This window comes from Pinus tabuliformis, chromosome X, assembly GCF_031772625.1.
Source record: "Pinus tabuliformis cultivar Carrire ecotype Pingquan chromosome X, CPIR1, whole genome shotgun sequence".
NCBI classification, from domain to species: Eukaryota; Viridiplantae; Streptophyta; class Pinopsida; order Pinales; family Pinaceae; genus Pinus; species Pinus tabuliformis.
Window position 1 is genome coordinate 429537476 of NC_142308.1, and position 576716 is coordinate 430114191.

The window sequence follows — 576716 nt, forward strand, 5'->3', positions numbered from 1 at the left end:
TGTTGTCTTGGTTCACACAGGTCTATTGGAGGAAATTTCATGCAAGGGTCTAAAATCACAGGGGTGAAGTTCACACTTATCTTGGGTTTTCTGATTCCTGGACATTGGCATAGAATTGGGCATTTTATTCCTTGGATGTTAGCACATAGTGTCCAGAAATGCCTAGATGTTGGCATAGAATGTTGATGGGAGTGTCTGAGAGGCTAGGGTTTCCGCTGCACATTTTATTCCCCGGACGCACACACAGTATGGTCCTGAGAACGTCTGGGCTTCCATAGACGCTTGCACAGAAGCCTTATGAGAGTGTCTAGGGTTTGAGGCATATATGGGTCTGTATGACCCCAGATGCCCTCATATAGTTCACTTGGGAGCGTCTAGATCTGTTCCAGATGCAGTCTTCCAGTTCTGGAGAGAGTGTCTAGGACTGCTATAGACACTTGCACAACTCCTCCTCCCTGTGTCTGAGACTCAAAGATGATATTTAAGTATCTGAAGGTTCCGTTCAGTGACAAAAATGTTCAGTAGTATCTAGTAGTTGACTATAGTTAATGACAACATATTACAACCATCAGAATGAGGGTTTTGATTATAAGCATGATTAGATATGTTTCATGGATATCATAGTTGTTTTGATGCATAGATAAAATTATAGATCATTGTACTTTCTTTTGTTGAACCATTTGATGATGATCTAAGAAGAAGAATATTTGCAAGTGTTTTCCCCATAGGGGGTTTTTCCCTAGTTTGAGACCAATCCCACTGTCTCTATGTGTGTACATGCTTTTCTAGTATTGTTCCTTTATGTTCCGTTGCATTGATGATGATAATGTTGTTCTTTCTGTATAATTCCATATGTTGATGAATAATGGTGTAGATCTAAATAATGTAATGATGATATGGGGTGAACTTAATGTATTAATGAAGAAATGAAATTATCCAAGAAAAGAAGAATATAGCCATATGAAATATTTACAATTCCAAATCTTTCCAGTTGTTTCACAACATATTTCCCTTGAGAGAGGAATATTTCACCAAGTCTCTACCACACATCTAAGCCTAGGAAGTAGTGCATCAATCCAAGGTCTTTCATCTCAAATTTAGAAGCCAACTCCCTCTTACATTCGAGAATCAGAGGCTCACCACCTATCAAGAATAAGTCATCAACATATAAAACCAAAATCATGGGCATACCTTGGACAACTTTGAAGTAGAGGTTTGGATCAACTTTGCTTCTCGTGAATCCAAGCTTCATCAGGTAGTTATCAATGCAAGCATACAAGCCCTGGGGGCTTGCTTCAATCCATATAATGCCTTCTTTATCCTACACACATGAGTCTTCCCTTCCGGTACTTGAAATCCATGTGGTTTTCACATCCATCTAGTGAATATTCCATCCCTGGCTAGTAACTAGAGCCACAATAGATCTAATGGTAGTGTAGCGGGTAACTGGTGAAAATATATCATCATAGTCCACTCCCAGTTTCTAGGATAAACCTCTAGCCATGAGCCTTTCCTTTTATTTCTTGATACTTCCATCTACTCCATGTTTGATCTTGTACAACCATTTATAAGTCACAACAAACTTCTGTTCGGGTCACTGAACCACTTCCCACACATCATTCTTCATAATAGATTCATATTCCTTGGCCATAACATCTTTCCAAACCTGCTCTTTCGCTTCTTCTTCAAAGGTGTATGGTTCAGCTTGTATGATGTTGCTCATATACACAACATAACCTTGATTAAGTCATGGATTCTTGCTTTCCTTGAAAGTTCCTCTAGCAGCTACATGTCTTTCAGCATCCTGTAAGGTGTCACAAAGCCATAATGGTCTCTTCCTGGCAGGAGGATCACTTGGAATGGGATCCAATGGATCCATGGGTTCCAAAGGATCTATAGCAAGCTCATTCTCAAGTCCAAGCACAAAAGGGCCTTCTTGTGTATCCATAACATCATCCTTCTTTTCAATATTGGAGGGGGAAGATAGTCCCTTATTTTCCCAAGGGAAACATCTTCATCAAATGTCACATCCATGTTAAACTCTATATTCCTTTGACCTGACACAGATTCTATAAGATTTAGAATTTTCATAGTAACCAACAAACATACATTTCTTTCCAGCAGCTTCTCGCTTGTTCCTCTTGTCCTTCGACACATGAAAGTACATGGGGCAACCAAATATCCTCAGATGACCAACATTGAGCTTCACACTTGTGAAAACTTATTCAGGAGTCTTGTCACTCAAATATGGATGAGGAGTCTTGATTTGAACATAGGCAATGGTATTTGCATCTTCACCCCATAGAAACTTCGGCAACTTTTGATCATGCAATATGGCTTGAGAAACTTCCATGATAGTCTGATTCTTTCTCAGCCACTCCATTTTGTTGAGGGTTGTAAGGTACAATAGTCTCTTTCTTGATCCTAGCTCTCTTTCAAAAGTCAATGAACTTGTTCAAAGTGAATTCTCCACCATTATCATACCTAAATACTTTGATTCTCTTCCTTGTTTGATTCTATATTAGCGCCTCGAAGTGCTTGAACATATCAAATGCCTCATCCTTATGTTTCAAGAAGAATATCCATGTCTTTCATGAGAAGTCATCCATAAAGATTATATAATAGAGGTGGTCACCAAGAGATTTCACTGGCATGGGTCCACATAGATTAGAATGTATGAGTTGTAGAATACCATTAATCCTACTCCTGCTAGAAGGGACGGGTCCCTTTGAATTTTTTCCACTTTCACATCTTGGTCAAACTCAGGCATTCCAGAAACCATCATTCTTACTTTAGGCAGAGCTTCATAGTGAAGATGAACAAAGCTTCGGTGCCATAGCTCACTTTGATGATTAGTACCATGTACCAATGCTCGGATTGGTCTTCCATTTACTCTATAGAGTCCTTCAATCCTTGATCCCAGTATGAATGCATCCCTCATGGGAGATTCCATATGCCAGGTAAGTACCTTCCCTCTTATGGAGTCAACTCTCATCCCTTTGTCTTCCAAGGCATATATAGATACAAGATTCTTCTTTAATCCCGATACGAACATGACATCATGTAGATGTATGATTTCATTGTCATCCAAATGAAATGAAACAAAACCAAAACCCTTCACAGGATAAGTAGAGTTGTCCCCAAGAATGAATTTCAAATTAGTCTCCCTCTCAACCAGATTTTAGAGGACTTCACGATGTCCAAAGAAGTGTCTAGAGGCCCCACTCTCTACCAACCAACTATCAAACGAATCTGGAGGAGAGGAACTAGAAAGAGTATAAATAAGAAAATATTCAAATTGCATAGCAGTTGCATTATTTCCATACCTTGAATTTATTGATCTCTTTTGAGGATGATGATCATCAGGAGCATCACTTCTTCTTCCATCATCTCTTATTCTTCTATTATTGAACTTGTTGTAATTGTAGCCATGATTGTTGTTGTAGTTGGGCCTTGGAGCATCTCTCTTTTCTAGTCAGTCTTGGGAATAGTGACCATACTTGTGACAATTATAGCATTCAACTTTCGACATGTCCTTTCTATATCTTCTATTGGAATCCATGGATTTTATATCAGGGTTTCTAGAATTAGATGGTCTTTCTCTTCCTTTCCTCTTCTTGTGTTGTGCAGGAAATGCAGAGGGCTCTCCTTCTTCATGATTTTTAATCCTTTCCCTAGATATCATCTTGGTCTCTTCTTGAGTGCACTTGCCAACGAATTCATTAAAAGTCAAGTACTAGTCATTATTACTTATAGTGGTAATAAATGTCTCCCAAATCGGAGGAATACCCCCAAGTGCAATGAGCACTCAGATATGGGTTCTCCAACAGTTATAAGTTGATCCTTGGGTTGAGATAATCTCATGATGTATGATTGCACAGACCCCCTTGTTCATTTTGATGTCCTTGAGTTGATTTTTCGAGGAGAGAATATGATTCAAATTGTTGACCTCATACATCCCAACCAACTTATCATATATTTCCTTGGACTTCTACAACATAGAAATATAAGTAAGAAAATTATATCTTAAAGAACCAATGATGATTTTCTTTGCTTTGATCTCAATTTTCTTGTATTTTTCCTTGATAGCAACATAAATGTTCTCTGGAGGGTCAGGCACCTTTCCTTCCATATATTCCAATACATTGTTTTTATCCAAGATCACTTCCAACCTGATTTTCCAAGCAACAAAATTTAATGAGTCATTCAACTTCTCTCCATCCTTGAATTATAAGGAAGACATCTTGACAAAGTCAAATCTCTCCAAAGGTGATTTCTTATCTCTTGTATACTTGGGCTTGTATTCACCTCAACTCTGATTTTGTGTTAATTTTCTAGTGTTCTATGCTTAACACAAACACTTATATCAATTCTCCTTCAATTAGCAATCAAATTATCCAACATACTTCAATCTTCCAGCAACAATAATCAATTGCAAATAGAACAGTAAACCAATGCACAATAGAAGATGACCAAGAACAAGAGAGAGATCACATTTTGTCAAATACTAGGGAAATGCCCCACAAAGGGGAAAACCCTTTTAAAAGTATTTTTCTATTAGATTGTCATCAAATGTTCAATAGAGAGATACAATGTTCAAGTTCATCAACAAAGAGTCAAAAGTCAAAGCCTTGATTAGCAAATTCAACTATCCAATATCCAACCAAAGATGAGCTCAAAAAGTTAATTCTGGTCAAAAGTCAAAGTTGAAATTATGGTCAAAGTAAACAACAACAACAACCCTAACCAATCCTGGTCAATAGTCAAATCAACCTCCAAAAATTTTGGTTAAGGAAACAATCAACTCAGCCTTCTAAGCTTGGTCAAACCTAATCAAAATAGTCTTCAAAAACTTAGTCAAAGGAGAGATAAAACCTGTGGTCAAACTTTAGTAAATCTACAGTCGACTGTGGTCAAAGTCTATGATCAACTATGGTCAAATAGTGTGACAGCCCCAACCATGGTTTTCTCATGAAATGCAATGTAAATATTGTTACACAAAAAATATTAAAAGGGACTAAGTCAAGGGACACAAATTCCAGAGCTGAGGAGGTTTCTTTCTTGGGATATTCAAGGTTTCCTTGTTGCAAGAAATCTGAATTGTTTTGACAACCATTAAGGTTAGTTGGTGTGTTTTCAATGACCTAGTCATGAATTAAATTGGGCTACAAGAGAAGTACGTAAGCCCTTGCTTCTTTGGGAAATACTTACAAGGAAAAAAGGACAAGAAATTTATGGAGCTTGGAGGCTACATAGGAAGCTGGAAGAAAAAGGAAGATAAGTTGACTTCTAAGAGGGGGAAGGAATTTCAAGCATCATTCAACATTCAGTAGCATAGCAAGAGGAACAACAAAGGAGACTTGCAAAAAGAAAAATAAAGACAGTGTGATATTATTTTGATTGACAAGATTGGTAGGAGGAAGGTGTCTCCTAGGTGAGGAACAATGGCCTCTCGATTCCCTGTATAGTTAGAGGTTGGAGATATCATTTCTCTAGATTCCCTTAATGGCTATGGTGGAGCATTGTTCCTTAGATTCCTGAAAGGAGGCTCTCTGGGGCCTTTCTTGCTGGATGGTTTTACATGTTAAATATATGCAACCATAGTCAAATTCCACTTTGGACAACTCACTTGATGGAGATAATGATTTCACTGAATTCCTCTTTTTGAGAGGACCAAAATCAACCTAACTATCACTCAAATTGGATAAGGGAAAATGTACTTATGAAGAAAATCCCACATGTGCACATTTGTCAAGGTTGGCCCTAAAGCATGGTGGACACCCTTGGAAGGCTATAAATACAAGTGGCCTCTACCTCACTTGGACACAATCATGAGACTCTCTTCTATCTTTGTTTTTGGCTCGCATAGGTCTGAGGCTCGTCTGCGGAGGATCAGGTTTGCTCTGAGGTGAAATTACAAGGTTCAAAGCTCACATCTTTGATTTAGGGTTTTGGGTCTCAGTCACATGCACAACACAGGAAGGATTCGATTGTAGTCACTTGCACAACAAGTCATCTATGTGACTGGAGCCTTCCAATCACATGGACAACTCTCCATCCATGCAACTAGAAGTTAGGGTTTCCGCAGTCTGTGTTTGAACCCAGTCACTCACATGCCAGCTTTAAGAGAGCGTCTGGGAAGCTATAGTTGCTTGGATGATACTTCCTTTGTGCAACCAAGACCTAAAAGATGAAATCTCAGTCTTTTGAATATTTCGCTCTGTGACCGCAGTATTCAACAGTTGACCACAGAAAGTGACAGTTCATTACAAGTCTCTGAATCAGGGTTTTGAGTATAAGCATTGTTGGGTTCGCTCTATGGATGTTGTAGTTGTTTTGTTGAATAGTTGCATAGATGAAGATATGGATCATTGTACTCTCTTTTGTTGAATCATTTGATGACGATATAATAAGAAGAATAATTTGAAAGAGTTTTCCCCATAGTGGGTTTTTCCCCGGTCTCCGACCAATCCTAGTGTCTCTATGTGTGAATGATTTTCTTCTGTTGTGCCTTTATGTTCTGCTAGATTGATGATGATGATATTGTTATTTCTACATAGTTGCATATGTTGTTGAATAATTATGTAAATATGAATAATGTTATGATATTATGGGGTGAACTTAATGTGTTAATGAAGAAATGAAATTATAAAAGAAAAGAACAATATATCCCTAAGAAAAATTAACATGCTATCAGAGCTGGGTTGAAGAAAAGTCATGTAGATCACTCCCATGGAGACCCCTTTGATGGAAGCAAGATAAGATGGAGGAGACCTAAAAAAATTCTAGGGTTTTAAGAAAACCTTTTGCAATTTGTGTATTAGGGCTTGATGGATATTGTGAGGGTAGGGTTTGAGAGAAAACTTGGTTTATGGCAAAGATTTGAGATATGAAACCTAGCATAGTCAATGTGAAGATGATCAAGAACTTGTGATAGATTTGATGAAGCCCTAGATGGGATAGTCCCTAGTAGGTTGATTTGGTGATAAAGTTGATTGAAATAGTGAAGGAAACATTGCCATATGGACAATAGACAGTGATGGCTCTTGAAGGTTGGTTCAAGAGGTAGAGGATCACCTCTCATTGAAGATAAGTTCTTTCCAATTTATGATGCTTCACTATATCCTTACTTTTGTTTATACTTATTGATCTAATTATTGTTTTGATCGCTACTTATACTTCATGCATGTATATTTGAGTATTTGGGTGTTTCTAACCTCCTTGATGAGATGTAATAAGAGGATCCTCCATGAGGATCATTTGAGATGCAGGAAAGAAAAGTTAGAGCTAGAAAAGGTAAAGAGGTGCCTGATGAAAAGATGATAAAGTCCTACAAGCTACCTATGTCAAATTAAAATATGCATAGGCATTTGAACACTACAAGGTATGCATGGTATATTGTTTCAATGTTATGTTTCAGCTGTAATATTGGATGGCAAGGTAAGCCCTAAGGTATGATGAGAATGTCTCCTTCTCAAATGGCTCATGCATGCATATGAAAGTGATTTGGATTCGTCATTATTATGATGAAATGATGCACTTGATGTTGAACAAATATCTTACATAATGAATTCCTTGGTTCTATGAAGCTACTTGGAAATATTGATTAATGATATATTGGTATACTTTATGTTTGGCTAACATCTATCATTTTTGATATCTTGATCCCATGAAGAAGGCTAGCACCTTGATTCTAATAGATGTTAACTTGATACTATTGATATTGAGCATGGTAGCCATGATGATAGAAGTGTAACAATGAGACTGATATTCAAGATATTTTGTTGACCATGGTTATGCTTTGATGTGCTTAGTAACTATGGCATATAGTAAAATTGAATGCCCTAACTTGATGGATTGAGTTACAGAGAAGTTGTGAAATTTTTATCTATTGCAACAACTGGAAATTATTCTTATAACTGTAAATTTAATTATGCAGTTTAAATCACAACTGCAATTTTCACCATAAAAATGTTGCGAAAAATAAAAATATTGAAAACTAAGAAATTCTAGCACACACACAAAATTTTGACACAGTGATTTTTAACAATTGCCCTGGAAAAACCCAATGTGGGAAAACATGTGCAACAGATGAGGGTTTATTATTATTCTCCAGCATCAAATCTGAGTACAATAATTTAGATGCTCAACTAACAATCTATTTTGAGGAAAATACTGGCAAAATTATTGTGATATTTTTTTCTCACCCCACAGTTAATTTTTGCCTCCAAAATTACTTCCCAAGCCTCTAAGTTGAGCCTCCTGCATCACCCTCTACGCAGAGGATACACTGACCTTGTGTGAATTTTGACTTTCCTTTATTTGCCTCTTCGGGGGACTGGAAACCTTTCTCCCGGAATGTTGCTACCCTCCTCTTCCATCTGCTACTCACCCTCGGGTCTATCTTCTCTGCTGAGTTATTGCTACTGATAAAATCAAATTGCCTAGGCAACTGAGTATCTGCACTGGTGTGTTCTCCATCACCACATCGACCTCCTCTTATAATCCACTGTTGGAGAACCAACGGACAATATTAAAACTTAATCAATGGCTAGGATCATCTATGAACTGATCCAAGTGAGTTTCTAGATGATTCTAACCTTATCTCAATTAATATTGATTAATTAACCATATTCTCTAAGTTTAGACTTAAATATTTAAAATTTTGTTAATAATCTAATTGAGACACTTCTAGGAGGCATTTCCAGAAATGATTTCTGGGTTTTGGAGATCTCATATATTCTAGCCGCTCCATCAAATTTTGTAGCTAGAACACATCCGATGATACAAAAACTAACACTCCCTCTTAGCGAGGAATGCATTCTAATGTTGCACATCATGCTACAACAGCCTATCTTTGCATCATCTCCTGTCACGCTGCTGATGTCCGGATGCTACTGCCCACCAACCACTACACAACTCTGATGTATGTTGCTGACCCTGTTGTACTGCTACCAACATTGCATCTGCACTACAACTCCCTCTCATTTGTTGCTACTGCAACTAAGAATCATCTAAGGTAATCTTCCTCTGCCACTGAAATGGGTTCTCCACCATACCCATTTGTTCTCTAAAATAGATGAACTTAGCTCTTCCTAGAGCTTTCGTGAGTATATATGCAACCTGCACTTCTATGGGAACATACTGTAGCTGGAGTCCACCACATTGTACACAATCTTTGATGAAATGACATCGAATATATATGTGTTTTGGCCTATCATGAAACATTGGATTCTCATAGAGATATATGCAACTTTGATTATCATAGTGAACACTGGTCAACTCCATCCTCTGCCTGAACAAGCTCATTAGCAGCTTCCGAATCCATATAGCTTCACAGGCAGTTGTGCTTGCTACCATATACTCTTCTTCTACAGAGCTCAGTGCTACTGGCTTCTGCTTCCTACTACACCAAGAAACCATCCATGATCCAACACTAAAGAAGTACCCAGAGGTACTTTTCATGTCCACTGAAATTCCTGCCCAATCTGCATCTGTGAATCCACACAATCTTACATCATCTCCTCGAGTATATCTCAACCTATACTCGATTTTCCACGCACATAGCTCGCAATGTGCCTCGTTACTACCCAATGTACCCTCTTCGACTCTACCATGAACTGACTAAGGGTATTGATTACGAAGAAAATATCTGGCCTCATATTGAATAGATACATGAGAGATCCAATAAGTTGTCTATACAAGGTGGGGTCGACATCCTTCTCATCTGATGCATCTATCTTCTTCTAGTTGGTGATCATGGGTGTAGACCTGGGTCTGCAATCCTAGATTTTGAACTTCTTCAGAATATCTGTAGCATATCTTCCTTTCCCAAGGAAGATCTTCCCATATTTATGCCACACTTCCAATCCTAGGAAATAGTGCATCAACCCCAAATCCTTCATGTCGAACTTTGCTGTCAGGTTCCTCTTGCAGTCCTCTATGAGCCCTAATGATCTTGTCAAAAAGAGATCATCCATATACAAAACTAGAATGAATGGCTCACCCTCTACCATAAACTAGTAAAGGTTGGGATCTGCATCACTCTTGATGAATCCCATCTACTACAAGTAGCTGTCAATCCTACCATACCATGCCCTAGGAGCCTGCTTGAGTCTGTATAGAGCTTTCTTCAGTCTACACACATGAGTGCACCTCTCATGAGTCTCGAAGCCCTCTAGTTGTTCTATGTACACTTCTTCCTCTATCACCCTGTTCAAGAAGGTTGTCTTGACATCCATTTGGTGAATCTGCCATCCCATCTGAGGTGCTAGAGATATAACTGACCGGATAGAAGTGTATCTAGCAACTGGGGCGAAGGTCTCCTTATAATCTATCCCTTCTTTATCTGCAGACCCCTTTGCCACGAACCTAGCCTTGTATTTTTCCACACTAACATCTGCATCATATTTGATTTTGTAGATCCATTTAGAACCTACAACTGATTTATCTTCCAGCCATGACACTACCTCCAAAACATCATTCGTCATGATAGAGCTATACTCTTCTACCATGGAATCTACCCATACTTGATGTTGAGTGACCTCTTGAAAGATGGAAGGTTCTGCAACCTGAGCCATTAATGCTTGGTACCTGTCAAGCTATCTACGCTATCTTTTTCTTGTCCTAGCAGTTCCAATAAATTCCTCTACATCTCTCAATGTCTAATGAACCTTTCGGCTGGCTCAACCACTAGTTGTGGGAGGTTAAGACAGCTCCTCCTCATCCTTCCTCTACTGCTCCATCTAGTGAGAACTCCCCACAGGGGCTTCAATCAATGAACCTAAGTGATATCACGTGCGTTCGTGGCATACTAAAGAATACCCCTAATTTGACTACATATTAGAAAATACATATAAAAATCATATTATTTAACCCCCCTACCAATAGGAACCCAATACACCTTCCCAATTAAAAAAACCCCTACTTTCACTAGATATTGTAGGTATCCATTTTTTCATTAACATTTTTTATACCCCTTTATATTTTTTCATTAACTTTGAGATCTATTTTTTATACTCACCAATATAAAAGCCCTATACCCCCTAGTATATGCATAATATATTATGTCATTTTTTCCTTAATATATATCCCCCAATATGAACCCACGTGGTATGGTATTTCTCCCGTAATGAAGCCCTCTTGGAACTCCCCGATTTCCTACACCAGAGGAAATACTAGTACTGATCACAGTACTTGATCCTTGTGATTGTCCTCCTACCTTTCCCATTGGTTGCCCCTGTTGTTGGACCAAAGGAGCTTCTACTGACTGATTCTGATCACCTATAGGCATCTCATGAGATCTCCTAAAAGCTCGGTCCTCCATGAAATTCGTGTCTCACCTTACTACAATCTTCCTATTGTTAGGAATGTAGATCATGTATGCCTTTGAGGTTTCATTGTATCCAACGAAGAACCCCTTCTCTGCAGTCTGATCCAGTTTGGTACATTTCTCATCTAGCATGTGGCAATAAGAAACGTTGCCAAAAATTCTGAAGTGACTAAATTCTAGCTTCTTCCCTATGAAGACTCCTTTTGGCGTTTTCTTCCCCAATGCTCTATGAGTCCTGTTCTAAATATATAATGTCGTGTTACATGCCTTTGCCCATAGAAATATGGGTAAGTCCTCGTCATATAACATAGCCTTTGCAGCTCCAACAATGGTTATGTTTTTCCGCTCCACTACACCATTCTGTTGTGGATTATATGGAGTTGTCAATTCTCTCTTGATGTCTTCTTTGGCATAGAAATTTGTGAAGTCTTTATCAATATATTCTCCACCATTATTTGAGCGAAGCACCTTGATATTCTCCCCTATCACATTCTACATGAGAGCTTTAAATTCTCTGAAATGATCGAAGACCTTATCTTTGGTTTTCAAGAATTAGATCTAGGTTTTCCTGGAATGGTCATCAATGAAGGTGATGAAATATTTGACACCACTGACAGCTCTAGTGGATATCAGGTCACAAATATTTGAATGTTTGAGTCCTAACACGCCATCATCTCTACTATCACTTCTTGGAAATGTTGCCTTAGCATACTTCCCAAAAACGCATCCTCTGCACACATCACCATGTTCTATGCCAAGTTCTAGAACCCCTATTATTGTTTCCCTGAGCATCCTAAGTGCTCCATGGTGGAGATGTCCAATTCTCCTATACCATAACTCATTCAGATCCTTCCCACTACTATTGTCACTACCTATTAGTGCCATTGAAGAACCAATATGTAATCGGTACAATTTGTTACTTCAAACTCCAATTTGTCTTACCTTTTTCCAGCTTGGGTGTTTGACATACACTTTCTTCCCTACGAAGTGAATATCATACCCCCTATCCTATAACTGGGATACTAAAATCAAGTTCATACCAAATCCTAGCACATGCAATACATTTGTAGCGTTGGTTCTTGCTCCTAACTCCTTTTGAAAATCTATGGTTCCTCTCCCTACTGGAGTACATTTCGTCTTGTTTCCCATAGTAATTTGGAAGTCCATCTGCTCCTTGTGGCCAGAGAAATACTCGCTAACCCCTATCATGTGAGTTGATGCTCCACTGTCTATATACCAAACACCCTGTGAAGTTGATCCTAACAAGAAAACAAATTTGTCCTCCAACCTGGAAGACAAACATGAAGCCTCCTGAATGTTAATAATGTCCATGGTTATGCTGAAGAATTTACAATGTGTTATTCCTCTTTTACCCGACGTTGGCTTTGCTCTAGAAACTGCTGCAAAACCCTTTGTGTCCATCTAGAGATCCGCCCAACGAAAAACTGAGTTGCTCCCTCTGCCTATGGAATCACTTGATCTGGGAAATCAAAATTTTCTTCCCTAAAAAATCAAGTTTCCTCAAGTAATTCGGCCTACTGGAAAAAGGTTGTGCTGCCTCTAGAAATTTCAACTTCTTGTTCTTCACTTGAACAACGAAATTCCTTCTTTTCGCTTTTGAGCTCTCTGGCTAATCAACTGTGCTCTAATACCATGTAAATTTTTTATCTATTGCAGCAGCTGGAAATTATTCTTCTAACTATAAATTCAATTATGTAGTTTATTTGCTACGGCAAACAATGAATATATAACAATTGCAATTTTCACCAAAAAAATGTTGCGGAAAATAAAAATACTGAAAACTGAGAAATTCTAGCACACACACAAAAATTTGACACAGTTATTTTTGGACAATGGTCCTCGGAAAAAACCAATGTGGGAACATCGGTGTAGCAAATGAGGGTTTTATTATTATTCTCAAGTTGCAAATTTGAGTACAATAATTTAGATGTTCAACTAGCAATCTAATCTAAGGAAAACACTAGAAAAATTATTATGAGAATTGTTTCTCACCCCACAACTAATTTCTGCTTTCGAAATTGCCTCCCTAGCCTCTACGTTGAGCCCCTTGCGTCACCCTCTGCGCAGTGCTTACACTAACCTTATGAGAATTTCGGCTTTCCTTCCTTTGCCTCTTCCAGGGACTGGAAACCTTCCTCTTGGAATGTTTCTACCCTCCTCTTCCAGTTGCTACTCACCCTCTAATTGTATCTTCTTTGTTGAGTTACTGCTATTGAGAAAATCAAACTACTTGGGCAACTGAGTATTTGCACTGGTGTGTTCTCTATCACCACATCGACCTCCTCTTTTAATCCACTATTGGAGCACCAATGGCCAAGATTAAAACTTAATCAATGGCTAGGATCATCTCTGGATCAATCCGTGTGAGTTTCTAGATGATTCTCACTCTCAATTAATAATGATTAATTAATCATATTCCCTAAGTGTAGACTTGGGAAATATTTTAAAAACAGTTAATAATCTAATTGAGACACTTCTAGGCGAATTTATAGAAACGATTTATGGGTTTTGGAGATCTCATCTATCCTAGCGCCCCAACCAAATTTCGTGGCTAGAACACATCCAATGCTACAAAAACTAAGAAAAGTAATTTTGTGATTATGTTTCTTGAAGCATGCTACTATTAGCTATTTGACACTAACCCTTGATCAAAGATTGATGTCATGATGTCATGGTGAAGTAGTTGATGCTAACATATATGACCATGATGAATATGTGGATATAGTCTGACTTTATGATCTAACAAATTTGTTGATGCATGACAGTATTATAGACAGGTTAATGATTGGATTGAAGATGACTGAAGTGGATTCCAATTCAAAGGGAGAATATCTACATAAGATCCTTACTCCTATTACCATTGGCATATTGAATTATGATTTATGGGAATAAACAGACAAATATCTAACATTGTTCATCTGCAGCAAAGTTCTAATCTGAGAAGAGAGAGTTTTCCCTTACTCTAAGCCTTAGTTGCACGAAAGCAAGGTTACAGGTGGAACTATAGCCTTTCAGTTGCATGGAAGTAAGGTTAGGGGTGCGACTGTAGCCTTCCAACTGCACCCAAGAGGGCCTATGTGTGCACACACAAGAAGGCCTATGTGTGCGACTATGCTTGTTGGACACAAAAATAAGGTTTTATGCATGAAATCAAATGTTCACCTGAAGGATGTTATTCCTATAGATGTGGAGTGGACAATAGAAAGATCTGTGAGTAGGAAAGTTTGAATCAATATATAGACTGAACTTGTGTTTGCAGGTGACCGGGACATGCATATAGATTATGTTTGAAGTTTGTGTTACAAGAGTTTGACATGATTTCGTTGATTGACATAGATAAGCAGTTTTTGGAGTTTTGACATGATGCTTGATAATGACTTATGAGATATGTTATGGACTATATATCTCTCTATGATAGCAAATTTGTGATTTGATGTTGATTTCACATTAGGGGAATTTTGAGGTCTAAAATGGGCCTCCAAAGGAAATTATAAAATATAGTGGAAATAATAAAATAAGATTATATTACATCATCAAATTTTAGAGGGAAAGAATAAAAAAATATTTTTTCAACTCGTATTTTCAACTTATCTCCTTATGGGTTTACTCAAATTTCGAGCAACAACACTCGTTGGATGCATTTTTTGATTCCTCATCCAAGGAATACCCATGTTGCATACTTTTGATGAACCCTGCTACATGAAAAACATGATTCCAGTCACGTTTTTTCATGTATTTTTCATTTTTCGTGTAGCAGGGTCCATTGAAAGTATGCAACATGAGTACTCCTTGGATGAGGAATCAAATATTGCATCCAACGAGTACTCTCACTCGAAATTTGAGTAAAACTTTAGAGAAAGATAAGTTGAAAATACAAGTTGGAAAAGTAGTTTTATTATTTTATTATCTTTTAAACTTTCTACTTTTTTTACTCCAAGAATGGTGAATCATCCCCCATGGTTGAAATCATCATCTTGATTCCTATTGGTTCTTATAAAGTTTATTTTGGTTGTACATTTTTCTTAGGAGGCCAATTTTAGACCTCAAAATACCCCTAATGTTTGACGATTGATGATTTTCCTTGATGAGAATAATATATGAACTTCCAATGACTAATATTGGTATTTGATAATGCCTTTGTACTCACCTCCTTGTTCTTAGCACATTTGTGATTCAATATGAATTTATCTCGATGAATGGATGGAACCTGCATGACTTATCCTTGGTAGTGACTTATATTATGATCATGAGGATGAATCGATGAAATTTGGATTGATATTGCTTATGAAAACTTGTTGGCATGACAATAGATGAAGTCATGATTTGATGAGAGCTCTACCCGTCACGTAGAATCTGATATTGGTTCTGATATGGCATCTAAACTTTGATACATTGACTTAGTTGATTTGATTGCACAATATTGATTTATGTAAGGCTAAACATATTGCTTTGGTAAAGTACATCGCCTTTTTCCAATACATGGTGAGGCAATACTTAGTGGAAACATGAAGAAGGAAATGTGATTTCTGCTAGGGTTTCTGTTCAAAAAACCCTGACTTCTTTGCAATAGATTCACGGTTGCGACGCTATCACCCACCTCCACCCACTTCAACCTAACATCTTGACAAAGGAATGAGTGCATTTGCCAGGAGGGGAGAGATCCCCTCCTACCAGAATATCAGTGTTGGCGAAACAAGTACGCAAGGCACAACGACTACGGGAACCCAAGGCGATAATGTTAAAGGTCCTCCAGTCCTCGACACCGAGTGGTAAGCTCACTTGCATGGTCAGTGCCTTCCACGGGCTGCCAAAAAACTGTGATTTGTCATACCCAACAACAAATTGGAGACTTACAAGAAGTATATGAAAGATCATACATTCATTTGCAAATTTATCGGGGTTTGGCCAACTTAGAAGGACTTGGTCAAGTGGATCTAGCGCAAATGGCAGCCACGAGGCCATATAGAGCTAAAGTTGGGGCTAAAGGTTTCTTTATAGTGATTTTCACCAGTCTAGAGGATAATGAAAGGGTTTTTGAAAATGGACCATACTTCTTTAACAATGAAGGTCTCTTTATGCGGCACTGGGAAGAATGTTATAACCCTGACCAAGAGAAATTCGTGGCAGCGCCAGTTTGGGTTAGACTATTTTCTCTACCAGTAGACTTTTGGGATCTAGACATCCTAGAAGGGATCAAAAACTCCATTGGATGCTTTGTCAAGGATGCAGATTCCACACGACAGGGAAGGTACACCTCCTATGCTAGGATCTATGTTTACATGAATATCACGAAGCCTTTACCTAAATTCATTGAGCTAGAATATCATGATGAGGTCTGACAGCATTCCCTTGACTATGAACATATTCCTTTTAGATGTTGTAGATGTCATGAGTATGGGCATCAATTTCTTGAGTGCCCATTGAACCAGTTCGAACCCCAAGAAACTCCTAACGCCAATAGCCAGGCCAAATCAAAAGAGGATATAGAGGGTTTCCAGGAAGTTCAAAGGAAGAAACAGAATCAGAGGAATCTGCAAACTTCAACCCAGCTACCACCAAGCAAAGGCTTGCGAAACAACAACAAATATGACATCCTTCAGGAGGAGGAAGAGGCTACGAAGGTCCAGAATGAAACTCCAGGCCCTGAAAATCACCCAACCCCACAGAAGGGAGGGAATAATACAAAGAGAAAGGTTGAAGAGGAACCACAAGACAAAGAAATCACTACGCAACTAGTTAATTAGGTTAACATGGAGATTGAAATCCAAAAGGAGGATTTAAGTACAGAGGAACAGGTCATGCGACGACTGTTGAACAAATGGAGGAATTTGGACAAACAATTCATACTCGAGGATCAGAAAGAACTATACAAAGAAACCTTTCAACAATACAATGCTAAGAAAGGGTTGAACGCTTCAAACCAACCTGAGCAACTGGGATCTCAAGTAAGCCAAGGTGCGGAATAGGGATCTCAAGGAAAAGTAGAAAGAAGCACGAGAGAAAGAATCTAAATGAGTTCATACAGATGATATGTGAAATGTTGGTGAACTTTGGAAGGGTGGTGCAGTTGCCAGCGGTTTTTCACCAACTTAACAAACCTCCTAAATGATTATTACATCATGGAATGTAAGAGGTATCAATAGCATAGGTAAACAAAGATATCTGAAGGATAGGCTCAAAAAGGACAAACATAGTATTATGGTGATCCAAGAAACTAATATTTCAGAAGCAAAGTTAAAGGAAATTATGCAGAATTTTAAGCCTCATTATGAAGTAGTTGCTCAGGTTGCCAAGGCTAGTGCTGGAGGCCTGGCTATCTTATGGAACCCTGCGGAAATAATCTTTGAGGACTAGGTCAGCCTCCCAATTATCCTCTCCGGAAAATTTCAACATATTGGATCTAGAGATTAGGTTATATTGACAGGAGTCTATGGGCCTCACATTCCAAGAGAAAAAGGGATTTTCCTCCAAAACCTCTCAAAACTCAGAAAAGTATATCCAAAAGATATTTGGATAGTAGGTGGAGACTTTAACATGATCTCATTGTTGGAGGAGAAGAAAGAGGAAATCTGTCGAACAGAGATTGACATGGAAGCATTTGATGATCTCATTACTAATGTGCGCCTTTTGGATCTGCCAGCGAATAATGGAGTCTATACCTGGAACAATAGGAGGGGAGGAGCTCACCAAATTGCATCACGTTTGGACCGATTCTTGACTTTGGAGCAAGTGATCAGCAGGTATATTTCTCAGAGGCTTCGACCCTCCCATGCATGGGATCAAACCATTGGCCAATCCGTCTTGAGATTGACTTAAAAATTGGTCCCAAGAACCATCCCTTTAGATTTGAATCCTTCTAGCTAAGGAATCACAATCTTATGAAGAAAATAGAAGGCTGGTGGAAAGGCAACGAAGAGCAAGGAATAAATCACATGCACATCGTTTAGCTGAAGTTAAAGGAGCTTAAGCAAAAGATCAAGAAATGGAACCAGGAAGAGTTTGGACACATCACGTTTGGACCGATTCCTGACTTTGGAGCAAGTGATTAGCAAGCATATTTTCTTAAAGGCTTTGACCCTCCCATGCATGGGATCAGACCATTGGCCAATCTGTCTTGAGATTGACTTAAAAATTGGTCCCAAGAATCATCCCTTTAGATTTGAATCCTTCTGGCTAAGGAATCCCAACCTTATGAAGATAATAGAACGGTGGTGGAAAGGCAACGAAGAGAAAGGAGGAAATCACATGCATACCTTTCAGCTGAAGTTAAAGGAGCTTAATTAAAAGATCAAGAAATGTAACTAGGAATAGTTTGGACACATCATGAAAGACCAGCACCAGCTAACCAACAAAATGCAGGAACCCCAACAAAAGATCATCCATCAAGGTAGATCCAAAGACATAGTGGAAGAGGAAGGATGACTAATCAATTAGATGGAGGAAAGAAGGAAACAAGAAGAGATATTATGGAAGCAAAAATCTCAGGTCAGATGGAGAATGAAATACACAGTTCTTCCACAAAGCCATGATCCAGCTCTATCAACACAACCAGATCTACTCACTAAAGGATGAAGCAGGAAATAGAGTGGTTCAGCATGAGGAAATGGAGGACCTGGTAGTTAACCACTTCTAATCCCTCCTCTATGAACCGGCACAAGACCGGATGGAGGCCATGCAAAGATTCCTGGAACACCCCTCATATTATCTCAAGGGACCAGAACCTTTCCCTTATGAGGGCAGTAACGCTAGAAGAAATTGGAGAGATTGTCAAAGGAATGGAGAAAAACAAAGCCCCTGGTCTAGACGATTTACGATGGAATTTTTCCAAGCTACCTGGAGCTTCATAGGGCAAGATATCCTGGAGGTGGTAGAAAAATCTCGACGCAACCAAAAGGTATGTCCGAGCCTAAATGTTACTTTCGTTGCTTTAATTCCTAAGACTTATAAATCTAAGGATCTCAAGGTTTTAGACCCATTGTGCTCTGTAATTTCATCTACAAGATCATTGCCACTGTCATCATAAAGCGCCTCAAGCCCCTGCTCCCGAACCTCATATCCCTTGAGCAAACTGGTTTCATGGAAGGTCACTAGATCCTTGATGGATTTGTCACCTCCCAATAAATAATGCACTCCCTGAAGCATCGTAAACTCCCTGGAATGATGATTAAACTAGAGTTCTCTAAAGCCTATGATCACCTAAATTGGGAGTACCTCACTAACATCCTTAAGTTTTATGGGTTCGGCCAGAGATGGATTAATTAGGTCTTCTCTATGGTTTCCTCCCCTGTGTACTCCATTCTGCTTAACGAATCCCCCACTCGAACTTTTAATCCCTCGCGTGGCCTGCAACAAGGAGATCCCATCTCTCCCTTCCTATTCATTCTCGCAGTTGAAGGTCTGGGCTGATATCTAAAGTTGGAAGCTAGGTCTTCACAGATCAGTGGTGTAAGATTGTGGGGTAATAACCTCCCTATCACTCACGAACAATTCATGGATGATATTATGCTCTTCTGTCATGTTTCATTGTGAGAAGCTCGACGCATAAAATATATCCTCAAAGCCATTATGGATGCAATTGGGACAATGATAAACAATGACAAATCCTGCATTTTTTTTTTCAACACCCTGGTGAACATTCAAACCTACTTAGCTCGGGTTCTGGGTTTTGGCATTAGTTCTCTCCCCTCCAAGTATCTAGGAACGTCTCTATCATTGAATTCCTTAAAAACCTCTTGTTGGCAATCTCTGCTTCAAACAATTCATGGATACTCAGCAAATGGGCCTTCAAATTCTTAAATCTAGTTGGCCGCACTGTCCCTCTCAAAGTTGTCCTCCAATCCATACTGATCTACCAACTCTCGGGGATGGCAGTGCCTAAAACCTCTTGTGCAATGGTGGAAACCCTTACAAAAATCTTATGGGGAGGAGCTCAACAAGTAAAGAAATGGGCACTGTTATCATGGCCCAACCTTACAAAGCCTAAGATCGAAGGAGGTCTAGGTCTCCGTGACCCCTATACATAGAATCAAGTAATGGGAGCCAAATTCTGGTGGTGTTGGATAAGAGGAGGACCTGACCTTTGGAAACAAATTTGGACCTGAAAATATGACATGCCAACTCAGACTAAAGATATCCTCAAATATCGTGACCCCCCCAAAGGATATGCAATACCAAAACAAAGACCTCATCCAACAACATGTCTTCTGGGAGATCAGAAATGGGAAAACGTCTTTGTTTTGGCAGGACTCATGGAAACAGAGAGATAAACTATTTGGGAGACGGGATCTGAGTGACCTCTTTCTATACACAACTGGCAGGAACTTCCATACGGTGGATCAATACTGGAAAGAAGATTTGACTAATGATGGATGGAGGAAATGGAAGGAGCGTCAGGATTGGTCTCATGTTGGGATAAGGTCCCTAGGGTCAGTTTTGGGGTTAGTTAACCCAAATTTTGTATAAGTTTTTATAAAAGATGTAAAGTCTCCACGAAATGTGGATGCGGAGCACACAGGTAGAGAGGAATAAAAGGGGTTTTAGCCCCTTGTTTGGATAAGTAAATAGGTCGGTTTTGAGACTCACCCATGGTCCGCAGACCATGCTATTGTATTGAAAATGCTATATAATTGAGTCATAGAAAGTCTAGAAGAGGTAACTAATAGAGAGTAACTTGAAGTCAAAATAGAGATTGTTTTAGGCGAGTGCTAAGGCAAGAATGATTTGCTTCCTATACTTAGGCGAAAGGGGAAGGCTCCTGCAGTTGAGTGCACATGAGGCCTTGGTAAGTCTGCAATTGAGTGCGCAGACCCCTACAGCTGAGTGCGCAGGGTGAAAAAGTCTGTAATATGAATGTTGAATATGAAAAAAGATTGGTTTTGAAGAATTATTTTGCAATATGTGAGCATTATTTTTGATTTTTTTTATGTTATGACTTGTCACTTTATATTATGTTTTTGTGGAATAATGAGTAAATTTTGTGCAAAACTACTGAATCTATCTTATTTGTGCATGACTTAAGTAATTATCTATTTTCGCGAAGATAAGGGTTATTTCTGTTATGATTTTTGATGAATAGGATAGATCTTCGCGAAGGCAGATCTGGGGTTATTGATTAATGCGCAAAAGGATAATTTTCCTGTTTAGGGTCCGCAAAGACTAGTCATAGACCTTTGTGAAGGTCTAGAAGCCATTTTACTTGAGTTACTGTATCAGACCATAGAATACTACTGATCTACGCGAAGGCAGATCTAAGCTATAAAAGCTTAAGACTGCTTATCACACTGCCTTTGGATGTGGAAACCTGGTTCTAGCATCCCCCAACACTGCTTCGAGTGAGACTGCAGCCTGTACTATGTAGGTTGTTGCGAAAGGGCCAGTAGTTGTGGTTTTGTTGGTTGGCATGAACAACTCTGAACCTAGGTTAGGGCCCCTTAATCCAACAAATGGTTTCGTTTCCGGGACCAGGATCTATCTAAGAGATGTGTGATAAATGGTTTCCTACGAAGAAAGAGCTTGATAAGTGGATTGATCGAAAATCGCACGCATTTGTGGCTTAGGAGAACAAGAGCCCTAAGTTATCCCAAGAACAGTGGTTGCAGAGATTTTTGTACACAGACGAGACCGACGTGTTCTTTTATTTCTTCCCTGAAGAACTATACAAGTGGTTGTCTAAATTGGCCGATAGTCAAGGGACATGGAGGCTCGAAGGCCCTATAGTGTGGACTCCTGAACTGGTGCGACATCTGGAAGCATCAGAAAGCAATATCGTGCGGCTTGTGGACCACTGGATTGTCACACATTGGAAATTTTTGTGACTTGTTTTGCGATCAATAGAAATATCAGCTATCGGAAAGCAGAATGAAGGATTTTTAAAGGACCGTGAGGTAAATATTTGAAATCATTGAAGACTTGGATTAAAATGTTGTTATGTGAAAAGAGGGTTGTGCAGTTACCTTGATGTTTGGGGCTACGCCAAGCGGGAGATTCTTTAGAAGAAACGGAGGATCCAACCTAGAATATAGTTCGTTCATTGAACCCCCTTCAAGCGACGATGAAGGGACAGTGCCGACTACGTCGCGAAGTGTAGTTCAGTTGATTATGCAGGGTATCCCGAGGATACCTCATCCATCCACTCCACCTCCACCCCCACCTCTGCCTCATACACCTATGCCTTCACCCCCTCCATCTCCATTTCCACCATTCAACATGGCGAACATGATGAAGATGTCGATTTTTAAGGGAACAAGGAGCGAAGATCCCAAATAATTTTGGTTTGTCACAGGAGTTGTTTGGACAGCACAACATATTACAGATGATAATATTAAGAAAGCATAGTTGTTTATAGCCTTACAAGACCACGCATTAACATGGTATATCAAGTATTGCACTAATAACCCCAACACGACATTGGCAGATACCCAGCTAGCTTTGAACAAGGAGTTCAATAAGCCTAAGTCAGAGGCGCAGTCAGTAATTGAATTTAAGGAAATCCAATAGAAGATAGATGAGACACCTTGGGATTTTGATCAGAGGTTGAAGTGCCTGATCAGGCAAGCTAATATGATAATCTTAGATTCCCAGCATCGCGACTGGTTTATAGCATCGCTCTTGCCACATTTAAGAATACCTTTGTCACAGCAGAAGATAGAAACGCAAGAGGAATCCTTGGAGATCGCAATGAGGCTAGATGCATCACCTATACAGGATATGAATCTTGGGGTGCAATAGATTCATTCAAAGTTGGAAAGCTTGCACTTGGAGTTGCAGAGCTTGAAGAAAGGAAAGGAAGCTCAGCCGGAGGTGCGCGCTGAGATCTGGTGTTTGAAATGTAAGAGCCATGGACATGACAATGATCATTTCCTGGTCTATAAGAACTAAATTATAGGGGGAGGGTCTGTTCCCCTGAAGCCAGAGAATAACGTTGGGACGAGTGCAGGAGTTGCACTATGGTGCGATATCTGTTAGGTTAAAGGACAACATGCTACTGATAACTTCTATTTACTACAAAATTTTGTATAAACCCCTCATCATTTGTTTTGTAAATTATGTAAGTCTGTAGAACATGATCAACGCCACTATAGGAGTTATGAGCTGATGATGGATATAACCCCTACCTACAGAATGCAAGCAAAGAACCAACCTCAGGATCAAGGCGCAGGAGCAGCACGCAGAGGATTCCAAGGTCGAGGACGAGGAAGAGGTGTTGGACTAGGTCGAGGACATGGGCAGGTAATCTACTATAACTGTGGCGAAGTAGGGAACTTCATGTGAGATTGTACAAACCCCACACATCCCTCATGTCAGTATTGTCGAAAGTTTGACCATGTCATAGAGGAATGTCCGGTCCTTATGGAAAAGATGCAAGAAAAGAAGGCATAACCCCAGCAGCCTACGCAGAACATTCAGATGATGAGGGTTGAGCCCCACGAAGAGGATCAGAGCATAAATATCATGTTGAGAAGTGGTATGAAAATTGGTGCAGATAAAGGTAAGCAACCTGAGGAAGACAGATGAGTGTGCAAGGCTGTTGAGAAGGAAGTATATTTTGATCTTAATCGCGCCAAGAAGTTCTTCATGGAAGCAAAGAAGAACTTCGTTGAGGCCTCCACCTCAGGAAGTCATGAGAAGATTATAGAGACTAGTGCAATGCAAGAAGTAGATCCTTCCATACTAGCTACTTTTCTAAAGACTTGTATGAAGTTACTGCACGATCAGAAAGCAGTAGCAAGGTTGCAAGAGTTAATATACAAATGCGCTAATAAAGAAAAGACTCCTGCTGAACAGTGCACAGTAAGAAAGATTGGTAAGCATAAAACGTGAATGGGGTGCGATATGAGGCTAACCGTGCAGATAGGCGAATATGAAATGGACCGGGTCATCTTGGATATGGGGTCTAATGTGAATGTTCTTCCTAAGCAGACATGGGAAAGGATGGGGAGACCTGCAGTGCAGTGGCCTCCTATTCAGTTGTACATGGAAAATTAGCAGAAGATTATTCCGATGGGGCGCTTATATGGCGTAATGGCACTGGCTGACTTTAAGGTCATTGAAATAGTGGGTGACAGTAGCCCTTGCCCTGCGCTACTAGGAATTGACTGGGCTATTGATATCAATGGGGTAATCAACTTCAAGAAGTGGAAGATGACATTTGAGAGGAAGTCGCTCAGGGTTGTAGTGCCACTAGACCCTGCAAAAGGTGCGCATTATACTAAACATGTTCGTGATTATGTAGAAAGTGACGATGATCTGGATCAGATATACAAGATAATAGTGCGAAATGAAGATTGGGTCAATCCCACAGCCGATGGACAAATTTCATGGGACAAGGATAGCTCCTGCACCTCAGATTCGGATGAAGAGCTTGAACACTGGCAGAACCGGTTACATGAAGTATCTATGCTCCGTTGCAATATGCTGGCCAAATCGCTGAGGTGTGTCTTGACTGAGGTAAGAAACCTTCTGCATTATGATGGTTTGACTAATGTGGAACTGTTTTTGGATGAATTTGAAAGGGAAGTACTAGAAGAGCATTGATTCCAAGCACTAGAATTGGCACTACACGCTACACCTGCCCGTTGGTGGGGTACGCATAAGAACTTTGTTGGATGGAAATAATACAGGAGAATGATGAAGTTAAGGTTTGGATATGCTAATACTAGAATGACAGAAAAATACAGCAGGAAGGATGATCCGCGCGATCATTTGGCACGATGGACTAAGGTATGGGGAACATAACCACAACCAGAATGGGTGCATATTTTCTGTCATACATTAGATACCATCCCAATGAACTGGTATCTGGAGACGAAGCTTTGCCATGGCATGACTGAATGGGACATTTTAAGGGAGAGTTTTCTATTGAATTTTAGCTTTGAGGATGGGTTTGAAAGCATTAGTGAGGTGCTGTAGGAGATAAAAGTTGCTATATTCAGAACACCAAAGGAACTAGTAGAATGGACTCAACCAGATTGGAGTACACAGTTGCACCATGTGCCGGAATGTTATAATGTCACTACTGAAGAAGAAGAGGATGATCTGTGGAATATTACCATTCCAGAAACAAAAGGACAATGCGAAGTTGAAGGATCGAAGGTGGCGAACCCTGTTATATCTGAGTCGTTGAAAACTCGACAAGTAAACGTTGGATCTGAAGAAGAACCTAAGTTCCCAAAGATAGAAAACTATTGGGACGATGATACAGTTGATAAGGTAGCTGAGCTGCTGCTTGAGTACCAGGATTTATTCCCAACAAAGTTTTCATATTTGAAAGGGATTATCGGAGATTTAGGTGTTATGAGGATCACATTGACGCTGGATGCGAAGCCTATTAAGCAACAACCTTATTGGCTGAATCCAAAATATAAGGAGAAGGTGTGCCAAGAACTAGATAAGATACTGGAGGCCATCATTATTGAGCCTGTGGAAGAAACAGATTGGGTAAGCCCAATGGTGGTCCAAGAAAAGAAACAGGAAGGCAAAATCTGCATATGCATGGACCTACGGAAGTTGAATGATGCCTGCATACATGATCCGTTTCCAACACCATTTATTGATGAAGTGTTAGAGAATGTTTGCGGATGGGAGGCATATTCGTTTACTCATGGTTTTCCGGGATATCATCAAATAAAGATAATTCCAGAAGATTGAAGCAAGACAACCTTCGCGACTGAGTGGGGTTGCTTCCAATATACAGTTATGCCATTCAGATTGAAGAACACACCTGCAATATTTTTCCGGGTAGTGATCGCGGCGTTCAAGGAGTTTATTCATAAATTCCTGGAGGTATATTTTGATGATTGGACTGTGTATGGGTTGGTGAAGCGCCATGTTGCGAGTTTGCGCCTAATGTTGAACACCTATCGAAGGTATTAGATCGCGTTGAAATTGAAGAAATGTGTATTCTGTGTTCGCTTTGGGATTTTGCTTGGCCATGTCGTATGCAAGGAGGGATTCATGGTGGACCCTGCAAAGATCATCGCAATCATGAATTTGGAATCTCCTAAGAATGTGAAACAACTACGCACGACATTGGGGCACACTGGGTATTACAGGAAGTTTATCAAGGTGTATGCCTAGATAACTGTACCGATGGAGAAATTATTAAAGAAAGATGCGATGTTTCGCTGGGATGAAGAGTGTCAGCGCAACTTGGATTCTTAAAGGAAAAGATGGTGACAACACCTATTTTGGTGTTTCCAAACTAGAAAAGGGAGTTTCATGTGCATGTCGATGCCTCTTGTATTGCGTTAGGAGCAGTATTAACACAAGCAAGAGAGGAAGAGATTGATCATCCGATAGCTTTCATGAGAAGGAAGTTATTCAAAGTTGAGAAGAATTACTCCACTACAAAGCGCGAAGGGCTAGTGATGGTCTACGCACTGCAGAAGTTTAGGCATTATTTCTTGGGTGGACACTTTAAAATATATACACATCACTTCGCGCTGAAGTACCTAGTCAATAAGCCTGTATTGGGGGGGAAGATATGCCGATGGTTACTATTGTTCCAGGAGTATGGTTTTGAAGTGATTGTGAAGCCTGGAAGATTAATGCAGACCATCTATCATAGATTGAAACAGGTGAAGAACCAAGTAGTTTGGAGGAACGATTGTCGGATGCATAGAACTTTCCGGTGCGCATTGCGGATGATCATTTTTCCGATATCATTCAGTTTTTAACAACGAGAACAACTCCAAAACGTTATTCCACTCAACAGAAGAAGGAGCTCGTAGTTTGCGTTGCGAATTTTTCAGTGATTGCGGGTCATTTATATAAGATGGGAACATATGAGATACTACAAACGTATGTTCCAGAGTTTGAATGCTCTAGTATCCTAGCTAAATTCCATGGAGGAGTGGCAGGAGGTCAATATGCAGGAAAAGCGACCGCACAGAATATTTTATGCACTGGGCTATGGTGGCCAACATTACACAAGGATTCTAAGGCATATTGCAAGGCGTGCGATGCTTGCCAAAGGACAGGGAAGCCTTCGTAAAGGGATGAATTGCCTTTACATCCTCAAGTCTCGTTGCAGGTATTTGACAAATGGACCATTGATTTTATTGGTCCAATACAACCACCAGGAAAGAAGACAAGTGCGTGGCATATCATTATAGCAACTGAGTATTTAACCAGGTGAGTGGAAGCACAGCCAGTAAAGGATTGTACAACACCCACTGCTGCAAAGTTTTTGTTTGAATATGTCTTAACAAGGTTTGGATGCCCTAAGATTTTGATGAGTGATACGGGTACACATTTTTTGAATGAAACAATTACCATGATGCTTGAAGAATTTTGGGTGTACCATCAGAAGAGCACGCCCTATCACCCACAAGCAAATGGGACGGTGGAAGATTTTAACAAGATTTTGGAGCATAAATTGACGAAGCTCTACAACGCGCAGAGGAATGACTGAGACATGCATGTACCTGCTATTTTATGGGCTTATAGGATGACCTGCAAAAAGTTGGTAGGCCAAAAACCATTTAGACTGGTCTATGGGATTGAAACAATAATGCCTATGGAATATATTGTCCAAAGTTTATGAATTGCAACATTGATAGAAATGGCGGATCGCGAGCCCTGGGAAGAACGGATCACGCAGATCATGGAGTTAGAAGAAGACCACTTCCTCGCAGGATTTCACCAACAAGTGCAAAAGGAACGCGAGAAGGCATGGCATGATCAACATATTAAGTTGTGCACGTTTAAGGTAGATGATTTAGTGTTGTTATATGACAGCAAGTTCATGAAATTTCCAGGAAAGTTTCAAATGCACTGGTTGGGGCCATATGTTATTAAGGAGATCACGGATGGTGGCGCAATTCAGCTCACGAAGTTGAATGGGGAACCATTCCCTGGAAAAGTGAATGAAAGTAGGTTGAAGTTGTACGCAGGGGATCCTACCCCTACGCAATGACTATATGGAAGCAGGACAATCTTAGTAATCCAGGTAGTTGCAAGGGATTGCGGGACTATAAACTAAGTGAAGAACATGGTAGGAAGGCTGCGCGACAGACGACGAGAGTGTGATAGGAGAAGCTGCGCTGGATGAGTTATGCCATGGAGGATGGTGCTGCGCAGATGGGTCCAAAAGTAGTCGTTGGAGTTACTATTCATGATTTGATGGCCAACAAGCAGTTAAGAGGAGGGGTTGGCGTTATTTATGGTGAATATCTTTGGAGATTTGCCATCAAAGATGAATTTATGATCAAAATTTGGGAGGAACAGTCGAATTTGAATTCAAAACCTTTTATAAATTGAGCATGTTGGTCGGTTGAAGAACACTTTGCATTCTGAGAGTTGTCTGGGCGCTTTGCTATTTGAAGCTTATGAATTTTCAATTCTGGGAGGATTTCGTGACACACTCCTCATTCGCAATTTTTTCCGCAAAAGCCCAAGAGTTGTTCACAGAACGAATGACTGCTACAAACCCCACAGAAGTCATAAGTTCTGAAGCTATCATTTCTGACACGCCGGGCTCGGAGATTTCAAGTATGGAAGCTACAACCCCTATGTCTACAATGTCAAGGTCGCCTAGGACAAAGAAATTTGTTGCCAAAGAAAAACATAAGAAGTTGATGCCGGTGAGACATTCGCTAAGGGAGAACCCAGAGGTGCGCCATAAGGAGAAGAAAGGAAAACAACAGGAGAAAGTGGTCGATTTGGAGGATGAAGAATACCAAGGTGTAGAGGAATTGTATACTGAAGAGGTCGAGCCTATCTCATGACTCCCCACGTATATCCCTCCACGGAAGGGAAAAACCAAAGTTACCAAGGACCCATATTCAGGGAAATTTATGGTTTCGGCACCCTTGTTGCCTGAACAGGTGGAATTTGAAGGCACAACACTAGCACACATTCCAGTGTTAAAAATGGAGGATTGGGACCTTGCGGACCACGAGAGGTTCCCACATTTGGCAACTAGCAAGTATATGATGAAGATATACTATGAAGATATTGGGGTTACGTGCTTGGAACCCATGAAGTGGGTCAGAGGTATTGAACAATCGAGATTGTTGATGCTCTGCGTACCACATTTCCATCGGTCGACTATCAACACGGTGTGTGTGTGCCAGCTCCGCGCGCTGGTGCACGATAGGTTCCTATGGCTTAGGGAGCCCATCCCAACTATAGACATGTTAATTCATCGAATCACAAAGCTGCCCTACAAACGGGCGGACCCTGCCAAGGAGTTTGGAGGGAAAAGTGGAGCGAAAGAGTTAGCAGACACAGAGGACAATGCGCCTAGCAGTGGAAGGCCCCACAATAGAGAAGGAAGTAGAAGAAGTGCAGCAGAGCACTGCTGAAGTTGCAGTATTACAGGTTGAGCTAGGTGGTCTCCACAACAAGATCGAGGATCTAGCTGAGTGACTCGAGGGAGAGTCACGGTACTTGTGTTGGGGGCCTGTTGGGAAAGGGTCCCTAGGGTCCATTTTCGGGTTAGTTAACCCAAATTTTGTATAAGTTTTTGTAAAATATGTGAAGTGTCTACAAAATGTGGATGCGGGGCACACAGGTAGATAGGAGTCAAAGGGGTTTTAGCCCCTTGTTTGGATAAGTAAATAGGTTGGTTTTGAGACACACCCATGGTCCGTGAACCATGGTATTTCATTGAAAATGCTATATAATTGAGTCATAGCCAGTCTAGAAGATGTAACTAATAGAGAGTAACTTGAAGTCAAGATAGAGATTGTTTTGGGTGACTGCTAAGGTAGGAAGGCTCTTATTCCTGTACTTAGGCGAAAGGGGAAGGCTCCTCCAGCTGAATGCGCAGGAGGCCTTGGTAAGTCCGCAGCTGAGTGCACAGACCCCTGCAGTTGAGTGCGCATGGTGAAAGAGTTTGTAATTTGAATGTTGAATATGAATAAACACTGATTTTGAAGAATTATCTTGCAATTTGAGCATTATTGTTGATTTTGTTTATGTTATGATCTGTCGCTTTATATTATGTTTTTATGGAATAATGAATAAATGTTTCACAAAACTACTGAATCTATCTTATTTGTGCATGACTTAAATAATTATCTATTTTCGCGAAGATAAGGGTTATTTCTGTTATGATTTCTAATGAATTGGATAGATTTGCGCAAAGGCAGATCTAGGGTTATTGATTAATGCACGAAAGAGTATAATTTTCATGTTTAGGGTTTGTAAAGACTAACCGTAGACCTTCGCGAAGGTCTAGAAGCCATTTTACTTGAGTTATTGTATCACACTATAGAAGACTATTGATCTACGTGAAGGCAAATCTGAACTATAAAAGCTTAAGACCACTTATCACACTGTTTTTGGATGCAAAAACCTAGTTCTAGTGTCCCCCAATATTGCTTCAGGTGAGACTGCAGCCTGTGTTATGCAGGGTGTTTCCAAAAGGGCTAGCTTTTAGGGTTTTGTTGGTTGGCGCGAATAACCCTGAACCTAGGTCAAGCCCCCTTAAGCCAACACCTCATCCCCCTGAATCAGAATAATGGAATCACTTGGATGGAGAGTTAGAAACCAGGAAGCTCTATGTCCTAAATGGACCAGACATCCTTCAATGGGGATATACTATAAAGGGCACTTTTACCATTAAGGAGGCATATGGCCTCAAGGCAGGATGGGACTAGGGGCAACACAATCCCATTTGGAAGAAGATCTGGAAAGGAGGATGGTGGCAGAAAGTTGCCTACTTTCTTTGGCTAGTATGTAGGGGTAGAATTCTCACCTGGGACCAACTACAAAAATGGGGTACCTATGGACCCTCATATTGTATCCTTTGTAACCATCATAATGAGGATCTGGAACATCTGTTAAATTCTTGTCCTTTTGCAGATAAAAAATGGCACCAGGTGGAAGACCTTTTTGGAAGAATGGATAGAGACCATCAGAGCATTAGAGAAACCATTCTTCTATGGAAAACAGACCTGTCCTCCAGCCTAGTCCTCAATAGAGCTTGGGGGCTTGTCCTGGGTGCAACGCTCTAGCCTATATGGAAAGAAAGGAACAATTTTTGTTTTAAGAATAACCATCTGTCTCAGGAAGTTGTTTGGGAAGGGATCATTCAGAACATCCAGGAAAAAATCTTGGCAGAGAAATGACACCCTGATGACTGGCAAGTTACACCTCACAAGGCTAGAGTCTTTCAATGCCTAAACCTCTCGCCTTCAATGAATTCCCCAAATTCCTGGAAACTCATTATAGGGGGAGTGGATTCACCACATCACTTCACTGCACCCCTGGAGGAATTCATCAAGCTGAGCTTTGACAAATCCTCGAAAGGTAACTTGGGTCCTGCAGGACTAGGAGGGCTCTTCCGAGATTCTGGGGCGAAAGCTCGTCTAATATATGCTGATCATTGTGGCTATGCGAGTAACAATGAAGCAAAATTTGTAGTTGTTCGACAAGGTCTACTCAAGGCTATTAAATTGGGGTATAGGAACATTGTGGTGGAAGGAGACTCCAGGCTTGTAATCAACACAGTTAAAAAACTGAGCCAGGGGGCTAAATGGGATAAGCTTAGCCACAACTGGAGAACTGCAAGATTAGTGCAAGAGATAGGTGAACTTCTTCAAAATTATGATTATATTATCACTCATCATGCCTGACGGGATGGAAATAGAGAAGCAAATTTCCTTGCAAATTGGGGTTGTTCTCATTGAAATGACCCACTCAAATTTATTTGGCCACCTCAATCCATGGATAGTCAGTTCAACTCCTTAGAAGCTATCCTGGAACAAGATAGAAGACACAACTCTCGGAGTCTCCAAACATCTGACCAGACCCCTGATCGGGGGTGTGAGATGGACAACACTCCCATCAAGATAATTAAATGTGAAGGATCTCAGGGTACAAACCCACCACCCTCCACATGCTCAAGGTGATTGGTACGGTGGCTCCTTGCAAGCAATAGGTTAATACACCCACAGGAGGTGGCAACGACATTGTGTCTTAGGTCTGGCATTGTGTCAAGTGCTCTGCGAGAGTTGATGGTAGGTTCTTTGTCTAGGGTAAAGAATTGTGGAAGGGTGACGCCAAGAGCAAAGGAACGACGCGGCTCCAGGTGAGGTGGTGGGCTAATATTCTTCAGGCGAGGTAAACTAGTATGTGACCTGCTTCTTCTCTCCCTCCTCCATGCATCAGCTTGTCTAGTTATGGGATTTGGGTCTGCATGGGGTCGACTTGCCTAAGGTTGGGAGCAAGCGGGGTTTCAGGAAGTTGTCGATGCTTGTATCCTTGATGTAGTATGTCATGTTGACTAGTATGGTCTCTGTGTCTATTCGGTTCGAAATTCTTCTTTCTCGGATGGGGTTATATGGGATTTGTGCCTCTATCGTCGGCCCTTGGGACCTTCTTTGTCTGGTTTGGTTTGATAATCCTAAGGTTTGGGGATGGGTCGTCATCAACTCTGTCTCTAGGCTTAGTTTTACTGTAATTCCTGGGGATGGGTGGAAGTTTTCTCCCTGCATGTCTTTTGGCCTCAGAACCGTAAGTTTTTCTCTGTCTGTCTTGCCAATTCCCGTGCCTTTTTCCTTTGTGGAAGTCTTTGTGGGGTTAGATACGAAGGTTTGTGACGATCTAAGTATGGGGACTACACTTATGTTGTAAGCCTTATCGGTCTCTTAAATTCTTCTTCTGATTACTATGATAATTGGTTCTGGCTTGTGGAAGTTGAGTCTCTGTGTGGGTCAGATGGCAAGGATGGGGTGCATGAGATAAGCCCGGAGGAAGTTCATCGAATTTTATCATGGAAATTATTGTTTTGTTCTCCCATGGCAGGTGTGCAGGGCGGTAGGGTCACCTGGAAGTGAAAATCTTCTAGGATCAGGCCACCACCTGTACAAGCAATTCGACATACCCACCTTTTCATTGCGTACTGTGAGCTGGCAATGGCGTGAGTTGCAAAGGCTAGAGGTTGCGATAAGAGAACCTAAGTGACTGTGCAGGATGAGAAACCCATCTCCTCTAAGGGCAAAACAAGGGGCTGTAAACCAGTAGCCAACATCATAAACGATGTGGCCACAACATACCGTGATGGGACCAACAAGGAAATTAGATAGTTAATCAAGGAGTGGAAGTGGATTTGAACCACCAGGTGAGATCGATGGACATTGATATGGAGGATTGGCGGGCGATGGTGTTGGATCCCGGGCATACCCAAAGGCGCATTACCCAGTTAAACAGACTTTATACCTGTACTGGACCATGAAAAGTATCCTGGGAAAGGCCTTGGAGCAGATCTCAGTGAGTATGGCAGCAACGGTGCAAGACTTCCCCAACTACAAGCAGGACTTCTAGAAACTTCAATTCCAACTACAAAAGCAAGATGGACGCCTTCGTCAAATCGAGGATCACCTTCCATGCCTTCTTTCACAGACAATACTGCTAGGTTCCAATGTTAAGGACTCGACTCTGGTAGAGTCTGCATCTGCCAAGGGAGAAGAGTAGTTTGCTAGATGTTTCCAGTTTTTTATTATTATATATGCAGTTAGCTTTTAATTTCCAAAATGTTGTTTTTTACGTTCATAGGCAAATAATATTTGGACAAGGCAAATACATACATACTTATATAGCTTGGGTAGAAATGTTGGAAATAATACTGAGAGGGGGGGGTGAATCAGTATTATCTAATTCTTTTAATGAACCTTCCTTATTTGATCTTTGAATTATATTTGCATGTCAGTACCATAAAATAATGTGCATGAACAAAGAAAACAGATAGTCACACCAAAGAACACAAGATGTAAGGTGGAAACCCAATGTGGGTGAAAACCACCCGCTGCAATATGTCTCTATCTTCTTTCAAATTAGAAACTTCTTTTACAATGGTTTTGTACTGGTGCAGTCCTTTACCAGTACGCAGGCTGCAACCTGCAGAGAGCTACAACTCTCTCTCGTTTTCCAGTCTCTCCTGGAAGGGAGCTACAACCCCCTACTTCTTTTCTTACAAGGACCACTTTTCATAAATTTTCAAACTGGATCCATAAGGATCAATTGATCATCAAGTATGAGAGAATCACCCAATCAACTGTAGTAACTAGATCAACAGTAATAGGACCAAACCCAGAACACAACAATGATAAACAAAGATTTTAAGAGAAGGAAGCACCCTGCTCCACTGCTAGCCTGCTTCCCGGACTCACCCTGCTCAACTGCTAGCCTGCGTCCCGGACGCACCCTGCTCAACTGCTAGCCTGCGTCCCTCGCTCTGAGTCTATTGAACTGCCTGCGTCCCGACGCACCTGAACCCTTCTGTGCCTGCGTCCCACCGCACCTGAACCCTTCTGCGCCTGCGTCCCGGCGCACCTGAACCCTTACTGCACCCGCGTCCCTCCGGGCATAGATGATTTCAAGACTTCAGAAGTAACCCAGACAGTCAGATCTATAGATCTGAACATGCGCCGAAGAGATCTCGGTCCATCAGTAGATTCACCTTGTTTAGATCTAGACCAGATCTGGCCCTCATAAGATATTCAACCAAAACCATGCTTAAACCAAATGATCTCCTTTGCTTTATATAGGCAAGCTCCTCCTCAAATCATGGAACAATACCACGAGCCGACACCATAATAACACAATACCGTCGGCTAGATACCAAGAGTAAAACACAAGAAACCCCCATGTGAGCTTTTCTCTGCCTTGAAATGTGTGCACTGGGTGGACGCACCTCCTGAATGGCTGGCCTGCGTCTCTGGACGCGGTCCCTGCAAGGTGTACCTGCGGGTACGCACCTTCTGAACTGATATCCTACGTCCTTCTTATTTTTCAATAAAATGAGAGCCTTGTCATGGGAGTTGCCATCAAGTACAACATCTGTAACATATAGCCATACCAGAGAACATAATGCCAACAATCTCCCCCTTTGGACTTGATGGCAACCTTACAATCTTCAGCTTCATTCTCCCCCTTTGACATCAAGGGCAAAGGGGTATGCTCCCCCTAAGATCATGCTCCTCCTGAAAATGAACCAGATCTGCAACAAAGAACCATAATCCACCATGAAAGAGATAGAGACATATTGCAGCAAGATCTCCTTCTGACCATCCTCCATAATGCCAACAATGCATTATATGCTCCCCCTGAACCTGTGAGCCAACCATGACTGAACCATTTCCTGAGTCTGTTCTGCTCCCCCTGAGCCTGAGCCAACCATGACTGAACCTGAGTCTGTTCTGCTGCCCTTTCTTCATATACGCGACTTTGCAGCCTGTAACTCGCGTATATACGCGACTTGTCTTCATTATATCAGCGTATGCAAGATGGAATACTGAATTTCATCACTTTCAGATTCCCCTGTGTCTGTTATGTCCACTGTCTGAATTATGCCACACCTTTCTGTCTCTGTCTTCTTCAATTCCTGCAACTGTGATGATGTATGGTCCTTTTGTTTTGAATTTTGAAATCTGCTCCTGCATTCCCTTGCTTTATGCCCATAGTTGTTGCATGTATAACATCTTACATTTTTCATGTTCCTTCTATCACAATCAATTGCTTTGTGTCCATATGCATTGCAGGCAAAACAATATCCTCTTAAATACCTGGGATGCGATGATCTGTCTTGAACCATTCTACTTCTACATCTGGCTGCAACATGTCCAAGATTATGACATACATAACATTCAACATTTTTTAGTGGAGGAAATAATCGTCTATCATAGTTAGGAGTAAAGGATCTTCCTTGAGGAATTTCTTTCCTTGGTTGTTCCTTGTTGAGCATTTCAGATTTCTCATTAGAGTTTCTTGCCTCACCTTGTGAACTAGATTCACCTTCAACATATTCATGAAAACCAAGACCAGTCTTGATAGCAGGAGACCTTTGACTATTAAGAATATCATCCAAGACTTTAGTACTATCTTGAAATCGTAAAAGCTTATCCTTTTCTTCTATTTTACCTTTCAAGATATTTACCTCAACTTGATGTTGTTCTTCCTTTTTCAGATATTGATTCCTTAGGTCTTCTTCAGCTTTTCTTCCTTCTTCCACTTGTCGCTTTAGTTTGATCACTTCATGTTCTTGATCTTCAAGATCTTCTTTGTTCTGTTCTCTTGATTTTTTAAGATCTTCTTTTAGAGAGAGGATCCTTGATTCAAGTTTATGAATAGTTGTACTCTGATCCTTTACTATATCCTGCAATTGCTCCCTTACCCTGATTTCTGTCTCCAATTGTTCTTTTAATTTGGCAACTTCTTCAGTTTCTGCATTCTTCTCTTCATGTGCCATGAGACTTTTAATATCTTCGCTATTATTGGATGAAGCATTCTTCTTCTTATGTGCCATGAGACTTCTAATATCTTCACTATCATTGAATGAACTTTTAATATGGGTATAATAGCTTCTACCATCTTCTTCAGATATCTTTCCTTTGTTTTGAGGACATCTAGCAGCATAGTGACCAACTCTACCACATAGAAAACATTTGAAAGGTAGCTTACCTTTGAATCGTCCAGTTCCCCGTTCAAGATTCTTGACAAAATTTACCTCATCTTCTTCCTCTGACACTTCGAATGCGGCCTCTGGTGGTACCTCTTGTCGCATTTCAAAAGCAGTTAAGATCCCATGAAGTTGTGACATGGTGATTTTCTGCACATTCTCCTTTTCTTCTATGGCAGATACTTTAGAGTCAAATTTAGCAGACAGAGATCTCAAAACTTTTTCAACTAAGACAACTTCCTCAAATTCTTCACCCAGATCCCTCATACAATTCACAATCTCATCCATACGCAGGAAATAATTAGCTATGCTTTCATTATTACGCATCTTAAGAGTTTCATACCGGATTCTGAGAGTTTGAAGCTTTGCTCTTTTTACCTGATCATCTCCTTCATAGCTTGTGACGATTTTGTCCCATATTTCCTTAGCTGATTTGAAATGCATGATCTTCATAAATTCTGATTGAGTCAAACTACTCAATAGGACAGTAACAGCTTTGGCATTGAGCTCATATTGCTTTTTCTCTGCTGGATCTGTAGGAGTTGCTGATGGGAATTTGTATCCTCCTTCTACGATTCCCCAAACTTCTGCTCCAAGTGATTGTAGATATGCAGTGGTTCTTATCTTCCAGTGAGTAAAATTGTTCCCGTCAAAGACTGGTGGCCTGATGTGTGCCTCTCTTTCTGGATTAGCCATTCTGATGGATCCTTTACTTCAAGCGATCAAGCTTCCTCAGAAGGACCTGCTCTGATACCAATTGTTGGAAATAATACTGAGAGGGGGGGGGTGAATCAGTATTATCTAATTCTTTTAATGAACCTTCCTTATTTGATCTTTGAATTATATTTGCATGTCAGTACCATAAAATAATGTGCATGAACAAAGAAAACAGATAGTCACACCAAAGAACACAAGATGTAAGGTGGAAACCCAATGTGGGTGAAAACCACCTGCTGCAATATGTCTCTATCTTCTTTCAAATTAGAAACTTCTTTTACAATGGTTTTGTACTAGTGCAGTCCTTTACCAGTACGCAGGCTGCAACCTGCAGAGAGCTACAACTCTCTCTCGTTTTCCAGTCTCTCCTGGAAGGGAGCTACAACCCCTACTTCTTTTCTTACAAGGACCACTTTTCATAAATTTTCAAACTAGATCCATAAGGATCAATTGATCATCAAGTATGAGAGAATCACCCAATCAACTGTAGTAACTAGATCAACAGTAATAGGACCAAACCCAGAACACAACAATGATAAACAAAGATTTTAAGAGAAGGAAGCACCCTGCTCCACTGCTAGCCTGCTTCCCGGACTCACCCTGCTCAACTGCTAGCCTGCGTCCCGGACGCACCCTGCTCAACTGCTAGCCTGCGTCCCTCGCTCTGAGTCTATTGAACTGCCTGCGTCCCGATGCACCTGAACCCTTCTGCGCCTGCGTCCCGCCGCACCTGAACCCTTCTGCGCCTGCGTCCCGACGCACCTGAACCCTTCTGCGCCTGCGTCCCGGCGCACCTGAACCCTTACTGCACCTGCGTCCCTCCGGGCATAGATGATTTCAAGACTTCAGAAGTAACCCAGACAATCAGATCTATAGATCTGAACATGCGCCGAAGAGATCTCGGTCCATCAGTAGATTCGCCTGGTTTAGATCTAGACCAGATCTAGCCCTCATAAGATATTCAACCAAAACCATGCTTAAACCAAATGATCTCCTTTGCTTTATATAGGCAAGCTCCTCCTCAAATCATGGAACAATACCACGAGCCGACACCATAATAACACAATACCGTCGGCTAGATACCAAGAGTAAAACACAAGAAACCCCCACGTGAGCTTTTCTCTGCCTTGAAATGTGTGCACTGGGTGGACGCACCTCCTGAATGGCTGGCCTGCGTCTCTGGACGCGGTCCCTGCAAGGTGTACCTGTGGGTACGCACCTTTTGAACTGATATCCTGCGTCCTTCTTATTTTTCAATAAAATGAGAGCCTTGTCATGGGAGTTGCCATCAAGTACAACATCTGTAACATATAGCCATACCAGAGAACATAATGCCAACAAGAAAGACTTATTATTTTTTGCTACTAGATGGCTTATCATATTGTTAGGTGGCCAACATACTTGGTTTTCCATTGGGCAAGTTGAGGCCACCTAACTATTCATATGTGGATACAACTTGCTTTATATTTAATGAAAATGGAAGGATCTACCAAGCTTACAAAAAAAAATATTGCTTTGGTAAAGTGTTATGTTTAGAGAAATTTTTGTTTAAAGCAAGCTCCCTGATCCAGAAATGTCTGCATTGACAATTATCTGGTGAAGCCAAGAAGATGTGTTGATCCAAACCTCTACTTCAAAAGGGTCCAAGGTATGACTTTGAATTTGATTTTATATGCTGATGATCTACTTTTGACAAGTAATGGGCCTCTGATGATATAAGTAAGAGGGAGAAGGCTTCGGAAGCTCGAAATACTAAATCATGGCATGATGTATTGATTTCTAAAGTTGGAAAAGAAAATCTATATTGTGAAGCTATTGAAGAATTGCTGGAAAGTGGAAATGAAAACTGTTGGACACTTTGATTGAATTTCAAGAAGTTGTAAAAAGATATTGTTGAACTTGACATGGCAACAGAAAGTTGATTAAAGTATTGATGTTATGTTTAAACACTCGTTCGTATGCATATATGTTGTACATAAAACTTGAGTCGATTCATTATTGAGCTGCTTCATACAAAAAAAATATTTCTTTGGTAAAGTGTTATGTTTAGAGAAATTTTTGTTTAAAGAAAGCTCCCTGATCCAGAAATGTCTGCATTGACAATTATCTGGTGAAGCCAAGAAGATGTGTTGATCCAAACCTCTACTTCAAAAGGGTCCAAGGTATGACTTTGAATTTGATTTTATATGCTGATGATCTACTTTTGACAAGTAATGGGCCTCTGATGATATAAGTAAGAGGGAGAAGGCTTCGGAAGCTCGAAATACTAAATCATGGCATGATGTATTGATTTCTAAAGTTGGAAAAGAAAATCTATATTGTGAAGCTATTGAAGAATTGCTGGAAAGTGGAAATGAAAACTGTTGGACACTTTGATTGAATTTCAAGAAGTTGTAAAAAGATATTGTTGAACTTGACATGGCAACAGAAAGTTGATTAAAGTATTGATGTTATGTTTAAACACTCGTTCGTATGCATATATGTTGTACATAAAACTTGAGTCGATTCATTATTGAGCTGCTTCATACACATAGAGTTGCCACCAAGCACCCTTTGAGATACTTGCATGGGATGATCAATTTTGATCTAAGATATTCATTCTACGATATGTGATTGCATGTATGTACTGATGATGTTTCGGATTACTATTGATGAGCACATTTGGATGCTGCCTTAGTATGAGATCTTCCATGATATCTTGATGAGAGGTCCGTAGCACAACCGAGGTTGAATACAATGTTGCTAGCATGTCTAGCTATGTCGTAGGATGAAGAAGCTCCTCGGAGAGTTGTCTGAAAAAGATCTGGATAGGACATAGATACATTATGATGACAAGCAGTGGGAACCAATTGGGAAAGAATCCCACATATAGTTGGGATTGAGATACCTTCATATATTGAGACGGTCATGATGCTTGTGGTTGGCACCTCCTTGAGAGGGAGGATGACTATGGTATCCTTTATGTGATATATATATTTCTTCTAATATGATATTTGATTTGATGTCATGTATGAATAGGAGACAACTGCTATTGAGACATGATGATTACTAGATATGAGCACGATGATGTATTTCTGATCTACATAGAGCGGGACTGTTTGAGGACACTAGGCCAACTCTTCCTCCCTTGTTTGAGCTCACAGGGTGTGGAATTGAGATAGAGGGCCTCTGGGGTTAAGGGAACTCTGTACAATAGGGTATCACCCCTATCTGTTACCCATAGGGTTGGAGTAGTAGCTCACCTTATCTTGGTCTTTGCAAAGTATACCCCAGTTGGCATCATACCCACAAGCAGGGCTTGTTGGGATTATCCATCCCTGTCTGGCCAATGGGTTGAGGAGGCTTGGAGGCGTGTGAACCTTACCTCTTGGTAAGTTAGGTATCTCGTCCAAGCTCAGATTATGATGCATGTGTTATACTGTTAGCTACCTATACCAATAGGTTTCATATTTCATGATTGGCAATGAAAAGGTCCAAATATGCTCTGCTTTGATGATGCAAAGATCACATATTTCCAAGAGAATGCAATCTGTGCTTATAGCTTGATGTGGACTCAATTTTTATGGATGGTCCAACAGTCTAATCTGGATCATGCCATGTTTTAAATTTTCAGTTGTAGAATAGAGAAAGAAGTCTGTCCAAACTGTTTAATCTTGGCAGACAAGTAGTTTAGGTAGAGAAGAAAGGCTCCCAACAGCTTAATCTGGGACCTTGGAAGAAATAAGGGTAGAAGTAGATAGACCATCAAAAGAAAAAAGCCAAAGAAAAGAAAAGGCAGGTAAGGTTCTGCAAGCCTAAGTGCACCCTCCAAGAAGAAATAAAAAATGCTAGGCAAGTAGATGGGTAGGCAGATGGGGTTGCAGAAGTATCATTCCTTATAATTGAAGGTATGCTAAACTATTTCACAAAAGCAGAATCAATGGATTGAAAAGTCCTTCTTCTCTATCAGGTTGCAGCAAAGTAAAGAAGCATGTCTAACTTCCCACTTATCCCCTTTCCATTCATTACTAATATCCCCTCATCAGTTGTGATTCATGGAAGAATCGATGGTTTTATGGTGGTTTTTAGTCCCTTAAAAGCCACATTTCTTGTCTAAAACTCTTTTCATTTTGCTCTACTCCCTAAGCTAAGTTATTTTCAAACAAACTTAGTGGTATCTCCCCTCATCCACTCCTTTCATCCATATTAACCCTAACTCTATTATATAATTCCCCTATATTACCCTGTCCCTAGTATTATAACACCATGGTGTATAAACCCCAAACATTGTATAAATATCCCTCCCCTTGGCATTATAGCCATATGTTCTCTGTCAGTGATCAAATGACATCTGGTCACTTTGATAAACCTAAGTCTAACCCCCCTCCTCTCTTCTGAATCCATTTGGCCCATTAAAACCTTCATTTGCTAAGAAAACCTTGGAAAAAACCCTTTACCCATAACCCGCTTTGTATTATGAAATAACACAAAAACCCACTTTTTGCCATTTATCCAAAGTCTCCGCCCGCATTATTTCATTCCGAAAAAATACATTGAAAAACATTACAAAACACCATATCCCTAAGTTTTTCCGCCGGGCGCAAACTCCAAAAAATATGTTATTTTAATCCTTCCCCCGCGTCCGTATCATCCGATCAAATCTTCAACCCGTCAACCGTCCGATCAGGCACTTTTGATCGGACGGCTATTATGAATATCGGGTTGGGCCCGAGGTCCGACGTTTAGCACCCGAGAAACTGTCAGAGGGTGACGTCAGGCCTCTGCCACGCGTCGCCCTCACAGCTTCTCGGGTCGGCCTCTGACAAAACCGTCGCCGTATTGTAAGCGGTCCGAGAAAACCATTACCGCTGTTCCGCTTACCACCTGTTTTGCCGGGCTTGCGTCATCCCCACGTCAGAGCCACGTCACTGCCACCTCGCCGTCGCATCAACTCCTTCGTCCGCCCCCGCGCTGATATGGCTGCCACCTCACTATCCCCGTGGACCAATCGTAGCCTGCCACATCACCCGGTGACGTCATGCTGACGTCATCCGACTCCGACCCCACCCGATGACGTCATGCTGACGTCATCCCAAAAACGCGCCAATATTGCCAAAAATCCATATTTAGGCCAAAATGTCATGTTTTTTCCACTTTTGGCAAAAGAAACTCTATCTATTTCTGCATGCTGCTCACGTTCAAACCAGCGCCAACCTGCTAAAGCTGATTCCAAGACCGCCGGCGCCCCCATTGCACCTGCATTTGCAACTCTTACTGGCGAAATTACCAGGTATTCCTCAAAATCATTCCATGAGCCTGGTTTTATCCGTATTTCCTCAAGCAAACTGTTAAGAGACTGTAAAACACTGTTTTCACCATCAAATACACAGTGACTTGCACCCATTTTCAACCAGTGAAGCCATAAACCTCCTGCAGAGCCGCATTTGACAAATTAAGCTGAATTCACAGCTAGTTCGCGCAGTCGTGAACTAGAAATTTCAATTGACCAGATTCACCACAGAAAATACTCCTGGTCAGTCCCGCTACTGTTTTATCAATCTTTTAGACAGTATTTCAACTGCTGTTTATTCAATTTGCCTTCTGTTTCTTACAATTCACTTCCATTGCAAGAAAACATTCCTCTCTGTTGTTCTGCTCGATTGAAACCGGTTCACCTACAGTTCAAAAGCTTCAGTAGCCATGGAGACACCAATAGCCCTGAATGTCCAGCCTCGGAATGCCCCTCATAGGGAAATAACATGGAAAGCCCTGGGAGATGTAGACTATCAGATGTTAGATTGGTTTCCCATGAGTTCTAAGTTCAATATCCATATGCTAAATGAATTGAAAGCTCAACACCTTAATGGAGCTGATATTTTAGGGATTTGGGACTCAAATTTTCCCATTTACAACCTCCCTCAAGTCAATGCCCTCCCAGAGTTGATCCACAAATGCCAGGAATGCTATGATCCTTGCCAGAGAGCTGTTCTCAGTCCTACAGGCTCAGTTTTGTTCTTTATCACCCCAGAAACCATAAATGAGATGTTGCATTTCCATACTGCAAGGCCATTAACCCCTCTTTCCATGTTGGATTTAATAAAGAAGGGAAATAATCTGTCAAGTGCCCAGATTACCAAAATTAACCAGTTATTTGTGCAGCCAAGCTCTGAAACTATAAGGACTCCTCCTATTGGATATCACTACCTGAATGACCTGGGCAGAATGCTAGTAGATTTGATCAGCTATGTCCTGGGATACAAGGGAATTGAGGATGTGGATGGCACTATAATGGCAATGTTGTCCATGTTTTCTCCTGGAAAGCCTCCAGCTGTACACTATGACTATGCCACCTATATTGCAGAAAAGATCCATGAACAGCTGATGAATCTACCAAGGGAAAGGGTGTTCAGATACACCTCATACATCTACCACCTGTTCTTGTTTTATCAGCCAGACAGTTTCTCCATTCCTCTCAAGAAACTTAATGCCCAGGGAAATCCAAGATCAGTTGTGTTTTGGACTTCAGTTTTCCATGATGTTTCTCAATCACCATACACATACTGTGAATTTATAGACCTGTTCATTCACCCAGCTATGACATTGCTGTATGGTGTCCCTCCTCCAAGGTTAACCGATGACATGCAGAGAATTCTCCATCTCTCCAAATCCTACAGCATTGGTGATTGGTACTTTTACCAACACCACACAGTGATCAGAGTATATGGCTGTGAATTGGACCCTTACAGGCTGCCAAGATATGTCCCTATGAGACTGTTTGCCCTAGAATACTTCAGGCAGTTTGGATATACTGACTACTTCCATTTCCAAAGCAAAAACAAGAAGGTACAACTGAAGGTAAGGAGCCAGCTAGGCCCTTTTTTGTACAACAAAAGAGAGGAGGGATGGAAGGAGGCAGATATGATCTTAGAGGGTTTCAAATTGCAAACCAGTTTCAAATGGTCACCTTATGACCGTAATCATTTTATTTCCCTCAGGAGGATAAAACACAAATTGGGTAACTATTCACATGTTAGGCTGCCTCATATTGAAAAGTATGCAAATTCTTTAGGCTGGAAAGAGGGCACTCTAGAAGAGCCAATCTCTAGAGAGCAGATACTAGAGAGAGAGGCTAGGAATTTGCAAAAAGAGGCTGACTTGGAAACTTGTGGACAGGTTTCCTTATCATATCAAAGGCAACTTGGAGCAGCTGCCTCTTCTTCAACAACACATCAGCAAGCTGCCATGGACACTCAACAGATAGGCAGCAAAGGCAAAGGAAAGCAGGTGGAACAAGAGCAACCACCTCCCATGACTGAAGACCAAACAGATAAAGAGATGGAGCAACAAGAAGAAGTGCAGCAACAGGGAGAGCAACAACAACAACAGGAATCACAGCAAAGAGAAGGGCAGCATGACAGAGAGCAGCCCACACAGCAAGAAGGGGCAGTTGAGGCCCCAATTCTCACTGAGCAGCAGGCTCAAAACATAGTACCTCCTAGGCAAGAGACTGTTAATGAAACCTCAGTCCTCCAAACTCCTCAAAAGGAGGATGTAAGCAGGAAAAGGGATAGAGAGACTCCCTTGACTACATCAACAAGTCATGGTGAGAAGAGGCACAGGATGAATCCCCTTTCAGAGGAAGAGATGCCTATAGGGAAATCTTTGGGTATGGGCCCGCCCAGTTTGGAGGCATCTGCAAGTTCCTTCCAACATGAACAAGAGAGAACAGTGGGAGGAGAAGTCAGCTCCTCGAGCCAGCAGAGAGGGGGTGAACTAAGCATTAAGCAGCAGTTCATTGAAATAAAGAAAAGGAATGAACCCATAAAAATACAGCTGTATAACCATCTGTTAAATATGGCTCCCACCAACCAGTAGCGTCTAATGTATGCATATGATGTCCAGGAGGGCAAGATGATCATGAGTCACTTCATGCCAACTACTTTGCAGCCAAAGTCCCCTTCAGATTACCTAAGGACCAATCTTGAGGTCCTGGCCAAGGACATCCACCCAATGGATAAAATTGAATTGCATAAACAAACAGGTGAGATGGTCTATGCTTCCTTGGCAGACAAAACATTAGATAACTACAGGCTAGAAAATAGCCTTAACAATACAGCTGCCCAACTTGAGTTGGAAAGGGCGTCATCTCAAGCAAAGGACAACAGAATAAGGTCCTTAGAAGACATAATTATTGAGATTGGGCATGATCCCAAAGATATCAAGGGCATACAAGAAATATTAAAGTTGAGGGATGCAGATATGGCAGCTTTGAGGAGAAAGATCAAACTCCCAGCCACAATTCACCCTCAAACAGATGAAGTAGCTCAACAAAGGCATGATAAAGATGCCACAACTTTGCTGGTGTCTCTCTATAAACAGCTTATCCAGGCACAAGAAAAACTGGGAGAATCAGAGGCTGCACAGGCAGCGTTACAAGCAACTCTGAAACAGAGAGAAGAAGGTCAGACCTCCCAGCCTCCTCCTCAAATCATTAACCTTGAGGAAGCTGCTCCAATTACTATTCCTCCTCCTCAACAAACAGAAAAAGCAGCACCATCTACTTCAGCACCACCAACAACAGAGCAGGCCCCTAGCTTGGATATGCAAAAGCTAAGAAATGAGATTCAGGCCCTGGAAGCTCAAATGACAGAATTGAATGAGACCAGGGAGAAATTGGCCAAAGTAAATGATAGATATGACAAATCCAAGCAGTCTGTGGCAGAAAAGGGCAGGGAGATAAAAGCCCTCAAGGACAGGATTAAAGAGCTAGAGAACGAGCTCAAATTAGATAAGGTGGTGGCTGAGCTTAAAATAGTGTTGTGGGCTAACATTGGCCAATCTATTAATGACCAGTGGCAATATATTGAAACAATCCATGAGCAGTTAGAGCTCATTCCAAAAGCACAGACTGAAATTCAGAGATCAAAGGTTGCTCTAAGCAACATGCCTGAAATAGCCACCAGGATGATTAATGTGCTTAACAATAGAACAAGTACTCAGTTGGCTCCCATGGGAATTTCAAACAGAACTGAGCACATTCAGTTAATCAAGAGGGTTCTTACACTGAGAAACTTGGTGTAGACATTAGAGAGAAGAACGCAGGACATGCAGACTGAGGTGAACAGGTTTTTGGAGAAATTTCAGGTGTTAGAAAACAGAGGGCTCCCTAGCTTACTGAACAGCGCAGGGAGATTGTTCACTCATGAGCAGTATGCCAAAAGGGTTAATGCATTTGCCACAAGTCATATCAATGAGAAGCCCAGCACCTCAGAGGAAACAGGGCCAGCCACAGGACAGACTCTCTACAACAGAGTAGAAAGTTTATTTTTTATAATGAATGAAATTAAACACCTGTTTGAAGTGCCTCCCAATTTTTATAAATATACAGAGGCAGAGGAGACTATGGATGCAATTCTCAGGCATCAACTACCTACACTAGAATGGTGGACTAAGGCCATACAGATGATTTTATAAACAGGAAGCCGTTCAATAAATTTTGTTCATGGAAAATGCAAATTGTCATACACAGGACAGTTTAAAAGAATCAACATGCATTAAAGATGAAAGCTGAGCCACCTCAGCAGAACTTATGGCCAACAAAGCAAGGCGAGAAGCTACAGCAGAACAGCTCCAAAAGCGCATTTCTCAGCATTAATGCAGATCACCGCAACCGACTCAGTGGCCTCCAAAGGCCAAAATATCTTCTGACAAAGCGTAAAGATGCATTTACTTTGTATTCAATGATGTAATAACTTTCTGATCTAAATATCTTGAAAAGTTGGTGAAGATATTCATTTCTGAGATAACTTAGCACTCAGATATTTTGTACAACCGATTGTATATATTTGCCCCTCGCACAAGCTTGCAGGGGTTGTTGTTGATTTCTCTTGAAGAAGTTCTTATGCTGTAATCCTTTCAGAGTTTAATAAAGAAAGTGATGGAATTTCTCGGAGTTCTGAAGTGTTGAATGCGTTCTGGTGTCTGTTGAAAACTGCAGGATTCCTGTGTACCTCACAATACAATAAGTTTTACTGTAACTCTCTTTGTTATGTATTTCGATCTGTTACAATTCATATATGTTTCTAATTTCTAAGCATTTAACAACCAAGAAAAAGAATAACCTTCAGGATTTATTCATGCAATACCCTGAGTTCAATCTATGTTGTTAATGAATGTTTTTCTTCAGCTATAGTCTTGATAAGTGTAATTCTTAATTGTTGCACTTTCAGAATATATCTTTCACAGTGACCTTTGTTTCAGGAATTCAAGTTTGCTCCTGAGCAACATGTTTCACTTTCACATCACCGGCTTAATGGAGAATTCTTAATTGCTTTCTGTTGGCTGACCATACATCACCACTTAAGTTTAAATTTTGTTTGTTTGAGATACTCAATAGGCCCTGCAGTCTGAACATCATCATTCCAGCCTTTCAAAACATTTCACAGCTCTAGACTCCATTGCCCAATGATATACTACTGTCTGAACACTACACCTTAAGCACTGAAAGAAGTCCTTCAACCAAAACATAAACCAAAAACCTGAGCATAATAGCTAGCCTAAAAACACTATCAAAAATAAAGACAAATTATAAAGAGAGAGCCCTCTCTGATTACAGTTTGGCTAGAAACTGTGATCCAAAGATTGGTTAGTGGTTACCCCGGCCGTATTCCCTTGGGAGTCATAGGGAACAACCTGGGTGTTAACATATACCACATGAATTTTGAGGGTCATTGCTCGGAAGATTAGTAGGCAATATGATGGGTTGAGTAGTAGCTCCCCAATATCACCTATTGCTCGATATGGGGTCGTAGTAGTAGCTCCCCCATGAGATTCTGGGTTGAGATACGCTCCCTGAGATGATTCCAGGTTGAGATATGCACCCTAATGATATGCTCTTTGAAAATGATGCGGGTCATAGATCAGAATTCCCACCGATATTCTCTAGTAGTAGCCTGCTGACAGAGATTCCGGGTAGTAGCCTGATGAATAGAAGGTGGTAGCTTAGGCTCCCCTCTAATGAAAAATTATTCTTCTTTTAGATTCGAGAATATTTAGCATATGAGCAGGGACAATTAAGAGCCAGGCAGGAATGAGCAAGAGATGAATTGATATGATGATATACTTGAGATTGGATATGATTTGATGACATTATACATGTGACATGATGCGGGTGGAATTCTCCTTAGTTGAGAGGGAGTTAAAAATATGCAATCACAGTAAAATTCCACTTTAGATAGTTCACTTTATGGAGATAATGATTGCATTGAATTCCTCTTTTCAAGAGGACCAAAATTGACCTAAATATTACTCAAATCGGATAAGGGAAAGTGTACTTATGAAGAAAAGCCCACATGTGCACATTTGTCAAGGTCGACCCTAAAGCAAAGTGGACACCCTTGGAAGGCTATAAATACAAGTGACCTCTACCTCATTTGGACACAATCATGAGACACTCTTCTATCTTGGTTTTTGGCTCGCAGAGGTCTGAGGCTCATCTGCAAAGGATCATGTTCGCTTTGAGGTGAAATTGTAGGGTCCGAAGCTCGCATCTCTGATTTAGGGTTTTGGGCCTCAGTCCAATGCACAACACAGGAAGGATTCTACTGCAGTCGCTTGCACATCTCATCCATGTGACTAGAGCCTTTCAGTCACATGGACAACTCTTCATCCATGTGACTGGGAGTTAGGGTTTCTACAGTCCATATCTGACCCTAGTCACTCGCATGCCATGCTTAAGAGAGTGACTGGGAAGTTATAGTCACTTACATGACACCTCCTCCATGCGAATGAGACCTAAAAGATGAAATCTCAGTGATCTGAAGATTTCGCTTTGTGACTGCAATATTCGATAGTTGACCGCAAAGAGTGATAGTTCATTATAGGTCTTTGAATCACAGTTTGGAGTATAAACATTGTTGGGTTTGTTCCATGGATGTTGTAGTTGTTTTGTTGAGTAGTTGCATAGATGAAGATATGGATCATTGTACTCTCTTTTTCTTAATCATTTGATGATGATCTAATAAGAAGAATTTGAAAGGGTTTTCTCCATAGTGGGTTTTGCCCTAATCTTCGACCAATCCTAGTGTCTCTATGTCTGAATTATTTTCTTCTATTGTTCCTTTACGTTTCGCTGCATTGATGATGATGATGATATTGTTCTCTTTGCATAGTTGCATATGCTACTGAATAATGATGTAAATATGAATAATGTTATGATGATATCGGTTGAAATTAATGTGTTAATGAAGAAATGCAATTATCAAAGAAATTGACAATATAGCCCTAAGAAAAATTAACATTATAGTGGATTCTGGATTCCCCAAGGTGGGTAGAACCACTATGTTTTGTTTGAAGGGTTGAGACTCGTTACTTTGGACTCCCTTGACATTCTCGGGTGGAGGTAGCAAGCCTCTAGAATCCCAGTGTGTTTTGATTGAATACCATTGGATAGTTGGAGGGTAGAGGCTATTGACCTCTAGATTCCTTGTACATTTCGTAACTGTTGAGTAGTTGGTGGGTGGGGGAACGAGGCCTCTAGAGTCCTTGTGTCAGCTAGTAGTTGGTGTTTTAAATCCTTTGTGCAGAACCCCTCAGCCTTTGGAATCTAGCTCAGGGGTGAGAGTTGTAAGTGAGCTTTGACTGCAACAATCTATGGTTGGGTGGAGAGTCGTTGTCCTAGACTCAGTTGTCTATACTTATGTCTTCAATCCAAGATAAGTCCATGTACATCTGTCCAATACCATTGGATGTATTTGTATATGTTTTGACTATAAAATTTAAGTTACATTGATTGCTTGAAATGTGCATAATTTATAGTGATAATCTAGAAAGAAAGAGACTTTGCTAAATGGTTCTTGTGACTGTGGTTTTGCTCTAAATGCTATGAATGTATATATCAATGTTGTAGGCATTAAGTGTGTATATCTATGTAGGTAGTGTGAGTAAGCACTGGTAAGGGAATTTTAACATTGTTGGTTGAGTTGATTAGAGATCTAACTGTTAAGCTGAAATAATGCAAATTTTGAGCACAGTAGGTCCATGGAGGAAACTCACATAAGACCCCAGCACTAGTTAAAATTATTATTAGCATGACCAAGGTTCTGAGGTGGTTGGATCTCATCAAAATGAATGTAAGTTACAGGGAATTCGAGTACTTTGGTTGTGTGCAGTGTAGGTCAATGCTTCTCTGGTGATAGTCATGCCCATTGCAATGTGCACTTGGGGAGTGTGCGTGTCGTGGGTATATATATATATATATATATATATATATATATATATATATATATAGTCATGCCCATTGCAATGTGCACTTGGGGAGTGTGCGTGTCGTGGGCATATATATATATATGTGTGTGTGTGTGTGTGTGTGTGTGTGTGTAGGTTTATACATAGATATATTATAGTGGTAGGGTTGGGATGACGTGTCCCAGAGGGGTGCCCTGGGAAGCCAAAGAGGTGCACGCTAGAGGAGTTTCGAGTAGATGGGACTGGGATGACATGTCCTAGAGGTCCCATCCTGAATGGGCAAAGAGGTGTAGTCAAGGAGAGCGTTGGGGTGGCAGGACTAGGATGACGTGTCCCGAAGGTCCCACCCCAGAGGTACAAAGGGGAATAAGCGTGGGAAGCGTCAAGATGATGTGGCAGTCCAGTACCGGGGAGGAGGCTAAAGGAATGGGCCCTAACTTGTCATCATGCGCTCGTTAGCAGAACTCGTAAGTGGCTTTAGAAACCCGATACTGCCTTTTCTGACACCCCTTGCAGTGGTTTCACAGAAGGTGATGGAGAGGTGTCAAAATGAATATGAGCCATTGATTTGGCGATCAACAATTTCTTCTTTCCACCCATTCTGAGGAGTGACCTCATAAACACCATGCACTTTACCCTGTGGGAGTTTCTTATGACGACTTCACTATTCAAATGCGTGGGGATCTGCCCGGAAACATGTCTTTTATGTGGTGTGGGGTCCATTACTTGCGGACCATTCATAATTAAAATGAAGTGAATAAGCTTTGAGCTGTTATGCTCAGGTGAAAAAGGTCAAGCCATAAATTTAATTAATCAATTCAAATCCTCAAAAAGGAAGAGGGGGACAGGAGACAAAAAAGAATTAATCCCATTCTTCTAACAACACAAGAGAAATTGGATTAGCAATAACCACCCCAACGGAGTAAGTGGGGTGATGTTACAAATAGCCTTGAAAAGTTCGGTCTTCTCTCTCATAAATTTGGCTTCTAAGAATAGATCCAAACCAAGTCAAAACCTCCTTAAGTCAACGTTGATCAAATGGTCCCAAATAAAAGTCAAACTCGGGCAACAAAAAACTCTCTCTCCTCTTTGCAAGTGTGAGCTCGAACCCTGCAATTTATACGATTCAACCAATTTTATGAAGATATGAATGTGTGGTGATGCCTCCAAGTGATGTGACATGAGGTGTATTTATATGTGTTGCAGGAGGACGGATTTCTTTGCCTAGGGAAACTTTTACTTTTGTGCACGTGGTTCCAACATTAAAAATAATATTTTCCTTGACCAAATTAAATTCTTCCAAGGGCTAGAAGGGTCTTCTCCAGATGAGAAAGACTTCCCAATAGAGGGAATTTCTGCGTGAGCTACCAAATTTCAACAAATACCACCATAAGCCCAAGTCATAACAAAATAAGGCAATGTATTTCACACATACAAATACTCTTATGAGCTAGAATCACATCACTTCAGATCCATTAGTGATTATTTGGGTGTTCCAGAAAATATATACGAGTGTTAGGCTATGCTAACCATAAACAACATAATAATGAATCATCCAATAATGATATACAATGACACTAAAGAGTATCTCACAATCATTAACCAAGGCATCGAGTGAAATAATAAACCCTAGGTATGACATGACAAAATGGTTGAGACATAACCACAAATCACTTAAGAAAGAGAAATGAACCTCATCCAATCCGAAGCACTTAAGTAACACAATTGAAGTATCACCTAATGAAGCAATCACATTACAAATCCTTGTAGTGTGGTTAAAATCACACATGTAATCTCTTGTAGTATTAGAGGTAACAATGTGGATACTAGCAGCCCCTAGGGGGCAGCTCAATTGGCGATTTTCGTGAAAATGAAGTGTTATTTGAGAGGAGGTTCAAAGTTCAAATCCCCTTGATTCACCTTGCGGAAGGGGTATATGTAGGAAACTACAGGTTATAGTGGTAGCAGTTGCAACTGACTCTATGTCACATGAGTACGAGATTAGTTTATTTGTCAACTCCTCTAGATACAAAAGCAAAAAAAGCATCATGTTCTTTTGGCACAATTTTCACAAATGTTTTTAGCCCTTCCTATGCATTTATTTAGGGAGTGATTCACAATGATTAGGGAACCTACCCAATGTGCTAATTTTCTTTCCAACAAGTAGAACATCAAAAGCAAATCACTGATAAAAAAAGTTGATACTGACAATGTTCTTCCTTTTTTAAACAAATCATATTCATCTTGCTCAATAAATCTAGGGTTAGGTTTCTTGCATTTTAAAGGTTTTGCTTCTTATATTTTTTTTTAACCATTATTATAAAATGTAGTTTGGGTTTCTTATAATGAGATTTTTGTGAATAAGTGCATCCATTACATCTCTTCTCAAAAATAAACTACCACCTTACTAGTAGTTTTGTACTTACATATATTGCAATGTTTTTCACCATTTTTTATTCATTAACAAAATTTAATTAACATTACAAAATTCTACTTTCATCATTGTATGGGTTGTTTCTCTACAATGTTGGATATTCTTTCATTTCATTTTCAATCCATTTAAGATCGAATTTGGCATAGAAAAGATGTAGTAAGCTAAATATAAATTTCTACTTTGTTGGGTATCCACTTCAACTATTACTCAGAGGCATCCTATTCCATATGACAACAACTTCCAGGACACTCACATCAAAGAGGTCACTGCAATCACAGACCAAAATTGTTTCTACTTTGTTGGATATCTACTTCAACTATTACTAATAAGGCATCTCAATTCATGTGACAACTCACAAAACACTCGCATCAAAGATAGGTCACTGCAACCACGGACAGAAAAAACATTACAAGAAACCGTCAAAGTTCATGTATAATACTTTTCAAATAAATCCAGGCAATTAGTTTCAGTCCAATCAGGCTTGATGTTCAATTTTGAGTAAAACAGATGTCTTCATCCCAAACGAATCAACTCAAGAAACCAAAAATCATGTACACAGGGAACTGTTTCTTACCTGATCAGGGTATTGTCGAAAGGTTATAGAATGCCTTAAAAAAACACACAAGCAGAAACACACTGGCAAAGAAAGAAGTCATCGTGGCAACTTTTTATATCCAACTCCATTAAAATGATACACAATGATATATATGCATTGTTTTCTTGTAATTTTAGGTCGATACTATTTCATATATCCTGCTACACAAATTTAAAATGATACAATGTCTTAAAGTTGAGAACTAACAAACAATGTCAACCATTGGACAGCAGTTGAAACACAAACCGCTAAATGAATTGTTTATACATAAACATTTTTGTTAAAATTGGCAACTCGGGCCAAATTCCATATGGGTCACCTTATTTATGACAACTGATATTTTTCTTAGATTCCTCTCTCCGAGAGGTGTAGGATTGATCTAAAGATTATTCAATTTCAACATGTAAAAATGAAGATATGAATTTATTTGTATTATTGACAAATTGTCAAGGTCGGCGAGCAATCAAAACATGCATTTTTACCCCTAGTTCATCCTCAATGTTGCATATAAAAGGAGGAGACCTCAAGTCATTATTCCATCATCTCATCTTCACTCATTTCTCTCTCCTCACTTGATTGAGTATGGAAATCTAGCAGCTTTCTCTCACACGTACGAAGGAAGGACTTTTCTGTTTGACTGCATTGACCAGGTTTGACCGAGCTGCAGGGACACTGTTTTGGGTTGCGTTGACCAACATTGACCTCCCTTTGACTGCACTTTGGGTGTGGTTGCTTCTCCTTGGCAGGCCGCAGATTTTGGCACAGAAACCAAGGTGATTTGACCTCTGGTTTGACCAGCGTTGACTGCCCTAGTTGCTGGTTGCAGTTTGAATTTCGTTGACCAGCATTTGACTGGACTTTTCGGGGTTGTTTTGGACTGTTTGGGTTTGTTGTTGGAGGCTGAAGTTGATTGGGTTTGACCGAGCTGCTTGAAGGAAGAATTCTGCCCTATTTGACTAGCGTTGACTTTTCTGGTTAGGGCTTTACTGTTGCTGTCATAAATTATCAGATTTGTAAATTTGTATTATCTCTCTCTATTGAACTATTGAAGAATATAAGAAGAATTGATAAAGGGTTTCCCCACATTGGGGTTTGTTCCTGGCTGGTGCCACATCTTGTGTCCTCTTGTCTTGGCTTGTCTTTTATTGTTTCTGTTTATGTTCTATCTGCATTTTACTATCATGCTGATGTGATCGCTAAACTAGATATTGATATTGGGCTAATTAAGAAATTGAAGTAAATTGCTCTTAAGCATAGAACATACCAAAAATTAACATGGTATTAGAGCCAAGGTGAAGACAAAGCTTAGGCAAGATTGAAAGAGCAATCATCGAAGAAAGTTGGACAAGGACAAAGGCTCAATGTGTTCCTCATCCCACTTTTTGGCTGAAGACAAGCTCCGCGAAAAGTCTGACTATCATGGATGGAAGATGTCTCTTGATCTAACATTGGAAGAACAAGAAGTGTTGGACTATGTGAGGGGTAAAATCCCTGAGCCTTCTACAAATGCACTGACTGCTACAAAGAACAAGTACAACAAGGCTGAAGTCAAAGCGAAGAAGATTATCAAAGATTCCATTGACAAGTGTCTGGTGGCCTACATTTCCAACCTAAGCACCTCCAAGGAGATCTATGACAGGTTGGTCAGCATGTTCAAGGTTAGTGATGCAAATCAAATTTTATTTCTCAAAAATAAGTTGAAGGATATTAAGAAGGGCAAGGACGAGGATATTCAATCCTACTTCTTAAAGATCACTGAGATCAAGAATGATCTTCTTTCGATTGGAGAAGTCATTCCTGACAGGGTACTCACTATCACTACCCTTGGAGGACTCCCACCCGAGTGGTATATATTTAGAACCATTATTCTCAACAATGATCGAATTCCAGGATTTGAAGAATTAATGTCGAGATACATTCAAAAAGAGACAAGAATGGTGGAGCAAGAAATGCCTTCTAATTGAGGCAACCCCACTGCTTTCTCTGCTCATGCCAAAAGGAGAAATAATGCAGGGTCTAAAGGTCATTTCAATGGAAAGCCTCGATCTAAGGGTGGAAGGAAGGGAAGGTGCTCTGTTTGTAATAAGTTTGGCCACTATGCAAGGGAGTGTCCAAATAGAAGGGGCACATCACATGATGATGATCACAATCACTCTAGGAGCAACTTCAACAACAACAATCAAAGGAATGGTAGGTTCAATGGTGTAATATCCCATATCAGGAATATACCCCAAACACAAGCAAACTCCAACCAGAGATGGACTGGGAGGGCATTTACCAGATATGTCGCCTCTAAAAAGAGGACGAGCTCCGGAGGCTACCTAGCCCTTTCTAGACTCTGTCTAAGAGTATAATAGAAACACACAAGTGGTATAATAGCCGAGAATGCTCACAGAGATACAAGTAACAATGATACTATATATATCAAATAAACCATAAACAGAAACACAAGAAATGCAGAGGGAATGCTAAGCCATTTTATTATACTAAGTAATAAAATGAGTACAGGAAGTGATCAAGAAGATGGCATCTCTACTTGCACAAGGCAAGTGAAGAAATACACTCAGAATAGAAAAGGAATGGCCCCTCTCTGATCTGCGTCCAAGCTGCTGGGAAAATTGCTGTACTGCTGCTGCTGCTAGAAATCAAACGAAGATTTGGGACTGCTCCCCTCAGAAAAATCTGAAACTCTGGAATCAGACTCTACTCAAGAAACCCAGAAAAGCCCAGAAAGCTTTCCTGGAATGGCCGACCCCCAAAAATCACCCCCTTGGGGTTCTGCGCAGTTCCTCACTGCTCTGCGCTGCCACTGAATATAACCCTCCAAAACTCAGCCCAGAACTCTGCCAAACTCCTCCAATATGCAAGCGCTGATCTCTTGCTCAATCTCTTGGCTCAAATCCTCCACAAACCCTTAATCCAGACTGCTCCCAAAAAGAACTGCGTCCCTCTCCCAGTGTTGCGCAGTCCTCCAGAACACTGATAAAACCACTGGTGAAATGCTGAAGATACTGCTGCTGAAATGCCAACGAAAATACCTTGCCCGAGCAGGCACTCAAAGTCCCCCAGGGCTAAGGGTGAGATCTCCGAACAGAGACACTCAATACACTAAACAGTGCTGCAAACTAGCTAAACAACCAGCGTGCTCTAAGCCAAAACGACTATCACAAATGCACATAACCAAATGATCAAAATGAGGGGGCTCCTCTTTCTTTTATAGCTTCTGCTTCTCTCAATCCCAATGCTCACCTTCTCCTGCGTGATTCCCCTTTTGCCACGTGTTCCTCCCCTCCTGCGCAGTCCCTCCATGTGTCTGCGTGGGCTCCATTTCTGCGTCCCCCTTTTGGCCCCTTGACTCTCCCTTTAAGTCACAACGTTGTGCTACTAGGGAGTGACTTTTATTCTAAAAGTGAGTTATGTCCCCCTTTCTCACTTTTTTTATTTAAAAAATAACTATAGAAGGCAAAATTTTGCAAAATTGAAAATTCCAATTAGCTGGGGCTAATTAGGAATATTACAAATGGCAAAGGAAAAAGGAATGCGGGACATCATGGAAATGGTCAACCCTCCAAGAAAGCAAGGAACTCCAGGTATGAAGAATAAAATGTTGTTAACAATAAGCAAAAGGAATATTATGTTATATCGACCCTCTCCACTAGCTCTCCTCTAGACTTTTTGGGGAATTGGCTAATTGATAGTGGTGCCTCAAGGCACTTCACTGGGTACAAGGAAGCTCTCTCTAATCTAATAGAGAAGGAGACAAACTTGGAGATTATTCTTGGAGACGATGCCACCTATCTCATAAAGGGAGTAGAGAATGTTACCCTTCAATTGAATCAAGGTAATACGATTCATTTACAAGAAGTTCTATATGTACCTAATCTCAAGAAGAACCTGGTGTCCATTTCGGCAATGGAAGAAAAAAGATATAAGGTGGCATTCATCGAAGGAAAGATACGTGTTTGGAAAAGAAATTTTAAAGTTTGTTTTACTCTTGGGTTCCGGGTTGACACTTTGTATCAAGTTGGAGGAAGTCCATTGGGAGCCATGTCTTACGACACATCTCTACAATCCGAACTATGGCACCGAAGGTTTGCCCATCTTCATTATAAGACTCTACTCGATGTGAAACAGATGGTGACAGGTATGCCCGAGTTCAAAGTAGAGCATGAGTCTGGGATGTGTCGAAGGAAAACTTACAAGGGGACCATTCCCCTCAAGTAATAGCAAAACCACCGATATATTGCAGTTGATCCACTCCGCTATCTCATATGATGCCCGTAAACTCTTTGGGAGGATACTTATATTATATCACTTTTACGGATGACTATTCTCGCAAGACTTGGATCTACTTCTTGAAAAAGAAGGATGAAGTGTTCACCTGGTTCCGTCACTTCAAAGCCATGATCGAAAATCAATCCGAGAAGAGAATCAAGATATTGAGGACTGATAATGGGACCGAGTATGAATCCAATGAATTCCATGACTATTGTAGAGAAGCTAGCATTAAAAGGGAGACGACAACACCATACATTCCCGAGCAGAATGGTGTGGCCGAAAGAAAGAATCATATTATTGTGGAAGTTGTTCATGCCATGCTTCATGATCAAGGGCTTTCAAAGTTTCTATGGGCCGAAGTTGCGAATACCGTCATGTATGTTCAAAACCAATGCCCTCATCAAGCATTGGACTCCAAGACTCCCGAAGAAACGTTCACTGGTAAGAAACTTGATGTCTCTCACTTTAGAATTTTTGAAAGTCCCATATATTTTCATGCACCAAAAGAGAAAAGAAGAAAATTGGATCCATTTGGGAAGAAAGGAATCTTTGTGGGCTATAGCTAAAATTCTAAGGGCTATATAATTTATGTGGTTGGTCAAAGGGAAGTTGAGATAAGTCATGATGTCACCTTTGACAAAGATATGGGTCTTAGCAAGATCAACAACCTTCCTAACCCAAGGAAGCACAAAGTAGCAGACACTGGAAGAAAGGGTGAAAAAGAGGACGAGACGATGCTGAATGTTGATGAACCTATGGATCCTACTGATCCTCCTCCCCAAGAGCCCTCCTCCTCCAAGAGGAGATCCTCATGGCTTAGGGAGACTCAAGAAGATGCCGAGAGACATATTGCACTGAGGGGGACTTTCCATGAGAGCAAGAAGCCGAACAGGTATCAAGGATACTTGACCGCCATTAGCACTATCATTCAAAATGAACCTTCATCATTTGAAGAAGTCGTGAAGCAACAAGTTTGGAAGGATGTTATGAATGAAGAGTACGAGTCTATTATGAAGAATGATCTCTGGGATGTGGTCCCTAGACCCCAAGACAAGTCGATTGTCACCTCTAAGTGGCTCCATAAAATCAAGCATGGAGCTGATGGAAGTGCAAAAAAGTTCAAGGCCCGCTTTGTTGCCCGAAGCTTCTCTCAAAAGGAAGGTGTAGATTATGATGAGATATTTTCACCGGTTGCTCGATACACCACCATCCACTCGATTATAGCCCTTGCTGCCTCACAAGGATGGAACCTACATCAGATGGATATCAAGACCGCTTTCTTGCATGGTTCGATCATAGAGGAAGTCGATGTGGAACAACCCGAGGGGTTTGAGGTTCATGACCGAGAATCTCATGTATGCAAGTTGAAGAAGGCTCTCTATCTCTTGAAGCAAGCACCTCGGGCTTGGTATGAGAGGATTGATAGCTATCTGATGAAGCTGAGATTCACTAGGAGTGAAGCCGATCCGAACCTTTAATTTAAGGTTGAAGATGATAAACCTCTCATACTGGTACTTTATGTGGACGACCTCTTTCTGATAAGTGCAAACCCTCTCATTCACAAATGTAAGAGAGAGTTGGCTTCCAAATTTGAGATGAAAGACCTAGGAATGATGCACTACTTCCCAGGGTTGGAGGTCTAGCAAAAGCCAAGAGAAATTTTCCTATCTCAAGGAAAATATGTTGTGAAGATACTGGAAAGATTTGGGATGGTGCACTACAAGCCTGTGACTACCCCTATGGAACTTAACTTCAAGAAGTTATGTGGTAATGCTGCCGGACCTGTATTGGGGAATGCTTCTGAGTATCGTCAACTCATAGGAGCATTGATGTTCTTGGTGAACTCCCATCCAGATATATGTTTTGTAGTTAGTACGTTGAGCCAATATATGGTTGAGCCTCATCACACACAGTGGATTGGTGCCAAAAATCTTAGGAGATATCTTCGGGGCACAATCACTCATGGAATAAGATACACTGTCGAAGATGTGAGGCTGCATGGTTATTCTGATGTTGATTGGGCTGGCAGTGTGGTGGATCATAAGAGCACTTCTATGTGTTTCTTTTCTTTAGGTTCCGCTTTGATATCTTGGATGAGTAGGAAGCAGAAATCAATTGCCTTGAGCACTACTGAGGCCGAATACATAGCTACGAGTATGGCCTCCTATGAAGCTGTCTGGTTGAGGAAGCTCTTCAGTGAGCTATTTGGACATGTGTTGGATACCACCGTAATCCTCTGCGACAACCAGAGTAGGATCTGATTATCAGAGAATCCCCTATTTCATGATCACTCCAAGCACATAGATATCAGGTACCACTTTATCTGGGATATGGTACAACGAGGAAGAATAAGGCTCCATCACATTGGGATTGATGAGCAGGTCACTAACATTCTCACAAATCCCTTGGGAAAGGTCAAATTCTTGACTTTCCAAGAAAGACTAGGAGTCATGGAGAGACCCTCTTGTGAGGGTCCTGTATGATATGGGCATTGAGCTCTGGGAGCTCTGGGGGGCTTGCGGTACTTCTTGGAGCGATGAGAAACCATTGGGTGAGTGGTTCAGCCTTCCCCTAGTGGTTTGTTGTGTACATGGTAAGTGGTTCATCCTTCCCCTGTGATACATCATGGCGACATGTAGGCAGGATGAGTGGTTCATCCTTCTCTCGCTGAGACATCCTACCCATGCAATTTGGGACTCATGGGAAGTAACTCTCATCTGACCAATGAGTAGGGAAATGAGAATAGGGACCATAGTACTACCGATGGACGTATTGTGTACTACTATACTCCCTATGCTAGGATGGTATTGATCTGGGATCAATTGGAACTGACTTTTGGTCAGTAAGAGTGGTATGACACATTCTCTTTATTGGAACTAACTTTCGGTCAGTAAGAGTGGTATTACACATTCTCTTTATTGGAACTAACTTTGAGTCAGTAAGAGTGGTATGAAGCACTCTCTTTTATTTGGGACCGACTTTAGGTCAGTAGAGAATGGTATGATACATTCTCGATTACTTCTTCTTCTTCATAGTTCAGAAGAGCAGTGCATTGATGACAGAGATAGTACCGACTGGCAGATGGAGTTCTCCCTAGTTGAGAGGGAGTCTTAAAATTGGCAACTAGGGCCAAACTCCATATGGGTCACCTTATTTATAACAGCTGATATTTTTCTTGGATTCTTCTCTCCGAGAGGTGTAGGATTGATCTAAAGATCATCCGATTCCGACATGTGAGGATATGAATTTGTTTGTATTATTGACAAATTGTCAAGGTTGGCCAGCGATCAAAATAGGTATTTTTACCCCCGACTCATCCTCAACATTGCATATAAAAGGAGGATACCTCAAGTCATTATTCCATCATCTCATCTTCACTCATCTCTCTCTCCTCACTTGATTGGGTATGCAAATCTGGCAGCTTTCTCTCACACATGCGAAGGAAGGAGGACTTTTCAGTTTGACTGTGTTGACCAGGTTTGACCGAGCTGCAGGGAGTCTGTTTTGGGCTGCGTTGACAACATTGACCTCCCTTTCACTGCACTTTTGGTGTGGCTGCTTCTCCTTGGCAGGCCGCAGATTTTGGCACGGAAACCGAGGTGATCTAACCTCTGGTTTGACCAACATTGACTTCCCTAATTGCTGGCTGCAGTTTGACTTTCATCGACCAACATTTGATAGGACTTTTCGGAGCTGTTTTGAACTATTTGGTTTTGTTGTTGGAGGCTGAAGTTGACTGTGTTTGACCGAGCTGCTGGAAGGAAGAACTCTGCCCTATTTGACCAGCGTTGACTTTTCTGGTTAGGGCTTTACTGCTATTGTCATAAATTATCGGATTTGTAAATTTTTACTATCTCTCTCTGCTGAACTATTGAAGAATATAAGAAGAATTGATCAAAGGTTTCCCTGCATTGGGGTTTGTCCCTGGCTGGTGCCACATCTTGTGTCCTCTTGTCTTGGCTTGTCTTCTACTGTTTATGTTATGTTCTATCTGCATTTTACTATCATGCTGATGTGATTGCTAAACTGGATATTGATATTGGGCTAATTAAGAAATTGAAGTAAATCACTCTTAAGCATAGAACATACCAAAAATTAACAATTTTCCAACAAAAAAATGTACTGGTGAACATTGTAATTCTCCCTAGATTGGATAAGACATTCCAGGAAAGCTAGACAATTGTCTCTGTTCAAGATAGTTTGCATTGTCCACTGATTGCACAAAACTGAAAGCTTTAGGAGACTTTACAGACTATAATGCATAAGCTTGCAAAAAAAGGTTTGCTGAAAGCACACACTAAAGAAGATCGTTCTATCTGTAAGCCACCCTTCAAGAGAACCAAGCCAGCAAAGGCTTGTGGCCGGAATTTTAATCTTCAAATAAGAAACAAATCATCCATCTATCCTCCATCAGAATAAATGCAGAAAATGGTATATTATGTACCATGTATGGAACTTGTAGTTTAGTTGCACAAAATGAAAATAAGAAAGGAATTTCTCAAAGAAACCATGTGGCATTGATCTTCCTGCTAAGACAAGAAGATCGCACTTCTGAGAGCATGTGAACAATTTTTCCCATTATAGAATCAATTTACTTTCCACATTGAAAAAAAGGACTATGAATGAACCAGATTGCATATACATGGCATACACAAAATGGAAAGATTATTAAAGATGGAATGACCTGCCAAAATAAAAGTCAAAGTGACACATGAATTTGTTGCAATGTGGACAAGGTTTTTGCAAAACAAGTCAGGTTAAACCCTACCTGTTGCCTTCACGTTAGAGGGAGAAGTTGGCCTATACACATGTAGTGCGTTATGAATAAGAGTTGTAGGAAAAAAGAGAGAGAAAATGCAATTGAAAAAGTGTAATGTTGTGGTGAACCCACGATGACCTATCCGCATCACTTCATTTTCAGGCTCCCCCATGTGCAGAAGCTGGCAGATGCCTGGCATAAAGGATGTTCATTAAGGATCACTCCTGACCAAACTAAGTGTTTAGGGAACATACCAAAACGAAGTATAACAATATAGAGTGGACTTGAGGAAAGCATAGTATAGCATGAGCTAGAATAATCACATATTTGGCAAGTTTATGTATAAGAGAATATGAACTGATTTTGATTGTTTCTTAAGATTGCATGGATTCCTGCAACTTCTCTTCTGTAGAAACGATAACTGAATATAAGAAACAATGCTTGATGACATAAGCTGATTACTTGATTAAAAGAAACTAAAGATCATCCGATTGATATCAGTAGATTCAATCAAGGGACAAAATTTATTAAGAGATACATATAAATATAGTATCAGAAAGAATAAGTACATTGCATTCATTCCATCTCAACAATTTTAAAATATAAACCATAGGATACATGGAAACAGCCTCAAGTAACTAGAGAAATTTGCAATCTTCTGTTTTCTGCTAGAAGATTCAGTGATCTCCAGGTACATTTGAAGTCGCCGTGTTCACCTTGCAATTAAATTTGTACATATCCTTTTGCCATCCATGGATGTTCCATTACTTCTTCTATGGAAATTCTCCTGCTTGGGTCTGTAATTTGGAATCATTTAACATTAATGTTAAAGTAAATTTCAGGAAAAGCAGTTGAAAAAGAAAAAGAGAAAACACACCTTTACATAAAAGGCCATTGAGTAAGTCTGCAAGGTCAGCATTTAAATTGTCTGGAATCACCAATGGATGGTTAACAATCTGTGGCAGCAGGCAATAATAAGCATTATCAAGGATCATCCCCAACAGTACAAAATGCAGCAGTATCTTGTTGTAAAATATTAGTTTATTTTCTATATATTGTAAGACAATCAAAATAAACTGTATATAAATGATTATCTTGATCAATGATGTACAATGTGTACATATTAATACATACAAGAAACAGTTGAATTAGTTTCTGGGTGTTCTTGGACTCCAATAACTACTCAAACTAACCCAAGCTTAATCCCAAGGATTAGCTGTCTAACATTCTCCCCTTAATTCGAAGGGATGTACCAAAGTCCAAGAATGAGAACTCAAAATGCAAAAATGCATCTCAGCCAAGAGTTGAATGTCTCTTAGAAATGGTTTTTAAGGATGACCACAAACCAATATGGGAGAACTCAAGGTCTCAACCAACACCAACTCTGGAACCTTCATAGCAGTTCTCAAAACAACCAAAAATGTGGTTTTAAGGTGACCACAAACTTTGGAACTATCACAGCAATTCCTCAAACAATTCCAAATATGGAAGTGCTCATTTACAAACAACTCAATCAACTCAACTCTAACTCAGGCTCGCTTGACATCTCAAACTCGAACCTGTAGCAGACCATCAACAATTCCCCCCTTGTCAGATACAGGGTGAGAAGTATTCTTCATCACTGCAAGGCTGGTCATCACTCTCGAACATATCCTTCGGTATGACCTGTAAATCTTCTTGGCTGTTTTCGTCCAATCCCAAGAAGCAATCCATCTAAAATTTAGCTTCTCTCTTGCAATAGTCTTCTTTCTAGAACATCTATTTGTATGGTGATTTCGTTTTCCACAATGCTCACATGGGTGAAGATCAAAACATTGATCTTTCACATGTCCAACTCTGTTACACTGTTGGCATCTATCAACTTGTTCTGGAACAACACCATCCAGAAATCCAGCACTTCGGAATTGTATAGGTTTAACAAAATCTGGAATGTGAAAAGATACATCTAGAATATCCTTGTTGTAACCCAAACCAGTTCTATGTTTATTGTGTAATCTCTTCCCATGGTCTTATAACAGGTTTCACATCAGAACTTCTAACCGCATCCAAATTTTCTCCTGAAATCACTTCATTTCTCTGATCATTCTCTGACTGATGATCAGGTTCAAACAAACTGTTGTTCTAAACAAGAACAGGTTCAGAATTCTTCTTTTGTAATTCATGTAGTTCATCTCACTGAAACTAGGACTCTAGCTCCAAGAATTCAATTGTGCTTTTAGCATTTTGCAAACATGATTGGATGTGAGAGAGCGTGTCCTCGCTGACTTGGACACTGTTATGAATAGTCGATGACATTAAACTTCGTAATAACTGTAACAAATCATCAATTTTGGCCATTTTCCCCAATAATCTACTTTGAAAAAGGGGTGTCGGCTACCACCGAAAATGCACCCAATACAAACAATTTTACGATGATTTAACCAAGTGTCAGTTTCAACCGATCATGCACCCATTTACAATATAGAATCAACAATGCTATAATAAAAGTTAAAATTATGTCCTCTTAATAACTTCCAAAATTATCTCCCTATTGTAAAAAAATAAATTACCAAACATTCAAAATCATGTTCTCTTCTTCTTGCCCAACCAAAATGTCACAACCTCAAAAAATGTCTCCACAAAGATTTGAACTTATGACCTTGTAATCTTCAACATACCAGATTAGATTTTCTAACCACCATGCCCTTTTCCTTTCTTGATTTTATATTTCGTAAATTTTATAATTAAAGTCAATGTTCAATAAAAATCAAAACCTATGTCAAATTCTTTGTGGACCACGATCAACTAATGGCCCCTTTTTCTTCGCTGCCTTGTTTGTACAAAATATGACCATGTTCTTTGATGTCTCCAACATATGGAAATGCGTGCGGGTGGTTTCTACTATGGGAAAACAAAGAGTAAAACCATCTCTTCCTCTTGCTAAAATAACTACTAGCTCCTTGAGAAAGGTGCCCACTTCTCAGCACAGATCACACTCAACATAACCGCAGTTATGAGGATACCAAAACAAATCGCCCATTTTCTTTGCACTTTCAAAGAAATTAATATGCATAAAATTTGGAAGGGAAAAATCAAATCTTGGTGGCTGAATTCAACTTTATATATTGAAAAAAAACATCAACAAAACTGCTTGTTCAATTCTCACTGGCTCTTAGCATTTGCCCCGTCTTGCACCACTGTTAAACACTTGTTAGAAAATGGTTAAAAATAAACTACAGATACGACCAACGAGCCACAGTCATTAAAAGTTCAAAAACTTCACACACAGAGCCGCACTTTCAATAAAGGTATCAAGAAAGAGCGAGTATGCTGATAAGTAATCATAAGTCTAACAGAACTGAGATTGAAATAGAATTGAATCAAAAAAACTGATGCTTTTGCTGCGGTGAAATTTTTTGTATTAGTTTTTACAATTAACACACCCGACTCCACCGATTCCAAATAAAATGAATCCAAATGTACATGGTCCAATATAAGAAGATGAATCCCAATTAAAAAATATCGCTACAGCTCATGAATACACCCCTCACCTTGCATACTCAGATTTAGGAAAAGGTTTCAAGTTTTCAACAGATTTCAAAAACAACTTCCATTCTATTTTTCATTGCATAGAATCAATCTTTCAGGGGGTCAAAGTAACATCACCATACCTTCTTCTCAATCTTTTCTTTGACCATAAACAGTTGCTCGTAGTTAAAAAAGAAGTAGTTGCAGCGCGCACCCTCAACTACTGACAACTGCTATTCACTGGAATGGCATTATCATAACAATTCGACCTAAACCGGTACACATCTCATCGCAAAGTTCGCTCTTGGAATTAACTTGGTCTTTTAAGATTCATCAACACAAGAATCCAAGGCAGTGCACGATAGTTGACACATCTAACTACTTGTCCTAGCAAAGAAAGAAATAAAGAAACATTGTGGAGCTTCAAGGATCCGACTGTGGTTCTAGGCCCAAAGAGAGAAGCCACAGAGATGTGTCCTAGACAACCCGGAATCTAATCGGTGGCGACCATACCTACTGGGATGCCGCGTATTCAAAACATATTGAATTCGCATGGACCGTTGAAAAGAAAACCAATCACTCACTCATCCACCAACATATGATAAAAACTCCAAGTTATTTACCGTCGACCCACTTGTCACCCGAGCTCTATAAGAAGGCCACACAATTGTGGCTTAAGTTACTCAATAGAGAATTTTAAAGCTTGTGCAAGAGGACAAAGCACACAAAAATGAAACTCATGGCAGTAACTTCAAATGGCTCAATCACGATCTTCAGTAATACGATTAGACACCTGGGCAATTGCCTTCAATACCAGAATGGCTGAGTCCAAATCTGTTGAGGCCTCTGCACTTCTGCGGTTTTGCTGCTAAATTCTTTCTCCTACCTAAAGCTCTGGATGGCCACAAAACTAGTGGCTCACATTCAACAAAGCAGATCAACCGTTCTCTGATACCGCTATAATACAATCAAACAGGAAACCAAATAAACTGTATATAAATGATTATCTCAATCAATGATGTACAATGTGTACATATTAATATATACAAGAAACAATTGAATTAGTTTCTGGGTGTCCTTGGACTCCAATAACTACTCAAACTAACCCGAGCTTAATCCCGAGGATTAGCTATCTAACATATATTTGGTCCAGTGACATTCAATGTAAATTTATATAATTTCCTCCTGTCTCATGTGGAAATAATAGGCTGCAATGATAATTTTGACATAGAAAAAAAAACAAAAATAAAAAAAAAATCATAATAAAAATGATAAAATGATGCAGATTTTTGCAATAAAGGAAAGAACCATCATTGGAAGGAGATGGGGTCCATCCTTGCAAAGCACGTGGTTTGTTATAATGTTTACAGGGGGATTCTAGGAATTTAATATCTAGATAGAGGAGCCAGACTAGTACAGAATGAATTATATCTATCAATCATAATGAAGATCTATAGAGATCTACTAGATAGGAGGAAAAGGATGTCTCTCAATGTTCCACCAAGCTAATGGAATGTGGGCATGTGGAAGTAAGGAAATATATCCGGGGATGTGTGGAAACTATTGATTTGGGGTAGCATCGAATGTGCTCTAGGCCTCAAATTTTGTAGGGAGGCTTGGGCACGTGCATTTCAAAGAACCCATAAACCATTTTGGGAAATTCCACCCAAAGATGATTATATTAAAATAATTAATATTTTTAATGGAGTTCCTAAGTTTAAACTTAGGAAAATTAAAATAATAATGGGTATTAATCTAATTGTGGGTGAAACTTCTAGGAAAAGATGGAAATCAAGTCAAAACGATCTGAACCTTTGACTAGGAGTTAATCTAGGATGTTGGTTGTCCAACAGAAAGATATAAGAAGGGGCTTGAGGGTCATTTGGAAAACACACTAAGAGATCAAGAGATCGAATTTTTGAAGTGAGAAGTTTGTAGGAGGAAATTCTGATTGAAGAGATCTTTTGCAGTAGAGGGGCAGGGACAGTGACCTGGAGGAAGATTTCTAGATCTAGAGAGGCAGTAGCAAGAGGGTGAGTTATTCCCAGTGAAGGAACTTGTGAGTGCAGGAACGCACAAGTGCAGGAACTCGCGAGTACAGGAATGCGCGAGTGCCAAAACACGAATGAAAGAACGCATGAGTGCAGGAACGCACAAGTGCAGGAATGCGCAAGTGCAGGATGAACGCATGAGCGCAGGAATGCGCGAGTGCGGGAATGCGTGAGTGCAGGAAGCACAAGTGTCAGGGTTGCTTAGGGAATATCTCTGCCAGATTTTCTTGCTATTTCGATTGCCAGTTGGGCATCCAAAGATGTACTCAGATTTTACTGCTGCATAATAAAATAAAACCCTTACTACTGCACCGGTTTTCCCAAGTTGGGTTTTTCCAGGGACATTTGTCCAAAAATAACGATGTCCTATGTGTTTGTATTTCCTTTCTCAGTTTCTATGTTTCAGAATCATATTTAATTTGGTGTAGGTTGCTTCAACAATTTACTTCAATGTTTCAAGAAAAAAATCTGAAATAAGTTTGTAATGTAATTTATGATCTAGGTGAAGTAGATTCAGTTGGTTGCAGTGGAATTCCTGAGATTGTTAGATCTAGGAATTTTCACATGGTATCAGAGCTGTTGATGTGAAATAAGAAGAGCAAATCTAGCACTGAAGCAAGGGCCAACTTGTTGCAACAAGCAGCAGTTTGAATCCCCTGAGGGATTGCGTAGTTCTAGCCAGGAGGGTTGTATTTTCGTGGGTGTCTCTCTCTGAGTGAGCTGACAGAGAGGTAAGACTGCCAGATCGAGAATTTTCCAAGGCAGAGGGAACCACACAGAGCATCAACACAGAGCTAGAGGGACACAGTTTTCTGCAAGCTGAGTGTTGGGCAGAAAAGTCGTTGGAAGAAGGAAGCAAATCGCATAGTGAGGGAATACTTCCTTAGTGATTTCTTGCTGAGGAAATCAGTGTTTCTCATTTGCTGAGCAGCAAAGGAGCAGAAGACTTACCAGCGCCATCAGAGAGTGCATAAGCCAACCTAGAAACTACGCAGTAAGGAGAAAGAGGAATTTGTTCGACAATTTTCGGAGTATATGGAAACCAGTGGCTTGAGGGATCAGTACAGGTTGGACGAAGCTTCCAACTATATGAGAATGCCCTCAAGAAGTATGTTCATAGTGTGGTAGCTGTCCCTACAGATGCAGATCCACTGAAGCAGTACAGAGCTGAAATGGCAAAGGCCAAGAGGATGATTCTGGATGGAGTCAAGGATCACGTGGTGTGCCACGTTGCTAACAGAGCAACTGTGAAGGAGATGTGGGATGCTTTGGCCACATTGTATCAGGGATCTTCTGAGCAATGGACGATGTACTCGGAAGAGAAGTTGAGATCTGCGCAGATGCAGAAGGGAGAACATGTGGATCCATTCCTCACGAAGTTGAAGGAGACCCGTGATGAGTTGTTGGCTGCGGGGCATACACCTCAGGATTCAGAGTTAGTGAGACTGGCCCTAAATTTTGTCTCAGATGAGTGGCAAGTCTTTGTCCAAAGTATCCTGGGCAGAGCAGCATTGCCTAATTGGGATGAGATGTGGGCAGCTCTAAAACAAGAAGAGTTGAGGAGAGACCTTGTCAAGGTCAAACTTGGCGGAAGCAGTAATAGCAGTGGGTCAAAACCCAAAGTAGAGGAGGAGGATAATGCAACCCTTGCATTGAAGGGGCAATAGGGGCAACAAAGACGAAGTAAGGGTGTCTCCAAGGTGAAGTGTTTCAGATGTCGCAAGATGGGCCACTATGCATGCCAGTGCCCCTTGAAGAAAAAGGACAAGGATAAGAAGCGCGATCCTAAGGTTGTAGCCACAAAGATCAAACAGGAGGAGGAGTTCTCCATGATAGTCAAGATACCTCCAGGAGGGAGGTGGGCTAATTTAGAACTGTAGTTCGATAGAGCTACAGATGGGCAAGATCCTTGAGGAGATCATCACCTTGCTATGGGAGCCCATGATCAATAGTAGCGGGATGGAGGAGTTTTCAATTGGTGCCATGGAGTGTTGGAGCGACAGATGCAGTGGTTAGTAGCACCAGAACTTGAGCAGCGCAGAGCAGAGAGGCAACAGTGCATAGAGGCACAGTGCAAAGCTTCAGTAGCACAGTGGCTTCAAAAGACAACGTGGGACTAGCAGCAGTTAGGCTTTCATCACCTAGGTGCATCCACGGGATACTTATCCAGTTTTGGGTGTTTTCAGTTGCTTCTCTCAGCAACTGAGTTGCAGTACAGATGCAATGTTAGCAGTGGCAGTGCTAGCAGTATAGCAAATGCAACATTTGAGAGGGAGTTGTAGTACAAATGTAGCATTGGCAGTGGCAGTGTCAAAGGCAGTAGTATAGTAGCAACAGAAGCACAGTAATTGGTGGACAACATCTCAGACATCAGCAGCACAGAGGACAATGCTTCAGAGTCAAGTAGTATGCAGCAGTGTATATTGCTAGAGCACATTCATTGCTAAGAGGGAGTGTTGATTCGGGGTAGCATCGGATGTGCTCTAGGCCTCAAATTTTGTGGGGAGGCTTGGGCACATGCATTCCAAATAACCCAGAAACCGTTTTGGGAAATTCCACCCAGAGATGATTATATTAAAATAATTAGTAGTTTTAATGGATTTCCTAAGTCTAAATTTAGAAAAATTAAAATATTAATGGGTATTAATCAATTTGTGGGTGAAACTTCTAGAAAAAGGCGAAGATCAAGTCAAAACGATTTGAGCCTTTGATTAGGAGTTAATCTAGGTCGTTGGTTGTCCGATAGGAAGATATAAGAAGGGGCTTGAGAGTTATTTTGAAAACACACCTAGAGATCAAGAGATCGAATTTCTGAAGTGAGAAGTTCTCAGGAGGAAATTTTGATCGAAGAGATCTTTTGCAGTAGAGGGGCAGGGATAGTGATCCAGAGGAATATTTCTAGATCTGGAGAGGCAGTAGCAAGAGGCTGAGTTATTCCCAGTGAAGGAAGCGAGTGCATGAATGCGCGAGTGTAGGAATGTGCGAGTGCAGGAACACGTGAGTGCAAGAACACGAGTGAAGGAATGTGTGAGTGCAGGAAGCACGAGTGTCGGGGTTGCTTAGGGAATATCTCTGCCAGATTTTCTTGTTGTTTAGATTTCCAGTTGGGCATCCAAAGATGTACTCAGATTTCACTACTGCATAATAAAATAAAACCCTCGCTATTGCACCAGTTTTCCCAAGTTGGGTTTTTCTGGGGAAATTTGTCCAAAAATAACAGTGTCCTATGTGTTTGTATTTCCTTGCTCAGTTTCTATGTTTCAGAATCATATTTAATTTGGTGTACACTGCTTCAGTAATTTACTTCAAAGTTTCAAGAAGAAATCTGAAATAAGTTTGTAATGTAATTTACGATCTAGGTGAAGTAGTCTTAGTTAGTTGTAGTAGGATTCCTGAGATTGTTAGATCTAGGAATTTTCACAGAAAAAACCCCTAAATTCTAGGGAATGGCATAGGGGATGTTTTGGTATCCGATGTAAGGGGACACATCTGTAATTCTAGCAAATATAAATTAAAATATATGAAAATTGAGACATAATTCATTGAAATCTCAACATAACAATGTGCCAATAGCAATTTATCATTACATGTAACCAAAGTTATCAGGATTGGAACTGGAACCAATTGGTGAATTCGTCTACACAAAAACACATAATATATCTATATATCTATATGTATATATATATAAACCATTAGATATCAAACATGAAAACTTTTCTCATGTATATCACATGTAAGTACTAAGCTAGAATATAGGATAATGAAATACATAGGCGCTAGGCTAAGTCACATGACACGGGGACATGGGACACGCAAATATGAGAGTCCGACATGGGACACGGAGAACCCCAAAACAAATTCTCATGATGATAGAAGTAACAAATTCAATCATAGCTTCATACATGTACATTGTAACACTAGCATGAAATCATCATTCATGAATGATACAAGTTTACAACTAGCACTTACTACTATTGTACTTCATCAATGACGATAAATTGACATCCGACAAACACAAAAAATTAACCATGAACTACAGTTTTCTCATTAAGTCATCAAAATCAAAATGTAATACATAGATAATGAGTCTTGGGGACTCTTGACAGGGAATGCCAATGGCAAATAGCAAATACAAAATGAGGTAGACACTAGAATCCGAAACCTTACAATTGGAAGGAAGAATCTCATAGGTTGTTGCCAGCAGGCTATAGGCCATGCCTATAGCTCATCAACATCAAAATCAACATCAATACCACCATTGCTCTCTTCTGCATCCTCCTCCTCTGTATCCAATGTAATATTTACATCTGCTGGTGTGGAGGATGACCCTCAAGAGTATCACCATCATAAAAAGTGACAGGCTCTAGCACCGGATCATTAAAATCCAAGTTGGCCAATGCTAACTCAACATTGTTGTGCAAACCTATATCATCAAGAAACACATCCCACAACTTTGTCTTTCCCTTCAACCAATCCTCCCTCTTCCTATAAATAAGACGAACGTTGGTGTGCACATACACCATTGTCTTTGCCCTGGACTGCTCAAGCCTGCTCTTCTTCAAACTATACAAATTCCCATATGTGCTCCAATTCCTCTTGTAACAAGAGGATGAAGTAACCTAAGAGAGGAGCCTCATGGCTAACTATTGTAGAGGAGGGCATGTTGTCCCATGAGTTTCCCACAAAGAATAAGGCTTCTTACCTCCCCTGTCTCTAATAACATCATAGCCTGCAAATCACCCAGTGCCAATGGAAAACTCTACAAAGGCATCCTGCACCTCATCAAGGGATGCTCTATCCCGAAATATCCGTCTCAATGCATCCTTCCTCCCCTATGAAATCTCACCATCCATGTGAGGAGGGAATTAATTGAGGAAATCGACCTATGCTCTAGAGACTTCCAGAAAGTGACTTGATGAAGTCTAAATTAATATGAGCCATCAATCACGATTAGAACTTGGTTGATGCTCCAATGAGAGATTATAAGAGCAAGTCGAAGGGCTTGGAGAAGACACACGGAGTTGACAGTTGTGGAGCAAGGGAGCAGGGTAGTGCGAATTACCCAATGTGCAGTATTCAGTGAGGGTGGAGTTCGAGCCAGGGAAGCATCAATGAGAGGGTTTCAACAAAAATTGGAGAGAAAATTTCCAGGCAAGATTTCCACAGAAATTTCTAGAGTCAAAGGGAAGGTTGAATTCTTCTACAGGAAGGTTGTACCAGTTGGTGTGAATTCACCAGAGCATAGATTTGGGTAGAAAATCGTTCACCAGTGTCGGGAATCAATTCTGGAAGGCAAAGCAACTTTGCCTAATGCGAGTGCAAGACGACAAAGGAGTGTAGGATTAGTTAGCTCGAGATCCAGTCAATAGTGCACATTTCCAATAACTACTATTTTTTTGTGCACATTACTAGAGGAGGCTGAGTTTGATTTTTCAAGGGAAACAATGAGTTTCCAAGTCGATTTGCTAGTTGGAGTAGTGGAGAAATTTTCGAGAGCTTTGCTAGTGTTTAGCAAGAAGATCATTGTACTCTCTAATTTTTGCTAAAGATAATAAAATATAAACATTTAGAGAAATTTTGAGGTAAAAAATGGGCCTCAAAACAAAAATATACAACAAAAATCAACTTTATAAAAAACAATACGATTCAATATGATGATGTCAACCATGGGGGATGATTCACCATTTTTGGAGTAAAAAGATAAAAGGATAAAAAAATAAAAAATAAATAAATAAAAAACTACTTTTTCAACTCATATTTTAAGCTTATCAACCTATGATTTTACTCAAATTTCAAGCGGGATCACTCGTTGGATGCATAATTTCGAGCGGGAGCGCTCATTGGATGCAATCACGTTTTCTCATGTATTTCACATTTTTTGTGTAGAAAGGTCCATCGAAAGTATGCAACATGGGTATTCCTTGGATGCAAAACTAAATTCCGCATCCAATGAGTGCTCCCGCTTGAAACTTGAGTAAAATCATAGGGAGATAAGTCGAAAATACTAATTGTTAAAAAAGTTTTTTCCCTCCAAACCTTGATGAGGTAATCTAATATTATTTTATTATTTCCACTATTATTTTATAATATTCCTAAGGAGGCCCATTTTAGATCTCAAAATTTCTCTAATTCTCTCATCTGTTACATTGGTTTTCCCTTTGGGATTTTCCAGGAATGTTAGTCCAAAATAACTATGTTAATATTTGTGTGCGTGCATCTATTAGTTCCTGATTTATTATTGAGCAACGTATTTTATTTTTGGTGAAGATTGCAGTAGTGACCTATTCTTTATTTGTTGTTAATTAAATAACAAAAGACAAATAAACGACATCAGTTCTAAGAATAGTTTCCAGTTTATTGCAATCGTGGGATTTTCACATGGTATCAGAGCGTAGTTGATCAGATCAAAGACTTATAGGTGAAACGAAGGAAGATAGTGTAGCTTCAGAGGGAAATATAAAGCACAGGATGCAGATCTGCGTAGGTCAAGCCAACAGTTCGATTTGCAGAAGAGCATAAAACTTCCAGATCCAGGAGCAGAAAAGTTTTATTTTTCTCTAGATTTGTAGCATCAAGCAGTGGTATTGTCGAGAAATAATTCTAGTGAGAAGATCAGTCAATTCGCAGAGTAGATCTAAGCGTAGAAAATTTGTAGCAAGGTTTGCAGTTGCAAATCTGCACAGAGAAGGAAGAGAAAAAGCACACAGTGGGAATTTCCAAATTTTTTCTCAGAGGGTTTCCAATTTTCTAGATCCAGGAAAGGAGGCCAAAATTTTGGCAACTAAAGGTTGTAGTAGACTTGTCAATCTAGCCAGTGCGAATTAATGGTCAATAGTATGTGTGCCAGATTCCGGAGAAGGAATTTTGAAATGTAGAGCGAGTTGCCCAAAGTGATAGTAGCAAGTAGTGCGAATTCCGAAGGAGGCAAGTGTAGAAGCAAATTTACGTATAACAGATAAAAGGCCGAGTCATCAGAAAGAGGTGTTTTTCAGTTGATAGTTCTCCAGTTTTATTTGAGTATCGCAAATTTTTGCAACTTTCTAGAGATGACCATACGAGATTGCCAAGCGAGGCTATGCGAGTTAGCCAGAATGCAGATTTGGGCAACATATCGACTTCTAGTTGTTGGAGAAAGGTGTCGGAGGGAGTTTGATTTGTCTAAGTGAGAGTTGCAAAGAGAAGCAGGGTTCTAGTCTGGGACAAGACTCGAAAGGAGATAAAGCAACACTAGATCCAGGAGGAGTATGAAACTCTAGTATGCCAGAGTGCGCAGGATCCAGTGTAGATGCAACAAGGAGATCAACTAGATCAATTCCAGTTGTTGCAGTGGGATCATCACCTTTGCTACAAGGGCCCAATATCATAATAGCAGGGTATCAGTGTCAACAGAGTCAGTTGCAGTTAGTATAGTGAGAGATAGTTGCAGAGCTAGTTGTTGTGACACAAGCAATGCGAATTGCCTAATTGCAGGTAGCAAGTGTAGTTCCATCCGTGGAGATTCCTAGTGTAGAACTATGCAGTCTAGTTTCCAGTACAGGAGGATAGTGCGAATCGCCAGAAAGGAGCAGAGAGATTTCCCAGAGGGAGATCGAGATTCAAAGGGAGTCTAGCTTCAGAGGGAGCAACCCTATGGAAACTTAGTGCTTTATGATCTAAGGTGATCATCACACAGTTGTAGTGATAGTGGTAGCGTAGATGCAATATAATGTAGTGGCAGCAAAACAGCAAAACAAAGGCATGAACAGTGTGAGATCAGAGATTGGTTTAGCAACAGGTCAATGGCAGATGAATTAGAGTTTGCACAGTAACCAGCAAATCTCTTTCCAAGGGAATACATACTATGCTACAGCAGGAGTAGTCCCAAAAGGAGCATGCATTGGGACACAAAATCTTTATATTGGGGATAGATTTGAAACACATGAACGTCACATGGAAAGTCCTTTTCAAATTAGATGAACTAGATGCACTCCTTTCCAAAGTGAGCCAATTAGAAGGGAAGAAATTAATTTGGGCTCTAAAACCAGCTATGCTTGCTCTCATACAACACAAGTTCTTAGAGGAACCTTATGAAGGGGTTAGACTTCCAATTGCATCTTGTCTCAGTAACATCATGACACTGACTGCACTTATACCTCCTTACAATGATGATGTTATGACGAGATTTTTCAAGCTAATACTAGAGACTTTTAAGGACTTGGACAATAATGCAGGGTCTACCCTTGGGAAGAAGCTAGAGGTTCTAGAAATCATGGCCATGGTTAGAACATATGAAATCATGTTTGATCTAGGGTGTGATGACTTGATCCATCAGATGTTCTGATGCTTCTTCAGCATTAAGAAACATCATCCTGACACGGTCAAAACAAACATGTTGTCCATTTTGTCTTCAGTTATGGGAGACCGTGATGCAATCTACAAGAAGATGCAGTTTGAGTTGTTGGCCATTTGGAGGAAGGAATAGTTGATTTCACTTGTTGCTTATGAACTAGCCGAAAGGTTGGTTGAGAAAAACATTGTGCCATTTAAAAGACAGTTGATCAGGGAGGAGCTGCTCAGGTTTGGTAGGTCATGCAACAAGAATGCGCTGAGGAGGAAGGGACTTTGCTTCATCTACAAGGGACCTTGGGGACCTGACCACTCATGCTTGAGTGAAACTAAGGAGATGATAGAGGTAGAGTAGGAGGAGATTCCTTCTGACTTTCAGGGTGAGGGTTCTCCTTTGGACGAGTCCATGGGTTCACACGAGGATGCCTCTAAGGAGCATCAGTCATGTGGAGTTGTTGACAGTAGGCCAGATTTATATTTGGGTGTGTATGGTGAGTAGTCAATGGACCCTATGGGATACATTCAGGATGATGAGTCACCAATGATGATTCAACATGAGCAACATATGGTGGAGCATGAGTTAGCTGAGGAGGAGGATGTGCATAGTATGCATGATGAGCCTTTTGGGGAGAGCCAGTTGGAGGTTCATATTGAGCCTGTGATGGAGGAGGATGAGCAGCCACCCTTGGGGTCAACCATTGATGAGGAGCAGACAGATGTACAGACAACTAGCAGGGTGGCAGTATTTGCAGACACTTGTCCTCAGGAGGTGTTGGAGGTTGACAGGGTAGTTTTGCAGGAGGCTAGTAGACGGCAGGAGCGTGGAGTTTCTAATCAGAGGAGGGAGGAGTTGTTGGAGATGGTGGTGCATCCATCTTTGGGCCGACCCACTGATGAGGTGCAGGTAGATGCACAAGAAGCTGGCAGAGCTGCAATACTTTCAGGGAGCAACCCTCTCCAGGAGTACATAGATAGGGCTTGCAACACAGTTTGGCTACTTGTACCCATTACAGGGAGAGAGGCAAGGTTTTCTCGATGGATATTGTTGACTGACTAGGCAGGGTTGTGTGAGTGGTGCACAATGCAACATAGGGAATTTATCACATATACAAGTGCCTATGCATCCGATCCTTCCCACAAGATGGATTGGTTAGAGATCATGAGTTGGTATCATTTTGATGGAGTATCATCCTTAGTCCAGGGCACAGTACAACAAGATCCCTTAGATGAGAGGGTTACTACATGTTTCAGTGGGCAGTGGGATGTGGACCAATAGTTCATCAGTGTTTCAGTAGCACTAGCCCAACGTCAACAGAGTGGGGTTGACCTTGGCCTATGCTAGAGGTTGGATTGGAGAGAGGTGATGAGTTGGTATTTGCTTGATGGAGCAGCAACTATAGTCGAAGACAGAGCACAGTCTGATCCATGGGACTTGGACGATGATTGGCCATGGTGGCATTGGGATCTAGGTGGGACTATTGGTAGCAGGTTAAGTCAACAATGGACATGGGATCCAGGTATTGAGGGATCCAGTCATGTTTGGATTGCTTGGAGGCACAACGTGGACCAGTGGTTCAAATGGCATCCTGGTATCCGTTTGCAGATTCCTCTATGGTGGACAGGTGCAGATTACTTGAGGGAAAGCAATCTTGGGGTGGGAGGATTTGTCATATCCCCATTTTTATTTTCCTCCATAGTACAACCAGGGTGGATTGGCACGGGACGGCCAGATCATGGGAGCAGGTTTATGTCATCAGGGGTTTTGAGGGAGCTTTGAGGAGTTTTTATGGGATTTGATGAAATTCGCTTGGCATATTCCATCACCCGCATAGTTTGCCTTTCATTCTGTTGCATTCCAACAACTTTCAAAAAAATTGCATTATTATGGGGCCTAACTTAATTAATTATGTTGGAGGTGGCAGTCCGGGAGGATTAATTGATGGAAGTTGGAACACCTCAGTGTAATAGCTTGTTGGAACTAGAACAAGAAGATCTACAGGATGGGATGCGGAGAAGGGGCTTTCAGTGGTCGGAGAGAGTATGGTGGCCAATTTACCATTTTCCCACATTAAAAAGAATATTTAATTGAAATAAAAGAGGGAAAAGTGCTCCTTGATTAAAATAATAATAAAATAGGAAGTTCTAGAGGAGTCCATCTGATTTATAAAAAGAGGAGGAGGTCATTAGGGGTCAACTTGGATTTGATATTTCTTCTTGTATGAGAGGTTGAGAACCCGGTTCTCTACTTCATTGGTAGCCTTAGGACAGAAAACTTTGAGTTATTTTGGTGAGAGTGGACAAAAACCCACCTCATCTCCTTGGTGGATTCAGCCAGAGTTCACAGGTGCAGTGATTGATTTTAGTTCAGTTTTGGGAGGGTCGATGCAGCATTGGAGCAGATTTCTCGAGGCTAGCTTTTCATCTCAGCTATATTGGTTGTATTTGCATGTAACCCAGTTTATCTATTATAATAAAAGTTGAGATTATTTCTGTTTATCGTGTTATTGAATTGCATGCACTCTAGTTGTTCTATTTTACATGGCAATCTTCTAATTAATTGAATAGTAATTTTATGGAGAAATTTTGGTTGAGTTAAAATCATAATTGGTAAAATATCCTGTTTGGGATATTACATTCGCTAAGGCTATGGTTAACATTTATTTTTTCAAAATACATCTAGCCATTGTCAAAATTTCATAAAAAAAATATTCTTCAAAAATCTTTCAAGCATTGTACACTTGTATATTTTGTAAATAGATTTTGTATAATAATTTTTTGTAAATAAATTTTATTTTCTAACCCTTGTTTTGCAGTTGGGGTTTTGAATTTTTTTTGTATATATTGGGGTTTTGGGCACTTGTATTTTTATTTGTGCAGGTGGTATTCAAGAAAATTTGTTGGGTTGGAGCTAGATCTAGGCCCTTGAAGATAAGATCTAGTCTCTAGAAATTTTTCAGGGCCAACAACTGAATAATTTTGCAGTGAACTTGAAGATCTAAAGAAAATTCAATTTTCTGGCGAGGGTTTCAAATTTTTTTAAGGCCTCCAAGCCCAGCGTCCTCAAACGCTAGATGTCATCTTTGTCTAGCCTTCCAAGTCTAGCCAGAGGCCTCTAAAGGCCTCGGTCTGCTGTTGTAGCCCTTATCGTGGTTGTTTTTGGCCTTTGTAGGCCTGGAAGTAAGGCCTAAGGCCCTCGGCCTCCCCTCCTAGGTCTGTCGCAGACCTAATTAGACCTTAGTATGCCCTTCATCACTCTTCTCCTCTACCACACACCTGTTTAAGCCTTCCCTTCCCCTCTGTCCTCCTTCGCTGCCTTTCTTCCCCCTCCTTATCCCTCCGCTGCCCTTTCTTCCCCCTCCTTATCCCTCCGCTGCCCTCTTTTGCCCCCCTTTCTCTCCCATTTCCTCCTCTGCTCCCTCACGACAACCCCCTTCTAGCCTCAACCTACCTTAGAGGCCTTTTCGTAGGGCCTTAACACGTCTCTCCCTAAGCCTCTAGGCTTTTTTGGCCTCCCCTTGTATATCATAGGCCTAAATAGGCCTTGTGCCCTCTCTCCTAGCCTCCCTCTTGTTGAAATTTGGATGCTCTATGCTGTTACAATCACTTAAATCCAAAACTTCTTTATGCTGCAAAATAAGTTAAGTAATTGTAGATAAAACATAAGCCATATAAACCATATGCATAATGGAAGACAACCAAGAACTCAATGAGATACAGAAGTTAGGTCAATGACCAAGGCAAAGCCCACAAGGGAAAAACCCAATCAAATTATTCTTCTATTAGAAATCAATTGTTTAGCAGAGATACAAAGTATAATGAGAGAATGAAGAAGTTCACCCAAATCTAAAGAAGATCTCTGACAGCAGTAGCTGATGCAAACACTGAATCACTTTGGCTCTCCAAGATCTGCTCTTGCTCTTCAAGACTCTTTCTCTCTCTCTCAATCTTCCTCTAGATTCTCCAAATCTCTCTTTCTCAAGTTCGAATTCTCCTCTCACAAGCAAAAGTGTGTGTGTCAAGTGAGGATGAGCAGCACAAATATATAGGAAAAACAAGGAGGTAAAATTCATGAGGGAATAACTTCTATGCCTTGAGGAGGAGTTACATATGCCAAAATAGGAGTGTAACTTATGCCATAAGGGAGAGGAGTGTAACTTATGCATTTAGGAGAGAAGTGTAATTTATGCATTAAAGAGGTGTAAGAGGAATCCTTTTATGACAAGTCATTAAATTGTGTAAGAGAGTGTAAGAGGCACATAAGAGCATTAAAGAGAGAGAGGAAAGAATCCATTAAGAGAGAGAGAGAGTAACATATGCATTAATTGAGGGGAGTTACATATGACATGATTGAGTCTCATGATTGAGAGACTTGAATTTATTTTTAATAATAATATAATAATATCATAAAGAGGATAATGGTAATAATAAGAATAATATTGATAATTAAGTTTAAAATTAAACAATTGAGATTGATTAAGGACAAGTTAAGTGATTTTCCATTGTATATATATGATTACAAATTGATGGAAAGTGATTTACTATTTTTGGAAAGTTATGGTTGCAAAGATAGACATGACTTTCTATTTTTAGAAAGTCACTTTAGAAAGGTCGGAAATGAAACTTTATTCAAGGAAATTCATCCCATAGCTGTCAATTTTCAACACTCCCTCTCAACTAGGAGGGAATTTCTTTCTGATACAAGGATCTCTGCTATATTTGCTTTGGAACAATGATGTTACAATCTAATGAAGAAGAATCATCATATGGGAGATACATCTATCACCCTATACACACTTGGGGGGATCCACTTGTCAACACACATGACAAGGGTCTTGTACATCCAAGGCTCATCATTGCTTGGGGGGGATCCACTTGTGTGACAAGGATCTCGCTCATCCAAGGCTCATCACAACTCTGGGGGATCCACTTATCACATCATGACAAGGATCTCACACATCTAAGGCTCATCATTGCTTGGGGGGATCCACTTGTCAACACATGACAAGGATCTCGCTTATCCAAGGCTCATCACTGCATGGGGGGATCCACTTGTCAACACATGACAATGATCTTGCTCATCCAAGGCTCATCACTGCTTGCGGGGATCCAATTGTCAACACATGACAAGGATCTCGCTCATCCAAGGCTTATCATCCATGACCACCCTCTCTAGGAAGGGTCACATCTGTCAGTCCAAGCTGCTATCTAAAAACCGAGAACTTTCCTTTCAGCAAAGGCTTGATAAGAATGTTAGCGATATGATCATCAATCTATATTTGATGAAGTCTTACTACTCCTCTTTGCACCATATCTTGGATACAGTGATATTTGATCTCAATGTGTTTGGACTTGTCATGGAACACAAGATTTTCAATAAGTCCAATCCCACTCTTATTGTCGCAGTAAATTATTGTAGTATCTAATACTTGCTCAAACATCTCTCCAAAGAGCTTCCTTAGCCATACTGCCTCACAGCTAGCCATGCTAGCAACAATGTATTATGCTTTAGCCGTGCTAAGGGCAACAAACTTTTGCTTTTTGCTCATCCAAGATATCATGGCAGATCCTAAGTTGAAGCAACACCTTGATGTGCTCTTTCTGTCAGTAGAGTTACAAGCCCAATCAACGTCAAATTATCCATGTAGCTTTACATCCTTGGCAGTATATCTCAATCCAAGATTGATGGTCCCATGCAGGTACCTCAACACATGCTTTGCAGAAACCCATTGTGTATGAGCAAGCTTAATCATGTATTGACTTAGAGTATTGACTGCAAAGCATATATCTGGTCTAGTGTTCACTAAGAACATCAATGCCCCAATCAATTGACGATACTCAGAAGGATTAGCCAAATCAAGGCCTCCAACTTTACCACAAAGCTTCTTGAAATTCATTTCCATTGGAGTATTCATGGACTTACATTCAATCATGCCAAACCCTTCTAGTAGTTTGAGAACATATTTTCCTTGAGAAAGGAAAATCTCACCAGATTTTTGCCATACCTCCAAGCCCAAAAAGTGGTGCATCAGATCTTTCATTTCAAATTCAAAAGCTAACTCCCTCTATAAGAGGTTCACTACTGGTCAAAAAATAATCATCAACACACAATACCAAAATCAAAGGCATACCTTGGACTGTCTTAAAGTAAAGATTTGGATCTGCATTGCTTCTGGTAAAACCAAGCTTCATCAAGAAGCTATCTATGCAAGCATACCAAGCTCTTGGAGCTTGCTTCAAACCATAGAAGGCTTTCTTCAGCCTACACACGAGTTTTTGGATCCTGTACTTCAAAGCCTTGTGGTTGTTCCACAAATACTTCTTCTTTAAGGAAGCCATGCAGAAAAGCAATCTTCACATCCATTTGGTGAAGAGACCATCCTTGGCTAGCAGCTAGAGCTACAATAGATCAAATGGTGGTGTAACAAGCAATAGGTGCAAAATTTTTGTCATAATCTATTCCCTCTTTCTGAGAGAAACCTCTAGCCACAAACCTAGCTTTATATTTTTTGATACTACCATCAGCACCATGTTTAATTTTATACAACCATTTAGAAGATACAACAGATTTACCTTGGGGTCTTGGAACCACTTCCCATACATCATTATGAATGATAGATTCATATTCTTCAGCCATTGCATCTTTCCACACTTGGGCCTTTACAACTTCTTCAAAAGTGCACGGTTCAGCTTGAATAATGTTGCTTGTGGTTACAACATATCCTTGGAACCGGCAAGGTTTCTTGCTTTCTCTTAAAGTTCCTCTGGGGGCTACATGTTTATCAACATCTTGAAGAGTGTCATGAAGCCATAAAGGTCTCCTTTTAGAAGGAGGATCCAAAGAATCCATGGGCTCCATGGGTTCATCAACAACATTAGTTTTAGCTTTAGGGTCTTCTTGTATTTCAAATACATCATCTTGACTATCAACATTAGCGGGAGGAAGAGGAGCGTCTCTTGCTTTCCCAGAGTTGCATCTTCATCAAATGTTACACCCCTTCTAAATTCTATATTTCTTTGATTGAGTACGTATATTCTATAAGCTTTAGAATTCTCACAATAACCAACAAATGTACCTTTCTTACTTGAAGCCTCCAGCTTGTTCCTTTTCTCTTTTGGGACATGAAAGTAGATAGGACAACCAAAGATCCTTAGGTGCCCAACTTTGGGCTTCTCATCAGTGAAGACTTCTTCAGGAGTCTTGTTGTTTAGGGCACGGTGAGGAGATCTATTTTGAACATAGATAGTTGTGTTCGCAGCTTCTCCCCATAGAAACTTTGGCAATTTCTGATCATGCAACATAGCTTTGACCACTTCCATGATAGTTCTATTCTTTCTCTCGGCCACACCATTTTGTTCTGGGTTATATGGTACAGTGGTCTCTTTTCTGATTCCAGCTTCTTTGCAGAAGTCAATGAAATCACTGGAAGTGAACTCTCCTCCATTGTCAGATCTGAAAATTTTGATCTGCTTTCCAGTTTGTTTTTCTACTAGAGCTTTGTAATCTTTGAACATGTTAAAAGGTTGACTTTTCTTTTTCAGAAAATAAATCCATTTTTTGTGAGAAAAATCATCCACAAAGATAATATAATACAAGTAACCACCAAAAGAAGTTATAGGCATTGGTCCACAAAAATCAGAATGTACAAGATGCAATACCTGATTGGTTCTAATTTTTATTGAAGGGAATGGTCCCTTCAGTTGCTTTCCGCTTGTGCATCCTTGGAAAACACCATCATAATCAGATTTGATTTGCGACATTCTGGAAACCATCTTTCTCACATGAGGTAATGCTTTGTAGTGCAAGTGAGCAAACCTTCGGTGTCAATGTTCACTTTGATGATTGATGTCATGGACTAGTGCATGAATAGGTCTTCCATTAATTTTGTATACACCTTCACATCTTGATCCTAGAGTGAGGGCATCTCTCATGTTGGATCTCGATGACCAAGTGAGAACTTTACCATTTATGAAAACAACTTTCATTCCTTTTATCTTCTAAAGCTTATATGGACACAAGATTCTTCTTTAAACCAGGTACATATAAAACTTCTTAAAGAGTCAAAGTTTTACCTTGATCTAGATGGAAAGAAACAGAACCAGACCCCTTTATTGGATATGTAGAGTTATCTCCAAGAATGATTTTCAAATCTGTCTCCCTCTCAACCAAATTAGAGAGTACTTGTTTGTAACCAGTAAAGTGCCTTGAAGCGCCACTATCAACCAACCAACTATCACAAGAATCTGCAAGAAATGAACTAGAAAGAGCAGAAGCAACAAAATACTCTGACTGAGTCTCAACTGCATTATTATCATACCTTTGGTTCCCTGAGGAACAATAGTTTCCTCTATGAGCAGAAGGAGCTTCTCTTCTTCTTCTGTAATCAGATTTGTTGGAGTGATTATTGAAGTTCGATTTTGATGCTCTTTTGTTTTCTGAATAGTCGCGAGCATAGTGGCCATGCATGTGAGAATTGTAGCATTGGACTTTTGATAAGTCTCTGGTCCATTGAGAAGAGTTGTTAGGCGCAGACTTTCTTGAATAGTGCATTCCTCTTCTTCTTTTCTTCTTTTTGCCTTGTACAGCAAAGGCAGTAGGTTCTCCCTCCTCAATTCTCCCTCTGGAAATCATTTTGGCTTCTTCTTGACTGCACTTTCCCAGAAGCTCATCAAATGTAGGGAATTCTCATTATTATTGATGGTAGTAATAAAATTTTCCCAAGAAGAAGGAAGACCTCCAAGAGAAATCAATACCGGTTCTTTATCGGAAACAACTTTACCAGAAGTTAACAACTGATCTTTGATTTTTTATATCCTCATGAAGTATGCTTGAATGGTTTCTCCTCTGTTCATCTTAACATCATTGAGTTGATTCTTCGAAGCAATAATTTGACTCAAGTTGTTCACTTGATAAGTTCTCTTCAACTTGTCATACATTTCTTTGGCTTTCTTCAAACTGGAACCATAAGTGATGAGGTGGTCTCCAAGAGAGTCAAGGATAATCCTTTTAGCCTTGACTTCTCCTTTCTTGTATCTGGCCTTGATAGCAGCAATGGAGTTTTCAACTAGTTTTGCCTCATTTTTCTCAAGAGTAATATCCAATCCGACTTTCCAAGGGAAGAAGTTTGAAGCATCAACCAATTTCTCTTCATTCTTAAAATAGGAGGAAGACATATTGATCTGCTCAAAATTTCAACAACAAATAGAAAGGGATAGCAAGAGATATTTCAGCTATAAATGAGATATTTCAGCAGCAAAATGGAAGAGAAATTTCAGTAGAAAATGAGTAGTGAGTAAAAGAAATATCAAGAGATATTTCAGCAAGAAGAGAGCTGCAAATGGAGCAGACAACAAACTATATTTCAGCAAAAAGAGAGCTGCAAATGGAGTAGACAACAAGTTATATTTTAGCATAAAATGAACTCCAAATGGAGAGAACAATAAGAGATATTCCAACAGAAAGAGAGATGGAAATGGAACTTGTCTTCTTGAGTTTGTCTTCACCAAAGCTCTGATACCATGTTGAAATTTTGATGCTTTATGTTGTTACAATCACTTAAATCTAGATATTCTTTATGTTGCAAAATAAGTTAAATAATTGTAGATAGAACATAAACCATATAAACCATATGCAAAATGGAAGAAAACCAAGAACTCAATGAGGTAGAGAAATTAGGTCAATGACCAGGGAAAAACCCACAAGGGGAAAATTTAATCAAATTATTCTTCTATTAGAAATCAATTGTTCAGCAGAGATACAAAATACAACGAGAGAATGAAGAAGTTCACCCAAATCTGAAGAAGATCCCTGATAGTGGTAATTGATGCAAACACTGGATCACTTGGGCTCTCCAAGATATGCTCTTTCTCTTCAAGACTCTTTCTCTCTCTTTCAATTTTCCACTAGACTCTCCAACTCTCTCTTTTTCAAGTTTGAATTCTCCTCTCACAAGCACAAGTGTGTCAAGTGAGGATGAGAGGCACAAATATATAAGAAGAGCAAGGAGGTCGAATTCATGAGGGAGTAACTCCTTTGCCTTGAGGACGAGTTACATATGCCAAAATAGGAGTGTAACTTGTGCCATAAAGGAGAGAAGTGTAACTTATGCATTAAAGAGGTGTAAGAGGAATTTTTTTATGACGAGTCATTAAATTGTGTGAGTGTAAGAGGTGAGTAAGAGCATTAAAGAGAGAGAAGAATGAATGCATTAAGAGAGAGAGAGGGAGTAACATATGCATTAATTGAGGGGAGTTACATATGACATGATTGAGTCTCATGATTGAGAGAATTGAATTTCTTTTTAATAATAATATAATAATATCATAAACAAGATAATAGTAATAATAATAATAATATTGATGATTAAGTTGAAAAATAAACAATTGAGATTGATTAAGGACAAGTTAAGCGATTTTCCATTATATATATATGATTACAAATTGACGGAAAGTGATTTACTATTTTTGGAAAGTCATCGTTGCAAAGATAGACATGATTTTCTATTTTTAGAAATCCACTTTACAAAGGTCGGAAATGAAATTTTATTCAAGGAAATTCATCCCATAGTTGTCAATTTTCAACACCTCCTTGCCTCTTTTCCTTCCGTCATTTCTTTTATTTTTTGAGCTAATTGTTGGTGGGGTTTTGAAGAGAAATTGGTAAAAATTGGTGTTTTCAGGTATCACAGTCATTAGAAAAATTTGGGCAAGTTTGGCAAGTGAAATTCAAGGCCTAGGGCCTAAGGGTTTGATCCTCTAACCCGCATTTTTTCTCACTGTTTGCTACACAAATCTAATATCTGGGAAAAAACACATATAAGGGGCATAAAAATTACATCTAAGATATCTCACATATCAATACATCATCTAACACATTGGCAATTCACTTAAGCAATTTGGGCATTAATTATTTGGCTTAAGCTTTGGTGACTGTCATTTTTGCATACTAAGGTCTAATATAATAGTGATAATTACATCATAAGAGGGCTAAAGTATCTAATATTTCATATTGGCAAGTTTGGTTTGGCATTTGGAAATTGTTTGACACATTTTGGCACAAGATAGCACATTGGTAACTCACTACTCTCATAATTTGTGTACTGTTGTTATAAAATTAATTTGTGGCTCATTGAATATCATAATATCATAAGGAACATAAAGTGCTCATACTCGTTCTTGCTTCATTGGTATATTTACATTAAAGTGAGTTTATTATTGAGCTAATTGTAAGTGCACTAACATATTTGTTGCTCTGAGTTGACTAAACTTCACATCTTGTACATAATCTAATGATCTTGGTTGCCTAAGTGAAATAATCTAAGAGTTCATTGGATGTTGAAAGATCTAAGTCACATCTCTTGTCTTTGAAGTATAATTGTTTCCATCATTCAAATTGACATAAGAACCTTGGTGAATAGTGCTCTCATATTATCTTTCTTGTTGGCATTAAAATTCTAAGTGTTCTTGCTTCTAATCTAATTGAGCATCTCTTGATTGTTGGCATTGAGTAATATTGGCATAAGATCATTGATATTCTTGTTGTGGAATCATCATTGGCATTTACCTTGTTGAAATATCTTGGAAGATTTCAAATTGTCTCAAGTAATTGTCATTGGCATCTCATATTGAATCATTAAGTGGAGAAGTGCTTACTTGTTGATTAATATCTTTGTGGAATTATTGTGAGAAGAGCTCTTGTTTATTGTTGGCACTTGTATCATTGAGCACTTGGTCTTGTTTAAGATTGTCTTTCAATATATTGTTAAGTACTCTTCTTATAAGATAATCAACATCAAGTACTTGAATTACATAAACAATCTTAACTCAAGACTCACTCATAATCCTTGCATATCATTCTAAGCTAGTCTTGCACCTAATAATTTACCTCCAAGCATAAGCTTGGTTGATAGACTTTTAGGGCCACCCTTTCTCAATTTAGCTTGAGGGACTTAGCACCTTTTTAGTGGTTAACATGGTGACCTTGCAGTTGTCAGAGCCATAGTACATGCAGTGTCTGAGGCATCGGGTGGTTAGAACACAAGGAGAGGTATCGTTAATCAAGCCTCTGCTTGCTTCCCGTTGGCTTCTACACCACAACTTACTCTAAAGACTAGTTCCAAAATAGTTAAGAAGAAGGTTACATTCAAAATAGGCATCAAATTTAAAATCAGGCAAGATTTTTCATTTCGCCCAGCTTGTAGGATTTGCACTTCATCTAGGATAGTCATGCATCCAAGCAGCGATTGTTCATCCGGTTATTTGGCATCTAATTGGTAATAAGCAAGAATTTGACTCCATAAGGAACTGTTTCACATTTAAATCTAATCTAACATATAAATCTTGCTAAATCAACCAAGTAGCTAGGCCTAATCTAGGTCCGGGTGTGCAAAAGGACCCTTCCAAGGACCAAGACCTTTTACTTTGGTGGTATGTTAAATTGCATTTTTAAAAGAACATAAATGAATACCTCTTCACGCTGTAAAGAAGAGGAACATGACAATCATCAACAACATAAAAAAACATAAGCCGTTGATAATGGAATTCATCCAGGAGGGACTATGTTTCCAGGCCCCGGTGTCAAGATGGTGTAGGCCGCTGCATTAAGTGTTGTCAATAATAATGATGTACATAAGAGGTGACGTCGCTATCATACAAGGAAAATGCCCTCACGCAGGAGTGGCTCCAAGAGATGTACCGCTACAGGAACTCTTAGTCAAAAAAGGACTCCTATCAATGTGAAATAAACTTATGCATGATGAGCATCCCGCCAACATGGCAAAAAAGGGATCTCAATGCAAACATACATGGCGACAACATGATTATCCCATCAACATGACGACAAAGGGATCTCAAATAAAACATGACAAATCATGACAACAAGTGCATCATACAGATGATTCCGCATCACATCAAGCAGGAATCATGAGACAAGTAAGAAGCAAGATCCCGCATCAAACAGGGATTGGTGCAACACAATACATAGAAAAAGAAGTACATGAACACACTGCATATACCTCACATCCAGAAAACGATGTCAAGCTGCTGAAGCTGGTCGTACCATCAATCTCGCGGCGTCGAATCTCATGGAATGACTGCTCGCATGTCGAACGTTGACACCTGCACTCCACTTAGAAAAGTGGCCGAAAAATAGAATGAGAAATTGGAAAATCTAAACGCACTATCAGATTTGTGGCGTCAAATAATGCAAAATCGACTGTCAAATTTTCTGAATTCTGTTTAAGTGGCAATCTGGGGCTTAAGGAATCTTTTAGATTCCCCCTAGATTCCTTAAATATTCCCTCCTCTGGGTCCTCTGCAAATCGGCTGCTCAGATCAGGAAACTGACTACGCCACTGGGTTCGTGTCGCTGAAAGGTGTAAGATCAACATAAAGTTTGTCCAATTCGAACACTGCAAAAATTTCACTCTTTTGGAAATTTTGCTCCTTCATGGCTCCACCTCCATTAAAAATTCTACGTCTCAGTTTCCGTGCCTACTCCTAGTTCCTCCATGCTGCCTTTGGGCGCACTGTGCAAATGAAGGTTTATATAATTTCCATGGGCGGACTTAACAAGGAAGCAGCTTGGCATGATGGTAATAAAGGCAATTTGTTGAGGAGGGGTCGGGTGGTCAAACCCCGCCCCTCCCTTTTTTTATACATTATAATTTTAAAAAAATTGCATTTGCCTTGGTTTGGGGGGGTAAGGTCCGCATTGGGCAGCCTGCCCCATACCCTCCGTAACCATATTAAATGAGGGCGCATTAAAACTTGACCGTGGCATTTGTTTGTTGTTGGGTTATGGTACATGGTACCACGATTCGTTGTACTCATGGGGCCGGCCTCTTGGGCGTCGGGTGGGTTCGACCCCCGTCGACACCCTTACCAAGTTTTTCTGGCATCGCGATTGGTGCGAGGTTCTTTGGGGATGGGGGTCGGGTCCATTGGAGGTGGCCCGTGCCCACCCCATTTAATATTATGTTTAATAGATGTATGCGGTGGAGGTTGGAGGGTTCGGCGGGGTCATGGCCACCGACCCTAATTTTACTATATAGTTTGGTTTATGGTTGTGGGAGGGTCGGCGGGGGTCGCGGCCTGTTGGCCCGATTTTAATTAATTTTTTTATGTTATGTATTTTTGGGGTGGCAGGGTTGGTGGCCCGCCACCTCATATATATTTCTTTTGTTTTATATAATAACAAACTGGCCATTTTTGAAAATTTGAAAAATAACTAGAAGAGACAAATTAATCAGGCCACAAATTCACCCAGAATCTGGCCCAGGTAGGCCGAAATCCGGTGGCTAGGTTTTGGCGAAATTGTTCCCTCCTTAAGCCTGCCCAGTCACCAAAGTCAACCTGAACTTTGATTGCACGGACTCAGTTTGACAAACCGTTCACACCACCGTGATCAGGATGATGAGATCTACACTTTGATCCTGGTTCAAAATCATTCTGATCATTTTGATTTTCGAGCTTCCATAAGCCCTCTTTGTCCTGTGTGCGTCTCTAGAGCCACCTGGATCAATCTTCCCCACTGAGGAGCTTTTGGTCCTCCAAAAGCATGAAAAATAACCTGCACTTCTCTGTACCTTCTCTGTATCACAAGCATCCTGAAAGGTCTCACTTCCATCTCCTTCACATTTGTTCTTCGAAGCCTTAAGCAATGAGCCGACACCTACAATCTTTGCAACCTATAGTACATTGTTTTGCAAATTACATGCTTGAATTTCATGACCAACTAATGACCCAAGCGTCCCACACTTGCCACGAGTTTATAACACATACTCGGTGGTCAAGTTTACATCAAGATGGACACAATACCCCAGCTATGAAAACAAGGCCAACATATCATTGTTGCTTCAAAGTGATGGAAAACTCATCATCACTGCAACACATGATTTACAACAATACGGCCAAACACTATCGTTTCTTTGACAAGTGATGGAAACACGACATCACTTTCACAGTTTATCATGCAACACAAAATAAGACCAGACATCATTGTTGTTGAACAAGTGATGGAAAACACATCATCACTTTTACATTTTAAAATGCAACAAATGATTTACAAAAGCACAACTGTGACAAGCTAACATATCTAGAAACCATTTTTCACTTATCACTGTGAATGGGTCATGCCCCTGTGGTGGTTTTGCTTGTTGAACAATCGTTTCACCTGGTTCATGCATCGACACTTTGTCTTTCAGGCGCTGCTCTGGATGGAGCCTCCAACAAGTGGCTCTTTGATGGCCACCTTTGTCGCAATGACTGCAATACATCTTCTTCCTCTAGATCTGCTTTACCTGCTGCTAAGAGGGTCTTTCATGCTTCATCCTTTTGTGTGCTTCCATTCTTTTCCAACACTTAGAAAATGTATGGTTATGTAATCCAAAAAAGGTACATGTTTTTTGATTCCATGTTTTACGCTCATCTTTAACAACATGATTATAACCGAAAGGAACATTGAAATATCGAAACTGGTTATACCTTTCCTTGCTGTAGGTATGGCGATGAGAGCTTGCCTCAGCTCTTTCCCTGCAATGGAAACTGCCATGGGATGATGGGAATGGGTTCCCATCATTCTCTTTCCTCGACGATTTTGACGACATCTCGGAAGAATCTGACACCTTTGAGAATTCTCCTTTGGTGTATCTCAAGCCTGCAAATTGAGGTCTCTGCACAACCTCCAATGGTTGAGTTATGCCTTGGTTATTAACACCAAGTTCTTTTTCCTCCTCGTGTCTCATCCTGGTAAGGAGCCTCATGTTTGTCCCTGTAATTGGGATCTCCAAATCTCCAACAGAAATCATACTATGTGAAGATGAAACCAAAAGGAATTCAACATCTTTTACCTCCTTTGTCGATTTGGAAAGAACTAATGAGGGCTTCTCATCATCTGCTATTTGTGGTTCGCTAGCTGTCTCAGCGCATTCCCCAATTCCTTTTCTGACATACCCAAGTCCTGCCTGACGGGGTAATTCTGCTACTTTGATGGGGTTTACAATGCCTTGGTCATTAACGACCAAGCCTTTTCCTTCATACCCCATTCTCTTCAACAGTTTGGAGCCAATTCCTGTGGTATGATTTTCAAAAACAGCGAAATCATCATCAGGACACATACATGAATTTAGAGAATTACTTTTTACCTCACATGGGTCATGCTACAGCTTTTCCAAGGCCTCGTCCTTTGCTTGCAACTGTCATAGCAAACTATGTTTCTCCTCTTTCTCTTCATGTAGACGCATCTTCAATTCAGTGTTATCTGTTTGAAGACTTTGGTTGTTGTGCTTCAATTCTTCCAAGGCCTCTTCCGTGGCTCGCAACTGAAGCTGTAATCACTCCTTTTCCTTTGTCTCCCTCTATAGAGTTTCATGCATTATTTCCACTCTTTTGGAAATTTTGAGCATGGTCTCGTACATTGCTTTTTCATCCTTTGTCGCTGCACATTCCATTGCTCACGCTTGCAATTCACATCCATGCAAAGACTACTATGATACCACTTGATCCAAGTCTGGGTGTGACAAAGCACCCTTCCAAGACCTTTTACTTTGGTGATGTCTTACACTGCATTTTTAAAAGAACATAAATGAATACAGTTGCATGTTGTAAAGAAGAGGAACATGACAATCATCAACAACATAAAAACACATAAGCCATTGATAACGGAGTTCGTCCAAGAGGGACTATGTCTCCGCGCCCTAGTGTCAGGATGGTGTAGGCCGCTGCATTAAGTGTTGTCAGTAGTGATGATATACATAAGAGGTGACGTCGCTATCATACAAGGAAAATGCCCTCACGTAGGAGTGGCTCCAAGAGATGTTCTGCTACAGGAACTCTTAGTCAAAAAAGGACTCCTATCAGTATGACATAAACTCATGCATGATGAGCATCCCTCCAACATGGCATAAAATGGATCTCAATGCAAACATACATGGCGACAACATGATTATCCCATCAACATGACGACAAAGGGATCTCAAATAAAACATGACGAATCATGACAACAAGTACATAACACAGATGATTCCACATCACATCAAGCAGGAATCATGAGACAGGTAAGAAGCAAGATCCCACATCAAACATCAAACAGGGATCGATGCAGCACAATACATAGCAAAAGAACTACATGAACACATTGCATATACCTCACATCCTGGGGCAATCTGAAGAAAAGGATGTCAAGCTGCTGAAGCTAGCCATACCATCAATCTCGCGGTGTCGAATCTCATGGAATGACTGTTCACACGTCGAACGCTGACACCTGCATCCCGATTAGAAAAGTGGACGAAAAATAGAATGAGCAAATAGAAAATTTGAACGCACCATCAGATTTGTGGCATTGAATAATGCAAAATCGACTGTCAAATTTTTGAAATCTAAGAAAGTGGCAATTTGAGGCTCAAGGAATCTTTTAGATTCCCCCTAGATTCCTTAAAGATTCCCTCCACGGGGTCCTCTACAAATCGGTTTCTCATATTAGGAAACTGACTACGCCATCGGGTTCGTGTCGCCGAGAGGTGTAAGATTGACATAAAGTTTGTCCAATTTGGACATTGCAAAAATTTCACCCTCCCAGAAATTTTGCTCCTTCATGGTTCCACCTACATTAAAAATTAATTAAAAATTCTGTGTCTCGGTTTCCGTGCCCGCTCCTGGTTCCTCCATGCTGCCTCTAGGTGCACTATGCAAATGAAGGTTTATATAATTTTGATGGGCGGACTTAACAAGGAAGCAGTTTGGCATGATGGTAATAAAGGCAATTTGTTGAGGAGGGGTCGGGTGGTCAAACCCCGCCCCTCCCTTTTTTTATACATTATAATTTTAAAAAAATCGCATTTGCCTTGGTTTGGGGGGGTCAGGTCCGCATTGGGCGTCCCGCTCTGTACCCTCCGTAACCACATTAAATGAGGGCACATTAAAACTTGACCGTGGCATTTGTTTGTTGTTGGGTTATAGTACATGGCACCGTGGTTCATTGTACTCATGGGATCGCCTACTTGGGGGCCGGCCACGTGGGCCAGGCGGGTTCGACCCCTGTCAGCACCCTTACCAAGTTTTTCCGACATCGTGATTGGTGCGAGGTTCTTTGGGGGAGTGGGCCGAGTCCACCGGAGGTGGCCCGTGCCCACCCATTTAATATTATGTTTAATAGATGTATGCGGTGGGGTTGGAGGGTTCGGCAAGGTGATGGCCAACGACCCTAATTTTAATATATAGTTCGGTTTATGGTTGCGGGATGGTCGACGGGGGTCGCGGCCTGTCGGCCCAAATTTAATTAATTTTTTTTATGTTATGTATTTTTGGGGTGGCAAGGGTGGTGGCCTGCCACCTCATATATATATTTTTTGTTTTATATAATAACAAACTGGCCATTTTTGAAAATTCGAAAAATCACTGAAGGAAACAAATTAATCAAGCCACAAATTCGACGGAAATCTAGCCCAAGTTGGCCGGAATCTAGTGGTCAGGTTTTGGCGAAATTGTTCCCTCCTTGAGTCTACCCAGTCACCAAAGTCAACTTGAACTTTGACTGCTCCTAACTTTCGCATACGGACTCGATTTGACGAACCGTTCACACCACCGTGATCAGGACGACGAGATCTACGCTTTGGTCCTAGTTCAAAATCATTCTGATCATTTTGATTTTTGAGCTTCCATAAGCCCTCTTTGTCCTATGTGTCTCTGGAGCCACCTGGATCAAGGCCATTCAATCATGTCTCCCAGACTCGTTGGTTGCCAACTTGTCCTTCATTTCTATCTTCCATAGGGACTATCCCCCATAGCCTGCTTTTGGGAGACAGCGAGAACGAAGTGGGCGGGGATCAGAGTGACAACCCCCGCCCTATGTCATTGTCGTACTGTGCATGTACAATCTGAGCGAAAACATTTTTTGGCATCATTATCGAGGATATTTTATTCTCGGCGCCTCAACGACAATTTCTCAATTTTTTCATCTTTCATAATTCTTCATGTTTTCATCACCTTATCTTTCTTCATCTCACTAATCCTTTCATCTTTGCTATCTGCACCTTTAGCACATGGACATTTCGGTTGGTTTCCTATTTGGGTGGAGACTCCACTTATTCATCCATCCACAAGAGCTTACTTTGGAAGAAATCCTGGTATCTTGGTTAACCCCGCTCCCGATTCTAAAAAGGCTCTAAGAGCTCGGTTAAACAAATTACATTCTAGTAAGCATTTAATCTTTCTCGGACATGAATCTCTCCCTGATATCCATTTTCTTTTCAATGTTCATTGATCCCAATCAAGAATCCATGGATTATTACAGTCCTTGCAGCTTTGCCAACATTCAAGGATATCCTCATGATCTCCCAGATGACTCTACTATGAACAAGCTTCCAACTTTCCAAGGGAATAATGCAGTCAATGTCGATGCTCATATAAAGAAGTTCAACACTTTTATTCAGAGATATGCTCATGCGACTGCATACAACCATGAAGGTGTCAAAATGAAATTATTTGTCCTCTCATTAGAAGATAATGCATTGGAATGGTTTCATGAGAAAACAAATGATGCTTTTGATTCTCTGTGAGCCCTCACTGATGCATTCAAAGATAAATTTGGGGATAAAGAGAAGGAAAATACTTGGTCAAAGAGATTAACACTATTAAGAAAAGAGAAAATGAAACAATTGAGGAATTTAATCAAAGATTTAATGGTCTTCTAAAAGATATGACTCAAGATTACAAGCTGCTTGACAAAACAGTGTTAGAACAATATCTTGAAGCCTTTAATGTTGATACCCAATATGAAATTAGATGTGCCAAGCCTGCTACTTTAGTTGTTGCTCAAAATGTTGCTAAAGAATTAGAAAAGGATAAGAAAGCTTCGAGTAAGTCAGAGATTCTTGGTTTTGAAAGAGGTCCAGTTAAGAATAAAGGAAAAGAAATTAAGGAGGTAGAGCATGATCCCATTAAAGAATTAACTCAAATGGTTAAGGAAATGAGAGTTGATTATGCTCGAGAAATGAGTGCCATGCAGTCTAGGTTGATTTAGATGGAGAGAAATCAAGCCCAGAACATGCAACCTAGAAATAATAATAACAACAGAAGAAACAACAGTCCTTGGCCAAGAAGGAATCCCCATAATGATCAAAGGCCTTCTACCCCACTTGAGTCTGCTAATGTTGTTGATCAACCTATCCCTTTTTGCAAACCTTGCGAAAGTTTCCATGAAGAAAGTGCATGTGCTTTTGCTAGAAAAATCTTAGAAGAGGGAAAAAGTCAACAGATAAATAATGTGAGTCAAGATGCTTCTAAGGAAAGTCGTTGTGCAGACATGATTTCTTCATCCTTCGCCATTAATAACTTAAATGATGAAAAGGATCCCATCATGCAGGCATACGGAGAAAAGCCATCTCAGGTTTAAAAGTTGACTCGGCCGCATAAATTAATAGTATTAAGATGTCAGTCCCAGTCTTGGAACTGTGGAAGATCCCTTCACAGAGAGCTTCATTCTTCAAAGCTTTAGGCATTTCCCAATAGGAAAAGAGCGACACTCACCCTAAAGACGAAGAAATCAAGTTAAAGGATCTATATTGCTACATGAATAATGAGGATCATCAACCTTTCTTCTTGACTTTTTATATTAATGTTGGAATTTCTAAGTCTAACAGATTAGAAACCCTTCATGCACTTTACTGATTTATTTCTACCTACTTGTTTTGTTAATTAACAAGTTATTTACCATGTCAATACTGGAAAAAAATACAAATGCATGCTCAACACATTACAGATCATCAACTAAAGGAAATAGAAACAAGCACACAAGTGACACCATTGTTTTTGGACTAATGTCCCCGGAAAAACCCAATGTGGGAAAACCGGTGCAGCTATCTGAGGGTTTTCTTATTAAGCAATATCAGAGTACAATCTGGGTGTAAAAACTCGCCTACCCAACAGAGAATTTCCTTGGCAGTAATACCTCTCAATTTCTGACAAATCTCATGGCTGAAACCCCGGATAATCCTTCTGGCAGCTACTCAGCACCAATCTGCCCCAGAAACCCCAACGTCATCCTCTCTCTGGATTGTGTCAGCCCCTCTTTGCCTCACACTGGCCCTGCGTCACCCCAGATGGGTCTGCATCAGCCCTGGGAGGCCTTGCGTCAGCCCTCTGGCCCTCTACGTTAGTCACGCTAGCCTCTCTAAGGCTCTACGCAACTCCCGTCTGCCTCTGTGTGGCCCTGCGTGAGCCCTAGCTGGCTCTGCGTCACTCTTCTTGGCTACTGCGCTGCTCTCCCGGCACTATCTCTACGTCTTTGTCTCTCTGTACTCAAATGCCCCTCAACTGCATCTCCCAATCACTAATTCTATCTCTCTTAGCAAACCCCGCTCTAGAGAATAGAATGAATGATCACTCTGATGTATTCTCCAAGTGACCCTCAAGCCTCCTCTTATACTTTTCCTGTTGACTTATCAACGGCCGAGATTAAGTCCCTAATCAACGGCTAAGATTAGATTTGGCTTGATCCATGTATTTTGGACCATTCTAACACAAATTCATATTAATGCACATTAATATTTTATTATCCCTAAGTTTAGACTTAGCGACTCCATTAAAAATATTAATTATTTTAATATCTCCTGATCTGTTTAGAATCTGCCCAAACCCTTTCTAGGTATTGGAGATTTTATGTGCCCCAACCTCTCCACCAAATTTCGTGGCTAGAGCATATCCGATGCTACCCCAAATCAACAATTAATGACCGTCTGCTTCATAATTGTATGCTGGATTCGGGTGCTTCAACAAATGGTATGACTAAGAAGGTTATGGATCAGTTGAACTTACGAATGTCTAGGCCTTATCACAACATTTGTTCTATGGATTCAAAAAGGATTGAAGTCCTTGGTGTGGTCAAAGACTTACAGGTTTCCTTAGCTAATTATTCGTACAAGATCATCACCATGGACATAGTTATCATTGATATACCAGATGTATGGGGGATGCTCCTCTAACAAAAGTTTGCTACCGATCTAGGGGGGTGTATTCAGATGGAAAATGTTGAAGAAGTTGTACCACAGGATCATCCACCACTGTATGAGACGGAATTCATTTAACCAATTTATCAATTTTCCTCATCTCCTCTGCCATCCTATCTCCCCAGCAGAAAAAGAAGAAGATTTAAGATTGGCAGAGATATGCACCACAGTTATCACATGCTTCATCAGCCAAAGAGGGTCATGTTTCAGCAAGGGACATCAGACAAGAAATCTATTGATCTACCTGTCATCGAGCAAATGTTTCAAATTGTGCCACGCTACTCCTTTTTATTTCATGTCATTAGTTAGTTTTATTTTATGTATCTTTACTTTTCAGTTTGTTAAAGTAGATTTTTTTATTTTAGCAGATATTCTATTTCAGTAGAGTTTTTCCCTCCAACCTCACCCCAAAGCTAGGGTGGAATTTATCGTCAAAGTATTAGTTGAGTCTTAGTGTTTTAGTTAAGTTTATTGTAAAAGTAATTTGGGAATAATTTAAACTAATTGGCTAAATTATTTTATTACAGACCACTTGGTCTACTATATCATATTATGTCGTAGAATTGGGTATGTTTTATGAGGGTCTATAAGGAACAAATATTCCCCCTTTGAGGGTTGAATTTGTAAAATCTTATGTAAAAATTATAGTGCATGGTCTCTCATACTTAGACACCATGGCTAAAATATTTGAAGGTGGAAAAATAATTAATCCCCTCAAGAGTCAATTAATTAATTTTTCTGGCAAAAATAAAATTAAATCCTAAGCCAAAAAATTAATTAATTTAGAGTAAAAAATTAAAATGTTAAAGAAATTAAATTCTCCAAGTGGAAAAATTCGTGGGTCTAAAAGAAATTATTTTTTGGAGGTCCCCCACCAAGGGAATATTGGAAATTTCAAGAAAATTTGGACCTTTGGACCTTGGTGGTTAAATTAAAGTCAAATTTTTTAGTAAATTAGCTCAAAATAATTATTTTTGAACAAATAAAAAATGGTTTTAATGAGAAATTCGAAAATTCTTCAAAAATTAATATTTTCGACGGCAAAGATTAAAAGTTGATCAAGGATTTATCAACGGTCGAGATTATTTTGACAGGGATCAAGCCAACTAGCCATTATTTTCCACTTGGAGGAATTTCTCTATAAATAAAAGACTTTTTGCTTCTATTTTCATCTTATGATGATCTTTGGTCTGATGTAATTTTGTAAATGTTGGTGTGAAGCCATTGTTCTATTGGGAACGTCTGAATCTCATAATAAAATACTTTGGGGTACAGTTCATGGTGTTTTTGTCTCATTGATCTATGGTATGTGATGGGTATGTTCTTTCCTATATTGTGCTTAAATATTATTTGAATCATTATTTCATTTAGAGATGATAGAAACATTCTATTGGTAAGTTTGGGCTTCTCTTAGGTGATCCAATTCATTGTATGTTCTAATGATTTTTATTAAGAAAATATATATAGTTTGCAGGTTCCCCGGCCCTTAGGCTCCAAGTTCACAGAATCTAGAATCGAAATCAACTTAAAAAAAAATAGTCGGCTAACAACATTAAAAAAGGCTCTTTGCAGAGAGAGTTCGAAGACAGTACGAATCTGTGATAGAAAATTAACTATGAAGGGTCAAAATAATTAATCCTAGCCAAGGTTTTAGCACAATACTCGGGCCAGGGATCTTATGACTAGCATACCCGTGGTAAGATTAGTGGCGGTCAAAACATTTACTTGTGCATCAAGAGAGGGAACCAAATACAACCTACAAACTTTAGCAATTTGTCATGGAGTATGATTACTAGCCGAGGGTTCAAGCTAAAAAATCTCGCTGGTCAGAGCAATTCAAAACAATATCGATTCCATATATAGACCTTATTCCAAAATCTAACAAATCATTGGAGCTTGATTTGTGGGAATTCGAGAGGCTTTGTCGTTTTTTTTTTTATAAACCTTCAAGTCCAGCAGAGCTGAAAAAAGCTCTGATACCAATTGAAAAGCCCTAAATTTAATCATTCATAGAGAACTGAAGCCCTAAATTTATGAAGCAACCATACATTCTTAATTTTAGCAAATAATTAGCAAGTACTTACCTGTGGGGGTGTTCCTGAACTTAATGAAATTGAAATTCTGTCTGATGGTGTTTCTGGCGGTTGCTTCTCCCGCTTCCATTACCAAAATGATCAAAACCTCCCAGCCAAACTGGGCACAATCTCGGTACCCAGCTCCAAAGTACTTCACAATTGAAGCACTCTGCCCCCGTGCCCAAAAACCCAAGAACAATTAAGGCTTCAGTCTCTTTCTCTATTTGTGGCTCTCTGCTGTAATTTTCCTCCTTCCTACAAGGTCCCCTCCTCCCCCTTTTTCTCAGTCGTACCCCTCTCCCTTTATATTTCTCTGAATCACCGTCTTTCTCCTCTTTTCCATCTCTGTGTCTTTGTCCTGGTTGCATGGAGCTCTGCATGCTTTTGAACCTTATTTGATTTATATATATTTGATTGAGCCTTTGAACCTTATTTAATTTGTATAAATTTGATTGAGCAAGTTCACTCTTTTTTTGTTTTAGAGGATAGGCTATGTAGGTCTTATTTGATTAGTTTACTTAAGATTAACTTTATTTAAATATTTAATTAATTTAATTTACTTTATAATTTTAATTAAATTATATTATTATTTTATTTATTTAAACAAATATAGTTTGTAACTTAAATTATATTTTCTTTTGATTAAGGATTTATCATATATGTGTATATAAGGGTGGTATACATATCAAGTACCCAACTTGATATATTCATTATATTTTGATAAGTTAGAAATTTACTTCGATAATTGATTTATTAACTTAAGCTTAGATATTTTCCAATATTAGTTGGTATGCATACTATTGCAATACATGTGAGTCATGCATATGTAGCTATCATATGGATGCCCCGTACGCATGCTAATATTCACATTTTGTTTGTAATTGTAGATGGGTCATTACACTTTTAATGATGATCCTTCATGACATTACACTTTGAATTATGAAAAATAGACCCCTCTAAACCATATCACTCATGAAACCAAAACTGATATTTAGAAAATGACCTCAAATGAATAGTAAGATAGAAATAACTAAGATGCCTATAATATAGGACCCTAACAGTGTGAGTATTTATTGTGACGGAAGAAGTGGATTAGGCAATCAAATATTTCCTAGTTGAACTGTTAATTTTAGATAACAATGGTATGTTCTATGCTTAGCAGAATTTACTTCAATGTTCCTTTAGCAGCCCAATGACAATTTCCAATTATTTCCAATAGCAATCACATTAACTTAATCACATTGATAATAAATGCACATAGAACATAAATACATATGCAAAAAACACGAAGGAAACCAGATTTGGCAGATGCAAGGGAAAAACCCCAATGGGGGGAAAACCCTTAGATCAAATCTTCTTATTATTATTCAATAGTTCAACAGAGAGAGAGAGAGTAAATAGATCAAATTTACTTGCCCAATACACAGTCAAAACAACCCTATCAAAATCAGCAGTCAAAAGCAGTGAACTTCAGCCCTAACCAGAAAGTCAACGTTGGTCAAATCAGCAACAAAACTTCTCCTTTGCAGCTCGGTCAAAGGTAGTCAACTCAGCCTCCAAGAAGGGTCAAAGTCAACCCAAAATAGTCCACCCAACCTTAGTCAAACTCGGTCAAACTTCAATCAATGTTGCGGTCAAATAGTCCTACGATCAGCATAGGTAAAACTGCCCCAAATGCCTTGATTTTTGTGCCAGCAAGTAAGGCCTCAAGAAATCGGAATTCTACCCAAGAAAACATAATCAAAACAGGTCAAACTATCATTGATAAACGCTGGTCTGAAATCTGGAATTTCAACCTGCTCTTTATCTCTGAAATTTTCGGCCACCTTGCCACACGTGTGAGAGAGAGAAGATCCCAAGCTGTACGAAATTACGAATCAATCTGATGTGGAGAGAGAGAAAGATGTGTGAGTGAGTGATGTCCAAATGAGGAGAGAGGTCGCTCCTATTTATACAATTTGTTGTGGGTGACGAGACACATCCATTGGGTTTCTTGAGCTTATATTTGACTGAGGCCGACCTTGACCATTTGTGGATGGGAGAGAATAAATTAAAAATTCCACTTCTGCTTGTATGAATGAGATGATCTTTATATCAAACTTGGACCTCTCGAAAAAAGGAATCCAATGCAATAATCATCTCCATCATACGAGTTGTCCCAAGGTGGAATTTGGCTCTAGTTGCCAATTTTAACACTCCCTCTCAACTAGGGAAAATTCCACCTACCAATCAATCTGTCATCATCTTGCCATCCTATCATCATGTACCATCTCTTTCATTCACTACTCTACTCTGTTGAACCATGAAGTAATAATGAAGAAGAAGTAATCGAGAATGAGTCACAAGACTTTACTACTCTCCACTGACAAAAGTCAATCCTTGATCCCAGATCAAGTTGTTGAACACTATGCATCCTAGTCATAGGGAGTATGACATTACACGACGTGTCCATCAGTAGTGCTATGGTCCCTAACCACTTTTCCCAACTCATTGGCTAGATGAGAGGTACTTCCCATGAGTCCCAGATTCTATGGGTAGGATGTGTGCTGGCACACCGACAGGGGAAGGTGAACCACTCATCCTACTCATATGCCATAGGAGAAGGTGAACCACTCATCCTATGCATATGTTAATCGTAGAGGAAGGTGAACCACTCACCCTACATACATGTGTCTACAATCGTAGGGGAAGGTGAACCACTCACCCTACACACATGTCAACCATCATGGGGTATCATAGGGGAAGATGAACCATTCACCCTGTACATAGCACACCACTAGGGGAAGGTGAACCACTCACCCTGTACATAGCGCACCACTAGGGGAAGGTGAACCACTCACCCTATGGTCGCTCATAGCTCCAAAAGTACCCCAAGCCCCTACTGAAGTTTCTAAGTCTAACAGTTAGAAACCCTCCATGCACTTTACTGATTTATTCCTACCTACGTGTTCTATTAATTAACAAGTTATTTACCATGTAAATACTGAAAATAAATACAAGTGCATGCTCAACACATTACAAATCATCAACTAAAGGAAACAGAAACAAGCACGCAAATGACACCATTATTTTTGGACTAATGTCCCCGGAAAAACCAAATGTGGGAAAACAGGTGCAGCTATCTGAGGGTTTTATTATTAAGCAGCTCTTTTCTGAGTACACTGGGTGCCAAACTGGCTAACCCGACAAAGATTAAAAATCTGGGAGAAATACCTCCCTTCGGAAACAGGTATTCGGAAAGCCTGCTCCACAAAATCCCTCTCCAGCACAATTTGAAGCTCAGCGTCAATCCTGCTGGCCTCTGTGTCAGCCTGAAACCCTCTGCATCAGCCTACTGAGGCTCTGCGCAGCATCTTTGGCTCTCTGCATTACTCCTGCAGCCTCTGCATGGATGACACAAGCCCTTTCTAGCTCTGCGCAGTGTCTGTTGCCTCTGCGTGTCTCCCTCTAGCTCTGCATTTGCCTCTCTCTACTTCTGAGCTCGTCTCTTGGCACTGTCCCTGGTTCTCTGCCTCGTACTCACTGCCCCTCACTGCAACTGATCACTCATTCTAACTCTCTTAGCAAACCCTGCTCTAGAGAATAGAATGACTGATCACTCTGGTGTGTTCTCCAAGTGACCCTTAAGCCTCTTCTTATACTTTTCTCGCTAACAAATCAATGGCGGAAATTAAGTCCCTAATCAATGGCTAAGATTAGATCTGGGTTGATCCATGCCTGTTGGACCATTCTAACACAGTTTTATATTCATTCACATTAATATTTTATTTTCCCTAAGTTTATACTTAGGGATTCCATTAAAAATATTAATTATTTTAATATCTCTCAAACTGTTTAGAATCTATCCAAACCTTTTCTGGTATTGGAGATCTCATGTGCCTTAGCCTCTCCACCAATTTTTGTGGCTAGAGCACATCTGATGCTACCCCAAATCAACCCTCCCTCTTAGCAAGGAATGTGCTCTAGCAATACTCCTCACTGAGTATCACCCTGATCATCCGGCATCGGTCCCTGTGTTGATGCTAGGCCTCTTGCTCAACATCCTTTGCACTGCTGCATCATGTACTGCTACCCATGGCCCTGCCACTGCCACTGTTGCATTCGTACTGCAACTTCCTCTGCATTTGTGCTGCTACCCATGGCCCTGCCACTTCCATTGCTGCGTCTACACTGCATCTCCTCTCATCATGCTGCATCATGCTGCCCATAGCACTGCCACTGCTAACAGCTGCATTGTAACTCAGTTACTGAGAAGTAACAGATCTCCCAACTCTGACCTCTTTGTCAAGCTAGAGTACCACTGATACTGAAGCTCTCTCTGCCGCTGACAAGTGCTCCCTCTCTGACCTCTACGCTGCTGCAACAACTCCCTGCATCTCGCACCGTTGCACACCTCTCTGTGCCATCCTACACTGGTGCAACACTCCCGTGCCTCTCGCACTGTTGCAGCCTGCAAGCCTCGCGTTGTCCAGGGAATTCTGCACTGTAGTTCTCCAGGCCGCTTCATCTGCATCTGTCTCTACCCACATCCACCAGTCCTGCTACTCCTTTTCGGGGCGCCCGTAGCAAGGTATAATCCAAGAGATTGGGTACCTCGAGGATCCTGCCCCTCATCGTTTGTAGTCCATCTGACTACAGCTCCATGTCTCCCCACTTCCACTCAAGTGGCGTGTGTGCACTCATGGCACAGTCATCATCTGTCTCCACTTCCTTCTCTACCCTTATTGGCGCTGCCTTGGTCTCAGAGGCCTCTCCCTTGTTCTTCTTCCTTGGACACTGGGTCTCATAATGACGCAGCTCCCCACAATGGAAGCATTTGATCTTTGGAGAGATCCTTCTTCTTCTGTTTCTTTTGCTTTCCCTCAGATGCTAGGACAACATCCTCCTCCTCCTTGACTCTAATCCCCTTGTCGTTGCTTCCCGCCTTGCTTAGCCTTCTGATCTCTTCTTGGCAAAGAGCTGCCCACATTTCCTCCCAATGTGGAAGGGTTACTCTGCCTAGTATACTCTGGACAAATACCTCCTAGTCTTCTGAGACTGCATTCAGGGTTGTTCTCACCAACAATTTCTATCCGGCATGACCCCTATGTGTTAAGTTTAGGTATGTTCTATGCTAGAGCAATTTATTTAAATTTTCACAGTTAGCAATCACATCAACATTACAATAAACTGCAGATAGAACATAAATATAAAATCGCAGAATACAAGCCAAGACAAGAGGACACAAGATATGGCGTGAGCCAGGGACAAACCCCACAATGTGTGGGGAAACCCTTGATCAATTCTTCTTTTATCTTCAAAGTTTAGCAGAGAAAGAGAGAGAGAGTACATTTACAACAGAATTCAACACTTTGACTTGTCTAGATCTGAGCATAGATCATCTTCTATAACGATGAGATCAGTTGAAGACATTCTGCTTCAACTGATCCTCCAAGGTGACTCCTTCACCTATCATCATCCTACATCAGGTTCTCAAGCTGCACCACTGCATACTGCATCATGCTGCATTAATCATGATTATCATGCTGCCCATGTCCATGATCTTATCCATCATAATGCTGTTCAAACTAAGGTGCACCATCATCACGCTACTGCCCCTGCTAATGTATCATTGTCCTGCCATGCACATGATCTCATAGTGCTGCCCATCATGTTGCTGCCTCTGCCTTCTCATTACTTCATCATGCTGCAACAATTTGCTTCTTTTGATATCAGCCTTAGCTGCTTGCTATGGTTTGCAGCCTAGCAAAGCAGCTAGGTTATAGATCCTATTCGGCAGACTTCTTAAACTGGTTCTTACTGCGTTAACAGGTCTCCTCCTATAACAATGTATAGGGTTTCTCCATGAACCAATGTATCATGTAGTTATCATGACAGCGTATAGACCCTTTATTATGAAGTTGCTGCATATTACAATTTATATGTTTCCACCTGTGAGTATATATATATCCATTCTGTCAACCACATACATTTGCTATATATAACAATTTATATTTTTCCACCTGCGAGTATATATATCCAAGAATACTGTGCGTATATATATTCATATATCATATCCCTCGTATATCTAGCTATTGATGTGATGGAGTCTTCATTGACTGCGTTGAATCCAAATTATGAACAGCGTGTAGACTGTGTTGTACTGCGGCACCTCTTCATCACTGCGGCACCAACGTGACTGCGTATATATGAATATATATAACCAGCGTATATATGAATATATTAACCAACGTATATATGAATATATATAACCAATGTATAACTGAGTATATTACCAGCGTATAACTGAGTATATTACTAGCATATATATGAATATATATAACCATGAATATGCCCAACGTGACTGATTCGTCATTATGTCCTGCGGCTAGGTCTGAGTCATCATAGACTGTGTTCTATGCCTGTGTATTTGCCCAGTGCCATGATAGCGTGTATTTACAGCGTGTATGATTCTGCGTATAAGCATCATCAGAGACCAGCATATCTAGTGCCTGTGAATTCATGATCCAACGTATGATTCTCTGTCTGCATGTTTAATAATCTTGTGCCTGGCGTGGATATGATCACCATCTGTTGCGTGGATATGCCTTCATCACAGCGTATGTATTGTCTGCTCAGCGTGTAGGGACAGCGTGGTAAGATTCTTCATTAGAACAGCGTTTCTTTTAACTATGGCTTCACCAGGTTACTGCAACTACCTTTTGTTTCATGATGGTGTTATGCATTATCTATCTGCGTTCCATATATGAGATGGTTTAGCGTGATCCTGATTGTCACCATAAATGTCATGGGTGCCCAGATTGCACGCTGCCTAGTGCATAGGTTCCCTTTTGGACTGTGTTATAAGATCTATCCTTCCAGTTGCTGCATATTTAGTGACATCTAGGGTTTCTTCCATAGCAGAGTTTAGATCTAGGTCATTATGCTACTGCGGCTAGGGCATCATAGCAAATACTCTTAGTGTTTTATCTATCTCCAAAAACCCAGACGTGGAGAGGAGATCACATGAAGAGTGAGTGTGCCAATTGACATCAAAAACTCTTCTATTTATACTAAAGCGAGGATGATGAATAGACACGTCGGTTGGGCTTCTAGAGCCTTCATAATAGCTGGTCGGGTTGATAATAATTACGTAAATAAAATAAATTCATATCTCCATGAATACTTATCGGAATCGGATGATCTTTGGATCAATCCTACACCTCTCGATGAGAGGGATCCAATAAAAATATCAGCTGCCATAAATAAGCCGACCCACATGGAGTTTGGCCCTAGTTTCCAATTTAACACTCCCTCTCAACTAGGGAGAACTCCGTTCATTGATCCATAAGTCCGACTGTACTATCTCTGCCATCAGTGCCCTGCACTGTTCTGCCCAACTCTGCTCAGCTCTGCTGGCTCTGCTCTACTCTACTGGCTCTGGTAGCTCTGCTCTGCTCAGCTCTGCTGGCTCTGGTAGCTCTGCTCTGCTCAGCTCTGCTGGCTCTGCTAGCTCTGCTCTGCTCAGCTCTGCTGGCTCTGGTAGCTCTGCTCTGCTCAGCTCTGCTGGCTCTGCTAGCTCTGCTCTGCTCAGCTTTGCTGGCTCTGCTAGCTCTGCTCTGCTGGCTCTGCTAGCTCTGCTCTGCTCAGCTCTGCTGGCTCTGCTAGCTCTGCTCTGCTCAGCTCTGCTGGCTCTGCTAGCTCTGCTCTGCTCAGCTCTGCTGAACTATGAAGAAGAAGAATTGATCGAGAATGAGTCATATCATTCTCCACTAACCCGAAGTTAGTCTCAGAGTGCGTACCACTGGTCCCAGACCAGTCTCAACCGACCCAAAGTCAGCGTCATAGTATGTACGACTCTCACTGGTCCCAGACCAGTCCTGCACTGACACGAAGTCAGTCTCGGAGTATGTACCACTGGTCCCAGACCAGTCTCAGTCGACCCGAAGTCAGCGTCATAGTATGTACAACTCCTACCACTGGTCCCAGACCAGTATCATTGATCCCAGATCAATGGAGGTCATCCTAGCGTAGGGAGTACGGTAGATACAACGATGCGTCCATCGGTACTACTATGGTCCCTAACTTCATTTCCCTACTCATTGATCAGATCAGAGGTACTTCCCATTAGTCCTAGACTGTATGGGTAGGATGCCTCGACAGGAGAACTTAATCAATCCTGTCCTCACAGGAGAACACATCAATCCTGCTACAATCGCCATGGAGAACACATCAATCCAGGCCTCACAGGAGAACACATCAATCCTGCTACAATCGCCATGGAGAACACATCAATCCAGGCCTCACAGGAGAACACATCAATCCTGCTACAATCGCCATGGAGAACACATCAATCCTGCTACAATCACCATGGAGAACACATCAATCCAGGCCTCACAGGAGAACTAATCATCCTGCTACACAAGAGAGCGTATCATCTTGTCCCACAAGAGAGCGAATCATCTTGTTCCAGTACGCACCACCAGGGGAGGGTGAGTCACCCTGTGGTCGTATGTTGCTCCAATAGAACTGCAAGCCCCCCAGAGCTCCCAGAGCTCAATGTATGCAACATGCAGGACCCTTTTACAAAGGTCTCTCGATGACTCCAAGTCGTTCGGGAAAATCACAAATTTGATCTTTCCTCAGGGCTTTGTCCTGTACATCATCTCAGTGCAATGGAGCCTCCTTGCTCATCGACTTTCCATATCCCAGATAAGGCAGTATCGGATGTCTGTCTGCTGGAGCAATTGTCGAATACAGGATTCCTCAATAATTGAATCCTACCTCTAGTTGTCACAGAGAAAAAACAGCTCACTTAAGAGCTTCCGCAACCATGCAGCTTCATACAAGGTCATACTCGTAGCCATGTATTCAGTCTTGGCGATGCTCATAGCAACCGACTTCTGCTTCCTGCATCGTAGCAGAATCCAAAGAGAACCAACAATAAAAAGTGCCCTAGTGATCCTCCATATTGCCTGCCCATTCAACATTCGAATAATAATGCAGTTTCTTCTTTCCGGTAGTGTATCTCAATCCATGAGAGATTGTGCCCTGAAGATATCTTAGAAGATTCTTGGCACCAATCTAGTGAGGCTCAACCAAATATGAGCTCACCATGCTAACTGCAACACAGATGTCCAGACAGAGGTTCTCCAAAAACATCAACACGAATGAGTTTATGAAACTCAGAGGCATTTCCCAAATCTGGTCCGACATCATTACCATATAACTTCTGAAAGTTAAGATCCTCGAGGTAGTCACAAGCTTGCAGGTTATCTTCCCACATTCAGAATCCAACTCCCTCTGTCTCCTATAAATGAGAGGGTCTGCACCTGTTAGACATAGGTGCCGGTATGAGAGGTTTATCATCCACAACCTTTGACTAATGGTTTGGATCGGTTTCACTCCTAGTGAATCTCAGCTACATTCTCATACTACACCCGAGGTGTTTTGCTTCAAGCCATAGAGGGCTTTCTTCCACCTGTGTACATGAGATTCCCTGATCATGATTCTCAAACTCCTCGGGTTGTTCCAAACCTGTGGACTTGCTGCATGAGGGGAATGGTCCCCTTATAATATCTTCCTTCGGTACATTTCAGACATGTACCTTCATGCTCCTTTTTGAATACAGGCATCCAAGTCACCATCTGACTCACAAACCTCCGGTGCTGTCTCAATGGACATGGTCCCCAATGGACTTCCTGCAACTTGATACAACCTTGAACTCAAAAAACATCTTTGAAAATTCAATTTTCAAACACGTACCTTTCCATTGATAAGTTACATCTTGTAACCTTTGACTTCCATTTCTGGATGGACATCAGGTTCTTCTTGCGATCAGGTACATAAAAGAGATTCTGTGGTTCCTTGCTTTTGTGGAAGAGTCGACCATTTCCTTGATGACCTGCATTACCAGTCATTCCTTTGATCATTGAAGATGTCCCAGAAATGATTGTTATCTTCATCAAGAGATGTGTCTTTGTCATTCAAACACTCCTTTGCATAACGACCGAACTTATTTCAACAAGGCATCCGCCTTTCCTTCCACCCTTAGATCCGAACTTCCCAATGAAGTGATCTTTAGATGGGCCCTCAGAAACTTCCGCTGCGCCATTCTGATAACACTCTCTGCTTTGACTTCACCCTAGGTGAATTATGAGGAACCCATTGATCCTTCTGTCTTGTCCCAACTGTCTTCGATGATTGCTCTTTCACTCTTGCTTGGGCATTGTCTTCACCTAAGCTTTGATACCATGTTAAGTTTAGGTATGTTCTATGCTAGAGCAATTTATTTAAATTTTCACAGTTAGCAATCACATCAACATTACAATAAACTGCAGATAGAACATAAATATAAAATCGCAGAAGACAAGCCAGGACAAGAGGACACAGGATATGGCGCGAGCCAGGGACAAACCCCACAATGTGTGGGGAAACCCTTGATCAATTCTTCTTTTATCTTCAAAGTTCAGCAAAGAAAGAGAGAGAGAGTACATTTACAACAGAAGTCAACACTTTGACTTGTCTAGATCTGAGCATAGATCATCTTCTATAACGATGAGATCAGTTGAAGACATTCTGCTTTAACTGATCCTCCAAGGTGACTCCTTCACCTATCATCATCCTACATCAGGTTCTCAAGCTGCACCACTGCATACTGCATCATGCTGCACTAATCATGATTATCATGCTACCCATGTCCATGATCTTATCCATCATAATGTTGTTCAAACTAAGGTGCATCATCATCATGCTACTGCCCCTGCTAATGTATCATTGTCCTGCCATGCACATGATCTCATAGTGCTGCCCATCATGTTGCTGCCTCTGCCTTCTCATTACTTCATCATGCTGCAACAATTTGCTTCTTTTGATATCAGCCTTAGCTGCTTGCTATGGTTTGCAGCCTAGCAAAGCAGCTAGGTTATAGATCCTATTCGGCAGACTTCTTAAACTGGTTCTTACTGCGTTAACAGGTCTCCTCCTATAACAACGTATAGGGTTTCTCCATGAACCAATGTATCATGTAGTTATCATGACAACGTATAGACCCTTTATTATGAAGTTGCTGCATATGACAATTTATATGTTTCCACCTGTGAGTATATATATATCCATTCTGTCAACCACATACATTTGCTATATATAACAATTTATATTTTTCCACCTGCGAGTATATATATCCAAGAATACTGTGCGTATATATATTCATATATCATAGCCCTCGTATATCTAGCTATTGATGTGATGGAGTCTTCATTGACTGCGTTGAATCCAAATTATGAACAGCGTGTAGACTGTGTTGTACTGCGGCACCTCTTCATCACTGCGGCACCAACGTGACTGCGTATATATGAATATATATAACCAGCATATATATGAATATATTAACCAGCATATATATGAATATATATAACCAGCGTATGACTGAGTATATTACCAGCGTATAACTGAGTATATTACCAGCGTATATATGAATATATATAACCATGAATATGCCCAGCGTGACTGATTCTTCATTGTGTCCTGCGGCTAGGTCTGAGTCATCATAGACTGTGTTCTATGCCTGTGTATTTGCCCAGTGCCATGATAGCATGTATTTACAGCGTGTATGATTCTGCGTATAAGCATCATCAGAGACCAGCATATCTAGTGCCTGTGAATTCATGATCCAACGTATGATTCTCTGTCTGCATGTTAATAATCTTGTGCCCGGCGTGGATATGATCACCATCTGTTGCGTGGATATGCCTTCATCACAGCGTATGGATTGTCTGCTCAGCGTGTAGGGACAACGTGGTAAGATTCTTCATTAGAACAACGTTTCTTTTAACTATGGCTTCACCATGTTACTGCAGCTACCTTTTGTTTCACGATGGCGTTATGCATTATCTATCTGCGTTCCATATATGAGATGGTTTAGCGTGATCCTGATTGTCACCATAAATGTCATGGCTGCCCAGATTACACGCTGCCTGGTGCGTAGGTTCCCTTTTGGACTGTGTTATAAGATCTAGCCTTCCGGTTGCTGCATATTTAGTGACATCTAGGGTTTCTTCCATAGCAGAGTTTAGATCTAGGTCATTATGCTACTGCGGCTAGGGCATCATAGCAAATACTCTTAGTGTTTTCTCTATCTCCAAAAACCCAGACGTGGAGAGGAGATCACATGAAGAGTGAGTGTGCCAATTGACATCAAAAACTCTTCTATTTATACTAAAGCGAGGATGATGAATAGACACGTCAATTGGGCTTCTAGAGCCTTCATAATAGCTGGTCGGCTTGATAATAATTACATAAACAGAATAAATTCATATCTCCATGAATACTTATCGGAATCGGATGATCTTTGGATCAATCCTACACCTCTCGACGAGAGGGATCCAATAAAGATATCAGCTGCCATAAATAAGCCGACCCACATGGAGTTTGGCCCTAGTTTCCAATTTAACACTATGGAAGTCAGCGGATCCTAGATCTCATTCAGTCGACCGAGGAAGGTGTCGATCAGTTCTCCCTTCTTCAACTGGTATGACCGCAACTGATTTTCTAGTAACATCCTTCTCTGCATAGAAGTATGCTAGTACAATTTCTTTAGGGCCTCCCACATCTCATTTGCCATTTCCTTCATGGCAATGTGTGGTACTACATGGTCCTTGACCCCGTCAAGGATGATGCTCTTGGCCCTTGCCATTGCCTCGTACTTGTCGTTATCAGCTGGGTCAACTGGGATCGCTATCGTCCTCAAGGCGAAGTGCTTGACACGATTTCTATCAAATAAGGATAAGATTCTGGCCTTCCAGACTACGAAGTTTGAGGCTCTGTCCATTCTGTCCTGGTCTCTTACTCCGTGTAGTGCCATGCTGCTCTTCTACTTCCATCCTGGAAGTTCTCGATGTGACTCCCTTTGTGCCTTGATTTCCCTCCTGGAAATCCTTCTGTCGATGTCGAGATGCCCCCTACTCTGATTGTCTATGCAACTGCACCACTGATCTAGATTTCTTGGCTACAAACCCTCGGTAGCAACTCCCTCCTCCTTGGCTTTGCTCTGTTAGGTATTGTTCTGACTATAGTACCCCACCAACTCCACTTTGCAACTTACCCACAGCCTCCTAAACCCTAGCAACCTGAAGGTGAGAGCTCCTAGGCTTTGCGCAGTCTCGGCAGCGGCAAACTAGCTCCCTCAGCCAACTGCGTCAGCCCTCCTAGCCTCTATGTGGCTCTTTGTAAGCCTGTCTTTGCCTCCTTTAGCCTCTGCGCAGCCTCTTCTTGGCTCAAACTTGATGACGCAGGCACTGCATCACCCCTTCCTTGCTACTTTGCTGCTAGGAACAACTTCTGTCACTCGGGACAACGGTTTTTTGCTGCTAATGTCCTCAATTCTCCTATGATCTGCAACCACCCTCTGATACCATGTTGAAGTTTCTAAGTTTAACAATCAGAAACCCTCCATGCACTTTACTGATTTATTCCTACCTACTTGTTCTGTTAATTAACAAGTTATTTACCATGTAAATACTGAAAATAAATACAAGTGCATGCTCAACACATTACAGATCACCAATTGAAGGAAACAGAAATAAGCACACAAATGACACCGTTATTTTTGGACTAATGTTCCCCGAAAAACCCAATGCGGGAAAACCGATGCAACTATCTGAAAGTTTTATTATTAAGCAGCTCTTTTCTGAGTACACTGGGTGCCAAACTGGCTAACCCGACAGAGATAAAAAATCTAGTAGCAATACCTCTCTTCGAAAACAAGTATTCAGAAAGCCTGCTCCACGAAATCCCTCTCCAGCACAATCTGAAGCTCAATGTCAGCCCTGCTGGCCTCTGCGTCGGCCTATTGAGGCTCTGTGTAGCCTCTCTGGCTCTCTGCATCACTCCTGCAGCCTCTGCGTGGATGACGTAGGCCTTTTCTGGCTCTGCGTAGTCTTTGCTGCCTCTACGTGGCTCCCTCTGTCTCTGCGTCTACCTCTCTCTACTTCTGAGATGGTCTTTTGGCACTGTCCCTGCGTCTCTACCTTGTACTCACTGCCCCTCACTGCAACTGATCACTGATTCTATCTCTCTTAGCAAACCCCGCTCTAGAGAATAGAATGACTGATCACTCTGGTGTGATCTCCAAGTGACCCTCAAGCCTCCTCTTATACTTTTCTCGTTGACAAATCAACGGTCGAGATTAAGTCCCTAATCAATGGCTAAGATTAGATCTGGCTTGATCCTTGCCTTTTGGACCATTCTAACACAGTTTTATATTAATTCACATTAATATTTTATTTTCCCTAAGTTTAGACTTAGAGATTCCATTAAAAATATTAATTATTTTAACATCTCCCAAATTGTTTAGAATCTGCCCAAACCCTTTTGGGTATTGGAGATCTCATGTACCTTAGCCTCTCCACCAATTTTCATGGCTAGAGCATATCTGATGCTACCCCAAATCAACAGCCCCTAGGAGTTACCAAAGCTCAATGTCCAACTCATATAGAAACCTCATAGGAGGGTCCTTCCACGACTCCAAGTCGCTCTCAAAAGGTTAAGAATTTGACCTTCTCCAAGGGCTTAGTGAAAATGTTTGCGACCTTCTCATCTATCCTAATGTGTTGGAGCCTTATTGCTCCCCATTGTACCATATCCCGGATAAAGTTGTACCTGATATCAATGTTCTTAGAGTGATCGTGGAACACTGGATTCTCTGAAAGGCAAATCCCACTCTTGTTGTCGTAGAATATCATGGTGGTATCTAGCACGTGCTCAAATAGCTCACTAAAGAGCTTCTTCAACCAAACAGCTTCAAAACAGGTCATACTCGCAACAAAGTATTCGACCTTGGTGGTGCTTAAAGCAATCAATTTCTAGTTCCTACATCCAAGATATTGAAGTAGGCCCTAATGAGAAGCAACACCCAAATGTGCTCTTACGATTCACCACACTGCTAGCCCAATCAGCATCTGTATATCCATGTAGTCTCAAGTTCCCGGCAGTGTATCTCAGACCATAGTGGATTGTGCACTGGAGATATCTCAAGAGATTATTAGCAGCAATCCAATGAATGTGATGAGGCTTGACCATAAATTGACTCAACGTGTTCACAATGAAGCATATGTCAAGGCGGGAGTTTACCAAGAACATCAGGGCCCCCACAAGTTGACGATACTCAAAAGGGTTTGCTTATCTGGGCCTAACAACACTTCCACATAGCTCCTTGAAGTTGAGTTCTATCGGAGTGTTGATCCCTGGTAGCATCAGATGTGATCTATGTCTCAAAATATGACGGAAGGCTTAGATACATGCATTCTTCAATACCCAGAAATCGTTTTGGGAAATTCCACCTAGAGATAGTTTTATTAAAATAATTAATTGTTTTTAATGGGACCCTAAGTTTAAACTTAGGAAATTAAAATAATTAATGGGTATGAATCTAAATTGTGGGTGAAACTTCTAGAATAAGACGGAAATCGAGTCCAAATGATTTGAGCCATTGATTAGAATCTAATCCGGGTCGTTGATTATCAATTGGAGGATTATAAGAAGGACATCGATGGGCACTTGGAGAACAAACAAAGGGGAGATCAAAAGTTCGATTTTCCAAAGTAGAGTAGCTGCCGAAGAGATTCTTCATAGTGTTCTTGTGCAATGAGGGGCAGCGATAGTATCTGAAGGGAAATCTTTCCCGGTCGGAGAATACACAACAGACAAGGCAGAGAGAGATCCAGCAAAGGCAACGTAGAGCCAGAGAGGCTGACGTAGAGCCATGCAGGGCCACGCAGAGGCAACGTAAAAGCCAAGAGGGAATCCAAAAATTTGCTGAAGGAATCGATTGCAGAAGTCGGAAGCTAGGGTGTGAGACCGAGAGGTGTAAATTGAAGTTCCTGGGCAACAAATCATCAGCTGAAGGGGTGACGTTGTCCCTAGAGGGTGTGTGATGCTGGGATGACGCAATAACTACGCAGAGGCAGTTCATTCAATGGCTGGATCAGCGAGGATTTCCAATGGTAGTATAAGGTAAGCTCACTTATCTCTCTGTCAGTGATATTCTCTGTAACTAGATTGCTTGGAAGGCATCCAGAGATTGTATTCAGAAATTACTACCGCTTAATAATAAGACCCTCAGTTGTTGCACCGGTTTTCCCACATTGGGTTTTTCCGGGGACATTTGCCCAAAAATAATTGTGTAGATGTCTTATATTTCTTTCTTGTTCAGTTTCTTGTTTCCGCATTTTATTCAAATGGTGAAGGCTGCAGTGTATTTGTTTCAATGTTTCCTGTAGAAAACAATAATTAATTCTATTCAGTAATTAACAAATAGGAGAAATGTAATCAGTTATTGCAGTAGGAATTTGGGCATCCAAATTTTCACATGGTATCAGAGCTGCAGGTGAAACAAGAGAACAGTGCCGGAAGAGCCTAGCATTGAAGGAGGAAGGGAGTTCAAAATTCCTGCAGACGCAGCAATTTGAATCCCTGAGGGTTTGCACAGTCAGGCTAGGAGAGCAAGATTTTCGTAGTAAATCTCTCTCTCAGTGAGTCGACAAAGAGGTAGGATTTCCATATCGAAATCTGTCAGTGGCAGAAGTAGCAATGCAGCAGTAGCTTCAGCGAAGAGGAGTTTCTGGTGGGATGTAGTTTTCTGCAGGTAGTTGCTGCGCAGAAAGACATCAAAAGGAATAAGAGAGACACTTGAGGTAATTTCTTCCTCAGAGAATTCCTAGCCAGGGAATTCGAATTCTCATTTGCTGAGCAATAGCAGGGGAGAGGAGGTCATTCGACTTTTTCGATTGGCAGAGACGACGTCCAGTGGATTGAGAGATCAGGATAGGTTGGATGGTGCATCCAACTATGTGATCTGGAAGGCAAGGATGTCGTGCCTTCTGGATGAGTATTTTCTTCAGATCTACATCGACAGTGTGATAGCTGAGCCCACGGATCCAGATTTACTCAAAAAGTACAAGGGAGAAATGGTGAAGACCAGGAGAATGATCCTCGACGGAGTGAAGGATCATAAAGTCTATCACATCGCTGGCAGAGACACTGCCAAAGAGATGTGGGATGCTTTGTCGATGCTATATCAGGGATCTTCCGAGCAGTGGAAGATGTACTTGGAGTAGAAGTTGAGATCTATGTAGATGCAGAAGAGGGAATGCATTGATATGCTTCTCACTAAGCTTCAGGAGACACGAGACGAGCTGGCAGCTGTAGGGTCAACATCTCAAGGTTCCGAGATGGTAAGACTGGCCCTAAATTCAGTATCTGAGGAGTGGCAAGTTGTTGTCCAAAGCATCCTAGGCAGGGCAACTTTGCCAAACTGGGATGGAATGTGGGCGCTCTTAAGCAAGAGGACCTGAGGAGAGACTTGGTCAACTGTAAACTTGACAGAAGCAGAGCACTAGGTGGAATCCCAAGGAGGAGGAAGAGATTGCAACCCTCACATCCAAGGGGCAGCAGGAGCAGCAGAAGAATAAGAAAGATGTTTCAAAGATCAAATGCTTCAGGTGTGGTGAATTCGGTCACTACACAACACAGTGTCCTCTCACGAAGAAAGACAAAGATGAGAAGCATGATCTGAAGGTTGCAGCCGCGAAGATCGAGGAGGAGTTTGCCATGATAGCCTAGGTGTCTCTAGGATGGAGATGGGGCAATCTAGAGTTGTAGTTCGAAAGGACTGTAGTTGGGCACGATCCTTGAGGAGCCCACCTCTCAGGTCAATTCCTTGCTACGGGAGCCCAGATCAAAAGTAGCAGGATGAACTAGTGTCAATTGGTGCAGGGGAGTGTCAGAGTGACAGTTGGAGTGGCCAGAGACTGAGCAGCGCAAAGCTAGAATTGAAAGCAGTGCAGTTGGCACAAAGCAGAGTCAGCAACAGTGTAAAGGCTTCAGAGGGTCAGCATAGAGACTAGCAGCAGTCATAACTCCAGCAACAAGATGCATCATACTGAACACCAGTTCAGTAATTTGGGATGCTTTGCTCTTGCTGATGCAGTAGCAGCAGCAGTTGGAGGAGGTTGCAGTGAAAATGTAGTATTGGCAGTGGTAGTGGCAGTAGCACCACGGATGCAGAATTGAGAGGGAGTTGCAGTGTTGTCAATGGCAGGGTCAGCAGTAGTACAAATGCAGCATTTTCGTTGCAGTTAGTGGACAAGACATCAAACATCAACAGTGCAGAGGGAGATGGTACAGAGTCAAAATAATGCTTCAGTAGGTTGCATTGGTAAAGCACATTCCTCGCTAAAAGGGAATGTTGATTTCTGGTAGCATCGGATGTGCTCTAAGTCTCAAAATTTGAAGGGAGGCTTAGACACATGCATTCTCCAATACCCAAAAATCGTTTTGGGAAATTCCACCCAGAGACAATTTTAATAAAATAATTAATTATTTTTAATGGGACCCTAAGTCTAAACTTAGGAAATTAAAATAATTAATGGGTATTAATCTAAACTATGGGTGAAACTTCTAGAATACTACGGAGATCGAGTCCAAATGATCTGAGCCATTGATTACAATCTAATCTAGGTCATTGGTTCTCAACTGGAGGATTATAAGAAGGACATCGATGGGCACTTGGAGAACACATAGAGGGGAGATTAGAAGTTCGATTTTCTAAAGCAGAGCAACTGCCAGAGAGTTTTCGATAGTGATCTTGTGTAGTGAGGGGCAAGGATAGTATCTGAAGGGAAATCTTTCCCGATCAGAGAATAATCAGTAAAGAACGTAGCACAGAGATAGAGAGGTTGAAGCAGAGCCACGTAGAGGTAGCGCAGAAGCTAAGAGGAAATCCAAAAATTTGTTGAAGAAATTGATTACAAAAGTCAGAAACTGGGGTGTGAGACTGGGAGGTGCAAATCGAAGTTCCTGGGTAGCAAATCGATTAGTTGAAGGGGTGACGCTGTCCCCAAAGGGTGTAACGCTGGGCTGACATAGAGGCAGCCAGGGGCAGTTCATACAGTCGCTGGACCAGCCAGGATTTCCAGTGATAGTGTGAGGCTAGCTCACTTATCTCTCTGTCAGTGATATTCTCTGTAACTGGATTGTCGGGAAGGCATCCAAAGATTGTATTCAGAAATTACTACTGCTTAATAATAAAACCCTCATCTGCTGCACCGGTTTTCCCACATTGGGTTTTTTTGGGCACATTTGTCCAAAAATAACTGTGTAGATGTGTTGTATTTCTTTCTTGTTCAGTTTCTTATTTCCACATTTTATTTAAATGGTGAAGGCTACAGCGTATTTGCTTCAGTGTTTACTGTAGGAAACAGTAAATAAATTTGTTCAGTAATTAACAAATAGGAGAAACGTAATCAGTTGTTGCAGTAGGAATTTGGGCATCCAAATTTTCACACGGAGTAGACACGGACTTGCAGTCCACCATCCCACATCTCTCAAGCAGCTTCACAATGTATTTTCCTTGAGAAAGGAAAATCTCACTTGGCTTTTGCCAGACCTCCAGTCCTAAGAAGTAGTGCATCAATCCTAGGTCGTTCATCTTGAATTCGGAAGCCAACTCCCTCTTGTATTGATAAATGGGAGAGTCATCACCTATCAGAAAGAGATCATCCACATAAAGGGCCAGAATGAGAGGCCTGTCCTTTTCAACCTTGAAGAATAGGTTCGAGTCAGCATCGCTCCTTGTAAATCCTAGCTTCATAAGATAGCTATCAATCCTCTCATACCAAGCCCCAGGGGCTTACTTCAACCCATAGAAGGCTTTCTTCAACCTGCATATATGTGTATTACAATCTTGAACTTCGAACCCCTCGGGTTATTCGACAGACTTCTTCTTTAAGCGAGCCATGCAAGAAAGTAGTTTTGACATCCATCTAGTGCAGGCTCCAACCTTGTGAGGTAGCAAGGGCTATGATCGAACAAATAGTGGTATATCATGGAAACGGTGCAAATATCTCATCATAGTCTACTCCTTCCTTTTGAGATAAGCCTTGAGCAACGAACCTGGCCTTGAACTTTTCATCACTCCCATTAGCTCCATGTTTAATTTTGTAAAATTATTTTGAAGTGACCACAAACTTGTCCTTGGGTCTGGTAACCACATCCCGGACATCACTTTTCATGATTGATTCATATTCCTCGTTCATCGCCTACCAAACTTGTTGTTTCACGACTTCTTCAAATGTACATGGCTCAGATGTACAATGGTACTCATGGCAACTAAGTACCCTTGGTACCTGTTCGGCTTCTTGCTTTCACGAAATGCCCCCCTTGGTGGAATATGTTTCTCAGCATCTTCAAGAGTATCTTTGAGCCCCAATGGTCTTTTTCTTGAAGTAGAGGGCTCACTAGGAGGTGGATCAATGGGATCCATCAGACCTTCAACATCGGGCATCAGGTCATCAGTCGGAGGTTCATCCTACTTTCCTACATCATCGTCATCATCCTTCCTAGGGATAGGAAGATCTCGTTCTTTCCCAAGGGAAAAATCTTCATCAAAAGTGACATCATGACTTATTTCCACTTCTCTTTGACCAAGCACATAAATTCTAGATGCCTTCGAAGTTTCATTGTAGCTTATAAACGTTCCTTTCTTCCCAGATGCATCTAGCTTGTTTCTTTTCTCTTTCGGCACATGAAACTATATGGGACAACCAAAAATTCTAAAATTTGAAACATCAAGTTTCTTACCGGTGAAAACTTCTTCGAGTGTCTTCAAGTCAAATGCTTGATGTGGGCATCTATTTTGAACATACACAGCGATGTTGGCAGCTTCTCCCCATAAGAACTTCGGTAGGCCTTAGTCATGAAGCATGGCATGGGTGGCTTCTATGATAGTTCGATTCTTCCTTTAAGCAACTTCATTTTGTTCAGGAGTATATATAATAGTGGTCTCCCTCTTAATGCCAGCTTCTCTACAATAATCATTGAATTCATTTGACTCATATTTGGTTCCATTATCGGTCCTCAATATTTTGATCTTCTTCCTTGTTTGATTCTCGACCAAGGCTTTGAAAGAGCAGAACAATTTGAACACTTCGTCCTTCTTCTTTAAGAAATAGATCCATGTTTTGTGAGAGAAGTCATCCACAAAAATTGCATAGTACAAATATCCACCCAAAGATGTTGCGGGAAACATACCTGATAGTCAGAATGGACCAATTGAAGAATATTTGTACTTTGACTTTGACTTGAGGAGAATGGTCCCCTTGTGTGTTTTCTAGCTGCACAACTTTGACATACTCCTTCATGATCTAAGTTGAATTCGGGCATACCTTTGACCATCTTCCTTACATTAGGTAAGGTTTTGTAATGAAGGTGAGAAAATCTTCGGTGCCATAATTTGGATTGAAGAGAAGTATCACAAGTCGATGCTCCCAATGGACTTCCTCCAACCTGATAGAGACCTTCAACTCTAAATCCAAGAGTGAATGCATCTTTCAGTTTCCTTTGCCCAACACGAACCTTCCCATCAACAAATGTCACCTTAAAAACTTTATCTTCCATTGTAGAAATAGAGACCAGGTTCTTTTTCACATCATGTACATACAATACTTCTTGTAGATGAAGGGTTTGACCTTGATTTAAGTGAAGAGTAACAGTCCTAATTCCTTCTCACGAGATAAGTGGCATTATCCCCAAGTATAATATCCATATTAGTCTTCTTTTCAATCAAGTTTGACAGGGCCTCCTTGTACCCAATTAAGTGCCTTGAGGCACTACTATCAATCAACCAATGATCCAATGTATCCAAAGGAGAGGCGGTGGTGAGGGCAGAAATAAGATAAAATTCCTTTTTCTTTTCTACAACATTAACTTCTTCATACCTGGAGTTTCTCGACTTCATGGGAGGAAGACCATTTCCCTTTCGAGCAGCGAGAGCATTCCTCTTTCCTTTGTTGTTGAACCTGTTGTTCCTTTGATTGCCATTTGTTGATTTGGGGTAGCATCAGATGTGCTCTAGACCTCAAATTTTGCAGGGACGCTTGGGAACAAGTATTCCAAAGAACCTAGAAAGCATTTTGGGAAACTCCACCCAAAAGTGATTTTATTGAAATAGTTAATATTTTTAATGGGGTCCTAAGTCTAAACTTAGGAAAATTAAAATATTAATGGGTATTAATCTAATCAGGGGTGAAACTTCTAGAAAAAGCCACAATCACGCCAAAAGGATCTGAACCTTTGATTAAGATGTAATCCAATAGGAAGATATAAGAAGGGGCTTGAGGGTCATTTTGAAAATACACAGAGAGATAAAATCGATTTTCTGAAGTGAGAAGTTCTTAGGTGGAAAAATTGATTGAGGAAATCTCTTGCAGCTGAGAGGCAAGGATAGTAGCGTCCAGAGAGAGAGATTCTCAGCCAGAGATACATCAGCAGAGAGAGTCAGTGAGTGATCTAGAAGCCTAGATGCAGAGGCTGACACGGGGCTAGAAGAGCCACGCAGAACCAGTGCAGAGGGAGAGAGAGGAGTCTGAAATCTGCAGAGGAATTAGATTTTCAGAAGCCAAGAGCCGGGGTGTGAGACCGGGAGGAAGAAATCAAATTTCTTAGGCAGCAAATCAACCAGCAGAGAAGTGACGCAGCACCCAGAGATCTTGACGCTAGGCTAACACAGACACTATGCAGAGGCAGCCAGAAAAGCCAGGGGTGCAGTCAATTTGGGGCTAGATCAGCCAAGATTTCTCAGTGATTGTGTGAGGTAAAACTCACAAAGCTTCTGCTAGTATTCCTCTCTATAACTGAATCATCCTGTGAGGTATTCAGTGATGTATTCAAAAATTGTTACTGCTTAATAATAATAAACCCTCAGAGCTACTGCATCGGTTTTCCCGCATAGGGTTTTTCCGAGGACTTTTGTCCACAAATAATTGTGTCCTATGTGTTTCTATTTTCCTTGCTCAGTTTCTATGTTTTAGAATCCTAATTAAATTGGTGTAGGTTGCTTCAGTAATTTACTTCAATGTTTCATGAAGAAATCTGAAATAAGCTTGTACGTAATTTACAATCTAGGTGAAGTAAAATCAGTTGGTTGCAGTAGGATTCCTGAGATTGTTAGATCTAGGAATTTTCACATGGTATCAGAGTTGTTGATGTGAAATAGGGAAGAGAAAATCTAGCATTGAAGCAAGGGCCAACTTGCTGCAGCAAGTACCAATTCGAATCCCCTGAGGGATTATGCAGTTCTAACTTCTACCCAGGAGGGCTATATTTTCGTGGGTGTCAATCGCTGGGTGAGCCGATAGAGAGGTAAGACTGCCAGAACGAAATCTTGCCAAGGCAGAGGGAGCTACACAGAGCCACGCTGAGCTAGACGGATGCAGTTTTCTACAAGATGAGTGCAGGTCAAAAAAGTCGTCAGAAGGAAAAAGCAGATTGCATAGTGAGGGAATACTTCCTCAGTGATTTCTTGCCAAGGAAATCAGTATTTCTCAATTGTTGAACAACAGAGGAGCAACAACTTACCAGCTCCATCAGGGAGTGCGTAAGGCAACCTAGGAGCTACTTAGTAGGGAGAAAGAGGGAGTTGTTCGACAATTTTCGAAGGATATGGCAACCAGTGGCCTGAGGGATCAGGAAAGGTTGGACGGGGCTTTCAACTATGCCATCTAAAAGGCTAGAATGACTTTCCTTCTAGATGAGCATGCCCTCAAGACGTATGCTGATAATATGGTAGTTGTCCCAGTGGATGTAGATCTGCTGAAGAAGTACAGAGCTGAGATGGCTAATGCGAAGAGGATGATTCTGGGTGGAGTCAAGGATCACGTGGTGTGCCACGTTGCTAGCAAAGGGACCGCTAAGGAGATGTAGGATGCGTTGGCCACATTATATCAAGGATCTTCCAAGCAGCGGAAGATGTACTTAGAGCAGAAGTTGAGATCTACTCAGATGCAGAAGGGAGAACGTGTGGATTCGTTCCTCACAAAACTGAAGGAGACCCGTGATGAGTTGTCAGCTGCGGGACATACACCTCAGTATTCAGGGTTAGTGATACTGGCTCTAAATTCCATCTCGGATGAATGGAAAATCTTTGTCTAGACTATCTTGGGCAGAGCAACATTACCAAATTGGGACGATATGTGGGCAACTCTGAAACAAGAACAGTTGAGGAGAGACCTGCTCAAGGTCAAACTTGATGGGAGCAGCAGCAACAGAGTGTCAAAGCCCAAAGTAGAGGAGGAGGATGACGCAACCCTTGCATCAAAGGGACAGTCGGGGCAACAAAGACGTAAGAAAGACATCACCAAGGTGAAGTGCTTCAGATGTGGCGTGATGGGCCACTATGCATCCCAGTGTCCTTTGAAGAAAAAGAACAAGGATGAGAAGCATGATCCCAAGGTTGCAGCTGCAAAGATTGAACAAGAGGAGGAGTTCACCATGACAGCCAAGATACCTCCAGGAGGGAGGTGGGCTGAGATAGAACTGTAGTTAGATAAAGCTACAGATGGGAAGGATCCTTGAGGAGCCCACCTCTTGGATCATCACCTAGCTACGAGAGCTCATGATTAGTAGTAGCACGATGGTGGAGTTTCAATTGGTGCCATGGAGTGTTGATTCGACAAATGCAGTGATGTGAGCAACGCAGAGAAAATAGGTAGCAATGCAAGGAGGCACATTGCAGAGCTTCAGCGATGCAGTGGCTTCAAAGGCAGCATAGGACTAGCAATAGTCAGGATTTCAACACCGAGGAGTATCCACTAGATACATGTCCAGTTTTGGGTGTTTTCAGTTGCTTCTCTCAGCAGCAAAGTTGCAGTACGAATGCAGTGTTAGCAATGGCAATGCGAGTAGCATAGCAGATGTGGGATTTGAGAGGGAACTGCAGTACAGATATAGCATTGGCAGTGGCAGTGTCAAAGGCAACAGTACTGATCCAAAATGGATCTAGTATAAACTCTAAGTCTAAAAAAATATTCCTCACAGAGGAATATGAAAGTCAAAGGATGCTCTTGGAATTAGTCCCATTGCATAGATCTCTTCAATCTGAATCTACTGCAATTTGAATGGACCAGAATGGACTCCGGACGAAGGAGTTATGGTAAAAAGAAGATTGCCCATTATCCTTAGAAAAGGAGGCAATTTCTTATAAATGGGACTTAAGGGCTCCTTCAAGAATATCGCATCACAATGTTAAAGGGCGGAGCAGCATGCCTTAAGGATCCCCAACTGTGACCTCCGATATATCACATCGGAGATAGGTTGCCATGCGATATCGGAACCTGGGCGAGCTGATAAAGCGATTGCGATAAGCGGCAAGCGGCGATCGGCGATCGATGATGTATATCGCATCGGAGCAGTGCACGAGATGTTGTACAGGCCTTGGGCCGTTGCAACTTGCGATTGCAATCAGGCCGATAAAGCGATTGTGATGGCATATCAACCGTCGGATCTAGGAGCAGATCAAAGTTCGGGAATTTATCGCTAATCGCAATCGGAGGTGTCAAATGACAGCATGTGAGGAAGCGATCGGCGATCGGCGACGGTCATCGCATCAGAACAAACCATGGGTTGTTGAATGGACCTCAGGCCAATGCGACGTGCGATTGCAATATGCGATCAAAGCACAGACTCGATGAGGTTTATGAACGCGATTGAAAGATATTTGAAATCCGATTAAATGGCTCATGATGCGTTTTTCATATGTATTTTCGTTATTTGGCTATTTCGAGAGTGAAGGCCAGAGGAAGGCAAAACGACCGGGTTGCCCGTGCCCGCCGGGTCCTTTTCATTTGTAATCGGATTCCTGTAATGAAACAGTGAGTCTTCAATGATGGAGGCGACTATAACTGATGTATTACAAAAAGCACAGGGAGCTTAATTGATAGGGCTGCTAAAGGTTGTAGAGATTCGCTTGGAGGTCGAGTGAACCACTGATAACACAACGAGGCAGAGTTATGCTCAAGGGAAGCGCAGAGAAGCCCAAGAGGCTCAGAGATGTTTGAATGTTGAGTGTAAGCCCAGAGGAGGCAGTCTGCGGAGTCAGGGTGACTCAGAAGCAGAGGGTCGCTTGGAGGTCAAGCGAAACCAGAAGCTCGTAAAAGCCGAGAAACCAAGAGAGGTTGGGGCGATGGCAAAGGGGTGATTTCCCAGAGAGTTGAGTGCAGCAGAGTTACAGACCGCAGAAGGCCAGAGAGCCGTAGATTCGAAGAGTGCCACCAGAGGTTGGGAGGACAGCGAAAGAGCCACCAAAGGTTGGAGGCTTGATAAAGAGCCATAGTCGAGAGCTAGAGCCGAGAGCCAGAGCTGAGAGCTGAAATCCAAGAGCCAAGAGCCAAGAGCCAGAGCCAGGAGCCGAGTGCCAAAGCTGAGAGCCAGGAGCCGAGAGCCGGAGCCGAGAGCCAATGCCGAGAGCCAGCGCCGAGAGCCAAAGCCGAGAGCCGAGAGCCAAAGCCGAGAGCCGAGAGCTAAGAGCCGAGAGCCAGAGCCGAAATAGCCAGGGATAATGATGGCATTCTAAGCCCATGGGTTCAGTTGTAAACCTATGGAGTTGAGTGTGGAACTTGTAAAAAGAATTTAAGCCATAATCCCAAAGAGCTTAGTTGAGTTGTCTAGAGCTCATAGAGACGTAGCCCAAGAGGTTTGGGTGAACTCCTAATTATATTGTTGTTATGTGTGTTGGCTATTATTTGCATTATTTGTTGTTATATGTTTTTATATCAGTGTAAGCAAATCAACTTAAAGCACTTAACAGTTAAAGGCAAACACAAGCATACACCTACTTCAAATTCTTTTAATTCCGCATTAGTCAATATAAGCCTAGATCTTGGGAATATATAAGCTTTGGAGTGTGAGAGGTTCTTGTAAGCATGACAAGAAGCCTTTAGTGCCCCATTTCAAATCAGGTGGTATCGAAGCATCAGGTTGATTAACCTGTTATATCAAAGCAAGTTATATCATGAAGCAGGTGGTATCATGATGCTTGATTGATCAAAGCAGGATGTTTGATTGACAGAGCAATCTATCTGCTTGTTTAACTTGAAAGGTGTTTGATTTATGTAAACTAACTATTGTTTGAGTTTGCAAAGGTTCAAGGAAAGCTATTGATAAGCTAAGTCCAGGAGAGGACAAGAAGGAAGAAGGGTTGAAGGCATTCTTCTTATCCCAAAGGACCTCAAAGCAATCCTTGAAGCACAAAAGGTTTGTTGCAAAAGGTTGCTTGAATAAGCTCTTTGTTAATCTTGTTTGAAGTTCTTTTGTTCATTCTAATAATGACAACTTCTACAAGTGAGTCCTCAAATTCTTCTTTCTTCACAAGTGTCTTTGATGAAAAGAAGAAGCAAGACTTGTTCACCATGATGGATATGGTGAGAGAAATGTATGAGGATGGAAGGAAGAGCATCATACTTAGAGAGCAGTTGAATTCCATGAATGAAGAGAAGCAGTTTCTTTCTAACAAATTGCAGGAAATGGAGAGACAACTTCATATTACAAATATGGACTTGGAAAGGATGCATGAGTTGGAGACGCAGCTCTTTGTTGCCAAAGAAGCCTTAGTCAAGTATCAGCTTGAAGAAGAGGTAAATAATTCCAGTTTGTCTTCAATTTCCTCTAAGAATGTTTATATTGGTTCTTTTGAAAAACATACCAGAGGCATAGGTTCCAAGTTAATGTCCAAGATGGGCTATGAAGGAAAAGGCTTGGGCAAACATGCACAGGGTATTGTTGAGCCAATAATGGTTGAGGAAAGGCCTAAGTATTTGGGTCTTGGCTATGGATAATCTTATGGAGAAAGTTCCAAAGCTGCCATGAAGACAATTGAAACAGTTCCAAGAAGGAGTTTCATTTCAGGTCTTCTACCTCAAGAGTGTAAAGATTGTATTCATGGGGAATGCAATAGCTTGAAACATCATTTTCAGGAAGAAGGTGTTCATAAGCATACACTTGAACCAGAGAGTTGTGGAAACTCTGAAAGCAATGAAGAGATTGACAGTGTTCCAAAGGGAGCCACTTCTTCATTCAGTTCACCTCCTCATGAAGGTAAAAGAGGTGAAAAAGGAAGGTATAAATCTATTTCTAATCATATTCCTTTTGATTACGTTAAGAATGATAAATTTCCATATAAGTATGGGAAAATAATTGCATGTTCTTTTTGTGGTTTGGATAACCATAGTGTTTCTAGATGTTGGAAGAGAATGACCGCATACAGGAAACTTTTGAAGGAAAGGAAGCAAAAAGCCAAAGGTCCACTGGGCAAGGCAAATCATGCTGTCAAGAAGATGCACATGTCTTGCACTTACTGCCATAAGCAAGGACATATTGTTGAAGGGTGTTGGACTTTGAATCCAACAATGCTTCCACGAAACTTGAAGAAGGTGGAAAGAGAAAATGGCAAGAATGGAAAGGAAGTTTCCATAAATGATGTGTTTCAAGATGATTCACATGTTGTTGTTGATGTGCAGACAAAGGAAGGACCTTTGAAATGGATTGGTAAGAAATGGTTAGAGTTATTATCTAATTAAAGTTGCATATCTTTTGATGTGAAAAGAAATGTATCACATCTATTTGCATTTCTTTGTTAATGGAATGCAAGTTGTAGGGTTTTACCAAGAAGGTGAATGGAAAAGTTGAGTAGGAGACTCACTTTATTGCTGCAACATTATGTTCATTTCAGCTTCGAAAGTACAGTGTACTTAAGCGAAAGTTGAAGGATGAAATGCATGCATGAGAATGATGTGCATGAACACAGGGATGTTGATGATTTCCTTGTATTTGAACATGTATGTGTGATTAACTTGAAGGGTTGATTACTTTGTTGTAAACATGCATGTCATGCAATAATGACTTGGGAAAAGTTGATTTGGTCTCCAGGATTGAGATAATGATGAATTGTTTCATCTTTGAAAAAGAATCCTAAAGTTCTTTTTCTACGTGCTTGACTTGAAGGGTCAGTTGTTTTAAAGGCATGTTTTGTTGGCTTGTTATCTAGTCAATCATTTGTATGCAGATGTAAGACATGGAGGTAATTCACAAGATGCAAAATCTATTTCTTTTGATGAAGCAAGAGTTTAGGCCATCCAGTTGTTTTCTGTAATCCTGTTGTTGTTAACAATTGTTGTTGACAGTATGTTAAACAGGTACAAATGAAAATTTTTGTGAAGAAGATGTAACTTCACATTTGTTTGAGCCACCTTGGATCAATGATCAAGGAAGAGAAATTCAAACTGCCTTTTGTAACCTTCTCAGCAGGAGTTCTGCATGAAGTCAAGGAGGAAAACAGTTCTTCCCAGGAGGACAAGCACATCCAGGAAGGAAAGTGTTTAAAAGCTTTGGTTCAGAGACACTAGCCATGCAGGCAAGTGTATGGATGCTAAAAGAAGAGGGTGATGTACTTTCATTTACTGTTCAGATCAGTATATTAGTCTTTTGGAGTCCAAAAGCTTTTTAGTGGGAAGGCGTGATCCAAAATGGATCTAGTATAGACTCTAAGTCTAAAAAAATATTCCTCACAAAGGAAAATGAAAGTCAAAGGATGCTCTTGGAAATAGTCCCATTGCATAGATCTCTTCAATCTGAATCTACTGCAATTTGAATGGACCAGAATGGACTCTAGACGAAGGAGTTATGGTAAAAAGAAGATTGCCTATTATCCTTAGAAAAGGAGGCAATTTCTTATAAATGGGACTTAAGGGCTCCTTAAAGAATATCGCATTGCAATGTTAAAGGGCGGAGCAGCAGGCCTTAAGGATCCCTGACTACGACTTCCGACATATCGCATCGAAGATAGGTTGCCATGCGATATCGGAACTCGGGCGAGCTGATAAAGCGATTGCGATAGGCGACAAGCGCCGATCGATGATGTATATCGCATCGGAGTAGTCCATGGGATGTTGTATAGGCCTCGGGCCGTTGCGACTTGCGATTGCTATCAGGCCGATAAAGCGATTGTGATGGCATATCGACCGTCGGATCTAGGAGTAGATCAACGGTCGGGAATTAATCGCTAATCGCAATCAGAAGTGTCAAATGACAGCATGCGAGGAAGCGATCGGCAATCGGCGACGGTCATCGCATTGGAACAAACCATGGGTTGTTGAATGGACCCCGGGCCAATGCGACATGCAATTGCGATATGCGATCAAGGCATGGACTCGATGAGGTTTATGAACTCGATTGAAAAATATTTGAAATCCGATTAAACGGCTCATGATGCGTTTTTCCTGTGTATTTCTGTTATTTGTCTATTTCGAGAGTGAAGGCCAGAGGAAGGCAAAACGACCGGGTTGCCCGTGCTTGCCGATTCCTTTTCATTTGTAAACGGATTCTTATAATGAAAAAGTTGGTCTTCAATGATGGAGGCGACTGTAACTAATGTATTACAAAAAGCACAGGGAGCTCAATTGATACTAGATAGAGCTGCTAAAGGTTGCAAAGATTCGCTTGGAGGTCGAGCGAACCACTGATAACATAAAGAAGCAAAGCTATGGTCAGGAGAAGCGCAGAGAAGCCCAAGAGGCTCAGAGATGGTTGAACGCTGAGTGTAAGCCTAGAGGAGGCAGTCTGCGGAGTCGGGGTGACTCAGAAGTAGAGGGTCGCTTGGAGGTCAAGCGAAACCAGAAGCTCGTGAAAGCCGAGAAGCCACCAAAGGTTGGGGCGATGGCAAAGGGGTGATTTCCCAGAGAGCTGAGCGCAGCAGAGTTGCAAAGCGCAGAAGGCCAGAGAGCTGTACATTCAAAGAGTGCCACCAGAGGTTGGGAGGACAGCGAAAGAGCTACCAAAGGTTGGAGGCTTGACAAAGAGCCAGAGCCGAGAGCTAGAGACGAGAGCCAGAGCCGAGATCCAAGAGCCAAGAGCCGAGAGCCAGAGCCAAAGCCGAGAGCCAGAGCCGAGAGCAGAGAGCCAGAGCCAAGAGCTAGAGCCGAGAGCCAAGAGCCAGAGCCGAGAGCCAGAGTCGACAGCCAGAGCCGAGAGCCGAGAGCCGAGAGCTAGAGCCGAGAGCCAAGAGCCGAGAGCCAAGATCCGAGAGCCGAGAGCCAGAGAGACAAATAGCCAAGGATAAAGATGGCATTCTAAGCCTATGGGTTCAATTGTAAACCTATGGAGTTGAGTGTGGAACTTGTAAGAGAATTTAAGCCATAATCCCAAAGATCCTAGTTGAGTTGACTAGAGCTCACGGAGACGTAGCCTAAGAGGTTTGGGTGAACTCCTAATTATATTTCTGTTATGTGTGTTGGCTATTATTTGCATTATTTGTTATATGTTTTTATATCAGTTTAAGCAAATCAACTTAAAACACTTAACAGTTAAAGGCAAACACAAGCATACACCTATTTCAAGTTCTTTTAATTCTGCATTAGTCAATATAAGCCTAGATCTTGGGAATATATAAGCTTTGGAGTGGGAGAGGTTCTTGTAAGCATGACAAGAAGCCTTTAGTGCCCCATTTCAGATCAAGTACATTAGCAGCAGTAGCACAGTAGTTGGTGGACATCATGTTAGACATAAACAGCACAAAGGACGATGCTTCAGAGTTAGAGCAGTATGCAGCAGCGCATATTGCTAGAGCACATTCCTCCCTAAGAGGGAGTGCTGATTTGGGGTAGCATTGAATGTGCTCTAGGCCTCAAATTTTGCAGGGAGGCTTGGGCACAGGTATTCCAAAGAACCTAGAAAGCATTTTGAGAAATTCCACCCAAAAGTGATTTTATTAAAATAATCAATATTTTTAATGGGGTCTATTGTCGCACAGATCGTTACGACAATGCTCAGAACGGGGGCTGTCACCCTGATCCGCGATCTCTCCGTTTAAGCCTGTCTCCCACGGCTAAGGAGGGTAGACCCTATGGGACAATGGATGACCAACTGTGGACCAGTTGGGTTGGGAGACACGAGGGAAAACAAGCACCTATTTGATTTTATTAAGTTAATAGACCAGTGCCTTATGGAGTTAATGATTGAACGATTGTTTATCGAAAGCTGCAGAAATATGAACTTTATAATTCCATGATTAACAATCATTTATAAGCAAAATATAAGTTATTCAACAAATGCACAACGCCTTAAACGATAATCTAGCAATTAAATTTCTAAAGAATAAATGCTTTAAACAACCATGAAACTTAAATGCTGACCAGATTTCCAATAGTTAATCTCAGATATAAACATTTTAAGCACATTTAACTTCACCACAACAGAGAAGAGACTTTAAAAAAAGAATTTCCAAGTTTTAATTAGCCTTTTTCAAAAAAAATTATTCTATTATATCTTTTAATAAAATTTTAAATCTAAAAATTAAACAAAAAATCCTAAATAAAATCGAATATAAACTAAAGTCTAATCCAAAATCCAAAATTTAATTCTAAAACTAAGTAAAAGAAAGCTAAAACAAAACAAATTCTTTATGCCCCTTTTTTATTTATGAATTTTTTGATATTTTCTTTTAAAATCAAACTTAAACTATACTAAACTATATTCAGACCATAAGCTAAAAAATTAAAACCTAAATAAAATTAAAATCAAATCTAAACTAAAAGAAATTTTTATTACTTTTATTATTATTATTTAAATAAAACACCACTAAACCTGAAGCTAACAGCTAATCCTAAAAATGAAAATCATTTTTATTTTTATTTTTATGATTTTATGTTTTTAAAATTCTAAATCTAAAACTAAATAAAACTAAAATCTAAACTAAACTAAGTCTAAAATCTAAATAAAACTAAAATCTAACTAAACTAAAAGAAACATTTTATGCCTTTTATGATTTTTTTTTTTTTAATAAAACAAAACTAACTGCTAAACTAAAAAAAATGTTTTTTTTTTTTTTTTTTTTTTTTACAACTAAAGTTAAAAATATCTACAGCTAAAACTGTAACCTAAGTTTAAAAAAAAAAATTAAAAGTAAATAATATGTAGGAAAAAGTCTAGCTCTAACATATGAAAATAAGAAGTAGACCCGCAATCATTTTTCTTTTAAATTCAAAATTTAAATAAAACAAAACCTAAAAAGAAATAGATCTAAAACTTAAAACCAAAAATATAACTCTAATTAAACGAAACTATATGAAACTGTTCCATACCTTATATATACAAAGCTACAAAATAAAAATAAAAAAATGCAGCACATGGAAAAATCGCAATCGAACTTATTTGCATAACCGATGAAAGAAATGAACTGAGCGTATAGTTTTTATGTTTGCTTGTGTGCAGGTTTTCCGATGGTGGAGAAGTCTACGGATGGATGGCGAAGGCAGCCTGACGACAGGTTTGATGGCAGCAATGGTGGATGAAACACAGGAAACCACGTTTTTCTTTTGTTTGCAGGTTTTGGAGCAGCGTTGCTAATTGCAGAGAGGTTTGAGGATTTGCAGCGTGGGAATGAGCAGGTTGAGGGCAATGGTGAGAATCGTGGAACTGATAAACGTTTTGATTTTCTTTTGGCAATTTGAAGTGGAGGAGAGGCTGCGGGGAAGAGGAGTTCGAGGGATGGAGCTCACGCAGGTTAGAGCGAGGACGGGCAGCTCGATGGGAAAGCTTGCGTCCAGGCAGCAAGGAGAATTTGAAATTTCGTGCAGGTGGATTCGTTGCGCGTGGGCAGCGTGATGAAAGGAGCTGCGGGCTGGAGAACAATGGCAACGGTGGGGAATGAGCACGCAGGTTTGGACAGAATGGCGGCCAAAAGGAGAATGTGATTGCAGTAGCGTTGAGGAAATGAGACAGCTGCGTGAGGGACAAAACCCAAGGCAAATAAGCCTGAAAATAATTCTAGGCAACAAAGAAAATCTCAGCTCAATGAAACCCCCAAAAATTCCAAATTAAATTGTCTTAGATTTATTTATGAAATCCATGCAGACTTTTCTCCAAATAAAAATTTAAAACCCTGGATTGGAAAAAACAATGCACCTGCAAAGGCTATTTTCTGGGGCCAAATCTGGCTTCACACACAATAAAAAAAAAAAAAAAAATCTTCTCAGACCTACACCCTGCAATGGGAAAACAAAAACCCAGAAAATATATATGCAAGAATTAAAACTAAAACCCTACAAACCAGCTACAAATTTACAGTATTTACAAATTTAAGACTCTTTAGCAGCCAGATTTGTCAATAATCCACAGTAATATTTTCAGAATTTAAATTAAATGTGAGATACTTCAAAAAACCCTGCATGCATTCATAAAAAATTTCAGATGATAAGCCCGGGATTAAAACTGGCTGGGCTCTTTTAGAAAACGCAATCCGGGAGTTGGTTGGTTCAGCCGAGAACTTCCCCTAACGCCCGGTAAAAACTAAGATTTCCTGCACAGCTTAAAATCAATCATTAACATAGAGGGAAAAAACAATAGTGAAATCTAGATCAAATGGAGATACCTGCCATTATATTTTAGAATCTAAACTATCATTCAAACCCTAGAGATCAGACAAGATACTTGTGCCTGAATCAATCTTCATCAAGCTATTATCGATGACTGAAAACCAAATTATGCAGAAAAAAATAAAAGATCTTACAGCATTTCCAGAAGAGTAACACCAGCAAGATTTTTAACCCCAAAGTTTTTCTTTATTGCACAAAAAATAACTACAAGAGAGCTTTCTTCAGCACAAAACTCTAAGATCCAATCTGATCTAAAATGACCCCTAGCACCCTATTTAAAGGAAAAATTCCCAACGGCTAGTTCGAGTGATCTATGTCAAAATGATCTCGACCGTTGATGAGGATCAAGATATCTCTCAATCTCATCCGTCGAATTTTAATGCATTAAAAAATTGAAATTTTGCATTTATTTACTCAAAAATTTGACCTATTATTATTTTATTATTTTTATTTTTTTAATTTTATTTTTTTAATTATTTTTTAAATTTTATTATTATTTTTATCTATTTTTTATTTTTTTTATTTCTTTAATTTTTTTTTTTTTTTTGATCCTCGAACTTAACCTTCGGAAAAATCACCTAAGACCTAGGACATAGGACTTAAGACTTATGAGGGGATTAAAACATTTTCTAACCCTCAAGACACTTTACATCATGACTTTTACAATTTTACATCTCAAGGGGGAAAACCCATTTGACATAGACCCTCATAGACCACCCAGTTCTGCGACACAACTATAATCTAGCAGATTAACACACTAGGAATCCTCTAAGATTCTAATGACAAAATTCATTCCGGCTTTGGGGTTAGGCTGAAGGAAAACTCTGCCGACACCATGACTTTTACAATTTTACATCTCAAGGGGGAAAACCCATTTGACATAGACCCTCATAGACCACCCAGTTCTGCGACACAACTTCAATCTAGCAGATTAACACACTAGGATTCCTCTAAGATTCTAATGACAAAATTCATTCCGGCTTTGGGGTTAGGCTGAAGGAAAACTCTGTCGATCATAGATCCGTGAGACAAAAAACCTTCCGGAACGTAGATTATCACTAGAAAATTAGATCCACCTAGGTAATTTACATACATGACTCAGATCTGCTAAGATTATTGACGATTTACACATGAAGACTAGGTTTACAACATAACATGATCAGGTCGACGATGACTGTCGAATGCCACGAACACGTCCATCAAGCGCTATCCCTTTTGCGAAGAAAAAGGGGGTGTACTGCTATGGGTAGTTGACACGTAGTGGTCAACAGGGTCCTAAGCCTAAACTTAAGAAAATTAAAATATTAACGAGTATTAATCTAATCAAGGGTGAAGCTTCTAGAAAAAGCCACGGATCAAGCCAAAACGATCTGAGCCTTTGATCAGGATGTAATATAGGCCGTTGGTTGTCCAACAGGAAGATATAAGAAGGGGCTTGAGGGTCATTTGGAAAATACATAGAGAGAGAGAGAAAACCGATTTTCTGAAGTGAGAAGTTTTTAGGAGGAAAAATCGAATGAGAAAATCTCTTGCAATTGAGGGGCAAGGATAGCAGTTTCCAGAGAGAGAGATTCTCAGCTAGAGATACATCAGCAGAGAGAGGCAGTGAGTGATCCAGAAGCCTTGACGCAGAGGCTGACGCAGGGCCAGAAGGGCCACGCAGAACCAACGTAGAGGGAGAGAGGAGTCTGAGATCTACAAAGGAATTCGATTTTCAGAAGCCGAGAGCCGGGGTGTGAGACGAGGAGGCAAAAGTCAAATTTCCTAGGCAGCAGATCGACCAGCCAGAGAAGTCATGCAACACCTAGAGAGCTTAACACTAGGATGACGCAGACACTACACAAAGGCAGTGCGGAGGCAGCCAGAAAAGTCGGGGGGGCAGTCAGTTTGGGGCTGGATTAGCCAAGATTTCTTAGTGATTGTGTGAGGTAAAACTCACAAATCTTCTGCCAGTATTTTTCGCTGTAACTGAATCACCCTATGAGGCATTCAGTGATGTATTCAGAATTTGTTACTGCTTAATAAAAATTGTTGACACCTAATCATGGGGATTGGATGAACACTTGTAAATAATGTAAATAGTAAATAATGGAAAATGAAGTATCATCGAGAGGTGAAACCCAAGAGTCACTACCTCATGTATATAACAAAGAGTAATCTTAATGAATAAGCACAATTGATTTGAGGAGTTACCTCCTGGCCTAACATGGTATCAGAGCCAGCTCTATTTTTGGCATCCCTTTCTGCCCTTGTAACTCCCTTCTACCATTTTTTTTGTAGTCTGTCTCTGCCCCTCTCTGCGTCCCAAATTCTTTGTTTTGAAGACTGTCTTGCATATGAGACCTAAATGTTGTACACTAAAGTCTCTGCTGGTGCGGTGAGCGTGGAATAGAGGAAGGATTAGAGCTATGAAGGATTTAACACTAATGCATTGATTGGTATGTCTACAACTAGTATTCTATGACTCGTAAATGCATTAATGTGTGTCATATTGTAACACACTGTTGGTTGCTTCTAGCCCCTCGGCCCCGTTGTGGTGACCTTTAGCCAGCGTTCAACGCATGAGAAGTCATACCTTCCATCGGCACTATATACTCCACCGTTTTTTTTAAATATATAACAATGTGGTAATACTGTGTTGCAGCATCACTTGGTGGCCCACTCGACTCTCTACTCTGGTCCATACCACCGCTTACGAACCCGTGCTCATATAACTTTGCCACAGTTATGAACCTATGCTCATCTAACTTCGTTGCATAGTAAATACTTCCCTTCCCTCGCACTATCTCAGCCCTCTGTTGCATAGTAAATACCTCAGTTCCCCTCAGTAAATATTTGCAGTCCCCTCTCCCACAGTAAATAACGTTGCCTCCCCCACTGTTATTCCATTCATTTTTTACAACTCTCTCCCACCGCTTTTTAATACTATATTTTTTTAATACTTCGACCCTCGGCTGGCCTCCATATCATGTTGTCTACATTTCATTTTTATATATATTACTGTGTGGCCTCATACCACCTCCCCCAAGTAATAACTCCCTAAAATATTACATCTGTCCTACATATTAGAGTAATTTTTTTTACAATTTTACACCAGAACTGATTTTTTTTTACCACTAGGAGTGCAAATTTTATACATTGGCAGCAGAAGTAGTTTTTTTATAGTACACAGATTTTAAAATGCACTCATTGATATCTATTGTGGGAGTGGTTCTCACCGGGAAGGAGAACTATCCTAAGTGGTCTCAGAAGATCAAACACACTCTCATTTTTAATGAGTTGTGGAAAGGAGTTTGTGTAGGAGAAGGAGATAATGAATCAGCAAAGCCTACCTCAGACAAGGAATTTGCCATTTGGGAAAACAAGAACAGCAAGGCCTATGCCTTGATTGCAACATCTGTAAATGAAGAGGTGAGTCGCCATATTTCACCATTTTCGAATGCTTTTGAAGCCTTACAAAAATTGAAGGAACTCTATGACTCACACTCCACGCTTGAAGTTGTCCAACTGATGATTAAATTGTTCAGCCTTGAATTACAAAATGATGATCCTCTTGCTCTTGCATCAGAAGTAAAATCTATTATGCATGATATCAAAGTCACTAATGTTGAACTAGACATTCCTCTGATAGCATTTGTCAAGGCACTTTATCCCAATTATTCAAATTATCTTGAGTCATTGCAAACAAATGGAAACCTCAAAGAAATTACTGTTGACTCCCTTGTAAATAAATTTGTTGAGAGAGAGAAAGATTTTGGGAAGAAGACAGCTCCTCAGTCTTCTGAAGAAGCTGTGTGTCTTGCACATAGAGAAAAGAATCATGCTCGAGATTCTTCCAGAGGAAGAGGTGGTCGAAGAGGAAGAGGAAGAAGAAATTTCAGAGGTAGGGGAGCAAAAATAGAGATGGATCACATAATGCATCCACATGCAAGTTGCCTTGGGACAGAATTGAGCCGGAAAGAAATCAACCCAAAGGTAAAACCAATGACAAAGAGAAAGGTAAAGCACCTAAATCCGCTCACTATGTTGTGGCACATTACAATATTGGAGTAAATGAAGACTTGTTTAATGCTTCACTTGCTTCTTGGAAAAATGATTGGTTGCTTGATTCAGGAGAAACATGCCACATGACTTTTAGAAAAGATTGTTTTGAAGAATTTACTGACAGTTTTGATGGAGCAGTATACTTTGCAGACAAATCAAAACTCAAGCCATTAGGGCTTGGCACAATCAGGCTCAAATTGCCTGGTCTTCCAGACTTTCTTCTGCATGATGTTTTATATCTCCCACAGCTGAGGAGAAAATTGATGTCCTTGGTCCACATCCGCCAGCAAGGACACTCCATTCATATGTTTGATGGAAAGGTTGAGGTGAGAAAAGCATCAGATCACTCACTGGTCATGATGGGGATAGAAGAAAAGAAGCTTCTTAAGCTGCAAGGTACCCTTGCTCGTACACAAAATTTCGCGTACAGTTCTCATTATGATGAAGGTACATTTCCATCAAGTCTATTATGGCATGCTAGATTTGGACACTTGAACTATGACAGCCTTTGCTTGTTGAAGAAAAATGGTGTTACTGGTTTGCCTACAATTCCTAGGAAACTTAAGCAATGTGATGCTTTCATTCTAGGAAAGCATAGAAAACAACCTTTTCATGATTCACATTCCAGAGCACATAGAAAACTTAAACTCATGCATTCAGATTTATGTGGTCCAATGCCTGTTCCTTTCGCAAATGGAAATAAATATATGATGACATTTTTTGATGACTACACCAGAATGTGTTGGGTTTATTTATTGAAGAACAAATCTTATGCTTTTCAAACATTCAAGAACTTTCATACATGGATTGAAAATGATGCACAATCTCATATTGGCTCTATTTGCACTAATAATGGAAAAGAATACACTTCAAATGAATTTGAAAACTATCTTCGCCAGCATGGGATCAAATATCAAACAACTGTGCCTTATAATCCCCAACAAAACGGAGTAGCTGAACGAATGAATAGGGCAATCTGAAATATGGTACGTTCCATGATGTTTTTCAAGAATGTAAAATTGATGTCTTGGGTTGATGCAATGCTATGTGTTGTATATGTAAAGAATAGATGTCCATCTAATGCTATTAGAAACAAGACTCCTTATGATATGTGGTGTTGACCTCTACTGGTCAACTACCCATGCAGTACACCCCCCTTTTCTTTGCAAAAAGGGGCAGCACCTGATCAGCATGTCCGTGCCATCCTGCAGTCATCAGCAGCTTAATCATTTTGATTGTAAACCCAGTTTGCATGTATGAATTGTAAATAATCTTAGCAGACATGAGTCGTGTATGTGAATTGCCTAGGTGGATCTAACTTTCTAGTGGTAATCTACGTCCTGGAAGGTTTTTCGTCTCACCGATCCATGGATCGGCAGAGTTTTCCTTCAAACCTGACCCCAAAGCCGGGATGGATTTTGTCATTAGAACTTTAGGAGAATCCTAGTGTGTTGATCTGCTAGATTATAGTTGTGTCGCAGAACTGGGTGATTTGTGAGGGTCTGTATTAAGTGGGTTTGTCCCCTTGAGATGTAAATTGTAAAAAGTCATCATGAAATGTGTCTTGAGAGTTGAAAATGTTTTAAATCCCCTCATGAGTCCTAAGTCCTAGGTCCTAGGCAGTGTGGAAAAAGTCGGGAAAAAATCGGGATTAAATCCCGATTTTTCGATTTTTTTGGCTGGCCGATTAAATCGGCCGATTTTTTGCCGATTTTTTCCCAGTCGAAAAAATCGGGATTAAATCGAAAAAGTCGGGATTAAATCGGGACTTTTTCCAAAAAATCGTGGTATTTTTTTAATGATTTTTTTTTTGTTTGAAAAAATCGGGATTTTATTGAAAAAATCGGGATTTTATTGAAAAAATCGGGATTTTATTGAAAAAGTCTGGATTTTTTTAAAAATGAATATTTTTGTATTTTTTTTAATTTTGCCGACTTTTTGCCGACTTTTTCAACTTTTGGACCCTTGCCGATTTAATCCCGACTTCGACTTTTTCCACATTGGTCCTAGGTGATGTTTCCGAAGGCTTAGTTCGATGATCCATTTTAAAATGAATTAAGAAATTAAAAAATGAATAAAAAATAATAATAAAAAATTAAAAAAATAGAGCAAAAACCCTAACTAATAAAATAATAATATTTTAAGTGAATGCATGCAAAATATTATTTTTTAATAAATCGACGGATGAGATCAAGAGATGTCTTGATCCTCATCAACGGTCGAGATCATTTCAGCATGGATCACTCGAACTAGCCGTTGGAGTCATTTCCTTTAAGTAGGGTGCTAGGGGTCAGTTCAGATCATGGGATCTGTGAGTCTAAGACTGAAGAAGCTCTCTTGTAAATCTGTTTCTGGTTAATAAAAGAAGACTTTGGGGTCCATATCTTGTTGGTGTTACTCTCTTGAAATGCTGTGAGATTGTTTAATTTTCTGCATATGTTATTTTCAACCGTTAATAATAGCTTTTTTGTAGAGTATTGTGAGTACAGGTATCTTGCTCACTTGCTAGGGTTTGAGTGTTGTTAGGGTTTCTGAAGTAATGGCAGGTATCTCCATTACTTTTTGAGATCCGGCAGCATTTTTGCCCTCTTTATTGACGGTTGTCTTGAGCTGTGCAGAAAACATTTTCTGAAGGAAATTTGTGGGCGTTCGGGGAAGTTCTCGGCTGAACCAGCCAACTCCCGCAAGCATTTTTTGCTGAGCCCAGTTGGATTTGATCCTGGGTCTATCATTCAGTTTATTTTTAATTTGCATGAGAGATTTTCTGAAGTTCTTCACAGTGAAAAACCTGAAATATTTATTTCTTTAAAACATTTCTGTGCTTATTGATGAATCTGGCTGTTAAGGGGCCGAATCTGTAAATTAATTAGCTGTTCTAGGGTTTCAAATTCAGTTTTGCTTATATCAGGTTCAATTAGGGTTCTGATTTTGGTTTTATGTACATATTATCATTTTGGGTAATCTCGTCATTTCAGGTGGCAGGCATCAGAAAAGAAAATATTTTTGCATACGCTGTCCAGTTTGCTTTTGAAGCCATTCTTTCGCACAACGTTAAGCGGTGTTGGGTAAATTTTTTGACATTTTGGGGGTCCTTGCCCAGTCCAAAAGAAGTGCTTTCCTCTGGCGGTCGTTTTACTTTCAAATCAGAACCCATCAAGCCTGCATTCAAGGCCATAGGCACCTCGTATTAGCGTCTTGCACTCACTTCCTATTGTGTCTGGTCGCTGCCCTCAAAAAATGGTTTGATTTTCTTGCCATTTTCAGTGTGGGCATCAGAAAGACGTTACGACAGAGCTTTGATGCATATCGTTGCTACCTACGCATAACGTTTACCCTTGATCACCCAAAGCTCTGCCACGCTATCATCTGCAAAGGTCTTCTCAGCCCGTGCTCAGCCATCACGCAGGTGAACGCATTGTACAGATGTATGACGTTGAAGAAAATCGAGAATTTTTTGAGGTTACACGTTAGCAGCGGGAGCTCCAGCGTGAAGGATTCTCAGAGCACTTCACTGGACGACATTTTTCTGAACTGTGAAACCCTTGGATGGCATACCTCTGTCATTTCTCCTCGCAACATCCACCAGTTCGTGCCCACTCGGAATTTTGTAGCATTGGATTAATGATGTACTGAGGCATCAACTGTTAAAGTAAGCTTTGAGGCGCACAATTGGCTGCTTGAGCTCCTGCGCACAGAACCCTGCGGCCAAGGAACCTCATCGAGCACTCTTTTGTTTCCTATAAGGCACTACGTCGGGCTGTTGCACCACGGCCAGGCTTTCCGTGGCCCTTTCTGGTAAACTCCTTCAACACAGAACTCAGTGGCTGAGCCATAGCTCACTCAAGATCCAGACGCAAGGTAAATCTGTTATCGACTCCGATCCTGTTTCTCTCGGCCCGTCAAAACGCTCTCCATTATCTACGCGCAGGTATTTTCACGCCTCTTTGTGGTTTTGCGCACAGGTAACTCGTTTTTTGATTTATATCATATGCTATGGTATTTTTTTAGGTTTTCAACGGTTAAGCATATAGGTTAGTGTAGTTTCGTTTGAGTTTTCTTTGGGTATGCGTAGTTGCGTTCTATGTTAATCGTTTTTTTTTTGTTTAAGTCATGGATAGGCTAGCGTAGATTTTAATTTGTTTTATTTTAGTTATGTATTTTAATTTTCAGATTTTAATTCTTTTATAGTTTCGTTTTATAGATTCATAAAAAATCAAAAATTAAAATGTTTATGTTTTGACTCATATTGGTTTAGATTTTAATTATTAATTTATTTTTTTTGTTTTTAGATTTAGTTAGATTTTAAATTAAGTATATTTTTTTTTAGAGCTCTAGATTTAGATTTCATTTTATATCGTTTCCCTTTTTTAGATTTAAAAATAAAAAATAAAAAATATATATATATTGTGGAAAATTGTTTTTGCCAGATTCAGTTGTTTTCATGTTATATCTTTCATCTAAAATTTTCAAGTCGAGATACGAATATGATATCTGGTTAATGGTTTATGACTCGTGGTGGTTTAAAGCATTCATCTTTTTAAATTTTCAGTTGCTGGATATCGTTTTGGTCATTCTAAGAGCATTGTGATTTAGCTGATGATAGATGATTGCTGTTCATGGTCCATATTTTTATATCATTTAACAAGTAATCGTTTTAACCACAATCTCTTAAGGCACTGGTCTGCTAAATTAATCAAATCCATCGAGTGCTTTTTATATCGTATCTCGTGTCTCCCAACCAACTGGTCGACAGTTGGTCTCATCATCTCACAGGGACTACCCCCCTTAGCCGCGGGAGACAGGCTTAAACGGAGGGATCGGGGATCAAGGTGACAGCCCCCGGTCTGAGCGTTGTCGTGCCAATCCGCGCGACAACATTTTTTGGCGCCGTTGCCGGGGATAGAGTTTTTCTGTTCCTGGAAGTTTCATCGACATTCACCTTCTCATCTTTCTCATCTCTCATTTTGAGCTGGCAAATTCAACTTTTTGGGTTATCATTTGGATCTTTTATTGCCTTATTTTTCGCCATATCAGTAGCATCTCTCGGTTTGTTTCTTGTTTGGGTGGCGACTCCACTTTCTCATTTTTCCCAGACAAGAAGCTTTCCTCATCTCTGCTTGTGGTTACTTTTTGGATCCTAGAATCAGATTCATTGTTCAAGTGGCGACTCCACTTCTTTCATCTCTTAATTTTCTTGAGCAGAAATCTCTTTCTATCATCCATTTGATCCCTTATTGTTCACCATGGATTATTCATTTAAACCATGTCATTTTACTGATAATCTCCATGATCTTCCGAAAGAGGCCATTTCTAAATTATTTAAGTTCTCGGGTGGTGATTCAGTCGCTGTTAGAAAGCATTTAAACAGGTTTACTTGTGTAATGATCATATATTGTAGACTTCCTCAATATAATCATGAAGATTTCAAGATGTGTCTATTTGTGCATTCTTTAGAGCGTGATGCCTTGAATTGGTTTAATAATTTTCCTAATGATTTTTTCACTTCTTTACAAGACATTCTCAACGCTTTTAAAGATAGATATGATAGTCCAAACAGCTTGCCTTCTACCTCTAAAATTGTGCAAACGAAAGAAAGTAATCTTATAAAAAATCCAGCTGTTGAAGAAAGTTTTCAAGATCAGAATGTGTCATCCACCGGAAATATCGCAGACCAAGTTCATGATAGTGAAAAATCAGGGACAAATGACAATGAAAAGGAAGAGCAAAAACAAATTATACAAGAACTAATGATGCTGGTAAAAAATATGGAGGCTAATCAAACTAATTATGTCAATGACGTGAGAACTTTGTGCACCCACCTTGAAAAACGTAATAGAGAGATAGAGATTATGCAAAATCAGCATGCTAAAGAAATTGAGGCCATGAAGACTAATCATGAAACAGAAATTAGATTCATGCAAAGCAAAATGTCGACCATGAAAGCTGATCATGATAGGGAAATTGATTCTATGCAAAACAAGTTATTAATTATGGATCATCAGTTGGCCACCATGCAAGCAAATCATAAAGAAGAAATAAACTCTATACAGCATTGCTTGATGAACATAAAGGAAGAAAATGTTAAAGTAATAAAAGACATGGAAGAACATCATGCCAGACAAATTAGTGCTATAAAGGTTGAACACTCTAGACAGATGGATGCCATTAGAATACAGGTTCAAAAGTTTCAGCAATTGGAAGATGAAAGAAACCAGATGACATCAATAGATCAGGAGCCTTCTCATTTGTTGCAACAAGCTCCATCTTATTATGAGGAGGTTATTAGTTCAGTTGAAAGATGGTTGATTGAAGACAGATTTAAGAATGATAAAGATCAGATGCGGGATAAAGAAAGACATATCACGCATACTTCATCTGATAGTTTTGAAACAGAAAGTACCAGATCATCAGTAATTGAACCTGCCAGAAAGAAAAAGCGCAAGAGAAAGAAAATAAGAAGAAGATTTGAAGCATCAGACAGCCGCGAGCAGCTTGATTTTCGGATAGGAAAGAGTCCTACCATATGCAAATTAGACATGGCACATCCGACAAGCAGCCAACAGATTTGCCTGAAAGCAGGCAAATGCTCAGTATGCACTATATTGAACACATCTAATGCCGTAGGGCATCCTTTGTATCGTATTTCTAACCCTACTCCTTGTTTTTTCCGCATTTTTATTTCTGCTTTAGATAGTTAATAAATGAAGAGCTTTTACCTTTCCTGTGCTTAATGTATATGATGATTTTGGATGGACGCTACTTATTTTTGTGTTGAATGGATGCAGATTTTGGATTCTCACATTCCTGCAAGCAGCAACGTGTCCCCAAGTAGAGCCAGATGTTGACCTCTACTGGTCAACTACCCATGCAGTACACCCCCCTTTTCTTTGCAAAAAGGGGCAGCACCTGATCAGAATGTCCGTGACATCCTGCAGTCATCAGCAGCTTAATCATTTTGATTGTAAACCCAGTCTGCATGTATGAATTGTAAATAATCTTAGCAGACATGAGTCGTGTATGTGAATTGCCTAGGTGGACCTAACTTTCTAGTGGTAATCTACGTCCCGGAAGGTTTTTCGTCTCACCGATCCATGGATCGGCAGAGTTTTCCTTCAAACCTGACCCCAAAGCCGGGATAGATTTTGTCATTAGAACTTTAGGAGAATCCTAGTGTGTTGATCTGCTAGATTATAGTTGTGTCGCAGAACTGGGTGATTTGTGAGGGTCTGTATTAAGTGGGTTTGTCCCCTTGAGATGTAAATTGTAAAAAGTCATCATGAAATGTGTCTTGAGGGTTGAAAATGTTTTAAATCCCCTCATGAGTCCTAAGTCCTAGGTCCTAGGTGATGTTTCCGAAGGCTTAGTTCGATGATCCATTTTAAAATGAATTAAGAAATTAAAAAATGAATAAAAAATAATAATAAAAAATTAAAAAAATAGAGCAAAAACCCTAACTAATAAAATAATAATATTTTAAGTGAATGCATGCAAAATATTATTTTTTAATAAATCGACGGATGAGATCAAGAGATGTCTTGATCCTCATCAACGGTCGAGATCATTTCAGCATGGATCACTCGAACTAGCCGTTGGAGTCATTTCCTTTAAGTAGGGTGCTAGGGGTCAGTTCAGATCATGGGATCTGTGAGTCTAAGACTGAAGAAGCTCTCTTGTAAATCTGTTTCTGGTTAATAAAAGAAGACTTTGGGGTCCATATCTTGCTGGTGTTACTCTCTTGAAATGCTGTGAGATTGTTTAATTTTCTGCATATGTTATTTTCAGCCGTTAATAATAGCTTTTTTGTAGAGTATTGTGAGTACAGGTATCTTGCTCACTTGCTAGGGTTTGAGTGTTGTTAGGGTTTCTGAAGTAATGGCAGGTATCTCCATTACTTTTTGAGATCTGGCAGCGTTTTTGCCCTCTTTATTGACGGTTGTTTTGAGCTGTGCAGAAAACATTTTCTGAAGGAAATTTGTGGGCGTTCGGGGAAGTTCTCGGCTGAACCAGCCAACTCCCGCAAGCATTTTTTGCTGAGCCCAGTTGAATTTGATCCTGGGTCTATCATTCAGTTTATTTTTAATTTGCATGAGAGATTTTCTAAAGTTCTTCACAGTGAAAAACCTGAAATATTTATTTCTTTAAAACATTTCTGTGCTTATTGATGAATCTGGCTGTTAAGGGGCCGAATCTGTAAATTAATTAGCTGTTCTAGGGTTTCAAATTCAGTTTTGCTTATATCAGGTTCAATTAGGGTTCTGATTTTGGTTTTATGTACATATTATCATTTTGGGTAATCTCGTCATTTCAGGTGGCAGGCATCAGAAAAGAAAATATTTTTGCATACGCTGTCCAGTTTGCTTTTGAAGCCATTCTTTCGCACAACGTTAAGCGGTGTTGGGTAAATTTTTTGACATTTTGGGGGTCCTTGCCCAGTCCAAAAGAAGTGCTTTCCTCTGGCAGTCGTTTTACTTTCAAATCAGAACCCATCAAGCCTGCATTCAAGGCCACAGGCACCTCGTATTAGCGTCTTGCACTCACTTCCTATTGTGTCTGGTCGCTGCCCTCAAAAAATGGTTTGATTTTCTTGCCATTTTCAGCGTGGGCATCAGAAAGACGTTACGACAGAGCTTTGATGCATATCGTTGCTACCTACGCATAACGTTTACCCTTGATCACCCAAAGCTCTGCCACGCTATCATCTGCAAAGGTCTTCTCAGCCCGTGCTCAGCCATCACGCAGGTGAACGCATTGTACAGATGTATGACGTTGAAGAAAATCGAGAATTTTTTGAGGTTACACGTTAGCAGCGGGAGCTCCAGCATGAAGGATTCTCAGAGCACTTCACTGGACGACATTTTTCTGAACTGTGAAACCCTTGGATGGCATACCTCTGTCATTTCTCCTCGCAACATCCACCAGTTCGTGCCCACTCGGAATTTTGTAGCATTGGATTAATGATGTACTGAGGCATCAACTGTTAAAGTAAGCTTTAAGGCGCACAATTGGCTGCTTGAGCTCCTGTGCACAGAACCTTGCGGCCAAGGAACCTCATCGAGCACTCTTTTGTTTCCTATAAGGCACTACGTCGGGCTGTTGCACCACGGCCAGGCTTTCCGTGGCCCTTTCTGGTAAACTCCTTCAACACAGAACTCAGTGGCTGAGCCATAGCTCACTCAAGATCCAGACGCAAGGTAAATCTGTTATCGACTCCGATCCTGTTTCTCTCGGCCCGTCAAAACGCTCTCCATTATCTACGCGCAGGTATTTTCACGCCTCTTTGTGGTTTTCCGCACAGGTAACTCGTTTTTTGATTTATATCATATGCTATGGTATTTTTTTAGGTTTTCAACGGTTAAGCATATAGGTTAGCGTAGTTTCGTTTGAGTTTTCTTTGGGTATGCGTAGTTGCGTTCTATGTTAATCGTTTTTTTTTGTTTAAGTCATGGATAGGCTAGCGTAGATTTTAATTTGTTTTATTTTAGTTATGTATTTTAATTTTCAGATTTTAATTCTTTTATAGTTTCGTTTTATAGATTCATAAAAAATCAAAAATTAAAATGTTTAGGTTTTGACTCATATTGGTTTAGATTTTAATTATTAAATTTTTTTTTGTTTTTAGATTTAGTTAGATTTTAAATTAAGTATATTTTTTTTTTAGAGCTCTAGATTTAGATTTCATTTTATATCGTTTCCCTTTTTTAGATTTAAAAAAAAAAAAAAAAATTGTGGAAAATTGTTTTTGCCAGATTCAGTTGTTTTCATGTTATATCTTTCATCTAAAATTTTCAAGTCGAGATACGAATATGATATTTGGTTAATGGTTTATGACTAGTGGTGGTTTAAAGCATTCATCTTTTTAAATTTTCAGTTGCTGGATATCGTTTTGGTCATTCTAAGAGCATTGTGATTTAGCTGATGATAGATGATTGCTGTTCATGGTCCATATTTTTATATCATTTAACAAGTAATCGTTTTAACCACAATCTCTTAAGGCACTGGTCTGCTAAATTAATCAAATCCATCGAGTGCTTTTTATATCGTATCTCGTGTCTCCCAACCAACTGGTCGACAGTTGGTCTCATCATCTCACAGGGACTACCCCCCTTAGCCGCGGGAGACAGGCTTAAACGGAGGGATCGGGGATCAAGGTGACAGCCCCCGGTCTGAGCGTTGTCGTGCCAATCCGCGCGACAACATGTGGTATGGCCACATTCCTTCGATAAATCATCTCAGGGTCTTTAGTTCCACCTGTTATGCTTTGATACCAAAGGTACATAGAAACAAACTTGGTGCAAGGATTCGTAAGTGTATCTTCTTAGGGTATTCAAATACCTCCAAAGCATACTGTCTCTATGATGAAGTTAATAAAAAATTTGTTGTATCTAGAGATGTAATCTTTCTTGAATCTTCCAAAGCTGACAATGTTGTTGAGAAGCAACTTGATCGCTTGGATAGATTCGGACATGAAAAATCATTTCAAGAATTTGATAATCAGATTCCACATCTTGCAAGGGGGATTCCTATATTGGATCAATCTGTGGAATCTTCTTCTGAAGCACTCTCTCCCCCACATGAAACTCAAACCACTAATGATACTTTGAGTGATGTGATTGACAGAATTGGGAGACAATCTTGATTCAATCCCAACTCTCAGAAAGGTCCACCAAAGTGGCTGACAAAGACACTTGAAAGTGTTCATCCTAATGAGGTTGGAAAGACAAGAACAAGAAATTCAACCAGGCAAAATGGAGCTGATGTAGATGATTTTGATTCACCTGTTGATATGGATGTTTCTTATGATTGTAAACTGAATTTGTCTACAGATTTTGAACCAACTTCCTTCAAAGAAGCCACTTCTCATGATGAATGGAAAGAAGCAATGCAAAAGGAGTATGATGCCTTGATAAAGAATGGCACATGGAAGCTAGTTGATCCTCCATTGGGAACCAAACCAATTGGCTGCAAGTGGGTCTACAAGAACAAGTATAAAGATGATGGCTCACTTGACAAGCATAAATCCAGGCTTGTGGCAAAAGGTTTTGCACAAAAGGAATGGGTCGATTATGAGGAGACTTTTGCCCCCACAGCGAAATGGCCTACCATCTGGACACTCTTTGCCTTAGCAGCTTAGAACGGTTGGAAAGTCCATCAAATGGATGTAAAAACTTCTTTCTTGAATGGAGATCTGAAAGAGAATGTTTTTATGTCCCAGCCTGAAGGATTTGTTGTGAAGGTACATGAACATAAAGTATGCAAACTTGTGAAATCCTTGTATGGCTTCAAGCAAGCACCGCAAGCCTGGTATGAAAAGTTAATCGAGCATCTTCTAAAACTCAATTTCAAACATTATGATCTTGATGATGCAACTTTGTTTGTCAAGAAAGTTGGCAAAACAGTTGTATATCTTGTGGTATATGTAGATGACCTTTTGATGACAAGGAACAATGGGAGCTACATTGCATCCATAAAGAAGGAATTGAGGAAAGGTTTTAAAATGACTGACTTGGGCCATGTTTACTACTATCTTGGTATTGAAGTAACTCAACACCCGAAGTCTATATTCCTCTCTCAAAAGAAGTACAATGGAGAGTTGTTGAACAGGTTTGGCATGGCTGAGTGCAATCCTCTGACTACTCCAATGGAACAAAACTTAAAGCTCACATCCATTGAAGGAAAAGAATTTGAGGATGCAACAAAGTATAGACAGCTTGTAGGAAGTCTCAACTACTGACTACTACCAAACCAGACATTTCGTTTGTTGTTGGAATCCTCTCCAGGTTTATGCAAAAGCCTTGTGAGGGACATTGGTCTGCTGCAAAAAGAGTTCTAAAGTACTTGAAGGGAACTCAAGACTTTGGACTCAAGTATACACAGGTGGGCAACTTCAGCTTGATTGGGTGACTTCAGCTTGATTGGATACTCTGATTCAAACTTCGATGTTGACAAAGAAACTAAGGTATCTACTTTTGCTTATGCTACGAGTCTTGGATCAGGAGCTGTCCCCTGGAGATCACGCAAACAATCAGTTCCAGCAGATTCCACAACAGAGGCAAAATATGTGGTAGGAGCTAAGGCAACAAAAGAAATTGTGTGGCTCAGGAAAATTCTGGAAGATTTGCAGGTAAAACAAGTACATTCAACTCCACTCATGGTTGACAACACCTCTGCAATAAATTTGGAAAAGAACCCAAAGTTCCATGATCGAACGAAGCAGATCCATACAAAAATACCATCTGATTCGACATCATGTTGAGGCAAAGACAATCCATCTACGCCATTGTTCCACTAATGAGCAGATTACAGACATCTTCACCAAAGCGCTTGGAAGAGAAAAGCTTGAAAGATTCAGAATGATGCTTGGACTCACCAACATCCCTTCAAATTAAGGGGGGAATGTTGACACCTAATCATGGGGATCGGGTGAACACTTCTAAATAATGTAAATACTAAATAATGGAAAATGAAGAGTCATCGGGAGGTGAAACCCAAGAGTCACTCCCTCATATATATAATGAGGATTAATCTTAATGAATAAACACAATTGATTTGAGGAGTTACCTCCTAGCCTGACAAAAATAAACCCTCAGAGTTGTTGCACCGGTTTTCCTGCATTGGGCTTTTCTAGTGACTTTTGTCCAAAAATAATTGTGTCTTATGTGTTTCTATTTTCCTTGCTTAGTTTCTATGTTTCAGAATCAAAATTAAATTGGTGTAGGTTGCTTTAGTAATTTACTTCAATGTTTCATGAAGAAAGCTGAAACAAGTTTGTAATGTAATTTACAATCTAGGTGAAGTAGATTCAATTGGTTGCAGTAAGATTCCTGAGATTCTTAGATCTAGGAATTTTCACACCAATGCCTTTGTAGTTGTTGTTATTGTTGTCATCATCTCTTGGAGTATCCTTCTTGTGAGGATACTCTCTAGCGAAGTGGCCAAACCTGGTGCAATTGAAGCATCTTCCTTTTCTTCCTTCTTTGAATCCCATCTTGAACCCTTGACCTTGTCTTATGGGACTAGCATTGTTCTTCTTTTTAGCATGAGTGGAGAAGGAGGTAGGATTGTTTCCATTTGAGGGCTTGTCTCTTTCCATCATCCTAATTTCTTCTTGAGTGCATCTAGCCAATATTTATCAAATCCCGAAATCCTATCATTGTTGAAGATTGTAGTGTTAAACACATCCCACTCTCTTGTAAGGCCCCCAAGTGCAATAAGAGTGAGCTCCCTATCACCAATGACTTCTCCAATAGATAGGAGATCATTCTTGATTTTGGTAATCCTCGTGAAGTAGGATTGAATGGGTTCTCCTCTATCCATCTTGATGTCTTTCAACTTGTTCTTGAGAAAGAGAACTTGATTTGCATTATTTACTTTGAACATCCCAACTAGCTTGTCATACATCTCCTTAGATGTTTCCATTTCAGAAATATAGGCAACTAGAGACTTATGAATAGAATCAACAATAATCTTCTTAGCTTTAACCTCACTTTTCTTGTACTTTGTTTGTGTAACTGTGAATGCATTTGAAGGAGGCTCCACTACTCTTCCTTTGACATATTTCATAGCATCATTTTCTTCCAAAGTCAAATCTAGAGACATCTTCCATGAATGATAGTCAAATTTGTCCTTAAGCTTGTCCTCGGACTTGAAGTAAGATGTAGTCGTCATTGGGACTAGTTCCAAGACCTTGTCCAACAACTTCCCTTAGTGATTGATTTTCCTCACTCTTTCTTGGGCTTTGTCTTCACCTGAACTCGGATACCATGTTAATTTTAGATAAAAATAGTATGTTCTATGCTTAGCACAATTTACTTCAATGTTCCTTTAGCAGCCCACTAACAATTTCCAATTATTTTCAATAGCAATCACATTAACTTAATCACATTGACAGTAAATGCAGATAGAACATAAAAACATATGCAGAAAACAAGCCAAGACAAGAGGACACCAGATTTGGCAGATGCCAGGGAAAAACCCCAATGTGGGGAAAACTCTTTGACCAAATCTTCTTATTATTATTCAATAGCTCAGTAGAGAGAGAGAGAGTACATAGATCAAATTTACTTGCCCAATACACAATCAAAACAGCCCTGTCAAAGTCAGCAGTCAACTTCAGACCTAACCAAAAATTCAACGCTAGTCAAATCAACAACAAAACTTATCCTTTGCAGCTCAATCAAAGGTAGGCAACTCGGTCTCCACGAAGGGTCAAAGTCAACCCAAAACAATCCACCCAACCTCAGTCAAACTCGGTCAAACTTCAGTCAATGCTGCGGTCAAATAGGCCCGCGATCAACGTAGGTCAAATTGCCCCAAATGCCTTGATTTCTGTGCCACCAAGTACGTCCTCAAGAAATCGGAATTATGCCCAAGAAAACACATTCAAAACATGTCAAACTATCATTGGTCAACGCTAGTCAACACTGGTTTACAATCTGGAATTTCAGCCTGCTCTTTATTTCTGAAATTTTCGGCCTCCTTGCCACACGTGTGTGAGAGAGAGAAGATCCCAAGTTGTATGAACCAATCTGATGTGGAGAGAGAGAAGGATGTGTGAGTGAGTGATGTCCAAATGAGGAGAGAGGTCACTCCTATTTATACAATTCGTTGTGGGTGAGGAGAGACATCCATTGGGCTTCTTGAGCCTGTTACCCACTACTTCGTGGGTGATATCCCCAGGACAAATTTTTCTCCATGATGGACCTCAGTCGACAACTAGCAGCCCCTTGCAGCCTCCTGCTAGCTCGCTGTGCCATTTCTCTGCCGCCTGATCCAGCCATGTGATCCCTCACCCACCTGTATTGATCATATGTTTGAAGGTGGGCCTCCCGAATCTAAAGGTGTGTCTTGTCATTTGGTAATTGAGTATTGGATTTACTTATCATGGATACTTTTGGGTATGGATTGATGGGGGGATTTGGCGGAAAGAGTGGGCTTAGTTTGTGCTCTTGTCCCCTTGATCTCTTTTGGATGTTACCCTTGGATCTTAGTCCCGTGGGATCTCCTTTATTGACCATTTGGTTCTAGGGTGGTACTACTTGGGAAACCCCGACTTTGGGTGCGTGGTCCCGCTCCTTTATCCGCATATGTTACTCCCTTTCCACTCATTATATCCCCATTCATCATTTCTCCCACCTAGGACCATTCCATTCTGGGTCCACATAGGGCCAACCTCCCTATCCCCTTGCCCCCACCTTGGGTCAAGCTTGGAATTATGCCGCGGAGGTTGAAACAACGAAAAGAAAAATAAAAAAGCATAATTGGCCACATTTAATTGGAAATTGTACCACAAAATGCAAAAGATGGTCCGCACAAAAATAATTAGCACGTAGGCAAAAGCCAATACATGAGCTCTACCCCAATCCATAGTCATCACCCTGGTTGCATAGGCCCTAGACGAGCCTCCTTTATCATTCAGGAACCCATGATTGTCCCAACCCCCGGAGGGCAATGAACCGCCCTACCTAAAAGTGGGTAATCAATGCTATATATTACACATCATGCTCTTGTCCTTTGAGCCCTGACTAGGTAATTAAGGAAAATTCAAAAAAGGAAAAATTCATATAAAGAAGGGTATAAAAATCAAGGTTCGGGCACCTCATGTACCACGATTTCTCCCTCCTACACATTACATACCCAGGTGTGGGCCTCCCCTTATCTAGATACCCCTATGCCCCAATATGTGGCCCAAGATTGCCCCTCTCATTCCCTACTCCATTCCACTTATTTATCACTTGCCACCCCCATGAGAGGGATGTACCTTGGACATACTATCCCTTTAAAGAGCGGAAACCACCTAATAAGGTACTTGGTTAACCCCTTTGGAACATGGAGACACTAGCACATGCCAAAGCCCACTACGGAAAGGCATGCCATTACGAAGTGCCCACTTTGTTATCCATGGTTTGTAAACGCTTTTACAAGATTATTTTAATGATTGGTTGTACTGGAAGCCTAGGGGAAACATTGGATCTTATGCAGGATTACAGGTGGTTTCCACTTGAGTTTGGTTTCCCTATACGGGTTCCTAATGCCAAGAGGTCTACATTGGCACATATAAGGTGTGCATAGAGATCCATTGGCCTCCACAACAGCAGACAACACTCCATGGATCTTTATCAATGCTCAGAGACTACTAGCGATCCACCTTTGGAATGATGGTGATATGCTTGGTACATTATGCCCAACAGGCCCCCACAAGAGCTCCACACTCTTGGCAGGTGTCCCAGGACTTGTACGATGTCATGGCAACATTCATTCCACCACTTGGACCTTTGCAGAGGATCTACAGGCATCTCCGATTCATATGGAGACCCATGGGATCATTTATGTGCCCTCAAACCCACTGGGAGCACCACAGATCTACTACTTGGAGAACAAGGGGCCACCCCCTTGTCCATCATATTCCGAGGAATTTATTCCTCAGTATGGCACTTCAAGACATTATTAGGCCTTTGGAGGGCCCCACGACATGTACATATTATTATTTGGCCCCTTGTGAAGCTTATTTTTCCACTTGTAAGCTAGTTTGGTGGGCTTGTCACCAATATGGGTTGTATTTGCACATTATTTTATCATTAGGAGCTAATGTAGGCCCATAGGTTAATTTGAGCTCCTTAAGAGGCTATATATTGATGTTAGATACACTCATTTGGATAACCACTTGACTTGGGATCTCTCTAATCATAGAGAACTTCGCATATTTTTCCTTGGAGGATATTTTTGGAGATGGATGAATTTTGAGTTATGGATTTGGGCTATTTTTATTGTCTTGCAAACGAAATGTTGGTTGGATATACTATATAATGTTGTAAGTAAATTTTAACGTTGATATTCTTATTGTTGCATACTGCTAAAAGTAGGGCTAGTTGTTGCATTATTGAAATGTGGAATCAAGCATGTTTTAGCTAATTTAATGTATGGGCCAATGTTATATGAATGAAATGTCCTAGAGATTATTTGTCTCGATAAGCTTGCATCATTTGCTTTGAAGTATAAATGTTTGAAGGTCTTTTTGCTTTTCTTTCTTTCAACACTGGATGAAGCTAACTTTCCGAGCCTCCTTGATCAAGAAACAAAAGTTCTTACTCATCGTCATCCTTGACTCCATATCCCCAAGTGAATTAGGCACTGATCCCTAAAAAGGGTGGTCATCTCCTTCACCTTTTTCATCTTTTACCACTTTTTCCCAAGTCTAGCCCTAAAAGGTCACCTAGGGCATCAATTTCCCGAGAGTTGACCCAAGGAAAAACTTCGATCTCCTACAAGCTACTATGTTGGTGGGTCCCCTCCCTCTCCTCCAAATTCAAGGCAATTCTAATGGTGGAATCTCCATGAATCCCAAGCCCTAGCTCTAGGATCGAATTTTGTCGAGGCATCCCCAAGGCTAGACCTCAACAGGATCAATTCAACCTTTTGAAGTAAATATTCTTGTTTGGTCCTTTCCCTTCATCCTGTCTAGGATAGGAACATCATTGGTTGTTGCATTCCATCCCTGAACCTAGGTTGGGTCCACTTGCCCCATGTGGTCCCACTTCTCCATAAAGATTATTTGTCAAGGACCATTTGGGAATCCAAGTTTCCCAAGGATTATAGGGATTGAGAACCTCGTCTATAAGCCTATTCCTTCTCCCTCAACCCTCCAATCCTCACCCCTTACCCCTGGACAACCAAGTCCCTTGCTTAAAGAGCAAGCAAGTTCCATTCTTCACTCCATCCTTGGGAAAGGGTTTCCAGGGTCACTTTCCACCTATCCATTGACATATACTTTACAAGCGATCCCCTCCATAAAGATTATTTGTCAAGGACCATTTGGGAATCCAAGTTTTTCCCAAGGATTATAGGGATTGAGAACCTCGTCTATAAGCCTATTCCTTCTCCCTCAACCCTCCAATCCTCACCCCTTACCCCTGGACAACCAAGTCCCTTGCTTAAAGAGCAAGCAAGTTCCATTCTTCACTCCATCCTTGGGAAAGGGTTTCCAGGGTCACTTTCCACCTATCCATTGACATATACTTTACAAGCGATCCCTGCACTACTAGGACTCCTCCCATCGGTGAAAGTTCATAAAGAGCAGGGAGACTTAGTTGTTGTGACAATGGGCTAAGCCTCCACCGTTGCCCTCTTAGGAACCTCTTTTAGGTCCTCTGCCGGTTTGAGAGGTAACATTTCTGGCGTCATTGTCGAGGACACAAAACGTGTGTTTGGTTCCCCGACATATTGACATATCATTATTGGCAACTCCATTGGAAGAACAAAGCCCTAGTTCTTCATAGAACTTTAAGGACGATGCTTGTAGGGTGAAGCAAGCATTTTTATAGGCGTCTTTAATTTCACCCTGGCGACTCCTACATATTTTACATGTATACCTCAAATAGGTTGTCATTCTTTGATAAATTTCCCGCTTTGGACATTGCTAACATCCCTTGGCATCCTAATCATATCGTGGGAAGGATGGTATGTGAGGTGCCCTTGTTTGATGGCGATCCACTCTCCACAATTGACCACGTAGAAAGATTTAATGCACATACTTCAAGAGAGAAGGTTGTCCACCAAGATGTCCTTATGTTATTGTCCATGGGATCTCTTGGTGGTCATAACTCATGGCTGCATGATCATGAACCTAGGAGCATCTCATCTATTGAAGAGTTCATTGATGGCTTTCTTACACATTTTCAAGTACACCTTGCATTAAGCATCCAAGAGGAAGCCTTCATCAAGCATCATCAAGACATTAAGAGTCTAGGTAATGAGCAAGAAGACGAGTCCTCCTTGGGTCCACTCAATGAAAATTATGATTTTGAGGACACATTTGCTGGGAAGGTTGAATTTATGGAAACTGAAATTGAGACCAACCATACCTTTCTCAAGGATATTACTCCCAACGAATCCTCTTTTGAAAACCTTGAGAGAGATGATCCCATTAGCCCCTTGAAAGATGACATTGAAGATTATTTCCACATTGAAAAGGAGAAATGGGAAATTGTTGGTCCTCAATTTGATTGTTCTCCCATTTACAACACCGACAAGGAGGATGAGGATGACATTGGTCTTCCCTTCCCCTCAGGCACTATTTATGATGACATACCCAATCATACCCTTGGGAAGGAGAACCTTCATTTTCCTTTGCATAAGAAGGGGCAGTTGGAAGTGATCAATTTTCCATTTAGGAGAGACCCAATCTTTGATACTAAGGAAATTGATATGGCTCCCACTTCTCCTGAGAATGATTCTATGTTCAAATCACTTGAGCCTTTAGATTATGACTTTGGGAAAGTGAAATCCGTTGAATACAATATTTCTTTCTCCCTTTTTCCTATTGGTCATCATCTTGAGTCTTCATCAAGTGATTCCCTTGCCCTTGGTCATGTGATCTCAAGTAACTTTGAGCCCTTTACCCCTCTCGAGTATAGTGTCAAGGAGAAGCCCTTCATTGATTATACTTTTCCTCCTTGGATGCACCCTCAGGGTTTTGATTACTCCATACTCTCCCCTCTCTAGTGTAATCATCATGTGCAACCTACTTGTGTTTCTCATCGGCCTCCCTTTCCCACTAATCATAACCCAATGAAGGCCATAAGCCATGACGTAAATAATAAGGACAATGGTGGAAGTGATATGCCAGAGGTTGCCATCCATCAAAGGTTTATGAGCTTGGTTGTTGATATCGCTATATATTGATCGCAAGAGAAGATCTCTTAGACTAGTTTACATCTTTTTCTTACCTCTTCTCATGTAATCATCCATGTGTGGACATCATATTTTCCTACCTCCTGCCCACAACATCCCCCATCTATTTGGGTTTGCATTCACTTTGGGATTTACTACATGAGTAATCATATAGGCAGACATATTTATATTGACTTGATGATATGTTGGTTGCACTAGCCTTACTACATGCATGTTAGGATAGGATGCATTGCATGCTCATTTTCTCATTAGAGCTAACGTATGATTTTTCTCATGATAGATAGATGCATATTTGCATATTTTATTTTTTGTTGATTTTATTGCCTAACATATAGCATGTGCGATCATGAGACGCTGCGAAAGCATGCAGCCCCATGTTTTTCGACTCTTTGACATGTGCAGATAACAGGTCTATGGTGACCAAGAGATTGTTGGATTTCTCGTGACCTCCCGTTCGAGCAACCTCGTCTACTTTTTCGAGAGATCACATCCCAATTGGAGCCAAATGTTACCTGTTATCACTGCAAGATACTCTCCTAGGTTGCAGCTCGGAGATGCCTGGTAACATATAATCTTCAATATTGTTCTCTGAACTATTGGAATGGATGATGGTTTGGATCAAGTCAGATAACCATTTCAGCTCTATTCTCACTCAAGACATGCATGAACACCCTCAACAATACAAGGCTTTAGACCACTAATGCTCAATAGTTTATAGATTCAATGGATAGATGGAGAATATTGACTGTACCAATAGATTGCATACATAAACACATATGAATGGCCAACTACAAGAAGTAAATGAAACTTGCAAATCTAATTTATCAATGCAGAGATAAGATGACAGTTATCTGGCATTAGACACAGTAGAAAACATGAATAACCTATTCATGTGCAAGCATAGAACAACAGAGAAAATGGAATTGAACATGTAACAGCAAAAGAGGCTTATATTGTTGGAATGAAGATGAGAAGCTGGAGGAGTAGAGTCTCCACAGTGTCCAAAAGTTGAACCCTTCATACATTTAGCTTTTAGTTTTTTATAGGCCTTTGACAATGCTCCTGAGCTCTCAAAGACTCGAAGTCTTAATCTATCCTCTCTGTCCTTTTAACTGTTTGATGCCCTGACTAGGCAAGCGTGGGCTCATAGGATTCTTCTTTTGACAGCAAAGTAACTGCCTTATGTTAGTTTGTTGCGCTGTTTGGGAGCTCTCTTGTGCCAGAGATGCCCCACAATCAATTCTGTTGTTTTGGATGAGCTGCATTGTCTGCTCCATGATCGCTTCTCAACCTTTGTCTCCCGACAGTTATTTCTCGGCCTCTGTTATGTGATAGAATGGGTCTTCGGGCCTCTGTTTTCCCTTTTAATGTTTAGAACAACTATTTTCCTATTTTTACACAGAAAAACACTGCAACTGTAATATCCCGCCCATCTCAGTTTATTTTGGACTTCAAAAGTCCTCAGATATGGCCTATTCACCTATCGAGTCTACCCTTAGGGTCGCTATCGCATGTCACAGACGGCCTGTCCCTGCATATTTTCTTTGTATTTTGAAATACGTAAAAACAATGAAAATACATGAAAAATGGCTTTCTCCGGACTTCAAATATTATATATTCCATTTATGAACCCCTTCGGGTTTGGGTTTTATCACATCGTCACTGCCTCTTTGTATTTCGTTATATAACGAAAATACACAAAATACATTAAAAATGGCCTTTCCAGTGGACCTAAAATCTTATGAAATATCGTTTAGAACATTGTCGGGTCCGGTTCGTCAAGTCGCACATATACCTATGCATAGGCCCCGCCCCATGGTGCTGCTCCGCTGCGATACAGCGATGTGATCTAATCTAATCGCATATCGCTCGTGCCCCGGGCCCATGGCTAGCACTCCTTTGTAATTCCCGATAGCGGTCTTGCGACAAGATGTGGGTCGTCGATCTGCATCGCTTGATCGACGGTCCACATTGCATCTCTAATCGCAATCGCCAGTTCCACTTGGTCTGCCCTTACTCCGCCAGCCCGCCTCCGCCAATTGCGACCCACCGATCCGATCATCGGAGATCGTTGATCAGGGATGTCTTGCACCCCCTCTTAAGTCCTCCTCTGTGTAGCATCGATTGTGATTTGTCGCTTAGATCAGGGTCATTGATCGGCCAAATCTAACGGCAGTTGTGCGTTTCAATGTTTATCCCTGCAATACTCTATTTTTTCACTGTTTTTGAGTGTTTTAGCCTCCTGATAGTGTTTTTTTGCGCTTCCAAGGGCTCTTGGCATGTGATTGTTTTGCTCTTTGAACGATCTTTAAGCAATTTTTTAAAACTTCGTGGAGTGTTTTGGATGCATTTTGGGCCACATGTCGATAAGGCTAGCACTGGCTCCTTTTGGGGATGAAACCCTCCCTGTGAGGTTTCAAAATCTCAAACCGATGCCTTTCCTATAACAACAAAATCAAATCTTCCTCCTAGTATTTCATTGGGCATGGAGTCTATTTTGCAATGACAATAAAAACTGGAAAAAAACATATTTACAATACCAAGGCTTTGAAGCCTTAAATGAAATAAAGTTTCAAGAACCGCCCATTTACTGGGCTACCAAAAACATCTCCTCCTTTCAAACTGTGCAGAATAAAAGTATTGTTCTGCTAAATTTGAGCAATGGCAAACGGACCTGTCCATAAGGAATCAACCTTACCATGATTACCTTTCTTTTCCTTAAATGCATCCCATTTAAGAACCCAGTCACCAACTTGGAAATTGTCCACTTTTGCCTTCCTATCAAAGGTTTCCTTGATTTTCTTCTGATGAGCTTTTGACTTCTCAACCAGCTGCTCTCTGATCTGCTGTAGTTCAATAAGGTTATTCATTCTTCTTACCATGTCATTCTCTTCATCTTGTTCTTCTTGTAAGAATTTAGCCACAGGGAGAATCAGCTGGATAGGGAAAACAGCATCAGCGCCATAAACCAGCTTAAATGGAGAATTCCCTATGGACTTTTTGATGGTAACTCTGTCAGCCCATAATGCAAACTTCAACTTGGAATCCCAGCTCTTTTTGTTGTCCTCTAACAGTTTTTTGATTACCCTTACCAGACTCTTGTTAGATGATTCTGCCAGGCCATTGCCTTGAGGATAATATGAGGTAGAATGCATCACTTGAATGCCCATGGATTCAGTCATGTCCACCAATTCTTTTGCCTTGAAAGTTGCTGCATTATCAGTGACTAGTTTGGTTGGGCAACCAAATCTAGTGAAAATATTCTCATTCAAGAACTTTATGACAACTTGATGATTGGCATTCTTAGTGGGTATAACCTCAATCCACTTGGTGAAATAATCAGTGGCTACCAAGATCCATTTGTGTTGGCCACTGGAATGTGGGTTGATCTCACTTATAAAGTCCAAGCCCCACTACTGGAAGGGACCATTGACATGTACTGGCTTCAAGGGCAGAGATTTTAGCTGCTGTCATCCTGCAAACCTCTGACACTTGTCACAAGCTTTCACAAAAGAAAACACATTAGAGAACAAATTAGGCCAATAACACCCAGCCCTCAGGATTTTGTGGGCTGTGGTTTTCCATTAATGATGCCCTCCACAGATGCTAGAATGGAAATGGTGTATGGCTTCCGCAGATTGTTCTTTATCTAGACATCTCAAGAGGATACTTGATGGGTCTTTCCAATAAAGCAGATTTTTATTAATGCAGAATTTGGCTGATCTGAGTTTAATGGCCTGGGCTTGACTTGAGCTAAGCCCTGGAGGGACTTCTAGCTTCTGCAAAAAATGAACTATGCTGGAATACCATTCACAGGTGGCTAGATTTTCAACCAAAGACTGATTTTGCTTTTTCTCTTCTGCTGCTTCCTCTGTCTGCTCATCATCTAAATTTGGATCCATGCAATTTATGTCTAACAAATTGTAATTTTCCTCAGCCATAAGTTTAGCCAAGCCCTGGCCTTTGACAAACTTAGTGGGATTCACCTCTATGTTAAACTCTATGAATTTTGCAATCCATTTAGCTCTCTTTCCATCAATATCTGGCTGAGTTAAGACATCTTTTACTGAGGCTGAAGGTACATATGCAACCACTTTGGAATGCAAAATATAAATTTTGAATGCCTTTAAAGATTTTATGAGAGCATAAGCTTGTTTTTCAATAAGGTCATACCTCAGTTCAGCATCCCTTAGAGTTTTGCTGAAAAAGGCCACGGGGTGCTCTATGCCTCCATCATTTTTCTGCAACAGAACTGCTGCAAGTGTATCATAAGAGGCAAAAAAGAATATACAAAACTCCTTAGTGTAACCTGGGCTGATTAGAGTGAGAGCTTCCATGAAAGCTTGTTTGATGGCTTCAAAAGAGCTTCTTGCAGCATCTGTCCATTTTATTTCTGATCCTTTCTTCAGCATGGAAGTGATGTGCTTTACTAGCTCTGCAAAGTTTGGAATGAACCTCCTTACAAAGTTAATCTTACCCAGGAAGGATTGAATGTCCCTTTTTGACATTGAGATGGACAATGTTTGAATTGCTTGAACCCTTGCTGGATCAATTTTCACACCTTCAACTGAAACAATATGTCCCAGAAGTTTGCCTTCTTCTAGAGCAAACTGTGACTTCTTTGGGTTCACCGAAATTCAAAACTGTCTGCACTTTAGAAAGACCACCTTCAAATGCTGCAAATGGTCCTTGTGACTGCTGGAGAAGACTATTATGTCATCAAGGTAAACAAGGACAAACTTGTCCTTCTCTCCCATAAAGGCTATGTCCATGTCCCTCTGAAAAGTAGCCCCAGCATTCATCAATCCAAAAGGCATCTTGGAGTACATGAAAGTGCCCCAAGGAGTAGTGAAGGCGGTCTTTTCCTAATCTTCTGGCTATACAACAATCTGATTGTAACCTAAAAATCCATCTAAGAAAGACATGACTCTAGCCCCTGAAACTCTTTGCAGCAAGTGTTCCATCTTAGGCAGGGGGTAGTTATCTTTTTTAGAGCACTTGTTCAGATTTCTGAAGTCAATACAAAGCCTGATTTCTCCATTTTTCTTTCTTACTACCACAAGGTTAGCTATCCACTTTGAATACCTTAGGGGAACTATGATTTTGGCATCCAACAGCTTCTTGATTTCTTTCTCAATCAAAGGCAATAAGAGAGGGCTGATATTAAAAGGGATGGTGTTCTTTTCCAATGGAATCTTATGCTGAATGATGTTTGTGTTATAAGTTTTAAGATCACTGTATTCCCAGGCAAAAATATCAGCGAATTGCTTCATGAGAGTGCAATACTCGGAATTCTAGGCAGAAGACAAATGAGTGGACAGATTTATGTATTTCGGATGGGTTGGGCTCCCTATATTATGTTTACAAACAACAGACTCATTTTCTTTTTTGGTAGGCTTATAAGGCACATGCTGTGATCGAACAGCTTCTCTAGAGGCACCAATTCCTTGGGTATATGGTTACTAGGCAACTGGACAATGCTTCCTCGGCCGATCTCGTCCTTTAGCTTGGATTGGTCGCATTCTTCCATGGTTTCATTTTCTTGGTCAATGTGCGTTTCAGAAAATTCCTCAACGACTTGTAGAAACCTATTGATTTCATCATCGTCTTCAAAAACTTTCCAGTATTTGACATTGTCAGGCAGAGACGGTCTATATTTCATCATAATTTCATATGTCAATTTAGGGGGCAAAGGAGGAATAAACGTGCTAGCAAACACTGCAAGGGAGTCGGCAAGCTGGTTCTTCATTCTCGGAATGTAAGAAATGTTGAAATTATTAAAAGAATCCTTGAGCCTCCATACCTCATCTCTGTATGCTTTCAGCCTTAGATGCTTTGCTTGGAAAGTTTTATTGCCCTGCTGAATGATGAGGTCTGCATCTCCAAACTCTTTTAGGCCTTTGATACCCATTTCTTTAGCAGCGCTTAAGCACAAAATCAAAGTCTCGTACTCTACTATGTTATTTGTGACCTAAAAGGTTAATTTGAAATATAAATGAATGTATTCCTAGGTGGGGGACATAAGGAATACACCTGCCCCTATAGCTTCCTCAGAGCAAGCCCCATCAAAGAACATGTCCCAAATCTGTGGGCCTTCTTCCTCAGTGATCTGACAAACTGGTTTTTTAAGCTGCGTGGAGGCCAACTAGGATTCTCCAATATGAAGAATACAGGCTCCAAAATCAATGTCAACAGCATAGATGGGATGATTAGTGGGATTCCTTTCATCGTTGATGATATAAGCCAATTGAGCTTCTCTATATAATCTCCTACTCTCACCTCCAAAAACTGGGACAGTGGCGTAGGACAGATCATTTTGTAATGATCCACCTAATCTTGATCCAACCCCTAGAAAGTAACATGCCAAACTTGGGGGGTACATCTGCTACCACAATATCCATCATCATGCTCTTCATGGGCAGCTGAGACAAAGTGATGGCTAGGTCCTTGATTAATCCCAGGCATTTCACTTTTCTAGAGTCAAAAGAAAATAGGTCATGATAAGGCTTGGTAATGTCAAGACCCAGCTCATCCATGACAGCCTTGGGCATTAGATTATGGCTGGCTCCAGTGTCCAGAAGGCAATTGTGAAGAATTTTATCATGAATAGTCAGAGAGACATAGAACGATGGGGAGCTGTTTTCACAATTTTCCATCATTGGCCTGAGAATAACAGTTGGCTTGTCATCTTGCAAATTTACATAGTCAGTGGAGGCTTGAATGGCTTTAGGCTCAAGGGCCTCGAGGATGGATCTTTTGAAGGACTCATCCTTCACTAGTTCAATCAGAGGCATAGGTATTCTTAGCTTCTGAATTTCTGATTGAAAACTAAAAGGAAAAGGATACTTGTCCAGGCCTCTTACCTCGTGAGCTAGAGCTTTGAGGATGATAGGATCAACTGTTGGTCGCTTCTAGATTTTAGCTTGTTGTACATCAGGGACAGCAGCTCTTTGAACAGGAGTTTCCTTGGCATTATTCATCTTCGACCTTAGATTATATCTGTGCTGATCTTCAATTTGCAAAATAGCTTCACCATCCCATTCTTGTTTAATCTGGTCATTGAATAATGACTTTTCATAGGCAGTTGAAGTCAAAAAAGAGGCATTGCCTTTGTCTTCCAGACAATGGATCTCATCATCTTCTTCAAACTGCTCTTCTTCCATGACTACATTCTGGAAAGGGGACTTCACCCTTTGGTCTTCATTGGCATCTTTGCTTTTTTGCAAAATCTGCAACTGCTCATTAGCTCTTCTATATGGATTTGGATTTGGATTTCTAGGAGCAAAGGTATTAGGAACTCTTCCTTTCCCAGGGTGCTGCCCAACCTTTAATTTGGAGATTTCAAAGGCTAATGACTCTATCATTTTGGTCATTTTATCTATCTTGGGATCTGAAGATGATGAAGACTCGCCCTGCTGTCTTCTTCTATCAACATTTCCCTTGAGCTTCTCTGCAACCATGATGTTTGATTCTACTTCCAAGACTGCATCTTACATATCAGCGAAAGTAGCACATCACCTCTCCCTCAACAGTAGGCAGAAGTCAAAATCAAAAGCACTGGCATAGGTGAGTTTAGCAGAGGTAGTGGTGGGTTTTACTTCAGCTAGTACCTTGTTGTACATGCGTTTAACCTCTTATTAAAATCAGACAGCAACTCACCATTTTCCCTCTTTAAGTTCCCAAACTCAGTGTGGTAGTAGAGGAGATCCTTCTTTCCCCCCAATGCTTTAAGAATGCATCATCTAAAGCCTCAATATTTGCTATAGATCTTGGGGTCAATTCTCTGAACCATTTTCTAGCTTCTCCATCTAGGTTTTGGACAAAGACTCTCATCCACACATCATCTTCACTAATGTCCAGGTTATCAACATAGCTATAGAATGATTCAAGATGTTCTTCGGATGTAACACCTTCAGTCCTAGTGAACTTAGGCCTATATTTCTGATATTCTCCAGTAGGCATGGCATTCAAAGGAGTGGGCAATACTAGAGGTCCATACCTAGCAGCTATGATTCTTTCCATTTTGGTAGGTGCTTGTGGACCTACCATAGCTGTGGTGGCTATAAGAGTACTGGCAGTCTGAATGATAAAGGGCTGAGGAGTGACTGACAAGACTAAAGGAGTATGATGGATAAGAGGTGAGGTTTCCTTTGGGCTTACAACAAAATGAGAACCTAAAGAATAAGGAGCTTTATGAATCTCTGAGAGTTTTTCTTCACTGCTAGTATTAGATGCTATAATCTCAACATGTATTTGTTCTATTGCAGGATTTTCTTGAAGAGATATAGAATATTGTTTAGGTTTACCTGAACCTGATGCTCCTTTCTGCAATACCTTTCTTTCTTTGATGATTTTTTCAGGGTCAGGTACTGGGTCAGCTTGTGACTTCTGAGGATTTCTCTGAGTATGCCTCACAAACTGAGCCAAAACTACGAAGTGGAGTCGCCAAGAGGTTCGGCCTCCAATAGAGTCGCCAGATACATAATTACAACTAAAAAAGTGCCCAGACTTTGTCTATCATCAAAGCTGGATCTGTGTCGTTTCCCAGAGAAGCTGACCTTCAATTTCCTCTCCTCGGCAACGGCGCCAATTATGTTATCACTCCAGGAAACTCTCCTAGGTTGCAACTCGAAGATGCCTAGTAACATATAATCTTCAATATTGTTCTCTGAACTATTGGAATGGATGATGGTTTGGATCAAATCAGATAACCATTTCAGCTCTATTCTCACTCAAGACATGCATGAACACCCTCAACAATACAAGGTTTTAGACCACTAATGCTCAATAGTTTATAGATTCAATGGATAGATGGAAAATACTAACTGTACCAGTAGATTGCATACATAAACACATATGAATGGCCATCTACAGGAAGTAAATGAAACTTGCAAATCTAATTTGTCAATGCAAAGATAAGATGACAGTTATCTGGCATTAGACACAGCAGAAAACATGAATAACCTATTCATGTGCAAGCATAGAATGGCATAGAAAATGGAATTGAACATGTAACAGCAAAAGAAGCTTATATTGTTGGAGTGAAGATGAGAAGCTGGAGGAGTAGAGTCTCCACAGTCTCCAAAAGTTGAACCCTTCATACATTTAGCTTTCAGACTTTTATCGGCCTTTTACAATGCTCCTAAGTTCTCAAAGGCTCGAAGTCTTAATCTATCCTCTCTGTCCCTTTCACTGTTTGATGCCCTGACTAGGCAAGCGTGGGCTCGGAGGATTCTTCTTCTGACAGCAAAGTAACTGCCTTCTGTTAGTTTGTTGTGTTGTCTGGGAGCTCCCTCGTGCCAGAGATCCCCCACAATCACTTCTGTTGTTTTGGATGAGCTGCATTGTCTGTTCCATGATCGCTTCTTGGCCTCTGTCTCCCAGCAGTTATTTCCTGGCCTCTGTTATGTGATAGAATGAGTCTTCGAGCCTCTGTTTTCCCTTTTAATGTTTAGAACGACTGTTTTCCTGTTTTTACACAGAAAAAAGCTGCAACTGTAATATCCCGCCCATCTCAGTTTATTTTGGACTTCAAAAGTCCTCAGATATGGCCTATTCACCTATCGGGTCCGCCCTTAGGGTCGCTATCGCATGTCATAGACGGCCTGTCCCTGCATATTTTCTTTGTATTTTGAAATACGTAAATACTAAAAACAATGAAAATACATGAAAAATGGCTTTCTCTGGACTTCAAATATTATATATTCCATTTCTGAACCCCTTCGGGTCCTGGTTTTATCGCATCGCTGCTGCCTCTTTGTATTTCGTTATATAACGAAAATACACAAAATACATTAAAAATGGCCTTTCCAGCGGACCTGAAATCTTATGAAATATTGTGTAGAACATTGTCGGGTCCGGTTCGTTGGGTCGCACATATACCTGTGCATAGGCCCCACCCCATGGTGCTGCTCCGTTGCGATACAGCGATGCGATCTGATCGCAATCGCATATCGCTCGTGCCCCAGGCCCATGGCTAGTGCTCCTTTATAATTCCCGATAGCGGTCTTGCGACGCAATGTGGGCCATCAATCTGCATCGCTTAATCGATGGTCCACATTGCATCGCTAATCGCAATCCCCAGTTCCACTTGGTCTGCCCTTACTCCACCGGCCCGCCTCCGCCGATTGCGACCCGCCAATCTGATCATTGGAGATTGCTAATCGGGGGTGTCTTGCACCCCCTCTTATGTCCTCCTCTGTGTAGTTCCGATTGTGATTTGCCGCTTAGATCTGGGCCGTTGATCGGCCAGATCTAACAGCAGTTGTGCGTTTCAATGTTTATGCCTACAATACTCTATTTTTTCACTGTTTTTGAGTGTTTTAGCCTCTCGATGGTGTTTTTCTACCCTTCCAAGGGCTCTTGGCATGCAATTGTTTTGCTCTTTGAGCGATCTTTAAGCAATGTTTTAAGACTTCGTGGAGTGTTTTGGATGCATTTTGGGCCACATGTCGATAAGGCTAACATTACCCACCACTTCGTGCGCGATATCCCCAGGAGAATTTTTTCTTCATGATGGACCTCAGCCAACAGCCCCTTACAGCCTCCTACTAGCTCATTGTGCCATTTCTCTGCCACCTAAGCCAGCCATGTGGTCCCTCACCCACCTGTATTGATCGTATGTTTGAAGGTGGGCCTCCCAAATCTAAAGGTATGTATTGTCATTTGGTAATTGAGTATTGGGTTTACTTATCATGGATACTTTTGGGTATGGATTGATGGGGGGATTTGGTGGAAAGGGTGGGCTTAGTTTGTGCTCTTGTCCCCTTGATCTCTTCTGGATGTTACCCTTAGATCTCAGTCCCGTGGGATCTCCTTTATTGACCATTTGGTTCTAGGGTGGTACTACTTGGGAAACCCCGACTTTGGGTGCATGGTCCCGCTCCTTTATTTGCATATATTACTCCCTTTCCATTCACTATACCCCCATTCATCATTTCTCCCACTTGGGTCCACATTTCCATTCTGGGTCCACATAGGGCCAACCTCCCCATCCCCTTGCCCCCACCTTGAGTCAAGCTTGGACTGATGCCCTGAAGGTTGAAACAGCTAAAAGTAAAAGAAAAAAATATAATTGGCCACATTCAACAAGAAATTGTATCACAAAATGCAAAATATGGTCAAGAGAAAAATAATAAGTACATGGGAAAAAGCCAATACATGAGCTCTACCCCAATCCATGGTCATCACCCTAGTTCCATAGGCCCTAGATGAGCCTCCTTTGTTGATTTTTGTAGCATCGGATGTGCTCTAGCCTCGAGATTTTGTAGAGAGGCTAAGACACATGCATTCTCCAATACCCATAAATCGTTTTGGAAAATTCCACCTAGAGATGATTTAATTAAATTAATTGACTTTTTTAAATGGTTCCCTAAGTCTAAACTTAGGAAATATGGTTAATTAAAAGGTATTAATTAAATCTGATGTGAATATTCTAGAAGGAGACGAGGATCAACTCCCAGTTAATCTTAGCCTTTTATTATGATTTAATCTTGGTCGTTGGAGCTCCAACGAGAGATTATAAGAAGGAGCTTGATGGGCACTTGGAGAACACATCAAGTGAGATTGCAGAACACATCGAGTGAGAAAGATCAAGAGATCGAATTTGTCAAGAGTAGCAGCGTTGAGTTGCTTGAGTAAGATCGAGTGATCTTCTTGCACTAAGGGGCAAGGATGGTAGACTGGAGGAGACTTTTTCTAGATCTGGAGAGTACAAGGCAGAAGAGGCATAGAGAGGTTCAGAGAGGCAGCGCAGTGCCACGCAGAGGCAGCACAGAGCTTCAAAGAGAATTCAAAATTCAGCTCAAAGAGTCGAGATCTAGTGCCAGAAACTGGAGTGTGAGACCAGAGGGCCATAGGGTTGAATTTATGAAAAGCAAGAGATCAGAGGAGGAGGTGACGCAGAGCCCAGAGATTGTGATGCAGATCTGCGTAGGTTGACGCAGAGGCTGCGCAGAGGCAACATGGGGCTAGCCTTCCAGAGCTTGATCAATGTCAGATTGCCAGTAACAGTGTGAGATTTTTCTCACTGACTCTGCCAGTTTATTCTCTGTATCAAATTGCTAGTTTGGGCATCTAATGATTTGTACTCAGAAACTACTACACAATAATAAAACCCTCAATTACTGCACCAGTTTTCCCAAGTTGGGTTTTTCCGGGGACATTTTCCAAAAACAACTATGTAAATGTGTGTATGTTTATTTCTCTCCTGTGTTGTATTTAGTTTCCGCAGTATTTATTTTGTGTAGGCTATAATGTATGTATTTCGATATTTGTTGTAGAAAACTGCAAGTAATTTGTTTAAAGGAATTTAATAAATAGGAGAAATATCATCAGTTTGTGGCAGTAGGATTGGGGGTCACCAAATTTTCACATGGTATCAGAGCATAGATCGTAAATCGAAGCAGAAAGGAAGGATGAGGTTTGAATTCCTACCTTGGCAGCAGTTCGAAATCCCAGAGCCAGCGTAGTCCTTGGTCCAAGGAGGTCGAAGTTTTGAGGAAAGATCGATTGCTCTGAGAGAGTGGACAGAGAAATTCGATTTCCAGATCAAAGATTTCTAGAGGCAAAAGGGAGCAACGTATTTTTCTTTACATAGAAGATCTTCAGCTAGGACGCAGTTATTTTGGAGCAGTAGCTGACAAAAATAGCATCAAAAGGATAGAAAAGCACACATTGAGGGAATTCCTTTCTCAAAGGACTTCTAGCCAAGAAATTCGAATTTCCTAGCAAAGCAGCAGTAGTTGTGTGCGAGATTTATCACTCTAGAAGGGAGTGCGAATAGCTAGGCAGCAGTTGCGCAGAGGAGAAGAGGGAGCAGTTCAGGAGAGATGGCATCAAGTGGGTTGAGAGATCAAGGTCGATTGGACGAAGCCTCCAACTATGTGATCTAGAAGGCTGTGATTTCTTGCCTTCTAGATGAGCATGATCTCAAAACTTATGTCGATAACGTGGTAGTTGTACCCGCCGATGCAAATCCACTCAAGAAGTACAAGAAGGAGATGTCAAGAGCTAAGAGATTCATTCTCGATGGGGTTCGAGATCATGTGGTATCTCACATAGCTGGCAAAGATATTGCCTGGCATCATTGTTTTACAAAACGGCCGAATCGACTCCGCTCGGCCGAGTCGAACCGAGTCGATGGCCTGGGCAATGAAACGGTGAGCTACCCGGTTCGGTTGACCGAGTCACATATGACTCGGCCGAGTCATCCAATGACTCGGCCGAGTCATATGTGACTCGGTCAACCCGGCCGGGTCCGTTATGACTCGGCCGAGTCAATGTAGGGACGGCTGGGCAGCGTAACAGTTAAAAAAATTTCACTTTTTTTGTAATTTTTTACAAAGTTAAATGCAGTTTATGGATTCTAAAGGGTAATAGTAATTTGTTAAATGCTTTTGGGGTCCATTTCCCCCTCCCAAACCCTATTTAAGACAGCCAAATGCTCTCATTCACTCACAGCAGTCTTATGCATTTGAGTGAGAGTCTTCTTTGAGAATTAGTGAGCAGTTCTTGAGCTTGTTTTGGAGCAGCAGTGAGGAGTCTTGGAGGAGCATTGTAGCTGGAGTGAGGAGCTTCTTGGGCAGCCATTTGGAGCAGCATTGAGGAGCTGATTCTTGGAGCAAGCTTGAGGAGGCAGTTTGTGCCTGGAGGTATTTTTTTCCACCTCTATAAATCTGTTTTTGCTTAGTAAATTTTAGGTGCATATCAAGAAAGCTTAGAGAGTGTTTTTTGTCAAATAAATGAACATTGAATCAATTTTTTTTTTTTTTTCATTTTCAGATTGTTTTCCTAGTCAAAAAATGGCACCTAGAGCAAAAGATCCTGCTTGGGCATATGTTGAAATGGTTGATAGTCAGATGCATTGTAAATTTTGCCATAGGAAAATTAAGGAAGGTCCTGGGGGCATTAATAGGCTGAAACAACACTTGGCAGGGATTAGAGGCCAAATTACCGCATGTACCTCTGATGAAATTGGGGAGATTAGAAAGAATTTGTTGGCCAGCTTTGAGAAATTTAAAGCAGATAAGGCTAGGCAAAAAGAGATACAGGTTGAAATTGGGAGGAAGAGGGAGATACAAAAAATGATGGCTACCAACCCCCACTATGATTTTGAGGGTTCTTCCTCTATCCCTCAAACTGAGGCATGCAACCATTTCCGTTATGTTCCTCCCTCTTTTGGTTCTGTTCAAGATAAGGGAAAGGGTAGAATGAATTTGACAAAGGGTGGTGTGACTATCAAAAGTTATTTCACTCCCTCCTCTCCATCAGATGCACATGGTCCTGAAGTTAGTAAAGGTCAAATTCAGCCCACTTTAGATGACCATTGGAAGAAAGAAGTGAGGGAGACTGCTTGTGACTACATAGCTAGATGGTGGTATGATGCTGATATCCCCTTTAATGCTGCTCGTTCACCATATTATGAGCCTATGTTTGATGCCATACATGCTGCTGGAAAAGGCTTCAAAGGCCCTACTATGCAAGAGCTAAGGGGGTTCGTTTGCAGAAAGAAATTCAATCCATTAATGAGTATTTGCAAGAGTTCAGGACTCATGGGCAAGAACAGGGTGTACCATCATGTCAGATGGATGGACTGATCAAAGAAACCGTACCATCATAAACTTTCTTGTCTTCTGCCCACAGGGAACCATGTTTTTAAAATCAGTTGATGCATCTGATAAGGTAAAAGATGGCCACTTGTTGTTTCAGCTATTGGATGAGGTTATTGAGGAGGTGGGGGTGGCTAATGTTGTTCAAATCATCACAGACAATGCCTCTAACTATGTTCTTGCTGGTAAACTGTTAGAGGAAAAACACAAGACCATCTTTTGGACCCCATGCGCTGCACATTGCATAGACCTCATGCTTGAGGATATTGGAAAATTAGATTGGGTCAGAAACACTGTAGATAATGCCAAAAGCATAACAAAATTTATCTACAATCATACACTCGTTTTGAGTCTCATGAGGAAACACACTGGAGGCAAGGATATTATTAGGCCTGCCATCACTAGATTTGCTACACATTTTTTGACATTGCAATCTATGCTTTCCCAACATAGAAACTTGCAAAAGATGTTTTCCAGTGATGAATGGAATCAAAGCAATTGGTCTAACAAACCAGAAGGCAAAGAATTGAAAAGGAAAGTCCATGAAGAAACTTTTTGGAGAAAGGCAGCAGAGATTGTGAAGCTTGCTGAGCCACTAGTTAAGGTGTTGCGGTTGGTGGATGGGGAAAGGTTGGCTATGGGCTTCATTTATGAGGATATGGATCAAGCAAAGGAGCAAATAAAGACAGCATACAAGGATAGAGTGGCAAAGTATGGGCCCATTTAAGCAATCATTGATGAAAGATGGAACAATCAACTCCATCGCCCTATACATGCAGCTGGGTAATTTTTGAACCCACGGTATCATTATAAAGCTAAGGAGTCAGGAGCTTTGAGGGGGGAGGTCAGAGATGGACTGGTTGATTGCATTGAACGCATGATCCCATCGAAGTCTGATCAGCTGGAGATACATCAACAGGTCACATCCTTCAGCAATGCAAAAGGTACCTTTGAGAAGAACCTAGCAAAGATTGCAAGAGAAGCAGATGAGCCAGGTAAACAAAAATTTCAATTTTCAATTTCTTAATGGTTTTACAGTTTTACTTTTTTTATTAAAGTTTGTTAAATCATTTATAATTTGAAACTTAGATATAATTTGTAATTTTGTTGAGCTTCAGCCTTCATCTAACTCATAATTCATTACACTCCTATGTTTTTTGCAGCACAATGGTGGGAGGCCTTTGGTGGCCAGTGCCCTCAATTGCAAAGGTTTGCAATTCGTATTTTGAGAAAAACTTGCAGTGCATCTGGGTGTGAGCGCAATTGGTCTGTCTTTGAGAGGATTCACACAAAGAAGAGAAACCGTTTGGATCAAAAATGGGTGAATGATCTAGTTTTTGTCCAATACAACCTTCGGCTCAGACGAAACCAATTGCTGAACAAAAGACCTGATTCAGATCCCATTGTGTTGGAAGACATTGATCCAACATCAGATTGGGTAGTGGAGAGTCGTCCACCAGAGTTTGATCCTGATGAGGATCTTGATGAACTTGAAGTTGAACATCCACTTCAGCCTGTTCAGTTGAATGCAGATCCCAATCCACCAGCCTCAGTCTCACAGCCAGCAAGGAGTAGGACTCCAGTTGTAGGTGCTTCCTCTGCTCAGCCACGACAGAAGCGCAGCCGCATATCTACTCTATCTCAGCTTGCATCTGCTGCACAGCCTGCTAGTGGTATTGGCACCACTTCTACAGTTGCAGTTGGAGACGATGATGATGAGGAGGAGCCATGGGGCCCCTTGTCTGACTCTGATGATGATGATCCAGAGATTTGTCGAGATGATCTTGGCTCCTCTGGCAGTAGCTACTAGCCAGTAGTACTAGTATTGGAGTCTGGTCACCATCACAGTTTACTTTTGTTGTAGAGGCCATTTCTAGCCTCCTTGGTTATTTGTATTTTGTTTTGAGTCTTTGATCATGTATGACAGTTGACTATGTATTGCCATTGGGTACCATTTTGATATAATGGATTGGTTAATGAGCCTACTTTGATCATATGTTGTTTTCCATCTATATTATAATGCTGTGTGTTTGGAAACATGAATGAAAATCTTTAAAATTATGTTTAAAATATTTAAAATTATGTTTTTTTATAAAAAAAATAAACATTTAATGTATTTTTTACAACGACCAAGTCATTGAAATCGAGCCGCCCGAGTCATTACCGTTTCGGAGTCGGAGTCGGAGTCGATCCTCGGCTGAGTCGGAGTCGGAGTCGGACTCTTAAAACTTTGCCTGGCATATGTGGGAGGCATTAGCTACGCTATATGAAGGATCTTCCAAGAAGCGAAAGATGTACTTGGAGGATAAGCTGAGATGCACGAGGATGAAAAAAGGGGAGCGTGTAGACCACTTCCTTGCTAGACTTCAAGATGTCCGGGATTAGCTGCCTTCAGTAGTATCAGCGCCCCAGCCTATAGAGTTTGTTCGATTAGCGCTAAACAACATTTCTGAAGATTGGCAAGTTTTCGTCCAGAGTATCCTGGGCAAAGAAAAATTGTCGGATTGGGAACATGTGTGGGCTGATCTGCAGCAACGGGAGATGAGGCATGATCTAGTGAAGGCCACCATCAGTGGCAGTAGCAACAGTGGGACAAAGCAAGTGAAGGAAGAGGAGGACATGGCCCTTGCATCAAAGGGGCAGCAAGAGCAGTGCAAAAGAAAGATGGACATTTTGAAGATCAAGTGCTTCAAGTGTGGTGAGTTGGGCCACTACAACACTCGATGTCCTCTCAGAAAGGACAAAGAGTAGAAGCAGGATCAACAAGCTGCATCCGTTGATATCGACGAGTTGTCCTCCAGATTGGAGGAAGAGTTCGCCATCATCGTCGAGCTACCTCCAGAGGGAGATGGGGTGATCTGGAGTTGCAGCCCCAGGGATCTATAGGATGGGCAAGATTCTTGAGGAGGTCCACCTCATGAATCAGTACCTTGCTACGAGAGCCCAAGACATGCAGTAGCAGGATGGACTAGTGGCAGTTGGTGCAGTCAAGTTCCAGAATGACAGATGTAGTAGCTAGTAGCAGGTCAAGGACTTAGCAGTGCAGAGCAGAGTTGGCAGCAGTGCAGTTGGCACAGTGCAGAGTCAGCAATAGCGTAGAGGCTTCAGTGACAGCGCAAAGGCTAGCAGCAGTCAGAACTCGGACGACGGATGCATCATACTGACCACAATTGGTTCAGTATTTTGGATGCTTTTCCATTGCAGTTGTTGCAGTTGCAGCAGCAACAGATGGAGAAGGTTGCAGTGTAGATGCAGTGTTGGAAGCAGTTCAGCAGGGCCAGCAGTAGCACGGATGCAGCAATCAGAGTTGCGCAATGGTTGGTGGGCAGCAACAACCAGACATCAACAGCGTAGCAAGAGATGGTGCAGAGATAGAGTAATGCTTCTGTGGGTTGAAGCACTAGAGCACATTCCTCTCTAAGAGGGAGTGTTGATTTATGTAGCATCGTATATGCTCTAGCCTCAAGATTTTGCAGAGAGGCTAAGACACATGCATTCTCCAATACCCGAAATCATTTGAGAAAATTCCACCTAGAGATGATTTAATTAAAATAATTAACTTTTTTAAATGGTTCCCTAAGTCTAAACTTAGGAAATCTAGTGTGAATCTTTTAGAAGAAGACGAGGATCAACTCCCAGTTAATCTTATCCTTTGATTATGATTTAATCTTCGTCGTTGGAGCTCCAACAAGAGATTATAAGAAGGAGCTTGATTGGCACTTGGAGAACACATCGAGTGAGAGAGATCAAGAGATGGAATTTCTCAAGAGTAGCAAAATTGAGTTACCTGAGCAAGATTGAATGATCTTCTTGCAGTGATGGGTAGAGATAATAGACCAGAGGAGAGTTTTTCCAGATTCTGGAGATTACAAGGCAGAGGATGCATAGAAAGGTTCCGAGAGGCAACACAGAGCTTTAGAGGGAATTCAAAATTCATCTAGGAGAGTCGAGATCTAGTGCCAAAAACCGGGTTGTGAGATTGTAGGGCCAGAGGGTCGAATTTCCAGACAGCAGGTGTTAAAATTGGCAACCAGGGAAAAACTTCATGTGGGTCATCTTATTCATGGCTAATAATATTTTTATTAGATTCCTCTCGTCGAGAGGTGTAGGATTGATATAAAGATCATCCAATTCCGATAAGTATTCATGGAGATATGAATTTATTTTGATTATGGAATTATTATCAAGCCGACCTGCAACTCATGTAGGCTCAGAAGCCCAACAGTCGCATCTATTCACCCACCAACGTTGTGTATAAATATAAGAGGACTTTTCCTCATTTAGACTCACTCATCTCATCACATCTCTCTCTCTCTACTGCGCAGATATGAGTCTCTTCTCTACTGCGCTGAAATGGGTCTCTCTCTCTCACACATGTGAAGCCGGAAACTGCTGAAACTGAAGCTGCAACTGCAGAAGTAAAGATTGACTTGTGTGGCCTAGAAGATCTCCTATTTGGAACTGCGCTGTAGGTTCATCTGAACCTCCTTTGAAAGCCACAACTTTTGGTGGTGGAATGAAGTCAATCCGACGAACGGTTTGCAAGATATCGACTGCCCTAGTTTGAAGCCGGAAACTGCTGAAACTGAAGCTGCAACTGCAGAAGTAAAGATTGACTTGCATGGCCTAGAAGATCTCCTCTTTGGAACTACGTTGTAGGTTCATCTGAACCTCCTTTGAAAGCCGCAACTTTTGGTGATGGAATGAAGTCAATCCGACGAACGGTTTGCAAGATATCGACTGCCCTAGTTTGAAGTCGGAAACTGCTGAAACTGAAGTTGCAACTGCAGAAATAAAGATTGACTTGCGTGGCCTAGAAGATCTCCTCTTTGGAACTGCGCTGTAGGTTTATCTGAACCTCCTTTGAAAGCCGCAACTTTTGGTGGTAGAATGAAGTCAATCCGACGAACGGTTTGCAAGATATCGACTGCCCTAGTTTGAAGCCGGAAACTGCTGAAACTGAAGCTGCAACTGCAGAAGTAAAGATTGACTTGCGTGGCCTAGAAGATCTCCTCATCTGAACTGCGTTGTAGGTTCATCTGAACCTCCTCATCTGAACTGCGTTGTAGGTTCATCTGAACCTCCTCTGGAAGCCGAAACTTTTGGTGGTGGAATGAAGTCAATCCGACTGTCGGTTTGTGAGATATGGTCTGCCCTAGTTTGATAATGAAGTCGCTAATGTTGATGCTATTGATCTAGGGTTTGCTACTGCTGATATGAATCAGATTTATTATATTATTTCTCTCTGCTGAATTATTGAAGATAAAAGAAGATTTGATCAAAGGGTTTCCCCACACATTGTGAGGTTTGTCCCTGGCTATCCGCCACATCTTGTGTCTCTTGTCTTGGCTTGTTTTCTGTCAATCGTTTAATGTTCTATCTGCACTTTACTTTATGTACATGTGATTGCTAATCGGTGGAATATAATAAGAAAAAGAAGTAAACTGTTATAAGCATAGAACATACCATAACTTAACATGGTATCAGAGCTGAGGTGAAGACAAAGCCCGAGCAAGAGCTAGAGCAATCATTGAAGAGAAGATTGGCAAGGCTATCTTAAAAGAACTATGGGGTCCTCAACACTCTTTCCTGCTGAAGACAAGCTCCGTGAGAAAGATGACTATCACGGAAGCTGAGGTGAAGACAAAGCCCGAGCAAGAGCTAGAGCAATCATTGAAGAGAAGATTGGCAAGGCTATCCTAAAAGAACTATGGGGTCCTCAACACTCTTTCCTGCCGAAGACAAGCTCCGTGAGAAAGCTGACTATCACGGATGAAAGATGTCTATCGATCTAACCCTTGAAGATCAAGGAGTGCTGGACAATGTAAGAGGCAATATTGTTGAGCCTTCATCAAATGCATATGCTGCTGCCTGAAACAAATGGAAAAATGGAGAAGTCAAAACAAAGAAGATCATCCGGGACTCTATCGACAAGCACTTGGTGGCCTACATCTCTGATCTAGACACCTCCAAGGAAATCTACGACAGACTGGTGAGTTTATTTAAAGTTAATGATGCAAATCAAGTTTTGTTTCTTAGAAATAAGCTGAGGGAAATCAAGAAGGTAAAGATGAAAGTATGCAAGCATACTTCTTAAGAATCACCGAGATCAAGAACGATCTCCTATCTATTGGGGAAACTATTACTGACAGAGAAATGACACTCACAACTCTTGAAGGATTACCATCTGAATGGTATGTGTTCAGGACTACTCTTCTGAACTATAATGTAATTCCTGGTTTCGAGGAATTAATGGCTAGATGCATTCAAGAAGAAACAAGGGAAGAAGTGTAAGAAATGCCCATGCCTAAAGGTCCTCCTGCTGCCTTTTCTTTTCATGCAAAGAAAAGAAATAATTCCGGGACTAAATCAAAAGGAAAGGCTGGACCTAAGGCTAGAAGAAAATGACGATGTTACATTTGCGATAAAGCAAGTCACTATGCAAGGGAGTGCCCTGATAGAAAGGACTCACTCTAGGACGATGATCAAAATCCCTCTGATGGCAATCAAAGGAATGACAAATTCAACAGCAAAGGTAAGAGGAGAGCTGGGAATCAAGGAAGAGAACAAGCATTCAAGAAGGTCAGAAATTCCAGGATGTATTAAATGCACCTGACCTCAAAAAGAACCTAGTGTCCATCTCGGGAACGGAAGACAAAGGCTACAAGGTAACCTTCAGCGATGGCAAGGTATGTATATGGAAAAATAATGTTAAAGATGCCTTTACTCTTGGGTTTAGTGTTGATTCATTATATCAGGTCGATGGAAGTCTGCTAGGTGTCATGTCTTATGACACATCTCTTCAGTCCGAACTTTGGCATTAGAGGTTTTCCCCCCTTCATTATAAAGTTATACTCGGTGTAAGACAAATGGTGATAGGGATGCCCGAATTCTGAATAGAGAATGAAGGTGTATGTCCAGGATGTGCTGAAGGAAAGCTCAAAAGGGGACCATTCCCCTCAAGCCAAAGCAAAACCTCTGATATATTACAATTGGTTCACTTTGGCATGGCATACCTGAGGTTGGCATTAAGAGGGAGACTACTACACCACATACTCCTGAGCAGAATGGTGTGGTGGGAAGGAAGAACCACACGATGATGGAAGCTGTCTGGGCCATGCTACATGATCAAAGACTTCTGATGTTTCTATGGGCTGAAACTACAATCACCGTCGTATATGTACAAAATTGATGCCCTCATCAAGCATTGGGTTCCAAGACTCCTAAAGAAAAGTTCACCGCAAGGTGAACAATCTTTCGACTTTGAGGAGCTCTCAAGAAGCCAACACCTGGGAACCGAAAGAAAAGGATGATGAATCAATGCCTGATGTAGAAGAACCCATGAATCTGATAGATTCTCATCCACATGAGCCTTCCTCTTCTAGGAAGAGGCCTTCATGGCTTAAGGGGATACTTGATGATGCTAAAGGACATGCTGCACCCTGAGGAACCTTCCGTCAAAGTAAGAAACTTAATAGGTATCAAGGATACCTGACCATCATGAGCATGATCATACAAAATGAGCCTTCGTCATTCTCAGATGCCGTCAAGCATCAAGTATGGAAGGATGCTATGACCGTAGAATATGAGTCTATTATGCAGAATGATGTCTGGGAAGTAGTTCCCAGACCCTGGACAAGACAATTGTTACTTCAAAATGGGTTTACAAGATAAAGCATGCAGCAGATGGAAGCTCGGAAAAGTATAAGGCTCGTTTTGTTGCTCGAGGTTTCTCCCAAAAGGAAGGTATAGACTATGATGAGATATTTGCACCTGCTGCCAGATATACGACCATCCGCTTGATCATAGCCCTTGCCGCTTCACAAGGATGGAACCTACATCAGATGGATGTCAAGACTGCGTTCTTGCATGGCTCGATCAAAGAAGAGGTCTACGTGGAGCAACCCGAAGGATTTGAGATTTATGATCGAAAATCTCATGTATGCAGGTTGAAGAAAGCTCTCTATGGGCTGAAGCAAGCACCCCGAGCATGGTATGAGAGGATCGATAGCTACTTGATGAAGCTGGGATTCACTAGGAGTGAAGCCGATCCTAACCTTTACTTTAAGGTTGAAGATGACAAGCCTCTCATACTGGTATTGTATGTGGATGACCTCTTTCTAACAGGTGCAGACCCTCTCATTCACAAATGTAAGAGGGAGCTGGCCTCTGAATTTGAAATGAAAGACCTAGGATTGATGCACTACTTCCTAGGACTTGAAGTATGGCAGAAGCCAAGGGAAATTTTCCTATCTCAAGGGAAATATGTGGTAAAGATATTGGAAAGATTTGGTATGATGGACTGCAAGCCTGTGACTACCTCGAGGATCTTAACTTTTAGAAGTTATATGGTAGTGATGTCGGACCAGATTTGGGAAATGCCTCTGAGTTTCATAAACTCATTCGCATTGATGTTCTTGGTGAACCTCCGTCCGAACATATTTTTTGCAGTTAGCATTGTGAGCTCATATTTGGTTGAGCCTCACTGGATTGATGCCAGGAATCTTCTGAGATGTCTTCAGGACACAATCTCTCATGGATTAAGATACACTGTCGGAGATGTGAGACTACATGGATATACTGATGTTGATTGGGCAGGCAGTGTGGTGGACTGTAAGAGCACTTCCGGGTGCTGTTTCACCTTGGGATCTGCTTCGATATCCTGGATGAGCAGGAAGCAGAAGTCGGTGGCTTTGAGCACCGCCGAAGCAGGATATATTGTTGCTAGCATAACCTCGTGTGAGGTAGTTTGGTTGCGAAAGCTCTTCAATGAGTTGTTTGGATTTACATTGGATACCACTGTGATTCTCTATAACAACCAGAGGTGGGATTCGATTATTGAGGAATCCCGTATTCGTCGATTGCTCCAGCAGACAGACATCATCTTGGATATGGTAAGTTGATGAGCAAGGAGGCTCCATCGCATTAAAATGATGTACAGGTTGATACACCTTGTCAAAGCCCCGAGGAAAGATCTAATCTGTGATTTTCCCAAACGACTTGGAGTCAGTAAGAAACCCTTGTACAAGGGTCATGCATGTTGCATACATTGAGCTCTGGGAGCTCTGAGGGCTTGCGGTTATTACTGGAGCAACATACAACCACAGGGTGACTCACCCTCCCCTGGTGGTGCACACTGGAACAAGATGATTCACTCTCTTGTGGGACAAGATGATTCGCTCTTGTGGAACAGGATGATTCGCTCTCCTGTGTAGCAGGATGATTAGTTCTCCTGTGAGGCCTGGATTGATGTGTTCTCCATGGCGATTGTAGCAGGATTGATGTGTTCTCCTGTGAGGCCTGGATTGATGTGTTCTCCATGGCAATTGTAGCAGGATTGATGTGTTCACCTGTGAGGACAGGATTGATTAGTTCTCCTGTCGAGGCATCCTACCCATGCAGTCTGGGACTCATGGGAAGTACCTCTCATCTGATCAATGAGCAGGGAAATGAAGTTAGGGACCATAGTAGTACCGATGGACGCATCGTTGTAACTACCGTACTTCCTACGCTAGGATGACCTCCATTGATCTGGGATCAATGATACTGGTCTGGGACCAGTGGTAGGAGTTGTACCATACTATGACGCTGACTTCGGGTCGGTTGAGACTGGTCTGGGATTAGTGGTACATACTCTGAGACTGACTTTGAGTCAGTGGAGGATGATATTGGTCTGGGACCATTGGAGTTGTACTCACTATGACGCTGACTTTGGGTTGGTTGAGACTGGTCTGGGACCAGTGGTACATACTCTAAGACTGACTTTGAGTCAGTATGATACATCCTCGATCATTTCTTCTTCTTCATAATTCGGACAAAAGCAGAGTAGAACAGAACAATGCAAGAGCAGAGCAGAACAGAATAAAACAGTACAGATAAGTATTCATGGAGATATGAATTTATTTTGATTATGGAATTATTATCAAGCCGACCTACAACTCATGTAGGCTCAGAAGCCCAACAGTCGCATCTATTCACCCACCAACGTTGTGTATAAATATAAGAGGACTTTTCCTCATTTAGACTCACTCATCTCATCACATCTCTCTCTCTCTCTACTGCGCAGATATGAGTCTCTTCTCTACTGCGCTGAAATGGGTCTCTCTCACTCACACATGTGAAGCTGGAAACTGATGAAACTGAAGCTGCAACTGCAGAAGTAAAGATTGACTTGCGTGGCCTAGAAGATCTCCTCTTTGGAACTGTGATGTAGGTTCATCTGAACCTCCTTTGAAAGCCACAACTTTTGGTGGTGGAATGAAGTCAATCCGACGAACGGTTTGCAAGATATCGACTGCCCTAGTTTGAAGCCGGAAACTGCTGAAACTGAAGCTGCAACTGCAGAAGTAAAGATTGACTTGTGTGGCCTAGACGATCTCCTCTTTGGAACTGCACTGTAGGTTCATCTGAACCTCCTTTGAAAGCCGCAACTTTTGGTGATGGAATGAAGTCAATCTGACGAACGGTTTGCAAGATATCGACTGCCCTAGTTTGAAGCCGGAAACTGCTGAAACTGAAGCTGCAACTGCAAAAGTAAAGATTGACTTGTGTGGCCTAGAAGATCTCCTCTTTGGAACTGCGTTGTAGGTTCATCTGAACCTCCTTTGAAAGCTGCAACTTTTGGTGGTAGAATGAAGTCAATCCGACGAACGGTTTGCAAGATATCAACTGCCCTAGTTTGAAGCCGGAAACTGCTGAAACTGAAGCTGCAACTGCAGAAGTAAAGATTGACTTGCGTGGCCTAGAAGATCTCCTCATCTGAACTACGCTATAGGTTCATCTGAACCTCCTCTGGAAGCCAAAACTTTTGGTGGTGGAATGAAGTCAATCCGACTGTCGGTTTGTGAGATATGGTCTGCCCTAGTTTGATAATGAAGCCGCTAATGCTGATGCTACTGATCTAGGGTTTGCTACTGCTGATATGAATCAGATTTATTGTACTATTTCTCTCTGCTGAATTATTGAAGATAAAAGAAGATTTGATCAAAGGGTTTCCCCACACATTGTGGGGTTTGTCCCTGGCTAGCCGCCACATCTTGTGTCTCTTGTCTTGGCTTGTTTTCTGTCGATCGTTTAATGTTCTATCTGCACTTTACTTTATGTACATGTGATTGCTAATCGGTGGAATATAATAAGAAAAAGAAGTAAACTGTTATAAGCATAGAACATACCATAACTTAACAGCAGGAGATCAGAGGAAGAGGTGACACAAAGCCCAAAGATTGTGACACAGATCTGCGTAGGTTGACGTAGAGGCTGTGCAAAGGCAACGTGGGGCTAGCCTTCCGGAGCCTGATTAGTGTCATATCACCAGTAACAGAGTGAGATTTTTCTCACTAATTCTTTTCGAGTTTATTCTTGGTATCAAATTTCCAGTTTGCGCATCTAACGATTTGTACTCAGAAGCTACTGCATAATAATAAAACCCTCAGCTGCTGCACCGGTTTTCAAAAGTTGGGTTTTTTCCGAGGACATTGTCCAAGAACAACTGCGTAAATGTGTGTATGTTTATTTCTCTCCTGTGCAGTATTTAGTTTCCGCAGAATTTATTTTGTGTAGGATGCAGTGTATCTATTTCTATATTTGTTGTAGAAAACTGCAAGTAATTTGTTTAAAGGAATTTAACAAATACGATAAATATCATCAATTTGCTGCAATAGGATTCCGGATCACCGAAATTTCACATCCTTTATGTTAAAATTGGCAACTAGGGCCAAACTCCATGTGGGTCACTTCATTTATGGCATCTGGTATTTTTGTTGGATTCCTCTCATTGAGAGGTGTAGGATTGATTTAACGATCATCCGATTCCGACATGTATTCATGGAGATATGAATTTATTTGTATTTCTTGACAATTTGTCAAGGTCGCCCAGCAAGTAAAACAGTGTTTCTCACCCACAGTTTACCCTCAACGTGGCATATAAAAGGAGGAGACCTTGAGGCATTATGGAACTCATCTCACCATCTCATTCCTCTCTCTCTTAGTCTATTTGGGTATGTGTAGGAGCAACAAGGCACTTATTGACCACTGGGATGACACTTGATGATTATATGAAAGACTCCATGCCCAGGGATGCTCCAGAGGACACTTGTACCATCAGATATCATCAGTCAACAGAGTTTTTTAACTCTACTTCTATCTTTTCATCATCTTTCTTGTACCCAGATTCCACACCTTGCGGGGAATTGTAATAAGTGATACTAGTAATGATGAGTTTTTGAGTCTGTAATAGGCCTAGGATGTTGGGACTCAATCAAAAAATGAGTACACCTTGGAGTGTTTTTTTTATCTGGTTAATTATCCCTTCTTTTTTAGAGGCAGATAATTTTTTGGGTTTTTTCACTCACTTTTTACCCCAAAGCTGGGGTGACGGTTTGAAGATTGAGTCCCTAACACATCTTAGTGTCTAGAGTCTATGTATTTACCATACTAGATCACACAAAAAATTTCGTGGAATTTGGCTAGGTCTAAGTAGGATTTTCCTAATAATTAAAAATTTCCAACAAAACGAGAATTTTTAATTATTTTCTATGTAATGATGTAAATAAGTGGCCTTGGGAAATGTTTGGGGTGTGTGATTACTCGAAATTCATCCTTAGAGACCCAACATTATCTTAGGATTCACTTTGGGGGTCAAAAAACGACTTATAGTCCCTCAAAGGCCGATTTTCCTAATGAATGTGCCAAAAATGAGGAAAAAAAAAATGAATAAATGGGAAAATTAGAATTTTTCAAAAGTCAAAATAAGTCAAATTTTGACATGTAAATATAAGGGAATATCAAAGGTGATGTGGCAGCCATGTGGGGCCCTCCACATGGAGGAAAGTCAAATTCAAAGTTCCAAATGCAAGTCAAAGGGAGTCAAAAGGGTCAATGTTGAGTTAAAGAGGCAACGTTGAAATATTACATATGGCTAAACTTTAAATATTTTGATTTATTTCAACATGTTGGTGCACATTAAAGTTAGTGGGGGACAAGCAATGACATGGCAGCCACATTGGAAAATCATTAAGGCCAAGTCAGCAGTCAACAAAGAGGCTCATGAATAACCAAGTCAGCAGGTCGAAACATCCTTGTATCTCTCACGGATTTACTAGCAATAAATTTGATGTTTGGTTTGAGTGGAGTTGACTGTCCCACATGGCAGGTTGACTACAAGGTTAGTGGGGAACAAATCTATCACTTGTGTCAGAGTTTGTCCCCACATATCTCCCACTAACAGCCAATAAAAAAATCTAAATATGCAGATCTGTTTGGGAGTTAACACAGCAGTCAATGCTGCCAGCCCACATGAGGATATACGCACAGCAATTAAGGTTACACGCGGGCAGCCACATGCAGTTCATTACAACACTCTACAGGCAGTTATATGTTGATGATAACACAGATTTATGCACATGCCACTAAAGAATTCCACGCAGCAAGGGAATATCCAACGCAGCAAGAGTTGTATATATGCCTAACTCACGGTTTTGTTAAAGTTTGAATGGGGACAAAACTGCCACATGGGACAGTTCTTGTCTCCCACTAACAGCCAATCACAAGAAGATATACATAGCATCAACGCTGGCAGATTTTTCAGTGTATACGCCGGCCTGATTTGGAGGATACGCAGAGGATGGTTTACTCATTATTTTGCTGGCATGTTGACTGTGAATTTACGTAAGTTATTTAAGAGACTTGTCCCCCTTTGTTTGCAGTCCTTTCTACACATGGCCAGCAAGAGGATACACTGATCCTCACAAGGAATACACACAGCAGATTGAAGATATTCGATGGACAGTCAAGCAGTCAAGGCTTCCACCTACAGCAGTCAAGCAGCCACTTGGAAATTTGTTGAAGCATTGAGATCTTCACCAGCGCTACACTTGTCATTGGAATTTTCCTTGAGATCATCTCCCATTTTCTTATTTATATGAGTCTTGAGATCTCATATTTTTTCTTTTAAAACTAGTTATTGGCTTACGGAGACTCTACTGGATTTTGTATTGATTTTCATATAATAAAAGGACTTTGGGGTACTATTGTGTTGGTGTTCTCCTTTCATTTCTTGAGGTGATGTTATTTCAATTGTTGTGCTTTACATTGTACATGCATGTTGGATTATGCTAGTTATCATTTTGCCACTTGTTTGGATTAACATATGCAAGCTATGTTGTATGGTTTTTGGGTTAGGGAAATATTCTAGGAAGAAGAGCACTAAAAGATCTTTGGTGAAATCTCTAGCCTTCTCCTCCATTGTATAATCTAATCCCTTTATGATTGCTGACATCTTTTCCAAGTGTGTAAAGATCTTTAGGTTTGGTTGAAGGATTTACTTGGGCGTGGAGTAACTCTCCAATAAACGAACTAACTCCCAAGATCAAGAATAGAAGGACCTAATCAGTTTGCCTCAAGGATCTTATCAAATGATTTTGAAAGAGGGAGTTTCCTTTCCTTTAGCCTACTAAGATGTAATATACCATATCAAGAATATACCCCAAACACAAGCAAACTCCAGCCAGAGATGGACTAGGAGGGCATTTACCAGATATGTCGCCTCCAAAAAGAGGACGATATCTGGAGGCTACCTGGCCTTTTCCAGGCTCTGTCTAAGAGTATAATAGAAACACACAAGTGGTATAATAGCCGAGACTGCTCACAGAGATACAAGTAACAATGATACTATATATATATCAAATAAACCATAAACAGATACACAAGAAATGCAGAGAGAATGCTAAGCCATTTTATTATACTGAGTAATAAAATGATTACAGGAGGTGATCAGAAAGATGGCACTTCTACTTGCACAAGGCAAGTGAATAAATACACTCAGAATAGCAAAGTAATGGTCCTTCTCTGATCTGCGTCCAAGTTGCTGGGAAAATTGTTGCACTACTGCTGCTACTAGAAATCAAACGAGGATTTGGGACTGCTCCCTTCCTCAGAAAAACCTGAAACTCTGGAATCGGACTCTACTCAAGACACCAAAAAAAACCCAGAAAGCTTTCCTGGAATGGCCAACCCCTGAAAATCACCCCCTTGGGGGTCTGCGCAGTTCCTCATTGCTCTGCGTTGCCACTGAATAGAACCCTCCGAAACTCAACCCATAACTTGGCCAAACTCCTCCAATATGCAAGAGCTGATCTCTTGCTCAATCCCTCGGCTCAAATCCTCCACAAACCCTCAATCCAAACTGCTCCCAAAAGGAACTGCGTCCCTCTCCCAGTGCTGCGCAATCCTCCGGAACATTGATAAAACCACTGTTGAAATGTTGAAGATACTGCTGCCGAAATGCCAATGAAAATACCTTGCCCGAGCAGGCACTCGAAGTCCCCCGGGGCTAAGGGTGAGATCTCCAAACGAAGACACTCAATGCACTAAATAGTGCTGCAGACTAGCTAAACAGCCAGCGTGCTCTAAGCCAAAACGACTATCACAAATGCACATAACCGAATGATCAAAATGAGGGGGCTCCTCTCTCTTTTATAGCTTCTGCCTCTCTCAATCCCAATGTTCACCTTCTCCTGTGTGATTCCCCTTTTGCCACGTGTTCCTCCTCTCCTGCGCAGTCCCTCCATGTGTCTACGTGGGCTCCATTTCTGTGTCCCCCTTTTGGCCCCCTTGGCTCTCCCTTTAAATCACAACGTTGTGCTACTAGGAAGTGACTTTTATTCTAAAAGTGAGTTATGTCCCCCTTTCTCACTTTTTTTATTTATGGTATGTTCTATGCTTATAACAGTTTACTTCTTTTTCTTATTATATTCCACCAATTAGCAATCACATGTACATAAAGTAAAGTGTAGATAGAACATTAAACGATCAACAGAAAACAAGCCAAGACAAGAGACACAAGATGTGGCGGCTAGCCAGAGACAAACCCCACAATGTGTGGGGAAACCCTTTGATCAAATCTTCTTTTATCTTCAATAATTCAGCAGAGAGAAATAGTACAATAAATCTGATTCATATTAGCAGTAGCAAACCCTAGATCAATAGCATCAGCATTAGCGACTTCATTATCAAACTAGGGCAGACGATATCTTACAAATCAACCGTCGGATTGACTTCATTCCACCACCAAAAGTTTCGGCTTCCAGAGGAGGTTCAGATGAACCTACAACGCAGTTCAGATGAGGAGATCTTCTAGGCCACGCAAGTCAATCTTTACTTCTTCAGTTGTAGCTTCAGTTTCAGCAGTTTCTGACTTCAAACAAGGGCAGTCGATATCTTGCAAATCGTTCGTCGGATTGACTTCATTCCACCACAAAAAGTTGTGGCTTTTAGAGGAGGTTCAGATGAACCTACAGCGCAGTTCAGATGAGGAGATATTCTAGTCCACGCAAGTCAATCTTTACTTCTGCAATTACAGCTTCAAATTCAACAGCTTCCGGCTTCACATGTGTGAGAGAGAGAGACCCATTTCAGCGCAGTAGAGAGAGACTCATATCTGCGCAGTAGAGAGAGAGAGAGATGTGATGAGATGAGTCTAAATGAGGAAAAGTCCTCTTATATTTATACACAACGTTGGTGGGTGAATAGATGCGACTGTTGGGCTTCTGAGCCTACATGAGTTGTAGGTCGGCTTGATAATAATTCCATAATCAAAATAAATTCATATCTCCATGAATACTTATCGGAATTGAATGATCTTTATATCAATCCTACACCTCTCGACGAGAGGAATCTAATAAAAATATTATCAGCCATGAATAAGATGACCCACATGAAGTTTTGCCCTGGTTGCCAATTTTAACACTCCCTCTCAACCATGGAGAACTTCATCTGCAATCTGTCTATCGGTCGTTAATATTCATCCATCAAATGCACTACCCTGTACAGCCTGACCCTTGCCCTGCTCTGCTCTATTCTGTCTGTTCTGCTTTGTCTTGTTCTGCCTGCACTGATCTGTATTATTTTGCTCTGTTCTGCTCTGCTCTTGCATTGTTCTGTTCTACTCTGCTTTTGTCCGAATTATGAAGAAGAAGAAATGATCGAGGATGTATCATATTGACTCAAAGTCAGTCTCAGAGTATGTACCACTGGTCCCAGACCAGTCTCAACCAACCCAAAGTCAGCGTCATAGTGAATACAACTCCAATGGTCCCAGACCAATATCATCCTCCACTGACTCAAAGTCAGTCTCAGAGTATGTACCACTTATCCCAGACCAGTCTCAACCGACCTGAAGTCAGCGTCATAGTATGGTACAACTCCTACCACTGGTCCCAGACCAGTATCATTGATCCCAGATCAATGGAGGTCATCCTAGTGTAGGGAGTACGGTAGTTACAACGATGCGTCCATCGGTACTACTATGGTCCCTAACTTCATTTCCCTGCTCATTGATCAGATGAGAGGTACTTCCCATGAGTCCCAGACTGCATGGGTAGGATGCCTCGACAGGAGAACTAATCAATCCTGTCCTCACAGGAGAACACATCAATCCTGCTACAATTGCCATGGAGAACACATCAATCCAGGCCTCACAGGAGAACACATCAATCCAGGCCTCACAGGAGAACACATCAATCCTGCTACAATCGCCGTGGAGAACACATCAATCTAGGCTTCCATGGAGAACACATCAATCCAGGCCTTACAGGAGAACTAATCATCCTGCTACACAGGAGAGCGAATCATCCTGTTCCACAAGAGAGCGAATCATCTTGTCCCACAAGAGAGCGAATCATCTTGTTCCAGTGTGCACCACCAGGGGAGGGTGAGTCACCCTGTGGTCTTATGTTGCTCCATTAATAACCGCAAGCCCTCAGAGCTCCCAGAGCTCAATGTATGCAACATGCAGGACCCTTGTACAAGGGTTTCTTACCGACTCCAAGTCGTTTTGGAAAATCACAGATTAGCTCTTTCCTCGGGGCTTTTACAAGGTGTATCAACCTGTACATCATCTTAATGTGATGGAGCTTCCTTGCTCATCAACTTACCATATCCCAGATGATGTCTATCTGCTAGAGCAATTGACGAATACGGGATTCCTCAATAATAGAATCACACCTCTGGTTGTTACAGAGAATCACAATGGTATCCAATGTAAATCCAAACAGCTCACTGAAGAGCTATCGCAACCAAACTACCTCACACGAGGTTATGCTAGCAACAATATATCCTGCTTCGACGGTGCTCAAAGCTACCGACTTCTCCTTCCTGCTCATCCAGGATATCGAAGAAGATCCCAAGGTGAAACAGTACCCGGAAGTGCTCTTACGGTCCACCATACTGCCTGCCCAATCAACATCAGTATATCCAAGTAGTCTGACATCTCCGGCAGTGTATCTTAATCCATGAGAGATTGTGTCCTGAAGACATCTTAGAAGATTCTTGGCATCAATCCAGTGAGGCTCAACCAAATATGAGCTCACAATGCTAACTACAAAACATATGTTCGGATGGAGGTTCACCAAGAACATCAATGCGAATGAGTTTTTGAAACTCAGAGGCATTTCCCAAGTCTGGTCCGACATCACTACCATATAACTTCTAAAAGTTAAGATCCTCGAGGTAGTCACAGGCTTGCAGTCCATCATACCGAATCTTTCCAATATATTTACCACATATTTTCCTTGAGATAGGAAAATTTCCCTTGGCTTCTGCCACACTTCAAGTCCTTGGTCCTTCATTTCAAATTCAAAAGCCATCTCCCTCTAACATTTTTGAATGAGAGGGTTTGCACCTGTTAGAAAGAGGTCATCCACATACAACACCAGTATGAGAGGCTTGTCATCTTCAACCTTAAAGTAAAGGTTAGGATCAGCTTCACTCCTAGTGAATCCCAGCTTCATCAAGTAGTTATCGATCCTCTCATACCATGCTCGGGGTGCTTGCTTCAGCCCATAGAGAGCCTTCTTCAACCTGCATACATGAGATTTTCAATCATAAATCTCAAATCCTTCGGGTTGCTCCACGTAGACCTCTTCTTTGATCGAGCCATGCAAGAACGTAGTCTTGACATCCATCTGATGTAGGTTCCATCCTTGTGAAGCGGCAAGGGCTATGATCGAGCGGATGGTCGTATATCTGGCAACAGGTGCAAATATCTCATCATAGTCTATACCTCCCTTTTGGGAGAAACCTCGAGCAACAAAACGAGCCTTATACTTTTCCGTGCTTCCATCTACTGCATGCTTTATCTTGTAAAGCCATTTGGAAGTAACAACAGTCTTGTCCTAGGGTCTGGGAACTACTTCCCAAACATCATTCTTTATGATAGACTCATATTCTTCGGTCATAGCATCCTTCCATACTTGATGCTTGACGGCATCTGAGAATGACAAAGGTTCATTTTGTATGATCGTGCTCATGATGGTCAGGTATCCTTGATACCTATTAGGTTTCTTACTTTCACGAAAGGTTCCTCGGGGTGCAGCATGTCCTTCAGCATCATCAAGTAACCCCTTAAGCCATGAAGGTCTCTTCCTAGAAGAGGAAGGCTCAAATGGAGGAGGATCAATCGGATCCATGGGTTCTTCTACATCAGGCATTGGTTCATCATCCTTTTCTTTCGGTTCCCTGGTGTCGGCTTCTTGAGAGCTCCTCAAAGTCGGAAGATTGATCACCTTGCTGAGAGCCATATCTTCGTCAAAGGTGACATCATGACTAATTATGACTTCCCTTTGACCGGCTACATAGATTCTATAGCCTTTAGTATTTTCACCATAGCCCACGAAAATTCCCTTCTTTCCAGATGCTCCCAATTTATTTCTTTTCTCTTTCGACACATGAAAGTATACAGGGCTTCCAAAAATTTTAAAATGAGAAACATCAGGTTTCTTACCGGTGAATTTTTCTTCAGGAGTCTAGGAACCCAATGCTTGATGAGGGCATCAATTTTGTACATATACGATGGTGATTGTAGTTTCAGCCCATAGAAATTTTGGAAGTCTTTGATCATGTAGCATGGCCCAGACAGCTTCCATCATCGTGCGGTTCTTCCTTCCCACCACACCATTCTGCTCAGGAGTATGTGGTGTAGTAGTCTCCCTCTTAATGCCAACCTCAGGTATGCCTGAGTGAACCAATTGTAATATATCAGAGGTCTTGCTTTGGCTTGAGGGGAATGGTCCCCTTTTGAGCTTTCCTTTAGCACATCCTGGACATACACCTTCATTCTCTGTTCAGAATTCGGGCATCCCTATCACCATTTGTCTTACACCGAGTATAGCTTTATAGTGAAGGGGGGAAAACCTCTAATGCCAAAGTTCGAACTGAAGAGATGTGTCATAAGACATGACACCTAGCAGACTTCCATCGACCTGATATAATGAATCACTAAACTCAAGAGTAAAGGCATCTTTAACATTATTTTTCCATATACATACCTTGCCATCGCTGAAGGTTACCTTGTAGCCTTTGTCTTCCGTTCCCGAGATGGACACTAGGTTCTTTTTGAGGTCAGGTGCATTTAATACATCCTGGAATTTCTGGCCTTATTGAATGCTTGTCTTCTTCCTTGATTCCCAGCTCTCCTCTTACCTTTGCTGTTGAATTTGTCATTCCTTTGATTGCCATCAGAGGGATTTTGATCATCGTCCTAGAGTGAGTCCTTTCTATCAGGGCACTCCCTTGCATAGTGACTTGCTTTATCGCAAATGTAACATCATCATTTTCTTCTAGCCTTAGGTCCAGCCTTTCCTTTTGATTTAGTCCCGGAATTATTTCTTTTCTTTGCATGAAAAGAAAAGGCAGCAGGAGGACCTTTAGGCATGGGCATTTCTTACACTTCTTCCCTTGTTTCTTCTTGAATGCATCTAGCCATTAATTCCTCGAAACGAGGAATTACATTATAGTTCAGAAGAGTAGTCCTGAACACATACCATTCAGATGGTAATCCAGTCTGTCGTAGATTTCCTTGGAGGTGTCTAGATCAGAGATGTAGGCCACCAAGCGCTTGTCCATAGAGTCCTGGATGATCTTCTTTGTTTTGACTTCTCCATTTTTCCATTTGTTCCAGGCAGCAGCAGATGCATTTGGGGAAGGCTCAACAATATTGCCTCTTACATGGTCCAGCACTCCTTGATCTTCAAGGGTTAGATCGATAGACATCTTTCATCCGTGATAGTCAGCTTTCTCATGGAGCTTGTCTTCGGCATGAAAGAGTGATGAGGACCACATAGTTCTTTTAGGATAGCCTTGCCAATCTTCTCTTTAATGATTGCTCTTGCTCTTGCTTGGGCTTTGTCTTCACCTCAGCTCTGATACCATGTTAAGTTATGGTATGTTCTATGCTTATAACAGTTTACTTCTTTTTCTTATTATGTTCCACCAATTAGCAATCACATGTACATAAAGTAAAGTGCAGATAGAACATTAAACGATCGACAGAAAACAAGCCAAGACAAGAGACACAAGATGTGGCGGCTAGCCAGGGACAAACCCCACAATGTGTGGGGAAACCCTTTGATCAAATCTTCTTTTATCTTCAATAATTCAGCAGAGAGAAACAGTACAATAAATCTAATTCATATCAGCAGTAGCAAACCCTAGATCAATAGCATCAGCATTAGCGGCTTCATTATCAAACTAGGGCAGACGATATCTTACAAACCAACCGTCGGATTGACTTCATTCCACACCAAAAGTTTCGGCTTCCAGAGGAGGTTCAGATGTACCTACAGCGCAGTTCAGATGAGGAGATCTTCTAGGCCACGCAAGTCAATCTTTACTTCTTCAGTTGCAGCTTCAGTTTCAACAGTTTCTGACTTCAAGCTAGGGCAGTCGATATCTTGCAAACCGTTCGTCGGATTGACTTCATTCCACCACCAAAAGTTGTGGCTTTTAGAGGAGGTTCAGATGAACCTACAGCGCAGTTCAGATGAGGAGATCTTCTAGTCCACGCAAGTCAATCTTTACTTCTGCAGTTACAGCTTCAAATTCAACAGCTTCCGGCTTCACATGTGTGAGAGAGAGAGACCCATTTCAGCGCAGTAGAGAAGAGACTCATATCTGCGCAGTAGAGAGAGAGATGTGATGAGATGAGTCTAAATGAGGAAAAGTCCTCTTATATTTATACACAACGTTGGTGGGTGAATAGATGCGACTGTTGGGCTTCTGAGCCTACATGAGTTGTAGGTCGGCTTGATAATAATTCCATAATCAAAATAAATTCATATCTCCATGAATACTTATCGGAATTGAATGATCTTTATATCAATCCTACACCTCTCGACGAGAGGAATCTAATAAAAATATTATCAGCCATGAATAAGATGACCCACATGAAGTTTTCCCCTGGTTGCCAATTTTAACACTTTTATTCTAAAAGTGAGTTATGTCCCCCTTTCTCACTTTTTTTATTTACAAAATAACTATAGAAGGCAAAATTTGGCAAAATCGAATATTCCAATTAGCTGGGACTAATTAGGAATATTACAGTCTCCCCCGGCAAAATATTGCTTGTCCTCAAGCAACTAAAGTGATGGATGTTGTAAGATCTTCTCATTCTCCCAAGTGGCATCCTCATCCGGCAAATTCTTCCACCTCACCAAGAATTCCCGGACCGTCCTGCTCCGCAGCTGCCTCTCCCTGGTATCAATGATAGCCTTCGGCTGCAATACCAAATGTCCCTCATCATCCATAGGTGGTAGCTCATCTGTCACTGTTACCTACTGCCCCAATGCCTTTTTCAGGCATGATACATGAAAAATGTTATGAATCTTGCTGCCTTGGGGCAGCTCCAACTCAAATGCAACCTGTCCAATCCTGCGTATCACCCTGTATGGCCCATAAAAGCAGGGCTTGAGCTTTTCATCCCCCTTCTGCTTTAGTGATGACTGTCGGTATGGCTATAATCGTAGGTAGACCATGCCCCCCACCTCAAACTGCCTCTCTACCCAACCCCTGTCGGCATACAGCTTCTGTTGGTTCTGCACTGTAGCCATGTTATCCTTGAGAGCTCGGAGGATATCCTGACTCTCTTGGATCCAAATCTTGGCTCTAGGAGCCCTGCTGTCACCAAACATCACATCAACAAAAGATAAAAGACGATACCCATATAAGGCATAGAATGGTGACATACCAATGGATATGTGATGTGAAGTATTGTAGCAATACTCCCCTAGATGCAGCCACTTCAGCCATGCTCGCTGTTGCCCACTAACATAGTTACGCAAGTAGCCCTCCATCCAATTGTTAACTATCTCTGTCTGCCTATCCGTCTGTGGATGATAACTAGTACTCAGAGTAAACTCCGTCCACACCAACCGGAAAAGCTCCTGCCAAAACCCGCCCATGAAACGGCTGTCCCTGTCACTGACGATGGTCTTAGGAAGACCATGTAGCCTGAAGATCTCCGTGAAGAACAGCTCGGCCACCTGTGCTGCTGTGTAGTGTGTGGATATGGCAAAGAAATGCACGTACTTTGTCAGTCAGTCAACGACGACAAAGATTCAATCCTTGCCCTGTACCGTGGGCAATCCTGTGATGAAGTCCATCGAAATGCTCTCCCATTTCCCCTCCGGAATGGGTAGCGGCTGCAATAAACCCGTAGGATGGCTCATCTCTCCCCTGTTCCGCTGGCAAACATCACACTCCTTGATATGCCGGAGTACATCCTCCTTGAGGCCCTTCCAGGAGAACCTCTCTCTAATGGCCCTGTAGGTTTTGGTAAACCCCCGATGGCCTGCCAATGGTGAATCATGTGATGCCTGGAGTATCTTCTTCTTGAGCTGAGACCCCTCAGTCAAGAAGATCCGATCCCTGTAATAGATGATCTCATCGACCACCCGAACCTGTCATATGCCTCCTGCCCATCCAAAATCTCACATGCAAACCTGTCCTTGGAGTACTCTACTAAGAGTCGAGCCCTCCAGTCTGTATCCAAGCTCATAAGAGACAACGTGGCTAGGCTACGTGAAAGGGCATCTACTACCACGTTGTTCTTACCCTTGACATACTCAATGTGAAAGTCATATGCTTGGATCTTACTGATCCACTTCTGTTGCCTCTCCTACAACTGCTTCTGCTCCAAAAAGAACTTGAGGCTGTTGTGATCAATCCTCACCCTGAACCTGTTCCCCACCAAATACTGTCGGTACTTAGCCAATGCATGCATGATGGCCAGCATCTCCTTGTCGTATATAGAATACAACCTCTCGTGTGGAAGGAGCTTCTGGTTCTCAAAGGCTATAGGGTGACCTCCCTGCATCAATACTGCGTTGATCCCCTCTCCTGACGCATCACACTCTAAAACAAATGGCCGGATACTGCGCTGATCCCATCCTCAATGTACCATCCTTCTTCTTCACCAACACCACAGAAGAAGCAAAAGGACTCATGCTCGATCGAATGTGCCCAAGAGCCAGCAACTCCTGAATGGCCCGCTCTATCTTGTCCCTATAGGCCTCTATAGGCCTTGGGATGCCTATAGGGGGTAGTAATCACTGACTGCATGCCCTGCTCAAGCTCAATAATGTGCTCAAACCATTGTTTTACAAAACGGCCGAATCGACTCCGACTCGGCCGAGTCGAACCGAGTCGATGGCCTGGGCAATGAAACGGTGAGCTACCCGGTTCGGTTGACCGAGTCACATATGACTCGGCCGAGTCATATGTGACTCGGTCAACCCGGCCGGGTCCGTTATGACTCGGCCGAGTCAATGTAGGGACGGCTGGGCAGCGTAACAGTTAAAAAAATTTCACTTTTTTTGTAATTTTTTACAAAGTTAAATGCAGTTTATGGATTCTAAAGGGTAATAGTAATTTGTTAAATGCTTTTGGGGTCCATTTCCCCCTCCCAAACCCTATTTAAGACAGCCAAATGCTCTCATTCACTCACAGCAGTCTTATGCATTTGAGTGAGAGTCTTCTTTGAGAATTAGTGAGCAGTTCTTGAGCTTGTTTTGGAGCAGCAATGAGGAGTCTTGGAGGAGCATTGTAGCTGGAGTGAGGAGCTTCTTGGGCAGCCATTTGGAGCAGCATTGAGGAGCTGATTCTTGGAGCAAGCTTGAGGAGGCAGTTTGTGCCTGGAGGTATTTTTTTCCACCTCTATAAATCTGTTTTTGCTTAGTAAATTTTAGGTGCATATCAAGAAAGCTTAGAGAGTGTTTTTTGTCAAATAAATGAACATTGAATCAAATTTTTTTATTTTTTTTTTCATTTTCAGATTGTTTTCCTAGTCAAAAAATGGCACCTAGAGCAAAAGATCCTGCTTGGGCATATGTTGAAATGGTTGATAGTCAGATGCATTGCAAATTTTGCCATAGGAAAATTAAGGAAGGTCCTGGGGGCATTAATAGGCTGAAACAACACTTGGTAGGGATTAGAGGCCAAATTACCGCATGTACCTCTGATGAAATTGGGGAGATTAGAAAGAATTTGTTGGCCAGCTTTGAGAAATTTAAAGCAGATAAGGCTAGGCAAAAAGAGATACAGGCTGAAATTGGGAGGAAGAGGGAGATACAAAAAATGATGGCTACCAACCCCCACTATGATTTTGAGGGTTCTTCCTCTATCCCTCAAACTGAGGCATCCAACCCTTTCCGTTATGTTCCTCCCTCTTTTGGTTCTGTTCAAGATAAGGGAAAGGGTAGAATGAATTTGACAAAGGGTGATGTGACTATCAAAAGTTATTTCACTCCCTCCTCTCCATCAGATGCACATGGTCATGAAGTTAGTAAAGGTCAAATTCAGCCCACTTTAGATGACCATTGGAAGAAAGAAGTGAGGGAGACTGCTTGTGACTACATAGCTAGATGGTGGTATGATGCTGACATCCCCTTTAATGCTGCTCGTTCACCATATTATGAGCCTATGTTTGATGCCATACATGCTGCTGGAAAAGGCTTCAAAGGCCCTACTATGCAAGAGCTAAGGGGGTTTCGTTTGCAGAAAGAAATTCAATCCATTAATGAGTATTTGCAAGAGTTCAGGGACTCATGGGCAAGAACAGGGTGTACCATCATGTCAGATGGATGGACTGATCAAAGAAACCGTACCATCATAAACTTTCTTGTCTTCTGCCCACAGGGAACCATGTTTTTAAAATCAGTTGATGCATCTGATAAGGTAAAAGATGGCCACTTGTTGTTTCAGCTATTGGATGAGTTTATTGAGGAGGTGGGGGTGGCTAATGTTGTTCAAATCATCACAGACAATGCCTCTAACTATGTTCTTGCTGGTAAACTGTTAGAGGAAAAACACAAGACCATCTTTTGGACCCCATGCGCTGCACATTGCATAGACCTCATGCTTGAGGATATTGGAAAATTAGATTGGGTCAGAAACACTGTAGATAATGCCAAAAGCATAACAAAATTTATCTACAATCATACACTCGTTTTGAGTCTCATGAGGAAACACACTGGAGGCAAGGATATTATTAGGCCTGCCATCACTAGATTTGCTACACATTTTTTGACATTGCAATCTATGCTTTCCCAACATAGAAACTTGCAAAAGATGTTTTCCAGTGATGAATGGAATCAAAGCAATTGGTATAACAAACCAGAAGGCAAAGAATTGAAAAGGAAAGTCCATGAAGAAACTTTTTGGAGAAAGGCAGCAGAGATTGTGAAGCTTGTTGAGCCACTAGTTAAGGTGTTGCGGTTGGTGGATGGGGAAAGGTTGGCTATGGGCTTCATTTATGAGGCTATGGATCAAGCAAAGGAGCAAATAAAGACAGCATACAAGGATAGAGTGGCAAAGTATGGGCCCATTTGGGCAATCATTGATGAAAGATGGAACAATCAACTCCATCGCCCTATACATGCAGCTGGGTATTTTTTGAACCCACGGTATCATTATAAAGCTAAGGAGTCAGGAGCTTTGAGGGGGGAGGTCAGAGATGGACTGGTTGATTGCATTGAACGCATGATCCCATCGGAGTCTGATCAGCTGGAGATACATCAACAGGTCACATCCTTCAGCAATGCAACAGGTACCTTTGGGAAGAACCTAGCAAAGATTGCAAGAGAAGCAGATGAGCCAGGTAAACAAAAATTTCAATTTTCAATTTCTTAATGGTTTTACAGTTTTACTTTTTTTATTAAAGTTTGTTAAATCATTTATAATTTGAAACTTAGATATAATTTGTAATTTTGTTGAGCTTCAGCCTTCATCTAACTCATAATTCATTACACTCCTATATTTTTTGCAGCACAATGGTGGGAGGCCTTTGGTGGCCAGTGCCCTCAATTGCAAAGGTTTGCAATTCGTATTTTGAGTCAAACTTGCAGTGCATCTGGGTGTGAGCGCAATTGGTCTGTCTTTGAGAGGATTGACACAAAGAAGAGAAACCGTTTGGATCAAAAACGGTTGAATGATCTAGTTTTTGTCCAATACAACCTTCGGCTTAGACGAAACCAATTGCTGAACAAAAGACCTGATTCAGATCCCATTGTGTTGGAAGACATTGATCCAACATCAGATTGGGTAGTGGAGAGTCGTCCACCAGAGTTTGATCCTGATGAGGATCTTGATGAACTTGAAGTTGAACATCCACTTCAGCCTGTTCAGTTGAATGCAGATCCCAATCCACCAGCCTCAGTCTCACAGCCAGCAAGGAGTAGGACTCCAGTTGTAGGTGCTTCCTCTGCTCAGCCACGACAGAAGCGCAGCCGCATATCTACTCTATCTCAGCTTGCATCTGCTGCACAGCCTGCTAGTGGTACTGGCACCACTTCTACAGTTGCAGTTGGAGACGATGATGATGAGGAGGAGCCATGGGGCCCCTTGTCTGACTCTGATGATGATGATCCAGAGATTGGTCGAGATGATCTTGGCTCCTCTGGCAGTAGCTACTAGCCAGTAGTACTAGTATTGGAGTCTGGTCACCATCACAGTTTACTTTTGTTGTAGAGGCCATTTCTAGCCTCCTTGGTTATTTGTATTTTGTTTTGAGTCTTTGATCATGTATGACAGTTGACTATGTATTGCCATTGGGTACCATTTTGATATATGGATTGGTTCATGAGCCTACTTTGATCATATGTTGTCTTCCATCTATATTATAATGCTGTCTGTTTGGAAACATGAATGAAAATCTTTAAAATTATGTTTAAAATATTTAAAATTATGTTTTCTTATAAAAAAAAAAAAATATTTAATGTATTTTTTACAACGACCGAGTCATTGAAATCGAGCCGGCTGAGTCATTACCGTTTCGGAGTCGGAGTCGGAGTCGATCCTCGGCCGAGTCGGAGTCGGAGTCGGAGTCTTAAAACATTGGCTCAAACCCCCGGTCCGGTGGTTGACCCAGCGAAATTTCCCCAAATACTATGGCATACCGGTCAAGGATAGACTGTATCTCCGGGTGCACTGTCTGCCTGTAGTCCCTACCTCCCATGCACGTAGCTCCACTACCCACTCTATGTCTCCCTTCCGAAAGACTACCTCCATCCGGTGAGCCGAAACAGTCTGAGGCGGATATGTGTGTTGTCCCCGTATCTTCTCATGCCTCCCTGTCTTCTCATCATCCCACTCCATCTCTAGGGTCTTCCAATCCGTCGTGACCTTCCCTAGAGTGATAAGCCACTGAACACCTAGTATCATGTTGGTGTCTGGAATATCAACTACGAAAAAGTGGTCAGTCAATGTGTAGGTGCCCATGGTCACTGAAAGCTCTGGAACATAACAAGCACACATCATGGTCTAATCTCCTGGGGACCAAGACTAAAAACCCATCGAAGCTCTCTGTCTGTATACCTCTCCGCTCAACCATCTGTGCATCGATGAAGTTGTGGGTTGCCCCACTGTCAACCAAAACTGATACCCGCTGGCCACGTACTGTCCCCTGTACGCGTAGCGTCAGATACTTGGGAACTCCTCGCAATGCTGCAAGGGCCCCTCCGGTGGGTGCAAAAGATGCACCACTTGCTGCTGGTGGTGGAGGTGGCAAAGGTCCCTGTATGACATGGCTATCTCCTGCCTCCACATCATCCTCATCATCCTCTTCTCCACTGCTCTCGGAGAAGACCTCAATAAAATGTGCTTTGCCAGCAGCACATCTATGTCCTAGTGCCCATGGCTCCTAACACGTGAAGCACAACCGCTTCTTCTTCAGCTCCCTCTTGACATCATCGTCAATCTGCACTTGTCCTAGATTCCCCTTTGGAGGTGGAATCCTCACATCCTTCCCCTTAGACTGGAAAGTCTGTCTCTGGGGATAAGGTGTCCGGGTCCTGGGTAAGACATCCTGTAGGTCCCGGGTCCTGCTGATAGCATCCTGAAGGGTGGTCGGTCTAGCGGATCTGACTAGACCCCGAAGTGGCTCTACTAACCCCTCAACATACATATAGATCCTCCATGTTGTGGATAGATCTGGCACCATCACTGAGACCCTCAAGAAATCTGCAACGTAGGTCTTTGGGCTCCCTGTCTGTTTGAGCCTTGTCAGCTCAACAAAACGCTGCTTTGGATCCCTCCAATCAAATCGCTCCATCAATCTCCTGGTGAACTCGGCATATGTTGTCACCATGGAGTGTCCTAGTGTCCATCCCATGAAACCACCAACCTTGGGCCTCACCATCCAAATGCAATGTCGCCACCTTAATGGCCTTTGTCTCTGACATCTGGTTAAGCTGGAAATAAATGTCCAGCTTCTCCACCCAAGACCTTGCCGAACTGTTTGATGAGCCATCAAACGTAGGTAAGTGGAATCTACTAGCTGCACAGTGGGTGTCACCATCATGATAATGTCGGTACCCTCTGTGATGGTCGCAGGGCCTACTATCCCGCTGGAGCTGAACAAAATCACGGAATGAGAGGGCTTCCCTAAACTCCTGCCCATAGGCCTGGTACTCTGCAAAATAATCACCCATGTGTCCAGGCTCTGCCTCCTGCTGGGCTACGGCCCCCGTGTCTGCTCCTAAGAAAGTGGGCATGGTAGAGCGTGTAGGGGCATGTGAGGCCACCTGCTGTGCAGTATCACGCTACTCTGGCAAATGGTGGGATGCACCCGATCCCTCACCAACCTGGAAAACCCGTGGGCTCTCACGCTGTCTGGCCTCTACTGTCGTGAATCTCTGCCCCATCACCTCAATCTGCCTCGACAGATCTTGCACTGATTTAAGGAGCATATCCACAAATCTCTTCCCGTCATCATCTGCCATTGGAGCCTTCTGCTCTGCGTCCACCACCAGCTCCCTCTGTTCTGCGTCCACCACAGGCTCCTGCTGTTCTGCGTCCACCACCGGAACATAGTCTCCCTCTCCGTACGTATTCTCCAACCTACGCCCAGCGTCTCTGTATCTCCGACCTCTGTAACAGATTAGGGATTCTCCCACGGTGTCATAGATTGCTAGCCCCACGGGCTGAGCCAGATCTATGATACCACCGTAATATCCCATATCAGGAATATACCCCAAACACAAGCAAACTCCAACCAGAGATGGACTGGGAGGGCATTTACCAGATATGTCGCCTCCAAAAAGAGGACGAGATCCGGAGGCTACCTGGCCCTTTCCAGGCTCTGTCTAAGAGTATAATAGAAACAAACAAGTGGTATAATAGCCGAGAATGCTCACAGAGATACAAGTAACAATGATACTATATATATCAAATAAACCATAAGCAGATACACAAGAAATGCAGAGAGAATGCTAAGCCATTTTATTATATTGATTAATAAAATGAGTACAGGAGGTGATCAGGAAGATGGCACCTCTACTTGCACAAGACAAGTGAAGAAATACACTCAGAATAGCAAACGAATGGCCCTTCTCTGATTTGTGTCCAAGCTGCTAGGAAAACTGTGGCTCTGCTGCTGCTAGAAATCAAACGAGGATTTGGTACTGCTCCCCTCCTCAAAAAAAGCTGAAACTCTGGAATTAGACTCTACTCAAGAAACCCAGAAAAACCCAGAAAGCTTTCCTGGAATGGCCGACCCCCGAAAATCACCCACTTGGGGTTCTGCGTAGTTCCTCGCTGCTCTACGCTACCACTTAATAGAACCCTCCGAAACTCAGCCCAGAACTCGGCCAAACTCCTCCAATATGCAAGAGCTGATCTCTTGCTCAATCCCTCAGTTCAAATCCTCCACAAACCCTCAATCCAGACTGCTCCCAAAAGGAACTGCGTCCCTCTCCCAGTGTTGTGTAGTCCTCCAGAACACTGATAAAACCACTGCTGAAATGCTGAAGATACTGTTGCTAAAATGCCAATGAAAATACCTTGCCCGAGCAGGCACTCGAAGTCCCCCGAGGCTAAGGGTGAGATCTTCGAACAGAGACACTCAATGCACTAAATAGTGCTGCAGACTAGCTAAACAGCCAACGTGCTCTAAGCCAAAACGACTATCACAAATGCAAATAACCGAATGATCAAATTGAGGGGGATCCTCTCTCTTTTATAGCTTCTGCCTCTCTCAATCCCAATACTCACTTTCTCCTGCGTGATTCCCCTGTTGCCACGTGTTCCTCCCCTCCTGCACAGTCCCTCCATGTGTCTGCGTGGGTTCCATTTCTGCGTCCCCCTTTTGGCCCCCTTGGCTCTCCCTTTAAGTCACAACGTTGTGCTACTAGGAAGTGACTTTTATTCTAAAAGTGAGTTATGTCCCCCTTTCTCACTTTTTTTATTTACAAAATAACTATAGAAGGCAAAATTTGGCAAAATCGAATATTCCAATTAGCTAGGGCTAATTAGGAATATTACATAAGATCGCATAAATTTAAATTAAATATTTTTGTTGATCAATATCTTGTGCTTTCAAGGATTTTATTCGCTACCTAGAGCATGGTTTTAACTAGACAAGTATGGAGTTCTGCTTACATGTCTTGATCTAGTTCTTGTACATTAATTGTAGATTATCATTTTGACTCTTCCATGTCATCTTTGTCTCCATTTCAGGATTACTTTGCTTTCAATTTTTGAAGCATTCTACTTTTGTTTTAAGCAAAATACAATTTCATTTCTTAAAGAGCAAATACTTGGAAGGCACTGGTCGTTTATGTATTTCATGTTTATCTTATGATGGTTATTGCTCATAGAAGTTTTTGCTTATAAATCTTAAAGGGATAACCTATTTAACTCTAACAATTCTCTTAGAAACTCACATCCTTTTTAACTTAACTCTTCATTAGGGACCACCCCCTTAGCTAACCTAGGAGATAGCTCAAACGGAGAGAGTCGAGATTAGTTTGACAACCCCTTCTCTTAGTTCCCTGCCACCAACCACACCTTGTGGGGTTGAAGGTTTTTCTCATTGACTTGTAGGTAGGTGTACGCGGCAGGGTCAACATCTTTGGCGTTGTTGCTGGGGACAAGCTTCTTGTACCTGAGAAATTGACTAACCTTTTGGTTTTAGCATTTTTGAACTTTAGATTTAGATTCTTGCTCAAGTGGCGACTCCACTGAATCCAAATTTTGCAAGAGTCTCTACTAGGAGAAATTCAAGTGGTCTAGTTAGCCCCTCTCCTAACCCTAAAAGGGTTTTTAGGGGGAGGTTGAATAGACTTTCTCATAGTAGATCTCTTGCTAGTGTTGGGCAAGAGGCAATTTCTGATATTCATTTGCTTTTTCAAGAACAAGTAGAGCCTAACATCATGAATGATCTTTTTGCTCCTTGTGACTTCACTAACATAAATGGCTATCCTCACAATATCCCTAACAAGGCTATTGAAAAGTTTCCTTTCTTTCAAGGTAACAATGCCATTAGTGCTACATCACATGTGAAAAACTTTAATGTTTGTATCTTTAAATGGTGTAACACTGTTAATTATGAGGATGTGAAGATGAGACTTTTTGTTTTATCTTTAGGAGAGGATGCTCTTGATTGGCTCACTGAGCAACCTGCTAACTCAAATAACTCTTTACAAGCCATTCTAATTGCATTTTTAGATCAGTTTGGAGAGAAGAAGGAAAATAGGCATTTGATCAATGTCATTAGCAATATGAAGAAAAATGAGAACGAAAGCATGGAGGAGTTTAACAAGACATTCAATGGATTAGTAAGAAGCATGCTTGCTACTGTTAAACCTCCTGATGAATTTCTTAAATTCTCATATCTGGATGCTTTTGGTGTTGACACTTCTTATGAGTTGAGGAGGAAGGAGCCTGTGAATTTAGGTGTAGCTCAAATTGAAGCCTTAAAAATGGAAAAGGCTAGAAAGCAATTAGGAAAGTCTGAACTTCCTGGTTTCACTAGAGAGCCATCAAAACCGAATGATTCCAAAAACAAGGCCAAAGAAGAGACTACACATGATCCTATTAAGGAGTTAACCCAACTCATCAAGAATATGGAGGCAAAGCACACTAGTCAAATGAATGCTATCCAAAATTGATTAGTGGCCAAGGAAAGAAATCAAGGTGGGAGATTCCCAAATAGAGGAAATGATAGATGGCAAAAGAAAGGACCTCCCAATGACCATAGGCCACCTAATCCACTTGAGTCTACAAACTTAGTTGATGATTCCATGCCTTATTGTAGACCTTGTGATGACATACATGATGAACTCACTTGTCCTTATGCAAGAAGGATCCTAGAAGGAGATATGGTGGGTACAAATGAGCAAATCAATGTAGTTGGGAAAGAGCATCATTTGTCCTTGGAAAATTGGATGGGAGTTATGGAGAGTAGTTAGAAGGTAAATAAAAAGTCTCCATCCTCCTATAGTATAAGTAATTTTGAAGATTTGGATAGGATGACTGAGTTATATGGAGCGAAGCCTTCATCAACTCAGATTTTAGAGATAGCCAAGGATAAAGAAAGGGGAAAGAATAAAGAAAGAAATCATAGTAAAACTTTTACTCCGCCCACATCGAAGTTGAATATTGACTTGGGAGGATGGATTAATAATGCTAAGATTTTAGTTCTTGTCACTGAAATCATGAAGATTCCCTCCCAAAGATATAAATTGTTGAAAGCCATTGATGCTCCCAATGGAAAAGAAATGTCTAATTTTTCTAAGGATAGATATGAGGATGCCCCTATCACTCTGCAAAGTAGTGATATGTGTAGAGATAACAGAGACCACCAACCCTTTTCCATCACTATGTTGGTCAATGGCATGCTTTTACACAGTTGTATGTTTGAATATGGGGCATCATCTTGTGTCATGACTAAGAAAGTCATGAATTAGTTAAATTTGAGGATTTCTAGACCCTACCACAACATTTGTGTAATGCATTCAAAGATCATTGAAGTGTGTGGTTTGATAAAGAACTTCAAGTCCACTTAGTTGTACATCCTGACATTATGATCACCATGGATATTGTGGTGATTGATGTGCCTGATGCTTGGGGGATGTTATTCTCTAGAAAGTGGGAAGCTGATATTGGGGGTAGTTTGCAAATGGATTTAAGTTGTGCTACTATCCCTAATAGTGAGGGCATCATGGTTAGATTGCATAAGGGAATTGGAGAGAAAGTTTCATATAGAAAATCCCAAGGAGCCTCATAATGAAATTGTGTATGAATTGTTGATTTGGGGTAGCATCGTATGTGCTCTATTCATGAAAATTGGTGGAGAGGCTAAAGCACATGAGATCTCCAAGACCTAGAAATGGTTTGGACAGATTGTACCCGGTTTGGGAGATATTAAAATAATTAATATTTTTAATGGAGTTCCTAAATCTAAACTTAGGAAAAATAAAATATTAATGGGTATTAATATAAACTGGGTTAGAAGATTCCAAAAGTCATGGATCAAGCCAAATCTAATCTTAGCGATTGATTAGAGTTTTAATCTCAACCATTGAAGGACCAACGAGAAAAGTATAAGAGGAAGCTTAAGGGTTAGTTGGAGAACACACCAAAGTGATCAGTCATTCATTTTGCTATAGCAGGGTTGCTAAGAAAAGTTGAATCAGTGATCAACAGCGAGGGGCAGTGAGTACGAGGTAGAGACAATATTGAGAGACCAGTGCAGAAGCAGAGGGAGCGAAAGCAACAGCTAGTCCAGTCTATGTAGAGCCCAGCATAGACAGCACAGAGGCCAGAGAGATTGCGTCATCCACGCAGAGGCTACTAGAGTGACACAGAGGATCCCAGAGGTTGTGCAGTGCCTCAGAGGGCTGACGCAAAGGGTCCTGGGGCTAACACAAGTCAGAGAGAGGCTGACGCAGAGGCCAGAAGGGCCAGCGCTGAGCTTTAGTTGTGCCGAAGAGGGTTTCGTGGGACAGGTTTTTTAAATACCTATTTCCAGATATAGAGGTACTGTTGCCGTGTATTTTTCTCTGTCGGGTGAGCCGGTTAGGCACCCAGTTGTACTCAAGGAAATACTGCATAATAATATACCCTCAAAATAACTGCACCGGATTTCCGGCATTGGGTTTTTCTAGGGACATTTGTCCAAAAATAACGATGTCACTTGTGTGTTTGTTTTCTTTCAGCTGTTGATCTGTAGATGTTGTGACTGTATTGTGTTTATTTCGGTATTTAAATGTTTTAAATAACTTGTTCGAATTTAAACAAGAAGAAGAAATAAACCAACAGAATACATATTAATTTTCTAACGGATAGACTTATAAAATTCAACATGGTATCAGAGCGTGGTTGCAGACCACCGGAGAGTTGAAGGCATCAACTAAGCAGAGCATTTGTAGCAGAATCAGCTGTCCCAAGTGACAGAAGTTGATCCTTGCAAAAAGCAACAGAGGAAGGGTTGACACAGAGGGACTGTGTCATCAGTCCGGGCCATAGAAAGGCCAGGTCATCAGTCAATCTCTACTTTCCGTCTGGAAGTTCTCTTCTGGACTCCCTCTGAGTCCCTATTTCCCTCCTGGAAATCCTTCCTCCAACCGTCATGTAGCCCCTCTCTGATCGTTTGTGCAACTGCAGCACTGATCTGAATTCCTTGGCTAGAAATCTGCTTCGGCAGCAATTCCCTCTAACTTGGTTTTGCCCTGTTAGATATTGTTCTAACCACAGTACCCCACCAGCTTCGCTCCCGCAAACTGCCCACATGTTCCTTCGCCCCAACAACTGAAGGATTGAGCCTCTTGGCTCTACGCAATCCCGACACTGGCAAAACAGCTCCCTCAACCAACTGTGTTAACCCTTCTGGCCTTTGCATGGCTCTGCATGAGCCTGTTTCTGCCCTCCTCGGCCTCTGCGCTAGCCTCTCTCAAGCCCGGACTGATGACGTAGTCCCTCTGCGTCAACCCTTCCTCTGTCGCTTCTGCAAGGATCAACTTTGTCACTCGAGACAATTGAATCTGCTGCAAATGCTTTGCTCCCCTGATGCCTTCAGCTTTCTTGTGATCTGCAACCATGCTCTTATACCATGTTGAATTTTCAAGTCTATCTGTTAGAAAATTAATCTGTATTCTGCTAGTTTATTTCTTCTACTTGTAAATTCAGAACAAGTTATTTAAAACATTTAAATACCGAAATAAACACAATACAGTCACAACATCTACAGATCATTAGCTGAAAGAAACAAACACACAAGTGACACCATTATTTTTGGACAAATGTCCCCGGAAAAACCAAATGCAGGAAAACTGGTGCAGCGATTCTGAGGGTTTATTATTATGCAGTATTTCCTTGAGTACAACTGGGTGCCTAACTGGCTCACCCGACAAAGAAAAAATACACGGCAACAATACCTCTCTATTCGGAAACAGGTATTCAGAAAACCTGTCCCACAAAACCCTCTTTGGCGACTCTGAAGCTCAGCGTTGGCCCTTCTGGCCTCTGCGTCAGCCCTAGGACCCTCTGCGTCAGCCCTCTGAGGCACTGCGCAGCCTCTGGGACCCTCTGCATCACTCCCTCTGCCTTCTGTGTGGACGACACAGCGCCTCTGGGCTCTGTGTTGTCTTTGTTGGGCTCTGCGTGGCCTACTCTGGCTGTTGCTCTCACTCTCTACTTCTGCGTTGGTCTCTTGGCATTGTCTCTGCCTCTCTACCTAGTACTCATTGCCCCTCGCTGCTGATCACTGATTCACTTTTGTTTAGCAACCCCGCTCTAGCATAATGAATGACTGATCACTCTGGTGTATTCTCCAACTAACGCTCAAGCCTCTTCTTATACTTTCTTGTTGGTCCTTCAACGGCCGAGACTAAATCTCTAATCAATGGCTAAGATAAGAATTGGCTTGATCCATGACTTTTGGAACCTTCTAACCCAGTTTTATATTAATACCCATTAATATTTTATTTTTCCTAAGTTTAGACTTAGGAACGCCATTAAAAATATTAATTATTTTAATATCTCCCAAACCGGGTACAATATATCCAAACCATTTATGGGTCTTGGAGACCTCATGTGCTTTAGCCTCTCCACCAATTTTCATGGCTAGAGCACATCCAATGCTACCCCAAATCAACAATTCTCTCATTCAATTTAACCACCTGAACCAAGAAAATTGATTTTCCCTGAGAAATTTTTTTCCTCGTCTAAGGAATTTTTTGTGGGATTTTTCTACCTTGGAAATGAGTCCTTCAAATTTAATCTTCCTTAGGAATGTCTTCTTTTTCCAAAAAATCATTTTTCCACTTGGAGAGAATTTTTATTTTCTCATTTTAATTTTTTTGACCATTTTCTAAGTAATTTTTTGTCATTTTTTGCCAAAAAATAAATTAAATGACTCTAGAGGGGATTAAACATATTTTCACCCTCAAAGTGGGTCTAAAAAAATATTTAGGCGATGATGTCTAATTATGATTAATCATCCACCTAAAATATTCCTAGACAACACTTTTTACATCAAATATTACATGGACATCCCATATAGAAGGGGAATTTTAATAATTAAAACATGACCTCTAGACACAACCAAATTCTGTGACACATGATAGATGATCTAGTATGAGAATTTACTTAGACTTGATAACACTACCACTACACCTAAGACCTTACCATGGAGCCCCACTCTAGCTTTGGGGTATGTGTGGGAGAAAAACTCGGTTAAAAAACATAAATAATTGGCAGAGGGTAAAAAACTCCCTAGAGTGAAACTCTTTGCTAAGAATCGAAGGCTTACTTGGAGGTTTTTACGTGGCTTCATAGTCATACTAGAAATATTTTTACAATGGTCACACAGGGCTGCAGAAATTGGAATTACAACTTTGACAACACTGTTGAAAGATGATGATGATATATGGATGTCTGACTACTCGAACATGATGGAATGCTTTAAAAAAAAATGTTTACTGATATGGTGTAGTTGACACAATGTTCACAGGTATGTTCATAGGTTGCAATTCTATTTTGGAGGCCCGATCGAGCATTGAAGCAGATCTCTTGGAGGTCGTCATCTCAGCCATTTCCAGATATTTGTATTAGCATGTATTATCTGATTTTGTAATAATACAATAAGGCTCAGAATTACTGCATGTTCCTCTTGTCTATTCTGAATTGCAGTTTATGTTTCTTAGTCCGCCATTAATTTCATGGTATGATTTACGTAATTTGATTATTAATTTTACAGCATAAATTCCTGAAGAAAAATCCTGAATATTTAACGAAATATCAAGTAAGGATATTACATTTCTGGATATAATATAATACTCACTTGTCTCTCTTTCATAGATTGGGTTAGGGTTTGACTTGCTTAAAATTCAAGATTAGTAGCCTATGTTAATGCCCTAAAGCAAGCAAAGTGCACGAATCACCATGATGGAACTCATGAATGTCACTTTCTAGGAGTAACAATACCATTGAAAAGACAGAAAAGGAGGCATAAGTTATAACTGCACATTGTGCAGACATTACATGGGTTCAAAAGAATAAGAATCAAGATAATGTGTTCAGTGCAAGCCTTAAAAACTGTACATGGAGGATAGAAGCTTTATTTGGACAGTGATGCATTATACAAAATATAGTGAGGCAATGGCAAAAGGAAAGATCAAATAACAAACTGGAGCATTTTATACCTTATCAAAAGTCTCTAGTAGAGTGTCTCCAATAAATGGGAATTGTCCTACGACCATGCAATAAAGAGTAACACCTAAAGCCCATATATCAGCCACTTTGCCATGGTATACTAAACCTATTGATAAGATCCAACAATATATATAGCAAGAAGTAAGCTGATTGACATTCAAAGCAATTTCCTGTAATTGTGGAAACTGGCCAAAGAGCAAATCAAAAAATGTATCACAAGAAGAAAGCTTTAAGATTCCTACCTACCTTGAATGCACTCAGGTGCTGACAGCTGTAAGTGCTGGTGTACCAACAGACCTTCGCAGCTCATCAGACTTACCCTGTAAGTTATAGCACTGGAATAAGCAGCTAGAAGCAATGTATATTAGTGAAGAAGTTCAATTCTATTCAGTCAAATCCAATAATACAAAATTCCAATGGAGAACATTTGGACTTTCTAACATAAAAAAGATTTTATACATAAAAATAATCTTCTGCATGGTTCCAAGTGGCATAGATTACTAACTCATAAAGTTCTATTTTTCACAATTTTGGAAGTGTAAGAAGATATTAGTCACCACATTCTTTTGTCAATGTTATTTAACCGAAATATTATGTCAGTTTATCATTACCAATTTGTTGAGTAGTCGTTACAGGCCAGGTAGAAAATGTTAGAATCATGATTGAAAAGGAACAATTTGCCTGTAGTCAGCGAGTACCTCTTTGCTGATTAGGCCAAAACCTAGACAAACCAAGTGTCTCTAGCCCCCACAACCATTTGAAAATCCACACAGCAACCCCCACTGCATTGATGAGATTGTTTGTGCCAACCAACACAAGTGTGTTTGTCCATTGGATCTATGGGAGCATAAATTGAACAAAGCCCCACAACATCCCTGATAGCATCATTATCATCAAGTAGGGTGATACACATGGCCTAATTGGCAAAGTGGTACTCACCAAATACAGTATTGGCTGGACTTGTTTTATGCAAATTCACAGCCCATCACTTTCTCTTCTACAAAACAAACAGTGAATGCAAGTTGAATTAACTGCAACAGATCTGATCACGACTCCCCTATCTCAACTTGGTTGTATATTGGTAGTCAATATCCATATGAGGCATGATCCTCTTTCAAGCTCAATAGTCTAAAGATCGTCGGAATGTAGTTGCCAGAGTCTGGTCTTTGGTCCCTGCGCACGTAGGAGAGAGTTTGGCTGGATCTCTTCATTGGAAGCCTGCATTCTCTGTGTTATCCTCAAAACATCTCTGTTTTTAATATTTATTTCCAGCAGTTTTAAGGACACCCTCTAGGAGTCACACCAGGATTTCAAGCAGCGAATTCTTAATATACCACCTGAAGACATTTCCAGCAGTGTCGAAAGGTGTCTAGTTGGTCCAGAAATGATCAGCTTTAGAATCTGAGATTCATGAGTAAATCTGAAGTAGATATTTATTCTGCAGATTCTCATCCCACTAGAAAGGCATGGATGGATCATTGTAATGGCAAGTAAATCATTCTGGATACTTATTTTGTAGCTGAGACAAAGTGGCTATGTAAATTTTGAAGTTGTTGAATGTGGATGTTCTAAAGAGCTTTGCATCATATTATTTCCAGAAGCATCTAGGTTTAGTTGTATTGTCAATGTTAACCAAACAACCAATCCTGGAGAAGCTAATTAAAGGGTTCAGAGTGGCAAGCAGAACATAGAGTCTACACTCAATTATCTTGTAATCTTATGGTTCCTCCAATAGATAAAAGACTGCATAAAATGACCTATCTCTGCATTCAGCACTGACAATTTTCAGATGAGAGCATATGCACATCTAGGAGGATCTTTGTTACTGTAACTTGAGTGTAGATAGGGACGTAAGCGTTGAAGCAAACTTTAGATATGCTATTACTTTTCTTGCTGCAAAACAATTTCAAGATCCTGTAATATTTCTAATGGAAAAATTTACAGTGATAACAAAAACATGCAATGTAATTCAGCATAAAAATTTCAAGTAAACACAAATAAACCAGAAATGCTCCCAAACACACCAAAATGGGCAATTTTATTATATATAACTGTTGGAGTACAATGTGAAATAGAAAGAGTGCACCTGGGCTTGCACAAGGCAAGCTACAAGCCTCAGGTGGTTGATATATCAATGCCCAACTGCTGCAGGAGTTTCTCTTCCAGAAATTTGTGCTGGCCCTAGTAATTCTGCATTGTTGGCTGTGTTGAGACCCTGGTTTGACCCCTCAAATCTGCCCAGAAAATTCTGCAAAATTAGATCTGAGATCCTTGTCAAAATCCCAGAAAAACCCAGAAAGGGTTTCCTCTAGTTTTGAAACTCCAAAATTGACCCCAAATTCCCAACACTTCTCCACTGTCAGTAAATTTCGGTCTGTAGAAGTTTGTCTTTTCTGCCCTCCAAAATAGTGGAAAATCTCCCCTAAGCTCCCTTCTAACTCCCACACAACAGCCCAGCTCCAAATACCTCTGACCAAGACCACCCACAACAACTCCTCTTCAACTACTGCGCAGGCCTGGGCAGTACTGCATAAGCTTCAACAAGGGAAGTTCGTACTGATGAGATGGCTCCTTCTGCTCTGCAAATTCTCTCCTCTCCTCCAGCAAATTTTGAAATGGATTGCCCAGCAACTATGTGGCTTCTAATTTCCGACACCAACTCCCAAAGGACAACGTAGCTCTAATTCTGCGTCCCAGCTGAGCTCAGAAATTTCGTGGTACCTGTGCTATGCCTCTCCCTGCCTCCTCAAGACAATGGTGAAACCTTCCTAGGGTGGCACTCATAGTCCACCGAAGAGAAGGGTGAATTTCCTCCTTGGGAAACTCTGGTGCTCAACAGCACTTTGTGACTCAGCTGAACAGCTTGAGCAACAATGTAGTTTGTCAAATGATCAAAAAGCCCCAAATGATGTTGCCTTCCTCTTATTTATACTTGTTGGTCCTTTGCCTCATGTGGGTCCCTCCAATAATTTTGACCTCCTCTAAGCATTTTGAACTTCTTTACCAAGTGGTGCGTATTTTGTGAGAAAGTGGTCCCCACATTCCACTAAGAAATAAAAAGACTTTGACCCACTTTTCCTAAGTGCCTCTCCAAAAATTACTTTAGGCCCCAAAATGAAAAAATTAACAAAATTGGGTTTTCCCTTTAGCAAAATATTTAGGAAAGGACATTACAGTCCTCCCCTCCCAGATGTTGCTTGTCCCCAAGCAACCGTAGAGCTGGATGTTGTAAGATTTTCTCACTCTCCCATGTGGCATCCTCTTCTGGCAAATCTTTCCATTTGACCAAATGCTCCCTGATGACCCAGTTCCTCAACCTCATCTCTCGAGTATCCAGTATGGACTCTGGTGTCAAAACCAAGTGCCCCTCATCATCCAGAGGAAGCAACTCAGTCGCTGTTGTAACCTGTTGTCCCAATGCCTTTTTCAGGCATGAGACGTGGAACACATTGTGAATCCGACTTTCCGAAGGTAGCTCCAACTCATAAGCTACCTCCTTGACCCTGTTGATCACCTTATACGGCCCATAAAGTCATGGTCGAACTTTTTCTGCCCCTTTCTGCTTTAGCAAAAACTGTCTGTAGGGTTGCAAGCGTAAGTAGACCATGTCCCCCACTTCAAATTGTCTCTCCACCTTGTGCCGATCAACATACATCTTTTGTTGTTTTTGAGCCACCTGCAAGTTGTTCTTGAGAACTCGAAGAATCTCCTAGATCTCTTGAAACCAATCCTTTGCCTCTAGGGCCCTACTATCTCCAAACATCATATCAGAAAAAGAAAGTGCATCATATCCATAGAGTGCTCGAAAAGGGGAGATACCAATCGACATGTGATAAGTGGTGTTGTAGAAAAACTCTCCTAGATAAAGCCACTTCACCCACGCTCTTTGCTGCCCCGTCAAATAGTTGCGTAGGTACCCCTTCCAACCACTTGTTCACAATCTCGGTCTGCTCATCCGTCTGTGGATGATAGCTAGTGTTGGGCGTAAGCTCTCTCCCCACCATCCGAAACAACTCCTGGCAGAAAGACCCCATGAATCTGTTGTCCCTTCCACTAACAATGGTCTTGGGAAGACCATGTAATCAAAAGACCTCCTGAAAGAACAACTCGGCCACTTGGGAGGCTGAAGATCTCCATGAGATGGCGAAGAAATGGGCAAACTTGGCCAATCTGTCAAACAACGTAAATACAATCTCGCCCCTATGCAGCCGCAAGCCCCGCGATAAAGTCCATGGACATGCTCTCCCACTTCCTCTCCGAAATGTGAAGCGGCTGTAGTAAACCTGTGGGATGTGACAGCTCCACCTTGTTCCTCTGACAGTCTACGCACTCCTGCACGTGCCTCGGTACATCTCCCTTGAGTCCCTGCCATGAGAACCTCTCTCTGATGGCACGATATGCCTTGAGGAAGCCAGGGTGCCCTGCTAGAGGGGAATCGTGGGTTGCCTTCATAATCCTCTCCTTGAGCTGAGATCCTAGAACCAAGTATATTATGCCCTTGTAGTAGATTACGTCATCCATCACCCAAAATCGGTCATCCCTGTGTGTGCCATCCAATATCTCACAAGCCTGCCTGTCTTTGGAGTACTCAACAGAAAGATGAGCGTTCCAATCATGAGTAACATCCATCAAAGATAGTACTGCGAGCCTCTGGGAAAGTGCATATGCTACTATGTTGTGCTTTCCCTTAACATAGTCAATCTCAAAGTCATGGATCTGGATTTTACTCACCCACTTTTGTTGACTCTCCTCCAATGACTACTGCTCCAAGAAAAATCGAAGATTGTTATGATCAGTCTTCACCTTGAACCGGTTTCCCAGCAGATTCTGCCTGAACTTGGCTAGCATGCATCACAACCAACATCTCTTTGTCATAGACAGAGTACAACTGCTCGTGGGGTAGCAGTTTTCTGCTCTCGAATGCAATAGGATGGCCTCCCTGTGTCAACACAACCCCAACTCCCTCACCAGAAGCATCACACTCCAGTACAAATGGCCATGTGAAATCCGGCAAAGCCAAAACAGGATAGTTTCTCATAGTTTTCTTAAGGCGCTCAAAGACCTCCTGTGCTACCTGCGTCCACTCAAAAGCCCCCTTCTTTGTCAAATCGGTGAGGGGTGCTCCAAGCTATGAGAATCCTCTCACGAACCTCCTGTAGTAAGCGCAAATGCCCAGGAACCCTCTCAACTCCGTCAAACTCCACGGTGTTGGTCAATCCAGTATGGCCCTAATCTTCGCCTGGTGTACCTTCACTCGATCCTCCCCACTCATATGTCTAAGGTACAACATCTTTGTCAGTCCAAATTCAGATTTGGACATTTTCGCATATAGTTTTTGCTCCTCTAGTATGCAAAGTACTACCTCCAAGTGCTAAATGTGCTCCTCCCACGTCTGGCTATAGATGAGTATTTCATCAAAGAAGATAAGGACAAAGTGCCGCAACTAGCCACGAAACACGTGGTTCATACAAGACCGAAATGTAGCTAGAGCGTTGGTTAGCCCAAATGGCATCACCAAAAACTCAAATTGTTCATAGTGGCAACGAAAGGTAGTCTTAGGGACGTCCTGCTCCCTCACCCGGATCTAGTGATACCCTGAGCGTTGATCTATCTTAGAGAAGTATTTCGCCCCTCTAAGCCCGTCCATCAACTCATCAATGCGCGGGATAGGGTATCGGTTCTTCAATGTCCTCTTATTAAGGGCCCTGTAGTCAATGCACATGCATAGTGTCCCATCCTTCTTCTTCACCAGCACCACGGAAGAAGCAAAGGGACTCGAGCTAGGCCTGATGTGCCCCAACCTCAGCAGCTCCTGAATGGCCCTCTCTATCTCATCCCAATAGGCTTTGGGGTGCCTATACGGAGTAGTGATGACCGCATTCACTCCCTCCTCCAACTCAATAGTGTGCTCGAACCCACGATCTGGTGGTCTCCCTGGTGGGATCTCCCCAAAAACCCCTTGGTGCCTCTCCAACAAGGCCAGTATGTCTAGATGCATAGGTCGTGTCAGAGCCCCTATCTCTGAGATCTCAACTCCACTGCCCACTCTATATCCCCATGTCGCAAGTTTGCCTCCATCCTGTGAGCGGAGACTGTCTGGGGTGGATAAGAGTGGGCAAATTGTGGATTGTGAAGCTGGTGAGGATGTTGTTGCTGTCGAAGAAGAACAGTACCTAACGAGACAGAACCAAGGTAAGGGGACAATAGGGGAAGAGGAAGAAGAAGGATATCTCCAAGATAAAGTGCTTCCATTGTGGGGACCTAGGCCATTATGAAACCCAGTGTCCCAGAAGGAAGAATAAGGGAGAGTCTTCTAACTCCAAGGCAGCACCGGCTAAGGCAGAGAAGGAAGTGGAGACTAATGACAATTGTGCCATGAGTGCTCATACATCTCTAGAGAAGAGGTGGGGTGACATCGAGCTGTAGTCAGGAGGACTACAGGAGATGAGGTACAGGATCCTTGAGGTACCCAAACTCTAGGATCATATCCAGCTACGGAAGCCTCGAGTAACAGTAGTAGGATGACGGATGTCAGTAGAAACAAGATGTGAATGGAGCAGCAGAACAGTGCTAGAGTGCAGGGATCTGTAGCAGCACAGAGAGGATCGTAGCAGTGCAAGAGGCACAGAGTTGTTGCAGCAGCGCAGAGGCAGCAGAGGGAGCACAGGATAGCAGCAGAGGGAGTTTCAGCATTAGGGGGTTTCTAGCCTGACAAGGATGTCAATAGTTGGGTAGATCAGTTACTTACTTCTCAGTCACTGAGTTGCAGTGCAGCAGTAGCATTGGTAGTGCTATGGGCAGCACGATGCAGCATGATGAGAGAGAGTTGAAGTGCAGATATAGTGTTGGGAGTGTTGTCGCACAGATTGTCACGACAACGCTCAGACCGGGGGCTGTCACCCTGATCCCCGGTCTCTCCGTTTAAGCCTGTCTCCCACAGCTAAGGGGGGTAGACCCTATGGGAAAATGATTGACCAACTATGAATCTGTTGGTTTGGGAGACACGATAGGAAACCAACACTAAATAGATTTGTTAAGTTGAAAGACCAGTGCCTTGTGGGTTTGATGTTTAAACGATTGTTTACTAGATGTTGCAGAGATGTAAACCATGTACAGCAATCATTTATCATCAAATAACTTGAACGATACAAAATATCCAGCAATTAAGAATTTCGAAAAAGATAAATGCTTTAAACAACCACGCAATTATGAACATCAACCAGATATCATATTCATGCAGCTAATCTTCATTCATGAGCAGACTCGCATAAATTGATAAATATTCATTCCACATCAAAAATTTGAGTCTCAGCTGGCAAAAATATTCCACAATTTTTTTTATGCTTTTATGATTTTTTTTTTTATTAATAAAATCTAAGAAAGTTATAGCTATCTAAACTAAACCTAAAGCTTAAAAATTAACAAAATTAAACTATCAAAGATTAAATTTCTAACCCTAAACAAAACTTTTAAAATCTAAAAAATTAAGTTATTCTAATACCAAAAGCTAACTAAAAAAAATCTCAAACCTGAAACATATATATATATATCTATATATATATATATATATATACATGAAAATATAACCTAAGTCAAAATGAAATTTTAATACAAATCAAAAATCCTAAAACTAATGCATATCGAAATTTTTATTTGAATAAAGTCAAAACAAAAAATAGAAAGGGACTTACGTTTAAAAAAAAAAACTAAATCTATGCTTACCTATTTATGTTGAAACCAGGACAGTGCAATGGCATAAATAAAAGAAAACGATTTCAACTTACGCTTTTACCATGAATCGGGATTTTACCTGGCGTCCACGGGAGAAGAACGGTTCATGTGAAATTTAACTGCGCTCATACTCTCACCTGATGCCCACACGCAGGTTTGCAGGTGTTTTCAATGGATAGAAGGCAGCAAACGCCGACAGCGTGGGAGAGAGCCACCTGAAACCCGCACCCACAGTCACGAGAACCCTCTTACAGCAGGCTCGTGGCACCCTTGACCGCTTGGATTGCTGGAGACTTGCAGGCAGAGGAGGCCTCGATGGAAGACAGCCAAAACTTGTGAAAGATTGCTGGACGGATATACGTAGCAGAGTTTAAAAAAAATTCAACGCACCAAATCACCCACGCCTGCGATTTACTGTTTTATATGCTTGTTAGCCCGACGGCGGTAGGAGAGCCCAAAAAAAAGAATGTGACTGCGCGGCGGTGTGTGAAAAACTTCTTTGATATCTCCTTTCGGGCCAGGTTTGCAGATAGGTGGAGTTCTTCAGCAGCTTGATGGTGGCTACAGTGCAGCAGCGTGGGTCTAAAAAAAAAAAAAATTTTAACCAGTGCTCAGAACTTGAAATCGTTACCCACAATGCTTGACGGCAGCAAAGGTCAACAAAGATGCGTTTTAGAGAGGAAGGAAGAGATCGGCGGTTTTGGCAGCCACTATAAAATGACACTTCGACGGTTTTGGCAGCCAGGAGTTTTAAAATTTTGAATCAACTGCTCTAGATTTTCTGATGAAACCCTGAAATATTTCTCAACAAAAAAAAAATGCACCTGTAACCTGCAATGAAAAATCCCCAAAAATGATATGTGCATAAAACAAAACTGAAAACCCTAAACCCAGCAAATTTTTTTTTTACAGTATTTACAAACTGAAAGCTCTTAAGAAGCCAGATTTATCAATAATCACAGTAATATTATCAGAATTTAATTTTAATGTAAAACACTTCAGAAAACCCTGCATGCATTCATAAAAAAAATATTTCGAATGATAAGCCCGGGATCAAGAACTGGCTGGGCTCTTTCAGAAAACACAACCAGGGAGTTGGCTGGTTCAGCCGAGAACTTCCCCTAACGCCCGGTAATTTGAAAAAAAAAAAAAAAAAAAAAAGATTTCCTGCACAGCTTAAAATCAACCATCAACATAGAAGGAGAAAACAATAGTGAAACCCCGATCAAATGGAGATACCTACCACTATATTTCAGAATCTAAACTATCATTCAAACCCCAAAGATCAAACAAGATACCTGTGCCTAGATCAATCTTCATTAAGCTATCATTAATGGTTGAAAATAAAATTATGCAGAAAAATAGAACAATGTTACAGCATTTTCAAAAGAGTAACACCAGCAAGATTTTTAACCCCAAAGTCTTCTTTATTGCACAAAAAAATTACTACAAGAGAGCTTTCTTTAGCACCAGACTCTCAGATCCCATCTCAAATGACCCCTAGCACCCTATTTAAAGGAAAAATTCCCAACAGCTAGTTCGAGTGATCCATGTCAAAATGATCTCGATCGTCGATGAGGATCAAGATATCTCTTAATCTCATCCGTCGAATTTTTAATGCATTAAAAAATTGAAATTCTGCATTTATTTACTCAAAATATTATTATTTTATTATTTTTTTAAGTTTTTACTTTATTTTATTATTTTATTATTTTTATTTTATTTATTATTTTTTATTATTATTTTTTATTTATTTATTATTATTATTATTATTATTATTTTTTAATTTATTTTTAAATGGATCCTCGAACTTAGCCTTTGGAAAAATCACCTAGGACCTAGGACTTAGGACTTATGAGGGGATTAAAAACATTTTCTAACCCTCAAGACACTTTACATCATGACTTTTACAACTTTACATCTCAAGGGGGAGAACCCATTTGACACAGACCCTCATAAACCACCCAGTTCTGCGACACAACTATAATCTAGCAGATTAACACACTAGGATTCTCCTAATATTCTAGTGACAAAATCCATTCCGGCTTTGGGGTTAGGCTGAAGGAAAACTCTGCCGATCATGGATCGGTGAGACGAAAAACCTTCCGGAACGTAGATTATCACTTAGAAAATTAGGTCCACCTAGGCAATTTACATACATGACTCATATCTGCTAAGATTATTTACAATTTATACATGCAGACTGGGTTTACAACATAAATTGATCAAGCTGTCGATGACTGTAGAATGGCACGGACATGTCGATCAAGCGCTACCCTTTCCACAAAGAAAAGGGGGTGTACTGCTATGGGTAGTTGACCGGTTGTGGTCAACATCTGGCTCCACTTGGGGACACGTTGCTGCACTGTAGGAATGTGAGAATCCAGAATCTGCACCCATGCAACACACAACAAAACATAAGTAGCGTCCATCCAAAAATCATCATATAACATTAAGCACAGGAAAGATATAAGCTCTTCATTTATTAACTAATCTAGAAAAGCAAATCTAATCCTAAAACAGAAATGAAAATGCTGAAATGACAAGGAGTAGGGTTAGAAATACAACACAAAGGATGTCCCATTGCATCAGATGTGTTCAATATAGTGTATACTGAGCATTTGCCTGCTTTCAGGCAAATCTGTCGGCTACTTGTCAGATGTGCCATGTCCAATTCTGCATATGGTAGGACTTTTTCCTATCCGAAAATCAAGCTGCTCGCGGCCGTCTAATGCATCAAATCTTCTTTTCGTTTTCTTTCTCTTGTGTCTTTTCTTTGTGGCGCGCTGTATTAATGACGACGTGGAACTTTCTATTTCATAGCTCTTAGATGAAGTATGTAAGATATGTGTGACATGTCTTTCCTCATCTTGCATCTGATCTTTATTGTTTTTTATTTTATCTGGATCACCTTCAATTAACCACCTTTCAATCGAACCAATGACCTCCTCATAGTAAGATGGAGCTTGTTGTAGCAGATGAGAAGGCTCTTGATCTATTGATTTTTCCTGGTTTCTTTCATCTTCCGACTGCTGTTGAAATTTCTGAAACTGTATTTTAATAGCGTCTATCTGACTAGAGTGTTCAACCTTTATAGCACTGATGTCCCTGGCATGGTCTTCTTCCATGGTCATCAAGCAATGCTGCATAGAGTTTATCTCTTTCTTATGATTTGCTTGCATGGTCGTCATATTTTCCTCTAAGCTTGACATCTTGCTTTGCATAAAACTAATTTCTGTGTCATGATTAATCTTCATGGCTTCAATTTCCTTACTATGTTGATTTTGCATGATCTCCATCTCCCTATTACGCTTTTCCAGGTGGGTGCATAAAATTCTTACATCATTGGCACAATTAGTTTGACTGATCTCCATATTTTTTACCAGTAGCAATAAATCTTGTATAATTTGCTTATGATCTTCCTTTTCATTGTCAACACTACTATGATCTGCAATGGTACAAGTGGATGGCACATTCTGATATGAAGAATTGTCTTGGACAGTTGGACCTTTTACAAGATTACTTTCATTTTGTTGCACAATTTTAGGGGCACAAGGCGAGCTATCTGGATCACCATATCTATCTTTAAAAGCATCGACAATGTCTTGCAAAGAAATGAAGGAATCTTCAGGACAACTATTAAACCAGTTCAAAGCATCACCCTTTAAAGAATGGACAAATAGACGCATCTTGACATCTTCATGATTATATTGAGGAAGTCTACAATATATGATCATTACACAAGTAAACCTGTTTAAATGCTGTCTAACAACGACCGAATCACCACCTGAGAACTTAAATAATTTATAAATGGCCTCTTTCGGAAAATCATGGAGATTATCAGTAAAATTACATGGTTTAAATGAATAATCCATGATGAATAATAAGGGATCAAATGGATGATAGAAAGAGATTTCTGCTCAAGAAAATTAAGAGATGAAAGAAGTGGAGTCGCCACTTGAACAATGAATCTAATTCTAGGATCCAAAAAATCAACCAACAAGCAGATACGAGGAAGGCTTCATGCCTGGGAAAAAATAAAAGAAATGGAATGGAGTTGCCACCCAAACAAGAAATGAATCGAAGAGAAGCTACTGATATGACGAAAGATAAGGTGATGAAAAGATCAAAACACACCAAAGAATGTTGGCCGTTTGACAGGCTAATGAATGGCTTAAAAGATGAGATGACACCAAAAAATGTCGAATCTGCCAACTCAAACGTGAGATGAGAAAGATGAGAGAATGATGAGAAAAGAGAAGATGAATGTCGAATAAACCAAGGACAGAAAAAACTCTGTCCCCGGCAACGGCGCCAAAAAATGTTGTTGCACAGATTGTCACGACAACGCTCAGACCGGGGGCTGTCACCTTGATCCCCGGTCTCTCCGTTTAAACCTGTCTCCCGCGGCTGGGGTAGACCCCATGGGAAAATGATTGACCAACTGTGAATCCATTGGTTTGGGAGACACGATAGGAAACCAGCACTAAATAGATTTGCTAAGTTGAAAGACCAGTGCCTTGTGGGTTTGATGTTTAAACGATTGTTTACTAGATGTTGCAGAGATGTAAACCATGTACAGCAATCATTTATCATCAAATAACTTGAACGATACAAAATATCCAGCAATTAAGAATTTCGAAAAAGATAAATGCTTTAAACAACCACGCAATTATGAACATCAACCAGATATCATATTCATGCAGCTAATCTTCATTCATGAGCAGACTCGCACAAATTGATAAATATTCATTCCACATCAAAAATTTGAGTCTCAACTGACAAAAATATTCCACAATTTTTTTTATGCTTTTATGATTTTTTGTTTTTTATTAATAAAATCTAAGAAAGTTATAGCTATCTAAACTAAACCTAAAGCTTAAAAATTAACAAAATTAAACTATCAAAGATTAAATTTCTAACCCTAAACAAAACTTTTAAAATCTAAAAAATTAAGTTATTCTAATACCAAAAGCTAACTAAAAAAAATCTCAAACCTGAAACATATATATATATATATATATATATATACATGAAAATATAACCTAAGTCAAAATGAAATTTTAATACAAATCAAAAATCCTAAAACTAATGCATATCGAAATTTTTATTTGAATAAAGTCAAAACAAAAAATAGAAAGGGACTTACGTTTTAAAAAAAAAAAAAAACTAAATCTACGCTTACCTATTTACGTTGAAACCAGGACAGTGCAATGGCATAAATAAAAGAAAACGATTTCAACTTACGCTTTTAGCATGAATCGGGATTTTACCTGGCGTCCACGGGAGAAGAACGGTTCATGTGAAATTTAACTGCGCTCATAGTCTCACCTCATGCCCACACGCAGGTTTGCAGGTGTTTTCAATGGATAGAAGACAGCAAACACCGACAGCGTGGGAGAGAGCCACCTGAAACCCGCACCCACAGTCACGAGAACCCTCTTACAGTAGGCTCGTGGCACCCTTGACCGCTTGGATTGCTGGAGACTTGCAGGCGGAGGAGGCCTCGATGGAAGACAGCCAAAACTTGTGAAAGATTGTTGGACGGATATATGTAGCAGAGTTTAAAAAAAATTCAACGCACCAAATCACCCACGCCTGCGATTTACTGTTTTATATGCTTGTTAGCCCGACGGCAGTAGGAGATCCCAAAAAAAAGAATGTGACTGTGCGGCGGTGTGTGAAAAACTTCTTTGATATCTCCTTTCGGGTCAGGTTTGCAGATAGGTGGAGTTCTTCAGCAGCTTGATGGTGGCTACAGTGCAACAGCGTGAGTCTAAAAATAAAAATAAAAATTTAACCAGTGCTCAGAACTTGAAATCGTTACCCACAATGCTTGACGGCAGCAAAGGTCAACAAAGATGCGTTTTAAAGAGGAAGGAAGAGATCGGCGGTTTTCGCAGCCACTGTAAAATGACACTTCGACGGTTTTGGCAGCCAGGAGTTTTAAAATTTTGAATCAACTGCTCCATATTTTCTGAATGAAACCCTGAAATATTTCTCAACAAAAAAAAAATGCACCTGTAACCTGCAATGAAAAATCCCCAAAAATGATATGTCCATAAAACAACACTGAAAACCCTAAACCCAGCAAAAAAAAATTTACATTATTTACAAACTGAAAACTCTTAAGAAGCCAGATTTATCAATAATCATAGTAATATTGTCACAATTTAATTTTAATGTAAAACGCTTCAGAAAACCCTGCATGCATTCATAAAAAAAAATATTTCGAATGATAAGCCCGTGATCAAGAACTGGCTGGGCTCTTTCAGAAACACAACCCGGGAGTTGGCTGGTTCAGCCGAGAACTTCCCCTAACGCCCGGTAAATTGAAAAAAAAAAAAAGATTTCCTACACAGCTTAAAATCAACCATCAACATAGAAGGAGAAAACAATAGTGAAACCCCGATCAAATGGAGATACCTGCCACTATATTTCAGAATCTAAACTATCATTCAAACCCCAAAGATCAGACAAGATACCTGTGCCTAGATCAATCTTCATTAAGCTATCATTAATGGCTGAAAATAAAATTATGCGGAAAAATAGAACAATCTTATAGCATTTTCAGAAGAGTAACACCAGCAAGATTTTTAACCCCAAAGTCTTCTTTACTGCACAAAAAAATGACTACAAGAGAGCATTCTTTAGCACCAGACTCTCAAATCCCATCTCAAATGACCCCTAGCACCCTATTTAAAGGAAAAATTCCCAACAGCTAGTTCGAGTGATCCATGTCAAAATGATCTCGACCGTCGATGAGGATCAAGATATCTCTTAATCTCATCCGTCGAATTTTTAATGTATTAAAAAATTGAAATTCTGCATTTATTTACTCAAAATATTATTATTTTATTTTTTTTAAGTTTTTACTTTATTTTATTATTTTATTATTTTATTTTATTTATTATTTTTTGTTTATTTATTTATTTATTATTATTATTATTATTTTTTTTTTAATTTATTTTTAAATGGATCCTCGAACTTAGCCTTTGGAAAAATCACCTAGGACCTAGGACTTAGGGATTATGAGGGGATTAAAAACATTTTCTAACCCTCAAGACACTTTACATCATGACTTTTACAACTTTACATCTCAAGGGGGAGAACCCATTTGACACAGACCCTCATAAACCACCCAGTTCTGCGACACAACTATAATCTAGCAGATTAACACACTAGGATTCTCCTAAGATTCTAGTGACAAAATCCATTCCGGCTTTGGGGTTAGGCTGATGGAAAACTCTGCCGATCATGGATCGATGAGACGAAAAACCTTCCGGAACGTAGATTATCACTTAGAAAATTAGGTCCACCTAGGTAATTTACATACATGACTGTTAAATGGGCAACTAGGGCAAAACTCCATGTGGGTCAGCTTATTTATGGCAGCTGATAATTTTATTGGATCCCTCTCGTCGAGAGGTGTAGGGTTGATCCAAAGATCATCCGATTCCGATAAGTATTTATGGAGATATGAATTTATTTTGTTTATGTAATTATTATCAAGCCGACCAGCTCTTATGTAGGCTCTAGAAGCCCAACCGACGTGTCTATTCATCATCCTCGTTGTGGTATAAATAGATAAGGATTTGATATCATTTACACACAACTCTTGAGTGATCTCCTCCGCTCCACGTCTTGGGTTTTGGGAGGAGTGAGACATCAAGAGAAACGCACTCCTCTCCACGTCTAGGTTTTTGGAAAAGGAAGAGACACCATGAGTGATACACTGGTGATGTCCTAGCTGCTGTACGTTACCCTAGCTGCTGAGATCTGGCCGCAATAAAGAAGACCTCATACGTAGCCAAAGGAAAGGCCCTACTATACGACACAGAGCACATATACGCAGAACACATATAAACTCTATACGCAGAGCACACACGGGAAACTCTATACACTACGTTGTTCATGGTTATATATATACGCTGGTTAGGAATTCGCTGGACAGTCATGATACGTTGGAAAGTCATGGTGATATACCACGCAGGTCATATGATATGAAACGCTAGATAGTCATGATATGCTGGACAGTCATGATATGCTGGGAAGTCTTGGTGATATACCATGCAGGTCAAGGGTATACGCTGTGTATGGAAGTCAAGAGGCAACGCAGTCAAGGCAGCAAGGTAAGGAACACAATGGAACGCAGTCATATACTGTAAATGCAGTCATATGCATAGGAACGCAGTTCTGTTCGTGTACGCTATCCACACAATAGCCGCAGTCAAGTGGAAAAGATATAGCCGCAGCCGCAGGCATTGGAACACATTCATGTATGTTGTTCACGCACAGCTACATGAAGATATGTAGACCATATACAAAGTCATAAAGACCTTTCTGTGCAGATAAAGGAACTCCACACGGATTCATGGAAACTCATGCATACAAACGCTATCATGAGAACTACGCTGTCACAATGGAAAGATTTATGTAGCTAGAACGCATCTTACGTTCTGGGCCAAAGCAATGAAATTGTCAATGTATTAATGGAAGCCTGTTGACAGTGTGATATGGACTTATATGTATGAGCAGCATGATGCATATGGGTAGTATGAGCAGCATGATGTATGAGATCATGAGCATCATGGTAAATGTAATCATGTGCATGGGCAGCACAATGATGCATGGAGCATGGGCAGCTCATGGGCAGCATGATGTATGGGCAGTATGATGTAGCACATGGGCAGCATGATGTATGAGATCATGAACAGCATGATGATGCAGGATGGAGCATGATGGTGCTACACGGTCAAGTGTTGCAAATGGATGAGATGCATCACGATGATAGGTGAAGGAGTCACCTTGGAGAATCAGTTGAAGCAGAATGTCTTCAACTGATCTCATTGTTATAGAAGATGATCTATGCTTAGATCTAGACAAGTCAAAGTGTTGACTTCTGCTGTAATTGTACTCTCTCTCTCTCTCTCTCTTTCTCTGCTGAACTTTGAAGATAAAAGAAGATTTGATCAAAGGGTTTCCCCACACATTGTGGGGTTTGTCCCTGGCTTGCGCCATATCTTGTGTCCTCTTGTCTTGGCTTGTCTTTTACATATTATATTTATGTTCTATCTGCAGTTTATTGTAATGCTGATGTGATTGCTAACTGTGAAAATTTAAATAAATTGCTCTAGCATAGAACATACCTAAACTTAACATGGTATCAGAGCAGAGGTGAAGACAATGCCCAAGCAAGAGTGAAAGAGCAATCACCGAAGACAGTTGGGACAAGACAGAAGGATCAATGGGTTCCTCATAATTCACCTAGGGTGATGTCAAAGCAGAGAATGTTATCAGAATGGTGCAGCGGAAGATTCTGATGGTCCATCTTAAGATCACTTCATTGGGAAGTTCGGATCTAAGGGTGGAAGGTGTTGTCGCACAGATTGACACGACAACGCTCAGACCGGGGGCTGTCACTCTCATCCCCAATCTCTCTGTTTAAGCCTGTCTCCCGCGGCTAAGGGGGGTAGACCCTACAGAAAAATGATGAAAACCAACTGTGAACCAGTTGGGTGGGAGACACGATATGATAAGCACTAAAAGGATTTAGAAGTTAAAAGACCAGTGCCTTAAGAGATTGATATTTAAACGATTACTTGTTAGATGATATAGAAATACAAACCGTGAACAACAATCATTTGTCATCAAATATCTTGAACGATGCTAAATATCCAGTAAAACCACAGAGTTCTTATGATGGCCAAAGCTTAATAACGATATCCAGCAATTGAAAATTTTGAAGAGATGAATGCTTTACACAACCACTCAAATCATGAATCATTAACCAGATATTACATTCGTATTCAGACTTGAAAATTTAAATCTCAGCATAAAAAATATAACATGATAATTTCCTCAGAAAATCAACTGAATCTGGCAAAAATTCCCACGATGCTTTTTATGCTTTTTTTAAATATTGGCAAAAAATTTAAAGCTTTTAAAAAATAAAATCCAGTTCTACACTTTAAAAGAAAATTTTTATGATTTTAATTTTTTTTTTTTTAATTTATATTTTTTATGGTTTTTTTTTTTAAATTTATAAAAAAAGTGAAACTATTTAAAAAAAATGAAACTAAAGCTTTAAAAATAAATGAAATTTAAATTATTTAACCTAAAAAAAAGAAAGACTATTGAAATAAATCTAAAATTTTAAATTTATAAAATCTAAATTATAACTAAATAAAGAAAAACTAACCTAAATTTAATCCTTAGCCTAAATCCCTAAAAAGAACTAATTAAAAGAGCTATCAATCATTAAACTTAAGCTAAAGTTAATAATAAAATTTAATACCAAAAATCTAAAATACGCCGGATTTCCTAAATTTTTTTTTTTATAAAGAGAAACGAAATATTAAAACAATTCTATGATGAAAACCTAAGTTAATAAAGAGAACACCGAAAATACGTGGCGAATTACTGGAATCTACCGAATGGAACGACTTCAATTGACGGCAGCTCTTCTTACCTGCGTCCGCTGAATGAAAGGACTAATTCGCGTGGAGATTCACCAACAGGGAATGAAAAAAAAAATCTTAACTCGTCAAATGAAATGCAGGTATCCTGCCCGTCACACCAAAAATGCGTATTTTCACCCAACGTATCGTTCCAGACCCTGCTCTCTGCGTGCTCATTCAAATATACCTTACGCCATTGTTTTGAAGCGTGCATCCTCCAGCGGCGATTTATAAAACGTGTCGGTATTTTTCTTTCCTCATTAGCCTGTAAATGATTCTGGCCCGTGTATGCAGCAGCGAGGGATTTTTGTAGGCTCACGAATTGTTCTGGCGGTGACAACGTGAGAGGCGTATGGTGTATTGCTGACTGGCAAGGAACGCCTCACGTCGAATGTCTGTACGTCAATCCTAAGAAAGCAATCACCAAGGTCGCTGCCCAGATCGACTATAGGTCCTGTACTTATCACGCTCTATACGCACAAACACTTATTGCATTTAGATTTAACAAATGAAGCCTGCGTCAAAATTTTGAAGGGAATGCCTGCGGGCCGATCCTGGGCGGCAGGGTGTGAAAATGAATGAAGTATGCACGATTTTGTTAAACCATCACACGCATGGAACACGAATGTATACGTTCCTTTGATCAAAACTACACCGAAAAATGCTTGCAACCGTCTCGGTGGCAGAAGGCTGGGCAGCCTTGAACTCCTTCTAAAAAAATGCTCTTGATGAAAACCCTGTAGCTGCAAACACAAGAAAACAAAACCCTAATTTTAAATCTGTGTATAGAGCAAAAATTGAAACCCCAAAACAGCTGATTAATTTACAGATTTTGGCCCCTTTTGACAGCCAGATTCAGCAATAATAACAGAAATATTTTCAGAAAAATTTCAGATTTTCACTATGAAGAACTTCAGAAAATCTCTCATGCAAATTAGGAAAAATAAACTGAATGATAGACCTAGGATCAAATCCAACTGGGCTCAGCAAGAAAAATGCTTGCAGGAGTTGGCTGGTTCAGCCGAGAACTTCCCCAAACACCCGCTAATCTTCTTCAATAAGGGTTTCCTGCACAGCTCACTTCAACCATCAGTAAAGAGAGAGAAAATAATATTAGATCTCAAAAAGCAATGGAGATACCTGCCATTACTTCAGAAACCCTAATACCATTCAAACCCTAGCAAGTGAACAAGATACCTGTGCTCATAATACTCTACAATAAGCTATTATTAATGGCTGAAAAATAAAATATGCAGAAAATAAAACATCTCACAGCACTTCCAGAGAGTAACACCAGCAAGATTTGGACCCCAAAGTCTTCTTTTATTAACCAGAAACAAATTGCAAGAGAGCTTCTTCAGTACGAGACTCCTAGATCGAATGATCTGAAATGATCCCAACGGCTAGTTCGAGTGATCCATGTCGAAATGATCTCGATCGTCGATGAGAATCAAGACATCTCTTAATTTCATCCATCGATTTATTAAAAAATGATATTTTGCATGCATTCACTCAAAGTATTATTATTTTATTATTTTAGGGTTTTTGCTTTATTTTATAATTTTTTATTATTTTATTTTATTCTTTTTTTTAGGTTTATTTTTTTATTTATTATTATTATTTTTTAATTTTTTTAATTTTTAATTCATTTTAAAATGGATCCTCGAACTTAGCCTTTGGAAAAATCTCCTAGGACCTAGGACTTAAGACTTATGAGGGGATTTAAAACATTTTTCAACCCTCAAGACACTTTACATCATGACTTTTACAATTTACATCTTAAGGGGAAAACCCCTTTATCATAGACCCTCATAAACCACCCAGTTCTGCGACACAACTATAATCTAGCAGATTAACACACTATGATTCTCCTAAAATTCTAATGACAAAATCCATCCCGACTTTGGGTTCAGGCTGAAGGAAAACTCTACCGATCATGGATCGGTGAGACGAAAAACCTTCCGGGACGTAGATTACCATTAGAAAGTTAGGTCCACCTAGGCAATTTACATACATGACTCATATCTGCTAAGATTATTTACAATTCATACATGCAGACTGGGTTTACAATTAAAATGATCAAGCTGCTGATGATTGCGGGTTGGCACGAACATGTCGATCAGGTGCTACCCCTTTTTGCAAAGAAAAAGGGGGTGCACTGCATGGGTAATTGACCGGTAGAGGTCAACATCTGGCTCTACATGGGGACACGTTGCTGCTCTGTAGGAATGTGAGAATCCAGAATCTGCGTCCATGCAACACAAAAAAATATAAGTAGCATCCGTCCAAAAATCATCATATAACATTAAGCACAGGAAAGATAAAAGCTCTTCATTTATTAACTACATAGAAAAGTAAATCTAATACTAAAACAGAAATGAAAATGCGGAAAAAACAAGGAGTAGGGTTAGAAATACAATACAAAGGATGCCCCATGGCATCAGATTTTTTCAATATAGTGTATACTGAGCATTTGCCTGCTTTCAGGCAAATCTATTGGCTGCTTGTCGGATGTGCCATGTCCAAGTTTGCATATGATAGGACTTTTTCCTATCCGAAAATCAAGCTGCTCGCGGCCGTCTGATGCATCAAATCTTCTTCTCATTTTCTTTCTCTTGCGCCTTTTCTTTGTGGCAGGTTGTATCACTGATGACATGGAACTTTCTGTTTCAAAGCTATCAGATGAAGTATGTAAGATATGCGTGACATGTCTTTCTTTATCCTGCATCTGATCTTTATCATTTTTAAGTCTATCTAGATCACCTTCAAAAAACCATCTTTCAATCGAACCAATGACCTCCTCATAATAAGATGGAGCTTGTTGCAGCAAATGAGAAGGCTCCTGATTTATTGATGTCCCCTGGTTTCTCTCATCCTTTGACCATTGTTGAAACTTTTGAACATGTATTTTAATGGCCTCTATCTGTCTAGAGTGTTCAACCTTTATAGCACTGATTTGCCTGGCATGGTCTTCTTCCATATCTTTTATTACTTTATCGTTCTTTTCCTTTATGTTCATCAAGCAATACTGCATGGAGTTTATTTCTTCTTTATGATTTGCTTGCATGGTAGCTAAGTGATTATTATGGTCGAACGTCATGATAGTCATTTCTTCATTCATAGTTAATAACTTTTTTTGCATAGAATCAATTTCCCTATCATGATCAGCTTTCATGGTCGCCATATTTTCCTCTAAGCCTAACATCTTGCTTTGCATGAATCTAATTTATGTATCATGATTAGTCTTCCTGGCCTCAATTTCTTGAGCATGCTGATTTTGCATAATCTCCATCTCCCTATTACGTTTTTCCAGGTGGGTGCATAAAGTTCTCACATCATTGACATAATTAGTTTGATTAATCTCCATACTTTTTACCAGCATCATTAGCTATTGTATAATTTGCCTTTGATCTTCCTTTTCATTGTCATTTGTCCCTGCTTTTCCACTATCATGGACTTGATCAGCAATAGTACAGGTGGATGACACATTCTGATCTTGAAATCTTTTGTCAACAGCTAGACCTTTTATAAGATTACTTTCTTTCTTTTGCATAATTTTAGGGGCACAAGGCGAGCTGTTTGGATCACCATATCTATCTTTAAAAGCATTGACAATGTCTTGTAAAGAATTGAAAGAATCCTTAGGAAAATTGTTAAACCAATTCAAAGCATCACCCTCTAAAGAAAAGACAAAAAGACGCATTTTGATATCTTCATGATTAAACTGAGGGGGTCTACAATATATGATTATTATACGAGTAAACAAGCCTAGATGCCTTCTAACAGCGATTGAATCACCACCCGAGAACACGGGTAATTTAGAAATGGCCACCTTCGGAAAATCATGGAGACGGTCAGTAAAATGACATGGTTTAAATGAATAATCCATGATGAATAATAAGGGATCAAATGGATGATAGAACGAGATCTCTGCTCAAGAAAATCAATAGATGAAAGAAGTGGAGTCGCCACTTGAACAATGAATCTGATTCTAAGATCCAGAAAGCAACCAACACGCAGATATGAGGAAGACTTCTTGTCTGGGAAAAATAAGAGAAATGGAGTCGCCACCCAAACAAGAAATGGACTAAAGAGAAGTTGTTGATATGTGATGAAAAAATCCAAATGACACCAAAAATGTTGAATCTGCCAGCTCAAATGAGAGATGAGAAAGATGAAAGAATGATGAGAAATGAGAAGATGAATGTCGATGAAACTCAGGGACAGAAAAACTCTGTCCCCGGCAACGGCGCCAAAAAATGTTGGCATTGCCGGGCCAGATGAAAAGATAAGAAATGAGAAGGATGATTGTCGTTGAAACACCGAGAATAAAGTATCCCCGGCAACGGCGCCAGAAAATGTTGACACACAGATTGACACGACAATGCTCAGACTGGGGGCTGTCACTCTGATCTCCGATCTCTCTATTTAAGCCTGTCTCCCACGGCTAAGGGGGATTGACCCTACAGAAAAATGATGAAAACCAGTTGTGAACCAGTTGGGTGGGAGACACGATATGATAAGCACTAAAAGGATTTAGAAGTTAAAATACCAGTGCCTTAAGAGATTGATATTTAAACGATTACTTGTTAGATGATATAGAAATACAAACCGTGAACAACAATCATTTGTCATCAAATATCTTGAACGATGCTAAATATCCAGTAAAACCACAGAGCTCTTATGATGGCCAAAGCTTAATAACGATATCCAGCAATTGAAAATTTTGAAGAGATGAATGCTTTACACAACCACTCAAATCATGAATCATTAACCAGATATTACATTCGTATTCAGACTTGAAAATTTAGATCTCAGCATAAAAAATATATGATAATTTCCTGAGAAAAACAACTGAATCTGGCAAAAATTCCCACGATGCTTTTTATGCTTTTCTTAAATATTGGCAAAAAATTTAAAGCTTTTAAAAAATAAAATCCAGTTCTACACTTTAAAAGAAAATTTTTATGATTTTAAATTATTTTTTTTTAATTTATATTTTTTATGGTTTTTTTTTTTAATTTATAAAAAAAGTGAAACTATTTAAAAAAAAATGAAACTAAAGCTTTAAAAATGAATGAAATTTAAATTATTTAACCTAAAAAAAAGAAAGACTATTGAAATAAATCTAAAATTTTAAATTTATAAAATCTAAATTATAACTAAATAAAGAAAAACTAACCTAAATTTAATCCTTAGCCTAAATCCCTAAAAAGAACTAATTAAAAGAGGTGTCAATCGTTAAACTTAAGCTAAAGTTAATAATAAAATTTAATACCAAAAATCTAAAATACGCCGGATTTCCTAAATTTTTTTTTTTTTTTTTATAAAGAGAAACGAAATATTAAAACAATTCTATGATGAAAACCTAAGTTAATAAAGAGAACACCGAAAATACGTTGCGAATTACTGGAATCTACCGAATGGAACGACTTCAATTGAGGGCAGCTCTTCTTACCTGCGTCCGCTGAATGAAAGGACTAATTCGCGTGGAGATTCACCAACAGGGAATGAAAAAAAAAATCTTAACTCGTCAAATGAAATGCAGGTATCCTGCCCGTCACACCAAAAATGCGTATTTTCACCCAACGTATCGTTCCAGACCCTGCTCTCTGCGTGCTCATTCAAATATACCTTACGCCATTGTTTTGAAGCGTGCATCCTCCAGCGGCGATTTATAAAACATGTCTCTATTTTTCTTTCCTCATTAGCCTGTAAATGATTCTGGCCCGTGTATGCAGCAGCGAGGGTTTTCTGTAGGCTCACGAATTGTTCTGGCGGTGACAACGTGAGAGGCGTATGGTGTATTGTTGACTGGCAAGGAACGCCTCACGTCGAATGGCGCGTCTATTTCCTACTGCTTATGCATAGTATGTCTGTACGTCAATCCTGAGAAAGCAATCACCAAGGTCGCTGCCCAGATCGACTACAGGTCCTGTACTTATCACGCTCTACACGCACAAACACTTATTGCATTTAGATTTAACAAATGAAGCCTGCTTCAAAATTTTGAAGGGAATGCCTGCGGGCCGATCCTGCGCGGCAGGGTGTGAAAATGAATGAAGTATGCACCATTTTGTTAAACCATCACACGCATGGAACACGAATGTATACGTTCCTTTGATCAAAACTACACCGAAAAATGCTTGCAGCCGTCTCGGTGGCAGAAGGCTGGGCAGCCTTGAACTCCTTCTAAAAAAATGCTCTTGATGAAAACCCTGTAGCTGCAAACACAAGAAAACAAAACCCTAATTTTAAATCTATGTATAGAGCAAAAATTGAAACCCCAAAACAGCTGATTAATTTACAGATTTTGGCCCCTTTTGACAGCCAGATTCAACAATAAGAACATAAATATTTTCAGAAAAATTTCAGATTTTCACTATGAAGAACTTCAGAAAATCTCTCATGCAAATTAGGAAAAATAAACTGAATGATAGACTCAGGATCAAATCCAACTGGGCTCAGCAAGAAAAATGCTTGCGGGAGTTGGTTGGTTCAGCCGAGAACTTCCCCAAACACCCGCTAATCTTCTTCAATAAGGGTTTCCTGCACAGCTCACTTCAACCATCAGTAAAGAGAGAGAAAATAATATTAGATCTCAAAAAGCAATGGAGATACCTACCATTACTCCAGAAACCCTAATACCATTCAAACCCTAGCAAGTGAACAAGATACCTGTGCTCACAATACTCTACAATAAGCTATTATTAATGGCTGAAAAATAAAATATGCAGAAAATAAAACATCCCACAGCACTTCCAGAGAGTAACAACAGCAAGATTTGGACCCAAAGTCTTCTTTTATTAACCAAAAACAAATTGCAAGAGAGCTTCTTCAGTACAAGACTCCCAGATCGAATGATCTGAAATGACCCCTAGCACCCTACTTAAAGGAAATGATCCCAACGGCTAGTTCGAGTGATTCATGTTGAAATGATCTCGACCGTCGATGAGAATCAAGACATCTCTTAATCTCATCTGTCGATTTATTAAAAAATGATATTTTGCATACATTCACTCAAAGTATTATTATTTTATTATTTTAGGGTTTTCGCTTTATTTTATAATTTTTTATTATTTTATTTTATTCTTTTTTTTAATTTTATTTTTTTATTTATTATTATTATTTTTTTATTTTTTTAATTTTTAATTCATTTTAAAATGGATCCTCGAACTTAGCCTTTGGAAAAATCTCCTAGGACCTAGGACTTAAGACTTATGAGGGGATTTAAAACATTTTTCAACCCTCAAGACACTTTACATCATGACTTTTACAATTTACATCTTAAGGGGGAAAACCCCTTTATCATAAACCCTCATAAACCACCCAGTTCTGCGACACAACTATAATCTAGCAGATTAACACACTAGGATTCTCCTAAAATTCTAATGACAAAATCCATCCCGGCTTTGGGGTCAGGCTGAAGGAAAATTCTGTCGATCATGGATCCGTGAGACGAAAAACCTTCCAGGACGTAGATTACCATTAGAAAGTTAGGTCCACCTAGGCAATTTACATACACAACTCATATCTGCTAAGATTATTTACAATTCATACATGCAGACTGGGTTTACAATTAAAATGATCAAGCTGCTGATGACTGCAGGATAGCACGGACACGTCGATCAGGTGCTACCCCTTTTTGCAAAGAAAAAGGGGGTGTACTACATGGGTAGTTGACCGGTAGAGGTCAACATCTGGCTCTACTTGGGGACACGTTGTTGATCTGTAGGAATGTGAAAATCCAGAATCTGTGTCCATGCAACACACAACAAAATATAAGTAGCGTCCGTCCAAAAATCATCATATAACATTAAGCACAGGAAAGATAAAAGCTCTTCATTTATTAACTATCTAGAAAAGTAAATCTAATACTAAAACAGAAATGAAAATGCGGAAAAAACAAGGAGTAGGGTTAGAAATACAATACAAAGAATGCCCCATGGCATCAGATGTGTTCAATATAGTGTATACTGAGCATTTGCCTGCTTTCAGGAAAATCTGTTGGCTGCTTGTCGGATGTGCCATGTCCAAGTTTGCATATGGTAGGACTTTTTCCTATCCGAAAATCAAGCTGCTCGCGGCCGTCTGATGCATCAAATCTTCTTCTCATTTTCTTTCTCTTGTGCCTTTTCTTTGTGGTAGGTTGTATCACTGATGACATGGAACTTTCTATTTCAAAGCTATCAGATGAAGTATGTAAGATATGCGTGACATGTCTTTCTTTATCCTACATCTGATCTTTATCATTTTTAAGTCTATCTGGATCACCTTCAATTAACCATCTTTCAATCGAACCAATGACCTCCTCATAATAAGATGGAGCTTGTTGCAGCAAATGAGAAGGCTCCTGATTTATTGATCTCCCCACGTTTCTCTCATCCTTTGACCATTGTTGAAACTTTTGAACCTGTATTTTAATGGCCTCTATCTGTCTAGAGTGTTCAACCTTTATAGCATTGATTTGCCTAGCATGATCTTCTTTCATATCTTTTATTACTTTATCATTCTTTTCCTTTATGTTCATCAAGCAATACTGCATGGAGTTTATTTCTTCTTTATGATTTGCTTGCATGGTAGCTAAGTGATTATTATGGTCGAACGTCATGATAGTCATTTCTTCATTCATAGTTAATAACTTGTTTTGCATAGAATCAATTTCCCTATCATGATCAGCTTTCATGGTCGCCATATTTTCCTCTAAGCCTGACATCTTGCTTTGCATGAATCTAATTTATGTATCATGATTAGTCTTCATGGCCTCAATTTCTTCAGCATGCTGATTTTGCATAATCTCCATCTCCCTATTACGTTTTTCCAGGTGGGTGCATAAAGTTCTCACATCATTGACATAATTAGTTTGATTAATCTCCATATTTTTTACCAGCATCATTAGCTCTTGTATAATTTGCCTTTGATCTTCCTTTTCATTGTCATTTGTCCCTGCTTTTCCACTATCATGGACTTGATCAGCAATAGTACAGGTGGATGACACATTCTGATCTTGAAATCTTTTGTCAACAGCTAGACCTTTTATAAGATTACTTTCTTTCTTTTGCATAATTTTAGGGGCACAAGGCGAGCTGTTTGGATCACCATATCTATCTTTAAAAGCATAGACAATGTCTTGTAAAGAAGTGAAAGAATCCTTAGGAAAATTGTTAAACCAATTCAAAGCATCACCCTCTAAAGAAAAGACAAAAAGACGCATTTTGATATCTTCATGATTACACTGAGGGGGTCTACAATATATGATCATTATACGAGTAAACAAACCTAGATGCCTTCTAACAGCGATTGAATCACCACCCGAGAACACAGGTAATTTAGAAATGGCCATCTCCGGAAAATCATGGAGACGGTCAGTAAAATGACATGGTTTAAATGAATAATCCGTGATGAATAATAAGGGAACAAATGGATGATAGAACGAGATCTCTGCTCAAGAAAATCAATAGATGAAAGAAGTGGAGTTGCCACTTGAACAATGAATCTGATTCTAAGATCCAAAAAGCAACCAACACGCAGATATGAGGAAGACTTCTTGTCTGGGAAAAATAAGACAAACGGAGTCGCCACCCAAATAAGAAATGAACTGAAGAGAAGTTGCTGATATGTGATGAAAAAATCCAAATGATACCAAAAATGTTGAATCTGCCAGCTCAAATGAGAGATGAGAAAGATGAAAGAATGATGAGAAATGAGAAGATGAATGTCGATGAAACTCAGGAATAGAAAAACTCTGTCCCCCGCAACGGCGCCAAAAAATGTTGGCATTGCCGGGCCAGATGAAAAGATAAGAAATGAGAAGGATGATTGTCGTTGAAACACCGAGAATAAAGTATCCCTGGCAACGGCGCCAAAAAATGTTGTCGCACAGATTGACACGACAACGCTCAGACCGGGGGCTGTCACTCTGATCCCCGATCTCTCCGTTTAAGCCTGTCTCCCGCGGCTAAGGGGGGTAGACCCTACAGAAAAATGATGAAAACCCACTGTGAACCAGTTGGGTGGGAGACACGATATGATAAGCACTAAAAGGATTTAGATGTTAAAAGACCAATGCCTTAAGAGATTGATATTTAAACGATTACTTGTTAGATGGTATAGAAATACAAACCGTGAACAGCAATCATTTGTCATCAAATATCTTGAACGATGCTAAATATCCAGTAAAACCACAGAGTTCTTATGATGGCCAAAGCTTAATAACGATATCCAGCAATTGAAAATTTTGAAGAGATGAATGCTTTACACAACCACTCAAATCATGAATCATTAACCAGATATTACATTCGTATTCAGACTTGAAAATTTAAATCTCAGCATAAAAAATATAACATGATAATTTCCTCAGAAAAACAACTGAATCTGGCAAAAATTCCCACGATGCTTTTTATGCTTTTTTTAAATATTGGCAAAAAATTTAAAGCTTTTAAAAAATAAAATCCAGTTCTACACTTTAAAAGAAAATTTTTATGATTTTAATTTTTTTTTTTTTTAATTTATATTTTTTTATGGTTTTTTTTTTAAATTTATAAAAAAAGGGAAACTATTTAAAAAAAATGAAACTAAAGCTTTAAAAATAAATGAAATTTAAATTATTTAACCTAAAAAAAAAGACTATTGAAATAAATCTACAATTTTAAATTTATAAAATCTAAATTATAACTAACTAAAGAAAAACTAACCTAAATTTAATCCTTAGACTAAATCCCTAAAAAGAACTAATTAAAAGAGCTGTCAATCGTTAAACTTAAGCTAAAGTTAATAATAAAATTTAATACCGAAAATCTAAAATACGCCGGATTTCCTAAATTTCTTTTTTTTTTATAAAGAGAAACGAAATATTAAAACAATTCTATGATGAAAACCTAAGTTAATAAAGAGAACACCGAAAATACGTTGCGAATTATTGGAATCTACCGAATGGAACGACTTCAATTGAGGGCAGCTCTTCTTACCTGTGTCCGCTGAATGAAAGGACTGATTCGCGTGGAGATTCACCAACAGGGAATGAAAAAAAAAAATCTTAACTCGTCAAATGAAATGCAGGGATCCTGCCCGTCACACCAAAAATGCGTATTTTCACCCAACATATCGTTCCAGACCCTGCTCTCTACGTGCTCATTCAAATATACCTTACGCCATTGTTTTGAAGCGTGCATCCTCCAGCGGCGATTTATAAAACGCGTCGGTATTTTTCTTTCCTCATTAGCCTGTAAATGATTCTAGCCCGTGTATGCAGCAGTGAGGGTTTTCTGTAGGCTCACGAATTGTTCTGGCGGTGACAGCGTGAGAGGCGTATGGTGCATTGCTGACTGGCAAGGAACGCCTCACGTCGAATGGCGTGTCTATTTCCTGCTGCTTATGCACAGTATGTCTGTACGTCAATCGTGAGAAAGCAATCACCAAGGTCGCTGCCCAGATCGACTACAGATCCTGTACTTGTCACGCTCTATATGCACAAACACTTATTGCATTTAGATTTAACAAATGAAGCCTGCGTCAAAATTTTGAAGGGAATGCCTGCGGGCCGATCCTGGGCGGCAAGGTGTGAAAATGAATGAAGTATGCACGATTTTGTTAAACCATCACACGCATGGAACACGAATGTATACGTTCCTTTGATCAAAACTACACCGAAAAATGCTTGCAGCCGTCTCGGTGGCAGAAGGCTGGGCAGCCTTGAACTCCTTCTAAAAAAATGCTCTTGATGAAAACCCTGTAGCTGCAAACACAAGAAAACAAAACCCTAATTTTAAATCTGTGTATAGAGAAAAAATTGAAACCCCAAAACAACTGATTAATTTACAGATTTTGGCCCCTTTTGACAGCCAGATTCAGCAATAAGAACAGAAATATTTTCAGAAAAATTTCAGATTTTCACTATGAAGAACTTCAGAAAATCTCTCATGCAAATTAGGAAAAATAAACTGAATGATAGACCCAGGATCAAATCCAACTGGGCTCAGTAAGAAAAATGCTTGCGGGAGTTGGCTGGTTCAGCCGAGAACTTCCCCAAACACCCGCTAATCTTCTTCAATAAGGGTTTCCTGCACAACTCACTTCAACCATCAGTAAAGATAGAGAAAATAATATTAGATCTCAAAAATCAATGGAGATACCTGCCATTACTCCAGAAACCCTAATACCATTCAAACCCTAGCAAGTGAACAAGATACCTATGCTCACAATACTCTACAATAAGCTATTATTAATGGCTGAAAAATAAAATATGCAGAAAATAAAACATCTCACAGCACTTCCAGAGAGTAACACCAGCAAGTTTTGGACCCCAAAGTCTTCTTTTATTAACCAGAAACAAATTGCAAGAGAGCTTCTTTTGTACAAGACTCCCAGATCGAATGATCTGAAATGACCCCTAGCACCCTACTTAAAGGAAATGATCCCAACGGCTAGTTCGAGTGATCCATGTCGAAATGATCTCGACCATCGATGAGAATCAAGACATCTCTTAATCTCATCCGTCGATTTATTAAAAAATGATATTTTGCATGCATTCACTCAAAGTATTATTATTTTATTATTTTAGGGTTTTTGCTTTATTTTATAATTTTTTATTATTTTATTTTATTCTTTTTTTTAATTTTATTTTTTTATTTATTATTATTATTTTTTAATTTTTTTAATTTTTAATTCATTTTAAAATGGATCCTCGAACTTAGCCTTTGGAAAAATCTCCTAGGACCTAGGACTTAAGACTTATGAGGGGATTTAAAACATTTTTCAACCCTCAAGACACTTTACATCATGACTTTTACAATTTACATCTTAAGGGGGAAAACCCCTTTATCATAGACCCTCATAAACCACCCAGTTCTGCGACACAACTATAATCTAGCAGATTAACGCACTAGGATTCTCCTAAAATTCTAATGACAAAATCCATCCCGACTTTGGGGTCAGGCTGAAGGAAAACTCTGCCGATCATGGATCGGTGAGACGAAAAACCTTCCGGGACGTAGATTACCATTAGAAAGTTAGGTCCACCTAGGCAATTTACATACACGACTCATATCTGCTAAGATTATTTACAATTCATACATGCAGACTGGGTTTACAATTAAAATGATCAAGCTGCTGATGACTGCAGGATGGCACGGACACGTCGATCAGGTGCTACCCCTTTTTGCAAAGAAAAAGGGGGTGTACTGCATGGGTAGTTGACTGGTAGAGGTCAACAGAAGGAAAGGCAGATGCCTTGTTGAAATAAGTTCGGCCGTTATGCGAAGGAGTGTCGGAATGGCAGAGACACATCTCTTGATGAAGATAATAATCATTCTTGGGACATCTTCAATGATCAAAAGAATGACTGGTAATGCAGGTCATCAAGGAAATGGTCGACTCTTCCACGAAAGCAAGGAACCCCAAAATCTCTTTTATGTACCTGATCGAACCTGGTGTCCATCTCGGAAATGGAAGTCAAAGGTTACAGGGTGGCACTTATCGATGGAAAGGTATGTGTTTGAAAATAGATCTTTTAAAGATGTTTTTGAGTTCAGGGTTGTATCAAGTTGCAGGAAGTCCACTAGGGACCATGTCCATTGACTCAGCTCCGGAGGTCTGTGAGTCAGATGGTGACTAGGATGCCTGAATTCAAAAAGAAGCATGAAGGTACATGTCTGAAATGTACCGAAGGAAAATATTATAAGGGGACCATTCCCCTCATGCAGCAGGTTCACAGGTTTGGAACAACCCAAGGAGTTTGAGAATCATGATCAAGGAATCGCATGTATATAGGTGGAAGAAAGCCCTCTATGGCTTGAAGAAAAACACCTAGGGCATAGTATGAGAGGATTGATAACTGTCTAATGCAGCTGAGATTCACTAGGAGTGAAACCAATCCAAACGATTTCTCGAAGGTTGTGGATGATAAACCTCTCGTACCAGCACCTATGTCTGACAGGTGCAGACCCTCTCATTTATAGAAGACAAAGGGAGTTGGAGTCTGAATGTGGGAAGATAAGCTGCAAGCTTGTGACTGCCTAGAGGATCTTAACTTTCAGAAGTTATATGGTAATGATGTCGGACCAGATTTGGGAAATGCCTTTGAGTTTCATAAACTCATTCGCATTGATGTTCTTGGAGAACCTCCGTTCGAACATATGTGTTGCAGTTAGCATGGTGAGCTCATATTTGGTTGAGCCTCACTGGATTGGTACCAAGAATCTTCTGAGATATCTTCAGGGGCACAATCTCTCATGGATTGAGATACACTGCCGAAAATATGAAACCACATGATTATTCGAATGATGAGTGGGCAGGCAGTGTGGAGGATCACTAGAGCACTTTTCAGTGTTGGTTCTCTTTGGATTCTGCTTCGATGCAGGAAGCAGAAGTCGGTCACTATAAGCACCGCCAAGACCGAATACATGGCTACGAGTATGATCTTGTATGAAGCTGCATGGTTGCGGAATTTCTTAGCTGTTTTCGATTATTGAGGAAACCTGTATTCGACAATTGCTCCAGCGGACAGACATCAGATACTGCGTTATCTGGGATATGGAAAGTCGATGAGCAAGGAGGCTCCATCGCACTGAGATGATAAACAGGTCGCTAAAGCCCCGGGGGAAAGATCAAATTTTTTATTTTCCCGAATGACTTGGAGTCATCAAGAGACCTTTGTAAAAGGGTCCTGCATCTTGCATACATTGAGCTCTGGGAGCTCTGTGGGCCTTACAAAATCTACTGGAGCAACATACGACCACAGGGTGACTCACCCTCCCCTGGTGGTGCGCACTGGAACAAGATGATTCGCTCTCTTGTGGGACAAGATGATTCGCTCTCTTGTGGAACAAGATGATTTGCTCTCTTGTGTAGCAGGATTGATGTGTTCTCCTGTGAGGCCTGGATTGATGTGTTCTCCATGGCGGCCTGGATTGATGTGTTCTCCATGGCGATTGTAGCAGGATTGATGTGTTCTCCTGTGAGAACAGGATTGATTAAGTTCTCCTGTCGAGGCATCCTACCCATGCAGTCTAGGACTCATGGGAAGTACCTCTCATCTGATCAATGAGCAGGGAAATGAAGTTAGGGACCATAGTAGTACCGATGGACGCATCGTTGTATCTACCGTACTACCTACGCTAGGATGTCCTCCATTGATCTGGGATCAATAGCACTGGTCTGGGACCAGTGGTAGGAGTTGTACATAGTATGACGCTGACTTCGGGTCGGCTGAGACTGGTCTGGGACCAGTGGTACATACTCCGAGACTGACTTCGTGTCAGTGCAGAACTGGTCTGGAACCAGTGAGAGTGGTACATACTATGACGCTGACTTTGGGTCAGTTGAGACTGGTCTGGGACCAGTGGTACGCACTCTGAGTCTGACTTCGGGTTAGTGGAGAATTGTTATGAAACCAGCTCAAGAAAAGATAGAAAAGATAGATCAACGCCTTAGAATTCAGCCTCTTCGAGGGGGCAACCTCCTTTACATTACATAAATGAACAATTCTTGGATGATACAAATGACAAAACCTCCTTTCTATATATAGGAGTCTAAGGAGTCACAATATAATCCAGCCGACCTAACAATAATAATATAAAGCCACAAAAATAACAATAGAGGGATTCTATGGGGCACAGAAATAACAATATGGGGGTAATAGGGGCACAACAATATAAATAAGGGGTATAACTACAATAGTAATGGGGTAATCACTAGTATTATAGGGACCCAACATGCCCCTCTCCTTCAAAAAAGTGTTGTCCTCAACGCTTGAGTAGTTCTGGATACTTCTGCATAAAATTCTCATCCTCCCATGTGGAATCTTCAGCGGATAAGTTCTTCCACTTGATAAGATACTCTGAAATTGATCGATTTCGTAGCTGTCGAGTTCTTGTTTCTGTGACTGCTTCCGGTTCCAATATAATTTTTCCTTCCTCGTCAAGTTCTGGCAATATTGTTTGAATTGGGAGCTTGTCACCTATAACCTTCTTTAAACATGAAACATGGAAAACTGGGTGCAATCGAGAAGCTGCAGGAAGCTCCAATTTGTATGCCATAGTACCAATCTTTTGCAACACCTTGTACGGACCATAATACTTTGGTGATAATTTATTATCCTTCTTAGCTTGCTTTAGGGACATTTGCTTATATGGTTGTAGCCGTAGGAATACCCAATCACCTACATCAAAACTTCTTTCACTGCGATGTTGATCTGCCTGTTGTTTCATTCTATTTTGTGCCAACACGAGGTTATCCTTTAAGAGTTGGAGGACTTGTTGTTGATGTTCGATGTGATGTTCCACTGCCTGAACCTTAGAATTTTCTCTTAAATATGATGTGATGGATGGTGGTTGATACCCATAAAGTGCCATAAATGGGGTCATTTTTGTTGCTGTATGGAAGGAAGTGTTATACCACCATTCAGCCAGAGGCAACCATTTGACCCATTGTGTCTGTTTATCAGATACAAAGCAACGAAGATATCCTTCCAAACATTTGTTTACTATCTCAGTTTGCCCATCAGATTGAGGATGATAAGATGAGCTATGAGCTAACTGAGTACCAAGACAAGAAAATAATTCTGTCCAAAAATTTCCAGTGAAAATGGGATCTCTGTCACTTACAATAATCTTTGGGTTTCCATGTAGCTTTTGAACTGTTTCCATAAATGCAGTAGAAACTGTACTGGCTTTAAATGGATGTGATAATGCACAAAAGTGTGCATACTTGGTAAGTCTGTCAACTACCACCATGATGACACTCTTTCCCTCAGACTTGGGTAAACCTGTGATAAAATCCATTGAAACCTCCTCCCAACGTTGGCTTGGAATGGATAAAGGTTGTAATAGACCCGGTGTCTTAATTGTTTCAACTTTATTTTGTTGGCAAACCAAACATTCCGCCACAAACTTTTGAATATCTGATTTAAGGCCATCCCAAAAAAATTCCTTCTTAACCCTGTGGTAAGTTTTTAAAAATCCTGAGTGCCCTCCTAAGGGAGAAGTGTGCAATTCCATAAGAATCTTTTGTTTTAGCTGGGAATTCTTACAGAGGTATAAGCGATCTTTGTACCATAACGAATCATTTTGCCAGCTAAATGTATCAGAAGTACTGGAATCTTGTTGTAGCTTTCGAATAAGTGCCCACACTTCTTCGTCATTCTTCCATTCCTCCCTTGCTTCGTTTATCCAATCTGGTTGGATAATAGAAATGGCACACAACAATGCTTCCACATCCTCATCCTTTCTTGAGAGTGCATCTGCCACCACATTTTGCTTCCCTTTTTTGTAGATGATTTCAAAGTCATAACCCAACATCTTTGTGACCCACTTTTGTTGCTCTTCAGAGGATAATCTTTGTTCTAAAAAGTATTTAAGGCTATCATGATCCGTTTTTACCTTGAAGTGTCTTCCCATTAGGTAGGGTCGCCATTTCTTAAGTGCATGGAGTATTGCCAACATTTCCTTCTCATAAATAGCTTTGCTTAAAAACTTTCCCTTGATTGGACGACTTTCAAAAGCAATGGGTCTTTCATCTTGCATTAGAACAACACCAATTCCATTTCCTGAAGCATCACATTCCACAATAAAGGTTTTTGTGAAGTCCGGTGTAGCTAAGACCGGTGCTTGGCACATTGCCTCTTTAAGATGTTCAAAGGCCTTTGTTGCTTCCGGAGTCCATGAAAATGAATCTTTCTTCAATAATGTTGTTAGAGGTGCTGCTATTCTCCCATAATTCTTAACAAACTTGCGATAATACCCTGTCAACCCAAGAAATCCTCGCAGATGCTTTATGGATGTGGGGATTTTCCATTCCTTAATGGCTTTAATTTTGCTAGGGTCTACCTTAACTCCTTCATGAGATACAATATGACCCAAATATTCCACCTCCTGGACTCCAAAGAAACATTTGGATCTTTTTGCATATAATTGTTTCTCCTCCAATAGTTGTAGCACCCTGTCAACATGTTCAACATGATCCTTCCAAGACTTGCTGTAGATTAGTATATCATCAAAAAATACTAACACAAATTTTCTAAGGAATGGTTTGAAAATTGAATTCATCAAACCTTGAAATGTTGAAGGTGCATTGGTAAGGCCAAAAGGCATGACCAAAAATTCATAATGACCCTCATGAGTTCTAAATGCCGTTTTTGGAATGTCTTCAATCTTCATTCTGATTTGATGATATCCCGAACGAAGATCCAACTTGGTGAAGTAAATTGATCCATGCAATTCATCCAGTAATTCATCAATAACAGGAATGGGGAACTTATCTTTAATAGTGAGCTTGTTGAGCTCCCTATAATCTGGACACATGCGCCATGATCCATCCTTCTTGTGCACCAATACTACTGGAGCTGAGAAAGAACTTTGACTCGGTTGAATTATACCAGCCTCTAGCATTTCTGCAACCATACGTTCAATTTCACTTTTTTGGACATAGGGATATCTGTACGGCCTGATGTTTGGAGGAACACTTCCTGGAATCAGATGAATAGCATGATCATGATCACGCATAGGTGGGAGACCTTGGGAGTCTCAAATACCTTGGAATGATTGTCCAAGACTTTTTGGAGATCTGGAGAAATAGATGATTCCAATGTGGAAACATCTAGCGAACATAATTGTGCAATTACACCTCTTTGCTCCTTTTTTAGAAGCTTTGTCATACCATTAGAGCTGATTATCTTTCCTGGTTTCCCTGCAATACCCCTTAATTCAACTTCCTTTCCTTCCGAAGAAAATTTGATGAAAAGTTCTTGAAAATTAAAAGCTATTGTACCCAAGGATTGTAGCCATTGGACTCCTAGTACAACATCAGCACCTCCCATTGGAATGGAAAGCATTGGGCTAGTCAATACATATTCTCCCATGGATAGCTTGATATTATGGCACTTTCCAGAGCAATTTATTGTTCCTCCATTTGCAATCATCACTTGACACTCTGGTGCTGGATATAGGAAGCAATTCAATTCTTTTGCTACCCTACAATGAATAAAATTGTGGGTGCTTCCTGAATCAATCAACACTATTACCTTTTTCTTCTTGATTTGTCCTTCTATCTTGATGGTTTGAGGAGTGGTAATTCCCGCCAATGCATTACAAGATATGGTCGGATTTATTTGTTCTTCATCTAGGCTTTGTTCCTGGAGTATATCTCTTCTTTTGACCTTTCTTGCTCCTTTTCTTCTTCCTCTTCACAATCTATGTAGAATAATTTCTTCTCAGCACACTTATGACCTTTAGTGTATTTGCTATCACAACTGTAACAAAGCCCTTTTGCTCTTTTTTCTTCCAATTGTTGTGGTGTCAACCTTATAGGTTGTGGAAGACTAGGGGCAACAACACTTCCGTCTTTATAGTTGTGAGTGGTATGCTTCCTGGTTGCCATAATTTTGCTTTCCATTTTTCTTGCTAACCTGAATGCCTTCTCTAATGAATCAGGTTCCCAAAGGCGAACATCATGTTGGATATTATCCTTTAAAGACCCTATGAACACATCAATCCTATGCTCCTCTGGAATATCTTTTACCCTTATGTTCAATTTTTGGAACTCCTCAATGTGCTCCATTATTGAACCCTTTTGTTTGAGACTTATCAATTGGCTAAAAAAAGTGTTGCTTTTTGTATCCTCATAATGTGCTATCAATTCTTCCGTAAAAATTGCCCAAGTGATAAATTGTTTACGAGAGCAAAGCCATTGATACCATACAAACTGATTTGGTTCCAAATATACAGTTGCCATACGTACCTTTTGTGTGTTTTGCACATTATTGAGATCGAAGAATTGCTCCATCTGTAATATCCATGTGGCGGGATCCTTGCCATCAAACTTCCTCATATCGATTTTTGGAATATGGTGATTCTTCGATCCAACATTAGCGTCTATGGAATCATGATTAACATTTCTTTTGTTCTCATCATGAGTTTCCTTTACTACCTTTTCACCATTAGTGACCCTTTCTTGTAGCAACTTCTTCAATTCTTCCATATCTGTCTTCAAATCTATCTTCAAATCTGCCATGTCTCTCTTCAAATCTGTCTTCGAATCATCCATCTTAGCTTCCATGCCCTTTATCTTAGATTCCACGCCACTTATCTTAGCTTCTGTTAGCTTTTGTGAGCGTGACATTTGTTGCACTTGTTCTTGTAATTTTGATATATCATGTAGCATTTCTTCCTCTTCTTCATGAGTCATGCTAGAGCTTTCAGGTTCCTTACTAGGTGTTTGCATTTTCTTTCCTCGGGGCATCAGTTACCGATAATAATGCTTTACTATGCCCTTTGAATTCCGTTAAAACCAAGCTTACACAAAAATTTAAAAAAAAACTACACACCTTTTTTCACTTTATAGAAGCCTGATATTGAATCTGATGTATCTCTGTAATTTCGGATCATCCAGTTCTGAAATTGCTACCTGTAGTAGCCTTCTGCGTCCTCTTTCCAATGCCACAAGTCTGAGCCAAATTGGATTCTCCAAGGAAGAGTTATGTGAAATCTCCCACAGTGACTTGCTTTTAGACTGGTTCAGTAGAGCGAACTTGTACGACGTGCCACGAGTCACTGTTTCAACCTTTGAATCTGAAACACACACAAGAAACTACAGTCCGTCCTCTTTCTGTACCTTTTTACGAAATTTCAATCCGATCCTCAGAGAGAAAGTTATGACGATTTTCCCCAGGTCACCTGTTTTGAATGTAATTCAGGAGTCTGCAAAAAGACCAACTTCCTCAGATCATATCTCCGAAAATATCGCGCAAAAAGCTCTGAAATTCGGACCCAAGGTTCAGCGCCAATTCTTCTCAAATGGGTTTTTTTTTGCGACTTCTGAAACGTCACAGAAAAAAAGTTATAGCGAAAATGCCACGATGACCTGTTTGGAGCAGCGAAACCCTAGAATCCAAAGCTCTGATACCAAATGTTATGAAACCAGCTCAAGAAAAGATAGAAAAGATAGATCAACGCCTTAGAATTCAGCCTCTTCGAGGGGGCAACCTCCTTTACATTACATAAATGAACAATTCTTGGATGATACAAATGACAAAACCTCCTTTCTATATATAGGAGTCTAAGGAGTCACAATATAATCCAGCCGACCTAACAATAATAATATAAAGCCACAAAAATAACAATAGAGGGATTCTATGGGGCACAGAAATAACAATATGGGGGTAATAGGGGCACAACAATATAAATAAGGGGTATAACTACAATAGTAATGGGGTAATCACTAGTATTATAGGGACCCAACAAGAATGGTATGAGACATTCTCGATCAATTCTTCTTCTTCATAGTTCAGCAGAGCCAGCAGAGTAGAGCTAGCAGAACCAGCAGCGCTGAGCAGAGCTGAGAAGAGCAGAGCTAGCGGAGCCAGCAGAGCCAGCAAAGCTGAGCAGAGCAGAGCCAGCAGAGCTGAGCAGAGCTGAGCAAAGCCAGCAGAGCTGAGCAAAGTAGAGCAGAGCTAGTAGAGCCAACAAAGCTGAGCAGAGCAGAGCTAGCAGAGCCAACAGAGCTGAGTAGAGCAGAGCTAGCAGAGCCAACAGAGCTGAGCAGAGCTAGCAGAGCTGAGTAGAGTAGAGCTGAGCTGAGCAAAGATGAGCAGAGCAGTGCAGGGCACTGATGGCAGAGATAGTACAGTCGGACATATGGATCAGCAGATGGAGTTCCCCCTAGTTGAGAGGGAGTGTTAAATTGGCAACTAGGGAAAAACTCCATGTGGGTCAGCTTATTTATGGCAACTGATAATTTTATTGGATCCCTCTCGTCGATAGGTGTAGGATTGATCCAAAGATCATCCAATTCCGTTAAGCATTTATGGAGATATGAATTTATTTTGTTTATGTAATTATTATCAAGCTGACCAGCTCTTATGTAGGCTCTAGAAGCCCAACCGACGTGTCTATTCATCATCCTCGTTGTGGTATAAATAGATGAGGATTTGATATCATTTACACACAACTCTTGAGTGATCTCCTCCTCTCCACGTCTTGGGTTTTGGGAGGAGGAGTGAGACATCAAGAGAAACACACTCCTCCTCTCCACGTCTAGGTTTTTGGAAAAGGAAGAGACACCATGAGTGATACACTGGTGATGTCCTAGCTGCTGTACGTTACCCTAGCTGCTGAGATCTGGCCGCAATAAAGAAGACCTCATACGTAGCCAAAGGAAAGGCCCTACTATACGACACAGAGCACATATACACATATAAACTCTATACGCAGAGCACACACGGGAAACTCTATACACTATGCTGTTCATGGTTATATATATACGCTGGTTAGGAATTCGCTGGATAGTCATGATACGTTGGAAAGTCATGGTGATATACCACGCAGGTCATATGATATGAAACGCTAGATAGTCATGATATGCTGGACAGTCATGATATGCTGGGAAGTCTTGGTGATATACCATGCAGGTCAAGGGTATACGCTGTGTATGGAAGTCAAGAGGCAACGCAGTCAAGGCAGCAAGGTAAGGAACACAATGGAACGCAGTCATATACTATAAACGCAGTCATATGCATAGGAACACAGTTCTGTTCGTGTACGCTATCCACACAATAGCCGCAGTCAAGTGGAAAAGATAAAGCCGCAGGCATTGGAACGCATTCATGTATGTTGTCCACACAGTCATGGAAACCTATACATGATGAGGATTCTACGCACAGCTACATGAAGATATGTAGACCATATACAAAGTCATAAAGACCTTTCTGTGCAGATAAAGGAACTCCACACGGATTCATGGAAACTCATGCATACAAACGCTATCATGAGAACTACGCTGTCACAATGGAAAGATTTATGTAGCTAGAACGCATCTTACGTTCTGGGCCAAAGCAATGAAATTGTCAATGTATTAATGGAAGCCTGTTGACAGTGTGATATGGACTTATATGTATGAGCAGCATGATGCATATGGGTAGTATGAGCAGCATGATGTATGAGATCATGAGCATCATGGTAAATGTAATCATGTGCATGGGCAGCGCAATGATGCATGGAGCATGGGCAGCTCATGGGCAGCATGATGTATGGGCAGTATGATGTAGCACATGGGCAGCATGATGTATGAGATCATGAACAACATGATGATGCAGGATGGAGCATGATGGTGCTACACGATCAAGTGTTGCAAATGGACGAGATGCAGCACGATGATAGGTGAAGGAGTCACCTTGGAGAATCAGTTGAAGCAGAATGTCTTCAACTGATCTCATTGTTATAGAAGATGATCTATGCTTAGATCTAGACAAGTCAAAGTGTTGACTTCTGTTGTAATTGTACTCTCTCTCTCTCTCTCTCTCTCTTTCTCTGCTGAACTTTGAAGATAAAAGAAGATTTGATCAAAGGGTTTCCCCACACATTGTGGGGTTTGTCCTTGGCTTGCGCCATATCTTGTGTCCTCTTGTCTTGGCTTGTCTTCTGCATATTATATTTATGTTCTATCTGCAGTTTATCGTAATGCTGATGTGATTGCTAACTGTGAAAATTTAAATAAATTTCTCTAGCATAGAACATACCTAAACTTAACAATGACTCATATCTGCTAAGATTATTTACAATTTATACATGCAGACTGGGTTTACAACATAACTTGATCAAGCTGTCGATGATTGTAGAATGGCACGGACATGTCGATCAAGCGCTACCCTTTCCACAAAGAAAAGGGGGTGTACTGCTATGGGTAGTTGACCAGTTGTGGTCAATAGGGAGGAAGGACCAGCAGCAACACGGATGTAAAGGGAGTCGCAGTATAGACATAGCAGTGGCAGTGGCAGAGCCATGGGCAGCAGTACAAGAGGCAGCAATGCAAAGGATGTTGGGCAGCAAGCCAAGCATCAACACAGGTACTGGTGTCGGATGATTAGGGTGATGTTCAGTGGTAGAGCATTACTAAAGCACATTCCTCTTTAAGAGGGAGTGTCGATTTGGGATAGCATCGAATGTAGTCTAGCCATGAAAATTCGTGGAGAGGCTAAAGCACATGAGATCTCCAACACCCAGAAATGGTTTGGGGAAATTCCACCCGGTTAAAGAGATATTAAAATAATTAATATTTTTAATAGAATTCCTAAGTCTAAACTTAGGAAAATTAAAATATTTATGGGTATTAATATAAAACTGGGTGATAATGTTCTAAATGACATGGATCAAGCCAAACCTAATCTTAGTCGTTGATTAGAGATTTAATCTCGGTCGTTGAAGACTCAACAGAAAAAGTATAAGAGAAGGCTTGAGGGTCAGTTGGAGATACACCAAATTGATCAATCAGTTCGATTTTATGGAGTGGGGTTTGCTGAGAAAATTCAAACCAGCAATCTGAGTTGCGGTGAGGGGCAGTGAGTGCATAGTAGGGAGGCAGAGATAGTGCCAAAAGGCCAGCGTAGAGACTGAGGAGGCTACAGAGAGCCAGTAGAAACCATGCAAAGGCCTAGAGAGACTGCGCAGAGGCTAGTCGGGCCTGCGTGGGTGACGCAGAAGGCCAGAGAGCCAGCATAGAGCAGCAGAAGGCTGACGCAAGGGGTTTCAGAGTGACGCAAAGCCTCAAAGAAGCGCCGGAAGGTTTTTCGTGGAAAAGACTTATTGAATATCTGCTTCCGAAGAGAGGTATTACTGCCAGATTGATTTCTTTGTTGGGTGAGCCAGTTTGGCACCCTAGTTGTACTCAAGAAAAGTTGCTTAATAATAAAACCCTCAGAATTGTTGCACCGATTTTCCTAAGTTGGGTTTTTCCGGGGATGATTGTCCAAAAATAACGGTGTCACTTGTGTGTTTGTCTACTCTTTCAGTTCATGATCTGTAGATGGTTGAGAATGCATTTGTGTTTATTTTCAGTATTTATATGGTTAAATAACTTGTTAAGAAATTAAACAAGTAGGTGAAATAAACCAGATAGTGCAGGAAGAATTTCTAATGGGTTAAACTTAGAGATTTCAACAGTCTAGCGTCTCGGTTCCCCTGTGGAATGTTGTGTGATCCTGTGCAATGTTGTGTGATTCCCTGAGTTTGTGTATTCATGAGGAGAGAAGAATTAATGACTGTTCTTACTGATATTTAAGGAATGTATGCTTGTTGATTCAACATAAATAATATGAAATTGCTCTAAAGCAGTTTTATGAGTCATTGATGTTGTTAACAAATATTTGTCTAAACCCAAGTAAAGAAAACACACTTATAGCACTATACCATTAAGAAGCTTCTCACTAAACTCAAATTGCTCATGGATAACCTATCAAGGACTTGGAATATATTAACCACAAGCCAACAAATTTGGATGAGTCGTTGAGGCAAATCACAACCCTCAACACTGACCCTCTAGCCAAGAGAAATTTTATGGGAAGAATTTTGGGAGGCTCCAGATCTGGGAAGGATGAAGAGACAAAGAAAAATTTGGCTCAAGAGTTCCTAGAAAGAGCAGAAATCAAATGGGAAGAGAGCAGATTTGCTTCACATGACAAGCAGCATGGACACTAGATCACACATGTAAAATGGACATGAAATCAAATGTGACTGCAAAAATTGAAGAAGAGCAAGAAATGGCAAAGAACTCTAGTCAATTGATTGAGGAAAGGATTGAAGGCTACATGGTTGGACCAAACCACAAAGAGGGGTATGACTCTGAAATTCCTGAATTGCATCAGGTAGATCACAAATCTACTCTCTTGATAGTAAAGGATGAGAGAAATTCTTCTACTGACAATGGATCCATTAGTGTGCATGAGAACTGTTGGAAATAATATTGAGAGGGGGGGTGAATCAGTATTATCTAAGTCTTTTAAAACAAATCTTCCTTATTTGATCTTTGAATTATTTTTGCATGTCAGTACCATAAAATAATGAGCATGAACAAAGAAAACAAATAGTCACACCAAAGAACACAAGATGTAAGGTGGAAACCCAATGTGGGTGAAAACCACCTGCTGCAATATGTCTCTATCTTCTTTCAAATTAGAAACTCCTTTTACAATGATTTTGTACTGGTGCAGTCCTTTACCAGTACGCAGGCTGCAACCTGCAGAGAGCTACAACTCTCTTTCACTCTCGTTTTCCAGTCTCTCCTGGAAGGGAGCTACAACCCCCTACTTCTTTTCATAAAGCATCAAATGATCATCAAGTACATAACAGTTACAGTCCACTATAGTTATCAGATCAGCAATAACAAAACTAACCCAGAACACCTTATCAACAGAGAAATTCAATCAACAGAACATCTTAAGACAGAGACGCAGTTTTCCCTTCTGTGGCCTGCGTCGCGACGCAGTTCACCTTCTGCTTTCCTGCGTACACCCGCAGGGATCCTTCTGCCGCACTGCGTGCCCACGCACTGTTCCTTCAACTACACTGCGTACTATTGCTTCAGGGACGCACCCAGAAGTATTATCGCGCCGCGTACTTTGCTGCAGGGACGCACCCAGAAATACTATCGCGCCGCGTCCTTTTGCTGCAGGGACGCACCCAGAAATACTATCGCGCCGCGTCCTTTTGCTACAGGGACGCCCCTGAACCTTATTCGCTCTGCGTCCCCACGCAGGTCTCCTGTTACTGCACTGCGTCCCCCACGCAGGTCTCCTGTTACTGCACTGCGTCCCCACGCAGGTCTCCAGTTACTGCACTGCGACCTTCTGATTAGGGCTGAATAGACAGTCCACTAGAGTGGCACAGATACTCAGATCTGATCATGCGCTCGAAAGATCACCCTTCACAGATTCGCCTTCAACTTCCTTTTCATATAGATCAAGCTTTTAAGATCATAACCCAATATTTCAGATCTAAAGATATTCAATTGCAAAAGATGCTTAGCCAAGTGATCTCCTTTGCTTTATATAGGCAAGCTCCTCCTCAAATCATGGAACAATACCACGAGCCGACACCATAATAACACAATACCGTCGGCTAGATACCAAGAGTAAAACACAAGAAACCCCCACGTGTGCTTTTCTCTGCCTTGAAATGTGTGCACTGGGGTGACGCACCTCCTGAACGGCTGGCCTGCGTCTCTGGACGCGGTTCCTACATGGTGTACCTGCGGGTACGCACCTTATGAACTGATTTCCTGCGTACTTCTTAATTTTCGATAAAAAGAGAGCCTTGCCACGGGAGTTGCCATCAAGTACAACATCTGTAACATATACCAGAAACATAATGCCAACAAGAACACCCTTGATGAGCATGAGCAATCAGGGGGAGTTGATGACAGTAGCCCAGATATGCATCCATGTGTGGTAGAGGAGTATGATGAGTAGTCGATTGTTCCCACGAAGGAAGGAGATCAGGGAGAAGATGAGCGACTGATGTTTCAGCATAGAGAGCACATAGAGGAGCATGAGTCAGATGATACACACAATGTGCACGATGGGCCATTTTTGGAGAGTTAGATAGTACCTCATGTCGAGCCCATGATGGAGGAGGAGCAGACACCCTTGGGGCTAGCCATTGGAGTGGAGCAGACAATTGTGCAGGCACTCTCCAGGGAGGTAGTATTTGCAGACACTTATCCTTAGGAGACGTTGGAGATCGACCGGATAGTTTGGCAGGAGGATAGTAGACAGTAGGAGTTGTTGGAGATGGTGGTGAATACATCTTTACGCCGACCCATTGATGAGGTGCGGGCAGATGCACAGGAAATTGGCAAAGCCGCAGGACATTCAAGAAGCAACCCTCTTCTGGAGTACATAGATAGGGCTTGCGACACAGTTTGGCCACTTGTACCCATTACAGGGAGAGAGGCGGTACTTTCTCGATGGATATTGCTGACTAGCCACATAGGGTAGCATGAATTGAAAATGGACTAGCATCAGCATAGTAGACTTGTTCCTTACATTGGAGTCCATGACTTATATTGGTGAGAGATCATGAGTTGGTATCCTATTGATGGAGTATCATTCTTAGTCGGGAGCAGTGTACTACAAGAGCCCTTAGAGGTGGGGGATATTACATGCTCCAGTCAGCAGCAGAATGTGGGTTGGCCACTCATCAGTATCTCAGTGCAGCATCAGTATGGTGAGACTGACCTTGGGGTATGCCAAGGATTGGATTGGAGAGGTGATGAGTTGGTACACAGTTGGTGGGGTAGCATTCACAGCAGGAGCCATGGAGCATTAACGCTCCTTCTTGGTGGCATTGGGATCCAAGTGGATCTACTCGCAGCAGGTTGAGTCAGAGATGGACATGGGATCCAGGTATTGGAGGATCCAGTCATGTTTCGATAGCTTGGAGACGTGACATGGACGAGTGGTTCGTATGGGATATGGGCATTGGGTCTCAATGGTGTTGAGTGACCAGATTGATCCACATATTTGGATTTCTTGAGGGAAAGCAATTTTGGGGTGGAAGGACTGTCATGTCCCCATTTTTATTCTTCTTCATAGTACAGCTAGGGTGGATTTCCAGGACATGGAATGGCCAAGTCAGTAGAGCAGGTTTATGTCATCAGGGGTCCTGATGGAGTTTTGAGGAATTTTTATGGGATTTGATGGCATTTACATATGACATCATCAACATAGTTTGCCTTTCGTTCCGTTGCATTCCGACAACTTTAAAAAATGCATTATTATTGGGCATAACTTAATTAATTATGCTTGAGGTGGCATTCCGGGGAGATTAATTGATGGAACACCTCAGTGTAATAGCTCGTTGGAACCGGAACGAGAAGATCTACATGATGGGACTTTTGGATGTGAGTTTCAGTAACTTGAGGATACATGGTGGCCAATTTACCCTTTTCTCGCATTAAAAAGAATATTTTAATTAAAATAAACGAGCGAAAAGTGCTCCATGATTAAAATAATAATAAAATAGAAGGTTCTAGAGGGGTACATCAGATCTATAAAAGAGGAGGAGGCCATTGGAGGACATCTTGGAGTTGATATTGTTTCTTGTCTGGGAGGTCGAGAACATAGTTCTCTTCTCCATTGGTAGCCCCAGGACGAAAACCCTTGGGTGATATAGAGAGATCGGGTGAGTAGCCATCTCCCCTTGGTGGATTCATTCAAAATCCACAGGCATAGTGATTGATTTCATATTCAGTTTGTAGGCCGGTGTAGTGTTATTGCATATCTTGGAGGGCCATTCCCCAGCTATTGTATTAGCATATATTTCTATAATAAAGCTGGATTTTGTTGTTGCATGTCTCATTGTTCCTCATGTGGTGATCTTTTAATGAGATTTTGTGTAATTTATGGATTTATGCTTTCGCTTTTACATGACAATCTTCTAGTAAATGCATGATAATCTTATTTGAAGTGTTTGTTCCAAATTTTCTTAATTTGGGACATTACAAAGGATGTGTCTCATTACAAGAGACCAAGGGAGGGCTTGTATCATCATCCTAGCCCTTACAGATGGTTTACATGCATTATCGATCCACTTGGAGACCCATGAGGATGTCATTGTGCCCCCACAACCACTTGGGAGTACCACATGTGACTTACTTGGAAAACAAGGGGCCAACCCTTTGCCCACTATGTTTGAAGCCTTTTCACTCAACATTTCACATTTGGACTCCATTAGGCTTCCCCAATGGCCCAACAACTCATCATATTCATCATTTTGCCCTCTTGGGAGGTTATTCTTTGTATTAATGAGCTATCTTGGTGGGTTTGTCACCAAGTCATGCCATTATTATGTATTATTTTACTATTAGGGGCTAAATTAGGCCAATCAAATCCCCTTTAGAGTTGTATAAATATGAGAGAGGATCATTCTAACCTCTCATCATCACTTGGATTGGATTGGTATCTCTTGAGAGATTTTTGCACTTTTTGTTGGGATACCTTTTGGAGCTTTCTTGATGCATTGTGATGTTTGGATTTTCGATATTGTCTTTGGAGCTTCCTTATAATACGAAATAGATGAATGGATATACTCTCTCTCTCTCACGTAAGTCAAAATTTTGATGCTATTCTTGTTATCTTACTTGTCAAATGCATGTATCTTGTTATCATTGTTCTTGTATGGGTTAATGTAATGTGAAATTCTTTTGGGACCTTGAACAAGTGATTAAATGCATGCATTGATCTTTGAGGGATTGGGTGAATGTTCCTAGAGGCACCTCTTAGGTTGAAGACCTCAAAACTTTGTCTCCTTCGCAAATTTGAAGTATAAATCCCTATTGATCTAGTTCCCTTGGAGAGGCTAGCAAAGATCAATTAGGGCTCCTTAGCTCACGAAAATTCTCAATCTATGTGTATCTTGACTCCATTAAGCCCAAGAAATAAGGCATTGATCCTCGTATCCCTTTGGTGGTCAAATTTACCTCTCTTTCTTCACTTTTCCAAATTCTAGGCCTAACCCTAGAGGGTCACCTAGGGCATCCAACGAATTTTATTGTAGCCATTCAAACCCCTCAATTTTTGGTCCACTATTGCGCTGGGATTTTCTCTAGAGGTCCTCCAAATTTCAAGCAAATCCGACAGTGGAATCCTAAGATATAGCAAGCCCTAGCCATAAGACCAAATTTTTCCCTAGGTTGATGTGGGTTAGTGTCCTCACTTGGATCATTGAATTCAAATCTCAAAATAAAACTTGTCCTCTGATCCTATTCTTTCCCCTAATTAGGTCAAGTCCCTCCTTGGTTGATCAACTCCATACACTTGACCTAGTCAGAGTCCACTCGGGTTCTTTGTGGTCCCATAACTCTATAACTCAAATTACACAAGGATTACACAGAATACATCTCTTCACAAGGATCCTTAAGCCTAGGAATCTCTTTGTCAAGGCATATCCTCCATTCCTAGGACTAGGCATCCTCATAGCCCTTCTTAGAGAGCTAATCATATTGCTTTCAAAGCAAACAAGCCAATCACTTGAGCCTCTCTTGTGAATAGGCTTTAGGAATCACCTTGCATCATATCATTAATACATATATCCTAGTGATTCCTCTCATACCGACACTCCTCCCATCGGTGAATGTCCGTAAAGAGCAGGGAGCTTTAGCTGAGGTGACAGTGAGTTATTGTTCCATTGTTTCCCCTTTGCCTAGTAGTTGCTCTATAGGATCCTCTCCTAGGGCCCCTAGTAGTTTGAGCAGTAATAGGGTTTAAAGAGTGGGGACTTGAGATGAGGTGATAGAGGGAACTTTTCCTACATATCCCACCTTTGCATCTTGTACAAGCCTTGACAAGACTGCTAGTTTGAGTGGTAACAGGACCTTTCTTTGAGCTATCTTGTATGGAGAATGTTGACCATCTTCATCAATCTTTGGATCATTTGGGGGAAAGACGTGACACTATGGATCAATATTGTGTCTTCTTGAAGGATTGATTCATCTTTGAGGGTTTTATTCATATTTCATTGTACATGTGGTTTTACCACTTTTATTTTAAATGGTGTTAGTTTACTTGATTTTATGAGTTAGTTATATTTAGTTTGCTTCAGCTAGATCTAAGAAATTAAATCAAATAATGATATTTTATTTGAAGGAAGTCAAATATCATTTTATAAATAGAGGCTATAAGATAAGATAATTTTATTAATGTCCAACAAATGACCATAAATGAGAAGAGCTTCCTCATTTGTACTCATGGTTAGAGCACTCCTCTCCTTAGAGCATAATGGAACTATCTTTACTGGAGTATTTTTGGAGTTAAGGCTTATCTATCATGAATGCTTATGTTGGTTGTGTGTTATATTCTTTGCACAACTATCCCCATGCATTGTACATTGTGTTGGGCGTAGCGGGGGGCAGGGGTTCACAAGGAGGGGTAGCAAACCCCCCTATTCGAGGCAGTCGCAAGGGGGTGGAAGATCCCCCTGCTCGAGGGTCCCACAAGGGGGCGAAAGCCCCCTTGCATGGGGGTTTTGCCATTTTCGGGTAATGCCCCCAAAAAAGAAAATTTGGGTGGTTTTTCTGCATCCATTTTTGGCAGTTTTCAACATGATTTTTTCCTTTAGCGGTTTTGTGGCACATGGTGGTTTAGCCCTGGATTTATAGTTTTGGTTAAGGAACTATGATAGTATGATTGTATTTTGATCCAAGTGGATTGGCAATTTATGGATGTTGTGGGATATATATATTTGATTGTAATACTATAAAGAAGAATATAATAAAAATCTTTATGGTTTTCCAGTTTTGAGTTTTTAGGGTAAAATATTTGTATTAGTGTGTGTGTTTTCCATTGCATCTTTTCAGTTTTATTAAGAATCTATTTGTAGCAATTAACTATACAAGGATAAAACCTATGTTAATTTTTGTAGCTCGGACAGGTGTTCTAGTCTCAAATGTTGTCTATGAGGCTAGGAACACAAATGGATTAATTATTTCCAATACCCAAGAAACGTTTCCAAGTGAAAAGGTCTCAATTAGATTTAACTAACCAGTTTTAATTATTTTCCTAAGTCTAACTTAGGGAAATGGGTTAATTAATCGGGATTAATTGAGACAATTTTATTTTGCTCTAGTGACTTCCGTTAGAGTATTCTGTTACTCACAAACTTATGTAAAAGTACATAGAAAGCCTCCATTATATAGCAATGGAGAAGGCCTAGTGTCGGTTAAGGATAACTACGACAACTAGGTAAATACAAGTCCCTATGTGAGCTTACAACTCACCATACTTAGCTCATAGGGAAATGAAGCATTGGAAAAGACAAACTCCAACACCCCCCCTTAAGCAAAACATAGGGAGATCAGAGAAAAAAGAAAACAAAGAATGGGTCCCGACAACAAGGCTTGATAAGGTACCCATGTACAAAATCTCATAAGTGGAGAAAGAGAGAAAAACCTGTAGGAAAAAACTCCCCCCCAAAAGAGAGAAAGATGAAAATGCTCAAATTATCATGGAGCTAAAACTGTAGATACCATAATGATCTACTGAATGGCAAAAACATAGGCCTACTCCAATGAAGTACGGAATGCTGAAGTACCAAAAATCTGAAAATGATAGCCATGAAACCTCAATGAGGTCGGTTGATTTCTGAAGTAGGATTGTTGCAAAGGCACAAGGGTGGCAAACACTGTCAACTTCTCCCAAAAAGCTTCAGAAAAAATAGGGGCTAGTAAAGAACCAGGACAAGGCTTCGAACGGAAGCAACACCATCAACCAACAAACAACCGATGAGGCATGTAAGTATGGCAAACTCAGCTCAAATGTTGTGCAACAACACTCCTGAAGTTGTTTGAGCACTATCTCCATCACACTGATCAAACACAAAAAATGACAACAATATTTGTCACAATCTAATTTCCCCCTCTAAAACACAACTGGGGGAACAATGACAATCAATAATGAACAACTGATGCAACTTGGCGATATGAAGTCTTCAAGCATTGGTTCAAATGACGCCATGACCATCCATCGATCCATCCACAATTGATCCTGATGGTTGGCACTAGTCCACAATTCATTCTTTCACGTCTCTTCTGAATCAATCTGAATGCTAGACTCCAAATTGACCAAGAATGTTGGAACCTGGATGATTTCCTCTGATGAGGATGTGAAGATGCCTCGGTTTTTGTTTTTGCAGATTCAAAGCTAGGTGTCACAACATTTTCATTTGGAATGACATTAACACCAATGTCATCAACAAAATTAAGAGGAACATTCTCTTCAAACACCTCACAAATGGATGTAGGTGATGAGGTAGCAGCAGGATCGTATCCAAGACCTGCTCTTAATGTCTGCACTACAGGGTTAATAGGATTAACAATTCCTTGTCCATTCTTCCCAAGTCCTCCTCCGGTATATCCCATTTTTCTCAACAATTGGGATCCAATACCAGTAGTATGCTTTTCAAAACTAGGTGCAACAATAGCATGTGATGATTCATGATCATCTATATCAACCATCTGACAATCAACATCATCAAGTGTGGAAGAAGGAGCGCTTGGAAGCTCAACATCAACCATCCCCATCTCAGATTTCTGAAGATGACTAACTTCCAATTCAAGTTCCTTTTTAGACTCTTGCATCTTTTGAATAGCCTCATCTTTCTCAATCAGCTGTTGTGACAAAAGTTGTTGTTGCTCCAACATTGTTTCTTTTAAGCAATCAATCTCTGTAACATGTTGATGGTTTTGTTCTTCCAGTTGCTTCTTCAAATTTGAGTCAAAAAAAGACTCAATTTCCTCCTGAAAATCATCAAGGAGGTTCATCTTCTCTTGGAATTCATCTACAAGCATCTGGAGATATTTTCCCATGGTTGATTCCAAATGTTCAACCTTGTTGACTTTTTCCAACTATAGAAGTTTGCAACCTATTCTTAAGAGTTGGATTCTCTACTTGCAAGACAGCTACCACTGATTGCAATTGAAGAACCTCTTTACGAAGTTCATCTGCTTCCTTCTTCTCACAAAGTTCCTGCAACCTTTTACCCATCTTGAAAAAACCAAATTGGCAAATGTACTAGCCACAAAATTTGCTACAAAACAATGCTCATTATGGAAACAACTTTTTAATTCTCCAAAAAATCATAAAATTGGACAAATTATTTATCTCTGCTTCTGTCCTGAATCACAGAAAGGTATTGAAAGCTCGATGAGGACAGTAATATAAATGAATTGCCTCAGGAAGTTCATATGGATCAAAAAAAATTCAAGATTGTATCGTTGGATGAATGATCAAATTTCCACAGCAAGGCCGAACACGAGCTAGGTCAAATAACGAGGAGAACACACAATTCACATCCAATAGCTCTATGGCAATGAGGTATCAAAGAAAGGAGAAATCTCAACAGCAAGGGCCATCAAGGGACTCAATCGATTCAGCAGCTCTAGGGAGACCAGAGGGGGGGCCAACATAAGCAAGGATGTGATCGTGGGATCCGAGGTGACCAATATGTATTATCGCAGCAGTGGGATCAATTTTGGATTGTAATCATCAAATAGTGAACCCAAGTTCACTAAGGATGCCTCTGAGCATGAATCAACCCTTTCCAAAAAAGAATGTAATGGCATAAAGAAGAAATCATTTGAGCTTAAACCCAATGAAAATATGGGTAGCTCATCACCGTCTGCTTCTCCTAAATACATACCTGAATTAAAGGTCTATTGTGCAACATGAAATGATCCATCTTCCTCTTCAAAAAAAAATTGCAGGTAGTGGGAATGGGCTCTTCACAGCCTCCCAGAAGTGACCGGAGTTTCAACAGAAAGCAGTGGAAAACCCTTGGATACTTGCCGAAGGTTGAGTTTTGATGCAGGAAGGATTGAAGCCCACAAAGATAGTTGAATTTGCTATTGCAGAAAGCATCGTCCTAGTGCATGAAGCGATAGAAAAGAGACCCGGCGGCATTGAATCCTCTGTCGTGTAGTAAAACTCTGAAAAATATTTATTTAAAAACAATGACGACGCCATAATTACAAGATTCAATGTGTGAAGCAAAAGTAAACCTGTGAACAATGAGGGGTTAAATTCAGCCCCTGGATTATCAATCCAATTGATGATAATGAAGTGATTAATCTATGGATCAAATAAAAATAACCATCGATCCATAAAACAGATCTCGGAGTCGCAAACGTGTTAAGTATTGATCAAACTCCGATATGATCTGGGTACTCCGATAAGGGCTTCAACAATCTCAAACTTCACCTACAGGTCTCGTCTAGGTCTACAATGAAGGATAGGGTTTTCGGCCTATCAAAACAGTTCTTTAATACCCATGCACAAGCACATAGGTCTGCCTCAAGGCATGCGGCTGCCTCCTACTCAAATTCAGACCTATAAGGAGATGAAAAATCACATGAAAGAAGCCCAGACTTTTCAACAAGACCGCGGTTGTCCTCCTGTAGCAACTCGGCCTTGTTTCAAATGCCAAACTCACCCAACCATAGACCCAAACACATTCGTCCTCCTCTAGAGGTCGGCTGCTTTAGATGTATTTTCTATGAGATGAAATGCACAAGGATGGATGAGGAATGACCTACAACGTCACTCCTATATATACAAACTCATGTGGTGTTAAAACATAGCTCGTGGCACTTTAAAATGTCAAGCCGACCTCCATTAGGTGTCACATTAACCCACAACTCCATTAAAAATTTCATATCTCATCGTAGACAACTCGAAATTCGATGATTTTCGTTGCGTTGAACTCTTCTCAACGTCCTCTATCATCTCCATCCATCACATGTCCGAAAATCATTATGGTTTCACACCCACCAACTTGGGTGCAAAGCCCACACCTTGGGTTCCAAGCACACAATGCCCTATTATGGCACTCCAACCTTCAAACCCCGAACCCTAAGGCTTGGGGTACCTCACAAGCTATCAAAAATCAACAATCCCTCTTAGCGAGGGAGGCACTTCCAAGACTAGCAAGTAGCTCATCATCATCATTATTGCTCGTAACACTCGCCCAACTCTTGGCGCTCACAACTGTAGCAATCCCCATAGCGTGAACTACGCCTCTCAGGAGTGTCGTTGTCATTGGAAGCATCCTTCTTCTTATTCTTCTCCTGAAATGTATTCCACTCTATCCATGATTCCTTCTTGGTAATTGTAGGAGCACCCTTGCCCCCCACTGACCACAAGCTCTTCCTGGGCTACAAAGTCTCCCTCTAAACCTGCAAGCTCCCTCTAGAACTCGACTCCCTCTGAGCCTTTGTAACCTGGATTTTCTTCTCTGGACCCTGTACCTGCTCCTCTGAAGCCTGCACCTAGACCAGCTTCTATGAAACCTGCATCGGGTCCTCCGTCTTCTTCTCATGATATATAGGCTTGTCCGCCATATAGACCATGCTCTATAACTCCAATCACCACATCTGTGGAGCTAGAGCCTCTGGGCCTAAGTCTTGCCTTCATATTCTGGAACAAGACCTCAAACCCCCTCTGCTCTATCGTTGAGACAGATATCACGCTATATCTGAGTCCTAGTACAAACAATACATCCTAGACTCACATAACCTGTCCTGACTCCATCCTGAATGGCACAACTCCCGGTCCTCGGATCTCCTTCTGACTCTTGTCACCCAACACCATGTGCGATTTTGAGTACCACTCAAATAGAGTCTCGAATACCCTTGTCATATGTTTTGACGCACCACTATCCACATACCATGTAGCCTCATCATTGGTACCCTGCGAGAAATGAGAGATCAAGGAAAAGTCCTCCTTCTCCAATCTCCTAGTGAGAGCATCTATCTCAACAAAAGTGGCAACGCCGGCGACTTGCTTCCCTTTCTTCTCCTCATCATCTCTTGTCTTCTTCTTCATCAAACATCTCAACAAAAAATGACCCATCTCACCATAGTTGAAACACTTGATTTTACTCAAGTCCTTCCTCTGCTTGCCCTTCATTTGTGCTGCAAGTGCCACGTCATCATCTGAAGCCTTCTTCTTGGGATGAAGATCCTCATCTCGCATCTCCTCCTAAATGAATTCATCCTACATCCTATTACATTCTGGCAATGATCCCCTTGATGAAGGGATTCCATTCCTCAGTGAACCCTTTCAAAGCAATCCTCACCATATCAGAATCTGAAATAGTCACACTAACGACAGCAAGCTCATCTTTGACCTGAGACAACCTCGTCAGATACGAAGTCACTCCTTCACCCTGCATCATCTTGGTGGAATTCAACTTATCCTCCAATGCCAATACCTGGCTCTCGTTCTTATCCTAGAACAAATTCTGAAGAGCCATCCACATCTCATGTGCAATGTTCTTCCTGGAGAAATGAGGTATTAGGGGGTCCTTCACACCATCTAGGATGATCAATGTTACCTTCATATCCAAATTCTCATACACTTCCAGCTCCTTAGGGTCAGTCGACTTCTTGATGGCTTTCTCAATGAATTACCAGATCCTGTTGACCTGCAAGACTAACTTGATTCTTTACTTCCATGGCCTATAGTTGGACAATCCTTCCAACATGTTATCATATCGGAGACCAACCTACAACTTCGACATTGTAGTGACCATTTCACCTACAATGTGACCAACTCCCTCTTAAGTTGTACTTCGTTGTGCATACCTTGATTCATTGTCTCTTAAAGTAGCTCAGACACGCTCTGATCCCATGTTGAATTTTCACAATCCTAGTGTCTACGATAGAATATTAGATCACTAGCACTACCAAAACAAGAATCTTAACAAAGCTACTTTGCACAGTGGAACAATATAATGTAGTAAATCAATCACGTGCACAATAAGAACAATAAAAACAATATATATAAACCAACATCATTATATTATCAACATATAATACAAATGTCTAGAGCTCCCGTACTAGGGATAATGGCCCTCAAATATCCAATGTTACAAAAATACAAGATACAATGACAATCTCGCTCATCTAGTGCACAATCACAACCTTTATGTTGTATCTCGTCTTGTCGGTCCTTCGCTCTCGATCTGCAACAATCACAACTCTGCCTCTATCAATGATCCAAGTCCATCTGGCCATTGAACACGACTCCACTTGCTCTCACGTTGACTGTAAGTCCATCTACACATCAACACATTGAGACTCCATTTGAGTTGTTCACAACTCTGTTTGTGAACAACTCCCTCTGCCCACTGCTGCTCCTCAACTACTCAAGGTCTTCTTCCCACTATAGCCTTCCACTACTGCTATATGAAGGCTAACATAGGGCAAGAGGGCTGCCACCTATCACTGTTGCAAGTCTCTTCTGCTACAATGAACTTTGGCTAATCCAATCTGCTCCTCTAGGTTGGCCAATCCTTGAACACCAAACTGCCTTTCTTAGTAGTCTCCTTTGTCCATCAAGGAGCTACTTAGGCCATCAACTCTTCACCCAACACACAGCTGTCAATGTCCTCTTGTCTACCTATTTTAGGGCTACTTTGGGCACTTACACGTTGCCCTCCACCAACCACAAAGTGCCCAATATCCTTGTCCAACAGGACCACCATCCAACTAGAACTCTCTCAACACAAATACATTAAATAAATTGATACCTTTGCCTGTGCTTGTTTTTGTAGCTCCTCACTGGTTAGGGCACCCAACAGTACTTGTTACAGCCCTCAAAATTTCTCCAACAATCACCTAAAGGTTGCGGCCTCTCTCCCACACAACCCTACTTCCCTTCGCTGCTCCCCATTCCTGCTTTTAAGGGCTTCAACCCTTTCAAACTTCACCTACAAGTCTCAGTGAGGTCTACAATGAAGGACAAGGTCTGCGGCCTATCAAAACAATCCTTTAACACCCACACACATGCACCCAGGTCTTCCTCGAGGCATGTGACTGCCTCCTACTCAAGCTCAAACCTATAAGGAGATGAAAAATCACATGAAACAAGCCCAGATTAGTCCCCAAGCATGCAGTTGTCCTCCTATAGCAACTCGGCCTTGTTTCAGATGCCAAATGCACCCAACCATAGACCCAAACACATTCGTCCTCCTCGTCTAGAGCTTGGCTGCTTTAGATATATTTTCTATGAGATGGAATGCACAAGGATGGACAAGGAATAACCTCCAACGTCACTCCTATATATACAAACTCATGTGGTGTTAAAACATGACTTGTGGCACTCCAAAATGTCAATCCGACCTCCATTAGGTGCCACATTAACCCACAACTCCATTAAAAAATTCACATCTCATCGTAGACAACTCAGAATTCGATGATTTTCATTGCATTGGATTCTTCTCAACATTCTCTATCATCTCCATCCATCACATGTCCAAAAATCATTGTGGTTTCACACCCACCAGCTTGGGTACAAAGCCCACACCTTGGGTTCTGTTGACCACTACATGTCAACTACCCATAGCAGTACACCCCCTTTTTCGCAAAAGGGACAGCACTGGATCGACGTGTCCGTGCCATTCGATTGTCATCATCTGTTCGATTATGTTATGTTGTAAACACAGTTTGCATGTATAAATTGTAAATAATCTTAGCAGATCTGAGTCATGTATGTAAATTGCCTAGGCAAACCTAATTTTCTAGTGATAATCTACGTTCCAGAAGTTTTTTTGTCTCATCGATCCATGATCGGCAGAGTTTTCCTTCAGCCTAACCCCAAAGCCGAAATGAATTTTGTCATTGGAATCTTAGGGGAATCCTAGTGTGTTTCGAGTCTATGTAAAAGTAATTTGGAAATAACTCTAACTATTTGGTTAGGTTATTACAAATTGCTTGATCTGCTAGATTATAGTTGTGTCGCAGAACTGGGTGGTCGATAAGGGTCTATGTCAAATGGGTTTTCCCCCTTGAGATGTAAAATTATAAAAGTCATGATGTAAAGTGTCTTGAGGGTTAGAAAATATTTTAATCCCCTCATAAATCCTAAATCCTAGGTCCTAGGTGATTTTTCCAAAGGCTAAGTTCGAGGATCCAAAAATAAAAAAATAATAAAAATAACAAAATAAAAATAATAAAAAAATTAAAAAATAAAATAATAATAAGTGAAAGTTTTGAGAAAATAAATGCAAAGTTTTAATTTTTTAATATATTAAAATGCATTTAAAATTTCGATGGATGATATTAAAAGGGATTTTGATCATCATCAACGGTCGAGATTAATTTGACATGGATCACTCCAACTAGCCGTTGGGAATTTTTCCTTTAAATAGGGTGTTAGGGGTCATTTGAGATCAGATGGGATCTGAGAGTCTGGTGCTAGAAAAAGCTCTCTTGTAGTCATTTTTTGTGCAATAAAGAAAGACTTTGGGGTGGAAATCTTGTTGGTGTTACTCTTCTGGAAGTGTTGTAAGATGTTTTATTTTTCTGCATAATTTTATTTTCAACCATTGATGATAGCTTGAGGAAGACTGATTCAGGCACAGGTATCTTGTCTGATCTCTGGGGTTTGAATGATAGTTTAGATTCTGAAATATAATGGCAGGTATCTCCATTTGATCTGGATTTCACTATTGTTTTCTCCCTCTGTGTTAATAGTTGATTTTAAGTTGTGCAGGAAATCCCTTTTTTTAGATTATCGAACGTTAGGGGAAGTTCTCGGCTGAACCAGCCAACTCCTGGATTGCGTTTTCTAAAAGCGCCCAGCCAGTTTTGATCTCGGGCTTATCATTTGAAAAAAAATTTATGAATGCATGAAGGGTTTTCTGAGGTACCTCACATTAGATTTAAAATTCTGAAAATATTTCTGTGGCATATTGACAAATCTGGCTATTTAGAGCCTTTGAGCTGTAATTACTGTAATTATTTAGCTGGTTTTCTGTTAGGGTTTTTTCCTTGTACATTTTATTTCTGGTGTTCGGTTTTTTTTTTTTTTTTGAAGGTTGTAGGTACAGATTTTGAAAATTTTTCAGGGTTTCCATCAAGCAATCTGGAGTAGGAAGGATTTAAAATTTTAATCAAATTTCTAGGCTACAAGTCTGCTACCTGTGTTTTCATTTTTCACTGTTGCCTGGGGTTTTTACTGCAGAAAAAATTTCAAAATTTTTTTGGGCAGGCTGGATTGCTGCCATACCTCCAAGGAGTTTTCTCCCACTGACAGCACACTAGCGCCATTTTTTCCTCTACGTTTTTCTTCTCAACTATCCGCAACAATCACTTCTGAAACCCTCATTTCCACTGTTGGAGTCTTCCCCTCCCTCACTACGGCTCTTCATCAAATATTTCACGCATTATTCTCGCCATCTCCCTTCTCTGTGATCCCTAAAACCCCTTTGTGTTTCCTTCCCTCTTCTTATACCTACGTGCTATCTCTTCCCCATCCAGCCTGCAAAACTATCCATGTTTTCGCTGTCCCGTCTACCCATTTCCTTGCCACAAACTCCTGCAATGCTTCAATGCTGCCCATCCACCTCAGCAACTCCCCCATCCGCAGTCCTAATCTGCGGCCTTCTCTCCACGCTTCCATCAAGCAAGTTTTCCTCATTTCCGCAACACCCTCCTTCTGCTTGCGCATTGTGATCCGTAGCTCCATTCTCAGCCACCTGCAAAAACAAAAAAATCATTCACGTTGCCCGCTCATCGAATCTTCCTCTGTATGCCGCCATCCGTTTCTCCAAATGCTGCTCATTCGCTCTTCCCCGCAAGCCTTCAACGCTTTCTCTCGCCAGTCACACCTGCAAACAGTGACGTAAACAATAAACCAGGGATTTTGATTTATCTGCGTTTTGTTTTATGGTTTAAGCGTAAGTTAGAGTAATGTATCTTAGCGTATGGTTTTTAGTTTTAGATTTTGAACTAAAATTTTTCTTGGTTATAGTTTTATACATACGTTAGTTTATTTTCAGATTTGTTAAATTCTGGTCTTAGTTTTAGATTTAGACTGCTTTAAATTTAGATTTAATTTTGTTTAAAGTTAGATTTTAATAATAAAAAATTAAAAAAAAAATCAAAAGAATAAAAAAGGGTTTTTATGGTTTTGTTTTATTCTCTGAATTAGTGTTAGTTCATTTAGAGTTAGATTTAGGTTAGATTAAATTAGATTTTGATTTTATTAATCTAAGTTTTAGTTTAGAATTAGATTTTTTTCATTTTAGTTTTGTTCTATATTAATTGTAATCTTAGAACTTTATATCATAATAAAAAAATAAAAAATATAAATATAAAAAAATTCAAAAAAAAAATTAAAAAAAAATAGTTTTAATGTTTTGGTTCATTTTTTTATTTAAATTTAAATTTTGATAAAATAAAAAATCAAAAAAAATCAAAAAAAAAAAAAACATAAAAAGTTTTAATTTTTAGAATTTAATGGGTTCATATTTTGTTTTTTTTTTTAGGATTTAATTTTAATAATTTTGAGTTTAATTTTGTTTTATATATATAAAAATTTAAAAATATTTTGAAAAAGCTTAACAAAAAATTGAAAATTTCATATTTGGTGTCTTTATGTTCCATTTCTTTAAAGTTAAACGCACTTAATGTTTATTTTGAAGTTAGCTATGTGAAAGTGGTAACTGGTTAGCATTTAAATTTTATGATCATTTAAAGATTTTAATTTTTCTTGAAGTTTAATTGTTGGATCATCATTAAAGCATTGTGAATTTACTAAATATCTTGCGTTGCTTGGGTTATTTGATAATGAATGATTGTTTTACATGGCTTATATTTCTGCAACATTTAGTAAATAATCATTTAATCATTAACTCCATAAGGCACTGGTACATTAATTCCTAAAATCAATCAAGTACTCGTATCGCCTTGTTGTGTCTCACAACCCAACTGGTCCACAGTTGGTCTTCCTTTGTCCCATAGGGTCTACCCCCCTTAACCTCCGGAGACGGCCTAAATGGAGAGATCGGGATCAAGGTGACAACCCCTGGTCTGAGCGTTGTCGTGACAATCTATGCGACAACATTTTTTGGCACCGTTGCCGGGGACATTTTATTCTCGACGTTTCAACGACATTCATCTTCTCATTTTTCATCATTCTTTCATCTTTCTCATCTCTCATTTGAGCTGACGGATTCAACATTTTTTGGCATCATTTGGATCTTTTCATCGCCTTATTTTCGTCATATCAGCAATTTATCTTCAATTCGTTTCTTGTTTGGGTGGCGACTCCATTTCTTTTTAGACAAGAAGCCTCCCTCATATCTGCTTGTTGGTTGCTAGAATTAGATTCATTGTTCAAGTGGCGACTCCACTTCTTTCATCTCTTGATTTTCTTGAGCAGGGATCTCTCTATCATCCATTTGGTCCCTCATTATTCATCATGGATTATTCGTTTAAACCATGTCATTTTACTGATGATCTCCATGATTTACCGGAAGTGGCCATTTCTAAATTACCTTTGTTCTAGGGTGGTGGTTCAGTCGCTGTTAGAAGGTAGTTATGGAGTTTTTATCGTATAACGGTCATGTATTGTAGACTTCCTCAATATGATCATGAAGATGTCAAAATGCGTCTATTTGTCCTTTCTTTAGAGGGTGATGCTTTGAATTGGTTTAATAATTGTCCTGAAGACTCTTTCACTTCTTTACAAGACATTTACAATGCTTTTAAAGATAGATATGGTCATCCAGATAGCTCGCCTTGTGCCCCTAAAATTGTGCAACAGAATGAAAGTAATCTTATAAAAGGTCCAACTGTCGATGAAAGATTTCAAGACAATTCTTCATATCAGAATGTGCCATCCACCTGTACCATTGCATATCAAATCCATGATAGTGGAAAAGCAGGGACAAATTACAAAATCAGTGTCGACAATGAAAAGGAAGACCAGAAGCAAATTATACAAGAACTAATGCGGCTAGTAAAAAATATGGAGATCAATCAAACTAATTACGCCAATGATGTGAGAACTTTATGCACCGACCTGGAAAAACGTAATAAAGAGATGGAGATCATGCAAAATCAGCATATGCTGAGGAAATTGAGGCCATGAAAACTAATCATGACACAAAAATTAGTTTTGTGCAAAGCAAGTTATCAGGCTTAGAGGAAAATATGACGACCATGAAAGCTAATCATGATAGGGAAATTAATTTTATGCAAAACAAGTTATTAACTATGGATGAAGAAATGACTATCATGACATTCGATCATAATAATTAGTTGGCTACCATGCAAGCAAATCATAAGAAAGAGATAAACTCTAAGCAGCATTGCTTGATGATCATAAAGGAAAAGAATGATAAAGTAATAAAAGATATGGAAGAAGACCATGCCAGGGAAATCAATGCAATGAAAGTTGAACACTCTAGCCAGATAGATGCCATTACAATACAAGTACATAAATTTCAACAACGGTTAGAGAATGAAAGAAACCAGGAAACATCAATAGATCAGGAGCCTCCTCATTTGCTACAACAAGCTCCATCTTATTATGAGGAGGTCATTGGTTCGATTGAAAGGTGGTTAATTGAAAGTGATCCAGATAAAATTAAAAATGATAAAAGATCAGATGCAAGATGAAGAAAGACATGTCACGCATATCTTACATACTTCATCTGAGAGCTTTGAAGCAGAAAGTTCCACGTCATCAGTAATACAGCCTGCCACGAAGAAAAAGCGCAAGAGAAAGAAAATGAAAAGAAGATTTGATGCATCAGACGACCGCGAGCAGCTTGATTTTCGGATAGGAAAAGTCCTACCATATGCACAATTGGACATGGCACATCCGAGAAGCAGCCGATAGATTTGCCTGAAAGCAGGCAAATGCTCAGTATAGACTATATTGAACACCTCTGATGCCATGAGGCATCCTCTGTATTTCTAACCCTACTCCTTTCCTTTTCAGCATTTTCATTTCTGTTTTAGGATTAGATTTACTTTTCATAGATAGTTAATAAATGAATAGCTTATATCTTTCCTGTGCTTAATGTTATATGATGATTTTTGAATGGACGCTACTTATGTTTTATTGTGTGTTGCATGGATGCAGATTCTGGATTCTCACATTCCTACAATGCAGCAGCGTGTCCCCAAGTAGAGCCAAATGTTGACCACTACGTGTCAACTACCCATAGCAGTACACCCCCTTTTTCACAAAAGGGACAACACTAGATCGACGTGTCTATGCCATTCGATTGTCATCATCTGCCCGATTATGTTATGTTGTAAACACAGTCTGCATGTGTAAATTGTAAATAATATTAGCAGATCTGAGTCGTATGTAAATTGCCTAGGCAAACCTAATTTTCTAGTGATAATCTACGTTCCGGAAGGTTTTTTGTCTCACCGATCCATGATCGGCAGAGTTTTCCTTTAGCCTAACCCCAAAGCCGGAATGAATTTTGTCATTGGAATCTTAGGGGAATCCTAATGTGCTTCGAGTCTATGTAAAAGTAATTTGGAAATAACTCTAACTATTTGGTTAGATTATTACAAATTGCTTGATTGCTAGATTATAGTTGTGTCGCAGAACTGGGTGGTCTATGAGGGTCTATGTCAAATGGGTTTTCCCCCTTGAGATGTAAAATTATAAAAGTCATGATGTAAAGTGTCTTGAGGGTTAGAAAATGTTTTAATCCCCTCATTAATCCTAAGTCCTAGGTCCTAGGTGATTTTTCCAAAGGCTAAGTTCGAGGATCCAAAAATAAAAAAATAACTAAATAAAAATAATAAAAATAATAAAAAATAAAAAAATAAAATAATAAAATAATAAGAAGTCAAAGTTTTGAGAAAATAAATGCAAAGTTTTAATTTTTTAATATATTAAAATGCATTTAAAATTTCAATGGATGAGATTAAAAGGGATTTTGATCCTCATCGACAGTCGAGATTAGTTTGACATGGATCACTCGAACTAGCCATTGGGAATTTTTCCTTTAAATAGGGTGTTAGGGGTCATTTCAGATCAGATGGGATCTGAGAGTCTGGTGCTAAAGAAAACTCTCTTGTAGTCATTTTTTGTGCAATAAAAAAAGACTTTGGGGTTGAAATCTTGCAGGTGTTACTCTTCTGGAAATGTTGTAAGATGTTTTATTTTTCTGCATAATTTTATTTTCAGCCATTGATGATAGCTTGATGAAGATTGATTCAGGCACAGGTATCTTGTCTGATTTTTGGGGTTTGAATGATAGTTTAGATTTTGAAATATAATGGCAGGTATCTCCATTTGATCTGGATTTCACTATTGTTTTCTCCCTCTATTGTTTTCTCCCTTTTTTTAGATTACCGAGCGTTAGGAAAAGTTCTCAGCTGAACCAACCAACTCCCGGATTGCATTTTCAGAAAGAGCCCAGCCAGTTTTGATCCCAGGCTTATCATTTGAATTTTTTTTTATGAATGCATGAAGGGTTTTCTGAAGTACCTCATATTAAATTTAAAATTCTGAAAATATTTATGTGGCATATTGACAAATCTGGCTATTTAGAGCCTTTGAGCTGTAATTACTGTAATTATTTAGCTAGTTTTCTGTTAGGGTTTTTTCCTTGTACATTTTATTCCTAATGTTCGTTTTTTTTTTTTTTTGCAGGTTGTAGGTACAGATTTTGAAAATTTTTCAGGGTTTCCATCAAGCAATCTGGAGCAGGAAGGATTTAAAATTTCAATCAAATTTCTGGGCTATGGGTCTGCTACCTGTGTTTTGATTTTTCACTATTACCTGGGGTTTTTGCTGCAGAAAAAATTTCGAAATTTTTTTGGGCGAGCTGGATTGCTGCCATACCTCCAAGCAGTTTTCTCCCACTGACAACACACTGGCGGCATTTTTTTCCTCTATGTTTTTCTTCTCAGCTATCCGCAGCAATCAGTTCCGAAACCCTCATTTCCACTGTTGGAGTCTTCCCCTCCCTCACTACAGCTCTTCATCAAATCTTTCCCGCATTATTCTCGCCATCTCCCTTCTGCGTGATCCCTAAAACCCCTCTGTGTTTCCTTCCCTCTTCGTATACCTGCGTGCTATCTCTTTCCCATCCGGCCTGCCAAACTGTCCATGTTTTCGTTGTCCCGTCTACCCATTTCCTTGCCACGAACTCCTACAACGCTTCAACACTACCCATCCACCTCAGCAACTCCCCCATCTGCAGTCCTAACCTGCGGCCTTCTCTCCACGCTTCCATCAAGCAAGTTTTCCTCCTTTCCGCAGCACCCTCCTTCTGCCTGCACGTTGTGATCCGTAGCTCCATTCTCAGCCACCTGCAAAAGAAAACAGAAAAAAATAAATAAATAAATAAATCATTCACGCTGCCCACTCATCGAATCTTCCTTGTATGCAGCCATCCGTTTCTCCCAACGCTGCTCATTTGCTCTTCCCAGCAAGCCTTCAATGCCTTCCCTCGCCAGTCACACCTGCAAACAGTGACGTAAACAATAAACCAGCGATTTTGATTTATCTGCGTTTTGTTTTATAGTTTAAGCGTAAGTTAGAGTAACGTATCTTAGCCCATAGTTTTTAGTTTTAGATTTTGAATTAATTTTTTTTTTAATTATAGTTTTATACATACGTTAGTTTATTTTCAGATTTATTAAATTCTTGTCTTAGTTTTAGATTTAGACTGCTTTAAATTTAGATTTAATTTTGTTTAAAGTTAGATTTTAATAATAAAAAATTAAAAAAAAAAATCAAAAGAATAAAAAAGGGTTTTTATGCTTTTGTTTTATTTTCTGAATTAGTGTTAGTTCAGTTAGAGTTAGATTTAGATTAGATTAAATTAGATTTTGATTTTATTAATCTAAGTTTTAGTTTAGAATTAGATTTTTTTATTTTAGTTTTGTTCTATATTAATTTTAATCTTAGAACTTTATATCATAATAAAAAAATATAAAATAAAAATATAAAAAAAATCATAAAAGATTTTAGTTTTAATGTTTTGGTTCATTTTTTTAATTTAAGTTTAAATTTTGATAATAAAAAAATAATCAAAAAATCAAAAAAAGTTTTAATTTTTATAATTTAATGGGTTGATATTTTGTTTTTTTTTAGGATTTAATTTTAATAATTTTGAGTTTCATTTAGTTTAGTTTAGTTTAATTTTGTTTTATTTATATAAAAATTTAAAAATTTAAAAATATTTTGAAAAAGCTTAACAAAAAATTGAAAATTTCATATTTGGTGTCTTTATGTTCTATTTCTCTATAGTTAAACGCACTTAATGTTTATTTTGAAGTTAGCTATGTGAAAGTGGTAACTGGTCAGCATTTAAATTTTATGATCATTTAAAGCATTTAATTTTTCTTGATGTTTAATTGCTGGATCATTGTTAAAGCATTGTGAATTTACTGAATATCTTGTGTTGCTTGGGTTATTTGATAATAAATGATTGTTTTACATGGTTTATATTTCTGCAACATTTAATAAATAATCATTTAATCATTAACTCCATAAGGCACTAGTACATTAATTCCTAAAATCAATCAAGTACTGGTATTGCCTTGCTGTGTCTCCCAACCCAACTGGTCCACAGTTGGTATTCCTTTGTCCCATAGGGTCTACCCCCCTTAGCCTCGGGAGACGGCTTAAATGGAGAGATCTGGGATCACGGTGACAGCCCCCGCTCTGAGCATTGTCGTGACAATCTGTGCAACAACAGGTTCCAAGCCCACAATGCCCTATTGTGGGACTCCAACCTCCAAACCCCGAACCCTAGGGCTTGGAGTACCTCCCAAGCAATCAAAAATCAACAGTTGGTCGAATGAATGAGCTGATGACGATGCCAAATGAGGCCCAACAAATGCCAATTTGTGTGACAAGAGGTGGGTTTTGACCTTGGGGTCAAAACCCTTTCAAGTGGTGGGGCTAACTAGTCCAATTGAGGCTGAGTTGGACAGCTGAAAAATAAATTATTTCTCCTTTAATTTTGACCATGAAAATACCGACTGTGGCTACTATTTTTCAACACTCCCTCTTAGCTATGGAGGTACCTTTCATTCTCTCTCAAGATCAATCTCCCCGACCAATCCATTGGTCTCTTTGCACTTTATCCCTGTACTTGATAGAGCCTTTAGGTGACCTAGTATAGGGAAGCCTCCCTAGTGGTGAAAGTCCACAAAAGAGTGGGAGGTAGTGTCTGTGTTGGCATTGGGCCACACTTCATATTGTTGTCCCTTGGTCCAGCTCTTGTCTTGTGAGCTACCCTCACAAGACCTGCTAGATTTTGAGGCAACGGTACAGACTAACATGGTTTTTCTCAATGCTTTTTACAAAATTAAAGTAAAAAATTCTCAAAGAGTGATTAAGTTTGACCATGTCTCCAATGAAATACAATGAAGTGGGTGAGTGATCTTTTTAGACTAAGTCACCCCAAAGAGACAAGGATAAAGCACAAAATAGAAAGTGCAAATACAATACATATTAAAAAAGGGTCACTAGACTAAGTCTAATAAGAAAAATAAATAGATCTCCTAGACACACCTCAAATTTCTGGCTTACACTGAAATCACATATTTTTATATGTCCATCACTGCTGAGAAGGAGGTTTTCTGTTTTAATGTCCCCATGCATAATATTCTGCACATACCACATTTTCAAAATAAAGTTAGAACTTCTAGTATGTCCCTTCACTCATATCTAAGAGATTATGATGCTGTACTACCTAATTCTCATTACATATAGTTGATATAACAAGTTCCAGACCAAATTAAGATAAAACACTGAACAGCTGTTGGGTGTGCAAGCCAAAAATGTTCCATAAACAATGCACCTGTCAAGGATACAAGTGTGCCCCTCAATAACTTTCCTAAAAGGACAAATAACCTGGATCTAAATAAAACTCACTTGATTCCCTTATTTTAATGTAAGTAATAGCATAATCTTCAAATTCAAAAAGATCTACTATTAAGCGCTATAGGATTTAATGACAGTGACAGAGCAAAGAGCCTCAAACTGGGTCAATGCATGTGTTGCCATCAAAAGGTTTTATTTCTCTGAAAGCAATGTTTAAGAGTTAATGCAAAGGCTAAAAGTTCCAAATCAGTGGAAGCAATCAAAATCTGGAGATAAGTAGCAGTTAATATATACATGCTCCTTGTCATCTAAACAATGTAAACCACCAAAAGTGATGACTAGTTCAGGCAGACATTAAAAGCAAGCTCAATCCCTTAAAAAGAAACAATAAAAAACATTTTATCTAGTTAAAAAATTAGAAGTATATCCAATCCTTTGCGAAACTTACATTATCATGAAGATACTTCAGTCCAGCAATAATGTCTCGTAAGTACTTATAAGCAATACCCTCTCCAATTCCACCAGGAGGGCCTGAGCCTTTAAAAATCCACCCTCCCTCCATGTACTCTAATACTAAGACAGCAAAAGAAAAGGGCAATAAGAAAAATAGCAAGAACATTTCAATTTGCATTCTCAAAGAATAGATGGAAACATATAGAAGAAAATTGAACATGTAGATGTATCCATGAAGCATATGCCATTAAATACAAGTGAATCACATCATCCTTAAAGGGAATGCCTAATTGCAGATCATCTAACTTTAACAACACGAGTGAAGTTTCACATAGTATATGTTTAAACTTTAAGGCCAGTAGCTGCATATGCATTTCCAGGAAGAACCAATTTACCAGATTTCGGGCTTCAGGAGTGTGTGTAGGTGAGAATGCAGAAAATTCTCAAAATTCATATGTTTTAAGGGTTCATCAAAATAGAGCTTGCAAAAATCCATAGGCACACGAGACATTAAATGAAGTGTATTCAATGTAAAGTGTCATGTCAATGACAGCCAAACCATATTCATAGCAGATACAGCGGTAAAGTTATCATGCTCTAAAACTTCATACATATATGCAGAAGTTAAGCACAGATTCCATGTCCAGTGTAAAAGAATTTAAAAGACATCACTATGACAAGGTTGAAGCAAGAATTGTTTGACAGACAATTGATTTTATCAGAGTTATGTTGATCAGATGAAGAGCCACAGTCTCATAAGGATATGAGGATAGCATCAATTCATCATGATCTAATCACTGTGTGATATCTCTGCACCAGTGTCAACGAGAAGTCTAAAATAATCTAGAGCAAACAAGCATTCAAGTAGACAAAGAGGGCTATTCTTGACACACAACTATACTCAAAAATCTTGTGCCAAAGCTCTTCATGCGGATGTCAGTTAAGAGATCAATCAAAGTTTAATGCAGTGATTCCATTGCCAAAAATTCAAAGCAATAATGCTAATGCAAAGACAACTCAAAATACATCTAGCTGTAAAACCAATCATCAATAAAGTCTAGCATTCAGAGACATATTGTAATATCCCCAATTTTGGTTTTCCACATTAGAGATAGTTTTTGGAAGAGGTGGCAATTCCAGCATTGGGACTTAGGAGGAAAAAGGGAAATTGCAACTCTAGTGGAACGTAGGGCCCACAAGAGAGAGAAATTTGGCCCAAGAAGGGAACTCACGCTCTTGGAGGAGAGAGAAAAGAGGAGGGGTGTGAATTAGGAGAGAGAAAGAGTGGGAGCCACCAAGGGAGAAAAGGTGGCCAACAATTATAAATAAGGAGAAGACGCCTTCATTTGCATCTTTTGACAATCTAACTTCTGAACACAAGATTTTTTGAGTTGTTTAGCCAAGTCAACTGGTGTTGTTTAGCACACGGGATTCCCAAGCAGGAATTCCACCTCTACCTTCAGTGAACTCCAAGTGTCACCCTAGGAGAGTGGAGAGAAGTCTATCTTGGGACTTCTAAAGGAGCTACATTGCAGATCATTTGCAACTGGTGCATATTTAACTTGGGCGCAAAAGTTGTTCGAGGGCCCCTAATTGAGATCAGTTATAGATTACTAGATGTTGATTTGGGGTAGCATCAGATGTGCTCTAGCCACGAAAATTGGTGGACAGGCTAAGGCACATGAGATCTCCAATACCCAGAAAGGGTTTGGACAGATTCTAAACAGTTTGGGAGATATTAAAATAATTAATATTTTTAATGGAGTCCCTAATCTAAACTTAGGGAAATTAAAATATTAATGTGAATTAATATAAAACTGTGTTAGAATGGTCCAAAAGGCATGGATCAAGCCAGATCTAATTTTAGCCATTGATTAGGGACTTAATCTCGGCCATTGAATTGTCAACGAGAAAAGTATAAGAGGAGGCTTGAGGGTCACTTGGAGAACACACCAAGAGATCAAGATTTCGACTTTCTAGGGCTGAGTTTGCTGAGAAAGTTGAGAGAGTGATTAGAGTTGCAGTTAAGGGGTAGTGAATACAAAAGCAGAGAGGCAGAGATAGCACCAGGAGGATCAGCATAGTAGCCGAAGAGAGGGACGCAGAAACAGCCAAGGGGTTCATGCAAAGCCAGTCAGGGCTCACACAGAAGCAGCCAGGAGCTGTGCAGTGCCTCAGAGTGGTTTCGTGGAGCAGATTGGAGTTGTGGAGCTGCCAGAGTGTTTATCCGGGGTTTCAGCCGGAATATCTGCTTCCGAGTAGAGAGGTACTACTGCCGAGAATTTTTATGATGGGTGAGCCAGATTTGGCACCCAGATTGTATTCTGAAACTGCTTAATAAATCAAACCCTAAGATAGCTGCACTGGTTTTCCCGCATTGGGTTTTTCCGAGGAGATTAGTCCAAAAACAATGGTGTCACTTGAGTGCATGTTTCTATTTCCTTCGGTTGATGATCTGTAATGTGTTGAGCATGTACTTGTATTTATTTCCAGTATTTACATGGTAAATAACTTGTTAATTAACAGAACAAGTAGGTAGGAATAAATCAGTAAAGTGCATGAAGGGTTTCTAACGTATCAGACTTAGAAATTCCAACATGGTATCAGAGGGTGGCTGCAGATCATAGGGAACTGAGGACATCAGCCAAGCAGAGCAGCAGCAGCAGAAAACAGTTGTCCCGAGTGACAGAAGCTGTTCCTAGCAGAGTAGCAGCAAGGAAGGGGTGACGCAGTGCCTGCGTAATCAAGACTGAGCCAGGAAGAGGCTGAGGGAGGCAAAGGCAGGCTCACGCAGAGGCCAGGAGGGCTGACGCAGTTGGCTGAGGAGGCTGATTTGCTGGTGCCGGGATTGCGCAGAGCCTAGGAGCTCTAACCTTCAGTTTGTTGGGGTTTAGGAGGCTATGGGTAAGTTGTAGAGTGAAGCTGGTGGAGTATTGTAGTCAGAACAGTACCTAACAAGGCAAGGCCAAGGTAGAGGGAGTTGCTGCCGAGGTAGATTTCTAGCCAAGGAATACCGATCAGTGTTGCAGTTGCACAAACAATTGGAGAGGGGCATCTTGACATTGGCAGAAGGGTTTCCAGGAGGGAAATCAAGGCTCAGAGGGAGTCATATCGAGAACTTCCAGGAGGGAAGTAGAGGACCAACAAAATGGAACTACACGGAGTAAGAGACCAAGACAGACTGGACGAAGCCTCAAACTTCGTAGTATAGAAGGCTAGAATCTTATCCATAATAGACAGGAATCGTGTCAAGCACTTCGCCTTGAGGACGATAGCTATCCTAGTTGATCCAATTGATAACGACAGGTATGAGGATGCAATGGCGAGGGCTAAGAGTATCATCCTTGATGGGGTCAAGGATCATATAGTACCACATATTGCCGAGAAGAACATGGCATAGGAGATGTGGGAGGCCTTGACCAAATTGTATCAGCATACTTCCGTGCAGAGGAAGATGCTACTAGAAAATCAACTGTGATCATACCGGATGCAGAAGGGAAAACAAATCGACCCATTCCTCGGTCGATTGAAGGAAATCCGAGATCAGCTAACTTCCATAGGGGCAACGCCAAATCCAGAATTGATGGTGAGAACAGCCCTGAACGCAGTCTTAGAAGACTGGGAGGTGTTTGTCCAGAGCATATTGGGCAGGGCAACCCTTCCAGATTGGGAGGAAATGTAGGTTTCTCTTCGCCAAGAAGAGATCAGAAAGCTGAGCAAAGTGGGAAGCAGCTACAAGGGGATCAGAATCAAGAAGGAGGAGGAGGAGGATGTTGCCCTAGCATCTGAGCAAAAGCAGGAGACACGGAAGAAGAAGGACCTCTCCAAGGTCATATGCTTCCACTGTGGGGAGCTGGGTCATTATGCGACCCAGTGTCCAAGGAAGAAGAGTAAGGGAAAGGCCTCTGAGACCAAGGCAGCGTCAACAAGGGCAGAGAAGGAAGTGGAAACAGACGATGATTATGCCATGAGTGCTCATGTTCCACTTCAGAAGAAGTGGTGAGACATCAAGCTGTAGTCAAACGGACTACAAGCGATGAGGGGCAAGATCCTCGAGGTACCCAGCCTCTTGGATTAGACCTTGCTATGAGAGCCTCGAAGAGGAGTAGTAGTACTGGCGATGTCAGTAGAGACGAATGCGGATGGAGCGACAGAGGGAGCAATAGTGCAAGATTCCCAAGACAGTGTGAGGCTAGCAGGCTGCAACAGTGCGAGAGGCACGGGAGTGTTGCACCAGTGCAGGATGGCACAGAGAGGTGTGCAACGATGCGAGATGCATGGAGTTGTTGCAGCAGTGCAGAGGTCAGAGAGGGAGCACTTGTCAGTGACAGAGGGAGCTTTAGCATCAGGGGAGTCTCTAGCTTGACAAAGATGTCAGAGTTGGGAGATCAATTACTTACTTCTCAGTAACTGGGTTGTAGTGCAGCAATTCGCAGTGGTAGTGCTATGGGCAACACAATGCAGCATGATGAGAGGGGTTGCAGTGCAGATGCAGCAGTAGCAGTGGCAGGGCCATAGGCAGCAACACGAATGCAAAGGGAGTTCCAGTACAGATGCAATAGTGGCAGTGACAGGGCCATGGGTAGCAGTACAGGATGCAGTAGTGCATAGGATGTTGGGCAGCAGGCCTAGCATCAACACAGGGACCGATGCCGAATGATCAAAGTGATGCTCAGTGAGGAGTATTACTAGAGCACAATCCTCGCTAAGAGGGAGTGTTGATTTAGGGTAGCATCAGATGTGCTCTAGCAATGAATATTGGTGGAGAGGCTAAGGCACATGAGATATCCAATACCCAGAAAGGGTATGGGCAGATTCTAAACAGTTTGGGAGATATTAAAATAATTAATATTTTTAATGGAGTCCCTAAGTCTAAACTTAGAGAAATTAAAATATTAATGTGAATTAATATAAAATTGTGTTAGAATGGTCCAAAAGGCATGGATCAAGCCAGATCTAATCTTAGTAGTTGATTAGGGACTTAATCTCGGTCGTTGAATTGTCAAAGAGAAAAGTATAAGAGGAGGCTTGAGGGTCACTTGGAGAAAACACCAAGAGATCAAGATTTCAATTTTTGGGGTTGGGTTTGCTGAGAAAGTTGAGAGTGATCAAAGTTGCAGCTGAGGGGCAGTGAATACAGAAGCAGAGAGACAGAGATAGCACCGGGAGGATTAGCACAGTAGCCGGAGAGAGGGACGCAGAAGCAATCAAGGGTTCACGCAGAGCCAGCCAGGGCTCACGCAGAGGCAGCCAGGAGCTACACAGTGCCTCAGAGGGCCAGCGTGCGTGACGCAGAGGGCCAGAGGGTTGACGCAGTGCCTACAGAGGCTAACGCAGGCCAAGCCAGAGTGATGTTGGGCTAACGTTGGGCCAAAGAGAGGCTGACGCAATCCCTAGAGGCTGACGTTGGGGTTTCGTGGGGCAAATTGGAGCTGTGGAGCTGCCAGAGTGTTTATCCGAGGTTTCAGCTGGAATATCTGCTTCTGAGTAGAGAGGTACTACTATCGAGAATTTTTCAGTTGGGTGAGTCGGATTTGGCACCCAGATTGTATTATGAAACTGCTTAATAAATCAAACCCTCAGATAATTGCACCGGTTTTCCCGCATTGGGTTTTTCCAAGGACATTAGTCCAAAAACAACGGTGTCACTTGTGTGCTTGTTTCTATTTTCCTTCAGTTGATGATCTATAATGTGTTGAGCATGTACTTGTAGTTATTTCCAGTATTTACATGGTAAATAACTTGTTAATTAAAAGAACAAGTAGGTAGGAATAAATCAGTAAAGTGCATGAAGGGTTTCTAACATATTAGAGTTAGAAATTCCAACACTAGAGTTCCGGAGGATTTGCAAGAGTTTTCCCACGCATTGCTGGAGATTTTGCAACGAATTTGTTGGGTTGTCAGGCAAGGATTTTGAGGAGTCATCTCTCTCACTGTGAACATTGTGCAGGGGTTTCTAGCTTAGCCTGCGCAAGGGAAGAAGGGAGAATAATTTGCGGAGAGATAAGGGCTGGAGATAGGAGGTATTTCTCAATGGAGTAATAGTCGGAGTTGGGAGAGATTTTCCATCGTAGATTTGGGGCATAATTTAGTAATATCAAAACTGTGGGGCGTTTTCTAACTAGATTGGGCAATTTGCACTTGTTGGGGGTCACCAGGGGCCGTGGATTTAGCCCAAACCCTTGCTAGATTTTTGTGTGTTTGGTGAGAGGAGGCTAAGATTGATTTTGCTAAATTTTCTAAGCACTTTTGAGGGCAGGATTCTTAGTTCCATTCAACAGCCAGCAACAGAAATTGTTGGACGGTGTAGTTCACCCTGGGACCATTTCCACCACTTGGGTTCATGAGATATTTCTGGGTCTTGCCGGATATCTAGTGAGGAGGCCACCATCAAAGTTTTAGCTCATTCTGAGCATTCTTCAGAGCAATTCCTCCAGTTCACTTTCAATAGCAGCTATCAGTTCCACTTGGGCATGCACAGTTTTTCTTGGGGGATCTTTCCATCATTTGAGCATTGAAATTGTTGATTTTTGGTAGCATCGGATGTGCTCTAGCCTCAAGATTTGCGGGGAGGATAGGACACATGCATTCCACAATACCCAGAAATCGTTTTGGAAATTCCACCCGGAGGAGGTTTAATTAAAATTATTAATTATTTTTAATGGATGCCTAAGTCTAAACTAAGGAAATTAAAATAATTAAAGTGTATTAATTAAACTGGGTGTGAATCTTCTAGAGAAAAATGAGGATCACGTCAAGATGATCTGAGCCATTGATTAGAATCTAATCTAGGTCGTTGATTGATCAACGAGAAGATTATAAGAAGAAGTTTGATGGGCATTTGGAAAGACACATGGAGAGAGATCAAGAGATCGATTTCTTAAGAGAGCAGCACAACAGTTGCAGGAGAAGTCATCGAGGAGATTTCTTGCAATGAGGTGCAAGGATAGTTTTTTTGTTGGAGAGTTTCCTGATCCGGGGATACATTGCAAAGGAGGCAGAGAGAAAACCAGAAGAGGCAATGTAGAGCCACGCTGAGACAGCGTAGAGCCCTTGAGGAGATTCGCAAATTTGTTGAGGAGCAGATCAGATCCAGTGCGAGGAACTGGGGTTGAGACCAGAGGGCCAGAGGATCGAGCATCTAGCGAGCAGATCAATCCATTAGAGGGAGTGACGCAATCCCTATCAGTTGTGACGCATAGAAACGCAGTGACTGCGCAGAGGCAGCTTGGGGCTAGCTATTTGGTGGCTGGATCAGTGTCGAATTGCCAGTGATAGTGTGAGGTATTTCTCACTAATTTCTCTGCTAGTCAAATTCTCCGTATCAGATAGCCAGTAAGGCATCCAAAGATTGTATCAAATAGCCTATTTGGGATCAACCTATTCGCTTCTCAGATCTAACAGACTTCAAAATGGAGGTCTTCTAGCCCTCGTACCCATAGTTCCAAGAATAATCAAGGCTCAACCTTCCTCTTTTCCTGTGGCTTCCTCAGAAATTCCTTCTCTATTTGTGAAACACTCTAAAAACTCTTCCCCCTCTTTTTTCCCAATTTTCTTCCCCTGTCTTATATAAAATCCCTTTTGTCTCCCAAACGATGGCCACCTTGCCTCCCAGTTCCATCAAAAATGGGATAAGGGATAAGGTGTAGTTGATTCCAAGCATTCATTTGCCACCTACGCTCAAGGTTGATGGTAGAGGCGTCTGCAATTTATTCGTGAGGCTAGGTTGATTTTATATTTTGAAGTTTGAAACAAATATAATACTTGTTTATAACATTATTTATTTGTATTTCTTTATTATATTTATGAATTTCTAATATTTGTTTGCAAATATAATTTAATTATATTTCTTTATTAATTTAGTTATAATTATGATTTTATAACATTTGTTTATAAATATAATTTATTTATGTTATTTTATTAATTTACTCACAAATTATATAATTTATAATTTATCAATTTTATTTTATTTCTTTATTATAATTTTTTATGAATATTTCTTTATTAATTTACTCATAAATATAAATTTTAAATTTTCTTCTGAGTTAAGTATTCAACTAGTATGCATACTAGTGCAAATGCGTTGCATGCATATGTAGTTATCATATGCATGCCTTGTATGCATGCGAATATTCCATTTTTCACGTAATTCGATATGGGTCATTACAGTATTACTTTTGTGTTATACAAACTATTTATGGTAATACATCTTTGTGTTGGCAAGCTTGATGACAAAGAGAAGAAATGACATCTCAGTAACTTATGTGGCATCCGAAAATAATGATCCTAATTCTATCCTTGTTCTAATTCCTCAGTTCAAGGTCTTGTGCATTATAAAGGAGCCCTAAATGAAGAATGGTTTGCAGTTTATACCCTTAATAAAGTTCGAAGCTGAGAAAGTTAAGAACGAGCTTCTTTTCCTGTGAACAAGTGCAAGTTCGTTTGTCATGATCCAAGTCATATAACCTGTGTGAAGTTCATTAAACCAGAAAATCTGAATTAGAATCAAATCCAAGCAATGTGAAGTTTATGGCTCTTGTAATTTGGCATCCGAAGCTCATGACTCCTATAATACGAAGCCAAAGACGTGGAGTACTTTATCAGCATGTCTGAGGCAATAAACATTGACATTCAAAGCTCTCTCTTCTATAACATTCATTCAAACTCTTCTAAAAGGGTCAAGATACATAACTAGAAGCTGACTTGATAGTTGTTTGAATATTCAAAAGATTGAAAAATGCAGTAATCTAAGATTTGTCACATAAGCCACACATGAGACCTGATGAGGACAAATGGCATTCTCAAATGATGAAGAAAGCTTGTATGCAGACCTCAACATTGATAAGTAAAATCACCTAAAGTATTTGTTGAATCTGACCAAACATGACACGACCCTTGCAAACCAAAAGTGACATATATATCTAAGGCTCTATGAAAAGTTGGATATCAACACCTTGATGCATCGTATATACTTTTGATTAGAAAGATTTACCTTGACACAAGAAGCGCAACTTCCAACAAAAGAAGGCCGAGCTCTTCTTCAAGGTAAAGTATTAAAAACTACAATCTCACAAGCCAAGGATATTGAAGTAAAAGTTGATGCCAAAGTCTCTTGAATATCGACATCTATCATGATGAAATACAAGGCTTGATGAAGTCAAGATTAACTGTCGATTAAATCAATAACGTAAGATATCTAGGGTCTTGGGATTTGGGCACTTGCAAATTAAGAGTCTAAGGTTTACAAAAACCCTAGCAAGTTGAGAAGAAGCCTTGGTAATATGACAATGTTGGTTATGATGTTGATGCTTATCAATCTGGATCATTTCTTATATGAATATTTCAACTTGAGAATATTTTGATGAGTCATTATGAATACCTCCCTAGTTAAGAGGGAGTGTAGGAGATTGTAGCTAGTTTAAGTCTTCATAAATGTCATTGTATCAATATGTATTTTATGTAAAAAAAAAGGAAGAAAATTATTATCATTTTCTAGCATGTTCTTCATACTTTATTTTGGTCAAAAGAAAAAGGTAAAAGGGCATGTTCTTCTTGACCCTGTGAAAAGAAGAAAATTTGGATTTTTATAAGTGTCAATTGTCCCTCCAAATTGCTAAGTCGGCCTTCCAAGCAACAAGCCGGCTCAGCTACATATGACACCCATTTGATTGTGGAGAAGACTATTTATAGCCCATTCGAGTCTCTCATTTGGACCAGTGTTATCAGAATTGGACCAGAACCAATGGAACCGGTCGATCAGACCGTTATGCCCAAAACCGGTCCAAACCGGGCCTCCGAACTGGAATAGGCCAGTTCGGTACCAAACTGGCTAGTTTTGTAATGAAACCAGACCAAACCGGCTGGTTCAGGACTAGTTCCATGTAGTTTGTACCAATGCAGGCCAACGTAAAAAAATGCCTTTTTTAACTTTTTCAATTGGTTGACCCACTTCTAATTATCCCCTAGGCTAGCCTAATATTCACGCCTATGGCCCTCAGCCCAATAATCAAGCCTATGGCCCTAGTATTGCTATGCGATTCATGGTAATGTTAAATTCTTAAATTTTTAAAGTAAAAGTGACATTCTCCTTTATCTTTCATTTTCATCCTATCACTTAAATTTTTAACATTACCATGAAATGACTCAAGATGTTTGAGAGTGGTTCCAACCTCATTGGATTTCATATGGAGAAAGTAGAATTTTAGATTTCACTCAACATACAACAGACTTGACAGCTTTTCATGATTTCAAGATTGGAGGGATTGCAACATTTATAGTGGATTTTGTCATGTACGAGGGTATGGAACTAGTATTTAATAAAGAGCGTCAAGCCCTCTATGTACTTTGATGTTAGTGGCATTGGTTGTTGAACTCCTCTATCATGACTCTACTAAAAATGTACTCATCGCACAAACAAAATCTTGACATGACATGCTATGTTTTTTCTATCTTATTTTAATGCCTAAATGTTTATATTGATGACGAAGACCCCAATATAGGTAATGATTTTAATGATATGTAGGCGTTTTTTGTAGCATGATTTTTTTTGGATGCTAGAGGCCATCAAGAGCCTATTTGTTGATGTATTTTTGGTTCAGAGATGGATTTCACTCGATGCAATTTTGGTTATGTGCACCCTTACATGCTATGTAAATGAGAACTTTTGCATATTTGAGGATAAATGGTTTGGATTCATATGGACGCACATGAATATATATGTTTTTCTTTAAAATATGAATATTTTATGTGTTTTTGTTTAACCGGTTTTTTTCCGACTTTTTACCAATTTTGGACCGGTTCTCGATCCACAAGGTTTTCCAATTCGATCACCAATTCAGTTCTAATAACATTGATTTGGACATGATCACACACTTACCTCTGATACAAAATGAACAAGAAGGACTATTAAAGGACAAAAACAAAAGTAGTCATTAATCACAAGAAGACCGAAGTTTTCTCTTGATATCCTCTAAAGCTTATGCAAATCTTTTGTGGCTTTGTGGAATTGTGATATGTGGATTTCCTGTGGCACTATGGTATGCGGATTTTTCTATGACACTATACTTTTACAGTATGCGAGTCTCTTGAAAAGTTGTATGGCATATTATGGACAAGCTTGTGACAGAATTCATGTGAACAATTGTTGCTTGGTGGAGGTTCGTCTTGGCACTTGAATTATAGATCTACAAGTCAATTTGTCTATGAATTGGATTTCTCTTGTTGACGAAGATCATATAAGGAAAGGATTGTTGGGTTTTCCCCTTGTGGGTTTTGCCTTGGCCTCTGGCCTAATTTCCGGTGTCCCTTATCATTTACACATTGTATTTGTATAATTGCTTGATGACCTAATGAATGAAGTAAATACTAAATGAAAAACTTATACAAACAGTCACAAGTAATTATCATGATGAAAAATTCAATCTTTCAATCAAATTTCCAACAACATCTACTATTGTGTTGTTGCAATTTGTTAATTTTAAACCCTAGTTTATGATAGTTTTGAGTAATTCCTTGCTAGGTGTGCTCAGGAAACCTATTAAAGCCTTTATAGGTCAAACATAGCCTCTATATTGAGCCACAACAACCTTGAACCCAAATCTCAAAATTACTCCATCCACCTCAAACCCTAATTGGCTATACCTATATTCGGAAAATTTTCATTGTAGGATCCTTAGGGGGCACTTAGCTTAAGGTCCATGGGTTATTTGATCCCTAAGCCATACTAGGGAAGCCTCCCTTGTGTTGGATTGTGTCCATCACTAAAACGAAGGGATTAGTTACTAAAGTGACAGTGGTGACACTCCCAAGTGTTGCACATTGTCTAGGTTACCTAGTGAGGCATTGCACAAGGTGCTAGATTTTGTTGTAGCAAGGTCTAAACTAGCATTTGAAACCAATATTGAAATATGCATATATGAATAAAGATCCATCTGTGCTCTAACCATTTTGAACTGGTATTTAAGATGCCAATGAAAACTAGTGCCCAAACAATCAAGTCAATTTTTTACATCTGGTACTAGAGATTATAAGGTATTAAACTTATCATTTTATAATATACAAAAACTACCAAATAAAACAATAGTTAATATTAGATTTTAAAAAAAATTGTAAATCCTTGAATCTCAATGCACTAAACATTCCATTCATTTAGTCTTAGTGAACTTACCCACATAAAGGCGATCACTCGTTGGATCATCAATCACTTCAATTAACTTCACAATATTCGGATTATCCAATTGCTTCATAATTGATATCTAATAAACCAAAATTTGAAAAATAAACACAACATCATGCATATGTATGTCAAGATGTTAAAAAAAGGTCTTCAAATAGGCAATAGTTTTGTCACTCACCTCTCTTAGAACATTTGTCATTGCAGTTTCTGAATGAGTTATTCTAATCTTACAGAGTCGAGACTTCCGAAATACCTGCATTAAATCAATGGGTAAACAAATTGTAATGCACAAAAGAGAAGTCAAGCCCGTCTTATGACATTGCATGTCCAGTCCTAGTAATCAATAATACAATAGCAATAACCAATAGTAGAAAGAGCACAACACATAGTGCATGTTGGCCTATAAGAATAAAAACAATGACAAACCAAATTGGCTACTTTCATCTCCATTAAGAATTCAAATCCAACAATACATTGTTTTGCAAGAAACAGTTTGTGGTCTTAAGTAGCCATGTTTAATTAACTCCCTAAATTTTTTTATCATAAAAATGCTTATTAGTCAAGCCATGAACATCTGAAAAGGAATGAATATATACAATATGCAAGAATTCCATCACAAAGGATCTAACCAAAGTTGTGCTATCACAAATATTTTACTAACCTCTACATAATTATGAATTTATATTTTTCCCATGGGAGTGTGCTCTAATGGAAAGCAAGAAGGTAACAAAGCCTATAATGTAGAGACTATCACTGATCAAACTAGCACTTGACATCCAAAGTCCAAGATCAATGTTGGCCAATGTGCAACTCAAGAGGGATACCAATGTCACCACACAAACTCTTTACTCACTTAGGGCCAGCTCTCCCCTAGCACAAGGGGCATGTCATTAGAATAGGATTACCAAGACATAGATAGTAAAGGGATCAAGGTGATGTGAAGAGTTATCTTAGTAAAACAATAGTTGTAGCATAGGAAAATAAAGTCACAAAGGACCTAGACTATTACCTATCCAAATTGAGCAAATAGAGTTAATAAAGAAATCAAGAGGGTTGAGATTAGAATAATGGGGGTTGTGAAAATTGTTGTTACAACATGCCTAATCTCACAATGAATGCTTGATTAGATTTATGGAAATTAACAAATTGCACACCCTTACAAAGATGATGTCTTATGCACATGACTGGAAAAAAAGAGTACTCTTATCCCAATTTTAAAGACACCATGAAACTTTTCACTAAAATGGTATGATAGAATGCTTCAAATTTGGAAAGAAAAAAACAAGGAATGAATATGTATGAACACATTCTATCCCTATTCCTCGTACAGTTGGCCACACATTCAACTTCTTATTACAGCAAAATTATTAGATGTTCCCAGCACATAAAATCAGCAAGATGAATGAAAATGGAAGCCACATTACATAGAAATCCTTATTATCATATCCACCTTTTAAAGATATTCAACTAGGCTCAATAAAGGAGCTATCCACAAATCCAACCATAAGAAACAAATGACAAAGCTATTATTTAAATAGAGTCTCCAACTCAACCTCTTACAATAAAATAATATTAGTGGATTATATATCCAATTTTCTCTCTAAGAAGGAAAAATAAAATGTGCAACCACTTTCTAGATCTATGTGTGAAAATTCCTGAATCTAACACATCAGAAACCCCTACTGCAATTACTGGTTTACAATCTCCTACTTGTTCTTTACATTAACAAGTTATTTAATTGCATAAACATCGAAGTAAACACTATTGCAGCCTTCACAAATATACAGATCATGCACTGAAATAAACAGAGACAATAACACAAGGGACACCGTTATTTTTGGACAATCATCCCCGGAAAAACCCAATTCAGGAAAACCGGTGCAGCATATAGAGGGTTTGTATTATTAAGCAGATTTCGTGAATACAACTAGGGTGCCAGAAATGGCTCACCCAACAGAGAATATCCTCAGCAGTGATACCTCTATCCGGAGACAGATATTCCAGCAAATCAGCAATCGGATGATCAAACCCCACAGCGACTCTGGTTGTTCCCTATGTTGGTCAGCAAAAGCTGCTTCAAACACTGATCTGGAACTGGGTCACTCCTCCAGGAGCTGCGTCACCCTCTCCCGACTCAGAATCTGTTGATCTGCTCCCAGTCTGCCACATAGAATCTCCCCAGCGCTACCTCTATAGCCCAGCGTCAGCCTCTGCATATCACTGTGTCAACCCTCTGCGTCCTCTGTGTTAGCTTTACAGCCTCTGGGTCAGCCCTTCTAGGGCCTGCGTTGTCTCTCCCAACACTGCGTTACCTCTCTACTATGTATTCTTCAGCCTCAGATGAAAATCCCTTGTTGAACTGCCCGTCACTACAACTCTAATCACTAACTCGATTTCCTCAGCAAACCTCACCCCAGAAAATCGAATTCTTTAATCACTTGGTGTGTCTCCAAATAACCCTCAAGCCTTCTCTTATACTTTTCCTGTTGAGTCTTCAACTGCCGAAATTAAGTCCCTAATCAACAACTAAGATTAGAACTGGCTTGATCCTCATCACTTAGAACTTTCTCACCCATATTTTATTAATACACATTAATATTTTTATGTTCCTAAGTTTAGACTTAAGAACCCATTAAAATAATTAATTATTTTAATAACTCCTCATTCGGGTGGAATTTCTCCAAACGATTACTAGGTTCTAGAGATATCATGTGTTCTAGCCCCTCTACCAAATTTCGGAGCTAGAATACATCCGATGCTACCCAAAATCAACACTCCCTCTTAGCAAGGAATGTGCTCTAGCAATGCTTCACCATAGAAGCATCACACTGATCCTCTGCATCGGCCCTTTGTGCTGATGCTTGGCCTGCTGCCCCACATCCACTGCACTATTGCTTCCTGTACTGCTGCCCATGACACCGCCTCTACCACCACTACATCTATATTGTATGTCCCTCTCAACATGCTGCATCATGCTGCCTATAGCACTGCCACTGCTAACTGCTGCACTGCAACTCAATTACCAAGAAGTAAGTAACTGATTTCACCCAAACACTGACATCCTGGTTAGTTTGGAAGCCTCGTGATGCTAAAGCTACCTCTGCTGCTATCATGTGCTCCCTCTGTTGCCATTGTGCTGCTGCAACCTCTTCTGTGCCTCTCGCACTGTTGCAACCTCCACTACGCTGCTACAGACTTTTGCACTCTAGCACTGCCTTGCTTCGCCATCACACCTTGCTCCACCTGACACTTGTCATCATGCTACTATCTTTAAGGGCTCCCGTAGCCGGATGTGATCCAAGAGTTTTGGCACCTCAAGGATCCTGCCCCCTTTTGTAGTCCTCTCGACTACAGCTCCAAGTCTCCCCACCTCTTCTCTAGAGGCGCATGAGCACTCATGGCACAATCGTCATCGGTCTCGACATCCTTCTCCGCCTTTGCTGGAGCAGACTTTAAGTCGGAAGCATCTCCCTTGCCTTTCTTCTTGGGGCACCGAGAGGCATAATGTCCTAGCTCCCCACAGTTGAAGCACTTGACCTTGGAGATGTCTTTCTTCTTCCTCTTCTGTAGCCCATATTGTCCCACTGATGTGAGAGTTGCATCCTCCTCCTCCTCCTTCTTGATTCGAACTCCCTTACCGCTACTCCCTGCCTTGGTCAATCTCTTAAGCTCTTCCTGTCGAAGAGCTGCCCACATCTCCTCCCAACTGGGGAGAGTTGCTCTGCCCAAAATGCTTTGGACAAACATCTCCCACTCCTTGAATACTGCATTCAGGGCAGTCCTGACCATGAACTCTGGATCTAGTGTAGACCCCATGGAAGTAAGTTGGTCGCGAATCCCTTGCAACCTAAGAAGGAAGGGATCTATCTCCTCTCCTTTCTGCATCTGATACTGTCTCAACTGATTTTCTAATAGCATCTTCTGTTGCACGGAAGAGCCTTGATACAAGGTGGTCAGGGTCTCCCACATCTCCCTTGCTGTGTTCTTCTCAGCAATGTGTGGTACTACATGATCTTTGACCCCGTCTAAGATCATGCACTTGGCCTTAGCCTAGGCCTCCTCATATTTCTTCAATTGATCAGCATCGACCGGTTCAGCAACAACCTTCAAAGCATAGTCCTTGATGCAATATTTGTCTAGGATTGCTAGGATCCTGGCCTTCCAAATGACAAAATTTGATGCTCCGTCCAATCTGTCCTGATCCCTCAACCCATTCATTTCCATCTCTGCTCCTCTTCTCTAGACTCCCTCTGAGTCCTGATTTCCTTCTCAAAAATCCTTCGGCCAACCGTCGAATCACTCCTCTCCAATCCTCCTTTGTCGTTGCAACCTGGATCTAGATTTCTTGGCTACAAATCCATCGAGGTAGTGCTTCCCTCTACCTTGGTTCAGTCTCCTTAGACACTGTTCTACATCGACAAAAACAACGTCCCACCAGCTCCAGCTCCCTTAGCCCCGACAACTCAAAGAATCTGAGCCCTTCAAGCTCCCTTAGCCCCGACAACTCAAAGAATCTGAGCCCTTCAAGCTCCCTTAGCCCCGACAACTCAAAGAATCTGAGCCCTTCAAGCTCTGCGCAATCTTTGCATGGGCTGAATCTGCTCCTCCCGGCCAACTGCATCAATCCTTCCTGGCTCAGAAAGATGACGTGGCTCTGCATGAGCCTGATCTACCCTCCTCTGTCTCTGCGTGGCCCTGATCGCTGACGCAACTACTATGTGGGCTCCTCCAAGCTACTGCGTCTTCCTCTCCCGACTCAGAATGTCGACGTAGGCACTACATGAGCCTCTGTGTCACCTCTTCTGCACTGCGTCATCCTCTTACCTCTTCAATTTTGGAACAACGCTCTCTCAGGACAACTGCTTCTCTGCTGCAAATTCTCAGATTTCTTGGTTGGTGTCTTCAGTCACCTATGATCTGCAATCGCTCTAATATCATGTGAAAATTCTTGAATCTAACACATCAGAAACCCCTATTGCAATTACTAGTTTACAATCTCCTACTTGTTCTTTACATCAACAAATTTTTTAATTGTATAAACATCGAAGTAAACACAATTGCAGCCTTCACAAATCGTTTTCAGAAATTCCACCCAGAGACAGTTTTATTAAAATAATTAATTATTTTTAATGGGTCCTTAAGTCCAAAATTAGGAAATTAAAATAATTAATGGGTATTAATCTAAACTGTGGGTGAAACTTCTAGAAAAAGACAAGAATCAAGCCAAAATGATCTGAGTCGTTGATTAGAAGTTAATCTGGGTCGTTGGATGTCCAACAGAAAGATATAAGAAGAGGCTTGAGGGGCACTTGGAGAACACATCGAGTAGACTTCAGAAGATTGAATTTCTGAAGCAGAGTAGTTGTCGATGAGAAATTCGAAGTGAGCTTTTGTAGTGAAGGGCAAGGATAGTTCCGATTAGAGATTTCTCCTGGTCCAGGAATACTCATCAGAGGAGGCAGAGAAAGATCCGGGAGAGGCAGCACAAAGTCGAAAGAGACTAACACAGGGCCACGCAGGACCGTGCAGAGGCAACACAGAGCCTTGAGTAGATCCGAAATTTGCTAGAGGGATTGATTTCTGTAACTAGAAAACGAGGTGTGAGACCGGAAGAGCAGAAGTCAGAATCTCAGAGGCAAATTGATCAGACGAAAGGAGTTATGCAGACCCCATTCTTGGCTTCAGGGTTCCTGACCCAGGTTCAGAGTTAGTTGTGCCAACCAACAAAACCCTACACTACTGGCCCTTTCAGCAACAACCCGCGTGGCGTAGGGTGCAATCTCACTCGAAGCAATATGAGGGGATGCTGGAACCAAGTTTCCGCATCCAGAGATCAGTGTGATGTCTTTTGAGTGCGCTAGATCTGCCTTCGCGCAGATCTGTGAGCCCCTAAGGCTCAATACTACAATTCTATCCCAACAGCCTTTAGACCTTCGTGAAGGTCAACGATTGCTCTTTGCAGAACCTTAACAGTCTATTCATCCACTTACGTGCACTAGAAAACAATCCTAGGTCAAAGCTCGCGCAAATCTACTTAAGTATTAATAAACAGAGCAGATAATTCATCAAAGTCTTCGCGGAATTACATAAACATGCTTGCGTATATCTTCTAACAATTATTCAATAGAGTCGCGCATCATTAGATCAATATTTCATAAACATATTATTCATCCACAACATATATCGCAATCATAAATAAACATAAGTAAACAAATAAACACAAGAATTCTCCGATAATCTTCTTTATTGATCTTCAGTTAGGATTTACAGACTCAAAACTACCCTGCGTACTCAGCTGCAAGGGTCCGTGCACTCAACTGTGGACTCTATCTAGGTCTCTGCACACTCAGCTACAGAGCCTTTCTCTCCTATCTAACCCACTTCTTTGCGCTATCTTCTATTGACCCAATACATGCTTTTTCTTGCTTAGACTCTCTAAGACACGCCTATTTATACAATCCCATGGTCCATGGACCATGGGTGGATCTCAAAGCCGACTCAACTTTACATAAGCAAGGGGATAAAACCCCTTTTACTCCTAATCACCTATGCGCTCCGTATCCACAAATCGTGGAGACTTTACATCTTTTACAAAATTACATCAAAACTTGGGTTTTTAACCCCAAAACTGACCCAAGGAACCCCATCCCAACGGGCCCCCAACACAAAGATCGTGACTCGCCCTCAAGTCACTCGACTGGAGCGGCGATCTTGCTGCGAAGACCCCCCAGCTCCACCCGAACTAATGCAACCTCAGTAGTGCTCTACGCAGCTGCCTGCTTGACTTCTTCCACTAGTTGCTCTGTAGCTAGTCCTTCTACGACCAGCCTCATCGTCTGCTGCAAGCCCTTGAGCTTATCCTGAATATTTGTCAAGATCTGATAAGCTTCTTCCAACCAAGGCTCCAGCCTGGCCTTAAGCAAGGCCTCCTTTTTCTATGTTGCTTCCACCTGCGCGAGGAGCTACTTCCCCTCCTGCAACTTGGCTAGGTGTTGTGCTAGTGCAATGGAGCGCGTTGTTGCCCTGACTTCACCATATTGCTTCTACAACTCCCTAATCTCAGTATTCAGTATCTGCAAGTTTGGATCCTCCTGCAAATTAGTGACCAACTCCATGGCCTGCTCAAATATTGTTGTGCAGTTTGCAACTGTGGCGTCCAGAGTAGCCAGGCCTTCTTTTATGGCGGCTCCGTGCGGCTCCCAGACCTCCGGCAGAGTCGATGGCTGCATCTTCAATTGTAGCTCGGTTATCTTCATGTTGAGTTCAAATTGAACTCAACTAACCTCAGCTTTTGCCTTGCACACACCAACAACTAATTTTGTAATCTTTGCTTCTCGCTGTGCGTCCTCAGGAATATGGAGTTCAGGCAAAGTTCTGCATGCCTCCGCGACCGTTGATTCCAATCGTGAACTGTGCACCTGAAACACCACCTTTTCTTCCAAAATCTGTCTTCTCGGCGAACAATTGCTGATTATTAACCTTGATCTCGCTGACAGCACTAAGTGCTCATTGTTCCCAAAGGCGAAGCTCCTCTACAACTCCCTGTAATAGCGCATGCAACAACTCCAGTTGCATCGCAACAAGATTCAGGCCCATCTTTGGTACTCTATCAAGAAGGGCGCGTTGCTCCTCTGTTTCGGCGCGCACTGAACCTGCAGGCAAGGGGAAGACTCGCACATCCATCGACGACCATAGAATTATCTCCGCGCCTGTAGTTTGTCCTTGCACTGAACTGCTGGCTGCGCCACTTACTTTTCCGACGTCTTCTTGGATCTTGGTTGCTTGGAGTTGCAACTCACGAAGATCCTTCTGCACTCCCCCCAATGTTTGTATGTACTGTTGTTCCAACTGTTGCAGTACCTCTATGGCGACATCCCTGACTTTATCACCGATCTCATCCAGATCGGTTTCTGTGAGTACCAAGGGCTTAATCTGTGTTTTCTAAGCCTTCTGCTTCTTCCTCAACCCAGCTTGTCCTTCCAGTTCTCGCCTTTTCACAATGAAGGGCGTGTGTTGCCCTTCCTCGCCTTTACCGCCTTGCCCTGTTTCTATTTCTATTGCTTTCGGAGGTGACTTGTCACCTTTTTGGGTCTCGCGTTGCTCTTGCTCTGCCTTCTCCTTGGCAGCACGTTCCTCCTCGACCCGAGCCTTTTCCGTAGCATCTTTCTTCTTCTATGCAACTTGCTTGGTTGCCTCCTTCCTGTTCTTTGCGGCTGCATTCTCTACACCTGTGCTTGGCCTAGCAACTAAATCTGAAGGGGCGCGCCACTACCTCCTACACATCAGACTCTGTAACCAAATAGGGCAAGTCATGCCACTTTTGTGCGGGGTCCTTCCGTGCCTGGATATAGACCTGGTGGAAGTCAACCTTGAACGCTACATAGGCTGACAACTGCGTGTACAAGGTTGGGGACAACCTTGGGCGCTGGTTAACTACCATACGGAGACTTGCTTCCATCAAGACCCAAAAAATCTTAGTCTCTGTGACGCACACAGGGTCCTTCGTAGCCCATAGGGAGGCGAACTGCGCAGCCTCCAGCAATCCTTTTTCCAATGGAGGAAACTGGCTGTCCTCTGGCAGCTCCCATGCAACCAACACAATGGAGAGCAACAACCAAGCGTAATGAAACAGCTTGGTGTCATCCTGGGCCTCGTGGCAATTCGTGAGGAACTCTTGGCATAGGTATCTCGACCAATTGAACAATACGCCTTTCGCGCACTGAGCCGCTAGAGACACTACAAGCGCCAAAACCTCATCCGCGCGGCACTTCCTCATCACCTTGCTAGCCAATATTTGCACGGCCAATTGAACTGCAGGGTCGTTTATTGACAAGATGGAATACCCTCGTGCCTTCTTCACAAGTTTATAATCATTTTTCATGTGCTCAGCCAGCTCCTTCTCTCCTGTCTTTCCGCCAAACTCCTTGGCTAGATTCAGCCCTTCATGCGGCAAGTGTGTAATCCTGTGAACCAACATATCTATGATGGGTATAGGCCCTCCTAGCCATAAACACCCATCATGCACCAGAGTGAGTAGCTGGCATATGCAAGTTGTGTTAATTGGGGTGCAGTGGTAATGCGGCACCCAAAGCAAGTTGAGCAACCCAGATTGCTCAACACCGCGGGCCCATTCCTCTGTTTCCAGCATTGTCACACCCGTGCCTTCATAATATACTCGTTTCATGAAGTTATCCGTCGCTAAGTGTGGGAACTTAGCATGATCCGCTAAGTCCTAGTCCTCCATCTTCAACAACGGGACTCGCACGAGTCGCAGACCTTCAAAAGGCACCTGCTCAAGTAGCAGGGGTGTGGAAATGATAAATTTCTCAAAGTCCGGGTCTTTTGTAATCTTCGCCTTTCCCTTCCTCGGAGGAAGATACCGAGGGAGGTTTGTGAGGGGCTCCGCTCCTTCAGCATCAACATCTTCTGTTCCCTGGCCTTCTTCGGCCTCCAGGTCTACAACCCTTTCTTTGCCTTTTGCTGGCAGGTTCCCTTTTTTCTGGGCTGGCGTCGTAGTATGCTTCCTGGGGGGAGCGCGGATCGTTACTGGCTTCTTCTGCTTCTCCTTTGTCATGGATTGTTTCGGCCTTGGCAACCTCAGCGTCGTGGGCACCGCAGGCGTAGCTTCAGCACTATATATTTCAAGGCCTAGGGCATCAGATACTGTTGCTTCCACACTCAAAGCCTTAGTGGGGTTGGTGGCAGTCATCTTCTCCATAAACAATTCACGAACTTCAAGAGACATGTCTGTGTGGGCGAAGAATTCCTCCCAAAACGCTCGGCTCATCGATAGACAACAAATTTCATCAAAAACGCTAAGTGTGCAAAGTGTTCTCTGTTGGAAGGACACGTGTAATTTATAGGGTTTTTTGAATTCAAATATGATCATTCCCCCCAAATTCCGACCATTAATGTTGTTTTGGCGACAAATCTTCAAAGATTTTGGCCTTAAATGCTACCAGCCTACTCCTCTTAACCGTCTTCTGGCTGTCAAATCATGAACAGTGACTCCAACGATCATTTTTCTGCTGTGTTGCGCGGTACCTCCCTCCATAGCGCAGCTTCCTTCGCACAGCTTCATAGGTTGTATCTGCATCATCTTCCGCGCAGCCCGCCTGCTGCATAGTCCTCCAACCCTGGCAATGTAGTTTATAGTCCCGCGCTCCCTTGCAACTGCCTAGAGCACTAAGACTGTCCTACCGTCATATAGTCATTGGGCAGGATCCCCTATATACAACTTCAAGTGGCTTCCATTCACTCTTCCCGGAAAAGGTTCTCCATTCAACTTCGCGAGCTGAACTGCGCCTCTATCTGTAATTTCTTTGATAATATATGACCCCCGCCAATGCATCTGAAACTTACCCAGAAATTTAGTGAACTTACTATCATATAACAATACTAGGTCGTTTACCTTGAACGTGCAAAGCTTGATGTGTCGATCATGCCATGCTTTTTCACGTTCCTTCTGTACTTGCTAATGGAATCCAGCCAAGAATCGGTCTTCTTCAAGCTCCATCAACTGCACGAGTCGTTCCTCCAAGGCTTCGCGATCTGCCATACCTGTGAGAGCTGCTATGTGTACACTAGGCACAATATACTCCATTGGAATCACAGCCTCTACACCATAGACCAATTCGAACGATGTTTGTCCTAACGTCTTCTTGCAAGTAGCCCCACACGCCCATAGTACTGCAGGTACATGCACATCCCAGTCATTTCGTTGCGCGTTGCAGATCTTCGTCAGCGCGTTCTCCAAAATCTTGTTGAATGCCTCCATAGTCCCATTGGCCTGTGGGTGATATGGTGTACTCTTCCGATGATAAACCTGGAATTCTTCTGTTAGCGCACTGATAGTCTCGTTCAGAAAGTGGGTACCTTTGTCGCTCATCAACACTTTCGGGCAGCCAAACCTAGTTAAGACATATTCAAACAAAAGCTTCATTATTGTCGCCCCTGTACAATCATTCACTGGATGTGCCTCTGCCCATCTAGTTAAATACTCCGTTGCGGTGATGATGTAGCGCGCACCAGTTTTCTTTCCTGGGGGCTAAATCGGCCCAATAAAATCAATCACCTATTTTTCAAATGGTTGTAAAGATACTTGAGGATTCAGTGGCAACTCATCCCTCCACGATGGTTTGCTGGTTCATTGACATGCATCGCATGCCCTACAATACACTTTGGAATCCTTATGCAGCGTTGGCCACCATAGACCTGCACAAAATTTTTTGCGCGGTCGCTTTTCCTGCATAGTGTCCTCCCGCAACTCCGCCATGAGCTTTCGCAAGAATGCTATTTCTCTCAAAATCTGGCATATATTATAGAAATATCTCGTCTGCACCCATCTTATACAGATGTCCCACAATCACCGAAAAGTTTGCGCACGCACTACTAGCTCCTTCTTTTGCTGACTTGTATACCCTTTCGATGTCATCCCCGTAGTCAAAAAATGGATGATATCTACAAAATGATTATCCGCTATGCGCACCACGAAGAGTTGCGCATCTGGCAACCCTTCCTCCAAATTAGTAGGTTCCTCTCCTGTTTTGATCCACGACAGATGGTTAGGTCCTGCATTCAACCTCCCTGGCTTCACAATGACCTCAAAGTCATACTCCTGGAATAGCAACAACCATCGGCAAATCTTCCCCCCCAACATAGGCTTATTGACTAGGTATTTCAGGGCAGAATGATCTGTGTACATCTTGAAATGTCCGCCCAACAAATAATGCCTGAACTTTTGAAACGCGTACACCATAGCCAATCCTACGTGCTTCATTGTTGAATAATTATTCTCAGCCTTCGATAATTTCCTACTTGCGAAGGCTGTAGGATGGTCCAGCTCTCCTTCACCGACTTATGTTAGCACTGCACCCAACGCAATGCAAGAAGCATCGACATGTACATGGAATTCCTTCTTCCAATCAAGGAAGACCAAGATCGGCGCGGTGACCATCTTCTCTTTCAACACGTCCAAACTGTGCTGACATTCTTCATCCCAACAGAATGTAGCATCCTTCTTCAACAGTTTCTCCATGGGCGTAGTAATCTGAGCATAAGCCTTGATGAACTTCCTATAATATCCAGTATGTCCTAATGTCGCGCGCAGCTGCTTAACGCTCCTTGGGGCCTCCAAATTTACTATCACTGTAATCTTTGCAGGGTCCACCATCAATCCTTGCTTGCATACCACGTGACCTAGCAAAATCCCAAAGGGGACACAGAATAAACACTTCTTCAAATTCAGCATGATTTGGTACCTGCGACACGTATCCAACATCAAGCGCAGACTTGCTACATGGTGCTTCACTAACCCAAACACTGTCCAGTCATCAAATTACACTTCCAAGAAATTATGAATAAACTCCTTAAACGCCGCGATGACTACGCGAGAAAATATCGCAGGCGCATTCTTGAGCCCAAACAGCATCACAGTGTATTGAAAACAACCCCATTCTGTCGCGAAGGTTGTTTTGTTCCTATCCTCTGGCGCGATCTTGATCTGATGGTACCTGGAAAATCCATCAGTAAACGAGTAGGCCTCCTACCCTCCAACGTTGTCTAATACTTCATCTATAAACGGCGTCGAGAATGGGTCATGGACACAAGCATCATTAAGCTTCCTCAGATCTACGCAAATCCTTATTTCATCCTTCTGTTTCTTCTCCTGAACCACCATCGGGCTTACCCAATCAGACTCCTCCACAAGTTCTATGATGCCTGCTGCCAACATCTTATCCAATTCCAAGCGAACCTTTTCCTTATACTTAGGATTCAAGCAATACAGCCTCTGCTTAACAAGCTTCACGTCCGGCTTCAGGGTGATTTTCATGATGCCCAAGTCTCCTATTATGCCTTCAAGTCCAAAAAATTAGTAGGGAACAGATCCTGATATTCACGGAGTAACTCAGCAACCTTATCCACAGTAGCGTCGTCCCAATAATCCCCAATTTTTGCAAACTTTGGTTCTGCTTCAGTCCCAATGTTCACTTGCTTGGTTTTCAACGGCGCGGTGATGTCCAGGTTCTCTATTTGTGGGCCCTCGACTTCGCGATGCCCTTCGGCCTCTGGAATATTAATATTTCTTGGATCTTCATCCTCCTCCTCAACAGTCACATTATAAAATTCCAGTGCATGGCACAGCTGGGTGCTCCAATCTGGTTGGACCCATTCCAGAGGTTCTTGCGGTATTTTGAAGATCACTGCCTTAATCTCTTGCATAGCTCCATCAATGCTCTCAAACACATCTTCAAAACTGAAGGTCATTAAGAATCCTTCTCTTAGAATGTCCCATTCCACAGTGCCATGGCAAAGCTCCGTCTCCAAATACCAATTCATGGGGATTGTGTCTAAAGTATGGCAAAACAAGTGTACCCACTCTGACTACGGCTCCGTTCCATACGCTTTAGTCCACTTCGCTAGGTGATCATGTGGATCATCCCTCCCATCATATTTCTCAGTCAATCGAAGGTTAGGTCGACCAAACCGCAACCTCATCATTCTTCTATAGTCCTACCATCCATCAAAGCTATCCTTTTGCGTACCCCACCATCGTGCGGGCCTAGCGTGCAGTGCTAGATCTAACGCTTGGAAGTGGTGATGCTCGAGGACTTCACGCTCAAATGCATCCAAAAACTTATCCACGTTAGTTAAACCATCATAATAAGGTAAATTCCTTACCTTTGACGAAATGCAGCGCAGCGATTTAGTCATCATATTGCAGCACAGTGTAGATACTTCATGCAACCGATTTTGCCAATGTTCCAACTCTTCATCTGAATCAGAGGTGCAGGAACTCTCCCGGTCCCATGCAATTCGCCCATCTGTTGTTGGATTGATCCAGTCTTGATCTCGCGCTGTGATTTTGTAGATCTGATCTAATTCATCTTCACTTTCCTCATAATCGTGGACCGGTTCAGTGTAGCACGGCCCTTCTGTAGGGTCCAACGGTACTACAACTCGAAGCGATTTCTTTTCAAACGACATTGTCTGCTTCTTCAAGTTGATCACCCCATTCATGTCAATGGCCCAGTCAATTTTGAGGAGCGCGGGGTATGGATTACTGTCATCAACGATCTCTATTACTTCAAAATCAGCCAGTGCACTCACACCTTCTATATCCACCATTACTCCATGTAGTCGTCCCATAGGGATGATCTTCTGTTGGTTTGCCATTCTAAGCTGGATCGAAGACCACTGCAACGCGGGTCTCCCCATTCTCTCCCAGGTTTGTTTTGGCAAAACGTTCGCATCCGACCCCAGATCCAAGATAACCTGGTCCATCTCATAATCTCCTATCTGCGTGGTGAGCCTCATCTCCCACCCTGTTCTTGCCTTATGTTTACCAATTTTTCTAACTACGCGGTGTCCATCAAGGGTGTTTTCTTTACCAACGCATTTGTTTATTAACTCCTGCAGGTCTTTCACAGCTTTGCTATCGCACAACAATTTCATGCAAGTCTCCAAGAACGTGGTAAGCACAGAGGGATCAACCTCTGCAGGTGCGCTGGTTTCTGGTACTTTGTTCTACCTTCCTGAGGTGGATGCCTCAGCGAAGCTTTTCTTGGCCTCCATAAATGTTTCCTTAACGGGCGCCAAATCAAAACCAGCTTCTGGGGCCTTGCGAACCCATCTGTCCTCTTCAAGTTGTTTTCCCTTATCATCGCCAGTCGTTATTCCGCTTCTCAGAGCTATGTTCACATTCTGATCTTCTTCGCGAGGCTCAACTTTTCTCCTACATCTTAGCTATCAACACAAGGCATTCTTCTATAGTAGTGGTCAAACTGGCTGTAGTATTGACATGACGGGCATGTCTGATTCTGACACTCCCGCGCGTAGTGCCCTACTGTTCCACAGTTATAGCGAATAACATGTCCATGACCTCTACCAGGTCCTCCTCCTCCTCAGGCCCGTCCTCTTCCTTGATAACCTCTATGCGCTCCTCTTGCGCCCTGATCTGGAGGCGGAGTTTTTGCTTGCATGCGGTAGGTAGGCGTTCTTTACATCATCAGTTCATAGCTGCGACAGTGGCGCTCGTCATGGCCCACAGATTTACAGAAGTCACAGAACAATTGTTGTGGTGTCTGAACAAACTTTTGAAGCAAATGGCAATTATCCGTTGTGTGTTTTCCAGCCACCTGACAAATAGTGCACCATAGCGCGGCCCCCATACTCGGTCCTGCTGGAGCTTCTGGTCTCAGGGGAATTGGTCCCCCTCCTGTGATATAGTTCGCAAATACAGGACAGTGGTCTTTATCATGCCCCTGGCTCTTACATTTCAAACACCAGACTTTCGTGCGCACCTCTAGCTTAGTCTCCTTATCTTTCTTCAAGCTCTGCAATTCTAAGCATAGGCTTTGTAACTGAGAATGGATTTGTTGTACCCCCTACAGCTGACCGAGGTATCAACTGCAAATTCTATAACAAATCCTCCTATAATTCGATCGAGCCAGTGATCAACAGCGCGCGCGATCTTGTCTTCAGAGGCTTCTAATCGTCGCACTAGCTCCGGAGTCCACACTATTGGACCGTCAAGCTTCCACCTCCCTTGGTCGTCTACCAACTTAGCTAACCACTTGTATAATTCGATCGAGAAGGTGCAGAAGAAAATTTCGTGTATTTCCATATACAAATATCTATCCAACCACTGCTCCTTTGACAGGCGCGGATTCCTATTTTCCTGCGTCGCGAAGTCGTGAATCTTTTTGTCCAACCACTTTTCAATTTCCTTCTTGGTCGGATTCCAATGATGCGACATCACACATCTCCTTAGGCAAATCCCGGTCCCAACAACAGAACCATTTGTTGGCTTAGGGGGTCCTAACTCAGGTTCAGAGTTAGTTGCGCCAACCAACAAAACCCTACACTACTGGCCCTTTCGGCAACAACTCGCGTAGCGAAGGCTACAGTCTCACTCGAAGCAGTATGGGGGGATGCTAGAACCAAGTTTCCGCATCCAGAGATCAGTGTGATTCTTTTGAGTTCCCTAGATCTGCGTTCGCGCTATGAGCCCCTAGGGCTCAGTACTGCAATTCCATCCCAATAGCCTTGAGACCTTCGCGAAGGTCAACGATTGGTCTTTGTGAACCCTTAACAGTCTATTCATCCACTTATGCGCACTAGAAAACAATCTTAGGTCAGAGCTCACGCAGATCTACTTAAGTATTAATACACAAAGCAGCTAATTCATCAAAATATTCGCGGAATTACATAAACATGCTTGCGTATATCTTCTAACAATTATTCAATAGAGTCGCGCATCATTAGATCAATATTTCATAAACATATTATTCATCCACAACATATATTGCAATCATAAATAAACAGAAGTAAACAAATAAACATAGGAATTCTCCAATAATCTTCTTTATTGATCTTCAGTTAGGATTTACATACTCAAAAATACCTTGCGCACTCAGCTGCAGGGGTACACACACTCAGCTACAGACTCTATCTAGGCCTCTACGCACTCAGCTGCAGAGCCTTTCTCACCTATCTGACCCACTTCTCTACGCTATCTTCTATTCACCCAATACATGTTTTTTCTCACTTAGACTCTCTAAGACACGCCTATTTATGCAATCCCATGGTCTATGGACCATGGGTGGATCTCAAAGCCAACTTAACTTTCTATAAGCAAGGGGCTAAAACCCCTTTTACTCCTAATCACTTACGCGCTCCACATCCACAAATCGTGGAGGCTTTACATCTTTTACAAAAATTACATCAAAACTTGCGTTTTTAACCCCAAAACTGACCCAGGGGACTCCATACCAACACCTAGGCAATGTGACACTGGGCTGACGCAATAACTGCGCAAAGGCAGCGCAGAGGTAGCCAAGGGCTAGTCATTCAATGGCTGGATCAGCCAGGATTTCCAGTGATAGTGTGAGGTAATCTCACTTATTTTTCTATTAGTGATATTGTCTGTACTAGATAGGCAAGAGGGCATCTAAAGATTGTATTCAGAAACTACTGCTTAATAATAAAACCCTCAGTTGTTGCACCGGTTTTCCCACACTGGGTTTCTCAGGGGACATTTGTCCAAAAATAATTGTGTAGATGTGTTGTGTATTTCTTTCTTGTTTAGCTTCTTATTTCTGCATTTTATTTAAATGGTGAAGGCTGCAGCGTATTAGTTTCAGTGTTTACAGTAGGAAACAGTAAATAATTTTGTTCAGTAATTAACAAATAGAAGAAACATAATCAGTTGCTACAATAGAAATTTGGGCATCCAAATTTTCACACTATTGTTACTGCCTATCAGTGCCATTCGAGAATTGATTTGTAACTGGTACAACTTGTTACTTCGAACTCCAATTTGTCTTACATTTTTCCAGCTCGAGTGTTTGACATACACTTTCTTCCCCACGAAGTGAATATCATACCCCTTATCCTGTAACTGGGATACTGAGATCAAGTTCATACCCAATCCTGGCACATGCAATACATTTGAAGCACGATTGCTTGCTCCCGAATCCCCCTGAAAATCTATGGTACCTCTCCCTACTGGAGTACATTTTGTTTTGTTTCCTATAGTAATCTAGAAATCCAACTACTCCTCTTTCTAGCTAGAGAAATATTCTCTAACTCCTGTCATGTGAGCTAATGCTCCACTGTATATACCAGACTCCCTATGAAGCTGATCCTACTAAGCAAGCAAATTCGTCTTCCAATCTGGAAGACAAATATGAAGTCTCCTGAATGTCACTTTTGTCCATGGCTATACTTGAACAAATTTAGTGAGATATTCCTCTTTTCCTCCCGACGCGGATTCTGCTCTATAGCCTGCAACAAAAACTCTACGCCCAACCAGGATTCTGCTCAGTGAAAATCTGAGCTGCAACTGCATTCTCTAACTGTTGGAATCACTAATCTGGGAAATTTGATTTTCAACTGAAAAAATCAAACTGTTGCCCTAGCAACTCACACTGCTTGTTCTGGGCTCTGTGCAGTTTCTCTGGGAATTTCAATCTGTTGCTCCCTCTGAACAGCGAAATTCCTCTCTGTTTCTGAGCTTCCTGGTTGATAAATTAAGCTCTGATACCAAGTGAAATTTTATCTATTGCAACTACTAGAAATTATTCTTCTAACTCAAAAATTAATTATGCAGTTTATTTGCTACGGCAAATAACGAAGAAAATCACAGCTGCAATTTTCACCATAACATGTTGATTTTGGGTAGCATCAGATGTGCTCTAGCCTTGAAATTTTGAGGAGAGGCTAAGGCACATGAGATCTCCAAGACCCAGAAATCATTTTGAGAAATCCCACCTGGATGAGGAGTTATTAAAATAATTAATATTTTTAATGGGTTCCTAAGTCTAACTTAGGAAAATAAAAATATTAATCGGTATTAATAAAGATAAGGGTGAGAAGCTTCTAAGAGACGAGGATCAAGTCTATTTTAATCTTAGCCGTTGATTAGAGACTTAATCTCAGTCGTTGATTGATCAACAGAAAAAGTATAAGAGAAGACTTGAGGATCATTTGGAGACAGACCACCAAATACTCGGTATCTCAAGGAAAATCAATTCTGAAGAGAAAGAGATCGATTTCAGAGGGAGAGTTGCAGGGTGGAGGAAGAGGAGGGCATCAGCAGCAGTCAACCACTGAGGAGGAGGTGACGCAGGGACATTGAGAGACAGTGCAGAAAGAGACGTAGCCCTCATGCAGAGGGACGCAGAGTCACTCAGAGCCATGCTGAGCCACGCAGAGTGACGCAGAGGTGAAGGGTCTCCAAAGTGTCAGAAAGTTTCCAAGGGAAAATCTCAGATGTTTTCTTTCAGTTTCTTTGTAAAATCATTCCTTGTAAAAGGGATTGTTGCTCAAGATTAATAAAACCCTCATCTGCTGCACCAGTTTTCCCATATTGGGTTTTTTCGAGGACAATTGTCCAAAAACAACTGTGTTGATGTGATTAGTTCTTGTGCATGTATTTTCTCTGTGTAATTATGTGATAACTGTAGTAGAATTTATTTTAATATTTGCTGAAGGGATTTCATATATAACTTATTGTGAAGAATACGTAGGTTAAATAAATCAGTTGTTGTAGTAGAATTTCATATTAGAAATTTTCACATGGTATCAGAATAGAGATCCGGCGACACGAGAGAAGAATCAACTATGGGTCAAGAGCATGATGTAGAGGTATCAACACAAAGGGACTCACGCAGATGTTTAGAAGAATGCACAAGGGACATGGATCACGATTATTCTCTGTTAGCTTCCATATTGGAAGAAGAAATCGCTTGCCTAGCAAGCTCTGCCTCCTCTAAGGTTTGGTATATAGACAATGGAGTGTCCTGGCATATGACAAGAATTTGAGAATTTTTTCAAATTATCAGGAAGAAAGGATGAATTTTCAGATCACCATGGGAAATAAGGCAAAGTGTACCCCAATAGGAAGAGGTACTACAGTCTTTCAAACTGAAGCAGGAGAGCGGCTTCGAGCAACTAATGTGCTGCATGTGCCAGGATTGGGGATGAACTTACTCTCCGTATATCAACTTCAAAACAAAGGCTATGACGTTTTCTTTATTAAGGAGAAAGTATATGTCAAACACCTGAGTTGTAAAAGGAAGGCCCATATTGGAATCAGAAGTAACATGCTATATAGATTATAGCTAGAATCACCAATGGCACTGATAGGCAGCAATCGAGACAAAGATTTGAATGAACTATGGCACAAGAGGATGGGACACTTACACCATGGGGCTCTGAGAATTCTCAAGAAAATAGTATCAGGAGTTCCAGAACTAAGTACCGAACGAGATGATGTATGCAGAGGATGCGCTCTGGGCAAGTATGCCAAAGTAGTGTTTTCTAGAAGTAACAATAAAGCTAAGAGTGTTCTAAGATTGATACACTCAGACATATGCGGACCAATGTCCACAAAAGCTCTTAGTGGTGTCGAATACTTCGTCACCTTCATCGATGACCATTCCAAGAAGACTTGGATCTACTTTCTGAAAACCAAGGATGAGGTTTTTGGTCGATTCAAAGAGTTCAAGGCTCTAGTGGAGAATCTAGCAAGAAAGAAGATAAAAGTGTTGCGCTCAGACAATGGTGGAGAGTATGTTGACAAGGACTTCACCAATTTTTGCGCTAAGGAAGGCGTCAGAAGGGAGTGGACAGCTCCTTACAATCCGGAACAAAATGGAGTAGCAAAAAGGAAAAACAGGACTATTGTGGAAGCACCTAGGGCAATGCTATATGATCAGGATATGCCCAAATTCATGTGGGAAAAAGCATGCAGCACAACAGTTTATGTCCAGGACAGGACTCCACACAGGGCATTGGGAAAAATCACTCTAAAAAGGGTCTTCACCGAGAAGACACTTGAAGTCGGTCATTTCAAGATATTTGGGAGTTTAGCGTATTGCCATGTACCCGAAGAAAAGAGAAACAAAGTAGATCAAACTGTTGAGAAAGGATATCTTGTGGGATATAGCGAGAATGCTAAGGCATATAGAGTCTATCTTCAAGGGAGTAGGAAGGTAGTAGTTCGGCAGGTTGTAAAGTTCATGGAGAACAGAGCTTTCAGGAAATCCCGAGAAATGCCTTCCGAGGAGCAGTCAAAAGACGATTCGTTGGTCCAACCACTTCAACCAGTAGAAACTAGTACCAGAAATTCTCCTAAAGACAAAGCTTCAGAACAGGAGGAATCTTAGGAAGAGGAAGAGTTAATAGATGTACCCACTACCAGTGGAAGAACCAGCCATGAACTCTGATAGATTCTACGAGATGCAGAGGAATTCATTGGTGCACCCAGGAATGATAAAAGGGAGCGAAGCCAGCCAGACAGATACCAAGCCCTAGTAGCTTAGGTTGGAGAACCTTCTAGTTTTCAGGAGGTCGTTTAGCATCAAGTATGGGTAGATGTTATGGTGGAGGAATACGGTTCTATAATGGTCAATGATGTCTGCGAAGTGGTACCTAGGCCTCACGACAGGTCAATGGTAGGTTCAAGATGGATCTACAAAGTCAAATATGCTACAGACGGCAGTGTGGAGAAATACAAAGCCAGGTTTGTGGCTAAGGGGTATGCTCAGAAGGAAGGGATAGACTACGAAGAAACCTTCACTCCAGTAGCCAAGTAAACTTCTTTCAGAACCGTGATATCTCTTGCAGCACAGATGGAGTGGGAGATTCACCAGATGGATGTCAAGATGGCATTCTTGAATGGGGTAATAGAAGAGGAAGTATACATTGAACATCTAGAGGGTTTTGAGACACATGAGAAGAAATCTCATGTATGCAGATTAAAGAAAACCTTGTATGGGCTTAAATAGACACCTAGAGCATGGTACAGTCAAACTGATGGCTACTTGCAGAAGATGGGGTTCGTCAAGAGTGACGCAGACCCTAATCTCTACTATCTTGTCCTAGAGTATGAGCCTCTAATCCTAGTGTTACATGTGGATGATCTTTTCCTGATAGGATCATCCAGGCTCATCAAAGACTGCAAGAAGAACCTAGCCACAGAATTTGACATGAAGGATTTGGGACAGATGCATTATTTCCTAGGATTGGAAGTTTGGCAGCAGAAGGGTGAGATCTTCCTTGGACAAGGGAGATATGCTACAGAAATCTTCAAGAGATTCAAAATGGAGGACTGTAGACTTATGGCTAGTCCAATGATCACCAACTGGAAGAAGATTGATGCATCAGAAGATAAAGACGTTGATCCCACCTTGTACAGGCAGCTTATAGGGTCCCTGATGTATTTGGTCAATACCAGGCCAGACATTTGTTACGCTGTCAACACCCTCAGTCAGTTCATGGTGGAACCCAAGAGGGCGCACTGGGCAGCAGCCAAACATGTTCTCAGGTATATACAAGGAACAGTCGAGCATGGACTATTGTACACCCAAGGCAATGACATCAGGCTTGGCGGGTTCACTGACGCAAATTGGGCTGGAAGTTCAGTAGACTGGAAAAGTACAGTTGGGTATTGTTTCAACATTGGATTGGGAATGACCATCTAGTGAAGTAGGAAACAGAAATCCGTGGCTCGGAGCTCAGCTAAAGCAGAATATATGGCAGCTAGCACAGCGTCATGCAAAGCCATATGGCTTAGGAAATTGCTTGTGAGTCTATTCAAGAGAAGGATGGAAGCGACCAGGATTTTGTGTGATAATCAGAGTTGCATCAAGCTCTCTGAGAATCCAGTGTTTCATGATTGGCCGAAGCACATTGATATCAGGTGTCACTTTGTCAGAGACGGTGTCCAACAAGGAGCAATATAGTTGAGGTACATTCCTACAGGAGAACGGGTGGCAGACATCCTCACCAAGGCTCTAGGAAGAACAAAGTTTGTTTATTTCAGGGAGAAGATGGAGATGGTGAAGAATCCATTTCAGTAGTAGAAATGGATAAGTGTCGGGAGTTGCAGTGCAGCAGTTAGCAGTGGCAGTGCTATGGGCAGCATGATGCAACATGTTGAGAGGGAGCTGCAGTACAGATGTAACAGTGGCAGTGGCAGTGTCATGGGCAGCAGTACAGGAAGCAGCAGTGCAGTGGATGTGGGGCAACAGGCCAAGCATCAGCACAGAGGACCAATACGGAAGATCAGTGTGATGCTTCTATGGTGAAGCATTGCTCGAGCAGATCCCTCAATAAGAGGGGGTGTTGATTTTCGGTAGCATCGGATGTGCTCTAGCCTTGAAATTTGGAGGAGAAGCTAAGGCACATGAGATCTCCAAGACCCAGAAATCGTTTTAAGAAAATCCACCTGGATGAGGAGTTATTAAAATAATTAATATTTTTAATGGGTTCCTAAGTCTAAACTTAGGAAAATCAAAATATTAATGGGTATTAATAAAGATAAGGGTGAGAAGCTTCTAAGAGACGAGGATCAAGTCTGTTTTAATCTTAGCTATTAATTAGAGACTTAATCTTGGCCGTTGATTCATCAACACGAAAAGTATAAGAGAAGACTTGAGGATCATTTGGAGACACACCAGCAGATACTCAATATCTCAAGGAAAATTGATTGTCAAGAGGAGATCGATTTTAGAGGGACAGTTGCAGGGTGGAGGAAGAGGAGGGCATCAGCAGCAATCAGTGACTAAGGAGGAGGTGACGCAAGGACATTGAGAGACAGTGCAGAGAGAGACGTGTGAAAATTCCTTAATCTAACACATCAAAAACCCCTACTACATTTTCTAGTTTACTATCTCCTACTTGTTCTTTGCATTAACAAGTTATTTAGTTGCATAAATATCGAAGTAAACACAAATGCAACCTTCACAAATATACAGATCAACAACTAAAATAAACTGAGACAACACCAGGGACACCGTTATTTTTGGACAATCATCCCCGGAAAAACGCAATATGGGGAAATCGGTGCAGCATATAGAGGGTTTTATTATTAAGCAGATTCTGAATACAATTAGGGTGCCAGAAATGGTTCACCCTTCAGAGAATTTCCTTGGCAGTATATTCCGACAAATTAGCAACTGGATGAACAACCCCACAGTGACTGACTATTCCTTGTGCTGGAAAGCAAAAGCTGCTCCAAGCACTCCTATGGAACTGCATCACCCTCTCCTAGTTGATCTTCTCTCAGTTTGCCCCATAGAAGCTCCCAGCACAGCCTCTACAGCCCTTTGCGCCGTCTATGTCAGCCTCTGCGACTTTCTGCGTCAGTCTCTGCATCCTCTGTGTCTGCCTTTGCAGCTTCTCTGTCCTCTGCACTAGCCTCCTTAGCCTCTACGTCAACCCTCCTAGGCTCTGTGCTGCCTCTTCCAGCTCTTCGCTGCCTCTATGATATGTATCCTTCGGCCTCCTACCGAACTGCCCCTCACTGCAACTGATCACTTCTTCGATTTCCTAAGCAAACTTCGCCCCAAAAAATCGAACTCTTTGATCTCTTGATGTGTCTCCAACTGACCCTCAGGCCCCCTCTTATACTTTTCTTGTTGACAAATCAACGGCCGAGATTAAATCCCTAATCAACGGCTAAGATTAGAATTGTCTTGATCCTCATCTCTTAGAACTTTCTCACCCATTTTATATTAATACACATTAATATTTTAATTTTCCTAACTTTAGACTTAGGGACCCATTAAAAATATTAATTATTTTAATATCTCTTCATCTGGGTGGAATTTTTCCAAACGATTTCTGGGTCTTGGAAATCTCATGTGCCTTAGCCTCTCCACCAAATTTCATGGCTAGAGCACATCCGATGCTACCAAAAATCAACACTCCCTCTTAGCGAGGAATGTGCTCTAGCAATGCTTCATCATAGAAGCATCACACTGATCTTCCGCATCGATACTCTGTATTGATACTAAGCCTGCTGCCCCACATCCACTACATTGTTGCTTCTTGTACTACTTCCCATGACACTGCCACTGCCACTGCCATTGCTACATCTGTACTGCAGCTCCCTCTCAACATGTTGCATCACGCTGCCCATAGCACTTCCACTGCTAACTGTTGCACTACAACTCAGTTACCATGAAGTAAGTAATTGACTTCACCCAAACACTGACATCCCGGTTAGTCTAGAAGCCTCGTGATGCTGAAGCTACCTCTGCTGCTATCCTGTGCTCCCTCTGTTGCCACTGCGCTGCTGCAAACACCTCTGTGCCTCTCGCACTACTGCAACCTCCACTGCGCTGCTACAGACTTCTGCACTCTAGCACTGCCTTGCCACTCCATCACACCTTGCTCCACCCGACACCTGTCATCATGCTACTGTCGTTAAGGACTCCCGTAGTCGGATCTGATCCAAGAGTATGGGCACCTCAAGGATCCTGTCCCTGCATGTAGTCCTCTTGACTACAACTAGATGTCACCCCACCTCTTCTCTAGAGGTGCATGAGCACTCATGGCACAATCCTCATTAGTCTCGACATCCTTCTCCGCATTTGCTGGAGCTGCATTTGAGTCGGAAACTTCCCCCTTGCCTTTCTTCCTGGGGCACTGAGATGCATAATGTCCCAGCTCCCCACAGTGGAAGCACTTAACCTTGGAGATGTCCTTCTTCTTCCTCTTCCCTTGCTGCCACGCAGATGCTAGAGCCGCATCCTCCTCCTCTTTCTTGACTCGAACTCCCTTACCACTACTCCCCGCCTTGGTCAACCTCTTGATCTCTTCCTGTCAAAGAGCTGCCCACATCTCTTCCCAACTGGGGAGAGTCGCTCTGCCCAAAATGCTTTGGACAAACGTCTCCCAGTCCTCGGAGACTACATCCAAAGCAATGCTGACCATAAAATCTGGATCCGGTGTAGACACCACGGAAGTAAGCTGGTCAGGAATTCCTTGCAACCTGAGGAGGAAGTGATCTATCTCCTCTCCTTTCTGCATCTGATATGACCTCAATTGATTATCTAATAACATCTTCTGCTGCATGGAAGACCCCTGGTATAAGGTGGTCAGCGTCTGCCACATCTCATTTATGTGTTCTTCTCAGCAATATGTGGTATGCTATGTTGCCAGGAAACGTGGGTGCGGGGACGGGGACGGGGACGGGGATGGGGACGGCATTTTTGGAAATAGGGTGCGTGGGTTCGTCGAGTAATATAATAATATTAAATTTTAATAATTATATTTTATAAATTATAAATTTATAATTAATAATATATATGAAATTTGAATTTGTATATTTTTTCAACTTTAAACAAGAAAACTTTAATGATAATCATTTAAACATGTTTAGTCTCTCCCATATAAAAACACAATGTTTTCATAGGAGATTCTTCTCAACCTGATAGTGGTCTAGACTTTTCTTGATGTCTAATCATCCACTTGCCCCATGCATGGTGTGCTCTGTGGTAAAGCAATCCCAAAAAGTTAAAACAGTGGCAGCCTTACCCTTCCACAAAACACGCTTACTCATTTAGGCATATTTTCCTAGTTTTAATCTTAACATGATGTTATCAGAATGTTGTGAGAAATTGGCAGATTTTGATACTTAATTTAGCCATTTTCCAAAATAGCCCTTCGCCATTTAACAGCATCAGCTGATTACAGCTTATGGCTGGTCTCAATCCTACTTTCTATTTGACCGAAAATATCTGAACCCGTATGTGTGCATTTACAGTTTATAATTTGATGGTTATTAACTTATTTGGCTCGAGAATGAATGTTTCATAAATTCATTCCAAATTGATTTACAAGAATCTGCAGGCTCAAATTACAGAGTAAGAGGTCTCTTTTCCAGTTCTGGTTTCGATGCCATATAATATTAAAGGCATTGAAGATCCACAAATACAGGAGATTCATAATTTACATTGAGACTCTAACAAACCTTGGGCATAAGTTTTGAAATTGTTTTTATAAATTTATAGCATAAGACTAATGGAGAGACTGATCATAAGAGTCTCCTGCGGTAGGAAGGGACTCATGAATGTGCAAACAGCTACCCTTTTTTTTCCAACTATGGTCATCACCTTATTAAATATTTCCACAAAGCTACAGCCAATATGATATGATATTCTGCTTGTGGGATTGTACACCCATAATGTTCCTTTTATAATATTGAGATATCATAATCATATATGATTTCAAAATACTGTGTCGCTCATAAGTTTTGAAAAACTTATCACTGTTGATCAATTTTTACAATGATTCATTACCCTTGAGCAGCACGTCATGCCCACAGAGCAATGCTAATGCATGTGAACAAAGACAGTCTTTGGAAACTGTAATCTTTGGAAATGATGGCAGAAAATTTCCTTGAGAAACATTCAGAAGACCTTACAACCATCTCTGAAGGACAATCCAGACCAATGACCATCAATGACTCCAAAAATGATATCATTCGTTTATGGCATATATTCTATATTCTATGGCATATCATTTTTAAAATTTCAATAAAAAAAAATTATTTAAAAATTAAATTTTTAATATAGTTTTTTATGAAGAACCCAAAGAACCCGAAGAACCCAAGAACCCAAGCACACGAAGAACCCGAAGAACCCAAGAACCTGTTAAAGGAAAAGAAACCAAATTTTTTTTTGAAGAACCCGGTTCTTCTGGGTTCGTCTGGGAAGAACCCGTACCCGAATCCGGTACTTGGGTGCGGGAACCCGGGACGGGTTCGAGAACCCCACCCCCGGGTGCGGGTACCCGTGCAACACAGGTGGTATGACATGATCCTTGACCCCGTGTAGGATCATGAATTTCACTTTCACCATGGCCTCCTCATACTTCTCATTTGCATCAGGGTCAACTGGGACAACTACGGTTTTCAAGGCATAGTCCTTGATGCGATGTTTATCTAGGATTGCCAGGGTCCTGGCCTTCTAAATGACAAAATTGGAAGCCCCATCCAATTTGTCCCGATCCCTCAATCCATTCACTGCCATCTCTGCTCCTCTTCTAAGCTCCGTCTAAGTCTTGACTTCCCTCCTAGAAATCCTCCTTCCAGTTGTTGAATCACTCCTCTCCAATCCCCCTTTGCTACTGCAACTTGGATCTAGATTTCTTGGCTAGAAATCCGTCGAGGTAGTGCTTCCCTCTACCTTAGTTCTGTCTCCTTAGACATTGTTCTATACAAACAGAAACAGCGTCCCACCAGCTTCTCAAATCACAATCTTCACAGCTCCCTTAGCCCCAGCAACTGAAGAATCTGAGCCCTTCTGGCTCTGCGCAATCACAGTGAGAGTTGGATCAGCTCCTCCTGGCCTCAGCGTCGATCCTTCTTGGCTGAGAAAGATGACTAGGCACTACGTAGGCCTAATCGGCCCCCCTGCCTCTGCGCTGGCCTAGACTGCTGACTCAGCTACTGCGTGGGCTCCTCCCAACTACTATGTCTTCCCCTCTTGGCTCAGAATGCTGACGCAAGCTCTGTGTGAGCCTCTGTGTCACCCTCTTTGCACTACGTCACTCCTCTTGCCTGTTTAGCTCTGGAACAACGTTGTCTCTCGGGACAGCTGCTTCTCTGTTGCAAATCCTCATATTTCCTCTGTTGGTGTCTTCAGCTTTCCTTGATCTGCAATTGCTCTGATACCATGTGAAAATTCCTGAATCTAACACATCAGAAACCCCTACTGCATTTTCTGGTTTATTATCTCCTATTTGTTCTTTGCATTAACAAGTTATTTAAATGCATAAATATCAAAGTAAACACAAATGTAGCCTTCACAAATATACAGATCAACAACTGAAATAAACTGAGACAACACAAGGGACACTGTTATTTTTGGACAATCGTCCCCGAAAAAACCCAATGTGGGAAAACCGGTGCAGCATATAGAGGGTTTTATTATTAAGCAGATTATGAATACAACTAGGGTGCCAGAAATGGCTCACCCTTCAGAGAATTTCCTTGGCAGTAGTACCTCTCTTCAGAGACAGATATTCCAGCAAATCAGCAACAAGATGAACAACCCCACAGTGACTCTAATTGTTCCTTGTGTTGGACAGCGAAAGCTACTCCAAGCACTCCTCTAGAACTGTGTCACCCTCTCTAGTATTGAGTCACCCTCTCTCTGCTGATCTGCTCTCAATCTGCCCACGGAACCTCCCAACACAGCCTCTTCAACCCAACGTCAGCCTCTACAGCCCTTTGCACGTCAGCCTCTGTGGCTTTATGCATCAGCCTCTGCGTCCTTTGCGGCTTTTGTGTCCTCTACGCTGGCCTCCTTAGCCTCTGCATTAGCCCTCCTAGGCCCTGCGCTGCCTCTTCTAGCTCTTTGCTACCTCTCTGATATGTATTCTTCAGCTTCCTGCCGAACTGCCCCACTGCAACTAATCACTTGTTCGATTTCCTTAGCAAATCTCGCCACAAAAAATCGAACTCTTTGATCTCTTGGTGTGTCTCCAACTGAACCTCAATCCTCCTCCTATACTTTTCCTATTGACAATTCAACGGCCGAGATTAAGTCCCTAACCAACGGCTAAGATTAGAACTGGCTTGATCTTCGTGTCTTAGAACTTTTTCACCCATTTTTTATTAATACACATTAATATTTTAATTTTCCAAAGTTTAGACTTAGGGACCCATTAAAAATAATAATTATTTTAATATCTCTTCATCCGGGAGGAATTTCTCCAAACAATTTCTGGGTCTTGGAGATCTCATGTGCCTTAGCCTCTCCACCAAATTTCATGGCTAGAGCACATCCGATGCTACCACAAATCAACAAGCCGTAGTCCAAAGGAGAGACGTAGCCCTCATGCAGGTTGACGCAGAGCCACTCAGAGCCACGCAGAAGTGAAGGGTCTCCAAAGTGTCAGAAAGTTTCCAGAGGAAAGTCTCAGGTGTTTTCTTTCAGTTTCTTTGTAAAATCATTCCTTGTAAAAGCGATTGTTGTTGAAGATTAATAAAACCCTCATGCACCAGTTTTCCTGCATTGGGTTTTCCCGAGGACAATTGTCCAACAACAACTGTGTTGATGTGATTGGTTCTTGTGCATGTATTTTCTCTGTGTAATTATGTGATAACTGTAGTAGAATTTATTTTAATATTTGCTGAAGGGATTTCATAAATAACTTATTGTGAAGAATAAGTGAAATAAATCAGTTGCTACAGTAGAATTTCAGATTAGAAATTTTCACATAACAATACTGCGAAAAAATAAAATATTGGAAACTGAGAAATTCTAGCACACACACAATAAATTTGACACAGTTATTTTTGGACCAATGTCCTCGGAAAAAAACCCAACTTGGGAAAACCAGTGTAGCAAATGAGGGTTTTATTATTAATATTCAGCAGCAATTCTGAGTACAATAATTTAGATGCCTAACTAGCAATCTAATCTGAACAAAATACTGAAAAAAATGTTGTGAGAATTTTCTCTCACCCCACAACTATTTTCTGCCTTCGAAATAGCTTCCCTAGCCTCTGCACTGCGCTGCCTGCGTCACCCTCTGCACAGAGCCTACGCTGGCCCTCTGAAGATTTCAGCCTTCCTTCCTTTGACTCTTCCGAGAACTGAAAACTTCTTGGAATGCTACTACTCTCCTCTTCCACCTATTACTCATCCTTTGCCTCTATCTTCTTTGTTGAGTTGTTGCTACTAAGAAAATCAAACTGCCTGGGAAATTGAGTATTTGCACTGGATAATATCTCCATCACCACATCGACCTACTTTTATAATCCACTGTTGGAGAGCCAACAACGAAGGTTAAAACTTAATCAATGGCTAGGATCATTTCTGGATCAATCTGTGTGATTTTCTAGATGATTGTCACCTTATCTCAATTAATACTGATTAATTAACCATATTTCCTAAGTTTAAACTTAGAAAATATTTAAAAATCAGCTAATAATCTAATTGAGACACTTCTAGGTGAAATTTCCATAAACGATTTCTGAGTTCTGGAGATCTCATGTATTCTAGCCTCTCCACAAAATTTCGTGGCTAGAACACATCCGATGCTACAAAAACTAACACTTTCTAGAGTGATTATCAATAAAGGTTACATAATAAAGATGACCTGCAAGTGATTTTTCAGACATAGGCCCACACACATCTGAATGGATAAGGTCCAATATTTCTTTAGACCTTGTTTCACTGCTAGTAAATGGTTTCCTTGTATTATTTCCTAAGGCACATCCCTTGCATATTCCTTCACGATCTTCTTTAATATTGGGAATGCCATTTACCAATTTATTGAGAGAGGGAATAACTTTGTAATGTAAATGTCCATATCTTCTATTCCATAGTTCAATGGGATTGATTTCCATGTGAACTAGGGCTTGAGGAGATGGTGTTAATACTCTATATAGACTTCCTTCACGAATTCCAATAACTCTAGCTTTATCAATGCTTGAATCTTTACCCCAAGCCAAAACCTTTCCATCTACAAAAGCAACTCTATCACCTTTATCTTCTAAGCAAGAAATTGAGAGTAAATTTTTTTTCAAACCTGGAACATATAGTATATTTTTTAGATGTAGCTTTGCTACATTGTACAGCTTCTAAGAAGTTGATCCCCGGCCTTTAAGATCATAGTTTTTGTTGTCTCCCAATTCCACTGCATAAGAAAATAGTTCCTTTGATAGAGTGTGAAGTTGTTTGCTATCTCTTGTCATGTGTCTTAATGCTCCACTATCAATAATCCATGCATTGTCTTATTGTCAACATTGAGTGAACCTGTGAGTGCAGCCAAAACACTTTGCTTTAGACCTTATTGAATAAGATGTCGATGATTCTTTTGATCTAGCTTCCTGCAATGTTGAATCCCATTTTCAAGTATCTTATTATAGAGGGAGTAGTCCTTTCTTTCAAACCAATAGATTGATCTCCAATCTTCCTTGACCTTAGCTGCGATACCATGTTGAGAAATCAATGCTAGAAGAATTAGGGTTAGATTTCTCTTTCTTGATAATTACTTGTGAATTATATTAGCTTCTTTTATATCTTTATTATATTATCTTTCATCAAGCAATTACCAAATTATGTGTGTATGAATATCACAAGAACAAGAGACACAAGATGTAGGCACTCTGCCAGGGCAAAACCCTTATCTAGGGGAAAACCTAGTCAAACTTCTTCCTTCAGTAGTTAAGATGAGATAATCCAAGACTCTTCAACCTAGACACAGACCTCCTCCAACCACCAAGTTAGCCCTTCCTTCCAGCAACTTCGATCTAGATCTTCGACCTTGCAGCAGCAGCACTTTGACCCAACAAATGCAGAATTTCGATCTTCTAGTAGCAGAATCTTCAACCTAGCACTTTCAGAAATTCAACCCTCTCAGCCGCAAAACTTCGATCCAACAAATAGCGCAGTAACTTCACATAAAAGAGAGAGAGAGAGAGATACCCCAGAAACTTCGACTTGTTCTTCTTCCTTCTTCCACTTGAACTTTGCACGTTTTCTGCAATTCCTCGATGTGTATTGAACTTGTTGAGTTGATGTCCAAATAGATCAAACTGCCCTAGTATATATAGCCTCTTCTGTGGGTCGAATTGTTCTCTTGTATGCTGACTTCATCAAGCTAGGGCTGACTTGGTGTGGAGGTGACAAATTACATTTTTGACTCAATAATAATTCTTTTTACATGATATAAAACCCCAAGAAGGGACTCATTAAATGGAAAATGACTCTAATGACTCAGTATAAAACCTAGAAGTCCACAATGGGGACTTTGACCTATTAAATGATGACCCAAGCATGAAACCCATGCTTTAATAAGTCATTGTAATAATAAGAAAAATTTATTTTTCATTCTTTGACTCAAATATAAATTTGAAGACTGAACCTAGTTACATTCTTCAACACTTGGATCCCATATAGGGAGGCCAAGCCCAAGATGAAGATACCCCTACAATCATGTATAAGATCCAATGTGTCTCCTCACCTTTCTATAAAACAATTCATTAGTGTAATTGAGTAAATAAGCTTGCAAACCAGAGGCAAAAGTGGACACTTCATTGTGGCATGCCCTTCCAAATGGGCTTTAGAAGGTGCAAGTGTTAATAAAGGACCTTATTAAGTGGTTTCAACCTCTAAGGGAGCGACAGATCCATGGTACGTCTGTCAAATGGCAGGTGTCATGTGAAATGATGGTGGAACGGAATGGGGCAATAGGGAAGTCTCCAAGCCACATGCCATGTTACAAGGGTAGCTATAATTAGGAAAGCCCACATTGGGTGTATGGACGTAGGAGGGAGAAATTGTGGTACATGAGTTACCTTGGCCTTTGCTTTTCCACCCTTCTTCATACACCTTTTGCCTTTTATTTATTTTTCTTTCTTTTAACTTCTCGGGGCTCCAAGGGATGAGAGCATGATGTGTATGATAAAGCAGTGATTACCCCCTTAAGGTTGGGCAGTTCATCGCCCACCAAGGGTTGGGACAATCATGGGTTCCTTAATGATGCAAGGGGCACACATAAGGGGCCCTACAACCAGGGTGATGGCCATAATAATAGGGGGTAGAACTCATGCTTAGCTTTTGCCCACACGCTAAATTTTTATCTCTCGGCCATCTTTTGCATTTTATAGTACATTTCCTGTTGTAAGCAGCCAAATTATGCTTTTAACATTCTTTTTAGCTGCATCAACCTTCGAGGCATCGTTCCAGGCCCTACCCAAAGTGTGGACCAGGGAGGGGAGGCTATCTCCTTGTGGACCCAGTGGACAAATGTGGACCCAGATGGGAAAACTGTGAAAAGGGGTTATAATGAGCGGAGGGGAGTGATAATATATGGTATCGAGAACCGGGACCACGCAACCAAAATCAAGGTTTCCCATGTAGTGCCACTCCTAAAGCTAATAGCCAATAGAGGAGATCCCATGAGACTAGGATACAAGATTAACCACCAAGTTGGGACAAGGGAACAAGATTACAATCCAAGCCCATTCTTTCCGCCGAATCCGCCCATTGATCCATGTTCGAATGTGTCCAAGAAAACCAAGCATAAACACCCAATTACATGATGAAAAACCTATGTTGCCAGGAAACGTGGGTGCGGGGACGAGGACGGAGACGGGGACGGCATTTTTGGAAACAGGGTGCGTGGGTTCGTCGGGTAATATAATAATATTAAATTTTAATAATTATATTTTATAAATTATAAATTTATAATTAATAATATATATGAAATTTGAATTTGTATATTTTTTCAACTTTAAACAAGAAAACTTTAACGATAATCATTTAACCATGTTTAGTCTCTCCCATATAAAAACACAATTTTTTCATAGGAGATTCTTAACCTGATAGTGGTCTAGACTTTTCTTGATGTCTAATCATCCACCTGCCCCATGCATGGTGTGCTCTGTGGTAAAGCAATCCCAAAAAGTTAAAACAGTGGCAGCCTTACCCTTCCACAAAACACGCTTATTCATTTAGGCATATTTTCCTAGTTTTAATCTTAACAAGATGTTATCAGAATGCTGTGAGAAATTGGCAGATTTTGATACTTAATTTAGCCATTTTCCAAAATAGCCCTTCGCCATTTAACAGCATCAGCTGATTACAGCTTATGGCTGGTCTCAATCCTACTTTCTATTTGACCGAAAATATCTGAACCTGTATGTGTGCATTTACAGTTTATAATTTGATGGTTATTAACTTATTTGGCTCGAGAATGAATGTTTCATAAATTCATTCCAAATTGATTTACAAGAATCTGCAGGCTCAAATTACAGAGTAAGAGGTCTCTTTCCCAGTGCTGGTTTCGATGCCATATAATATTAAAGGCATTGAAGATCCACAAATACAGGAGATCCATAATTTACATTGAGACTCTAACAAACCTTGGGCATAAGTTTTGAAATTGTTTTTATAAATTTATAGCATAAGACTAATGGAGAGACTGATCATAAGAGTCTCCTGCGGTAGGAAGGGACTCATGAATGTGCAAACAGCTACCCTTTTTTTTCCAACTATGGTCATCACCTTATTAAATATTTCCACAAAGCTACAGCCAATATGATATGATATTCTGCTTGTGGGATTGTACACCCATAATGTTCCTTTTATAATATTGAGATATCATAATCATATATGATTTCAGAATACTGTGTCGCTCATAAGTTTTGAAAAACTTATCACTGTTGATCAATTTTTACAATGATTCATTACCCTTGAGCAGCACGTCATGCCCACAGAGCAATGCTAATGCATGTGAACAAAGACAGTCTTTGGAAACTGTAATCTTCGGAAATGATGGCAGAAAATTTCCTTGAGAAACATTCAGAAGACCTTACAACCATCTCTGAAGGACAATCCAGACCAATGACCATCAATGACTCCAAAAATGATATCATTCGTTTATGGCATATATTCTATATTCTATGGCATATCATTTTTAAAATTTCAATAAAAAAAAATTATTTGAAAATTAAATTTTTAATATAGTTTTTTATGAAGAACCCAAAGAACCCGAAGAACCCGAAGAACCCAAGAACCCAAGCACACGAAGAACCCGAAGAACCCAAAAACCCAAGCACCCGAAGAACCCAAGAACCCGTTAAAGGAAAAGAACCCAAATTTTTTTTTTGAAGAACCTGGTTCTTCTGGGTTCGTCTGGGAAGAACCCGTACCCGAATCCGGTACTTGGGTGCGGGAACCCGGGACAGGTTCGAGAACCCCACCCCCGGGTGCGGGTACGCGTGCAACACAGTGAAAAACCATACCTTTGGGGTTGGAAGGCCCACCTTCAAACATACGATCATAACCTATGTTGCTAGGAAACGTGGGTGCGGGGACGGGGACGGGGACGGGGACAGGGACGGGGACGGCATTTTTGGAAACAGGGTGCGTGGGTTCGTCGGGTAATATAATAATATTAAATTTTAATAATTATATTTTATAAATTATAAATTTATAATTAATAATATATGAAATTTGAATTTGTATATTTTTTCAACTTTAAACAAGAAAACTTTAATGATAATCATTTAAACATGTTTAGTCTCTCCCATATAAAAACACAATTTTTTCATAGGAGATTCTTCTCAACCTGATAGTGGTCTAGACTTTTCTTGATGTCTAATCATCCACCTGCCCGATGCATGTTGTGCTCTGTGGTAAAGCAATCCCAAAAAGTTAAAACAGTGGCAGCCTTACCCTTCCACAAAACACGCTTATTCATTTAGGCATATTTTCCTAGTTTTAATCTTAACATGATGTTATCAGAATGCTGTGAGAAATTGGCAGATTTTGATACTTAATTTAGCCATTTTCCAAAATAGCCCTTCGCCATTTAACAGCATCAGCTGATTACAGCTTATGGCTGGTCTCAATCCTACTTTCTATTTGACCGAAAATATCTGAACTTGTATGTGTGCATTTACAGTTTATAATTTGATGGTTATTAACTTATTTGGCTCGAGAATGAATGTTTCATAAATTCATTCCAAATTGATTTGCAAGAATCTGCAGGCTCAAATTACAGAGTAAGAGGTCTCTTTTCCAGTTCTGGTTTCGATGCCATATAATATTAAAGGCATTGAAGATCCACAAATACAGGAGATTCATAATTTACATTGAGACTCTAACAAACCTTGGGCATAAGTTTTGAAATTGTTTTTATAAATTTATAGCATAAGACTAATGGAGAGACTGATCATAAGAGTCTCTTGCGGTAGGAAGGGACTCATGAATGTGCAAACAGCTACCCTTTTTTTTCCAACTATGGTCATCACCTTATTAAATATTTCCACAAAGCTACAGCCAATATGATATGATATTCTGCTTGTGGGATTGTACACCCATAATGTTCCTTTTATAATATTGAGATATCATAATCATATATGATTTCATAATACTGTGTCGCTCATAAGTTTTGAAAAACTTATCACTGTTGATCAATTTTTACAATGATTCATTACCCTTGAGCAGCACGTCATGCCCACAGAGCAATGCTAATGCATGTGAACAAAGACAGTCTTTGGAAATTGTAATCTTTGGAAATGATGGCAGAAAATTTCCTTGAGAAACATTCAGAAGACCTTACAACCATCTCTGAAGGACAATCCAGACCAATGACCATCAATGACTCCAAAAATGATATCATTCGTTTATGGCATATATTCTATATTCTATGGCATATCATTTTTAAAATTTCAATAAAAAAAAATTATTTAAAAATTAAATTTTTAATATAGTTTTTTATGAAGAACCCAAGAACCCAAGCACACGAAGAACCCAAGAACCCAAGCACCCGAAGAACCCAAGAACCCAAGAACCCGTTAAAGGAAAAGAACCCAAATTTTTTTTTTGAAGAACCCGATTCTTCATGGAAGAACCCGGTTCTTCTGGGTTCGTCTGGGAAGAACCCGTACCCGAATCCGGTACTTGGGTGCGGGAACCCGGGACGGGTTCAAGAACCCCACCCCCGGGTGCGGGTACCCGTGCAACACAGATCATAACAGATGAGCGAGGGCATGCAATGGCTAGCTCAAGTGGCAGAGAATGATGGCACGTTGAGCAATCTGGTCATTACAAGGGGCTGTTGGTGTCGGCTGAAGACAAATCTAGAAGAAAATTTCTCTTATAGGGGTCACCCACTAGTGGTGGGTAACACAACCATCTGACATCACAGTGCATCCTGTTTGTGCCCATAAGCCCTTGAACTCCTCTGATCTCTTAGTTCATTCGACCTTTTCATTCAGAAGAATATGCCCTCTAAAGTCATCATAGGAAGGGGCTTTGTACCCCAGGCAAACAATAGCAATAACATCAATCGCGGGCTGAAAAAATTGATTGTTTCTAGCAATGCTGAAGGGAACATCACTCCAAAGAAGACATCTGCCCAACAGCTTGTCCACTTCTTCCTTCTCTTTTTTTTTAAGCGCTGACGTGATAGATGGTTGTGCACCAGGTGTGGTTTTAGGCACAAAAATGATAAGGCAGTTGTGGTTTGACTGTAGAAATTGATGCTGAAAAAGAACCAGTACCACTCCCATGGTCACCTCCCAGTCCCACCACTCTACCCCCTACCATTTGACTCTTCAGAGCTGCCTTGGTCAGTTTGTTTGTCTCTATTTCTTCCAACGATTTGAGGGCCCTATTTCATGTCCAAGAATTTGTGCAAGGTGGAATTTCAATTGATATACTCCCCCTGTCATATGTTGCCCACATAACTTGCAAGTCAAATTTGATTTGTCAAACCCCCCATCAGGTTCACCAAATTCCCACATAGGGTCCAATTTTCTTGGCATGTTTGTAACTTTGTTGAACTCTTGAGTCTTAATGTAAGATTGAAGTTTGAACCAAGGTGACAAGAAGAATTTCAAGTTAAACAAATGAAATTAACATACAACATTTTGAATCTTTGACAAAAGAAAAACCCTCCCTCAATGCAACACTAATGGTAAAAAAAACACACTCAAACCCAAGCAATGGAAAAAAACAAACAAATAAAACTAACAAGCGGGATTTTGAATTTTTGACAAAAAAAACCCTCGCCACTAAATGCAACAAAAATGGCAAAAACACACACTTAAACCCAAGCAAAATTCATGGAAAACATATGGGTGACTAAAACCCAAAGAAAAACAAGGAAAAAACAAAAAAAATAGGGCCAAATTTGATGCCCATACCTGAAATCCATGCATTGTTGAAGAAACTTGGTCCAAATTCGAAATTTTTTTGCTTGGGATCTTAAAATTCCCTAGGTTTTCTCCTCTCTCGCCCTTGTAGATGAGTTCTCCTCCTCCTTTGCTCTCACCCTTGCCCTCTAATTGCAAAATGAATTAAAAAAAAACAAAAATTGCTTTTAAAAAGTCATCGTTTCTGCCCTCCATGATTTTTAAAGATTGGATCGCGATTTTTTTCAAAATAATCGCGATTAAATTGTGATTTTTTCAAATCAAAAAAATCGTTGATTTAATCGGCCCATTAAATTGGTAAAGCGATTTAATTGCAATTTTCACAACACTGATATTTAATGAATTAATATTTATATTATTAATTAGGGGAGGCAAGAGCGAGAGGGATCCTCTTTCGCCTCGAGGAACATTTGGAGACAAAATATGCATGGGGATTGGGAGTGACCACAAATAAGAAGGCGAAGCTCTTCGCCTTGTGGAAAGGCCTGGATCTCGCTATCACTCTCGGAATAAAGAGAATAAACATAGTTGGGGACTCCATGTTGGTCATAAGAATGTTCTCAAATGTTCATTTTATTAACAATAATACATCCATCATCAAACAAATTAACTATCAGCTGGAAATTTGAGCAACATTCCTTATTCCATGTTCTCCATCACTTGAACATGGTCGCCGACGAAATGGAAAATCGTGGGTTTCTTTTGGGAATTGGGAGATATGAGCTAGATGGGAGAAACGGCAGCCACCTTCCCATTCAATAAATTAATGATGGTCAGAGCGGTAACTACTATCGACATGGCTCCCGAAGTTGGACGGACGACGCGGAGGAGCGATCTTATAAGGTCGAACAGGTGGACACTGAATAGGACACATGGTGCCCTCCCAAATCTCCAGGACTATCCATCGTATGGCTTAAAGCAGTTGCCAAATTGGTGTTTGGAGGACGCGAAGATCCAATCATTATAAAGAATGTTCAAGACTGCAAACAACAAGGAAGAATTAATGGCGAGGTGGAGTTTTGCTGCAAATTGCCTGAGAAATTGGTTTGCCAAATCCCTGGGACAGAACGTGTATTTAATGGGACTACAGCACGAGGATCTCCATGGGATAATGGCACGAGCAGCGGAGTTTGGTGCGATAGAAGAACGAGTTTGATATAAGGAACCACTACCCTCTATTGTGATTTCCGCAGCTAAAGGCTTGGTGAGAAGTGGTGATGGTAGTGAGAGTTGGCAGAACACAGACATGTGTGCTAGGAGGTCACAGTGGGAACCCTCCCGAGGAGGACCTGGCATGCTGGAAGAGGGCCGCCAAATTCTTGTTGAAGCTGATTATGGGGAGACTCGATCTCATCACCTGTCGAGTGGAACCGTTGGAGAAGGATCGGGCCGCCAATGCTGAGAGAATCAATACGAAAATTGAGGTTGTGGAGGCGTCCTTGGAGCAAAAGTTAGTGAAGATGGAGACAGACCTCCTCACCACCAACTCAGAGTTGGTCAATGACAACATATTCACCGAGGTTAAGGAGATAATTGCAAGACTCTCGAAGGAGGTTGTGGCTCAACTTCAGAGTGATGGAAGAGCTGGCGACTCTGGTGTAGGACAGAGCAACCAAGGAAATACTGTCAGCAAGGACAAGAGGAAGTCCAACCTTGGATAATGTTTATTTATGCTTTGTCGATGTATTTTGATATTAGGACTGTATTTCCGGCTTTATGGTAGATTTCAGTGTTTTCTAATAGTATATAAGGCTAGCAGGAGAAAGAAAATAACTTCAAGGTTGTACTGGGACATGGAAGCATATGCTAAGTTTGAAGCAAGTTTTGTTGATATGATGTAAAACGGTTATGGCCGTGAAATCCAGATTTTGAATACAAAGTATCCGTTTTGTTAAAAAAAAAATATATATATATATATATATATGTGTGTGTGTGTGTGTGTGTGTATGTATATATTATTAATTTATTAATATATAATTGTAAATTATTAAATTATTTATAAATAAATTATATATGTAAATTATTTTATTAATTATATGTAATATTCCTAATTAGCCATGGCTAATTGGAATATTCGATTTTGTTCAATTTTTGTCTTCTATAGTTATTTGTAAATAAAAAAGTGAGGAAGGGGGACATAACCCACTTTTAGAATAAAAGGTCACTTCCTAGTAGCACAATATTGTGACTTAAAGGGGAGCCAAGGGGGCCAAAGGGGGACGCAGAAATGGAGCCCACGCAGACACATGGAGGGACTGCGCAGGAGGGAAGAAACACGTGGCAAGAGAGGAATCACGCAGAAGGAGGTGAGCCTTGGGATTGAGAAAGGCAAAGGCTATAAAGGAGAGAGGAGCCCCCTCATTTTGATCATTCTGTTATGAGCATTTGTGACAGTCATTTCAACTTAGAGCACGCTCGCTGTTTAGCTAGTCTGCAGCACTGTTTAGTGCATTGAGTTTCTCCGTTCGGAGATCTCGCCCTTAGCCCCGGGGGACTTCAAGTGCCTGCTCGGGCAAGGTATTTCCGTTAGCATTTAAGCGGTACTTTCATCAGCATTCTAGCAGCAGTTTCATCAGCGTTTGGGAGGACTGCGCAACACTGAGAGGGGGACGCAGTTCTTTCTGGCAGGAGTCTCGGTTGAGGGTTTGCGGTAGGATTTGTGCTAAGAGATTGAGCAGGGGATCAGCCCTTGCATATTGGAGAGTTTGGCAGAGGTTTCAAACAAATTTCTGGAGGGTTTCATTTAGTGGCAGCGCAAAGCATTGAGGGATTGCGCAGAACCCCAAGGGGTGATTTTTGGGGGTCAGCCATTTCAGAAAAGCTTTTTGGGTTTTTCTAGGTTTCTTGAGTAGAGTCTGATTCCAAACTTTCAGCCTTTTCTGAGGAGGGGAGCAGCCCCAAATCCTCATTTGATTTCTAGCAGCAGCAGCAGCACGACAGTTCTCCAGCAGCTTGGACGCAGTTCAGAGGGGCCATTCCTTTGCTATTCTGAGTGTATTTCTTCACTTGCCTTGTGCAAGTCGAGTTGCCATCTTTCTGATCACCTCCTGTACTCATTCCATTACTCAATATAATAAAATGGCTTAGCATTTCTCTCTGCATTTCTTAAGTATCTGCTTATGGTTATATTGTTATATGTTGCACCATTGTTATTCTATATCTTTGAGCTTCTCGGCTATTATACCACTTGTGTGTTTTCTCCTATACTCTTAGACAGAGTCTGGAAAGGGCTAGGTAGCCTCCGGATCTCGTCCTCTTTTCAGAGGCGACATATCTGGTAAATGCCCTCCTAGTCCATCTCTGGTTGGAGTTTGCTTGTGTTTGAGGAATATACCTGATAAGGGATATTACATTGTTATCAGAGCATAGATCTGGCTCAGCCTGTGGAGCTAGCAATCTATGACACCGGGGGAAAAACCCTACATCTGTTACAGAGGTCGGAGATACAGAGACACTGGGCGTAGGTTGGAGAACACTTAAGGAGAGGGAGACTGTGTTCCGGTGGTGGACGCAGAACGAGAGGAGCCTGTGGTGAACGCAGAATAGAAGGAGCCTGTGGTGGACGCAGAGCAGGAGGCTCCGATGGCAGATGATGACGGGAAGAGACTTGCGGATATGCTCCTCAAATCAATGCAGGATCTGTCGAGGCAGATTGAGGTGTGGGGCAAAGATTCACGGCAGTAGAGGCCAGACAACGTGAGAGCCCACAAGTTTTCTAGGTTGGTGAGGGATCAGGCGCATCCCACTATTTGCCAGAGCAGCGTTATACTGCGCAGCAGGTGGCTTCACATGCCCCTACACGCTCTACCATGCCCACTTTCTTAGGAGCAGACACAAGGGCCGTAGGCCAGCAGGAAGCAAAGCCCGGACATATGGGCGATTATTTTGCAGAGTACCAGGCCTATGGGCACGAGTTCAAGGAGGCCCTCTCATTCAGAGATTTTGTTCAGCTTCAGCGGGATAGCAGACCCCGCGACCATCACAGAGGGTACAACATTACCATGATGGTGACACCCACCGTGCAGCGAGTAGATTCCACTTGCCTACGTTTGATGGTTCATCAAATAGTTCGGCAAAGTCTTGGGTGGAGAAGCTGGACATTTATTTCCAGCTTAACCAGATGTCGGAGACAGAGGCCATCAAGGTGGCAACATTGCATTTGGATGGTGAGGCCCAGGATTGGTGGTTTCATGGGATGGTTACACTCGGGCACTCTACAGTGACGTCATATGTTGAGTTTACCAGGAGATTGATGGAGTGATTTGATTGGAGGGATCCAGAGCAACATTTTGTTGAGCTGACGAGGCTCAAACAGACAGGGAGCCCAGAGACCTACATTACAGATTTCTTGAGGGTCTCTGTGATGGTGCCAGACCTATCCATGGCACGGAGGGTCTATATGTATGTTGAGGGGTTAGCAGAGCCACTTCGGGGTCTAGTCTGATCCACTAGACCAGCCACACTCCAGGACTCTATCAGCAGGACCCGGGACTTACAAGATGTCTTGACTCTTACCCAGGACCTGGACACCTTACCCCCAGAGACAGACTTTCCAGTCTAAGGGGAAGGATGTGAGGATTCCACCTCCAAAGGGGAATCCAAGACGAGTACAGATTGACGATGATGTCAGGAGGGAGCTGAAGAAGCGTTGTGCTTCACATGTCAAGAGCAGTGGACACCAGGACATAGATGTGCTACTGGCAAGGCACATTTTATTGAGGTCTTCTCCGAGAGCAGTGGAGAAGAGGATGATGAGGATGATGTGGAGGCAGGAGATAGCCATGCCGTACAAGGACCTTTGCCAACTCCATTGCCAGCAGCAGGTGGTGCATCTTTTGCACCCACCGGAGGGGCCCTTGCAGCCTTGCGAGGAGTTCCCAAGTATCTGACACTACGCGTACGAGGGACAGTACGTGGCCAGCGAGTATCAGTTTTGGTTGACAGTGGGGCGATCCACAACTTCATCAATGCACAGATGGTTGAGCGGAGAGGTATACAAACAGAGAGCGACTCCCAGGAGATCAGACAATGACGTGTGCTCGTTATGTTCCAGAGCTTTTAGTGACGATGGGCACCTACACATTGACTGACCACTTTTTCGTGGTCAATATTCCGGACACCAACATGATACTGGGTGTTCAGTGGCTTATCACTCTAGGGAAGGTCACGACGGATTGGAAGACCCTAGAGATGGAGTGGGATGATGAGAAGACAGGGAGGCATGAGAAGATACGGGGACAACACACATATCCGCCTCAGACTGTTTCGGCTCATCGGATGGAGGCAGTCTTCCGGAAGGGAGACATAGAGTGGGCAGTGGAGCTGCGTGCATCAGAGGCAGGGACTACAGGGCAGACGGTACATCCAGAGATACAGTCCATCCTTGATCGGTATGCCATAGTGTTTGGGGAGATTCCACCAGGACAGCCACCGGATCAGGGGTTTGAGCACACCATCGAGCTTGAGCAGGGCATACAGGCAGTGATCACCACCCCCTATAGGCACCCCAAGGCCTATCGGGATGAGATTGAGCGGGCTATCTAGGAGTTGCTGGCTCTTGGGCACATTCGACCGAGCATGAGTCCTTTTGCTTCTTCTGTGGTGTTGGTGAAGAAGAAGGACGGTACATTGAGGATGTGCATTGACTACAGGGCCCTAAACAAGAAGACCCTGAAGAACAGGTACCCCATACCCAAGATCGATGAGTTGATGGACGAGTTGAGAGGAGCACGGTTCTTCTCAAAGATTGATTTGAGATCTGGGTACCATCAGATTCGCGTGAGGGAGCAGGACATTCCCAAGACCACCTTCAGGTGTCACTATGGGCACTTTGAGTTCTTGGTGATGCCTTTTGGGCTAACCAACGCCCCCGCTACATTTCAGTCCTGCATGAATCACATCTTCTGTAGTCACTTGAGGAAGTTTGTGTTGGTATTCTTTGATGATATTCTCATTTACAGCAGGACTTGGGAGGAGCATCTCCAGCACATTGAGACAGTATTGTGTATCTTATAGGAGCAGCAGTTCTATGCCAAACTCTCCAAGTGTGAGTTTGGGTTAACGGATATGTTGTATCTGGGACACATCATAGGGGTGGACGGAGTGAGAGTCCACGAGGAGAAGAACAGGGCCATCAAAGAATGGCCGGAACCGAGAAACGTGACGGAACTTCGAGGATTCATTGGCATTTGTACTTACTACTGGAAGTTCGTCAAAGGTTTCTCACAGCTTGTTGCACCCCTGACAGATTTGACAAGGAAGGGGGCATTCAGTTGGTCGGCTACAGCACAGCGAGCCTTTGACAGGCTCAAGGAGGTTATGAGCAGCTGCCTAGTGCTTGCGTTGCCAGATTTTACTCAGCCATTTGTTTTGGAGTGTGATGCATCGAGAGAGGGGATCGGTGCAGTGTTGATGCAGGGAGGTCACCCTATAGCCTTTGAGAGCCGGAAGCTCCTTCCGCACGAGAGGTTGTATTCTATATACGACAAGGAGATGCTAGCCATCATGCATGCATTGGCTAAGTATCGGCAGTATTTGGTGGGGAACAGGTTCAGGGTGAGGACTAATCACAACAGCATCAAGTTCTTTTTGGAGCAGAAGCAGCTATAGGAGAGGCAGCAGAAGTGGATCAGTAAGATCCAAGCATATGACTTTGACATTGAGTATGTCAAGGGTAAGAACAACGTGGTAGCAAATGCCCTTTCACGTAGACCAGCCACGTTGTCTCTTATGAGCTTGCATACAGACTGGAGGGCTCGACTCTTAGTAGAGTACTCCAAGGACAGGTTTGCATGTGAGGTTCTGGATGGGCAGGTGGCAGATGACAAGTACAGGGTGGTCGATGAGATCATCTATTACGGGGACCGAATCTTCTTGATTAAGGGGTCTTAGCTCAAGAAGAAGATACTCAAGGCATCACATGATTCACCATTGGCAGGACATCAGGGGTTTACCAAAACCTACAGGGCCATTAGAGAGAGGTTCTCATGGAAGGGCCTCAAGGAGGACGCCTCCAGCACATCCAGGAGTGCGATGTTTGCTAGAGGAACAAGGGAGAGATGAGCCATCCCGCGGGTTTATTGCGGCCTCTTCCCATTCCAGAGGGGAAATGGGAGAGTATTTCGATGGACATCATCACAGGGTTGCCCATGGTACAAGGCAAGGATTGTATCTTTGTCGACGTTGATTGACTGACAAAGTACACACATTTTTTTGCCATCTCCGCACACTATACAACAGCACAGGTGGTCGAGCTATTCTTCAGAGAGATCTTTAGGCTACATGGTCTTCCTAAGACCATCGTCAGTGATAGGGACAGCCGTTTCATGGGCGGGTTTTGGCAGGAGCTTTTCCGGTTGGTGGGGACGGAGTTGACACCGAGTACTAGTTATCACCCACAGACGGATGGGCAGACAGAGATAGTTAACAAGTGGCTGGAGGGCTACTTGCATAACTATGTCAGTGGGCAGTAGCGAGCATGGCTGAAGTGGCTGCATCTGGGGGAGTATTACTTCACATCACATGTCCATTGGTATGTCACCATTCTATGCCTTATATGGGTATCATTCTTTATCTTTTGCTGACATGATGTTTGGTGATAGCAAGGCTCCTAGAGCCAAGATTTGGATCCAAGAGAGTCAGGATATCCTCCGAGCTCTCAAGGATAACATGGCTACAGCGCAGAACCAGCAGAAGTTGTATGCCAATAGGGGTCGGGTGGAGAGACAGTTCGAGGTAGGGAACATGGTCTACCTATGATTACAGCCATACCGACAATCGTCACTGAAGCAAAAGGGGGCTGAGAAGCTCAAGCCCCGCTTTTATGGGCCATACAGGTTGATACACAGGATTGGACAGGTTGCATATGAGTTGGAGCTGCCCCAAGGCAGCAAGATTCATAACGTTTTTCATGTATCATGCCTGAAAAAGGCATTGGGGCAGCAGGTGACAGTGACAAGTCAGCTACCACCCATGGATGATGAGGGGCATTTGGTATTGCAGCCGGAGGCTATCATTGATACCAGGAAGAGGCAGCTGCGGAGCAGGACGGTCCGGGAATTCTTGGTGAGGTGGAAGAATTTGTCGGATGAGCATGCCACTTGGGAGAGTGAGAAGATCTTGCAGCATCCATCACTTCAGTTGCTTGAGGACAAGCACCATTTTGCCAAGGGAGACTATAATATTCCTAATTAGCCATGGCTAATTGGAATATTCAATTTTGTTCAATTTTTGCCTTCTATAGTTATTTGTAAATAAAAAAGTGAGGAAGGGGGACATAATTCACTTTTAGAATAAAAAGTCACTTCCTAGTAGCACAACGTTGTGACTTAAAGGGGAGCCAAGGAGGACGCAGAAATGGAGCCCACGCAGACACATGGAGGGACTGCACAGGAGGGAAGAAACACGTGGCAAGAGAGGAATCACGCAGAAGGAGGTGAGCCTTGGGATTGAGAGAGGCAAAGGCTATAAAGGAGAGAGGAGCCCCCTCATTTTGCTCATTTTTCTATGAGCATTTGTGACAGTCATTTCGACTTAGAGCACGCTGGCTGTTTAGCTAGTCTGCAGCACTGTTTAGTGCATTGAGTGTCTTCGTTCGGAGATCTCACCCTTAGCCCCGGGGGACTTCGAGTGCCTGCTCGAGCAAGGTATTTCCATTAGTATTTAAGCAGTAGTTTCATCAGCATTCCAGCAGCAGTTTCATCAGCACTTGGGAGGACTGCGCAACACTGAGAGGGGGACGCAGTTCTTTCTGGCAGGAATCTCGGTTGAGGGTTTATAGTAGGATTTGTGCTGAGAGATTGAGCAGGGGATCAGCCCTTACATATTGGAGAGTTTTGGCAGAGGTTTCAGGCAGATTTCTGGAGGGTTTCATTCAGTGGCAGCGCAGAGCATTGAGGGACTGCGCAGAACCCCAAGGGGGTGATTTTCGGGGGTCGGCCATTTCAGAAAAGCTTTCTGGGTTTTTCTGGGTTTCTTGAGTAGAGTCTAATTCCAGAGTTTCAACCTTTTCTGAGGAGGGGAGCAGCCCCAAATCCTTATTTGATTTCTAGCAGCAGCAGCACAGCAATTCTCCAACAGCTTGGACATAGTTCAGAGAGGGGCCATTGCTTTGCTATTTTGAACGTATTTCTTCACTTGCCTTGTGCAAGTCGAGGTGCCATCTTTCTGATCACCTCCTGTACTCATTCTATTACTCAGTATAATAAAATGGCTTACCATTTCTCTCTGCATTTCTTGAGTGTCTGCTTATGGTTATATTGGTATATGTTGCACCATTGTTATTCTATATCTTTGAGCTTCTCGACTATTATACCACTTGTGTGTTTTCTCCTATACTCTTAGACAGAGTCTGGAAAGGGCCAGGTAGCCTCCGGATCTCGTCCTCTCTTTAGAAGCAACATATCTGGTAAATGCCCTCCCAATCCATCTCTGGTTGGAGTTTGCTTGTGTTTGAGGAATATTCCTGATAAGGGATATTACATTATAGATGTTAAAAGTTTTCTTTGTATTAATTATATATAAAGTATTCTTGGTTTTAAATTTTATATATATATATATATATATATATATATATATATATATATATATATATATATTCTCGATTTAATGACGAACCTTATTCTCTGAATTAATTTTTGACATGTAAATTTTGATCTATTTGTGATTTATGTAATTCCAAAGTAATTGTTACGATAGTAGCCCAATCCTCTGGGAACTTTGTTGTTAATGATACCATAAGCATAGATACTGCTGAATACTTGTCTTGCCTACAGTGTAGTTTCTGTGAGTGGTATGGCCTACACTAAGAGGTCTGAAGTGACTGTTAAGAAAAATGAAGGCCCTTACAGAAGCCTACAACTTGTATGTGTTGGAAATGCCATTAATTTATCTTTTATGCAAAAAAATGAGATATTTTTTGTTTTTGGCTATTTCCAGAGTCTTTCTCGAGTTTGTTCCTGAGTCTTCCCAAATTGGTGAGTGATATGCCAGCCGAGTATTTGCTAAGTACGAGTCGTGCAATATTGAATATACCTCACAAAAGACAAGCCACCTTCATCAGATGAGCAAGCTAAATGAATAAATACACTGACCAAAGAGTGGATTGGAGGCATCTAAGGCTGGCTATCTGTGGAGCATGGTAGGGCTGCTGGCTTGCAAACTGCATAGCAGGAGAAAAATAATTCTCCTATGGTTACCCAGACATGTGAGTAGGTAACAAGGCCCACATAACACTTCTATATTTAAACCAGCCTTTTTTTTTTTAGAAATTTCTATTATTTTCTATAAATTTAGGCTATTATTTACTACACATGCTAATCCTCTCTATAGGAATCTTCTTATTCAAGGCCATAACAAGTTACCTCAAGACAACAATCCCAACTTCTATACTAATTGTCCCACCAGCATCTTCTCTCCATATAAAAGTGAGTTATAATATGGGGGGGTTAACCTGCATGAGTGCAAAGGATTCAGATAACCGTCAAGAGAGATCATGATATACAATTTCCTAGAAGATGGTCCAAGGATAAGGGAGGTCAAGAGCCACTACTGTCTTATCTATTTCTCTGTAATATCATTTGATGCTGATAACTATGACTAGTTATGCTCATGCTAAAACATGTCTTCCACCAACAAGATCTACAAGCCAGTCCAATGCTTAAAAGCCATGGTCTGAAATATTTATCTTGTCACTTCAAACTGTGTGTGAAGAAAACTTAATGCTTTGCTATCAAAGCATGCATGCATGGAGCCAATTGCAAACAGAATAAAACAAAAATGTAAACAGCCAACATTTTATGATCTAAATAACATTATTTCCTAATATAATTTTAACAGCATGCATGTGTGCTTAAATTGTATAAACACAAATCAGAGATGCAAATCTAATCACCAAAGATTACGCACCTTGATTGCATAAAACTTTCCATCTTTGTTACTCCGGTGGAGAACCTTAACAGATACAACATTCCTAATGTCAGCTCTTTAAATAGAGTTTTAATATCCATAAAAATAACCTTATCGTATTTTATGCTAAGACCTAATTATTGAACAAGAAAACTAGTTACTTACAACTTTACCATAACTTCCATTCCCAATTTTACATTCACGAACATATTCATTTATCATTTTATTCCCTTGAAAATCCTGCAAAAGAACCAACCTTATGCTCCAGATATTGCAAGAGGAATTTAACATACTGTATTGAAATACAAAAGACAAAATCCAATTGTGAATTTCATCCTCGATCTTCAATGGGAAGTCAACCACTGTACGAGTTAAATGTTTCCCAATTAGTACGAACAAACTAGTGAAACGATGACCCCAGATTTATATTACTAGGTTCAAGTAGTCTGAATTTGCAAAAGAAAAGGTTGAAAATACAAATATACAAAGATGTTAATCCTTGCCAAAGTACATGCATATAACTTTCAACACATTTTAGCCCAAGGAGTTAGCTCAGCTGGTTGTTGCCAATGTTGTTGGGCATTTGGCTAGTTTTGTGCCAGTAGGTGCCTAATTTGAATCCCCCTGGGTTAGGTGCACCAGTTTACTAACATGTCTACTAAGGAACATGACTCTCAAAGAAAGGGCACTCCCTCTTAGGTATATATACGGGGCCCTCATTGTAAATCTAATCATATAATATTTATTTATCCTATATGGATATTTATATTCCAAATATTTTGGATATTTAATTCATGAACCAGATTTGGTTGTCACAAAGTATAAGTACAGACCACTTTAGAGTACATATAACAGACAACCCAAAAGAAAGGGCAACGAAGGGGAAACAAATGGAATGTGTTAAATATGGAAAGGACATTGGCATGTTACCCTTATCAAGATCCCCCAATAGTACCCCTCTCCCGAAGAGTGGCAACACTTGACCAGAATACATATGATGATCACCAAGCTGAAACAAGGAAAAAAGACATAACTTCCAAGCATCATGATTCATTAGCTGATTCAACCCATGACCCCTACTTTTATGCAAGATACCTTAAATATAAGTATTTTGTATGAAACAATGACTAATGTACCTCACATGTGTTGGGGCACCATCATCAAATGAGTGAGTTGAGCATGATATATGAGGCATCTATGGGCTTCTACCTATGGAGAATGATGAACATCATCATCGGGGCCATTATATATAATGTGTATCATCAAAGAAAAATCTCCTCTAGCTACCCCTAGAAGTGAGGGGGTAACAAGGTGCAAGTCGCAATTGGTTTCATGTTGAAAACCACATTTGTAGCCTTTTACATCAATAAGAATCAATTTTCAATGTAAAGAACTTATTGTTTGATTTAAAACTTTCCTTTAAAGCATGTTCAAATTAATCAAGAGGAAATATTTTTCTATTTCCCAGTTGAATGGTAGTCATGTAAATTGTGCATTAAAAACAATAGTAAATGAAGACAAATGGACTAGCATGCTTTGACTCAAAAGGAGAAGATACTCAAAACAATAAATAATTTTAATTCCATGTGTATGATTGCTAGTGGACAATGTTACCCACCAAAATGGGCAACCACATAAGAGAAAACTTTTCTCTTACATTTTACAGTCAGCCAACCAGCAGTCCCTGATATTCACTATTTGATGATGATATGCTATGAGCCTCCACCATTTGCATTAGCCACACACCTCTCACCATCAAGCATTACCACGTGGATAAAGGTAGGTAGCTATTCAAAAGTTACATTGATCATTTTACAATCGGGTGCTTATACTTGTTTGTTTTGGGCATTTAGTATGGACAAAGGGGTGATCTTGAAGATTGACCTATCTTAACTATAAATCTATTCTCTCACCTTACTGGGGGAGTTAATTTTTAGCCCTAGTCTCATGGGACCTCCCTTAAGGCCTTAGGGTTATAGGAGGGGCACTACTTGGAAAAACAGACTGAGATAATGTGGTCATTATCCCCAACACCATACTTGACACTTTCCATGCCACATTACAAGCCCCATATAGCACATCCATTCTTCGGGTCTAACTTGTCATTGGTTCATTGGGATTTGGCACCCTCATGTCCACACTCCTTAAGTAGGGCTGGCAAACATTGCCCTGGAGGTTGACGCAGCTAAAAGAATGGAAAAGCATATCATGGCCACAACAAAAGAAAAAGAAGAAAATCAAAATGCAAAAGATGGCCGAGACATAAGTTAGCATGTGGGAAAAAGCCTAGCATGAGCTCTACCCTCCTCATTTGGCCATCACCCAATTCTAGAGCAAATGATGCTCCATTGCACCAAAAGGAACCATTGTATGTCCCAACCTTGATGAGCAATGAATTGTCTCATCTTAAGGGGTAATATAAAATGTTACATCATAAAGATCAAGCTCTAACCTTTGAGCTATGTACTATAATACAATGCATTATTAAGAAAAAGTAAAAGGCGCACTAGAGGGGTGGAAAAAGCAAGCCAAGTAGGGTAACTCGTGCCTCCACAATTACTCCCTCCTTGCATTCATACACTTAGGATGTGGGCTCCCCATCAATTGGTCCCTTTGACCATGGCACTTGGCCATTAAGTCTTTCCCCTTCCATTTCCATACATTTACACTAACACCTATTGATTGAGGGGTTGACCTTGGAAATGTCATTTCCCCTTGAGGGCTAGAAGCACCTAATAGGGTTGACCATTAGCCACCTCTACCAAGGTAGGGAACACCTTTACGAGACTTGGTCTAGTTAGATAACGGAAGGTGATCCTTGTTTGAAGCATTAGTATGCCCTTAACGTTTAAGTTTGGTCCACTTAGATGCTCATATGATCTTAGTCTCTGATGGATGGTTGCTTTCACTGGAGTTCATTTTGGTTTTGTTAGGTGGTCCACAGTAGCCTAGGCCTAGAGGGAACCCATTCCACAAGTACCCAGGCCTAGAGGGAACCCACTCCACAGGTACCTAGGCCTTTTTAGAGAGACAATGACTTAACAGATGCAACATTGAGAGTTTTGGGCATTGTGATGACCTGAGCAGATGACACATGTCCCAAAGAACCCTCAAGACCCAGGACATTGATCTCCATTGACCCAACACAGGAGGTTCTTAATGATGGGACCACAAGACACAACATGCCCCCAGGTTGGCCTTGACACTACCTGATGAGCAGGCTATGATTCAAAGCCCAAATGAGGATGGTCTTCCATGAGAGGACTAGGGAAGCCTTGTTGCACCTAACAAGCCCTAATGCTGGAGAGAGGAGGCCTTGTTTTGACTGTTGGAGACCCATGGAGATGACACGTGTTGATCACACTTTGTCGACAATATGAGAAAGTAGTGTACAAAGAAGTGGAGAAATTTTTTCAAAGATTAAAGTCATCAGTCAGCATCAATTCATCATTGTAAACCCAATTTCTGTAAAGTTTATTATAAATGATGCTAGTATGACCATTTAATTATATAACAACACCTAGGTAAACCTCTGATTTTGGCAAAGGATTTCATCCTAGGAAGTTTTTTAACCTCCCCGAATTATGTGTGTTTATAAACATGCATAATCGGCAGAGTTTTTCTTCCAGCTATAACCCCAAAGCTAGGGTGGAATTCTTTGGCAATGTCTTAGGTGAGTCCTAGTGTTTATCGAGTCTATTGTAAAAGTGTGTTTAGGAATGATTCTAGTGCATGGTCCCTCATAATGAGAACACCATGGCAAAATTATATTATTATAACACACTTGGTTTCATACTAGATCATATTGTGTCGCAAAATTGGTTATTGTCTTGAGGGTATGGTCTAAATGTGTATTTCCCTTTCTAAGGGTTGAATTAAATTGTAATATCTTGATGTAAAAAATATTTTAGTGCATGGTCTCTCATAATTAGACACCATGGCTAAAATATTTGAGGGTGGAAAAATAATTAAATCCCCTCTAGAGTCAATTAATTAATTTTTCTGGCAAAATTAAATAAAAATCCTAAGCCAAAAAATTAATTAATTTTGAGTCAAAAATAATTATAGAGAAATTAATTTCTCTCCAAGTGGAAAATAATCAAAAATTCGTCGGTCAAAAGGAAGTCAATTTTTGGAGGTCCTCCACCAAAGCAAAAATGGATATTTTAAGAAAATTTGAGCCCTAAGACCATAGTGGTTAAGTCAAAGTCAATTTTTTGAGGAAATTAATCCAAAATATTAATTTTTGGATTAATAAAAAATGGTTTTTAAGAGGAATTCGATTTTTTCCTCAAAAATAAGAAATCAATGGTGGAGGTCAAGTCCCACTAGCACAACCGATTGAGAATGGGCTTCGTTAGCAAGGCAGTCTAGGATCAAACCTCACAAGGGGTGGTTGTGCTTCGTGCTAGGGGGAGGAGACATGCTAAAAATTCTAGTTAGCTAAGGGTTGGTGTGGCCTAAGTCGGGTGCAATCCCCGGGTGACTTTGACGGATTAGATGCCCCTGGGTCGCGGCTTCTAAAGCCACAGGTCTGTTGATTTGAGGTAGCATCGGATGTGCTCTAGGCCTCAAATTTGGCAAGGAGGCTTGGGCACATGTATTCCAAAGAACCCAAAAAGTGCTTTGGGAAATTCTACCCAAAAATAATTTTATTAAAATAATTAATATTTTTTAATGGGCCCCTAAGTCTAAACTTAGAAAATTAAAAATATTAATGGGTATTAATCTAATTGTCGGTGTAACTTCTAGAAGAAGACAAGGATCAAGCTAAAATGATCTTAGCCATTGATTAGTTTTTAATCTGGGCCGTTGAAGGTCAACAAGAAGATTATTTAAGGAAGATTGAGGGTCATTTGGAAAATATACCGAGAGATCAAAAGATCAAATTTCTAAAGTGAGAAGTTCTCAGGAGGAAATTATGATCGAGTAGATTTCTTGTAGTTGAGGGGCAAAGAGAGCATCCGGAGAGAGAGAGATTTCCTTAGTTGGAGAATCATCAACAGATAGAGGCAGAGAGTGATCCAGCATCTCTCACACAGAGGCTGACGCAGGGCCATGCAGAGGCATCACAGAGGGTGAGAGAGAGTCTGAAATTTTGCAGTAGAGTCAGTTTCAGAAGCTGAGAGTCGGGGTGTGAGACTGGGAGGCTGAAAGCAGTGACTCCGGGCAGCAAATCAATCAGCTGGCTGGGTGACGCAGTGCCTAGAGGGGCTAACGCAAGGATTACGTGAGGACTGTGCAGGTCCTGCCAGAGGCACCTCATCCAGTGACCGAATCAACCAGGATTTTTCTCAGTGATTGTGTGAGGTAATCTCACAAATATTTCTACCAGTATTTCTCTCTCTGTAACTGAATAACCCTTGAAGTATTCAGAGATGTATTCAGAATTTGATACTTCTTAATAATAATAAACCCTCAGATCTGCTGCACCGATTTTCCCGCATTGGGTTTTTCCGACAACATTTGTCCAAAAATAATGGTGTTATTGTGTTGTATTTTCTTTCTTGCTCAATCTCTTGTTTCCGCATAATATTTAATTAAATGCAGGGTGCAGTGTATGTATTTCGATATTTGTCGTAGGAAACTCCAAGTAATTTGTTTGAAGGAATTTAACAAATAGGAGAAATATCATCAGTTGTTGCAGTAGGGATTTCAGTTTAGGAATTTTCACATGGTATCAGAGCTACAAGTGGAACAAGAAGAGCAGTGCCAGAGAACCCAGTGTGAAAATTCGTCAATCGGAATCCCTACTGCAGCAACTGATGATATTACTCCTATTTGTTAAATTCCTTCAAACAAACTACTTGCAGTTTCCTATGGCAAATATTGTAATACACACACTGCAACCTTCACTTGATTAAATTATATGCGGAAACAAGAGACTGAGCAAGAAAGAAAATACAACACAAATGACATCGTTGTTTTTGGACAAATGTCTCCAGAAAAACCGAATGCGGGAAAATCGGTGCAATAGTTCTTAGGGTTTTATATTATTAAGCAGGTGTTTCTGAATACAACTCTGGATGCCCTCCCAGTAATCCAGTTACAGAGAAATACAATTAGCAGAGAAGAATTGCGAGATTACCTCACTCTACCCGACAAATCCCGGTTGTTCCGACAACTGAATCAACTGTCCCCGACTAAAACTACGTTGCCCCTGCGTAGTAACTGTGTGGGTCTGCATGGAGCTCCCTGAGGCTCTGCGTCAGCTCAACTGGGAAACGTCTTGCCTTTTGGAGCAATTTCCAGCCCTCCTGGCTCAGAAATGTCAGCGCCTCTGCAAAACTCGGACTTCTACATGGGTGACAGAGTTGCCTCTGTGTGAGCCCTTCTGGCTCAGCATCAAGCTCTGCGTGGGCCCTTTTGGCTTAGCGTCAACCCCTCTGGTGTCTCTCTGACTCTCTTTGCTGCGTATCTTGGGCTCTGGAGAAGATACTCCAACCCAACTATCCCTATCCCTTAACTACAAGAAATCTACTCGATCATAATTTCCTCATGAGAACTTCTCACTTCAGAAATTCGATCTCCTGATCTCTCAATGTGTTTTCGAAACGACCCTCAATCTCCCTTAAATAATCTTCTCGTTGACATTCAACGGCCCAGATTAAAAGTTAATCAATGGCTAAGATCATTTTAGCTTGATCCTTGTCTTCTAGAAGTTACACCCACAATTAGATTAATACTCATCAATATTTTTAATTTCCTAAGTTTAGACTTAGGGACCCATTAAAAAATATTAATTATTTTAATAAAAAAAATTCTAGGTGGAATTTCCAAAAATGCTTTCTGGGTTCTTTGGAATACATGTGCCCAAGCCTCCCTGCAAAATTTGAGACTTAGAGCACATCTGATGCTACCCAAAATCAACACCCAGTGCTGAGCAGAAGAAGAAAATCGAAAAGTTGCAGGAGGCAGCAGTTCGAAACCCTAGAGGGTTTGCGCAGTTCTTAGCCGGAGGGCTAAAATTTCGAGGCAGTCTCTCTCCGAGTGAGTCAACAGAGAGGACTCCCAGTTCGAATTTTTGTCGGGGCAGAGGGAGCAATGCAGAAACCTTAGCGTGAGGAGAGCTGGTGGGACGCAGATTTTTTTGTAGGCAGTTTGCTAGGCAGAAAAATCGTCAAAAGAGAGAGGAGAAGCACGATTGAGGGAATTTCTTCCTCGGAGAATTCCTAGCCAAGGAATTCGATTCTCTAGAGCTGAGCAGCAACAAGGAGCAGCATTTTTACTAGCTGAAGGAGGGAGTGCGTAGGCTAGCCCAGCAACAGCACAAAGGAGAGAGGAGGTCATTCGACTTTCTATTTTTGGCAGAGATGGCAGCCACATCTCTAAGAGGGATGTGGGGTAATTTGGAGTTGTAGTTCGAAAGAGCTACACACGGGCAGGATCCTTGAGGTGTCCACCTCTAGGATCATTACCTTGCTACAAGAGCCCATATCAGAAGTAGCAGGATGGAGTAGTGTCGGATGGTGCCGAGGAGTGTCGGGGAGACAGTTGCAGTGGCTAGGAGCGCCAGAGACTGAACAGTGCAGAGCAGAGTTGGCAGCAGTGCAGATGGCACAGAGTAGAGGTCCGCAGCAGCGCAGTAGATTTATAGGGTCAGTGCAGAGACTAGGAGCAGTCAGGCTTCAGCATTCACGTGGTATCATACTTAACACAGTTAGTTCAGTAATTTGGGATGTTTTTCCATTGCTGATAGAGTAGCAAAAATAGTTTGCAATGCAGTGTAGTGGCAGTTGGTAGTGGTGGTCCCAGCAGAAGCACAGATGCAGCACTTGAGAGGGAGCTATAGTACGGATACAGTGTTGACAATGGCAGTGTCAGCAGCAGCAATGCAATAGTTGGTGGACAGCATGTTAGACATCAGCAGCACAGAGGACGATGCTTCAGAGTCAGAGCAGTATGCAACAGCGTATATTGCTAGAGCACATTCCTCGCTAAAAGGGAGTGTTGATTTGGGGTAGCATCGGATGTGCTCTAGGCCTCAAATTTTGCAGGGAGGCTTGGACACATGTATTCCAAAGAACCCAGAAAGCGTTTTGGGAAATTCCACCTAGAAACAATTTTATTAAAATAATTGATATTTTTTAATAGACCCCTAAGTCTAAACTTAAGAAATTAAAAATATTAATGGGTATTAATCAAATTGTGGGTGTAACTTCTAGAAGAAGAAAAGGATCAAGCTAAAATGGTCTTAGCCATTGATTAGCTTTTAATTTGGGTTGTTGAATGTCAACGAGAAGATTATTTAAGGAAGCTTGAGGGTCATTTGGAAAATATACCGAGAGATCAAAAGATCGAATTTCTGAAGTGAGAAGTTCTGAGGAGGAAATTATGATCGAGTCGGAGAATCATCAGCAGAGGGGCATAGAGTGATCCAGCAGCTCTCACACAGAGGTTGATGCAAGGCCACGCAGAGGCAGCACAGAGGGTGAGAGAGAGTCTGAAATTTTGCAGCAGAGTCAGTTTTAGAAGCCGGGAGTCGGGGTGTGAGACCAAGAGGCTGAGAGCAGTGACTCCAGCAGCAAATCAATCAGTTGGCTGGGTGACGCAGTGCCTAGAGTGGCTGACGCAGGGATTGCGTGAGGACTGTGCAGAGGCAGCGCAAGGCCTACCAGAGGCACCTCATCCAGTGACTGGATCAGCAGACGATGGAGATTAAAATAATATCAAGTTATTTTCAACGAACAAGATTATTTGGACAAGGATCAAGCCAACTAGCCGTTATTTTCCACTTTGAGGGGTTTTCTCTATATAAAGAAGCTATCTAGCTTCTATTTCCCATCTTTGGGTGAAGTAATTTTCTACTGATGTACTAAGCTTTTGCTCTGCTGGAATTATTTTTCTCATAATAGAAATACTTTGGAGTTTCAATTCATGGTGTTCTTCTATCTGTTGATCTGTGGTATGTGCTAGTTTATTTGTTTATGCTCTATATTATGCCAAATATTGTAGTTGTTATTTCATTTGTTGGTGATAAGAACATTCTATTCGTACAAGTTATCTTAGGTGATCTGATTCACTATATGATCTAATAGTTATTTTTAAGATTGAATAGAGATTTACAGGTACTCTAGCCCTTGGGCTCCAAGTTCACAGACTGTGGGGAAGGACTGACCTTGTTTGAGCTCTGAGCTTTCATTGTGATGAATTATTTTGCAGGAGGGTTTTGGCCAGTTAATTTTTCGAAATTATTCATCCATAATATTTATTTCAAAATTCTCAAAATTCTTATTTAATCTTGTGCTACAAAGATTTAATTTGAGAGTGAGAGCTAATATTTGGATTTTGTAAATATTGTATATTTGTAAATAAATCTAACCCTTGTTTTAATTTTGTAGCACTTGGGAATTTTTATTTTGTACCACTTATTTTAGCCATAAGAGGTCATTTTCGTGGATTTTGTGGCAAATTTATGAGTTTGCAGGGGTTTCGAAATTTTTTAGGCCTCCAAGGCCTAGCCGAGTTCGTTTTCCCTTAGCCATGGCTTCCTTTATCCCTATCGCAGCCCTAGTTGCCTTATTTGAGTGAGTCGGAGGCCATTAAGCCTCTTTTCCTTCAGCTACAAGCCATTAAGGCCTCTCCCGTGCACCTGCCCTTCTCCTTTAAGGGTGTCGCAGCCCTAGAAGGGCCTTAACCCTTGTGTCACAGCCCCTTTAGCCTTCTTGCAGTGAGCACAACCCTTTTAGGGCCTTGATCCCTTGTCATAGGCCTTCTAGGCCTTGCTTCCCTCATCCGTGGCCATATCCTAGCCTCTTCTACCCCATCGTTGCCTTTCTAGCCCTAATGTTAGCCTTCGTAGCCCTAGTGTTGCCCTTTCTTACTCTAGCCTATTCCTTTAACCCTCATACTATCATCTCTTGGGTTATCATTTGGTTTTTTGCCACTGACTTTTTGTTTTGCAAGTGATTCAAGGTGATTTTGGAACTAACATTGTGGTTACAGGTGGATAAACTTCATTAGTCATCAATCAAGGCCATTGGGCCTAGTGGTTTGACCTTCTATCCTTCCTCTCTTATCATTGTTTCATCTATAGTTCTGGAGCATATTGTTGATAGTGGGATGTTCATAGCATAAACACACCTAAAATAACCATAAATTAATTTGTTATTTTCTTAAGGCAATAAGCATTGATCTTGTGGTTATATTGGTGTCTTACAAGTGAAAATTGGAGGACTGTGAGTTGACTTTCAGGGTCTAATATATCACCTACAGTAGTGGCATAAAAAGACTAATCTACAGTCATCTAGTTCATTGAAGAATCATTTGCATTATTGGGCTTGCATTGCTTGGCCTCTCTTGCATTTTTGGAGGACTGTTATTTTAATTAGAGGTATGATATATGCATTGTTAGCGCTCAAACTAGCAGGGGATCCTAAAAGGGCGATCGCTAGGTCAAGGGCAACAATGGAGACTTAGCCCACTGTCACCTCAGTTAAGGCTCCCTACTCTTTACGGATTTTCACCAATGGGAGGAGACCCGATATTTAGAGAGTCACTTATGCAAGAGAGATCAAGCAAAATGGATATGAAGTGACTTCAATGACCCCTTCCTAGGAGAAGCTCAAGAATGGGACTTGCTTACTTCTTAAGCAAGATACAAGGTTTTCTAGGATAAGGGGATAGGGATTTAGGGGCTAGGTTAAAGGAATGTGACTTGTAAAGGAGCTTCCCAATCCCTATAATCCTTGAGAAACTTGGATTACCGAGTTGTTTTTGAAGAATTGACTTTGATAAGAAATGGGACCACTCGGGACCAAGTGGACTAGGTTAGGTCAAGAGGAGGGAGTTTAGCAACCAATGATGATCTTGACCTAAACAAGGAGGAGAAGGGGATCAAAGAAATAATTTTCATTCAAAGGTACCAAAATGATCCCTATGAGGTGCTAGCCTAAGGGAACCTAGAGCAAAAATCGGTCTCAGGGCTAGGGCTTGGGATATCTCACAATCCCATCGTCGGAATTTCCTCAAATTTGGAGGAGACCTTGGAGACACACCAACGCAGGAGAGGGCTTGAGATCGAAGGTTTTCTTTGGGTAGTTTATCGTGAAAATGATGCCCTAGGTAACCTAGTGTGGCTAGACCTAGAGAGAAGAAGGGAAGGTGAAGAAAAATGGTTTTTAGGATGATCACCTTATGGTGGACCACTGCCTAATCATTTGGGGAGATTGGAGTCAAGAAGAATAATAAGAATGGACTTCGTTTCTAGGTCAAGGAGGCTCCAAGAACAACTTCGTTTACCATTAGGGCAAAAGAGAGTGACCTTAGAGCATTTATACTTCGTTTTGGAAATTGAGATGGATTATCAAAATAAATTCAACCATAGAATTATCCCTAGGAAAATTCGATCAACATACATGGCCCATACATAGAGGATGCTATATAGAAACATAATTCCACAATTTCGCAGTAAATGCATGCAGTAGCCCTAATATAGCGAAAATCCCATCATCAATGCATGTGACAAAGTAAAAGAAGAAATAGCATTAAATTTGTACTTACATGTAAGAGAATATATCCAACCATTAACAAATTTGCCAATCAAGAAGCTCCTCGACAAGAAAAGATAATCCAAACATCAAAATCCATCCATGCTCCAAATTTTCGACTACCAAGAAGGAATAGCGAAAATCTCAAGAGAGATAATGATCCAATCCAAGTGATGATGCTAAAATGAATCATCAACACTTCTATTTATACACTTATAATGAGTTCGATTTAGCTACTTGGGCCTACATTAGCCCCTAAACTGCAATCATGATAGATGGGTGAGGGACCACATGGCTGGCTCAAGTGGCGAAGAAATGGGACAACGAGCTAGTTGGTGGCCGCAAGGGGCTACTGGCTGTCAGCTGAGGACCATCTTGGAGAAAAAATTTCTCCTTGGGATATCACCCACAAAATGGTGGGTAACATGCATCATAAACTCTGATCATAAGTGTGACTGTGGTATAAAGGGTAGTTGACAGTCATCTCATTTCATTGAGCATTCACACCTTGCATCTTTGTGCACTTTTGGTAATTGTTTGGGTGTCAATTGGGTTTGTTTCTCTCACTGTTGTTGTGATATTCCCACTTCGCATTATTGCTAAGTGAAATATCAATTTTGATCAATTTTGTCTTCATTAATGTTGGCACTTAGGAAATGTGGGTTTAGAGGCCCCACATCGAATTTTGATTAAAAGCAAGCCCCAAACATTAGAAGAGGAGGAGAATATCGAGCCCCTAGTGGAGCGTGGGGGCCACACTTGGAGAATTACGGCCCACATGGAGAATACGCATGCCTTGGAGGGAAATTCAGTGGGAGGAAATCGAGGTGGGCCCACATGAGTGCATTGGAGGCATCTTGACAAAAAGGAAGGGAAGGCACTCATTTGGTCATTCAATCATCTATTCAGAAATTGTGTCTTTGACATAACACGCTTGAGCTAAAGCCAAGTCTGCAAGTGTTGTTTAGCCTAAGTTGCAAGAAACGTTGGAGAAGAGTCCGTTTCTAGCCGAAACGAAATAGAAATGAGGAAACTAGTACCGTATGGCCTGGAAACGCGTTTCCGGTCGTATTGGCCTGTTTCTCGAGGAGGAAACGTGGCCAGTATGGCCGGAAACGCGTTTCCAAGTCGTACGACGGAGTTTCCTCTTCTAAATTGACTTTTTCTTGTACTTTTTATTTATTTTTTCGCTTCTAATTTTTTATTGGGCAACTAAAATATCTTCTGGATGCCTCTCAAGTTATAAAAAAGAGGATTTTTTTTAGTGGGGCAGCCTAATGTTCAAGCCTATGAGCCCTAGTGTTGATATGCAATTCATGGTAATGTAAATTCTTGAAGTAAAAGTGACATTCTCCTTTATTTTTCATTTTCATCCTTTTACTTAAATTTTTAACATTTACCATGAAATGACTCAGGATGTTTTAGAGTGGTTCCAACTTCATGGATTTCATATGGAGAAAGTAGAATTTTAGATCTCACTCAAAATCCAACAAACTTATCAGCGTTTCATGATTTTAGGATTGGGGGGATTGCTATGTTTCCATTAGATTTTGTCATGCACTAGGTTATGGGACTCGTATATAATCAAGAGCACCAAGCCCTCTATGTACCTTCATGTTAGTGACATTGGTTGTCGAACTCATTTATCATGACCCTATTAAAAATGTACCCATCACTCAAAACAAAATCTTGACTTGACATGCTACATTTTTTCTATCTTGACTTGACAGGCAATGATTTTGATGATATGTAGTTATTTGTTGTAGCATGATTTTTAACATTCTCCTTTATTTTTCATTTTCATCATTTTACATAAATTTTTAACATTACCATGAAATGACTCAAGATGTTTGAGAGTGGTTTCGCCCTCATTGGATTTCATAGGGAGAAAGTAGAATTTTAGATCTCACTCAAAATCCAGTAGACTTATCTGTTTTTCAGGATTGGGGGATTGCAATGTTTTCATTGGATTTTGTCATGTACTAGGGTATGGAACTTGTATTTAATCAAGAGAACCAAGCCCTCTATTCAGGGGAGACTCCCAATAATCAAGAGCACGTAGGATACTAGGGTATGGAACTTGTATTAATCAAGAGCACTAATGTCGTTCGACTATGTAGGAGGAGACTCCCAATCAAGCATGAGACAAGAAATTAGAAATTTCTCGTGGATGATTTTGGATATTGCTATTTTCATTATGTGATCATTCATGAGTAAATGTGATGTAAATTTAGAGACTTATAGTTTATGCATTGACAATTTAATCATAATATAATAAATTAGAATGGATTATATATGCTTTATGATTGCACATATTTCTTAAATGTCCTAATATATATATATATATATATATATATATATATATATATTGCATTTCCCCGTTTCCAAAATTTGGGGGGGTCACATTTCGTACCCGTGCCCGTTTCGGAAACTCGTACCTGTTTCCCCGTTTCGTGCAACTTAGTGTTTAGCACACAAGTGTCTCCAAGCGGAGATCTCAACCCTTGCTTCGGTGGACTTCGAGTGCCAGCCCAAGGAGGGAGTTCCATCCTTTTTCCAATTGTTCTAGTACTGGGGTGTGAGTTTGTGGGGAGGAGACACAGCCAGCAGCGCAAGCACTGCACAGTGCTTGGAGGAGGCACACTTGGGAGTTGAGTTGTAAAGGAAGTTTGGCCTGAGGTGTGAGGAGGGGTCCAGGAGAGCCTTTGCTTGGAGTTTGAAGCTACTTTTGGGGGCATTTGTAGTAGGATAGATAGGTGGGCCGAATTTCCTAGTAGTAGAGCCAAAGAGGGAAAAGAGGGCCGAAATTCCGAGGTCAACCATAGCCCAATTCCTTCGTGGGTTATTCTGGGTATTTGGAGGAGAGTCTGGGGTTAATTTCCCAGAATTTTCCGAGCACTACAGGAGGCCCTAGTAGTAGATCTTCTCACCCAGCAACGTATTTTTGGACAGTTCAGTGCAGAGCCAAGAGATAGAGCAGCAGCATACTTGAGGGGGATTTCTTATTGTTCATTTGGGCTTAGCTAGCTTGCCTTGAGCAAGCCCAGGTGCACTCTTTCCAACACCTAATTGTACCCTCTTCAGATTTTAATAAAATGGCTCAGCAGTGCATTTTTGGTGCATTTCTGTGATCTGATTCATGTGTTTAAATTTTGTGGCTTTTTGTCTATGTTTGTTTTGCATATTTACTATAAAAATTCCCTAGGAATATTACGATTGTGATCACTTTCTTATTTGCCTCATTTACTTTCGTAGCAAGTGTACTAACTTTGTGTTTTGCATGTGAGCATCACATCTAAGTTCATAACCTTGCAAATCAACTCACTCTTAAAGCACCTAATTGATTATCATATTGTGATAAGAGTAATTTTAGCATCTAAATAATCTCTTGAGTTGCAAATTGTGATATCTTGTTGAATATTGGTATTGTTTAATTGGCACATCTACATTGTTAAGAAGAACATTGGACTTGTGAAATTTACATTTATTATCATTTAAGAGGAATTGTCCATTGTGATATTGTTAATCTTGAATTGCCTTGCTCTCTTCTTGTCATTAGATAATCTAATTGGTTCATTTAGCATTTCTTTGGTGAAGATTGTCCTTGTAATTGTTAAGTACTTTTTTTTCCTTCCATTGCTCTAAATCGAATATTTTTTTAGATAATTTGTCTTAAAGTACTTAAAACACTTAACAATCTCACCTAAGGCTAATCACTCATTTTGCACTTGCATTCTAGTAATAGTATTGCATTAATTAACTTATCTCCAAGCATAAGCTTGGTTGAAAGACGATAGGACCACCTCTCTCACCTAGCTTGCGAAGTATAGACCCTCACTTGTGGTTAACACGGTGACGTTGCAGTCGTCAGAGCCACATCCTCTGCAACACCGAAGGCATCGGGTGATTAGAACTCCATGGGAGGTATCATTAATATAGCCTTTGCTATCTTTCCCTTGGTTTCTGTCCCCAACCTATACTTGAGACTAGCCTCTAAACAACTGAGAAAAAGGCTTCATTTAGATAGGTATCTAATTTAAAATTTACCAAGAGTTTGCAGTGACTGGATTGGGTGCCATTGGTTTGGTGGAGGGTAGCGTGTTGGCTATCCAAATTTGCCCTAGACAAGCTATCTTGAAGTGACAAAGAGAGTTGAATGTTAGGTGAAGATTGGCGTTGAAAGTGCAGCACTTTGACGAACAAAAGTGACTGCTAGTCGGGCAGATTGGAGCTCGAGAAGTGGCCAGCCTAGTGACCGAATTGAATCAGCCCGTGTACATGCAACAGTGTTAACTGGCAGCCCTCCTGGAGTCTCGATGTGTTGTCCTTTGAAGGACTAAGGGGCAGCTAGTGAGCAATATGGATGCGAAGGACCAACAACATACGACATATAAGTTGTAGCGAAGTTTGTCATTGTATCTTGTATACCATAGACTGTTCTATTATTCAGATTTGGTTTAATATAACAAAGATTGGGTTGTACATTATTGCACAATTTTGTTAGAAATTGTGTATACTTGTGCATACGTGATTTACTGCTTTATATTTTTCGTTGTGCAAAGTAGTTCTTGTTGAGATTCTTGGTTTGGTAGCGTCAGAGATTTTAAGATTCTAACCTAGACACAAGATCGTGGAAAATCAACATTGAGAAGATCCCAACGCAGTTATGGACCAATTTTCAATGTGTTTGGATGGCTCTAAAAGAGTTCACTTGATGCCCTAGGTGGCCCTCTAGGGTTAGGCCTAGAATTTTGAAAAATGAAGAAAATAGAGGTAAATTTGACCACCAAACAGGTAAGAGGATCAGTGCCTTATTGCTTGGGCTTAATGGAGTCAAGATACACATGGATCGAGAATTTGTGAGCTAAGGAGCCCTAATTGATCTTTGCTAGCCTCTCCAAGGGCAACAATTAGGTCAATAGGGATTTATACTTCAAATTTGCCAAAGAGATGAAGTTTTGAGACTTAAAACCTATTAGGTGCCTCTAAAAACATCCACCCACTCCCTTCAAGTACAACACATGCATTAAATCACTTATTTGAGGTTCCTCGAAGAATTTCACATTTACTTTAACCCATACAAGAATAATGATAACCATAACATGCAGTAAACTAGTAAAATAACAAGAATAACATCAAAATTTGACTAACATGAGAGAGAGTATATCCATTCATCAATTTCGCATTATAAAGAAGCTCCAAAGACAATAACGAAAAATCCAAACGTCATAGTGCATCAAGAAAGCACCAAAAATTTTACCCAACAAAAAGTGCAAAAATCTCTTAACAGATACAAATCCAATCCAAGTGATGATGAGAGAAATGAATCACCTCTCATCTATTTATACAATTCAAAAGGGGATTTGATTTTCCTGATTAACCTAATTTAGCCCCATATAACAAAATAATTCATAAAAATGACATGACTTGGTGACAAGCCCACGAAGATAACTCAATAATACAAAGAATAGCCTCTCAAGAGGGCAAAATAATCAATATGATGAGTCGTTGGGCCGTTGTGAAGACCTAATGAAGTCCAAAGCGTGCCATGGTGAGGGAATGGACTCCAAACATAGTGGACAAGGAGTTGGCCCCTTGTTTTCCAAGCAAGTCACTATGATGCTCTCAAGTGGGTGTGGGGGCACTAGGACATCCTCATAGGTGTCCAAGTGGATCGATAATGCTTGTAAACCATCTATAAGGGCCAGGATGATGACATAGGCCTTCCCTTTGTCTCTTGCAGTGAGACACATCTTCATCTGGACCTTGGAACCTTTTCCAAGTGTGTGGTACAAGTGTGGAGCCAGCTGAGCATGGTGGTCCAGGTGCATCATCCTCATCCAAAAAGGTGGAACATGAACAATCACTAAATGGTGTTGGAGATCCATGAAGTAATAACTACAATGGTGGAGGCCCATGGCTCTCAGCACGCCCACCCTACAAGTGCCAATGTGGCTCTCTGGAGGGCTTGGACCCCGTAGAGGGAGACCAAAACCCAAATGGAGACCCACCTGCAATCCTACATAATAGCCAATGCATCCCCTTGCCCTCCAATACAACAAATCATTAGAACAATCAAGTAAAAGAGCTTACAAATCATGGAATCAATGGGCACTTCATGGTGGCATGCCCTTCCATAGTGGGCTTTGGCATGTACAAGTGTCTCCAAGCTTGATAAGGGGGTTAACCAAGGACCCTATTAGCTGGTTTCAACCTTTAAAGGGGGTGACATGTCCATGGTACATCCATTAGGTGGTAGGTGGCAAGTGTGTAGTCATGGAATGGAGTGGGGATCAGGGGAATGCTCAAGGCCACATGTCATAGTACAAGGATAGTTATGATGAGGAAAGTCTACACTTGGGTATATGAGTCTAGGAGGGAGCAAATCGTGGTACATGAGTTACCCCAGCCTTTGTTTTTCCACCATTCTTCATATGCCTTTTGCCCTTGATTGATTTTTCTTCATAACTGCTCAGGGCTCCAAGGGATGAGAGCGTGACATGTAGGATATAGCACTAGGTACCCCCTTTTAAGGTGGGGCATCTCATTGCCCACCATGGGTTGGGACAATCATGGGTTCCTTAATTTGAAGGGGGCTCATCTACAGCTCATAGGGACCAGGATGATAACCATATATAAGGGGTAGAGCTCATGTTTGGATTTTACCCACGTGCTAAATTTGTATGTCCTGGGCATCTTTTGCATTTTGTGGTACATTTCCTGTTGAGAATGGCCAAATTATGCTTTTTCTTTTCTTTTTAGTTGCATCAACCTTCGGGGCATTGTTCAAGGCCCAACCCAAGGTGTGAACAAGGGGAGGGGGAGGCCAACCCTACGTGGACCCAGTGGAAACATGTGGACCTGGATGGGAAAAATGATGAATGGGGTTAGAATGAGTGGAAGGGAGTGATGTATATGGTGTCAGGAAGCAGGACCACGCAACCAAAATCAAGATTTCCCATGTAGTGCCAACGCTAAAGCTAATGGCCGGCAAAGGAGATCCCATGGGACTAGGATACAAGGGTAATCGCCAAATTGAGTGGAGGAGACAAGAGTACAGACCTAGCCCACTCTTTCCACTGAATCCCTCCACCAATCCATACCCAAATGTGTCCATAATAAGTAAGGAAAATTACTCAACTATAACAATGAAAAGCCATACATTTGGGGTCAGGAGGCCCACCTTCAAACATACGATCATAACAGATGGGCGAGGGACCACTATTAGTTTTTGTAGCATCGAATGTGTTCCAACCACGAAATTTAATGGAGAGGCTAGAATACATGAGATCTCCAAAACCCATAAATCATTTCTGGAAATTCCACATAGAAATGACTTAATTAGATTATTAACCAGTTTTTAAATATTTCCTAAGTCTAAACTTAGGGAATATGGTTAATTAATCAACATTAATTAAGTCAAGGCATGAATCATCTAGAAACTCACATGGATCGATCCAGAGATGATCCAAGCCATCGATTAAGTTTTAATCTTGGTCGTTAGTGCTCCAACAAAGGATTATAAGAGGAGGTCGATGTGGTGATGGAGAACACACCAGTGCAGATACTTATTTGTCCAGGCAGTTTGATTTTCTCAATAACAACAGCTTAGCAAAGAAGATAGTGCCAGACGATGAGTAGCAGGTGGAAGAGGAGGGCAGCAACATTCCAGGAGGAAGGTTTCTAGTCCCCGAAAGAGGCAAAGGAAGGAAGGCCGAAATTCTCAGAGGGCCAGCATAAGCTTTGTGCAGAGGGTGACACAGGGAGCTCAGCACAAAGGCTAGGGTGGCAATTTTGGGAGGCATAAAATAGTTGTGGGGTGAGAGAAAATTCTCACGATAATTTTGCCAGTATTTTCCTCGGATTAGATTGTCAATTGGGCATCTATATTATTGTACTCAAAATTGTTGTTGAAGAATAATAATAAAACCCTCATCTGCTGCATCGGTTTTCCCACATTGGGTTTTTCCGAGGACAATTGTCCAAAAATAACAATGTCAAAATTCTTAAGTGTGTGCTAGAATTTTTCAACTTTCAGTATTTTATTTTTGGTAGCATTTTTATGGTGAAAATTGCAGTTGTGATTTTATTTGTTGTTTGTCGTAGCAAATAAACTGCATAATTAAATTTTCAGTTAGAAGAGTAATTTCCAGTTGTTGCAATAGATAAAAAAATTCACATGGTGTCAGAGCACAATTGATCAGCCGGAGAGCTCAAGAAAATGAAGGAAAGGAATTTTGCTGCTCAGTAAGGGCAACAGGCCGAAATTCCCAAGGGCAGCGTAGTATTATGCTAGGAGGCCGAGTTGCTTGAGGAAAGACCGGTTTTTCTGAGAAAGGGATACAAAAATTCGATCCTTCCAGATCAAGTGATTCTAGAGGCAGAGGGAGCAGCTCAGTACCTTAGTTGGGCAGATCTCTAGTTGGACGCAGAGGTTTTTGCAACAATTTGCTAGAGCAAAGCCAACATCCGGGTGGGAAAGAGGAATAGCACACTACAAATTCTTCAACATAACCATGGACACAAGTAACATTCAGGAGACTTCAAATTTGTCTTCTAGATTGGAGGACAAATTTGCTTGCATATCAGGATCAACATAACAAGGAGTCTAGTATATAGACAGTGGAGCATCAACTCACATGACAGGGGTTAGAGAATATTTCTCTAGCTACAAAGAGGAACAAATGGATTTCCAAATTACTATGGGAAACAAAACGAAATGTACTCCAGTAGGGAGAGGTACCATAGACTTTTAGAGGGAGTCAAGAGCAAGCACCAACGCTATAGATGTATTGCATGTGCCAGCATTGGGTATAAACCTGATTTAAGTATCCCAGTTACAGGATAAGGGGTATGATATACACTTCGTAGGGAGGAAAGTGTATGTCAAAAATCCAAGCTGGAAAAGGTAAGACAAATTGGAGTTCGAAGTAACAGATTGTACCAGTTACAGATTGATTCTCCAATGGCACTTGTTACCCACCACTTTGTGGGTGATATCAATAGGATAAAAAAATTCTCCAAGATGGTCCTCAGTCGGCATCCAATAGCCCCTTGCAATGACCAGCTAGCTCATTGTGCCATCTTCTCCGCCACCTGAGCCAGCCATGTGGTCCCTCGCCCATATGCCATGATCATATGTTTAAAGCTTGGCCTCCCAAACCTAAAGGTATGCCTTGTCATTTGGAAATTAAGTATTGTAGTTTGCTTATCATGGACACTTCTGGGCATGGATTAATGGGGGCATTCAACGGAAAGAATCGGCTAGGTCTGTGCTTTTGTCCCCTATACCCTTTTAGGAATTAACCTTAGATTCTAGTCCCGTGGGATATTTTTTATTGACCATTTGGTTCCAGGGATGGTATTTCACGGAAAACCCTGATTTTGGTTGCGTGGTCCCAGTCCCTTATTCGCTTATATTACCCTCTTTCCATCCATTACCGCCCCATCCATCATTTTTTCCACCTGGGTCCACATCCCTCCATTAGGTCCACATAGGGTTAGCTTGCCCCTTCCCCTTGCCCACACCTTAGGTCATGGGTTGGAATGAAGCCCAAAGGTTGATGCAGCTGAAAAAGAAAGTTAAACGCATATATGGCCACATTCAATAGGAAAAATACCACAAAATGCGAAAGATGGCCGAGACGAAAAACATTTTAGCATGTGGGCAAAAGACAAGACATGATCTCTACCCCATCATCATGGCCATCACCCTGGTTCCTACAAGTTCTATGAACCTTCTTCATCATATAGGAACGCATGATTGTCCCAATCCCTGGTGGGCGATGAACTGCCCCATCTTAAAAAGGGGGATTCCATTGCTATATCTTACACAGCATGCTCTAACCCCTTGAGCCTCCAGCAGATAATCAAAGAAAATCATAAAAAGGCAAAAGGCATATAAAGAAGGGTGGAAAAATCAAGGTCGGTGCACCTCATGTACCACGATTGCTCCCTCCTACACATTATAAACCCAACTGTGGGATTCCCTCTTATTAGCTACCCTTGTACCCCAGCATGTGACCCAGGGCTACCCCTTTTCATCCCCTACTTCATTCACCTATCTGTCACATGCCACCATCTTTTGAAGGATGTACCTTGAATATTGTCCCCTCTAGAAGTAGAAACCACCTAATAGGGTGCTTGGTTAACCCCATTTGGAGTTTCGGAGACATTGGCACATCCCGAAGCTCATTATGGAAGGGCAGGCCATTATGAAGTCCCCACCTGTGGTCCATGTTTAAATAAGCTCATTTACTCGATTTCTCTAATGACTTGTTGCACTGGAAGGCTAGGGGACGCATTAGATCTTATGCAACAATGCGAATGGCTTGCATTTGGGGTTTGGTATCCCTATACGGGGTCCTAATCCCTAAAGGGCTACATTGGTGCATGTAGGGTATTAATTTTTCATAGGGCTACATTGTTCTTTGCTTAGATAACTGCATTTCTTCATTAACATATTAAGTTCACCCCATAACATTATAACATTATTCAGATCTACACCATTAATCATCAGCATATGCAACTATGAAAAAAAACAACATCATCATCATCAATGCAGCGAAACATAAAGGAACAATAGAAGAAAATCATGCACACATAGAGACACCAGGATTGGTCAGAGACCAGGGCAAAACCCACTATGGGGAAAACCCTTGTAAATTCTTCTTCTTCTTAGATCGTCATCAAATGATTCAGCAAAAGAGAGTACAATGATCCATATCTTCATCAAAGCAACAAAAACAACTAGAACATCCATAACATGACCTTAAACATACTTATACTCAAAGATCCTAACTCTGAGAACTGTAATGCACTGTCACTGACTATAGTTAACTATTGGATATTGTTGTCACTGTGATGAACACTAATAACTCATCTTTAGGTCCCAGACGTATGCAGAGATATTGTGTGCGAGCGTCTAAGATATATCTGGATGCTCTTTGGAGAACTAGATGAGGGCATCGGGGTCCAAACATACTCAGATCTGCCTCAAACCCTGGACGCTCCCATTAGGCTTTTGTGCGAGTATCTATGGCAACCCAGACGCTCCCTAGACCATTCTGTGCATGCATCCGGGGACCAAATTGGACTGCAGAAACCATAGCCTCTCGGACGCTCCCATAAACACTCTGAGCATGCGTCCAAGACTTCTCGAACCCCCCCATGACCATCTTGTGCCAACATCTAGGGACGAAAAACCTTAGTTACATGTGAGCGTCTGAGACTCAGAAACCCTAGACACGTGCAAACTTCGACCCTGTAGCTTCAGACCCTTTTGTTCGAGCTTTCCTCTATCAGACCTACGCAAACCAAACAATAGAAGAGAGAAAAGAGTGCTTGATGATTGTGTCCAAATGAGCTTGAGGTCTCTTTTATTTATAGGATTTCATGAGGGTCCACTTGATGTTGAGGCCAACCTATCCAATTGTACATGTGCTTAGGGCCGACCTAATCCAATATACATGAGTAAATAAATAAATTGAAAAACCAACTTCTGCTTGTCCAAATAAGATGATCTTTAAGTCGATTTTGGTCCTCTCGAAAAGAGGAATTTTTTGCAATCATTATATTCATCATATGAGCTATCCAAAGTGGAATTTGACCGCAGTTGCATAGTTTTAACACTTCCTCTCAACTAGGGAGAATTCCACTTGCTAATAACTGGCCATCATTTTCTGGTGTCTTCAAGTGTCATCACGTATCATCACTGATCATCTCTGTCATGTATTCAACATGCCATGACCATCTCAAGTATCTCATTATCACAAATCATCAATGTACATCTCGATCTATCCCTTGCTTATTCTTGCTCATCTCTTGATTGTTCCTGCTCATATGCCGAACATTCTCAAATCTAAAAGAAGAAAAATTTTGACATCGTAGGGGAGCTCAATCTACCACCCTCTGTCCATCGGACTACTACCCGGAATCTCATCATCAATCATCATCAAAGAGCATATCATCAAGGAGCATATCTCAACCTGTAACCACATCGGGGAGTGTTAGAAAATCAGAAAGGCAGTAAAGATTTTCTTGTTCTTTATAATTACTTGTGACGTTTCTTATTATTACGATTCTTTATATCTTCTTTATTTCGTTCATCAAGCAATTACCAAAAGAAGCAGCACATAAAACAATAGACATCAGATGTAGGCACATGCCAGGGAAAAAACCCCCCTCGAGGGGAGAACCTAGTCAAGGTAATTCTTCCTTTCAATAGTATTCTTTGAGACTCTTCACCCTAGACCAAGACCAGACCTTCCCTCCACACCAAGTCAGCCTCCCAAAATTTCGACCTCTTCCCAGCAACTTCGACTATGCAGCAATTGGCAGCTTTCGACAACAGTGAAACTAGGAAGACTTCGATCTCCCAATCGAGGACACAAAACAGAGAGATAGAAACACCAAAATTTCGATTTTCCTTGTCTACTTAGACTTCCCCAAACTCGCATTCACTTCTACTTCCCGGCAACAGACTTCGCACCTTTTCCCAGCTACAAGAGAACTTTGCACTTCTGCCCAACAACAAGAGATTTTCGCGCTTTTTTGCAACTACAAGAGAATTCGAACTTGTGAGAGAATGGTGCTCCAAATGAATTCGATGACCTTCCTTTTATAGGCTCCTTGTGGGGTCGAAGAGGGTCCTTAGGGTGACTTGATCTTCTCTTAGGCCGACATGGTGTGGAGCTTACGTAATTCATAATTGACTCAATACTTAACCTTTTTACATGATTCAAAAGCCCAAGATGGGTCTCCTTAAATGTACAATAATTCTATAGACTCAAAATAAATCCTAAAAGTCCTCAATGGGGACTTTGACCTAAAACATGGTGACCCAAGCATGAAACCCATGATTTAATAAGTCACAATAATAATAATAAAAATTACTTTCTTTATTTTTTTGATGAGTACATTACATAATGACTCAAGTACATTATTGAAGACCGAACATAGTTACATTTTCTAACAGGGAACACATCTCGACCCAGAATCTCATGGGGGAGTTATAAATCTACAACCCCATATTGAGCAATAGGATATCCAAATACACAGGGGAGCACATCTCGACCCTGGGATCACATCAGGGAGCTCAATCTCAACCCAAAACTGCATAGAGTTATCTCAACCCATCCTATTGCATACTGATCTTCCCATCAATGACCCTGAATAGTCATGTGGTAGAACACCTACATCATAATCGACTTGGGTTGTACACCCCAAGTACACTCTCAACTCGTTGGCCAAATGAGGAGCGGTATTCCCGACAAGCCCTGCTTGTGGGTATGATGCCAACTAGGGTATACTCTGCAAAGACCAGACAGGGGAGAAGCATTCTCTGACCCTATGAAGATAGGGGAGCAACATCTCTAACCCTATGGGTAACAAATAGGGGTCATACCCTATTGTCCAGAGTTCCCTCAACCCCAAGATCCCTCTATCTCAATTCCTCACCCTGGGAGCTCAGACAGGGAGGAAGAGTTGGCTCAATGTCCTCAATCAACGTTGCTCTCATCATACTCAAATTTGGTATCTGCTTGTCTCAATAGAAGTTGTTTCCTGTTCATACAGGACATTAAATCAAATATCATGTTAGATCATAAATAATCATATAAATCACAAAATGATACCATAATCATCCTCCCTCTCAAGGAGGTTTCAATCACAAGCCTAAGCTTGTCTCGAACAGCTGCACTGACTCAATATATGGAAGTATCTCAGTCCCAACTATATATATGGGATTCTCTGTCATCACAATGTATCCATGTCATATTCAAATCCTAATCAGACGGATCTCTAAGGAGCTTCTACATCCTGCCTCGCAGCTAGCCATGCTAGCAACATCATACTCAATCTCGGTTGAGTGTAAAGCTATGGACCTGTTATCAATAATATCATGGCAGATCTCATAATAAGGCAGCACTCATATGTGCTCGTCAACAATAATCTCTATTAACAACAATACATCCATGTAGTCACATATCATAGGAGAAATATCTCAACCTCAAAAATAGAACATCTCATGCAAACATTTCAAAGGATGTTCGGTGGCAACTCTATGTGAATGAAGTAGCTCAATCATGAATTTATTCAGGTTCTATGCACATCAAGTATGTATATATATATATATATATATATGGATGGATGTTCAAAGACGAAACATCAATGCTTCAATCAGCTGTTGGATGCCATGTCAAGTTCAACAACATCTTGAACTTCAAATTGGAGTGTCCAAGGATTTGCATTTCCATTATTCAAAAACATTTTTCAATAGTTTTGCAATATAGAATTTCTTTCCCAAATTCTAGAAATCGATTCATCATGCCATGATACATCATTTCGAGCTTCAAAAGCCATCTCCCTTAGTTCATCAGAGGCTCATCACCTGTCAAGAGTAGACCATCAGTATGTAAAACCAAAACCATAATCAAAATAAAAGCCATACCTTGGAACTCATCATCCTAACTTCATCAGATAACTGTCAAATATGGACATATCTGGATCAGGGAGCTTGCTTCATGCAATGCTCTCTGCAAGCATAATTCCTTACTAAGCCAACATAATCAGCCTTACATAAATCAATGTTGTATCAACAAAGTCAGCTCATCAAAGTTCAAAAGTTAGATCAAAACTATTATCAAAGTCATCAATATCACAGTATCAATTCTTTCAACTAGGTGACAGGTAGAGCACATATCAAGTCTTGACTTCATCTATTATCATGACAACAAGTTGTCATCAACCATGCAATATCAATCCAAAACTTCATCAAGTCATTCTCATAATCATAATACAAGTTATTTCTGTCACTAGATGCAAATGCATACACCAAGGATAAGTCATGCATGTTCCATCTTCATACTGAATCACAACTATCAATACTTCAACCATTGTGCTAGGAACAAGGAGGCCAATACAAAACCATTTTTCTGAATACCCACATAAGTCATTGAAGGTCACTATGCCCACATAGCATTGACATCAGGGCAAATCAACAATCGTCAAAATCAAATCATTAGTCATCAGGTCAAATCCAAATTTGTTATCGTAGAGAGATCTATAGTCCAAAGCATAGCCCAATCATCAATTCAAAGTTCTAAGTCATTGTCAAGCATCATGTCAAAGCTCCAAACACATCTCATCTATATCAATCAACCAAATCATGCCAAACTCTTGTAGCACAAGCCTCAAACACAATGACATATCTATATGTATGTCCCGGTCACCTACAAACACAAGTTCAGTCTTCATGTTCATATTATGGCAAACATTCAAGCTTTTCCTGCTTGCAGATCTTACGGTTATCTACAACACATCTGAAGTATTGACCTCTTCCAGGTGAGTATCTGATTTCTTGCACAGTACTTCATTTTCTGTGATTAGCAATTTAACCCAACAACTTCAGAAATCAGTTTACAGTGGCAAAATATGTCAAAGACACCTTGATTCAGAGTTCAAATAGCTTCAGAAAACTTCGGATGATGGTCAACTAAAGTCAAACCCCTGGACGCTCCCTTCAGGTTAGCATGGGAGCGTCTTTAACTTCCTAGACGCTACCTAGGCCTTAGCATGCGTGCGTCCAGGAACAAAATCTCTCTGTTCTATGCCTGCGACCGAAACAGAAACCCTAATTTTTGTAAAAGCTTCAGATCTGAGACTTTGTTGCAGTTCAATAATGTCAAATACACATAAACCATCCTTCAACAATACAGAATGCAAATAGTGATTTTAGCAAGAATCTTGATAAGAGATTCTCCATCTGACTGGGAATCCACTTCATTCATCTTCATTCATGTCATCAACTTGTCTCTACTAGAGTCATGTAACAGCAGATCTTTTAGATCATGGTCATCAACATCATGTCATCAATATTTTGTCAAGAGTTAGATATGAAAGATTAGGGCAACAGACAGATGTGACATCATATCATGAACATAATAACACTTTTCTATCAAGTCACTCCATCAAGTTAGGGCATTTAGTTTAACCATATGCCATCAAGACATTACCACAGGTAATAAGAGATCTAGAATATCAATCTCATAGTTATACCTCTAACATCAAGGTTACCATGCTTATCATGATCAATAGGATCAAGTTAGGTCATTCAATAAAACTTTACCAAAACAACAAGGGTGACAATCTCTCTTTCCATTAGCCTTCAACATTCTTATCACAAGCATTATCAATAGTATCATGCAGTGTTGAAAATATTGGTATCGGCAAAATATTGGTGAGGGTCCAAAAAATATCTTATCGGCAATATCGGAGAAAATATCGGCAAGCATAAAAAATGCATAATATATTCATTTTTTTTCAGATTTTTAAACATATAAAGCAATAACAACATGAAATAAGCACATTGGCACATAAATATGAAGAAAGCACTGATATATATGATCTCAAATAGAAATGATACATCAAAGGTGATACCAAATCCTGCTGATCCCTGATAATTGTCCATTCAAGGACTCAAATGTGGAGAACCAATACAAAATAACATCACATATATAAAAGTATCTCATCATCATGAGTTATATGTAACATAACAAATATAACTAGCAGCTATCTATCTAAAATCACTGCCCTCTCCCCCTTTTACGGGAAAACATGATGGGATGTTTGCCAGGCCTGCCCCTAGTAGTAGAAGGCCCTGACCCTGCCTCTGCACCTAATGTCAAATAATGAGTGCCAAGTATGGAGTTGTGCTCTCCTATATCTATAGCAGATGGTGTTGATGCTAATGCTCCCACAGTGTCCTCCTCCTCCTCCTCCTCCTCCTCCTCCAAGTCCTCCTCCTCTTGCTGCCCCTGTTCTAATGGATCATCTGGCTCTAACCATGAAGGTGACTCCTCCAAGATGGGCTCCTTCGACTCCACCCTCCACTGAGACAATACATCAATATTGTCTAAGAAAATGGCATTTGGATCCATTGGTGCTTCTATTTGCCTCACTCGAAGTCGGCTGTTGTAATGCACATACACTAAATCATTGAGGCGTGCGAACTCCAACCTGTAAGAGTGTCAAAAAAACTAATGAGTCTTGACTCTTGACACTTGAAGGTCATAAATTAAAAATTAAAAATTACAATAAGTGTAATTGCTCAACTGAAGGTTGGAGCTCAAAGTTAAACCCGTTGCGTGTTTTTCCTTGTATTTTCTCAAATACACTCCAATTTCGCTCACACCTTGAAGAGCTACATGTTTGACTCAAGATTCTTATGGCCAATTTCTGCAAATTTGGTGCCCTTGCACCATAGCTTCGCCACAAAATATCTACAACAAAATAAAAAAAATCAAAAACTTAAAACATAATTAAACTTTCAAATAAAAGTTACATAATTGAATTTTTAAAAAAAGAATTATAAGTAAGGAAATTCTAAATTGAAAATTCTAATTTCTAATGAGTGATGACTTGTCACTTACGTGGCATGAAGAGGGTCCTTTCCCTAATAGCATCATCAAAGCCAAATAGGCCAACACAATCCCAATAATACTGTATCTTGCGATTGATTTTGCTACGAAGCTCAGGATCAGGTACCATCCTATGAATACAGGAATGGAGCCCTTCCATCACCTCACCATCAAAATCAAAGCTGCATTTATATGAAAATGCGGGGTTGAGGAAGAGTGTTGCTACATGAATGGGTCGATGAAGCATCCCTGTCCACCGACTATCAATCACATCCCATAACATCATATGCCTATCAAGGCCAGCAGAACCCTTTTCTATAAGAACAAATGGCTGCATAATAAGAACAAATGGCCTCCTTGGCCCTATCCATGGCCTCATACAAATAAGCCATTGCAGGCTTCTCCCCATCTACTAATCTGAGAACCTTTACTATAGGTTCACTAACTGAGCATGCTTCTTCTACTGCACGCCAAAACGTCTCAGAGTACACCATTTTTGCAATTGTTTTCCCGTCCTATCTCCTGTTGTATCTACAATTACGCCAGTCATCAGACACAAACATTTGCTTCAACTCGAACTGAAATTGAAGCAAAGACTGAAGAGTAATAAAGTTTGTGGCAAAACGTCTGATCACAAGATGCCGCAACTCCTTGTTTCTAGTGAACTTCCTCATGAGGCTAAGAACAAAAGCATGGTTATAAATAAACTTGGGGACGCTCCTAGCCATATCAACTGCCTCCTTGATGAAGGAGAGTTTCCCCGTATCCTCAAGCAACAAATCGAGACAATGTGCTGCACAAGGAGTCCAAAACAATGTGTGATGCCTCTCCATAAGCATCTTGCCGAAAGACACATAATTAGCTGCATTGTCTGTTATGACTTGCACCACATTCTGCACACCAATCTCCCGTATGAACCCATCTAACAACTCACATATCGTTGCTGCATCTTTGATATGTTCTGATGCATCCACTGATTTAATAAACATGGTAGCTTTACGACAATGTACCAAGAAATTTAGAAGGGTCCTACCCTTCCTATCTGTCCAACCATCAGACATCATTGTGCATCCAGTAACTTCCCATGTTTTTTTCAACTCCGCCAATCTAGAGTTGATGTCCTGCTTTTTTGCTTGAAGAATTGGCCCCCACAACTCATATGTAGCACTTTTGTACCCTGGGCCCACAACAACAATAGCATCACACATTGGCTGCCAAAATGGATTGGTTTTGGTGATGCTCAGAGGTAAGTCGCTCCAGAAAAGACACCTCCCCATGACTCTATCTGCTTCTTGCTTCTCCTTTTTTTTAACAAGCGATTTTATGCCAGGTTGTGATCCATGTCCTGTTCATGGAACAAAAAATGATGACCTCGCACTAGCAGTAGCAGGTGATGATGTGCCAGCTGTGGAGCCCCTCCCACTACCCTCAACATCAAAATCAAGAGAAGATATCCCGAAAGATCTACCTGCACGTTCAGCCTTGTTTCTTTCTGTCTTTTTCATCAATTGCCTCAAGAGCTTTTTGTATAAGCTCCGGACTAGAAACTGTACAAATCCCAACATCATGTCCAGTGAGTCTAGCCAGATGGTATTTCAGTCGTGTAACCCCTCCTGTCATCCTGGTCCCACACAATTTGCATGTAAGATATGCCCGATTTGTCCCACCATCAGGGTTCCCATACTCCCAAAATGGGTCCAAGGCTTTTGGCATATTTGAATTTTGTAGTGAGCTAACTCAAACCTAGGGCACCAAAAAAAAAAATTGGAATTAATAAGTAATAACCACATCATTTTACAAAATAATTTTTTTGCTACATTATTTGCAATGTGAATTCAATGAAAAACCATAAATGACAATAAGAGGGTGTATTTGAAAGTTTAAAAAAAATGGAGTTTGCTCTCCAAATATGGAGAAAACCCTTGCATTTGCTCATGGGCATGAAAATCATAGCAAATGGAAAAAAAAACAAGCAAAATGATTGTAGGCAAATAGGCAAGAAAGAATGATCTTAAAACTATTAAAAAAATCATTAACATAGGGGTTTATTTGAACATACCTGTTAATGGAAGAAATGAAATTGTCTCACTATTCTTCAAGCTTAGATCAACAAAATCTTCATTGTTGGTGGCAATAATAGCTATTCAACACTCAAACCCTCCTTGGCAGCAAGCACATAGCTCTCCCCTTCCTTCTCCAACAATCAAAAATGAAAATGATTGAAAAAAAAAACAAAATTGGACTTTTATAGCCACGGCGGCAATTTTTGCTGTCTCCCGGCGATATTTTAGGTCGTAGCGCGATATTTCCCCAAGATATCACTGATATTTCGGAAATATCGCGATATTTTTGGAGAGACAAAATATCACGATATTTTCTCAGCGATATTTAGTCTCCCCAAAAATATCGCGATATTTCAGCGATATTATATACACTGGTATCACGTATAAGAATTAATGAGCTAACCTTCTATGTGAAATCCATCATATCTTATGCACAACAAGTATCAAGAGTATCATCTACTAGAGTCAAGGTGTTAGCCTTCTTTATAGGATCAAGATATCCAACAGATAGATGTTAGCCAAACATCAAGTATATCAATGTATCAACATTAGATAGCCTCATAGACTTCAAGAAGATCAAAATGTTCAACACCAGGTGCATTATTTCATCATAGGAGACATAGATCCAAGTCGCTTTCATATGCATGTATGAGCCATTAAAAAGACATTCGCATCCTATGTTGCATGAAACTTCTAGGAACCTGGTATTTCAGGTCGTACCCGTACCCAAAACTTTGAAACTCGGTCGAAACTCGACCATAATGTAATCATCTATGAGAGTTAATATAGACTTCGTTTTCCTTCTAAATTGTCATCTATGGGTCTTATTCCCTTTTTTCCTACAAGATAATTGTTAAAATTGGCAACTAGGGCCAAACTCCATGTGGGTCATCTTATTTATGGCAGCTGATATTTTTCTTGGACTCCTCTCATCGAGAGGTGTAGGATTGATCTAAAGATCATCCGATTCTAATAAGTATTCTTCATGGAGATATGAATTTATTTGTGTTATGGGACAATCCGTCAAGGTTGGCCAGCAACTAAACTGCCCCCACTTGTGCTCCACGTTTTAGTATAAATACAAGTGTCTTGCAAGTCATTTGGACACACAACTCTCTTGAGATTTCTTCTTCTCCACTTGTTTTGGGTTTTACTGGAGAGAAGAATCCCTAAGTGGAAACGCAGTCCTAAAGGATGATGCCCTAGCTCATGAAAGCCATACGTTGTCCAGAGAAAGGTCTAAAAACGCAGACATGAAGCCCTAGCTATATGTTGTCTAGAGGAAGCCTAAAACGCAGTCATGTTGTGAAGAAGATATGCCCTAATCCTCTACGTTGTCAAGGAAGATAGCACTTGTCTAATACGCTGTCCCAAAGGGTGACCCTAACCGCAGTTATGGAGATGCCCTAAATACATAGCCATGGAAATATGTTAAATTATGGTATGTTCTTATGCTTAGAGCAATTTACTTATTTTTCTTCTTATTAGCCACAGATTAGCAATCACATATAAATTAAGTAAAGTGCAGATAGAACATTAAATGATCAACAGAAAACAAGCCAAGACAAGAGACACAAGATGTGGCGGCTAGCCAGGGACAAACCCCAATGCGAGGAAACCCTTTGATCAAATCTTCTTTTATCTTTAATAGTTCAGCAGAGAGAAATAGTACAAAATCTAAATTCTGTAATTTTATATCAGCAGCAGCAAACCCTAGATTAGCAAAGTCAAACTTGGTCAAACTAGCTAAAATTGACCTCTAAAATACTTGATCAATTTCCGGTCAACTTGTCCTTGAACAGCCTAAAGAAACAGCCCCAAAAGTTCAATCAATTTGCAGATTTCTGAAGTCAACTGCAGCCCTAAACTAAGGTAGTCAATACCGGTCAAACCAGAGGTCAGATCACCTCGATTTTCATGCCAAAAATTGCGGCCTGCCTAGGAGAGGCAACCACACCCAATCCACACTTCTGGAAGGTCAACGCTTGGTCAACGTTGGTCAAAGAGATGACCTGCTGCCCTAGCATCCTTCTTTCTGCGTCTTCTTTGCCCTAGGACGTCTTCCTTTCAGCCACACGTGTGAGAGAGAGAGAGGCTCCTTTTATGCGTAGGAGAGAGAGAGAGAAGATGAGTGAATTGAATTGTCCAAATGAGGAGAATGCTCCTTGTATTTATATGCAAACATTGAGGTTGAATAGACATGACTATTGGGCTTCTGAGCCTACATAAGTTTGTTGGCCGACCTTGACAATTTGTCCATAATCAAAATAAATTCATATCTCCATAAATACTTATCGGAATCGGATGATCTTTAGATCAATCCTACACCTCTCGATGAGAGGAATCTAAGAAAAATATCAGAAGCCATAAATAAGGTGATCCACATGGAGTTTGGCCCTAGTTGCCAATTTTAACACTCCCTCTCAACTAGGGAGAACTTCATCTGCAATCCGTCAGACCGTCGCTGCTATCCATCCATCAAATGCACTGTCCTGTATAGCTTGACCCCACTCTGCTCTGCTCTGCTTTGCTCTGCTCTGCTCTGCTTTGCTCTGCTTAGCTCTGCTCTGCTCTGCTCAAACTATGAAGAAGAAGAAATGATCGAGGATGTATCATACCATCCTCCACTGACCCGAAGTCAATCTTAGAGTGTGAACCACTCTCACTGATCCCAGATCAGTATCATTGATCCTAGATCAATGGAGGTCATCCTAGCATAGGGAGTACGGTAGATACAACGATGCGTCCATCGATAGTACTACTATGGTCCCTATCCTCATTTCCCTGCTCATTGATCAGATGAGAGGTACTTCCCATGAGTCCCACACTGCATGGGTAGGATGCCTCGACAGGAGAACAAATCATCCTGTCCAATGGATGCCACGAAGAACTAATCATCCTGGCACACAGGAGAACTAATCATCCTGTTCCAAAGTCGCCACGAGGTGTCACAGGGGAAGGTTGAACCTTTACCGTGTACATAGTGCACCACCAGGGGTGGTGAGTCGCCCTGTGGTCACATGTCGCTCCAAGAAGTACCCCGCACCCCCCTGGAGCTCCCAGAGCTCAATACATCATACTCGACCCTCATAAGAGGGTCTCTGAACGACACCAAGTCGTTCCCAGAAAGTCAGGAATTTGACTTTTCCTAGGGGCTTTGTCAAAATGTCGGCGACCTGTTCATCCGTACCGATATGTTGGAGCCTTATTGCTCCTCGCTACACCATATCTCGAATATAGTGGTACCTGATATCGATATGCTTGGAGCGATCATGAAATATGGGATTCTCTGATAAACGGATCCCGCTCTAGTTGTCACACAGAATCACGGTGGTATCCAATGTAAATCCAAACAGCTCACTAAAGATCTTTCGCAACCAAACTACCTCATAGGAGGCCATGCTAGCAGCAATGTACTCTGCCTCGGCGGTGCTCAAAGCCACCGACTTCTGCTTCCTACTCATCTAGGATATCGAGGCAGATCCCAAAGAGAAACAGCACCCGGAAGTGCTCTTTCGGTCCACCACACTGCCTGCCCAATCAGCATCAGTATACCCAAGTAGTCTCACATCTCCGACAGTGTATCTCAACCCATGAGTGATTGTGCCACGAAGATATCTCAACAGATTCTTGGCACCAATCCAATGTGAGTGGTGAGGCTCAACCATATGTTGACTCAATGTGTTCACTGCAAAGCATATATCCGAACGGGAGTTCACCAAGAACATTAATGCTTCGACGAGTTGATGATACTCGATAGCATTTCGTAAAATAGGTCCGGCAACACTACCACTTAACTTCTTGAAGTCAAGCTCCATCGGGGTAGTTACGGGCTTGCAGTCCACCATGCCGAATCTCTCCAATATCTTCACCACATATTTTCCTTGAGATAGGAAAATCTCCCCTGGTTTCTGCCAGACTTCCAGTCCTAGGAAATAATGCATAAGTCCTAGGTCTTTCATCTCGAACTCAGAAGCCAGCTCCCTCTTACATTCGTGAATGAGAGGGTCTACACCTATTAGAAAGAGGTCGTCAACATATAGCACCAGTATGAGAGGCTTGTCATCTATAACCTTAAAGTAAAGGTTAGGGTCGGCTCCACTCCTAGTGAATCCCAACTTCATCAAGTAGCTATCGATCCTTTCATACCATACTCGGGGTGCCTACTTTACCCCATAAAGGGCCTTCTTCAACCTGCACACATGAGATTCTCGATCATAAATCTCAAATCCTTCGGATTGCTCCACATAGACCTCCTCTTTGATCAAACCATGTAAGAACGCAGTCTTGACATCCATTTGATGTAGGTTCCATCCTTGCGAAGCAGCAAGGGCTATGATCGAGCAGATGGTGGTATATCGGGCAACAGGTGCAAATATCTCGTCATAGTCCATACCTTCCTTCTGGGAGAAGCCACGAGCGACAAAACGAGCCTTATACTTTTCCGCACTTCCATCAACTGCATGCTTTATCTTGTAAAGCCATTTTGAAGTGACAATCGCTTTGTCCTGGGGTCTGGGGACCACATCCCAATCATCGTTTTTCATAAGGGACTCATATTCCTCGGTCATGGCACCCTTCCATACTTGATGCTTGACGGCATCTTGAATGACGAAGGCTCATTTTGGATTATCGTGCTCATGATGGTCAAGTATCCCTGATACCTGTTCGGCTTCTTACTTTCATGGAAGGTTCCTCGGGGTGCAATGTGTCCTTCAACATCATCAAGTGTCCCCCTAAGCCATGAAGGCCTCTTCCTAGAAGAGGAAGGCTCTTGCAGAGGAGGATCAATAGGATCCATAGGTTCTTCCACATCAGGCATCGTCTCATCTTCCTTTTCCTTCGATTCCCCGGTGTCAGCTTCTTTAGATCCCCTTAAAGTAGGAAGATTGTCTACTTTGCTAAGAGCCATATCTTCGTCAAAGGTGACATCATGACTAATCTCGACTTCCCCTTGACCAGCTACATAGATTCTATAGCCCTTAGTATTTTCGCCATAGCCCACAAAGATTCCTTTCTTTCCAAATGCACCCAATTTATTCCTTTTCTCTTTTGGCACATGAAAATATACAGGGCTTCCAAAAATTCTAAACTGAGATACGTCAGGTTTCTTACCGGTGAACATTTCTTTGGGAGTCTTGGAACCCAATGCTTGATGAGTGCATCGGTTTTGTACATATATGTCGGTATTTGCAGCTTTGGCCCATAGAAACTTCAGAAGTCTTTGATCATGGAGCATAGCACGGACAGCTTCCACAATTGTACGATTCTTCCTTTCCGCCACACCATTTTGCTCAGGAGTATATGGTGTAGTAGTCTCCCTCTTAATGCCAGCCTCTTTACAAAAGTCATGAAACTCATTGGATTCATACACAGTCCCATTATCAATCCTTAAGGTCTTGATCTTCTTTTCGGTTTGATTCTCGATCAAGACTTTGAAGTGTCGAAACCAGGAGAACACTTCATCCTTCTTTTTCAAGAAGTATATCCAAGTCTTGCGAGAATAATCATCTATAAAGTGAGGTAATATAAATATCCTCCCAAGGAGTTCACAGGCATCATACCGGATATGTCTGAGTGAACCAACTGCAATATATTAGAGGTCTTGTTTTAGCTTGAGGGGAATGGTCCCCTTTTGAGCTTTCCTTCGACACATCTTGGACATACACCTTCTTGCTCTAATCTGAACTCCGGCATCCTGGTCACCATTTTTCTTACATCGGGTAGAGCTTTATAACAAAGGTGAGCAAACCTCCGACGCCATAGTTCGGACTGAAGAGATGTGTCACAAGACATGACACCCAGTGGACTTCCTCCGACCTGATATAATGAATCAACTCGAAACCCAAGAGTAAAAGCATCTTTAAAGTTCTTTTTCCATACACGTACCTTGCCATCGCTGAAAGCCACCTTATAGCCTTTGTCTTCAATTGCCGAAATGGACACCAGATTCTTTTTGAGATCAGGTACATATAATACATCTTGTAAGTGAAAGGTATTACCCTGATTCAATTGAAGAGTGACATTTCCTACACCTTTCACGGGATATTTTGAATTATCTCCAAGAACAATTTCCAAGTTGGTTTCCTTCTCTATCAGATTATAGAGAGCTTCTTTGTAATCAGTGAAGTGCCTTGAGGCACCACTATCAATAAGCCAATTTCCCAGCGAGTTCAGGGGAACAGTAATAGATAGAGCAGCTGGTAGATAGTATTCATCTTGCTTATTGTTAACAGTGTTAGAATCATACCTAGAATTTCTTGCCTTCTTGAATGGTTGTCCTCTTCCTTGATTTCCAGCACTTCTTTTACCTCTGCCATTTGACCTGCCATTCCTTTGATTGCCTTAAGAGTAATTTTGATCATCGTCCTGGTGTGAGTCCCTTTTATTAGGGCACTCCCTTGCATAGTGACCCATTTTATTGCAATTGTAACATCGTCCTTTTCTTCCAGCTTTTCCTTTGAATTTAGCCCCGGAATTGTTTCTTCTTTTAGTATGAGAAGAACAGGCAGAGGGATGACCTTTAAGTATGGGCATTTCTTGCTCTTCCATCCTTGTTTCTTCTTAAATGCATCTGGCCATTAATTCCTCAAATCCAGGAATTACGTTATTGTTGAGAAGAGTAGTCCTGAATATATACCATTCAGATGGTAGTCCTCCAAGAGTTGTGAGTGTCATTTCCCTATCAGGAATTACTTCCCCAATAGATAGGAGATCGTTCTTGATCTCAGTGATCCTTAAGAAATATGCTTGCATACTCTCATCTTTTCCCTTCTTAATTTCCTTCAGCTTATTTCTAAGAAACAAGACTTGATTTGCATCATTGACTTTAAATAGACTCACTAGTCTATCGTAGATTTCCTTGGAGGTGTTCAGCTCGGAAACATAGGCCACCAAGCGCTTGTCGATAGAGTCCCGGATGATCTTCCTTGATTTGACTTCTCCCTTGGTCCATTTGTTCCTAGCAACAGCAGATGCATTTGATGGAGGCTCAACAATTCCGCCTCTCACATGGTCCAACACTTCCTGTTCTTCTAATGTTAGATCGAAAGACATCTTCCATCCGTGATAGTCAGACTTCTCACGGAGTTTGTCTTCAGCAAGGAAGTGTGTTGAGGAGCCCATGATTTCTTTAAGATAGCCTTGCCAACCTTCTCTTCGGTGATTGCTCTTGCTCTTGCTTGGGCTTTGTCTTCACCTCAGCTCCAATACCATGGTATGTTCTTATGCTTAGAGCAGTTTACTTATTTTTCTTCTTATTAGCCACAGATTAGCAATCACATATACATTAAGTAAAGCGCAGATAGCACATCAAATGATCAACAAAAAGCAAGCCAAGACAAGAGACACAAGATGTGGCGCTAGCCAGGGACAAACCCCAATACGGGGAAATCCTTTGATCAAATCTTCTTTTATCTTCAATAGTTCAGCAGAGAGAAATAGTACAAAATCTAAATTCTGTAATTTTATATTAGCAGTAGCAAACCCTAGATCAGCAAAGTCAAACTTGGTCAAACTAGCTGAAATTGACCTCTAAAATACTTGATCAATTTCTGGTCAACTTGTCCTTGAACAACCTGAAGAAATAGCCCTTGAACAGCCCCAAAAGTTCAATCAATTTGCAGATTTCTGAAGTCAACTGTAGCCCTAAACTAGGGCAGTCAATACCAGTCAAACTAGAGGTCATATCACGTCGATTTTCGTGCCAAAAATTGTGGCCGGCCTAGGAGAGGCAACCACACCCAATCCACACTTCTAGAAGGTCAAAGCTTGGTCAATGCTGGTCAAAGAGATGACTTGCTGCCCTAGCGTCCTTCTTCCTGCGTCTTCTTTGCCCTAGGACGTCTTCCCTTCAGCCACACGTGTGTGAGAGAGAGAGAAAGGCTCCTTTTATACGTAGGAGAGAGAGAGAGAGAGAAGATGAGTGAATTGAATTTTCCAAATGAGGAGAATGCTCCTTGTATTTATATGCAAACATTGAGATTGAATAGACATGACTGTTGGGCTTCTGAGCCTACATAAGTTTGCTGGCCGACCTTGACAATTTGTCCATAATCAAAATAAATTCATATCTCCATAAATACTTATCGAAATTGGATGATCTTTAGATCAACCCTACACCTCTCGATGAGAGGTGTTGACCACTACCGGTCAACTACCCATGCAGTACACCCCCTTTTTTTTTTGCAAAAAGGGGTAGCACTTAATCAACATGTCCGTGCCATCCTGCAGTCATCAGCATCTTGATCATTTTAATTGTAAACCCAGTCTGCATGTATGAATTGTAAATAATCTTAGCAGATATGAGTCGTGTATGTAAATTTCCTAGGTGGACCTAACTTTCTAATGGTAATCTACGTCCCGGAAGGTTTTTCGTCTCACCGATCCATGATCGGCAGAGTTTTCCTTCACCCTGACCCCAAAGCCGGGATGGATTTTGTCATTAGAATTTTAGGAGAATCCTAGTGCGTTAATCTGCTAGATTATAGTTGTGTCGCAGAACTGGGTGGTTTATGAGGGTCTATGATAAAGGGGTTTTCCCCCTTCAGATGTAAACTGTAAAAGTCATGATGTAAGGTGTCTTGAGGGTTAGAAAATGTTTTAATCCCCTCATAAGTCCTAAGTCCTAGGTCCTAGGTGATTTTTCCAAAGGCTAAGTTCGAGGATCCATTTAAAAATGAAATAAAAAATTAAAAAATAATAATAATAAATATAAAATATAAAATAAAATATAAAATTATAAAATATATAAAAATTATAAAATAAAGCAAAAACCCTAAAATAGTAAAATAATAATATTTTGAGTGAATGCATGTAAAATATCATTTTTTAATAAATCGACGGATGAGATTAAGTGATGTCTTGATTCTCATCGACGGTCGAGATCATTTCGACGTGGATCACTCGAACTAGCCGTTGGGATCATTTCCTTTAAATAGGGTGCGAGGGGTCATTTTCAGATCATTCGATCTATGAGTCTTGTACTGAAGAAGCTCTCTTGCAATTTGTTTCTGGTTAATAAAAGAAGACTTTGGGGTCCAAATCTTGCTGGTGTTACTCTCTAGAAGTGTTGTGAGCTAATTTATTTTCTGCATATTTTAATTTTCAGCCATTAATAATAGCTTATTGTAGAGTATTGTGAGCACAGGTATCTTGTTCACTTGCTAGGGTTTGAATGGTAATAGGGTTTCTGGAGTAATGGCAGGTATCTCCATTGCTTTTTGAGATCTAATATTATTTTCTCTCTCTTTACTGATGGTTGAAGTGAGCTGTGCAGGAAACCCTTATTGAAGAAGATTAGCGGGTGTTTGGGGAAGTTCTCGGTTGAACCAGCCAACTCCCGCAAGCATTCTTCTTGCTGAGCCCAGCTGGTTTTGATCCTGGGTCTATCATTCAGTTTATTTTTTTTCTAATTTGCATGAGAGATTTTCTGAAGTTCTTCACAGTGAAATCTGAAATTTTCGACAATATTTATGCTCTTATTGCTAAATCTGGCTGTTAAGGGGCCAAAATCTGTAAATTAATTAGCTGTTTTAGGGTTTAAATTTTTGCTCTATACACATATTTAAAATTAGGGTTTTATTTTTCTTTTTAATTGCAACTGCCCAGTCCGCAAATCCATTTCCATGCAACAGTCATTCAGTAAGCAAGCATCAAAGTTCTGCTCCATCTACGCTCAGAATAAAGGGAAATGCAGTGAAATGTAACATTGTTCAAAGGAGGAACGTAACTGCATAAGATTAAATTGATTGTTTTTTATATATCAAAATCAGCCGCAAAGTTTTCTCCAGACCTGCGTGATCTGTATAACGCCTGCACCCCCCTCACACTGTTAACACCTCCATCTGCAAGTGGCGTAAAGGAATTTTTGAATGTATGCGTTCCTGGCATAGATCCACTTCAAAATCCTTTTCTTGCGTTGGGACGTGATGCATGTGAGCGTTTATTCAAAAAAAAAAAAAAAATCACGTAAAACATGGCTGCTCCAGCAAAACCCTGACAGCAAAAGTCCCGCTTGAAATTTCAACCCTCGCTGTTGCGTCCTCATCATTTCCGCCGTCAAACTCCGTGGGTTGGCATCTGAGGAAAGCAGAAGTCGTTGAACCTTTACATGGATGCTGGTATGCGGAAGTCACATTTGTTGCTTGCGTGGTAAGAAAGTTGTTTTTTTTTCTCTCTGAAGCGTATGGTAAATTTTTTTGGTTCTACGGCTTCATCTGAAAATCTCAGGTTTCAAAAAATCGCGCAGATGCGTTTCATGCTCACGTTGTTTATTTCTTATCAGCATAAAGTTTTTTTAGCATATAATTTTAGATACGTAGGTTAATTTTAGATTTAGGTTTTTTGTTAAGTTATAATTAGATTTTAATTATTTTAAAGTTTCGATTTTAGTTTTAATTTAGATTTAAAATTTTGGTAGTTTTAGTTTATATTTAGAGTAGATTTTAATTTTATATTTAGAGTAGATTTTAATTTAAAATATATATATATATATATATATATATATATATATATTTTAGATTTTATTTAGTTTTAGCTTAAAATCTTTTTGCCGTATTGAAAAAAAAAAGTGGAAATTTTATTTTTGCCAGATTCAGTTGTTTTTCTCAGGAAATTATCATCTTATATTTTTATGCTGAGATTTAATTTTTCAAGTCTAAATACGAATGTAATATCTGGTTAATGATTCATGATTTGCGTGGTTGTTTAAAGCATTCATCTCTTCAAAATTCTCAGTTACTGGATATCGTTATTGAGTTGTGGTCATTATAAGAACGTTGTTGTTTTAACTGATATCTTGCGTCGTTCTAGTCGTTTGATGATAAATGTTTACTGTTCATGGTTTATATTTCCACATCATCTAGCAAGTAATCGTTTAAACATCAATCTCATAAGGCACTGGTCCATTAACTTAATCAAATCAATTGAGTGCTCGTTTCCTCGTGTCTCCCAACCCAACTGTTTCACAATTGGTCAATCATTTTCCCATAGGGTCTACCCCCCTTAGCCGCAGGAGACAGGCCTAAACGGAGAGATCGGGGATCAAAGTGACAGCCCCCGATCTAAGCGTTGTCGTGACAATCCGTGCGACAACATTTTTTGGCACCGTTGCCGGGGATACTTTATTCTCGGTGTTTCAACGACTTTTCATCGTTCATCTTTCTATCATTCGTTTGAGCCAGCAACGCCAACATTTTTTGGCGCCGTTGCCGGGGACAGAGTTTTTCTGTTCCTGGCGTTTCATCAACATTCATCTTCTCATCTTTCTCATCTCTCATTTGAGCTGGCAGATTCAATCTTTTGGGTTATCATTTGGATCTTTCATCACCTTATCTTTCGTCATATCAGAAACTTCTCTTCGATTTGTTTCTTGTTTGGGTGGCGACTCCATTTTCTTATTTTCCCAGACAAGAAACCTCTCTCATATCAGCGTGTTTGTTGCATTTTGGATCTTAGAATCAGATTCATTGTTCAAGTGGCGACTCCACTTCTTTCATCTATTATTTTTCTTGAGCAGAGATCTCGTTCTATCATCCATTTGATCCCTTATTATTCATCATGGATTATTCATTTAAACCATGTCATTTTACCGACCGTCTCCATGATTTTCCGGAGGAGGCCATTTCCAAATTACCTGTTTTCTCGGGTGGTGATTCAATCGCTGTTAGAAGGCATCTAGGCTTGTTTACTCGCATAATGATCATATATTGTAGACCCCCTCAGTTTAATCATGAAGATATCAAGATGCGTCTTTTTGTCTTTTCTTTAGAGGGTGATGCGTTGAATTGGTTTAATAATTTTCCTAAGGATTCTTTCACTTCTTTACAAGACATTGTCAATGCTTTTAAAGATAGATATGGTAATCCAAACAGCTTGCCTTCTGCCCCTAAAATTGTGCAACAAAATAAAAGTAATTTGATAAAAGATCCAGCTGTTGGTGAAAGATTCCAAGACGATTCTTCATATCAGAATGTGTCATCCACCGGTACTATTACAGATCAAGTCCATGATAGTGGAAAAGCAGGGACAAATGACAATGAAAAGGAAGATCAAAGGCAAATTATACAAGAACTAATGCTGCTGGTGAAAAATATGGAGATCAATCAAACTAATTATGTCAATGATGTGAAAACTTTATGCACCCACTTGGAAAAACGTAATAGGGAGATGGAGATCATGCAAAATCAGCATACTAAGGAAATTGAAGCCATAAAGACTAATCATGATACAGAAATTAGATTCATGCAAAGCAAGATGTCAGGCTTAGAGGAAAATATGGCGACCATGAAAGCTGATCATGATAGGGAAATTAATTCTATGCAAAACAAGTTATTAACTATGGATGAAGAAATGACTATCATGACGTTCGATCATAATAATCAGTTGGCTACCATGCAAGCAAATCATAAAGAAGAAATAAACTCCATGCAGTATTGCTTGATGGACATAAAGGAAAAGAACGATAAAGTAATAAAGGACATGGAAGAAGACCATGCCAGGCAAATCAGTGCTATAAAGGTTGAACACTCCAGTCAGATAAATGCCATTAAAATACAGGTTCAAAAGTTTCAACAATGGTCAGAGGATAAAAGAAACCAGGAAACATCAATAGATCAGGAGCCTTCTCATTTATCACAACAAGTTCCATCTTATTATGAGGAGGTCATTGATTCGATTGAAAGATGGTTAATTGAAGGTGATCCAGATAGACTTAAAAATGATAAAGATCAGATGCAGGATAAAGAAAGACATGTCACACATATCTTACATACTTCATCTGATAGTTTTGAAACAGAAAGTTCCATGTCATCAGTGATACAACCTGCCACAAAGAAAAAGCGCAAGAGAAAGAAAATGAGAAGAAGATTTGATGCATCAGACGGCCGCGAGCAGCTTGATTTTCGGATAGGAAAAAGTCCTACCATATGCAGAATTGGACATGGCACATCCGACAAGCAGCCGACAGATTTGCCTGAAAGTAGGCAAATGCTCAGTATACACTATATTGAACACATCTGATGCCAGGGGCATCCTTTGTATTGTATTTCTAACCCTACTCCTTGTCATTTCAGCATTTCATTTCTGTTTTAGAATTAGATTTTGTTTTTCCAAATAGTTAATAAATGAGGAGCTTTTATCTTTCATGTGCTTAATGTATATGATGATTTTTGGGATGGACGCTACTTATATTTTGTTGTGTGTTGCGTGGATGCAGATTCTGGATTCTCACATTCCTACAGTGCAGCAACGTGTCCCCAAGTAGAGCCAGATGTTGACCACTACCGATCAACTACCCATGCAGTACACCCCCTTTTTTTTTTGCAAAAAGGGGTAGCACTTAATCGACATGTCCGTGCCATCCTGCAGTCATCAGCACCTTGATCATTTTAATTGTAAACTCAGTCTGCATGTATGAATTGTAAATAATCTTAGCAGATATGAGTCGTGTATGTAAATTGCCTAGGTGGACCTAACTTTCTAATGGTAATCTACGTCCCGGAAGGTTTTTCGTCTCACCGATCCATGATCGGCAGAGTTTTCCTTCACCCTGACCCCAAAGCCGTGATGGATTTTGTCATTAGAATTTTAGGAGAATCCTAGTGCGTTAATCTGCTAGATTATAGTTGTGTCGCAGAACTGGGTGGTTTATGAGGGTCTATGATAAAGGGGTTTTCCCCCTTAAGATGTAAATTGTAAAAGTCATGATGTAAAGTGTCTTGAGGGTTAGAAAATGTTTTAATCCCCTCATAAGTCCTAAGTCCTAGGTCCTAGGTGATTTTTCCAAAGGCTAAGTTCGAGGATCCATTTAAAAATGAATTAAAAAATTAAAAAATAATAATAATAAATATAAAATATAAAATTATAAAATATATAAAAATTATAAAATAAAGCAAAAACCCTAAAATAATAAAATAATAATATTTTGAGTGAATGCATGTAAAATATCATTTTTTAATAAATCGACGGACAAGATTAAGTGATGTCTTGATTCTCATCGACGGTCGAGATCATTTCGACGTGGATCACTCGAACTAGCCGTTGGGATCATTTCCTTTAAATAGGGTGCTAGGGGTCATTTTCAGATCATTCGATCTGTGAGTCTTGTACTGAAGAAGCTCTCTCGCAATTTGTTTCTGGTTAATAAAAGAAGACTTTGGGGTCCAAATCTTGCTAGTGTTACTCTCTGGAAGTGCTGTGAGCTAATTTATTTTCTGCATATTTTAATTTTCAGCCATTAATAATAGCTTATTGTAGAGTATTGTGAGCACAGGTATCTTGTTCACTTGCTAGGGTTTGAATGGTATTACGGTTTCTGGAGTAATGGCAGGTATCTCCATTGCTTTTTGAGATCTAATATTATTTTCTCTCTATTTACTGATGGTTGAAGTGAACTGTGCAGGAAACCCTTATTGAAGATTAGCGGGTGTTTGGGGAAGTTCTCGGCTGAACCAGCCAACTCTCGCAAGCATTCTTCTTGCTGAGCCCAGCTGGTTTTTGATCCTGGGTCTATCATTCAGTTTTTTTTTTTCTAATTTGCATGAGAGATTTTCTGAAGTTCTTCACAGTGAAATCTGAAATTTTCGATAATATTTATGCTCTTATTGCTAAATCTGGCTGTTAAGGGGCCAAAATCTGTAAATTAATCAGCTGTTTTAGGGTTTCAATTTTTGCTCTATACACAGATTTAAAATTAGGGTTTTATTTTTCTTTTTAATTGCAGCTGCCCAGTCCGCAAATCCATTTCCATGCAACAGTCATTCAGTAAGCAAGCATCAAAGTTCTACTCCATCTACGCTCAGAATAAAGGGAAATGCAGTGAAATGTAACATTGTTCAAAGGAGGAACGTAACTGCATAAGATTAAATTGATTGTTTTTTATATATCAAAATCAGCCGCAAAGTTTTCTCCAGACCTGCGTGATCTGTATAACGCCTGCACCCCCTCACACTGTTAACACCTCCATCTGCAAGTGGCGTAAAGGAATTTCTGAATGTATGCGTTCCTGGCATAGATCCACTTCAAAATCCTTTTCTTGCGTTGGGACGTGATGCATGTGAGCGTTTATTCAAAAAAAAAAAAAAAATTCACGTAAAACATGGCTACTCTAGCAAAACCCTGACAGTAAAAGTCCCGCTTGAAATTTCAACCCTCGCTGCTGCGTCCTCATCATTTCCGCCATCAAACTCCGTGGGTTGGCATCTGAGGAAAGCAGAAGTCGTTGAAGCTTTACATGGATGCTGGTATGCGGAAGTCACATTTGTTGCTTGCATGGTAAGAAAGTCGTTTTTTTTTCTCTCTGAAGCGTATGGTAAATTTTTTTGGTTCTACGGCTTCATCTGAAAATCTCAGGTTTCAAAAAATCGCGCAGATGCGTTTCATGCTCACGTTGTTTATTTCTTATCAGCGTAAAGTTTTTTTAGCATATAGTTTTAGATACGTAGGTTAATTTTAGATTTAGGTTTTTTGTTAAGTTATAATTAGATTTTAATTATTTTAAATTTTCGATTTTAGTTTTAATTTAGATTTAAAATTTTGGTAGTTTTAGTTTATATTTAGAGTAGATTTTAATTTTATATTTAGAGTAGATTTTAATTTAAAATATATATATATATATATATATATTTTAGATGTTATTTAGTTTTAGCTTAAAATCTTTTTGCCGTATTTAAAAAGTAAAAAAAAAAAAAATTGTGGAAATTTTATTTTTGCCAAATTCAGTAGTTTTTCTCAGGAAATTATCATGTTATATTTTTATGCTGAGATTTAATTTTTCAAGTCTGAATACGAATGTAATATCTGGTTAATGATTCATGATTTGCGTGGTTGTTTAAAGCATTCATCTCTTCAAAATTCTCAGTTACTGGATATCGTTATTGAGCTGTGGTCATTATAAGAGCGTTGTTGTTTTAACTGATATCTTGCATCGTTCTAGTCGTTTGATGATAAATGTTTACTGTTCATGGTTTATATTTCCACATCATCTAGCAAGTAATTGTTTAAACATCAATCTCATAAGGCACTGGTCCATTAACTTAATCAAATCATTTTCCCATAGGGTCTACCCCCCTTAGCCGCGAGAGACAGGCTTAAACGGAGAGATCGGGGATCAGAGTGACAGCCCCCGATCTGAGCGTTGTCGTGACAATCCGTGCGACAACAAGAGGAATCTAGGAAAAATATCAGAAGCCATAAATAAGGTGATCCACATAGAGTTTGGCCCTAGTTGCCAATTTTAACAAAATAAAGGCAGGAACCCTAGCCGCAGGACTAAGGGAGAGGAGATGCCCTAAACTTAGTTGCTACGCTGCTTAATGGAGATGCCACCTAAACGTTGTCTTAGAAGAGTGTTCTACACATGGAATGTCCTCGCTGTCATGGAAGGAAAAACCCTCATCCTACACGCAGTCATGAAAGGTATATCCTCGCTGTCATGGAAGGAATCCTCTCACACTTAAACGCTGAGATAAAGAAGCCACACCTTCATCTATCCTTAACGTTGTTCTAAATAAGGATGCTCTAACTGCTGTTTTGATTGAAACACAGTCATGAATGATAGATCCAATCGTTCTCTTAACAGAAGCCTATTGTTGTCACTCTAACGCTGTCATAGAGGAGAAGACATTGGCATTGCTATGTGCTAGGCCGCAGGCCATAGCACTATAGCTAGCCACCTTGGTCTTATGATGAATGTTGTAACATTATAGACAGCATAGTATATGACTACAAGATGCATAGTGCAGCATAGTGCACACAGTAGCAGCGATGGGTACAGGATGCATAGTGCACACAGTAGCAACGATGGGTACAGGATGTATGGTGCAGCATGGTGTAGCTCAGTGATGCTGGACATAGTGATGGTGCAGCATGGTGTAGCTCAGTGATGCTGGACATAGTGATGGTGCAGCATGGTGTAGCTCAGTGATGTTGAACATAGTGATGGTGCAGCATGGTGTAGCTTAGTGATGTTGGACATGGTATGATGGTGCAGCGTGGTGCAGCACAGTGATAGGCTCAACATGGTGATGGAGTCACCTTGGAGAATCAGTTGAAGCAGCATGTCTTGAACTGAGTCCAGCTACCTCATGTATCATCTTCTTAGAGATGATCTCTGCTCTTATTTAGATAAGTCTATATGTAGACTTCTAATGTATATGTACTATCTCTCTCTTTGTGCTGAACTATTGAAGATCATATAAGAAGAATTGATCAAGGGTTTCCCCACATTGGGGTTTGTCCCTGCTAGCACCACATCTTGTGTCCTCTTGTCTTGGCTTGTCTTCTGCGATTCATGATTATGTTTTATCTGCAATTTACTATTATGCTGATGTGATTGCTAATCTGAAAAAGATATTGAGCTAACTGTGAAAATTGAAATAAATTGCTTTAAGCATAGAACATACCTAACATTAACAATCATGTGTTATTCACTTCTTTATAAATTTCTTTTTTTATATGTATACATATATGACGTTTCGGCCAATGTTTCGGTTGACATTTCCATTTTTGGGAGGTAACGTTTCTAAGAATCTAAACGTACCCATTTCAGAAACTCCGAAATGTTTCGGCACTTCGTGCAACTTAGTTCTCATCATACCCTAAGGCTTACCTAGCCATCAATGTTATTGTTGAAATAGAACATACCATGCATACCTTGTGGTATTCAAATACATGTGCACCTTTTCATTAGACATAGGCAGCTTGAAGTACTTTGTCATCTTTTCATATAGTGCCTCTTTACATTTTCCATCTCTAGCCATCCTTCATGCATTTCAAATGATCCTCAAGAAGGATTCACCCATCACATCTCATTAAGGAGGTTAGAAGCATCCGTATACTCAAATACATATGCAGGAAGTACAAACAATAAACATAATAATCAGATCCATAAGTCTAAACAAAAGTAAGAGGCATCATAAGTCAAGAAATACTTATCTTCACTAAGAAGTGATCCTCTCCCTCTAGAAACAACCATCACCGTTCATTGTCCACGTAACACTGTTACCTTTAATCAACCAACCGGGCCTACTAGGGATTATCCCATCTAGGGCTTCATCAAATCTCTCTCAAGTGCTTGATGTTGATTTCTGGTAGCATTGCATGTGCTCTAAGCCTCAAAATTTGCAAGGAGGCTAGGACACATGTATTCCACAATACCCACAAATCATTTTGGGAAATTCCACCTGGAGAAGCTTTTATCTAAATAATTAATTATTTTTAATGGTTGCCTAAGTCTAAACTTAGGAAATTAAAATAATTAAAGGGTATTAATCAAACTGAGGATGAAACTTCTAGAAGAAGATGGAGATCAAAGCCAAATGATCTGAGCCATTGATTAGAATCTAATCTGAGACGTTGACTACTCAACTAGAGGATTATAAGGACTTCGATGGGCATTTGGAAAACACATCGGAGAGAGATCAAGAGATCGAATTTCTCAGAGAGGGCAACGCAGCAGTTGCTAGAGAAGAAATTGAAGTGATTTCTTGTAGTGAGGGGAAACAATAGTTTCCGGAGAAAGATTTCCTAGTCTGGGAATACATCATAGAGGAGGCATAGAGAGATCCAGAAGAGGCAATGTAGAGGCCACGCTGGGCAACGTAGGGCCACACAGAGCCTCAAAGGGAATCCGTAAATTTGCTGGAGAATCGATTTCCTGAGCCAGAAGCCGGGGTGTGAGACTGGGAGGGCAGAAGTCGAAGTCTCCGAGGAAAATCGATCAGCCAAGAGGAGTCACGCAGTTTCCAAAAGCTGTGTGATGCAGAGCAGCAAAGTGATTGCACAGAAACTGCGCAAAGGCAACTAGGGGCTGGCCATTCAATGGTTGGGTCAATCTTGGATCACCAGTGACAGTGTGAGGTATTTCTCACTAATCTTCTGTCAGTTAGATTCTCTGCATTGGATAGCCAGTAAGGCATCCAAAGATTGTATTCAGAAAACTACTGCTTAATAATAAAAACCCTCAGCTGCTACATCGGTTTTCCCGCATTGGGTTTTTCCGCAGACATTTGTCCAAAAATAACGATGTCATGTGTTGTGTATTTCTTTCTTGCTCAATTTCTTATTTCCGCATTTAATTTAATTAGTGAAGGTTGCAGTGTATTAGTTTCAGTATTTGCTATAGGATGCAATAAATAATTTGTTCAGTAATTTAACAAATAGAAGATACTTAATCAGTTGCTGCAATAGAAATTTGGGTCTTCCAAATTTTCACATGGTATCAAAGCGCAGGTGAAGCAAGAGAGCAAAGCCGGAAGAACCCAGCGCTGAAGAGAAGGAGGGAAGTTGAAGTGTTGCATAGGCAGCAAATTTAATCCCCAGAGGGATTGTGCATTCCAGGCCAGGAGGGAAAAATTTTCGTGGGAAAATCTCTCTCTGAGTGAGTCAACGGAGAGAAAGATTTCCATATCGAAGTTTGCCAATGTCAGAGGGAGCAGTTTTTTGGTGAGACGCAGTTTTCTGCAGCAGTTCCTATGGTAGAAAGGCATCATAAAGAAGAAGGAGACACTATTGAGGGAATTTCTTCCTCTGAGAATTCCTAGCCAGGGAATTCGATTTCTCTATTATTGAGGCGCTGTTAAGATTAGGTATGTTCTATGCTAGAGCAATTTATTTAAATTTTCACAGTTAGCAATCACATCAGCATTACGATAAACTGCAGATAGAACATAAATATAATATGCAGAAGACAAGCCAAGTCAAGAGGACACAAGATGTGGCGCAAGCCAGGGACAAACCCCACAATGTGTGGGGAAACCCTTTGATCAAATCTTCTTTTATCTTCAAAGTTCAGCAGAGAGAGAGATGGTACAAATACATTTGAAGTCAACACTTTGACTTGCCAAAAATAAGAGATCAGACATCAGAGATATATCATCATGAAGATGACAGGATAGTTCTGATGACAAGGACTACAGATCTGAACTCAGGTGAAGGCACACTTCTCAGTCCTCATACTTCAACTGATTCACCATGCTGCATCCAACCATGCTGCGTCCATCACTATGCTTATCCATGCCTTAGAACAGCAGTATTTAACACATTGTTACAGCGATTTCCATGCTGCTCCTTTACATCGATCTTCTCCTTGTGACTATTTTTCCTTTAAGATCGAGATCATAACTATGCTTAGATCATTACTATACCTTGAAATATGTCAAGACAGTATATGCTATACCGAGACCATAATTGAGATCTTGACTGCATCTGGAGGTATGCCAAGACAGAGTGTTCTTTGTTGGATAACATTATTACATATATACTGAGACCATGACTGTGTTTTCTTCCTACACCGAGATCTTCATGAGATCGTTCATTATGCCAAGACAAGGATCATTGAGAGGCTTTACTTCTGAGTTACCCATCCGAGAAATATAGGACCACTGTACTCATCCGAAGTACTGAACCACTACACTTGTCCGAAGTCCTGAACCACTGTAATTTCCTCTGAAGAATATCAGATGAATCCTAGTTCTGTGTGATTGTAATTACCCCGAAGTTTCAGAGATATTTGAGATTCCTGTACTACTGTACTTGTTATGATTATGCCAAGAATGTATACCGAGACTGCTACAGGAATATCTACATCAAATATATGTCGAGACCAAAGATATGCTTGGAGAGAATGTCAAGGTTATCAGCGGCAAATCCAAACCTTTATCCGCAGTTGCTTCTGAGATTGAATACCCTTCATTGTAATGTCGAGGTTGTCATGATTATGCCGAGAATGTATACCGAGACTGCTATAGGAATATCTGCATCAAAGATATGTCGAGACCAAAGATATGCTTGGAGAGAATGTCGAGGTTATCAGCGGCAAATCCAAACCTTTATCCGCGGTTGCTTCTGAGATTGAATACCCTTCATTGTAATGTCGAGGTTGTCATGATTATGCCGAGAATGTATACCGAGACTGCTACAGGAATATCACCTAGATCTTATGCCAATACAGTATTCTTATCCGAGATCTGTCTCATCGATCTGAGTTTTGTGCCTCAATTCATAGGTATCCCAAGGTGAGATCTCTGCTCCAGAACTTAGATCAATTTTGCGTCATTATTAATGCATCAAGATCTGGCCATGACTATGCCGAGAGTATCTATCCCAAAACGCATGTCAACACTGTATCTATATCCGCAGGTTTCTCTGCTCTCTCCATTTGATAACTTCACCTTCAAATCACAGGTATGCTGAGTGTAGATTAGCTTGGGTTCTTTTGCTCCTTATACCCATCCGAGGTAGCAGTTGAACCCTAGATTTATTTCTCCATTTATGCAGATCTCTGCTCCTTCAATCACCTGAAAATTCAGGGAGGAATGCGAGTTTTTCCTTATCTTCTTAAGCTACGTCAACAAGTCTCTATGTACAGCGTATAAGGTCTCCTCCTGAACAGCATATAAGTAATTGACTGCGTTGGATCAGCTAGGGCATCATCTGCAGCTAGAGCTCCTTCTTAGGCCAGCGTATTCTTTTGGTTCTCTCCTTCTCCAAAAACCCAGACGTGGAGAGGAGATCACCTCAAGAATACGTGTGTGCAAATGATATCAAATCCTCATCTATTTATACCAAAATGAGGATGATGAATAGACACGTCGGCTGGGCTTCTAGAGCCTACATAAGAGCTGGTCGGCTTGACTATAATTACATAAACAAAATAAATTCATATCTCCATAAATACTTATCGGAATCGAATGATCTTTGGATCAATCCTACACCTCTCGACGAGAGGGATCCAATAAAAATATCAGCTGCCATAAATAAGCCGACCCACATGGAGTTTGGCCCTAGTTGCCAATTTAACACTCCCTCTCAACTAGGGAGAACTCCATCCGCTGATCCATGTGTACGACTGTACTATCTCTGCCATCAGTGCCCTGCACTGTTCTGCCCAACTCTGCTCAGCCCTGCTGGCTCTGCTCTACTCTGCTCAGCTCTGCTGGCTCTGCTCTGCTCAGCTCAGCTCTGCTAGCTTTGCTCTGCTGGCTCTGCTCTACTCTGCTCAGCTCTGCTGGCTCTGCTCTGCTCAGCTCAGCTCTGCTAGCTTTGCTCTGCTGGCTCTGCTCTGCTCATCTCCGCTGAACTATGAAGAAGAAGAATTGATCGAGAATGAGTCATATCATTCTCCACTGACCTGAAGTCAGTCTCAGAGTGCATACCACTAGTCCCAGACCAGTCTCAACTGACCCGAAGTCAGCTTCATAGTAAGTACCACTCCTACCACTGGTCCCAGACCAGTATGACAGTCTCAGAGAGTGTACCACTAGTCCCAGACCAGTCTCAACCGACCTGAAGTCAGCGTCATAGTATGTACCACTCTCACTGGTCCCAGACCAGTACTGCACTGACACGAAGTCAGTCTCGGAGTATGTACCACTAGTCCCAGATCAGTCTCAGCCGACCCGAAGTCAGCGTCATAGCATGTACAACTCCTACCACTGGTCCCAGACCAGTATCATTGATCCCAGATCAATGGAGGACATCCTAGCGTAGGGAGTACGGTAGATACAACGATGCGTCCATCGGTATTACTATGGTCCCTAACTTCATTTCCCTGCTCATTGATCCGATGAGAGGTACTTCCCATGAGTCCCAGACTGCATGGGTAGGAAGCCTCGACAGGAGAACTTAATCAATCCTGTCCTCACAGCAGAACACATCAATCCTGCTACAATCGCCATGGAGAACACATCAATCCAGGATGCCATGGAGAACACATCAATCCAGGCCTCACAGGAGAACACATCAATCCTGCTACAATCGCCATGGAGAACACATCAATCCAGGCCTCATAGTAGAACACATCAATCCTGCTACAATCGCCATGAAGAACACATCAATCCAGGCCTCACAGGAGAACTAATCATCCTGCTACACAAGAGAGCGAATCATCTTGTCCCACAAGAGAGCGAATCATCTTGTCCCACAAGAGAGCGAATCATCTTGTTTCAGTGCGCACCACCAGGGGAGGGTGAGTCACCCTGTGGTCGTATGTTGCTCCAATAGAACTGCAAGACCCTCAAAGCTCCTAGAGCTCAATGTATGCAGGACCCTTTTACAAAGGTCTCTCGACGACTCCAAGTCATTCGGGAAAATCACAAATTTGGTCTTTCCACGGGGCTCTAACCTGAACATCATCTTAATGCGATGGAGCCTCCTTGATCATCGACTTACCATAGATAAGGTAGTATTCGATGTCTATCTGCTGGAGCAATTGTCAAATACGGGATTCCTCAATAATCGAATCCCATCTCTGGTTGTCACAGAGAATCACAGTGGTATTCATCATGTGTACAAACAGCTCACTGAAGAGCTTCAGCAACCAGACCGCCTCACAGAAGGCCATACTATCAGCAATGTATTCTGCCTTGGTGGTGCTCAGAGTCACCGACTTCTACTTCCTGCTCATCCAGGATAACGAGGCAGATTCCAAAGAGAAACAGCACTGAGAAGTGCTCTAGTGATCCTCCACACTGCCTGCCCACCCTTCATAATCATGTGGTTTCATATTTCCGGCAGTGTATCTCAATCCATGACAGATTGTGCCCTGAAGATATCTCAGAAGATTCTTGGTACCAATCCAGTGAGGCTCAACCAAATATGAGCTCACCATGCTAACTGCAACACATATGTTCGAACGGAGGTTCTCCAAGAACATCAATGCGAATGAGTTTATGAAACTCAAAGGCATTTCCCAAATCTGGTCCGACATCATTACCATATAACTTCTGAAAGTTAAGATCCTCGAGGTAGTCACAAGCTTGCATCTTATCTTCCCACATTCAGAATCCAACTCCCTCTGTCTCCTATAAATGAGAGGGTCTGCACCTGTCAAACGTAGGTGCCGGTACGAGAGGTTTATCATCCACAACCTTCGAGTAAAGGTTTGGATCAGTTTCACTCCTAGTGAATCTCAGCGGCATTAGACAGCTATCAATCCTCTCATATTATGCCTGAGGTGTTTTTCTTCAAGCCATAGAGGGCTTTCTTCCACCTGTATACATGAGATTCCTTGATCATGATTCTCAGACTCCTCGGGTTGTTCCAAACCTGTGAACCTGCTGCATGAGGGGAATGGTACCCTTATAATATTTTCCTTCGGTACATTTCAGACATGTACCTTCATGCTCCTTTTTGAATTCAGGCATCCAAGTCACCATCTGACTCACAGACCTCCAGTGCTGAGTCAATGGACATGGTCCCCAGTGGACTTCCTGCAACTTGATACAACCCTGAACTCAAAAACATCTTTGAAAGATTTTCAAACACGTACCTTTCCATCGATAAGTTCCATCCTGTAACCTTTGACTTCCATTTCCGAGATGGACATCAGGTTCTTCATGTGATCAGGTACATAAAAGAGATTTTGGGGTTCCTTGCTTTCGTGGAAGAGTCGACCATTGTCTTTGATGACCCGCATCTCTGTCATCCGGGCACTCCTTCGCATAAGGGCCGAACTCATAACCAAGACATCTACCTTTCCTTCCTGCCATCAGAAGTTTTGCTGCGCCATTCTAATAACATTCTCTGCTTCAACTACACCCTAGGTGAATTATGAGGAACCCATTGATCCTTTTGTCTTGTCCCAACTGTCTTCGGTGATTGCTTTCTCACTCCTACTTGGGCATTGTCTTCACCTCAGCTCTGGTACCATGTTAAGATTAGGTATGTTCTATGCTAGAGCAATTTATTTAAATTTTCACAGTTAGCAATCACATCAGCGTTACGATAAACTACAGATAGAACATAAATATAATATGCAGAAGACAAGCCAAGTCAAGAGGACACAAGATGTGGCGCAAGCCAGGGACAAACCCCACAATGTGTGGGGAAACCCTTTGATCAAATCTTCTTTTATCTTCAAAGTTCAGCAGAGAGAGAGATGGTATAAATACATTTGAAGTCAACACTTTGACTTGCCAAAAATAAGAGATCAGACATCAGAGACATATCATCATGAAGATGACAGGATAGTTCTGATGACAAGGACTACAGATCTGAACTCAGGTGAAGGCACACTTCTCAGTCCTCATACTTCAACTGATTCACCATGCTGCATCCAACCATGCTGCGTCCATCACTATGCTTATCCATGCCTTAGAACAGCAGTATTTAACACATTGTTACAGCGATTTCCATGCTGCTCCTTTACATCGATCTTCTCCTTGTGACTATTTTTCCTTTAAGATCGAGATCATAACTATGCTTAGATCATTACTGTACCTTGAAATATGTCAAGACAGTATATGCTATACCGAGACCATAATTGAGATCTTGACTGCATCTGGAGGTATGCCAAGACAGAGTGTTCTCTGTTGGATAACATCATTACATATATACTGAGACCATGACTGTGTTTTCTTCCTACACCAAGATCTTCATGAGATCGTTCATTATGCCAAGACAAGGATCATTGAGAGGCTTTACTTCTGAGTTACCCATCCGAGAAATATAGGACCACTGTACTCATCCGAAGTACTGAACCACTACACTTGTCCGAAGTCCTGAACCACTGTAATTTCCTCTGAAGAATATCAGATGAATCCTAGTTCTGTGTGATTGTAATTACCCCAAAGTTTCAAAGATATTCGAGATTCCTGTACTACTGTACTTGTTATCCGCGGTTGCTTCTGAGATTGAATACCCTTCATTGTAATGTCGAGGTTGTCATGATTATGCCGAGAATGTATACCGACACTGCTACAGGAATATCTGCATCAAAGATATGTCGAGACCAAAGATATGCTTGGAGAGAATGTCAAGGTTATCAGCGGCAAATCCAAACCTTTATCCGCGGTTGCTTCTGAGATTGAATACCCTTCATTGTAATGTTGAGGTTGTCATGATTATGCCGAGAATGTATACCGAGACTGCTACAGGAATATCACCTAGATCTTATGCCAATACAGTATTCTTATCCGAGATCTGTCTCATCGATCCGAGTTTTGTGCCTTCAATTCATAGGTATCCCAAGGTGAGATCTCTGCTCCAGAACTTAGATCAATTTTGCGTCATTATTAATGCATCAAGATCTGGCCATGACTATGCCGAGAGTATCTATCCCAAAATGCATGTCAATACTGTATCTATATCCGCAGGTTTCTCTGCTCTATCCATTTGATAATTTCACCTTGAAATCACAAAGTATGCCAAGTGTAGATTAGCTTGGGCTCTTCTGCTCCTTATACCCATCCAAGGTAGCAGTTGAACCCTAGATTTATTTCTCCATTTATGCAGATCTCTGCTCCTTCAATCACCTGAAAATTCAGAGAGGAATGCGAGTTTTTCCTTATCTTCTTAAGCTACGTCAACAAGTCTCTATGTACAGCGTATAAGGTCTCCTCCTGAACAGCGTATAAGTAATTGACTGCGTTGGATCAGCTAGGGCATCATCTGCAGCTAGGGCTCCTTCTTAGGCCAGCGTATTCTTTTGGTTCTCTCCTTCTCCAAAAACCCAGACGTGGAGAGGAGATCACCTCAAGAATACGTGTGTGCAAATGATATCAAATCCTCATCTATTTATACCAAAATGAGGATGATGAATAGACACGTCGGCTGGGCTTCTAGAACCTACATAAGAGCTGGTCGGCTTGACTATAATTACATAAACAAAATAAATTCATATCTCCATAAATACTTATCAGAATCGGATGATCTTTGGATCAATCCTACACCTCTCGATGAGAGGGATCCAATAAAAATATCAGCTGCCATAAATAAGCCGACCCACATGGAGTTTGGCCCTAGTTGCCAATTTAACAGGAGCAGTAGAGAGGAGCAGATCTGCTAACTCCAGCAGAGGGTGTGTAGGTTAGCCTAGTGCTACGTAGAGGAGAGAGGAGGCAGTTCAACATTTCGTTGGCAGAGATGGCAGCTAATGGATTGCGAGATCAGGATCGGTTGGATGGTGCATCTAACTATGTGATCTAGAAGGCAAGCATATCATGTCTTCTAAATGAGCACAATCTCAAAACCTATGTCGACAATATGGTAGTTGTACCCGCAGATCCAGATCCGCTTAAGAAGTACAAGGGTGAGATGGCAAAGGCCAAGCGATTGATCCTTGACGGAGTGAGAGATCACGTAGTGTGTAATATTGTCGGCAAGGACACTGCCCGGTAGATGTGGGAAGCATTGGCTACATTATATGAAGGATCTTTCGAGCAACGGAAGATGTACTTGGAGTAGAAGATGAGATCCACGCAGACGCAGAAGGGGGAACACATTGATCTGTTCCTGACAAGGCTTCAGGAATTAAAGACTCGTTGGCAGTTTTGGGGTCAACACCTCAGCCTACCGAGATGGTGAGGCTAGCCCTAAATTCTATTTCAGAAGAATGGCAAGTATTTGTCCAGAGCATCCTTGGCAGAGAGAGATTGCCAGATTGGGAAGGAATGTGGGCCGCTCTTCAGCAGGAAGAGATGAGGAGAGACTTAGTCAAATGCAAACTTGATAGCAGCAGCAGCAGTGCGACGAAGCCAAAGGAGGAGGAAGAGAATGCATCCCTTGCTTCTAAGGGGCAACAAAAGCAGCAGAAGCGGAAGAAGGACGTTTCAAAGATCAAGTGCTTCCAGTGTGGTGAATTTGGTCACTACGCTACACAGTCTCCTCTCAAGAAGAAGGACAAAGACGAGAAGCATGATCTGAAGGTTGCATCTGCAAAGATCGAGGAGTAGGAGTTTGCCATGACTACCCAAATACCTCCAAGGGAGAGGTGGGGTGATCTAGTACTGTAGTTCGAAAAAACTACAGATGGGCAGGATCCTTGAGGAGTCCACCTCTTGGATCAATACCTTGCTACGGAAGTCCATATCAGAGGTAGCAGGATGGACTAGGATCAGTTGATGCAGAGGAGTGTCGGAGTGACAGTTGCAATGGCTAGGAGCACCAAAGATTAAGCAGTGCAGAGCATAATTGGCAACAGTGCAGTTCGCAGAGTGCAGAGTCAGCAGCAGCGCAAAGGCTTCAGAGAGTCAGCGCAGAGATTAGCAATAGTTAGAACTCCAGCAACAGATGCATCATGTTGAACACTTGTTCAGTAATTTTGGATTATTTTCCATTGTTGATGCAGTAGTTGGAGAAGTTTGCAATGCAAATGCATTGTTGGCAGTGCCAATGCCAGTAGCAACACAGACGCAGAACTTATGAGGGTTGCAGTACAGATGCAGTGTTGGCAGTGGCAGGGTCAACAACAGTACAGATGCAGTATTTGTGCAATAGTTGGTGGGCAAGATGTCAAACATCAGCAGCGCAGAGGGAAATGTTACAGAACAGGGTGATACTTCAGCAGGTTGCATTACTAGAGCACATTCCTCGCTAAGAGGAAGTGTTGATTTCTGGTAACATCGGATGTGCTCTAAGCCTCAAAATTTGCAGGGAGGCTAGGACACATGTATTCCACAATACCTAGAAATTGTTTTGGGAATTCCACTTGGAGAAGGTTTTATTAAAATAATTAATTATTTTTAATGGGTGTCTAAGTCTAAACTTAGAAAATTAAAATAATTAAAGGGTATTAATCAAAGTGAGGGTGAAACTTCTAGAAGAAGACGGAGATCGAGTCCAAATGATCTGAGCCATTGATTAGAATCTAATATGGGTTGTTCATTACTCAACTGGAGGATTATAAGAAGGACTTCGATGGGCATTTGGAAAACACATCAGAGAGAGATCAAGAGATCGAATTTCTCCGAGAGGGCAGCACAGCAGTTTCTAGTGAAGAGATCGAAGTGATTTCTTGCAGTGAGGGGCAGCGATAGTTTCCGAAGGAAGATTTCCTGATCTGGGAATACATCGCAGAGGAGGCATAGAGAGATCCAGAAGAGGCAGCGAAGAGGCCATGCTGGGCAACGTAGGGCCACGCAAAGCCTCAAAGGGAATCCACAAATTTGTTGGAGAATCGATTTCCTGAGCCAGACGCTGGGGTGTGAGACTGGGAGGGCAGAAGTCGAAGTCTCATAGGCAAATCGATCAGTCAGGAGGAGTGACGCAGTTCCCAGAAGTTGTGACGCAGAGCAACGCAGTGATTGCATAGAGGCAACTAGGGGTTGGCCATTTAGTGGCTGGGTTAGTCTTGGATCACCAGTGATAGTGTGAGGTATTTCTCACTAATCTTCTGCTAGTCAGATTCTCTGCATTGGATAGCCAGTAAGGCATCCAAAGATTGTATTCAGAAAACTACTGCTTAATAATAGAAACCCTTAACTGCTACACCGGTTTTCCCGCATTGGGTTTTTCCGGGGACATTTGTCCAAAAATAATGGTGTCATGTGTTGTGTATTTCTTTCTTGCTCAATTTCTTGTTTCCGCATTTAATTTAATTGGTGAAGGCTGCAGTGTATTAGTTTCGGTATTTGTTGTAAGATGCAGTAAATAATTTGTTCAGTAATTTAACAAATAGAAGATACTTAATCAGTTGCTACAATAGAAATTTGGGTCTTCCAAATTTTCACACTTGAGCCTCCTTTGACCATGCTTATATCTGATGTCTTTTCCATAAACTAGGGTTTCTCTCAATCCCTAATCCTAATAATCAAGTTTCCTAGGGTTTTCTTCAAACCCTAGAATTCTTTTAGGTCTCCACCATCCTCTTCTTGCTTCCATCAATGGTGTCATCATCAGGGTGATCTCCATGGATTTTCTTCAGCCCAGCTCTGAATCCATGTTAATTTTTCATAGGGCTACATTGTTCTTTGCTTAGATAATTGCATTTCTTCATTAACATATTAAGTTCACCCCATAACATTATAACATTATTCAGATCTACACCATTATTCATCAGCATATGCAACTATGAAGAAAGAACAACATCATCATCATCAATGCAGCGGAACATAAAGGAACAATAGAAGAAAAGCATGCACACATAGAGACACCAGGATTGGTCAGAGACTAGGGCAAAACCCACTATGGGGAAAACCCTTGTAAATTCTTCTTCTTCTTAGATCGTCATCAAATGATTCAACAAAAGAGAGTACAATGATCCATATCTTCATCAAAGCAACAAAAACAACTAGAACATCCATAACATGACCTTAAACATACTTATACTCAAAGATCCTGATTCTGAGGACTGTAATGCACTGTCACTGACTGTAATTAACTGTTGGATATTGTTGTCACTGTGTTGAACACTAATAACTCATCTTTAGGTCCCGGACACATGCAGAGATACTGTGTGCGAGCGTCTAAGACAGATCTGGATGCTCTCTGCAGAACTAGATGAGTGCGTCTGGGACAGATCTTCATGCTCTCTGGAGAAATGGATGAGGGCATCCGGGGTCCAAACATAATCAAATCTGCCTCAGACCTTGGACACTCCCACTAAGCTTTTGTGCGAGCGTCTATGGCAGCCCGAATGTTCCCTAGACCATTATGTGTGTGCGTCTAGGGACCAAACTGGACTGCGGAAACCCTAGCCTCCCAGATGCTCCCATAAACACTCTGTGCGTGCATCCGAGACTTCCCAGATGCTCCCATGACCATACTGTGCCAGCGTCTAGGGACGAAAAACCTTAGTTACGTGCGAGCGTCCAAGACTCAGAAACCCTAGACACGTGCGAGCTTCGACCCTATAGTTTCAGACCCTTTACGCAAGCTTTCCTCCATCAAACCTGTGTGAACCAAACAATAGAAGAGAGAAGAGAGTGCTTGATGATTGTGTCCAAATGAGCTTGAGGTCTCTTCTATTTATAGGCTTTCATGAGGGTCCACTTAATGTTGAGACCGACCTGTCCAATTGTACATGTACTTAGGGCAGACCTAATCCAATATATATGAGTAAATAAATAAATTCAAAAACCAACTTCTGCTTATCCAAATAAGGTGATCTTTAGGTCGATTTTGGTCCTCTCGAAAAGAGGAATCTATTGAAATAACTATATTCATCATACGAGTTGTCCAAAGTGGAATTTGACCGTAGTTGCATAATTTTAACATAGGGTGAGCGTTGAGAGCCATGGGCCTCCACAACAGTAGATTGCACTCCATGGATCCCAACATCCATTTAGAGATTTCTCGTAGTTCACTTATTGGACGAGGAGGATGCACCTGATCCATCATGCCCAGTTGGCCCCAAATCTACACCATACACTTGGCAGATAATCCAAGACTTGCACGATGATGTGGCATCACCTACACCATCATCCTAGCCCTTGCAGACAACCTACAGCATCTTCAATTTGTTTGGAGACCCATGAGGACACTTGTGTACCCCCACATGTCATCTAGAGCACCACAGGTTATTACAATTGGCCAACCCCTTGTCCACTGCTTTTGAGGGTCCTATTTTTCATTGTGCCACCCATGGACTTCATTAGGCCTCTTAGAGGGCCCTACGACATGCATAGATTATTATTTGACGTTTGAGAGACTTACTTTTTCATTTATAAGCAAGTTTGGTGGGCTTGTCAACAAAAGTTGTGTTATTAGCACATTGCTTTATTTTTGGGGCTTATGTAGGCCAAGGAGGCTAATTCAAACTCCTAAGTTGTGTATAAATAGGAGTGAGATGACTTCATTTCTCATCATCACTTTGGTTTGGATCATTTATCTCTCTTTAGATTTTCGCACTTTTTCTAAGGATGAATTAGAGATTTATGGATGAGTTTTGATGTATGGATATTGGTCTATCTTCTCTTGGAGCTTCTTTATTGTCAATTATGAATGGTTGGATATACCCTATTACATGTAAGTATGTGATTTTGATGTTATTCTTGTTTACTTTTGTCATATATGTTGGACTGGTATTTTCATTGTTCTATAACATAATTGCTGCATGCATTTACTGCTTAATATTGTAGAATTTGTCTCTATTATAGCATTTCCTTCAATGTATGGGCCATGTAATAGGAGCGAAATCTCCTAGGGGTAAAATTTGACCTTGACAAGCCATTTCTCTTGCACATCAAAGTATAAAAGTTGCAAGGTTGCTTCTTCTTGACCTAGAAGGCAAACGAAGTGATCTTGAGGCCTCCTTGACTAGAAACCAAGAAATCCTACTCTTACTCAACATAGACTCCATTCTCCCAAAGATTAAGGCACTGATCTACCAAGGGTGGTCACTAAAATCCACATTTTCTCACATCCTTCCGGGACTAGCCACATTGGGGTACCTAGGGCATCAATTTCCCGCCAAGCTAGCCATCAAAAAAATTCGATCTCCTAGGGTCTTTGACGCTGGCCTTTCCTCTAGCTCTCCTCCAATTTTGAAGCCATTCCGATGGTGGAGTTGGGAGAAAAGTCAAGCCCTAGCTTCGGGATCAAAACTTGCCCTGCCATCCCCAAGGCTAGTGCCTCATAGGGTCAAGACAACATCTTCAAGTGAAATTCTTCTCTTGATCCTTTCCCCCACCTTGTCTAGGGTAAGAATATCATTGGTTGCTTCATACCTTCCTCATATCCTAGACTGGGTCCACTTGGCCCCGTGTGGTCCCGCTCCTTCAAAAGACCATTCTTCAAGAACCATCCGGGATACCAATTCTAACAAGGATTTTAGGGATTGGGGAACTCCTTTACAAGCCTATTCCCATAAACCTAACCCTCAAAATTCTCTTCTTTTCCCTAAAAATACATAGTACCTTGCTTAGAAAGCAAGCAAGCTCCATCCTTTCAAACTTTTCCAGGAAAGGGTTTGGATCACACATATCCATTGAATTATCATTCATTAGTGGCTCCATATATATCGGGTCTCCTCCCAATAGTGAAAGTCCGTAAATAGAAGGGAGCCTTAGCTGAGGCGATAGTGGCCTAAGTCTCCATTTGTTGCCCTTGCCCTAGCATTTGCCCTTTAGGGATCCCCCCTTAGGTTCCCTGCTAGTTTGAGCAGTAACAATTTGGCGTCGTTGTTGGGGACACGAAACGTGTATTTTGTTCCCCATACGACATATTGACATATCTATTGGCAACTCCATTGGAAGAATGAAGCCCTATTTCTTCATTGAACTTAAAAGTCAATGCTTGTAGGGTGAAGCAAGCAATTGTTAAGGCAATTTCATTCACCCTGCTGACTCCCGTGTCATTAAGGACCCAGCAACATGTTGACTACATATTTTCCCGCCATAGATATGACAGAAGCCCCAAGATATCCTTCATTGAAATCCACGAAGAATATGCCAATGTTCGATGGGGATCCACATTCTACAGCCAACCACATGGTAAGGTTCATAAGGTACCTTTCAATGCAAAATATAACTCAACCTGGTGACCAAATGGAATTGTTTGTCCTATCCATTACCCCAAGAACTAATTGGCTTGAATCATATAAACCTAAAAGCATTCCTTCTCTTCCAATGTTGACTACGCAGTTCTTTTTGCATGAAGGGCCAAGTTTCCAATCTCATGAAGACATATCTGAAATGTTAGATATGGCCCTTCGAGAGGAGGAAGTTATCGAATATGGTTTTATGCTTGAAGTAGAGCCTCTCATTAATGCATACTTTAATAATAATACCACGAGAGAGACTCCTGAGTTGCAAAGCATATCCTCTAAGGGCAATGAGGAAGATCTCAACCCCAAGAGCCCTCAGATATTGCAAGAATGTATGATGGAATATGAAAAGTCTTGTAAGAAATTAATTGGCACATATAACTCCCAAGAGATCTTCTCCCACTATTGTGAGCAATCAGAAACACTTTGTAACACGAACAGTGAATATAAAGAGAGTCCTACCGATGACCTTCTTCTTGAGACATTTTATCAAAATCATGTAGTAAATACCTTGGAGATCATTCTTCGGGAACGGATGAAGGAGGAAAAGTCCTCCCTATCCAAAGAAGAGAATGAATGGAATCCTGACCAACACCAAATATATAGTGAAGAATGGGAGGATTCTAACGAAAACCATGATAGTTGAATAAACGAAGAACCTATGAATGACTTTTGGGTTGTCGATTAGGGAATTGGGTATGATTATAGAAATGAAGATCCCATGGTTTCTCAAGTCCATAAGAATCAACGCAGGGAAGAAGAAAATGCTCCGCCCCTTCTGAATAGCAATGTTGGTCCTTATGAATCCCTTCCTAGTGATTGGAAAGGTCTCTTTTTTATGTTCCAAGATGATTCAATCAAAGAAGAGCCTTCCAAAATTGTGGGAAATTCTAATGACTCTAATATAGAAGAAATTGAGGAAGATGCTCCCTTAGGCCATGCCCCCGATAAAGGGTTTTTCTTCATGTTTGAGCGTTCCTCCCCTACCTTGGAAATAGAGGTTTGTGATGATGTTCATTCTCCTAGTCTTGATGAAGAGCTGCTTTCCCCTATGAAGAATCAGGAATCATGGTTTTTCCCCAAATACAATGATGAGTCCATTTCTTGTTTTCCCAATGACCAAAATAATATCATCCTAAATACATTCGAGACATTCAATCCTTCTTACCTAGAGGGTGATAGGCCTAAGATAACTCTTCATCAAAGATTCACTTATATCTCCTAGTTAGAAGACCAAATTCAATCTTCTCAGTTGATGTCTTTCCCTTCTTCTAATGTTCCTTTGTCTATAATTAGGATCTCTTGTTTTCCCACCTCCTGCCCCCGTAACTCCTCGCATCATTATTCCCATTTATATTGTTGAGTCCATTGCAAAAATAATCATGGAAGCATGCATTCTTGTATTGATCAATTGACATGTTGGTTGCATTACCTAGCACTTGACCTTATATGCATGGTAAGGTAGGATGCATCGCATGTTGAGTTTGCATTAGAACTAACATCATATGATATTTCTCATGGTATATAGATGCATATTTGCATATTTTATTTTCTGTTGATTTTATGGCCTAACATATTAGCATGTGCGATCATGAGACGTTGCAAAAGCATGTTGCCCCATGTTTTTCCATATATTATATGTGTAGGTGACAGGTCTACGGTAACCAAGAGATTGTTGGAGTTCTCGTGACCTCCCGTTCGAGTAGCTTCGCCCACTTTTTCGAGAGATCATGTCCCAATTGGAGCCAGTTGTTACCCGGCACTTTGTGGGTGATATACCTAGGAGAATAAATTTCTCCAATATGGTCCTCAGTCGGCATCCAACAGGCCCTTGCAGCCACCAGCTAGCTCATTGTGCCATCTTCTCCGCCACCTGAGCCAGCCATGTGGTCCCTCGCCCATCTGCCATGATCATATGTTTAAAGGTGGGCATCCCGAATCTAAAGGTATGCCTTGTCATTTGAAAATTGAGTATTGTAGTTTGCTTATCATGGACACTTATGGGCATGGATTAATGGGGGGATTCGGCAGAAAGAATGGGCTAGGTCTGTGCTTCTGTCCCCTATACCCATTTTAGGAATTAACCTTAGATTCTAGTCCTGTGGGATCACTTTTATTGATCATTTGGTTCCAGGGATGGTATTTCATGGGAAACCCTGATTTTGGTTGCGTGGTCTTGCTCCCTTATCTGCTTATATTACCCTCTTTCCATCCATTACTACCCCATCCATCATTTTTCCCACTTGGGTCCACATCCCTCCATTGGGTCCACATAGGGTTAGCTTGCTCCTTCCCCTTGCCCACACCTTGGGTCATGGCCTGGAATGAAGCCCAAAGGTTGATTCAGCTAAAAAAGAAAGTTAAAAGCATATATGGCCACATTCAACAAGGAAAGTACCATAAAATGCAAAAGATGGTCGGGATGAAAAACATTTTAGCACGTGGAAAAAAGCCAATACATGAGCTCTACCCCATCATCATGGTCACCACCCTAGTTCCTACAAGTTCTATGAACCTTCTTCATCATATAGGAACCCATGATTGTCCCAACCTCTGGTGGTTGATAAACCGCCCCACCTTAAAAAGGGGGATTTCACTGCTATATCTTACACATCATGCTCTAACCCCTTAAGCCCCGAGCAGGTAATCAAAGAAAATCATAAAAAGGCAAAAGGCATATAAAGAAGGGTGGAAAAATCAAGGTCGGGGCACCTCATGTACCACGATTGCTCCCACTTACACATTATAAACCCAAGTGTGGGCTTCCCTCATATTAGTTACCCTTGTACCCGGCATGTGACCCAGGGTTGCCCCTTCTCATCCCCTACTTCATTCACCTATTTATCACATGTCACCACCTTTTGAAGGATGTACCTTGAATATTGTCCCCTCTAAAAGTAGAAACCACCTAATAGAGGGCTTGGTTAACCCCATTTGGAGTTGAGGAGACATTAGCACATCCCGAAGCCCATTATGAAGACCCCACCTATGGTCCATGATTAGGTAAGCTCATTTACTCTATTTCTCCAATGACTTGTTGCCCTGCAAGGTTAGGGGACACATTGGATCTTATGCAAGATTGCAGATGGTTTGCATTTGGGGTTTGGTCTCTCTATACAGGGTCCTAATCCCCAAAGGGCTGCATTGGTACATGTAGGGTGAGCGTTGAGAGCCATGGGCCTCCACAACAGCAAATTGCACTCCATGGGTCCCCACAGCCATTCAGAGATTGCTCGTGGTTCACTTATTGCACGAGAAGAATACACCTGATCCATCATGCCCAGCCAGCCCCAGATCTACACCATACACTTGGCAGATGATCTAGGACTTGCACGATGATGTGGCATCACCTACACCATCATCCAAGATCTTGTAGACGATCTAAAGCATCTTCGATTTGTTTGGAGGCCCATGAGGACACTTGTGTGCCCCCACATGTCATTTGGAGCACCAGAGGTTATTACAAGGGGCCAACCTCTTATCCACTGCTTTTGAGGGTCCTATTTTTCATCGTGGCACCCATGGACCTCATTAGGCTTCTTAGAGGGCCCTACGACATGCATAGATTATTATTTGACCTCTTGAGAGGCTTACTTTTTCATGTATGAGCTAGTTTGGTGGGCTTGTCACCAGAAGTTGTGTTATTAGCACATTATTTTATTATTGGGGCTTATGTAGGCCAAGGAGGCTAATTCGAACTCCTGAATTGTGTATAAATAGGAGTGAGATGAGTTCATTTCTCATAATCACTTTGGTTTGGATCACTTATCTCTCTTGAGATTTTCGCACCTTTTCTAAGGATGAATTGGAGATTTATGGATGAGTTTTGATGTATGGATATTGGTCTATCTTCTCTTGGAGCTTCTTTATTGTCAATTATGAATGGTTGGATATACTCTATTAGATGTAAGTATGTGCTTCTGATGTTATTCTCGTTTACTTTTGTCATATATGTTGGACTAGGATTTTCGTTGTTCTAGGGCATAATTGTTGCATGCATTTACTGCTTAATATTGTAGAATTTCTCTATTATAGCATTTTCCTTCAATGTATGGGCCATGTAATAGGAGTGAAATCTCCTAGGGGTAAAATTTGACCTTAACAAGCCATTTGTCTTGCACATCGAAGTATAGAAGCCGCAAGGTTGCTTCTCCTTGACCTAGAGGGCAAATGAAGTGCTATTGAAGGCCTCCTTGACTAGCAACCAAGAAATCCTACTCTTACTCAACATTGACACCATTCTCCCAAAGATTAAGGCACTGATCAACCAAGGGTGGTCACTAAAATCCACATTTCCTAACATCCTTTTGGAACTAACCACATTGGGGTACCTAGGGCATCAATTTCCCGCCAAGCTAACCATCAAAATAATTCGATCTCCTAGGGTCTCCTGTGCGAGCCTTTCCTCTAAGTCTCCTTCAATTTTCGAGCCATTTCGACAATGGAGTTGGTAGAAAAGTCAAGCCCTAGCTTTAAGATCAAAACTTCCCCTGCCATCCCCAAGACTATGTTCATTTTTGTAGCATCGGATGTGTTCTAGCCACAACATTTTGTGGAGAGGCTAGAAGACATGTATTCTCCAAAACCTAGAAATCGTTTCTAGAAATTCCACCCAAAGACGACTTAGTTAAAATAATTAACTTTTTTTAATGGTTCCTAGGTCTAAACTTAGGAAATATGGTTAATTAAAGGGTATTAATTAAGTCATGGTGAGAATCTTCTAGAAAAAGACATGGACCGATTTCTAGTTAATCTTAACCATCGATTATGTTTTAATCCTGGCCGTTTGTTAAAATTGGCAACCAGGGCAAAACTTCATGTGGGTCATCTTATTCATGGCTAATAATATTTTTATTAGATTCCTCTCGTCGAGAGGTGTAGAATTGATATAAAGATCATCCAATTCCGATAAGTATTCATGGAGATATGAATTTATTTTGATTATGGAATTATTATCAAGCCGACCTACAACTCATGTAGGCTCAGAAGCCCAACAGTCGCATCTATTCACCCACCAACGTTGTGTATAAATATAAGAGGACTTTTCCTCATTTAGACTCACTCATCTCATCACATCTCTCTCTCTCTACTGCGCAGATATGAGTCTCTTCTCTACTGCGCTGAAATGGGTCTCTCTCTCTCACACATGTGAAGCCGGAAGCTGTTGAATTTGAAGCTGCAACTGCAGAAGCAAAGATTGACTTGCGTGGCCTAGAAGATCTCCTCATCTGAACTGCGTTGTAGGTTCATCTGAACCTCCTCTGAAAGCCACAACTTTTGGTGGTGGAATGAAGTCAATCCGACGAACGGTTTGCAAGATATCGACTGCCCTAGTTTGAAGCCGGAAACCACTGAAATTGAAGCTGCAACTGCAGAAGCAAAGATTGACTTGTGTGGCCTAGAAGATCTCCTCATCTGAACTGCGCTGTAGGTTCATCTGAACCTCCTCTGAAAGCCGCAACTTTTGGTGGTGGAATGAAGTCAATCCGACGAATGGTTTGCAAGATATCGACTGCCCTAGTTTGAAGCCAGAAACTGCTGAAACTGAAGCTGCAACTGCAGAAGCAAAGATTGACTTGCGTGGCCTAGAAGATCTCCTCATCTGAACTGCGTTGTAGGTTCATCTGAACCTCCTCTGGAAGCCGAAACTTTTGGTGGTGGAATGAAGTCAATCCGACGGTCAGTTTGTGAGATATCGTCTGCCCTAGTTTGATAATGAAGCCGTTAATGCTGATGCTACTGATCTAGGGTTTGCTACTGCTGATATGAATCAGATTTATTGTACTATTTCTCTCTGCTGAATTATTGAAGATAAAAGAAGATTTGATCAAAGGGTTTCCCCACACATTGTGGGGTTTGTCCCTGGCTAGCCGCCACATCTTGTGTCTCTTGTCTTGGCTTGTTTTTTGTTGATCGTTTAATGTTCTATCTGCACTTTACTTTATGTACATGTGATTGCTAATCGGTGGAATATAATAAGAAAAAGAAGTAAACTGTTATAAGCATAGAACATACCATAACTTAACATGGTATCAGAGCTGAGGTGAAGGCAAAGCCCGAGCAAGAGCAAGAGCAATCATTGAAGAGAAGATTGGCAAGGCTGTCCTAAAAGAACTATGGGGTCCTCAACACTCTTTCTTGCCGAAGACAAGCTCCGTGAGAAAGCTGACTATCACGGATGGAAGATGTCTATCAATCTAACCCTTGAAGATCAAAGAGTGTTGGACCATGTAAGAGGCAATATTGTTGAGCCTTCATCAAATGCATCTGTTGCTGCCTGGAACAAATGGAAAAATGGAGAAGTCAAAACAAAGAAGATCATCCGGGACTCTATCGACAAGCGCTTGGTGGCCTACATCTCTGATCTAGACACCTCCAAGGAAATCTACGACAGACTGGTGAGTTTATTTAAAGTTAATGATGCAAATCAAGTTTTGTTTCTTAGAAATAAGTTGAGGGAAATCAAGAAGGGTAAAGATGAAAGTATGCAAGCATACTTCTTAAGAATCACTGAGATCAAGAACGATCTCCTATCTATTGGGGAAACTATTACTGACAGAGAAATGGCACTCACAACTCTTGGAGGATTATCATCTGAATGGTATGTGTTCAAGACTACTCTTCTGAACTATAATGTAATTCCTAGTTTTGAGGAATTAATGGCTAGATGCATTCAAGAAGAAACAAGGGAAGAAGTGCTAGAAATGCCCATGCCTAAAGGTCCTCCTGCTGCCTTTTCTTCTCATGCAAAGAAAAGAAATAATTCCGGGACTAAATCAAAAGGAAAGGCTGGACCTAAGGGTGGAAGAAAATGACGATGTTACATTTGCGATAAAGCAAGTCACTATGTATGAGATCATGAGCATCATGATGAATGAGATCATGGACATGGGCAGCATGATGATAATCATGATTAGAGAAGCATGGTACAGTATGCAGTGGTGCAACTCAAAATCCCTCTGATGGAAATCAAAGGAATGACAAATTCAACAGCAAAGGTAAGAGGAGAGCTGTGGATCGAGGAAGAGGAAAACCATTCAAGAAGGCTAGAAATTCCAGATGTATTAAATGCACCTGACCTCAAAAAGAACCTAGTGTCCATCTCAGCAATGGAAGACAAAGGCTACAAGGTAACCTTCAGCAATGGCAAGGTATGTATATGGAAAAATAATGTTAAATATGCCTTTACTCTTGGGTTTAGTGTTGATTCATTATATCAGGTCGATGGAAGTCTGCTAGGTGTCATGTCTTGTGACACAACTCTTCAATCCGAACCTTGGCATCGGAGGTTTGCCCACCTTCATTACAAAGCTCTACCTGATGTAAGACAGATGGTAACAGGGATGCCTGAATTCCAAGTAGAGAAAGAAGGTGTATGTCCAGGATGTGCCGAAGGAAAGCTCAAAAGGGGACCATTCCCCTCAAGCCAAAGCAAGACCTCCGATATATTATAGTTGGTTCACTTAGGCATATCTGAGGCTGGCATTAAGAGGGAGACTACTACACCACGTACTCCTGAGCAGAATGGTGGGGCGGGAAGGAAGAACCACACGATGATGGAAGCTGTCCAGGCCATGCTACATGATCAAAGACTTCCAAAGTTTCTATGGGCTGAAACTACAATCACCGCCGTATATGTACAAAATTGATGCCCTCATCAAGCATTGGGTTCCTAAACTCTTGAAGAAATGTTCACCACCGGTCAAAGGGAAGTCGTGATTAGTCATGATGTCACCTTTGACAAAGATATGGCTCTCAGCAAGGTGGACAATCTACTGAATTTGAGTAGCTCTCTAGAAGCTGACACCAGGGAACCGAAAGAAAAGGATGATGAATCAATGCCTGATGTAGAAGAACCCATGGATCCGATTGATCCTCCTCCATATGAGCCTTCCTCTTCTAGGAAGAGGCCTTCATGGCTTAAGGGGTTACTTGATGATGCTGAAGGACATGCTGCACCCCGAGGAACCTTTCGTGAAAGTAAGAAACCTAATAGGTATCAAGGATACTTGACTATCATGAGCACGATCATACAAAATGAGCCTTCGTCATTCTCAGATGCCATCAAGCATCAAGTATGGAAGGATGCTATGACCGAAGAATATGAGTCTATCATAAAGAATGATGTTTGGGAAGTAGTTCCCAGACCCCAGGACAAGACTGTTGTTACTTCCAAATGGCTTTACAAGATAAAGCATGCAGCAGATGGAAGCACGGAAAAGTATAAGGCTCGTTTTTTTGCTCGAGGTTTCTCCCAAAAGGGAGGTATAGACTATGATGAGATATTTGCACCTGTTGCCAGATATATGATCATCCGCTCGATCATAGCCCTTGCCGCTTCACAAGGATGGAACCTACATCAGATGGATGTCAAGACTGCGTTCTTGCATGGCTCGATCAAAGAAGAGGTCTACGTGGAGCAACCCGAAGAATTTGAGATTTATGATCGAAAATCTCATGTATGCAGGTTGAAGAAAGCTCTCTATGGGCTGAAGCAAGCACCCCGAGCATGGTATGAGAGGATCGATAGCTACTTGATGAAGCTGGGATTCACTAGGAGTGAAGCCGATCCTAACCTTTACTTTAAGGTTGAAGATGACAAGCCTCTCATACTGGTATTGTATGTGGATGACCTCTTTCTAACAGGTGCAAACCCTCTCATTCACAAATGTTAGAGGGAGATGGTTTTTGAATTTGAAATGAAGGACCAAGGACTTGAAGTGTGGCAGAAGCCAAGGGAAATTTTCCTATCTCAAGGAAAATATGTGGTAAATATATTGGAAAGATTCGGTATGATGGACTGCAAGCCTGTGACTACCTCGAGGATCTTAACTTTTAGAAGTTATATGGTAGTGATGTCGGACCAGACTTGGGAAATGCCTCTGAGTTTCAAAAACTCATTCGCATTGATGTTCTTGGTGAACCTCTGTCCGAACATATGTTTTGCAGTTAGCATTGTGAGCTCATATTTGGTTGAGCCTCACTGGATTGATGCCAAGAATCTTCTGAGATGTCTTCAGGACACAATCTCTCATGGATTAAGATACACTGCCGGAGATGTGAGACTACTTGGATATACTGATGTTGATTGGGCAGGCAGTGTGGTGGACCGTAAGAGCACTTTCGGGTACTGTTTCACCTTGGGATCTTCCTCAATATCCTGGATGAGCAGGAAGCAGAAGTCGGTAGCTTTGAGCACCGCCGAAGCAGGATATATTGTTGCTAGCATAACCTCGTGTGAGGCAATCTGGTTGCGAAAGCTCTTCAGTGAGCTGTTTGGATTTACATTGGATACCACTGTGATTCTCTGTAACAACCAGAGGTGGGATTCGATTATTGAGGAATCCCGTATTCGTCAATTGCTCTAGCAGATAGACATCATCTGGAGTATGGTAAGTTGATGAGCAAGGAAGCTCCATCACATTAAGATGATGTACAGGTTGATACACCTTGTCAAAGCCCCGAGGAAAGATCTAATCTGTGATTTTCCAAAACGACTTGAAGTTGGCAAGAAACCTTTGTACAAGGGTCCTGCATGTTGCATACATTGAGCTCTGGGAGCTCTAAGGGCTTGTGGTTCCTACTGGAGCAACATATGACCACAGGGTGACTCACCCTCCCCTGGTGGTGCACACTGGAACAAGATGATTCGCTCTCTTGTGGGACAAGATGATTCGCTCTCTTGTGGAACAGGATGATTCGCTCTCCTATGTAGCAGGATGATTAGTTCTCCTGTGAGGCCTGGATTGATGTGTTCTCCATGGCAGCCTGGATTGATGTGTTCTCCACGGCGATTGTAGCAGGATTGATGTGTTCTCCTGTGAGGCCTGGATTGATGTGTTCTCCATGGCAATTGTAGCAGGATTGATGTGCTCTCCTGTGAGGACAGGATTGATTAGTTCTCCTGTCGAGGCATCCTACCCATGCAGTCTGGGACTCATGGGAAGTACCTCTCATCTGATCAAAGAGCAGGGAAATGAAGTTAGGGACCACAGTAGTACCGATGGACGCATCGTTGTAACTACCGTACTCCCTACGCTAGGATGACCTCCATTGATCTGGGATCAATGATACTGGTCTGGGACCAGTGGTAGGAGTTGTACCATACTATGACGCTGACTTCGGGTCGGTTGAGACTAGTCTGGGATCAGTGGTACATACTCTGAGACTGACTTTGAGTCAGTGGAGGATGATATTGGTCTGGGACCATTGGAGTTGTACTCACTATGACGCTGACTTTGGGTTGGTTGAGACTGGTCTGGGACCAGTGGTACATACTCTGAGACTAACTTTGAGTCAGTATGATACATCCTGGATCATTTCTTCTTCTTCATAATTCGGACAAAAGCAGAGTAGAACAGAACAATGCAAGAGCGGAGCAGAACAGAACAAAACAGTACAGATCTATGCAGGGCAGAACAAGACAAAGCAGAACAGGCAAAATAGAGCAGAGCAGGGCAAGGGTCAGGCTGTACAAGGCAGTGCATTTGATGGATGAATAGTAACAACCGATAGACAGATTGCTGATGAAGTTCTCCATGGTTGAGAGGGAGTGTTAAAATTGGCAACCAGGGCAAAACTTCATGTGGGTCATCTTATTCATGGCTAATAATATTTTTATTAGATTCCTCTCGTCGAGAGGTGTAGGATTGATATAAAGATCATCCAATTCCGATAAGTATTCATGGAGATATGAATTTATTTTGATTATGGAATTATTATCAAGCCGACCTACAACTCATGTAGGCTCAGAAGCCCAACAGTCGCATCTATTCACCCACCAACGTTGTGTATAAATATAAGAGGACTTTTCCTCATTTAGACTCACTCATCTCATCACATCTCTCTCTCTCTACTGCGCAGATATGAGTCTCTTCTCTACTGCACTGAAATGGGTCTCTCTCTCTCACACATCTGAAGCCGGAAGCTGTTGAATTTGAAGCTGCAACTGCAGAAGCAAAGATTGACTTGCGTGGCCTAGAAGATCTCCTCATCTGAACTGCGTTGTAGGTTCATCTGAACCTCCTCTAAAAGCCGCAACTTTTGGTGGTGGAATGAAGTCAATCCGACGAACGGTTTGCAAGATATCGACTGCCCTAGTTTGAAGTCGGAAACTGCTGAAACTGAAGCTACAACTGCAGAACCAAAGATTGACTTGCGTGGCCTAGAAGATCTCCTCATCTGAACTGCGCTGTAGGTTCATCTGAACCTCCTCTGAAAGCCGCAACTTTTGGTGGTGGAATGAAGTCAATCCGACGAACGGTTTGCAAGATATCGACTGCCCTAGTTTGAAGTCGGAAACTGCTAAAACTGAAGCTGCAACTGCAGAAGCAAAGATTGACTTGCGTGGCCTAGAAGATCTCCTCATCTGAACTGCGTTGTAGGTTCCTCTAAACCTCCTCTGGAAGCCGAAACTTTTGGTGGTGGAATGAAGTCAATCCGACGGTCAGTTTGTGAGATATCGTCTGCCCTAGTTTGATAATGAAGCCGTTAATGCTGATACTACTGATCTAGGGTTTGCTACTGCTGATATGAATCAGATTTATTGTACTATTTCTCTCTGTTGAATTATTGAAGATAAAAGAAGATTTGATCAAAGGGTTTCCCCACACATTGTGGGGTTTGTCCCTGGCTAGCCGCCACATCTTGTGTCTCTTGTCTTGGCTTGTTTTCTGTCAATCGTTTAATGTTCTATCTGCACTTTACTTTATGTACATGTGATTGCTAATCGGTGGAATATAATAAGAAAAAGAAGTAAACTGTTATAAGCATAGAACATACCATAACTTAACACCGTTGAAGCCTCAACGAGAGATTATAAGAAGAAATTTGATGGGGGTTGGAGAACACACTAGGAGCCACCAGAAATTTGATTTTGCTGGGAAATCAAACTCCATAGTAGCAATTGTGTGTTGTCAGAAGTGATTCAGTAATTTCGAAGCAGTGAGAGAGGGGCAGGGATAGTAAGGTCGGGAGGAAGTTTTTCCAAACCGGTGAGTGCATAGCAGAGAGACAGCGTACTCCACAGAGATGTTGACGCAATGAAAAGAGGCAGTGCAAAGCTTCAAAGGAAGATCCGTATTTGCTGAGGAGAAGTTGAAATTCAGAGGCAGGAGCCGGATGGGAGCCCGGAGGCCAGAAGGTCGAGGTTCGAGAGCAGCAGCTGATCAACAGCATGATAGGCGCTAGTCCAAGCAAGGCTGACGTAGATTTGTGTAGGGTGACACAAAGGCAGCTGGGAGCAGCTCATCTTGAGCTAAGGTCAATGTCGGATCACCAATGGAAGTGAGATTTTGCTCACTAAACGTTTGTCAATCATTTTTTCTATATGGAAAGCTAGATTTGAGCTTCGATAGATTTGTACTCAGATTTACTACTGCATAATAATAAAACCCTCAGTTGTTGCACCGAATTTCCCAAGTTGGGCTTTTCAAGGGGCATTAGTCCAAAAATAACAGTGTATTATTGTGTATGTGCATCTATTCTTCGAGTGCTTTTATTTCTTTGGCAGTATTTATTTTTTGAAGGCTCCAGTGCATATGTTTCGATATTTGCCGTAGAAAACTGCAAATAATTTGTTCAGTTAATTTAACAAATAGAAGAAATATTATCAGTTGTTGCACTAGGATTAGGGGTTTCCAAATTTTCACATGGTATCAGAGCATAGATTGTAAGCCAGAGAGCTCAGCACAGAAGGAAGGACGCAGTTTGAATCTCTGAAGAGGCAGTGGTTCGAAACCCTCTAAGGCAGTGCAATCCCTTGGACCAAGAGGATCGAAGTTTGAGGAAAAGTCTATTTCTCTGAGTGAGTCGACAAAGAAATTAGATTTTCCAGATCAAATCCTACCAAAGGCAGAAGGGAGCAGCAGTATTTTCCTTGCAGAGCAGATCTTCAGCTGGGACGCAGATTTTGCAGCAATTTGCTAGTTCAAATAGCATTGGGAGGAAGGAGGAGCACACACTGAGGGAATTCTCTCCTCAAGGGACTTCTAGACAAGAAGTTCAAATTTTTCTAGCAGAGCAGCAATAGTTGTGTGCAGAATTTCTCACTACAGAAGGGAGTGCGAATAGTTGGGCAGCAGCTGCGCAGAGGAGAAGAGGAGGAATTCAACATCTTCTGAGAGATGGCATCTGTTGGGTTGAGAGATCAAGATCAATTGGAGGGAGCCTCCAACTATGTGACTAGGAAGGCTAGAATTTCATGCCTTCTAGATGAACATGATCTCAAGACTTATATCGATAGTGTGGTATGTGTACCCGTCGATGCAAATCCGCTTAAGAAGTGCAAGAAGGAGATGGCGAAAGCTAAAAGGTTGATTCTCGATGTGGTTCGATATCACGTGGTGTCTCACATAGCTGGCAAAGATACTGCCTGACAGATGTTAGAGGCACTAGCTACGATGTACGAAGGATCTTCTGAGCAACGGAAGATGTATCTTGAGGAGAAGCTGAGATGCACGAGGATGCAGAAAGGGGAGCGTATAGACCCCTTCCTTACTAGGCTTCAGGATGTCTGGGACCAACTGTCTTCAATAGGGTCAGTGCCCCAGCCTATAGAGTTGGTGTGATTAGCTCTTAATAATGTTTCCTAAGAATGGCAAGCTTTCGTCCAGAGTATCCTAGGCAAAGAAAACTGCTAGATTGGGATCGTATGTGGGCTGATCTGCAGCAAGAGGAGATGAGGCGAGATCTGGTGAAGAGCACCATTAGTGGTAGCAGCAGCAACAGTGGGACGAAGCAAGTAAAGGAAGAGGAGAATGCAGCCCTCACATCACAGGGGCAGTAGGAGCAGCAAGGGAAGAAGGACATTTCCAAGATCAAGTGCTTCAGATGTGGTGAGCTTGGCCACTACAACTCTCAATGTCCTCTCAGAAAGAAGGACAAGGAGGAGAAGCAAGATCAGCATGCTGCATCCGCTGAGATCGACAGGTTGTCCTCCAGATTGGAGGAAGAGTTTTCCATGATCACCGAGATACCTCCAGGGGTGAGGTGGGGTGATTTGGTTTTGTAGCCCCAAAGAGTTACAGGATGGGCAGGATTCTCAAGGAGGTCCACCTCATGAATCAATACCTTGCTACGAGAGCCCATAGTATGCAATAGCAAGATGGACCAGTGGCAATTGGAGCAATCAGGTGCCAGAGTGACAGATGCAGTAGCTAGTAGCAGTCAAATATTAGGCAGCGCAGTGTAGAGTTGGTAGTAGTGCAGTTGGCAAGAGTAGAGTCAGCAACAGCGCAGAAGCTTCAGTGACAGCGCGGAGTCTAGCAGCAATAAAGACTCGAGTGACAAATGCATCATACAGACCACAGTTGGGTTAGTATTTTGGATGTCTTTCTGTTGCAGTTGCAGCAGCAAGATGGAGAGAGAGTTGCAGTACAGATGCAATGTTGGCAACAGTTCAGCATGGCTAGCAGCAACATGGATGCAGCGTTTATCAAAGTTGCACAGTAGTTGGTGGGCAGCAATAACCAGACATCAGCAGCGTGATAGGAGGTTGTGCTGAGACAGGGTGTTGCTTCAGTGGGTTGCAGCACCAGAACAGATTCCTCGCTCGGAGGGACTGTTGATTTTTGTAGCATCGGATTTGTTCTAGCCACAAAATTTGTGGAGAGGCAAGAATACATGTATTCTCCAAAACCCAGAAATTGTTTCTTGAAATTCCACCCAGAGACGACTTAATTAAAATAATTAACTTTTTCTTAATGGTTCCTAAGTCTAAATTTAGGAAATCTGGTTAATTAAAGGGTATTAATTAAGTCATGGTGAGAATCTTCTAGAAGAAGACATGGATCGATTTCTAGTTAATCTTAGCCATCGATTATGTTTTAATCTTAGCCATTGAAGCCTCAACAAGAGATTATAAGAAGAAATTCCATGGGGGTTGGAGAACACACTAGGAGCCACCCGAAATTGATTTTGCTAGGAAATCAAACTCCAGAGTAGAAGTTGTGTTGTCGAAGGTGATTCAGTAGTTTCGAAGCAATGAGAGAGGGGCAGGGATAGTAAGGCCGAGTGGAAGTTTTTCCAGTCTGGTGAGTGCATAGCAGAGAGACAGCATACTCCATAGAGACGCTGACGCAGTGCACAGAGGCAGCGCAAAGCTTCAAAGGGAGATTCGTATTTACTGAGAAGTCGAGATTCAAAAGCAGGAGCTGGAGTGGGAGCCCAAAGGCCAGAAGATTGAGGTTCCAGAGCAGCAACTGATCAGCAGAGTGAGAGAGACGCCGGTCCAAGCAACGCTGACGCAGATTTGCGTAGGGTGACGCAGAGGCAGCTGGGAGTAGCTCATCTTGAGCTAAGGTCAGTGTCAGATCACCGGTGGAAGTGAGATTTTGCTCACTAGATGTTTGTCAGTAATTTTCTTTGTATGGAAAGCTAGATTTGAGCTTCGATAGATTTGTACTCAAATTTACTACTACACAATAATAAAACCCTCAGTTGCTGCACCATTTTTCCCAAGCTGGGTTTTTCCGGGGACATTAATCCAAAAATAACGGTGTATTAGTGTGTGTGCATCTATTCTTCCAGTGTTTTTATTTCTTCTACAATATTTATTTTGTGAAGGCCACAGTGTATATGTTTCGATATTTGTCATAGAAAATTGCAAATAATTTGTTCAGTGAATTTAACAAATAGAAGAAATATTATCAGTTGTTGTAGTAGGATACAGGGTTTCCAAATTTTCACAGGCTAGTGCCTCATAGGGTCAAGACAACATTTCAAGTGACATTCTTCTCTTGATCCTTTCCCCCACTTTGTCTAGGGTAAGAATATCATTGGTTGCTTCATACCTTCCTCATATCCTAAACTAGGTCCATTTGGCCCTACTCCTTCTAAAGGCCATTCTTCAAGAACCATCCAGGATACTAATTCTAAAAAGGATTTTAGAGATTGGGGAACTCCTTTACAAGCCTATTCCCATAAACCTACCCTCAAAATCCTCTTCCTTTCCCTAGAAATACATAGTACCTTACTTAGAAAGCAAGCAAGCTCCATCCTTTCAAACTTTTCTAGGAAAGGATTTGGGTCAGTCATATCCATTGACTTATCATTCATTAGTGACTCCATATATATCGGGTCTCCTCCCATCGGTGAAAGTTCGAAATAGAAGGGAGCCTTAATTGAAGTAACAGCAGGCTAAGTCTCCATTCGTTGCCTTTGGCCTAGCATTTGCCCTTTAGGGATCCACCTTAGGTCCCCTGCTAGTTTAAGCGGTAACAACACTAATAGGTAGTGACAATAGCAGTGGGAAGGAGTTGAATGAGTTATGGCATAAGAGAATGGGACATCTACACCATGGAGCACTCAGGATGCTCAGAGAAAGGGTAACAAGAGTTCCAGAACTTGGCAGAGAACACTATGTGTGTGCAGAGGATGCGTAATTGGGAAGTATGCTAAGGCAGGATTTCCAAGAAGTGACAACAGAGTTGATGGTGTGTTAGGACTCATACATTTAGATATGTGCGGCCTGATGTCCACTAGAGCTCTCAGCGGTGCTGAATATTTCATGACCTTTATTGATTACCATTCCAGGAAAACATGGATCTACTTCTTGAAGACCAAAGATGAGGTCTTCAATCATTTCAGAGAGTTTAAAGCTCTTGTGGAGAATGTGACAGGGAAGAAGATCAAGGTGCTTCGCTCAGATAACGGTGGAGAATATATTGAGAAAGACTTCACAAATTTTTGTGCGAAGGAAGGAATCAAGAGGGAATGGATGGCTCAATATAATAACAGAATGGTGTAGCAGAGCGAAAAAACAAAAGCATTGTTGGAGCTGCAAAGGCTATGTTATATGACTAGGATCTACCCAAATTTCTATGGGCAAAGGCATGTAACACAATAGTATATATTCATAACAGGACTCCTCATAGAGCATTGGGGAAGAAAACGCTAGAAGGAGTCTTCACAGGGAAGAAGCCAGAAGTTAGCCACTTCAAAAAATTTGGCAGCGTTGCTTATTGCCACGTGCCAAATGATAAACGTACCAAACTGGATCAAACTGCAAAGAAGGGGTTCTTCGTTGGGTACAACGAAACCTCAAAGGCATACAATATCTACATTCCTAGCAATAGGAAGATTGTAGTAAGGCGAGACGTGAAGTTCATAGGGGACCGAGCTTTCAGGAGGTCTCATGAGATGCCTGCACGTGATCAGAATCAATCAACAGAAGCTCCTTTGGTCCAGCAACAGGGGCAGCCAATGGGACAGGCAGGAGGACAGTCACAAGGATCGAGTACTGTGACTAGTACCAGTGTTTCCTCAAGTGCAGGAAATTTTGGGATTTCTCAACCAAAGGAGCAGCATATGCAGGATGAGGAGGATTTGGTTGAACCTTCCATGACTAGTGGTTGAGCCAGTAGAGAGGTTTGTCAAACATTGAGAGATGCAGAGGAATTTATTGGAACTCCTAGGAAGAACAAAAGACAGCGCAGACACCCTGACAAGTACCAAGCCTTGGTGGCTTAGGTTGCAGAACCTTCCAGCTTTCAGGAGGCTGCACAACATCAAGTGTGGGTAGATGCCATGGCAGAAGAGTATAGCTCTATCATGACGAATTATGTTTGGGAGGTAGCGTCAAGGCCGGAAAATAGATCTGTTGTAGGTTCTAGATGGATCTATAAGATCAAATATGTGGCAGACGGTAGTGTGGAAAAATACAAGGCTAGGTTCGTGGCAAAGGGGTATGCACAAAAAGAAGGGATAGATTATGAGGAGACCTTCGCCCCAGTTTCCAGATACACTTCTATCCGGTCAGTTATATCCCTGGCAGCTCAGATGGGATGGAAAATTCACCAGACGAACGTCAAGACAGCCTTCTTGAACGAGGTGATAGAGGAAGAAGTGTACGTAGAACAGCAACAAGGCTTTGAGACTCATGAGAGGCACACTCATGTGTGTAGATTGAAGAAAGCTCTATACGGACTCAAGAAGGCATGGAATGGTAGAATTTGCAGCTACTTGCAGCAGATGGGATTCGTCAAGAGTGACGCAAATCCGAACCTTTACTATTTGATGGTAGAGGTGAGTCACTCATTCTAGTTTTGTATGTGGATGATCTCTTTTTGACAGGATCATCAGGGCTCATAGAGAACTGCAAGAGGAACCTCGCAGCAGAATTTGACATGAAGGATTTGGGGTTGATGCACTATGTCCTAGGATTGGAAGTGTGGCAGAAGGATAGGGAGATCTTCCTTGGGCAAGGAAGATATGCTACAGACATTTTGAGGAGGTTCAAAATGCAGGATTGCAGACCCATGTCTACGCCCATGATCACCAACTGGAAGAAGATAGATGCATCAAATGACAAGGATGTCGACCCCACCTTGTATAGACAGATTATTGGGTCTCTCATGTATTTGGTCAACACTAGGCCAGATATCTGCTTCGCAGTCAATACCCTAAGTCAGTTCATGGTAGAGCCAAAGAGGGTACATCGGCAGTAGCGAGGCATATTCTGAGGTATATTCATGGCACAGTTGAGTATGGGTTGAGATATACTCGAGGGGATGACATCAAACTTTATGGGTACACAGATGTAGATTGGGCATGTAGTTTAGTGGACAGGAAAAGTACCTCTGGGTATTGCTTCAGTGTTGGATCAGGGATGGTTTCTTGGTGTAGGAGGAAGCAGAAGTAAGTAGAACTGAACTCTGCAGAAGTAGAGTATATGGCAATCAGCACTACTACGTGTGAAGCTATATGGCTTCGGAAGTTGCTAGTAAGTTTGTTCAGGGAGAGGATGGAGGCAACCAATGTCTACATTAATAATCAGAGTTGCATAAAGCTCTCTGAGAATCCAGTCTTTCATGACAGGTCGAAGCACATCGATATTCGATGTCATTTCATCAGAGATTGTGTACAACATGGACCAGTTAAGCTACAGTATGTTCCCACAGAAGAGCAGGTTGCAAATATACTCACGAAAGCTCTAGGGAGAGCCAAGTTCATCTATTTTAGAGTGCAAATGTGTATGGTGAAGAACCCATTTTAGTAGCAGGGATAGGCTACTTCGGATGATTTTCAGTTGCAGATATTGCAGTTGCAGCCGCAACAGATGAGAGGGAGTTGCAATGCAGATGCAGTGTTGCCAGCAATTCAGCAGGCTCAACAGCAGCACAAATGCAGCGTATATCAGATTTGCGCAGTGGTTGGTGGGCAGTATGGCCAGACATCAGAAGTGTGACAGGAAATGATGCAAAGATAGGGTGCTGCTACAGGGTGTGCAGTAGCACTAGAACACACTCCTCGCTAAGAGGGAGTGTTAGTTTTTGTAGCATCGGATGTGTTCCAAACACGAAATTTGGTGGAGAGGCTAGTATACATGAGATCTCCAAAACCCAGAAATCGTATCTGGAAATTCCGCCTAGAAACGACTTAATTAGATTATTAACCAGTTTTTAAATATTTCCTAAGTCTAAACTTGGAGAATATGGTTAATTAATCAGTATTAATTAAGTCAAGGCATGAATCATCTAGAAACTCACATGGATCGATCCAGAGATGATTCAGAGCATCGATTAAGTTTTAATCTTGGCTGTTGGTGCTCCAACAGAGGATTATAAGAGGAGGTCGATGTGGTGATGAAGAACACACCAATGCAGATATTCAGTTGCCCAGGAAGTTCGATTTTCTCAGTAGCAGTAGCTCAACAGAGAAGATAGTGCCAGAGGGTAAGTAGCAGGTGGAAGAGGAGGGCAGCAGCATTCCGAGAGGAAGGTTTTTAGTCCCCGAAAGAGCAAAAGGAAGTAAGGCTGAAATTCTCAGAGGGCCAGTGTAAGCTCTATGTAGAGGGTGACGCAGGGAGCTCAGCGCAGAGGCTAGGGAGACAATTTCGGAGGCAGAAAATAACTGTGGGGTGAGAGAAAATTCTCACGATAATTTTGCTAGTATTTTCCTCATATTAGATTGCCAGTTGGGCATCTAAATTATTGTACTCAGAATAGCTACTAAAGAATAATAATAAAACCCTCATCTGCTGCATTGATTTTCCCACATTGTGTTTTTCTGGGGACAATTGTCCAAAAATAACTGTGTCAAAATTCTTGAGTGTGTGTTAGAATTTATCAGTTTTCAGTATTTTATTTTCCGTAGTATTTTTATGGTGAAATTGCAGTTGTGATTTTATTCGTTGTTAGCCGTAGCAAATAAATTGCATAATTAAATTTTCAATTAGAAGAATAATTTCCAATTGCTGCAATAGATAAAGGATTTCCACAACCACATGGTTGGTTTAGGTGGCGGAGATAATGGCACATCGAGCTATCTGGTGACCACAAGGGGTTGTTGGCTGCCGACTTAGGACCATCTAGGAGAAAAAATTTCTCCTATGCATCCTACCCACAGGTGGTGGGTAACAAGCTTACAAATCATGGAACCAAGTGGGCACTTGATAGTGGCATGCCCTTCCATAATGGGCTTTAGAATGTATAGGTGTCCCCAGGTTCAAGGAGGAGGTTAATCAAGGACCCTATTAGGTGGTTTCACCCTCTAACAGAGTGACAGGTCCATGGTACATCTGTCATATGGCAGGTATCATGTGATATAATGATGGACGGGGTGGGGCATCAAGGGAAAGATCCAAGCCACATGCCATGGTACAAGAGTAGCTATAATGAAGGAAACCCACACTTGGGTGTATAGATGTAGGAGGGAGCAATCGTGGTACATGAGTTACCCCAGCCTTTATTTTCCCACCCTTCTTCATATGCATTTTTCCTTCTTATTGATATTTCTTTTATGACTGCTCGGGGCTCCAGGGAATGAGAGCATGATGTGAATGATATAGCAGTGAATACCCCCTTAAGGTTGGGTAGTTCATTGCCCACCAGGGGTTGGGACAATCATGAGTTCCTTAATGATGCAGGGGGCTCAGATAAGGGACCTCGAGAACCAAACTGATGGCCATAATGATAGGGGTAGAGCTCATGTTTGGCTTTTGCCCACATGCTAAATTTTAATGTCCCGACCACCTTTTGCATTTTGTGGGACATTTCCTATTGTAAGTGGCCAAATTATGCTTTTATCTTTCTTTTAGTTGCATCAACTTCTGAGGCATCATTCCAGGCCCAAATGAAAGTGTGGACAAGGGGAGGGGAAAGCTAACTCCTTGTGGACACAATGGACAAATGTGGACCCATATGGGAAATTTGTAAAAAGGGGTTATAATGAGTGGAGGGAGTGATATATGTGTTGTCGGGAAGCAGGACCACGCAGCCAAAATTGGGGTTTCCCATGTAGTGTCACTCCTAAAGCTAGTAGCCAATAAAGGAGATCCCACGAGACTAGGATACAAGACTAACCACCAAATTGGACAAGGGGACGAGAGAACAAACCAAGCCTATTCTTTCTGTTGAATCCCCCCACTAATCCATGTCCAAATGTGTCCATGATAAGCAAGCAAAAACACTCAATTACATAATGAAAAGCCATACCTTCGGGGTTGGAAGGCCCACCTTCAAACATACAATCATAACAGATGGGCGACGACACATAATGGTTGGCTTAGGTGGCGGAGAATGTTGGCACATCGAGCTATTTGGTGGATGCAAGCGGCTACTGACTGTTGGCTGAAGTCAAATTTAGAAGAAAAAATTCTCCTATGGGTGTCACCCACTGGTGGTAGGTAACAGGGTGCACCATGGTGGGGTCCAATACCTACTCAGTCGAGTAGGGCCAGTTTGATACCAAGCCATGCTTCGACTCAACCAATTCAATACCAAATTGACCCTCTGAACTGAGCAAATGGTTGACTCAATATGGTCAATAGTCAACTTGACAAAGTTGACCTTTACCGATTTTTAAAATATTGGTGTATAAATATATATCTACACAAATGTTCCACCAAATTTCTTGTATGGGGGGGCACAAAAGTGAGGAGACGCAAATGGGTGACATGTGGAAGCACCCCCAAATTTTGGGGAAATGCAAAGGGTTGAGGGGGGGACGTTGAAGTGCCTAACATAAGGGTTCCCTTCTTTAAAAATATAAAAATAATAATGATAATGATAAAATCCCAATAATAACAATTCATTCCATGCAAATTCATCATTGTACAATGTAAATACTAAACAAATAACAGTAAAATAGTATTAAATTGAAATTTGTAAATGAGATAAACATGATTCAGATTCAGATTCAGTCATGAAATGCATTAATTCATAAACCATAAATGAAATAGAAATAGTAAAATATTAATACATTTATTTAAATTTATCATTCTAGAATTTAATAGTACTAGTAGATACTGAAGTCTGAAACTTGTAAAATTGAAATTACTCAAACTCAAAAATAGTAAAGAGTGACAAGTGTTCCCCGAAAGGAAGATGTAGTAAAATGTAGCCCCAGCCACCCCCCATCCTAGGAGTGTGGGAAACATGGGGAGCACGCCCCCCACCTTAGGGAACACATCCCCATGGAATATTGACAAACACACATATGTATATGTCTGTGTACATATGTTTGTGTATATGTGTGCTTCAATGCGGGGAGCACCACCCCTGGGGGATGCCTCTTTATGGAAAATTGATTCACGCACACACACATATGTTACAAAAATACAAAAAAGATTATGCATTAAGTACAATAGAATAGTTTTTCTTTGGAGAAACCCTCTAGGTGCTTCATCATATTTCATGGATCCTATAATAAATGCCACCAACATACATTTATGCCTAACCCCAAAGGATGCAAGTTGATTCAACCTCCTTGGCCAATATGGATTTGACATGGAAAGTCAAACCACTTAAACTAACTCTCAGTGGTTGTGATATATAAATTTGTGTGTGTGTGAATTGGGGCTCACTAGCATCAACAGTGAGCTCAAATGGTTGAGCCAACAGCCAAGCTCAAATGGTTGAGCCAACAGCCCAAGGCATGTTGCATACAAAGTAGCCATAAGTCACGAAATGCCCACATGATGAACATGTGGATTAATTTAATTGTTGAAAAGACCATTGAATTTACGGACAAAATAGCTGCACTATTAGAAGGAATTCACTTCTAGCAGGCCCCAAAGAATGCACTTCAAATGAAAAGTAAGTCTGGTTCACTGAAATTCAAAATATTAGGAACATGTGTAGGAAGTTCGAAACTAATCAATTCTATCAAAATTTGCTTGGTTAGAGCTAAATGGATCCATTTCCCAATTAGTTCCTGATAGTTAGAATTTTGGAGGCAACTTATCGATGAGTATTTGAAGGCCAAAAACCAACTTTGATTTTGCAAATGAGAGGCTCTGCTGAGGGAAGCCCTTCACTTTGTAAGTAATATGACAGTCTAAAGCATAATTGTTTTTAGTCTCACAATGTCTTACATTTGAAATGCATCCCAACAAATGTGATCCCTGGTATGAATTCCATCTTTGATCAATACCTCGTGAAGCAGGAGAATTCCAAAATACCAACCATGCAGCCAAATTAGAAGAATCAAAAGCCATGAACTCCGAGACAAGAAAACGGAGAATTAACTTCAAATATACTTATAGAGACCATACCTCATCCCGAACCAAATAGTGGGTCTCTTTGACAGAACATGTCTGAGCAGCTTTGACATGACTGTCTTTCAAGGGTAGTTGAACTCGCGTATAGTTTCTGCAGTGTCCGTCATTTCTTTTGGACTGAGCGAGCGGTGAACTCTTTACTCCCTTTTGTTCAGCATTCAGAGTTTCTTCAGGGGTGCACTTACGCAAATGCTCCTGCGATGTGCCTTTGCCAAAGGGAATCGCTCCTACTTTGAGACTTTTCTTAGAATTGCTTCTCAGAATTCCAAAACAAGTAAATCCCATGGTTTTCGATGAAGGTATTCAATATCCCGGTGTACGGTATGGCACTAAACGTTACAGAAAGACCAAATGAATATTTGAATATGAAACAGAACCTTGTAAATGATCAAACGAGTAATTGCATATGGGGTAGAGCCCTGTAAAGAGGACATAGGAATAAGTGAGGAAATCCAGATAGAATACTGTGAAGAGATTACTTAAAGAAAGTTCAATCTAGTCAACCAACAGGCCAAAACAACAATTCTCGATGTAATTGCAAAGGAAATGTAACAAATTGTTTGAATTATTGTCGTCATCAGTTGTTCGAAATCCTGCACAAGCCGTCTTATATCGCAGTAATCTTAAACATAGATCTGAATCTAGTGGCTACCACATAATCCCCAGCTAATACATATGCTAAAAGTAAAGCATGTGAGCACCTGAGCGGCTAGAAAATTACAATACTATAATTCTTCATTCTAAGCACAAAACCAAAGTCCATACCCTGGATTTAACCTCATAGAATATGCAAAAAGAAATCAGAGAGTTGTGCACACTGAAATGTTGTGCCCATGTCTTCTGCATGGATTAATAATGATTTCTTCTCGGATTTCATGGAGATTAGACTGATACGTAAACTTGGTCTTCGTTGGTAACCACGGTAAACATCTAGAGACGAATTCACCCATCAAATCAAACAGAGGAATAACAGAAAATGCAAAAGCGAAAATGTTAATAAAATTGATGATACAGTGGTCCAACAAATACAGTGGCGTAGAAACAAGAAAAAGCATGCCCGTAGAAACAAGAAAAAACAAGGGGGCATGCAGTAACTAATTTTATATTGAAAACAAGGACCCACAATATTTTTAATGACCGACTGTAACGACATGGAAAATAACAGGTGCCGAACATGGTAGGCATAACATTTTAAAAACAAGTGATCCATAGTAAGTATTCCACGCGGTTTAGTTTAAATATAAGTAGTATTCGACGCGGTTTACTTTAAATATAAGTAAATTAAGTTTAAATATAGGTAAATTAGAGAGAAAAATAATAAAAGAGTTATGAAATAAAATGAAATGATATTTTAATGTTTACCAGAGTAAAAATAGTTTATGTGACATTGGCTATGAAAATTGTTTATAGAATATTGGTTACTATAAAACGAGTATTTTCTTCCAACATTTAACCAAGTGTGAAATAAAAGTTTGAATTTAAATCAATTAGTTTACAAACTATGAGAAAATAATTTTTAAATCTATTGTATACTATCAATTTGTTACTAGAAAACCCTATAACATTTCAATAATGGCCAATGTTCAAACCAATACCAATGGTATACTATCAATTTGTTACTAGAAAATGGTATAACATTCGAGTGATGGCCAATGTTCAAACCAATACCAATAAAATTATAGGTTATGATGAATTGATTATGTCATTAATTCCATTTCAAATACAAGCAAATCACCATTGGAAAAAGGAGAAAATTGTGTTAAATAATGTGTCTCTCTAGAGGTACCATAAACATATTATATTGAGTTTAGCATGTTTATGCCTCAAAATCATTAACCTTTAAAGTTTTTATTTACGTTTGTTTACCTTTTTAGATACTTTTCAATAAAAGATTATAGCTAACAAACACTTCTTGAGATAATATTATGATAATGATCTAAATGAGTGTTAAATTAAATTAAAGATATCCTTTAGTCATCTAGAATATTTGAAACTGCAAGTCTCATAATGATCCCATGTGTATGTCTAATTAAGCATCATAAATGATAAAGACTTATTACACTCGTAAAATTATATCATCATGAACTACTAAAAAATGTGGCTATTTAAATGCACCTCATTTTAATTCCCAAAATATGTCAAAATGAAAAGACCATGAAATTACTCGATCCAAATATTTTATAATGTTGTTAGTGTAGGTATGTACCTCTTTCATGAGATATTTAATTCCTTAGACTTTGTAAGCCTTTATATTCTCTTTATTGAAGACTATTTGAAATTTGGAACCTAGTGATACTTTCAAACAAATAAACCTATTCCAGATGTAATTAATTCAAAGGGAGTTAAGGGTTAGGCATGATAATCCAAAAGTTAAAAGAAAATCACTAGAAATATGTTATCAGATAATCGATGTGGCTCATAGTTAAGCATCATGCAGGTCCAAAATTCATGCCTGGAGTGAGAGGTGGCTACAAATTTGCCAAAAATTGGTAAAATGTGTTATGTGGCACGGGTTCTATTCCCTGGTTTGGATTTAAATTTGTAGGTCGAGTTCCATTTGCGTGGATGATTCTAACCATTGGCCTGTGTATCTGGGGTTTCACTTTGCCAAGAATTTGAATGACATACAAACAATTGATGTGAGCTGATAATATAGTTAGCCCTATGGGATATTAATGCTTTGCAAATCAACCCTAAAAATTTTCACATGAGGGTTTCGATTGATGGATTTTAGGCGCTACAAATTACAATTGGACCTGGAAATGAATAAAAACTTGTCATGATTTCTTACCACATGCAAATAAAGGTAGACTCATAGTACATGAAAACGAACATGTAGAAACAAACTAAGATCTAATTAGTGTCTTGACTGCAACTCGCTAAGTGATATTCTTCTTCTATCTATCTGAGTATCCTACATGTCGTAAGCATTTTACCTATTAAACCCATGATGAAAATGGTGTCAATTGATAGTTCATGCAAATTGAGATAAGATGGAAAATATGTCTCTCTCGTATAGTTATAGTTATCAAAATATGTAGGGGAAGATAGGTTGAGTATTAAGATCCCCAGGGTACGTGTTGAATGTGCATACTGAACAAAGAAATATTTCAAATAGCTATGAAAAAAATGTCAGGGAGAGTGTTTGAAAACTTAGTATTGAAGTCAGCCTCTTGTCACCAATTCATATGGGTTGTTGTTCAAAACTATGCCGATTGTTTATTCATTAGAGATAAAAAGGTGTTGGCACTAAAAATAGCATAAGAGAAACAACTAATATATTTGTATTGCCAACATTTGTAGGAAAAAGATAACTAGAATCTTTGTATTGCCGACATTTGAAGGAAAAAGATACCAAGTATAAACACATTCAAATGCTAGCCCTATATGAAGTCTCTTGTAATTGACAATGTCCTTCACCATGAACTTGAATAGATAGCGTTTCTTTGACAACGAAAAATAATCTACTTGAGTGGCACCGTAGCATTCCATAAAAAGTGGGGAAAGTAACATTGTCCAGGCCTTATTTCAATAAAATGAGACTAACATGGACCAACAAATAAACAAAGTTCGTATTTCAGAATTTGAAGCCCAGCACTTCGTATATCTTCCCATTCACATTATGCAATGCCCCCTTCAAGCTTTCACCATCACTACAGCCAAGGAAATTAACCAAATACATATCCAATTTCTAATTAACAACCCATTCAACACAGATTGTAGACAATTGGAAATTTGGTTTGCTTGGAATATACAAACTAAGCTCATTAATTGGTTCAAATTCAACTTTCATTTTGGTTTTAATATCTTGGACCAATAACAAAGAAAAAATCAGAGTGAAAGATGTCGAGCAAAAATAAATAAAAAATAGAAATATGGAGCATGTAAGCGCTTGGTACTTAAACCCACATTGCATATACAATGATCAATGCAAATCAAGGAATGTTGTATTAGGTGAATATAATACACACGGTTCGACAATAACTTATTCACTATCAGTGTTTTTATATAAAATTTGAAAAAATCATTGCTTTCATATGTGCATTTGTATGCTTTCTTCTTGTACGAAAATTGTGCAGATGTGCTAGAGGCCGAGAGAGGAGGATCCAAGCAGTATAACTTGATACAAAAATTCAGAAGAGCATTGGACTGATCTCTGGATTACAATGTGTTCCTGTTGTAGCTAATTTGTGCATAAGTGTTGGAGCAGCAAAGAGAAGTGGAAAATGAGTAAAATTTGACTATTTTGAATAACATAATTTAAATTGCATATATGTGCTTTGTAGTTGAAACATGAAGATTAATTAGAAGAATAGTTGCCATTGTTGTCAACACGTTGGATCTCGTTGTCTTCGTTGATTGTAAATCTACCATGTATTTTGAGATGTTGTAGCATATACATGGTTGCTTGTTTTTCTTGAAGATAATCTTCAAAAGACATTTCTGCTAGGTTGGGAACCAACTGTTTCAAGAGTAATTTGTCTCTGATGCAACACTATAAGCTAGTGTTGTTGTTAGACCTGATCATGCAATTAAGACATTGTGAATAGAAAAATAAGGATTTTTTATTGCACTTTAGATAGTTAACCATTGTATCCTCTATCATTGTAGAGGGTGGCATTGGTGAATTGCATTCAGCAAAAAGTGGTTCAAATGGCATAGAGTAAATTCTTGTAGTGTTATTTTTTGTAGCATCAGATGTGTTCTAGCCACGAAATTTGGTGGAGAGGCTAGAATACATGAGATCTCCAAAACCCAGAAATTCTTTGTAGAAATTCTACCTAGAGATAGCTTAATTAGATTATTAGTCGATTTTTAAATATTTCTTAAGTCTAAACTTAGGGAATATGGCTAATTAATCGGAATTAATTAAGTCAAGGTGAGAATTCTCTAGAAACTCACACGGATCAATCCAGAAGAGATATGAGCCATCGATTAAGATTTAATCTCGGTCGTTGGAGTCACAACAGGGAGATATAAGAAGGAATCGATGTGGTGATGGAAAAAAACACCAGAATCACTTGGAGAATTCGATTTTTCAAAGTAGCAGCAGTCAGTTGTCGGAGAGTTTGAGCTTCAGTGAGGCAGCAAAGATAGTGAGGGGCAGGGACAGTGATCTGGAGGAATTTTTCTAGATCCAAAGAGGCAACAACAAGAGGGTCAAGTTATTCACAGTGAGGCGATACAGAAGACTATGCAGTTGCTTCCGAGAAGCAGTTCGATTTGCTGGAGAGAAATTCGTTCTCAGTTCCAGACATCAGACAGAGGGTCTAAAGTGTCGGAGCGGTGATTTCCTTAGCAGAGATAGGCATAATGACTTCATCAAAGGCAGGTTGGAGGCTTAAAGTCATAGGGCCTGCGCAAAGGGTCTATAAGGAGGCTGAGTTTTCTAAAAGAAGTTGTGCCAGGATTGCTTGTGGAAGAAGGGTATTTCCATTAACATAATCTTTCCCAGATTTTCTTGTTATTTGGATTGCCAGTTAGGCATCCATAGATTGTACTCAGATTTTCACTGCTGCATAATAATAAAAACCCTCACTCTTGCACCGTTTTTCCCAAGTTGGGTTTTGTCCGGGGACATTTATCCAAAAATAATGGTGTCAATTTTATTTTGTGTGTGCTAGTATTTTCTCAATTCCAGCGCTATTTATTTTTCGCAAATTTATTTGTGAAGGTCTTAGTGTGTTTATTTTGATGTTGTCATAGCAATAAACTTAATAATAGATTTATCAGTTAGAAGAAATAATACCAATTGTTGCAATAGGATTCTAGTTGTGGAATTTTCACATGGTATCAGAGCGTAAGTAATCAGTTGGAAGCTCAGAAGCGAAGGAAATAATTTCGCTGCTCAAAGGGAGCAGTAGGCTGAAATTCTCAAAGGCGACAGAGTATTCAGACAGGCAGGTCGAATTGTTGGGGCAGAAAAATTCGTTTTTCAATTGCAGGAGTGCAGAAAAGTCGAATTTCTTGGGATTGTAATTCCAGCAGTCAGAGGGAGAAACTGCATCTCATATTTTCACTGAACAAATTCTTGGTTGGACACAAAGGGTTTTCCTGTAGGTTGCAGAAGCAGAATCTGCGTTGGGTGGAAAAGAAAAGCACACATAACAGAGGGGAAATTTCCTCAGGGAACTTCGAGTCTTCAAAGTTCAAATTTCCAGTTGCAGATTGGCAGTAGCAGCTAGCAAAGCCATGAATTCCCAGAGGGAGTGCGAACAAAAGAGCAGTAGCCAAGCACAGGGAAAGAGGGAGTTTTCGACAATTTCAGATATGGCCACTGCAAAGCTTAGAGATCAGGATATGTTGGATGGAGCTTCCATCTATGTTATCTGGAAGGCTAGGATGTCCTTCCTTCCTGTTAGATGAATATGGCCTAAAATCCTACATTGATAATGTAGTGGTAGTTCCTCAAGATGTAGACCATCTCAAGGAATATAGGAAGGAGATGGCGCGAGCGAAGTGGTTGATCCTAGATGGAGTCTGGGACCGTATAGTTTCACATATAGCGGCCAAGGGAACAACCAAAGAGATGTGGGATGCTCTCTCCATGCTATACCAAGGTACTTCCGAGCAGCGGAAGATGTTCCTAGAGGAGAAGTTGAGATGCATCAGGATGCAGAAGGGGGAAGGCATAGATCCCTTCCTCACCAGGATTCAGGAAGTCCGAGACTAGATTTCAACTATTGCGGCAACACCTCAACCTTCAGAGCTAGTACGATTGACACTCAATAGTGTCTCAGAGGATTGACAGATCTTCTTCCGAAGTATATTGGGAAGAGACACACTACCAGGTTAGGGAAAAATGTGGGTTGATTTGTATTAGGAGGAGTTGAGACGAGATCTGTTGAAGAGCTCCAGTAGTGGGAGCAGTAGAAATGGACAGAAGGTGGCGAAGGAGGAGGAGAATGTGGCCCTAGCATCTAAGGGTCCCCGTCAGGGACAAGGGGAGCAGAGAAAGAAGAATAAGGACCTATTTAAGGTCAAGTTCTTCAGGTGTGGCAAGTTTGGCCACTACAATACCGAGTGTCCTCTCAAAAAGAAGGACAAAAAGGAGAAGCAGGAATAGGCAGCAACACATGCTAAGATAGATAGGTTGTCCTCCAGGTTGAAGGAAGGCATCCCTATGATGGTCTACATTCCTCCAGGAGTGAGGTGGGGTGACTTGGAGTTGTAGCCCTAGAGAGCTACAGATTTGGGGAGGGTCCTTGATAATTCCACCTCATGGATCATTACCTGGCTATGGGGGCCCACAGTCTTCAGTAGCACGATGGATCGGTGTCAGAGGTGCAGTCAAAATTCCAGAGTGACAGTTGCAGACTAGCTATAGTCAGATGTTGGAGAGTGTAGTGCAGTGTTGACAACAGAGTAGGTGGCTCAGTGTAGATTTGGCAGCAACACAAATTCTTTAGTGACAGTTCAGATGTTAGAAGCAGTCATCCCTTGGGAGACATATGAATCATACTGAACACGTTTGATTCAGTATTTTGGATTCTTTTCAGTTGCATATGTTGTAGTTGCAACAACAATAGAGTTGCAATGCAGATGCAGTGTTGGCAGCAGTACAACAAGGTCAACAACAACACAAATGCAACATCAGAGTTGCGCAGTGGTTGGTGGGCAGTGGCAGGAAATCACAGTAGCCAGACATCAGCAATGTGACAGGAGGTGATACAGAGACAGGGTGTTGTAATAGGGTGTGCAGCACTAGAACATATTTCTCGCTAAGAGGCTAGAATACATGAGATATCCAAAACCCAAAAATCGTTTCTGGACCTTCCACCTAGAGATGGATTTATTAGATTATTAACCGATTTTTAAATATTTCCTAAGTCTAAACTTAGGGAATATGGCTAATTAATCATAATTAAATAAGTCAAGGTGAGAATTCTTGAGAAACTCATACGGATCAATCCAGAAATGATCCGGTCCATCAATTAAGATTTAATCTTGGTCGTTGGAGTCCCAACAGGAACATATAAGAAGGGATCGATGTGGTGATGGAGAAAACACTAGAATCACTTGGCGAATTCGATTTTCTGGAGTAGCAGCAGTAAGTTGCCAGAGAGTTCGAGCTTTAGTGAGGCAAACGAGATAGTGAGGGGTAGGGACAATGATCCAGAGGAAGTTTTCCAGATCTGGAGAGGTAGCAGCAAGAGGGTTGAGCTATTCCCAGTGAGGCAGCACAAAGGACTGTGTAGTTGCTTCAGAGAAGTAGTTAGATTTGTTGGAGAGAAATTTGTTCTCAGTTCCAAAGGATAGGCAGAGGGTTCAGAGTGTCGAAGAGGTGATTCCTTAGTAGAGACAGGAAAAACGACTTCATCCGAGGAAGTTTGGACGCTTAACGTCATAGGGTCTATGCAGAGCAGCGCAAAGGCTGATGCAAAGGGTTTAGGAGGCCGAGTTTTTTGAAAGAAGTTGTGTCGGGATTGCTTGTGAAAGAAGGGTATTTTGCTTAAAATAATTTTGCCGAGATTTTCTTGTTGTTTGGATTGCCAGTTGGGCATCCATAGATTGCACTCAGATTTTTACTGTTGCATTATAATAAAAACCCTCACTGTTGCATTGGTTTTCCCATGTTGGGTTTTTCCGGGGACATTTGTCCAAAAATAATTGTGTCAATTTTATTGTGTGTGTGTGCTAGTATTTTCTTAGTTCCAGCGCTATTTACTTTTTGCAATTTTATTTGTGAAGGTTTTAGTGTGTTTATTTCGATGTTTTCGTAGCAATAAACTAAATAATAAATTTATCAGTTAGAAGAAATAATACGATTTACTGCAATAGGATTCTAGTTGTGGAATTTTCACACACAGTTGTCAATGTTCCTTCTATCTGTTTATAAAGGAGGATAATTAGTATATGTGAAAATGGAAAAAAATGAAAAAAAATTGCATATGGAGAAGTAAAAGTATTGTTTCATGTGTACTTATAGAGATTGTTGGAGGGTTCAATTTTCTCAGTTCTTTCGTTGCCTTTGCATTCAAATTTTTTATGAATGTTGATTGCGTTGTTCGAATACTTTTTTATTTGACATCTTTCTTGTTTGTTATGTTTTTGAATAACATAATTGTGAAATGTCCTTTTTGCAATTCTTGTTCAATTTCATTGTAGAGTGGTGCAAATGTTTCGAATAGCTGCAACAGTAATGCAAGACAGAAAAGTTATTTTTTGTTATTTGAAACAACAATAAAATTCAGAATGAGAATAGTAATATAAAACTAATGCAAATTAATTGATCTTATTGTTGCTCTATTATCATCAAAATTTCCATCTTTAATTTGTAGTGTATATTGCAAACCAATTTTTTGTGCAGTTGTGATAACTGCAACAATTGTTCCAATTGAATATGTTTATGTATTTGTTGCAAGTTGTTTTATTGTTGTATCTGGAATGAATTTGTAATCTTTTAAAATTGGTGATATGTTCTATACAGTACTTGATTCAGTTAGTAGCAGAATCTCGTCACAATCACCATAGTCCTAATATGTTTTAGGTAGAATTTTAAAATTTGTAATTGACATTGCTTTTCCTAGTGATAGTTTTTGACGATGTTCTTCAATGAGCTCAATTGGTACGGACAATGTGATTGCCATGATTCCTTCAGCATCTGTCAAATATGCACATAGTATTTGTCGTGCTTTTTGGAATTTATCAAGGTACGTACTATAAATGACCAGGACACCTCCATTGGACAAGTTTCCAGTTTTGTGAATATTTAGTTCTTCAATTGTAACTGGAACTAAAGATGATGCTTTGGATCTGTGTATGGATGATGTTGGTGTTACAAAAGAAAAAATGAGAACTAAAATACAATGTTGATGAATATAAATTACATGTCACAATAAAGTCTATTATAGTTTGTTTCAAATGTACTTACTTCTTTGATTCTGTTGCAAGTGATGTTTCTTGTTGCTTGTCTATTTTTGCTTGTTCTTTAGAGTTGCAGGATGAGGAAGATGCAACATTAGTACCAGGATTAAGTATAGAAACATAAATAGTGAATTTGATGAGTAATAGCTTAGTGAAAATGGAACATAAACAACTATAAAATTGCTAAGTTATTGATTTTTTTTCCTGGTTTGGAAACCCAACTAGATACAACTTGCAAGTCCAAGTCATAGCTGCCCTACCTCAAAAATTATAATATCTAACTGTGGGTGGCATTATTGAGACATATTCTTTTACAATTAGGGGTGTGGTTGAGTTGTCTATCAAAGACTGGAAAGTGATATTTGAGGTTGGGTTTTAACTTCCAGATTTTATGATGGAAAAGATACAATTGAGCAAGTTTGAAATGTGGTTTTTGATACTAATTAGATTGAGACTTTGGTGAATATATATGGATGATTGTAGATACCTCTGAAGGGGCCACATTCAATAGTTGGAAGGGAAGTTGTTGAGCACGTGATCCTTATGACCTTGGCAGAGGTTTGTTTAAATGTTTACCAAGCTCATTTTGTAAAAATTCTCTCCCCATGTCGTGGTATGAATTTGTCGAAATATGCACTGTTTAAAAATTGAAATTGATGGTAGTTTGGAATAAATTACATGATTAAATTTTTTGGTGTGACCTTCAAGCTATTAGATAGAAACAAGAACTAATGGAGATATGACAAATTAGTTAAAAGTGGAGTACAAGTGCATGCACTCTGCCATATGCACATGGCCTATCAGAGCTTTTTCATTGAATAAATTAGTGCATGACAGGTCGAGAACAAAATCCCTTTTAACATAAACGAATAGTTGTGGTTATTTTATTGTTTGTGGTTCCTACTACTGTTCTTTGGAGCGCAATTTTAAGAGAAAGAAGGCATTCCTTCAAATTAATTATCTATAAAATTTTATAAACAAAGACATTCGATAAACACAAGTTGCAAGTGCTTTGTCACAACCCTCTATGGCCACTCAGAAGAACCAGAGGTGTGTTGTGACACAACATTACATGAAAATTTAATGGACAACTGCCCTTCAATGTGACGCAACTTCCCTTCAACTTAGAAGTTCTTGTGGCAGTAGATGAAAATGGGGAGTGTTTCAAGTTCGTTGTGAGGTGTGGTGAGGCATTAGCGTTTCAGCATACGAGGGCTGAAATTATAGAAATAGCTCCTAGGGTGATTAAGGTTGTAATTCCATATGATAACTGAAGACTTAGGTTTTCGATGGATGGATTGGAATTGGATATGTGGTGCTTTAGGCTGCGTTCATCCACTCTACTAGAGTTGTGAACTGCAATTTACAATGATGGGGAGTTTGTTATGATAGTGCCAAAAAATGTTCACACTTCCAATACAAAGAAAGAGGAAGAAAAAGTCAAGAGCACATTGGTTGAGACCAAAGAAGGATATTTAGCGAAATGAATGAATCTAGGATCAAGTAAGTTTGAGGTCAAGTAATCTGGACTCTCGTAGGGGTAAGTTTGAGGTCAAGTAATCTGGACTCTCGTAGGGGTAAGTTTGAGGTCAAGTCTTGCATGAAGTGGGATTAACGTGGTCAGCCCTAGTTCTTTCACAAGACTTGGTAAATCTGTTGGATCCCTTATGTTCATTCAATGATAAGTTTACACATTCGTTTCCATGACTTTTTAAGCGATTGTAAAAAAATTCACAAGTTTTTATGCTTAGAAAGTTGCATTTTAATGCACTTCATCATATCTTGGTCACTAAACTGGACACAATGCTTGAAATAATCTCATCAGAATAGAGTATTCTTGGATCAATTGGTAAATTTTAGTGGTTATATAATATTAGGAGATTTCCTTGTCAGTGTTTGACTTAAGCAACAGATGTTGGTTCTAAATGTAGCATCTGAACTTCCTACGTGCTATCATACATAGACTTGGGTTATCCTCTTTAAGAAGAGAATTTATGTCATAAAGAAAGAAAATGTTTTATTAGGCAAGTTATAAATCACTATCAATCGATATTGTTTGTTAAGCAAGGTTAGAGCTTGGGTTTTGGCACCCTAATCTGAATGTTCAATTAGGCTTGGGTGACAATGAAGTAATCTGGGAATTTTCTTGGCTATTGTGAGGATTTAGATGACAATACATTTAGGACTAATACTAACGAAATTGTCATGACATTAAGAAGTGATTGAGAGTGCAAGAAATAGATAGTCACAAACACCATGATAGGTCTAAACTACTCAAGTTACATTACCAATATTGGATAGTGCATAAGTAGAAGATATTATAACCTAATTTTGAGACTCTTTAATTCAGTGCAAGAGATGTTCTTGATCACAGTAGACAGTGGAAAAAATAGATGAGATGCAAGTAAAAAGAAAGGGGCATTAACTAGGGAAATGCCATGGAATTTGCAGGGAATATGATCATTATAAGATCTACATTTCCTTTGATATGTCACATTCCTAGACTCACGACGCTTTACTCTACGATGCAAGAATACTCAAAACAATAAAAATGAAACTGCCACATTTCCTAGTGACTTAGTATTTAACATAACTTGATTACTATATAAGCTTATATTAGAGTTCTTACATTCCTCAACCCAAATTACTAGGGTCTTATAAATTCTAGAATATTCTTGAAATACCACTCTTGATTAGCTACACACATATGAGTAATAAACACCATTGGGGCATCCATTTGCTACAATGGTGGTTAAAAAGATAGGTTAACTTGCGCAAAGGATAATGTTGCTTACAAACTCGCATTGAGGTGATTTTTGCACTACTGGAAAGCACTCAATGGGAAGAACAACATTAAGAGGTTGGAAGTCGTGCTTGCAATTTTTTTACCCTAAAAACAATTGTTCAAGGCTTTGAACAAACTTTAGAAGGTTATAGATCTTGGAATCTTCCCAATACGACTTGCAATCAAAATGGTTCCTACAAGTCGACAACTCTAATTTTTCCATCTAGAAAGTACCAAAATAAATGACAAATTACATTATGATCCATTTTATATCAAAGCCATTTGTGGAAAATATCGAGAAAGCTATTTAATTTAATTAATAGTGTAACTAATTATAAAAAAAAACCATTAAATGAAAGTTTTTTTTCCCAACTTTGATGCTTTCGCTCAAAGTAAAGTGAGAGAGAGGAAACTTGTGGGTTTCTACATTTTCTACAATGGACATATTCAATGCATTGATTAATTCCGAAGAGAACAAAGTTTTCATTTACTTCTCTAGACCCTTTCTTTCAGAAAATTTTAATATTTACAAAAATAGGTTGCTTGACAAACATTAAAAATAACAATTGTTGGGTGAGTGATTGGATATCAAATTTAACATTATTATAGAATACAAAATTGTTTCACTACTAAGTGAAGTGCTTAAGCTGCATGTTCACATCATTCAACTATTGATACTTCATAACTATTCCATGTAGATCATTGTAGTCGTTGGCCATTATAGAATTTGATTTAGGGTAAGTGTTATTAATGTCATTTGTCTTTGCTAAAGTTGTACAAATTCCTATTATATGAAGAAGGAACATTTGGAGACATTACTTGAAAGTAGATATCATCATTCTCCTACATCGAAGCTTTGTTACAAGAGAACGAAATATGGTGTTGCAAAACGTACTACAGAATAAAATGACAATACCAAAACTTTGAGAGCATAAAAATTAATTAAAAAAGGAAGAATATAAGAGATCCAAACATCGTCACCAACAATCCACATGGGTCTTTTGGCAGAGATTCAAATAGAAACTATCAAACATATGGAGCAAGAGGAATTTTAGTCAATTCATAAAACCATAAGATTGAATTTGAATGTGAACTTGGTAAGGGCAGGGTAACTATGCATAAAAAAGGAAGCTATCATACTCATGACTATTGCCAGAGAATAAGGTACAAATATGATTAATATTTATTTGGAGTCAAGCTTTAAAGACACTAAAATAAGAGCTAATCACACATGGTACCACAAGATTCAGATGGGCCTTCTCTAATTCAACTTGACACATCAATCTAAAGTTGAGAAAAATTGCTATATGATAAGAACAATATCAGAGTATACAATTTTAGTGTATTTCAATATAGAGATGTGTTTACACATATCACTTTGATCTAAATTTATGTCCAAAAGAGGTGAAGTAAGAACAAGCATCATAAAATGAAGGTGGGCACAAAAAGTAAGGCAAGAAATGTTGTCATTTTTCAATGATTTGTATGGTTGAGTAGTTCTTTTTTATAAAACAAAATTGTACAAAATTGTAAGGGAATTTAAGAGATGCTTTTTGGTTTTGATGGTGGCATCTTAGTATTTATGTCTAAGACTTCTTATGTAAGTGTATTCTAAGGAGGAAATGTTTTTTCCCATAAAATAATGAAAATTCCAACACTATTTTGACAAAATTTGGCAGAAATCCAAGAAAGCCATGGCAATGAACATGATAAATCTTGCACCCATGAAAAACGCATAGATTGAAATTGAGGCCAACATGGAGTTTAATTTGGAAAACGCACGGATTCCATTCAACATATGCAGTCTTATATACTGGTATTTGCTTTTTGCAAAAATTCCAAAATTGGAAGAGGGCTTTTGACTTTCGCATTGAGAGTGCAGGCTCTCCCAATGCCATGTGTGTAATATAGTCTAGAAATTCTAATTCCTCCATACAATGCAAGCGATTCCTGAGCATTCAGAGCAATTGAATTGTTACAAAAACCAAAACCCTTCTACAGATATTTGAATTGAATCTCAAAATGTTGGCGTTGATTGGATCTTCCTAGATTTAACAGATGGATCACACAAAGAGGATGAATGTTTGGGGAAATTCAATGTAATGTGAATCAGGATGCTAAGTTCTTCCTAGATTTAACATATGGATCACACAAAGATGATGAATGTTTGGGGAAACTCAACGTAATGTGAATCGGGATGCTAAGTGATATGATTAGACGTATTAGAGCAAGGAGCTAATCAAGCAATTTGGAACTATGCCTAGGGAAAGAAGGCAATAAATGGAGGTAACTAGGAATGTAGCAACCAGGGATGGTTTCTTTGACATGATAATGAATGAAGTTTTAAAATGAAAATTATCTTAAGTGCATGAATCAAAATTAGATGTCAAAAACATGATGTGAAGCATAGTGTCACAAAGCAATAGAAGCATCTTAAGTGTTTGGAGAAATAGGTCAGAAGGGTGACAGGAAAATATGAAGCTAATTCTATGATTTGAACTATACAAACTTTCAAGTTTAAAGGGATTGATAGAGATGATAATCAATATAAGGAATGTTGATGGTAGTTACTTTATGTTGAAGGGGAAATGAATAGAGCTTAGGTATTAGATATATATTACGTATCCTTTACTAAATGGGGTGTTATGAATATAATATATATAAAAATAATATAAATAATAAATCATCACAATAATAACTAATTATTATTTAATGGACATCTGAAGAGTTACTAATAGAGTATAGTCATTATTGGAGGATGGATAAGCTTAATGGGGCAATTCCCATAGTGAAGATATTTGATATAGGGCTTCAAGATATGGCCCATATGGTTGTGAGGGTGGATGGTTCTGATAGTTCCCATTGGATTTGTAGTGGCTAGATCTATTGGGAGTTGGGGAGTGAAGTGGAGGTTGTTATGCATGGGAATCAATGCTATTGGGTGTGTTAAACACTCAAATGAACCATTAACATGAATAAAGGAGACGAGAGTTCATTTTTGGTACATTGATATGTGCCTTCTTTTATGTATTTTTGTGGTTTATTTGACTAGAACAAGTTTGGTCAAGGTAGGACCAATGAAGAATCCCTATCTATAGCAATGATGAGATTCAGTAGCAAGGTTCGGGGGGGAGGGGGTGGGGGGGGGGGCGGCGGGGTTGTAGCGGGGAGGGCCTTCACTACTAATATCTTTTCTACTTGGGAGATACAAATTGTGGTTTTGAATGAAGATCCACATTTCAATTTGTATTTTTTAGTAGACATTATTTTACAAAGGTCTATAGTGGAGGGCTATGGACCTATTGGTGGGTTAAAAAAAGTTTATATGTATTTATACTAAGATATATTTATATATCTCTATGTCTACTTTTTATTTATCAGATATGTGAGACTAATTATGCATGTGTATTTCTAGAGATAATGTAAATATCCAAGTTCATTAAAAATGATAAAAATACACAGACAAACATAGAAGGCATGGATAGGCATAAGACATATATGCATAGATATCTTGCAATAGAGGCATATAAACAAAGAAACAACTAAACATATATATACATGTTTACATATATAGGAAAGAACTAGTGAGTTAGAAGCAATAAACGAACGTGGATGTGTTTGTTTGTTTTTGTGAAATGTCCTCAAACCTTTGATCCATTGTAGAAAGCAATATAATTGTGTAAGACATACCAGTCCAAGTCAAAATAATAGAATTGTTATGTAAAAAGAAGCAAATTCATGTTTAAGAAGAGCTAAATGTTTTCTACTAAAAATTAATCATATTTGTTGGAAGAAGTAAATGTTTTCTTCTTGCTAAGGCCTATGTGTTGTTGGCGACGTTGTTGAAAAGCTCGAATGTAACAATTCACAAATTCTTTAGAAACAAAAAAAGTAACAATGGTAATAATACTCACTATTGTTGTGCTTCGTATAAAAATCAAATGACTAAGTAGGTGTGACAGTATTGATTAGCAAAGCCATTAGACTAGTTTCATGTGTACTATGGCTTTTTTGCATTTTTATGGTCAATTATGAGACAAATAGTATCATGGTTTGTCCAATATGTATCTAGCCTAATTTTTTTGTAGCTACAAGTTATGTTTGACCATATGTGATAGATGATTGATGTTGGTGCATTGCTATTTGTGTCCAAATGAAAATGAAGGTTGTAATTGTACATATGTGATCTTAGTTAGTTTGTTTTGTTGTTGTTTCCAAGCATGTTGATGTTGAAATCTTTGACAACGACTATTGTTTTGTTTGAATGTATATTGCATAATGATTTTGCAAGAAGATGCAATGTATTTTTCAATGATGCATATGGTGCAACGTAGACATTGAGAACTACAATATGCATGTCATGAACAATCATATTTGTTATTGTAGCTTCTACATTTTGCTCTTCCAAGTGCATATGTACCAAAATATTTATATGTTTTTTCACACATATTAGTAAACCATGTCTACTATAATTTGATATGCAGTTGAATGCTTTAGGTCTTTGTAGTAAGATGCGTTGTTTCAAATATGTTTCTTGTAAACATAGGACATCATATTGCATTAGATCATAGTCACTTAGAAAATCATCAATATGTATTTGTAAATTACGAGTGTTTAGAGAAAGAATTGAAGTATATGCATTTGTTTCAATAAATGGATAATTGTAGTGTAGTTCCCACTTTGAATTTCTGTGTAGAAGTTCCATTTCAAGAGAAATTTTATGTTTAATTTTGAAGTTTTCTTTCTTAAGTGGACTAAGAAAATACAATGATTTTGTGTTTCTTACATGAGACAAAGTTGTATATCTAATCCATGTCGTCGTATGCCTGGAGGATCACATGCAACATTGTTTAGTGTTAAGCCTTGTGACCTATGTATTGTACGTTCACATGCTAGTTGAACTTGAAATTGTTTTCTGATTTTCAAATCGCCTATTTTTGCTAATACAGAAATTGGTTTTGTTGTGCTCAATATGGGAGTCCAATCTTTACAAATTTGTTGTCTATATAGAAAATAAATTTTTTGTGCTTGTCATCATCCAACACTTGGATCATGGAATTTTATCCATATTACATCAAATTTATCTAATTTTGTATATGCTTTAATAATGCCATCTGCACCATTGACAAGACCGTCTTGTGAGTAATAGTTTCCAACATATATTTCAACTAGCATGTTTAATTTTAGCACAATTTGTGAAGACAATGTTACTATATGTGCATGAGAAGGTATGTTGCCATGGTTTTCTTCTTCATAATCAATTGCATCAATTACAATTTTATCACCAGGAACAATAGACAACATTTTCTTGTTGTGCAATGCGACATTGTTATTCCTAAAAAATAGATAAGGGAAGGTGGGACCATTGGGAGCATTTTGAATACAATTTCTATTGATGCAATGCAAATCATCTTCTATTTGATTATTTATGCGCATCCTATTCAAAATGGCAATGAATTTTTCATGTGTTTGATGCATTGTACTGTGCAATTCATAGTACTTTACATGTTATTGCCAAAGGTCACATGTTATTGGTTGCTTTCTTATTGTAGGTTGTTCAAATATTAGTGAATCTTGTATAGTTTTACTTGGTATAGGTCACCACAAAATATGATATCAATTTTTCCAAAATATTTTGTTTGAACATGCTTAATATTCCTTAGTCGAACATCAATGTGATGCAGAAACCAACTGCCAATCAAAGATAATTCATCAATGAGAACTACTCTCAATTCTTGGTAAAGTGTTGTTAAGTTGTTTAAGACTTCATTGCTAAGTGGAACAAAACTAGATTTGTTGAAAGGCATTAACAATGCAAAGTGAATTATCACTCCACCTGCATTATATGCAGCTTTACCTGTATATGCTAATATCAATCCCTTTGGTTTCAAAGGATCTGTATTGTAATGTGCATTGTAAATTTGCATGAGCATTTGAAATATGGCTTTTGTTGTAAATGTTTTTCTAGTGCCATCTCCTCTAGTCAAGAATAAGTAGAGTGGTTTGTCTATGTTCATTCATTTTTTCATTGCAATGTCTTTGAGAATTGCTTGTTGTTCTCTATTAAGCATTCTTCTAATTAGGTAGTTTTCTTGATTGCTAGGGATAAATGGGTGTTCTGTCAATTGAAAACCAATGTTAAGATGTCCTTTTTTTGTCATGGTGCTGGAAAAATTGCAAATCTTTATCCAGGTCATACTTTTCATCAATATCATTGGATATTCAAGGTTTTTTTGTTGTGTTAGTAGAAGTTATAGGGTTGTTGTCAATTTCTTGAATTGCCTTTTTTAAATCACCCCATTTTTGTTGATATTATATGTGAACTTAGCTTCATTTATCTTTATTGTATCCTTATGTAACATGTATGCAATTTTCCATGTTGGAAAGTCTTACTTTAGTGCATTTTCATTGTTTTGAAATGGGACACATAGCAAAAGTTTTTCTTTGTAATAGTTTTCATAGCCACTATGTTTTTCGTATTTGATGAATCATATTACTCTTTCTTTTTTCCTTTTTGATATTGGTGTCCCATCTTTATTATACTTTGATACAAATTCAACTAAGCATACATGCTTAATAACATGGGGCCTATTGACGTACTAGTCAATGATGGAATTGCACATAAAATCTTTAGGGTCATCAGGTATTTGTTTTATAAGAATGGATGGTTTAAGTATAAATGTGTGCTCATCTACTGGTGTTGTGTTTATAAAGTTGCATTCTCTTGAACTATGATTCAATGGTAAGGAGAGTGCTATGTGGACTTCTTGTTGAGCTGAAATTTGTTGAAGATTAAGCAAGGCATTCCCTAATGATCGTATCATTTGAATAACATCAATTTTTCTCTTTTCATGTTCTTTTCGTATCCTTTTGAATGCAATTGTCATAGATTTGTCAACTTTGGTCATATATGAACTGCAATATGATGTTGCAACATATGCGTTGAGCACATATTGAGCATCTGTATTTGCATTCCATAGATGCGGTATATTGATTGCAAAGATATTGTTCCATATATTTGATGGTTTTCGTTGCAAGAACACCATTGGTTGTGTCAATGTACTTTGTATTAATTTGATGTAATAAGTTTCTATTAAATGCAACTCATCCAAGAATTGTTCATAAGTAGTTGATTTCTCATAGTGTTTTTGTTCTAAGGTACTTTGCAACAACATTGCTTTTTCATTTATTGACTCATCTAGCGAAGTAATGGGTTCAAGAATTGTTGTCCTTTTCATTGGGGGCATTAGGAAATTGTATCTATAATGTGATGCTTTTATTTTTTTTACAACTTCTGGTATGATGGTGTTCATGTATCTTTGCAAGGTTCGGATTAAGGTGATCTATGTTACAAGTTATATATTTGTCCAAGAAATTTTCAATTTCTGAGCTACTATTTATTCCATATATTGGAGAATATTTTCTATCCATAGAAGAGCATGTTTATGAGCGCTCCCTCTATTTTGGAACTTAGTTACAAAGTAGTAATCTATTATTTTTCCACAAACCGTTTTATCTTGACAAATCAATTGTTTCATAGCATTTGTCCTATGTCTATAGTAACATGTACAAGTTACTGGGTCCTCTCTTACAAGATAATCAATGTCATATTCCTCAATTGTTTCAATGTGCTTCCTTTTTCTTCTATTGCTATGTAATTTAGTAAGAGTTTCTACTAGCGGATTCCAACGGTGTTCTACACTTGTAAATGTAACAAAAAAGGTTGGAGGGCCTAATTGTCATATCATTACAAATATATGTTTTTTCATTTGTTGTAGGTAGTCAGGAGAAATTCTTATATGCTTGAAATCTATGTATCCAATGTGACTTTTTAGTAATTTTTCTAAATTGGGCTTGTACTTAACATCCTTTGCTAATAACTTTCTTCCTTGTAGTTTTCCCTTTCTTATTCAGATTGAAATGCATGACATGGATTTTCAATAATTATTGCATTGTTTTGAAGAACAAATTTGTGATGTGATAGGAAAAGTCACCACTATGATCCCTTAGTTACCATTTAACTATTTCTTGGTAACAAAATCTTTGTACTATGTCATTGTCACATGGATCTCCAAAGAATAGTGTTGGGAAACTCATCTCTTCGACATATTTGTCTTTGAATATTTCAGGTGTCCGTTGCCCTTCAGTTGGTGCTATTTTAATGATCTCATCTTGCAAATCATGAATACATTGTGAGCTCGTGAATCCATGTACCAATGTCTCATTTGGTCTTTCACCTGTTGAATTGTTGTCTATTTCACTTTTACTATCATTGTCTTCATCGTCAAATGTATTATCTTTATTGTTTAATTCAAGCATATGATTCCAACTGCTATTTATGGAAATGTTTTTAGCTTTGTATAAATGTTAAATTAATAGTTCTTTTAGTGCTTTCATGAAAAATATGCACACGAACTTTCCCTATTTTATATGCATTCTTATATTCCAATTGTCTTTTTAATGCAATAGCAATTGTCATGGTATTGTTCATGAATTGTGGCAATGATTTTTAGATAATGTCCATGTGTACAAGAGCATTGATTATTGAACCGGTTAAGCCCATTTGAGATCGTTTGCGGCGCCATTGCTTATTTGTGCAAAAGAGATTCTTAATGCTACAAGCCTCTCTTCAAGTTCTGAAAGTGTTGCTACAATTCACAATAGCTTATTCTGTCTTATGTGTTCACGTGTTGCAAAGCAGGGTAACTTTGCATTGTCAAGTGCTCTTTTGCAAAATCTGCAAATGATCCTGAGAGGAAATGTGTTTCCTCTTCCAAATATGTTTATGTACATTTTTTCTAAGTCAAGTTCAATGCTTAGCATGTCCTTTCCAAATTTCAACTTCTTACATATTGGACATTTGGTTTTAGGTTTGTCTTCAATTTGTTTTTTGTAAATCTATATAGGAGTACTCTTCCGTGAGCAATAATTTCTATTCCTTATTTTATTTATATTGTGTTCAGTACTCTTTGTGCTATGTGTACGTATCATTTGTTTCAATTTGTGGAAGTTCATCCTATTTTTGGTTATATGATGCATTTGTACTATTTTATCACATAGATTGTACTGATCCCTATTTTGATTTGATAATAATGGTTCATAATGAATGTGCGATGTACTTGTTTGGAATGATAATATGTTATATGTTTGATTGCAATTTGTATTTGATGAGTAGTAATTGACAATGATTTTAGTGACAAATTACCAAATATGTATGTTTACATTGAATATGATTGATGTCTATTGGAAGCAAAATGATGTTCCTTCAACTCTTCCTTTTTCATATGGCACTGCCTGTTACACGGCATTTTGTCACACCTCCTGCACTTCCTTGTGTCATACCCTAGAGTGCCAAAACTTTGACAACTATGCAGTGTACCCATCCTGATATACAATCTAGATCCTCCCTGAAGAACTAATGAAAAGTTGCCATGAGCCTTTCCTGAGAAAAATGAGCTCAAAACCCTAATTTCTGGGTCAGCAAGACTGTGACACTGCCCTCTCATGTCGATGGCAAGTTGAACCATATGAGCCTCACACTGCCAGCACGACTTTTGCCTAGATACTCGTGTTGAACCCTAAAAGGCAAGTTTTCCCAAAGTGGAGGAGAAGCTTCATGATCTAGAGGTTTCTAGAACAACAAGATGGATGATGTTCATTGTGGATGTGGTCGGATTCTCCCAATATTACCCTTTGATCTTATCCCTATGAGCTTCCTCCTTGAGATGAGGATCTTCCCCTATATTTGATGAGATCCTAACTCCCTCTCCCTAACTATAAATTCATCCCCCTCCATTCCCAAATGGTTGGTCTTTGATTATTTGCACCCTTATGCTGAGATAATGCTTACATGCTATTCATTTTGGCTTGGAGAAGGAGTGCTTGGAGAGCTTGAGCTTGGACTTGGACATTCACTCAAGGAGGGCTTCCAACATCAAGGCCTGGGTTGTATGCTTCCTCTTTTGTTTATTAATATATACAACTGTTGGTTCACTTTCCATAAATGTTTGTGTTGATGCTTCATTTATCTTAATGCTCCTTGATCTATTAAGTGGATTACATTTGAATTATGTTGGTTGCACTTTTATGCTTTGTTGTGTTTTTGGTCTCTTGTGCAAGTATTCAAATGCCATGAGTAGCAAGGATTGAGCTTGAGGAGAAAGTGATGAAGATATTCAATAAAGGAGTGCATTATAGCATTAGAGCGAGGTAGTTCTCCTTCCTCTTCTCTTATTTCAATTATAATCTAGGAAAGTGTCTTGTAGATTGTCTTGTTTGTTACTAGACCCACTCATTCGGCTAGATGGATTATCTCTGTCTGTAGAGAGGACTTACCTACCCAACAAAATGGTGACTCCACTGGGTAAGTTATAACCTTTCCATCCATTTCTTCAATATGACCCTTTGATTAGTTTGACCAACCGTTGAATTATCGACTTGTGTGCGTCAGTGTAGGTTTATACAATCACTAATTACTGCCTAAAAGTGCTAAGTCTGGATTTTTTTTTCCTCGCTCAACGCGAGTTTTATCAGTGACAATCGCGTTGGAAGCGCTTGTTTTTACCTGTATAGTCGCGCTGAAAATCAACACGATATTTGTTATATAAAGTAGTGTTGATGACCCCGACCAACGCGGGTTTTGCTATGAAAAGTAGCGCTAATGACCATATCAGCACGGGTTTAGTTATATAAAGTAGAGTTGATGACCCGACCAACGCGGGTTTTGATATGAAAAGTAGCGTTGATGACCCTATCAGCACGAGTTTAGCTATATAAAGTAGAGATGATCCTTGAATGTGAGAAATTTTAGGATTTCTGCCTTAGAATCCAATGTGTCTTGGACCCTGAGGTCTTTTCCCATCCTGTATTCTTGGATTTGCTAGTTCTTTGATTTATTGTCTTGATTAATATGAAAAATTTGTCTCATTGGCTTCGAAGTGAAATCTAACCGAGTTCTAGGGTTTCTAGTCAATTGGTCATTACTTGCTGCTTGTTGGTGTCATTGCGATGTTGGTTTTGCCGATTGATTGAGTGTTTTTTTATGTGGAAATCATTGAAAACATCATTGTGCATTTGTTTTAGCTTGTCTTTCAAAATTTACTTTTCATGAAAATGCATTAGTTGCATTGAAAAATTATTTTTTGAGATTCATCAAAGAAAATATATCACATTTTTCGGTGATTGAAAGCTAAAGATTGTATTAGGTGCATCAAATCATTCCAAACGAAAAGAAAAGCATAATTCATATAAATGCATCTTAGTAAAGTCAAAATCATTTTGCTTTCGAAAAGTTGCATTTAGGATAGTGAAAAGTGAAAATATTTTTTACTTTTGGCATTACATTTGGAAGATGAAAGTGAAAGTTAGTGGAAGGCATGTTGTTTGATGCATTATTGATTGAGTTTCTTCCCTTGGTTAGTCTAGTTTTCATTGAAGTGGAAAATTTCCTTTTCTCATTTAGTTGCATTATAGGAATTCAAGTGACATCCTTGAGCCATAAATTGAAACCTAATTCAAGATAAACTTAAAATTTACCTCAATTAACCTAAGGAGAATTTGTAACCTAACGCAAATATCTAGAGGTCTAGGTTAGAGACGTGTTTCGGTGTATTTAAACATAACAGCTGTCGTTAACTACTTGATTGTATCCAGGGGGTGAAATATCGTTCTATTACAAAAGTATATCGAAGGTTATCTAGTACTTTCGGGTATATAGGAGGCACTTTAGTATGGCAAGTATATCAGAACGCTCTCACAAAATAGTTATGCATTAGACAATGCTAACACGGACTTGTGCTCCCCGTACCGTTGAGTATATATTGGGAGACCCCTCTAGGTTGCTATCCTTTAGCCACAGGTAACTGAGTCAGCCGCCTTATAAACATGATACACCGAATACATCATTCAGGGAGAATGGATGTTGTAGGTTAAGTCCTTGGTTTCAGATAGGGTGTATATAGTGGTTCACGGATACTTGGTAAACCTTTTTGCCTAGATTACCCCTTTTTGATTTTTTTTGTTAAAGTTATAAAATCAATTAATTGACCGTGGAAAACATCCTTCTTGTGGAAATACTCCTTAGTAGATCTTAGGTTGATACTGATGGCAACATTTCTTGAGTCTACCAGTCAAGGAAACCTCTCTGACGGGAATCCTAGTCCTTTTCCTTCTTTTGGAAAAAATGGTGCTCCCTATATGGCAACATTGTCCCTTCCTGGATTGACCATTGGTCTGCCATTTTGGTTATTTTTGACCTCGGTGATTCTGAGTGTCCAAAATGCTTTTCAACCAAGTTCTCCCCCACCTGAAAAACATCAACCTCATGTTGATCCTAAAGTTGACCCCTCACCTTCTTCACCTATTCCTTCACCCTGTTCTCCCTCTTTTCCTGGTGAAATTTTGGATTCTAGTAGCGAGGAACCTAAGAAGAAGAAGAAGATGACAAGAAGAAGAAGCAAAATAAGCAAGGGGGCAACCAAGCAGCTATTGCTACGGATGCAAATGATGTCGAAAAATATTACAACCAACCCCAGAAAGTAAAATTCCCTTGCATGTTATGTAAGGGTGACCACCTTATTCGGAATTGTCTTGGTATTCCCAAGGTCTTAGAAGTGTGGTCCATAGGTTCACATCAAACTTTTTCATCAACCTCTAGTGATCATGCTGGTGATAAACCTTCAACTAGTTATGGTAAGGTCCATGGGAAAAAGGGAAAAGTCAAATTTACCTGTAAGTTGTGTGAAGGTAATCATCCCATTCACCTTTGTCCTCTTCTGGATGAGGCTTCCAAAGAGTTGGAAAAGCTCATGGCTTATCAACCTTGTCTTCCAGCTGGGTATCAAAAGCTTACCCCTAATATTTCATTAGTTGATCCATTGATTGATCAAAATTCATCTTTGGTCAACCCCACTCTCTCTGAAAGTGAATCTCGTGAGCCTGTCCTTAACCAACCATTAGTTGAGAAACCGGAGGACCTGACTCCACCTTCAGTTAACCATACCTTTCCGGTAGAGAGTGAACCTCGTACTACTCAGGTTCTTCTGGTTTCTTCAGTTTTGAATGAATTGGAGGGAAATCCTCCTGTTCCCAAGGTGCATGAGAGCAGTTCTCCTATTCCCATAGAGCAAGGGGGCATCTCTCTCATTCCTATGACACCCCCTCTAAGTAGTTTAGTCACTTCTTTTGATTGGAATCGACTGGAAAGAAATCATCTTTCGTCTTATGTGCCTTCTCATATTACAGTACAGGCTTACCATATGGCCATAACTAGCACAATCATAGACCAGGGCACATATGTCAGCATCCTGTCCTCAACTGCTTGACAAGCTTTAAGTTCTCCTCATCTTGTCCCTGTCAACCAGAATCTGTTAGCTTTTAACAGAGGAACCAATCAACCGTTAGGTATCCTTCCTAAGTTTCCTATTACTTTGGGAGGAAAGATTGTCTATATAGATTTGATGGTTGTCCAAGTCCCGTTGGATTTTAATCTACTCCTTGGACGTGACTATGTTTACATCATGGGAGCTCTTGTTTCTTCCCTCTTCCGAGTGATGTGTTGCCCACATGAAGGAAGCATTGTGATCATTTATCAACTTACATTCATTAATCATGAAGCAAATCCTAATCAACCATTATCCCTAAATGGTTCTTATATGCAATCGGTATCATCCCCGCCACAGGTTAATTACGTGGCCACCTGTTCCATGCCCTCATCTATTGATGATCTAGTAGGTGATGTAGTACACCACGTAATGGGGGAATTGGAGCTCGATTTTTCATTTGGATCCATGGACATGTATCCCTTCCAGAGTGTTGTTCTCCCATATGATGAGAACCTCTTGGAAGCCATGGCCTCTTTTGGTCTGTGATCAAGAGTTTGGAGCAGAGTTCCTTGTCTTGTGTCAATCTCATTAAAAAATGAAACAAGGGTCATGAGGATTATTCTTTTACTATGTCAACCTCATAAAAAAATGAAATAGGTTCCCATAAGCAGAGTTATTTTACTTGTTTCAAGCTCGTTAAAAAATGAAACAAGGTGTCATGAGCATGGTTCTTTTCCTGTGTCAAGCTCATTAAAAAATGAAACAAATCCCTTCCAATTCGAGTCTTTGATTAGATCTCGTAAAATCCTAGTCGAGTCTTTCACTTGATCTCATAAGAAGACCTTCATTCCATCCACTTGTTAGTAACCAGTAGTCTACTTAGGTGAATGCAATGAAGCTTGGGGGGCATGTACCTCGAATTGAGTCATTATGCTGGGGGCATGCAAAATTATCTCAAGCATAGTTTATCTTTATTTCAAGCTTGTGTAAAAATGAAACCAAATCCAAGCATAGTTTTTTCTCATGTTTCAAGCTTGTGAAAAATGAAACCATCTTCAAGTATACTCAAGCATAGTTTCCCATATTTCAAGCTTGTGTAAAAATGAAACCATTTCCCTTTTTACCTCTTGTGATTGCCGTTTTATCAACCTATTTTTGCTAGATGAGCCTTGGTTTTTTTCCTTTCCATCGTCACCATCTCTTTGGCCGATCATACGCTTTCACTTGGTTGTTTTACCCTTGCCTGAGGAACATCTGCAATGAGTGGTCATATTAGCCAACCTCTTGACCTTTGCATGTTTTGAGCAATTCCATCATCATCGGAACCAATTTATATCCTTTTATACCACTCGTTCCTCCGGGAGGAGTCATATTTAAGCTCTTTTTTGACTCTCGAGAAATGAAAAGATTGTCGAGTACTCATTGTTTCAAACTCGTTAAATTAAATGAATTGACGTCTTCTCAGTATACTTTTACCCCTTTTTTGGGTTTGTATTGACTATTTACGAAAAAGGAACACCTTGGTCGACATGGTCAAGAGGTTCTCTCAAATATTGTTTTCTACCTTTTTGGGTTCGAGAGACAAATTACGAAAAGGGACCTGATGGAGTTTTCTTTTTCGTCTCTTTTTCAAACTCTCTAAATATGAAAAAGACACTGAGTTACTCTTCCGTCGAACTCGTAAAAATTAAACGACAAAAGACTTGTCACCATGACGAGACCGAGTTTCTCCTTCCTAGGACTCGTAAAACTTACTAGGATGGATTCATTCGAAGGGTGAACTTATACGACAAGCATATGGTATCCTCTTCAAGATTGTGTAAAAATAAAGAGGTACTCACTAGAAATAGTGGGGAAAAAGTGAAAGTGAAACATCTCTTGTATAGGTAGCATGTCGCTCTTGAACATGACATATATCTGTTTCTCATGTCGGGTTTGGGATATCCTCACTCAGTCACTTGTCCTTTTGGGTTTAGGTGATCCATTTTTCCTCTCATCTGACTATTCCACTTGGTTGTCATGACCCTTCGTCCTATGTTGAGTCAAATGCTGCCACACTCCGGAGTCGTGTCGCCAATATGTTCAAGAGAAGTCCTATCTACAATTTACTACCTATACATTGTCTAACCTTTTGCCATAGTCTTGGATCATACTCGTTTATTCCACTTTATTCCTTGTTTCGTGTCGATGATGAGGGAATCATTATGACCCTCCTTCGACGGGTAATTTCCTGTCGACTTCAGCTCATTATCCAGGAATATGACTTAGAAACTCCCTTTCAGCACCTTAGAGCTTGCATGCCTTAATGGCAAGTTCTTCGGAATCGATGACAAGTTTTCATCATTGGTATTCGATTAGATCATTCCATGAGTGTTCGACTTCAAATTCATTTTCACATTCAAGGATTGTATTTTCATACCTTGAGAGCCATTTTCATTATTGGTGGTTTCTCTTGCGCCTATTAATGGTTCACTTCATTGGCTGATAATCAGGTGGTTTTCTAGCATGTTCGACTTCGACATATTCATTCACATGTTAGAATTCGTACTTTGATCGGGTTGGGATGGAGCGCAAGACCCTGAGTTTTGTTTGATATAACTCAGGTTGCGTGGAGTTATGTATTATTCATGATTGTATACATGTTTCCTCTATACATATGGCTATGACCATACTGTGGGACCTTATATCTATAATGATGATGATCCTTCTATATCAGGTCATTGCATCCATACCATGGATCTTAGACTTCCAGACGATCCTTTTCATTCAAATGGTTGCGTCCATACCATAGATCTTTTCACATGGTCCTTTCTATCTGGATGGCTACGTCCATACCGTGGATTCATGTTTTGATATATATGATAGAGGTATCATATATGTATATGTATATGCATCCTTGATTTGTAGGTCTCATTACAATGTTTGTTATAGTCCTTGCACTAGCTCATAAAGCATCTCAGCCATCATTCCCTATTCTGCCTTCATGCTTTAGGGGGCATATGTTACATAGTATTTTGTCACAGCTCTTGCACTTCCTTGTGTCATACCCCGGAGTGCCAAAACTTTGAAAACTATGTAGTGTACCCATCCTGATATGCAGTCTAGATCCTCCCTGAAGAACTAATTAAAAGTTGCCTTGAGCCTTTCATGAGAAAAATGAGCTCAAAACCCTAATTTTTGGGTCAGCGTGCCTATGACACTGCCCTCTCATGTTGATGGCAGGTTGCACCATATGAGCCTCGTGATGCCAATGCGGATTTTGCCTGGATACTCGCACTGAACCCTAAAAGGAAAGTTTTCCCAAAGTGGAGGAGAAGCTTCGTGATCTAGAGGTTTCCAGAATGATGAGCTGAATGATGTTCGTTGTGGATGTGGTTGAATTCTCCCAATATTACCCTTTGATCTTATCCCTATGAGCTTCCTCCTTGAGATGAGGACCTTCCCCTATCTTTGGTGAGATCCCAACTCCCTCTCCTTGCCTATAAATTAATCCCCCTCCATTCCCAAATGGTTGGTCTCTGGTTATTTGCACCCTTATGCTGAGATAGTGCCTACATGCTATTCACTTTGGCTTGGAGGAGGATTGTTTGGAGAGCTTGAGCTTGGACTTGGACATTCACTGAAGGAGGGCTTACTAACATCAAGGCCTAGGTTGTATGCTTCCTCTTTCATTTCTTATTATATACAACTGCTTGTTCACTTTCCATAAATGCTTGTGTCAATGCATCATTTATCTTAATGCTCCTTGATCTGTTAAGTGGATTACAATTGATTATGCTTGTTGCACTTGTATGCTTTGTTGTGTCTTTGGCCTCTTGTGCAGGTATTCAAACGCTGTGAGCAGTAAGGACTGAGCCTAAGGAACAAGCGATCAAGATCTTCAACAAAGGAGTGTATCATAGCATCAAAAAGAGGTAGGTATCTTTACTCTTCTCTCATTTCTATTTTAATTTAAGAAAGTGTCTCGTAGATTGTCACGTTGGTTGCTAGTCCCACTCACTGGGCTAGAGGGATCGTCTTTGTCCGTAGAGAAGATTTACTTAGACAACATTGCCATATTAAAAAGATATTGTTGCCAACCTGCAACCATTGTTTGAATTTGTATAGTTTCATTTGTTAAGTGTTTTTCTAGACCATATAATGCATCTTGGTTCCTACCCATCAATGCATTGCAGAAAGATTAGACAATATAGAGCCTTAAAGATTTTTTCATCAAATTTAGGTGTTATTAAATGACAAATTGCAGTGAACATGCTATTTGGGACATTTGGACATAGTTGTTCTTGCTTTATCCAATCCATGAATTTGCATTTCGTGAACAATGGATTGGTAATGATTTTCAAGATCTTTGCAAAGAGGTGACAAGTAATAATTAGAGTCAGAGTTGAATCTAGGCAATCTTCTATACAATAGAGGCTCAAAATGCCCATTAACAGGATCTGTATCATGAAACAAAATGTTAAGTGGAATTGTATCTGGATCATGATTGAAGAACAAATATCTTGTTTTCATTGTTAGTGACCAAACTCTAATTGGTATGTTCAACCACTTTGATAGCCATCATATGCAAAATGTGTCTCCCCATAGTCCTCTTTCAGATTGAAAATTATTGTTTGAAGCAGAGAACCACATTTTATGAAGGTATGTGTCAACATCATGAATCCCATAAAGTTGATATAACATATCATGATCTAGTTCATATTGGTATGATTCTTTTGTCTCTATGTCATTGTGATGTAGACAAATGAGAAAATGGTCTATTACCCGATTTCGTAGTTCTATGGACGAGTAACGAAAGTGAAATAACACTTCAAATGCATTGAAAAAACAATCTCTAGGAGTATATACAAATCATTGTAGTATGAAGAGACTATTCTTGGCTAAGATATCATCAATGTTAGCATCTATGCGACATTGTTTTGTCGAATGGTACTTTTCAACATCCACGACTTCAACCATTTTTTAATGTAATTATTCTTGAAATTTGTATTATGATTTGTTTACTAAGAGTTATGTACGTTAGATTCGTTTTGCTCAAAGATGAGAGAGTGTTCAACTCTTTTTTTTTGTTTTACCGGGGATATGTCTTGATAATGTTTACTAGGATAGAAGACTAATTGCAGTTTGATATTGTTTATGTGATTTGGAATAGTGAAAAAAAAGGACCTAACTTTACAATTGACTAGCTCCTATTTTGTACTTCTTTGTATTTTAGAAATATCACTGCAAAACAAATCACATGTGCCATTGATCATTATTTCTGAAGATATGAACTTCAGATAGAAGGTATGTCACTAGATATAAATAATTGACATTTCTATACAATAGGAAGCATCAAAGAAACATTGTATGTGTTTTAATTAGTAAAACACACTACATGTTAATTTTTGGCATAAAATATGTACAATTTTTGCTACATACATGATTTTAGAATTCCTTTATGTAAATTGCCCCTTTACAATTTACCATATAATAAAATTAATCATATCACTTCTACAAACTTAGGCAAGTAATTTTTTTTTAGTAAAGTTAAAGCTATAAAATGATTTCATACATTAAGCTACAATGTCAAAATTATATATAACATTAGCTACCAAACACCCTCCAATAATAGAATTCCATAAAAACTCTCCAACACGCCTAGAAACCACACAATTTCGATGACAACTTAAAAGCCTCCTATATAACCTCGCAACTATTGTGAAATGTTTTTGCATAAAGCCACACAACTTTCATGACAACTTAAAAAAAAATCTTATATAACCTTGCAACTATCATGAATTTTGTTTTGCATAGAGGCAAACAAGTAAAGAAAATTATATGTTCAACAAAAATATAACCATTATATCAGCGAATTAATGCAACCCTACTAGTCTCATATTTTTGTGATAAAATCTACATGAGCGCAATGTATTTTTGCTTGAAATGTCACAAAGGAAACAAAATTGTTTTTTGTTTCGCTATCATAACACATCAACATACTAGAGTATTAGTATTATTAGGCTTGGGTGGTTAGAGTATTAGTATTATTAGGCTGGAGTGGTTTAGGTCATAGAAAAAATTACAAGTTTAGTTGTCGAGAAAAAACTTCATATCACTGTATTATAATATTATAACATTGGCCAAACATTGAAAACTCTTCATGAACGCTATGAAACAACTTTCTCTAAAAATCTTGAAAACTCATTTTGAACAATATGAATTATTGTTGCTTGGAAAGTTATTTCATATTCTTATTGGACACTGTTCTTCCTACCCCTAAGAATCATTACAGGTTATTTTTCTTCTACTATGTTAGAAGACAGTTGCAATTTGAGTGATGTTGCTTTAATTTTTATGTTTTCTTTTTTCTAAAATGGAATTATAACTTACTATTCGAATATTTTTATAGATTAGTATAATTTTTATAGATCATTTTTCAAATGCAAAAGAATTAAAAAAATATTGTTTTGTTCGGCATTTACTAGCGTTAGAATTATTTGCTTCTATGTAGTTGTATTTTTTCTAATATTATTTTATTTTCATTAAATTATATATATATATATATGTGTGTGTGTTTTGTGTCTTGTTTCAAATTTTTATCTATTTATAAATATTTTAATTTTATAATTTATAATAAAATATTTGAATATAATTTTTTTTATATTTATAGTTATTTTTATTTAGTAAAAAACCAACTTAGATTTATTTTAGCTTTTGATGTATCAAGTGCTTCAAGGGATCAAATTTCTCAAGATGCAAATTTCTTTTTTGAGTACAAAATTTGAGGAAAGATCTGCACTTCCAGATATTTGATCGCTCTCAACTTTTATAAATCTAGAGTGTGTGTGCGTATGTATATATATATATATATATATATATATATATATATATATATATATATATATATATATATATATATATTCATGCTTTTAAATAGGTTATATTAAATAAGAAAACTATTGACAAAACCATAGACTGGAGCTCAAAACCGCTTTAAATAAATTTATTTTAAATTTAATTAATTAATTTTAGTTTTATTTTAAAATAATTCGAATTCTTCATTGTTTTTGTTTTTAATTGTATGTCTTTATTTTGACTAAGTCAAAATGTATATGTTAATATTACAACATCTCTTCTATAAATGCAAATTCCTTAAATGTAATCAATTTCTTTATTAAACATTTAAACATACTAAAAATAATTTGATGGACATGTGCTAGTTCTTTGTACAAGCTTTGTTGATCTAAAATTTCACTCATATTCAACTTTAATATTATCATATAGAAGTAAAGTAATATATAAAGTATAATATTAATGAAGTTAAATTTTCTCTCCCAATTCATTAATAGCAAGGTCCAACTTTTACTGGATATTAATACATCTCCATTCACAATATATATAAAAATTTATATGCAATGCAACTACCAATTCATCTAAGATATGATGGACTTGTCTACAAGGAAAAAGTAACAGTGGATTCAACACCTAGCAAACACTTTTGTTTATTTGCTTTGTGCAATAGTGTTCGCTAGGCATTGAAGGCATTATTTACAATGCTATAAAGAACAAATAACGTTTTACCTACTACATATGACTAAAGAGGTTGCAAATAAAAACCATGTATCAAATGTAATCACATTACTATAACGTAATTCAATTGTCTATGCACCCTATTTAATGTGCTAATTTAAGCAAAATATATTACACTAAACAACTGATAATGCAATAGTTTTAATTTCTATAGCCATTCATCTTGGATTAAAGATTGCAAGTAGAGATAGAGACGATAAATTACTATGGCGTATAGAGGTCAATATAATATCTATTGATTTTAACATTAGAATTTGTAAAATTTCTCTCTTACATAAGGTTTTGTGATAAGACAAATTTATCATTTAACCATAGAAACAAATATGTTAGATGTTGACCTTTGACACTCATTCAATGTTCTTTTCATATCAACAAAAATATTATGCACAACAACACCAACATTTGCACCAATTTAAGCTGCATCTCATCCACTTGCTACGATATCCACATTTAAAGTATTCACCACTTGTTTTCTCCTTTGCTCTATCTCCACAATCTACTCTGTCATTATCAGCCTCTTCTTCTTCAATGAGTTGTTGTAGTGATTTTGAGGGTTGCACAGTAGCACAGTCCGTGATTCCAAATTATTCACACTTGGAAAGCATACACTTTTAACAGATTCCACTCAAATTAGCAAATGAGACCTGACTTCATTAAACCATTAAGGAAAACAACAATTTAACTATCTAAATAATTCACCTCTTTAAAGGTTTTTTACTATCAATTGCATAAAGTAATATAAAAAATAGAACTCTAAAAACTAACCCCATCAACTAAAATAGTTCAAATTTTGACAAACTAAACATTGTATTTCGTATTGTATCCTCTCTTAGTTGACCAAAAAATGCAAATGGACTTGGACAATCTACTTCTAGCTTACAATTCTTCAAATTTGCCCATAGTTTTCATAGTCACTACAAGCTTTTGCTTATTAGTTTCTAGGAATGTAGTATTAAATTAATTAATATAATATTTGTTTATTAGTTTTTTTAAATATTTATTATTGTTACACGTTTAGTACATAGATTAACTTTCCATTTTTTTAAATGAATTTGTTTCTATTTTTTTTTAAATAAATAGTTAAAATTTTAGAAAATAAAATTATTTTGTTTTAAAAAATTTTAAATGGTATATTAAAAAGGTGTAGTCTAACTTACAAACAAAATGGCATTTTTCACAACATTTTCTCTAGTTAATTTTAATCAAAATCTGACAGAGTGTTTTTTTTTGTAGGCTTGGTAGGACTGCATCTTCATCATGTCCAACTTCTCACCCCGATCAAGGGTAAATCCGACATAGATTTTTAAAAACTTGAGCTTAAATTGTTTAATCTGCATACTTTGAATGCCCTGGGAGTTTTTTAGAGTGTTGACTCTATTTACGCTTTCAAAAATGTATTTTAAACAAAAAAAATCTTGAAATTGTATTGTCGGATTTTGGTGAATTCTGAAAAAAGTTATTTCGTCTATAATATAGACTACACCTATTAAAAAGTAATAATACCGAACATTTTAAATTTAAAAATGAATTTCTATCTTTCAAATAATTCCATTCTATTCATATTATTTTATAATTTACCTTTCAATTTAAATATTATATATTATTTAATGTTATACTTACTTTAAAATCTATGATTTTCCATCTTCCATGAAACAAAAATGAAACAAAACTGATGGGACATAATCATGAAGCTGGAGATGTAGAAATACTTCACAAGATATTCTAATTTTTTACTATAATTATCTTTTTGTTTCAAAAGAAGATACAAACTTGTGTGTTGGGTTACCATTTACCTAATAATGTTGACATGTTCTCCATTTGAGAATTGTGGACAACGTCGAAATGATGCTTCAAATCACTTTGCCAAACAATATCAGATCCATGTATAGGATATGACAGACCAATGTATATCCATCTTAAACTTGGATCTATCAAGCTCCTCTCTAGCTACAAACTTCTCTTTGAGTGCAAAACCTGAGGAAATGTTTGAGATTTGATCCTCTATGGACTTGATAGAGCCAAAATTAAAATTGATCTAAGCTAGTTTAAAATAATGATATAGCCTAGTTTTTTTTCCAATACCATCAATGTCAATATAAAATGTGTCAAGAAATAAATTTTTTATATTTATATTTACCAACCATTTATGTTATATAATTATGTTATTAATATTTAAATTAAATAAATATATAAGTTAATTTTATCTGGAGATGCGAAAGTCTTACTATGATGAAACATTGCTGATACAGATAGTCGTTAAAATGGAAATTCTTTCTAAAAATAAAATGATCAATGAAAATTAAATCAAGTGAGCATATGCTAATGATGGGTTTATACTCTATCTAAAATACAAGTCCCTTAGATATCACTCTGCAAATAAACCATAAGGATTCCCATAAAAAGCCAATACCTTTTCGGAACTTTGATGGCCCTTTTGGCCTTTCATTTGAGAAGAATTTATAAAGCATGATTAAAAATTGTCTACATAGGTCAATATCGCATTATGGAAAAGCAATGCCTAAGTTCAAACCAACCGCACCATGAAGCGAGACAGATTTAGTTAGACAATAGACATATTAAGAAAAATACCTTTCCATGTAAGCCTTTCCCAGGGTAATCAATGAAAATATATTTTCTTAATTTTTTGTGAGATGGAGATTTCGAACATACGATAAAATTAGCTTAAAAAAATTACATAAAATCACGATTTTACATATGTTGTGCACTTTGAATGTCACTTGGACTCGTATACTTGAATGGAACTTTTCATATGTTAGGCAGAGAGCCGTTGAAGACAAGGGGCGATCCATGCATAAGTTACCCAAATATAGTCGTCGTTACGGTGGCCTTGTTTGCTATATGAACTGACGTGTAAGTTCCCTAAGTTTATCAACTTCTTGCATGAGGTATCATTCAAGCTTCAAATTTTGGTATTGCTTACAACACGCCAATAGCTCGTTATCATTGACCCCTGAAACTTTAGGACATTCATTCATGGCCTCTGCAATTCACACAGGCAATTTATATTGGACATTGTTCACAGAAGTAGAACCTGATGGTGCACATGGAACATTTTTCCCAGTAGATAGATTTCGAGAAATTAAGTGACCGAATTCGATAAAACACTCATGAATGTTGTCAAAACACCATATCAATTTGCTGAATGGCTCAAAATATCACCTAGAAACATATTATTAGAAGGGCTCGAAGAAAAACTGGCATTGAGTCTTCTGAGAAGTATTTCGAATTGTTGGTATTCGCAACACAAAGTTTTACTTTGCCGTCGCAAGTTGGGATCTCAACATACAATACAACACAACACAACACAATGACAGAGGGTCGCCATTGATTTGGTCATTCGAGGGTTTCAAAATGCAAAAGTTCTCTCTTTCCTAAAACTTGTAAGACCTTTCTGTCCGTAAACAAGAGAATTTTTTATGATGAAATGGACAAAAACAAGATGAAGATTTCCTATATCAAATAATTTATATATTACTTATTTGGAGTTGGTGGTAATTTATATTGGATAATCTTCCTATATATTAATCACACAAAGAATATGTTGTCAAATATATTATTTTGAAATTAAATTGATTTTTTTTAAAATCTTATGAATAAGAATATACTGAGTTAAATTATTTTTTTTTAAGGATCTTATTACACTATACGCAGTCATAAGAATATGCTTAGTTAAATTTCTTTAGTCTTGCAATATGTTTAGTTATAAGATTTACATTATACCTAGTCATAAAAATAACAAGGTTTTTCAATAAATAAAATAAATGGAAAAATAGTTTAACTATTAAAGGAGGGTAAAATATTTATCCATTTTTAATTGTAATATGCCAAGTCACTTTATAATACTCAATTTATTTATTTTAGTTTGACTTCAGAAAGAAAAAAAAAAAAAAATGTAAATACATTGTTGTATGGCAAGGTTCTATGTGGCGATGGAATTTAAAGGTTTTGTTTGGTAATTAAAATCTCTTCATTCGATTGGTATTTAAAATAGTGAAGTATTTAAATCATGTCTGCCATATTGTTTAAAAAAAAATATTGTGAACTGTAATTGCTTTAATTGATGAGTTTAAAATTTGTAAAAAAAATTATAATAATTCAAATTAGTATAAAACTTAGATACCAACACACTTTCCTCTTGAAATCTCCAAGACAAATGAGAGGTGGTATACTGCAACTTTTAGATTTTGAATTTAAATTTGAAACTCAAACAAACTGCCCCATCACATTTAATATTTAAACTACCTTGCCAACTCACCATATCACTTACTCAACCATTTGGAAAAATGGATGACCAAAATATGGGAGGAAGAGGAGGTTGGAAAAGTGCCAAGAATATCAATACCATACATACATACATTTGGATAACATAGTCTTAAGGACTCTTTATCTTGGTGGATAGTTGTCATCATTCTCCCATTGCTCATCAGTTAAATAATGGATACATTGAAAAGATAGATTTTGGAATCAATTCAAGAAAAACTATGACCTTAATAATTCTAGCCAATAGGAATTATAACCCATAGTAACTCTAAGCAATGAGAACTATTGCCACAATAACTCTAGTTGGCAAGAACTTTGATCAATGAATAAATAAAATGATTATAGGTCGTTGGTCATAATAGTTCCCTCATCAAGAAATTCCCTATAACTACGACTAATAAACATTGATTATAGTTCTTGTGAGTCAAGGTTCTTAACTAACAAAGGAATTATTCCCTAGGACTATGACTGAAAAACATAGATCATAGTTTAATTTCATAGTCAAAGCTCTCACATCATAATTCTTGTAAAATAAAGTCATAGTTCCTAATTGACAAGGGAACTATGAACAACAAAGGAATGATTCCTAAGGTCATAGTTCATGAGGGTCAAAGTTCTCGAGGTCATAGTTACTATGCGTCATAATTCATAAGGGTTAAAGTTCTCAAGTTCATAGTTCTTATATGTCATAGTTACTATGCTCATAGTTCTTGTGGGTCGTGTTTTCTATTGGTTAGAGATCCCAATGATAAGAAAGCTCATAAAATTTCTTCAATGCGAGTCGACGAAGTGCCTGTTGGAAAATGAGAGAGGGAGGGAAATATAAATAGAGAGAGAGAGAGAGAGAGACTAGAAAATGTGTAAATGGAAATAGAGAAATAGAGTGTTGGGAATAAATTAGTCATAATGGTATAAACAAGAATTACATCCATATGATTCCATTCCATCAAATTCCACAATACGAGGGTTTTCAAATTCCACAAAAGCAATGTTTTCAAATTTCACAAAACTAAGGTCTTCAAATTTCACTTCAATATACATCGACAAACATCGCCAAATTGTGATGCATGGTCAATATGGTGTGTTTACTCACATTTTTTAATTATGCACTCAAATTTGAACTCACTATGTTTGAGTTTCCACATTCCACATTGCTATGGTTTTCAAATTCCACAAAGCAAGGGTTTTCATAGTGCATAGAACTAAGTTTTCCAAATTGCATAATTATATTTCCTAATAATGCACACACACTTTTGAGCCATGCTAAGCAGGTAGCCTCGTTGGGGTCCTAGTTGGTACCTTGGGCCTTATGGAGCCTAAACAACTAGGAACACATGTGAATTCCTAAGAACAAGCACACATTCTTGTGGGCATGTGTTCCTCATGATAGCCCCATTTCCACTTCTTGGGTCATCATTCTTGCGCAAGTGCCCTTAGTTGATTCTCACTAGTTTTTTCAATTATGCATAATCCTTCTCAAGCTCTCATTATAGAATTTCTCACAAAATTCCTTCATACACTTCATGCTAGGTGTTTTCTCATTAGTCTACATAGTTTCTTTCTTTTACCACATATGAAGTCATTTCCACACATATGTGATTCCACAACCACTTGCCACATGCTTATTTACAATATAACAATAGAGTGCTAAGTTATTTCATCATGACTATTCCCTAATTAAAAAAGCCTCCATCATGTTCTAGTTGATTTCTTACACTTGTTTGAGAAACTTCCACATATTTAACTTTATGTATCTATATATTACTCTTTTATGTTTATCTCATCATTCTAGATTGGTCATGGTTATGAGCACTACAATAGGTTATCATCATTCATTTCTTAAAACCCCCATTTCTTTATACTTATTTTTCTATCTTCTCATAGGTTTGTATTCTTTGAGGGGTAAGTTTCTTCCAATTTTGACTTCATTCATATGTAATTTAGGGAATTGTGATACTATTTTCCATTTATAATTTATCTTGTTTCAGATTGAATTATTATGGTGTTCTTCATCTATCTCAATGCTTTCATAGTGAAAGAATTAAATGAATCGACATGTACAGTCTTGTTTATCAATGGGCCCTAATTTGGGAATGAATTCTTCCAAATCCATTTTGCAGCATTAAATGTTTTTTTCTGGGGTAAAAAAATTCTTGTTTGTGCGAGATCATCTGGTACTCGAACTTTGTATGAAAAATTTATGCCTCTCGCAAGTTTATCTACCATACTGACCACCATGCTACAAGTCGATGTCACGTTAATCCTTGTTACTCATGCATATGGGGCTAGCCATGTGTGTAATTTAAAAAAGACTCGAGAAGGTCCAAAATCGTAACTCTAGTTGAGGGTTGAGGGAGTCAAACCTTTCATATAGTTAGCTATTGCGTTATGTTAAATACTAGGATGCTAGGAGGAGTAGGGGTTACATTTCATATTATTATATTCTCCTCATATTTGAGCAAAGAAATTGGGAGTGGGATGTTAGAGAGAAAAAAAGGGCTTAAGATTTTGTAGCAACTTTATAAGCCATAGGTCTTAGGTATTTCTATAGAGAGTACCTATTTCTTTGTATCTACACATTTTTCCATACTAGAGAATAGAGATCAAAGCAACCTCACCTTCTAGCTAGGTTTCTCCCATAAGGGTTTCCCAAGGGAAAAATTGTGCTTACTTTGATTAGTGTGTGTATTTCTTTGTAGGTTTTAACCCCATACAGAAATGACCTGCATACGAATTCTAAATCACAGAAAAATAAACAATGCGAGAGCATAACACATAAAACACATATACACAGAGATTTTCCCCTGGATCCCAAAACCGGGACTACCAGCTTTATTTTTCATTATATTCCTTTCAATGTTACAATACATATTTATACATGCCGAAGCATCCAATACCATGGACCGAAAACCATCGCATCCAAAACCATGGACCGAAAACCATAGGTAGGTTCGCCCAACCTAATATAGGGTCCAAAAAAAAATTTCCTGGGGCGCTGCCCCGGACCCCGTAGAGGGCGGCTACCCGCCCCCCTCAAAGCCCCCAAACAGGGGGGGCGACCCCCCCGCTGCGCAATCGGTGCAACAAAGCGGGGGCTCTGCCCCCCCTCTAACCCCCTGGTTCACTACGTGGGTTAGTTGTGGAAAGAATATAACACAACCCAACAATCTCCCACTTGTTGTTTTCTTTCCACAAGGGGCCACAGGAGAGCTTAGTCATTTTTCCACCCTTGAAATTCCCATTATTTCTCTACACCAAGAGAACTTCTCAGAGCTCACAGATTTTGTCAATGCATCTGCAGTATTCTTCAAAGTGTCCACCTTTACCAGCAACACCTTTTTGTCTTCTATCATATCCCTCACAAAGTGATATTGAACATCAATGTGCTTTGTCTTTGAATGATAAGCAGGGTTCTTTGCCAAGAAAATTGCACTTTGGCTATCACAGTCTATTCTTACAGCTCCCTGTACTAACCCCATACTTGAACACAATCTCTGCAACCAAACTGCTTCCTTGCTTGCATGAGTGGCTGCCATGTATTCTGCCTCTGTAGTTGATAGTGCCACTACAGATTGTTTCTTACTCATCCAACTGACTGCACCTCCAAATAGGTTAAACACATACCCACTTGTAGATCTTCTCTGATCCAGATCTCCAACCCAGTCTGCATCAACAGAGCCATGAATATCCAACACTCTGTCCAATCCTGGTCTTCCTTGGTAGCACAAACCATAATCACTAGTGCCACGCAAATACCTGAAAACCCACTTCATTGCTGTCTAGTGCTCCTTCCCTGGTTTTGACGTAAACCTGCTCAATACTCCCACTGCATGTGCAATGTCTGGTCTAGTACATACCATTGCATACATCAGGCTACTGACTGCACTCCCATATGGAACACAGGACATGTCCTCTTCCTCTTCTTGTGTTTTGGGACACTGTTCAACAGATAACCTCACACCTACAGGAATAGGAACCTTCACCGGTTTACTATCCTGCATATTAAACCTCTGTAGTATTGTCTCGACATACTTCCTCTGGTTGAACCAGAGCTTCCTCTTTGCCCGATCTCTTTTAATTTCCATGCCCAAAATATAGTTTGCAGCACCAAGATCTTTCATGTCGAATTTGGAGGACAATTGGGTCTTCAAATCCTGGATAATTTCTTTGTCATTTCCAACCAGCAACATATCATCCACATACAAGACCAGATAAATAACACGGTCACCAATTAATTTAAAATACACACAGTGATCTGCTTTGCTTCTGGTGAAGCCAAGTCCCCGTATAAATGTATCAAATTTCTGATACCACATCCTTGGTGACTGTTTTAACCCATACAGAGACTTCTTTAACTTGCATACCAATTCTTTCTTACCCTTCACCGCAAAGCCTTCAGGTTGCTTCATGTAGATTTCCTCTTCCAAATCCCCGTGAAGAAATGTTATCTTCACATCCATCTGTTCTACCTCAAAATCAAAAGCAGCAGCAACAGATAAAAGTAATCTAATAGAAGTTACCTTGGCAACAGGAGAAAAAATATCACCAAAATCAATTCCCGGCACTTGGGAATATCCTTTTGCTACCAACCGAGCTTTGTATTTCTCCACCTTCCCTTCTGCATTTGTCTTGTTTTTAAACACCCATTTGCTTCCAATGGGTTTCCTTCCAGCCGGCAACTCCACCAGATCCCAAGCCTCATTTTTGTGCAAAGATGCCATTTCATCAACCATGGCCTCTTTCCAGAGTTTTCCATCCTCTGAATCCACTGCTTCCTTCAAAGTTCTGGGATCATCATCAGTAACAGACAAAGCAAAATTTGAACAGAAAGCAGAAGGACTATACCTTTCTGGCTGCCTTCTTTCTCGAACTGATCTTCTCAGAGCCGGAGTTTGTGGCTCTTCATATTCTGATTCCTCCTCTGCTGCAGAGTCTGATTCTTCCTCCTTTAGCTCAAACTCTATCTTCTCAGGTTCCTTTGGTTGGACTTCATGTTTAATAACATCTTTTACCTCTCTGAACACCACATCTCGGCTGTACACAACCTTCCGTGTGACTGGGTTCCAAAGCTTATAACCCTTTAAACCATCCTTATACCCAATAAAGATGGACTTTTCAAATTTACTATCCAACTTGGTTCGTTTCTCCTTTGGAACATGTACATATGCATCACATCCAAATGCCCTTAGATGTGAAAGAGAGGGTTTCTTACCAGTCCATACTTCTTGTGGAGTCTTATCCTCCAACGCTGATGAAGGTGACATGTTGACCAAGTAACATGCAGTATCCACCGCCTCTGCCCAGAATTCCTGTCCTAACCCGGCACCACTGAGCATGCTTCTTGCCCTTTCCATCAACGTCTTGTTCATTCTTTCTGCGACTCCATTTTGCTGAGGTGTATATGGAGTAGTCTTCTGCCGTGCTATACCACACTTTTTATAGAATTCTTCAAATTCCTTGCTGCAAAACTCTCCACCATTATCTGTCCTCAGCACCTTTATCTTCTTCTCTGTCTGATTTTCCACCAGAGCCTTAAATTCTTTAAACTTGTCAAAGACTTCAGATTTCTTCTTAAGGAAATATATCCATGTATTCCTTGAGAAGTCATCTATAAATGATACATAGTATACAGACTTACCCAGTGATGGAACTTTCACAGGTCCAAACACATCACTGTGCACAAGCTCTAATATCTGTTTCGCCCTCTTAGCACCAGAGGGGAAACTCACCGATCCCGCTTCCCATATACACAATTTTCGCAGAAATCAAAATCCAAAGAGCTATTGCTCATACCTTCTACCATACCTTTACCATGAAGTATTCGAAGGTCCTTCTCTCCAATATGTCCAAGCCTTTGATGCCACAGCATGGTCTTCTCTCCAGAGACCACTAGATTTTCAGCTCCACTTTCAGGAACCACAGAATTGTTGCACCCATCAACAACAGTGCTACCTTGCAGCTTGTATAGAGTTCCAGTCCGAACTCCCCGCATCAATACCAGTGCTCCTCGAACCATCTTGCAAGTATCCTTCTCGAACACTGTTTTTACACCTGCATCATCCAACTTGCTTACAAAAATCATATTTCTGGCCAATGCAGGAATATGCAGAACACCCAGAATTGTTCTAACCCTTCCACCTTGCAACTTCAACTTTACTTTTCCACGACCAATGATTCTAGCCTTCCTATCATCTCCTAAGAAGACATCACCACCATCGTATTTCTCATACTCACAGAACCACTCTCTATGGGAGTGAAGTGAAAGGATGCACCTGAGTCAATCAACCATGCCTCATGATCTACATGTGTACTTGAAGAAGCCAAGTACACATCCCCACCTTCATCTGAGGTGGTTTTCACCTCTGCAGAAGGAGCATCATCAGATCCCTTTCCTTTATCAGGAGCTTTAGATTTACAGTCCCTTTTGAAGTGCCCTTCCTTTCCGCATTTCCAGCACACCACCTTTACAGGTTTTCCTGGAGATTTAGATCTCCCACTCAATGACTTATTTTTGTTTCTATTCTGGGACCGTCCTCGTACAGACAAGGCATCACCATTCTGGCTCTCCATATTTTTCCGTCTCATCTCCTCCGTCAACAAGGCTGAGACTATTTCATCAAACTACAAAGCAGTTGCATTGCTACCTATTGCAATAAGCAGACTATCCCACGAATCTGGTAGAGAACACAACAAACTAATGCACTTATCTTCATCTGAAATTTTAATATCAACAGACGCTAACTGACTTACCACAGTATTAAATGCGTTCAGATGCTCTGTCACCGAGTCTCCATATTTCATCCTCAGGTTATAAAGCTTTTTCCGCAGGAACAGTTTATTCACCAGAGACTTAGATTGGTACAAAGTCCCTAACTTGTCCCACAAAGCCTTCGCCGTAGCTTCCCCTGATACATTCAGCAATACTGAATCTGAGACACACAATCGTATTGTGCTCTTTGCCTTCCGATCCAACTTCTTCCATTCTTCATCGGTCACTCCTATTGGTTTAGTACCTGGATCTACCGCGATCCACTGATCTTTATCCACCAACAGATCCTCCATCTTGAGTTTCCACAACTCAAAACTCTGACCATTGAACTTCTCGATCTCTATCTTTCCACTGCTCGCCATATTCTTTCACCACCAGAATCGATCTCGCAGATATCCCACTGAACAGGGTCTACCACAGGCCCGAGCGAAACCCCTCAGCAACAAAGGCATCCCCTTGAAGCCAAAACAGCTCTGATACCAAATGTAGGTTTTAACCCCGTACAGAAATTACCTGCATACGAATTCTAAATCACAGAAAAATAAACAATGCGAGAGCATAACACATAAAACACATATACACAGAGATTTTCCCCTGGATCCCAAAACCGGGACTACCAGCTTTATTTTTCATTATATTCCTTTCAATGTTACAATACATATTTATACATGTCGAAGCATCCAATACCATGGACCGAAAACCATCGCATCCAAAACCATGGACCGAAAACCATCGCATCCAAAACCATGGACCGAAAACCATAGGTAGGTTCGCCCAACCTAATATAGGGTCCAAAATTTTTTTCCCGGGGCGCTGCCCGCCCCCCTCAAACCCCCCAAATAGGGGGGCTGCCGCCCCCCCTGTGACCCCCCACTGCGCAATCGACGCAACGAAGGGGCGGCTCCGCCCCCCCTCTAACCCCCTGGTTCACTACGTGGGTTAGTCGTGGAAAGAATATAACACAACCCAACATTCTTTTCACTCTATATTGCTTGCATTTCAACAATTTATATTTAAGCATACAAACAATAAATAAAGAATTTGAGATCTAAAATAATTAATATTCATAGTGAAAAATTCAATATTTATCAGATCTATTATGATGAATTGTTCCAATGGAATATCCACGATAATTTACTGGTCATCTCCACATCTTTCCTGAACGAATAGTGTCTTATTTACTACCACATGTTACGTCGATCAGTTGAACATATTATGTGATTGTATGTTACTTCATCTTTGATGTTCTTTTCTTAATGTCCATGGTTAGGATTTTATCTCCATTCTTCCCATCTTCAAAATGCAACATCCTCAAAGCAAGAAAATCTAATAACCATTAATTAGGAGTTATGCTCAACAATCATCTTGAATCCATTTTATATTTGAACCCATCATTCATATCAACTAGAATTGCATTTTCAAACTCTGGCATGATCATGAAAAGTAAGAAAACATTTGGTAAAAATCACATCATTATAGTTTTGTTGATGCATTTCGAACCATCCAGTGTGGTTCATCGCTAGAACAAGATGAAGAACCAGATCTTGGCATCAAGTTAAATAGGTGGAGAGAAAATTTTTGGCCGTTATAATATAACAGTTAGATATGACTAAATAAATAATATTTTAATATAAGGAAATAATTGTTAGAATATAGTTGTTAATATTGGCCATGATTGCCAAGTTGTTACTCTCATTAATTGTATCATAAGATTCTATTATGAGGACAAGTATAAAAGACAAATAATACATAAAATAATTACCAAAATTTATTTTCCCACACATTACAACTATTTATTGGTCATATCTATATTTCATTGCCCTTGTAGAACTAAATAAGGTTCCAAACTCCTTTATCCTCCCTTAATTAACCATATAAACCTCATTGTGTCTAAAATGTAACAATAAACCTTTATTTTAGAGAGAATTTTTCGGCGAAAATCACATGGAATACCATTTGTCGACGCGTTTCGAACCAACAAGTGTGGTTCATCGTCAGGACAAGATGAAGAAACAGATCCAGCAAATCAATTTAAATAGGCAGAACGGAGCCTCCTGACCAACGGCTAGTTTGACTCTAGGACCAGGGTCAAAAATATTTTATTAGCATAGTTAGTAAGAAATAGGACTAAAACATATAATTGAAGGGTACTTAGTTCACAAATATTAATAAAAATTAGAAATTAGTTAAATAATGGACCCTAATATATAAAATAATCTTATTAAAAATATTATTAAAAATTATAAAATAATAACAAACAGATGCATCAAAGACCTAACCAATGTCAAAACGAGGTTAGGTTAGTTAGGAAAAATTAGTTAAAAATATTCAAAATAAAATTAATAAATAGATAAATGAAAATTAAATTAAAAATAAATAAATTAGTTACTACGAAAAACATAAAATAATAATAATAATAATAATAATAATAATAATAATAAATAAAATAATAAAGATAAAATACTCAAAATAAATGAAAATAAAATAATCAAATAAAAAACAAAAAAGCCTATAAATATTAAAAATTATCCATTACTGGAAGAAAACCACAGAGGTTAGGTTAGATAGAAAAATAAGTCAAAATAAAATAAAAATAGAAATTAGTTAAAAATGGTAAAAAGAATAAAATAAATAGGTTAGTTAGAAATTTTTTTGTAAAGTTAGAATAAAATAAATGGTAATAATAAACCTTTATATTCACATAAAGTTACTCATATTCATGAAGTAGTATAATTTCAATTTACTTTTATTTTTTTAATGGTTATACATATTTATCAATATTAACCAAATTATCCTCATCATAATTTAGTCCACAACAGTAAAATTAATATTTATACAAAAATATAAATCACAATAAACATTAATGTAAAAGTGTTTCCCAAAAATTTCATATGAAAACATTAACTTCTTACATATTAACTTGTTGCATGTCTTACTTTTTTGAACTTGTTATAGAATATTTGAATTCATTTTAATCATTCTTCCGAATTGTGGAATATGCAATTCTCTAAATTTAAAACGTTGTTAAAACCATTACCAAAATTATATCTTAACAAATATCATATAATGACATTACCAATTAAATAAAATTAGAAATAAAATAAATCTCATTTAAAAATATTATTAGTTAAATGAACATTAAAATAAAACACAAAAACATTACCAATTATACTTTACCAAATGTATCATGAAAACATATAAATCATAATCATTGGAAAATCTTAAAAGAACATTACCAAGTGAAAAGGTATCGCAAGAGATCAATAAAAAGGGACGATTCACCTTATAAATAATTTATTTTCCTCTTTTAATTTTGTTTCAATATTTTATTTAATCACTAGGTATCTTATATATAAGAAGAAGTTATACAATATGGATGCAAATGGGTTTCCTAAAATTGCTTCTAGGTTTCCTAAAATTGCTTCTACCTTTAGCCAAAACCTCCACCATCGATTGAAGTGAGGGTGGCATAAGGATGCCCAGTCTTCGCTAGACCATTGGGGAATAAAGAGGAGATCATCTTACATAATTAAGATAATATCAAAAATAATATTGCTTCCAAATTTAAAGAGAAATTGTGGGAAAATAAAGAGTTGGAGGGAAAAAAGGAAAGTGCAATATTATAAGGAGGTGATCAACCCCAATTGGGAAAACAATTGCTTCCAAATTTAAAGAAAAATTGTGGAAAAATAAAGAGTTGGAGGGAAAAAAGGAAAGTGCAATATTATAAGGAGGTGGTCAACCCCAATTTGGAAAACCAAAATTATCTCTCTGTCTTAACTAGTGTTAAGATGAAAATGAACATTTCCAATATTAGAACCAATTCTAATGAGCTTCATAATGAAATTAGGCATTGGTGAATTCTCAAAACACCATGGGATGAAAGAGTTTGTCACTTATGCAGGCACTGGTGAATTCTCAAAACACCTCGGGATGAAAGATTTTGTCACCAATAATAGGAGGGTTGAAGATAAAAAACATTTTCTCTTAGATTTTCCATCTTATATTCACATGAAAGAGTTTTCCACCAAGCCTAGGAGGGTTGAATCTTGTACTCACATTAAAAAACCTTCTCTTAGACTGTCTATCTTATATTAAAATTCACCTTCTCCTAGATTGTCCATCTTATAATCACATTAAAGCACTTTCTCTTAGATTTTCCACCTTATACTCACATTCAATCCCATTCAAACTTACAGGAATTACTAGTAAGGCATTCAACTTGTTCAAAATTTCCCATATAGTCTACCATGTCTTCAAATACTAGAACTCATGTGGAGGGGGAATTAAACCCTCTAGCGACCACTAGAGCTATTGTCCTTTAGCAACCTTCTTAACATTTTAAGTCATAAAAAAATGGTGATTTGGAAACCTTGTCCCACTTATTTTTGCCCATATAAATAAGATGTTAAAGAATCATATTTAATCTATTACCTTATTAAGGTCTGATAGACTATATAAGCCTTAGTGGGCATTAATCATCATACTCATCATCATTATACATCCAAATTATCATTTCACTCCTCTTAACATTATTATAATAATACCATAAATTTTTATTTTTATTTTTATATATAATAATTCAAACACTATATAATTAATATTTTATTTCTTAGAATTTTATATTACTTTTAATTTATCTCTAGATTATTACTTTAATAATAGTTATCACTAATTTATAAGAAATTTTACTAATTTTTAAATCCTAAACTTTCAAGAAATTAAAAACATATAATTTAATTATTAACCAGAAATAATTACATAATATATATAATTTTTTTAAACAATTTTTCAATTTTTTTTTAAATAAGTCAATATTTATAATGAAAATATTTAAAGTCATTATCATGAATTTTACAGCATCTTAATCACATAATGGAAGTCAATATTTTCATACTCTCCAGCTTATAACTTCTTTAATCATATATATATATATATATATATATATATATATATATAATTATAATTATAATGTATTTGGTTATTTTTCTAAGTGGACAGTATCATATACACTGAAATTCCCATTTTATAAAAACTTAAACCATGTTTTTACATGGTAATAAGGTTTCCACTCTATTAACACTTCAGAAATAACTTTCTCAAACCTAACTTGCTCCATCCTCGATTTATGTGTTAGCATAGGACCCACAGATAGTCCAAATTCCATGTCTTGAACTCTACATTAAATGGAGCCAGGACAAAGGAGAAATATTAAATGTCACAATCTACCGGGTATAGAATAAGTTATCTGTTGTAAAAGTTTTCCAACAATCAACAATTCTCGTAATAACTCCAACATCCGTCTATTCAAAGAGTGACAAAAACGGTGGGCCCAAGCATCAATGTATGCAGGTTCAGAGAACCCTCAATCGAGATAAGGGTTGCCCTTTTATACAAATACAACCACCTATAATAAAATTGGAATAGGATCAACTATTAAAAAATGGCAAAGAAATATATGGTTCCCTTTCGCTTTAACACACTCTAGTGGGATGGATTCTCAACTCTGGACAATTTTCTGTATGTTAAAGGAAACACAGAAAAATTTGATTTACAGCAGTTGCGTCTTTATGTTTTACAATTATATATTTGAATTCCTCAATCTCCTGGAATCCCTAGTTGTCCCAATCTGGGATCACATCCCTGACTACCTCCATCATTGGTTTGTTGTGCATAAATCCCTCAGAACCCTTCCATTTTTTCTCTTATGGGGAGTCTCGAGAGCACCTAATGCATTGATATTTGATTCCTCCTAGTCTTCTGTCTATAGAACCAACTCTTCGATCATGGCCCTCTTTAAAGAATTGTCTCCTAAGCCCTTCCCTTCTCCTCACCCCTCTCGCTCCTCCTTTGATCTTTGGTCTTCCTTTCCAGTTGGCTTCTTTGATGGAGCCAGTTCCTTTGGGTCATGTGGTTGTATAATGATCATTTATCTGGAACCCCATCACCTCTTCAGATTCCTTTGGTTTGGTGGAAATGTTTTGAATACTAGGTCCAAGCTTTTGGCCCTATGGGGCACTCTCTATTGTGCTTCCTGGATTGGATTGACAAGCATTTCCATATTTGGGGAATCTAAAGTTATTATCGATTAGGCCAACAACCGATGTAAACTCTAGAATCTGAATCTTCTCTCCTGGAAACAGTAGATCAGAACTCTATCGCAATCATTCATTCATATTTCCTTCTCTCAAATCTATCGTGAGCACAATAAGGAAGCTGAAATTTTGTCCAAAAGTGAATGTTCTACCTCGCTAGGCTCGATCCACTTCCAAGAATTCATCTTAGGCTCTCTTCTTCACTTGGGACAGATCACCAGCTAACTCTTCCCCTAATCCATTTTTGAGCTAGGCCTCCTACTTTTTTGCCCTTAGCATTTTTTTATTATTGGTGCTTTCTCTTGATGTTTCTTTCTACTACATGTTCACTGCAGTATTATTTCTTTTTTGTCCAGACATTGAATGCGGAGTTGGTTATTTCATTGCATGAATAACTCTGTTGTTATGGATAATATTCATTTCTTTGTTTCTACTTTTTGCTATTGTTGTTATTTTTAGGAGGATGCATATATGTTGCTTAGGCTGCACCCGAGGAATTTCACAAAATAACATCTATTATCCAATGGGAAGGATGACTCTTGCAATTTGTTATTCATATTTTAGATGCATAATTAATTAGCTAAAATCTAGAGAAATGCATAATCTTTTAAGAAGGACCTAGTCTATTAGGTGATGCCTTGAATTTCTAAACATATAGTGACAGATGGCAAGCCAATGGTCAAATCAAATTTAAGGTTCCTCAGATTTTATGTGGATAAACTTTTGAAAATCTAGGAACCCATTCAAATTTAAGGATAAAATCTTAATAGAAGGAATATCCCTGATAATAAACACTTTTTAATTGAAAAATATACAAAAAGACTAATTTTTCCTTGTGATTTCAAAAAATCTCATCAAATTTAAGTAATCTTCTTAAATTTGAAGAAGGTTTATGTAGTATACCTAAGGTATATTATAAGAAATATTATCATAATGCAGTAAATAAATATCATGTAACAATTGTTCTATAACTAATCAATATTACATATTAATGATTATATTACATAATAACTACCATATGACTATTGTTACATAACACTTATTTATTACATTACAATCATAAATTTAATAACATATCTAAAGTATATTACATTTTTTGAAATAATTAAATTGTAACTAATGGTTAAGGACGTGTTTTTTTAGGGAAGTCAAATATTCAAATCTAAAAGGGGTTTCCTATATTCACATTTATTTTATAGTAGAGCCAAAATGATTGAAATATTTTATTTATAATCCAATTTTTTTTATCTATTTATTATTTAAATTCTTTAAATGACACATATTAATTTTATATTAAGAATTGAAAGAATTGCACACCTCTCAAATATTCAAATCTAAAAAGGGTTTTCGCATATTCACATTTATTTTATAGTAGAACCAAAATGATTGAAATATTTTATTTATAATCCATTTTTTTATTATTTATTATTAATATTTTTAAATGCCACATATCAATCTTATATTAAGAATCGAAAGAATTGCACACCCCTCTTTTATTGTTTTTATTAGGAATTCATGTTAAGAATTTATTTTTTCCACTTTCAATATATATAATTATTTTCTTTCATATATATAGTAGTATAGATATTTAAATAGTTTATCTAAATCTTGTATTGAAATATTTTTAATAATTATAAAAATTATACATCTTCCACACTTTTAATTGGAAATATATTTATTTTCTATACCTTTTTTTTAATTGATATAAAATTTTGTTATTTCACATTAACATCTAAATATTTTACTTGTAGTTGAGTGTGAGACTAAAATATTTTTACATCTTCTAAGTTGTAATGTAATTTAAAGTAATCAAATAGGTATATTCATTTTTGTTTTTAATTATAGTTGACATTATTTTTTTATTTAGAAAATATTTCATTTTCGTTTTTATTTTATTTATTTTTCACTTTTAATTGTTTTTATCATTTTTTTTGAAGTTGACCACATTAAAAATATTAATGTGGTTGATATATACGAAGACTTCATAAATATAACCAAAAGAATGTCTTACTAATGAACACATTTACTTTATTAATCATGTATAAAAAGGTTATGGGTCAACTTTAACTTAAGAAAAAAAAATTATAAATGAATGTTATAAATAATAATGAGGAACTTACATGGAGGAAATGATTAAAATTGAAATAATCTCAAATCCCTAGGAAATTGGTGGGTGGGGAACCACTTGGCACAAATATAATTTTTTAAATTTATTAAAAGTAAGGGACCATTTTGCTAAATAAAATTTGCTTATATATAAATGAATGCTATAAATAATAATGAGAAACTTATCATGGAATAACGTATTAGAATTGAAATAATCTCAAATCCCTAGGAAATTGGTGGGCCAGGAGCTACATGACAAGATTATAATTTTTTCAATTTTTTAAAAGTCAATACAACATAATGAACTTTATAATACACTATAACCAATGATAAACATTAAGTCTAAGCATATGCTAAGCATATTCCCCAATTAAAAAAAATCAACAAATCCTCATCCACCTTAAGCTGAAATAAGAAGTCTTCAACAATAATGCTTTTAATTAAAACTAACCATTTTGATAAATAAAATTTGCTTATATATAAATGAATGCTATAAATAATAATGAGAAACTTATCATGGAATAACCTATTAGAATTGAAATAATCTCAAATCCCTAGGAAATTGGTGGGCCAGGAGCTACATGACAAGATTATAATTTTTTCAATTTTTTAAAAGTCAATACAACATAATGAACTTTATAATACACTATAATCAATGATAAACATTAAGTCTAAGCATATGCTAAGCATATTCCCCAATTAAAAAAAATCAACAAATCCTCATCCACCTTAAGCTGAAATAAGAAGTCTTCAACAATAATGCTTTTAATTAAAACTAACCATTTTGATAAATAAAATTTGCTTATATATAAATGAATGCTATAAATAATAATGAGAAACTTATCATGGAATAACTTATTAGAATTGAAATAATCTCAAATCCCTAGGAAATTGGTGGGCCAAGAGCTACATGACAAGATTATAATTTTTAAATTTTTTTAAAAGTCAATACAACATAATGAACTTTATAATACACTATAACCAATGATAAACATTAAGTCTAAACATATGCTGAATATATTCCCCAATTAAAAAAATCAACAAATTCTCATCCACCTTAAGCTAAAATAAGAAGCCTTCAACAATAATGCTTTTAATTAAAACTAACTACTAATCAAATAAATATATTTATTTTTGTTTTTAATTATGGTTGCCACCGTTTTTTTATTTATAAAATATTTTTTTTTTTTGAAAAAGAAAAAAAATTACACATTTCCTTAAATATAAATTTTTTTGCAACATTAACTTAGAGAAAATTGAAAAAAAACATAATTTTTTTTATAAAAAATAATATATATATATTTTTAAATAAATAAATTTTAAAAATATAAAACTATTTAAATAAAATTTCTTAAATAATCATAATATTAATAACAATTAAATCTTAACAACAACCACATTATATTTATATTTATATTTATTTTTTATTTTTTATTTATTTATTTTATTTTATTTTTATTTTTTTTAATTTTAATTTTAATTTTAATTTTAATTTTTATATTTTATTTTAATTAATTAATTAATTAAGTATTATTATTATTATTATTATTTTTGGAATTTGGCTACTCCTATATTGATACAAAAATATGATTACAGAGAGGCAGAGGCCTCGAGAGTTCTAGCCCCGTGAAAAGGCATGCTTACAAAATCTCGCTTGAAAGCAACCAAAAAGACTTTCCTAATGACTTGCTTAAAGACTTGATATATCTAGAAACTGTGACTGAAGACTGACTAGAAATATATCTAGACCAGGACAAAATGATTGGACCCATTCAAAAACTCAGTACAGCGCAACCCTTTCAGAACTGGAATCTGACCTATAAACAGATTGATCCAAGACTGTGACCAAAAAACAAGAGAGTACCGCCCACGCAGGGGAAACCGTCAAATCAAAATTGGAAACAGATCTGATCCTGAGCGCTATAAAACATGAAATGACTATAAACCCAGAAGGGATGGAGCATCTTCTTACAACAACGAAACAAAACCAGTAGGCACAGTCCGTGTTAATCTTCATGTGAGGTTGGAGGCGATTCTTCAAGAATGTGGCACCCAAATTGGTAGGGATCTTCAGTCTCAAAAGGATGGCCCTTATTGCTTGGGGAACCACCACCTGCAGGAGCGCTCAAACCTGCTTGGTTGGTTGTATCCTGGGTAGCAGAGTCACCTGGGTCCGAGGTTGTGGAGGAAGGCTCGCAGGTGACGTAGCCTCCGGAGCCACCTCTTCTGCTGCATATCCTTGAGTGCACTTTGGGCATTTTGACATGTGCTGAAGAAGCGGAACAAACAGCAGTGGAAAAGACAGAGAGGGGGCAACAGAGGAGGATGCAGAACGGATTATTTGAAGCACGAAAACACAGAGAAGTATCACCACCGCGATCCAGAGCCAGACCATACCCTGGGCTGTCTCGTGAGCGAGGAGCTTTAGCAGCGCTTGACCGGTATGAGCACAGGGGAGGAACAAGAGTGAAAACCGAGCAGAGCACCATCACAAATAAACTAGCATGCTGGAGAGAGGGAAGGAGCTGCGTTAATGTAGCATTAAAGTTGTTGGCCGGAGACATTAACTCATAATTCATGCGAGGCCGGATGGCGATGGCGATTAGCCACGCGCCCACCCTCCACGACGCCGTCGTACTGCTCATCAAACTAAACACCCGCATCCGGGGAACAACAACCACATTATTAATAATACTAATATTTATAATTTTATTTTTAATTTAAATCGAAATTCAATATTAACGGTTATTTAAATTTTAATAATTAAAAACAAATTAATTGACTCTACCCCCTGAGTACCATGAATGAGCGAACAACTTAATCGTGTGTGATAAATATATTTTTTTAAAGTAATTTCAATGCGTTAACCATTTTGCTGTGCATTTATTCCATTGCAAAGGCTGGCATCTGCCCGGTGCTGTAGTTGCGTACGTTGAATTTAATTCAATTCCTCGAGTTGTCGGCTAGACGACGCTGCGACAACGACGGATGTCAGACTTAACACAAGTTTCTGGTTGCAAAGGTTTTCCGAGATAAATAATTCTGATAATGAATATCAACATCCGTCTCTATAAACGGAGACGGAAAAGTGGGCCCAAATAGCCACGTAAGAATGTTAAGTGAATCTGCAATCGAGATAAGGGTTGTTGTTCTACACTCCTAATGTTCAATAATGTAAATTAATTGGGTTAATCGCTTCTCGATTTTCCATTTGTACAATGAAACATTATGACATATAGCCACATAAAAAACATTGTGCTTCTGATTTGTTGCTACTCTTGATTCTGATTTGTTGCTGCTCTTGACTTTACTAGTGAGGTAAGCGATGGCGACAAGATGGCCTTTACAATTGTTTCGAAATGTATAAAATGGATATAATTAATAAATCAGGCCTTTCAAACTGTAGAAATTCCTTGTAGATTCAAACTGCTTATTGAATATGCTAAAACAAAAGGCTTGAATCTACTTTACTCATCAATGGAAACAATTAAACGATCGAGAAATCACAACATAAACATGAGACAAGATTTAATCACATATGCTCAAAGATTTATCTAAGGGGAAAGTATGTTGCTTAAAACCCCTTCCTATCTATATATTGCATTAGATAAGAAAAATAAAGAATATTTACAATGCTTGCTCAAGCTTGAGCAACCTCTGCACTAGTACAATCTATCTCATTGCCTCACAAGTTGTCTCTGGCCAATACTTAGCCAATTCTACTGCCTGCCAAGCTCCTATTTCCTTGTGTTGTTTCTCAAGGAATTAGCCCCTTATTAAATAAGAAATTCCTCATCCAGAACTGCACAATCCCTATAGGCCCTTCTATGACTGCATGTACCATCTGTACAACTCAAAAAATTATACAATTAATAGTACACTGCCCTTGAACTCCAATCTCAACTGGGTAACTCGAATTTCATGCATGCATGAGTTAATTATGGCTGATTTATCAGTTAACTGGTTGAACACATGAAGTTGCACCGCACTGGTAGACCTCTTACTAGTTCCTCCAACAATTGGAACTAGTTTAACTGACATTAACTCAGTTTAATTAAATTAAACTATTACAACTCAAATTAAACTCAACCTAGGCTCCTAAAATTTAGGAACCACTCTACATGACTCAAGTTAGGCCCTCAACTCGAATTAATTGAGCCAACTAAGTGAAATTAGCATAGTTAACTCTTACAAATTGTCTTGTGATGTGGAATTGAATTTTTCTCCTAATTTAATTCAAGGGAAAATTAAATTAAGATTTTCTTGTTGCATTTTCCAACACTCCCTCTCAGCAAGAAAGGGATTCACATCTACCCCAATCCAGCACCTTTCGAATGTAATTCATGCAACACTTATTTGTGTTCTTGTTGCTACTGCAACATTTATAACTAAAAAAAAAATAAAATCAATCTGCAACTGTCTACTAAGAAAAATGTGTTGTTGTTGACTTTGCTACTAAGTCTCTTTCTCTTCTGTCAACACTTCTCTGCACTCCTCAGTATCTGACTGACATTGATACTCCTGCTACTGAATATTCTGGGCCCCCGTAGCAAGGTAATGATCCATGGGACAAAAACACCTTAATGGACCCTACCCAAATTCCTGCAACCCTTGAGACTACTACTTCACATCATCCCACCTCACACCTGAAGGTATGGCTGCATGTGCTCCCTCTTCCCACTTGGCTCAAACTCTCCTCTTACTGGAGGCCTCTGACTGGTCCTCTTCATCATCATCCTCCTGGTTAGCCCAACTGATAACTTACTGAGGCTTCCTCTTGAGAGCTAAATCATGCTCCTTCTCAACCACAACATCTCTAATCCTTGCCTTGATCCTCAAGGTTTTTCATGCATCTTCCTCTAATGTGTAGAGGCCCTCAATCATGACACAGAATTTCTTAATTTGATATGAAGCATGGTGCTTGAGGTAGGCCTTCCCATCTTTGAAGAGTACCTCATACCCATTGTCTTTAATCCTCAATATCTTCATTAGTTCAAGTTTCTTGGCTTCATTGATATTATCAAATAGTTCATTAAGAGTCCTCCACATACCAAAGGGAGTCTCTTTTCCATGTAGTTTTAAGATTATGTGGTCTCTCATACCCTCTAGGATGATCCTCCTCGCTCTAGTTACACTTCTTCCAATCAGCTACATTCCGAGCATCGATTGTTGTCGATTTCTGGATATCATTATCAATGAATTCCTTCAACCCATTAACTTCCAGCACTTCCACCATGCGGTCCTTCCAAGCAACATAATTTGAGCTTCCCTCAAGGGCATGCTCGAGTCTTAGTCCATAGAAAGTCATCCTGCTAGCTCTGAATAAATGATCCTGCAAGTTTGATTTACCAGCAAAGACAAACTTTAATTCTTCTCTTATATTGTGATTCCTACTCTAATACTATGTAGAAATTCCTTGTAGATTCAAACTGCTTATGTAATATGCTAAAAGAAAATACTTGAATCTACTCTACTCATCAACATAAACTTTTAATTGATAGAGAAGTCACAACATAAACATGAGACAATATTACATCACATATGCTTAGAGATTTATCTAAGGGGAAAGCTTGTTGCTCAAAACCCCTTCCTATATGTATATTGAATTAGATAAAAAAAAAATAGAGAAGATTTACAATGCTTGCTCAACCCAGAGCAACCTCTGTACTAGTACTATGTATCTCATTACCTCACAAGCTGTCTCTCGCCAATACTTAGCCAATTCTGCTACCTGCCAAGCTCCTATTTCCTTGTGTTTTTTCTCAAGGAATTAACCCCCTATTAAATAGGAAATTCCTCATCTAGAACTACGTAATCCGTATAATCCATTCTATGTTTGGATGCACCGTTTATACAACTTAGAAAATCATACAACTGATAGTACACAGCCCTTGAACTCAAATCTCAACCGGGTAACTCAAATTTCATGCATGCATGAGTTAATTATGGTTGATTTATCAATTAACTAGTTGAACACATGAAGCTACACCCCACTGGTAGACCTCATACTAGTTCCTCCAACAGTTGGAACTAGTTTAACTGACATTAACTTAGTTTAACTAAATTAAACTATTACAACTCAAATTAAGCTCAACCTAGGCTCCTAAAATTTAGGAACCACTCTATATGACTCAAGTGAAAACCCCAAATCAAATTAACTGAGCCAAATAAGTGAAATTAACTTAGTTAACTCTTACAAGTTGTCTTGTGATGTGGATTTACATTTTTCTCCTAATTTAATTCAAGGGAAAATTAAATTAAGAGTTTCTTGCTGCATTTTTCAACACATATTTTAAAAGACTTGAACCTACTTAATTAGAAAACAAATGGTTCACCAAACCATACTAAAAATAACTATAAAATCATTGTGACTCTTTCATTCTTTTATCAAGGCGGGGTGTCGAGAAAAGCATTTCATTCCTCTTTTCTTTCATTAAATTCAAACCTCGATTTTCGAGGTATCTACTGGTGGAGCTGAATTCAATAAATCCTGCCACTAAGATTCATGAATTCCATTATCCAGAAACCCATTGAGCTAATATTTTATTCAAACCATTCATGAGTTTAATTCTTATGTTTTATATAGGAATCTCACCTAATTTTTAGGATTGTTGCCTAGGGAATTAAGGTGATTATCTAAGGTTATAAAGGATATGAACGAAGCGAAAAAGTGTGAAAGATATAGATGTATAGAATTGGGAAAGTACAATGAAAATTATAAATTATTTGTGATGGAAAAATTTGAATGAATACAAGCTTGCTCTTCCGCAATCTGGGTTTTCCCTTCCCAGTTTGGGACTATTACAAATACCGTAGCCAAACTAGCAGACTTTGTATGTAGTTTTTCATACTGACCTTAATGTGCCAAAAATATGTTAATGTCAATAAAGACTTGGTTTGCTTTTGAGAGATCATTAAACCAAGTCACAATGCCAATTAAAACCACAAGCACTAGCGCTACGACAAGCATAAGTGATGCACGGGGAGCAGACATGTTGCTTCGGTGACTTGAACTCTAGTGGGGGTATGAGTAGCACCCTCGCTTTCACTAGCTTTGCAAGTCCCTGTTGAAAAACGACCTTGTTTTACTCTCCATGAATTTACTATTTTAGAAACTTAGTTATCCCATTGGGTGGTCGAGACATGAATGACCTTGATAAGATGATTTGATAAACAAAGAATTAACAAACAAAGGAATTCATCTCAATCCTTTAGATATAAAAAAAACAGAGAATTAAGAGACAAAGGAATTCATCTCAATATTTGCTAGATTTTTACAGTGTTTAGAAATATTTAACCAGAGGCTAAAAATGACCTGAACTGATAGCGCTAATCACTTGAATTTGTCCACAAAATCAGAGTCGAAGCTATAATCTTTCTAGACCTGCGACGCACTTGAACACTTCGATCCTCACACTAACTTCAATTGTAGAAGTTCGCTTGCAAAGTGGAGAGCAAAAAACGAGGGTGGAGAGCAGAAAAAAACTTGCAGGGTGGAGAGCACAAATTGACACAAGTTCGCAGGAAATTTTATTACACTTAATTTTGTTTTTAATGTCGCTCATTTGGATTAATGGTTGTAAATATGAAAATATCTACATGGAAATATCAACCAAATCGCCTAAATCCCTTATGTACTTGCAACGTTCATAACACAAATAACACATGTAATTCTCCCCATCCCATTCCTATGTTGAGGTCAAGTGGAATCTTGATCATAAAACTACATATTGTTCTAACGTTAATAATCGTGATCAACAGTGTTTCAATTAATAGTGATCCACAGTGTTTCAATTAGATAATAGTGTTTCAATTAATAGTGATCCACAGTGTTTCAATTAGATAATATTAAGAGATTTCAAAAATATCAATCCAATAAAAAACAACTCCTATGAAGATCGCACTTAAAAAAAATATCATATCAAAATATAGTAGTTATCAGTCTTTCAATGGGGAAATATTAAGAGACTTCGGAAATATTAGAATTTAAAATCTTGCGTTAGTACATATTTTATACGATATAAAATGTGAAATAAATACAAGAAATTAATTATGGTTCAAGTAGCTCAAGAAGGATTTGACTATGCACGTACTTTATTGATTTTTTTTCGGTTATTAGTACAAGATATTAAAACCAAAATGCAAGTTGAATTTAAACTAATTAATTAAAGTACGATAATGAAATACTTGGCAAAAAAATTATATCAATGTCATTATGGATATGTGAAGTGATGGGTTTCAAAAAAATATGATAACTACTTATTCTACAATTTTATGTCAATATGATTAGGTATTGGAGTTGTCTATAATGCGACTTTTTGAGATTCCGTTGACGGAATCCGGCGGAAGAAATTGAGATGAAATCATGATTTGTTGCAGTTAAAATGGTTTTTTAACTGCATATTCGGATTCAGCACCCTGAAAAACCCCTGGGACGCTTTCATTGTGCAGAAACTAGTTATCAAACTTCGATTTCAATAAATTACTGCCGGATTTTCACCGGAAAAAATCGCCGGAAAGACTTTCAAAAATTCGCGTTAAAGACTACGGCTTAGGTATTTTGCAATTTATATACCAAGTAAATCACTCGAATCTTATGAATTATCATTAATTATTAATCTACCAACAAGTGCTATCACTTAAATCTTGTATGAATTATCACTAATTAAAATACGATAACGAAATATTTGGAATTTTTTTATATCAATGTCATTAAGTAATTGACTACTTATATACAAACATGCTATGATATTATTAAGGCATATTAATAATTTTATTAAAAATAATATTCACATGTTAAAAAAATTATTAAAATTTTGGCAACATGTCGGAAAAAAAATAAAAATAAAAAGTGAGATGAAAATAAAACTGTAAATTACAAAAGGTCAGATATCTACCGCAAGTCGACACTACCCGTTATGCCGACAATATAAATATCTTCACCTATTTCGAAATATCCAATGGATTGAACGTGTTTTTTCCACGTGGCGTTACTAGAACGTTGAAGGCGTTACCAGTGTTAGTTTCAGTTTATCGAAATAAGGTCTGCACAATCTATGATGCCACTCAAGTAGATTATTATTTTTGAATTTAAAAATAAATAATTAAATGCCACGTACAGATCGATTTAAAAAGCTTGCAAAATGTGTGCTCACATTAGCGTGGTGCGCAGACCTGTACTAGGATCATGAATTATCTACTAAATCACCCTTCAAGTCAGACATACAACCCATGAATGATGCAACCACCAAATTCATGTATCACAATGCATTTTACAATAACAACTCTAAATTAATTGAAGTGAGATAATAATACAAAATATCATAAATTTGAGACAGAAAATTGGGAGAAAAAGATTTCAAGCCTTAATTTATTGATTTTGAAAATAATGATACATAATTTATAAGATGAGGCCTCACATTATAGAATGTAGGTTCTCATAACAAACAACCAATTTGGTGAATAGATTGAACCTCCTCGACAAGTTACTACACAATATCTTCATAAATGTCTCCACAAATATCTATGCTGATTTTATGTGATTTCATCCCTAACTTCTCTTATTATTCTTATCTTTGGTCATACGTAGACTTCTAGAGTAAGTCTACTTTAATTATGAATAATTTCATATTTTCTTATGAATTATTCCTTCACACTCCCTTTAATAAATACTTAATCAATATTTAATTTGGACTTAATGATTGCTAATATATGTATGAGGCTAACATTCCCTCACTCAAGCATAAGTCCAAAGTAATATCCTAGTACCATCTCCAAGTCTTCACATCGCTGATTCTTCTGTGCTGAGCTGTTGAAGAACTATGGTGTTGAGATGTTGAAAAAAATCCTGTGTTGAGTTGCTGAAGAATTTCCTGAAAAACCATCAAAACAGAATGTTGAAAACTCAAAGTTCACTTGCCCATTTGGAAAATTTGATGATACGCACTGGCAGATTTTTTGAGGCCCACTGGTAGATTTGATGGTGCTCATTGGAAGATTTGATAATGCCCACTGGAAGATTGGTTGAGTTTTTCGAGACTTTTAGTCTGACAACCATCTTTAATTCCATTATCATTTCCCCCCTTTATCAGCTGAAATGAGAGACAACAAGTGGTTTTTGTTTGACCACTGATCATTTTGTTTTTGAACTCCCCCCCTTAAGGTGTAGGATAATTTCTCTTGTTTAATTATTCATACAACTTTTTGAACTCCCCCCCTTAAGGTGTAGGAGAGTTTCTCTTGTTAAATTCTTCAGGAAAATTTGTCTTTACCTCTGCCTTGAGTAGATTGTAGGACTTATGCAACTTATTTACTTCTAGATTCCATCTCCAAGAGTCTATCCATACATAATTAACTCTAATTTTAGTCTTCTTTTGCATTCGGCAATTCTCTGATAGATGATTTTTCTTCCCACAATGAAGACAAGGATGGAGGTCAAAACATTTACTCTCCATATGACCATTTCTTTTACAATGGTTAGACTTAACAAGATTCTAGGTATTTTCTAAAAAACCGCACTTACAAACTGAATTGGTTTTGAGAAATCTAGAGGAATAAAAATTGTTTTCTTTGTTGTATCCCAAGCCATGCCAACCCTTTTTTAATGAAATTTCTTCCCAAGGTCTGATCACCATCTTGGAAAGACCATTTTCTTATTTTTTTCACACTTGCTACTATTGTTGATATTTTGTGCTTGGTTCGTTAAGTCATTGGTATCACACTGGGCATCAATCATCTCTACTAACAATTCATCTATATCATTTGCTGCATCAAACTTTTCAATTAGATCTTCAATACAACTAGTTGCATCATTTTCATTTAGTAGCACAACTTGCTGGATGAGATCATCTGTGTCACAACTTTCATCAACTTGGTGGATTAGATCATTTGTGTCACAACTTTCATCAACACGTTGAATGAGGTCATTTGTTTCACAAATTGCATTTGTTGTTTGGATGAGGTCTTCTGTGTCATAGATTGCATCTATCTTTTCTGTACATCTTGCATCAAGTAGATCTTGTTTTTGCCTCAATTTTATTTGGAGTGCATTAATGAGTTGTTCTTTCATATCTAGTTCATTTTGAAGATATTTTGTTGCTTCTAATGTGCTATTCATTTGATTAATTATGTTTTGATTTTGCTTTAACTTCCACTCAAGTACTTCAATTTTGTTGTGCAATTCATGCTTGCACTCTTGCAATTCTTTAATTTCTAGCTATGCTCTTTGAAGACGTTTTCCTCCTTTACCCATATTGGTCTTTAACATGCTTGCTTGTACTCGTTTGCTTGATTATCATGTTCGCGTGATTTTATGTCACCTTAAGGTGTTGGGTACCACCGATAATGCACCCAAAAATTTGATTACAATATTGAATTTAATGATTCAACTCCCCCTCTCTCAGAGTAAAACATTACTTTAAATTACAACAGTGACATTCCCTTAAAAGAAAATTTACTTATCACTCTATCACTCCAAAATTACAAAAAATTACACTTATCACTCCAAAATTACAAAAAACACAACTTATTACCTTATCACTCCATTGCATAAACTATACTCCTTATCTTAAAATTACAAAATTCAAAATAAAGAGCACACCTTCTCACGTTACTTTTTAAATCCCTTTAACTTTCATTTAAAAACATTTTATGACATCACTTAAAAAGTGATATAAAGTTACTTGAAAAAGGTGGATAAATTTTAGATTTTGATTTAGAAACATGCACCATGCACCATGCACCATTTGTTTACTAAAGTTGGAAATTTTTGGGTGCAGTCATATCCACTCATCGAACCGGGTCTTTTACGTACAATCCACCTAGGTTCACTGGCTATTTTACGTACAATCCACCTAGGTTCACTGGCTAATCTCCACTAGGATCTCCACAGTGGCTCCTTTTTTTATTTTTTGGTTGGTTGCTTCACGGCCCAACAACATTGATGACACTCCACGCCGACCACAACATCCACACCTCGTTGGACCACTACATGCTCACTGTCCTTCGGTGATAAAGTTCCTTCTCTTGTGTACACAACAGGCTTTAACGCAACACTGCTAGAACTTTCAGTAACCCTTGAAAGACGAAAAACAGATGTGCCCATAGACCTCCAATAACCCAAAATTGTTGATTCCTCCCCATTCATCGATGCCAACTGTACTCCAACATAGCTCTAGAATAGAAGTTGCAAAAATAAAATATAATATAAAGAATACAGTTGCAAACTTGTGATAAACTTCCCTGTGAATTATCGTCAGATGTATTTCGTGGTGCAGGTAAGCCAATCCCCTCGCTGTGCCAATGAAAATATGACAGTTAATGGGCCAATACAACCTCTTCTCTGACCGTCGATGGTTAAAGAGATGATCGTGTAGAGTCCAATTAGGAACGAATTCACAAGCTAGTATCCTCTGGTGCCCCTCTAGAGACCCTGGGGCCATGCAAAAATCCTGCCAACCCTACTAATTTACGATGCGTTATACTAGAAATCAGGTCGATCTCGTGCACAAATTTCGAATCTCCAGCGGGAGAACAGTTCTTGAATCTCTTCACTGCAACAAGCGATCCATCTGCCAAAACCCCCTTGTAAACATTCCCAAAACCACCGGTGCCGACGATATTCTCCCTCGATTTTTTTGTTTGTGGCCACCCTGATATCCTTCCACGTCGCTCCTGTAATCCTTAATGATGCATTCCTTCTTACGTTCCAAATCGAAGAGGATTTAAGACATATAGAGGTTGTTAAGATCTCATCCCACATTTAGATGCATATGAATGCATAACTTATATTACCACATCTCTAATCACCCTCTCTAAAATTGTAGTGGTAGTCATTTCCTTCACTTCCCAAATCCACACTTGAATTGCAGTGTAATGGCGATTTATGTTGGTCCTTTTGCACATGAGTTGATTGATATATTAATTTCATATGTGTGGGTGGAAGCGAAATTTTATATGAGCACATATGACACAGGAAGAGTACTGTAAAACATTTGGTAGGAAGATTTATAGGAGCTTCGGCCAGCACATGAACATGAACAGGAACATGAGCGCCTTTGTACTGGTAGCCAGTCGCGATTTAAAAAAAATAGAGAACTTGGATTTATTTATCGTATGGAAAAGAGATCTGGAATGGCGTGAGATCTGTGTGAGTGATTGTTGTGTTAGCGATTGCTGTCAGCAGTTGGCACCTTTGATATGCATCATGGAGAAGCTCTTCCTTCGCGATATGATGTGGTGGAGTAACAGTGTCAAATCAAAGGCGAGTGACATGTTGTATAGTGTTATCTACAACTTCAACTTCTTATGCAGGTGAATATGTTGGAAGGAAAGTAATAATGGAATTTGCAGCCCACAGCAGCTCCTCCTACACACAAGCCGACAATAACACCAAACTTCCACCCGCTGCTCAACACAATGGAAAACCGCAGGCTCCATGTAGTCACAAATCCTCAATCATCGGATCACTCACATTTCTCTACCTAGTTCAAGCTCTCCTTAGTCACACACACAACTTCAATCATCACATAGCCACAGTCCAAAGTTTCTCACACCATCCACACTCATGCACAACCAATTAAAGAGAATTAATAAAAATAAATAAATATTTATAACCCTGTTGCCTCAGCGTTCTGTGACTCTCAAGCATTCAACTTCAACTCTGATCTTAGTCGTGACACACAATATCTTCAGTCTTTGTTTCATATACGCAACCTTCACGTACTCCGAGTGGAAACTCTCCAAATCGTTGTCCCAAGTGATGATGGGGCAACTACTTCTGTTGTTGACAATAAGCCCAAGACAACTCTCACATTCAACAATGCAGCTGTAAATAGATCTTCTCGCTCTCTTAATCCCAAAGAGCAAACCGTGCACTCTGATGCCAATTGATGGGAGAGAATAAAACAAAATATCAGAAATTTGAGACAGAATATTAGGAGAAAATGCTTTTAAGTCTTAATTCAGTGATTTACAAAATAATGATAAATAATTCACAAGAGGATGCCTTGTATTATGGAATTGAGGTTCTCATAACAAACAATTAATTTGGCTAATTGGTTGAACCTCCTCCACAAGTTTTTCCATAAATGTCTCCACAAATATCTAAGCTAATTTTATGTGATTTCAACCCTAACTTCTCTCATTATCCTCATCTTTAGTCTTGGTCATAAGTAGACTTCTAGAGTAAGTCTACTTTGATTATGAATTATTCCATATTTTCTTATGAATTATTCCTTCACACTCCCTTTAATAAATACTTAATCAATATTTAATTTGGACTTAATGATTTCTAATATTAACACCCAATAGCAGCATAGATATATATTAATAATTTATTTTATAAAAAATAAAAAAATAATTCTATAAAGTTCGACATTGTTAAATTTAAAAAAAATTCACACAGTTGACCAAACTAATAATGTTCAACGCATTACCAAATGTGTAATCATGTCGAGCGGCAGGGATAATAACAAGTAACCAACATGGTGTGTCTGAATTTGAGGGAAATTTATGTTGGTGTTGTCTACTAAGCGACAAAGCTAAAACTAATTCGACCCTTTTTTTTCAATAAATTTGACAGGAGTGCCCATTTCCAGCATCATCAAAAACCCTTCAGACACCCAAAATTTTGAAACTTGACAGGGTAATTTGGATTTCCCAAAAAGTTTTCCAAAATTTATCAAAATCTTGACGTAAATTTCATTGTTTTCCAAGCAAATTTGAAACCTCTTTAGACTAAGTTAAAAGCGCAAGCGACATTTAGAAGAATTTAGTGACATATCTATCATATGTGGTACATCGAGGGGTTTAAGATATATATATATATATATATATATATACATATAGATTGAATTTATATTTATTTTAATTTTAAATTAAAATATATCATGTTGTTGAAATATGGCAACAAGAATATTCCAATTTAATTTGTCATTGAATTAAATTGTGAATTAAAATCGAATTTAGTCTTAACAACTACTTGGAAATAATTAATTAATTAATTTTAAAATAATTAGTTGGAGAAATTCAAGTTAGAAGTCTTTCTAAAGTCATGCAAGAGTTATCCCTTAAATTAAAGAGATAAGATTGAGTTATATTTGAGTTGTAATTAGTTAACTCAGTTTACTGAGTTAAGTCCAGTTAAATTAGTTCCAAACTGTTTGAGGAACTAATAGTGAGTTAACAGTCAGTTGATGCATTAATACACTCAACTAGTGCCACTCCAGTTAACTGAAGATTCCCTCACCAGAAACTCATGCATGTCTATTCTGAGAAAGACCTAGTTGAGATTAATGTTCAAGGACAGTGTACTATCACTCGCATGTGTTTTCTCATGGAGAAAAATCATGCATGCAGTCAAGGATTCATCCTTGAGGATTGCGTAGTTTTGAAGGCTTGGTTTTCCACTTGGTAATAGTCTAATCATCCACAAGGAACAACGCAAGGAAATAGGAGCTTGGAGGGCAGAGAGGAAGGTTGGAGAGAAGCCAAGATTGTCTGTGAGCATCTGTGAGGATTGTACTGAGAGCTAAGGCTTTGTATAATTCCTATGTATTTCCACCATGTATGATAATACAATAGTGTGGGGTTTTTATCTGAGGATTTACCCAAAGTATTTTCATGTGTATTATGCCATTGATTCTTCTTCTTCTGGTTATATAGTATTCTGCTTTGATTTATATTACATTATCGAGTTAACCTATCACAGATTTTCTACATGGTATCGGAGCTGTGAACAGTATACTGAGAAGAGAATTCGAAGTTTGAAGTTCGGGGTTGCAGGTGCAAATCGAATTCATATCATACTTCAAGGTTGGCCAATGGCGTTCTATGGCTTGAGACTCGAGTATGCCTTGGAAGGTAGCTCGAATTACATAGCATGGAAAGATAGAATGGAGGTTGTATTAGAAGACAATGGCTTGAAGGAATTCATTGACTAAGAAATCCCAAAGCCAGCTTCAACTAATGCACAAGAGTTGGCTGAGCGGAAGAAGTGTGTGGCGAAGGCGAGACGGATCATCCTTGAGGGAGTTCGAGGCCATATTGTCTCGAGTCTCCATGGGAAGGATACTCCATTTTCAATGTGGAAGACATTGAAGGACCTCTACCAGAACAGTAGTGACCAGAGGAAATTGGCGCTCAAGGATAAGCTTCGAAGAATCAAGATGGAGAAGGGCGATACTATTTCCACATATCTGAACAAGCTCACCACCTGCAGAGATGAGCTTGGCAGTGTGGGAATAACTACTGTCGATGATGATATGGTGAGCCTCGCTCTCCTTGGCCTTCCAAAGAGTTGGAATATCTACCAGGACTCTGTGAATGGAAGGGAGAAACTGCCAAATTGGGAACGACTGTGGTCGGATCTTATGCAGGAGGAGATCAGGAGGAGCACACGAGATGGTTCTTCATCCAAGAATGATGATGAAGAAAATCTGGCCTTAGCAAGTAAGGCAAGGAAATGGAAGGGGAAGGCTTCCCATTTCAAATTGAATTCTTCTCATGGAGGGAAGAAGGGTGACATGTCTAAAGTAAGATGCTTTAATTGTCACAAGATGGGACATTATGTGACTAATTTCCCATCGAAGAAGTCCAAGAAGGGATCCTCGAAAGGATTGGAAGGTGAGGCATTAGCCTCTCAGTTCGAAATGGACTTTACCCTCATCGCATGCATGGTGTCATCAATGATGGGTTGTGTCTGGTATCTTGACAGTGGAGCCTCATTTCACATGACCGGTGATAAAAATCTATTCAGTGCCTTGGAGGAAAAAGACCTCAAGATGCGCATAGAGATGGGTGACGACGGAAGGTATAGTGTTTCAGGAGTGGGCACGGTTGCTTTTCAGAGGGAGCATGGAGCTCCTCTCACCTTGACAGATGTGATGTATGTGCCTGGACTGAAGAAGAAATTGGTATCGGTCGCGATGTTGGAGGACAAAGGCTACGATGTTGTCTTCAGTAAAGGAAAGGCATTCCTAAGACACATAGCCATGGGTCAGACCAAGAGGATAGGGATTCGGGTGAAGAATCTCTATAAACTAGAGGTAGATGATTGTGCAACATTGAGTACGAAAGCAAAATTGGTGCAAAGCCAAGACATTGGCGAGTTGTGGGACATGTTCTTGGGCCATTTGCATCATGGGGCTTTGAAGATAATGCAACAGATATCTACAAGACTTCCTAAAGGTAAACTTGAGCAAGTTGACAGATGCAAAGGTTGTACCTTGGAAAAGTACACCAAGTCTTCCTTTCATGATCGAGATAGTTGAGCAGAGGCTATCTTAGAGCGAGTTCATACTGATTTGTGTGGACCATTCTCGACGACATCCATAGCGAAGCAAAGGTATTGTGTGATTTTCATTGATGACTATTCTCGTAAATGCTGGATTTATTTCATGTAGAAGAAGGACCAAACCTTCACAAAGTTTTTTGAGTTCAAAGCTTTGGTCGAGAAAGAATCAGGGAAGAAGATCAAGGCCTTGAGAAGCGACAACGGTGGAGAATATGTCTCTCAAGAGTTTAAGGACTTCTGTGCAGCGGAAGGAATTAAACGAGAGTTGACGACACCTCATAACCCACATCAGAATGGAGTGGCCGAGAGGAAGAACATAACTATTGTAGGGGCAGCGCGGGCAATGATGCATGACCAAGGCCTACCACTTCACTTGTGGGCTGAGGTATGCAACACAACAGTCTATTTGCAGAATAGAATCCCACATTGCATACTTGGGATGAAGACACCAGAGGAAGCTTTCTCTGGTAAGAGACCAGATGTGGGTCACTTCAGGATCTTTGGCTCATCGGTATATTGCCATGTGATAAAGGATGCACGGAAGAAGCTTGAGCCGACAACAGAGTTGGGGATATTTGTGGGGTACACTGATACACCTCACAACTATCGGGTGTACTTGCCTACCAGTCGGAGGACAGTGGTTCGCAGAGATCTCAAGTTTGATGAGCAGAAGGCCATGTGAGTTTCCCTTGAGAGGGAGCTCCAACTACAGGCTGTGGAGGAACTGTTGGTTCCTAAGGAGGAGGAGCCTCAGACTGATGCGGAGCAGCCGCATGCAGAGGTTCCAGGAGTGGAGACATCCACTCAAGCAGAGTCTTCCAGAGATGGATGAAAGCGCACAAGAGAAGCTGACAGATTGTTGGAGGATGCGAGAGAGAATGTGGGAGCACCATCTTCTTAGTGCAGAAAGAGGAGGTCACCTGAGAGGTACACTGGATACATGGCCCTTGCTGGGGAATGTGTTGAGACCGAGCCATCTTCATTTGAGGAAGCAGTAGAGTAGCCGATTTGGGTTGATGCTATGGTGGAGGAGTATGACTCCATAGTTCGTAACAATGTTTAGGACGTGGTTCTGAGACCGGAGAACAAGTCATTTGTGAATTCCCGTTGGCTTTACAAGGTAAAGTAAGCTGCTGATGGTAGTGTGGAGAAGCATAAGGCAAGATTTGTTGCTCGTGGCTTTTCATAGGTCGAGGGGATTGACTATGATGAGACTTTTGCTCCTGTCGCAAGGTACTCATCTATCATATCTATGTTGGCACTATCAGCACAGATGGGTTGGAAGATCCATCAGATGGATGTGAAGACTACATTCCTCAATGGCCAGATTGAGGAAGAGGTGTACATAGAGTAGTCGGAAGGTTTTGAGACCTTTGATCGTGAGTCGCATGTGTGCCGACTCAAGAGAGCGTTGTACGGGCTGAAGCAAGCACCTCGTGCTTGGTACACTAGGATAGACAACTACTTCACCGGGTTGGGCTTCACAAAGAGTGAAGCGAATGCAAACCTGTACCACATCGTGGTGAAAGGTAAGTTGTTGATCATCGTACTTTATGTTGATGATCTCATATTGATTGGTGATGATCAGTTGATTGTGTCTTGCAAGGAGGACCTTGCAAGAGAATTTGAGATGAAAGACATGGGTCTCATGCATTACTTCCTTGGCATGGAAGTGTGGCAGAAGGATGGGGAGTTGTTTGTGTCTCAAGGCAAGTATGCCAACGAGATACTCGGGAGATTCCACATGGAGAAGTGCAAGCCCATGCACACTCCTCTAGCAGGTAACTGGAGGAAGGAGGTTGCTAATTCAAGAGAAGTGGTAGAGGCTATTGTGTACAGGCAGCTTGTGGGTTCACTAATGTAACACACGACCAAATTTGTGCTATGCGGTGAACCAACTAAGTCAAGCGATGGTTCAGCCTACCAAGATGTTTTGCAAGGTGGCAAAGCATGTATTGAGATACCTCAGAGGCACATCTCAGTATGGATTATGGTACAAACGGACAAAGGGAGTGAAGCTACAGGGCTTCACTGATGCAGATTGGGCAGGGAGTCCATCAGATTGGAAGAGCACATCAGGAGGGATTTTCAACCTTGGGTTAGTGACAGTTTCTTGGTACAGCAGGAAACAGAGGTTGGTTGCACTTAGCTCGGCAGAGGCAGAATACATGGCTGCAAGTCAGGCAGCATGTGAGGCCATCTGGATGCGGAAAATCCTAGTTGGTTTGTTTGATTAGAGGATGGATCCAACTATGATCTATTGTGATAATCAGAGTTGTATCAAACTCTCTGAGAATCCAGTATTTCATGATAGGTCCAAGCACATTGACATCCGATATCATCATCTCAAAGACTGTGTAGCGAGGAGGATCATGTTGCTGCAGTATATTTCGACAGAGGAGCAAGATGCTGACATTTTGACAAAGGCATTGTCAAAGTGTAAATTCGAGTTCCATAGAGACAGGATCGGGGTGGCAGATAATCCCTTTCTTGTTGAGAGGGAGTGTTGAAATATGGCAACAAGAATATTCCAATTTAATTTGTCCTTGAATTAAATTGTGAATTAAAATCGAATTTAGTCTTAACAGCTACTTGGAAATAATTAATTAATTTATTTTAAATTAATTAGTTGGAGAAATTCAAGTTAAAAGTCTTTTTGAAGTCATGCAAGAGTTATCCCTTAAATTAAGGAGATAAGATTGAGTTATCTTTGAGTTGTAATTAGTTAACTCAGTTTACTGAGTTAAGTCCAGTTAAATTAGTTCCAAACTGTTTGAGGAACTAATAGTGAGTTAATAGTCAGTTGATGCATTAATGCACTCAACTAGTGCTACTCCAGTTAACTAAAGATTCCCTCATCAGAAACTCATGCATGTCTATTCTGAGAAAGACCTAGTTGAGATTAATGTTCAAGGACAATGTACTATTAGTTGCATGTGTTTTCTCATGGAGAAAACTCATGCATGTAGTCAAGGATTCATCCTTGAGGATTGCGCAGTTTTGAAGGCTTGGTTTTCCACTTGGTAATAGGCTAATCATCCACAAGGAACAACACAAGGAAATAGGAGCTTGGAGGGCAGAGAGGAAGGCTGGAGAGAAGCCAAGATTTCTTGTGAGCATCTGTGAGGATTGTACTGAGAGCTGGCTAGTTGTGAGAGCTAAGGCTTTGTATAATTCCTATGTATTTCCACCATGTATGATAATACAATAGTGTGGGGTTTTTATCTGAGGATTTCCCCAAAGTATTTTCATGTGTATTGTGCCATTGATTCTTCTTCTTCTAGTTATATTGTTCAGCTCGATCTTTAAGCTTCCGCAAATTGATAATAGAAGTAGGTTATAGTATTCTGCTTTGATTTATATTGCATTATCGGGTTAACCTATCACAGATTTTCCACACATGTGCGAATAAATCTTCCAAGGTACAAACTCTTTTTCTGAGTATAAAACTTAAAGAAAGGTTTGCACCTCGAAAGATTGGATCCCTCTTAGAGCTTGATAATACAAAAGTTAAGTTGGTTTATATATATATATATATATATATATATATATATATATATCTTGTCCTTGAAACCATTTTATTACATAAAAATATAATTGACAAAATTATAGGTTTTGAAAAAGTGAAGCTCAAAAACCAACTATAAATTATTAATTTTAGTTATTTTATTTTATTTTAGTGAGTTAAAATGTTTATATACTAGCAGTTTCCCCTAAAGGTGCAAAGATAAACCGAAGGTATGGAAGATTATGGAAAATCATCTGGCCAAGATTTGGGAAGATTTGTCTTTCATTGTTGTGCTTGAAGTAGCAAGTTTGTCTTGTAGTTATGCATAAAACATCCTGAATGAATTATCACCAAAATATGTGAATTGTGCATGCAATTACAACTATTGTCCCAAATTTAAGGATTGTGAGTGCGGTACCCCAAAAATATGCTAATGCACATTTAACTGCGGCCATGTAGGGCTTGCAGATAATCTTGGTAATGCAATATCAACACTAGAGCAGAAGGTTGAAATCCATGCTAATCATGTAACTATTGGAAATCGACTAGAACAACCATGTGATTGTGAGGACATGAATAGGTCTGTTTATCGTGACTTGGCTCAATGTGGTGATTCCCTTGAAATGGTCCCTGTAGAGAGTGTTGCTACCTTGTCATCATCTGAGTCAATTCAAAATTGTCTTCAGTTTTCCATGTAATTAGTAGCAGTCAATTTATTCGAGCTATGCCATGAATTTGAAAATCTTTAAGTAAAGATTTCCAGGCTAAGAAAAGTCCAAAAGTTGATACTTACAATTTTATTCAGATAAACATAATAGTGAAAGTTTACAAGTTATCCTTGAACCCATAGTTTGAAGGCTTGCAGTCTATGGGGTCTATTTCTACTTATTGTTTGGCTTTCAATTGTGAGGTCTATTTCTACTTATTTTCTGGCTTGTAGTTTTTGGGGAAACAATGCATTTTTTGGTGTGGTTTCTTGTGCCATTTGGCAATTCCATGTTACTAGTTTGGATTAGAAATGGTTTTTCCACCCTAGTGTGGTGAATCCAATAACATAGTTGATCACATCTATGGTTGTGCTAGTGATTATTAAGTCTCTCACACTTTTTGTCTGTGTTTCTTTTGATTTTTAGGGACTCCATCAGAACGATTCTTGTGTAGACTAAGAAGAGGCAAATCGTAATCAGATGCAATATCTATTGTGTATGCTTTCTCATGTATGTTTGAATATCAAAACAACCCATTACAAAACAAGGCGGTTGTTGTCTTTATATTCATATGGTTTTCTTAGCTTTGATGTCCAATTGAAAATTTAGTCTATGCATGTAGAACATCCTAAAACCATATATAAAGATGAAGCTAATGTAAATGTGCACTGATATTTTGCATCATATAACTTTACATTCATGGTACTCTGGTCACCATATCTAGTAAAAAAACATAGAGGCAGAGTTTAAGGGCGTCCCTCAAGGAGTAATCAAGCTTCATTTCGATGTTTTAGACCCATAGTGGGTGACTGTGCTACCAAATACGAATACCATCCTTTTATCCTCTGGCCAATGGTTTAAAATATCAGGTGTCTACATTATGAAATATCAGGTGGTGGGTTGTCACAAGTGTCAATAAATTAAAGCCAAGCAGTTGGGCTTCTATTTTTCCTTCAGACATGCCCACTGGGATCTGCTTACTGTTGGGTTTCAGAGGCATTACCTTCCTGCTATCTTTTACAGTAGACCATTTTGAAAATGGCCAGTGGGACACAATGGGAACGTGCAATAGGACAGTGCCCTAAAAATAATAATGAGATAAAGCTCAATGATGTTTAGAAAGAGATGCATAAGATAATTTTGGATGAGTTCAAGTATGGAACAAAGGAAGAGGCTCCCAATGGTCCAATTGCAATGTTGGTTGATACATATTGTAGTCTGCTTAGGCCAGATGGGAAACCAAGCAAATACATGAACTCTGATTTTATATCAAAAAGTAGAAGTAATTAACTTGTTCCAATTGACTGATTGCATTGCTGATTTCCTTTCCCAATCGATACATAGAATGAAATTGTATTGCAAATGAGAAAGGACATTTAATGATTTCCTTTCATAAATGTTATCCATGCTTCCTTTCCTTTATTCAATCTCAAATGGTTTTTACCTTAGCATAGTGTATCATTTATTTTTTCCATAAATAACAATATGAGTTAAACTCCAAAGATCCCATTATTTCATTAAGTTCATGGAAAGATGCATCTAATATTATGCTGTTCCTATGACCCATGTTAAATTTCCAATTTAGAAGGTTCAAAGAATTTATTAATGTTATATCTCGTTGTAACATGCTATCAAAGTTATGCACACAGAAAACAAAGAGCTTTGTATGGATGTTTATGGTGGAAAACTACTAGTGGTAAAATTGCCAATGATTTATTTTGACAACGTTTTGCTAGAAACTTGATTGGTATTGCAATGTCAATTTCTAATTGTGTAGTGTTCCATATTGTATTTGTCCAGTGACGATTACATGTGTTGACTTGTTGCATAATGACATTACTCTGCATTGTGTTATTTGAAAAGGTTTCTAAGCAATTAAATATTTAAAATATGGCAAGCATTTCAAGATTGGGAAAAGTTGTGTTAAGGAACAATTTTAATGAAACCCCTTCATATAACTAGGTTTACTTGTTAATAATGTTTGGTTGGTTGGTAAAGAAGGTTCATTATTAGTTTTTTTTCCTAGAGAAAAATAATCTTTATATAATATATATTTTCTTTTAAATAATATAAAATATTTGCTCAAGTTTTTTGTTCTTTATCAATTTAGGGTGTGGAGCCACAACTCACTTTTCATAATATTTCTTCTTTTGTTCTTAGTAGAATATTAGTAGGCACTTGGAATGTTGGTGGAAATGTGCCACCCAATGATTTGGATATTGAGGACTCGCTAGGTAAACAAGAGAAAACATATATGTTTTAAACATACACGATATAAGTAACAAGAATGAGCACTCACCCAACTCATTCCACGATAAGGATCAATTGGATGTCTCATCAATAAATAAAAAATTCAAGAAGTTTCTAGCAAAAAAAAAGGTCAAAAGAACTGAAAAGGAAGCACAATTTGGAACCCAATAACAACAACAACACGGGGTTTGCTTACTTCCAATCCATGAGCTAATGGTCTCATACATTTTATTATTTTTTGTCTTCTTCCTAGCAATCAACATCTTACAGAGAGGTTTATCGTATACGAAAAAATTATTTCCCTAAAAGATTGCATTATACCCTTTTTGAATAACTTGATTAGCACTAGAGAGATTATGTTTTAAACTTGGGGCATAATACACATCTAATTTTAGTTTGTTTTGTTGTCAACATATCAACCATTTTTTTCCCATAACATTTAAAATATTTTGTAGCACCAAATTATCATTAATCCATAACAAATCATTTAAATTTAAATAAATTTATAAAATTTTAAAATACTTTAAAACCAAAAATATTATGAATAATTTTAGCAAGTGTCAAACTGATTATTAAACCTCTAATAATCTCTAATAATTAATTTGATATTTTGCCAAATTAAATTTATAAGACAAATGATCTAACTTCACATAATAATTTAATTTAATTATTTAAATACTTAAATAGTAAATGTAAATATTAACCCCTCAAATCGATGTGGATTTTATGGTCGTCCACATTTAAAAATATTCCAATTTTAATTTTCCTTTAATTCCAACTCCTAAAATGACAAAGACACGTTACCCCATATTGTGACATTTATGGGATAAGAAATATTGAGGAGATGGAAGGCACGATGAATTTCACGGAAGTGCAGCTGAGTCGTGTGCCATCACTATCATCGGTCGATAATTGCAAAAAATGCTTCAATGTTTGTTTTACATTTCTTCACAGCCCTGACGATGTACAGATAATGTGACCTTAGGCATCTGCAGGGATGCTACCTTTGTTACCATAGTGAGCTATGGTGATTCAAATTATGCACTTTGAGATCAAATACACATGGTCTGTGGGCAATCCTTTCATGAACACGAAGCATGGTCTGTGAGCAATGTCCGACAACGTGCCTTGGCAAATCCAACGGTGTAAAACAAAAGTCAGTCCAACGAATGGTGGAAAATAAAAGAGTAGACGATTGTGGGATTCTGGGCAGTGAATAGATTCAAAACCAAACATTTTCGATGTAAACATAATCAGATATTGCAACATTTCTTCTATACTAATTTTATTTTATTTTTATTTTACTGAGTTAAAGTGTTTATATAACATAACAAGACATTACAGCATCTCTTTCATACTGAGTTGGAGAGAGGATATTAGCACAATAATCAGTTAATTAATTTGTTTGTAGAATTTAGTTTCTGATTTTACATTTAAGTTTTACAAAAAAAAAAATAATGGTGAGTCAATTGCAAAGTTCACACGTTCAAATTCAACAAATTTTCACACAATTCCAATGGCATTCCATATTAAACAAATATTTTTCTATCAACAATTATCACCATTGTCATCGACATCAACGTAACAAGTGTTACAAGTGCTACATAGTAGCTACTCCCTGCCTATCAATTTAAATATATGTAATACATTTAATATAATAGACAACCTTGTAATAAGTTTGATTCGATAATGTATATAGGTAATACATTTAATATAATAGAAATCCTTGTAATGCAAGTTTGATCTGATAATGTTTCGAAGGTGCCTACAATTTAAGACCACTTTAGCATCTAATAGCAGATAGAAAACAAATTTATATGTATTTTTTATTTTTAGATTCGTCTTTTTTTTAAGTGAAAGGAATCCAAATGTTTAAAAGAAAAATATCAAAGTTTTAGAAAAAAGATTAATAAGTGATAGGGCATATAAAGAAGCATTTGAAATAAAATTTAAATTTTTTATCTATCTCATATAAAATTTGTGTATGTATGAACAAAGGGAAGAAAGCCTAATTTGTATGCATATGGTTTAAAAATGCATTAGTTAAACTTATCTTTTATTAATAAATATATTATCATATAAAATAAAATTTTACACATATATTATTTAAATTCATTGTTTTTATAAATGAGTATGTTATTATTCATGCTTATTTTCCCAAATATGTTATTATGTGATAATATAGTAGAAATGTATATGTACATTATTCATGTCAGAATTTAGTTATATTAACATGATAAAATATAGAAAGTGATAATGAAAATATATAATATTTGGGGTTATAAAAAAAAAATATATGTTATATTTTAAAAATTTATATTTATCTTATATAATAATGTTAAAACTTAAATTTAAGAAAATAAACTATTTATATAGTTGATATCTGAATTTAATTTAATATTTTTTTCATATAAAAAAAATTGATATAAGTTTGGAAATTTATTTTTGGAATTTAGTTCTTTTTCCCCAAATTAGTATTAGTATTATTATACCATGTTTTTCCTTAAATTAAAATAAAACTATATTAATTATATAACCACCACCATAGTCACAAAATATGGAAGCATTACAAAACAAGGCTACATAATAGCTATTATCTACGACTTAGTTTAATTAATTAATAATTTATTAATTTATAGTGATTAAGAGTTAATATTATTAATTTAATTTAGTTAATTAGTATAATTAACATTTTCAAATTCATAACCAATAGCATTAGAGATAAATGCTAATAATTTTTTTTTAAAATTAGAAAAATAATTTGTAAAATTCCACTTTTTTAAATTAAAAATATAATCAACTTAATAAATACTAATACGAAAAATATAATATCATATTCACAAGACCTATATTTACAATGACCTTTATAAAAATGATTTTATTTACCATAAATGTAAATGTAAAGAGAATATAAAAATACTTTAGAAAGACATAACACTATTTCCATATTCTCGATTCCATGATATTATTAATTAATCCAACTAAACTTATAAGACATTTATAGTGCCATTAGGCTAAAAACTGAAGGCATTTACAATATAGTATATATAAGTTTTGTATTTTCAACATAATGTAAATAAATTTAAAACTAATTTAGAAGAGGATTTCTCAAAATATTTATTCACTTTACTTTTAAAACACATAAATAAGAGTACATTACTTTTAAAACACATAAAGTAGAATTATAAAATGAAAATGAAAATAAAAATAAAAATAATTTATATTATTTTGAAAAATACAAAACTTATATGTATTATTATATTTGCTTATGGCAAATTATATTATAATCATTCTACACTCAAAATGCTTTGACTTTTAATTAGTTTTGAAATTTTTAAAAAGATTTATAATGTCTATTAAAATTAAAAAAAAAAACTATTAAACTCAATATTTTGAAAATAAAAAATAATTTTTGAAATTTGAATTTTTATTTTTTATTGGCTCATATAGATGAAATGACTAATTTATGGGGTTATAAATAGAATTTGTCAGAAATAAAAAATATATTTAAAAAAAAAACTCTACATGTCACCAAGTGTCATAATAATACACACATCAAATCTCAATATTTATGAAAAAGGGACACACATCAAATCTCAATTATGCCACCAGGTGTCATAATAGTACACACATCAAATCTCAATATTTATGAAAATTTCATTTATAACTAAGTGTGTCAAACTCATGTTTGACTTTTAATTAATGTGTAACTTTTGAAAATAATTTACAAAATTTGCTCAAGTTTTTTAAATTTTTTAACAATCACATTTTATTTTATGATACTCTTTTTGACGGTTTAATATATATATATATATATATATATATATATATATATATATATATATATAATGCTAAATTTCTTTATCTATAAATTCATTTTTATATATAATATTAACATATATAATCTATTTAATATAAGAAAAACATTTAAAATTATTATGTCACTACTTAAATAAAATATTCCTAAGTTATAATGATAAATCTTCAACAAAATCTTTTTTAAGCTTTACTACTAGAACTCCAATACTATTGCAACAATTGCAAAAAATTCCAACAAACACATTTATGATTTTCTATCACTTCCTATATCAATATATATTTATGAAAATGCAACCTAAGTTCTTCCTCTAAACTCTTGTTGCATTTGAGTCCCTTCCTACATTAATACAACTTCTTTAGATAAATGATTAACATTTGAGTTGAATTATACACATATATATATAATCGAAAATGTTTTTTACCTTCATAAATTGGTTTCTAATTGGAACTAATATTATAGTCTCAATTTTGCATATATTGTCTATCTAATCTATTAATAACTTAGAGTCTCTCAATCCTTATAAGTATTTTTCTATTGTTTTTTCATAAAAATATAAAATGCTTAAAACTTAACTATTTCTTTACTAACAACATATTTCAAAATAATATGTATCGATAAGAAAAAACAATGTCCCCTTCATTATAAATTTTTATAGCTCTTTGATATGCCCGTAAGTCAATATGCCTTTTCATAATTAATTATGTGTTCCTTTAATATTATATAATGTTTTCCTTTCAAACATTTTTACCTACCTTTAATAGCTAGTTTGATTTTATGATATTAAATATTTTTCTTTCAAACATTTTTACCTACGGTCAATAGCTAGCTTGATTTTATGGGCAACATGTGTAGGAGTCATACAAGGCATTGACATATCAAATTGGAAAATAATGCAATGTAAATACTTATAAGCATTTGTAGATGCATTAGTTATTTAGGAATATAGACAACAAACAAAAGCCAATTCATGCCATGTGTTGTGTAATTTTTTGTTATAAATGATTTTAATGCAAAATAGAAATTTTATTGTTTTAACTAAACACTTACTGAATCTTAACTTTTTGAATTCAACTATAAAAATCTCCTTACTTAAAACTTAAATAAACCTTGCAATTCATAAGTTTTAATAATTAAAATTTTTTAAGATCTTTATGCATGGGCACAAGGGGAATTTTTATACTTCTGCTATCAATTACTTTTTGCATAACAGCCAGGTACTAAGCAATAACCTTACATATTAGACTTGTTTAAAATTCATCAAAAGGTCCAGAGTAAATTCTATAAAAGCATTGTAAAATGGAAAATTTTGGGGAATTCCCAAATTATTTATCTCCATTTCTTGAAAATACATCAAATTTCAATTAAAATTAAAATTTATGTCGCTTATCCATAGTTTAACATTAGGAATTCAATTTTTGTTATTTATTATTATTATTATTTACATTTATTTATTTGTAAAGTGATTGGTTGAGGTCTTATTATGGGATGTTTAGTAACTTCCATTTCTATTGGTTATTAATTTTTTGTTTTTTGTTTTTGATTTTTTTCATTGTAGGAATTATAGTTTTTTCTCCATATTTTCAATTTAAGATGTCTTATTATCATATCAAAAAATATTTTTAATAAATTTGTGATAAAAATGATATATATTAATTAAAAATAAAATTGGCACATATAAAAATGTATATTAAGTTTATATATGTTAATATAAACAATATTAGTTAATCATATTTTCTTAATTTTTAGTGATGACATTTAATAATATAATGTTTAATTAGTTGTTTTATTTTTATGTTGAAATATTTATGTATTTATTCTTTTTTAGTTTAATTAAGTTGTATTTAAACTAAGTGCATATACTAGCTACTATATAGCCCTTATTTTATTTTAAAAAAACATTATCCCTAAACCATTATTGTTTAACTTATATCATCATCACTTATAAGTAAGCTAACACCTTATTACACCTTATCCACAACTGCATAAAAGTTGAAAAATATACTTATAAGTAAGCCAACACCTTATTACACCTTATCCACAACTGCATAAAAGTTGAAAAATATACTTAATTAATAATAGTGTACACAATGTTGTGATAAACCATGTACCCGTGCTTTAGGATGCATCTTTGAATTGAACAATTCTTTATAATACACACAACAAGAAAATACAAGTCACAACAAATCTAGGTTCTTAAAATTGGTTGAGAAAGATACATTCTTTATAATACACACAAATCTAGGTTCTTATAATTGGTTGAGAAAGATACATGGAAAGCTCGACAATCCATCAATATTCAAGTTCCGCGAGAGCCTTCACATTTTCTAGTTTCTAGTGGGAACATGAGAGAAGGAGAAGAAAAAAGGGTTCCCCCAAACCATTTAACGGAGATACAAGACATCAAACAAATGCTTTTTTTCACCATATTTTAATGATGTATACATTTTAGTTTGACAATTATTGGTCACCACATAATTAATTACTAATAATTTAGTTGATTTAATTGCGATTTTTTTTGAAAGTTTTTGGAATATATATTTTTTAATTAATTTCTCTAAAATTTGGAGAAATTCATTGAAATCACAAGCTTAATGGGCAATTCTTCCACAATAGAAGTACTTTAGAGGTTTTTCAAGGTGTTGAATCTATATAAACAGTATAAAAACTAGTTTAAATAACACAAATCAAGATTTCACCTCAATTTTTTCCACCAGATTCCGACACCAGAAACTCCGAAAGATCGCACTAAAAACAACTCCACTAATAATTGAGTGCACTGGAATCAATCAAAATTGGAAAGAAACCCTAAAAGGGTGAACTACGAATTTGTCAGATTATTCGAAAAGCCAAAAAAACCAATCACTAAGTTTTCAAAACTTAGAATGGATAGCTTAGGCCAATTGAAAATGAGAAAACCCAGTTAACTTCCTCGATGGTGTGTACAAACTTTCTAGTTTCATGATAGATAAAAGTTGACATGAAAAGTTATGTACTTATTGCATCATAAATATCATACCACAAGTTACAAGGCATGACCCAATAACATGTCAAAATTAATCAATAGTATTAGAGATAAATGTTAATTAATAAATTGTAAAAAATACAAAATTAATTTGTAAAGTTCAGAATTGTAATTCTTTTATCATGTTTAACATATCTAATAAGTGGACAGCATAACATTACTCTTATTATCATTACAAAATAAAATTCCAACCAATCAAACTGAAAATAAAATAAAATAAATTATTATTAAAAAATAATAAATTTTAATTTGTAATATTAAACTATAGAAAATTCATAATTTTTTTAATCAAATTTTCACCCAAAAATATTCTAATGCATTATATCAATGTGTTATCGTAATAATAGCTTTAAAAAACACAACAAAGAGAGTTTTCTTACAATTGCATAGGTTGGAGATATTGGAGAGGATCCAATTGATGGATCTGGATAGACAAGAAGACATGTTTGTAGGGATATGGAAAATGTAACGTGATTATCTTGTTTCCGACCAATGTTGACTATTGTAAAAAAAAACTGAGGTTAAATTTTGATTTGTATTATTTAAAATTGTTTTTTAACTGCATATTTGGATTCAGCACCTTGAAAAACCCCTGGGACGCTTTGATTGTGCAGAATTAGCTATCAAACTTGTGATTCCAATAAATTGCTGTCGGATTTTGACCGGAAAAACTCACCGGGAAAGCTTCCAAAAAATCGCATTATAGACAACTGCATTGTAAAACGATGGCGTTGATAACAAGGTATTGGCGTCGAGAATTGCCGTCACGTTAACGTTGGCAAAGCTGACGACGCCTTCTCTTTTCTCTTCGGAAGTACTTTATATATAAAAATAAATGAAATAGATAAAGCACGCATGAATTGTTTTGAGTAAAATTTTGGCTAGGGAGGGCTTGTTGCACCTAATATAACCCTAATGTTTGAGAGAGGAGGCATTCTGTTGACCACTGGAGACCCATGGAGATGACGTTGTGACACCCCGACTAGATATGGGACCCATAGAGTTGTTTTCAGGTTAGAGTTGAGGGACATTACTCAATGATGGGTGATCGTGACACATGGAGGCAAATTTAACCTTATACTCACCATCACATCACATTACATTTAAAGCCCTAAAAGGGCATGACATCATTATTTCGAGGCTTACAACTCACACATGTGGGTCTTTTTTGCATGATTTCACATTGAGCTAGTGGGTTAGCTTTTAACCCAAGGATTATTTTATGTTTACTCATTGTTAAACTAGCTTTAGGGCTTCATGGGCTAAAATTAGTTGAGGTAGACCTCATATAAATAGATTTCACCTCATTATTGTATTTCAACATCACTTCTAGACTATTTCAACCTACTTAGCAATTTCATCCTGGCTCTTGTAGCCTTGTAATATTGTGGATATTTGATCATTATGGATACTTTTGTTATTTGAGACTAGTCCTTGTTGTGGAGATGTCACTTTGGGAGAATGAATGATTGTTCATGGATATCTTGTGAGTATTTTTGTTGAATATCTTTTAATGGTTATTGCATGCAATATATTTTCTATGGTTTTCTATGTTCTTGTTCAATTGCATATCTTTATATGAAATTTTGGTAAAATATTGTATGTTTTAATTGAAGAATCTTTTACATCCCTTGAGAACCTCCTAGAGAGCTTTTCTTTTGATTGTATCCCCTCATCGATTGACAACTAGGGTTTTGAAAGTTGAAAATTGAGGTTCCCCCCTTACTCCCTTTTAGGGTTTGATATCTCCATAGTAATTTTTCCATTAGACTCCATCACCCAAGAAGTAGGCATTGGCTTCCACATAGATGATCAAAAATCATTTACGCGTTACATTTTTCCTTTATCTATCAATTTTAACCCTTCAAGGCAAGTCATTAGGGCTAGGACATAGGGCCGAGTTCAACTAGGGCTGAGTCGTTGGCTTGTTTTGAGGCTTTTCTTGTGGATTGAACCTAATAATATCAAAATCTACCCCTTTTCATGGTTGGAATAGCCTCCCTATGGCTAACATCACTAATCTTATGCGATTTTTCTCTAGGAAACCTTAGTTTAGCATTAAGGCTTCAACTTAGGGCTTGTTAACGACTTGCATCTCCTTTTGTTGATCATACATGTTTTTCACAAGCCTTTTCCCGGTCTTATGTCTATATGAGCCACTCTTGTTTCATATTCCTCAAACCCTATGTTATAAGTTCCCATGATAGGTTTCTTAAAGAGCACATTATTCCTTGTTTCATTGGTTTGAGCCTTATTCTTAGTCTAGGTGCCCTTCTTGAGCTTATCCCAATTGTCACCTTGAGCCATTGCCTTGAATACCTATTAATCGGGAAGCCTCCCTTACGGTGAAACTTCACTAAAGAGAAGTGGGTGGAGTGTTGTGGTGACAATGGGGTTCCAACTCATTGTTATCCATTGGTTTTATTAATTTAGAAGCTCAGTGACAAATTCCAACCATGGTACCATATTACTCCTTTCAAGAGGTCCAATTTTGACTATTGAAGTGCTCAATTTGGGCAAGAGAAAGTGTACTTATGAAGAAAAGCCCACATATGCACATTTGGACTAGTCAGCCCTAACAAGAAATTGGTCACCCTTAGATGCTTATAAATACAAGTGACCTCAAGCTCATTTGGAAATCACCATACATCATCTTATTCTCTTCTTTAATGATTGGTTTGCACAGGTCTAAGGTTGGGTCGAGGAAAGAGGTTCGTATAGGTCTGAAAATACAGGGTCTAAAGCTCGCACATGTTTTAGGGTCTTGGTTTCCACTCGCAGGCTTGTCAAAGACAATTTTTAGCTATAACCTCGAGCCAGTAGGATCGAGGGTGTAGTTGGAAGATCTCAACCGAATGCACAACTCTTCCTTTCTGCGATTGGGCCATAGTGCTAACTTTTGACATCTTAACACAATTTACCATAGTTGACCGCAAACAGCAAAAGTTGTCTCTAATATATATTGATGATGGGAACATATTTCTGAATTCTGTTGGGTTAATTTTGCTGGATGATTTTGTATTGGGTTCATTTTACTCTCTGTTGAACATTTTATGACAATCTAATAGAATAATAATTTTCAAAGGGTCTTCCTCTAGCCTTTGACCAAATATGGTGTCTCTTGTTGATGTGTTGATTATCTTCTTTGTCATTTCCTTTATTGTTCTATCTTCAATTACTATTAATGATCGGAAAGATTAATTGTTATTGAAAATATTTCTAATTGAATAATTGAATTGGGCTAAAAATAAGGGGCTTGAGAGCAAGGATCCATATGCAGCTTTAAAACAAGATATCATGTACTCTCAGCAGGGAGAAGTTCTTTTAGTGGGAGATTTCAATGCTAGAACAAAAAATAATCAAACTAGCATCCTTTGTTGCAAAGAGGATAACAATCCTATTGGTAGGGGTGATTTTAGGGGCGAATGTTCGCCCTTTGGCGAAATTAAGGGGTTTCAAGCGAATATTTTGTATCATAGTACATTTTTACAAATCACCTCAAATAGCCCACCTTATTTTAAGGGAGAGGGTAAAAAAGGTAAATTTAGCCCTGGAAATTAGGAGTTACAACCTTCCATTCGCCCATTTTCAAGAATAGGTTTTATTTAAGTGAATCCTATGGGCCAAAGGCCCAAATACCATATTTATAAAAGAGGTATGGTAAATTAATAAAAATATAAATAAATGAGAGGTATGGTAAATAAATAAAGCATTTTTTATATTTACTCCATAAGTCACCTTATATACATGCAAGGGTGTAAACAAATAAAAATATAAGTAAAGTGGAGGTATGGTAAATAAATAAAACGTCCTTTTATACTTTAAATAAATAAAAATATAAATAAACTAGACGCATGGTAAATAAATAAAACCTCTTTTTATATTTATGAAGGCTCAAGAAAGAGGTTTTGTTTAAGTGAATCCTATGGGCCAAATACCATATTTGTAAAAGAGGTATGGTAAATTAATAAAAATATAAATAAGCGAGAGGTATGGTAAACAAATAAAACATTTTTTTATATTTACTCCATAAGTCACCTTGTATTTATGAATGGTATGGTAAATTAATAAAAATATAAATAAACGAGAGGTATGGTAAACAAATAAAACATTTTTTTATATTTACTCCATAAGTCACCTTATATTTATACTATGGGACAAATACGATGGACTAGATTGTTATTAATACCATGCAAAAAAACATTATTAACCCTAATATTAGTATTAATAAAAATAAAAATGGCACATGGTATTGACCCATGGTATTCACCAAAATGGCACATGGTATTGACCCATGGTATTCACCAAAATGGCACATGGTATTGACCCATGGTATTCACTTGGAATGTAGCCTATTTAAATGGGGGAATTAAACCAGCATAGATCCATCTTTACTCTGGATCTACTAACCCCCGAGAGGTATCAAATATCGTGATATGCAAACTAGCATAGAGTGAAAAAATATTTGATCCGATCAAGAGTAAAAATGGATGTTGTAATTTAATGTATGTTAAACATTTTAGCTCGGTTAAAATAAAAAATAAAATAAAAATCAACTATTAATTTTATTAACTTTTATAAATTACTAATAGTAATTTATAAATTCATGTGAGCATAGACTATTTAAAGGGGAAATTCTATCTTAGATCCATCTTAATTCTGGGTCTACCAAGTGCTCAGAGGGATAAATAGATTTCATCCCCCTAAGAGTGGTAGATGTGGAGTTAAGATGGATATAGGTTGGTTTTTATGATAATGAAGATATTAAATAGACTTAGGAAATTATATTGTAAAAACATCTTAAGGTGAATGGTTAAAGCATAGACATTGGACAAGTATATTTGTATACTTCTGTTTTAAACTGAAACAAATCCAGGGCTAAAAGGAATGGATTGATTGCACTAGTCATCCTTCTATAACTTTCCAACATATGCTGGAGTAAACAGATTGTAATTTGGGTAATTTTTCTAATTGCAAACGGGAACATACTTGTGTATTTGCAGGGTGGTTACGAGGTCCCTAGAAGTGGAGTAAACAGATTGCAATTTGGGTAATTTTTCTAATTGCAAATAGGAACATACTTGTGTATTGCAGGATGGTTACGAGGTCCCTAGAAGTGATGAATTTGAATTTTTCTTGGTTTTATATATAGTATTAGGTTTTTTCTCATGCTTTCTGTGAATGGCACGGGTGAATTTTATCCTACACCCACTAGGTAATTTCGGTAATTTTGATTTCAACAGATATTTTAAAGAAATGCAATGATTTCATTCGTGTATTCAATAAACACAAGATTTTATAATTGAGTAAAATATTCGCCATGCCTGGTGAGAGATTCGCCAAAAAATTATATATACATATCATATTATTGATAAAATCGCCTTCCATTTTTCCTATATACCATGGAGATTCGCCCATTTATTATACATGTAAATTTAGGGGGGGTTCTTAAAATTTTCCCTGCCTATTTGGCTTACTGAAGAGGAGAATCCCCAATGGGCGAGGTGTTCAGAAGATGACAAAGTTAGCAATCATTTTGGAGATGAGTTGCTTACACTGTGTGGGGATTTCAACCTAATTATTTCCAATGGTCTAGATAGATGGAAAAGGTATGAGAACTTCACTTGCAACACATACAATGGGGCAAGTGTCGTTGACTATGTGATGTGTTCACAAAGCTTAATAGAAAAGATAGATGAAGTTAGTATTGGAGAGCATATTTGGGACTTAAAATTAGACCAGAACCCAATTTTTATAAGGTTATCATGGTTAGAAGAAAGGCAACATAAGAGGAAAACCCAATGCTCTCAACAATCACTATCAAGGGGAAAAATTCTTCTAACACAAGAAAATGGTACTATCTTCAAGACAATGTTAGAGAGATTAATTCAGAAAGATAAAATTGGTTTCAAACGCTTCAGCAGCCATGAGTTAACAAATATAATCCAAAGTGCACTTGAGAAGTGCAAAAGAGCAAAAAATAGGAAATCAGAATCAAATTGCTTTCCTGTAAATGCTTGGTTTGATGAGGAATGAAAAATGGCAAGGAGAACCTTGAAAAAGATAGGAAAAGAGAAGAGGAATGTAAAGTTATATAAGCAGATACTAAAAAGGAAAAAAATATGAGTTCATGCAAACAAGGAGAGAAGAGTTAATATATTTAAGCAAGAATAATCCAAATCTTTTTTGGCAAGAACTGCAACCAAGTAAGAAGCAATTTGAAAATAATATTAAAGCCAATCAATGGTTTGATTATGCAAGGCAACCCTATGAGAAAGAATCTAAGGCAGAGTCCCCCCCTAGGATCAACACAAATTCAAAGCTCTTCACATTACAGGAGGTGGAGAATGGAATTAAGAAGCTGAAAACAGGAAAGGCAAAGGACTTGGTTAAACTTCAAGCAAAGTATCTAAAATGGGGAATGAACGCTCTTGCACTGCACATCATGAAAATATTCAACAACATCATTCAACAAGGATTCCCAAGAGATTGGACAACTAGCCTAGCAATACCCCTTTTTAAAAGTGGAGACATTAATAATCCATCCAATTATAGAACAATTATGATCAATCCTTTGTTTGCAAAGCTTTTTTGCAGCATGGTAGAAGACATAATTAGCAAGTGGGCATAAGTAAAAGAAAAGAGGGCAAGAGGACAAGCAAGTTTTAGGCTGAAACATTCTACAGTGGATCATGGCATCACGTTGAGACACATTGTTGAAAAGGTTTGGGAGGACAAAGAAGAAGTATTTTGCTACTTTGTTGACTTCAAAAAAGCATTTGACATAGTCCCTAGGGATAAGTTGTGGCGTAGAATGGAAGAACTTGAAATTCCTGGGCGTTATAGAGCTGTTGTCCAGAGACTTTATGAAGAAGTGAAAGTCAAAATTAGAACCTCAGCAGGTATTTTAGAAAGCTTTAGAAGTGACATTGGAGTCAAGCAAGGTTGCCCTCTATCCCCCACTCTTTTTGGTCTATATATTGATAAATTGGAAGAGTGGTTAAATCTGCAAGGGGGAGATGGTATTCGGTTGGGGGAGTTTGTGATAAAGCTTCTTTTATATGTTGATGATATTGTATTGATTTCTAAATCGGCCCATGGATTGCAAATGCACTTATATGCCCTTGAGCATTTTTGTAAAGCAGTGGGGATGCAAGTCAATACTAGCAAAACCAAAATAATGATTTTTTCTAATAAAAGGAAGCATATCCAACATACTTTCTTCTTTGAAGACAACATTCTTGAAGAAGTAAAGGAGTACAAGTACCTTGGGATTGATTTCAATAACAAACTCAATTGGGAGGATTGCAGAAAGAAGAGAATTTTAGGATGGTGGAAAGCATAATATGCTCTTCAAAACAGATGTAGAGAGGCAGAGTTATGGGATTGGAAAATGATTAAAGTGCTTTTTGGACTTGATTACATTGAGGAATTCAACCCTACATGTGATTTACAACAAAAAGAGTTCATTGGAGCTAGCATTTCGTGGAGGGCAAAGGTTCTTATTGCTCAATTAAGGACCAACTCACATCAACTTTGGTGTGAAACAGGACGGTGGAAAAGGCCTAAAGAAGCTTGGGAAGAAAGGGTGTGCACATTTTGCACGTCTGGGGTTGTGGAATCGGAAAAACATTTCATTTTGGAATGTGATGCATTCAAAGACATCAGAGAAAGTTATGAGAACATGTTAGCATCAGTTTCTTGGCATTGCCTTTTTAGCAAGGAGATTGTTGGAAGGTTGTGTCAGCTCATCATCAATTTGAATCGGAAATGGAATGAATTGCAAAGAGCGAAAAATAGGGAATTAATGGTCTCATAGACTATTTTTAGTTTCGTGGACCTTAAAATATCATTTAATTTATTTCATATCCACTCATCGAACCGAGTCTTTTATGCACAATCCACCTAGGCTCATTGGCTAATCTCCACTGGGATCTCCACGGTGGCTCCTTTTTTAATTTTTTGGCTGGTTCCTTCACGGTGCAACAACACTGATGACACTCCATGCCGACCAAAACATCCACACCTCGTTGGACCACTACATGATCACTGTCCTTCGATGATAAGGTCCATCTCTTGTATACACAACAGGCTTCAACGCAACACTTCTAGAACTTTCAGTAACCCTTGAAAGAGGAAAAACAGATGTGCCAATACACCTCAAATAACCTAAAATTGTTGATTCCTGCACCATTCATCGATGCCAACTGTACTCCAGCATAGCTCTAGAGTAGAAGTTTCAAAAATAAAATATAATATAAAGAATACAGTTGCAAAGTTGTTAATCTCAGGAATGATAAACTTCCCTGTGAATTATCATCAGATGTATTTCGTGGTGCAATTAAGTCAATCCCCTTGCCGTGTCAATAACAATATGACAATTAATGGGCCAATACAACCTCCTCTTTGACCATCGATGGTCAAAGAGATGATCGTGTAGAGTCCAACTGGGAACGAATTCACAAACTAGTATCCTCTAGTGCCCCTCTAGAGACCCTGGGGCCATGCAAAGATCCTGTCAACCCTACTAAATTACGATGCCTTATATTGGAAATCAGGTCGATCTCGTGCACAAATTTCGAATCTCCATCCAGAGAACAGTTCTTGAATATCTTCACTGCAACAAGCGATCCATTTGCCAAAACCCCCTTGTAAACATTCCCAAAACCACTGGTGTCGACGATATTCTCCCTCAATTTTTTTTTTTTGTGTCCACCCTGATATCCTTCCACGTCACTCCTTTAATCCTTAATGATGCATTCCTTCTTACGTTCCAAATCGAAGAGGATTTAAGACATATATAGGTTGTTAAGATCTCATCCCACATTTAGATGCATATGAATGCATAACCTATATTACCACATCTCTAATCACCCTCTCTAAAATTGCAGTGGTAGTCATTTCCTTGAGAATTTGAGCTTCACTGCCCAAATCCACACTTGAATTGTAGTGTAATGGAAATTTATGTTTGCCATTTTGCACATGAGTTGATTGATATAATAATTTCATATGTGTTGGTGGAAGCAAAATTTTATATGAGCACATATGACACAGAAAGAGTACTGTAAAACATTTGGTAGGAAGATTTATAGGAGCTTCAGCCAGCACATGAACATGAACAGGAACATGAGCACATTTGTACTGGTAGCCAGTCGTGATTTAAAAAAACAGAGAACTTGGATTGATTTATCGTATGGCAAAGAAATCTAGAACGACGTGAGATCTGTGTGAGTGATTGTTGTGTTAGCGATTATTGTCAATAGTTGGCACCTTCGATATGCAACTCTATTCTACGTAGAGGTCCTCTCTGCAGGACGAGTCTCTCATCATGGAGAAGCTCTTCCTTCGTGATATGATGTAGTGGAGTAATAGTGTTAAATCAAAGGTGAGTGACATGTTGTATAGTGTTATATACAACTTCAACTTCGTATGTAGGTGAATCTGTTGGAAGGAAAGTAATAATGGAATTTGCAGCCCACAACAGCTCCTCCTACACACAAGCCAACAACAACACCAAACTTCCACCGGCTGCTCAACATAATGGAAAACCGCAGGCTCCATGTAGCCACAAATCCTTAATCATCGGATCACTCACAGTTCTCTACCTAGTTGAGGCTCTCCTTAGTCACACACTCAACTTCAACTCTGATCTTAGTCATGACACAAAATATCTTCAGTCTTGTAGGTTTTAACCTTGTACAGAAATTACTTGCATACGAATTCTAAAACACAGAAAATAAACAATGCGAGGGCATAACACATAAAACACATATACACAGAGATTTCCCCTGGATCCCAAAACCGGGACTACTAGCTTGATTTTTCATTATGTTCCTTTCAATGTTACAATACATATTTATACATGTCGAAGCATCCAATACCATGGACCGAAAACCATCGCGTCCAAAACCATGGACCAAGAACCATCGCGTCCAAAAAAACATGTGTGAAAATCATGCACAAAACTATAGGTGGGTCCGCCCAACCTCACATAGGGTCCAAAACCAAAATTTTTCGGGGCACTACCTTGGACCCCATAAAGTGGGGTTATGGGTACCCCTCAAACCCCCTGTGATGCCCCCCTCTAACCCCTGGTTAACTACGTGGGCTAGTCTTGGAAAGAATATAACACAACCCAACATTCTCCCTCTTGTTGTTTTCTTTCCACAAGGGGCCACAAGAGAGCTTAGTCATTTATCTAGCCCTGCAATGCCCATTGTTTCTCTACACCAAGAGAACTTCTCAGAGCTCACAGATTTTGTCAATGCATTTGCAATATTCTTCAAAGTGTCCACCTTTACCAACAACACCTTTTTTTCTTCTACCATATCCCTCACAAAGTGATATTGAACATCAATGTGCTTTGTCTTTGAATGATATGCAGGGTTCTTTGCCAAGAAAATTGCACTTTGGCTGTCACAGTCTATCCTTATAGCTTCCTGTACTAACCCCATACTTGAACACAATCTCTGCAACCAAACTGCTTCCTTTCTTGCATGAGTGGCTTACATGTATTCTGCCTCTGTAGTTGATAGTGCCACTACAGATTGTTTCTTACTCATCCAACTGACTGCACCTCCAAATAGGTTAAACACATACCCACTTGTAGATCTTCTCTGATCCAAATCTCCAGCCCAGTCTGCATCAACAAAGCCATGGATATCCAAAACTCTGTCCAATCCTGGTCTTCCTTGGTAGCACAAACCATAATCACTAGTGCCACGCAAATATCTGAAAACCCACTTCACTGCTGTCCAGTGCTCCTTCCCTGGTTTTGACACAAACCTGCTTAATACTCCCACTGCATGTGCAATGTCTGGTCTAGTACAGACCATTGCATACATCAGGCTACTAAATGCACTTGCATATGGAACACGGGACATGTCCTCTTCCTCTTCTTGTGTCTTGGGACACTGTTCAGCAAATAACCTCACACCTACATGAATAGGAACTTTCACCGGTTTACTATCCTGCATATTAAACCTCTGCAGTATTGTCTCGACATACTTCCTTTGGTTTAATTAGAGCTTCCTCTTTGCCCGATCTCTTTTAATTTCCATGCCCAAAATATAGTTTGCAGCACCAAGATCTTTCATGTCAAATTTGGAGGACAACTGGGTCTTCAAATCCTGGATAATTTCTTTGTCATTTCCAACGAGCAACATATCATCCACATACAAGACCAAATAAATAACATGGTCACCAATTAATTTAAAATACACACATTGATCTTCTTTGCTTCTGGTGAAGCCAAGTCCCCGTATAAATGTATCAAATTTCTGATACCACATCCTTGGTCAATGTTTTAACCCATACAGAGACTTCTTTAACTTGCATACTAGTTCTTTCTTACCCTTCACCGCAAAGCCTTTAGGTTGCTTCATGTATATTTCCTCTTCCAGATCCCCATGAAGAAATGCTGTCTTCACATCCATGTGTTCTATCTCAAAATCAAAAGCAGCAGCAACAGATAAAAGTAATCTAACAGAAGTTACCTTGACAACAGGAGAAAAAATTATCACCAAAATCAATTCCCAGCACCTGGGAATAACCTTTTGCTACGAACCGAGCTTTGTATTTCTCCACTTTTCCTTCTCCATTTGTCTTCTTTTTGAACACCCATTTACTACCAATGGGTTTCCTTCCAGCCGGCAACTCCACCAAATCCCAAGCCTCATTTTTCTGCAAAGATGCCATTTCATCAACCATGGTCTCTTTCTAGAGTTTGCCATCCTCTGAATCTACTGCTTCCTTCACAGTTCTGGGATCATCATCAGTAACATACAAAGCAAAATTTGAACAGAAAGCAGATGGACTATACCTTTCAGGCTGCCTTCTTTCTCGAACTGATCTTCTCACAGCCAGAGTTTGTGGCTCTTCATCTTCTGATTCCTCCTCTGTTGTAGAGTCTGATTCTTCCTCCTTTAGTTTAAACTCTATCTTCTCAGGTTCCTTTCGTTGGACTTCATGTTTAATAATATATTTCACCTCTCTGAACACCACATCTCGGTTGTACACAACCTTCCTTGTTACTGGGTTCCAAAGCTTATAACCCTTTAAACCATCCTTATACCTAATAAAGATGCACTTTTCAGATTTACTATCCAACTTGGTTCTTTTCTCCTTTGGAACATGTACATATGCTTCACATCCAAATACCCTTAGATGTGAAAGAGAGGGTTTCTTACCAGTCCATACCTCTTGTGGAGTCTTATCCTCCAACGCTGATGAAGGTGACCTGTTGACCAGGTAACATGCAGTACCCACCACCTCTCCCCAAAATTCTTGTCCTAACCCGGCACCATTGAGCATGCTTCTTGCCCTTTCCATCAACATCTTGTTCATTCTTTCTGCAACTCCATTTTGCTGAGGTGTATATGGAGTAGTATTCTGTCGTGCTATACCACACTTCTTACAGAATTCTTCAAAATCCTTGCTGCAAAACTCTCCACCATTATCTGTCCTTAGAACCTTTATCTTCTTCTCTATCTGATTTTCCATGAGAGCCTTAAATTCTTTAAACCTGTCAAAGGCTTCAGATTTCTTCTTAAGGAAATATATCCATGTATTCCTTGAGAATTCATCCATAAATGATACATAGTACATATACTTACCCAGTGATGGAACCTTCACAGGTCCAAACACATCACTGTGCACAAGTTCTAATATCTGTTTCGCCCTCTTACTACCAAAGGGGAAACTCACTCGATTCTGCTTCCCATATACACAATTTTCATAGAAATCAAAATCCAAAGAGCTATTACTCATACCTTCTACCATACCTTTACCATGAAGTATTCGAAGGCCCTTCTCTCCAATATGTCCAAGCCTTTGATGCCAAAACATGGTTTTCTCTCCAGGGACCACTCGATTTTCTGCTCCACTTTCAGGAACCACAGAACTGTTGCACCCATCAATAACATTGCTAACTTGTAGCTTGTACAGAGTTCCAATTCGAACTCCCCGCATCAATACCAGTGCTCCCTGAACCATTTTGCAGGTATCCTTCTCGAACACTGTTTTTACACCTGCATCATCCAACTTGCTTACAGAAATCAGATTTCTGGCCAATGCAGGAATATGCAGAACACCCGGAAGTGTTCTAACCCTTCCACCTTGCAAATTCAATTTTACTTTTCTGCGACCAATGATTCTAGCCTTCCTGTCATCCCCCAAGAAGACATCACCACCATCGTATTTCTCATACTCGCATAACTACTCTCTATGGGGAGTGAAGTGAAAGGATGCACCTGAGTCAATCAACCATGCCTCATGATCTACATGTGTACTTGAAGAAGCCAAGTACACATCCCCACCTTCATTTGAGGTGGTTTTCGCCTCTGCCGAAGGAGCATCATCAGATCCCTTTCCTTTGTTAGGAGCTTTAGTTTTACAGTACCTTTTGTAGTGCCCTTCCTTTCCGCATTTCCAGCACACCACCTTTACAGGTTTTCCTGGAGATTTATATCTCCATCTAGATTTAGATCTCCCACTCGATGACTTATTTTTGTTTCTGTTCTGGGATCGTCCTTTTACAGACAAGGCATCACCATTCTGGCTCTCCATATTTTTCCGTCTCATCTCCTCCATCAGCAAGAATGAGACTATTTCATCAAACTGTAAGGCAGTTTCATTGCTACCTATTGCAATAACCAGACTATCCCACAAATTTGGTAGAGAACACAAAAAACTGATGCACTTATCTTCATCTAAAATTTTAATATCAACAGATGCTAACTGACTTACCACAATATTAAATGCATTCAGATTCTCTGTCACCGAGTCTCCATCTTTCATCCTTAGGTTATACAGCTTTTTCTGCAGGAACAATTTATTCATCAGAGACTTAGATTGGTACAAAGTCCCTAACTTGTCCCGCAAAGCCTTCATTGTAGCTTCCCTTGATACATTCAACAATACTGAATTTGAGACACACAATCGTATTGTGCTCTTTGCCTTTCGATCCAACTTCTTCCATTCTTCATCGGCCACTCCCGTTGGTTTAGTATTCGGATCTACTGCGATCCACTGATATTTATCCACCAACAGATCCTCCATCTTGAGTTTCCACAACTCAAAACTCTGACCATTAAATTTCTCGATCTCTATCTTTCCACTACTCGCCATCTTCTTTCACCAACAGAATTAATCTCGCAGATCTCCCACTGAACAGGGTCCACCACAGGCCCGAGTGAAACCCCTCAGCAATAAAGGCGTCCCCTTGAAGCCAAAATAGATCTGATACCAAATGTAGGTTTTAAGCCCGTACAAAAATTACCTGCATATGAACTCTAAAACACAGAAAATAAACAATGCGAGAGCATAACACATAAAACACATATACATATAGATTTTCCCCTGGATCCCAAAACCAGGATTACCAGCTTGATTTTTCATTATGTTCCTTTCAATGTTACAATACATATTTATACATTCCGAAGCATCCAATACCATGGAACGAAAACCATTGCATCCAAAACCATGGACCAAAAACAATCGTGTCCAAAAAAACATGTGTGAAAATCATGCACAAAACCATAGGTGGGTCCACCCAACCTAACATAGGGTCCAAAACCAAAATTTTCTGGGGCGCTGCCCTGGACCCCATAAAGTGGGGTTATGGGTACCCCTCAAACCCCCGTGTGACCCCCTCCCCGCTAACCCCCGGTTAACTACGTGGGCTAGTCATGGAAAGAATATAACACAACCCAATAAGTCTTTGTTTCATATACACAACTTTCACGTACTCCGAGTGGGAACTCTTCAAATCTTTGCCCCAAGTGATGATGGGGCAACTACTTTTGTTGTTGACAATAAGCCCAAGAAGCTTATGAATATGTTTTTTGTGCACAGCTCTCACATTAAACAACGCAGCTGTAAATAGACCTTCTCGCTCTCTTAATCCCAAAGAGCAAACCGTGCGCTCTGATACCAATTGATGGGAGAGAATAAAACAAAATATCAGAAATTTGAGACAGAAAACTAGGAGAAAATGCTTTCAAGCCTTAATTCAATGATTTACAAAATAATGATAAATAATTCACAAGATGATGCCTTGTATTATAGAATTGAGGTTCTCATAACAAACAATTAATTTTTCTAGTTGGTTGAACCTCCTACACAAGTTTCTCCACAATATCTCCATAAATGTCTCCACAAATATCTAAGCTCATTTTATGTGATTTCATCCCTAACTTCTCTCATTATCCTCATCTTTGGTCATAGGTAGACTTCTAGAGTAAGTCTACTTTGATTATGAATAATTTCATATTTTCTTATGAATTATTCCTTCACACTCCCTTTAATAAATACTTAATCAATATTTAATTTGGACTTAATGATTGCTAATATATATATATATATATATATATATATATATATATATATATATATATATTAACATAGTCGGTTGCTATTTATATTCCAAAAAAGATTGGGAGACTGAGCTCCTGAGATACAAGATTTTAAGGCCCGTAGGCGAAGCTAGGAGATGATTTGGAAGACAAAATTCTCCTAAGCTTTTGTCATTTCTGACTTGTGGAAAACAAGAGCAAGTGAAAATTCTAACAAACTGAGACAATAGTAAGCAGAATCTGCAATACATCTTAATCTATGCTAATATGGCTGATCTGGCGTGCTGTTGATTCTTCTGGCTTGCTGTTGACTTCAGCATTCTTGAAGCTTGAAGAACTAGTGTTGGGCGCATTTCGTTTCTCCATCATGTATTTAAGGATGTCAATTGATTCTTGAGCATGGCTGCATCTGTTGGCTAGTTCGTTGAACTGTTCCTGGAGCGAGGAGACCCTGTGAAGGAAGAGGTTGAGGTCTGCTTCGTATTTCTTGCTGGTCATTTTGGCATGTGAGTCGATTTTAGAGTCCAGGATTTTTGATGCGCTCGAATTTGCTCCAACTCCGCCTGAAGGTCTGCACAATGCAGGTAGTCTTCACTTTGTGCCATTCCTTGGATCTTGAGAGCTGTTGTGTTGTTTTGGATGAAGTGAGAGGGCATGTTGAAAGAGAGATAGTCTGACTTGCTGTTGGAAACAGAAATGAAGTTGGGTCTAAGGGTGCTCTGAGGTTCTGAATAGGAAAGGGAAAAGCCTTTCAGGGATAAGGAAGGGAGGAAAGAAGGTCTTGCACTACAGAGGAGAGGGTAAGAAGGAGCAAAAGACAGGGAGCGACGGGAAATGGATGAAATGGAGGATTGGGAGCGGCAGAGAGCTGGGAGACGTTGCTGAATAGGGGATCGAGATCAAGCGCAAGGAAATGAGACCAGAGCTCCTGTGCGCTGGAGTAAGGGAGGGAGGATGGATTTAAAGAGAGAGGGCCACTGGAGAGGCCCGGACGGAATGATGAGAGAGAGAAGGGAAAAGTCACGGGAGACACGGGAGAAAGATCAACCCAAGATCGAGAGCGCGGGATTGGCGACGGGATAGAAGGGAAGAGATAAAATCACTGACAGAGATTTGGCAGAGATGGAATGGTGCTGGATCCTGTCAGGATATTTCTTGATTTTGCTGCAGAGATCAGATTCAAGTGTGCTGCCACAGGTCATGAAGAAAAAATGGTCAAGGGAGATGATGTTGGGATTCTAAATTGTTGCAGAGAAGATTGCCTTTGGATCTGCTGCATGCTCTATTGGCACAACTGTCAGCTTCTTTGTTGAAGGCGCGGAGCACATGGTAAAATCGAAGATCCATGTTTTGGTGGTTTAGAGCTTGGCACCTGCTTATTGTTTGCTGGATGAAGAGATTGGATGCCTTACGACTGCTGATCATGAGACTGATAATGGTGGCAGAGTCTCCAAATATCATCGCTTTACTAATACCAAGTTTTTGAAGTTGATTTAGTCCTTGGTAGAGAGCAAGCGCTTCTGCCCTGTTGTTGGATAATGGTCCTAGTCCCCACTCAAAGGTGGCTATGATATTACCACTGGGATTATAAATAACTCCACCTGCACCTGCTATTCCAGGATTGGATTTAGAGGCTCCATCGAAGAAGAGGTAATGGGAATTGCTGTTTCAGAGCCATCCTGAGAATTCTTCTTCTTTGATTCTTATTTTCCAACTGTGGCTGGGAGTGCTGGATTGGATGTTGGCATTATTTTCTATCTGAATGCTCCTGCTTTTGTCTATCAAGCTGCCAATAAAATCTCTTTCTTCGACATAGAGGCAGCAACATCAATTTTCTTTATGTTCTTAGCAGAGATGGTTTCTAGCGTTAAACTTTTAGCTTTGCTGCAGAGTTGCCTTGTGATGGTTTCCTTGTCTTTGAAGATCTTGCGATTCCTTGCAAGCCAAATTTTCCACAGAAGGGCATAGGGGAGAGCATCCCAAACCCTTTTAGCTATATTGTTCTTCTTATGCTGCCAAGGGTAACTCTTCTTCCAGAGACTCAGAATCTCACCAATGGAATGCTGGGGGTTCCATGGGGGATGGCCATTAGGGGAGATTCCATTCCAGCAAGAAATTGCAAAGGGACATGTGATGAAAAGATGCTGGATAGTTTCTTCTGCTTCTTGACAGTTTGGGCATCAAGAAGGCCCAACTATACCCCTCTTTTGCAAATTATCAGAGGTGAGGATTCTCCCTTTCAAAAGGGTCCAGATGAAAAATTTAATTTTGGGGATGGTCTCGGACTTCCAAACAATTTTCTAGTGTGTCCAAGTAGGAGCAGGATAGTCTCTATTGCACAAGTATTGGTGGCTAGCTTGAATTGTATAACTAGAACCTGTGGGATCCCATCGAAAACTGTCAATGCCATTTTTGATAATAGGGGAAATACTGTGGAGATGAGTCTGAAGGTTGTCAAAGCTCTTCTTGAGATCTCTGGGGATGGGAGGGAAATTCCATCCCTTCCAAATCTGCAAGTTAATGTCCCATTGCTAGATTTGGTCAAGATAGTGTATTCCTTTGTTGTGTAGAAAGTGGAGGATTTGATCTGTACCTGGTTGGTTGCTGATAGATTGATTCCCCATAATCTTGTCTGCTCCAATTTTGACACTGCTACCACCCTTGGGAAATTTGGAGATATTTTGTGCCATAAAGGGGATAACTTTTTTGCATAGTTTCCAAACTTTTGAACTGTTTCTAGTGGGTATTTCACAGTCCAAAAGTTGTTGTCTTGGGCTACTGAGGTATTTGGCTTCTAGAACTCTTTTCCACCATGCCTGTTGTTCACCAATTAGTCTCCACATGATCTTACCTCCAAAAGCCAAGTTTGAGAGTTTAGGAGATCTAATTCCAAGTCCTCCACAGTCCTGATTTTGGATAACTTGCTTCCAGCTAACAAGGTTGAACTTCTTTTTTTCATTTTTCCCCCCTTGCCAGAGGAAATGTCGAAGGATGCTTTCCATTTTGTTATGGAAAGTGGCTGGAGCCTGCATAAGTGTAAATTGGTAAAGCGGAAGAGATGAGAGTCCTGATTTGAGGAGGACAAGTCGACTTGCTGGATTAAGCCATGTAGATCCCCACTGCTGCACTTTTCTCTTCATTTTATCAAGAATTGTATCCCAGATTTCAGCTTTTAAGGGCCCAATGCTCACAGGCATTCCCAGATAGTTGAAGTGATCCCAATTTAGCTTGCAAGGGACCCCAAAAATGTTGGCTATATTATGGAGAGTTTGGGTTGAAGCATGCCAACCATAGATGCAACTTTTTAGATGATTGATCATGCCTCCTGAATAGCTCATATATTTGTCTAGAAGAGCTTTGAACCGACGGGCTATTGTAGTAGACGCTCCTCCTATTAGTAGGGTGTCATCAGCGAATTGGGAATGATTAATGTTTTTAACTCCATTTTCGTACTTTATGCCAGTAATGAGGCCAGCTCGTCTCTTGTGATCTAGAGCACTACTGAAAGATTCAACCATCAAGATAAACAGGTAGGGGGAGAGAGGGCAGCCTTGCCTCAACCCTCTCGAAGATTGAAAGGGAGGTCCAGGCCTACCATTAACAAGGGGGGAGATCCAAGGTCCTGTGATACAAGCTTTGATGAGGTCAAGAAAGGGAGCAGCAAAGCCCATTTTTTGGAGAACAACAATTAGGAAGGAATTCCTGACCCTATCGAAGGCATTAGCCAAATCTAGCTTCAGGATGAATTCTTTTTCTTTCCTGGAATGGCTGGAATGAATTGCTTCTTGAACAAAGAGGATTGAATAAGATATTTGCCTATTGGCCATAAACCCACCTTGGTTTTTAGAGATAATCGAAGGAAGTAGAGGTTTGAGATGGGTAGCTAAAATCTTAGTAAAGATTTTATAAGAGGAGTTGCAAAGAGAAATAGGCCAAAAACGAGAGAAGGTTGTGGGTCGATTCTCCTTGGGGATGAGGGCTAGGTGGGTGGAGTTGGTATAGCCTCCAATTTTCCTCTTGTGCTGAATCCATTTCATCATTTTGATGAGGTCTTTTTTAATAGTTCCCCAATGAGCTCTATAGAAGCAAATTGGAAAGCCATCCGGACCAGGAGCTTTGTCTGGTTGGAGAGCCCAGATGGCTCCTCTTATTTCTTCTTCCTCTATCTCCTTGCTCAGATTTTCATTTATTTCAGCAGTGATCCTACTCGGCAGATATTGTAGTAGATCTGCATAATCTTCTTCTTCTCCATTTTCTGTTAAGAGCTCTCTGTAATGATCTGAAGCAGCTTGCTTGATAGCACCTTGGTTGGTTTGCTGATTTCCTTCACTATCTATGATAGAGGTAATGATGTTCCTAATTTTCCGCACTGTAGTTTGCTTATGGAAAAAGGCCGAATTTTTGTCCCCGCCCTTCAACCATAGCTACCTAGACTTGATTCTCCATTTTTGCTCCTCTTCTCTATTGATGCGATAAAGCTGGCTATAGAGTTTGTCTTCGTGGTTTTTATCTTCCTACTGAAATCCGCGCTTCTCAATTGTGCTATGGAGATTCTCTAGCTTGGCTTTGGTCTCTCTTTTTTCTTTTTCCGGCTCCTTGTAGCAATTTTTTGCCCAGTCCTTTAGAGCGTATTTGACTCTTTTAATTTTGCTTTCCCAAATGTATCCCGGCAATCCTTCTATGTGTTGATGCCAAGTGTGTTGGATAAGTTCTTTGGCTGCTACGTTTTCATTCCACAACGGGCTGTATTTGAAAGGGAGAGGTCCCAATGGGCAGTGGGTTTCAAGGACCAGAGAAGTGGGGTAGTGATTTGAGGCTGTGAAGGGGTGGATGAAGGCGTAGGCAGCAGAGTAGGTGGATAGGAGAGTTACATTCACCAGGATTATGTCCAGTCTTTCCGTATTGTTATTTTTCCCCAACCTACAATTATTCCAAGTGAATTTACGGTTTTTAGGGACTACATCAACAAGATCACCATCCTGCATGATAGTCTCTAGTTGGTTTCTGTAGGGGTCTGAGGAGAAACAACCTCCTCGCTTCTCATTGGAGTGCAAAATGAGATTTAAATCTCCCCCCATAATAATGTTACTATTATCTCCTTCTGCTATATTTTCACTGAGGCAGTCCCAGCATTGTGCCTTATCTCTATAATGGTTTGGTGCATATACATTGTAAATGACTATCTGTTGGTTATTTGAAGTGCTCTCCAAAACAGTCTTTATCCAGTGCTGATTGATTGTTTCTGTTGTGATACTCCAAATGTTTTGGTTCCAAAGCATTGCAATTCCCCCAGAGGCTCCTCTTGATTCACAAACACATCCTTTGTACTGCTTATGTTGAGCAATGATTTTGTTCATTTCTTGCTGTCCCTGCTTTGTTTCTTGGACTAAAACAACTTCTGGTTTCTCTTGGTTTATTAGGCATTTTAAGGCAATTGTTTTGGAGGGGTTCCCTAGTCCCCTACTGTTCCATGAGAGGACTTTCATCATTTCAAGTGGGGTTTGCAGTGAGTTTATCGCCCTCCCTGCTCCTTATTTACTGAATCTTTGTCAATTTGTCCTAAGATGTAGGACTCTATGGGATTTTGGATGCCCATGGCTATATCCTTCTGGGAATTTTCATCTCTTTGTTGTTTAGCTGATTTCCTTCCTGGCCCATTTTTCTTTTGATTGTCAAGGGTTGCACCATGCTCCTTTGAGTTGCTTCTGGTGATTCTGGTTGAGGGTGGATCGGGAGGGAGGGAGGAGGAGATAATCAGAGGAAGAGGAGATTCTGAGGGATTGGTTTGGGCTACGGGGGTGGGAATATCTTCAGGGGGAGTGAGGATATGGAAAGGGTTGGAGGATGAAGAAGGAGGTTGGGGATCAGGTTGGTCCAGTGGGTTTAGAGCGAAGATAGGGAGGGAAGAGGAGGATGGTATGGGTGGCATACGAGCAGAAGGTCCAGCTTAAGGGTTTGGCTTGTGATTAGGGGTAGCTTTCTTTCTCTTAACTATTTCCCCTTGCTCTTTTTGCGAATTATTTTCTACATCTACTAGTTTAGTACAACGATTGGCAAAATGGCCATATTCATGACATACCTTGCACTTGAACGGAATCTGCTCATAGTCTAATTGCTGAATGTGGGTCCAATCATCCACCTTGAGCTTGATGGCTTCTGGAAGTCCTTTGCCTAGATCGACTTCTACGCAGATGCAAGCACAAGCATGCATGTTGTCTTTAGGTTCACTACGATCGATGTATCTTCCTACAACATTCCCAATAGCTCGAACTGATTCATCTCCCCAGCAGTGAAGAGGAAGGTGAGGAAGCCGAACCCAAACAGGAACAATGCTCGGTATGTCCAACTCGGGATCGAAGTTTGGAGTCCATTTGTTGAGGTATAATCCTCTTGAATCCATGAAATAGGGTCCATTCTGGAATATCAAGTCTTTATCTTCTTTTGTTTCAAAATGAAAGGTAAAATACCCTTTTCCACAGAATCGTATGGAGATTTTGCCTTGAGTTTTATCAGACCAATTCCTTTCCACCCATCTTTGCACTGTTTTCGGTGATGGCCAGAGTCCAATAAATTGCCCAATGAGTCCTCGTTCTGCTAGAGCAAGGGCGGCCATGCGAGGTAGAGTTGGGGGCAAGTTAACTTCCTGCAAAACATCGAGCTTTTTCACGAATTTGGAGATTGTTGGGCGAGGTCTCTGAGGAGGTAAGGATCTGACCAGTGCTGAAAAGGCCTGTTGAAGGTTAGCCTCCTCTGGTGGAGCCTCTAGAGGGGCCATGACAGGGGGCCAACGGCCGAGGCAGGGGGGCAGTTGTGGATGACCTAGCAGCAGGGGCGCGCTCGCGCTGTCCAACTCTCATATTGCTAATATTAACACCCAATAGCAGCAAATATATATATATATTAATAATTTATTGTATAAAAAATAAAAAAATAATTTTATAAAGTTCGACATTGTTAAATTTAAAAAATAATCACATAGTTGACCAGACTAATAATGTTTAACGCATTACCAAATGTGTAATCATGTCGAGCGGCAGGGATAATAACAAGTAACCAACATGGTGTGTCTAAATTTGAGGGAAATTTATGTTGGTGTTGTCTACTAAGTGACAAAGGTAAAACTAATTCGACCCTTTTTTCAATAAATTTGACAGGAGTGCCCATTTCCAGCATCATCAAAAACCCTTCACACACCCAAAATTTTGAAACTTGACAGGGTAATTTGGATTTCCCAAAATTTTTTCCAAGATCTATCAAAATCTTGCCGTAAATTTCATTATTTTCCAAGAAAATTTGAAACCTCTTTAGACTTAGTTAAAAGCGCAACTTCTGCTTCTAGTCAATTGGCACATATGGATGTGCCGCAATAACATCATTTTTAGGGGCCAGAATATAATATGGTCCCTGATTCCTCCAAAAATCTGTTCGAGCTATGGGGATCTCCCGACTGAGGAACAAGTCTTTAGAACTCGGAACATCACACAGGAACAGATTGACAAAGCCCACCCCTGGGCATATTTTGATGGGGCTGCACAAGAATAGGGATGTGGAGGAGGCATTATACTTCATCTATTAGACATTCATTACTTTCACATTTGTATGGGGTTGGGAAAGGGTACAAATAATTATGCAGAGCTGATTACTCTTCGACATCTTTTACATTTTACCATCCTCAAACAGTGCAGACACATACAAATTTTTGGAGATTCCAAAATAGTCATAAACTGGTTCAACAACACAACAACTTGCCATGCATATACTCTCAGAACTATTTTGGATGATATTGTTTTACTCAAAACACATTTTGATCACATTTCATGCACTCATATTTACAGGGAGCGTAATGAAGGTGCGGACAAGCTATCGAAAGAGGCAACACATAGTCCTCGAGGAGAATGGATGATCACAGAGTACACACCTGAGTGGACCTACCAGTTCTTCCACAGACCATATATGGATCAGGAACTTCGGAGGGAAAATAGGCCCTAATATCAACAATGTTTATTTGTCTTTTTTCACAGTTTTTCTACTATGTAATTAACATATTTTGGTAAAAAAACAACGATAACTAATGGTGAATTTTTGAACATGTAATTGTTTATATATGTATAACAAACACTAGCACACCCAACAGGGTCTTTTTGTAGAACTTACAGTTCATAACTTCAAACAGCTGACTACGGTCACAGTATTTGCATATGCCTATGGCATTTACAACATGTAATTTTCAACAAATTAATGGAAATTACGATATTTTCTCCCTGGGAAAAAAAAGAAGTTAAAAGCGCAAGTGACACTTAGAAGAATTTAGTGACATATCTATCATATGGTGGTACATCCAGGGGTTTAGGATATATATATATATATATATATATATATATATATATATATATATATATATATATAGATATATTTTGAATTTATATTTATTTTAATTTTAAATTAAAATATATCATGTGCGATTAAATCTTCCAAGGTACAAACTCTTTTTTTGAGTATAAAACTTAAAGAAAGGTTTGCACCTTGAAAGATTGGATCCCTCTTAGAGCTTGATAATACAAAAGTTAAGTTGGTTTATATATATATATATATATAAACCAACTTAACTTTTGTATTATCAAGCTCTAAGAGGGATCCAATCTTTCAAGGTTTGCACCTTGAAAGATTGGATCCCTCTTAGAGCTTGATAATACAAAAGTTAAGTTGGTTTATATATATATATATATATATGTATATCTTGTCCTTGAAACGATTTTATTACATAAAAATATAATTGGCAAAATTATAGGTTTTGAAAAAGTGAAGCTCAAAAACCAACAATAAATTATTAATTTTAGTTATGTTATTTTATTTTATTTTTATTTGAGTGAGTTAAAATGTTTATATACTAGCAATTTCCCCTAAAGGTGCAAAGATAAACCGAAGGTATGGAAGATTCTGGAAAATCATCTATTGGGAAAATTTGTCTTTCATTGTTGTGTTTGAAGTAGCAAGTTTGTATTGTAGTTATGCATAAAACATCCTGAATGAATTATCACCAAAATATGTGAATTGTGCATGCAGTTACAACTATTGTCCCAAATTTAAGGATTGTGAGTGCGATACCCCAAAAATATGCTACTGCAAATTTTAACTGCGGCCATGTAGAGCCTACAGATAATCTTGGTAATGCAATATCAACACCAGAGTATAAGGTTGAAAGCCATGCTAATCATGTAACTATTGGAAATCGACTAGAAAAACCATGTGATTGTGAGGTCATGAATAGGTATGTTTAGTGTGACTTAGCTCAATGTGGTGACTCCCTTGAAATGGTCCCCGTAGATAGTGTTTCTACCCTATCATCAACTGAGTCAACTCATAATTTTCTTCAATTTTCCATGTAATTAGTAGCAATTAATTTATTCGAGCTATGCCATGAATTTGAAAATCTTTAAGTAAAGATTTCCAAGCTAAGAAAAGTCCAAAAGTTGATACTTACAATTTTCTTCAAATAAACATAATAGTGAAAGTTTACAAGTTATCCTTGAATCCATGGTTCAAAGGCTTGTAGTCTATGGGGTCTATTCTACTTATTGTTTGGCTTTCAATTGTGAAGTCTATTTCTACTTATTTTATGAATTGTAGTTTTGGGGGAAATGATGCATTTCTAGTGTGGTTTCTTGTGCCATTTGGTAATTCCATGTTACTAGTTTGGATTAGAAATGGTTTTTCCACCCTAGTGTGGTGTATCTAGTAACATAGTTGATCACACCTATGATTGTGCTAGTGATTATTAAGTCTCTCACACTTTTTGTCCGTGTTTCTTTTGATTTTGGGGACTCCATCAGAACGATTCTTACGTAGACTAAGAAGAGGCAAATTGTAATCAGATGCAATCTCTATTGTGTATTTTTTCTCATGTATGTTTGAATATCAAAACAACCCATTACAAAACAAGGCGGTTGTTGTCTTTATATTCATATGGTTTTCTTGGCTTCAATGTCCAACTGAAAATTTAGTTTATGCATGTAGAACATCCTAAAACCATATATAAAGATGAAGCTAATGTAAATGTGCACTGTTTTTTTGCATCATATAACTTTACATTCATGGTACTTTAGTGACCATATCTAGTAAAAAAACATAGTGGTAGAGTTTAAGGGCATCCCTCAAGGAGTAATCAAGCTTCATTTCGATGTTTTAGACCCATAGTGGGTGACTTTGCTACCAAATACGAATACCATCCTTCTATCCTCTGGCCAATGGTTTCTAATATCAGGTGTCTACATTATGAAATATGAGGTGGTGGGTTGTCACAAGTGTCAATAAATTAAAGCCAAGCAGTTGGGCTTCTATTTTTCCTTTAAACATGCTACTCAGGATGCACCCACTAGGATCTGATTACTGTTGGGTTTCAAAGGCATTACCTTCCTACTATCTTTCACAGTAGACCATTTTGAAAATGGCCAGTGGGACGCAATGGGCACGTGCAATAGGACAATGCCCTAAAAAAAGGATGAGGTAAAGCTCAATGATGTTTAGAAAGAGGTGAACAAGATAATTTTGGATGAGTTCAAGTATGGAACAAAGGAAGAGGCTCCCAATGGTCCAATTGCAATGTTGGTTGATACATATCGTAGTCCACTTAAGCCAGATGGGAAACCGAACAAATACATGAACTCTGATTTTATATCAAAAAGTAGAAGTAATTAGCTTGTTCCAATTGACTGACTGCATTGGTGATTTCCTTTCCCAATCGATACATAGAATGAAATTGTATTGCAAATGAGAAAGGATATTTAATGATTTCCTTTCATAAATGTTATCCATGCTTCCTTACCTTTATTCTATCTCAAATGGTTTTTACCTTAGCATTAGTGCATCATTTATTTTTTCCATAAATAACAATACGAGTTAAACTCCAAAGATCCCATTATTTCATTAAGTTCATGGAAAGATGCATCTAATATTATGATGTTCCTATGACCCATGTTAAATTTCCTTTTCTTTTTTAGGTTGTGGTTCACGGACACCCTGGTCAACGGGTGGCGCTACGTCCATGGAAATATCTAGGCTGATCAACCCTGAAGGGAATCTAGCCCCGTGGCCCACTAGCAAGGCCTAACCCCAAGGGCTTCGGAGAGATTGGACCCTGTGACCTCCCAATGGCGATGCACTGATTTTGACCAACTGAGCGAACCCTTGGGGCCGACCCATGTTAAATTTCCTATTTAGAAGGTTCAAAGAATTTATTAATGCTATATTCTCGCTGTAACAGGATATCAAAGTTATGCACACAGAAAGCAAAGAGCTTTGTATGGATGTTTATGGTGGAAAACTACTAGTGGTAAATTGGCAGTGATTTATTTTCACAACGTTTTGCTAGAAACTTGACTTTGCAGGATCTCTTTGTATTGCAATGTCAATTTCTAATTGTGTAGTGTTCCATATTATATTTGTCTAGTGACGATTACATGTGTTAACTTGCTGCATAATGACACTACTCTGCATTGTGTTATTTGAAAAGGTTTCCAAGCAATTAAAAATTTAAAATATGGCAACCATTTCAAGATTGGGAAAAATTGTGTTAAGGAACAATTTTAATGAAACCCCTTCATATAACCAGGTTTATATGTTAATAATGTTTGGTTGGTTGGTAAAGAAGGTTCATTATTAGTTTTTGTTCCTAGAGAAAATAATCTTTATATAGTATATATTTTCTTTTAAATACTATAAAGTTTTTTGTTCTTTATCAATTCAGGGTGTGGAGCCTCAACTCACTTTTTATAATATTTCTTCTTTTGTTCTCGGTAGAATATTAGTAAGCACTTGGAATGTTGGTGGAGATATGCCACCCAATGATTTGGATATTGACGACTCGCTAGGTAAACAAGATAAAACATATATGTTTTAAACATACATGATATAAGCAACAAGAATAAGCACTCACCCAACTCATTCTCACGATAAGGATCAATTGGATGTCTCATCAATAAATAAAAAATTCAAGAAGTTTCTAGCAATAAAAAAAAAGGTCAAAAGAACTCAAAAGGAAGCACAATTTGGAACCCAATAACAACAACAACATGGGGTTTGTTTACTTCCAATCCATGAGCTAATGGTCTCATACATTCTATTATTTTTTGTCTTCTTCCTAGCATTCAACATCTTACAGAGAGGTTTATCGTATATGAAAAATTTATTCCCCTAAAAGATTGCATTATACCCTTTTTGAATAACTTGATTAGCACTAGAAAGATTATGTTTTAAACTTGGGGCATAATACACATCTAATTTTAGTTTGTTTTGTTGTCAACATATTAACAATTTTTTTCCATAACATTTAAAATATTTTCTAACACCAAATTATCATTAATCCATAACAAATCATTTAAATTTAAATAATTTTATAAAATTTTAAAACACTTTAAAACCAAAAATATTATGAATAATTCTAGCCGTTGTCAAAGTGATTATTAAATCTCTAATAATCTCTAATAATTAATTTGATATTTTGCGAAATTAAATTTATAAAACAAATGATCTAACTTCACATAATAATTTAATTTAATTATTTAAATAATTAAATAGTAAATGTAAATATTAAACCCTCAAATCGATGTGGATTTTATACTCGTCCACATTTCAAAATATTCCAATTTTAATTTTCCTTTAATTCCAACTCCTAAAATGACAAAGTCACGTTACCCCATATTGTGATATTTATGGGATAAGAAATATTGAGGAGATGGAAGGCACGATGAATTTCACGGAAGTGCAGCTGAGTTGTGTGCCATCACTATCATCGGTCGATAATTGCAAAAAATGCTTCAATGTTTGTTTTACATTTCTTCACAGCCCTGACGATGTACAGATAATGTGACCTTAAGAATCTGCAGGGATGCTACCTTTGTTTTTTCAGAACCGGGATGCTACCTTTGTTACCATAGTGAGCTATGGTGATTCAAATTATGCACTTTGAGATCAAATACACATGGTAACTTGCATGAATGGAACAAAGGGCAACAAATGATTTCAGCGCTAATATTGGCATGGGAGGATTTTGCACTGTTTATAAAGCCCGATTTAAAGATGGACTTCTTGTTGTTGTGAAGCGAATGAACAAGATTGCTCAACAAGATGAATTTTGTAAAGAGATGGAACTGTTAGGGCGGTTGTATCATCAACCTTTTGTCACATTAATAGGATTTTGTGCAGAGCAGCATGAAAGGTTTCATGAACACGAAGCATGGTCTGTGAGCAATCCTTTCATGAACACGAAGCATGGTCTGTGAGCAATGTCTGGCAACGTGCCTTGGCAAATCCAACGGTGGAAAACAAAAGTCAGTCCAACGAATGGTGGAAAATAAAAGAGTAGAAGATTGTGGGATTCTGGGCAGTAAATAGATTCAAAACCAAACATTTTCATTTTCAGTGTAAACATAATCCGATATTGCAACATTTTTCCATACTAATTTTATTTTATTTTTATTTTACTGAGTCAAAGTGTTTATATAATAACATAACAAGATATTACAACATCTCTTTCATACTGAGTTGGAGAGAGGATAGTAGCATAATAATCAGTTAATTAATTTGTTTGTAGGATTTAGTTTTTGATTTTACATTTAAGTTTTACAAAAAAAATTTAATGGTGAGTCAATTGTAAATTTCACACGTTCAATTTCAACTGAATTTCACACAATTTCAGTAGCATTCCATATTAAACAAATATTTTTCTATCAACCATTATCACCATTGTCATCGACATCAATGTAACAAGTGTTACAAGTGCTACATAGTAGCTATTCCCTGCCTTAAATATATGCAATACATTTAATATAATAGAAAACCTTGTAATAAGTTTGATTTTGATAATGTATATAGGTAATACATTTAATATAATAGAAAACCTTGTAATGCAAGTTTGATTTGATAATGTTTCGAAGGCGCCTACAATTTAACAACACTTTAGCATCTAAAAGCAAATAGAAAACAAATTTATATGTATTTTTTATTTTTAGATTCGTCTTTTTTTAAGTGAAAGGAATCCAAATGTTTAAAAGAAAAATATCAAAGTTTTAGAGAAAAGATTAATAAGTAATAGGGCATATAAAGAAGCATTTGAAATAATTTTATTTTATTTTATTTTTTATTTATTTATTTTTATCTATCTCATATAAAAATTGTGTATGTATGAAGAAAGGGAAGAAAGCATGATTTGTATGCATATGGTTTAAAAATGCATTAGTTAAACTTATCTTTCATTAATAATTATATTATCTTATAAAATAAAATTTTACACATATATTATTTAAACTCATTGTTTTTATAAATGAGTATGTTATTATTCATGTTTATTTTCCCAAATATGTTATTATGTGATAATATAGTAGAAATGTATATGTACATTATTCATGTCAGAATTTAGTTATATTAACATGATAAAATATAGAAAGTGATAATGAAAATATATAATATTTGGGGTTATAAAAAAAATAATTTAGGTTATATTTTAAAAATTTATAGTTATCTTATATAATAATGTTAAAACTTAAATTTAACTATAAAGAAAAAATAAACTATTTATATATTTGATATCTGAATTTAATTTAATATTTTTTTCATATAAAAAAATTGATATAGGTTTGGAAATTTATTTTTGGAATTTAGTTCTTTTTTCCCAAATTAGTATTAGTATTATTATACCATGTTTTCCTTAAATTAAAATAAAACTATACTAATTATATAACCACCACCATTGTTACAAAATATGGAAGCATTACAAAACAAGGCTATATAGTAGCTATTATCTAAGACTTAGTTTAATTAATTAACAATTTATTAATTTATAGTAATTGAGAGTTAATGATATTTATTTAATTTAGTTAATTAGAATAATTAACATTTTCAAATTGATAACCAATAGCATTAGAGATAAATGCTAATAATTTTTTTGAAAAAATTAGAAAAATAATTTGTAAAATTCCACTTTGTTAAATTGAAAATATAGTCCACTTGACAGATACTAATACGAAAAATGTAACATCATATTCACAAAACCTATATTTACAATGACTTTTATAAAAATGATTTTATTTACAAAAATGTAAATGTAAAGAGAATATAAAAATACTTAAAAAAACATAACACTATTTCCATATTCTCAATTCCATGATATTATTAATTAATCCAACTAGACTTAATAAGACATTTATAGTGCCATTAGGCTAAAAACTGAAGGCATTTACAATATAGTATATATAAGTTTTGTATTTTCAAGATAATTTAAATAAATTTAAAACTAATTTAGAAGAGGATTTCTCAACATATTTATTTACATAAAACACATAAAGTAGAACAAATAAGTAGAATTATAAAATGAAAATAAAAATAAAAATAATTTATATTATCCAGATAAGTAGAATTATAAAATGAAAATAAAAATAAAAATAATTTATATTATCCAGATAAGTAGGATTATAAAATGAAAATAAAAATAAAAATAATTTATATTATTTTGAAAAATATAAAACTTATATGTATTATTATATCTGTTTATGGCGGGTTATATTATAATCATTCTACACTCAAAATGCTTTGACTTTTAATTAGTTTTGAAATTTTTAAAAAGATTTTATAATGTCTATTAAAGTTAAAAAAAAACTATTAAACTGAATATTTTGAAAATAAAAAATAATTTTTGAAATTTGAATTTCTATTTCTTATTGGCTCATATAGATGAAATGACTAATTTAAGGGGTTATAAATAAAATTTGTGAAATAAAAAAAAATAAAAAAAAATATATATATATATATATATATATATATATATATATATATATATATATATATATATATTTTTAAAAATAAAAAAATAAAAAAAATTCTACATGTCACCAAGTGTCATAATAATACACACATCAAATCTCAATATTTATGAAAAAAGGGACACACATCAAATCTCAATTATGCCACCAAGTGTCATAATAGTACACACATCAAATCTCAATATTTATGAAAATTTCATTTCTAAATAAGTGTGTCAAATTCATGTTTGACTTTTAATTAATGTGTAACTTTTGAAAATAATTTACAAAGTTTGCTCAAGTTTTTGAAATTTTTTAACAATCACATTTTATTTTATGATATTCTTTTTGACGGTTTAATATATATATATATATATATATATATATAATGCGAAATTTCTTTATCTATAAATTCATTTTTATATATAATATTAACATATATAATCTATTTAATATAAGAAAAACATTTAAAATTAATATGTAACTAGTTAAATAAAATATTCCTAAGTTATAATGGGAAATCTTTAACAAAATCTCTTTTAAGCTTTACTACTAGAACTCCAATACTATTGCAACAATTGCAAAAAATTCCAACAAACACATTTATGATTTTCTATCACTTCCTATATCAATATATATTTTTGAAAATGCAACCTAAGTTCTTCCTCTAAACTCTTGCTGCATTTGAGTCCCTTCTTACAATAATACAACTTCTTTAGATAAATGATTAACATTTGAGTTGAATTTTATATATATATATATATATATATATATAATCGAAAATGTTTTTACCTTCATAAATTGATTTCTAATTGGAACTAATATTATAGTCTCAATTTTACATATATTGTCTATCTAATCTATTAATAACTTAAAGTCCCTCGATCCTTATAAATATTTTTCTATTGTTTTTTCATAAAAATATAAAATGCTTAAAACTTAAATATTTCTTTACTAACAACATATTTCAAAATAATATGTATTGATAAGAAAAAACAATGTCCCCTCCATTATAAATTTTTATAGCTCTTTGATATGCTCGTAATTCAATATGCATTTTCATAATTAATTATGTGTTCCTTTAATATTATATAATGTTTTTCTTTCAAACATTTTTACCTACCTTTAATAGCTAGTTTGATTTTATGATATTAAATATTTTTCTTTCAAACATTTTTACCTACATTCAATAGCTAGCTTGATTTTATAGGCAACATGTGTAGGAGTCATACAAGGCATTGAAATATCAAGTTGGAAAATAATGCAATGTAAATACTTATAAGCATTTGTAGATGCATTAGTTATTTAGGAATATAGACAACAAACAAAAGCCAATTCATGCCATTTGTTGTGTAATTTTTTGTTATAAATGATTTTAATGCAAAATAGAAATTTCATTGTTTTAACTAAACACTTACTGAATCTTAACTTTGTGAATTCAACTATAAAAATCTCCCTACTTAAAACTTTAATAAACCTTGCAATTCATAAGTTTTAATAATTAAAATTTTTTAAGACCTTTATGCATGGGCATGAGGGGAATTTTTATATTTCTGCTATCAATTACTTTTTGCATAACACCCAGGTACTAAGCAATAACCTTACATATTAGACTTGTTTAAAATTCATCAAAAGGTCCGGAGTAAATTCTATAAAAGCATTGTAAAATGGAAAATTTTGGGGAATTCCCAAATTATTTATCTCCATTTCTTGAAAATACATCAAATTTCAATTAAAATTAAAATTTATGTCGCTTATCCATAGTTTAACATTAGGAATCCAATTTTTGTTATTTATTATTATTATTATTTAAATTTATTTATTTGTAAAGTGATTGGTTGAGGTTTTATTATGGGATGTTTAGTAACTTCCATTTCTATTGGTTACTAATTTTTTGTTTTTGATTTTTTTTTGATTTTAGGAATTATAGTTTTTTTTCTCCATATTTTCAATTTAAGATGTCTTATTATCATATCAAAAAATATTTTTAATATCAATTTTTTTTTTAATAAATTTGTTATAAAAAATGATATATATTAATTAAAAATAAAACTGGCACATATAAAAATGTATATTAAGTTTATATATGTTAATATAAACAATATTAGTTAATCATATTTTCTTAATTTTTAGTGATGACATTTAACAATATAAGGTTTGATTAGTTGTTTTATTTTTGTGTTGAAATATTTATGTATTTATTTTTTTTAGTTTAATTAAATTGTATTTAAACTAAGTTGCATATACTAGCTACTATGTAGCCCTTATTTTATTTAAAAAAAAATCATTATCCCTAAACCGTTATTATTTAACTTATATCATCATCACTTATAAGTAACCCAACACCTTATTACACCTTATCCACAATTGCATAAAAGTTGAAAAATATACTTAATTAATAATAGTGTACACATTGTTGTGATAAACCATTACCCGTGCTTTTGGATGCATCTTTGAATTGAACAATTCTTTATAATACACACAACAAGAAAATACAACTCACAACAAATCTAGGTTTTTATAATGGGTTAAGAAAGATACATTCTTTATAATACACACAACAAGAAAATACAAGTCACAACAAATCTAGGTTCTTATAGTTGGTTCAGAAAGATACATGGAATCCATCAATATTCAAATTCCGCAAGAGCCTTCACATTTTCTAGTTTCTAGTGGGGGAACATGAGAGAAGGAGAAGAAAAAAGGGTTCGCCCAAACCATTCAACGGAGATACGAGACATCAAACAAATGCTTTTTTTCACCGTATTTTAATGATGTATACATTTTAGTTTGACGATTATTTGTCACCACATAACTAATTACTAATAATACAGTTGATTTAATTGTGATTTTTTGAAAGTTTTTCGAATAGATTTTTTTGAATTAATTTCTCTAAAATTTGAAGAAATTTATTGAAATCATAAGTTTAATGGGTAACTCTTCCACAATAAAAGTATTCTAGGGGTTTTTCAAGGTGTTGAATCTATATACACATTATAAAAACTAGTTTAAATAACACAAATCAAGATTTCACCTCAATTTTTTCCACTAGATTCCTACACCAGAAACTCCAAAAAGTCCCACTATAAACAACTCCACTAATAATTGGGTGCATTGGAATCAATCAAAATTGGAAAGAAACCCTAAAAAGATCGCACTAAAAACAACTCCACTAATAATTGGGTGCACTAGTATCAATCAAAATTGGAAAGAAACCCTAAAAGGGTGAACTATGAATTTGTCAGATTATTCGAAAAGCCAAGAAAACCAATCACTAAGTTTTCAAAACTTAGAATGGATAGCTTACACCAATTGAAAATGAGAAAACCCAGTTAACTTCCTCGATGGTGCGTACAAACTTTCTAGTTTCGTGATAGATAAAGGCTAACTTGAAAAGTTATGTACTTATTGCATCATAAATATCATACCACAAGTTACCAGGCATGACCCAATAACATGTCAAAATTAATCAATAGTATTAGAGATAAATGTTAATTAATAAATTGCAAAAAATACAAAATTAATTTGTAAAGTTCAAAATTGTAATTCTTTTATCATGTTTAACATATCTAATAAGTGGACAGCCTAACATTACTCTTATTATTTTTACAAAATAAGATTGCAACCAATCAAATTGAAAATAAAATAAAATAAATTATTATTAAAAAAATAAATTTTAATTTGTAATATTAAACTATAGAAAATTCACAATTTTTTTAATCAAATTTTCACCCAAAAATATTCTAATGCATTATATCAATGTGTTATCATAATAATAGCTTTAAAAAACACAAAAAAGAGAGTTTTCTTACAATTGCATAGGTTGGAGATATTGGAGGGGATCCAATTGATGGATCTGGATAGACAAGAAGACAAGTTTGTAGGGACATGGAAAATGTAACGTGATTATCTTGTTTCCGACCAATGTTGACTATTGTAGAACGATGGCGTTGATAACAAGGTACTGGCCTCGAGAATTGCTGTCACGTTAACGTTGGCAAAGCTGACGACGCCTTTTCTTTTCTCTTCGGAAGTACTTTATATATAAAAATAAATGAAATAGATAAAGCACGCATGAATTGTTTTGAGTAAAATTTTGGCATATTCTTTTGTTCTTCGGAAGTACTTTATGCTTTGGAAAAGTACGGGTTAGTTGTTTTCTAATGAGATTTTGATATAATTTAAGTATTTTGTTATGAGATCTGATGTAATGTAAGTATATTTAAATTGTTAGGATTTTTTAAATAATAATTGTATAGAATATAATTTTATTATTTTAGCAAAAAATGAGTGTTTGAACTTATTTTATAAAATAAGTGAAAAATCAGGTAATTGAATGTCTTTTATGAAATTTTGAACTTTATTATATTTATGAATTAATAATTTTTTTTAGTGGGTCAATTTATTTTGTTAGATGCATTAATGATAGATATGTTATTTTAATATAAATATATGGTAGATTTGGATGAATATTATTTTATTTTAGTGGAAAAATTTAATGTTTATATTGGAAGTTTATCTATAAATAGTTTAATGAAGATTATCAAATTTTTTTTTGTCATTTGCTAGCTTGTTTATAATTTAGGAGACTAGGTTGTGGTTGATCCAAAGGCATTTAGCTTGTTAAAATTAGCTAAGTATTGTGTCTAGCTTGGGTCAAACCATCCCTTGACATGGTTGGATTTGTGCCCACGAGATTTTGAACTTGAGACGTGCTACCCCCCAAAACTGGTAACCTCGTATGAGAAAACTTGTTTCCTAAATTTAAGAGTCAACCAACTAACCTTTGATATTCACTTCTCAATCATAATATGTCATGTGCCTTTTCCATATCCATCAACCACATACCTCTTAACATCCAACATTTCCTCTTGGATGAAGGTGGGTTGTTGTTCAAAAGGTACTTTGATCATTTCACTATCGGGTGTTTATACTTGATTGTTTTGGGCATTTAGAACAAATAAAGGGGTGATCTGGAAGATGGAACGATATTGACTGTAAATATATCCTCTCACCTTACCAGAGGGGGTTAATCTTTAGCCGTAGTCTAGTAGGACCTCCCTTAAGGCCGTAGGGTCATAAGAGGGGCGATCCTTGGAAAACTTTGATTGACATAGCGTGTTCATTTTCCTTACACCATGTCACTTTCCATGTCACATTACAAACCCCTTATATACCATCTCCATTCTTCTGGTCTAACTTGTCATTGATTCATTAGGATATGGCACCCTCTTATCCACATCCTTGAGTAGGGTCAAGAAACATTGCCTTGAAGGTTAATGCAACTAAAAGAATGCAAAAACATATTATGGCCACAATAAAAGGAAAAAAAATCAAAATGCAAAAGATGGTATGGAAATTAATTAGCATATTGGCAAATGCCTAACATGAGTTCTGCCCTCCTCATTAGCCATCATCCATCTCCTGAGCACTCGATGCTCCATTTCATTAAAAAGAACCCTTGCATGTCCCAACCTTGATGAGTGATAAATTGTCTCATCTTAAGGGGTAAAATTAAATGCTACATCATAAAGAGCAAGCTCCAACCCTTGAGTTATGCACCCAAAATAAAAAGCATTATTATGAAAAAGTAAAAGGTGCACTAGAGGGGTGGAAAAAGTAGGCCGAGCAGGGTAACTCATGCCTCCATGATTTCTCCCTCCATTACATCTATACACTTAGGATGTGGATCCCCATTTGTTGGTCCCCTTAACCATGCCACTTGCCCATGAAGCCTTTTCCCCTCCATTTCTACCCATTAACACTAACGCTTATTGATTGAGGGGTTGACCTTGGAAATGCCACTTCCCCTTGGGGGATGGAAGCACTTAATAGGGTTAACCATTAGCCATCGCTATCAAGTTAGGGAACACCTTTATGAGACTTGGTCTAGTTAAATATTGGAAGTTGATCCAAGTTTGAAGTATTAATATGCCCTTAACATACAAGTTTGGTCCACTTAGATGCTTATATGATCTTAGTCTCTAACAAATGGTTGCTTTCACTTGAGTTTATGTTTTCTTGTCAGCTGGTCCACATTATCCCAAGCCTTGAAAAAATCCACTCTACATGTATCGATGCCTTTCAGAGAGGTTGATGAATTAGCAGATGCAGCAGTGCGCACTTACATCAAAGCATTGGGCAATATAATGACTTGACGTGCTCATGCACATCCCAAAGTACCTACAAAACCCAATACATTGATCTTCTTTGACCCAACACAAAAGATTCTTGTTGATTACACCATTGAACCCAACATGCCCCTAGGTTGGCCTTGATATTACCTATTGGGTAGACCATGATTCAGAGCCCAAAAGAGGATGGGATTCCAAGATATGGCTAGGGAGGGCTTGTTGCACCTAATACAGCCCTAATGTTTGAGAGAGGAGGCGTTGTGTTGACCACTGAAGACCCATGGAGATGACGTTGTGACACCCCGACTAGATATGGGACCCATAGAGTTGTTTTGAGGTTAGAGTTGAGGGAAATTACTTAATGATGGGTGATCGTGACACATGGAGGCAACTTTAACCTTATACTTACCATCACATCGCATCACATTTAAAGCCCTAAAAGGGCATGACATCATCATTTCGAGGCTTACAACTCACACATGTGGGTCTTTTTTTCATGATTTCACATTGAGCTAGTGGGTTAGCTTGTAACCCAACGATTATTTATGTTTACTCATTGCCAAACTTGCTTTAGGGCTTCATGGGCTAAAATTAGTTGAGGTAGACCTCATATAAATAGATTTCACTTCATTATTGTATTTCAACATCACTTATGGACTATTTCAACCTACTTAGCAATTTCATCCTGGCTCTTGTAGCCTTGTAATCTTGTGGAGATTTGATCATTATGGATACTTTTGTTATTTGAGACTAGTCCTTGTTGTGGAGATGTCACTTTGGGATAATGAAGGATTGTTCATGGATATCTTGTGAGTATTTTTGTTGAATATCTTTTAATGATTATTGCATGCAATATATTTGCTAGGGTTTTCTATGTTCTTGTTCAATTGCATATCTTTATATGAAATTTTGGTGAAATATTGTATGTTTTAATTGAAGAATCTTGAACATCCCTTGAGAACCTCCTAGAGAGCTTTTCTCTTGATTTTATCCCCTCATAGATTGACAATTAGGTTTTTGAAAGTTGAAAATTGAGGTTCCCCCCTTACTCCCTTTTAGGGTTTGATATCTCCATAGTAATTTTTCCCTTAGACTCCATCACCCAAGAAGTAGGTATTGGCTTCCACATAGATGATCAACAATCATTTACACGTTACATTTTTCCCTTATCTATCAATTTTGACCCTTCAAGGCGAGTCATTAGGGCTAGGACATAGGGCCGAGTTCAACTAGGGCTGAGTCGTTGGCTTGTTTTGAGGCTTTTCTTGTGGATTGAACTTAATAATATCAAAATATACCCCTTTCCGTGGTTGGAATAGCCTCCCTATGACTAACATCACTAATCTTATGCGATTTTTCTCTAGGAAACCTTAGTTTAGAATTAAGGCTTCAACTTAGGGCTTGTTAACGACTTGCATCTCCTTTTGTTGATCATACATGTTTTTCACAAGCCTTTTCCCGGTCTTATATGTCTATATGAGCCACTCTTGTTTCATATTCCTCAAACCCTAGGTTATAAGTTCCCATGATAGGTTTCTTAAAGAGCACATTATTCCATGTTTCATTGGTTTGAGCCTTATTCTTAGTCTAGGTGCCCTTCTTGAGCTTATCCCAATTGTTACCTTTAAGCCATTACCTTGAATACCTATTAATCGGGAAGCCTCCCTTATGGTGAAACTCCACTAAAGAGAAGCGGGTGGAGTGTTGTGGTGACATTGGGCTTCCAACTCATTGTTATCCCTTGGTTTTATTAATTTGGAAGCTCAGTGACAAATTCCAGCCATGGTACTAGATTCCTCCTTTCAAGAGGACCAATTTTGACTATTGAAGTGCTCAATTTGGGCAAGCGAAAGTGTACTTATGAAGAAAAGCCCACATATGCACATTTGGACTAGTCAGCCCTAACAAGAAATTGGTCACCCTTGGATGCTTATAAATACAAGTGACCTCAAGCTCATTTGGAAATCACCATACATCATCTTATTCTCTTCTTTAATGATTGGTTTGCACAGGTCTAAGGTTGGGTCGAGGAAAGAGGTTCGCACAAGTCTGAAAATACAGGGTCTAAAGCTCGCACATGTTTTAGGGTTTTGGTTTCCACTCGCAGGGTCGTCAAAAACATTTTTTGGCTATAACCTCGAGCTAGTAGGATCGAGGGTGTAGTTGGAAGATCTCAACCGAATGCAAAACTCTTCCTCTGTGCGGTTGGGCTATAGTGCTAACTTTTGACATCTTACCGCAATTGACCACAATTGATCACAAACAGGAAAAGTTATCTCTAATATATATTGATGATGGGAACATATTTCTAAATTCTGTTGGGTTAATTCTGCTAGATGATTTTGTGTTGGGTTCATTGTACTCTCTGTTGAACATTTTATGACAATCTAATAGAAGAATAATTTTCAAAGGGTCTTCCCCTAGCCTTTGACCAAATATGGTGTTTCTTGTTGATGTGCTGGTTGTCTTCTTTGTCATTTCCTTTATTGTTCTATCTTCAATTACTGTTTATTGTCTTCTTTGTCATTTCCTTTATTGTTCTATCTTCAATTACTGTTGATGATCAAAAAGATTAATTGTTATTGAAAATATTTCTAATTGAATAATTGAAATGGGATAAAAGTAATTGAAACAACATAAAGCAGTGTGAAAATTAATAGGTTTAGTTCGTGTCTTGTGAGCCCTTTTACAAGACTTGCTATATTTTGAGGCAACATTACCTTAACACAAGGAGTGCCTTAACAATGCACCATGTTATCATTTCTTTTATGCTTCACATGTTAGAGATCATCAAAGTTAACATGAAGCAAATTACCAATTATGTTGTTTTTAAATATTGGATAATAAGCTAACAATGATTTTCACCTTATAAATGTGTCTACCAATAGTGGTGGAAGTGTGGGAGAGGTTATCACAAACCCCAAAGGAATAATAATATATTCTTATTCCAAGACTCTTAAAATATCTACTTGTTGGAAATAATACTGAGAGGGGGGGTGAATCAGTATTATCAAGTTCTTTTAACAAATCTTCCTTATTTATACTTTGAATTATTTTTGCATATCAGTACCATAAAATAATGAGCATGAACAAGAAAAACAGATAGTCACACCAAAGAACACCAGATATAAGGTGGAAACCCAATGTGGGTGAAAACCACCTGCTGCAATATGTCTCTATCTTCTTTCAAATTAGAAACTCCTTTTACAATGATTTTGTACTGGTGCAGTCCTTTACCAGTACACAGGCTGCAACCTGCAGAGGGCTACAACTCTCTCTCATTTTCCAGTCTTTCCTGGAAGGGAGCTACAACCCCCTACTTCTTTTCTTACAAGGACCACTTTTCATAAATAAGCATCAAATGATCATCAAGTACATGTAAATTACACAGTCAACTGCACTAACCAGATCAACAATAACAGAACTAACCCAGAACACCTTATCAACAGAAAAATTCAGTCAACAGAAGATCTTAAGACAGATACGCAGTTTTTCTTTCTCTGGCCTGCGTCGCTACGCACTTCAACTTCTGCTTCCCTGCGTATACCCGCCGAGAGCCTTCTGCTGCACCGCATACCCACGCACTGCTTCTTCAATCGCGCTGCGTACTATTACTGTAGGTACGCACCCAGAGACACTATCGCGCCGCGTACTGTTACTGAAGCCACGCACTCAAAGATACTATCGCGTCGCGTACTTTTACTGTGCGTACGCACCTGAACCTTTGTCGCGCTGCGTACCCACGCAGTTCTCCTTCTTCTGCTCTGCGTACCCACGCAGTACCCCTTCTTCTGCTCTGCGTACCCACGCAGCTCTTCTGTTTCTACTCTGCGTACCCACGCACCTGTACCGTTAATCACCTGCGTACTTCTGATTAGGGCCGAATTGGCAGTCCACCAGTGTGCCACAGTTAGTCAGATGCCCAGATCTGATCATGCGCTCGAGAGATCACCCTTCACAGATTCGCTTTCAACTTTACTTTCATATAGATCAAGCTTTTAAAACAATAACCCAATATTTCAGATCTCAAGATATTCAATTTGCAAAAGATACTTAGCCAAGTGATCTCCTTTGCTTTATATAGGCAAGCTCCTCCTAAAATCATGGATCAATACCATAGATAACCAATACAAGGGGCCCAAAAACATGGGGCTCAATAATAATAATAATATAAAACAATGCCACGGGCCAAAACCATAGAATCAAGAGCGGCGGGCTAAATACCACGGGCCAAACATAGGAAACCCCACGTGAACGCGCTTCTCTACCTCGAAGTAAGTGAAACTGTGGGTACGTACCTCCTGAACAGGTGACCTGCGTGTCTGGCTGCGGTCCCTTCACGGTGTACTTGCGTGTACGCATCTTCTGAACTGTTCTCCTGCGTACTTCTTAATTTTCAACATTTTGGGATCCTGATCAGAGCATTGCCATGGGTGTTGCCATCAAGTACAATATCTGTAACATAGAGCCATACCAGAATCATAATGCCAACAATCTCCCCCTTTGGATTTGATGGCAACCTCAAAATCTTCAGCTTCATTCTCCCCCTTTGACATCAAGGGCAAAGGGTTATGCTCCCCCTAAGAACATGCTCCCCCTGAATATGAACCAGATCTGCAAAGAAGAACCATAATCCACCAGACACCATAAATGACCATGAAAGAGATAGAGACATATTGCAGCTATATTCAGACCAGCTTCCATGATCTCCTTCTGTACATCCTCCATAATGCCAACAATACATTATATGCTCCCCCTGAACCTGTGTCGCAACCCAGCACATGTACGCATATGCCCCAGATGAACCATGCGTACAACCATCAATCAGAAGAGTTTCAACAATAAGATGATGCATCAACAACCCCCAACTTTTGCCTGAGGTATTCAAAAGTCTCCCTGGGCAATGGTTTGGTGAGAATATCAGCAACTTGTTCCTTAGAAGGAACATACTCCAACTTGACCTTCTGTTCAAACACTTGTTCCCGGAGAAAATGATACTTGATTGGTATGTGCTTGGTTTTTGAATGCATGACAGGATTCTTTGAGATGCTGATTACACTTGTGTTATCACATAAGATGGGGATAGGTGGTGTACAAGTGATTTGAAAATCCTGCAAAGTCTGCATCATCCAAAGGAGTTGAGTGCAGCAAGATGCAATAGCAACATATTCCGCTTCGGCTGTAGACAAGGCAATCGAACTCTGTTTCTTGCTGAACCAGGATACTAGTCTGGAACCCATAAAGAACACACCACCACTTGTGCTTTTCCTGTCATCCACGCTTCCGGCCCAATCTGCATCTCTATAAGCATGAAGTGTGAGATCTGAATCTCTAGGATACCATAAGCCATAATTTTGAGTCCCTTGAAGATATTTGAAAATTCTCTTCACTGCCTGAAGATGAGTCTCCTTCGGATTTGCCTGAAATCTTCCAACTATTCCAACTGCATGCATGATGTCCGGTCGGGTACCTGTCAGATAAAGTAAACTTCCAATCATAGATCTGTAGGTTGGTTGATGCACTGCTGCAGATTCATCATTTGCACTGAGGCTACATCCTGTGACCATGGGTGTACATACTGGTTTTGCATCTTCCATGCCATATTTCTTCAAAATCTGTTTGAGATACTTGGTTTGAGACAAAAAGATCCCTCCTTCTTTTTGTTGGATTTGCAAACCAAGAAAATATGTCAGTTCTCCCAGCAAGGACATTTCGAATTCTTTCTGCATCACCAAGGAAAATCTTTGACTCATAGCTTCTTCATTGCTGCCAAAGATAATGTCATCTACATACACAACAAGTATTAGCAATTTGTCATTTTCAACTTTTATATAAAGATTGCTATCTGCTGATCCTTTTGAAAAACCTTGTTGATGAAGATATTTGTCCAAACGATAGTACCAAGCCCTTGGAGCTTGTTTGAGACCATAGAGAGCCTTTTTCAATTTGCATACAAGATTTGGATCATTTCCAAGAATGAAACCATCTGGCTGCTCAATGTATACTTCTTCTTCCAAGTCTCCATTTAGAAAGGCTGATTTCACGTCCATTTGAAATACTTTGAAGTTTTGAAAGCTTGAGAGAGCAAGGAACATTTAGATGGCCTCAAGTCTTGCAACAGGAGCAAAGGTTTCTTCAAAATCTATTCCTTCTTGCTGCGCATACCCTTTACAAACAAGTCTGGCCTTGTTTCTAATTACTTCTCCATTTTCATTCAATTTATTTTTGAAGACCCATTTTGTCCTTATAACATTTTTATCTTTTTGTCTAGGAACCAACTCCCAAGTGTTATTCTTTTCGATCTGCTCAAGTTCTTCATCCATTGCTTTGACCCAACATTCATCTTTGCATGCCTCTTTCACATTTTGTGGTTCAGTGGAAGAGAGTAATGCCAAATAGCTTGAGGCTTCTGCAATTGTTCTTCTTGTTTGTACACCTGCTTCTTTCTGCCCCACAATCTGAGATTCTGGATGATTCTTCTGAACATATCTGGATGGAGTCTTCTCTTCTATTCTTGTCTGCTCCTCTGGTTCTTCTTGAGGTTCTTCTTCTTCATCATTCTATCTTTGAGGGTAGCCTTCATCTTCTTCGATGTCTTCATGATGTACTTGCTTAGGAATGTATCCCTTCTCATCAACCACTACATCAATGCTGTCAACAATTCTGCCAAGTCTTTTATTGTAGCACTTGTATGCTTTGCTATGAGGAGAATAACCAAGAAGAATGCCTTCATCTGCTCTAGGTTCAAGTTTTCCAAGTTGCTCATCAGTATTCTTAATATAGCATTTGCTCCCAAAGATTTTGAAATGCTTTACCGAAGGAGTCTCACCACACCAGAGCTCATGAGGGGTTTGAGTGTTGTTCACCCGGACATTTGTTTTGTTGAGAATAACAACCGCAGCATGTGCAGCTTCTCCCCAGAAAGTTGCGGGAGTTCCCAACTCATCAAGCATAGCACGAGCCATTTGTTGGACTGTTCTGTTCATTCTTTCCACAACTCCATTTTGCTGAGGAGTTCTAGCTGTAGAGAATTCTCTTCTTATCCCATGTTCTTCACAGAAATCGAAAAATTCATTTGAGGTAAACTCCCCACCTCTGTCGGATCTGAGGCACTTAATTTTGTGTCCTGATTCATTTTCAACCAAGGCTTTGAAGGATTTGAATTTTTCGAATGCTTCATCTTTGTGCTTCATAAGTCCTAACCAGACAAACCTGGAGAAGTCATCAATGAATAATATCAAGTATTCTTCTCCTCGAGGTGTCCTTTTCCTGAATGGACCACATGTATCTGTATGTACTAGCTCAAGAGGCATGCTAGCTGATCCTTCCTTCTCTGGAAAGTTAGTTCTGGTTTGCTTTCCAAACTGACATGATTTGCATATGGTGTTGTCTGGAATTTTGATATCTGGAAGATCGCGAACTGCCTGATATTTGCATGCTTTCCTTATTTGTGAAAAGCTTAGATGCCCCAACCTCCGATGCCATAACCAGTGTTCATCATCCTTGCTCAGATAGCATTGTTGTTGTCCTTCTTCAAATATGTATAGATTATTTGGAGTTCTTTTACCTTTGATAACTGTTTTACCTGTATCAAGATCACGAACAAGACATCCATTTGATCTGAATATCACCTTGGTTCTTTGATCACACATCTGGCTGACACTTAGAAGATTATGTTTCAATCCATCCACATACAAAACATTTCCAGCTTTGACCTTTTCTTTTAACTGAGCAGTGCCTTTTCCTTTTATAGTTGCAGGAGTATCATTTCCAAAAGAAACTTTCTTTCCTTTCTCTAGAGCAGAATATGATTCAAGTTTTTCTTTATCACCTGTCATATGCTTCGAACATCCACTGTCAATGTACCATAGATTTTCCTGTCCCTCTGCATAAAATGCTATCCCACATCTTTATGTTTGTGGTTCCTTTATTCTCCATGTTTTGGTGCTTGAGGCTTGTTCCTTTGTCTGCTGAAACCTGCTCCTGCATTCAGAATCTTCATGACCAAAGTTATTGCAAATAGAACATTCAACTTCATTTCCAAGAACCGAAAAGTTGTTATAGGTCCTTTTTGTAATCCCGGTCATACTTCTTTGTTTTTGAGCTTCTCTAGTCATGATCGTTTTATATGAAACACATTGAGCTGCTTTGTGACCAAAGTTATGGCAAGAAAAGCATTGTCCATTGAAGAAACTTCTGCGGTTATCAAATCTATCGGCCAAATGATTGTAATTTCTATTGTCATCCATTCTTGAACCAAATTGAGAAGATTTTACCTGTGGCTGGTTGTAGCTTTTGTTCACCCTTAAGACGGATTGTCCCTGATAGTCTCTGTTTGCAATTCGTCCCTGCTTTACCTGATGGTCTCCATTGTGCTTTTGCTCATTCCTTCTTGCTGCATCAAGATAACTTTTTGAGGTGGATGCTTGAGAAGTTTCTCCATTATAGCCCAGACCTGTCTTGTTTAGTGGAGAACACTGTACATTGATAATCTCATCCAAAGTTTCAGATCCTTTGAAAAACTTAAGATTAATAGCTTTTGTTTTCTCAATCTCTTTTCTAAGACCAACAATTTCACCTTCTAATTTTTCAAGATGTTTTTCCTTTTCATCAATTTGAAATTGTAGAGTATCAATGATCATATTCTTTTCTTCTATACATCTCTTGAGTCTAGTAATTTCTTCATAAAGGCTATCCACATCTATAGCATCCATATAATCATCATCTTCAAATGCCATTAATAGTTTATAGTCATTACATCGTTCATCTTCATCACTATTTGATAGACCATCACTATCTTCATGAGTGTAGTAGCTTTTCTTATTTGCACTCTGTTTCTTGTTCCATCTAGCAGGTTCCTTTCCTTTATCCTTATAAGGACATTTTGCAGCATAATGACCTACTCTTCCACAAGCAAAGCATTTAAAAGGTAACTTACCTCTGAACCTTCCAGAACCCCTTTGAAGATTTCTGACAAAATTTGATTCTTCTTCTTCTTCTTCTGGCACATGACTTGCTTCATAATAATCTCCTTTGCCTGAAGCCTTGAAAGCAGCTTCTCTTCTGTCTGATGGACCTCCCTTTCTCATTTCATAAGCAGTTAGAATTCCGTGTAGCTGAGACATAGTAAGAATTCGTTGATTTTCCTTTTCTTCTATTGCAGACACTTTAGATTCAAACTTGGGGGACAATGATCTTAGAACTTTTTCAACCACAATAGCCTCTTTTATTTCTTCACCCAAGTTTTTCATGCAATTAACAATCTCATCTACCCGAAGAAAATAGTTAGCCACACTTTCATCATTATACATCCTGAGATTCTCATACTGAATCCTGAGGGTTTGAAGTTTAGCACGCTTTACCTGTTCATGTCCTTCGTAGCTTAAGACAATCTTGTCCCATATTTCTTTTGCTGATTTATATTGCATAACCTTTACGAATTCTGTTTGAGATAAGCATCCCAGCAAAGTATTGACTGCTTTAGCACTTGTTTCATATTTCTTCTTTTCGGCCGTATCTGTAGGAGTAGCTGAAGGAAAAGTGTAGCCTGTATCTATGATATCCCAAACTTCTGTACCAAGAGATTGAAGATAGGCAGTAACTCTTACCTTCCAATAATTGAAGTTTGTCCCATCAAAAATTGGTGGCCTGATTGATGCTTCCCTCTCGTAGTTGCTCATGATGAATGATCTTCCTTCAAGCGATCAAGCTTCTCCGAAGGACCTGCTCTGATACCAATTGTTGGAAATAATACTGAGAGGGGGGGTGAATCAGTATTATCAAGTTCTTTTAACAAATCTTCCTTATTTATACTTTGAATTATTTTTGCATATCAGTACCATAAAATAATGAGCATGAACAAGAAAAACAGATAGTCACACCAAAGAACACCAGATATAAGGTGGAAACCCAATGTGGGTGAAAACCACCTGCTGCAATATGTCTCTATCTTCTTTCAAATTAGAAACTCCTTTTACAATGATTTTGTACTGGTGCAGTCCTTTACCAGTACACAGGCTGCAACCTACAGAGAGCTACAACTCTCTCTCGTTTTCCAGTCTTTCCTGGAAGGGACCTACAACCCCCTAATTCTTTTCTTACAAGGACCACTTTTCATAAACATCAAATGATCATCAAGTACATGTAAATTACACAGTCAACTGCAGTAACCAGATCAACAATAATAGAACTAACCCAGAACACCTTATCAACAGAAAAATTCAGTCAACAGAAGATCTTAAGACAGATATGCAGTTTTTCTTTCTCTGGCCTGCGTCGCTACGCACTTCACCTTCTGCTTCCCTATGTATACCCGCAGAGAGCCTTCTGCTGCACCGCGTACCCACGCACTGCTTCTTCAATCGCGCTGCGTACTGTTACTGTAGGTACGCACCCAGAGACACTATCGCGCCGCGTACTGTTACTGAAGCCACGCACTCAAAGATACTATCGCGCCGCGTACTTTTACTGTGCGTACGCACCTGAACCTTTGTCGCGCTGCGTACCCACGCAGTTCTCCTTCTTCTGCTCTGCGTACCCACGCAGTACCCCTTCTTCTGCTCTGCGTACCCACGCAGCTCTCCTATTTCTGCTCTGCGTACCCACGCACCTGTACCGTTAATCACCTGCGTACTTCTGATTAGGGCCGAATTGGCAGTCCACCAGTGTGCCACAGTTAGTCAGATGCCCAGATCTGATCATGCGCTCGAGAGATCACCCTTCACAGATTCGCTTTCAACTTTACTTTCATATAGATCAAGCTTTTAAAACAAGAACCCAATATTTCAGATCTCAAGATATTCAATTTGCAAAAGACACTTAGCCAAGTGATCTCCTTTGCTTTATATAGGCAAGCTCCTCCTAAAATCATGGATCAATACCATAGATAACCAATACAAGGGGCCCAAAAACATGGGGCTCAATAATAATAATAATATAAAACAATGCCACGGGCCAAAACCATAGAATCAAGAGCGGCGGGCTAAATACCACAGGCCAAACATAGGAAACCCCACGTGAATGCGCTTCTCTGCCTCGAAGTAAGTGAAACTGTGGGTACGCACCCCCTGAACGGGTGACCTGCGTGTCTGGCCGCGGTCCCTTCACGGCGTACCTACGTGTACGCATCTTCTGAACTGTTCTCCTGTGTACTTCTTAATTTTCAACATTTTGAGATCCTGATCAGAGCATTGCCACGGGTGTTGCCATCAAGTACAATATCTGTAACATAGAGCCATACCAGAATCATAATGCCAACACTACTAACAACCAAGTTGAAGAATACACATTTGTGCAAGGTTTGGAAGTCACCTTTAATCTATACATACAAAGTTTGATGGTGGTGGGGTATTCCAAAAATGTCACCAGGCACATGATTTTGGATACCAATCCTCTAGATTCACTATTGGCATCAGAGAGAGAGGATATACAAGCTAAAAATTCAATCGCTAGAATTAAATTTTATCATGTCTTGTGGGAAAATAATCCTATTACAAATCAATTTTCCAATCAAGTAGCTTCAAGAAAAGAGGCAGATATCATCATTAATGGCAAGGTGTATTACCATCATATACCTTGAATTGGCAAAGGAAAAACCATGTAAATCATACTTAATATGGCACATGCCTTTTTGTAAGAGACACAAGTCACATGGAAGAATGAATAATAAGAAGTGAATACTCCCTCCTCATCACATGATTCACCTCACTTTTTCCCATGTATATGAACTAGTAGATGGTATTTGGCATAAGCAATTTGGAATTATGGCATCATGGTTGGGATCTTTTACATGGTGTTTTCAAAATGTTAATCTAAGATCCTTACTAGTGGATTTTTATCCATATTGGATTATTATATTATTTTTCATCCATCTCGATGCTTTTTGAGTGGAAAAAGTGGAGGAATCATCACACAAGACCATTTTTACGGGCAAGACCTAGTTTGGAAAATTGGGGTCAAATGGTGTTTTTTGGGGGTAAAATTTTTCCACTTAAGTGTATAACCATTTCACACTATTCCACACATATATACCATTTCACACTCGAAAGTTGACCTTCCTGTTTTGACCACTATAATTCGAGAGGATGCCACGTTAGCCCCATCATTCATGGAAATAGGGCTAGCAATATGTTCATGACGAAGAATACTCTAGAGGAGTCAATATTATAACTCTATTTAAGAGTTGAAGGATTCAAACCTAACCATTAGTAGGCTATCATGTTGTATTATAATTGGGCCACCAGGAGAAAAAGGGGTTCCATTCTATTAAAGTGCATTTTGTTCCATATATGAGCAGAGTAGTCGAGAGTGGATAGGGAAAGAGAAAACATATAGGATTTGTGAATTGTAGCATCCCATCGGGGTAAAACTTTTCCACTTAAGTGTAGATCCTTTTCACACTATTCCACACATAGATACCTTTCTAACAGTGCAAGAATCACCTCAATTGGAGTCTGTATGCAAAAGTTATTCCACTTGAAATTTGACCTTCCTGTTTTAACTAATATAATTTGCGAGGATTCCACATCAAACCCATTATTCATGGAAAAGGGGCTAGCCACGTGATCATGACGAATAATACTCTATAAGAGTCAATATTGTAACTCTAGTGAAGAGTTGAAGGAATCAAACCAAACCACTAGTAGGCTATTAGGTCATGTTATAATCAGGCCACTAGGAGGAAAAGGGTTTACATTCTGTTCAAGTGAATTTTCTTCCATAGATGAGAAGAGTAGCTAGGAGTGGATAGGGAGAGAGAAAAGATATAAGATTTATGCAGTGTAGCAACCCATGGGCCACAAGCCTCACTTATTTGTACTTGCATCCATTTTCCATTTAGAGAAAAAGAGCATAGCATCTCACCTTCCAGTTGGGTTTTATACCGAAAGGGTTTCCTAGGTCATATCTTGTGTTCTTATGGTTGTCAATGATTGTATTTTTTTCTTGTTCTCTATTTTCCACATTTTACATATTGAATGCATGAAACTGCAACTTAATAAATCTAGAAATCTAAGGAAAAATAATATACGTAGTATAAATTTCAAATTTTTAAGTGTACTTTTATCAGATATGTTGTGAAAAATTATCTAGTGGAATATCCACAACAATTTACAGATCAATTTTTTTCTAGGCATATGGATGGTGGGTTTGGTGCTCTACCTTCTCAACTTCGTAGGTAAGTGAGCAACCTCATCTTCTCTTTTTTCTAAAGAATTTAAAGGTTTTTGGTTGGTTTATGGTGTTGTGTTTTAAGAGATTGGCTCTACTTATTTCTTATGGAATTAAATGATTGATCCAGGTGGATATTGGTAGCCACCCTCCTAATCCACTTAGAACCCCACCATTGTTTCTTCCAGTTTTTCATTTTCCTTAATTATAGCAATGTTTACTATTTTTGGTAGTTTTTCGAGTCCTGAACTTTTGAAGTTGTTTTGAGGCCCTAAACGACGTTTTTTTGGAAAACGGGAAAACATGAGGCTTTGATTCACATTTTTAGTTGAAATTTATGGTCCTCAGATAAATATTTCTAATGAGGTAGCGTGCACGTCAAATAGAGATCATATGCCAAAGTTACGACCTCGGGAATTTGATGTACGAATTTACCCCAACAGAGCCCATAGTTTTGATGCTTCATCTCCTAGGGTTAGGTTTTTGGATGTTTAGGGTTTTCCATTATTTCTTAATGATAAATAGGCCTTCGACCCTCATTGTAACATAGTTCAAAGGCATGTAGCAACCACATCTCTTCTCAAAGATAAGTTATCATCACCAGAGCTAGTTTATTTCCATTATGTATGTAAACATATTTCAGTTCTTCGATATTAATGAAATGAAGTTTTATTTCTATTGCATCTCTGTGTTTATGCTTATACCTGTATTATGTTTTATTCCTTCATAAGTCTGGATCAGTGGTATCAGAGCAGTCTTCTCTTTCTCTTTTTTCTTTGCATGTCCCCAACAAGGTCAGGGTATAAGGAGGTAGGGATCAAATTGGTTGAACCTTTGCAAGACCAACCTTGGAAACCCCATGACCTCCCATGATGGAAGAAAAGAAAGACAAGGGAGCAAGAGATCCCTTCAAAATATTGCTCAAAGAAGCCCTCGAGCGACGGAGGAACGCGATGATGGACAACTTTGCCTAGATCCTTCGGTGGATGCCCACAGGCGACACATCTTCATCTGATAACCAATCTGGAGGGACCACTCCCTTCAAGATGCAAGTCAACTTTGATATTCCCATATTTGAAGGCTAGATAGATGCTGACATCATAGATACATGGTTAAATATGTTGGAAGGGTATTTTTTGTTTCATGATTTTTCGAATAGGGAAAAGATTACTTTTGCACTCTTCAAATCTGCCCCTAGCGTCAGGGACTGGTGGGAAACCTATTATGAGAAGAAGGATGAGAGGTAACCATCATTGTTTTCAGCCACAACCACTTGGAACTCTTTCTGAGATGCCATCAAGGATAAATATTACCTTGTCGAGAGCTATTAGGATAAGTACATAAAGTGGACCACATTATGGTAGGGAAGGGACCAATACATGCCAGAGTTCACAAATGTTTTTCATACCCTTCACATGAAGTTAGGTTTCAAGGATTCTAAGTGACACCTGGTACTCAAGTATTGCAGTTGTCTGCACAAATACATCTAGGATGAGAGGGAGTTCCTAGACATCTCCTCACTTGACACCGCCTATCGATACACTTTCAAGATCGAGCATAAGTTTAAACAGAATAAGCAAGACATTGGATCTACGAATTTGAAGAAAGGGAAAGGCACCCAAAACCACAGAACAAAGGACAAATCCAAGGTGGGGTGACCCAGGACAACCTGTCAAAGCCACAAGCAAAGAAAAACACCACGAAGACAAAGAAGGACACAAGAAAGTGGTTTGAGTTCCATAAGATCCCCACTCACAACACAAGTGAGTGTCGATCCAACCAGTCACTGGTGGATGGGCTAAAGGTTTCAAAATCATATGCATTTTTTGACTTTGATTTAGAACCCAAAAAGGGGAATGACAAAGGGAAGCATATTATTGATGTGGAACTCAACGCCATTGTTGCCACCACCAAGATCTAGAATATTGAGCTCAAAGATCCAGAGGAGGGGGAGCATCTCTTCCACTCACAAATGTGGGTGATGGGTTCGTCATTGAAATTCATTGTCGACAACGAAATCCAAAAGAACCTCATTTCAACAGAGGTCATGAAGCAGTTGGGCTTACCAACCACACCACACCCACAACCATACACCATTGGGTGGCTTCACCAAGGAGGAGATCTCCGCATCATCTAGTAGTTTCGCCTTCCCTACAACATCAAGCCCTCCATGGATGAGGTATTGTGTGATGTTTCTCCTATTGAAGTTTGTGATGTGCTACTATGTCAAGCATACTTGTGGAAGCATCATGTTGTATATGAGTCAAGGCCTCACATTGTTATTATTTATTTGGGTAATAAGTTATACATGATACTGGAGGTAGCCCCGTTTATTGCCATGTCTTTGATCTATGCTAAGAAGTGTAGTAAGATCATCTCCTAGACTGGAAAATTTATTTTCTTTATTATTCACTCCCAAAGTAATGGGAAGATCGTGGCCACATCCATGGCCCCTGAGAAGGGTTTCTCCATGTAGCATAAGCAGGTGAATAAGGTCATGGAAGAATACATGGACATGTTCTCCTCACTCATAGGGGTACCCTTACACTATCTAGTCATCCATTCAATCAATCTGACTCCCGAAGCACCTCTACCCAACGAGCTGATCTATCGCTGCTCCATTCAAAAAATGAAGAGATCAAGTGGCAAATCCAGGAGTTTTTGCAAAAAGGGAACATCCAACCAAGTTCCTTGCCTTGTGGAAGCCTGCTTGTACTTGTATAGAAGAAGGATGGGACCTAGAGGCTCTACATTTATTATCGAGCACTAAACAAAATCACTGTCAATAATAGGTATATAATCCCATGGATTGATGACCTTCTAGACCAACTCAAGGGGGTCAAGTATTTCAGCAAGATCGTTCTAAAGTTTGGCTACCACCAGGTTCCAATAAAGCCCACAAATGTATGGAAGACTGCCTTCAAATCCAATGAAGGCCTTTTTGAATGGTTGGTTATTCCCTTTTGGGTTGACAAATGCCCCTACTACTTTTATGAGGCTAATGGATGACATATTGCAACCCTTCACCAACTCATTCATGGTTGTTTATTTGGAAGACATCCTCATCTTTAGAAAGAGTTTGGAAGAACACTTGCAACACATTCGGCATGTCCTTCAAACCCTGTGGCAACACAAACCACTTGCCAAATTGGAGAAATGCACCTTTGGAATGAGCTAGGTCCAATATCTGGGTTACATCATAGATGAGCGAGGTGTGCATGTGGATCCAACTAAGATACAAGTCATTCAGGATTGGCCATCCTCGACCAGTCTAACAAATCTTTGCAACTTTTTAGGCCTTGCAATTTTTTGTTAGAGGTTCGTGTAGGGATTCTACCATATTACTTAGACTTTGAGTCAGATTAACATGGGTGGAGTAAAAGGAAAGTTTTCCTAGTCCGAGTCCCAACAAAAGTCGTTCGTTGAGCTAAAGTGTTGCCTTTGCTCTACACAGGTACTCACATTTCCAAACCTACAACAACCATTTGAAATTGAGATAGATGCCTCTGACTATGCTATTGGTGTAGTCCTCACCCAACATGGGAATCCAATGGTTTATCATAGTGAGACACTTTTCGATACAATTTGGAAGTACCCCACCTATGATAAAGAGGTGTATTCCATCATGTAAGCTTGTCAAAAATGGAATCAATACATTCTTTGGAAGGAGACAATCATCCACACTGATCACCAACCTCTTCAGTTTATACAGACATAAGGGAAGAGCCAAAACAATCACCATCAGAAGTGGTCTACATATTTGCAACAATTCCACTTGAACATTAAATACAAAAATGGCAGCACCAATCATGTTGCACACTGCCTCAGTCAGCCCCTAGTTTCAGCACTGACTATTGTTCTCAACTCTTGCAGCCACGAGACCTTTGGGTTGCCGCAACTATACAAAAATGATCCAGAGTTCGCCTCCACATACCAGATGCTAGTAGGTGGCAAGCAAGTGCCCGATTTCCACCTCTAGGATGCATTGTTATGCTACCTAGGCCACCTTTGTGTTCCTTCAAGCGAGCATGGTAAGATGATTTGGGAGGTGCACTATAGTTGGGTTGTAGGACACCTTGGTGTGGAGAAAATTGTGGCCATACTACAAAAGTACTTTTGCTGGCCAAAACTTCGACAAGATGTTGGGGAATATATCAGAACCTGCACTGCCTACACCATCGCCAAGCCAACCATCAATAAGCAAGGCCTATACACTCCTCTTCCTACTTCCAGCCAACCTTGGGAATCCATATCCATGGACTATCTATCTGGCCTCCCTTCTACCAAGCATGGTAATGACTGTGTATTTGTGGTCGTGGGCAGATTTTCTAAGTTGGCTATATTAGCGACCTACAAATAGAGTATCACAACAGAGGGCACTACCAAACTCTTCTTTGAACAAGTGTGGGTACGTTTTGGGATCCCACATACCATTATATCAGATCAGGCTAACAGGTTCCTGAGCACATTTTGGTCAAGCCTCTGGACACTATTGGACACTGTTACACAACATTTTGTCACTGTCCTTGTACTCCCCGTTCCTTGATCCTGGAGGACCTCTACAGTGAACCCTACATGATTTCCCTTCATGAAGAAACCCCCATTGTGTCCCTCTTCATGAGCAGATCAATTCCCCTTTGCACCATTTCCCATGAAACATCTGTTTTGCCCTGTTTACAAGACCGACGCTAATGGCCCTTGTCTTCCTCACGCTGACATGTAGGGATTAGCACTGTCCCTAGTGTCGACCGAAGTGACTGAGATTTGTTCCAGTTGCGCCGATCCTCTTATGGAAAGTTTTTTAAATAAGGAGTTGAAGCTTCCAGCTCTAGAAGCTTCGTAACAGAATTCTGGTAAATGGTTTGTCCAGATGGGGTCGAGGATGTCAGTTTAGGCTCCTTTTCCCTATAATGATGGAACTACAAGACCTTCTCCCCTGAGAAGAGGATCCATCTCCCATCCATTCATCCTATATAAACCTTCCTTTTTCCCAAGCACAAGCTAGTGTTAATATTGGTGTGCTAGTGCTAATTAAGTTTGGAGTAAACAACAAGCTATTCATAGTTGTAGCTCTCTAGTTGTGTGAGGGAGAAGTGTGATTTGGTTTGGAGTGAAGCCTAAAGGGAAGAGCCTTAAAACTATTGTTGTTGAGGCCATCATAGAATGTTAGCAGAAGTGTGTGAGAACTTGGTCTTGTTAGAGGAGAATGGCAATGTCAAGAAAATGGTTGTAATCTCTTCTTGATTCAATATATATGTGCAACTATCAATTGATTTCCTACATGATTTGTCATCTTACATATTCATGGCTTAATGTTTCTTGACTTATTAAGTAGGTTGAATTACAATTTGTCTACTATCACGATTGTTGTTTGCTTTTGTTTACTTGTTTTAGGTGTTTGAAGAAGGAAGTGAAAGATAGCTGGAGCGAGCAAGCAAGGACATCGTTAAACGGGATAAGCGTACTAAGAGGTAGGCCCTCTTAATTGGTTCTAACCTACGGGAACCTTCCATAGAATGTATCAGTTGTGGCTAGACCCATCACCGGGCTAGAGGAATTTGTTTGTGTCTGCACTTATAATTTTACTTCACCACAAATTGGCGACCATACTAGGAAGCCAATCCTTATGTTTGTCTTAGATTTCATGATTTCGTGTGAACTTTTATAGTTCCACTTTTTCCCTTTGGTTCTGTTTCTTTTCTCCTGCTTACTGGTCTGAGTTTTAAATTCATAGTAGCAAATCTGGTCCCTGTTTCAATTTTTTTTTATTTTTTCCTTGGCTCCCTCACTCAACGTGCTTAATCCGCTGACAATCGCACCGATCAGCGCGATATGCTGAGAAACAATCGCGCTGACCCCCTTCTGGCGCTTGTTGTCAGTTAGGTAGTCACGCCGATTCCTGTAAGTGAATTTTAGGGTTTTCCTCAAATCTTGGCCAGTGTGTTTTATTTCGACCCTGTAAGCCTTTTAGACCATCTTCTCCCTGACTAGAGAGCTTCATTTAGCTTGGTTTGTGTGCTTGCTTAGTTTAGCCCACCCTTTGATGTGTTAATTCTGACCCTGTGTGAAGTTACTTTTTTATTTTTTATTTGAATCCCTCGATCAACGCTATTTTTTGCCAAACAGTCACGCTGATCAGGCCTATCAGTGCTAGTTTTAGCTGGAAAGTCGTGCCAGTTGTGCCGATCAGCGCTACTTTTGGCCCAAAAGTCACTCCGGTCTCTGAGTTAAGAAAAATCATAATTTCTCCCATTCTAGTGCCAGTGTGTCTTGACCCTTAGAATTATTCCGCCCAGAAGAGACTAGGATGCTTTGTTTTCAATTGAATGAGTGAAAGAGTCTCATTTGTTCTCTTATTTCGAGTGTCACTTTTCCCTTTTTAAGCATAGATTACATTGCTTGGTTTGTCGATTGAAGCATTTATGTGCTTGGTTTGTTCGATTCAGGGAAGAAGTTTCTTTTAGTTTCATTTATAATGCTTTGGATTTGATTGATGCTTGTTTGCTCAGAATTGTGAAAATTTTCATTTAAAGTGCTTTATGTGAAAGATTCATTTTGCATTTTATGAAAAGGAGAACATCATTCTAGTTTACTTAAGCGAAAATATTGTATTAGTAGCATCATTAAGAAGCTAGAATTGCATCAGCATAGGCATGAGAAATGAAATGAAACTTATTTTGTTTTTAAAGGAAGATTAAGTGCATTTAGGACATGCATAAGTGAAAGATTTCATTCTTTGATTGTTGCATTGATTTTGTGTTCCCTATCTCTCAATTAGTGTTAAGTTTCATCGAAGACAAAGATCTCTTTTCTCATATAGCTGCATATAGGAGTTTTCAGGTGACAGTGGTAGGGCCTTGTAATTGAAACCTAATTCAATATCAACCATTAAAATTTATTGAATTAACCTAAGGAAGCATTGAAACTTAATGCTCACATTTGGTGGTCTAGGCTAGAGACGTGTTTTGACGTCTTTAAACCTAGCAGCGATCGTTTGCTTCTGCACTAGATAGTGCTAGTACGGATTTGTGCTCCCCGTACCGTCAAGCATATAATGGGAGACCCCTCTAGGCTATAATCCTTTGTTCGTAGGAAGCCAAGTCGGTCACCTTGCTAACATGATACATCGAACACAACATTTGAGGAGATTGCCTGCCCATACTTCTCGATTCGCCAGGAGGTATTCTACACTTCACGGTTGCCTGGTAATCCTTTTTACCTAGATCATCCAGAGAAGTCATTTTTGATCTTTATTGACTCTTTAAATTTGAAAATATCATCGAGCACTTGTCCTTTCGAGCTCATTAACTTCAAAAGCGACTATAGTCACCTTTTTCCCTTTTCTCCACTCTTAAAACATGAAACGGAAAAGTTTTGTTTTAGTGTTCTAAAATTAACTTCCCACGAAATATTCCTGGTAAAAGTTATCTTCCTTAGTACTTCTTTAGGGTTGATTCCAATGGCAACATTTCTAGAGTCCACCAGTCAAGGGTTCCCCTTGGATGGGAATCCTGGTCTTTTTCCGTCTTTTGGAAATGTTGGTGCTCCTTATATGGAAACGTTGTCCCTTCCAAGGTCAACCATTGGTTTACCTGTCTGGTTGTTTTCGACCTCAGTGGTCCTAAGTGTCCCGACTCCTATCCAAACATCTCATTTATTTGAATCACGTCACGACGATTCTAAGGTTGACCCCTTGCCTTCTTCCCTTATTTCTTCACCCTCCTCTTCTACTTCGCCTGGTGAAAGTTTCAAGTCTAGTAACCCGGAGGATAAGAAGAAGAAGAAGAAGACGAAGAAGAAGAAGTCAAATAAGTGAGAGGCCAACCTTGCAGCTATTACTCCCAATGCACCCCCCGTCGACAAACCTTTTGATCCTTCTTGGAAGGTTAGATTCCATTGTACGCTATGTAAGGGTGACCATCTCCTTCGAGATAGTTGTAGGTTTTATTATAGGTGAATTTCGAGGTCAAGATCGAGGTAAAGAAAGTAATAGTTCAAGGTCTTGGCATTCCCAGAGTCTTAGAGGTATGGTCTCAAGACCTGAACCGACCATCCACGTCGACCTCTGGAGATCATGTCGATGCTACGCCTTTAGCTAATGATGGTAAGAAGAAGGGAAAGATTAAATTCCCCTGTAGGTTATGAAGGAGATCATATTCTTCACCTTTGTCCTCTTATGGATAAATCTTCCAAAGTTTTGGAAAACCTTGTAGCTCCTCAACCCCAACTTCCTGTTGGTTATCGAAGGCTTTCTTCTGACCCTCCCCCGGTTGGTCAAGAGATTGACTTCGGTCAATCTCTTGCCCTTCTTGATATTCCTAAGCAAGACTCTCTTGTGTCTGTTCCTGACCAACCATTGGTCGAAAAGAGTGTCGACTTGGTTCCGCCACCAGTTGTTCACTCTGTTTTGGAAGAGAGTGGTGATCATACTACTCATTTTATTCTCGTCTCCTCAGATTCTCATGAATCAAAGAGTGACCCTCTCATCCTGGTTGTTCAGGGGAGTCTTTCTTCTATTCCTTCAGAGCATGGGGGCAATCATATGATACCCCCACCAAGTAGTTATGTCATCTCTTTTGATTGGGGTCTGTTAACTGCTTTCCACCTCCCATCTTATGTGCCTTTCTAGATCATAGTAGAAGCCTATAATATGGTAGTACATGGCACTATATTAGATGAAGGCGCGTCTGCTAACATCATGTCTTCTACTACTTGGTAAGATTTGGACTCCCCACATCTTGTGCCTATCACTCAGAATCTGTTGGCTTTCAACAGAGGAACCAGTCAACCCTTGGGGGTCCTTCCGAAGTTCCCTATTACTTTGGAAGAGAGACCGTCTTTATAGACATGATGGTAGTCCAAGGTCCTTTAGATTTCAATCTTCTCCTTGGACGTGACTATGTTTATGTCATGGGAGCTCTTGTTTCTTCACTTTCCCGTGTGGTTTATTTTCCAAACGAAGGGAGAATAGTGACCATTGATCAATTGTCATTCATTGGTCACCAGGTGCCTCCTATTCAACCATATTCCCCTATTGGCTCTTGTTTGCAAGCAGTACCTTCCCTGCCATAGGTGAATTATGTGGCTACCCATTCCATCTCCGCATCTGCTGATGATCACACAGATGGTATTGTACATTATGTACTAGGGGAATTGGAACCTGATCTTTCTTCGGTACCAAATGACATGTATTCCTCCCAGAGCGTGGTTCTTCCATCTAATGAAGACCTCTTGGGAGCCATGTTCTCGTATGGCTCATGGACAGATGGATGAGGATAGTTCCTAGTCTTGTGTCAACCTCATTAAAAAATGAAACAAAGGGTGTGAGCATAGTTCTTTGTCTTGTGTCAAGCTCGTTAAAAAATGAAACAAGGGTCTCAAGGATAGTTCTTTTATTGTGTCAACCTCATTAAAAAATGAAGCAACTCCCTTTTCCAAATCGAGTGTTTGATTAAGATCTTGTAGAATCCTAGTCGAGTCTTCCAAGATCTCGAAAGTGAACCTTCATTCCATCCATCTAGTTGACTGAAATGAAGCTTGGGGGGCATGTACCTTGATTGAGTCATTATGCCGGGGGCATGCAAACTTATAGCAAGCATAGTTTTTCATTTCAAGCTTGTGTAAACATGAAACCAAATCCAAGTGAAGTTTTTCATGGTTCAAGCTTGTGTAAAAATGAACCCATGCCCGATTTACATTCCGTGATTGCCCTTTTTATCAGCTAATTTCTGCTAGATGAGCCTTGGTTGTTTCATTCCATCGCCACCATATTTTTGGCTGATCATATGCTTTCACTTGGTTTTTTTTCTTTTCCTGAAGGACCGCAACGATGAGTGATTTTATTAGCCAGCCTCTTAACCATTACATGTTTTGAGCAGTTCCACCATTTCTGGAACTAGTTGCTACCCTTTATACCACTCGTTCCTTCAGGATGAGTCACTTTTAAGCTCTTTTCTGACTCGCACAAAATGAAAAGGTTACCGAGTATTTTTCCCTTTTGACTCGTAAAAGAGATTAAAATGGGGGGTCTACTTTCAAGCTCTTTTTTGACCCTTTAAAAACGAAAAGATAGCCGAGCCCTTGTCATTTCAAACTCGTTAACGGATGCGAAATGTCATGCACCCAGTATAAGTTTACCCCTTTTTTGGGTTGGGAGGCACTATTTACGAAAAAGGTACTCCTTGACTGAAATGGTCAAGCGGTTCTCTCGGGTATCGTTTTCTATATTTTCGGGCTTGAGAGACACAACTATACTAAAAGGGACCATGTGGAGTTTTCTTTTCCATGTCTTTTTCAAACTCTCTAAACATGAAAAAGATACCGAGTTACACCTTTGTCGGACTCGTTAAAATATTCAACGACATCGGATTCGTCACTATGACGAACATGAGCTTCTCCTTCCTAGGGCTCGTTAAACTTAATAGGTTGGATTTGTCCAAAATATGAACTTACAGTGCAAGAATATGCTATCCCCTTCAAGCTTGCGATTAAAAAATAATTGGGGTACCTGCCATAAATGGTGGGGGAAAATTTGGAAATCTAATCAGTTGTGTAGGCAGCTCACTCATGAACATGACACTTTTTGCTTTGTGTCACGTTGGGACATCCTCATTTTAATCATTGACCTTCATGGGTTGGGCCATTCATTTTTTTCTTCCATTTGATCTCTATCACGTCATCATGACCACCGATCCTATGGATCCAAAAGCTACCAAATTTTCAGTCGTGTTGTCAATATGCTCAAGAGTTGTCTTTCTGCAGTTACATTTACCTTTGATTCTCTGTATGATCCAAAATCATTTTACATCCTTTTGTCTTGTGTCGATGATGTGGGATACATTATGGCCCTCCTCTGTGTAGAAATTCTGCAAATTCTCTACAAATCTACCTTTGAGATCTATGTAGAAAATTTGACTGTAGATTAACTCGATTATGCAATATACCAAAGCAAAATACTATGATCTACTTCTACTATCAAACTTGTGGAAGCTTAAAGATCGAGCTGAATCAGAGCTAAACACATATAACCATAAGAAGAAGAATCAGTGCACATGAAACACAAAAAATACTCAGGGGAAAGCCTAAGCTAAAAACTCCACTATCTGTATTATCATATAAGGTGGAAATACATCAAGATTATACAAAGCCTTAGCTCTCAGTACAATCCTCCTGGATGCTCAAAGGCAATCAAAGCTTCTCACAAGCCTTCCTCTCTGCCCTCCAAGCTCCTATTTCCTTGCACAGTTACCTCTGGGATGATCTCCTTCACCCAGTGTAACACTGCTCTCACACACTACTCTAACACACTGTTAGAATTGCACAATCCTCAAGGAACCTTACCTTGACTGCATGCATGAGTTTCCTTTATAGGAGAAAACATGCAACTGATGGTACACTGTCCTTGAAATTTATCTCAATTGGGTCTTTCTAAGAATAGACATGCATGAGTTTCTGATGAGGGAATCTTCAGTTATCTCGAGTACACTAGTTGAGTGCATGCATGCATCAACTAACTGATAACTCACAATTAGTTCCTCAAACAGTTTGAAACTAATTTAACTGGACTTAACTCAGTAAACTGAGTCAACTAATTACAACTCAAATATAACTCAATCTTATCTCCTTAATTAAGGGATAATCTCCTTAATTTAAGGGATAACTGTTGCATGACTGCAGAAAGCCTTCTAACATGAATTTCTCCAACTAATTAATCCATAATGAATTAATTAATTATTTTCAAGCAGCTGGTGAAACTAAATTCGAATTTAATTCACAATTTTAATTCAAGGACAAATTAAAATTGGAATATTCTGGATTCTATTTTTATCATTTCTTGTTGCTATTTTCAACACTCTGACACGGTCACTTCCTGTCGACTTCAACTCATTATCTGGGAAGTTTGCCAAGAGACTCCCTTCCAGTACCTTAGAGCTTGCATGCCCTAATGGCAAGTTCTTCGCACTCGATGACAAGTTCGTGTCATTGGCTTTCAATCAAGTGATTTCACGGGTGTTCAAATTCAGTTCCTCTATTCGCATTCTGTGGATTGTGCTGATAGTACCTTGAGGACCATTGTCATTATTGGTGGTTTCTCTCGTGCTTGTTAACAGTTTACATCATTGATTGGTAATCAAGCGACTTTATAGCATGTTCGACACCAACACATCTATTGGCATGTTAGGATTTGTGCTTTGATCAAATCATGTTGGAGCGCAAGACCCTAGACTCAGATCACAAAAGTCTAGGTTACAAAGTGATTTGACATGGTTATGTTGATATGCATGTCTCTTTCAGATGGATGACTGTGACCATACCATGAGTTATCATATGTGATCCTTCTCTTTGACAGATGGTTGCGTCCATAGCTGGATCCATTTACATGATCATTCTCTGGATGGCTGCGTCCATGCCACGATTCATGTATCATTTGACAGAGTTCTCAGCTATGTATATGTATATGTACTTGCTTGTAGGTTTTTTGACAACAGACTACGGTTCGCCACACTGATTTATAAAGCGTTTCATTCCTCACTCTAGTTCAGCCTTCACGCTTTAGGGGGCATCTGTTACACATCATTTTGTCACTGTCCCTGTACTCCCCATTCCTTGATCCTAGAGGACCTCTATAGTGAACCCTACATCCTTTCCCTTCATGAAGAAACCCTCATTGTGTCCCTCTTCATGAGCAGAGCAATTCCCCTTTGCACCATTTCCCCTGAAACTTCTATTTTCCTAGTTTACAAGACCATTGCTAATGGCCCTTATCTTTATCGCGTCGATATGCAGGGATTAACATTGTCCCTAGTGCCAACCAGAGTGACGAAGCTTTGTTCTAGTCGCGCCGGTCCTCTTATGGAAAGTTTTTTAAATAAGGAGCCAAAGCTTCCAGCTCTAGAAGCTTCATAACGGAAGTTTGGTAAATGGTTTGGCCGAATGGGGTCGAGGATGTCAGTTTGGGCTCCTTTACCCTATAATGATGGAACTACCTCAAGGGATAAGACCTTCTCCCATGAGAAGAGGATCCATCTCCCATCCATTCATCCTATATAAACCTCCCTTTTTCCCAAGCACAAGCTAGTGTTAATGCTGGTGTGCTAGTGCTAATTAAGTTTGGAGTAAACAACAAGATATTCATAGTTGTGTGAGGGAGAAGTGTTATTTGGTTTGGAGTGAAGCCTAAAGGGAAGAGCCTTAAAACTATTGTTGTTGAGGCCATCATGGAATTCTAGAAGAAGTGTGTGGGAACCTGGTCTTGTCGGAGGAGAACGACAACGCCAAGAAAATAGTTATAATCTCTTCTTGATTCAATATATATATATATATATATATATGCAACTATCGATTGATTTCCTACATGATTTGTCATCTTACATATTCATGGCTTAATGTTTCTTGACTTGTTAAGTAGGTGGAATTACAATTTGTCTATCATCACAGTTGTTGTTTGCTATTGTTTACTTGTTTCAGGTGTTTGAAGAAGGAAGCGAAAGCTAGCTGGAGTGAGCAAGCAAGGACATCCTCAAACATGATA

At 39.5% G+C, this 576716-nt stretch overlaps 1 protein-coding gene and 2 pseudogenes across 2 annotated transcripts; 1 reads left to right on the forward strand and 2 right to left on the reverse strand.

Annotated features, from left to right (window-relative positions):
* Positions 1-63192: 63192 nt before the first annotated feature.
* On the reverse strand, positions 63193-430390 carry LOC149140402 (serine/threonine-protein kinase GRIK2-like; annotated as a pseudogene). The gene is made up of 13 exons (XR_016264171.1): positions 430109-430390; positions 429338-429762; positions 429158-429187; positions 341838-341912; positions 341673-341717; positions 292968-293042; positions 292781-292868; positions 280610-280734; positions 279850-279945; positions 212302-212375; positions 212046-212161; positions 63643-63721; positions 63193-63562 (listed from the first exon to the last, which is right to left on the reverse strand). The product of XR_016264171.1 is annotated as a serine/threonine-protein kinase GRIK2-like (transcript).
* A 72793-nt stretch (positions 430391-503183) lies between these two features.
* Positions 503184-505028, forward strand: LOC149140403 (protein trichome birefringence-like 24; annotated as a pseudogene).
* A 29012-nt stretch (positions 505029-534040) lies between these two features.
* Positions 534041-534868, reverse strand: LOC149140404 (uncharacterized). The gene has a single exon (XM_089450975.1). It carries the CDS (start codon positions 534866-534868, stop codon positions 534041-534043), a length of 828 nt encoding a protein of 275 aa, XP_089307101.1.
* Between the last annotated feature and the right edge of the window lie 41848 nt (positions 534869-576716).

Coding starts and splice junctions, on each gene's coding strand:
- LOC149140404 (XM_089450975.1), bottom strand. CDS start 534,868: ATGGCCCCTCTAGAGGCTCCACCAGAGGAGGCTAACCTTCAACAGGCC.